The 507,032-nt window shown below is 32.7% G+C and overlaps 7 protein-coding genes and 1 long non-coding RNA gene across 25 annotated transcripts; 4 read left to right on the top strand and 4 right to left on the bottom strand.

Moving 5' to 3' along the window:
• Positions 1 to 28,589: 28,589 nt before the first annotated feature.
• LOC100875595 (uncharacterized) lies at positions 28,590 to 440,899 on the top strand. Of its 7 annotated transcripts, XM_012281876.2 has the most exons (7): positions 28,591 to 29,160; positions 131,149 to 131,202; positions 156,346 to 156,405; positions 337,472 to 337,555; positions 365,129 to 365,194; positions 395,901 to 395,966; positions 439,262 to 440,899. In XM_012281876.2, exons 1-7 carry the CDS (start codon positions 29,068 to 29,070, stop codon positions 440,897 to 440,899), a joined length of 2,061 nt encoding a protein of 686 aa, XP_012137266.2. In that variant the 5' UTR covers positions 28,591 to 29,067. The 7 variants fall into 7 exon arrangements, with proteins under 7 accessions (XP_076387463.1, XP_012137271.2, XP_012137270.2 ...); XM_076531348.1 differs by lacking the exon at positions 156,346 to 156,405 and having other exon boundaries at positions 28,590 to 29,160; XM_012281881.2 differs by lacking the exon at positions 337,472 to 337,555 and having other exon boundaries at positions 28,590 to 29,160.
• LOC143264273 (uncharacterized) lies at positions 64,330 to 66,281 on the bottom strand. The gene is made up of 3 exons (XR_013037875.1): positions 66,133 to 66,281; positions 65,550 to 66,003; positions 64,330 to 65,109 (listed from the first exon to the last, which is right to left on the bottom strand). It is a non-coding gene; the product is annotated as an uncharacterized LOC143264273 (long non-coding RNA).
• Positions 331,131 to 354,278, bottom strand: LOC143264394 (uncharacterized). 11 transcript variants are annotated; one of them, XM_076531356.1, is made up of 6 exons: positions 354,124 to 354,278; positions 352,480 to 352,734; positions 351,502 to 351,561; positions 351,023 to 351,301; positions 332,386 to 332,578; positions 331,131 to 332,044 (listed from the first exon to the last, which is right to left on the bottom strand). In XM_076531356.1, exons 5-6 carry the CDS (start codon positions 332,412 to 332,414, stop codon positions 331,729 to 331,731), a joined length of 345 nt encoding a protein of 114 aa, XP_076387471.1. In that variant the 5' UTR covers positions 332,415 to 332,578; positions 351,023 to 351,301; positions 351,502 to 351,561; positions 352,480 to 352,734; positions 354,124 to 354,278; the 3' UTR covers positions 331,131 to 331,728. The 11 variants fall into 11 exon arrangements, 6 of the variants coding, with proteins under 6 accessions (XP_076387471.1, XP_076387470.1, XP_076387472.1 ...); XM_076531355.1 differs by having other exon boundaries at positions 352,480 to 352,739; positions 354,124 to 354,275; XM_076531357.1 differs by having other exon boundaries at positions 352,632 to 352,739; positions 354,124 to 354,256.
• Positions 440,900 to 441,010: 111 nt separating the features above from the next.
• On the top strand, positions 441,011 to 451,212 carry LOC105661753 (uncharacterized). Its single transcript, XM_076531351.1, has one exon. It carries the CDS (start codon positions 441,011 to 441,013, stop codon positions 441,503 to 441,505), a length of 495 nt encoding a protein of 164 aa, XP_076387466.1. The 3' UTR covers positions 441,506 to 451,212.
• Positions 451,213 to 451,671: 459 nt separating this feature from the next.
• Fis1 (Mitochondrial fission 1 protein) lies at positions 451,672 to 453,956 on the bottom strand. Of its 2 annotated transcripts, none has more exons than XM_003701795.3 (4): positions 453,769 to 453,956; positions 453,149 to 453,358; positions 452,967 to 453,072; positions 451,672 to 452,375 (listed from the first exon to the last, which is right to left on the bottom strand). In XM_003701795.3, the coding sequence occupies exons 1-4, from the start codon at positions 453,811 to 453,813 to the stop codon at positions 452,284 to 452,286; spliced, it is 453 nt and encodes a 150-aa protein (XP_003701843.1). In that variant the 5' UTR covers positions 453,814 to 453,956; the 3' UTR covers positions 451,672 to 452,283. The 2 variants fall into 2 exon arrangements, with proteins under 2 accessions (XP_003701843.1, XP_076387467.1); XM_076531352.1 differs by lacking the exon at positions 453,769 to 453,956 and adding an exon at positions 453,608 to 453,707.
• A 195-nt stretch (positions 453,957 to 454,151) lies between these two features.
• LOC100875706 (dTTP/UTP pyrophosphatase) lies at positions 454,152 to 455,356 on the bottom strand. The gene is made up of 4 exons (XM_003701776.3): positions 455,095 to 455,356; positions 454,655 to 454,896; positions 454,453 to 454,599; positions 454,152 to 454,379 (listed from the first exon to the last, which is right to left on the bottom strand). The coding sequence occupies exons 1-4, from the start codon at positions 455,182 to 455,184 to the stop codon at positions 454,241 to 454,243; spliced, it is 618 nt and encodes a 205-aa protein (XP_003701824.1). The 5' UTR covers positions 455,185 to 455,356; the 3' UTR covers positions 454,152 to 454,240.
• A 25,333-nt stretch (positions 455,357 to 480,689) lies between these two features.
• Positions 480,690 to 494,636, top strand: CPR14 (cuticular protein 14). Its single transcript, XM_012281889.2, has 4 exons — positions 480,690 to 480,834; positions 491,734 to 491,867; positions 493,294 to 493,571; positions 494,162 to 494,636. Exons 1-4 carry the CDS (start codon positions 480,820 to 480,822, stop codon positions 494,164 to 494,166), a joined length of 432 nt encoding a protein of 143 aa, XP_012137279.1. The 5' UTR covers positions 480,690 to 480,819; the 3' UTR covers positions 494,167 to 494,636.
• A 3,573-nt stretch (positions 494,637 to 498,209) lies between these two features.
• Positions 498,210 to 500,642, top strand: LOC100878063 (endocuticle structural glycoprotein SgAbd-2). Its single transcript, XM_012281893.2, has 2 exons — positions 498,210 to 498,387; positions 500,116 to 500,642. The coding sequence occupies exons 1-2, from the start codon at positions 498,282 to 498,284 to the stop codon at positions 500,535 to 500,537; spliced, it is 528 nt and encodes a 175-aa protein (XP_012137283.1). The 5' UTR covers positions 498,210 to 498,281; the 3' UTR covers positions 500,538 to 500,642.
• The last annotated feature ends 6,390 nt before the right edge of the window (positions 500,643 to 507,032 follow it).

Raw genomic sequence — 507,032 nt, 5'->3', positions numbered from 1 at the left:
ACTACAAGGTTGTACCGACAGTTGTGTCGTTTATGCCAGCCTGTACATAACGCATGAAGACAGCGGGACTACAACTGGTCGTTTGATCCACGGACACCTGCGACTACTTTGGATTTTTATCTCGTGGGATGAGCAGGGCTCGAGTGTTAGCAGCTTCGAATCTGATTAGGCACCTTGTGAAACGTAAATGGTACTTTCGAGTATGGGCGAACCTTCGGCAAATGGATTAGAAACTTTTATGGATACTGTAAGTAACATTGAATTGGATTCGTGAGCTCACGTTCATTCCGTTCGTAGTTTTTGCTTATCGCTGGATAGGTGATCATACGGTATTGCCCTGTTAGCTGATAGTGGGATTCGGAGCGAGGCTGGTTAATTGTCCAGAGAGGTAGGAGGTTTAGTACATTTGCCATCGAACGCTAGAGAAAATGGATAACAGGTCCACGTATGTTTTGTGTATAAAACGAACTTGGATCGTGGGTTTACTTTTTCACCCGTTGACCAATCTAAACAAATTTCGAAGAAAACTTAGGTGCATCGTAAGGAAAGTCTACAACAATCCCAGAAGAATGTTTAAAAGTACTAAGAGGAACTCAGGGGGATTCTAAAGAAGTACCTAAGAAGAATCCACAGAAAAATCTAAGGATGACCTATGAGTAATCTAGGGAGATCCAATTACTTCAGGAAGATTTTGAGGTACATCTAGGAAGAAGTTACAGAGTCTCAAGGAGATGCTATTCCTTAGAGTAGGAGAAAAAACATTAAGCCTAGGTAGAATCTTAGGTAGAATTTAGGGTAATTCCAAGGAAATTTTAGGTAGCATTTAAATACATCTTTGCGAAAATTGATTCGGACTGAAAGATTTTGTAAAGATCCTAGAAACTTAAGGTATTCTGCGGAAGGTCTAAGAAAATCCTAGATAATTCCTAGAGTAATCCCAAAAAGAACCTGAAGGGGTGAGAAGGAGTTTCTGAGGGGAACCTAGGAAACTAGTGGCGAGGCAGATCCTAGAGAAATTCTGGACAATCATGATGACATTTTAGGCAGATCCTAATAAGATTCTAGGGAGGTTCTAAAGAAATTCTAAAATTTTTTAGGAATCCTGGAATAGAATGGACAGAGATCTTAGGATAATTCTGTTGGATAATTCTTCAGTATCTGGGAGACACTGAGCAGATTCTAGATGGATCATAAGAACATTCTAAATAAATCTTAGCGAAATACCAGAACTACTTTGAGAAGATTCTAAGGTGATCCTACGAAGGTCCAGCAGAAATCTTAGGATAATTCCAGAAAAATCCTAAAGAGATAGAAGGCAATCCTAGAGAAACCGTATAGGAATCCTAGTGCAAATTTGTTAGACTCTACAAACCAGATCCCCTCACCATTTACCCTTAATTTTTAAAGAACGTAGACTTTCAGCACATTTAAAGGACAAGGTCGAATGGGGGCAATGACCAGATACTTCGCAGTTAGTGTCAATTGTATCGAGCTGTAACAGTAACACCATAATGACGAATGTGGATAATGCATCAACATGGTCTAACTCTACCATGAAGGATTATCACAAGGGTCGAGATAGCAGGATAGACGCAGAATTGTCCACATTGTACCCGCTAACGCGAATGGTGTAAGTGGAACGTACTAGGGTGACACGGTTGATGAACCGGTCGATCGATTTAGCACCTGTATGCATTGGGCATTAACGATGATAGCGTTAAGGAATCAGCTAATCGTTAAATCCACTGGGAGATTAAAGAAGCCACTATTCAGCACAAGATGAACTGACATTTAGGATAGAATTGATTTGTATCATTATTTTGAATGTCGTAACAGAAAATTATCTGGTTACATCTATAGGCTGAAATACTTGTTGCTCGCGCCAAACTCTCCTACAAATCGGATTTACGTGATAGAGAAAAGTGTGTGTGTGATACAGGGAGAAAATTGTTGAAGGTGTGGTTAATTCGTTGAGTGTAGAAACATTGATTAATATAGTTTTTGTTGTAAGGATTATTGTATTGATTTTACAGGAATCTACTATTATCGACGGGCGCAGCGCTGGATGGTTTGGCAGATCCTCCTAGGGCGCTGTTATCAGAACAGTAGAATGAGTTTTAAATTGTCAGACTAACTTTCGCTTTAGCTATTTGACACTTTTTGAATTATTGTATTTTGAAAGATATTCTAAGGAAGCAACAATTTTTTAGATCTTGTAAAATCGATTAAATATAAAAGGGTAAGAAATTTTGAGATGCACAAGTGATACGATCTAAGCAATTGGGTCAGAGTACAAAAGTATTATTCTCAGCACGAAAATATTCTTTACGATATTATGACCTTTATTCTGCTCGAGTTACAATTATCCTAGGTTTAGAACGTGTACTTAGTAATATTTAGATATATTAAAGGGGGTATTTAATACATTACTAGAAAATAAATAAATCAATTTTTTAACGAATGCTAATCTATACGTCAAAAATATTTTAAGATCATTACTACGCTCTTAAAAGTATACATAAGTTTGTTTCTTGAATATAAAGGTATTCTAAATGTAGTACAAGTATTGTAAATATACAGGGTGTCTCGTAACTAGTGTTACTCCCTGAAAGGGGTGATAGAGGATGTCATTTTGAACAAGATTTTCCTTTACAAAAATGGGGTGTGACGCTTCGTTCTTGAATTATTAAGCAAAAACATGGACCAATAACAGCGCGAGGATTTCGCGGGCTCAGACGCGAGAGCGACAGCTTCCAAAATGGCGGTCGATCATGATCGTGAGCAAGCGTACCGATACCGCATCGGTATAATAGGAAGCTGTTAGATGAAAATTACATCGAATAACGAATGAAAAAATCTGAATTATTGTTGAATTATTATCCATTAATGGATAAGAAATAAAGAAATTAGTCCTTACTCACGTAATTAAAATAAATCGAAATTATTCAATACATTTATTTGTTATCGTAAAGAAATAATAGATACAATATGAAACATTATTCTCGTTAGATATTGTGATGATGAATAAGAACAATGTCTCATTTCTGACAAATTAAATACCTTTTCCATTCAACAAATAAAAATTGAAATTGAATAATTAACAAATAAAAATGTAACTTACCCATTGAACCGCAAACAGCTACATGGATGAAAATGCATTTCTGTCACCAGGTCGATCCACCGATCCTTGCAGTTAGAATAAATATATCACACAAAAACTCCCAATGTACTTCACTATCACCTGTCACTGTCATCTTTCATTATTAGTTTTCATTGTCACTTTTCCCTGTCACTGTTCACTAATTAGTCACTGTAAGTCCGACATGTAAATAAGACTGTCTTGAAAGCAAGAAAAGAGAATTTTCGTTTAAAAACGCACGATACATTTTATCTCGACACGTTTCTTTCGACAATACACGATGACTGTTGATCGACGCTGCAGTCGTTCCCGCGCTCCTTGAAAATTGAGTCATCAGCGCCACCTGGCGATGAAAATTGCAACTAAGGAAATAAAAAATCCCGCTTTCTTGAGAAAAGAATAACGTTTACTATTTTCTGACAAGTGTATAACGTTCTACAATCACAGTTTAATAATAACAATATCTTTGCAATTACCTGGTGTCGTTAATAACGAAAATTGAAAATAACGCGTTTCATGAACCAAGAAATGGTATCGCCATCTAGCGGTGAAAATGTGGTACTATTCGAAAAACATTTCTGATACGCTTGTTGACAAATTTTATATTTATAAATGATTACAAAGATATTTGATAGTCACAATACATTTCTGATAATAATATATACACTCATGCATTGTATTCGGTGTTATAAACAAGAAAAAAAACCTAATTTCAAAATACATCATATAGTGCTATATGAATATCTGTAATTAGCACATTTTCAAATTTTTATTATATCAAATATATTAAATGTATTGTCGTCCTTTTTAATGATACGTATGACTATAACAGAATATCTAATTAGTAGTAAGAAGTCAAAAATAATGCTTTTAATTTAGTTTTATTAGTACCAGCCTTTCACCGCTAGATGGCAGTACCATTTCTTGGTCCATGAAACAGAATTTTTTTTATGAATCTAACGATGTGTTATACAATTATATAAGTTACATAGTGATTGTATAAAATTACGGTAGTGATAACTGTGAGCGAAAATAGCTCATTTCGTAGAAAAATGAGATTTTTTATTTGATTAATTGCCATTTTCACCGCTAGATATCGCTTATAGTACCATTTCAAACGTAAATAATATATGAAGCTAAGAAATATAAATGAAATTTGCACAGTAATTTATGCTTATTAATATATTTACAGCAGCAGGATATTCCATCTCACTGTGCGCATTGAGCAATTTAATTCAATTACTTGAATCTACAATGTAAACTTTGAAGGTGATGATTGCGCGCTCGAGAAAGCCGTTTAATTGTAAAACAGACGTAATTTACGTTAATTTAGCGTTTTAATAAATCATGTTCTTGGAAGCAAGGACGTAATTAAAGCATTAAATGCAAATATTTATTCAAATACAGGAATCGTATTCCACAGATGCTTTGAACTCAGCAATTCTTTATTGTCGAAATGATTTCTGTGAATGTACTTTTGCAACAAATATTTGTTGTATTTTCCAACGAAAAATATAAATTAAATCTTCAGTAGTAAATTAGATATGCAGATGTTTTTTTAAGTATCACTTTTTGTACATTCTATGTATAGGAAGAATTGTTTTGCAAATTATAGATTCAACGCTCAACTTAAATAAAAGAATGAATAATTATAGTGACTTTCAAAGTTAAAACAATTTTTCTAAGTTACGGTAATTTTTTAACAGGTGTTAAATTCTGTGAATGTATTTTAACAATTATTTGCTGTATTTAAGAAAGATATACAAATTTAATGTTGATAGTAAATAAAATATGCAAATATTTCTTTTCAAATATATATCATCGAACATTATTTAAATTTTACTTATTAAAAGTTTTCTGCGAATTGTAGACACGATACCGAACTTAAATAAAAAGAATAATTGTAATTTTTTAAAGTTAAAATGAAATATTTTCTCGCAGCAGTCTTTTTATTAAGACAAAAATTATATCTATGGAAATATATTGCTTATAAAGTACGTTAAATTAAATCTTTGATACTAAAGTGAACTAATATTTATTTAAATCTGTATCTCCAAGCATTATACATTTTAGGTACAATAATTCTTCTGTACATTATGCACAAGATGCTAGACTTTAATAAAAACTGACTAATTGTAACGATACTTAAAATTAAAATAAAGTATTTTCACATTGATCAAAAAGAGTAAAATATTTGTCCAACTCAAAATATAAATAATTGAATCGATGACAAATCTGATAATTCAAGAGTTTCATGACACAATGTTTTCAAAAACAGGATTATAAAGAATCATGCACAGAATAAATCTTTATAATTTACATTCGTGTATCATGATAGAAGATAAACTGTATCGTGCCAGACAAGAAGAAAATTTATTGAACAACTTCACGTAGTGCATGTTTACAGGTCGTCAAGTATTAATCTTGTTATTTAACATGTCGTTAAATTCATATACTTGCCCACACATTATGTTAATCGGAGTAAGATTCTCGATGAGGTAACACGATGACGATGCAGTCGTTCTTTCCACGACTGGTCAAGGTTATATTCATTGTAAACGCTGCAAACCTTGCACTTAATGCTGAAGAATGCATCGCAATAGAAATAAAATAATTGAATCATCGTTTCGATTTAGAAACTGTGAGAAAAATACTTGGACTCTATTTTTAAAGTACGCTTTTATGTAACATAGGGATTTGCATGTAAGGTACGTTTCACGTGTTTGTAAATATTGGGAGAGAAGTAATAATTACGAAATGAATTATGTACATTGATTGCTGAAATGTTCCTCGTGTTCTCGTATTAATTAAATTGTTCCATTGTTGAAGGTAGTATTAATCGGAATTATTATTGATACTAATTAATTATTAGCGTTGTGAATTTCTCTATAATAGAACTATCAAAGGTGAGTATTAATAGTTTTATGAATCACAGAATTTCTAAATTTCTATATTTTTAAACTGTTCAATTTTTAGAATTCTAAGTTTGCATATTATCGAATTATCGAATTTGTGAAATTGCAAATTAGCATATTACTGAATTTTTTAATTTTCAGGACTGTTCATTTACAAATTAATAAATTACAGAATTTCTAAATTTACTTGTTACCAAAATTCTAAATTTGAGAATTTAAAAGTATTACTCTTCAGATATTTAAAAATTTAGTATTAGTGAATTTCCAAATTTACTAACTTCCAAATATGCATATTAATAAATTATCGAAATCGAAAGATTCATTGTATAAAAATTTGAAAATATGATATTTCCAAATTTGCAAATTAGTAAGTTTTCTAATTCCTAAATTTTCAAACTCTTATATTATTAAATTTTTAAGTTTAGTAATTTAGAAGTTTCAACTTTAAGAAATGTGAAAATGTGATATTACTGTGTTTCTAAATTTACCAGATTCCAAATTTACTAAATACTAATATAACAAAAACTTAATATGTGTAAATGTCCAAGTTACTGTCCAAGTTTCGAAGTTTTCTAATTTTCTGAATTATCATGTTACCAAATTACAAATGGCCAAATTACCATATTACCAAATTGCCAAATTACCAAATTGCCAAATTACCAAATTACCAAATTGCCCAATTACCAAATTGCCCAATTACCAAGTTACCAAATTACCTAATTACCAAATTACCAAATTACCAAATTACCAAATTACCAAATTACCAAATTACCAAATTACCAAATTACCAAATTACCAAATTACCAAATTACCAAATTGCCGAATTACCAAATTACCAAATTACCAAATTACCGAATTACCAAATTGCCGAATTACCAAATTACTAAGAACTTAATGTACGTAAATTTCAAAATTTGCAGTTTTACAAACTACCAATGTACCAAGTTAGCAACTTACAAAGTTATCAAATGACAGAAATATCAAATTTCAAAACTTCTTCATTTCCATACATCAACATCTCTAAATTTTCATATTCCCACATCTGCAAATTTGGCTACTTGAAATCTGCATATATCTACAACACCTCAGTACTGCTCACACTGTGCAAACTGACATAAATTACCTACCTAAACTATTTGATCACATAATGTCTATCACTGTCTTTTAACACAGTCGGAAGGTTCCGGTATCATTTACATACAAAGAAAGAAAAACGAAGTAAAAAGTCAGAAACCTCTAACCCATCCATATTTAACCTGCAACCCCATCAGCCTTTGCGCTAAAAAGCATCAAAAACATAGCCTTAAAAAAATAACACCAACCCCTTAACCTACAAGTTTTGACGCAGTTGCGTTAGTCAGAGCTACCGAAATATTACTGCAGTATTAAAAGAAACGAAAAACGTTGAAGCGTTAAGTATATTTTGGACTTAGCTTCAATTAAAGAAATTGCAATTGGTATCGAACTCAAAACTTGATCTTTATGCAAATACAATTTAGATTTGTCACATTTGAACTGTAACGTGCATCACGAATTTGGCTTATGAGCCAAGGGGTTAATATGTCCCCCTATGTTCATGGCCTTAACTTCATAGAAGTACATAGAAAATACCGTAAAGTACCTGAAAAGCATCAATATGTACCACAGAATATGGCCAAACAAAGCGTAGGAAACAGGACCCAGTCGTCGCTAATGACTTAAAGGTCGTGAAACCTGAATTAAAAAAAAGAACATATTTTTTCCCTAATAAATATATACCTACTTAACATCTTTTACTTAACATCTATAGTAAATAATTCGGTGACCCATGTGAAATAGCTATTGTGTGTATACCATAATACAGCTCAGGAACGAAAATGGTTGAGTATGCCCTAACCTATCATCATGAAATTATGTCATGAACTTTTCAAAGAACCCAAACATGTAACTAGGTCTCCGCGATCAATCGAATGGCCACGATTTCACCCTCGACGAGCACAGGAACTTCGTAACGACACGTTCGATCGTACGTCACCGTTAAGTTCCCTGCTCGTAAATAAACCTCTGAAAGGCTCGTTCACGAGCGATTCGGCCCGCAGGCAACCGTGACACCTGGTGTCTCGTGCAATCAGCATTAAACTCCAATGAGGGTGAAAAGGAGGTGGAAGTTGAGCTATCGTTGGCAACTCGCCGATTTCGAAAGTGTGAAAGCTTCATCTTACGCTCACAATGGCCAACAAACATGAAAATACCTGAAAGATCTACGGGTCACGAGGCAGGTAAATGGATGGAAGGACACTCAGATTCCTCCACAATTTCTGTTATTTTCGGTAAGCACCAGCTGGATCTTCAAACGGAACGAACCGGCTGGAAGAAATGGACCATGGATGGGTCTGTGGTGCGCAGAGGCGTGAGTTTAGGATCGTCCAGGTGCCAGGTGCGGCCTTCTTCCCTTACCAAGCACAGGGCCGGCCCTATCGACCATGAAACGTGCATTTCTGCAGTGATATAAACCAACCCCTTCTGTTTCTGTTAATCTGAATTTCCGGTTCAAAATTATGGACTATTTAACCCTTTGCACTCCTTAATTTCTATTACCTATTAAAAAATAACCTCCCAAAAAAGGGTTCTCAATACACTGTAACTATGTGGAGTATGTGACAAATACATTTCTCATTCATTACAAGTAGTAAATAAATGAAAATACTTGAATTCAACCAATCTATTAATTTGAATTATTTATAAGATCAAGAGAAATTGATGTCGAGCTACACTTGACATAGGAGTGCAAAGGGTTAAATACTAATTCGTTGTGAACCTAGGTATATTAATCGTCACTTTATTGGAATAACATAGTATCTTGCTGGGACGTTTATGACCACAGTCAATAAAACTGTTTCTTACACAGAAGCTACTTATTTTAATATTATTTTAAAATTAAATTATAGCACATTATCGCACATTATAATTTCAGCACTACTCATTATTTGAAATTTTACTAAAAAATTTATGAATAATCCTTGAAATTTATTTTGACGTTTCTTACAACTGATTTCTACAAATTTAAATAGTGAACATGCAGAAAATTTAGAAACCTGAAAAAATTGAAATGTTTTCGCAAAAAAATTCGAAACTTTTTCCGATTTTAATATGAGGAGCTAAAATTTCAACTGAACACTCTTGAGATAGAACAATTTCAGGAAAAAAATAGTAAAAATATCTATATTTCAAAACAGGGATTTATTCAGATTTTCAGGATGTAGGGTGGGTTTCAAACTAAATTAGCTGGGGTCGTTTCATACCCCATTGTGATAAATAATATTCAGGTAAATATTGTATTTTGTATTCAGAATATTGTATCCAGGTAAATATCCTGTAAATATTCAGGTGATTTATACAAAAGCTATTTTTTAGAAATTCCATAAATATTCATATACATATGTACGTTTCATATACAAAAATACGAAACTAGATTTATCCTGTTTTCACTAAATCCCAAAATTCAATATGGTATAATACCAGTAAGATATTTTCCCCGACATTATTTTATGCACCAGCAACAATGTTTTAGCTGTCCACATTTGAATGTGTACAATCATTTAAAAAATAATTCGTATTAATATTCCCCGTGAATTTTCTACGGGATTAACGTCAGCGAAACGAGCAGGTCAATTCAATAGCAGAACGTTATTTTCGGCAAATTATTTTAATATATGCGTAGATTTATGAACCAATGCATTAACCTGCATGAAAATTAAATTTTTGGAGTTCCGTCCAATAGAACTTTAAATAATTTTCTAATGCATCGGTATAATTATTACTGTTCATTTTGTGGGAAATAAATGCTATGAGCTTTTCCCGTGAAACCCTACCAAACCATAATCGAGCCACCACCGAAATTGCGTTTCGAAAAATATTTTACATCTTTTCGTATATCGGGCTAATACGAATTAAAGCCACCTGGCCCATATTGAATTTTTTCTCGTCACTAAATATAATCTACGAAAAACAAATTTTAACTACAAAACAGTCGGTTTTTATAAAATAAATATTTTACACGAACATTTTTTCAATCTGTATTTGTGTTTGCTTCAGCGAATGAAAGTCCCGCTGATGTATCTACGTTTTTCAGTCGTGTCGATATTGTTTTCGCCCTAACAATGTGCGGGGATGCTACAATTCTATGGGCGGTTTTTGCAACATTTAATTTGCAATTATTTCGCAGTTTAAGCAATGGCAGTTAGTAGGTATTCACAGAATTGCACGTTTGTCTTGAAGATGTACTTTTAGAGGGCGACCTGAATATCTTCTTCCTTTCATGATTATGGCTTTCATTAACGTAATCGGCAGTAACACGTTTTGAACGGCGTATTCATTTCGCAATATAGTCGTAACCTTTGTCTTCAATGCGAAAAACATCGATCATGCCTTTTTCTCTCTTTGAATGTTCTTTCTTTTGAAATATTTCACTTTCTATACTTTGTAAACTTGCGTAGTCTTGCGAATGTAAAATGAAACAAATTAACAATACTTTACCAACAAGAGGTAGCGAAAGACACCTTTCAAATTTTTACTTGAAATTATTCTTTAAATTGAATCATTTCTCCAGAATTAATTTTTTGACTTTTCATATAATAGTTGTTAAATTAATTCAGCGATATCACTTTCTTCCAGTTTATCCTAAATCTAAAAATTTGCATATGGTATACTTCTACCGGAAGATGTTTTTTGACACCTTAAGAATTTCATGACAGCGGTTAATTTTAAACCATTTTATATATAATTATCAACACCATTTTGCAGCATCATATCAATTATAACCAGATTAGAGAATTCGGATTTCAGTTGTAACGATAATACAGGAGTTGCTATGTAACTTTGATATCTGCTTAATTGCAGCTATGTTGCACTAAGCTAGAATATATAACCTGATTAAATAATCTCTAATAAAAACACATCAATGTATCAATAAACATATTTCTCAAATTATCTTCATTTAACTGATAATTTGGAATTCCAACAGTTTTACCAATTATTTGCATTCAAACGAAAAGGTGTCAAAAGGCACTTTTTGGTCGAAATAGATATTCACAAAATCGTGGTAAAAATAGAGTTAAATAAATGAAATAAAATGAAATAAAATGAAATAAAATGAAATAAAACGAAATAAAATAAAACATAACGGAACATAATAAAACAAAATGAAACAAAATGAAACAAAATGAAACAAAATGAAACAAAATGAAACAAAATGAAACAAAATGGAACAAAATGAAACAATATGAAACAAAATGAAACAAAATGAAACAAAATGAAACAAAATGAAACAAAATGAAACAAAATGGAACAAAGTGAAACGAAATGAAACAAAATGAAACAAAATGGAACAAAATGAAACAAAATGAAACGAAATGAAATAAAATGAAACAAAATGAAACATAACGGAACAAAATGAAACAAAATGAAACAAAATGAAACAAATGAACATAGCGAAGGTAACATAATGAGTTTGTTTACTTATGAAGATCGATTGACGTCAACATGAAGCAAGTATACAAGGTTGGTATATTTATGAAACGCCTGAAGACCATATTTTTTGTAACTCAACCATTATTTTGTTCTAGAATCTAGAAGCTTAGACTATTGAAAATATGAGAGGGCGCACAATCTATGCAACGTGGTATATGGAGTAGCAAGCTTTCAGAAGTGGCGAAATTCATCCAACGTCCAAAGTCTAAACTACATATATGAAATTTACGGAGGAAGTTAGAAACTTGGGAATCTAGGAATTTAGGAATCGATGAATATTATCACCACGGGATTTTGGAATTTAGGAATACTTTATTTTAGTAATTTTGGAGACATGAAATTTTGGAATTTTGGAATTCATAAACTTGGGAGCATAGAAATATACAGATAATATACATGTAGAAATACACATGTAGATATATAGGAATTTTGAAATCTAGGAATTACGAAAATTAGAAGTTTTGGAATATAGAAAATTTGGAACCTTAGAGTTTCGAAATCTTGGAATTTTGAAAACTTGGAACTTCGGTATATAAGAAATTCGGAAACTTGGAATTTCGAAAACTTGCAATTTCGGAATCTTGGAATTTCGGAATCTAGGAATTTTGGAATATAAGAAATTCGGAATCTTGGAATTTTGAAATTTTGAAAACTTGCAATTTCGGAATCTTGGAATTTCGGAATCTAGGAATTTTGGAACATAAGAAATTCGGAATCTTGGAATTTTAGAATCTTGAAATTTTGGAATCTTAGAATTTCAGAATCTTAGAATTTCGGAATCTTGGAATTTTGGAATCTTGCAATTTCGGAATCTTGAAATTTTGGAATCTTAGAATTTCAGAATTTTGGAATTTTGGAATTTCGGAATCTTGGAATTTTGGAATCTTGCAATTTCGGAATCTTGGAATTTTGAAAACTTGGAATTTCGGAATATAAGAAATTCGGAAACTTGGAATTTCGAAAATTTGCAATTTCGGAATTTTGGAATTCTACATCTAGTAATTTTGGAATACAAGAAATTCGGAATCTTGGAATTTTGGAATCTTGGAATTTCGGAATCTTGAAATTTCGAAATCTAGGAATTTTGGAATATAGGAATTGATAAATTTATGAATTTCAGCAACCGCAAAATTGAAATCTATTAAAGTTCAAGATTAAGAAATTCGGCAGTGAGAAATTTGAGAACATAAAAATTAAAGATTTTACATCATTTTCAACTGCATGGGGAGACAGTATTTCTCTGGCCGTTCCTGCTCACTCGTATACCTGAACGAAAATCCTGCTCTATTCTTTCCAATTGTCCTTTATGGTCATAACCTTGGCTATTTCAAGGATATTGCGTTGGAGGGTATATATTGTTCGAGGAAATTTTAAATAATCCATTGTGATAGGTAACATGCATGATTTATGACGATTGATCGATGATCTTATGTGTTGTTCATTATTTATCGATGAAGCTTCTGTTTTATTTACAATGAATGGCAATTTTAATAATTCCACCAAAATCCTTTATTTATTAACGCACATACTGTCAAATCATTTTTGGATAATTTTGTAATTAATTATTAAATTATAGAAGTTATGAAAAAGCATTTCCTAAAAATGATGATTCAAATTTCTTTCGAATTTAATTTCCTACTTTCAGACTCTCAAATTTTTAAATTTGGAAACTTACAAATTCTCTAAAAAACAAGTTTTTCGATTTGCAAATTTTTAGATTCCCAGATTGAAAATTAAGAAATACAGAAATTGCTAAATTTTCAACTCTTCTAATTTTCTAATCTTAAATTTCGAGTTTCCCAAATTTCTAAGTCTCTAAATGTCTATTTTCAAACTATCAGCTTTTCAAATTAAAAATTACAAAATTGGAAAATTTTCAACTCCCATACTATTTCAAGTTTTACATTTCAAATTTTCCAAATTTTTAAGTCTAAATATTCAGATTCTCATATTTTATATTACGACATCCGAAAATTGTCAGATGAAATTTTCAACTCTTTCTTGTCAAATCTTTAAACTTCCAACTCAAATTTCTTGTTAAATCTCCAAATTTCAAAATTTTTAAATCTCTAAGTTTCCACCTATTTATTTTATCAAATCCATGAATTCCTGTCTACCTCGCAAGGTCCTAATTTAGAGCCAACAAATTTTTATTGATCTCAAAAAAGAATAAACGAGATTAGTTTCTTACTTAAATTTCTATTTCATAGGCGTCGAAATTTGTAACAATCTGAAAGAGGGACACGGAACATGAATTTCCATTTTCTATGTTCGAAAATCTTACTGTGGAGGTCCATTATCTCTTGTTGCCGAACGTAATGAGGCTCTTGGGACGACTCGATTTGCATTTGTTCCTTTGTCTGTTTGTTTGCCTATACCACGCTACAGACCACAATTTTGGGTCTTCTGACCTGAAATTTTGAGGGTAGACTCATGGGACACCCTAAAATTGCTGTGTACATTTTGACGACAATCTAACGACAAGAACCTGTCGTTATTAACGTCCACCGTTGTCGAATCGATAGAAAACTGTGTTGGTATCGTTTTGATCATTTTTTACACAGAAAATCGGCTGGAGGCATGTTAAAAGTTCTTTAGCTCATTGTTAATAACAATAGTTGGTCGTCGTTAACGTCAATCGTCGTGAATTCAACAATAATCGTGTATGGTGCTGTTTTCAATAGTTATAGATTCGTATGACCATTTACAACGACTTTAAACTATCTACAGTCCCTTGCCATCGAATTAGGGTCGCGTATGAAAATTTCACTTTTATGGCTATAATTATATCATGTATGGAAAATCTTAAATCATGCAAAATTATTGCTAAATACGTTGATAACGATATTATACATAGCAATTTGTTACTATCGTAAAAATAAATTGTGTAGATGATGAGCGATTAAGGGTCGTGCGAGCGTTTACGTTAGGTTCGACTATCGATAGCGCATTAGGTGAAATTTGAGTGCCATAGAAAATGTCTGCCTACTCAAAAGACTAGTTTACAACTCTCCAACTACATTATCTGAGTTGAAAAGAATTACAGATATTTTGGAAAATAATGAAGATATAAAGCATATGATGTATACGGAGCATGCTGGAAGCTGCGACCAAAGTACAGGGTGGAAGTACAAGATATTGACATGTGTTAATAATGTTATGTACAGTAGGAGTTATGTTAGTTACTAATAAATATCAATACAATTTGAACAGGCCTTTTAATTTTGAAAGCGTGAAAAATGCTGAAAATTTATAGTGGTTCTAAATCGATAGCCAGGGACCATATGCAGATTATACTGTGTGCTATATAGTTAGGACCATAGTAAATGCAGATGAACATACTCCTCACACCCCTAATATAAATACTACAATTGAATCAGATGAAATGCGAAAAATTGTAAATTTCTTGAATAAAAAGTGTAACAAATTAGTATGTATATAGAGCATGCCAGAAGCTATCACCAAAGCAAAGGGTGGAAATACAAGATATTAACATATGTTAATAATGTTATGTACCGTAGTATTTTCGTCAGTTATAAATATAATTACAAGAACAAGCCTTTTAATTTGAGAACGTGAAAAATTCTGAAAATTTATACTGGTCTTAATTCGATGGCTAAGGACTGTACATTCTACCTACATGTACTAGGTACTCTAAACAAATACACATACGGATTCGCGTGAGGCGCCTGATCTGTAGACCCACTAGTACAATTAATAGCTCCATAGAATGTAGATTTCCAGCGTTGTAAAGTTTTCCATTCACGTGCCAAGTGAACCTAACACTAGACGTTAGGAGGGCGTCTCCGTAAACGACGTAACGTTCGTTGCGTTTCATAAATTAAAAGGAACATTTCTCCCGGGAGGACAAACCCTCCGAAACTCGGCTGCCACCGAAGTAGACGTAGCAGCCGTATATACCACAGGCCGGTTATGGTCGTGCAGGGAATACGATTGTTTCGCGACGGCATACGTAAAATGGGGGAGAGTCTGGTAACATCTCGCGTGGCTTGTAACGATACGGCAAACTGCGAAGCTAACCTCGTAGCCGACGTTGCTACAATAAGCGGTTCGAGCTGCGAATTAATTAACCTCCACGCGTCTGTCGGGGAAAAATGAAGCGGAAATGCAACTCGATTTCCGGGAACACGCTCGTTGCGTAACAACGTTGGCTTAAGTGCTCTCCAGAGTGGAGGAATCCACGAAACTGTTCCATTTTCCTCCTTTTCTACCTCGCGGGGAAAAAGGGTAATTCTGAGCGATGTCTGACATTATTCTTTCAAGATTTCATGAGAATCGAACATTTGAATTTAGTTCTTGCAAGATTTATTGTTAATTGGTTATTATGCGAATTCTTTTTTCTTCGAATGTGAAACAGGAGTTTGACTTTTTTGTGGTGGAAGAAAAATTTAAAAAGTTTCGAGGAAAATTGGCAATTTGGGAATTTAGGAACTTACAGATTAAAATATTTTTTAATTTAGAAGATCAGAAATTTAGAAATATTGTAACTTTGAAATTTGGGACTTGGAAGATTTGGAAATTTTCAAATTTACAAACATAGAGATTTAGAAGATTGATTTATGTTTATAATAGAAACTCGTTGCAGTTTACTTTTATAAAAATAAGTTTAATTTTTTACTTATATTTTTTTCTGTAAATAAATACTTCTTACGTTTTCTTCTATCTGGTGTTCGTTACTTATTAATAAACCTACTATCAGTTTCTATGAAATTTAATGCGTACATTACTTATGTGGTTTCACAGCTTTAATTGCTTCCTTTTTTCAACAAAACTTTACATTACAATTATCACTACTAAAAGATTCTTTGAAATAAATCAACAAAAGCTATTTATCTACAAAATTACTATAATAAAAACAGCTGTAACAATTACAATAAAAAATGAGCTCTACAATTTCAGCTGTCAATACATGTACCCTATCATCTAAAAGAAAACGATTTAAAATAACATCCCATTATAATCCACCAAAATAACCATGAATTTTCATGAATTTAAACTACGGAAGCAATATTGGTTATCAGCAGTAGATCCCAAAAAAACAAGGCAAAAAAACCTTTATATTTAAAATTTCCTACCGCAAATTCCTCTCGAAATAACTCGAAAACAGAGAGGAGAAAGTATTCGTGTAAAAGTAGCATTTTCCCGATCGACGGTTGATATCCGCGATACCACGGATCGGATTCTAAATCGTGCTTCAGCAATGATTTATGAAGAATCTTCCTGGTCACAATAGAGATTGGTCCCGAATGAAATTGATCGAACGAGATTTATAGCATTCGTGCAACGAGCGCAATTTCGCGAGAAGTACTTTAATCAGCGTCGATCTGTTTCCTTTTGCTTCGGCAGTCGAAGGAAGCGATAGAAGGTGGATCTGCGCCACGAAGAGGAAGAGAAATGAAGAAACAATTACGCTATCAACGATTGAATAGCGTAGTTCAATCTCGCGAACAATGAGCAACGTAGATAATAGGCTGGCTTATCTACGATTTTTCTTGCTGCGAAACGTTTGTCGGCCAGGGATGATAGAACGTATTTCGGTTCAGGTGGCCGGAGAAAAGTTGCGGAGAGAAGAAGTTTTTCGCGATACCACCATAGGAACCGTATCAGATTTCCGTGTAGCCCGAAAGAGATTCCCCCGGCAAGTTCCGCAGCTTTTAAAGCCCGCTTATACTTCGTACTTAAGTTCTCGCGAAGCCGAAACTTGCCTAACAGATACGAGTCGTTGGCCACGATATGGAAGCCTGCAGAACGTTCCAACTGATGGACAAATCGTTTCGAGGACAGATATCGAACGGTTTGGACCAGTTTCCACGACGAATAGTTTCACCGATTCGACTTTCCACTTCTATAACGGATATGTATTTTCTTAGCAGAATACGTTTCTTAAATCGTTACGAGCGATGTTAATTTGCGGGAAAAGATCGAATTTCTTACCGAGAACTTTCCAACTGATTTCCGGTGAGGGCCACCGATTCAATTCGAACGCCATCAACCAACGAAAAGTTACGCCGCGAATTTATGCTCCCTAATTTTATCTTTATTTTACGTCCCCAGAATTAATTCGGTGGTTTAGTATTCGGTACGGAATTTCCGAAATATATTCGACCGACCGTTATTTTTCGAATTTCGGAAATAAAGTCAGTCCTTTTTGTTTCAAAACTTTATCGCTATTTTTGGACAGTGAATTTGGAAAGTTAGTTCGATCTTCGTTTTTGGAAAATTAATTCCATCATTTATTTTTACGCTGAAGTTAGGAAACAAATTTAATTCATCTTTATGCACTGAATTTAAAAGATAATTCAATTACAATCTCAATTTTAATTGCAAATGGAATTTCAAGATAATTTCATTTTTTTAGACGAATTTAGAAACTTTATTCGATCCTTCATTTCTTTGCATTGAATTCAGGAAATAAATTCGATTCTTTATCTTTGGGTATTAAATTCCAGAAGTAAATCTTTTGATCATTTTTTTGTGTTGATTCTGGAAAATTAACTCAATCTTCATTTTTTGCATCGAATATAAGAAACAATACGATTCTTCATCTTTGTGTATTAAATTCTAAAAGTAATTTAATGCTTCATTTTTTGGTGTTAAATTTGTAAAATAAATTCGATTCTTCATCTTTGTATATTGAATTTTCAAAGTAATTTAGTTTTTGTGCGTTGAATTTAGGAAACAAATTCGATTCTTCATCATCGTGTACTGAATTTTAAAAGTAATTTAATGGTTCATTTTTGTGCGTTGAATTTAGAAAACAAATTCAATTCTTCGTCATCGTGTGTTGAATTTCAAAAGTAATTTAATGGTTACGTTTTTTGCATTTTTTTGTACTGAATTTGGAAAACAAATTCAATCGTTCATTTTTGTGCATTGAATTTAGGAAATAAATTCCATCCTTCATTTTTGTGCATTGAATTAAAAAACTGATATAATAATTAATTTTTTTGTGTTGACTTTAAAAAATAAATTCCACAATACACTTTTCTTGTGTTAAATTTACAAAATAAATTTGATATCACTTTTGTGAACGTTGAATTCAGGAAATAAATTCCATCCTTCATTTTTGTGCATTGAATTTGAAAAATGATATAATGATTCATTTCCTTGTGTTAAATTTGGGAAATAAATTTAATCGCTCATTTTTTTACAGTGAATTTGAAAAGGTATTTTCCGTGGTGAATTTGAAAAATTAATTTGTTCGTTCGTTTCCGTGCGGTAAATTTGAAAAATTTCTGTGGTCGTTCATTTTTACACGGTGAATTTAAAAAATCAATTTAATCGTTCATTTTTATGCGAGGAATCTGAAATATAAATTTGATAATTCATTTATGTGTGGTGAATTCCAGAAATAAATTCGATCGTTCATTTTTGTGCGCTGAATTTGAAGAATAAGTTCGATCTCTCATTTCTCATTGAATTTGAGAAATAAATTTAATGATTCATTTCTATACACTTCGTTAAAAAAACTTGTTTACTGACTCATTTTTTCGTGTTGAATTAGAAAAATAAGTTTAATGGCTCATTTTTTGGTGTTGAATTTGATAAATAATATAATGGTTCATTTTTTGTGTTGAATTTGGAAAATAAATTCAACAATTTATTTTGTGTTGAATTTTAAAAATTTAATCATTCTCTCTTTCATGTGGAATTTGAGAGATAATTTGATGATTCACTAATATTTGATATTCAATGATTTGAATATTTTAATACTTAATATTTGAATATTTGAAAACTTATAATATAACTATTTCAGTATTCCAAAACTTAAATTTGCGATATTTCAATATTCTTAAATGTAAAATTTAAATATCTCAAGATCCAAAGTTTTGAAGCTCTAATATTCAATTATATATTATGTGTATCATAATTATAATTAATATTCCAACTAAATAATAGCGAAATATATTTGTACTGTTTATTCAAAAATTTCCAATAACAATTAAGAAATTACAAGTAAATCAGATTTATTCGTTATTACACAGACGAAATTAATTACAAATAAAATATAAATTAATTTATTCGTCTATTACCCACGAAAAGCGTATAAATTAAATTTCTTCACGATGTTTTCATCCATCACTCACGTAAATAACTTTTGCAGAACACTGAAGTGAGGTTATGTTTGCTTTATAAATTCTGATTTAATATAAACATGGCAAACATTTAACAAACCCATCATGCAACTCTGTACATTCAAAAACCACATAAAATTAATAATAATTTATTGTCAAAGTCACGATCAGCTTATGATAAAGTTATCATGCAACGCTATACATTAAAAAACACGTAACATTCATAAAAATTTATTACCAAAATCACAATCAACCTATGTACATTGAAAACTCTTGATAAATTCATCACGCAATGTTGTGCATCAAAAAAATACGTAAAATTTATAAAAGTTTATTTTCAAAGTCACAATCAGCTTATGATAAACTCATCATGCAACGCCATACATTAAAAAACACGTAAAATTGATAAGAATTTATTATCAAACTCACAATCAGCCTATTTACATAGAAAACACTTGACAACATCATGCAATGCCGTACATTAAAAAGCACGTAAAATTTATGAAAGTTTATTGTCAAAGTCGCAATCAGTTTAAAATAAATTCATCATGCAATACGATAAATAACACGTACTAAAAATTTATTATCAAAATCGCAACTAGTATAATCCTCTCGAAAGAAACGTCAAAAAGGTGAAATAAAACATGAACTAATTAAGCTTGCAAATAAAATTTGTTCGCGAGTAAACAAAACGAAGAAAATCTCCATTTGTAACAACCTGCACGTAATTCCTTTTACGAGTTAATCCAAATGTTGATTTGTATATAAAGATTTGAGAAATGTAAGGGATTAACGCTATGATATACAGGATCAAAAGTGATGGTTGTATTTTCGAGCAGTCTAGCGCGGATTTCACGCGAAATTCAACCATGTACACAGAGGTGTTCGTTCCTTTTTTTTTATTTTCGACGATGGAGAATCGATTGGGCACCGCCTCGTCTCTTGCCAGTCACGGTAAACAGAAAGTAACGACGAAACTCTGGCTGGCAATAACGAATAGCATGCGAGAGACGAGTGAAAATTAAAGACGAGTGTACAAACACGTCGACTAGGCAGAGATCGAAAGGATATTGCTTCACCTTGTTTGCCACAAATCGCTAATCAGGACCATTCCATCTGCTCGCAGAGGTGTTTTTGGGTAGCCAGGGCAATTTTAATTAAAACATGCCGTGCATTTTCATTAGAGCGATACGGCCGCGACATGCCCGCCTGCTTTATGCTAAAAATAAAAATTATGTGTATGCGTGTCACGCGAGCTGAATAAAGGAGAAAGAAAAAAGGGGTGAATTGGAAATTTGAATGTTATTTTCATACGTGTCGCAAATAAATATTTCAAATAGATAACCACCGTCTCCAAGGGTTAGGAATAAATTTGTAAAACATCCGCGGGTTTAGGTGAAAAAGCTTGGAGGAAGTTTGAAAAGTTCGTTATTAAGCGTTTAATGATTCATGAGCTGTAACTCGTTAGTTGGAATTACGAAATAAACGATTCAATTATAGTTTACGCGTCCTGACCCTAATATTCAGCTTATTTATATTCATATTGAAACAAGTCACAACCGAGTTATGAGACATCTTCATCAAACCTTAAGTTTCAAATTATGTCCATACTTTTATGTCAGGAAATCTTGATAGAGCTTTCATCTTTCGAAATTAGTTATTTTATGATAATCATTACTTTATTTCTCAGATCATGAATAATCACGAAAGCTGCATCGTTATTTTTGTGAAGCTTTAAACTTTAAATTGATATACTATAAATATCATTTTGCTACACTTTTATGTCATGAAATTTTAATAAGGGCTTTCATGATCCGAAATTGTTTATTCTACATACGGTGAGCTGATACTGTTCATTACTTTATTTCTCAAATCAGCCATGTCAAGAATAATAATAAAAGCTTTATATCGCTTTTGCAAAGCTTTGAGTTTTAAATTGATATACTATAAGTACTGTTCAATACTTTTATGTCATGAAACCTTGACAAAGCTTTGACGGTTTGAAGTTGGTTATTCGATGTACAAAGAGTTATATCTCGTTATTTCCTTTCTCAATTCATAATAAGAATAATAGCGAAAGCTTTAACCAGTTGTTTTTGTCAAACTCTAAACTTTAAATTGATATAATACATATTCAATATCACTACATCATAGTCTAATAATACGTCATAGTCTACTAATCTATCTGTGACTGTTAATATTAAAACTAATAATAAAACCTCTATGTAGCCATTTTTATAAGTTCTAATTTAGTGTAATGTAGTTTATATCCCAAATCTTAATGCTTTCATTTCATAAAATTCTATAAGAGTTTCTATATTCCGAAATTGATCACCTGACACATCATAACTTAATACTCCTTCTTTCATCTCAACTTGTTAATATTAAGAGAACACCAAAATCTCTGTGTAGCCACTTTCGTTAAGCTCTAAGCTTTAAACTGATATAGTATACGCTTCGTAGCTTAATACTTTTATGTCATGAAACCGTGTCGGACTTATCTCCTTCGAAAACTCTAATACCTGATAATACTAATACACAAGAGTTTAACATATTTTCTCTTTTGTGTCAAATACATACCAGTAAAGATATCACCGAAACCTGCATATGGTTTTTTCAAGTTCTAAGCTGCAAATTGATGTACCCTACACGCCATATTTGCATATTTTTATGTCATGAAATTGTGTCCGACTCTTTCCAAAATCGAGAATAGTATTGACATCGAAGAATGTAACACTGCTTCTCTTTCGTTTCAAGTACTTAAAATCAAAGATATCACCGAAACCTGCACATGACATTTTTTGCTAAGTTCTAAGCTGCAAATCGATATACCATACACCCCATATTTCCGTACTTTTATGTCATGAAATCGTGTCAGACTTACTTCCCTCAAAAATACAAAATCCTGATAATATTGAACCTAATATCTTTCCTTCTTTTTCGTCTCAAATACTCACCACCAAGGATATCACCTCCATACAGTATTTTTTGCCAAGTTCTAAGCTTCAAATCGATATACCGCACATCCCACATTTCCATACCTTTATGTCATGAAATGTCACCACCCAGAATCAATCAAAACCTGATGTTCCCATAACTAAACTTCAATAAATCTCAAGATAGCTCCCATAAAATATCAGACTGCACAAAATACTTGTAATAATTCTGAATTAACACGCGTAGCAATATTCGTGAACGAAATATCATTTAGTCGAAACAGGGATCGAAAAGCATAGACCAAGACCGCATCACTGCACGGTACATCCATAACGACAGGGCGGTCCCCGTAATGACTAGGTGGGATAGGTTGGTTCTTTCCTAAAGGGGTACACGTTACGCTGGAACACCATACTGTCTGCGCAAATCCAATTTTACGAGGCTCGATCCCAGCGGATCGAAGTGCATCGCCGACACCGAGGGATGCCACGCAATACGCTGCTCTCCGGCATGACGGAAGCTGAATTCCACGGGGAGTCCAAGCTTTTGGCGACTTAGCCAGCCAACCCTTGGTTGGCCTTGGCGGGGTGTTGGATGGATGTGGGAGGTTAGGTTCATGGTGGCCGGAGGGTTAAGACGAAAGACGAAAAGGAAACGAATGGATACACCTCCGTTCAGAAGTCGCGAATCTCCCCGGCTTATGCAGAATTTAATCTTCAACCCTTGACTGCCATTTTTACGGATACCGAGTTCAACCATGGACACTCCATGAGATTGTTCTTCGTTCGCAAAGAAATGTATCAAATTTTGAGATCAGTAAATTTTACTCCTTTGATCTCATTTTCTATTGTTTAATTGCAAATGGGGCTGCTTATTGCTAATTTATGCGACAAGGGAAAATACAGTTGACCTTTAGACGGCATTAGTATTCATATAATGATGCAATAAACAGTAACGGTCTATTACATCTTTTATAGTACTTATGCAAGTTTTAACGTTTATAGTTGCTATGGGTTAAACACTCTTTTCTAACTCGTTCCCGCGTGGGTAATAATACCACTATAGGATTACTGTGACCAACCATCGTTATTTCATTATTATTTTATGTTCTTTAGAAAGTTTTAATGTGTTTGGTAATTTTCCCACATAATTTTGGTTTTTTTCGTGATCTTTTTTGTACATGCAGTTTCTTCGTTCCCGTATGGGTAATAGTATCATTGCAAGGTTGTCGTAGCCGAGCATCGTCATGTATTTATTACTTTACGTTCTTTGATGACTTTTGATGTGCTTGATAGTCACATGATTATGTTTTTCGTACGATTTTTGTTTTGTATAGACAGTTATTTCTTCATATCATGTGGGTAATAATACCACTATGGTATTATTGTAGTCGATCTTTATAATTTTAACAATATTTTATGTATCGTGAAGAATTTGCATATACTTGGTTGTTTTCTGAAATAACATTTTTACATGATGTTTCGTATAATGATTAGAATAAATTATGTGAGGTATTCAATGTTTCTCTTCAAATTTCCTTTCAGAATTACGTTAAATATTTCCACAAATCATTTTTAACTTAGTCATGTTTCTTCAATTCCAAGATTTCTCAATAGTGACGTTCGATTAGATTAGATTAAGTCATGTGCAATGTTTATTTCGCAGATTTCTCATCAAGATTTTTCCAAAAATATCAACATATTATTTTTCTCTCCACTTCCTATCAAAATTCATCAACGTTAAATTAGGTTAAAGGATTTCCGATCAGACTCGTTCAAAAATCGTCTACAAATCCTCCTCCGCATCACTTTGTGTAACGATCAGCCATAATTTGACCAATTTGCCATTTTGTTACAGCAATCTCAAATAAATGTTATATACTCGAACAACGTGTTCGAGATATTAAACGCAAAATCATTGCCAATACGGCGTACGAAATATAACTAAATCCGGTATGTAATCCAGATTTATTTCAAAATGATAAGATGTTCCATGACTTATGGACGAGAGTGTATACGCTGGAGGGCGGAGAGCACAACCGATCCCGCACTATCGTCGGTAGACGTATAGCCTCTCCGCCTTTGAGGGTTTCATGAAGAAGAATCGTATACAGAAGCGGGTCTGGAGGCAAAAATTGTGCGGAAGTGCACGCTTCCACAAATAACCATAGTATTTTACAGTTCTCCTCGGCTGCAACCATAACTGCCCGGGGTCACAGACTCGTGTCATAAATCGCCGCTCGTATCCTTTTACCCCGGGTGACGGTGTGAACGAGGATTTAAAAATTCCTAAATGTTCATCAGCGTTATCTTGTTTCTGCTTTTAACTTCGCAGTAAAAATGCCACGGCATTATCTGAACTTTGCCGTTATCAAAACTGAATGTCCCATTTTCACAACATCAGTGTCAAACCATTCTCATTTCTGTGACATTTATGCACTGTAAATTTTCACCGTTAAGATTAGTTACGAACGTGAAGCTGAATATTATTCCATTAATTTTTGTACACACTCTGCGGTTAAAAGCGTCAACGAGATCAGGTGCACCGAGTGTTAAACCTAAAGGACATTTATCAATCAGATACTTTCGCGCGTTTACCGTCCAACAAGTTCAATTAAAAACGAAAAGCAACAACTAGATTGACGGCATTTACGATCCGCCAGTAGCGATCCGGCTGATTTACATGAAAAGAATGTAAATCGTTCGGACAAAAGCAATTTAGGCGGCACAGCTATACATAACTCGGTCCTATCGGGCACGTTTTAAAAGTAGACAGCTCGCTCGACTTCCGTTAAATCGCGCTCACAATCAGTCGTTGCAATCGACGAATTGCGGTTGCGCCAGCCCTGGAACACTTCGTGTGTTCGGGGAGAGGGTAACTACCAACCTCCTCCTCTATAAACCACCCCACTGAGACTCACCCCCAATTCTCGACCACACTTGTCCAACACCACTTCACCGTATCCTGTACGTGCACGTACAGTGTCAGTCAAAAGAAATACAAACAAGAACGTGAATTGACTATGAGCGAATATATGTATCTAAAAATGAACGCTCAGTAGACCGCATATATTCGTCTTCGATGATAGATGCTGAGCGTATGTACTGGGTGTCCCAAAATCGTGGTACAAGAAGGTAACGATTCTACATTTAAAGATGAATTGGAAAAGAATTTCTTTTATTCGATTTCGTTTTTCAGGAAATTGTGGTTGAACATTCTTGAATATAGTTATAAGAAAATTTGTTAATCTAACAGAATGATAATTTCAATAACCTGTTCTTATTTACAATATCTGTAAAATTGGTTTTCAACTTACTTTTAACTTTATTTTCAACATAATTTGTAATATTGGTGAAGTCGTACTAGTGTTGAGTATTGTTATGATTATAACTATTATAGTAATAATGTAATACTGTTAAAATAAATTATTTGATATTGTTCTTCGTAATACTGTTGATGCGCTATCACCTACAAAGTAAGCGTTGCATGATGGATTTAGTTCGAAGCATGATATACATGTGAATAACAATAGCATAATCAAGAATAACTATTAATAATTTCAATGATATTAATAATTAAATTTTCTAACATTTGCATTTTACATTTGTAATATTTATTAGTTGAATTGACCATGAAATCGTTGAAACCGTCAATGTTACAAATACTTTAAGGAATTTTTTAATTCGTTTCTTTTTTAAATAAAGTTGAATATGGAAAAGTGTTATTTCTTTTTAATTACATATTCTGGTTGTCGTACTATGATTTCGGGGCACTCTGTATACATGCTTATTAAAGATAATATATTCAAGTACACAGGCCGTATATGTATACTGTACATATATGACGTATATATACTAATATTGTATACGACTAGAAGCGTAGATACTAAGCGAAAATATAAATGCTTAAAGTAAAATTATAGTACACGTACGTCCTCAATGAATTAATGCATAGATACGAAGATCGTATACACCTCTACAGGTAAACATTAAGATACAAGTCCGCATAAAAACATTCTGAAGAGTATATCTGTATATTGAACAGGTATATGTATATATTTTCAATAAGTATTTCCAACAAACGAATGTATATGTCCACAATAGTAGAATACTGGACGTCTATATGCGCTCTGAATTAGTGAACCTTGAAAGGAGATGTAGCATAAAACGGACACTGAGAGTATATATATGGTATATACATATTTTAGTGAATACTGATCGTACATATACGCTTGCAAAGAGTGTACGCTTACTCGTAAATGACTGTATGCCGTTCGAACGTACGTCAGCATTAGTTCTAAGAATGAATGTATATGTACCGAGAATCCACCATTTAAAATTTTATATATACGAACTCCGTATTGGAGCATTCATGATGCGGGCAAATATATGCATATACATTTTCTACATCTCAGAGTCTTTTTAAAAGACGTTTATCATTTACCACTAATTTGAAAGTTATATGATTTATTTTAAAATATGTTACAACACGTGCAGTATTCTTCGTATTTTTATTGCTACTTTGAGACCGCATATATACGTTCATTATTTTTTATCGGCGTCCGCTCATTAAGAACGTATACAATATAAGTTAATTGAATCTAATGTGTAAGGAAGTAGACACATCAAATGCCGACCATAGACTTATAAATCTGTTCAGTCAAAAGTATGATAGTTTCAACATTTGAAAATTGAGATTGCGTAAATTTGAAAGGATCAAATTTTTAAATTCCCAATATTTCGAATGTCTAAATTTTTAAATTCCGAAATCGCCAAATTTTCAGACTCTTAAATTTCCAAATGTTCAATTTCTCAAACTTGCAAGTTTTCTACCTGTCGAGTTTCTAAATTTTATAATCTCCAAATTCCAGAGGCCCAAATTTCCAATTTAACTTTTCAGATATCCCAGTTTTTTAAATTCGATAGTATTAAATTTTCAAATTCTGAAATTCGCAAACTCGCAAATTCTGAAATTCCCAAATTCTCAAACTCTCAAATCGACAAATTTTCAAACTCCCAATTTCTCAATTTCTTAATCTTTTAAATTGTCAAATTTCAAACTTTTAAATTTCAAGTTTCAAATCCTTAATTTTTCATATTCTCAAACTCTCAAACGCTCAAACTCTCGAACACTCGAACACTCGAACACTCAAACACTCAAACACTCAAACACTCAAACACTCAAACACTCAAACTCTTAAACTCTCAAACTCTCAACCTCTCAAACTCTCAAACTCTCAAACTCTCAAACTCTCAAACTCTCAAACTCTCAAACTCTCAGACTCTCAAGCTCTCAAGCTCTCAAACTCTCAAGTCTCAAATGCTCAATCTTTCAATGTCTCAATTTCTCAAATTCTCAAATCTTCAAATCTCAAACTTGCAAATTTAAAACTCTCAAATTCCCAAATTTTAAATTTGCAGATCTCAGGTCTCAAATTCTCATTTTTTCAATTTCTTAATCTTTTGAATCTTTAAATTCTCAAACGTTGAAATATCACAATCTGATACTATCAAACTCTCAAATTTCCAAATTTTCCATTCCCCAATTTTTCAATTTCTTAAATCCTCAAATTCTCAAATTAAACAATTTAAAATCCTCAGATCCAAAAATAAAGAAACTTCATAACCAGAAATCACGAAAGTACACAAACATGAAAATTCCAGAATACAAAAATTTCCAATTTCGAGCTCAAACGTCAAAATCGATGGATTTATTATCCATCACTGACCGCGAGCGCATTTCCGCAGCTGTCCGCACGCGGCATCCCACGAGCGCACAAGCTCATCACTGGTGTAAATAACTACACGTATCAATTTTAAACTTTCTTTTGACCGACACTGTATCTCCGGAACAGTTTCGGTAGTAGAAGAGGGTCGAGTGTCGAGTATACGTGTAGGCCCGGTGAATAACTGTCCGCGTATGTGTTGGTGTAGCATTCGAGTGTATGGTGGGAGTGTGGTACCGGAATCGGCCAACAGAGGCGCCATGTTCGGTTCGGAGCGCATTCACGGCACAGACTCCGTAGAGTCGTGGCGCCATCGAGTTTCGTTTCAGCGGCAATCGGACGACAGTTTGTCCTGTGTGTTCGGACGAGACGGGTGTGTGATTGATCGCGTTCCGTCGCTCACGAAACCGAAAAGTGACATTCGACGCGGCGTGTCGCGAACGTATCGTGCCTATACCCGACACATGCGGAGAAAAGTTGTTGGTGGCAAGTGCGAGGGGAAGAAAATACCAGTAGAACCGGTCGCGAGTCGAGGAATGACCTCGCGTTCGCGTGTCCTTACGACAAGTCGCGATATGACGCGATGATCCTCGACGTGTTTGTCACGTCCGTCTTGACTACGTTGTTCGTTCGATTCGTCAGTGTGCCCGCGGTGTGATAGAATCAAGTGCCCGAAAATAACGCGGAGATACGAGAGAAAAAAGGAGGGAATTAAAAGTTTTGTTTGTTGAGCCGTTACCTGGAGTCATGGGTGATGTATACGGGTTAGTTAGTGAGCTGCTCTTGAAGGATACACCCGAGGACAGAAGAAAAATCGACCTGACCACGCCGCTCGTCACGGTGAGTCTCTTCTTAAACTTATCTTCTGGTCGTGGTACTTTGTATTCGTCATTCTTCTGCCTGTCCGTCGTTCTGTCGAGTTAAGATTAAAAAAGACACGATGTTAGGGACCAAAACGAAGAACGAGAGGAAGATGGATTATTGTGGTCTCTCGATCCTTTTTCTTCTGCTTCTTTCTTAAGCCGCGTTCATAATGCACTTGTACTCGTACGTTCACTTTGTCACTTTATCATTGTTACAAATTTAATTCTACGGATTTTGTATTGGGAAAATGTAAATAATAATAGCGTGTTTTGAACATATGGAAAGTTTGTAGACCGCTCGTTGTCAGTAGAGCGTTGCGTAAGAAATAAACAAACGCGGCTAATTTTTGGAACGCGATTCATTCACAGTCATTCGCTTGTAATTTAAATCTGTTTAAATTCATTTAAAAACTAAACACGAACGAAAGTTATGTCAGTGTTATGGGTTAGATAACATTTTCTACCTTATCTGTCATATAAAACAGATGTTATGTGACATGTTACGCTTGCTCCAAACCAGTGTAATGCGGTTAGGTTAGAAAACATTTGTCATCTACCATATGCAAGTGATTCGTCATCATAGTCTTGCTGTTGCATTAATTTATTACACGATATCGTTTTCTGTAGTCATCGAACGTAATATGCAAAATAGTAAACCACTTTTTTAATTACATTTTTCTGGGAAAAGGCGCGTATTCTTCAGACAAATAGGATGCGTAGGTTGAATCAGGTGATTTAAAAATGGTCGCCATTATCGTGGGTAACCGTTTTTAAATGGCACCTGTTAAAACTTTAATTCTTCGTTACATGGTCCTTTCCGGTCTGAACAATTTTTAAATTCCCGCGCGTGCTAAAAGACTGATGAAATTTTATTTTATTTAAAGAATGGAAAAATTCCATTATATTTTAAAAATATATAGTTGTCAATTTTGAACTTGTGAAACATAAAATTATTAACGTATGCGAGATAAAAATAGAGGTAAATATACAAGAATTGTTTCTGATAATTAAATATACATTTCAATCTTGTTTAACAAGATACAAAAACTTTGGAGTTTATTATTTTACGCTCATACAGTTTAGGTTAAATATGGTAGCTTACAATGGAAAGTTAATGTTCAAAATTTTAGTCTGGAAATGTAAATTAGGAGAGATTTAAAATAGTTCTGCGATACTTTCACGAGACCATTACGAGGTGTTAACGAGCAACGTGCCAATGCATTCCTAGAATCAGAGTTTTAATACTTACAATTTTTATTTTTGAGAGCTTTACTGTTAAAAATTTCTATTTTGTGAAGCTGTGGTATTTCAAATTGTTCTGGTACTATTTGCAACTTTTATTTTTGACAACTTTAATATATCTTATTTTTATTTTGGCATATTTTAGTATTAATTATTTTTAGTTTGGAGTAATTTAGTATTGACAATTTTTATTTTTAAATATTTTAGTACATCAGATTGTTATTTTGCAATATTTTAATAGTAACAATTCTTCTTTTAGTTTCAAAAATAAAAATTTTTGTTTACAAACAATATTTGAATTTTTTTTAATATTCAGAAACTGTAATATTCAAAATATTTATTTCCAAAATAAAAATAAAAATTGTTAAAAAGAAATACATGTCAATACTTGTAGTAAGAATAAAGTTTTTAATAGTTTATATAAACTCATTATTAAAGATATAATTATGTATCAAGAAAAAAGCTTTTTGTGCAATAAGATTTTGGAACTATTTTTTTTCGTGGAATAACATTTTGTTATATACCATGACTCACGCAACTGTTGTAGGTTAGATTGTATCTCCAGTTTGATTAGTGATAAAAAGAAAGTAGATCTACTGTTCCACTTTACCTTTATAATCAGTTCTACATGCGTAAATATTTTATGACACAAGTGGACAATATGTCATGCGACATTTATTAAAAAAGTGATTGCCCAGAATATTATTTAAAAGGTAGCATTCTGTTTACCTATTAATATTATCATATTTTTAAACTTTCAAAAGTTAATGTCTTTAGCTTTTCAGAATTTGCAATAACATTTAATTGAGTTCTCTTATTAGAGGAGAAACCGTGCTTTTATTATCGTTACCGTCAGTAACAGTATAATTTTATAGTTATATAACGATGGTTGGATAATGACAGAAATAGAACGCATGCCAAAGTTCCAGTTAAGAATCTTTGAACCAAATTCACATGTACTAAATGTATACAAAGGAAAGAGTTATAAATTCTAGAATTTGGAGATTTTGAAACTTGAGAAATTCGAGGTACAGTAAATTCAAATTTTTGGCGCAAAGTTTCATATTTTTAAACCTTCAAATTTGCCAATTTTTAGATCTATAAATTTTTATATTTTTTAACCTTAAAATTTTCAAATTTTAGATATACAAATTTTCATATTTTTTAACCTTAAAATTTGCAAATTTTAGATATACAATTTTCATATTTTTTAACCTTAAAAGTTGCAAATTTTTAGATCTACAAATTTTGATATTTTTAAGTTTACAAATTTTTTAATTTCTAAATCTTCAAATTTTGTAACATTTTCAATCTACAAATTTTCATAATTTTAAATCTTAAAAACTGCAAATTTTTAGCTCTACAAATTTTGATATTTTAATATCTGTAAATTTTTTAATTTCTCAATCTTCAAATTTTGTAATATTTTCAATCTTCAAATTTAAAAATTTTTAACCATCAAATTTTCAAATCTTTAAATTTGTAAAATTTGTTAATTTTTCCATTGAATGTATTGATCATTAAACTTCCAAATTTTCAACTTCCCAAATTACTCAGATAATATAATTGTACAATTATATTTCGACTAAACAGTTACAAAAATACAACACATGCGAAAAACCCAATTAAAAATTGTTTAAAATCGGTATTCGAACAATGACCTTTCGACTTCAAAAGTTCAACAACGCGTAAAAAGCGCAGGTGCATCGTCAAAATATAAAATTCGAAACGTTGTCCTGCGGCAAAGGATCGACGTGTGTAAAAGATAAAAGAAAGAAACGTGGAAACGCAAATGGATTCCCTTTGTCATCGTCTTTGTCCTCGATCACTTGCATCGTTCCGTTTCGTTGTTTTTCCTTGTTCCCGGCAAGGTGACGCCTCTGCGAGTTCTCTTTCTTGAATCGAAATTTTCCCGCCTAGATTATTACAGTCGTCGAGAGGCCGCTTTGTGACGACGGCATTGAATCATGTACGCGGATGAAAGATTAAAGTCGCGACGATTGAAGAAGGAGGAGGAGGCGGAGGAGGATCGCCGTTTTGGCGCGATCGAACTGTCAATCGCAAACCAAGAATGGAATCTCGGATAAAGACGGATCGAAAAAGTGTCAAACTCATGCTATCGGGTAAAGCGTGTTAGAGGAATCGGAGACGATTCATCGATCATCGAAATACATACCTGTTTGGCTTCTTTTAAACGCGATACGATTCTTCTTTAATTCGATCTATCTTCCTACTTTTTACCTCTGCTAATCTGTCCTCGATTTATCCAATTATTATCGGAATTAGCAGAAGTTACATGGGTTTTTAATGCTGATACATTTGATAATATTTTTGTAACTTTAAAATATTTTATACAAAGTTATTTGTGATTTGTATATATTAGGGGTACCGAAAAGTAATCAAAATTTCGTTTGCTTTCGAAAAACATTTATTTATTAAAGAAATCTTAAATGCTAATCAACAAAATAATTTCCATTATTTTCTAACGCTTTTTGTTAGCGTAAAGGCAATTGTTCGATTCCCTTTTCAAAAAAGTCCTTCAATTTTTCATTGAAAAACTTTGAAGTCATCGAAGAAAGTTTGATTACTTTTCGGTACCCCTAATAATATAAAAATTGTCGAGGTATTCTGGAAATCTAAGCTGATTTTTATTGAGACAAAGAATAAATGTGTATTATAAATTTATGTTTTATCATTTATTGTTTGTATTGTTTGTAATTTTCTATTATATTTTGTATATGTTGGTAGTGTTAATATACATACAGTGTTATATTAAAACTTTAATTAAGTTTAGGTTTTGTACTCTTTTTTTTAGTATTAACGTTTGATGATAAATTGTTTTGCTGTTTGATATAATTCTAGCCGAGGTTAATTACTAATTTTGTGTCGATTGGTTACTTGATGGACATGTTCAGATTCGAGTGTGTAATATTACACGTTTTGGAGAGGCGATCCCTGTATCTGTGTCCCCGATATCGAACGTGTTAATTACGTTATAGGTGACTGTAAATCGTTTTATTTAATCTGTTTGAAGATAATTCATTTTTTCCTTTTTTATCAATACTCAATTCATTTTTACCAAAAATGGCAATTCATTTTTTCATTTTTATCAAAACAAGTAATTCATATTTTTCATTTCTTTCAAAAATAATAATTTATATTTCTTATTTTCAGCGAAACTAGTAATTCATATTTTTCATTTTTTTCAAAACTGATAATTTATATTTCTTATTTTTAGCAAAACTACTAATTCATATTTTTTATTTTTATCAAAATTCATAATTAATTTTTGTCATATTTACTAAAAATAATAATTCATATACTTTCACATTAAACGTGCACATATAGCTTAAAAATAAAAATAAAATACAAAAACATAACCGAACATATTAATTCTTTATCTCCACGAAAAGTGAACACACATTGCAAGAAAATTAAACAAAAGTTCTAATTTACAATAAGAAATTCCTAAACTGGTAATTTATTGTTCACTTACAATCCCTAAATATTGTATATTATTTTAGTTAAATTCGCCTAAAAGAAATGTATACATCAAATTACAAATTGATACATCAATAAAAATATTCCCATACCTACATCTCTAACCTAACCCTGAATTTTCTCGAAATCAAAAAAGGTGACTTATTCCTTTAAAATAAACAGTCCACTCAATTTTCATCTGTATTCAAGACCGGCTTTGTCAACGAACGTTTTCGTAAGAGCTCGTCGATTATTGTGTCGGACAGAAGTTTGCCCGGAGAAGTTGATTACACAGATGGAAGGGAAGTTGTTGAATATTCGGCAAAAGGTTGCATTAAGAATTCCGCGAGGCGATCGTCAAAAATTCGATGAGCACGAACAACGAACCGGGGTCGTGCAGTCTTGGAAACTCGGTGATCGCGGATTAAATATTAATCTGGACGACGTTCGATATTCGGGTGACAATAGAAGGGGGATTCGCTTCGCGTTACATCAATATTAATTGCCTCATCACCGTGTTATCGACACCTCCGGGAATTCCTCTTCGTCTGAAGACGCAACTCCCTCGTCGACGACGAAGAAAGGTAATTATCGCGACGATTAATTCGTCTTCGAGTTCCTTCACGCGTCGTCACTCTTCCTTCTGTTTTTCGAACATTAATTTTCGTTCTTGACGTCGAAACATTTAAGGACTTCTATGTTTTTCAATTATTTTGCTGTGCGATTCAATATGGGGATTTGGTTATTTTTTTATGTGGTGAAGGTATCAGTTTTTAGAAAAGATAACAAATTTTTATAAGTCGTGCAATTTTTATGAAAGTGAACTTCAGATGCCACATCTGTCAGTTAAATTTTAAAATTGCATGTAATGGTATGCTTACTAATAACGAACAATTTAATTAATGAATCCTAAATTATTAATGATGTTGAAATTATATAATTAGTCAGATTACAATTAGTCATTTATGATACTGTTATTTATGTATTGCAGTATTTATCATAATCTCAACTAAATCCACCAGATTTAGTATGATTACATACATTTGTATGACTACAATGTATAAGACCATTTTATATAAGAAACAAATATATTGATAATATCATAAAGATATCTTTTCACATTATTAATAAATGTATTTATTGATTTGTAACGTTAATTAATAGTTAATTTATGTGTGGTTCGATCATTTTTTAATTTGTCTATAGTTTAATCATTCTATAATTTATGCATATTTTAATCTTTCTATAATTTATCTGTAGGTCAATTATGCTATATTTTATATATAGATCAATCATTTTATGATTTATCTATATTTTTAATCTTTCTATAATTTAATTCAATCATGCTACAATTTATCTATATTTTAATCTTTGTATAAAGTATTTGTAATTCCATCATTCTATATTCTATTTATAATTAAATCATTCTAACAATTGATCTATAAATCATTCTATCACTTCTGTAGAATTCAAATTATATTTTGTCCAACTCCAATCAATATTTCAGAGTTCATAATCGTCGTCTAACTCAAAAAATGCGCACAAATAAACTCTTGTCGAACATCTGTTAAATGCTAGAATCATAAAATCATTTTTACCGAGATTTGACGCGTGAAATGAACGAGCAAATGTTACGAAAATGAATGACCGTAAATTCTGACGGTGAAATGTTAATACTGAATGGTCGTACAAAAACGTAATAGTCGAAGGACAAACATTGCCAAGTACAAATCCGTGATCCGTGTTATTGGTAGAACCAGACCACGATTTATGTTTAGTTCTCTGATAAACATTGCCAGCCGTGTGCGTTGGTGTTAGCGTTTACACAGTGGGCTAACGACCGACAAGCATATGTCTGTATTTCCATAGATAACGCGGGACTGTTAGATTTCCAAGCTTTTCTTATCAGTTCGGACCGTAGTCTCGCACCTAGTCGTGAATCAACTTAAATGGAAACTAATTTCCATTCCTCTGAACGATAATTGAATTAACAGGAGGCTACTGCGTTTGTCTCGCCCACTGCTGGATCCAGAGGGAGTCCTTCAAGGCGATTACCCTTCTCTCCAGCTTTCGAATATTAACAAAATTAATTTATCTTCTTAAACAAACTTTCTTCAACTCCTTTCTTACCTTTATTTCTTAATCAAATTTTCTGTTTAACCGTGTTGGAATTATTTTGCTTGTAATTGTTCTTTTGATTGAGCGAATACAGAAGATGAATACGGAATATAGAAAATAAGGTAAGGAAATCTTGGTGGGTAAAATTGAAAGTGAGGTGGTTTTGAGGAATTCAAGATTTCGTTTTGAGCAAAGGTCATTGAAAGTGACATCTTTCTGAAGAATTAAAAATTTTGTTTTGAACAAACATCATTGAAGGCGATGTCTTTTTGAAGAATTCAAGATTTCGTTTCGAACAAACGACACAGAAGACAATGTTGTTTTGATGAATTCAAGAATTCGTTTTGACCAAAGGATACTGAAAGTGATATCTTGTGGATGAATTCAAAATTTCGTTTTGAACAAACGATATAAAGGGCTATGTTGTACTGATGAATTCAAGATTTCGTTTCGAACAAACGACACAGAAGACAATGTTGTTTTGATGAATTCAAGAATTCGTTTTGATCAAAGGATATTGAAAGTGATATCTTTTGGATGAATTCAAAATTTTGTTTTGAACAAACGATATAGAGGGCTATGTTGTAATGATGAATTCAAGATTTCGTTTTGGACAAACGACATAGAAGACAATGTTGTTTTGATGAATTCAAGAATTCGTTTTGATCAAAGGATATTGAAAGTGATATCTTTTGGATGAATTCAAGATTTCGTTTTGGACAAACGACATTGAATAAATGACGTTACAAGTGATGTCTTTTCGAAGAATTAAAGATTTAGTTTTGAATAAACGAAGTTGAAAGTGATTTTTTTCTGAAGAATTCAAGATTTTGAATTGAACAATCGACGTTAAAGATGATGTCCTTTTGAAGGATATATATTTCGTTTTGAACAAAGGAAAGTGATGTCCTTTTGAAGGATTTATATTTCATTTTGAACAAAGGAAAGTGATGTACTTTTGCAGAATAGAGTTGAATATTAAATGGAACATTGAATAGAATATTACATACAATGTTAAATAGGATATTAACTAAAATTTTAAATAGGACATTTAATATTAAATAGAGTATCAAACAGAACATTCAATAAATATAAAATATTAATATAAATGTATTCCAATAATATAGAAATATTTAATATTGCAATATTGAATTACAACCAATGTAGAATATTAAATATTAAGTGTATTACACAATTTAATTTTGCCTAATAAAACTATCGTTTTAGTAGAGCTCAGATTAATGACACAGTTTCCCCATGCACCCCTAGCCCCCCCCTAAATACATCCGCCCCTAGTTTCCCCCATCGGGAACGGTAGCACCTGAAATTTGGGGTTAGAAAAGAAAGGAAATTGAAATGAAGCGAAATGATGGAGCATTATCTTGCATTAACGCGTCCAAAGGCACCCCATGAGGTTCCAGGGGAACACATATGTCACTTACAAGCTTTCCGCACAGGAGGTTCCATATTTAAGACCGCACATGGCGTAGAGTGTCCCTTGCTGTGCTTTTGTACGAGGTCAGAATCGCAGCGTTAATAAACGGGTAATTAATATCCCTCGGTTGACAGGTTTACACCCGTTTGTTAACCGAATTCGAAGAAATTAAATGGTGGAATGTGATTATTTTTCGCATTGGAACTGTTAAAGAGTTAAGGAACTAATAAGTTTCGTGAATGGGTGTATTGGTTATCGATAATTGTCATCGATAATTTGGTGAATATAGGATGTACTGAAAAAATGTGCTCATGTTCGATTGTTCATGTGGTAACTGATCACAGATAGGTAATTTAAAACTCGTCTTTTGTTAAAATATTTTGTTAAACCTGTATGTTAATAAATATCTTGATTAAAGTCAAATATGTAATGGCCAGATAAAGTATGATTTTTTTTCAAATTCTCTAATTCATACATTTCCAAATTTCAAAATTTACAAATTTTCCATTTCTTGCACTTCCAAATTTCTAAATTTCTACATTCCCAAACTCTTCATTTTCTAAATTTTAAAATTTTAAAATTCACAAATTTTCCACTTCCTATATTTTCAAATTTCAAAAGATTTCCAAATTCTCAAATTACAAAATTTACAAATTCACTAATTCCTACCCTTCCAAATTTCAAAATCCCTAAATTTAGGAATTCTCCATTTTCTTAATTTCAAAATTCCGAAATTCACAAATTCTCCACTTCCTATATCTCCAAATTTCAAAAGATTTCTAAATTCTCAAATTACAAAATTTACAAATGCCTCAATTCCTACCCCTCCAAATTTCAAAATCCCTAAATTCCCAAATTCTCCACTTCCTGCATTTCCAATTTTCAAAGTCCCCAAATTTACAAATTTCCAACTCTACAAACCGAAACGCAAAATTCACAATTATCACAACATCCAAATTCTCAAATCCCTAAACTCCCTCACTGCCAACTTCAAAAATGTCTAAATATCTCACCAACGTAAAATTGACTACTGCTCCCATCCTTCCTTCTATATCACAATTTTTCTTACAGAAGCATTCTCTGAGCTATACAAGAATCGATATGTAACCAGGTTTTGGAATTTTCATGGTAACAACATTCGCGCTTAGGCTAACGATGTTTACGATTATAAACCGTTTGCCGAGGCTCACTCGGTAATATTGCGAGCGTTAATGGCACGAATATATTGATGTTTGATTGGTTCGCAGTCATTCATCATCGAAACTACTCTGTACGCCAAAGATCAGCGTCAGTATTACGAATATCGTGGTTTATTGCCGGGTGTTGGTTTACGTTTGGTGCGATACAATTACCGCTTAAAAAATTGCTGATCGATACAGTTATGTGAAGCTTTGCATGTACGAGTGTATCAGGTTATTGCATATCGCACAGCCAATTTTCGAATATGTATACGCAACGCCTAGTGTAATTGGATAACATAAAAGTGTCGAAAATATTTATGGTATAAAAATTCAAGGCTTGTATGAAAATATTCACATAAACGTTTAATCCGTATTTTTAATATAACATTGATGACTCTTCCTTGAAACGTACCGAAAAGAGGGCGAAAAAACTAAGGAAAAAATGTAGAATTCAATTTTTTCATATTTAAAAAATTTAGAAATCACAGCAAAAAGCAGAGAAGTATATAAACGTATATCAAAAAAAAGAGTAAAGTCACAGAAATTTTTTTCTTCATATTGAAAAAATGTAGAAATTACGGCAAAAAATAGAAAAGTATATAAACCTATATCAAAGAAACGAGTAAAGTCACAGAAATTTTCCAATAATCGTTCCTTTTATCTCAAAATGAAAATAAATGCCCAAATAATTTTGTGCGGTAGCACAGGCAGAAGTAAAAGGAGAGAATTCGAAATTTTCAGACGAAAGTTCTTGCAGTTCATCAATATCGAATTCGTTCGTCCGTGCAAAGGACTTTGCTTCCTTCCATTTCTATATTGGCCTCCACCCATCCTCCGCCTTATTTGTCTAAGAGCTGCGGTCTTCTAGCGGGTAGACAAGAAAGGGCAGTTGAAAAATTTGAATGGCTGAACTGGTGGGTCTCCATAAATCTGGAACAATTCCACGATAAAGGTATTCCGTTCCTCATTCCAACCTTTTATCGGTTCACTTTTTCCTCAAGGCTTCGCTGGCATTAAGTATGGTTTCATTGGTAGGCTGAGGTTCTCGAATGCCAAACTTTCGTTTGTTTTAATATCCAACCATTGACTACCAACTCTCACGACGTTTTAATTACTGCTAGACGTAGGAACGAGTTCTCGTACTTATCTAAGTATTATTAAGCATTATTAATAAGTTTTAATTCTGTTGTAATGTTAACTTCTTGCGTATTGACTGAGTTTATAAATAGAGTCTGATTTTGATAACACAAAAGCATTGTGAAATGACAATGTGATAGATTTGAAGATTAAGACCTTAAGAACTTGTTTACGTAGATGTTTCATTCATATTCTTAGTAAGAAATGTTATAACAAACAATCCTTTTTGAAGCTTGATACAACAGCACTTTCGATATCTAAAATGTCAAGGTCGATTTCATGACAGAAAAGTGTAGCAATATGTCACTTATATTATATCAATTTATAGTTTGAACCTTGATTACAATACCTGCATAAATTCTCTATGACTGTTCTTAATACAAAATGACTGGTGATCAATTATTGCAAACAGTGGTGTTATGTCACAACTGTTCAGTTTTGTAATCTAGAAAGTCCAAGACAATTTCATGACAGAAAAGTATTACGAAATGTTACTTATACTATATCAAATTGAAGTTTGAAGCTTCACAAAAATAACTATGTAAGTGCGCTATGGCTAATCCTAATACAAAATGGTTGGTGATCAGTTATAACAAACGGTGTTTTTATATTGTGTCAAGTAGTCAGTTTTGTAATCTAAAAAGTTCAAGACAATTTCATGACAGAAAAGTATTACGAAACATTACTTATACTATGTCAATTTGAAGTTTGAAGCTTTACAAAAATAACTATGTAAGTGCGCCATGGCTAATCCTAATACAAAATGGTTGGCGATCAGTTATAACGAACGGTGTTTTTATATTGTGTCAAGTAGTCAGTTTTGTAATCTAAAAAGTTCAAGACAATTTCATGACAGAAAAGTATTACGAAATGTTACTTATGCTATGTCAATTTAAAGCTTAAAATTGATCAAAAATGTCACTATAAAGTTTTTCGTAATACTCTCAATAGAAATTGCTCGTTTCTTCATTGGAAAATTTCATGTATCTCCAAAGTCCCATTCCTGTAACGCATTAATTAATTCACTGTTTTAACAATGAATCAGCCATCGTGCATCAAGATTATCTATAAAACATTTGCATAGCCATTTTCTGCATACTTGTAGCTTCAAATTGATGTATCACAAGTGCTCTTCCATGCTATATTTATGTCGTCAAATCGTTTCATTATTGATCATTGTATACCGTAATTGGCAATCAAACATTTAGTGCTATAAACATTAATAAAAGGTTTACGTAGTTATTTAATTGAAATGTAAATATATTTAAATTATCAATACTGTTTCTGGAGCGACTACGTATTTTAATTAGAACTCCAATGAATCTGTTTTGTTTTTCGTCTCGTCGCAACCAAACTTGCCAACTTCACGCTTTGCCGCATTCGTTCTCGTAATTAAAACATGCAACTTGTGTTATGCTCGCTCTTGCGTGATTATAATTATTATTGTGCACATATTAGTCACATAAAAGTAATAGCATTGAAAGAAGACCTTTGATAAATGTTATCTCTGCACATTTAATTTAATATGAATTCACTAATTCGATCATTTTCGATTCTTTCAATTTACACTGTTTTTATGAAGGAAAATGAATTTAAATAATGACAGTTTGGATTGTTTAGTATTTGAACTTGTATATGTGATGCAAAAGTAATTTATACTGAAGGGAGAGATTTTTCATTTTTAAAATTATAAATAATCAAATTTTCAAACGTTTACAATTTTCAAATTTAAAAGATACCCAGAACTACAATTTTCAATGTAAAGAAATTCTACAATTTTCAAATTCACAAATCCTATAATTCTAAAATGTCAAATAGTTGCAATTTCCAAATCTATAAATTGCCAAATACTCGAATTCCCAAAATTTACAATTTCCAAATCCATAAAACCTCAAATACTCAATTTTCCAAAGTTGACAACTTTCAAATTCTCATATTCCCAGAATTTACAATTTCTAAATCCATAAACCCTCAAATACTCAATTTTTCAAATCCCCAACTTCCAAACGTTCAGATTTCCCTCTACCTTTCCCAACCTCTGGAATTTCAATAATGACCCACAATAAAACTATACAAACCCCATAATAAAACCATAAATTTAATTCCCAACTCGTTCCACAATCCCAATCCTTTGTCAATCATTTGAACCATTGTCGTATTCCGAACGTTCGTAAATTGTTTACCACTACGTTTCCTCTATTTGAGGAGTAAACGTGTCCAGTGTTTGACGGCGAAAATTTGTATGGAACAAGAACGAGACGGGGCTTAATTAAGGAAGCAACATCGGTCATTAGTATTTTCAGAAGACGTAGTACCACTCTTTCATTGCGTACACGCCGCGTACAGCGTGTAGTGTCCTTCAGAAATTTCAGACGTGCTTTTACTTTTCCTCCCTTGGTTCCACTTGCTCGCGCTTTGCTTTTTCGTCTGTATAGTCGTTTTCTGAAAGGTCAAAGGGGCCACATCCCCATCTTGAAAACATTAATGAGCTCCCAGAACGACGTGCACGCACTGTAACGTGTACTCGCATGAATCGCGAAAAAGGGGGTAGAACGAAATGGGGGAACAGAAAAGAGGCGAGTTAAAAAGAGAAGCTCTATCGTCTACAGGCTTAAACAATCTTTGCTTTGGATTTGTTGCTGGACAATCTCCTTGTTCCCGTATTTTCATCTTCATGAAAGCTTAGGGTTCACCTAATGTCAGACCGTAGGAGTGGTTTGATATTAGGATATATTAGGATATATGATGATTATACACGGTGTCTTCGGTACAACCGAAACAGGGTCCATTTATTTGAAAAATAAAACAAAAATGTACATTATAATATTTTCCTATCTTACTTCTATTTATCCTGAGTTTGACTAATTTTGATTTTGTAAATTTGTTCATGTCACATATTTAAAATATTTGTTTACTTTAGAGTTAGGAAACAATTTGTTGATTTTATCATTATCTTCGCTGTGAAAAATCATTTTGACCAATGCTTAGAAAATGTTCAAATTCAAATTGAAATGCCACATATAAAAAAATTTTGTTACATATTTTTTGCATTGATTTATTTTTTGGTTGTACCACCATTTCAAAAATACCCTACATTAGTGTTCTACTATTACATTTGTTATAGAGTTGCTGACTTTCATCTACATACTGGCATTCAAATTGAGTAAATAAATTGGTTAACTTCATTATAATTACAGTTACAAATTACATCATAATTAGAATCTTTATCGTATCTCCTCAAAACGTTATAATTAACTAAAATCACCTTCATGTAAACATGCGCTTATTTTCGTTTGAATATTGTGACATGTGCCCGTAATCAGCGGTAAAAAAGTCATGCAACAAAGGATCATAATCCCTTAATAACACGGGAATATATTCCCGACTACGTACTTCATTAAAAAAGTCTGAGATTGCAAAATAAACAAAGGGTTTTTCAATTTAGCTCGCGTCAAAATTTCTTTGTGTCTGTTTTGAAAGCCTTTCAAGTTGTCACCGAAAATATACAAACGTATTATCCCGGCTGTACCGTAATCCGTATCTGCATAGTAATTTCTACCCGTAACTCAACAGTCAAAGGACACTGCGGTCCTTTTCGCTTGTTGCTTGATTTACTGTATCCTTTAGTACACTCCTGATGTTTGTTCTTACACGATTTTATCGCACAGCGTCAACTATTTACTCTGTTGTGTTGGTTTTCAGCTACAGTGCGGTCTTCGCTGCTAAACTAATTTCAGATTTTAATGTCGGAATGTTTCTAACTACTGCTCGCCCCTCTTGTTCCTCCCCGAGGAGATTCCTATTCTTACGTTGCTCATGAATATTTATACGGACTAATAACTTTCTGTTTTCTTTCAACGCGACGGCTAAGAACTTTGTTTCCCGCAGGTATTGTTCTACAAACAAGAGTTTGACTATACAACGCGGCTGGATTACGATTCAGCACTCGGTTTATTGAAACTTCAATGTTTTTCGGTCCGTATCGTGTTCGTGCTGGCGGGATAGATTGCCACTTGTTTATTGTCACGTGTTATATCGTCAGGGTTTGAACTACGCGTTGCGTAAATATATCAGCTTTGCTTTTGTTAGTCTGAATTTTTGGTTGAAAATTATGGTCTTCCTCTTCTTCGAACAATGAAGGAATTTTGGAAATGTAAAAATTTATAGAGAAAGAAACGTAAGAGTTTATATATTTATTTTCTTAGGCGTGACGCGCCACTATAGCGGCTTTCGCGGTTATCTCTTTGTACGACGATCCACTATAGTGGCTTTCGCGAATGTGATCGTGATTACATAGCGTCATAGTGGCTCACTCTACTGGCTCACTCGCTCACCGTTTCAATTGAATGATCGTTTTCATATGTTTTGACTCGCACTTTTTTGCCTTCATAAGAGTAACAAATCCCACAAAAGTACATTACATGTAAATAAAAGGTACAAAGTAGTTTAGGCACCGTGGGCACCTCTTTGCACTAATACACGATATTGGAAACATTTGGAAATTACATATTTTGTGAATTTTCTAAAAAAGTAAATTATCAAAGTTAAAGTATATGTATCATATCTTTGGGAAAAAATTATAATTTAATCATCAAAAACTTCATTCCAGTGTATTAACGTAGAGAACAGCATTATTAGACATTGTAGTGCTGTTTACGCGTAATTTACGTCGAACTTTGCCATACAGAGAAGCAGCGTAAAGTTCAGCTCTGTCTAAGAGGTTAAAAAATTATTGGTATTCTGAACTTCGAGGAGATAATGCATCTGTTCATAAATTTACATATACACTAAGAAGATTTGTCCAAAATTCCGATATTAAATTCTATTGGGATCTGGTCCCATCTTATTAATTCAATAGATAATTTATGGATGATATTGATATCAACGATTTTCTTCGAATAATTATACAAATTCAAATGCGAGTGAATTAAAACTTACAGTAACTTACATATGAAGCAAGGTGAATACAGTAAAAATTTTTATTGGTGTCGAATGAAATATACCAATACACCAAATTGAATTTCTTATGTAATTTATTGCAGTAGAAGCAGGATAAATTAAGCTTCGATGTTTGTTCATAAAACACGATAAAACAGTTTTTCTTAAATGGTTAGTGTATTTATGAAACGCGTGAAAATTAGTTTTACGCAAAATTACTTACGGTAATGCACGAAATTTGTTTTACATAAATTGTTGTTTACACACTACGAATTAGTATTTAAAGAATGGTCATCATCTGTTCCCTTAGAAGCTTAGATTATTGAAAATATAATAGTTTTATACAATCACCCATATGGGAATCAATATACATATGTACATATACATGTATATGGGTCAATATGAATATGTTATATTGCCAGGCTTTCGATTGACACTCATTCCAATTTTACGAGAAATGTAAAGCAAAATAACACAGGATTATATTTTTATTCGATAAAAAATTAACGTTTTATTGACGTCAATCGCTCCAAAAGAAACTTTTCAATTGACGGGAATCTAGTTCACTCCATTTATTGTTAAATTTTTATTGATGCATTTATTGCTAAATTTGTGTTAATGCATTTTTACCTAAATTTGTATTGATGTATAGACTGCTTTATTTGTGTTAATACATTTATAGCTAAATTTGCGTTAATATATTTTTAGCTAAACTTACGTTAATGTCTTTGTAGTTGAATTTACGTTAATGTACTTTTAGATAAACTTGCTCGAACGTATTTTTCTGTAAATTTGTGTTAATGTATTTGTACCTAAACTTGCTTGAACGTATTTTTCGCTAAATTTGCGTTAATGTATTTGTAGCTAAATTTTCGACCACCATTTCTGTATAAAAAAGTATCTTTCTGTATGCAATAAGTAGATTGATATTTATACATTTATGATATGTAATATCGAAGTCTGTAAAGTATAAATCAATTACGTAAATTAAAGAGCCTCATATAATTACCCTAATTGTTACACTCATTCATTTATGAAATTTTACAGCCTTATACAGAATATTTAATTGCACATTCGTACATCGCATTTTGAAAGCAAATTATTTTCATTGCTCGTTATGTACGTTAATTGAATTCAAGCATCGAATGTTATAATACACGATATTAATGTACATAATGAACAACACAGGTAACTTGAAGTTAAAATAATGAAAAATAAAGACAATTAAAATTATAATAAATGTAACATAATTACTAATAGTTACAGCAGTCGTAACAGTCATAATGATACTTTAATATAATGAATATCTAAATAAAGATATAAAGTAATGACTACTATTTGAACTGTACACCTTTCGTTCTATAGCAAAGCTTAACCAGGCAGCTAATGGTTTGTGTACGTCACTTGTACTTCAGAATTTGAAGAGTGACTTTAATTGTTAACTATTTGTGTTTAAAATATGACTCACATTCGATCTAATAGAATAACTTGAAATAAGTATTTTATAACAAAGTCCATTGTGCATATGTGATATAAAAAGACAGTGAAACAGGCTATAGTGAAAATTAATAACAGAGATATAATAGCTTCAAAAGAAAACATACAATTTTTCGACTAAGAAGTTTTAAAGTTACTGTCCGTAAACAGCAAAAATACCTTGGTTTGTAAAGGATTATATCCTTTAAATGATTATCGGCCTGTCTCCAAAAATGGGGCACAAAAATGTGCAGTTAGATGTTCTACAAGATGGCAAAGTTTTAAATTTCCAATATCCACAATTTCCAAATTCACAAATTCCCAAAGTCTACAATTTCCAAATTCTTAATTTTTCAAAATTGACAATTCTCAAGTTTCCAAATTTCCAAATTTACAACCTTTAAATCCCAAATTTCTCAAAGTCACGAACCCTTAAATTCTCAAATTTCCAACTTTTCAAAGCTTCCAATACGGGGTACATGTACGTTCAGTTAAATGTACTCTACAAGTTGGCAAAGTTTCAAATTTCCAATATCTACAATTTCCAAATCCATAAATTTTCAAAGTCTCAATTTTCCAATATCTATAATTTCGAAGTTCTTAAATTCCCAGAATCTACAATCTCCAAGCCCATGAATTTTCAAATCCTCAAATCTCCAAATTCCAAAACTTTCAATATGGGGTACACGAACGTTCAGTTAGATGTACTCTACAAGTTTGCAAAATTTCAAATTTCCAATATCTACAATATCCAAATCCATAAATTCCTAAAATCTACAATTTCCAAATCCCTAAACTCCCAAATTCTCAATTGTCCAATACCTGCAATTTCCAAGTTCTCAAATTCCCAGAATCTACAATTTCCAAACCCATAAATCCCCAAGTTCCTCAAAGCCATGCACCTTCAAATCCTCAAATCTCCAATTGCCAAAACTTCGAAAATGGCGTGCTCAGTTACACGTTCTCTACAAGGTGATAAAGTTCCACAAATGAGTAGACCCTTGGGAGTTTCCCTCGTTAGTACACGATAACGTATTTCGAATTTCCTATGTAGAAATCGATAATAAATAACAATAAATAAATCCGCGTCGCCATTACTCGAGAACCAAATTCGCACAACACGTTGTAAGCTGGATAACAGTGTTGTTTCTTCGCTGATGTTTCACGGCGGTTAGTAAATATTTCATTCATTTAAACGGGAAACTCTTAAGACTCGTTTGGCTGCAGAGGGATAGCCTTATCCGTAGATGACGGTTAAGACGCTTCTCTTCTCCATTGTTCTTTCTCGTCGACAAAGGAGCACTCAAAGAGACAGCCGGCCGTTTTGTTTCGCGTCGTCAAATTATTACGGAGCGGCGAAGCGAACGAAAGAGAGAGAGGAAAAAAAGGGAAGAAACGTAAACGAAAGTCTTGTATTTCGAAAAAAGAAAACGAAAAGGAAAAAAGAGGTAAAGAGGAATGATAAAGGGGTTACGCACTGACTCGCCTCGTACAACATTCACGGAACGCTCTTTTATGTTTTCTCACTGTTTTTTCAACCACTCTGTTCTACGTACGTGTCGTTAATTGCTGACACGAAAGGTACAAACTTTTGGATACACAGACTTTCCTACGCGGCGCGGCACGGCCGTAATTAATGCCGCTTTTCCACAAAGAACCACCGCCGACAGAGAAAAACGGCCAGACGGCGGAAAGTCGGAGAAAGATGAAAGCGAAGGAAGAACAGGTGGAGGCGAGGTAAAGTAGAATGAAAAATGGAGAACGAGAGACAGAGACGGGAAAAATACTGTTAAATCTGTCTATTCCTTTCCTCCTAGGCTTTTATGTACAGGCTGGTGCAAAAAGTAGACGTTTTTATTTCGCCTTTTTTATACGTCTCATGTTTTGCACATCTTTCGACGAGCTTGCTAAATGAATTTACGGTCTTCTTGGTCGATTTATTCAAATTTTTTGGGGTAATGTGTACGAGTAGAAGTGTACTTTGGTGCAAGTAACCGAGCACAAATACAATTTTAAATTTTGTTAAATGTAGGTACTTGCTAATTTATTAGAATAATAAATTAATTGGTTTTTACTGAACTTTTATTGAGACTTTTAAGATTGTAGTTTCTGTTTCCCTCAATTTCTGAATTTTTAAGCTTTCAGATGTTAAATTTCTAAATTCTGTTACTCCAAGATTTCTGAATATGAAGGAGAACATAGATAAAATTGTGCCTTTTGATGTGGTATCAAACACCCACAGTATACACTAAAAATTAAATTCCTTAGCTAAAATTAAATCTACCAGTCCCTAAAAATTTTGTATAAAAATAAAAAATTTCATCTAAAGAATTTATAAACGTTAAATAGAAAAATTAATTCTTCCGTAAAACACAAAAATACCAAACTTTTTTATAAAATCCACCGAATGACGATTAATTTGAAGCAAGTTAACTGTTTCTCAACAAACGCGATCTTAAGAATCCTCGCGCGAGTCTGAAACAGACAAGAATTCATTCCCGTTTCTCGTCGCTTCGAGATTTCGCGTTTCTTGCGTCTGATTCGACAAAACAGTCAAAGGAGACGACGGTTTATATCCCCGGTACGAGCAAATTACTGGAATGCAGTCTCTCGTGCAAAGAAGAAGAAGAAGTAATAGGAGGAAAGTGCATTTCAGAAGTTGGGGAGAGAAACACGTGCAGGTGGTTCTCGTTTTTTCGAGCTTGCTACCCTTATGAACGTCAGACTTGGCTGACTTTAACACCAAGCTTTTCTGACTCCGCTCAAAGGGACGCCGACACACTCTCTTGAGATATCGTCGTGTAATAAACGATGAAACTCCGCACGTGTATTAGTGCAGAGACATGGACATCGGGGCAATCTTTCGTGAAGATCTTACGTGATACAACGATGTCCGGATATATGGCCACCGTTTTGGACCGTTGGGTTTACCATTGGGATTCTGATAAATTGATAAACAAAATTTTATTTGTATTTTCTAGTGAGATACTGTGACACTTTTTTCACCCTTAGGTGTATTATAACATATGAACCTATATGATCACGCGTTATGGCACAACAAATTATGACACATCAACTCACATGTATAATATGTCATACCACAACATGTTACAACACTTACATCTATATGTAATAACATGTTACAACACGTATACTCATACATGATGACACGTTAGAACACATACATTCATATATGACACCTTATAATACATAACGTATCATATATAATTTTATGTATTATAACATGCATAAGTATCATAACATATAAGTGTACTATAACATGTTATTCGTTATAGTATAATATATATTCATATATGATAACGGCTTATAACACGTTATAATATATGACATACCACAACATATGAACCTACATATGTATAATAACACGTTATAACATGTACATTCATATATGACACATTATAATACATAACGTATGGTAACATATAACATATGTATAATTGTATGTATCATAACATATAAGTGTACTATAACATGTTATACGTTATAATATAACATATATTCATATATGATAACAGCTTATAACACGTTATAATATATGACATACCACAACATATGAACCTACATATGTATAATAACACGTTATAACATGTACATTCATGTATGACACATTATAATGCATAACGTATGGTAACATATAACATATGTATAATTGTATGTATCATAACATATAAGTGTACTATAACATGTTATATGTTATAACATAACGTGCAATCGTATATGATGACAGCACGTTATAACATATAACATACGACAACATACGAACCCACATATGTGTAATAACACGTTATAACACATAACATATTATAACACATAAATCCATATATAATAATATGTTATAGCACAGAACATACTATAACACATATATCCATGTTATATTATAGCACAGAACATAATATAATACATGTATCCATATATGATAATACCTGATATCACAACGTATTATAACATATAAAAGTTAATGATTGCAATAATGAAAATTGTTTTACTTTTACATAGTAATTGATTGCACTATTATCTGGTAACCAACTAGTTTGTATCGATAATAATAATGCAAGATGTATACCTACAGTAATTTTTAGTCAGTTTTAAAATTCAAGATGATGTAAAACAAGCGATTATTTTTATCTGATATTACCTCAGAATTTCAATGTTCCGAAATCGGCGATTTAATATAATAGCAAGTTAAACGAGGTATAATTTTTATCACGGTTTTTTCTTGATAATATTCTGAAAATAGAATTTTAAGCATCACCTTAATGCACACTGACGTTAACGTTAAGACCTCAAACGATCAATATACTCCACGTTCATGAAGACATATCAGATTTATTTTATGCAAAGCGATCACATTTTACATAATCCCGCATTTTTAGAAATTTCGTATGCATCTATTACTTGGTTCGAGAAATAAATACTGATATTTTATACTTTCGATGAATAATATTGATAGAATTTAATCGAATTAATTTAAGTAAATTGAACTTATCGTTAAATAGAATCCATTATTTTAAAGAAAATAAGGAGTATGTTAATTTCATTACGTAATATACAGAATAATGTAATAATATGTAAAACAGTAACTGATAGAATACTATAGTGTTCGAATATTAATAAGAGTCACTATCAGTGATGGATTTGTATGCAAATTTAAACGACATCCACATGAAAGTGGTCCACGTCCGCTTATGCTCAGATTGTGGTATTTAAGAGTTTGCGTTTTAATGAAATTAAAAATATACGTATACCAATGTGTCAGGTTCCTTAAGCATATCTATGAGAGTTAAATTTACAATTCCTATTAAAATAACAGCAATTATTAAATGAATAGTCTTCTTATCAAAAGTGGAGTTGAGCCACTTTCAAAGTTAACAACCAGATTTGTAATAAAATTTGAAATAGCCGAAGTCCATAGAATTTATAAAATAATTTAAAAAAAAAAACACGCCGACTTCGAAATGCACTAAAAAGTATAAAATAATTTCTATTTCCTAATGAAGTAATTTCTATTTCATTCAATCATACAATTACGTAACAGATATGAATGAAACCTATTTACTCGTTAGGTGGTATATTAAATACATTTCAACCTTTTCGGAGGCAGTCTCTGACATTATCAATAATAAATTGAAGTTAGAGCATTTTCGAAGTCAATTTTTCAGCCCTAAAAATAACTGCAAAAATTTATACATCAAAAACTATAGTCTATTTTGAATATACTTAACCCAAAATGTTTTTTAAATGTGACAGTTGAAACACGTGGTACATGTTACTGCAGTTAACAACAAACGACTGAGAAATGGACTTAAACCCTTCAAAACAAACGGCTCTATATGCCTGACGTAGCAGCGAAAGCGTTAAAAGTTGAATTTTAAGCACCTACTGCGTATTTGCCTTTCTGCAGCTCTACTCTGAATTCATCCGTGTATTCGTGTTGGGAAATGCCCTTTTTAGAACGTATAATGCTTCTATAGTAGGTCAGTTCCTCTTGTTTTCTTCAGTGTTGCCGTGTCGCTAACCTCGACCGAAACTCTGCGAAATTAGACATTGGCACCGTTCCAACGTAACGACTTCATCGTTCGGCTATGCAGCGCAAGAAAATATTCGCAACATTACTCTTAACAAGGTACAAGCGCTTCGACAACGATTTTATTGGATTTTCCAAAGAAATTTATTTCAACTCTCATAGATTATCCAATACCGTTTCTTTCCATTGTTCGAAAATAGAATGAAAACTGTACGGGTGTTGACTAGTGTGATGTTAATTCAATTAAATTATTAACTCATTGCAAAAAGCTGAAACACATTCATTAATTATGATTTAGTACAACTTGAAATGTAGCCCCTGGGCATGCAATTAACTACTATAAATTTTCAGCATTTTTCACGTTTTCCCAAAAATTGAAAAGCCTGTTCAAATTGTAATGATATTTATTAGATACTAACATTACCGTTTTCACATTCCCGATACTAATTTGTTACATTTTTTATTCAAGAAATTTACAATTTTTCGCATTTCATCTGATTCAATTGTAGTATTTATATTAGGGGTGTGATGAGTATGTTCATCTACATTTACTATGGTCCTAACCATATAGCACACAGTATAATCTGCATATGGTCCCTGGCTATCGATTTAGAACCACTATAAATTTTCAGCATTTTTCACGTTTTCAAAATTAAAAGGCCTGTTCAAATTGTATTGATATTTATTAGCAACTAACATAACTACTACTGTACGTAACATTATTAACACATCTTAATATCTTGTATTTCTATCCTTTGCTTTGATCACAGCTTCCGGCATGCTCTGTATACATCATATGCTTTATATCTTCATTATTTTCCCAAATATCTGTAATTCTTTTTAACTCAGATAATGTGGTGGGAGAGTTGTAAACTAGTCTTTTGAGTAGGCAGACATTTTCTATGGCATTCAAATTTCACCTCACGTGCTATCGATACTGGAGCCTAACGTAAACGCTCGCACGACCCTTAATCGCTGTTCAACCACACAATTTATTAACACGATAGCAACAGATTGCTATGTATATATCGTTATCAACGTATTTAGTAATAATTTTGCATGACCTAAGATAATTTTACATATGATATAATGTTATAGCTATAAAAGTGAAATTTTCGTATATGGCCCTAATTCTATGGCCAGGGACTGTAATTCAAGTATTTCCCCTTGTTATGCACATTATTCAAGTGCTGCTTGTTATACAAGTAAGTATAGTATCCTTGTTGTATGTACATATAATTCAACAATTACTCCTATTATATGTATATGTATATGTATATGTATATGTATATGTATATGTACATGTACATGTGTATGTGTATGTGTATGTGTATGTGTATGCGTATATGTATGCATATGTATATGTACATGTGTATGTGCATTTGTTTGTGTACGTGTATGTATATGTGTATGCATATATGTATACATATGTGTATATATATATATGTATATACATGTGTATGTGCATATGCATGTGTATATGTACGTGTATGTGTATGTATATGTGTACATGTATGTATACGTTCATGTATATGTGAATAATTCAGCTATTACTCCTGCTCATTCATGCAAACTGTAATTGCGATAAATTGCTACAAATGATAAAAAACGCATAAATGCACAAACACCTTGAAGCCCTGTCTACCGTACGAGGTTAATAATTGTTTCCATTTTGTGTCCGTCGTGAAAGGAAAGGTTGCTTAGATATAGAAACACATTGAATAATGAAACAATCGTGTGATGCTGATTCTTTGTACGTAGCTATTTCTATGAAAATTCTGATATCATACAAATATTTACAGTTAGTAAATTCTTTCATTCATTCTTTCACTCACCACTTGTTCCTTGTTGACATCGGTATTTCTTCTTTTATACGTTGTTGGTCACCATTAAATTTTTCCGGTTAGCGGAACCTAAGAATTCTCAGAGGTGTTCTTTCCTTCTCAGTCGCTTGTTCATAACCATATACAATATTTCTCAATGGTACATTTCCTTTTTCATTTAATATAATCATTCAATAACGTTCTTAAAAGTATCTCTTTTGCAGCTTTAATTAATGCTTTATGAATCTTATAATTAAACTGTCATAAAACATTTTATTCGCCTTTGTGGTAATGACTTGTCTATTAAAAGACTGTGTATAAAATATTATATTACGGATATAAGTTGTATGAAGGCAATGGTAATTATGGAATAAAAGAAAGTGTAATGTTCTTTATCAAGACAGCGGAGAAATAAATTATAAATTCGTATTTGATGTTGAAAGTACTGTTCAGATATATTTGAAGCAAAAATAAATGTAATCGACGATGCGCAGGTCTCGGTACGTTTCAACCAAATGATTCTTTGATTTTCGTTGCGTTGCAATGTTCAAGATTTGAAAGGGTTCGGTCTGGAGTATTGGAGTTTTAGATTGCTGATATTTTGAAATGTTGGAATTCTGAAATGATCAAATTTTGAAATGTTGGAATTTTGGAATGTTGGAGTTTTGGAATGTTGGAATTTTGGAATATTAGAATTTTTGAACATTAGAATTTGAGAATGTTGGAATTCTGGAATGTTGGAATTCTGGAATATTGGAATTCTGGAATGTTGTAGTTTTGGAATATTGGAGTTTTGGAATATTGGAATTTTGGAATATTGGAATTCTGGAATATTGAAATTCTGGAATATTGGAATTCTGGAATATTGGAATTCTGGAATATTGGAACTCTGGAATTTTGGAATATTGGGATATTGGAATTTTGGAACGTTGGAATTCTAGAATGTTGAAATTTTGGAGTATTGGAATTCTGGAATGTTGGAGTTTTGGAATGTTGGAATTTTGGAATATTGGAATTTTTGAATATTTGAATTTGAGAATGTTGGAATTCTGGAATGTTGTAGTTTTGGAATGTTGTAGTTTTGGAATGTTGGAATTCTGGAATGTTGGAATTTTGAAATATTGGAATATTGAAATTTTGGAATTTTGGAATGACAACATTTCAGAATGCTTGAATTTTTGGGTTCCACAGTTTCGAACATTCGAAATTTTGTAATATGGGAATTTCATTTAAGAATCTTCGAACACTGACATACTAGAATATTAGAATTTTTTAATTTTAGAGTAATGAAATTTTGACGCTGCAAAACTTTGAGACTTCAAACCTATATCTCTGAAATTTTGAAATCTTCAATATTTATATCAAAACTTCCGCACTCCGCAACTTCTGAATTTTCAAATTTACAACTTTGATGATACTGCAATATCTCGATTTTCTCGATTGAGTTGATCATAACTAACAGAATATACAAGAAACATAAAATCTCGAGAAGGTGCTATGAAGCTTGATATAAAATAGTTCTTGCGTTTGACGAGTTCAACCTTAACTAAATTTTCATAGCGAGGCTTGTTAAATGGGAAAACATAAACGGGAAGCTGACTGGTATTTGCTGGTAATTTAAAGAGTTGTAGGAAACTGTAATTTTTTTCTTCGTTTTTATTGAACCCACGAAGCCATGAAACTTCGCTGCATTCACTATAATGGTTCTTTTATCGTATAAATAATTAATTGAGCAAAAGCTCTTGTTCGAAATATTCGGATTTTACTTCGGAATTCGGTAGCCGAAATTATTCAGATGAAAACAGGAAATTAATTTTTGAATAAAAACAAATTTAAGTAAATTTGAGTAAAAAGTAAATATAAGTTTTAAGTAAAAAAAAACGATAGAGCTGTATATTGATTTTTGTGTGGACACTGTCAGGAAATATAGGTAGGAACAATGTAATTAATGATCATGGCAAATTAGACAATATTATCGTTCCAACATACATATGCAAACTGCAGACATCATCAATATGAAATTTGCTTGAATGCGGACAATTGCAGCCAATTTTCGGTGTAATTATAAGCAATCGTGCTTGAATTCAGAGGTTGAAATTAGCCATCAACGTTGATGATAATTTGAAAAGTTTTACATTAAATTGGTGACTCGTTGATCATAGTTTTTCTTTGAATTCTTTTTCTGTTAATTTAGATTTAGCGATGCATTACTAGGTTATTGACGTTTTGTTACATGACTTTTTCAGACTTATAAGAAAGTATATTTTTAAATCTTCAGATGTGTTAATTAGAAGAAAATAATAAGGGAATTGTATGATGCTGTGGTATTATGTCAATTTAAAATAAATTTGTTATATCAATAAGAAATGACAAATTTTTATTTTTGAAGAAAGAAAGGTTTTGAGTAATTTTGATAACTGTAAAATATGCAGGGTATTATTATTTGATGAGACAGTAATTTATCCTAAATTTCTAAATGCCAAAATGCTTAAACTTTCACATTTCATAAGTTCTTCAATTTTCAAATTTCTTAATTCCAAAATTAAACAATTTTTAATGTAATAAAAACTCTCAAATTTATATAGTTTCAAATTTTCTATTTGCAACATTTCAAAATTCTCAATCCCCCTGAATTCTCAACTTCTAATCCTAATTTTTAATCTATTTATTTTTTTAATAGAAAATTCACAAACTTTAAATTCTCAAATACTCAACTTCTGAAATTCTGAAATTCTGAAATTCTGAAATTCTGAAATTCTGAAATTCTGAAAATCTCAAATTCTCAATTCCTCAAATATCAAAATTAAATCTCCAGTTTTCAAATTTTTATCACCATAACAAGGCAATCGACAACGTTTCATTTTTTATTCACGCTTGAATCTTCATTATGCAAGCTTTAATCCAGCTTTTCATTATCAAACATTTATAATAATCATGCTTGCGATACACAAAACAAAATGAAATATTTTGCAAATGTATAAAGTAATCTCACATTAATTACGCAAATTTTGCAATATTGCAAATTAAAGGACAGGTTGAAATAAAATTTGTTTATTTGCGAGATATATGTTTTCTGTCAAATAGTTCGGAAAGTTTCACTTTATTGCGTTGCATCACACGTACATTTCAAATTTAGTTGATCACGACACGTCAACGCGTCAATTATCACCCTAAGTTTATGTATCAACTCGCTTATCAGTGGTCCAATATCGTTATCGCATTCCCAAATTACGAAGCAAAACGTGGTGTTAAAAACGTCGAATTTGGGTCGCCAGAGATATCGAGAAATCATTGTCTTATAAATAACACAGATGCTTCAAAAATAACAAAACAAACTATTGACATACATATATTAACTTTTTGACACAGATTTTTAACATGCACTTCGTAAGAGTGTGTGAACGTACACTTTTTTTTATAAAATTAATACTTTGTTCTTAAACAATAATGCAGAGATAGTAATTCAGATGTTTTAAACAGATAAAAAAATTCGTGCAACTGAACAAAAATTTCATGTAGATATAATTAATATTTATAGGTGTAATCATAGATGTAATCATTGAATTATATATTTAAGATTACTTTTGATTTTATTAATTTTTACAGTGGTAGAAATGTGAATGTACATATGTTGAATGATAAAATCAAGAAAATTGCAATAATCACATTTATAGAAGTTATTGTATATAAATACATTTCATAAATATTAATATTTAAATTGGTAAATTTGAATTATTAAAATTGATTAACTAAAATTTGTTAGTAATTGTTATCAAAATAGTTGTATTAATAAACAAATGTAAATGAAATGAAACTGAAATTTTATTCTAGATTTCACGTTATTATTCTGGAAAAAACAATTAAATAGTACAATTATGAAATATGGCATCTTTGAGCCCTACTTGCTGTTCCCTGGAGAAGGTTAAATCCTTCACCCCTACATAATTATGTGTCCCACATATCCTATACATATGTACACATATGCTATACCTATGTATACCCTACATAGCATATACCATATATTATATATCCTATATAATTCTACAACGTTTACAGTATAATAATGTCGGTGAACAATATATCAGTGAAAATGTGACCTATTATCCAAACACTTGGGGACATATATCCACAGTGATGTCATAATTTCCCGAATATATGTACTTATACACGGCGTTTGGAATACGGGTCAAAGATGATACGTTTCAAAGTCGATAAGACTTGCTTTTAAGCACGCAAGCTATATACGTCTACTCTTAAGGTTCTCTTGGTGTTACAACGATATTGGCTATGAGTTCAGCCAACTGTATCGAAGATATCGGAGTGTTCGTAACTGAATCGTCGTTTCGCGATAATTATTATGCCCTCGGGTCGCAGCCAGGTAGAAAGCGAGCTTCTGAGTGTATGCTTGAACGTACTAGGTAGGCGAAGAAAGAATGAGCAAGCATTTCTTCGTGCATGTGTGCATACTGCTGGAAAAGAGGAACAGAGAAGCTGACAGATAAAAGAAGAGAAAAAGCGGTAGTACCGGTCTAGCATGTCCTCGCCGAGTACTTCAGCACGTAGGTAGCCAGACAGACTGTCTTACGCCATGCTTCTACCGTGGGCTATTTAGAAAAAAGATATTAAGCATTCTCTGCTTCACTGTTTTCACCTAATTTAGCTGCAGTTTATGTTGAACGAGGACACTGAGCTTCTTAGGGACGGTGCATTGTATTTTGTATGAGGACGACGGGATCGTGATGACAAAGTTGCAAGGGTAATCTCAAAATATAGCAAGGAAAATAATCAGAGAATATATGTCAGATATAAACATTTGTGTTATTTGAGAAATAAATGTTTTTGTTATTAAGCACTGTACAATTGTACATTTATTCTTTAAATTTTAATATTAATTTAGGATATATTTCCTCCTTTAGGAATACCATGTTCTTCTCAATTTTAAGTTCTTCAGATTTGATGCTTGATACATGTCACAATAACTTTATTTATATTAAAAGTATTTATTAAAGGCTTATGCTATCATTATTGTTATTTTCAATCTTTAAATTGATATCATGTAGCTGCTATTTGGTGCTATTTTTTTGTCATGAAATTGTGTTAGAGTTTTGACATTTTTAAGTTGAGTATACTGTGTCAATACTACCATGTTTGCTATGAATCGCAGTCAGCCATTTTGTGCAGTGAATATCGATGTCGGATTGAAGTAGTCATTTCTGTCACTTTCTAAACTTTAAATTGATGTATAAGTGTCATTTCGTGATACTTTTCTGTCATGAAATTGTTTTGAAGTTTTATTGTTTTCAGGTTGGATTTGCATTGTTTGCTATAAATCGTAGTAGCCATTTTATGTTACGAATATCTACGTGGATCTTATACTGTCTTTTCTGTTTATTTTCAAACTTTAAATTGGTATACTATAAGTGTTATTTTATGATATTTTTCTGTCATGAAATTATCATTGAGTTTTGTTGTTTTGAAATTCGAAATTTATAATGCAACAATATTATTTGCTATTCGAAACAATTAGACTTTTCTTATTGGGAATATCAATGTTGATGTTATATAACCATCTGCGTCATTGTTCAAGCTGTAATTTGACATTCTGCAAGTGTCATTTTATGTCAATTTTCTGACATGAAATTGCAATAGTTTTAACGTTTCGATTCGTAATTTTATGCAGCAACATCATTCGCTATAAATCGCAACTATTTAGTTTATTCTACGACTCTTAATATCAGAGCTGCACATTAATTTTCCTCAATTTCTAAAATGTCAAATTAACGTGCTATATGTATCTTTTTGCGATACCGTTCTGTAATGAAATCGTCTGTGACTTTCCTTTGTTCTTTGAATAAAGGCTTTTAACTAAAACATTTATCATGCGCGATGCTCTCGGAATTTCCTTGACAAAACGTTATCAAAAATGTCTGCAAAGTCCATTCCAGCCATTAATGACCCCGGCGTAGTTGGAGAACGAAACAGAGGAGAGTAGTTTCCGTTCTTTGAGAGACGCACTCGAGAATTAATCGTGATAGCAACGAAATTTTATGAGCGCGAAAGAAACCGTGGAGAGTGCATCAGAAACGGAACAAACCGACGCCGACGACGGGCGTCCCGGCATTTCCTTTTTTTTCTTCTTCTTTCTTTATTATTTCATTTTCAACTGCGAGAAAAGGAGTCAGACGCCGGTAACGTTGTTAGCCAGCCTTGTAGCCTCGCGCAAAACGTGATACCTCGCTGCTGTATTCCATTTACGTATGCCGTTGTACTTCTGCAAACTTCTCGTTTATATCCGCACCGTCTCACAGATCGCCGACAATTTGTGTATCGAAACTTCCGACTGTTCCGTTCCTTCCGTTTTGTTTCGTCGTTTTTCCCCTAGCACGAGAACTCGTTTCTTCGCTCAGTTTGCTTCTTATCTCACGGATTCTATCTGCCGGCGTTTATTTTTGCTCAGACACGCATGCGAGCATGCCGTACACATTTATATTGCATGGGAGGTAGATAGGGTATAAAATATGGAACATTTTGGAAAAAAGTAACGCCACGTACAATGATCGAGCACCCTGCGATTCCCTAAGGAAAGTGCCGATGAAAGAAACTCAACCATTTGTTATAATACTTGAGACTTACTATGTATTATTTTTAATTTACACGAGAATGCTGCTACTTTCTTTTCGTGCGTCGACATCTTTCTTAAGGTAAGGCCAACACGCATGATATGTAGTTACTTTTTATGACTGTTGAGAATTCTGCGGTTTTCTTCTTTATTTCGTCGTTTTTTCTAGATTAATGGCAATTCTTTTATTGTATCGCCAGTTCCTTTGGATTAGTAATTCTACAGGATTACAGTGAACCCTGCAGCTTTCTTTTCCTTATATTGCCATTTTATCTAGGTACGTAATTTTTAAGAATTATAGCGAATACTGCCTGTTTCCTTTTCATATATTGCTATTTTTCCTATATATTTCATTTTCAAGGGTTATAGCAAATAGCACTTTCCTTTTCATATATCACCATTTTCCCTACGCATTTATTTCTCAAGGTTTATAGCAAATATTAACGCTTTCCTTTTCATATATCGCCATTTTCTTTACATAAGTAATTCTCAAGGATTATAGCAAACATTAGCACTTTCCTTTTCATATATCGCCATTTTCTCTACATAGTTAATTCTCAAGGGTTATAACGAATATTAGCACTTTCCTTTCATATATCGCCATTTTCTCTACATAAGTAATGCTCAAGGATTATAGCGAATATTGGCACTTTCCTCTTCATATATCGCCATTTTCTTTACATAAGTAATTCTCAAGGATTATAGCGAATATTGGCACTTTCCTCTTCATATATCGCCATTTTCACTACATAGTTAATTCTCAAGGGTTATAACGAATATTGGCACTTTCCTTTTATATATCGCCATTTTCTTTCCATAAGTAATTCTCAAGGATTAAAGCAAATATTAGCACTTTCCTTTTCATATATCGCCATTTTCTCTACATAAGTAATTTTCAAGGATTATAGCGTATATTAGCACTTTCCTTTTCATATATCGTCATTTTCCCTACATAGTTAATTCTCAAGGATTAAAGCAAATATTAGCACTTTCCTTTCATATATCGCCATTTTCTCTACATAAGTAATTTTCAAGGATTAAAGCAAATATTAGCACTTTCCTTTCATATATCGCCATTTTCTCTACATAAGTAATTTTCAAGGATTATAGCGTATATTAGCACTTTCCTTTTCGTATATCGCCATTTTCTCTACATAGTTAATTCTGAAGGGTTATAACGAATATTGGCAACTTCCTTTTTATATATCGTCATTTTTTCAAATCTACAAAATTACAAAATTCGTGTTGAAGGCGAGGAGATCCGTGGACGAATAGTGTCGTAATTAATTATATGTATACAAAGCACAAAAACTATTTATTTAAGAACAATATAAAATACAATCAGAATTACGTGAGAAGAAGATTAGAGAACAAAATTGAATCGAAACATGCGAACACAAGAAGGAACGAACAATGATGATTAACATCGCTAGATGGAGACAAATGTTAATGCTAATTCGTGTATCGCTCTTATATCGCTTTTATCTCCAATAATTCGTAAGTTCATAAAATTAAAAATGTAGAAAGCCATAAGATCTATAAATTAAAAAATCTAGAAATCATAAAATTTCAAAAGCTTAAAAAATTAAAAGATCTGAACAAGTACTTAAGAATTTAGCAATTTGAATAATTTCCAATCTTGAAGACTCAGTCTTGGGCCCTGCAAAATTCCATGCTCGGAGGAAGTTGCCCACTTTCCAAACGTTAACGTCGTTACTGCATTTCCTCTCTCTTTCTCATCAATTTCGTCGTTTAGCAACAATGTAACCTTGTTCATTGTAACGAGGAATTACAGCGGCGTTGTTGAACGAGTTTCCACACAACTTCCGGTTGCCTCCGGCGTGATTCATAGCGTGGTTTTGTGGATAATGTGACTCGGAATCGTCACGTTCATGCATTCTCTGACCCAGCTTATTTTCCATAAAGATGCGAACACTCGGCCAGGAACTTTTTACTCTCTCTGTCCAAAGTTGAATTTAGTTAAAACTTTCAGACGTTACTGGGCTTTTCTCGACCCCGGCAACCAGTAGGGACGTACGTTTTCAACTCCCCATCGTTGGAGAAAATTTCAGTAGCTGGGCAATTTTGTTTAACGATCTTCCGCCAGATCAAATTCTCCGATAATAGCGATGTTTCTTCCTGTTTCTCCTACTTTCGATGAAAGATATGAAATGTGACACCGAAATCGATTTTCACTTCGAACGAAGGTTTAAGGACAAAGTTTAGGAAATGTGTACTTTGTTCGAACAGAATTTGCGTTTAAAGCTGTTGATTATAAATTAATAGAATTGGGTCAAACTTTTCGATTAGTCCTTTCGTTTACGAATTATTTATTCCTGGAAAAATCATGACTTTGCTAAGAAGTTCTTTGAATTATATTACGTTTTCTAGGCGCATAAAATATCTGTGAGATATTAGATAGAAATAGGATGTATGGTTGTGATAATATGAGGACAAAGTTTGCACACAATGAAAATTGTCGAATATAGAATCACCAGGCATTTGGATATTCAGAGACATAGGTTTTTAGGGATGGAAAAATTAGGAAATTCAAATATCCATAAATCAAGGAACGTGGAGATTTATCGAAAACTTGATAATTTATGAAATTTCAATAGTAATGAATTTGAAAATTTATGAAATTTAAGAAATAACAACTTTGAACATTCGAAAATGTGAACATTAACAATTTGCAAACATGAAAATTTTAGATATTCAGAAATTATCAATTTTACATACACCTTATCCAAAAGGGAACTTACATTTCACCCATTTGTACAATTAACAATTAACATTCGAAAAATGATAAAAGTTTGAAAACAAAAAAATGATATTGTATCATGTTCATGTTAACCATTACATCTTAGCAATGTTACGATCAAATTTATCCTGAAACGTTCCAGAACCAGTATTCCTCTAAAACCAATTTCAACCGGGTACAGCTTTGAAATTACAACCCTTAAATATAAATTGTACCCACGTTACAATAGAAAGCGTTAATAACATCCGAAGATTTTCCACGCGTCTCGTTCCATATTGGACCGAAATAACCCCTGAAATTACTGGAAACATTGGTGGGCAGCTCGTAAACACCGGAAATATATATCAAACGTTTTTATTGCCGCGAAAGTCGGGTGTAGACGTTCGGCCGCAAACAGAAAGAAGGGAGAAGAAAAGGGTGTCGTCGGGTGTTAAGGGCTGTTTCTATAGAGAGCCGTGCCAAAAATTGTTAACAGCCGTGTTATAGGCCATGTGCTTCCAATCAGTCGTCGAACGAACGAGAAAGAGAGGTGGAGACAGGTGGTCGACGGTCTCTGAAATACTGGTCACGAAGTCGAAGCCGTTTTATTGAACTCTAGCACTCGATAGAGAACCGGGACCCACCCATCGACCATTCGATGATATCGCGATGCTCTAACTCTGTTTCGCGATATTTTCTATCTCACCCGCTGCGGAAATTATCCAACTTCTTAATATCCGCTTGTTTACGAATCCGGATATTCGTATCCGGAGCCACCTTTCGGATGCTTCGAGTGCTCGAGTTCCCCGGCATATTTGGATCAAACAGCACGAAAGGCGCGTGAAACTGAAACAAATTCTTTTTTTATTTTCCTTATCACTTTTTTATTATTTCTGGAAGTTTTAAGACGCTTAATCTTTTGCTTTTGAAGGTATTTTTGTTATACAAAAATATCGGTAGTTATTTAGCAAATTATAGGCACTTTTGTAGACTGCGGTTTCGTCAAAAAATTTGATCAAAAAGATTCATCAATATTTTTAAGTCATTGTTTGTGGATAATAATTAGTCTTAAGTCTTGAAATACTTAATTTCGTATTTTTCTTTTTGCTAGACTGCGATTATACAAGGTTTTATCAAAAAGTTTGATCAAAAAGATTGATCAGTTTTTTTTAAGTCATTGTTTGTCAATGACTATTTTTACAGGGCACCCCAGTCTCTTTCTACAAAATGTATCAACACGTGAAAAATATTTTATATAAACATTGGCCCTTAAATATTTTATTCAAGAGTTACAAATATATATAACATAATTTATAACATAAAATGTTTGCTCTTTGTACGTAAAATATTACTAGCATATGCCATAAATAAAAATGATTAAAAAGTATTATATGAATAATTTAAACGACTGATTAAAATTTTATGAAATATAGGAAAAGGACAACTCTTTCATTGCATGCTACGAATAAATTGTCACTTTTCATATTTTTTAATAAATTGAAATTTTGTAATAAATTTTGTTACTATGTAATTCTAAGAATAGGAACATGTAATATAATAACAAATTTGCTTAGGGATTTTTATGGTGTTAACATGTAAATTGTACTATTGTACTAATTATATCTCTCATATACCTTATGAGGAAATATTATTTAGACATTGAAGTAACTTATCTGAAAATTAATTTTGTCCTAAATTTATTTAATCGTTTAATTCTTCGATTTCCAGCAGAGCAACTTCTAAACAAGCTAAAAACTCTAAAGGATTCTATTTCGTTTCAAAACACCATTTTTTTTACTTTTTTGCACAAATTGATAGTACTCAAATATAGACGAAATATAACGATTTTAAATATCGATTTTAAAAGTAATGCATTGTTAAAATTCAGTAGTTTTGGAGTGCTGTATAGTTTATTCTAATGGGATATCCAGGTTTTATTATTTAGCAAAACACATATCGTGTCCGATCGTCCATTTAAAATGCCATTAAGTCAATATTATTTCATCGACAAAATTGTCGCCATAAATATTCGCACAATCGAAGTGCAAATTCATTGTCGTGAAAACATCCTCTCTTCTCGTCCATTATTTTGCAGAGCACCAGAATGATTCCATTTTTTGGGTGTACATACCCTTGCTAGCTGACATTCATTAAATTTTATGTAGTTTCATCGAAATTTTGCTGTGATCCAACTGAAATTCGAAGTAAATTATACAGCATAATTTACAATTCTAGACAGCTGCGTTTACAGATAATTATTGTTATAACATTAGGACAATTAAAGAAAGTGAAAATATTAAACTCATTTTGCCTTGAACGATCCTTGACTATGCAAAAATTCCCAAAATTCAGTTGCAGGAAAATAATCAATCGCAAAATTCAATCTTTCCCAAAATGCCCAAAATTGCAGTGAAAATAAGAATGTGGTTTGTCATATGTGAACTATAGTTTGCGTCATGCGTGTATACTACATAGTAGGGCAAGGAGTTACACTCTTATAGTTTTCTGTACTGTGTAACTTTTCAAACAGTCCGTGTGAATTTCGCGATATTAACGCGTTCTAGGAATAGAATATGCAAAGAGTCGATAGAAAAGTGGGACACCATGTATGTTTCATAATGGGATCATTTACCTTACATATTCAAGATGGAATGTTTCACGGAATCTCCTGGTAGAAACATAAAGTCTTGTTAACTGAGGTAAAATCATAGATAGTGTGCAGAAATAGGGGGACTTCTGTTATACGAGCCATCCGGTTATATGAACCACTTTGTCTCCTGATGGGGTCATATAAACGAAGTTGTACGGTATACAGGAAACGCAACACGTTCTAACCACCAGCAGGAAACGTCGCTGAAACAACTGCATACGACCGCAGCATCACAGCACGAATCTCTCGAATAACCCGATTATTCGCGTCTATTGTTATTTCTCCATAAGAATGCAACCGGATACACGCGCACGTTTCAAACGCTTTTATTTGGAGTATCGAAAGAAACCGGAGCAACGATCCTTTTCAGAAGATTCTGCGGTTCGACGTTTGCATGCATGGAGACCAGAAGACGGCGAACAACGCTGCGGGACATCTGCGGTCGTTTGGAGATCGAAATACGAGATATTATACGTATATACTTGACGGCTAAAAGCGAGCTTACAAAATATCGAGACAGAGAAATTCGTTCGTACGGCAAAATAGAGGCGCGTGCACGAGATACCTGCCGGATTGAATTGCAAGGGAATCGGTGAAGGATGCAAACGCCTCCCGTCAAATTTTAATATCGCTAAACCTGGAAAAATCTGTTCGCTCGAAATTCTCTTCGTATTTTCCACGGTTGATCGATGGTAAACGCGTTCTTTGCGGTTATGTTGTAATTAGAGATGACTATCGATATATCGAAATGTATATTTAGGTACATCGATAATGTGAAGATATTTTATGGCGAATGTGATTGAAATACAGGTGTGACTAATTTCGTTATCAGAGTAAAATTGATTTTCTTATCGATAGCAGAATGTTATCGATTATTCTATATGTAGATGACGTTACTAGGATATAATAAGGACAGGGACAAGGATTGAAGTAGTAAAAGGTTTTTGCGCCTCCTGAAACTTTTATTTTTGTCCCTCTGTGCTTTAACTACGCAACTTGGCTTTCATTCCAGTCTTTATGCAACATGCATTATATTCCCTTCGTAACTGCGCAATATGAATTATATTCTCTTCTTAACTGCACTACATGGACTATATTCCCTTAATTACGTAATATGCATTTTATTCTCTTCTTAGCTGTGCAATACGAATTACATTCCCTTCTTAACTGCGTGATGTGGATTACATTCCCTTCTTAATTTTGCAACATAGGCTATGTTTCCGTTTTTATTTCGTAACATGAACTACGTTTCCTTCTTAATTGCCAAACATGAATTATATTTGTTTCTTAATTTTGCAACATGGATTACGTTCTCTTTTTAATTTAGCAACATGAACTACATTCTCTCCTTAATTGTGTAATATGAATTACACTCCCTTCCTAAATGTGCAATATGGATCATGTACCTTTCTTAACTGAGCAATATGGATTGCATTCCCTTCGTAACTATGTTTCTTTTTTCATTTCGTAACATGAACTACATTTTTTTCTTTATTGCCAAACATGAATTATATTTGTTTCTTAATTTTGCAACATGGATTACGTTCTCTTTTTAATTTAGCCACATGAACCATATTCCCTTTTTAATTGTGCAATATGGATTACGTTCTCTTTTTAATTTAGCCACATGAACCATATTCCCTTTTTAATTGTGCAATATGGATTATACTCCCTTCTTAATTGTACAACACGGACTATACACCTTTCTTAACTGAGCAATATGGATTGCATTCCCTTCGTAACTGCGCAGCACGTACCAGATTCCCTTCTTAATTGCACAATACGAATTACACTTCCTTCTTAACTATGCAACATGAATTACATTCCTCTCAACTTTCTTAACTGTTCAACCAATAGAACTCTCTAGTTCGCATTTCCACCACAGTTGAATCTTGCCAATATAACAAATTGTCGTACATTCCCAGTGTCATTCGAGTGCCGCAAATATAGCAAATAGGTTGCAACGTCTCGAAATTTGAAAAATCCCAGTAGATTGTTAAGGGTTGTTGTCAAGAGAGCGGTAAACGCATTCCTTTCTTGTTCTGCTTGAAAACTTCTTTTTATTCTGATTGTTTCTTTTTCGCGTTCCTGGCATCCCCGATCCTTCCAAAGCTGCGCTCACCCCCTCCCTTTTTGGCGTCCAGTAATTTACCCGTAGCACGAAATAAACCGGCGTTACCTTGACTACTCCCTTGTCGGGTATTTCTGTGAGTTTCCACGGTTGTGTTTTTATCGCATTGTATCGCGTCGTACCATCGCGACGACGACGACAACCAAGAGGATGGTTCGTTTTGTTTGTTTTGGTTTCCTTCCATCGCGATGCACCACCTTTTTGGTACTCAACCAGGGCGAAGGTGTGCGTTTTATTGTACTGCCGATTCTCCACGGGTTTTTACGTTCCTATCCGCCGGGAGTTTCAGATAAATTGTACGTCAACGTTGAAACTCGGGATTTTCTTTTACCGGAGAAGTCGAGCGAGACTTTGTCGCTGATAATGGACAGACTTCTTCGGAACAATTATAACGAGCAAGCGAAGTGTATATACACTATTGTTCAAAAGTTATGCCCGCACTGATGATTCGTATCAATGTCCGTATATATGACTGTCCCGTGCATGGCTATTTATCTAGAGAGGCGGATTACCGAGACTGAACAATGTTTTGCCTCCAATTATTCTCTTACTGCAGTTTCTGTTAAAAAATTTCTATGAACGTTACTGTAGAAATTTCACCAGTTTAGACATTCAAACAAAATATTTCAAAAATTATCATTCAAGCAAAATAGAGACAGAAGTGACTTTTAATACAAAAGGATTGTCAGATATTATTAGAAAAAATATTTAAAAAAATGATTGTTCAAATTAGAGACACAAGTTGCAGTATAATGTATATGATTGTTAGACTGCATTAAATTTGTAATTGTAATTTGAACGAATTAATAAAAACACTTTGTAAATTATTCTTGGAATATTCATTGTATTTTGTGAATTACAGTTTTACAGCGTATTAGAAGCGACGTATTGTTATTCCGTTGCCGGCAACGATAAGAAGGTTGTTGCAACGGAACTGTAATAGGAAGACATGTTCTGTAAACTGTCAACCGTGTTCTGGGGAATGGTGAACCATGTTGATTAATGGCATCAAAGCCTGCCACCAACTAATAGCATTAAACTGCGGCACGCGTTTGAAATATTCAAGAGAAATTTAATGGAGAAATTGCAATATGCATATCCTTATAGGCGAGATCCGCAATAATCGGTTGAAACCGTAAATTAATATCATTCAAGATTGATGCTTTATCTGAAAGCTTTCGTTTCTTTGATTCGTATTTTCCTCGATGAAGATTTCCCTTTATAGTCACTCACGTTGTACTCGGACCGGGGATTACGTCTGGCGTTAAATTATTCACGGTAAAAGGTATGTTCATTTGTCCACTTATCGAGATGGCGAATTCATATCGCTGCGCGGTCATATAGGGGAGAGCAAGGACAAAACGGCGTGATGAAAGTAACACGCCTTTTCTCCACTTCCATAAACGTTTATAGATCATTTTTGTTTCATAATTGCGTGTGCATAATGTCTGTTTTGTTCCGTTGATTAACGCTGACCCACAACGTGAATCGCGTGCGGTGGTTAAACTGAATTGCTAATTCGGATCATTCGAGTTTCTACCATTTCGACTTACCTGTTAATATTCATAGTTGAACTACTCGTATTAAACCAGTTGTTAGAGTGTTCTTAGATATCATAAATTCCTACAGTTAATTTATTAAATATAGTTTGTAGGTTATGAGACTTCTGCTTTAGACGCGGGTGAAAGTAACGTGTTACTACGGGGACGAGAAGAAGCTAAAAACTGTCAAGGGTGATGTATTATACGTGTCATAACTGTTATTTAAATGTATGGGTATTGTTTTTAATGTTACTTAAAATATATGTTTATTAGGTGTTCCTTTTTACTGCTCCTTATAATGAAAATCGTATTCTGCATTTTAAAAAAAATACTTTTAATTCATTCTTTACAGAATGATTAATGTTACTTTTCTCTTTGTGTAAGTAAAGTAACAGTGAGGGTAATTGCGGTAAAATATCATAGATCTTCTGTCTCTGTTTTTTATGAAAGAAAAATACACATTATATACTTAAAATTAATTTACTACAAAAATATATGCTAGTAATAAATAAATTATTTATTATGGAATTATGATGCTAAACTCTAGCATTCGGTTGATGTAACTAAAAGTATTAATCATTGTAAAATTGAGTATATTGATCAAACACAATAATCGAAAATTTGAGTGTTCATTAAACATAGTAATTGTTACAAGTTGAAGATATAGATCATGTAAATTATCATGTAAATATAGATGAAATGTTGAAGAAACCAGCTGTTGAAAAATTGAATATATTAGTCATTGTAATCAAAATGTTGTTAAAATTGATATTAGTCATTGTAAAATTGAACACATCAATCACAGAAAAATTGAATATATTCATCAGTGAAAACTTAAATATATCAATCACTGAAAAATTGAACATAGCATTCGCTGAAAAATAGAATATATCAATCACTGAAAAATTGAGCATAGCATTCACTAAAAAATTGAATATATCAATAATGTAAAATTGAATATAGCAATCGCTGAAAAAATGAATATATCAATCGCCGAAAAATTTAACATAGTAATCGTTGAAAAATTGAATATGTTGATCATTGCAAGATTAAACATTGCAATGATTGAAAAACTGAATATATTGATCATTACAAGATTGAACATATTATGGGAATGAGAAAATGACCATGACCGTTCGTCGGTAATAAATGTTAATCGTATATAATAATATTGTAAATTGTTATAATCGACGTTTCAAGGCGTTGTAAAGCGAGCGGGCTTGATGTGTGTTTTTTTAAAAAAAGGAGCGTTGTTTATTGAAGAGCGTGGCGAGAAAAAGACGTTTTTGAAATAGACGAAGTAAAGGCGTTTCTTTTAAAAAAGTTCAGTGTTTGTTAAATAGTATTAAGTTTTGTTCTTTGAATTATTGTTAGAGTTTCGGTTTATTTTTCCTTCTTATAAAAGTTAAAGTTTTCTGTTAAATAATAAAAGTGTTTACAAAAATACAAAACAAAACGGTGCAAAAGTACTCATTCTATCTTAATCTCTACAATATTCAGAATTAAAAATTGAGCATAGCAACCATTGAAAACAGGAATATACCAATTACAGTGAATATGTACTATCTAGATTCTTTCGGTCCAATGTACACAGTAATCATTCCATATAAGCAAAAATATCGAGTACAAGCAAAAGTTCAGATCCGAAAAATTTGCTTGTATCCAATTAATACTATGTCGACTATCCTATATTCCTATCAAATAATCCAAATCAACAAAATAATGGTTTCCAGCCTCTCTGACAGCGAACCGGTCGTAAAAATCAAAGTTCCCGCCGGAACGTAGCGAAAGTTCGGCCATTTCGTTTCCACGCTTCCCTTTTGATCCTCTTTCGTTAAGAGCAGCACGAGAAAAAAAAAACACCGAAGCGTTTAATCTTGGAGCGACACACGGTTTGCGTTTGACATAGCCGGCACGATAAAGCATTGCGATGGATACACGGTTCATTCGAGAGCACGGAATTGTCAGGATAAAAGCACCACCACTCACCACGTGGTCTCATGAAAGCACGAATTTCCACCGCAGACAGTTTTCGATTTTATTTGGGTCTCGTAGTTTCACGTTTGTTGCACTTTTTTACGGGTTTAGTAGAGACCCACGGATGGTATCGACTATGCGAGAATTGTAAAAATTGTTTGATAAATAGCGGTACTCGATTTGGTCGATTTGAAGGTAAGGGCGCGTTTTTATCGGGAGAACGAGTGCTTATTGTATGCGTATTTCGACGGGATTTGGTTCAGCGAGTTTCAGTGTGAGCTGCTTTTATTTGGAAATTTGGGAATTTAGAGATTTAGAAATTTTCCAAATGTGAAAATTTAGGGATTTGAGGGTTTAGAAATTTGGGAGTGTAGGGATTTGGGAACTTTAGGAATTTTTGAATTGAGGGGTTTGAGGGTTTTAGAATTTGGGGGTTTAGGGATATGGAAAATTTACAAATTTCTGAATTTAGGGATTTTAGAGTTTTAGAATTTGGGGGTTTAGGGATTTGGAAAATTTACAAATTTGTGAATATAGGGATTTGGGGACTTAGAAATTTGGAAAATTAAGGATTTAGGATCTTTAGGAATTTATGCATTAAGGGGTTTGAATGTTTTGGAATTTGGGGGTTTAGGTATTTGGAAAATTTAGAAATTTCGTAATTTAGAAATTTGGGAGTTTAGGAATTTGGGAATTTAGGGATTAGGAAAATTGAGAAATTTGGAAATTTAATGATTTGGTAATTTTGAAATTTGGAAATTTGGAACTTTAGAGATTTGGTAGCTTGGAAATTTGAAACTTTTAGGATTTGGTAGTTTGGAAATTTGGGAATGTAAGAATTTTGGAACTTTAGAAATTTAAGAGCTTAGAAATTTGAGAGTATGGAAATGTGGAAATTTGGAAATTTGGAAATTTGAGAATTTGAGAATTTGGGAGCTTAAGAATTTGGGAATATAGGAATTTTGGAATCGAGAAATTTGGGAACTTGGGGATTTAAGAATTTTAGATATTTAGAAATTTTCGGATTTGATAGTTTAGAAATATGGGAATTAGAAATTTGAATTAACTTGTAAGAATTTAAGATGGGAAGAATTGAAGAGTTATGAATATATAGGGATTTGGAAATTAATGAATCTGGGTATTTGGAAATTTAGGAATTTTATTAGATGATTTTGAAAATTTGAGAAGTTAAGAATTTGAGATTTGTAATTTAGGAACATGAAATTTGTGAACCGTTGAATTTGAGATTTGATTAGTTTAGAATTGAAGTATTTGAGACTTGGACATTTGGAGAATAAGAATTTGATATTCAAAAATGTTTAAATTTAAGGACTTGACATTTGATTATTTGGAAACATGAGAATTAAAAACTTTGACATTTGAAAATTTCTAGATTTACAAATTTGTGATTTGCAAATTTACATATTCATGAATTCAGGTATTTAGAAATCATCGAATTTTAAGCCTTGGAAAGTGAACTTTCTCAATTATAGAAATAAAAAATATGAATCCCAAAAATTCATGATTTCATAAATCTGCAAAACCTCGTATCTCTTAAAAATTCCACTTAAGAAGAACATATACAACAACGTAATAAATGAAACAGTATTATCAACATTAAACTAGTCAATTGTAACTACCTGTACGCGTGCAAATAAACATTGCAATTTTGACTCGTGTCAAAAACCACGTTCATTTCATTTAAAAGTGCTATCAGCCGGGTGTTGTTTTTCCCAGCGCTCTTTTTCCACCCAGAATCGGCGGCAGCTCGAAATCGTGGTTGTTAGCATCGAAGAGACCGAATTAATTAACGTCGCGTCGTTAAATCGAACAAACGAAGTACCAGTGTCGAACTTCCGGCCTTTGATCAGACTCGCTTGCAGGCCACATACACGCACACCCCTGAATATATCATTCTGTATGTACATTTGTCCGCTTGTAACCGATGCGAGAAGCTCGTGATTCAACCCAGGCAATAAGCTGGTCACGAGTACCAGGGATTTGTCTGAATTAGCACCGGTTTAACTCCCTTAATCGTATTTACTCTCTCGACGATCGCGAAGTCTTATCGCGATGATAATCGATTCCAGGGTTAAACTAACGAACGGATCAAACCGATCGCCTATTTCTGTTATCGATCACTGCAGTCGTTTCAATTTCAACCCCGCCCAAATAAAAATACGCAGGGTTATTCCCTAATATCCTTACAGATTATTTCCGATACAGCTTAATTTGTATCTGACTGTTTTTTATTTGCCAGCCGGCTTTATCCCCACGGAAATCAATTGAACCGCTTGCGTATTTGCGAGGGATTTTGAAATTCGGTTGAACTCGATCATTAGTGCTGAGTGCCGAGGTTTACTGCCGATAAAGTTTCGGCTTGCTATCGTTAAATAATGACACAATCTCAGTTATTTAATATTTAACATGTCAGTGAGTTCGTTTCTTTTTATTCTCACTCATTTCATGTATTTCTTCAGCGTCATATTTTCACTGTATTGGTAAGTAATGCATTTTATTGTCAAAAGAGAGCTACGTCTTATTTTTGCATAGAAATTTAGTAGGGTGTTATTTTATAATTTGCAGCTAGAAGAGATTCGGTACACGATATTATACCATAACATACAGATGTCAACCATGGTTGTTTGTACTCGCGTAGAGAACTGCATTTTCACACACTGTGGTGCTGTTTACGCATAATTAGTGTTAAACTCTGCCGTACCGCGTTGAGACGTGCCTAAGAGGTTAACGTGTGTATAATGCACACACGAGTTAGGAAATACCTATATCAAATTATATTAAAACAAAGTGCAAATGTGAATGGGTAAAATCGTATGGTAGAAGAACGTATGCGATGAGATACGTTAAACATTATACTGTTCTAATTAACAGCAGCAGAATTCCAAGGTAAACTGACGAATCCTTTCCATCAGCGAAATGAAAATGATCAACAAAAGCGGCAATCATAGTTTCGGCACACGTAGCAGTCGTTGTTCTTCGAGGCTGGCTGTTTTCTGCAACAGCCAACAACGGAATGGAATTAGCAAAAGTAGAGCTGGAAGGCTGCTGGTCCCTTTCCACTTTGAATTACGTGTATTCGGAGGCCTGTATTTGTGTATTGTGTAAACGCGAAACTCTACGACACGCCCTGGCGTCGTCGTCGTCATCGTCGTCGGCGCAAAGGAAGGCAGCTGCGACTACTTGCAAGCCTGATGAAAACACGGTTGCGTCCCCCAAAACTTTGCCTGTTTCGCAGAAACGTGTAAATGTTACGAGGCGAGATTCTGCCGCTAATGAATTAGAAATGAAGTGCATATCATTCTGCCGACCGACTAAAAACGACAATAGCGAACAATCTCTTCGTCTGCTTCCGCGGTTAACGAGGAACCGCATCATCCGCAGTTGGATGAGATTCTTCAATGATATCAGAGAACGAAACGAGTTCCTCTGCAGAAAAATTACACCTTCTAAATTAGTCGATTCACTGGATGATTGCACAGAAATGTGGATTATCCGACAGGGATTTTGTACATGTATTCATTTAGGGTACCCGTTTATTTCTGAGCGACATTAAAAGTACTTCAATGTTATTTTTCTAGGAAATGAAAATATTTACTTATATTATTAATTAATTATAAATATTATTGACTTATATTATTGAAATTACTTATATTATTGTTATTTTACACCTTAACGTCGTTTTGTTAAAAATTATACCTGAATACTACCCTGTATATTCGTTCTCTAATAAACGAACAAAGGAACAAAAATTGGAATTGTTAAGAATGTACTTCAATGTCGTATTTTTTTTTAACAACGTACATAAATACCCTTCTTTCTTTGAACAACGGAAGTAAACAGATGTTGTGACGATTCGAACTGCCTCTCATGTTGCTTTAATAAATGAAGCTGAAACAACAGATGCAAGGGTTGTTAAGGCTCTGCTCTCCTACAAAATGAAGGTAAAGAATGGATTCTACGGTCATTAAGGTTATCTTGCGACGGTGAATCTGCAGGAAATGAAGGTAAAATAACGCGCAATGTAATTCTCGAATTCTTCGTCAAGATATGCAAGATGTCCTCCGTGATGTTCATCTTAATTCTCATCGGTACACCGCGAATATTTATATGTATATTCAAGAATACATTACAGTTTCCAAAGTAAATGCATGCATTTGAATGCTCAAGTGGGCGATCTCCGATAAATATTTACAACGGTATTATTGCAATATATTACTTTGAATCATATTCCGTGGTTTCATTTAGAAAATGTGGGAAATTAACTCATTTGTAAACTTTTGTTTATGGTTACATATGTGATTTCATTGATGACTTTAATACAAGTTCATAATTGTGAAGGGCTTCATTGGTACGTTTATTCTACTATTAGAGACATTTTTTAAAACTAGTATAAGTGCTAGTTTATTTAAATTACTATTTGATGTGTACAAAGTACTATTTGAACAACTGTATTTGAACTACTAATTGAACTTGAATATTTAGACTATTATTTGAATAACTATATTCAAATTACTTCTTGAACTATAACGTTTAAACTACATTTGTACTACTATATTCAAACTAGTATTATAACTTCATTTAAACTAGTATCTGTACTACTATACAGGGTGTCTCATAACTGGTGTAATTCCCGAAAGGGGGTGGTAGAGGACGTAATTCTGAATAAGATTTTCCTTTACGAAAATGGGGTGTGAAGCTTCGTTTTTGAATTATTAAGCAAAAACACGGACCAATCAGAGCGCGAGGATTACACCCAGTCGGCCATTATGCTCGAAGGCGTCGCTCTCGCGACTGCGCGTCGTGATTGGCGCCAAATCCTCGCGCTCTGATTGGTCCGTGTTTTTCTTTAATAACTTAAAAACGAAGCTTCAAACCCCATTTTTGCAAAGGGAAATCTTGCTTAGAATCGCGTCCTCTACCACCCCTTTCCAGGAGCTACTCGAGTTATGAGACACCCTGTATATAAACTAGTATTTGAGCAACTTCATTTAAGCTATTATGTGTACTACTATGTCTAACTGATATTTGAACTGCTATCTGGTCTACTATATTTGAATATATATTTTCGACAACTGGATTTAAACTACCATTTGAATTATTACATATGAACTACTAATTAGTATGAACAAGAATATTTAATTTGAACTACTATAGCAAATTAGTGAGTCTGATCACATTTATTAAATAATGTGAACCAGTACATACAATTTACTATTTGAGCTACTATATTTAATCTACTCTTTGAACTCTTCTTAAACCTGCTGTTCTTCTTGAACCTGCCATTTGACCTGTAATTTTTAAGGTACTATTTGAATAACTACATTCAAACTATTATTCAAACATATTTGAACTACCTCATATATTCAAATTCTGTCACTTGACACATGTCAACCCCTTAGGATTTGTCAGATGTGTCAGTCAGAACTATTCATTGCTACAATACTTAACCAAATAAAGAAAATTAAATTCAGTAAATCTAGACTATGTAAATGATAATTATACTCAAACATCAAATAGAAGCATACTAAAAATTCGAGTAAGATATATCACATGTACTTTGACAACTTTAACGTGACTCACAGTTCAAATATGATGAATTTTACTTGAATTTTGAATACGTTTCGAAGTTTGAGTCCACTTGCAAAGCACATCACAACATTCAATCTTTCATTACTCGTTTCAATATTGTAAATATGAACAGTTAGTTCTGACACATCAGACAAATAAATTGGCAAGTATTAAACGCATCAGTTAAACTTGTTAAAGTATGGAAAGGGTTTAAGCACATGTTTTTTATCCATCGAACAGATTTACGATCGCAGGGTATGACCGCGAGGGTCATAACGCTTTGTGGCCTCTTCAAAGAAATTGGTAGCTTGAAACAACGTTATAACAAAGGTATAACACCCGTTCCTGAATCGTTATAGCCGAAGCAGTTACCGCGATCGTTTTCCTGAATCGATGACAAATCTTTTTTACCCCGTATTTTCTGTGTCGTGGAGAAGCCCCATGCTTCGTAAACGATACCGGATTGGGGTTGGCGGCAGAAGGTGGATGCAAGACACGAATCGAAAATTGTACTCTGCATAACTCGTCGTATTTACCGTAGAGATGCAGATATTCGCGAGCAAACATACATCAGTCGTGTGTACACGGCAATACAGAAACCTCTGTATACGTGTGTGTGTACGTGCAAATATGGAGAGGAACCAACCATGCTTCGCGAAAATTGCTATCCGCCGTGTATTCTTGGCGAATCGATCATCTTTCGGCTTTCTGTTGTCTGCACTCGCGATGTGCGTTAAATTCCATTCAATCTGCCATTGTTGTGATTGTCTTTGAACCTGTTCGAGATGTATGGCTTGTTTCTTCGGAAAGAAATAAAATGGAGGAACGGAAATAAATAATGGGTTTCACGTAGTGAAATTGCGTATTTTGGGAATTGCGGTGTGGAATTTGGAGGCTTGAGAACTTGGGATTTGGGTTTTGGGAAAGTGAAAATTACTCGTTAAATAGTGTTTGGGAATTTGTGACTTGATAACTTGGAAACTTGAAAATTTGGAATTGGAAAATTTGAGAATTTGGGATTTGAAATTTGGAAGTTTGAAAACTTAGAAGTATAACTAAAAATGTAACAAGTTATTAATCTAGACGTTAAAAGATCTAAAAATCTAAAAGTCTAAAAGTCTAAAAATTTAAAAATCTAAAAATCTAAAAATCCAAAAATCTAAAAATCTAAAACTCAAAAAATTTAGAAATCTAATAATCTAGAAACGTAAAAATTTTTAAATTCTAAAATCTAGAAATCTAAAAGTTCAAAAATCCAAAAGTCTGTAAATCTCGATACCCAAAAAATGCAGCAATCTAGAAAGTAAAAAACCTTGAATAAAAAATGTTGAAATATACCATTACATCTTTCTACTTCTACAAAAACACAATTACATCTCTCGCAGTCCTCAAACGATGAAATAAAATTACTTAAACGAACCATTTACCATCCAAAATTGCATATGTACGAGAACACGTATTTACCTTTGAACGTCTCTGGCCGGGTTGTTTAACAAAGACCAACAATTATTTGATGCTTGTAGTTTCGTGTTCGCTTTAAAGAGCCGTCGGTGTCTATTTATTTGACAATATAACGATGTATGGATGCGGTGCGGCGCTCGAGGACGTGCAATTTAGAGGGGACACATAAGGTGCTTGGGAAACAAGTTGCGAACTGCATCGCATCGACGGTATTTACCATCGAGATGCAGATACCCGTATGCAAACACGCAGAACCTGTAAACAAGGACCCAGACACACACATTCCCACAGACACACCCACACACACGTGATGCCAGTCGTGGAATTACAGGGTTTGGTGACTAGCCCCTACGGTGTACTTTTCCTAACTTCGTTATCCCGTGTTTCCAGTTACATCGGTGCAACTTCTTGTTGATTACGTGATCCACAGACTTCTGATGCGCCTTGCTTGTCTTCCCATTCTCTATCGTTCGATTTACTCGTCAAGTTTCTCTATGAGTACGTCATTCCTCTTTGACTTTTCACTTTATACTCAATCTACGGTCATTATCGATCCACATGTATACGACACGTGACAACGGCGATTAAACAACTTCGTATCGTTTGAAGTCCTAATATTTATCAATGGAGCTTGAATAATTGTTTGACACTGATATTTTCTACTTATTTTTAACGATCCAAACGACTGTCTATATCCGACGTTCCGAAGCGACGTGTCTATCAGATATTCCGATGTGGACAACCTCGTGTATTTCGTGTCTGATTGCTTATTTTGCAAGATGAACAGTTCCTGATTTCTATTGGTACGCAATTGGTACGTTCTGTTGAGTACGCAAATTCGGGAAATAAAAATCTGACGTATGCGGTCTGGTTATTCCCCATATGTGAATAATAATAAACTAAAAGTACTCGACAAGAGGTAACGACTTCTTGTGTGTTGTAGTTGCTAACTTAAGTAGCTATAGTATTGTGTTATGTGACCTAACAATTATGATATCGTATTCGATCATTTTTGATAACATGAACTGATTACTTTTGAAATGAACACTATGCTGCCGAGAATAATTTCTTGGATTTAACCCTTTAGAACTTTGCTCTATAATGCAGTATATTTAACGTACTACTTTTCATAACAAATTTAAAATAATTTTCACAGTGATTTATTGATTCATGATATTCATTACCACACTATCGGGACATAATCCGAGGTCATACAACAAAAATATGCAGTACAACGAAATCCACAAAAGTATAACAATTAATCGTAGTATTTTAATTTTCCCATCCATAAAAAATAGAAAAAACAATGCGATTCGTTCCTTGCACGTATTGAAATTCCTCCGCGAATCACGTAACTTTCTCACGTTCCTCTGTGCACGTAAATCAACCGATCGAGCAGAGCATAAAAAAAAGGAAAGAGAAAAAAAGAAAAATCCTGAACGTTTCTCGTCGGGCAAGCTCGCGGTGGCAGAAGCCGCTATTTCAATCCGCGACCGCGAAACAGAGTCGCTTTATTTCCCGTGCAATATTCGAACCGGTGGGATTTCCACGGTGGCGTGGTAATATCTGTTCTCGCCTGGCGTGTAATCCTTTCTGGCCGTTGGAACTTTGAAAAGCCCAGTATTAGACAGCAGTCTGCCAGTGTTCGGTTTAATATTTGCGGCTCGTTTTTCTTCGTCAGCTTGGCCCGTGGAAAACAGGCGTAGGCGTCGACGTCGACGCCGGCGTCAGCTTCGGTATTCGGGCTGCTCGATGTAATCGTCGACACGTTTAATTTACGACGTCAGTTTTCGAACTTCTTAACTCTTGCGCCGGAAGATATTTTCACTGGCTTTTCCTCTTTTTACGATCGCTTGATTGAATAGAGTTGGATCCTTCTTCAACTAATTTTTATGCCTTCACCTTTAAAGTGTTGGGATGTCCTTTGCGCTCGGACTCGCTCACTATTCGATTAAATAACTTGAAATAAGTATTTTTTATATTTGTATAATCGTTAACGCCTTACAATGACGTCTCAGAGACGTGATAAATCTACCGGACCAAACATGAACAAGGCGTATCAGAGGTGTGACCAGGCCGAATATGAACAAGACGATCTTGTTATTCTTTATGGCACACACAGTTGGAAATTAAATTATAAGACAAGAAGTTAAGGAACAATAGTGGAAACTAACTCCTTAGCCTACAAGTTTTCAACAAGTACGAAAGAGCTGTCTAATTATTACTGCAGCGTTAAGATAAATAAAGAATGTTGAAATGTTAGGTGTACTTTAGATGTAGCGATGATCTTTGGATGAACTGTCTAATTATTACTGCAGCTTTCAAGTAAATAAAGAATGTTGAAATGTTAGATGTATTTTGGATGTAACGATGAGTTTTGGATGAGCTGCCTAATTATTACTGTAGCGTTAAGATAAATAAGGAATGTTGAAATGTTAGGTATATTTTGCATGTGGCTATCTTCAATTATATAAACTGTAATTGTTATACTTAAAACTTGATCTGTATACAAATACGATTTAGTTTTGTTACATTTTAACTGTAACGAGTCTGACTCGATGTTATAGGCCAAAGGATTATTATTAGAGAAATAACTTCGAAAGAATTAATCAGACTTTTCAACTAAGTTTCAAAGTTGCTGTCTGTCAACGGCAAAAATACCTTCGAGTAAAGGATTAGAAGGATCAGATATATTATAGTGGTAGATACAGCACCAATATTGGCTCAAATAGTTGTAACATTGGTAGTGATATTGCGGAACGGTTGACCTCTCTAGGGGATAGCAGACAACTCTAATACTCTATCGGGCTTGTTTGTTATTTATAGACATAAATGATACCTCTGAAAAATTTGCAAGGGAATTTAAAGGGAAAAATGACTACTAAGCTTAAAAATTAAGTAGCGTAGTTTAGGAATTCAGTACGATGCATTTTGGGTTGCTTTTTGATGTATAAGTACTATGTTGGTTCTTTTTGTTATGACTGATATTGTGTTTTGAAGTTTTAGGTTTGTTATTTATTGAATTTTCGTGTTTTTTAGTTTTTGGAAGTTTAAAGTGTTAATGATTGAACTTCTGATTTCCTAGATTTTGTAATTTCCAAGCATATAAATTTCTAGGTTTATAATTTCTAAATTTCTAAATTTCTAAATTTCTAAATTTCTAAATTTCTAAATTTCTAAATTTCTAAATTCCTAAATTTCTAAATTTCTCAATTTCTAAATATCTCGACTTCTCAATTTCTCAACTTCTCAATTTCTCAATTTTTCAATTTTTCAATTTTTCAATTTCTCAATTTCTAAACTTCCAAATTGTTCATTTTCTAAGTTTCTAAAGTTCCAAATTTCCAAATTTCTGTTTTCAAACTACAATATTTCTTAGTTCAAATCTTTGGCAACTGGAAAATTTGTAAAATTTACAAATTTACATATCAGAAAATCTGAAAACTTGAACATTTATGATTCTCTATTTTCCTAACCTTAAAATTTTCCAAATCACCCAAATTTTTACGTTTCGAAACTACTAAATTATCGTGTTTTTAACTTAGAAAACTTGAAAATTTGAATATATCCAAATTTTTAAATGAGACTACTTGTAGGCTGGAAAATTTGAAAATTTTAGGATCAGAAGGCCTGCAAACCTAAAAATGCAGGGATCTAAAGGTTGAGAAAGTTTCGAAATTTCAAGTTATAAAAGTGTGAATATTTACTACAGTATATAGATAGTTATACTATTAATTGAATGATAAATAACTGTGCTATTAATAGAATTATCAATGATTATACTATTAATCGAATGATCAATAATTGTGTTATTAATAAAATTTCCAATAATTGTTCTGTTAACAGAATTATCTATAATTGTACGACGAATTGAATTATCACTAAATGTACTATTAATTATGAACAGTTTTACCCTCAATGAAATTATTTTTAATAATTTTACTATTACATAAGTGAATAATAATTTTACTACCAATCAGTTATTGGTAGTAAAAGCTTTACTATCACAAAAGTTATTAATAATTGCACTCTTAATTGGTCTACTAATAATTTTACTATTATCTGCGTTATTAATAATTGTATCATTAATTAAATTATTTGGATTCTTGGATGCACTAATTGCTGTCATCAGTCAACGTCATCATCAGTTTGTCATTAGTAGAAGAGTTCATACTGTAAATCTCTGTACGTCTCGTTGTTCATCGTGAATTGCAAGAGTTCTAAGAAAACTGATCGCTCCAGCTCGTTGCGGTAACGAATTGCTTCTTCCTGTTGGACGGCGATGATTTAAAAATTAATTGCACCGCCTTCAAGAGTCCGGTTACCTCCAACCAGCGTTATATTCATATACTTCATTGCGATTATTAACGCGACAGGACGTTGCGAAACGTTGCTGTCAGAATTGCTATTCGTCGGTGAAATATTAGGTCAATTTCAGAATCTCCGCTCTTTTTATTGAATTAAGAATGAAAACGAATGAAATTATGCACCATCTGTTTTAGAAAATTGTTTTTTCTTTATGAATAGAGTGTTTGTGTGAATTCTACTATCTGTGAGGGTAGAAATGTTTTTGCAATGATAATAAGGAAGTATCTATTTGAATTCGCTTAAACAAATAAATATTTGGAGGAACAAATTTTTATTTATTCAAAGACTTTCCTTTAAAATACAAAATTTAATCAATTAACGTTAAAATGAAATTATAATAACCTTAAATTGCCTTGAAATGAAAAACTTAATTAATGTTAAACTTAAAGGTTGTGGAATTTAAAAATTTAAAGCTATCCTTCAAAATTGGAAATGTAATCATAAACGTTCAATTTAAAAATTTTCTTTAATATTGTAAATGTAATCAATTAATTTTAAGGTTAACTTTCCCTTAATCAATTAACATCACATTTAAAAGTTTCCTTTAAAATCTGAAATTTAGTTAATTAATGTATAATTTAAGTTTCCCTTAAAATCAATAATTTAATCAATTACTATCAAACATTTCCCTTAAAGTCGATAACTTAATCGAACTTAAATATTTCTCCTAAAATCCATAATTTAATCAATTGATGTCAAATTAAAAATTTTTCCTTAAAATTTAGTAAATTAATATAAAATTTAAAAGTTTCCTTTGAAATAAAAGTAATTAATGAATCAATATTAAACTTAAGAGTTGTAAAAATTCAAGATTAAAATATGTTTCTTGGAATCAAAAATTTAATCATCCACATATGCAATATTATGAAGTCCACAATCTCCACTTACGCTCAACAATAGTTAAATTTGCCTTGCATTTAAAACAAAAGAAATTGATAGAAGCAATATATAAAGACCTTCTATTATAAACATACATAGATATGATATATTTTCCATCGTAATGATGGATGATGGTTCCAATAGAATCTTAATTCCGCTATCATAAATTTTGTGAAAAGCAAGCTCCGTTAACTTATCATTTTCGCGCGAGCAGCCAGAGTTCGTTTCTTCGTCTAGTTTCAAGGGCTAATAACGTTCTAACAGGCTTCGGTTACGACATCGTAATGGAAGAACCCTTATCATCGTACTCCACGTTCCTAATCCCGTGACGCAATCTCTATCCTCATAACTTCTAATCTTGTCCCTTATTGTCATTCGCTGCTGCTCTAATCTCGTCGTTGATGCGATTCAATAAGCTTTCGTTTTCATTTTCGTTCGTTTTCACCGAGAAAATTTGACTTTCCATTTATTGGAAATGCGTTATAATTAAATGAAACTTCGATTTAATTTTAAAGATACACTACCGTCCATAAGTATCCGGACACCAGCGAAATATGCATTCGCGTTGCATGAAAGTTATTCAAGTATCTGCAACATTAACTAAAATCGATTTTTGTTCCTGCGAAGGTCAGAATACGGGAACGTTCTTCCATTGATAATTCTCGTTTGGAACTCACATCTCGATGGAAAAGAAGCTACAGACGAACTAAACCGAAACTGTCGAGCGCGTAGCGTTACCTCCATTCCTATCTCCATTGAGGGAACCTAAACATCTACCAACAGTTTACAAACACTTGAAACATATCGAAGAACCCTCTGAATACGTTCTGCACCATAGAAATGAAACACAGTAGAAATTAAAATTTTTTTTAGAATCGAAAGCGTTTCATTAGATTCACAAATTTAGACTTTGTACTTCTGGACATGAATTTTACTTTCACACTTTCATTGTATAATTTGTACTTAAAAATTAATTCTATTACGTTATGACACCTCAAAAAAGATAATAATAATTATTACAAATGATATGATAACCCTAAATACCTTTCGTACAAAGTTCAACTATGTTTTATGTAACGAAACCAAGTGTCCGGATACTTATGAACGGTAGTGTATTTTATTTTTATGACAGTTGATCATTGACAGTTTATCTTGTATCAGTCACGGGTACGTTAAGGTGCTTGTTAAATACTCCCAGAATAATTGTTTAGTTTATTCAAATTTAAGTAAAATAAGTTTGGGCTATATCTGCTCTGAAAATAACCATGGTTATTCGTTATGTCGTGAATCGAATGCGATTGTATTGTCATTGCGAAGATGGCGAATAGTTTATTTGTAGCGGAGAGCGAAGAAAGAGCGAAAGAGATAACATTTGTAAATTTTTGAGAAGCGATGCCTAGCTGGCGATCTCCTTGCGTGCACAGGGGTGCTTCGGCGAATCTGGGGTCGTTCAAGCCACGGCTAGAGGAGATGCTGTATCGCCCTGAGGCCGGTATGACCCTGAGAGGGAGATGACGAACGTCTCCAGTAGTGAGGGACAGTGGACGGAGAACCACTTGGTTGTTCTCTAGAACCTTTAGGCTGGTCTAGGAGTAAACCGCTATGGTAGACAAGGGTAGTATTCGGGAAAAGTCGGAAAGGTCCGAGCGTGTTGCGAACATTGCTTGGGCGAGGCCCGTATATTATTAACTTGTCGGTTGCAGAAGTAGAAGCTACCTTGCTCGCTTTTCCAAGGAATAGGTATTACATCGAAAAATCAATTATATTTTCTAACGTTGTATTGTTCGATAATATATTTGCGTTCTATGTATTTTGTAAATTCAATCTATGATAATTTGTACAATTTGTATTTAAATCATTTTTTGTATATAAAGTAATTAACTAATTCCGATTCTGCTTCTTGTGCATTCTTGTTATTTTATCAGTTAACAGTGCTCAGACTGCTTAGTCTACGAAGGATACCTAAGTCTATAGGTAAATTCTTTGCTTCTTCTGTTTTCTAAGATTATTCTAACTGAGGAATGAACTAGATATTTCTTTGTTCAAAATTTTTGTCTACATTATCTCAGAACTAGATATTTTATGGACTAGGATTCTTAATTTTACCACACTGTGACAGGGTTAATAAATTGATTCGGAAGGAAGACTATTACCATGCGAAATGCACCAAGTGAAATTGCGACCAAACTCGCTATAAAAATCAGGCGTTCAATATGCAGTGTATCGATGTCCACCCACGAGTTGGCGCGTAAAGAGTCTGTCCCAGGTGTTTAGAAGAGCTACGGCCCCAATTGGCCAGAATAGAAAAATGGACGCCTAAACATCCATTTAAAATTGAAAATGAACAATTTTGAAATATTATTACTTATCAAATTTTATTACAATTTATTACAATTTATTACAATTTATTACAATTTATTATAATTTATTTTATTTATTAGAATTTTGTTAAGATTCGATTACATTTCATAATTTTAGATATCACTATATCAACTTAACGCGGAATGTACAAGTAAACGTTGTTGCAATGTAATGGAACAACGGAGTGATGTAATTACTTAATAATTGCATAATTAGGTTAACCCTTAACGGCCACACTTCACCAGAATAGCTGGCACACCGGGACGTCTAAGAACTCCAGCTACTAAAAATGTTTCTTACAAAGAAACTGCTTATTTTATCTTGAAAAAAATTATGAATAATCTTTGAAAATTGTTTTAACATATTTTACAACTGATTTCAGTAAATTTGAACGTGGAATATAAAAAATTTCGGAAACGTGAAAAAATTGAAAAAACGACGCTTTTCTCAGAAAAATTCTAAATTTTGTTCGATTTTAATATAGAACACTAAAATTTTAATTGAACACTCTTCAGATATAACAGTTTGAGGGAAAAAATACCGGAGTTTCAAAAAAAAGTATTTATTCAGATTTTCAGAACATAAAGTGGTTGAAATTGAAGCTAAATTGGCTGGGGTCGTTTTATACCCCAGTATGACCCTTATGGGTTAAATATCCACTTATGTATGTGACTTGTATTTGTACGCTTCATAATAAACATTTTGTATGATATTTTTAATGTTACTTTTATTCCACAGTAGATTCTGTTTAACGCAGATTTCCTTTTGTTTATATGATTGTATTTATTCCATTTTGTGGAATGTAATTATACCATTTTGCAATGGGATATAGTGGTTAAAAGTTTTTCAAATTTAAAATGTTGAGCAGAATAATATTGCTAAGTAATAAACGTGTGCATAGTGCTGTTGTTTTATTGCATATATGTGTTGGTTTTAATAACTGTTTGAGACTTTCTTGATGGAAATAATATTATTCAAAATTCAGGGATATAAATAGTTGTTTAGATGAACACGTATGATGACTTTATATAATGGAAATATTTCAGTATATAGATAATCAAATTTAATATGTAACATGGAAAGTTTTTTGTTATGAATAAATAGTAAATTAATGTTTCAGTTGAAAGGTTAGCCTGAACTGAAAATGTGAAGTTGAATACGAAATATTATTATATTTCATAGCGGTGAGAAGTTATGTAACTAAATATTTCATCGCGATTACATTGTAAAATATTTTGCGTAGTTTATCATTAAACTTTTTTATTTTTGAATGTTCAAAATTTTTGAAGTAGACGTTCAAAAATATTGAAATTAGAGGATATCAAATTTTGAATGTGCAGATATTTGATAATATACGTTTTTGCAATATATGTAATTCAAGATACAAAAATTTAACAATGCAGACATTTAGAAATATAAAAATTGTAAAACATAAAGCTTTAATAAATACAATAATTAGGTGCACAGAGTTTAAAGAGTATAGAATCTTGAGAATATTTGTCCTTAGAAATACAGGAATTAAACTGCACAACAATATTAGAAATACCAGAAATACCATTCTGACAAATCAGAATAGAACAAATACTCAATTATTTAATACCGCAATTCTAACTACGTTAACATTCCTTAACTCTTCATCCACAAGATCCAAATACAAGCTTTACTCCTTGCTAATTCTTGTCCCGTTAAAACAAATATTTCCATTTACCAAGTCCATAAATAAATAATCTTTATTTTCAATTTCGCGATATCTGACACGTATCTATTAACCAAACATTTGAGTGCCTATCGAACAAATTTATTTGCGATGCGACCTCTTTAAAATAGATGACAGATAAATGAGAAATTAGAATGAATTATCGGACGCAATCACGAGCCACATGCATTATAATTTGATCGCAGTATGCGAAGTGATCGTTCGCAGAATTTCTACAAAGCGATCAAATGAAATTCGTATAAGCACAAATGACTGCGATCTATCAACGTCGGCTCGCATATTGGGATATTTTCAGCGTCGCCTCTATTAAAGGGAATAATTGCCTACTAAACGGGCGTTAACGTTAAACGTTTCACGGGTTCGTTGAGCAAAATTCGGAATAGAATGGGAAAAATTGGCAGCTCAATGAATTATTCATTATCTGCTTCATCGAGGAAAAGAAATTTTATTCTCTTCGCTCGTTGAATCAGAATGTTGATGCAATTAACAGCGAGACGAGTATGTTCATCTCTTTTATCGTTCTCACATTTCCTATACTAATTTGTTACATTTTTTGTTCAAGAAATTTACAATTTTTCGCATTTCATCTGATTCAATTGTAGTATTTATATTAGGGGTGTGATGAGTATGTTCATCTACATTTACTATGGTCCTAACCATATAGCACACAGTATAATCTGCATATGGTCCCTGGCTATCGATTTAGAACCACTATAAATTTTCAGCATTTTTCACGTTTTCAAAATTAAAAGGCCTGTTCAAATTGTATTGATATTTATTAGCAACTAACATAACTACTACTGTACGTAGCATTATTAACACATGTTAATATCTTGTATTTCCACCCTGTGCTTTGGTCACAGCTTCCGGCATGCTCTGTATACATTATATGCTTTATATCTTCATTATTTTCCCAAATATCTGTAATCCTTTTTAACTCAGATAATGTGGTGGGAGAGTTGTAAACTAGTTTTTTGAGTAGGCAGACATTTTCTATGGCATTCAAATTTCACCTCACGTGCTATCGATACTGGAGCCTAACGTAAACGCTCGCACGACCCTTAATCGCTGTTCAACCACACAATTTATTAACACGATAGCAACAGATTGCTATGTATATATCGTTATCAACGTATTTAGCAATAATTTTGCATGACCTAAGATAATTTTACATATGATATAATGTTATAGCTATAAAAGTGAAATTTTCGTATGTGGCCCTAATTCTATGGCGTGGGACTGTAATTCAAGTATTTCCCCTTGTTATGCATATTATTCAAGTACTGCTTGTTATACAAGTAAGTATAGTATCCTTGTTGTATGTATATATAATTCAACAATCACTCCTATTATATGTATATGTATATGTATATGTATATGTATATGTATATGTATATGTATATGTATATGTATATGTATATTAGTAATAATTTTGAATGACCCAAGACAATTTTCCATATGACATAATGTTATAGCCATTAATGTAAAATCGTCGTATGTGGTCCTAATTTGATGGCTAGGATTTACCAAACGTAGTAAGTCTCGGACGACTCGATCTCCATTTGTTTATCGCCTATTCCACATGTCTCAATTTTTGGTTTTTTGACTTGAAACTTTTAGAGTATCAACCTGTCATCATCGACGTCGAACATCGTCGAATCGATAAAAAAACCGTGTTTCAGTGTCATTTTCAATAATTGCTGACATATAAAATCGACTGGAAGCACGTTAAAAGCTCCATGACTCCTCGATGACGACAATACTAGGTCGCCAATGACGTCGGTCGTCGTGAAACCAAGAATAATCGTTCTTGGTATCATTTTCGACAGTTTCAGACATATTTAATTGCTTGGAACGACTTTAAAATCTCTACATCTCATTTTTATTCCACCTATGTGTTCACTGTAGGTGCTCGAAATTTTAAATGCACGTTCAAATTCGTGTGGAATGTCTGGTTTGTAAGTTAGTTGATATTTCTGATACAAATGTAACATTTTGTTACTTGCTTTATTTTAGAAATTTACAATTTTGTGTAATTTATGAGACTGATTTTTTAAATTCTAGTTATTTTATTCATTCTGTTAGGAATTTCTCTATTTATTTTGTCTGGGAATGAGTAGCGTCCAGTTTTGAAATGAGTATGTCCTTATTTAGAAATGTGAAATTTAGAGACGTAAAAATTTCAAAATTTAAACATTTAAGAATTTTTTAAGGGAATTTTGAGCGTGGACAGATTTGGGAATTCTGAGAACTTATGAGTTTGTGAATTTTTCAGTTTGGAAACTTTGAAATTTGATAACATAAAAATTATAAATTTGTAATTAAAAATTAGAAATGAAAAAGTTTGTAATTTCATAATTTAGAAAATGGAAATTGTAATTTTGTAAATTTAAACATGAGAAATTTATAAAGTTAGAAGTTTGGAAGTTTGGAAATTCGAATATTTGGAAAATGTGGGAAATTATGTATATAAAAACTTGAGAATTTGAAAGTTTAACAATTTTAGAATGCGAGAATTTAAGAATATGGAAATTTAAAAATCTGGAAACTCAAAAATTTGGAAATTTTTATTAAAAATGTGAGAATTTGTAGTTTAAGAATTTGAGATTTGAGAAGATGGAAATTTAAAAATTTGAAAATTGGATATTTAGAGTTTAGAAATTTCCATTAGAAATTTTGAAAGTTTAAGTCTTAAAAGATGTAGAAAAATGAAAATTTGGAAATTTAAGAATTCAAAAAATTAAGCATTGAAAATTTAGAAATGTCAAACCTTGTAAGTTAGAAAATTATAAAATTCTTGTATTTCTAAATTTGAACATTGTTAATTATTTTAATTTCTTATTTTCTAATGAGATACGAAATATACCTTAGCATTTTACAAAACGTTCAAAGTTCCAAAGCTAAAATTTTAAAATTAACTTAATTTTATCTAAATTCCAGCAATCTCCGCCTTACCAAAAATGTCTAATTACCCGAATAAATTAAAAAGCTCCATCAAATATCTCGAAAAACCCAACGTGGACTATCAAATGATCGACAAGTTACTCAAGGCGTTAAACAGGAAAAGCTATTTGGTAGGAAAGCACTATAGCAATTTACACCGACAGTCTGGTGAAAGTTTCGCCGATCGAATAGGGGTGGCAAAGCGTTTCGCATGGGGTGTTCGAAGCCAGGGCATAAATTTTAATTCGATCGTGACCTTTTCCGCGACGCTCTTATGAAAGATTCAAACGATCGTTACGCAGAGCACACAGAAAAAAAAAGAGAAGGAGCTGGATGCAAACACGTTCGATTAAAAACTCAACACGTCGCTCGTGAATATCGTTCGAGTTATCGACGGATGCTGTATCGTTCTGGGTGCATGCGTGAACCTCGTTAACGATGCGTTTCGCAAGAAACAGTCGGACGCAATGCGTCATGGCTCCCCTTATTTAGCGAGCGTGCTATGTGCGAGCTTTAATTGATCGATTTCTACAGAGACACTGATGAATCTGCCGTCTGGATTTCACGGAAACGATCGTCCTTTAACCGCGTTAATGATTCGCGTGGCAATTGCATTGGCCAAGCTTCCGGTTTCTCATTTAACAGACACCAATTGTAATTATTTCGACACTGCGAGACGACTCGAATAACTCGAATACTCGGAATAATCTTTGAGGTTATGCGTTATGTTACTTTGACTGCCATACATCTGGATGCCACATGGTCATCTATATTAGTAAGAATTTCTTCTTCGTTTACTTATTAATTTATTACTTCGTTAACAATACTAAGTACTTAGAATTTAGAAATTTTTAATGTCACAAATCATTGTGAAACCCTTTGGTAAATTTGTCAAAAATAAAAATACTGTGGAACAAAATTGTCAACTGCAGTGTGACTACGTAGTAATATACCAACCCCTCATATTTTCATATGTTCTGAGCTTCTAGCAGGAAATTATGGTAATTTCATAAATAAAAATTCGTAGTGTGTAATGTGAAAAAGAAAATTATTTAGTATATATACTTATTAAATATTAATAAACATCTGAGATTAATATATTACATTAGTCGTCCAAATTCAATTGCATGAAACATTGAATTATAAGTCTCCTAGGCTGAAAGCTGAAAAATGTGCCCCATCGGAAAATTCAAAATTGATTTTTTTCGATTTCGCAAAGAGCTCTTAATTTACATTTTGCAAGGTGTACTTCAATATTTTCTAAGGGGAGAAAGGTTACATATCATTCGTCGAATATCAATCATGTCACATGAAAGATTTAGGATTGCTTTCGATGAAAGTGGACGTATTACACACGTTGTCCCTGAGTCGATACAGAATTTTTCTGAGAAAGATACGAAGCTACAATGACTCGCTTCATAACACTGTCAATAACAGAAGCGATAAGCGTCGTCATCATCCAATAAAATTTCTATCGGATGCGACAGTTCCGTGGAATCTTTTCTTCGTCGCAATATCGTAAATATCGTGTCATTCATGATGTAACATGATTTACGAAACGACACGAACAAATTCCAAATTGAAGAGTATGTATAATCCTTCTGTGATTTATAACATGTCGATGTCGAGTGCCAGAATATTGATGGGAATTTTATATAGTTGTTTTTGTTATACTTTTAGTTTTAGAGAGATATGCCGTAAGTGCCACTTCACTATATTTTTCTGTCGTGGAATTATTTTTAGCCGTTTACATTTCGAAATGGCACAGTTGAAACGTAAATATAGCAAGACTGTTTGCTATCATCGGTAACCATTTATTTTATGTTATGTTGAGTCATAATTGATTTATGTAGTCATTTCTGTTGATCTTCAAGGTTTAAATTGATGTGCCATAAGTGTCGTTTCATGAAACTTTTCTGTCATAGAATCGTTTTGGATCTTACACTTTTCGAAATTTTGCTATGTAAATACAGTAACATCGATTGTTATAATTGACAGCCATTCATTTTATGTTAGCATGAGTCGCAATTGATTTATGCAGTAATTTTTGCTAATTTTCGAGCTTTAAATTGATGTGCCATAAGTGCCATTTTATGAAACTTTTCTGTCATGAATTTGTCTTAGACTTTTAGGTTTCATCATTGGACAGTTGTTATATAATACATTAACACTGCTCGCTGTAATTGGTAAACTTTCTTTTTTGTTACGATTAGTTATGGTGCATTCACATAGTCACTTTTGTCAATCCTTAAGCTTTAAATCAATGTGTCATAAGTGTCATTTCGCTTAACTTTTCTGTCATAAATTTGTCTTAGACTTTTACGTTTCATTATTGTGCAGTTGTTATATAATACATTACCACTGCTCGCTGTAATTGGTAAACTTTCTTTTTTGTTACAATTAGTTATGGTGCATTCACACAGTCACTTTTGTCAATCCTTAAGCTTTAAATCAATGTATCACAAGTGTCATTTCGCTTAACTTTTCTGTCATGAATTTGTCTTAAACTTTTAGGTTTCATCATTGGACATATATTATATAACATGTTAACATTGCTGGTTATAATTAGCAAACTTTCTTTCTTTGTTACGATTAATTATGGTGCACTTATACAGTCATTTTTATCAATCCTTAAGCTTTAAATTGATATATCATAAGTGCTCTTTTACAAAACTTTTCTGTCATGAAATTCTCTTCGAAATTTTGCATTCCAAAACTACCATTTGTTATACAATTTTTATCGTTTTCTTTTCGCACGATTTACTTGCATTAAAAACATTAATATACAAATTTATACAATCATTTTCATTCATTTTTAATCTTTAAACTGACATACTACAAGTGCCGTTTTGTGAACGTTTTTTGTCTTGAAATTTTCCAATTTTGATCTCTCGAAATCGTACCATTTAACACAAGAAATTCATAGCCTCTCTCTTTCTTTTATTTTATTTATATAAAATGTTCTAAAAAATCGTTTATATGATTTTCGGCAGACTTCAAGCTCCAAAGTTATATAAAATTAGTGCCGCCTCGCGACACTTTCGCGTCACAAAATCGAGTTAGGAGACTGACATACATATCAGATTCGAATATCTCTGCGCGATACAGTTTTTGTACATTGATACAAAAATGGCAGCACCATATTCAAACGAGTTAACGATTCCGCTTCTCTCTGCGTGCCGTAGCAACCAGGTGACACTGGTCCGTAGAAAATTCTCATTTGAATTGCAGAAGCTGCAGTTGCACTCGCACACGCGACTGCAGTCGACTGATTGATTCATCAAAGCCGCGCGAGTAATTACGTCACAGAAACGGGCAGGTGCGAAGTACGAAAAGATTTCTCTTCGTGTACACCTTTGCGTAGCCATATATCGTGTGTATTTTACTTTATCAACCTAACTCTTCATGTTGCTAATAATTTCGTAACGTATAATATACTTATATCCTAAATATTTCATATTCAAAATATTTATTGTATTATAAATATTTATATTCTGCTCCTATTTTCTTAGTTGTCAGACTTATTTATTGTTACATGAGTACGTGATTATTTGTTAAGACTTGTATATTAAGTATTATAATTAATTGAATATTATTTCAAATCCAAACTATGGTTTTAACCGTCTTTAAACAGTAAAAAACGTAACAAAATTTATTAATGAAGTGTAATTTTTTTGAGAATGTCGATCTAGACAGTTATATATTAATTATACCTAACCATATTAACCTAATCATATACATGTATGTATAACTGTAAGACTGTTGGACAATTTATATCTTCATGTGTATGTAGACATTTAAACAACTATATACATATTTATTATATATGCATATACAAGCTGCCGAATAATTATACACTTCTGTATATTCAAACTGCTGAACAATCACATATTTATCAACTATAATTAAATTTTTAACACAATTCTTATAAATGTATTTCTCTATATTTACATATGAATATACCTATATATGTATTACACATATAATAGTATAAATAGTTTCACACATGCATCATATGTGCCCACATACAATTTGCATATGAACAAGTTATTCCTCCATCAAAGAAAATTTTGTAGAAATATTCATGGAAATGTCTTTTAATAAAAAATTATATTTGTAAAATAATTTCGTAACATTGTCGATTCGTGTGCGATAAAACGGGGCACATTGTACGTATTCTTCACGGTGTAACAAGGAGGAGTGTACTGTAGAGAGAGACGCGAAAGTTTGTCGTACAACAGTTCCTATTTACCAGGCGGTGCGTGAAGGAGGCGGCACATCTGCCCTCATACAAAACGTACGACGTATATATACGCGAGTTCCAGCTCGCTGCAGCCTGGAATTATGAATTACGACACTTCTTGGCGAAGTTAAGGGCTATTCGTGCCTTTGGCTGAAGTCGAGTTTCGGAACACTTCGATGACCTACAGTTGCACGTAAATCTCGAATTATTCTACCCTGATGGCCAGTTGAGCCAGTAAAGAAGTACTGTTGCACTTTTACGATTGCAGCTGCACTTTTGTTTTATGTTTGTCTACTCTTTCGAATAAAAATGATTTAGTGTGTCGGGAATTTTGGGTAGTTAAAAAAGGAAGTTACTGAACACTTTCTGATACATCGACTAAGATATAATACTTCAAATAAAAATTATATTTATATCGAAATATATTAGAAGTTAAAATTAATAGCTGGGATTCAAAAAAAACGTGTAACATAATTATAGAGACACTTAATTGGTACAGACTGAACTTTAATATTGTAGTTTGGTTCAAAGCTGAATAGGTCGTACTTAAAATGAACGACTTTTTGAAATAAGATTTTTGAGCTGAAACTGCAACAGGATGATTCTGCACCATATATTAACTATTTTGAAGGTGGAAATAGAAAAAGAAATTTGTTCGACCTTAATGTATGCATACATATATCACAGTCAACTGCGGTTAACATATTGACTATCTGAAGGATAAAAATTGCATTAGGTAGTATCTTTTAAAATATTTCACATCATTTTATCACCTTTATTTTTCATAGTTCCGAGTAGTTAAGTAAGGGAACAAATTTTTCATAACTTAGATGATAGATGTGTGCAGAGTAGTAACGAGTATTTTCAATGACGTAAGTGAACAAACTCTCAATAATAAAAATATTAGATCTGCACAGAAATTTAAATGTACACATGTGACATGGTAATCAGAGTTAAAAAAGATGGCAGTAATCGAAGAACTTTAGCAATGACTGCAGGTTATCATCGCCCAGGATTAAATACAAATCCTGAAGTGCCATTTAACCCTTTTCGAAACGTATATCTTAGATCGAAGAAACAGTTACCCTGATGCATCGCTTTCCAATGGGCTGTGCAGAAACGTCAAGGGGTTCCAGGGGGGTTAGTGGGTCGTCACCGGCAATAATTCTAAGAAACGGCCCCGCATTGAAAGGGCTAAGAGTCATTACCAGAAAAGTCGACGGGAACACCATCCCCCATGGAATGTACGGGAACGGACGTACGAACCAGTTTATCTTGACTATGCTGAGAGGAAAGGCGTGCTTAATGTACGATCCTCGTCGAACAACCGAATATTTCTCTCGTTTAAATATTTCTCCTGCAACTCGTACCAATTCCATTCTGTATTGCTGACGACGCGAAACTATTTTATGGCTTTTGTTAACGTATTGGCTGCCATGTTGGGAGTTTCATTTGGTAAGAGCTTGTTTATAATACCGACTTGTGATTCTTCTTTGTTTCTGTTAGTCGTAAATTTAGTAGATTTGTGGTGATATTTATGTGTATACTTCGATTCGTCAGAATATTATCTTAATAACTTTAGAAATTGGTAAGAAGATTTTATAACGTTCTATATCAGGATTTCATTTTATGTAGGATGCAATTTTTGAAAGGGTAAGGAATTATATATGAGAATTAAGGTTAAAATTATAGGACATAAAGTAGGTTTGAAATTTAGAAATTTAGAAATTTCAAAATGTGGGAGTTTAGGTACATAGGGATTTAGGGATGTAGGGATTTAGGGATTTAGAAATTTAGAAATTTATAAATTTAGAAATTTAGGTATTTAAGTATTTAGGTACTTAGGTACTTAGGTATTTAGGTATTTAGGTGCTTAGGTATTTAGGTATTTAGGTACTTAGGTACTTAGATATTTAAATATTTAAGTATTTAGGTATTTAGGTATTTAGGTATTTAGGTATTTAGGTATTTACGTACATAGGTGCTTAGGTGCTTATGTATTTAGTTGCTTAGGTGCTTAGATGCTTAGATGCTTAGATATTTAGATATTTAGGTATTTAGGTACTTAGGTATTTAGGTATTTAGGTATTTAGGTATTTAAGTATTTAGGTACTTAGGTACTTAGGTACTTAGGTACTTAGGTATTTAGGTGCTTAGGTATTTAGGTATTTAGGTACTTAGGTACTTAGATATTTAACCAGTTAAGTGCGTTCGACGTGTATACACGTCGGGCCAAATCTCTATTGCGGTGCGTTTGAATAACGTATTCAGAAACGAATTGTTAGTTTTTTTGCCGAATAAAAATGTAATCCTTCCTCATTTTTCGTAAAATGTATAATAGTACCATTTGCCTTGCGTTTGACATGTATGCATGTCGTTGCTTGTTTTTAATTCCGCACACTGTGGTGATCTTTCGAAACTAAATTCCACAGTTAACTGGTTAAGTATTTAGGTATTTAGGTATTTAGGTATTTAGGTATTTAGGTACTTAGGTGCTTAGGTGCTTATGTATTTAGTTGCTTAAGTGCTTAGATGCTTAGATGCTTAGATGCTTAGGTATTTAGGTATTTAAGTACTTAGGTATTTAGATATTTAGATATATAAGTATTTAGGTACTTAGATACTTAGGCATTTAGGAATTTAAAAATTTGAAAATGTACATATTCAAAAATTCCCAATTCACAGTTTCAAATTACCAAACGCAATAATTTAAGAATATTAAAATTCCCTAATTTCAACTATACACTCAAATTTTCCCCTTCATAAATTTACAAACATAAAAATCTAAAAACCTGAAAATTTAACTAATTAATTAATCATCTGTTTATGCTAAAACAATATTTAAAATACGATAAACCAAAAGGAAGTTTAAAATAAAAAAATATGCTCAAAATTGTTTTACTAAAAACCAACAGGTCCTTATTTCTTATTATAAAATATAACTCGTTCAGATCGTTAGTTCTGGTTTCCAGAAAATGTTCGAAAGGAAACCGTGGATTTCCTGGTAGCAGAAAATTATTTAAACACAAATAATAAAGAAGGTTCGCGGAAACTTCTAAGGCAAAATTCGGAAACGTTGCTTGGTACAACATCGAGTTTCTGGCGTATTTACCGTCGAGATGCAGATACCCTTGTGCAAACATGTATCGCCGAGCAAACGAAGAGTATAGACGCGTATATAGTGTATACATAGAGCGAGTCTTTGAGTCACACCAGAAACCGGGCTCCATTGGCGGGGTGTATTTTCCCTAACTTCATTATACCATCCTAAGTAGGGATTTCCTTTGCCTTATTTGAGTGGCTCACAGAAAATAGTCCTTTGCGTGATATTTTTGATCCTGTTACATACAAATTAACAATCAAAATCGGATGTAGACATTTTGTGAACTGTAGTTGCGAGGGCAGTATGTTTTGCAAGTGTTTTTGTTAAATTTTAGTGGATTCTTTTCTGGGTACGGGGATCAGCAAAAACTCTGAATTAGAATTACTAAATTTGCGGACTTGAAGATTCAGAAATTTGGAAATCTGAGAATTTTGATATTTAGACACTTGAAAATTTGGAAACTTGAGAATTTGGAGGTTGTGATATTTGGATATTATGAATTTGGAAATTTAAGAATTGGAGAATTTGAAGGTTTAGGACATTGAGAAGTTCAGAATCTGCAAATTTAGTTTGGGAAATTGGAGATTGTGAATTTTGGAAATTTCAAATTTGGTGATTGAAGAATTTATTGGGAATTTGTAAATTTAGTGGGCTTTAGAAACTTGCAAATTTGGAAATGTGGGAATTTTGGATTTTGTACAATTGAAAATTTGAATACTTGGAAACTTGAGAATATGGGGTTGCGATATTTGGATATTATGAATTTGAAAATTTGAGAATTGGAGAATTTGAAGATTTAGAACATTGGCAAGTCCAGACTCTGGAAATTTAATTTGGGAAATTGGGGATTGTGAATTTTGGAAATTTCAAATTTGGTGATTGAAGAATTTATTGGGAATTTGTAAATATTGTGGTCTTTGGGAACTTGAAAATTTGGAAATTTGAGGATTTCAAAATATGTGGATTTGAAGGATCAAGAATTAGAAAGAGTATTTGAGGACATTGGAATTCGAGATTAAAAATTTAGAAATTTAGAAATTTCTCAGAAGAAACTTGAAGATTGGAGAAGTTTTAAATTTGCAAATCAGGAGTTTGTAAATTAAAAAATTTGAGAAATTCCAAACCTAAAAACTAGAGAATTATGAAATTGCTAATACGGAAGATATAAACTTGATAACTTGAAAACTTCGGAATTCCTTCACAAAATTTTGGAAATGTCTAAAATTGAAATCTGAAGTTACATTAAAAGTAAAATCTTTTAAAAAATTGAAATCGTGGAATATGAAATTTTTAAAAATCCGGGAACTCTTCCTAAGTTTTCCCTAAAGACATAGGCTCTCGAAGCGAGTCCTGCAGTGATCATCCTCGATGTTCGATAAACAAAAGTGTCGTTTAATTTCCAATATTTTCGTGTATATGCCCGATATTAGCATATAAATGTCAGAGGAAAAGTTTTCGCGCTCCAGAAACAACTTTTATCTTTGAAACGCATCCCTGCCACGAGTCGAATACGTGACTTCCACTCCACTTTCGGTGTTCCGATTTCGAACGATGAAAATTTCCGTCGCCCGCGACATTCTCCCCGGCGAACTTTCATTCAATTTCCCTCTCGCGAATTCTGCAAGATAGCGGAGCGGTAAACGATAACCGAGAATCGGATCAAACGTCTTGCGGCGAACCGACGAAAAATTCATAGCGATCATTTCCATCGGCACTCGTTCTAAATCTGCCCTTATCGTTCAAAAATCCGATCAGATTTTTGCTCACGCGGCTATGTCCGAAGTATTGTCGGAAAAATCGGTGAAAATTTCCCTTCGACCATATTCCTCTTGTGATTTATTTGACGATTCCTGAAGAAATTATTTATGGAAAATTTTACTTTTATTTCTCTTTTGGGAGGGTAAGAAAATAGCAAGAACTGAAAATCACAATTTTCTGCAGAAGAAATTTTTGATATTTTAGTATGTGGAAAATTTTCAAACATGTTAGTGATATTTTAGTTAACGAAGTAAATAATAATCGTACTGACAATAATAATTATAATTAATATTATATTTGTCATTAAATATTAATTATTATTATTATTATGGCGATTACTATTATTATTTGCTTCGTTAACTAAAACATCTATAATATTTAAAAAAATTTTAGTTATATTATAAAATTATTAATAATGATTGATATTGTAAAGATAGTTTAATTAAGATAGTTTAATTAACGTAGAAGGTATTATAAAATATTTTTCAGATGTTAGACTAAAAATTCTACATGTAAAAAAATAATGTTCGATAACATATGCAAAAAACGTTTCACTCCAAGTCACTTCATTTTAACGAGTGGGGTAGAAACAGGGAAAAGTCGAAATTTTTTTCATATTCTTCCCATTTAATGACGTGTAAAAATTTGAATAAAATTCTGTAATATTGTAATCCTAGTAGCGTATATTACAGAATTTTTTCAGATTCTTTCTTTACAAATTACACTTGTTAAAAGTTGAAAAATGAGAATTTTTATTGAAAATGTAAAAACTCTGCTTTTACATTATTGTGATAATATTGTATTAATATTATGTATATGAATATTAACCATTTGCAGTTGGGTTTTTCTTCTGAGGGTACGTTTTAGATGGCAAAATAAATCTCAGAGTGCAAAGGGTGTATAGTATGTAAATATTAATAATTTACAATACTGATATTGTATAAAGAAAATCAAAAACCAATTATTTTGCTTGAGAAAGAGCTTTATTTCAAACTTGCTTGCCTACTGTTTTCACTAAACAATCAAGTAAATTTACATTCACGTTTACACAAATGATAAATTAATTAAAAATGAAGTAAAAAATACATTAATCACGTACTGGAATGTAAGAGATTTTTAAAAAATCTGCCAGCAGATTTACACTTACATTTATTATTTTTTAAATAGTTTTAAAACGAGTTTACACTGTTTTTAAAGGACAGTTATTTTTCACACCCAGGATAAAAAATAATATTAACACTTTAATGGCCGCTCACACATGTGTGATGAGGAACATAGGTTGCTTTAATAATTAACACACAAGGAACAATATCGAATTTGTTGTTTTAAACATATCGTAATTGTTTTATGTGTACGTTCGCATACGTTGAATTGTTTCGTGAATATACATAAAGTTTTTTTAAATTAATTCTTCAAAAATATTGCCCCTAGCGACATTTGACTGCGTAGGCCATTAAAACGTTAACAAAGCTGATAAATTTTGATTCTCTACTTTTCGCGTAGATATTCCATTTCGAAATACAGTAACAAAGAGTTAATTTACAATCTAACGAAAATATTATACTTTCATGTCACGATTTAATTCGCGCAATCATCTCAGGGCAGATTCGAGCGGTATAACGACACCAGGGAAGATTGCGCGAGCGGAAACGGAAGCTGGTACACGAGGACGACGCGAAAATTAATACTCTCGACGGTGGCGAAAGAAAATGAAAGGTACAAGGTGGAAAAAATGAAAAGGGTGGCCGTGAAAATGCGCGCATTCGAGCGCCTCGTCAGAAGCATCGTTCCGTCAGGCGCAGACTAATATTATTCGCATGTATTATGTATACCGTGTGCACAATGACGAAGCAGACCCGTGCCGCGGTTCGATTTAAAGATCTCTTTTTTTTTCGACAACCCCTGGAATGCGTTAGCATACTGACGAGAGGGCGAAAGTCGTCGGAAGGGTGGATAAAGGTACACCGGGAACTGTGGTGTAACGAATGCGCAAACAACCACGTGGTTACTCACAGGATCGCCCCTAGACATTTTGTCACCCTATGCAGCCTAATAATATATGTACAAGCCGCCGCCGTCATAAATTTACTAATTAACGAGGTATCTAATTTATACATCTTTGGATTTTTACGTTTATTTATCGTGAAGTTTAAAAGTATCTATCATTGAATTCAATATTCAATATTTTAAGACTATAAATTGATAAATTTTCATGTTTTGTATATTATCAAGTTTTCAATTTTGAATATTTTATTTTTAATATTTTGAGGTTGTTAAGTTTCCAAACTTCCATTTTACAAAATTTAAATTTATCCATTTTTAAATATTCAGTTCTCAAAATTTTAGATTTTTAAGTTCTTCATATTTCCAAATTTGTAAATACCCAAATTCTCATATCTGCACATCAAATTCTTTAATTCTCAAACACCAAGATTCTTAATTTTCCAAATTACCACGTTTTCAAATTTCTAAATTTTCAAGGACAGATGTCCAAATTTTCAAATCCTTAAATTTCTCAATCTCCTAATTAATAAATTTTCCAAAGTTCTTGTTTAAAAATTTTCAAATTTTTTCAGTTTTCAAATTTTTTAATCCCCTATTTTTCATTTAAAATTCAGTAAATTCTCACATTTTCCAACTTTCAAAATTGTCAAACTCATAAATTTCCGTTTTTATATTAATTTTCATTAATTTTCGCTTCTGAAATTTCTCTTAAGTTTGCAAGTTAGCAAATACTTCAAATTTTTAAACTTCTGTTTGCCCAAATTCCCAAATTTCTAAATATTTAAACACTAAAATTTTTACACGACTATTTCCTAATAACCAACTAGAATATATTAGGAAAAGCTTACATAGTCATTTTGCAACAAACATTAAGCTTCAAAGAGCGAACTTCCATCACTTTCGCATATATCAAGGCTTTACTGTATCACCAATTAGTAAATATAATCCAACTTATACCGTGTTTGGTCTTGTTTTAATCAGAAAAGTATGAGAAATCCATTGGTAAAACTTTCAAATCAAAATAATACAAAATAACAAATTTTCATATTTGCATTAATATTGTTTCACGAATCTACTCGAACTCATATCGCGTGACATTTCCCGTGAAATGAGCTTCATAACTCTCTCGAGGGGTTCTCCCCATACTGATAATAATTTTTTCGCTCATGTCTGTCGAAGGGGTTGTATGAAATAAAAACAAACACGTGTAGAACGAAAACTAAGTAAATAATTATATTTAAAAAATAGTGGAAGAACTATGAAGAGAAACTTGATAATACGAAATGAACGCACAATTAGAACTAAATAGAAAGAACAACATATTGTAGACATCACAGAAATTGACGCGTAGGAGACTATCCTAAGTGTTTGAAAGGACTATGGCCCCTAGTTGGTCAGAACAGAAAAACGGACACCTAAATTAACAAGCATTTTCGGCGGTAGAAACTACTGCCTCGAGAGGTTACGCCAATAAGATCAAAAACAATGACAGTCAGCAAACATTTCAAAAGTGAGTGAGATAGTGCGAAACATGTGGTGCAATTGTTACTGTCATTATTATTCTTATTTGTGGATGTGTCAAGCTAGATGTGTTCATGGCAGATATAGGTGGATCGACCGAGTGGCTCCTTTTACTTTGGATCGACCTCACGCACCAATTCCTAAGTTCACTACAATATTGTAGACAACCCTATTTCTAACGCGTAGTAGATTAGCCCAGAGGTCTGCCTGACCCACAGCCTCAATTGGTTAAAAAAGAAAAATAACACCTAGACACACGTATTTTCGACAGTGGGAACTAGCTCTAGCGGTCACCCACAACAATAGACCCAAAGAACAGGAACAGTTGGCAGACGTTTCGAGTGGTCACCTTCAATGACAGAATGTCGCATTGGGACTGTTCAACGTAGGATAGGCGTCCCTTAAACCTGGATCAGTTTCCTACGAGCTAGAAATAGGGTTGCGATCAGTACATCCATACGTGGAGTACTCGCAAGCCCCAAACTCTATAATTAGACAATAAGGTGTAAAGGGGGTGGGATTCTCCACGAGGTACAAGCATTGTCAGTGCCTTACTTCGACAATATCGCGTAGATAATTTTCGCTTATATCGAGGCTTCAGTACATTAACACCGTGCAGATTGCTGTGCAGGGTGCAGGGAGTTGTTCCGTTCGCTCGGTGCATCGGTAATGCGACGTTACTTCCGAAGTGGGCGTTACACACGTACGACGAAATTTATGGTGTAAGCTCCTTCGAATCGACGTGCGCTTTGCTGAAATTCTCAAGTGATCAGCGCGTAGGAAGTTCGCCGGATATTCGGAATTCCTAATGCAATTCACGTAGAGACTAGTGCGCCTGTGGGAAATGTAGTCGGGTCGTGTGTGTACGGGGTTGATATATAGAGAGCTCCGCGATCACCCGGCCACCCACCCTCGACAAGAAAGCTGTAAAGCGAGGAATAATCATTTTCGAGCTGGCGATAGTCGTATCCCGCAGTAAAAGAAAAAAAAGGAGTGGGAAAAACGTTAACCACGGCCAAGACCGAGTTTCCCTCGTTGTTACGATCCCAGCAGGCAGCTCCGCGCGAGTTATCGCCGCGAAGCAGTTCCGGAATAAAGTAAGGGTGGGATCCTGACGAGCTTCCGCAATAGGGTGCTGAAATATTGGCGAAGAACTCGTACGTGATATCGCGTACCCGTTGCTTCGGATAACCGGGCCACTCCAGGACATTTGCGAGATGTTCGTTTGCAGTTCGTTATCGATCAAAACATACCTCCCGCTGGAATTTAAAAAATTGCATTTTGGTTATGTTCTTGCCGATAGATAGCGTTTACGGTTATAGCTCCGCGGAGAGAGATTGAGAAAGTATTTCTAACTAACTGGGTTATGTGTCCGATAGGAGAAATTATTTATGTTATTTTGTATTTTAGAATTATTTGAACGAAATTGATTTATGTGTCAATACAATTAAAAGGATTAAGTCTGCTTTGTGTTCTTGTTATATTTTTGCCAATAAATATTATTGATAATAGTGACTCGACGGAGAGAGATCGAAAATGTGTTCTGATTGGGTTATCTGTTCGATACGAAAAATTATTTACATTTTTAATTATTTGAACATCGAGTTTTATGCGCCAATCGATAAATTAATATGAATAAGTTTGATTTGTGTCATATTGTTTTCAGTAAAATAAGTGACAAATCTATGTAAAAATTCGTAAATCTTCTTCAAATGGGATTAAAGTCTACATCTTCAAACATGAGAATAAACTACCATGTCGGCATTTCAAATTTTCTAATTGTGTTTCCATGTATCAAATTCCTTTACCTTCTTAATCACAAAACGCAAAATTTTGAAGCAAGGACTTTTAACAATTCGAACAGTATTTTTAAACGAAACTTCTATGAATTTTTAATCGAAGAAATGTCGTTTGCGGACGTTCCTCCGGTGACGAAAGAAAGTGTCCCTCAGCGCTTCTTTGCATAGCCGGTGTTTGAAACGGTTGTTCGAGCGCGTTGTAAAGCGTGCGCTCAAAGGAAGAAGAATTTGTTCGATTAAAAGAAAACATCACGGAAGAAGAATCAACGAGAAGAGTGTCCTCGTTAAATATTGAAACGGAGGCCGGAAGAAACGAAAGAAAACTACAGTCCTTGAGAGGCGGCGGTCGTTAGACCCAAAGCACTCTACACGTTTTCTGTCAGTTTTATTTTTTAAAACGGCGTAGAAACGCAGGATCGAGGGCATTAAGCTACAATTACATCAAATGAACCAAGAGTGCAGAACAGACGTGTCGCTGAGGCATTCTGACAGTTTCAAATGCGAAAATTTGCTTAGGAATAGTTGGATTAGGTATATTTGCAACTTGTATACGTTGGGGTATGTTTTTTGGATTAGGCCTTTGACTTATAGCTTCCTAGGATAGATTTGGTTGAAGTACGTCACTTCTGGTTTTGGTTGGGTTAAACTGTCTGTTTTGCATTTGGTTAGGTTAAACTTCATTTGCTTCAGGGTTGGTTGAATTAAACTACCTCTATTTTGGATTTGGTTAAGTGAAACCACGTCTGCTTTAGGCTTGGGTTGAACTACTTCTGTTTTAGGATTGATGGGGTGAAACTACGTCTATTTAGTACAAGGTTGCTTTAAACTACATCTAATTCGAATTAGATTTCGTCCGACTACATTTCTTTTGAATTGAACCTGGCTAGACTACATTTTTTCTGAATTAAATCAGGTTAGACTACGTCTTTCTCGAGTTTGATTTGCTTGGGTTGTCTTTTTTAATTAGATTTTGTTAGACTACGATTTTCTTGAATGAGTTTAGGTTAAACTATGTCTTCTGTACTTCTAACTACTTCTTGTTTGAATTAAACCAGGGTAGACTATGTTTCTTTTTAGCCAGATTAATCTAATCTGAATCTTTTTCCTTTTTTAACTTATTTTTTAACGTCGTAAAATTATCGTAAAGTTAATGGCTTATACTGTGATTTTTGAAAATTAAGAATATAAAAATGTGGAAATACAGAAATTTGTTACATCGAAAGGAAAAGCATTGGATACCTAAAAAGCCTGGAAATATTTGACACTCAAAGATTTGAAAGTATGATTCTTCTAAAATGTAGAAAACAAGGGATCCAAAAGTGCCAAATATATTCAAGACTCCTCAACTGATTGTTTCAAGAATTAAGCCAAATAAAAGACATTGTACCTGTTTATCGATCGTAACGTTCTCAGATAGTACCATTTTTGAGACAGCTGTTATAGAAACAGCACGTTCAGCCAGAAGTCAGCGTAATGCCCAAGCAAACTGACTTTCTGCGGGCATTTGCCCACGGTTTGCCCTAACGTCCCGTGAACGACACATCCCATAAAAAGTCCGATCCCTGTCGAAGAATCGTCTGGATCGTTTCCAAGGCTTCGCTTTACAAGATCCGAAACTCTTATCCGCCACTCATCGCCATTCATGGCATCCTCCTATAGGGTCCCCTCCCGTAACGTCCCGTCCGCAAAACAGTAACACTAGCAATAGCCATGTATCCCATCTCCTTCAGCTTTACAGCTTTCGAGGGGCTTTATGTTTTTTCCCTCCGTGGCTTGTATTCACCGTTGCTCGTTTAATGCAAACCCAACTGCGTGGCGGGGATAATACCCCTTCACCGTATCCCGACCGCCGTCTCTCCTGCCCATTTAATCCCATAGCCGGGCACAACAGCGAGACTTAGAGCTTTACATTAAAATTTAAGGACTTTTCAAACGGCTCCACGACGCACACGGGGTCCTTTATGCGGCCACGTGTAACCAACACGCGCGAGAAATCTAAACGAGCATTTGGACGCGCAAGCGTGTGCGTCTCGCGCTTCCGGGGCTCTCCGACAGGAAACGCGCTGAGTGCTCTCGCTTTGTATCCGACGGCCGAACCTTGCCCATCGTATTCGGATCCCTTTTTACCAACGTCCCCGTCGTGCCTCGCCGTCGTACACTCAACAGCAAATCTGCCTTCCCTAGGAAAAATATGGAAAACGAGGAAGAGTACCTCTGTGAAGACTACTCGTTCGGATTTACGGATCAGTTTGGAGGATGAGACGAGGATTTCGAGATGTACGCACATGGATATCTAGATTTCGATGTCTCGGAGTTTGCGGATTTAGAAATTTCAGGATAGAAATTTATGGATCTACGCATTTGGAGATGCAGAAATCAATGAATCTAGGGATTTGGCATTTGGGAACGAGAATTTGTGGTTCTAGGTGTTTGGAAGTCTTGGAATTTGGGGGTGCAAAAATTTGGGAAGTGTAATTAGTGAGTCTAGGAGTTTGCAAACGTAGAAATTAAGAATGTAGAAATTTGAAGATGGGGATTAGTAGATTTAGGGATTTGGCGAGCATGATATTTAGAGATATAGAAGAGTGCAGATGAGAATTTGCGGATCAAGCGATTTGAATGTATGAAATTTGGGGATATAGGAATTTGAAGTTCGTAATTTGTGGATCTAGTGACTTGAAGGCGTAGAAATTTGGGGATCCAGAGATTTTGCATTTTAGGAATTGGGAGATCTGGAAACCATGGGGTAGAAATTTCTGTGGGGGAAATAATGTTGTTGACGACTTTATATGCATATTTATATTTATATATATATATTTAATAAACGTAATTTGAATTTTAAAGTTTAATGCTTACAAACGACACACTCCACGGACATCTTTCACACACCGGTTCATTCCCTCCTCTTTTCCACTTCAGCCAACCCAAAAAATATCTCTCACCAATTTCACTCACTCTACACTCTTACTAACCTCATTCACAATTTCAATATCTACTGATTTGGAAGTCTAGAAATTTGGGTTTATAGAAGATGGGATACGTGAATTTGTGCATCTAGAAATGTGGATGCCTAGAAGTATGGGAATATTGAAATTTAGGCACAAGAATTTAAGGATCTAGGAATTTGGAATCTCAGCATGTCGAGAATTCAGAAATCTAGGAATAGAAATTTGTGAATTTAGAGATTTGGAGCTCTGGAAATGTGGGAATATAGACGTTTGGAGACAGTAATTTGTGGATCTAGGAAATTCAAGGACTAGGAATTTAGGGATGTAGAAGTTCACAGATGGGAATCGATGGATCTAGGGATTTTGAGGCTTAGCAATTTAGGAAAACTAATTTGAGAGTGGGTGCTATTTGAGAATTGAGATATTTGTGAAACAGAAGCATTTGTTCTCTCAATATCCAAATGTCTAGATTACTAAACTTGTATATCTCCAAATTCCCTAGTTCCCATGTATCGAAATTTCCAATTTCTCAAATTTAAAAATTTTCAAATATTCAGATTTCCACTTTCCTCCACTCAGTGTTCCTAGATCTCTAAATTTTTAAATCTCCAAATCAAATTTGAAAATTCTCAGAATTCTATACCCCTAATCTCCCAAATTCGAAACCACGAAAATCCCAAAATTTCCAAATTTCTGAATCCCCTAGGATCCAAATCCTCGTGTCCTAAAATTCTTAATCAAGCTTCTAGTATTCGAATTCTAAAAGTTCCTAAGAAAAAAAATCTCTCTAAAGATCAGGAAATAAAAGGTCTCTTCTTTTTCGATCGTCATATTTTCCCTAGGGATATCAGATTTGTTCTTGACTGTACTCTCCACGTTTTTAGGGTAACCAGGGACAGACGAATTCAGTTCTTGCGGCCTAGCAGACACGCCCAAATGGATCCGTCCAAACATCCACTTTCTTTCGCTGTTTCAGCTTTTCGAACTTAGGCTGACTGGCTTTTTACGCGGCACTTTTTAAGTTGCCGTCTTTGGGTACGGGAAGAAGTAATTAGCTGAATCCATTAAGCTGGATTCCGGCTTCCGTAAGACTTCGCCGCTTAGGTATAAAGTAGTATGGACTATAGACGGTCGGCTGTCTGATTCTTTGTAGTTGTCAGCCGCGAAGATCGATGCTTGAAATTCAGTTTCCGATGAAGGAGAGAATGATTGTTCTTCGTACTGCACTTAGGTACAACAGGCGAATTTTACGGATTTTATGATTTTGCTATTTTGGAATTTAACAATTTTGGATATTGGAATAGTGGCATATTGTAAGTTTTGAATTTATGTAGTTCTGAGTTTTTGAATGTTGCAATATTGAAATTTTTTAATTTTTGATGTACTATAGTTCTGGAATTTATAAATTTTTGTATTTTGAAATTTTTTAATTTTTTAATTCTTACGAAATTCTACTACAGTTTTGGAATTTCTGAGTTTTAGTATTTTAGTATTTTGAAATTTTAGAATCTTAGTACTTTTGTATATTATAGTTTTAGAGTCTCAAAATTTTTGTATTTTAGAATTTTCGAATTTTAATATTTTAGAATATTGGAATTTTAAAATATTTTATCTTGAAATTTCTGAGTTTTGGAATATTATGATTTTGGAACACTGAAATTCTTTGTATCAGTTTCAAAATAATACACAGTGTTATTTTAGTGTGCTATAATTATGGAATCTCTTAATTTTTGGTATTTTTCAATTTTTCAATTTGATATTTTTGTATTTTGAAATTTTCGAATTTCATAATTCTTGAATTCTACTCCTAATTACGTCACCACCCACTATATCCAAAATTGACCCTATCCATTGTTTCTCAATGACTATGCATTTATATGTATTTCTCAAAAGCTACATGTATACTATAATAAAATATATCTTGTACGTCAAAATAACTGGCCCTGCAGTTACTATGTCGGTTAAAAAATAACACCAATACAGATATCCTTTATTTCCAGATAGCTGCATATTTGTGTTTCCTCCCATTGTTCCAAAATCGCAAAAAATATACACGAACATGTATATTTTTTATAAACTGTATAACATAGCGAATATTAGTTGGGTCTCTGTTGGTTTATCTAACATGATTTTCATCGGGCAAATTTCACGTTGTTGAAACAGGAACTCGGAACGTATGAATACTGCTTGCGCCAGTCTCGTGAAATCACGTTCGTTTCTAATTTGCTGTTTTATCGCTTCTCCCCTTGACGTTATCATTTTGGCTGCTTTTTAATTTGCACGGAACTGTGTGCTTCCACTAGGCAAGCTGAAATTGTTCAGGGTTCTTTGTCAACGTAATCTCTTAGTAATTATCGCTTGACTGTCTGGGAACATTCGTGACCATGTATGGAGCGAAATTATGGAATAAACAGCGAGATTTAACGTTCAACGTTTTCTATCAGAACCCTGTTCTGCACATTTTTTTCCGTCATGTGTTTTAAGGGGAGTTTTTATGGGCATTCAAAGTGGAAGCGATACTGTTTACTTAACTAGCAAAACGTGAGATGAGTTCTTGTGTTCTTTCGTTTTGATATTGATGAATTGTCAATTTTTGCATTTTTAAATTTTGGAATTTTCAAATTTTTGAATTTTTGCAGTTTTAAATTTTCAAATTTTTACGTTTGTACAGTTTCAAATTTTTCATTTAACGAATTTTTTTAGTTTTTTAAGACTTTCAAATTTTCGAGTTTTTACATTTTCAAATTTTCTATTTTTACATTTTTAAATTTCCCACTTTTTACACTCTTAAATTTTCCAATTATCAAATTTAAACACTTCGGAATTTTCAAGTTCTTGCATTTTCAAATCTTCAATTTTTACACTTACAAATTTTCAATTTGTTATATTTCCAAATTTTTAAACTTTTATATTTTTAAATTTTTATATGCTGCAATTTTCAAATTTTTTTTTCTACTTTTCAAATTTTTACATTTTCAAATTTATAAACTCTCAGAATACTTAATTTACAAATCCGTATATAGTCGAATATTTCAATTTTCAATATTTGCAAACGCTCAAATAGGCAAATTTCTAAATCCTTTTAAATTTTCTAAAAATTCTAAATTTGTCAATTTTTATATTATATAATTATAATTTGAACTGGTCTTCTAGTTTTACAGAAAACGTGTAAAATGCTGAAAATTTATAGTAGTCTTAATTCGATGGCTAGGGGCTGTAGATTGTACTGTATATGTAGATCATACTGTATACTGTATATGTATTGTATATATAGATAATACTACAAACTGTATGTGTATTGTATATGTTGATTATACTGTATGCTGTACATGTACTGTATGTGTACATTATACCATATGTTGTATGTGTATTGTATATGTTGATTATACTGTATGTTGTATATGTATTGTTTATGTAGATTTTACTACATACTGTATATGTATGTACTGTATGTGTAGATTATACTATATGCTGTATATGTATTGTATACGTAGATTATACTGTATGCTGTATTTATATTGCATATGTAGATTATACTACGTGCTGTATATGTGTATACATGTAGATTATACTGTATGATGTATATGTATTGTATATGTAAATTATACTATATGCTGTACATGTATATGTTGATTATACAGTATGTTATATATATATCATACAGAAACATATAAGGGTATATAGAAAAACATGATTATACTGTATGCTGCATATTACATGAATTACACTGTATATTATATATCATACAGAAACACATAAGGGTATGCAGAAAAACATGATTATACTGTATGCTGCATATTATATGAATTACACTGTGCGTTATATATCGTTCAAAAAAATACAATGGTATGCAGAAAAACGTGATTATAACGTATGCTGTATATGATATAGATTACACCGTATGTTATATATCATACTAAAAAAATAAATGTATGTAGAAAAACATGGTTGCAAAAGTCGATGCAAGCAAGGGGTTGGAAATCTCCGTTTCGAACGAATAAAATGTCGGAACAGAATAATTTTGTCGAGTCGCGTGGCACGCAGCTGACGATGAAGCATCGAGCGCGGTTTTGGAAAATGGAGGCAACGCAACTATTCCACAAATAATTATTGGCTGGTCCGAGCTGGGCCCACGTTTAATCGTCCGTACGACTGCATATTAATAATAGAGAGACATTCAATGTACATGGCCATACAGGCGTCGACTGCAGTTGCCCGCAACGGATGCATGTGTATTTTTGCAACGACTCGATCGATACGCTCGACAATTTTACGAGCACTACTCGATCCATGACATTCCGACTCTCGATTACGACCACCCGTACATTTTTACCGGTCTGACAAGCTTCGCGCAAAAATATGCCCGTTCCCTTCTCATTAGCCGGCTACATGCGCGAAAAATAACGAATTCGAGCTCTCTGAAGAGCTATGTCAACGTGATCATCGATGTGGACATGGACCAGTTCAATCGAATTCTTCAATTTTCGTTTTTATGATAAAAGTTTTGCGCACGGTCGCTACGGGATTTCGAAGTGATACTCTTGTAGGCAGTGTGCAACGTTAGACATTTAAAAATTTGGGATTTTCAGAATTTGGGGATTTGAGAGTTTGATTATTTGGATATTTGGGGATTTGGAATGTTTAGTTTGTTGGAAACTTTGGAGGTTTTGTACTTGGGATTTGGGGATTTAGGAATTTGGAGATTTAGGGATTTGGTAATTTGGGGATTTGGGGATTTGGGGATTTGGGGATTTGGGGATTTGAGGATTTAGGGATTTGGAAATTTAAGCATTTAGGGATTTTGAGGATTTGGAAATTCAGGGATTTAGGGATTTTGAGGATTTGGGCATTTGGAAATTCAGGGATTTAGGGACTTTGAGGATTTAGAAATTTTTGAAGTTGATAATTTAGATATTTGGATATTTGAAAAGTTTCAATATTTGCAAAGCTTGGAAATTTGATAATTAGGGAATTCAGTATTTGAAAACTTGTGGATTTGGAAATTTTGGAAGTTTTGGGTTTGCAAATTTGGAAATGTGGAAGCTGAAGGATTTAGGGACATGAGGAGTTAGATATTTGATGATTTGGAGACTTGACAATTTGGTAATTTAGACATTGAAGAATTTGAGAAATTTAATTATTTGGAAATTTGGTAATTGAAGAATTTGGACATTTGAGAATTTGAGGCTTTGGGAATTTGGAAATGTTGGAGTTAGAGAACTTGAGGATTTGTAGATTTAGGAATTTGGAAACCAATTTGGGGATATGTGGACCTAGGTATATGAGGACTTGGAGATTTGGAAATTTTTGAATTTATTAATTTAGACATTGAGGAATTTCGACATTAGGTACTTAAAGAATTAAGGAATTTAGAGATTTAGGTATTTGGAAATTTTAGAATTAAGTAATTTAAATATGTAGAGATTTGGAGATCTGAAAATTGTTGTATTTAGAAATTTGGAAATTTGGAAGTCTCAATTTGAATATATGTATGTAAGTTTAGAAATTGAAGAATTTTTGAAATTTTAGTATTTTGAAGTTTAAAGATTTTCAAGTTTTAATTTGAGACATTTACAAGCTTGGAAATGCGAGAATTTCCGAAATTTTATTATATTGAAACTTTTGAATTTGAAATTTGTGTTTGAGGCTTTGGATATTTGCAAACATGAAAGTCTAAAAATTTAAGAAATTTAGACATTTTTAAATTCTACTTTGGGAAATTGTACAAACACGAATGTTCATATAATATTTGCAAACATGAAAATTTACAAAATTCAAAAATTTTCTTGTTTTAAAATTGATGAATTGAACAAGGTAAATTTCTCGATTATTTAAAAAGTTAGGAATTTAATAAAAATTTAGCAATTAAACTTAACTTAAATTTCTACATTCTAAAATATCCGAATTTCAGTAACTAAATTAATCCACGGAAATCCCAAATTCACTTTGAAACGAACGAAATTACGTTGAAACCAAAAAAAAAAAAAACATTGGAGTCCCATAAGTACCTCTTTCACTAAAGTACGTTCTCCGTTTCACCTTAGTATGCAAAGGGTTAGCGCGCAGCAACAAGAAAAAGAAGCGGAGGACGCAGTACAGCAATGCAAAGAAATAAGGTTGAAGTGAAAATTATGTTCAGAGAATTTCACTTGAATTTCATCTAACCGATGCCTAAAGAAGAAGAAGAAGGAAGAAAAGAAGCAGCGATCCACCCCCTCCAGAATCGCTTCTCTTTTTGTTTTCACGCTAGACGTCCCGAGGGGGATGCGTTAAAGCCCGGCTGTAATCCGGCCGATGCAATCAAGTAGATGAGACGGGACTGTAACCTCTTGCATCCCCTCTTTTTCACCTTTTGCTTCTCGTTCTTACCCTGTCTGCACCCTCCTGTCACCTTCTACTCCCTCTCTTTCCTTCGGGAGCCGTCAGATCTCTCTTTCATCGCACACACTCGATGTTCCCCTCTTTCAACACCCCTTTCGCCCCCTCCTCCTCAACCAGACTCGCCCCCATTTGCCTCTCTGCGCGGACGGTAACGAAGCTTAAGCCACCCTCACAAATCATTCGTTTTACTGCTCGGGGTATTGGCACTTAGGTGCTGGGATGACGGCTGAAATTTTATTCCTTATTTGATTATCATTTTTCAATCGTGTATTCGCTGCGGTGAATTGATGGTCGTGTGGAGAGGAAAATTTGTCTGCAGTCAAATTTACGTTCGAACCTGTTTTATTGAGTTACCCACCGAATTATGTGGATGGTTATTTGTTAACGTTCGTAGTTATTACATCGTGTTAATTAACTGCGTTCGTATAATCCGAACGTTTATTTCGATTGATCTCATCGAATTGTTAATTTCTTATCCATTGATACTTGTGTTGCTGTATGTCGTAAAATTTGTAATAATATTCTAGTAATTTATATGACATGATACATCATATTTCATCACACATTCCTTGAGGGGTTAACAAACCCCCCCAAGTTCCCTGGTTAATGATCCACTTTGAAAGAAGCGCGAGTTCGAAGAAATGCAATTTATCGGTTATTATTTATCGGAACTGTGCCCGACATTAATAAATCACGGCATCATCCCTTAATGGATAAAAAACGACTCGATCGGCAGCACCCCTTCATGCATCGTGAAAAAGGGCGAGGGGTGTCTGGAGTGCAGAGACGATAAGACGAACCCTGTCGCGTCGTCGAACTCGCGAGAGAGATTCTTCTTCTTCTCTGTTAGTTGGCAGACAGTGGGGCGGGGGTTAGCAGGGGGGTGCAGAAACGAGTCTGGTGAATTGCCTGGTCGTTCTTTGAGTGCTCATTGGCGCATAACCAATGAGCGAGCGTTTAAAGAAATTTTTTGCGTCTTCTACTTGGTTCGAGGGGGCGAGAAGAGGGTGGATGATACCGCCATCGAAGACGAACTTTGTAGTCGTGTTGCAGGGAGGAAAAGTGGATGAAAGAAGAAAGAGTTTCGGCTAAATCGAGCGATATCATAGTTTATGAAACCATCCGTATCACCGAGCTAACGGGCACTGATTCGAGACACTCTTAATTAGAGGCAGGTGTTTGTTAATTGCTTCGTTTAGGGCGGGAAACTTGTTTCTTTGTTGTCCTTTGTGGCGTTCCAAGGGGTACTTTTTGTCACAAAGAAAACTCGGCGAAACTTTTTTATCCTCTTTAGCTGCTTCAAAAAATAGAATTCGTCGATTGAATTGAAACTGAAACAATTGATATTTAATTAAATATAGAGCTTTATATCTTAATTTTAATTAACTAATCGTGGATGTAATGGCGGTTTTCAAGAAAATCAATTTTACTGTTAAGAATATCTCAATTTTTTGGGAACTTAATTGCTTATATTTCCTGGGGTAATACTTTTCTGATACAATTTTAGCTATTACACTTTTCTCATTTTGATTTAATTAATTTTGTCTAATTACCATTGCGAGTACTTATAATTTTTTTTAAATATCGGACAGTTTGTTCAACAGGCAATATCATAAAAATAACAATCTGGATCGTATTTGGATTTTTTTCTATGTAAAATGTGATAACCAAGGAATCTTTGAAGTTGTCTAAAAATTCCCTAGTTGATTTTTAGGATTAAAAATCCCCAGTAATTAAAGGATTAAAGGTACAGAAATTTGGAGATCTTGGAATTTAGGAATTTTAGGAGTTAGAGAATTTAGGATTTTCAAAATCTATGGACATTATCTGGGGATTTACGAGTCTAGAAATTTGGAGATTTGAGGGTGGGAAACTTTGATTAATTAGGTACAGGTTTAGGAATTTGAGGACTTGAAGATTTTTTAACATTTGAGAAATTGAAGAGTTCGGAATTTGGGATTTTGAGAATCTAGAAAATCTTCAAAATTCGAAAATTAAAAATTTGGGAATTTGGAGATTTGAAGGATTAAGAATTTAGGAACTTGGGAATTTAGGAATTTCGGAATTTAGGAATTTAGGAATTTAGGAATTTAGGAATTTAGGAATTTAGGAATTTAGGAATTTAGGAATTTAGGAATTTAGGAATCTAGGAATTTGGAAATTTGGAAATTTGAAAATTTGGGAATTTATAAATTTTGAAATTTAGAAATCTGGAAATATGAAATCTTTAGAAATTTGAAAATTAGGAAATTCAGAATTTTGAAAATGGGGAAATTTAAAAATTGGGAAAAACAAGAAATTTGAAAATTCAGGAACTGGAAAGTGTAGTTATTTGAAATATTTAGAAATCTGAGAATTTGAAATTGTGAAAATTAAAAAATTTGCCAATTTGAAATTTGGAAAATTAAAAATTTGCCAATTTGAAATTTGGAAAATTCGAATATTTGCAAAGTTGCAAATCTGAAACTTATCAAGCCCACACGAATGTTATAATCCAAAAGAAATCGTTTCACAAAACTGTACTACAACATATATGCGTATTTCTGTCCGTTCAAATATTATCGAAATCTGTTTATTATTTTGCTTCCTATTTTTTACCGAGTACAACCGGACGGTTGATGATAACAATAGAACAGGATCATAATAAAAGTATTTGTTGCTCGATAAACGCTAAAAACACGAGACCCGAATTACGGTCGAAAAATAGCAGAAAAATGGCGCGAAAGCGTCGAACGTTTCACATGTTCCGCATTTTTGCGCAAACCACAGGAAGAAGCCTGTGAATTTGAACAAAAGTTTATATACGGGAAACGAGAAATGCTTCCATTGTTTCCTTCTATACTCTATAGTGTCACGAGCGAGAATAGGTTACCGTTATGGAAAATCAGCAGCGTTCCATTTAGAATAATCGCGTACGTGTTTCGAGGTAATCGAATTAGATCGTTATCGAACTACATTGCGGTTGTTTCTGCATGAACACGAACGGGTTATTGTAAACTAATATTACTATACATTAATATGTGCGGCCCTGGGTTAATGGGTGCCAAGGATCACTGTCTGTGTGAAACATGTATTACACGAGTAGATCTGAAAGTGTCATGTACAGTAAATACTATTTAAAACCAATTACTTAACTCTTTGAGGCACAGGATTTCAGATCAAAAATAGACCCATGTTGCACAGGAATTTTATCGGGTTTTAAATGAAACAAAATTGGTATATTTTTATTAATAAAGGTATAACATTATGTAAAGATATAACAAAATAGTAACAATTAATTAAATATTTAAGAATATACAAAATATGAAAGAGAATATATTTTTATTAATAAAGGTATAACATTATGTAAAAATATAACAAAATAGTAACAATTAATTAAATATTTAAGAATATACAACATAAACAATAAAGAAAAATTGTTTTTGTATTATTTCACAAGTTGCATGGTGGGACAAATGAAATTCCACTATACTTTCATCATTTGCAAACAAAAACCACTGATTTATATTATAAAAATCGTTACTCGCTTATGAAGAACTAATTTTTATAGAAATTAACTTACCTCTGCGATTTTTAACATGAAACTAAGAAAAAAATGTGAGTGCAATAAACCTTCCGTTTATAACAATTGCTCAGCCGGTAATTGCATGTTGAATGTTGCCAACATGATGAATACATTTGTAACATTATTTGAAGACATTACCAACTGCTTTACGTAAATAAGGCGAAATATAAACCTATGCACATGCAGGTACTGCAAGATTTCGAGGTGGGACTAAAAATGTCCCCCGTGAAATACATCAAAATGGGGGACACTTTTAATCCCACCGTGCCCCAAAGAGTTAAAACAGTAAAGAATTTAAATTAGTACGCTATGATTCACAGTGGCGTAATCTTCTACCTCGTCGTAGAACAATTTTATATAAATAAACAAATAAAAATTAATTTGTCATACCATTTAAACGAAAGAGCACTCTTAGCGGAATTACCGATCGAGCAAAAGTCGAGATAACGATCAATTATTTCGATCGAAGGTAATTGAGTTCTCAGACGCGTTTGAGGGCGACACGACAACGGATAATTTAACAGTTGTTAGATAGAGCGAAGGAGCAATTGCAGTTCCGTTTACGAGGATCGATTTGCCGACATTATCATCGAAATCCAAAGGAGAACCAGTTGAACTGTTGCTCGCGTGTACGACATTGTTCGGCGCATGTCGTCCCACTTGGCACGCGCACAATGTTTTAATCTTTGCTCTTGATCGTAAACAGAGGACAGATTTGCACGGACCTATGCACACAATCAAAGGATACACCTTGATAACGATTCTACGGTTAGGCAAAATGAACGTGTCTAACAGAATGAAAGAAAGACACGAATGTGTCGACCTAGATGTCCGTACGTTCTCAAAATGCTCTATCGTTTCATTTAAATATTTCATGTACGCGAGTATAACTTTGTTCGATATAGACATTTTTAACCTACTGGTGTACATTTACTTTGCAAGTCTTTACCCGTTATATTTACTTCAATATTAAAAATGAAGTTAAGAAAAACACGAAGGACTTTCTTCTTTTGATGTAATAATTTATTAACTATTTATACGACGCTATTCGTTTTCCAAATTTGAATTATTCGCCATGTGGCATTGTCAGTGACCGACAACCGATCGTGCGCCGTAAGCCGAACATTGCCGAATCGTTCTGATTTGCTCGACACATCCTTTCGCAAACATACGAACTCATACATGCTGTTTTAACATAAAACATTGATTAATTGTTTGTAAGAACGGCTTAAATTTCATGTAAAAATTAAAGAACTCTTTAGAAAACAATTCTACTCTTTTACAATGATTAATACAGTACTCTTCATTGAACAAAACCTCAACCGTTCGAGCCGGTCATAATCTTTAATGCTTGCGAATTATAAATGTCACAAAGATCGTAGTTAAATACTGCATACTTACTTTTAAATTTAAAATGAAGTAGAAAACAATACTGAAGCATTAACTAAAATATACCGTTCATCTCAAAAAAATAGAAAAGTCATTTTAATGATGTAGTTTTGTAGTTTAAACAAAAGTAAAATTTTGTAGTATGGAATGTACATGCATTTGCTTGTTAATGTTAATACGATGTCTTTGAAAATGATCTTACGGAACTTACTAGTGGAACAAAGTGGTTAACACACGTTGTAGAATCTGATACATCGTTCATGGTATGTCATTCTGTAAGCGAGACCAAATATGGAAGGATATGCCAGGGATCGGTCGTTGCAAGTTCAGGAACAGCTGCGTCTGCTTGGAAGCTAACAGCTGGATGAAAGCTTGTCTCCTAAAAGCATCGACTTCCCGAAAAGTAGTTCAAAGCGATTGATAATGACAGAAATTGTTGTACCATTTATGAGCCATTAAGAGACATTCTAACTGATAAAATAGAAAAACAACGAAACGTTCGTCCAAAATGTGAGTAGCGAATAACTTTTGTATAAAATCATTTTTTTAAATACGCTTTTAGGTAAAAAATGTAATATGAGAATAGCCTGCCATTCCTGACCCATTTAGAGTCTATAGTATCATTTTAATTGAAACTAAAAAGAGAAAAAGTAGCAAACTGTCTATCCAAGTTTGACCATGATTGATAGAAGCTAATAACTTTTTAATAGAACAACTTTTTAAATGGACGCTTTTGTTTGGAAATGCATCGTACTATTTGCACGAACTATCGTACTGTTTCTAAACAATTAAAAAGTTATACTGTTTTTTAATTGAAGTTGCAGGAAGGAAATATTGTTAATCTGTCTATTTCAATTCTAATACGATTGGTAGAAGCAAATAACTCGTTTGCAAAAATATTTGCTGAAAACAAGTTTCTGTTGCAAAATTCGATACGAAATAAAAAATATAGCTGAAGAACATCGTTCTATTTCTGAACAATTGAAAAGTACTGTCATTTTAATTGAAATTGTGGAAAAGAAAAATTGTTGAACTGTCTATCCAGTTCTAATATGATTGAATAGAAGCAAATAGCACATTGGGAAAATGTTTGTTGAAAACAAGTTTCTGTTTCAAAAATCGATATTAAATAAAAAATACAATAAAAGAATGTCGTACTGTTTCCAGGCAATTAAAAAGTACTGTCGTTTTAATTGACTTTGTGGGAAAGAAAAATTATTGAACTTTCTATCACAGTTCTAATACGAGTGATAGAAGCAAATAACTAAAGCAGAGCAAATAACTTGTTTATAAAAATATTTGTTAAAGGCGAGCTTCTGTTGCAAAAATCGATATGAAATAAAAATGCAATTAACAATGTCGTACTATTTCCAGGCAATTAAGAATTACCAATTATTACCAATTACCAATTATTACCAAGCAATTACCAATTATTTTGAAAAGTTGTAGAAATAAAAAATTGTCGAAGTGTTTACTCAAATTTTAATTTAACTATCAGTAGAAAATTGTTTGATGAGCAAGTATTAAACAGACTTTTATTTAAAAGTATACTGAGGTTGAGAAAATGGAATATAGGAATCCGATCGGAAAGTTAACTTTAATAACTTTGTAGGAATAATTTGAAGGTAAACATCGGGGATCTGGTTAAAAATCGATTGCAGTATTTAAATACCCACACCAAGTTAATAAATGAGAATAAATAAGTAAAAATACGTAAATACAAAATAAAAGCACATAAATTGGTAAAAAGCGCAGAACCGCAAAAAATCTTACATAGAAACGAGTATAAAAGCGTGTAACGAACTGAAGCCACAATAAAAGGTGCATAACAATATTGTGATGACAATAAATTCAGCAGACTATGAGAGACGAGTTGAAAGAAGGAATAGTTTTTCTTTTTGTGTCGAATTGAATCGTGTTTATTCGAATAACGTCGAAATGACAGATTGAGTTAAAATTTGTGGAATTCAATGGCGTTGAGTCAATTTACATTGAATTAGTTCAAATTGAAACTCGTGATGTTTAAATATATTGAGTCGAATTACACGAAATTGAATAGTGATGAAATTGCTTCAAATCTGTTCAAATTGAACCCAATAGAATGTATGTAGAATTGAATTGTTTTGAGTCGAACTTGAATTGATCGAATCATATCAAGTTGATTATTATTAAATTGAAACATGTCGAGTCAAACTAATTAAAATTGGATCATGCTGAATTAACTTGGATTCAAATTGACTCTGTTCAAACTGAATCAAAAAGAGTATGAAGGATCTAAATTCAAGTATGTAGATTTGGATTGTGTTGAGTCGAACTGCGTTTGATTAAAGCAAGTTAAATTGAAAATCGTAGACTTGAAATATATCGAATCGAATTGCACGAAATTAAATAACGAGGAATCAAATTACTTTAAATCGAACCTGTGCAAATTAAATCCAATAGAATTAAAGTGTGTAGAATTGAATTGTCTTGAGTCAAACTTCAATCGACTGAATCAAGTCAAGTTGAATATAGTAAAATTGAAACAAGTCGAATCGAATTCATTGAAATTGAATCATGCTGAATTAACCTAAATTCAAATTGACTCTGCTTAAATTTAAATCAAGTAGAGTATGAAACGTAATACAAGTACTTTGAATTGGATTGTGTTGAGTCAAATTGCATTCGATTGAGTCATGTTAAATTAAAACTTGTGGAATTGAAATATGTCGAATCAAATAGTATGAATAGTGCTGTATCAAATTGCTTCCAATCTGTTTGAACCGCTTCCAATACAATTAAAATATGTAGAGCTGAACTGCAATGAATCAGACACGGTCCGATTGAACCACATAAAAAATGGTCAAATTATAAAAAAATTGTAAAAAATATCAAATCAAATTACTTAAAATCGCACCGAATTAAATGACTAAAAATTAAATCCATTCGAATTAAATCCTCCAAAATTAAAATATGTCGAATAAAATTTAATAAAATTCCATTTGATCTAACATTCGCTAAAATCGAAATTAAAATCAGGTCCACAATCATTTGTCAGTATTCGAAAAGTAGAACAGATTGCATAGAATTGAAGTGGAACCCCGAGACAGCGATTCAATCGTTCCAAGAACGTCGAACAAAAATGACCCTCGTTTCAGATCGATTAAACTTGTCACGGTTGGCCGCGATAGTTCGATAGAACGGCGTGTTTTCGTGGTCCCTCTATTCGTAGCCTCTAGATTCCATTATGCGGCCAACAACGCGTATAATCATTTCTCAGCAAGGTTTCCGTTCGCGATAAAAATGCGAAGGTTCGATCGTCGCAGGTTCAGCAACAGCTGTGGCCCTGCGCCTCGTTTCCAAACAGCTGGTGCGAAAGCTCACGTGTAGGCACGTGCACGTTCTGTCCGGCTCCTTATGCACGTTTATGGCAGATGGTGACCTGATCGTTGTGAAACGACGCTTCATGTCTTCGCTCTCCAACAAGTAAAACCGATGTGAAACACGTTACGCTCGTAATATACGTAACTATGCACCGGCTACCCCGGTAGCCGGCTGCATATTTCTGACTCCGTTTTTTTAAATTACCATATGTCTTAATGTCTGCTCGCATTCTTCGATCATTCTTTTCCCTAACCGGTGAAAGAATCTGTCGCTTGGAAATCAGACACCTTGTGATTGTTAAGGTCTCTTTTTGCTTTGAGTTATTCTGATCATGTGGACACGTGGTATGTTCACACCTTTCAATTGCGTTTTACGTGTTTGATACATTCGGTTTGAACTGTGTTTTCAAACATGTCTGATACCTTTGATTTTCATTGCGCTTTAAAATGTATTTGACTTATTTCTGCTGAGTTTTATGACTCCTTAATTACCTTCGGCTTTGACTGTGTTTTAGGATACATTTTGTACATTCGGGTTTAACTGTGTTTTAAAACATGTTTAATAAATTTGGTATCTTTGATTTTCACTGTACTTTAAAACATATTTGACATATCTGGCTTCTGCTGTATTTTATGGCTCATTTAATACCTTTGCTTTTAACTGTGTTTTAGAACACATTTTGTACGTTTGGATTTTACTGTGTTTCAAAATATTTTTGGTGCATTTGGTTCGAACTGTGTTTTGAGACACATTTGGTACATGTGACATATTTAGTTTGAACACTGTTTTAAGACACGTTTGGCACATCTGACATATTTAGTTTGAACACTGGTGTAAGACACATGTGGCATCTTTTATTTGAACTGTATTTTATAATACATTTAATACATGTAGTTTCATCTGTCTTTTATAACATACTTGACACATTTGCTTGGAACTGTCTTTTCTAACAAATTTGACACATTTGGTTTGAGCTGTTTTTTCAAACACATGTGACATCTTCAGTTAACTGTATTAAAAGGCATTTCTCAGGTTGCGTACCAACTGTGTTTTAAGGCAACTTTTATATCTATGGTTTGAGCCGTGTTTTAAAACACGTTTGACACATTTGGTTTTAACTGCGTTTTAAAACAGATTTTACGGAGTAGGTGATTTTTGAAAAATCGTGAAATTGCCGTGACATAAAAATACACGATATTAGGAAATGGGGAAGTGATAAAGACATAATGGTGCTGTGTCAGGGTTGTAGAAAAATGCAATTCGTTGGGTTGACAATGTATTTTTTACGCCGTAGTTTTATAGGGCTTTTGTTGCGTCTGGTATTAAAGGATCGAACGTGTTAACGCTGCGTTTATAAAAGTAGTATATGCAGCTGTGTCAATAACAATACAACGTTTTACAATTACCAAATATCTGTGTTTTTAAATTTTGAGATTTAAGAATTTAAATATTGAAGTTTGAGATATTCGTACTTTACAAATACTCAAGCGCCTAAGGGCGCGTTTATGTCAGTAAGTGGCACCAGTAACCTTGCTGGTAGGCAATTTTGCGACCTTTGCTCTGCCTATAATTAGGTCTGTCGTTGGAAAAAGAAGACAAGAAAGAAGAGAAATCATATTCGTTCAAAAATTCCCAAATTACTGCGCGCCTAAAATTCTAGACCAATTCGATAAATTTACAAATTAAGGTTCCCAAATTCCTCAATCCTTAAATATGTATAATTCCAGATCCCAACATTCCTCAATCCCTGTATTTCCTAGTCTCTACATTCTTAAATCCTTATATCTTCAAATCCCTACGCCCCCAAATCCTTACATTTACAAATCTCTACGTCTCGAAATTCTCACATTTCGAAATTCTTACATCCCCAAATTCCTATGTCTACAAATTCCTATGTCCCCAAATCCCTACGTCCCCAAATCTCTACATTCCCAAATTCCTACATCCTCAAATCCCTATATTTCCAAATCCCTACGTCTCCAAATCCCTACATTCCCCAATCTCTACATTTCCAAATCTCTACATCTTCAAATCCTTACGTCCCCAAATTCCAACATCCTCAAATTCCTACATCCCCAAATCCCTCTGTCCCCAAATCCCCAATTCCCAAATCCCCAATTCCCAAATCCCCAATTCCCAAATCCCCAATTCCCAAATCCCCAATTCCCAAATCCCCAATTCCCAAATCCCCAATTCCCAAATCCCCAATTCCCAAATCCCCAATTCCCAAATCCCCAATTCCCAAATCCCCAATTCCCAAATCCCCAATTCCCAAATCCCCAATTCCCAAATCCCCAATTCCCAAATCCCCAATTCCCAAATCCCCAATTCCCAAATCCCCAATTCCCAAATCCCCAATTCCCAAATCCCCAATTCCCAAATCCCCAATTCCCAAATCCCCAATTCCCAAATCCCCAATTCCCAAATCCCCAATTCCCAAATCCTCAATTCCCAAATCCCCAATTCCCAAATCCCCAATTCCCAAATCCCCAATTCCCAAATCCCCAATTCCCAAATCCCCAATTCCCAAATCCCCAATTCCCAAATCCCCAATTCCCAAATCCCCAATTCCCAAATCCCCAATTCCCAAATCCCCAAATCCCCAATTCCCAAATCCCCAATTCCCAAATCGCCAATTCCGAAATCCCCAAATCCCCAATTCCCCAATTCCCAAATCCCCAAATCCCCAATTCCCAAATCCCCAAATCCCCAATTCCCAAATCCCCAATTCCCAAATCCCCAATTCCCAAATCCCCAATTCCCAAATCCCCAATTCCCAAATCCCCAATTCCCAAATCCCTAATTCCCAAATCCCCAATTCCCAAATCCCCAATTCCCAAATCCCCAATTCCCAAATCCCCAATTCCCAAATCCCTAATTCCCAAATCCCCAATTCCCAATTCCCTAAACCCCAATTCTCAAATCCCCAATTCCCCAATTCCCAAATCCCCAATTCCCAAATCCCTAGTTCCCAAATCCCCAATTCCCAAATCCCCAAATCCCCAATTCCCACATCCCCAATTCCCAAATCCCCAATTCCCCAATTCCTACATTCCCAAACTTCTAAATTCATAAATTCTCTAAAATCCCGCAAAGTAAATTGGTTTGTTTCCTTCCTTGCCTTCCTTTTTCTAACGATATTGCTGATTTTGACAGAGGCTGCCGATATCGGTTACTATCATAATATAGACGCTCTCCAAAGACGAAATACTTTTGAAAGGTAGTGTATCTGTTGGCGAGAAGAGAAGAGTACGATGGTGTGTTGTATTAAAGTTGAAGAGACACCGCACTCGAAAGAGAATGAAGGGGTCGGGGAACCGTCTATTGCCGCTCGCGTGGTGCTCCAATTAGTCGATAAGATCTTTCGTCGGGCCAGCTAAATCCTCCAGTTCAACCTGGAAGGCAGAATCCTGAAGGTTGCTTCTACGACGAGAATTCTTGTCTGCTTTCTTATATGCTATTGTACCTACTCGTGCTCGAATCAACTTCTGATCGATAGAAAAATTCCGCTCGGATCCTTTTGTACGATCGTAAATACCAATTTTGTCCGATTACCTGAATCATGACTGCTACCAATCGCAGCAAATTACCATTTTTGTTGAAATATTTTGGATACATTATTAAGTGGAGCAAGGGGTAATTAACTGTAAGGAGTTTCACGGTCCATTTATAAATATTGATGAAGAGCTGGTTGAAGTTATCTCAAGCGGAGGCTGTTGAAAATAAATATTAATGGAGTATCGCCTGAATGTGAGTTTATTTGAAGATTTTACTCGATCGTATTAATATAGGAATTTCGGAAATTTTGCTATTTAATCATTTAATTAGTGGTGGAATTAATCTTGTTTGCAAAGCGTCTTGATTAAGTATTTTGTATTGCAGAACTTGTTTTGACTGTTGTCTTTTAAATTTGAGAAGTTTGTCAAATATTTTTGATGTTTGAATTCGAAGATCTAGTTCGCTAATTTCTCACAATTTTTAATTTCAAAGTTCTGAAATTTTTCAAATTATTAAATTTGAAAGTCTGCGGTTGCTTAAATGTCCTAATATTTAATTTATATATGTTCGGTTATTACATAGTGTATAATCTTTCAATATGTCCGCAATAAATAATTCAATAATTCAAGAATAAGTCATTTTCAAAATTAAATCATATTTCAATAATTTAGTAATAAATATGCTTTCAATAATTCAACAGAAGGAAATCCAAATTTCCAATAATTTAATGTCGAATGCGATAAATGGTTCTCTATATTTAGTAATAAATCTTCCAACAATGTGGTAGTAAATGACATTTCAGTAATTTAACAAAAACTGATCATACAAATTTAGCAATAAGTCATCAGTCAAAAAATTGGTAATAAATAATTTTTGAGTAATTTAACAGTAAATTCTTCAGTAATTTCACGATAGTCATACAATAATTCAATAAATAATCTTTCAATAATTTCACAGTAAATATCATTAAATAATTTAAAAATAAATTGTTAAATTAAAAATAAAATTAAACATAATCAAAATATAAACTTTCAAATAAGTTTCTTATAAATCATAAATTTGTAGAAGAATAAATTTCTTATAAAAATATGAGAATGTGAAATATAAATGCGTGTAAAAGTACAGAAATATAAAATTTACAAGAATATTCTTTTAAAATATTCTGTTCTATATTATTCTTATAAAATAAAATTTTTCGCATGTGCTGATGAATTATTCAAGAATTTAGAAAATATTCCTTTAATAATTCAACAATATTTTCTCAAGAACTTTGCAATTATTTTGTATAATGTACCGCTGAATAATTTTGTAAATCGTGGAGTAAATAATGTTTGTATAACCCGCGCAATTCTCCCCCGAATCGAAGCGAAGGGGCGAGATTTTTCAAGCTGCGAAGAATACAGGTCCGTTTTAAATGCGTCTTTAGAAACGCGTCCATCGATACGAGAAACATGGGCCTGTTTGCCGTGTACAGAGAGCAGAGTACAATTTTCTACTCGAGTTATAAAAGCTGATGGATCCGTGGGGGAATTTAAAATGCAACGGTCCTTTTCAATGAAAATAGGTTGCGCTCCAACGGACGCGTGGAATACTCTGCAGCAACATCGTTGCCGAGGAAATGGGTTAAGATCAATATAAATATTTAAACGTGCCTGTGTGAAAGCGGGACCAGCGATTATCTTCTTTTCAAAAGCAACCACGTTTACACGCGAAGTCTATGTAATATACACTCGTTGTTTCGTCGTGCCTCGTTTAGAATTGTATCGATATTGAACCTCTCGACGGTGCTTGTTTCGATTGAAAACGAAACATCGATTGATTTCGACGCTTTGAAGGAAAGTGAATCCACTTTGTCGCGCTGTAATCTTGATTCGTTTTCAGCCCATCGTAATGGCTTCGGAGTTTAGCTGGAATCTAGTGGTATCTTGCGTGGTAATCAAACGTGGTACGTTTGACGAGGAAATATCGAATGATTCAACGACTATTGTAAATTGTACTTGACAATATTGTTATTCGTATTTTATTAGTTATTTATAAATTTCAAATCGAGTAGGAAAATGGATAGAGGATCGTGAAGAGGCATACACGATTAAAATCGATACACATTTTTATGAAAAGTGGTTCGAAATGACAAACTTGGAGCAAATTGATATTTGCTGTCTGCAATTTATGGAATAAAAGGTTTGGAGTTCAGTTGAATTGAGTTGAATTGAATTGAAGTGAGTTACGTCGTATTGAATTGACGAGGTCGAATTGAATTGAATCGCTTTGAGTCGAATCACTTAATTAATAAGTTAAATTGCATCGAATCGAATTGAGTCAAATTGAATCATATCTAATTCCGACGAGTTAAAATAAATTGCTTCAAATTAACTCGAGTCAAATTGAATCATTTCGAGTGGAATTGCTTCAACAAGTTGTTTGAGAATTTATGGCTAATTTGATTGAGTCAAATTGAACAGTTTACAATGAAATTAAGTCACGTCGAGTTTAAAGGAATTGCAATTATTTAGTTGAACTGCATTGCATTTAATTGAGTTAAATGAATGATAACTAATTCCGATGAGTTAAACTGAATTGTGACAAATTGAATCGTTTCGAGTCGAATTGCGTAGATAAATTATTTGGCAATTTGTGATAAATTGAGTTCAGTTAAATTGAATAGTTTCGAATTGAATTGAGTTAAATAAAATTATAACGAATTCTGATGACTCGAAATTAATTACGTTTATTTATATTGTATCTTATTGACTCGAGTCAAATTGAATCATTTAGAGTAGAATTATTTAAACAAATTGTTTGAGAATTCATGACAAATTTGATTGAGTCAAATCGAACTGTTTCCGATCGAATTAAAACTCGTTGTGTTTGAATGAATCGTGATGAGTTTGTTGAATTGCATTGAATTGAATTGAATTGAATAATGACCCATTTTGATGAGTTAAAGTAGTTAGAAGAGTCGAATTGAATGTTGCGTTGAATAAAATTGTACCTAATTTACATTAAGTCAAATTACGCGGAACGGAGTCATATAGAATTGAAACGCGTTGAGTTGAACTGCACTGAATTGAAACACATTAAGTCAAATTACACGAAATTGATTCAAGTAAAATTGTATCATATTCAACTGACACTTACTGAATTAAATCGTGTCGAGTTGAATTGTGTTAAATTAAATCATATTGACTCAAATTGCCCTAAATTGAATCGTGTCGAATTGAATTCTGTAGAGTGCAATTGCATTGAATTGAGCCTTGTCAATCTAAATCACATGGAATTGAAACTCAACTCGAATTGCACTTCATTTAATATTGTTGAATCGCAGAGTGAAATTTCATCCAATTGAATTCGAGTAAAACCGAATCGAATTGAACCGAGTAAAACCGAATTGAATTGAATCGAGTAAAACCGAATCGAATTGAATCAAGTAAAACAGAATCGAATTGAACCGAGTAAGACCGAATTGAATTGAACCAAGTAGAACCGAATTGAATTGAATCGAGTAAAACCGAATCGATTTGAAACTCGACCATTCGAATCACGTCAAGTATGAATCGCATCGAAACTATTCAAATCGACTAAAACTATCGAATTGCATCGTTCAGTACCGAATCGCGTCAAACCGAAGCTCATCGAATTGGATCACGTCGAATCGAAACTGATCATGTCAGATTGCATCGAATTGATTCGCATCGAATAGAATCGCGTCGAATTGGATCGCGTCTAATCCCTAAGAAGGAACTAATCCCTTGTCCCTATTTCGCCAATTTGGGAAATCAACAGATGGGAGTCTTCCATAATCCAAAGTCTAAGACGTATAAACCCGTGCGTCGCCGACTCTCCGTCGAATCTTATCCTCCCTCACAAGAAAGCATTACAAGAACTTTTGAACAGTGGTGTACCTATTTACTGGTCCCTCCTTTTAAAATTACCGGTCTGTCCACCGAGGAAAAGATATTTGGTCGGGTGAAATCGGTGGCGCTTGCATGCGGGAACTTGTCGTTCCTTTATCGTAACCACCAAGAGCTCCGGTCTCTTTTTTTTCTTTCTCCCATCCGCCTGTCCCATAGAGGATACCGACGGCTTCCTACGAGATCCTATCGATTAATTAGAGGGTCGAGCAAAGTGTCGGTTAGCTTTAGTGGAAAGGAAACGATACCGTGTACAGTTTAATGGCTGTGCTCTCTGTTTTCCTCCTTCGTTCGTTACCGAGTGTTCAGGATGACTTCAGTGATTGCACTATGCTCTTTGATAAAATCCTATCTGGATATCAATTTATAAACAATTTCAAACAATCTCGAAGCTTGTGTTTATATTTCGGTACTCGATGGTAAATCATTAATTAGACCACGAATGTTTGTTCATTTGTGACCAATACGTTAAGGATTCAGGATATTTCATTGAGTTAGAATTAGTTTTCTTTTGTAGATTTTTGTAACAGTTGAAAAATAAAGAGGATAAAAGTAACTGTATAATAAATTTAAATTAAATAAGTCATCGTTAATGTCTTTGACGAGTCCACCTTGCAATGCACTTACAGTGTAAATGTGATAAATCTAACTCGAATTTTTAATACACTTCAATTTGATGCTTACGTTCAATTATAATGTACATAATTAAGGTCTGTTGAATACAAAATATACATATTTTAATTTTGTTCATTTTATTAATTATTGTAGCTGTGAGTAGATACTAGGACGTATCCTACATATGATTCATATGAATTCAATACTCAAAGCTTAATGTTTTTGTTAGTATAAATTAATAGTATATTATATTTTTTCTTTATAACAGTATATTCTAATTTTATCAAATATTTTTCATAAACATGTCTGTTCACCTATGAATATTAAAATTTTTGCTGATGTAAATTTGAAGAAATTATAAATTTCTAATTGAAGCACTAAGTCAGATAATTAACTCATGTTTTACTATGTCTTCACTCATATGCTTGCTTCTATTGTGCTTGAAATGTTTAACATATATTGTAAGTTGGCAATTTTTTGGTTGGACTAAAATTCTTTTTATTTGTATTGTTACAGGTTACTATGGTAATTGTCTTCGAACGCATATATGGGTTCATCGTCCTCAAAGGGGTAAGACTATCACTTCCCATTCCTTCTTATAATGTCACGTACCCTATCGATGATTTAATGTCCCGTAACGTTCATGGGAAATGTTAATTGAATGTCTTCAGTCCATTATTTTAATCACTTGTAACGTATTAAAGGAGCAATATGGTGAAGCTTATTTTGTCTAAATACAAAAATGCACTACAAAAATGTGTGATAAACAAAATTAATATACATTGATAATTTGTCATTATTTGTCAGAAATTTATAAAAATCTCATTTTATAATTTATCAATTTAGATTTAATATTTCTGATTTATAAAAATCATATTGGTTGACAATTCTACTATTTATAATTGCAATTAATAATTTTAAAAAATCAGGTAGTGTTACAATAGATCAATTTGCAGATAGAATGCATAATTAAAATCACAGATCTACAATGTGCTATATTAATTAATAATTTATAATTAATGATCTGTTACTAATAACTTATAATTTATTCACTTTATTTATTTATTGATGAATCATAATTATTACAAATTTATAGTGTGTTGAGATCATGTTGACTCATAATTTGCAAATATATAACTGAAACTCATAAATGTGATAAATCATACTAGTTTACAATTCATAAATAAAGATTTATAAATATTTTACATGGTTTAGGTTCGGTTAGGTTAGGTAACAAATTGCAAATTTCTAATTAAAGTCTTTATTTTGTACAATTTAGCTTAATATATATATTTGTAAACAATAGAGTGTATTTGTACACCAAGTACATACATCAGATCCACTAGGTTACATATTATTAATAGATAGTTTAATAAAAATACTGCTTGTACTAACAAAATTTAATATTTCTCGTTTCACTGCTCGTTACTTAACGTGTACTAAAAAATTTGAATATCCCTTACAATATTCTAAGAAAATATAATATTCTTTGCAAATATCAAATAAAAATGATTGAAAATTAAATTCCCTATTAGATAATAAACTACTGACACCGTACACTCTTTCTTAAAAAGAATTCCGGCACTTTTATTTATATTTTAAATGCAGAAATTAGTATCGAAGCATAGAGCCCCTTCTTTAGCAACCCTCCGATAATAACTTTGCACATCGATCTCATTGCTGTAAGTAAACAAACAAACTGTAGAATTATCTCAGGGACTTTGGGAATTTGCACGTCGCTGATTCTAATTCTATAGGCTTCCTAGATTGGAAACAGTGGCGTGCAAATAATGCCAGCATCCCTGTTTCGGATACACGCATGGCTACCTTAACTATTTGGCCACGTCCTGCATCGTTATATCACGTGCACCCGAAGAACAAAGGACATACTTACTGGGGTTTGGATTAAACACGCGTCAAAGTTGCGGGACAATTCTAAATTGGCTGTCTCGTGGTAATTAGCACGAGTCCTTTATTGACACGTGACACACAGTTTGTTACTTTATGTCTCTCTTCACCGTTTCATCTCTTGTCGCAAGACTTTATTCATTTCCTTCCTTACTCATTCATTTAGTGCGAAGTTTACGGAATTCGTTAAAATTACGAATCTTATATTTTTTACTTACAGTTGCGAAAATTATTAAGAAGCTTTTGAAGAATGGATTTTTGAAGAAAAAGAAAATATATGTTAACCTTTACTGAGGTAAAGAATTATTCTATAAGCTAGTCTAGTATACATTATTAATTTATTTTTATAATTTAGTTACAATTTAAATATACGTGGTCACTATCACTAGATTTATAGAATTTTTCAAAACGAATTTCAGATTTCTTTCAATTACGAAAACTATTACGAAGTTTTTGAGGTTAGGCATTTTGAAAAAATAGAAAATATGTGTTAACCTTTATTGAAGTTAAGAATTATTGTATAAACTAGTTTACATATTATACATTATTAATTTTTATAATTTAGTTACTATTTAAATATACCTATTCATTATTACTAGTATTATGGAATTTGTCAGAATGCATTTTAGATTTATGTTTAATTACAAAAATTATTAAGAAACTTTTGAGGTTAGGTATTTTGGAGGAAAAAAATGTATACGAAAAGGAAATGTAAATAATACTAAATAATAATAAAAAAATACTAATGAAAGATAAGAACACAGTTTTTTATAAATGTAGATATTTAACATTTTCGTTAACAAAAATATAACAAATATATAATAAACATTTTTGTTAACATTTTCCGACCCGGTTATGTAATATTACACATCGCCTCTCTTAGATGTGTAATAATAGACACTTGGATCTGAAAGTGTTCAAAATAATTTTGCTATAAAATTAATACAGTAAACGCTTCTTTACAGTGTTAAATTAAGAGTAACATCGAACGAAAATTTATGAGTGAATTATAATTGAATTGAGTAATTATATTAGTAGTACAATATGAAATTCGATATCAGTCGTGTAATTTTTAATAAAACATTAGACACATTTAAAAGTCAACTAATTTATTAAACGAGAAACTGGTGAAAATATTTGCTCTCTTAGGGTATGAATAGCTCCGTTTCAATATTGCGTCATGAACTCTCGGTAATACTTTTAAATTTTTATTTTCTGAAATGCTTGAGGAGTACTGTGACCTATTAAGTTTGATGCTGAGTTCAGGTACGTAAATAGTTCCGTAGAATTGACAGAAATTGAATTAACCTGGCATTCTGATGTTTATAAACATCAAGGTAAATCTTAGAGAAACTAATTTAATTTTTCATTAGAGAGCTATTTGTATTTTGAAGATGCTTCCTCTATTACTGTTCCACGGTTATAGATATATCTTATCCAAATAAAATTAAACGTTCATTTCATTTAAAAACACTAAATATCAACTTAAAATTTTTATTAAATTTATATAAGCTGTATGTTAATTAAAAACATCAATTAAATATTCAAGAAGTTAAATAAGTTAAGTTAAAGTGATAATTAAATTTCCGAGAAACTAAGCAATAAATAAATTTTAAAAAAATTGAGTGTTAACTTGAAATGTTAAATAATTTTTAAAATATAAAATATCAATTAAATTTTTAAATATCGACTATTAACATAAAATGTTAAATAAATTTTAAAATATCAAGTGGCAAAATGTTAAATCTAAGAATAGGAAATATCAACCTAAAATGTAAATTAAATTTAAAAATATCAAATGTCTACTATAATTGTCAAATGTTACTATAAATGTCTACTATATTCATCAATTACAAACAATTAAATATTCACCCAAAATGTTAAACTGAAATAATAAAGTCTTTTCATAAAAAATTAATTAAATTAACATAAATTAAATGTTAATCGACAAATATGTTTTACTTGTTTTACGAAGGGTGAACTGTGACCCAAGAACTAAATTAAACGTGCATTCAGTGAAATTAACATATTCGATCGTATAGCGACAGGTGCATGCCCTATCTCTGGTTCGTGTAATATTACAGTATCGGGTCCGAGACCGTTAACGCGTTGCAACAATAATTAACCAAGCGAAAAATCATCGAATGCGTGTTAAGGCATCCAATCAAGTTTTAACCACATCCTGATTCGTCTTTGGACGAAATCCGTTCCGCTGGTGAATCTTAAATGATCCTCGAAATAGAGACGTTTCTAATCCGAAATCTGGGGTAAAGAGGATCGCGTGTATATCGAGAAAGTCACGGCCGGTGGTTTTCAAGAGGTCCCCGAAGTGTTAATTCAATTTGACCGGATGGATGCACTGTTCGTATCTGTGTAACGATGACCGGGCCAAAGCACATGCAGCTAGAAACTTCAACAGGACGCTGCTTTGCTCGATTTAAATGCGAGCAAACGAGCGCGGTAACCGTCGTTCAAGCTACTTCGGCCATCTCGACCGAGAGCTGTTTCGTGGATTGCTCCTCGGGGAACATAATCGAACACTAACTCGCAAGTAGCCCGTCGGCAGAAATACCAACCGGTTGTTTTCAAAGTATACCGAACGCGTAGTATAGTAAAGTCTCGATATAAGCGAGAATGATGTACTCGAGATAAGCAAAAAGGTTATCCACATTATTCCAGGAAGCTCCCTTGGCGAGAAATGTCACGTAATCCGAGCTCGGGTATATTCGTGAGACAATGCAAATGCAAATATAAAACTACGATCTTTGATTGTATCGTTATCAAATTTTTATGAATAGACTTTTGCCATTTTTCTGATTAAAATGAAACCAAACACGATATAATTTGGAGTATATTTACTTACTAATGATGCAATAAAGTCTCGATATGAGCAAAAGATTGCATCCACCACTTGAGATGCCATGAAGCTCCCTCGGCGAGAAATGTTACGTGATCCGCGTTCGGGTATGTTCGTCAAATAGTACAAATGCAAATATAAAACTTCGATCTTTGATTTTATCGTTATCAAACTTTTATGAATAGACTTTTGCCATTTTTCTGATTAAAATGAAACCAAATATGATATAATTCGAGGTATATTTACTTACTAATGATGCAGTAAAGTCTTGATATGAGCAAAAGGTTGTCTCCACCACCAGAGACGCCATGAAGCTCTCTCAGCGAGAAATGTCACGTAATCCGAGCTCGGGTATATTCGTGAGACAATGCAAATGCAAATATAAAACTACGATCTTTGATTGTATCGTTATCAAAGTTTTACGAATAGATTTTTGCCATTTTTCTGATTAAAATGAAACCAAACACGATATAATTTGGAGTATATTTACTTACTAATGATGCAATAAAGTCTCGATATGAGCAAAAGATTGCATCCACCACTCGAGATGCCAGGAAGCTCCCTCGGCGAGAAATGTTACGTGATCCGCGTTCGGGTATGTTCGTCAGATAGTACAAATGCAAATATAAAACTTCGATCTTTGATTTTATCGTTATCAAATTTTTATGAATAGACTTTTGCCATTTTTCTGATTAAAATGAAACCAAACACGATATAATTTGAGGTATATTTACTTACTAATGATGCAGTAAAGTCTTGATATGAGCAAAAGGTTGTCTCCACCACTCGAGATGCCATGAAGCTCCCTCGGCGAGAAATGTCACGTGATTCGACTTCGGGTATGTTCGTCAGATAATACGAATGCAAATATAGAACTTCTATATTTGATTTTGTTGTTGTCAAAGTTTTACGAATAGATTTTTGCCATTTCTCTGATTAAAATGAAACCAAACACGATATAATTTGCAGTATATTTACTTATTGATGGTACAGTAAAATCCCGATATGAACAAAGATTATCCCCATCACTCGAGACGCCATGAAGCTCCCTCGGCAAGAAATGTTACGTGATCCCAATTCGGGTATGTTCGTGAGACGAATGCAAATATAAATCTGTTTTACTTTTGATTTTTTTATTATCAAACTTTTCCAAGTGAATTTTTTATATTTTTCTGATTAAAATAAAACCAAACACGATATAATTTAAATTGTAGCTCAGTTGTTTAAATTGTGGTTTAATTGACGACTTGATTTATAGAATTGTATTAAAAACAGAAATAGAACTTAGAAATTTAGGTTTATAGATCTGCATTGAAAACATAAATTTAAACCGGCAAATTTCTGTTCAGAAACTTATAAATACAACAGTTTAGATATTTGACAAACAGTATACTTTTAATTTTATTAACTTTTTATCAACGCTAACGTTTGTTAAACAAACGCAATTTGAAAATAAACAATTATATTAAATTTTTTCGTATTTAACATAACCTATTAAGACAAAATTGCAATTTTAAAAACTCAAACGTATTAAATTTACAAACTTCTCCCATTGAGAAATAAGAAACAGAAATATGTAAGAAACTTATGAATAAAAAATTCATTTCAACGATGATGTCTTTTCTAAAAGTATTAAAAATTGACAAGTGTTCACAAAGATACACAGGATGTATATCTTTTCACAAAGTCCGTTTTTCAAAAATATTAAACTACCCTCGTGCAAGCAAATCCTTTCAGCAATCCGTGAGTTCGAGCGCACGGGATGGTACAAAAAGCTGTTGATTCTAAGAGTAATGAGCACAATTAAGAATGTAGGTGAAAGCATCTTGCGATTCTCAATAACCAAAATACGGAAATAATATTTGAATTCGTTAAACATCTCTTAACGATGCACGATACTCGGCAGTTTGAATGGCAGGTTGCAAGCAAAGTAATTAAAAGGATTAAAACTCCGGGAAAGGAGGTGAAACGGGTATACGTACGAAACTAAAAATAGTGGCAGGTTCGAGCTCGAGTTGCGCCGACACGGACAACGAAAAAAAAAAGAAAAATAAATAAAAATGAAAGAAAAAAGGAAATAAAATAAAATCGCACGAGCGCAGCTTTGAAATTCGCTCAACTAATTGGACCGTGACCCAAAACTGACGCGTGAGAATTGCCTACCACTTAAAGCGCACTAAACGAGCAACGCACAAAACGAGCTAACGCACGATACTCAAAACTGCAAGCGGCCAGAAACTGGAAAGGTAAAATCCAAATTTTCCGTCGACGCTGAATTGTTCTCCCATTTTGCAGCTCGGTTTCTAGCACGGACGATTGTTCGCCGTTCCCGACATTTCGCTATAATGAGAAGGCAACTATAACCGAATCGCACACTTTACACAGTCTGCTATGTACGTTTCCTTTGAATAAGAATAATTGTAGGAAGCCTTTTACCGTTAGCTTTCGATTTCGGGGAGCCGAAAGTTTACGTGCTTTTTAGTTAAGTCCTAAAGAAGGCATAGTTACTGGAATCTAACAAGGAGACCTTACGGTTGCTGGGTCATCGATTTTGATGAAAGTCCTTTGTGACGAATCTGGGATAAATGTTGCGCGATATTGGGTCGTTTTTGTCGATACTCATTATTTTAGGATATTCAATGTTTGATTTCAAGAATTTGTAAATTGATAGTGCAAATTTTTTAAATATTTCCCTTCATAACTGAGCGCGATTAGTTACCGAGTTACTGAAAACATATGTTAGAAATAGGAGATACATTTCGTGTCGACTGATTTAATAGAGTAGTAGATTATTACTTAGATATAAAGTTAGATATTTTATATTTTATTACGGTATTTATTACATAAGTGTAGTTATCAGAGAAAATGTTTATACATATGTTGTATGCACGCAGATGTACTTATATAAGATGATACAAACAAATGATAAATCTAATTCTTTTTCAATTTAGAAGTAGATCAAATTGGTAAATCCTAGACAGAGCCTAGAACCGAAAGGTCTAGGACCTTTGAGAAGCTTAGGACTCAGGAAGAACCTGAAACCTAGTGTAGAATTTAGAAAAACTAAAACCTAGGAGTGTCTGATCTAGAAAAAGCTTGAAGATCTCGCTAGAAGAATCTCAAGATCTCAAAATCAAGGTGACGTCTTAATGTAACTAGAACCTAAATTCTATGTAGATTCTGATACCCTGTGAGAACCTAGAATAATCCTAGTGTGTCAGCTCAAACTTATAATTTAAATCTTCGAATTCTTAAAGAAGTTGTCAACCATTCTATTAATTTTGCAAATGATATGACCCAGTTCCTCACTAATTTCAATCGCATTCCTTATGGCGAACGTGTCATGGACCAGCACTACTAGCTGGCATGAATCATCTCTGGACATTCTCTGCTGCGAGTTCTTGGCACTGATTCACCTTTATGACTCGAGAAAAAGGTACTTTAAGCTCAGTTCCGAGTGGACGTTTGAACCATGCCAACAGCAGCTACTGATCGTACCACCTTACCGATAAACTCGAGAGATTAAATCTACTGCAAAATTCTCAAGATAACAACTTCTGGAGACCATGTATATTTCAATATTAAATAGTATCTAAATCTGGGTTACTGCGGCATCATAGTAGCGTGGAGCTTAATTATGAAATTGCTGGTATATGGTGTCTATTAAACTATGAACATATGGAGGTCAACTATGAAGCTGTAGACATATGGACTCTAATTGTGAAACTATGGACATATGGAACCGAACTGTAAAACTGTGGATATGTGGACTTTAACTATAAAGATATTATATGAAGTCTATATAAAAATATTATATGAAGACTATATATTAACATATGAGGTATAATTATAAAATTGTGGACATATGAAGAATAATTATAAAACTATATTATATATTATTCATATAGAGCTTTGTTATGGAGCTACATACAGAGCCTAACTGCAAAATTAGAAATATGTGATGTCTAACTGTAAAGCTAAGAACACATAAAGCTTGACTATACAACTCTGCACTTATGGAGACTAATTATAAAATTATGGGCATATGAAGGGTAATTATAAAACTATATTCAGGTAGAGTTTTGTTATAAAGCTACATATGGAGTCTAACTATAAAACTGCGGACATGTGGGGTCTAAATATGAAATTAAGGACATATGGAGCGTCATTATAGCATCGTATGCATATGGAGCTATGTCACAAAGCTACAGACACATAGAGCCCAACTATGAAATCATAGATATATTGAGTCTAGCTATAAAACCACATACACATGGAACCCAACTACAAAACCAAAAACAATGGAATCTTATTTTAGCGTGAAAACATGTGGAGTCCTATTGGAGAGTTTAGTAAATCCCATTGTAGATATATGGAGTTTTATTGTAGTCATATATGGAACTTTGCTATGTGGTTATAGATATATAAAGTTAGACAATGAAGCCTTGACATAAACAATTGAACAGTGTATTTTGGTATAACAATTGGTGTGATTAATTTGGATTATGGATCGTGGATATGGTAATTCTGATTTGAGGTAGTTTGATGATCGCATTCCGTAGGACGATAGGCAGGTGTCTGAGGCTGTTTGCCTATACACTATGAAAACACCTTTATTCGTCCTCGACATACCGACGAATCCGCTTTCATTCCAGCGGGTCAGCCAGACACAGTGGCAGGTAGAACAGGTTTCAGAATTTCGGGAAGGAGAGAAGGTGCTCGCTTCCTGGGTGTCGTGGCCCGATGCGATAAGCATGAACGGCTCAACAGAGTGTGTATGCGTTCTAAGTTCAACTATACGACCAGATTATACTGGGTGTCCTATCTAAACTCCTACAATCCTGTTATTTCTTAATGAAACGTCGAGGAAACGAATTTGTTTATGTCTGAAGATGACTATATTGGAAATTTATTCCTCGGTTTATGTTTCTCGTAGTCCTTTATCTTCTAGGTTTACTATTTCTAGATGCCTTGCTTTTCTAGTTTTAAACGTCTAGACTTTGCCTAGGTTTACTTATATCTGTATTTTGTTTACGTTTTCTAGTTCTGGATGTCTAGGTTTTGTTGCTAGCTTGTTCTATATCTACAGTTTGTCTAAGTTTTCTAATTCGAGATGTCTAGGTTTCCTAGCTTTAGATGTCTAGGACTTAGATTAACCAAATTACTGTGTCCCCAAAGCCTTGACACATTACAAATTCCTCAGATTCTCAAAAAATTCAACCAGTGAATTTTTGTCGTTTGAAGTGGCACTTGTTCTAGTGAAACAATAATTTCTCCAGACCTTCTCACGACTATAACTTACAGTTGCACGAAATTCAAACGAAATCCGTGTCACTAGGTCCCTAAGTCCCTAGTAAACGTGCAGAATCTCAATAACCACGAAATCGATGGAACTTTTCGGTAGACCTAAATAAACGACGACACTGCACCTTCTATACCGAAGAGAAGAATGGAATTTCGGCGACAAGAATTGATCTAGGACACCCGGTATAGCGATTCGGGCATGAGCTAGCTCGCAGAAATCTCACGTGCGAGCACAATGCCTCTTTTGTCATTCTGAACTGACGTACGCCAGTTATTCGGCGATGCTGTGCCAACCAAGTGGCTCAACGGACGCGTTTTCTTAGGATCTTCAGGAATTTTCTTACGGTTCAGGCACCGATATTCGCAACCCTTTGTCGCTGATACAATGACTCGACTACTCGAGCCTGGAAGTGCGTTTTTTTAAACGGATGCTGTCGTTAGCCTGACGTTTCGCGTGCCTTCAGTATTCTCAGAGACGTTTGAGAATCACAAAGGCTGAGAATCTGGGTAAAGAAATCAGGAACGTCGAGACTGTGAATAATTTCGAGGCTGAGAACAATCTAGTTAGTCGAGGATTGAGTGGACTGACCTGTATCTCTTTTGAACCGAGCTTTTACAGTGTACTGTTTCTGCTTTTTCCTCTCTTTTTTTCTCTTTTTTTTTATTTCTCGTTGGATCGCGAATGTACTTCTATTTTGACATTTGGTGTTCGAGGTTTTTGAACTCTTTGCGCACAGTGTTTGTCCGCTGAAGATGAAATGTTTGTTTAAATCTAGGTTTAAAGTTGGATTGTTTATTCTCGTATTTTGTGACGCTGTGGGAGACTCGTTTGAGATTTGTAATCATAAGGAGATATTTTGTAAAAAGAGATAATAATGAAAAATAGGTTTTACTGAGTGTGATTGATAACATTAATCAAAGGTGACTTTCCGTTTCATTATTTTGCAAATATGCTGCATAACAATAATTGTATTAGTGTTACTAGAAAATAATTCTTGTATCTTGTCACACAGGAACTTCACATTTTACTTATTTCTGAGTATAATTGTAACTAATTTCAGATTATATTAAATTATAATTAGGTCTCATTTTTACTGTTTTATCTCTGTTGATGTAGAACAATAATTTTTCCCTTTTCGTTGATACAAAGTTGCAAACTCGCAACGTACAAATTTTTATTTCCAAGAACTTGATTTTGTAGAAAACATTTATTACTTTCTCCATAATGTCTATGGATTCAAAGATAGATTTCTTTCTTATGAATTTATAATAGTTATGCAATGAATGTTCAACCGAACAAATTAATTCAATTTGCACAGCATAAGCGTCAAATTACTGAATTAATATTTTCGACGTCAAACTATCAATAAAGAAACTTAATAAATAAGTTACTCAGATTTTATTGTATTCCTCGTTCACGTAATTAACAATGCATGGTTAATCCAGAATTAACAATGCACCTTCTCCGTGTCATCATAGGCGAAAAGAAGAGATTTCTTTTAGAATATGTAAGGAGGAATACAGGTTCAATGAACCCGTGTGAAACTTCCTGGAATTAATAATCCATATTATCACGCGTCGCGCGAGTCGTGACAATTTCTGCCGCGCCAGTCACCGCGTTAACGGAGACAATTTGCTAGCTACCATTGAAACCGTAGAATAGTAAATGGCGACGATCGAATTACTGTTACGCCATTTACTATTACCCTACGTTATCGAGATATTACCGTGTAACATCGCGTTAGATCGTCTGTCGTCGAACTCTCGACGACCGTATCGTCTCTGTTGAGTGGGTCCTCTTCTGATTTGCTATAGAGTGGTGAAATCATTGACAAAAGCATAGGTTTACAGGACCAGAATTTTCGCTCTTAACTTCTTAGTTCAACCTTTTCGCAAATTAGGCTACAATGTGTGACAATGCTGTTCTCTACACGAATACATTGGAGTTTCTGATGATTAAATTATAATTTTTCCCAAAGACATGATACATATACTTTAACTTTGATAATTTACTTTTTTAGAAAATTCACAAAATATGTAATTTCCAAATGTTTCCAATATCGTGTATTAGTGCGAAGAGGTGCACCCATGGTGTCTAAACTACTTGGTACCTTTTATTTACATGTAATGTACTTTTGTGGGATTGTTAATACTCTTATAAAACGCGGTGAAGGCAAAAAAGTGCGAATCAAAACATATGAAAACGATCATTCAATCGAAACGGTGAGCGAGTTAGCCAGTAGAGTGAGCCACTATAGTGCTGTGTAATCTACGTTCACATTCGCGAGAGCCATTATAGTGGCTTATAATAATAATAACGGCTAATAATAACGTTGTACAGAGAGATAGTCGCGAAAGCCACTATAGTTAAATAAGAGTTTTAGACACATATGGCAACGCTGAAGATTGCATGTGGCAATCTCACGTTCATAAAAATGTGAACAGGAAATATTGTTAAGCAATATTGTAATCCTGCTGCACGCACTATTCAAAATAATGCTTTAACACTGTTACAAGTACTGTAACAGCAAGCACAGAGTTTTGAAAAATTGCGAGACTACTTTCTTAAGTAAAATCGACGTAGAATCGCGAGTCGTTCAACAGAAGTCGTTGCTCATTATACGGCAAGATTCCGCGTCTACGTTGGAATTCGTCAACAAAGAAAAGCACGAAGCATCTGGAGAGTCGATCTAATCGGGGAAAAGCTTCGTCGGGCTGGGAGTTCGGAATAGTTGTCGAAGAAAGCTGCAAAACTGACACCACCGCAGCTATGTAAGAGCAAACTGGGTGCCGAGAAAGCGATCCCAACGAATGGGAACCACAGCTTGGTACACACACCGGTTAATTCGATAGCTCCGTCACGGACGTCAAGAATGTTACCGGAATTCTATTCGAAGTATTCGGTATATAGGAGATCACGATGGCGACCGACGATCTCAGGATTTTTGCCACGACCGTCGTCTGTCGCTTGTTGGCATCCGATCGATTCTGATTCCCTCGAATTTACCGAACCTCTTCGGCTATCAGTGTCCCCGATCGTTGCTAACCAATCGTTTCGAAGGATTGAACCCTGTCGATGATCGTCTCGATAAGCACGTCACTAACGTGGACTCATTTGTGATCGTTGCACACCGTGTAATTTTAGTAATTCAGTGGTTGGTGCTTCGAGTGCTCGCCGATGACGGACATAGGCGTGCATGGTGCGTGATCTTGACTGGGAAGGAATTGTACCTAGTTCGAAACGTTTAAAAGATAGTTTAAATGAACTATCTTATATAAATCTGTGTTCAATTTTATATACATGTCGTGTCATTACTACTGAATATTTTTTCATTAAATTTTGCATAGCGGTTTGAAGGTAGGTCTCATACTGTTGATGGTTTTAGGACAGGTTTTATGGTGATCAAAATTTAAAGAGCACCACAAAAATCACCTTAACCACAATTTCACGTGAGCAGTATATTCTCACTGTTGTCCTCCTAGGTTCTCTTTAGGTCCTGTCTAAAATCTCCTTAGATTCTCTTAAAAATCTCTTAGATTCTACTTAAATTCTCTGTAAGATTTTCATGGACTCTACTTAAATTCTCATTAAAATTGCCATAGGTTTTACTTGAATTTTTGCTAAGAACGTCGATTCAACTTAAATTCTCATTTATATCGCCATTGGTTCTACTTAAGCTTTTCCTAAAATCTCCATAGAATCTTGAGTTGTCCTCAAATTCTCTTTAAAATCTTTCTTAATTCCTCTTAAACTATTCTTACATTTCTTTCCTTAAAATCTCTTTGAATACTGTCTATTATTTTCGTGAAATCTTGTCTATGGTTAGAAACCTCTTCAGATTGTGGTGTAGTGCGCAATCTCATCGAAATTCCAGGAAGAAATTGGAAACCCTTAAGAAGGTCTCGTAAACGTCAAAGGTGAACGAATCAGGGGACAACGTCAAACGAAAACATTCAAGTTCAGAAGATTCCGTGACTCGTACGTTTTCTCATTGTAATTCGATCGAGATGGGGTGGAATGTAACGAGAATCTGTTCGTCTTCGACACGTCGTCGGATCTAAGGTTTCTAGGATTATCTTCTGTCTCAGGATTACGATTTGACACTCGCGTATTCCGTTTTCATCTCCAGCGATAATCGTTATCGCGAAAGTTTTCTCGGGTCGAGAGTTCACATAATCTGCAACGAGACACGAAAACGTTCCTCCAGATAAGAAACATCCGCGTTGCACGAAAATGCTGTTTCGATAAAGACACGTTCTGCTCTTTCGTTCGTGAAAGGCTCGTTCACGAGGTCGGCTGCGAGGAAACGCGACTTAAATTAGACGAAATCTCGCGTAAAGTACGAAATGATTGTTTAAAAAATCATCGATAACGATTTAACGGCGAGTTGTCAGTAAAGTAACTTTTGATCAGCGTTTCTCTCCGAACTCCTTTTAACTGAACTTAACCCAGTTAACTATTGCGAAGAAGTACAACGAAGATCGAGGAAAGTCTGTAGCCGAGTAGTTGTAATTCGAGTCTTGAAACTGTAGGATAACGTTGGAATGATTCTCCCTCTGTACTCCGATACATTTCGACGAGAACCGATAGCACGAAGCCTCATATCGACCAGACAATTACTTTGTTTTCAAGCTTGTGTCTGTTACGAGCAAACTAAGGTAATCGTAATAAGATTAAATTCAATGGAACTCGCTGTTCGCCGCAGAATTCGACCTGCTGTCTGACTAGTTCGTTCCGCAACCACTTTGCCACCGCGCAGACGTGAGTTATTCAAGAGAATTCACGCCCTTACCGTCTATCCTTGCAAGTATTAACTTAATCCTACATAATTCCAGATTTTGCGTTTGATAGACAATTTATAGAAACACCGACAGCGGTATTTTTGTTGTTCAAGTATAATTTCTTGGATTACAGTTGCTTAGGAATTAAGGTATATTTGTTTCACTTCTTTTCTTTTAATAACCCTCTTTAATTTGAAACTTTGTGATTAAAGAAAGTTATGGGAATATTTTATGGAAATGTTGACAGTGCTATTCTTTACATAATTTGCTGGTTATTTATAAATTAAAATTAGAGTGAGATACAATGTTTGTTCCACTGTTTTATTATTTATTTAATGAACTCTCTGTAGTTTGTAGTTTTCTGTACGAGAATTGTTGAATTGTTTTTAAAATATTTATCATAATACGATATGAATAAATATTTTATTATTTCTGAATCATAAGTGACATTAATCAAATGTTAATTACTATTATACACAAGGGGTGATTTCACTCACTAAAATCGACATTCTATATGTAAGAATTTTATTTGTTTAATTCATTCGCTTATAAAAATTACATGAAAGTATGACAGGTTAAAATTAATAAGAAATATGCATTTTTATAAGTAAATATACTTACATGTTTCAGAATAAAATTACATTGCAAGAAAATGCAATGATATATTTTAGAATGAAGTTACATTACAGGAAAATAATATTACTTTACAAAAAAAATGCATTACAAGAAAATAAGATGACATGTTTCAAAATAAAATTGCATTGTAAAGAAATAAAATAAGGTGTTTTAGAATAAAGTTACATTACTAGAAACTAAAATAACATGTTTCATAATAAAGTTACGTGACAAAAAATTAAAATAACCTGTAATACAATAAAATTGTATTAAAATAAAATAAAATTGCAGTGTTCTTATCAAATTATAGAAAATTTTAGGTTAATCAAAGTAATCTTGTAGAAAGTATCGAGTCAAATGTAATCTTGGTATTACTTATAAAAAATTGATGTATACCACAAAAAGAAAGAATATTCTTTTGCTGTGACTCGCCATCATAACAAACTTCACGCTCCTTTCACTTTTTTCTTTCTCTTTTTTTTTATTTATGACAGCACCCTTTCCGATGTTCAATATATCACCGACAGACTTTCCCCGCAACAAATCTACAGCCATAAATCTACCGAGAACAACTGTTTTGCACTTTCCCATAAATTCCCCACAAGAAAACAAGCGGATAAACCTTCTCCAAGTCTAGCTTATGAGAGAAACACGTTCGCAGTTACAATTTTCCTTATAATTGCCATAAACTATACTATTAGGAGACATATATCAGTACGATGGTGCAAGATGAAGTGGAAAAATTGCGTTGTTTTCAATTTCACGGAAATTCTAGGACGTATACTTGCGTTCGGAAATATAGCGCGAGTCGTAAAATCGGTCATGCGTTGTAATACGAGTTTTGAGAAAATAAGGAGCTCGAAATGTGTTCAGAATCGCGTCATTGGTGGAAAATGAAGATTTTATTCAATATGTAGGATATCATGAATATATGTTTTGCACTTCTTATATGTGTGTGTAAACTGTGCATTCATGTGTGTGTGCGTATATCATTTTCAATACACGTTCTGGGTATACATAGTAAAATGATTTTATCTCACTACTTTATTGTTTCATAGGTGTATTGTCTCAATATTTTACTGTTCTGTTATTTCATTATTTTTTTACATTGCTATTTCATTATTCAACTGTTCTATTATTTCAGTAGTTTCTTATTTTACTATTTTATCATTTATCTGTTATATTATATCATTAGTTTTTATTTTACTACTTTGTTATTCAAATATTCTATTACTTCATTAGTGTTTTATTTCACTATCTCATTATACAATTATTATATTGCTTTATAATTATAAGAATTTACTATTTTGCTATTTTATTATTTTACTCATTTTACTGTTTTATTTTTCTTTGATTTTTATGATTATTTTTGTTTTTGTTATTTCACTGTATTATTATTCTTTTAGTTTTTATTTTTATCAATTTATTTTAGTATTCTACTGTTTTTCCATTACCTTCTTTTATTTTACTGTTTTTTCATTTTTACCAATTCATTATTTTACTATTTTGTTTATGTAGGAATTAAAATGACAAGAATGGTTTTGCACCGTTTTGATTTGGTTTTGTGCAAAAGAAAACTCTTTTTATTATTTAACAAGGAAAAAACTTTAACACAAACATTAACAAAACAAAACTTAACTTTAACACTATTTAGCAAAAACACCGAACTTTCACGACTTTTTCGACTTTTCCGCCTATTTTTCTAATGCGTCTTCTTTACGACAATGTTTCTAATAAACAACACTCCTTTCTTTTTAAAAAAAACACACATCAAGCCTGCTCGATTTACAACGTCTTGAACTGTCGATAACTTATAACAATTTACAATATTATTACCGACGATAAACATTTATTATCGATGATCAATTACCGACATTCGGTCAGTCGGTCACTGACAGCGTCATTCTCTCATTCCCACATTTATTTATTGTTTTTTTTTATTTTTATTGATTTATTATTTTACTATTTTACCATTTTACCATTTAGTCATTTTATTATTTTATCATTTTACAATGTTTATCATTTTTCTTTTTATTATTTTATCATTTTTCTATTTCATCATTTTATCATTTTACTATTCTATCATCTTACCATTTCATCTTTTTACCATTTTATCGTTTTATCACTTTATCCTTTTACCATTTTATCATTTTATAATCCCACCACTTTATCCTCGTCCCATTTTATCATTTTACCATTCTCTCCTTTCACCATTTAATCATTTTACAGTTTTATAATTTCACCATTTTATCATTCTATCATTTCATACCCTATTATCCTCTAAACTCCGAACCAAATCAATGACGTCACATTCACGTGCTCCTTCAAGACCTTCCTTAGATCACAAACAGTATCTGCAACGTGCACAGCCGCGGGCCGCGTTAACGAATGTCCCCGGCGCAAATGTTAATTTACGACCGCGCCATATCCCACAGATAGAGTATAACGGTGTCCGAAGAAAAGTAACGAACGGACATCAAAGTGTGGCCGTATGTATTTCGATACGTAACGGTTTCAAGAAGAGGCTATAGCCATGGGGTCGAGCTAGGAAACGATTGCTTTGCACTTCTGTGCACGCCCCCAGGGCAATCGTAACTTGAGATACCCACCGAGAGAGCCACCCCCGTATCGTTCTCCTTTCGTTTCGCACCCTCGTTCGTCGGTCTCTTTCCTTGGACCCCTTCCTTTTCTAGCTTGGTTCCCCTTATCCTCTTCCAAAGGGAAGTTGCGCCTCTCTTCTGGGCGACGTTGAAGTCTGCGAAGCTCGAATGCAACCGAACGAGTTACTGTGTTGGTGTAAGATTCGCTAAGCAGCCGGGCCAGACCCAGAGATCGATCGCTCGAACGTGCTTTCGGCATCCTCGAATATTACCCTCCACCCATAACCAACCCTATATCGATGGTTGGTGCACGTAATACCGTTGGTTGTTGGTTGGGTGCGTATAGGTATGTATGTATTTACGTACAACCGAATATTGGACATATTGATGCTTATATGCGCGGACCACCATCTATATGTATATATATATTATGTATGCAAATTATATTATATATGATTATGTGTGTATGTTGTCTATATGTTTAAGTAGGTTACTATGTTAATATCCGCAGATACACGTACCAATGGATTTTGGGGTTTAGGATACTTGCTCTGTTTGATAATCGTTTTGATATACATCGAATATCTTGTGGCTGCACTTGCGAGGTAATTCAGAATGATTTGCAAATGTAGGAAATTGTTTAATTTGTTAGTAATTGAGTGAGGAGAAAATGGGAGGAAGTCAATTTTTGAACAGCGGATTTAGTGTTCAGATCTAGTCTACAGTGATCATGGGCACAGATGAGTGTACATGTGAGAGAAGGAGGCATCTTAGTTTTGTGTTGTATAACCTAAACTTAGAGATCATAACTAGTAATTTAGAAATAGCTTTAGAATTCATGGATTCATATGTTAGTGAATTTAGAAATCTGGCAATTTCGAGTAACCGATTTATCTGTCAGATGCGTCATTGTTCACTGTTAGTATTAAAACAAATAAAGAAAGTTAAACTGTTATGTCAATTTCAATGAACTTGACTATACAAATGGACTTAAACTTCAAAGTAAAGTATTAAAAATTCGAACAAGATTTGTCACATTTGGACAGTGAGTAATGAATCAGACTTGTCAAAAGCACATCAGCACATGTTAAATATGTGTTACTTTCATCGCGGCGTTTTACTTTTCAAAGTCGGCGATACAAAGATATACTTGCTTAGAAGAGTCGTTTCAAATAAGTGGTTTATTTTCTTAAGTAGACAATTCACTTACTTTTGGCAAAATTCTAGTTTTTCCGTATGGGCGAGGTTAAACTGACAAAGGTTCGGTAACTGTGATTGCCAGGATAATTGGACTTTTTCAACTCGTCTGGATTTTTTTTTATCATTTCTCTTCTCGCAAACCGAGAATACTAACCCGTCGACTCCACTTCTTCCACTTCTTCTTCCTCTCGGTGCGGTTCGCTATCTCGCCAGAACTTTATTTGCTTCTCGCGCTAGCTCAAGGATCCTTGGCGCCGCGTTTTTTAAAGTAAATAAAACTTTCCGCCAACTCGTCGTTCCTCTGAATCCCGGAGTACCGATGACAGACGCCATGAATACGCGAGAACCCGTATGAACAAACGAGACATCCGACGCCTCTGCTTATCCGACGGTTCTCTAACCGGAAACCAAAGAATGGGACCTGAAAAATCCCATGACACGGACGATGATTCCTTCTTGGATTATGCCGCTCGAATCTACCAAATATACGACCTCTTGATTCGAACGAACGATAAAGTTATTGAGTCGTTTCGACGGGGACCGTAAGAATTCCGGATAAAGTATGACGGAAACGTTTTTATGTCTTCCTGTCGCTTCCTTTCTCTTATGTATTCGAATTCTTCGCGGATGGACCACTTCCGCCGGGAAAATTGCATGGTCGCTCAGCTGGTTCTTCATGTTCCTATTTGACACAGATTCCTACTCCATTTTCAAATACTCGCTGATGAAATGTGTTACTTTGAAATATTTTATTTTGGATTATTTTGGTCTGTTGTGTTCGTTTGGATGCTTTGTTCGGAAATGTGGTCTCGGATATTCTACTCTGACATGTGCAGAGTTGGATTATATTTCGGATTATATTTATAAATATATTTCTAATACAGATTTATACAGATATTAGAATAGTCTGCTTTACAATATTTGATTTCAGGATAATCTTTGCAATATTCTATTTTCAGATTATTCCATTTTGAAGCATTTAAATTTAAAATACTCTGTCTTAAAATATTCAAGCTTGAAAAAGTTATGCTTTAAAAGACTCTATTTTGAAATGTGCTCTTTTGGCATATTTATATTTGACACATTACAAAATATCCAAACTTGGAATATTATGTCTCAAAATATCCAAAATTGGAATATTCTACTTTCCAACATCTAAAATTGAAACGTTCTGCTTCTACAGATCCTATTTCGGAATATTCTATTGTGAAATCTCTTGCTTCGAAATATCCTCACATTTAAATAATCCTTATTCTTTAAGTAGTCGTTTATTTATATTCTATTATTACATTTTGAAAAGCACTATTACATATCCTTGTATATATTATAACATTACTTAATAAATTAATAATAATTCTTAAAAATCTTATTTCACTGTTTACAAACGAAGTCGATATTTTCAACCAAATTTCTTTATTTTTAAATTTTAATTAAAATGTTCTTCTCTCATAAAATTTTAACTAAAACTTAATAAAAATTATTTGTTAGAATTCTTATTTTACTATTTACAAAATAAATTGAAAGTTTAGTAGAACAAAATATTTATACTCTTAAATTTTAATTAAAATGCTTTCCCCTCATAAAATATTGACTAAAACATAATAATAAATAAAAGTTATTTGTTAGAATTCTTATTTTACTATTTACAAAATAAGTAGAAATTTTAGTTGAACAAAATACTTATACTCTTAAATTTTAATTAAAATTTCCTACCCTCATAAAATACTAATACACACATACATATGCACAATAATGTACATATATCGCGATTTAAAATGAAACTATAGCAAAGGACTCCAATTTTAATTTCGAACGACAACATAGCAGAGCTATTCAAATGAGCTTCGATCATTTCCTTTCTCATAATCACTTAATTACCAAATCTCAATCGAACAGGGCGATACTAAACCTAAACAGATAACATTTAGTTTTGATTCCGGGTGTCCCAATTTTAGCTCGACTGCAGCGCCATAAAAGTTAAAAGCTCTCTAAGGGGATCAGCGTAATCCAAGCAAAGTAGGTTCGCGAGTGTCATAAGCTTAATACGCTTACAGGCAGCGAAACAGAAACCGAGCGAAGGTGTCGATCGAGGGCAGTAAACGTTCCGATTGAATATCGAATAATAACGAGATCATTCGAGTATTAAGGCTGATCTGTATTCATCGTCACGGCTAAGGTACCGATGTATACAAGACGCTTCAAGCAACCCTGGAGGAGGCTTCTCGAAGGATGAGTGTCGATTTAAGCAGAAACGCGCGTAATTTGTGCACGAAACCCAGTTCCACGAGGATCTGAAGCTTTCGGAAGATCCGTCGATACGTTTGTGTGCCGTTAACTCGATACTAGTTTCGTATTCGATAGTCTTTAATAACATAAACTAATCACTTTCGGATTATATAAGAACGCTATGGTGTTGTGAATAATTTTGGGGATATAATCCTTTAGAACTTTGAGACTTCCTCGAATACTTTTGACATTAATTAGTAACGCAAGTCCTCGAGTTTCGAAATAGATACGATGATGAGTACGTGGAGTAATTAATGTATACGTGTCACAGGGTCGGCAATATTTAGATTAAACAACGTGAACTATCGTTATAATTCATACTTCATAAGTCCTAATATTTATAAATGAAGTGTAGCTTGAATAATTGTATAACATCAATGTCTGCTTAGTTTTAATGATGTTTTAAACTGAACACCTATATGTCTGCATCCGATGTTCCGAAGTGAACAACGTGTCTATGTATCCGATGTTCCGAAGCGAACAACCTCGTGTCCATTTCGTGTCTACCTGTTCGTTCGCTTATTTCGCAGGATGAAGGCTCGGTGAGGGCGTACAATTTTTACGAACAAGGCTGAGGGAAACAGACCCTGATTTCTATTGGGTACACAAATTCGGGTGGAAATGAAAATCCGAGTGACGTATGCGGTCTATTCCTCAAAAAGTGAGCGTAGCAAGTAATAAAAGCAAGCGATACCTCGACACGAATAGGAAACTGCAAATAAAGGACTCTACTACTAAGATTACGGGTTCTGGCAGCCAGATGTGAATAATAGTAAACTAAAAATACTGGATAGGATGTAAGGACTCCTTGTGAGTTCTTGCTGCTGCAGAAACCTATTGATTTGAATCTGTAAGTGTCCGAAAACTAAAAACAGTATATCATTGTATCGATAGAAACTTGAATCAAGGTTTAGTCCTCTTGATAGAGTATTCTAAGACTTAACAATTTTGATAGTTTCATATTCGATCGTCTTTGATAACATGAACCACTTTTAGATTATATGGAAGCACTATGCTGTTGTGAATAATTTCGAGAATTTAATCCTTTCGAACTTTGAGATTTGCTCGAATGCCTTAGAGATTAATTGTTAACCAAAGTTGTCAAGTTTCGAAATAGATACGGAAATGGTCAGTAGGTTATGCGATGTAATTATAACATTGTTGGCAGCTTGGAAATTATGTGGAGGATACTGATACATTGTTGCGAGTTAATAATGGTACTGGTTTGAGGATTTAACGTTTCGAGAAAGTGATTATACAAATGCTTTGTTGATATTTGTTGTATAAATCATGGGAGGATGAAGTGCCCGTCGAAGAGCTCACGGGCAACAGGTGAACATATTGCGTGCAAGTATAGCGTGTCAGAAATGTGAAGTAGAAAGTTTGGAGATTTGGAAAATTGAAGTTGCAAATTTGGGATAATTGAAATATCAACTTTTCGGTTTTATTGATTTGTAAATTTAGATACTTGACAATGTTTCTAACCTGTACAAAAAGTAATTTCAAACTTTAGAATATGCATGTTTACAAATTTCCTAAAAACCAATTTTAACAATTGTACGTTTATAAATTTTATATTACAATTAGAGAATATTTCTTGTTTGTTATTCTTTTAATTTAGAAATACTTAGTTATAGAAATTTTTTACATTCGGAGATTTTAATATTAATAAGTTTAAAAATGTAGATAGCAATTCTGAATTTTCGAAATTTGTACACTTCAAAATAAAGGAAAATTGAATTTTTAATTTTGTAAATTTAGAAATTCAAATTTCAAAGCATTAGTATTTCCAATTCATAAATATTTTTAACTCTGTTCTTCAATTTCGAAATTTAAGAGCTCAAAATTCGCAAAGGTTTTAGAAATTTAAATATTTAGAATATTATAAATTGACAAATTTTTATATTCGAAATTTAAAAAGCTGGATATTTCAAATTTTTCTGTTTGCGAATTTACTAATTTCCTAATTTTCTAATGTACTAATTTGGTAATTTCCCAATTCATTAATTCGCTAATTTAATAATTCTGAAATTTACAAATCTGAGGATCCCTTTTTCTTTCATACAAAATGCATTTGAAAATCTAAAAATTTTAATAAAATCTCACCGCCTTAAGCATATATAATATCAACGCAATAAACTTTGTTGAGAATAAACCTAAACGTTCCGTTAATACTCTCAATACAAACTAAAGAAAAACTGAAGAATTAAATCCTTATATTGTCGCGTCGAAAAAAATAAAAATTGTTTGCCTCGCTTCGTATTTCGGAAGTCTCGAGTTTTTAATTAACGCAAACGACGAACATCCAACTTTTCAGATGTTTTTAATTAATTTAATTCATCATGGCAAACGGGTAGCGACTTTTTCATTCTTATTAGTCTCACATTCAAAAGGATGTTCTTTGCTCGTTCGCGAGGAAAAGACAGGCGTATCGATCGGTTCGTTCGCGGCCTCTCTTATAAAATAAAAAAAAAAAAAAAAACAGAGAAGAATTTCCCTTCGAGTCGACCATTGAAACGCGATCTTTGTTCGTTACCGATGTTCCACGAAACTTGGAGTTTTCAAGTCTCGCCTCTCGTTTCAAACAACAAATAAGCAACGATAAAGACCAAAGTTTCCTGGATTTCTTTTTCTCACCGGTTCCCAGCGAATTATTCGCGGATAGACTTTCCTCGATTAAAAGAACCATGGAGAATCGTCGTTGGATATTCGAGGCTGAAAACGGTCGCTGAACGAGCAAAAAGTGACATCATCGTCGGAGAGATAGCATGTAATAAGAATAATTGTCAGGGATGTTTTATGCATCCTGGTGATTTCGCATTCAGTTGGCCAAAGTGGTGCGTTCGCGAAACTTTCTTATAGACGTAATCTTCAATCTTCGAGGGAACAGTATCTTCTTACTCGACCTCTCGTTTCCGATGCAGTCCTCGAGAATCGTGGTAAAATTCTCTTTTTTCCTCTTCGTTTTATTTAGCCGATTCCTTGGCTTTGTAATCGACGATATAAAAGATAATAGTTCCCTTTTTACGGTGGTTGAACTTGCAAATGATTCGAAAATGACTTAAAATCTACTTCTTTCAATTGAAAGGGATCTTAATATTATTTAATAAATTATTTATTGGAAAATTATAATTTGTTGGTAAGTCAGGGACTAATTGGAGAACATATTCATCAAAGTGTATGTGGATCTTTTTACTTCTTCCTTCTCTGTTCGCATTTATGTAATATTACACAATCGATATCAACCAATCGGAACAATGTATGAACACAAATAACAATTCATCTCTAATTTTTCATTTAAAGACATTTATAATTGATTCACAACCGATTTAAGAATTTGCTGATAGGTCAGCACCTAATTGGACAAATTACTGATAAGTTAGGACCCATTTTGAGAACATATCATTCATCAGAGTCCATGGGTGGATCTTTTTACTTCTTCCTTCTTTGTTTGAAATATGTAATATTACACAGGCGATGTCAACCAATCGGAACAATGTATGAACACAAATAACAATTCATCTCTAATTTTTCATTTAAAGACATTTATAATTGATTCACAACCGATTGAAGAATTTGCTGATAGGTCAGCACCTAATTGGACAAATTACTGATAAGTTAGGACTCAATTTGACAATATATCATTCATCAGAGTCTATGAGTGGATATTTTTACTTCTTCCTTCTTTGTTTGAATTATGTAATATTACACAGTCGATGTCAACCAATCGGAACAATGTATGAACACAAATAACAATTCATCTCTAATTTTTCATTTGAAGACATTTATAATTGATTCACAACCGATTTAAGAATTTGCTGATAGGTCAGGACCTAATTGAACAAATTACTGATAAGTTAGGACCCATTTTGAGAACATATCATTCATCAGAGTCCATGAGTGGATCTTTTTACCTCTTCCTTCTCTGTTTGAAATCTATAATATGCAGTCAATGTCAACCAATCGTGCACAATGTATGAACACAAATTAATTTTTCGTATGAAGAGATTCATAGGTGATAAGAGTTCGAAATTTTTGCAGATTGAATCACTTCCTCCCAGCTCCTACTTCTTGAGAGTCCCCACTTGATCTCGACCAGGTTCCTCGAAATCCCCCGGGCACCAGATCGATCTCCTAACAAGCTCTGTGGTTTTGTTTCAGATGAATCACCGCGAGTCACCGGATCAGGCTTGTTCCTCTTCGCGGCTGTTCCCGGCACGGGTGAGTTTTCGTTCGGTTTCCGTTGGCGCCAATAGTCACTATTTAGGGTACACACGCGTCTCAGGCACGAAGAAAAGTTTCGAAAGGCACAGAGGGGAACTATGACGAGGGGTCGAGTTGGTTGACCCCGCGTGTACCGAGCCACAAAGGGTCGCTATCGTGTGTCGGATATCTTGAAAATCTCGTGGGTCAGGGCGTGGTGGTGAGGTCTGCAATCATGTTGGGTCTGCCATGCCACTCGAATGCATCCACCAGGCCAAACTTTCCCTTCCTTTTCGTTTCTGCTCTCTTTTCACCGTCACGTACGCGGCCATTCCGATTAGTGGCAAGTAATGGCGGTAACAATAGACGCTGCTTGATACCATTCGTTCTCGTTGTTACACTTATGCTCCGCATCTCTCACTGTGTACTGAGTGTCTACATTCATTTTAACGACTAACAATTTTTATTGCGGAGTAATAACTCGTGGAGTGTATAGTAATCCCTGACAAATTTAGAAATTTAAAAATCTATTATCTTGAAGCTTTCATCGATTCGATAATAATTAAAGGTCGTGAATTTGAAAGTTGAAAAATTTGGATCTGGAAACTTTCGAAAATTGCTGTGGTTGAAACCTTTAAGATTGGAGTTGAAACTTCAGCAACTAACAGAACTGAATATTTATAAATTTGAAAATTTCATGTGCCAACTCCTATAGTAATCTACTTATACCATAATTGCAAAGTATTTTGGGTTTGAAGCTTCTATAATAAACTGTAATAAATCCTATAATAAACCTTTCTGTAATAAACTGTAATAAACCCTTCTACAATAAACTATAATAAATTAAAGTAAACCTACAATAAACCTTTCTACAATGAATTAAAGTAACCCGTCCCACAATAAACTACAATAAACCCTTACATATTTCTGAACTAAACCCTTTTATAGTTCTAAGATAAATCCTTCTATAATTCTACAATGAACCCTTCATTTTTAAAATAAAGCGTTGTATGGTGTTTAAATAAGAGAAATGAGCCACCGTGTATATTAGGTAGTGCATTCGTGTTCTTAGCTCACACACATGTGTAGCAGTGGTCGGTTTATCGCCTGCATCCTCACACGCTTGATATATAACATTGTGTGCGTGTTGTACCATGCACATGCGTCTCCTATGATCTATGCGCCTCCATTTAGCCCCGTACTCTCGTGTGTAGCCTTCTTTCGTGTCGTGTACAGATCCATGGGGTTGTGTACGTCGTGTGTGCGTGTATGTGTGGTATCCATGTGCGTTATGTACTTTCGTGCGTGTCGGAAGATATATATACAGGGTGAGTCAGTATAACTTATTCTTAGCACATTTCGTTACACACGGTGTACTTTGCGTATAACGGGGTGGATAACTGTTTCCTTGTAACTTTTATGCAGTTATATCATATTATATATCAGAGTATTTTAAATAAATATTATGTAGTTATGACGTTATAGTACACATAAATAAACAATATATACTTATAACGTTATAATATATATAAATTAACATTACGTAGTTAACATTGTAATATAATAAGTAAACAATATGTAGTTATAATATTATACTACATACAAGAAAACAACAACTACAATGTAGTTATAGTGTTTTTTACAATTACAATTATAAATTTGAGATTGACATTTTTAGCTGGACATGAATTCTTTTTACTATGGTCTGTCGTAACTGTACAATTATCTTTTTTATACTTCTTTTTGTACCTGTGCAATTAAAAATTATATATGTTTGTTGTAACTGTGTAGTTATAAACTTTTTTATACTTATTCTTATACCTATGCAGTTAAGAATTGTTATACTCATTTTTATAACTGTATAAATATAAGTCGATTTTGTGACTGTTTTGTATACAATATTTTACAATTATGCACTTATAAATTATTTTCTGTACCTGTGCAATTAAGAATTGTTTCTGTTTCTTCATTTCGACTGTATAATTACAAATTTGGCTAACAAACCAGAAGTAGAGCTTTTACCTATTATTTCAAACCTTGTAAAGCTTATCCCATAATAATAATAGATTTACGTATAAAATGTTATATAACATTTTGTATAGAACTTTGTACGAGTTTTATTTTTTGTTTGAAGCATTTTTCTCTAAAATGAAAAGTTTCGAAGCTATATAGAAAATTCTTCCAAATTATAAGGGGAGCGAACAAAGCCCTGCCTTAATGGATCATATCCTTGGCACAAATAGGGTCAAAAGGGCTCAAGGACTTTCAAATATATTTAAGAATTTTCTTCAATCATACAAGTAACAAAAATACATGATATTACATACAAAATTTACGACTTGTTTAATTGGGCAAGTTTTAGTTGCAATATGACAAAGTTATATATTTTTTGTAAAAATATAAACTCTACCGCCAATGACTATAAACTACCGGTATTAAATGCACACTTAAATTGAAAATAAATAAGTAACTGAAGTATACATACACTCTTCATTTCCTCAAAATGACACATATTCCGACAAAAGTACGGAAATAAAATCGTGTAATATAAAATATGAGAGCTAAATCCAGTTATATTCACTGGCTGGCAGTTGCAGCACTCAGGGCAGTAATTTGCCCGCGGGCCGCACTTTGCGAACCCCCGGTATAAGCGCATGCATCGTATGCATTAGGATGCGCTCGAGCCAAGTGCACGCAATGCACAATGCAAGCAACGAGACGAAGAGGAAACGATACACGCGTGTTTACCATTGTTCCTAGTCGAACGCGAAGTTGTTAGGTTGCCGGTAGTATAAAGTTTGTACGTGTGCGTGATTGCGTGCTCGCGTACACCCAGGACCCTTTGTACTTGGGATTCGATGAAGCTGCCTTTGCACTAGCGCCGGAGACACGGGCCAATCAATCCCCATCTGCTTTCGGCTTCGTCTTCCCCTACGTGCACTACCCTCGGCGCTCTACGTCCCCAGAATTTCGATGATCTTCGCCTGGAAACAGATTTATCTCGCCTGCTTTCCTTTCTCTTCTCTTCGACGCTGCCTTTCCACCATGCTTCATCGATTCCGTGGGGATACGCTTGCCCTCGTGTGTCTTTCTATCTCGCCGATCATTTTATTCCACTTGCATCGTGTACCTGCAGAAAGGACAAAAAGGTGCGTTTGTATTTATTTCTTCACAAGCATTACTTTATTTCAAACCCCTACGCTCGGAGGTTTTGCCGTTGGCAGATATTCTACAACTTTTTGGGTGAGAAGTTTGGTCGATTCTTTTGGTGTTGTTATTTTTCTGCTATTAATTGATAATAATCACTGTTTTATACTGTTTATACAACATTGTTATATTTTTACATGTATAGAGTTAAATATCTATTAAAAATTATACCATTTGGCTCCCCATTTGAAATACTAAAGTACTGTTTATTTTTCTTAAATCACACGTCTTCGAGATTTTTTACGGTGTTAACTTAAATGGGACACCGTGTGTAATTGTCACTATTTAATCACCAATAAACAGACTACAGTTTTGTTAAGTAATTCGCCTTTAACGTTTCTATTATGTTTTTGCACGTACAATCGCTTTACTCTTAGTCGGTTCGGTGCTATCATACCACACTCTGTTATCATAGAACATACTATGCACCTCTTACGGTATACTAACATTATATCAGCAATTTCAATGGATATGCATTTAATAGCATATAACAAACAATCCATATACTTAAGAACATACAACAATGTACTTAAAAATGTATGACAAAAAATCCATATACTTAATAACATATAATAAAAACTTATGGTTTTCGAAACTATCAAGCTGAGTTTCATTTTACTAATAAATCGTATACAATAATATAGTTGAATAAATAATTATTGATATCGTATGATCTGAAAGTAAGCCTATATTTGTCACCACTCAACAATTATCTAAAACAATTTGTTAAGATCATATTTCTTTTTCATTTTCATACCCACTCAATTTTTTCTGGCACTTAGGTTCGGTAACTTGTAGAATACTCTGCTATCATGGAACATACCGTGTATCTTGTCTAATAAATGAACTATCTGTTTTCAAAGATTTCGACCAGAAGTTACCCTTCAGGGTCACTCGTCCTCTTGCTACTTCGTTTTAATCCAGTTGCCGGGTTTCAAGGGCTCTTATCATGGTTGATCCGTCGTTTGTCATTGTGTCAGCGACCGATAGCTCCCGAAAGCCACCCCCGATCGTTGCCGTAAAAGTTAAATAGCTTTTTTTGCCACCGAACTGTATTATCGGTCTTATCTTGGACTGTGACGCAAAGGGGAGCGTCGTTAATCTTCAAGGAGGCTAGATTGGGGTTACCAGTTGGGACGAAGGTTAAGGTCGAACTTGGATCTCCGATGAAACACGGCGTTAACAGAAAATCGCCTAATTTTCACGACCCCTACTCTTATCTTATCTTTAAATTGCAGGAGACACACGGGATGTCTCCTGATACGTAATATCTTCTTATAAAATGCAATTACTTGGAGTACGGTCATTTCATCTTTTAATTTAGAGAACTCCATTTTGAAGCTAAAAGATATAGTGTAGGTGCGTGCACATATGTGTGCAGCATGTGGAACTGGGTGTTACACTTGAAATTATAAAATACGTTTAATTTGTGTAGGTGTTTGCACATACGCGTACCATATGTGGAAATGAATGAATATGTATGTGTAATATTTAAGAGTAAAAATTGTTTTATTTTGTGCATGTATTGTATGTGTACATATATGTATAATATGCCTAGGTAGATGGATGTGTATGCATAATAATAGGAATTTACATGTGCATGCACATATGTGTAGATGGGTAATGTATACGTGCAATACTTGAAACTAAAATTTTAATTAATTTATTTTGCATATGTGCACACTTCACGTACATGTATGAATCCGCACGTGTATGTAATACTTGCAAACAAAAGAATATATTCAATATTTGTATATGTCTACACATATGTATGCAATGTATATGTATAAATATACATATGATATGCATAAGATGTTCATATATTATGCAAGATCTCTTTCGTCTAAAATTCAAATGTCTCAAAAATCGTGAGTGGTACACAAAAATGTTTTATACGAAAATCCTATCACATATGATATATACTTTTGTGTGTATAACCTTCAAATGACTTTGAATCATCCTATGAAGGTAATACCAACATAACTCAACCGCATTGCATTTTTGATCGCCTCTCATGAACTTTCCACCTGAAAATGTATTATGTATACATGACCCGTATCTAAATGTTATGTAAAAGTGACGCAGGTAGAATGCGTGTATTCGGCTCAATAGCCAGTGGCATCGAATGTGTTAATTTTGCTCGCGAAATACATCCAACAATTTTCGTCAAAGAGATAATAAGGTAAATTACAGATGGTATCTGCGTAAAGGTCACGCAGGTGTCTAATTGTATGCGGTTGCGGTGAACTCGCAGGTCACTGTGCGGTGGTTTAGCGAGACCCACCCTTCATTCGACACATTCGACCGCGATATAGCGGCTACACGAAAAAGGAGAAAACCACGTGAACGACCTCGTAAAATTCAACCGATTTATGTCCTTGTTCGGGGAACTTTTGCCAACATAGCTTTCGTACCACGATTTTTCTCTCGTTGATTTGAAGGGATGTCTGGATGTGCCGGGAATAAATACTTTGAACGTTTAAGGACACTTTATTGAACTAGATTGTAATGTGTGTAGAAGGTGTTCCGCGTAAACATGTCAGACAGTACTGACTGCCACGGAATTTGTTCTACACGAATTGTACAGTGATTCGGATCGTTTTGTGAATTGCTATTTTATGCGGGTTGTGTTGTAATGGACAGCACTGTGTAATACTTTAACTAATCGTTGCGTAATTTCTTTTTTAGTTTTGAAGATGTGTTTTGAAACTTATACGGGAAATACTTGTTGGATAAGGACACATTTGCTAATAAGCATATTTGAAAACGTTTAAATTTTCGACTCTAAAAGGTAAATGATTTAATCTCTCGACTGAATCTCTTGTTTCACTATTACTCCCTACATACACGTTCAAAAATAATTTTCCAAACAGTATGACAACTTTCACTTCCTCCTATATGATTCATTTCACGTAGAAGCTGTTGTATCACAGTTACATTGTGAAAAATGCACGGTTTATAGCACGTCGGGCTGTATTTCAATCGTCCACAAAGGCTATGAAATTATTAAACCTAGTGTCGCGTAGTCGCAGCCTATCGGATGGTCGCACACGCTCTGCCATCGAACGGTTTGTTCAGGTAAATAACCTTACGATAGCTCGAACAGAGCTTTCGATTATCCTGCACGGGTCATACACCTGTTCGATGTTTTCTACTGGTCAAATCGTTGAAACGAAACGAGATACGTTAATCGCGTTACTCTTCGTGAACGATGTTTCTGTCAATCGCCGCAAAGGGACATCCCTGTCTCTTCGTCGAGCATCCAAAGCAAAGCAAAGCAAAAGTCGCACCGTAAACGCTGGCCTGTTCGTCGGGAAAATCACATTAGTGATGTTTCGGTAATCGCTTTTATATCCACCGTCGGTGACTGACAGTCTCGACACAATCAGTTTTTCCTGTGAAAAATCGGGTCGCTTCGTAAATTCGACTTTTGTTCTTTCGGTTCTATCCCTGCCAAGTGATCGGTTCAAAGATTAAACGATCGTTCGGCTGAACTTTGTCCCTGGTGCTTTTTCACGAATGGTCGAACGAGGACTGTAGACTCTTGTTATATTGCCACTTTGCGCTATTCGCTACCGCTCTCACCGTGCACGATGCTGCAAACTACCGAAAAATTTTTTGGGTTGCAAATTGCGAAAATTGTTTGTTTCGGTCTGCCTCCGCGACAGAATAAAATATTTTTTATTCTTTTATTATTTTCGGGGTTTCAAGCTGTTGTTATATATTTCCGATTTTTACTTTGCAGATTCTATGCAATTTTTGTTTGTCAATTTTTTAATATATTTTGCATATAAACATACAAATTTCGGAGTTTCAAGCTGTTACCTATTTCTGACTTTTATGTCGCAGTTTGTGTGCAATTTTTGTTTGTCAATTTTTTAATATATATTTTGTATAGAAACATAAATATTTCGGAGTTTCAAGCTGTTACATATTTCTGACTTTTATGTCGCAGTTTGTGTGCAATTTTTGTTTCTCACTTTTTTAATATATCTTACTAAAAGGTATGTTTCCAATGACTTTTACTTCGCAGTTTACATACAATTTTTTAATATATATAACACATAAGCACAAAAGTTTAATGCATAGTAATGTACGAGATGAATCACCCTATTATTGGATACATAAGAAAATACATCGAGTGACACTCTCAGTGTTCGTATTGATTTTTAAGAAAATATCCGACGGTAAAAATAAAAATTTCTTTCGTAAACGTGCAGAGTGTAAAGTTATTAAATTATGAACACGTTTGAAGCCAGACTAGCGCTGTCACTGCGACGTGTGTAATAATACACGCTCGGATCCGAAAGCGTTAACCAACTGTTCCCCTATATCATTCCTAGTAAGAACGTGGGTAATAACCGTTCGCAAATCGACCCCTGAAATGACAGTCATATTCCTTTCTTTGACGCTTCTGCAAAGGAAACAATATGTATAATTCAGCTCCGAAGTTGCTTCAAAAGCCATACGAAGAGTGCATGAATATGTATATTTAATGCAACCTATGCACCTCATCTTTACACACTTCCGCGGAACTATCTGCAACGTACAAAGCTGTGCATTTTGTTCGCTATTCTTTCACGATAACCGTTCGCTATTATCTTTTTTATAGTGACGCTTTCATTGACGGGTAATTGAAGTGCAGATGACGGGCCGACGAGGTATCTAGCGCCGTTCGAATTACGTTAGCCAACTTTCGACAATCGCATTTTTTAACCCACCCTCTTCGTGATTGACGGTGTCGATACAATCGAGTTTCACTGGCGTTTCGCGTCGACGAAAAGATATCGCGATATTGTCACCTATGTGTCAAGAACCGAGAACTTAAAGGTTTTTCACTCTAACAACCGCACTACGCCCTTTGTTTTCATTACGACTGAATATTATTGAATCCTTGCAATACTATGTACAAACTTCAGAAAATAAATTTGGCATACGTTCATATTGAGTTATGGTTAATAACCTTGTTTTACAGGTTAGGAGAAAATAACATATTGAAACATTGGACATATTTTGAGAACGTATTTTATTATTCATAAAATTGTCGAGAAATCGTTCTGCCTAGAACGATTGTTTCTAATTTATAAAGATTTCTTAAATGGTCCATAAAACGTTGTCCCACTACAAACCGTGTAACAAGCGAATCTCCCACTTTTATTGCAATTTTCCAGTTTTACACGAGAGTACACGATTCATCTAATTCGTAGCCGTTTTTGTAGCCATAGTAACGAACGTCGTAAGAGTCGCATTGTAAGAATATACGTGTCGATAAATATTTGAGTGGTTGGTAACGGAAGAATCGCGCGACATAATGGCGGTCCATGTTCCTTGGGAGGGAACTGAACTGGCTGGCAGCGTTTACGATATCGTCGGGTCGTTAAACATTCAATGGAATCTGCGTGGAAAGCTCGGGTCTTGTATTAACGGGATCTCAACAATTACGCGTCGTTACTATTTGATTATCGTCCCTGGGTATGTTAAACGACGATCCTCGATGGGCTTTAGGAAGCTTGATTCTTCCATTAAACGAGGAACGAAACGGCCCTTCGAGTACCGGCATTATTCACTAGAGGCAAAGAGTTTGGTCGATCGACCCAATTCCTGTTTTTCTCGTAGCTGCGAGATTTGCTTTGCAATCCCTCTACGCTCCACCCACCCTTTTATCCACGTAAGAGCGTCTCTTCTATTCACGGATTAGCGTGGCTTATCGATGTAATTTGTTTGAGGAGAACGGTAATCAGTCCGGGAACGGATCGTCCGAACGGGTTTTTAATGGGCTGAAAAAGTGTCTGGGTCGAGCCACGTCTCGTTCAGACAGCAATGTATTGGGTTCTTGCACTTGAATAGCCATTTCCTGGAAGAGAAGTATCGTAGAATCACACTTCTGGCATGCTCATTTAACCTTTGCAATTTCGTGAAAATTCTACGATAAATATTTATAAGGACACTGTTGTTGGGTCATCGATTTTGATGAATGACGATATGGACATTTACATGAAGATGTCAGTTGGTGGGCCATCGATTCTAATTAATCAAATGATGGTAGTAACATTTACATGAAGATGCCAGTTAGGTCATCGATTTTGGTCAATGAACATGATATGAACATTTACATGAAGATATCATTGTCGCTGGGACGTGGATTTTGATGAGAGAATATGGTACTGATATTTATGTAATTACGTCAGAGTCGTTGGGTTATTGATTTGAGTTAACGAAGGTGATATTAATACTTGCAAAATGACGTTACAGTTAGGACATCGATTTTGATTGAAATGATGATACTAACGTGTACAAGTTGTTGGATCATTCTCATAAATTAAGATTATGATATTTATAAGATAATGTTACAGTCGTTGAGTCATTGTTCATTATGAATGATGATGATGCTAACATAATACAAAATAACTATACTGTTGGGTCATAGAGTTTGATGAGTGCATATAATGCTACTAATTTCAGTAAGACAATATTATAATCGTTAGGTCATCAATTTTAATGAATGAATATATTCATACTAATAACAATTACAAGATAACCTCACAGTCATTGAGTGAACATGTGTGGCGAATAAAGATGACGATACTAATATTTACAACATAACGTTGCAGTCATTGGTTCATTGATTCTGATCAGTGAAGATGATGATTTTAACTTGGTACAAAATATCGTCGCACCAATTGGGTCAACAAGTGTGATCAACGAAGATGATGATACTAGAACGTTGTGTAATAACTTCAGTGTTGTTGGGACCTCGAGTTAAGTGCACATGATGCTACTAATATCGACAAGATAACATTATAGTCAGTGGATCAAGAATTTTAATGAATGAACATGTTAATACTAATATTTACAACATAATGTTGGATCATAGATTGTGGTAAATGAAAATGATGATATTAGCATGGTACAAACTGTACTGTCATTAGGTTATCAAGTTTGATGCGTGATCATGCTTCTAATATCAACAAGATAACGTTATAGTCACTGGGACTGGTTTTAATGAATGAACATGATGGTACTATTATGTGTAAGATAATGTCACATTCATTGGGTCATCAATTGTGGTAAATGAACATGTTGATACTATTTATAGGACATACAGTCGTATGCCATTGATTAGAATAAATGAGAATGTAAATTGTAAATTATCATAAAAATTAGCCCAGGTTATAATAGAAAGCCGAAGACCTTCACTACCCATCCCAAATCTCCAATTTTCCAGTTTCAATTACCCACGAATAACTGAAGTAAATTACATTTCATCCCGGTTTTCTTCGCGTTGAGAATTTCGTCCCGAAAAAGAAGTTGTATATCCCACGTCGAAGAATCAATGAGTTTACGAGGCAACGGAAGAAAAAGACGTTTACCTTCCGTTCCTCTGGGCTGACACCAGTCAGCTCGAAATCCCGTCGTAAACACACCGGGGTTGGTAAACACCCCCTCTGTATGTATATATCGTTAAGCAAAGGCTTCAGCCACTTTTCTCCCCAAGGAACAAAGTGCGTGGCTGCCTATGGGGCTGAAATGTTCCACGCCCGTTTTCTCAACATTGCTAACCCGTGCTGTCTGATCTGTGACGTCACTTCCGCCGCTCGCGGTGATTCTCGTCTTTCGTGATCCGACATTAGATCACTACGGGAAGTTGTGTTATCCCTGTATGGAGTTGGTTATTCCTGTATGGAGTTTTTATGAGGTGCTCCTTTGTCATTCTTATGGGACTTTATTTCATTGACAGATCATTTTTTGTTGTTAGAATGCTCTTTCATGTGAGTTATTGAAAGATTTATTGCAGATTTGTATTATTTTTGTTGTTGTACTGTATTATTATTCGTTTTATTATTATACTGTGAAAAGGTATTTTGAAGCATTGAGAATTATGAAAAATATGAAATTTATTATGTGTGGTTTTGAATTAGAGTTTTTATGATTTTGAAAAATAATATTCCCAAGTTTTTGAATTTCCAAATTCACAAATTAGAAGTTTCTAAATTTCCTAATGGATGAATTAAATAATTTCTAAATTTCCGAAGCCACGTGGTCCTAAGCTCCCAAATTTTCAAATTAAATACGTAAATTTCGAAATGTTGAAATTCATAATTTCTCGAATTTATATCTTCAAAAACTCCTATATCCTTAAATTTTCAAATTTCCAAACTCCCAAACTCCGTAATTCCCACACCCAAAATACAAATATTTTTAATTTTCCGCATTTTCAAATTTCAAAGTGGACAAGTAAGGGTCATATCTATAAAAAAAATACTCAAAATATTAACCTCATAAGAGTGAAGAAAAAAGAAATTCGAAGTATACCCTGAAGTGAATAATGACCGAAAAAGTATCAGCTGTTGATTAAATGTTCACAAAACGATTTGTCTTTTTAAGGCACATCCATCACCTTGAAACGGGTCTGTAGAGGAGAAGGTCGAAATTGGGGACAATCTCGGTCAACTAGGGACATTCCGGTAATCATGATTACTATCCTGATGAGGAAGATATTAGGAGGCTATAATTACAAATACGCGATAACCCTCGCTCCTGCAGAGGTAATGATCGACTCTGACCCCCATGATTAATGGCCGCCTACGACATGGCGAAGGGGTAAATACGAACCGGTGCTGTATTTTCTACTCCACCGAATATCTCTCAGCTGTAATTACCTTCTTTACCTGTAACATAGGTTAAATGTACCTAATATAGAACACCTGATTTTAGACGCTTACCAGAGATAGACACTTGTGTTCTCGACAGAGTTAATGTTTGAAACGTGAAAAATTTAATGGACATATAATTTGTTTTTTAAATCATATATTAATGGTCAATTTCTAATTTGGACTGAAAGAATTGTAGTTAAAGAATGCTAATAAAAGAGGTTAGGTCTTAGAATACTCTATCAAGAGGACTAAACCTTGATTCAAGTTTCTATCGATACAATGATATACCGTTTTAGTTTTCGGACACTTACAGATTGAAATCAATAGGTTTCTGCAGCAGCAAGAACACACAAGGAGTCCTTACATCCTATCGGGTATTTTTAGTTTACTATTATTCACATCTGGTTACCAGAACCCGTAATCTTAGTAGTAGTGTCCTTTATTTGCAGTTTCCTATTCGTGTCGAGGTATCGCTCGCTTTTGTTACTTGCTACGCTCACTTTTTGAGGAATAGACCGCATACGTCACTCGGATTTTCATTTCCACCCGAATTTGTGTACCCAATAGAAATCAGGGTCTGCTTCCCTCAGCCTTGTTCGTAAAAATTGTACGCCCTTACCGAGCCTTCGTCCTGCGAAATTAGCAAACGAACAGGTAGACACGAAATAGACACGACGTTGTTCACTTCGGAACATCGGATACATAGACACGTTGTTCACTTCGGAACGTCGGATGCAGACATGCAGGTGTTCAGTTTGAAACATCATTAAAACTAAGTAGAAAGCACGTATCGGTGCTAGACAATTATTCAAGCTACAGTCCGGTTATAAATAGTAGAACTTCAAACAATTGATGTGTATGAATAAACGAAATGATAGTGTACTTTTTTTTATAACTTTTAATAATGCATTCAAGATTCTGTATAGAGTTCTTGTTATTTTTGTTTATGGAACATATCGGTAAAGTTTTACGTGTAAAACTGGAACTGTGTGTGGCATCGAAAAATAAAGCAGTCTGTATTCATTTTGTAATTTCGTTATAACTTTTTAATAAGGTGTCTGAGACCCTTCATATAAAATTGTCTTATTTTTACTCGTGGAACGGCTTGATCGTATTATCTGAGGACAATCTGTGTACTATTCTTGTTCGTTGAAAATTTTAATATTAACTCTCTTCATTTTTTATGAATTTTGAAATGTTTTCGAGTTTGTTCCAGTTTTCCACTTATTTTCACCGTCACTTATTTAGAATGATAAAGGTATTACAGTACCATGGAATATTAACAAGAAACATGCACCCAATATTAAACGTGTTCCAATATTACACTCAAGATGCTTCACATTACGGATATAATTCGTCAGAAAAATAATAACTGCCCTAAGAAGAAAATAAATTTAATAAACAGCAAAGATACTCACTAAACAATTTGAATACTTAATTTGTTCTGTAATTTTTAAGCGCTGTGAAACGCAACAGTTTCATATTCAGCGACTCACTTTCATCGGAAGCTCAAATATTAATCTTGTTATCTATTGTTTATAACAACGAAATTGTTTACGTTGTCATTTATAAATTTCGCAACTTGTTTACTGGGAAACTGAGTTGCCCCACATTTGACGTTGTACGTCGAGTGCAGTTACCCATGCGAAAAACATTGCTATAATTGAATTCTAATTCTTGACCTTATTTCCTGACTTTTTTGTTTTTCTGTACGTGTTCGTAACGAGACTTTTAATGGAAAAGCTCGATAGAAAAATAACGGTTGATATAGTGGCTGAAGATGTAGGTGAAATTTGAACGTTTAGAATGGCGGGAAATCGATTGGTCGTTTACCGTTTATCGCTTCTCGATTTTGATTCTATCGGTTGCTACGATAATAACGCTCTTGACACAGCTCGTTAACGACCAAGAAACTATTGGCACACTCTGTTCTCTTGTAATCACTTTATTTAACCCTTGAACGACGTTTAATTGACCCTGTAATAATTTTACCGAGGTATTGAATTCTCATATTTTTATTACTTTGTAATTTGTCATACTGCTAGATCAGATTTATAGTTGAAGATTATAGGGAAATAAAATTTCATTTATGAAATTGTTATGGAATTATTATACTGGAAATCGGTGGGGTTAATTTAAAATATATTGTGAATTAATAGGGTTAATTTAAAATTTACTGTAAAATAATAGTTATTTTAAAATTTACTGCAAATTGATAGGATTAATTTAAAGTGTACTCCATAGTAATTAATTTAAAATATAAATATAAATGAGTAGAATTATTTGTAAAATATATTAATAATTAATAGAATCAATTTGAATTACTGTATAAATTGATAGAGTTAAATTAACATGTTAAAATTATTTTATAATTGCAACAATGATTGTTCGTAACTTCATATATTGTATACGAATGTTTCTATTCAAAAGTTTAAGAAATATAATATCAAGAGAAACAATCTTTATCTCTTAATAAATAATATAAGTTTAAACCTTCAAAAACCTTTAAACTTAAAAATATTTGACAAGAAATTTGTCATTTATATTACACACATATATCTGTATTATAACATTACATTTTAATTAACATAAAAAATTATAAACAGCTTTTTGTAAAAATTGTATGCATCACCTATCATGAGACAGTTAATCAGTAGCGAAAGTTTGAAGATTCACGAAAAAGGCACCTAAAATTAATATTTTATTTGGGAATAAAAATTGCGTTAAAAACGTAAGGTTCGAACAAATTCGGTGCTTCCGTTTGTATAATGAACAGTGCCCCAGCAAAGTAATTACTAAAATTTATTATTTGTTATTTTTAGTTCGAATGAAAATTACTTTTACCTGTTTTCAAGTGCAACAATAAAAATCGGCCAGCGCGCTGGTTGCTGTGGTGAGAACACCATTGTAAACTGAACTTTTTACGCCACCTCGTCCATCAAGCTGACACACGTAATTACCCTGAAGGAAGTCGTACATTACAGATTAATGGAAAACAGATGTTCCGCTGGTCGTACTAGAGTACTAATATTCACGACATCCAGATACGCCGTAGCTTATAATCATGATTCAGAACAGCATTCCTTTGATCATCGCGATACGGTTATAGCGGTACTATAGTTGTCGAATTTGTTTCCGGCGTATAATACGACATCGCGTTGATAAAGATATATCGCCGTGTTAAAGAGAGAAATATGTCGGTGACCTTACGTAGGCGGCAGCCATTCGAATATTAGACCAAGGGGAAAAGAATTCGTCTGAGTAGCTCAATTAACTAGAGTACCCGACACGAAAGAGTTTAGCTTCTTTTGTTTCGGGGAAACCCTTGATATTAGTTTCTTGGAATTCTACTTCCTCGCTTTGTTATTGTTTTTATTAATTAGGTGACAAAGGCTGATATCAATGATGTGGAACAATAGCAATTTATTTTAATTTCTTTCCCGTACTTTGACGAGTCTCACTCGTGACGCACTTACAGCTCAAGTGTGACAAACCTTACTCAAATTTTGAATACGCTTCAACTTGAAATTTAGATCCAATTATAAGTTGCATTATCAAGGATCCCTGAATATAAAATACTCACAACATTTTTATTTTCTTTGTTCGTTTTAATGTTACAGCCCTGAATTGTTAGTCTTGACTGACGCATCTGATAAATAAATAACCCGGAAAGAGGTGAAGGATGTTTTTAAAATTATTTTAAAGTATGTATTATTATAAAGTTTTATGCATTTGTAGATAGTTATATTAGAAATGAAGATTCATAATATTAGAAAATATTTATAAAATTTTGAGAGGAATTACTGGAACAATAATTGTATAAGTTCACGATATATTTACAAACTTGTATTGACAAAATATTTTTACACATTTGGAATATTTACAAAATCGTAAGAAGCATTAGTAAAAGTAATTTTATGAATTTTGAAAATAATGAATAAATCAGGAAAATTAGAAAAATTAGAATATTTTAATAATGAACTCATACCTTGATGAGAGTGTACATTTTGAGGAAACTTCTAAATAATTTCTGTAATTTAAAATAAATATAAGATCCCTCATTTTGACCGGTTCCATAAACGTAGTCCTAAAAGTATAAATTTATTTCGAGTATTAAAAGGAAAATAATTTTCTAAAAGTCTAGAACGACAGCCATGAAATTGTAAGTGTACAAATAATTTAAGGAAAATTGAAATATGGATGGAATTAATTTGTCAGAGAATGGGGACAGTGATATTCAGGATGGTCATGGTAAAGAGGACACCCCGTATATCAAGCAGGTGCGTATACTGATTGCCGGCGTATATTTCCGTCACGTGCTAGCACGCTTCCACCATGAGAGAGAGGAGCACGCTAGCCAAGGTATCTCGATGATTATCAGCAAAGGGGCGAGTCCCGTGGTCGACAATAAAATTTACCACGTAATGGCACAGGGTCGTTGATTATCAAACCCCATGGAATTACCAACGAGCACGCACTGACAGTGACACTGTCGTGAATCTCGTTGCGACCCTCTTAATAACAAACCCTAATCATTCTTCCGAAAACGGACGCCAACTACGGCTGCATTAATTATAATTACGAAACGTGAAAGCGTCACGTGATATACCGATAAAGTAATAAGCTCGAGAGTGGTTCATGTTAAGCCCGAGTTTTCGTGTCAGCGCTTGGGGAACGTTATCGTTATTAGTTTGATAAGCAGCGACAATGACAGACCTAATGATAATTAAGAGACTTACGAAACTACAATACTATCTACTTGACAAAGTTCGAACGTTATGCTTGCGATTTCTTTGGCAAATTATTGTCCTCATTATCTAGCGAGCTTTGGATGTCTACTTATGGGATTTTCGGGTTTAGGATATTCCTGGAATTAAATTATATTCGCGAGGATCGTTTCTGGCTTCTATACACTAAATATTATTATTTTATTGTTTCTATTATTTCCTGTCAATTTGTATACTTTATTTTATTTTTACGTTTTAATCATTTTAGGAGTTTGAGAAAGTTTAGACATTTTAGGAATGTTGGGAATTTTAGAAATTCTAGAAATTTTAAAAGTTTGAGGAATTTTAGAAATTTAAGAAATGTTAGAAATGTGGAAGATTTTAGAGATTGTAGAAATGTTAGAAATGTAGGAAATTTTAGAAAATTTAGCAGTATTAGGAATTTTAGAAATTTTAGAAATTCTAGAAATTTTAAAAGTTTGAGGAATTTTAGAAATTTTAGGAATGTTGGAAATTTTAGAGACTGCAGAAATGTTAGAAATGTAGGAAATTGTAGTTTTAGCAGTATTAGGAATTTTCGAAGTATAAAAAATTTAAAAGATTTTACAAATTTTTGGAACTGCAGAAATGTTGCAAATTTCACATATCTTAAAAATTTGAGAAATTTCAAAAACTTTAGAAATGTTGGAAATTTTAGAAATGTTAGAAATGTTAGAAATGTTAGAAATTTTGCAAAATAAAAATACAGGTGTACAAAAATTCAGAAGTTTGCAAACTGGTACTTTTGGAAACTGCAATATCAAAATTCAAAACCTTGAAAATTTATAAGTTTGAGAATATAGAAATGTACTTAGGTAGTTGAAGATTTTATTATCAAAAAACAGCAGATGCGATAAAGTAAAAGTGAATGTGCCATACAGTTATAGGCATGTGTGTAAAATTGTAATATTCCAAATTGTTTACACCGTAACAACAATTTTCGTTCATTTTTCGTATTTTAGTACCAAAGCACTCGATTGCAAATGAAATATTAAACAGAAAAAGTAAATAGCAATTTTATTTTGCGAAGATTGGTATATTGTTTTTTAATTTCCTGCATGGTTTAAAAAGCACTCACGTGGAGCTATTTTCAGTATTTTATTCCTACAGAATCATTGCATAACCGTGCATTTATACTGTTATTAACAATAATAATAACAGATCTCTTCTGAATTAAAATAGAAACCCATTTGAATATTCTACGGAATTTATAAATATTCATGATGTTATCTTTTAGAAGTGCGATATTATGATAAAAGAAAATAAAGGTAGAACTATGATGGTGTTATTACACCAAAAAATTAATTTTCATGAAAAATAGCTACACGAGATCTTTCTCTACCCATGTTTTCAATTCTCTGTTACTAAATTTTTCATCCACAATTAACAGGTAAACTATTATCCGCAACAGAAACTGATAAATCACGTTGAATATTTTGCATCGTTAAAAACATTTCATAAACTTGGATCTCGTAATTTGATTATTACTCTGGAATTAATTAGTAAGAGGCGATAGATACGCTGGCAAGCTTCCGGTGATTATGTTAATTCGGAATGTTGTTTAATTATTTTCCACGCTCGATAACGGATTATTCGGGGAATTTCGCTTCCCGTTTCATGCAGGACCGTGATCGGTTCTGAAATTTTCACGCTGCGACAAATTTGGTTTGGATTCAATGAAATTTCAACTTTGAACCGTGATTTCCTATTATCGCAAGGGATTCCCGATGAAATGCTTCAAATTAACTCGTTAATATGTTTGAAATTGTTATTGTCCGTTGCTTTTCGTAGCTTTTGCAATTTAAGGATCGTTTAAAATGATATCCGTTGTTTTATGCAAAATAAAATAATAAGAATAATGTAAAATAGTATGTAGGCATGTAGTAATATATAATACTATAAAACAGTATAATAGCAATATGCAATAGTATACACTTTTGTATATTAATTCTTTCAATATAACATTTTTTATTTTTAACCCCTCTTGATTTTTATTTCTGTTGCACGTATGAGTTTTATCGTATGTATTCTTTGATTTTTATTTACGTCACATGTGGTTTTGTCATATGTAGTCTTTTTTATTTTTATTTACATGTGTAGTATTATTGAATTTTTATACATATGTCATATGTGATATTTCTGGATTTTTATTTATGTCATATGTAATATTTCTGGATTTTTATTTATGTCATACGTAATATTTCTGGATTTTCATTTATGTCATATGTGGTATTGCTGAATTTTTATTTATGTCATATGTAATATTTTTGGATTTTTATTTATGTCACATATGGCATTTTTAGATTTTTATTTAAGTCATATGTAGTACTTTCAGACATTCATTTATCTCATATGTATTTTTTAATTTTTACGTACAGTGATAAATTACTCACTGCGATATCTGATCTTGCATACCAAGTACACAATTCTTACCATTAATTCTTGATACTCATTTGTGCTACATATTCCAATTTCACGATTTTCCAAATTACATTCGTACCAGTTGATTATTATACAATATCTCATTTTACATAATTCTTACAATTGCTTAATTTCTTTTTCAAATTCTTCCCCTTTGTTGATCAACTTACTCAAAATTCTGTGAGCTTCTAAAAAACTTCTCGCATCATATAAAAATAATTTTACGTTTAAATTAAATTTTAAAGTAATTATATTTTCAAAGAAATTTAAATATAATTATATTATAATTAAAAAATAATTACATTTATAAATAAAAGTGATTTCCCGCCTGTATAAATAATTTTCTATTTTAACAATGGAAAGCGTGAAAATTGTGGACCATTGTTTGCAATACAGTCCAGACGTATGTAAATAATAACCGTGATACAATCGATGCGTTTCCCTATCGATTCTCAACACATCTGCCTATCCATTGACTAATGCATGGTGTACCGTAACAGACGGCAGGAAAATCGCATTAGCGAACTTTCGATAATCGGTTTTATATAGCGGTGATTTACGGCGCCAGCAGGAATCAGCTTTCACACTTCTTCGATCGGAGTTGTTGCAACATTTTCGAGGCTCGGCGGGACGATCCCTCGAACTAGGTCAAACGTGGCTGATCGATCGTGATCACGATCGTTCACGATTTATCCGTGAAACACGGGGTTGTTTCGTCGTTCCTATAGAAGGAAAACACTCGGTTTATAAGTTCATGGTCGTTATTGTTTCCGGGCTTGGTTATTACGTTGGACCAGTGAAGCATCGATTCGATCGATCGAGTATTGGTTTTCGAAAAATTCTAGCCCTGCTATGGAGAAACTATAATGGGGAACCGTGGCACGTTTATTTGAAAAATATATCCGGGAAATTGAAGAGCCAGGTGCAACAACGAGGTAGATTGAAATTTGACAATTTTTCTGCGAGCGTTTTAGAAAATGGTTAAAACGTTGATATGATCAATTTCAATTATTATTGTTATTAGTACGAATCATTCCAGTTTATTATTCGACGGCGTTTCAGAGGGAATTTAATGTTGATTGGTAGCTGCGATGATTGGATTCGCTAAAACTTGTTATTAGTTTTACCAATCCGAATAAAGAATAATTCTCACGTCGTTTGTTTTTATATTATAACGTTTCAATTTTTGTTTATTTTCTCTGCTCGTTTTATTACCTCAAATAATTTAGGGCAATGCATTTTATGATATTACACAATTTTTTTTCGTTTACATTGGTCAAATGAGTTTTCATAAATTCAAATAGAATTTTGTATGAACGTAAAATTTTATATACATAAATATACATGTGAAAGTTTGTATACATATGTAAAATTTTGCATAACATATAATATGTAACATATGAAGTTTTGTATACATATGCATGTCAAATTATTGTTGTACATAAATATGCATGTAAAAGTTTGTTACATATGTAAAATTTTGCATAACATATAATATGTAACATATGTAACATATGAAGTTTTGTATACGTATGCATGTCAAATTATTATTGTACATAAATATGCATGTAAAAGTTTGTTACATATGTAAAATTTTGCATAATATAGTATGTAACATATGTAACATATGAAGTTTTGTACACATATGCATGTCAAATTATTATTGTACGTAAATATGCATGTAAAAGTTTGTTACATATGTAAAATTTTGCATAATATAATATGTAACATATGAAGTTTTGTATACATATGCATGTCAAATTATTATTGTACATAAATATGCATGTAAAAGTTTTTACATATATATAAAATTTGGTATACGTATATGTAGAATATTATTGTGTTTACATCCACATATGAAGTTCTATGTACATATCAAATTTTGTATAAATGTCCATATAAAATTATTAGTTTGTATGTATATAAAATTTGATGTATAAATACATATGAAATTTCTAATCATATGCATACGAAATTTTGTATGAATATGCACATAAAATTCTACATTCCTGCAGATATAGAAATATCATTTTATATGTACTTTTTAAAATTTTCTCAAAACACTAATACCATAGAGCAGGAGGGGGCCAACCTGCGGCTCTTTGAAAGATTATTTGTGGCTCTCGATAAATGTACCCAAATTCCCTTTTCATTTTTGTGCTATTATATTTCAAAAAATTATTATCGTTCCGTATGTGTTTCAAAATGTCTTTGAAATTACTGACGACAAATATGAAAGATTAAGTGCAACGTTGTATCAAATTTCATTTCCGTCCAAGTTAAGAATGACTCATCGAAAACTGCGCCATCGAAAATTGCGGCTCGCGAAACATTTCAAATTTTGAAAAATGGCTTGGACTATCAGGGAGCTTGGCCACCCCTGCCATAGAGTGTCAAAGTCCATTATGATTAAAAGTCGTCTGTTATGAATATTCGTTTTAAAAATTCGCCATGAAAATAAATGGCCTTGTGCATCATGGAAGATACCAAATCAATGCAAAAATTGCTTCCAATATCCATTTCTTAAATAAATTTTGCGTAAACTCACCTCAGACGCAATCAAAACTTTCTACCATGATTAACAATCAGAGAATCAATTTGCGTCTCGAAAGCAGCTTTTCACAATGTGGACAGTACCATCGAATGATTCATCGACAAGAAAATAACTGGTTTGCAGGACTTTCGACTAGTTTAGCACGGCGCAATATACATACGTTTTATCGGAGATGATTTATCGGTCACTGTATCACGATTCGATCAAGCAGTCGCACGGTCTCCCTTAGAACAATCAATTTTGATCAAGATCTACCATAGTCGGTCGTTCATCCTTGTCAGCCAGTAATTAACGCAAGCAAAGATCGTTATCGCCTTTGAAGTCGGTCTTCTCCACCCTCTTCTTTTTCCACCCTCCTTCTTTTCACTCTCTTGCATGCATACATACGCAAACAACCCTCGTGCTTTTCCTCCCCAGTCGATCGACACTCTTGCTCCTTTTAGACACCCTCTTGCATCGTCTACTGCTTTTACAATGCATCTTCGTTTCGCCTTCTTATGTTTCTTGCACCTCTTTGTATCCTCTCGATTTGTCCCCTTTGTTCTCCTATCGCCATTTTACTCTCGTGTCGTATCCTTTTTATTTTAATATTCAATGTTTTTGTAGGCAAAGTGTACTTGGCCGTGAACTGATATGTTTATGATAATGTGAATAGCTATACTTTTGATACATCTGGCAAGAGGTTGAATTATTTGGATCATAATAGATGGTTTGTGTTTGGAAGGTGATTCATACCCATTCGGTTTAATACAATTTGTAATAAATATGTTCTACGTAAATCTAGCGTGTTATTTGATGTATGAGCATAGTGGGACAGACATAATAACTTAAATAATTCGTCAAACTTTCCAAGTGAAAGATTTTTAAGTTGCCATCTGTCAAGAGTAAAACTGTCAAAGATGCAAAGGGATACTTTTAATTTTGAGTACAGAGAGTTAATATATTCATGTACATATTAATGCTGTTATCGATATAAGAATACAAATATTAATATGGTAAATATTTCCGTAATGCGATGAAATTAAATCTATTACTACAGTTCAAAGTAGGATTAGTTAAATTTTTTTAAAAGCAGAATGTGTCTAATTTTTGTGAGGTTAGTTGCTTTTAGGTTAAGTTTATCTAACAAAACTTGTGACTGTATTTTTAAGAGTATAACACAAATTTATTTTTACGTATAACCAGATGATAATCCACAAATTGAATTAAAATTAGTTAGACATAGATTTGGTTATGTTAGATTATATAAACAAGGTTTGGTTATGTTATGTTATGTACAAGGTTTAGTTATGTTAGGTTATGTAAGAAAGGTTGGGTTATGTTTGATTATTGTAGGCTATGTAAGAAAGGTTTGGTTATGTTTGGTTATTGTAGGCTATGTAATAAATGTTTGGTTATTTTTAATTATGTTAGGTTATGTAACAAATATTTGCTTATTTCAAGATATGTAGTAAATGTTTTCTGATTGTAACGTAACCAAATCTATTACCATTTCAGCACAAGCCAATACAGAATCAATTAGCATTTTTCTCTCCATAAAAAGGAGTGCGACTCATTTAATTTAGTGAAATTAATTCCACTTCGCACAGAACGAATGGACTCTTTTATGAAACGAGATACGGAAAGTTAAGAATCAGTTCAATTTAATTGAGTCTAATTGAGTTATACTGTAACCTCACCTAACTGAATTTATTATTATGTTATTACCAACCTATCTGAAATGAATTAATTTTTACGTAGAATGAAGTGCAACAAAGTACGTAATAATTCAATTTAGATTTAATTTCCTAATATTTTCACTATTTTCATTATTTTCATTATTTTCATCATTTTCATCATTTTCATCATTTTCATTATTTTCATTATTTCCATTATTTTCATTATCTTTCTTAAATAATTTTTGTTTTAAATTTACACGAATAATCTCTATTCAACTATGTCCCGATCATTAATGCCACATATATGCGCCATCCATAATGAAATATCCAAAACACTAATTTAAACAAAGAGTTCGTACACGTACAGAACGTTAATTTAAGTAATGACCTCATAAATTGTTAAGGCATTAATTTTAACAGTATGCTCATAAATTTTTAGAGCAGCCAGTTCATCAAATTGTGAACGATTGTTATTTAAACAGTGAACTCATCAATTTTTGAGGCATTTATCTTTACATATTATCTCGTAATTAGCATTATGTTTGTAAATATTTGATATATTTAAACAGAAATTTCGTAAATTTTTAAAAGATTAATTCAGACATTATTTACAAATTAATATCTGTACACAATTTTTTGAAATATTTATTTGAAACGAAATCTTTTTAACGTTTGAAACATTAATTTAAACAAAAATTTTGTAATGTTTAACACATTAATTTCGACATTATTTAGAAATATTAATTTGAAAGTACATAACCTTTTAAAATATTAATTTGAAACAAAATCTACTTAGTGCTTAAAAAATTAATTCAAAACGAACTCCAGTTAATTTCTAATTCACTTTAAGCAGGAAGTTTATAAATATTTCAAATCTTTCAAGCAGATATCTCATAAATTTTTACAATACGAATTTAAAGAATACTTTCCTGAACTTTAAGTTTATCTCGCAACAATTAGATATTTATTTGCATAATATGCTCATAAGTTTCTACAAAACTCTTAAAATTAAAATTACTATGTAATTAAATATTACATATCTGGGAAGTTGGAATGTTTAATAATCGTAATTAGGGTTTAACGCATTGATGCAAGCAGTGCATTCATGAATATTTGAAACATTAATTGAAACAGAAATAAGTCTTGAATACATGCATTTAAACGGCAAGCCATGTATTTTTAAAGGATTAATTGAAACGGTAAAAGCTCAGTTTATCGTTTTGCTTTCAGACGATGGTACAAATGTTTTACTTTCCGAAAGACTGTACCGTGTCCATTAATATAAAAAAGAAGGAGAATAGAGGTATACATACGGGCGGACATTCTTGAAAAGCTATAAATTTGAAAATATAGGGACGAAAAGGGCCTGGGCACTTGAAACTGGCGGGCAGCTACCAATTTCTCTTCATAATCGTGCCGAGGGCTTCCAAGCAAGTTGTAAAGCAATCCAAAGGCTGGAAGACGAATGCCGACAGGTATATTTACGATGCTCGCGTTCTTCCACCGGACCCACAAAAATATTGGACGGCCACATTCATCGGGAACTCTCAATTACGCGAAAAACGAACCCGCTACCTTTCCATCGAACAAAACCGCAAACATGCGTTCGTGCAAAAAAATGTTCGCCAAATACGTCCGGTGTGAAGTGCTTGTGGAATACCGGTTTCCTTTCTCGAACCACTGGAATACTAAATATCGTTAAATAAATCCTGGATAAAAAAATAAATCTTTCAAATTTTCATTCTTCTAAATTTTTAATCTTCAACGTGTAAAATTCTCAAATACTTAAATTTAAAAACTTTTCGAGTATTGAGTTTCACCGTTCACAGATTTCTTGATTTTCAAATTTTTTAAGTTTCCAATTCTCAATTTTTTTCATTTCTAGATTAAGAAATTATTAAATTTCACAGTTCTCACGTTTCTTCATTTTCAAATCTCCAAATTGCCAAATTTTTCAATCTTAACATTTCTTTATTTTTATATTTCTTAATTTGCCTTTTTCAATCCTAAAATTTCTTTATTTTCGATTATTTAAATTTGTAAATTTTACTGCTCTCAAATATTTATATTTTCAAGAATCAACACATTCTCAAATCCTCAATGTCCTAAATTTGCAACCTAAATTCAAATTTCCAAATATCCTAACTATTCTATATATTCTAAATATCCTAAATATTCTAAATATCCTAAATATTCTGCATATCCGAAATATCCTGAATATCCCAAATATTCTGAATATCCTAAATATTCTGCATATCCTAAATATCCTGAATATCCTAAATATCTTAAATATTTTAAATATTCTAAATATTCTAACTATTCTAAATATTCTTAATATTCTTAATATTCTTAATATTCTTAATATTCTTAATATTCTTAATATTCTTAATATTCTTAATATTCTTAATATTCTTAATATTCTTAATATTCTAAATATTCTTAATATTCTTAATATTTTGAATATTCTAAATATTCTAAATATTCTAAATATCCTAACTATTCTATATATTCTAAATATCCTAAATATTCTGAATATCCTAAAAATTCTGCATATCCTAAATATCCTGAATATCCCAAATATTCTGAATATCCTAAATATTCTGCATATCCTAAATATCCTGAATATCTTAAATATCTTAAATATTCTAAATATTCTAAATATTCTAAATATTCTAAATATTCTAAATATTCTAAATATTCTGAATATCCTAAATATTCTGCATATCCGAAATATCCTGAATATCCCAAATATTCTGAATATCCTAAATATTCTGCATATCCTAAATATCCTGAATATCCTAAATATCCTAAATATCCTTAAAATTTTCAAACTTTAAAATCCCAAAATTTACGAATCTTGAAATAGCAAAATTCTCCACTGACTGTCATATTTAATTAACTAAGCATATAACTGTAAAATAACACGACATGTTTCAGTTTTATCGAGTAACAGTATCGTTTCCTCATTTCTGTAAGTAAAATTAGTAAGTAAATTCTGTGCTCCGTAACAATTTCACGAAATCAAATACTAAAGCTTTCGAGCAGTAATGTAAATCAGGGTCAGAGTTTCCGAGAGCCTCAGCTTGCACACTAGACGACACCCATAGCACAGGGCAAACACATGGGCGAGCAAACGAATAGATATTTTAACCTGTCGTTGGATACGTTCTGAAGGAGCTTTATCCTTCGCTGTCGAGTAGATACGGGCTCCATCGTGTACAAGAACTATCGATTTTTACGTCCACCCCACAGTATCGAGAGTTCCCGCCATTTCTGAAATTCTCTGAAATTTTCTTCATTCTGGAAGAAGGTCAGGATTAAGAAATTTCGAGTTAGTGGTTGCGAAGATGTGTCCACTTATACGTGAAAGAAACATTTGGAAATATTGAAATAATTTAATTAGGTTTTTAAAGGAAATTTTAAATAATTCGTTTATCAACACACACTATTAAGGGATGAATTTCTACATTTCTATATTATATAATTTTCTAATTATTTCAGTTTAAAATTTTTTAATTTGGAAGTTATCTAAGTATTTAATTTTCAAATTTATAAATTTTTAAACTTTTAAATCACCTAATTATGTAGTTTCGAAATTTCTAAACTTTCAAATTACTATTTTGCAAATATCCAGATTACTTAATCATACTCTCTAATTTTCATGTTCCTAAATTACCTAATTACCTACTGATCTAATTTCCAAGTTAACTAAACTAAGAGATTAGTTAACTAAGTATTTAATTTTCAAATTACTAAATTACCTAATTAACTAATTTTTCGTATTTCCAAAAATCCAAATGGTTATACTTCCATATTATCTCATTTACAAATTTTTAAATTGCCTAATTACCTAACTTCATAATTGTCTAATTCCCTTTTCAAGTTACCTAATTATCAAATTTGCAAATTATTTAATTCCAAAATTTTCAGAGCTTAAATTACCAGATTTCCCCAATTCCCAATTTCTTAAATTCCCAAATTTCCAAATTACCTAATGACCTAATTCTTAGATTTGCAAATTATCTGATTCCAGAATTTCCAAATCCCAATTTCCTCAATCCTTAATTTCCTAAATTCCTTAATCTCAAAACTACCTAATCACTTAGTACTCAAATTTCCAAATTACCTAATCACCTAATTCCCAAACTTCAAAAATAACTAGTTCCCAAATCTGCAAATCACCTAATTACCTACCACTCCTATTTCCAAATTAATTACCTACTTCCCAAATTCCAAGAGTACATAAATTTAAAAATCTGCAATTTGAAAACTCCACACGATCATACCTACTATAATTTGCAATGACTGCCACTAAACAAAGGTATACTGATTCACTCTATAAAAACCCAGCTCCATCAATACACTCCAAACCAACGCACAATTTACTACCCTAAACCATAAGAAGTTTTATAAAAATGTAACAACAAAATTACAACTAGAGGATATACAAACCACGTGCCTTATATTCGTATATTTAAAATTTCGAGTAGCTACTGTAAACATATAGCTAGAACAAGAATCAGGTGTAGAGGTTTTAAAGTCGTTCCAAACGATTAAACTTGTCGGGAACTATCGAAAACGATACCAAAGACGATTATTCTTGATTTCACGACGACCGACATCAAGGACGACCAAGTATTGTCGTCAACGATGAGTTATTGAACTTTTAACGTGCTTCCAGTCGATCATGTGTCAAAAATTATTGAAAACGATACCAAAACACGGTTTTTTATCGATTCGACGACGGTCGACGTCGATGACAGGTTCCTGCCGCCAAATCGCTGTCAAAATCTATGCAGCAAATTTAGGGTGTCTCACGAGTCTACCCTCAAAATTTGGAGACAAAAGACCTAAAATTGCGTCTTGTAGCGTGGTGCAGGCAGACAAGCGAACAAATGCAGATCGAGTCGTACCAGCAGTCTCACGTTCGACAATTAAAACTTGGATAAGGTCGATAATGGAAGGGAAAGAGGAGAGAATGTAAAGCGTTTTAATAAACACTTCATCGGAATATTTGCTGACGCCTTATCCCTATCTTCATTTTCAAAAATTTAAGTTATAAAATTTCTCAGTTCTTAAATTTCTTCATTTTCAAGTTTTTAAATTACCCAATTTTCCAACTCTCAAATTTAACAATTTTTAAATATTTAAATTACCAAGTTTTTTAATTGTCAAATGTATTAATTACCAAGTTTACCAAATCTTAAATTTTTTCATTTTCAAATTCGTAAATTGCCAAATCTCAAACTTTTAAATTATCAAATTTCTCAGTTCTCAAAATCCTTCATTTTCAAATCTTTGTATTACGTAATTTTCCGATTCTCAGATCTCATCATTTTCAAATCTTTAAATTACCAAGTTTAATTCTCAAGTTTCTTCATTTACAAATCTTTAAATTACTAAATTTTCTTATTCTTAAATTGTTGCATTTACAAATCCATTGCTAAATTTTTGAATTAATCAAATTTCTTCATTTTTAAGTACTTAAATTAATAAATTTTCCAATTCTTGAATTTCTTCATTTTTAACTTTCCAAACTTCACAATCTTCAAATTTCTACAATTATAAATCTTTAAATTAATAAATTTTCCAATTCTTAAATTTCTTCATTTTTAACTTTCCAAACTTCACAATCTACAAATTTCTTCAATTATAAATCTTTAAATTAAGAAACTTTCCAATTCCTAAATTTCTTCATTTTCAACTTTCCAAACTTCATAATCTTCAAATTTCTTCAATTATAAATCTTTAAATTAATAAATTTTCCAATTCTTAAATTTCTTCATTTTTAAATTTCCAAACTTCACAATCTTCAAATTTCTTCATTTATAAATCTTTAAATTACCAAATTTTTGAAACCTTGAATTCCTTTATTCTCAAGTTTTTAAATTATCAAATTTCCTCATTTTCAAATCTTCAAATTAGTTTTAATTCTCAAATGTCATCAAAGAGGAAAAAGATAAAGAAGAAAGAATGTAAAACGTTTTAATAAACATTTCATCGGGCCATTTGCTGACGCCTCGCCTTATCCCTATCGCATGCCTCAATTACATTAAACGATTTGCCTGCCACCGGCAGTGAAGATAACCGCGAAATGAAAACAGTTCGTAGATACTTTTTAAACGGCCGATACTTCCTCCAATCTTGATATCTCGCCGCGGAATGTTTAAACAGGGCATTGGTTTGCATGCAACCAGATGCAGGTTCTCACGTTGATATATCAGCGTTGCTTGCATTCGTCGGGCTAACAAACATTGTATACAAGTCCCGCATCTAAAAACGTGCAATAAACGGCTATTTCGTTTGAACTGCATGGGAAAAAAACGTACCGTTTAATCTCCTCGCAATGTTTCATTTTTCAAAATTGCGCCTCGTTTTGTTGATACTTTGATGGTCACGTGTTTCGTGAAAATCATTGCTTTCGGGATTTTATGTTTCTCGCGTCTACTAGCGGATTATTAATTCTCCGACCTAATATTTTTTTCGTCTCGTTGATTTTTGGCGAAGTGAAGAGGTACATTTTAATGTAGATCTGATGATTTTACAAATTTTTGTTCGACACTGAATCTAAAATTTGGAATTTTTTTATTTTTATTTATAGACTATTTCGTATACATAAATTGTATATTTCGTTCGATACATAAATTGTATATTTTATTATATAAATTAGTTATATATCGTCTATAAATAAATTATTTATTTACAGAAAATTTTATTTAGACGATTTCGTAAAACTCAACCGGCAATATATTTAGAATATAAAATCCTAAAATTCAGTCACTTTTGATTGAAATACAAATATATGTCTACAATTTTAAAGCCGTATATGAATGAATGTACGTTCGCTTTCAATCGAAGCAACGTTCCAGAATATAGCAATATAACGCGAGTCTCTTGTATTTATCCGTTACGACTCCGCCAAATCCACCTGCAATTTGAAATTTTTGGACTTTCCGCACGAAAGTTCGCCCATAAGTTTCATCAAAGATGACTTTACCAAGGGGTTAAACGCTGCGCAACCGCTTCTAATACCTCTCGTCGTATTTTCCCGAAAATGAACCGTGTGTACGCGTGTCTTCACGAGCTTCCAAAAGAGCTTCATAACCGGCTCCTCTGACGGTGGATATTCGGTCTGAGAAAGCTTGTGACGCCTTCGTGTCTTCAAAGGCTGAAACGTTCGGACGAAAATCGAGGGGTGTGTTCGTCACCGGAAGAAATCGTGAAACGTCGAGCGTAGAAGAAAGGGGGAAAGAAAGAAAAAAATCGCAAGCCACGAAGATTAATTTCCTCTTGGAAACGATACTCGGAGGATCTTCGAGCAGATGGACAGATATTTCAACCGCAAGCGGATACATTCAGGTGTGGTTTCATTCCCGAGCGAAAATTTCGACTGCGGGGCACGTAGGCTATTGATTGGCGAACGACTGGCGTGTGTGCAAGGACGAGGATAGAAAAACAAGGGTTAACGCGCATACATAGACACGGGGGATGTTTCGGCCCGAAGGGATGACATAGGGCGAGGCTGGTCTCGATTTGACCCTTGTATGATAATACGACGGCAGGTAATTTCCGGATTCTGATACAGGGGTAGAGTAATGGGAAAAACGGTAACCCTACTGTCATATCCGTTATGGATTCATTCGATTCGTACTGGACCTGAACGACTGTTTGTATTTATACGCATTACACCCTGCTCGAACCCCCACACGTACACAAGCGTACGTGCAATCGGCTTTGAAAAGCTGCATGCGATGCTAGGTGGTAATTGCTCGCTCGAGGGGTGGAAAAAATGGGAGCCGTTTAGCGGCTTTCGAACGTTCACTTTCTGTCCCCGATGTACCGGGTGGTGATTAAGTAATTCTCTTTTATTTTACGAAATAGTGTATTACACGTCAGGCGAAGTATTTTCACTTTTCTCATACTCAATATTTCTGGTCACTATAATTTTCTAGTAATAATTATTATTTCGAAGTGTATAACCTTAATTAACATACAGTTAATTCTTATTAATATTCGGACACTATAGTGTTCTATTAATTACTATTAAAATACATACATATATATTTATGCAGAGTGTCTCACAACTAGTGTAGGTTCCAGAAATGGGGGTAGCTGACGTGATTCTGAACAAGTTTCCCTTTGCAAAAGTGGAGTTTGAAGCTTCGTATAAAGTTTTTATTTCTATGTATATTTATAATTAAATTAACATGTTTATTTTTCATAATCATGACGTATATTCTCTTTAACAATACCGCAAATTGTATTTATTTAAATTAATTTGACGTACAAGTATACTAAAAAATTCTTGATATTTAGAGATATCTTGAGATATTTAGTATTTTAGTGTGATTTGTATAATGATACAATACATTAGATTTGTCCAATACATATATATAACATTTTTAATTTGTTTAAAATTTAATAAACAATAATTACATTTGTGAACAATTTTTTTTTATATATTTAATGCTTTTGAGAACATTTTTATTTAATTGTTATCGATTTTTACACGTTTATTCAAAATATCAGAAAGTCTCTTCTCTTAACTTTATAAAAATTATTCTTTCGAAGGTTAATTATTGAAACATACAAATTATATTTTCAGAGTACTGAAAATGAATTTTTAATAATTGTCTAAAGAAATCAACTTCAAAATATTCATTTTCTGATTTGATTGTTTCGCTCATCGTTTACTGAGGTGATTGTTTATGCAATATAATGTTTAATGCATATTGCAAAATTAATTAAAGCACGCAGGGGTGGAGGTCAATGTTAATTAACAAGCTTCGGGGTGTTTACGTTCTATCGTAGGTGTACTGGGTGTTGAAAAAGTAATATTTACGATTCACCGCATTATTTACTTGATTTAACTTTTTATTTGTACTTGTGAACGTAATTATCTCACAATGAAATAAAAGTCAATGATAATAAACGTTTTTTCGTATTTGATGAAGTGGTTTCTGTTTTTAATATTAACGTGAAGATCTTTGAAATTAATTATCGCCTTTGTTAATTTGTAGAATTAATCAACCCTTTTGCACATTTGCAAAACATAATCAACGCTTTTACAAATTTACAAAATTAATTGACGCTTTTGCAAATTTGTAGAATCAATCAACACTTTGCAAGTTCGTAAAACATAATCAATGCTTTTTGCAAATTTGCAAAATTAATGAACGCGTCTGCAAAATTTTAAAATTAATAAAATTAATTAAGGCTAAAGGGTAATATTAGTTACTAACAACCGCTCCAAATAATAAAAATTAATATTAATTCATAGCAATTACAATTACGATCAAAGTGACAATTAAATAAATTACAGAACATTATACACATGTGCAAAACTAATTAACATATGTGAACTCGATAATTAGTGTCTTCTCTGATCAATATACTGGAAGCTAATAAATCAACGGTCATCTTTTACCCCGAGTGACATCTTATAAAATTCCAATGAACCCATGCGAAATTCATTGACACTCGAAATTCAAAGTGAATATTAATTAATGAGTTTTAAGGCATGTCTATCATGCATGTACTCAGTGTTGGATCAGGGTTATTGAAATGACTGTCTACATAATATTAAATTGATGTTCATGGAATTAATTAATATTTTCGTACGTAAAGGTCAATGTTAATTAATGAACTATAGAGAGTTCAGTGCCGGTCGTGGGTGTTCTGGTTATACAGGTAATACATGTTATATAGTCACAGTTTGATAAGTACTGGTCATGTACCATAATTCATAGCTTGCTCAAGTAATTGTTTATGTTATGTTTCATGAAAATGTACTAAATTAATTAGTAGTACAACTATAACTGTTGCGAGTGGCTTATAACTGAATACCAAATGCTGCAACGTTGTAATTCAATGTTCGTTTAGAAATTGCAAGGTGACACATGTTATTGTTAAAGTCATGTTTTATTAAATTAATTAAATTAGTGGTAGTATTGAAATTAGTAGAATGAGAAGTGGACTGAATGTTTATTTCAAAATATATTTCCATGATTTATATTTTTAAGATTCATTATATTTGCTTTTGTTATCAATAATATATGTAACATACTTAATATGTTTGACAAATTAGTTTCTAGTTCAATGGATTATTGTTAAAAAAGTAAAATAAACGCAGTAAATTATTTGCAACTGGTAAAAGAAGTAAAACGACACGTTAACAATAACAAATATGAGCAACTATCTGCTCTTATCAATATCATTTTTTTCTGATTCATAATTTCATACTATTTTCGCTAAAATATAGGGAAACAAACATGACCCTATATTTTAACTAGTCCATTTCTACTTTACCCATTTACTGTATCATCACATTAATTTAAAATACAAAATTTAATCCTTAACCATTATAGCAAAAATGTAAAATGTTTCATATGACTAAGTAATTTATTATATTAATTGTTAGTATTTCATCGTTAAAGGAACTAAAAATTTTGTAATTAGTTTATAATTAAAATTTGTACAGTCAGTTTATAATTTTCATTTGCGATGTCAGTTTATCATTCAAATTTGTGCAGTCAATTTCCAAAATAAAGGGCAATCAGTACATAACTCAAATTTGTGCAGTCAGTTTATAATTCAAGTTTGTGCAGTCAGCTTATAATTCAAATTTGTGAAGTCAGTTCATAATTCAAATTTATGCATTCAGTCTATAATTCAAATTTGTGCAGTGAATTTCTAAAACAAATTTGTACAGTCAGTTTATCACTCAACTTTGCAAAGTCAGTTCTAAACTCAAATGTGTATCTATAATTCAAATTTGTAGAGTCAGTTCATACTGAAAGTTTGTGCAATCAGTTCTTAATTCAAATTTGTGCATTCAATTTATAATACAAATTCGTTTAGTCAATTTATAATATAAATTTGTGCAGTCAATTTGTAATACAAATTTGTAAAGTCAATCAATAATTCAAATTTGTGCACTCAGTTTGTAAAATAAATTTGTGCACTCAGTTTATTATTCAAATTTGTGCAGTCAGTTTATAATATAAGTCCGTACAGTTAATTTACAATTAAAATTTATATGGTCAGTTTATAATTAAAATCTGTCGATTACACGTAATAACAGTTTGCGCCTGTAATTAAAAAGAACGTCGGATGATGTATCGAACGTGCTAAAAATTAATTCTGTTCGAGCTCGATTATCATTTGTTCATTGATAAAATGTCGACGTTTGTTTAATTTTCTCATCGTTAAAGTAGAACGCCTTTTTCCGTTAATATCACAAATTAGATGCGACATTTAATTTTCATCGACAGCTAATTCCACGCGAGCACGTCATAAATTAATGTCCCTTCCTCGCGGCTAACGCCCACCTAACTCTTCCTTTCCGTTTAAACTAATTTCGCGAGATAATAACGGAGACGATGAGCTTTGAAAATGAACGATGGCGGATAATCGATACGAAGCGACAGGGTTATTTAGTTAGCAGATGATTTCCTGATCGTCAGCCGTGTTTAATAAAATTACCATCGAAATCATCGATTTTTCCACCTCTCTTTCGATTCAACATCCCGATTACTATATCGTTCTAACGTCATTTCGTTATCTAACTTCTCTTAATTATTAATAACTCTGCTTTAAGTAGTCTAGACGCTGTCGAGACACTGTCGAGACGTTTCTCTAAATTCTGTAAATTATTGCCACAAACTCTTCGAAATTAACCCAGATATGCTAGCCACGTGATTATAACATAATTCTCAAGAGAACACTTTTGACCGGGTTTTCTATCTTCAAAACGACTTAACGATGAGGAAATCTTGCTAATTGCAATGACAGATGAGTTGTCGTTTATGTCAAGCTTTAATTAAATCTGCATGCACGATATTTAATGTCTGATTTCACTTTTATTCGTGCTTAATTTAAATCTGAATTATTTATGAAATATGTCTTCCACGAAGATGTTGCTTATATCAAAGTTTTATGATATCATAATTAATATATGACGCTGAAATGGTGCTCTTTAATAATTTGTCTCCTTACGTATCAAAGTGGGATTATCTTAATCAATCTATTTATAAAATTTCGAAAACAACTTTCTTAAATAATCTGCTCTTTTACGAGATATTAACATATGTTCTTTACAGATTCGTTTAAATAACCTTACGAGATATTCAGATATTATATCTTACTGTTTGAATATTTTAAAGATAATTTAAAATCTTTTACTTACCTGCTTGCAAGATTTTTCTATGAACGAGTATAAAAGTGTTTGTTTTATACACAACTTGTTTTATACGAGTGCGAAGAATTCATAATGAAATACCCTTTACACGTATAAACACGGTGTAACGCATATAATGACAATTAATTAAAGCGAAATGATTGCATTCGCCGAGTAATTTAATATTATTACGCAGGAATTCGTTAAATTGTTTAACTAGAAAGTTTTAAAGCTGCCAACAGCGAAAATACCTTCGAGTGCAAAGGGTTAACCGTAAATACATGGTGGCAGGATGTTTCGCGAATCGTGAAGGGGATTGGGTGGCTGAAAGAATGTGAGAAGAACGAGACACATGCACCGAGGTAGAAAGAGGAAACAACGAACCATAGGAACGTGTTGTACAGTTGGTACTTTGACGAAAAGAGGCGGAGAAGAAGGAGAGATTAAGCGTTTCCGGTGGATGTTTTAGCCTCGCTCGAAAATGGACTGGCACGGTTAATGAAACGTAGCCGTTCGAGACTCGCGAAACCGTGTAACGAGCTCGTTGCCAATTTTTCGATCTTTTAACTTTTTACACACGCTTCGAGCTAATCGATTTCTAAACGGTGAACGAAATTGTTTAGAAACAATAAATCCTGGATCTCTTTTTTGGGAATATGTTACATTGTAAACAAGAATTTAATTGTGAAAGTTGTGGAATCAATATTTAGTTGGTAAGTGAAGAAGTGATGAGTAGGTTACGTGATGTAATTATTGTATACGTGTCACAGGGTCCGCAATATTTAGATTATTACGCGACCTATCGTCCAAATTCATACTTCATAAGTCCTAATATTTATAAATGAAGTGTAGCTTGAATAATTGTATAACATCAATGTCTGCTTAGTTTTAATGATGTTTCAAACTGAACACCTACATGTCTGCATCCGATGTTCCGAAGTGAACAACTTGTCTATGTATCCGATGTTCCGAAGCGAACAACCTCGTGTCCATTTCGTGTCTACCTGTTCGTTCGCTTATTTCGCAGGATGAAGGCTCGGTGAGGGCGTACAATTTTTACGAACAAGGCTGAGGGAAACAGACCCTGATTTCTATTGGGTACACAAATTCGGGTGGAAATGAAAATCCGAGTGACGTATGCGGTCTATTCCCCAAAAAGTGAGCGTAGCAAGTAATAAAAGCAAGCGATACCTCGACACGAATAGGAAACTGCAAATAAAGGACTCTACTACTAAGATTACGGGTTCTGGTAACCAGATGTGAATATTAGTGAACTAAAAGTACTCGATAGGATGTAACGACTCCTTGTGTGTTATTGCTGCTACAGGAACCTATTGATTTGAACTTGTACAAAGTGTGGTGTGAAAACGGTATTACTGTATTGATAGAAACGTGGGTCGAGATGTAATCCTCTTAGTGTGTATAATTGTATGATTGCATAAATTCTATGTCGTATTTAATTTCATAAATTCTATAATAGTTTCTTGCATTCCATATATGATGAGATACGAATTTTATTAATGCTTCTTATGAGATGAAAATTTCATAAATTTGTGATGTATCTGATAAGGAAAATTTAATAAATTTGTGAGAAAGGAGATGAGATGATAATTTCATAAATTTCTGATGTATTTGATGACATGAAAATTGTATAAATTTATGACAAATGTGATAAAGTAACAATTTTATAAATTTGTGACAAAGGTTGTAAGCTAAGAATTTTAAAATTTGTGACATATGTGTTGAGAAAAAAATGTCATAAATTTGTGAGGTACGGTGAAGTAGGAATTTCATAAATTTTTGACGTATACATTTGGAAAATGGTTGCTGTTAAAGTATAGTTTTCTGTGACATTTATCCTTGACGCCGTAAGCACGTATTTATTTTTCTTAATGGTTCCAGCCGTAACTCGGGGGTTAAGTCTTTCACGTACCAACAGATGTGCACGAAACGTCAAAATTGCAAAGTGTTCGTCAGAATTTAGGTCGAAGCAACAAGTTTTCTGTGGACGTAGGATAGTAAGGGAATTCGAGGCTGTCGAGTTTGACCCGAATGTCGACAGTTGAAAAGATAATGTTGTGAAGCATGCGAACGTTAGACATGTCCTGCTAGCTGTAACAATAAGAACAGGCATGTTCCTTTGGAAGAAAGACATTTTAGGTTGTCGAGACTGAAGAAAACGAAATGTTCCTGTTACTGTTCCAGAAATTAATAATCCACGTCATTGTGTGTCGTACACGTAATGGCAGACACGCTATTTGAACTGTTAAGTGCCTGTTTTGATATCTGTCAGCAAATTTTGGCATCATTATCGAATAAGAGTTAAAGACATTTTTGCAATAATAATTTTAAATGACAGAGGCGTTTATATTTAGCACGTTATCAGCATTCGATCAATTTATACGTCATAAATTATTAATTTTGTTATAAAGCAACACGTGTTAAAGTAAAATGATAGGTGTACTGATTTTAAACGAAGTTAGATACTGTTTCAAATGATGTTCAAACTATATTTTGGTATTTGAGAACCAAGAGGAAGATCTTTTATTCGAAATTATAGTCACAAGATTATTATATGGAGCTTAACTTTGATTTTACAAATTAGTTTAAGCGTTTTAAATTAACCATTATAAATTAATCTATGTGTATATTGTGCTATTTTTGATGTTATATAAAAAATGTGATATTTTACTGATTTAAAACGTATGAAACTTTTAATATGATTTTCACGAGATTTTTTATGAAGATTAAGAAAATAGAAGACAAATCGACATCGTTCTTTTGAGAATGTTTTCTTGTAATCACATATTACATTTTTATTAATTTATGTAATTACTTGTTTTTATATAAATAGTTGTTAATATCATGTTTAAATTATCATCCTTTTATTTTATTAAATGATGTCGATCGCAAATTGGACGTGTGAAGTTCATCTTCACAGCTGCATGAACTTCATGTCATCGCGTGTCACCATCCTATTAATTTGGAAATTCGGAAAATTCCATAATACAAACAATTAAATTCCTCTCAAAAAAATTTCAAACCTTTACAAAACGTGACAAAACATTTCTCATTCTTCAACACAAATGAAATTTCCTGCCTAAAGAAATATTAAAATAAACGCAAAACATGAAACAGCAGAATATGAGACGCAAATTGAAACGTAAAAATATTGAGCGAAGTTCCTATCAAAAGAAGTATTTAAGTGAAGTGCAGCCGCCATCTTGCGAAACTCCGGCTATTCCTCCCCAGTTGATTCAGATGCTCTCCTCGTCGCAAGGACACCTGTAAGGCACCGACGATGTCCTGGATGTAATTCGCTTTTTATGATCTCCTCGGACGCGGCCATTCCCGGAAGATTCATTACAGACGAGTCTAATAAAGCCCAAGCGACGTCCCACTTCGTTTCCATTTTCCCCGACGTCCCCTCGACCGGCCATTTTTTCCTGCTCGCGAATACTTCCGGTGTGACGTAAATTGAGCAACGTCGTTGAGATTCGTCGGGGCCACGGGGCATCGGAAGGAAAAGAACGTCGGGCAAAGTAAGTGGGACGTTCCATGCCAAATCGATCAGACATTCTGATCAAAGAGAGGGCTTTCGGTGTAAGCTTGGTCCCGAGATTGCCAAGGAAAAATCTAATTTGAAACTCTAACTGGAGGGAATTTGTATCTCGTTGCTCCGTACGCGTTTGGGAACGAAAATCACCGGAACGGTGATTCTCTTTTGCCCGCCATTTCCGTTTCGTCGAACCACAAACCGTGCGTACCGCCATTTTCTTCTTCTTTTATCCGCGTCCACGTGTATCGTCGATCTACCGAGAAAACACCTTATCACACGAAAGAGCTTTTATTTGTCTTACGATCACCGAGCGGAAAATTGTTGCTACGAGGGGTCAATCTAGTTGACGATGGCTCTGCGGTAGGGAAATGTCCCACGGGTGAAATATTTCCTTATTCTTTCCCGTCGAGTTTTCTTCTTGACTCCGTGTGTGTTTAGTTTCGACGCGAAGTGTTGCGGTGAACGGTCGATTGGTTCGATGAGAGATCCTAAGTGTGATTGATAGTGCGATGGGTAATCGCGATGGAAGTGCATTTTTGCGCATCGATGGGTCGCGCTTTTTATTTGAATGGTTGAACAGTTGGATACGCAGATTTTGGATGGTTGCAAATTTCGAGATCGAGAGAAAGTTTCTGTGATATTCTGAAGTTTGATGGGTTTCGAAGTGGAAATCTGTGTATTTCTATTTTTTTATTTTCACATTGTTAGATTATATGGTTGTTCTATTTGATTTTTAAGTTTGTGGATTTTTAGACTTTCAGATGTCAACGTTTTTGAATTTTTAAGACGGAAGAAATTTAAATTGAAAATTTGAGATTACTAAATTTTTAGAATTTTTGATTTCTAGATTTTTAGATTTCTCGATTTTTAGATTTCTAGATTTCTAGATTTCTAGATTTCTAGATTTTTAGATTTCTAGATTTCTAGATTTTTAGATTTCTAGATTTCTAGATTTCTAGATTTTTTGATTTCTATATTCTTAGATTTCTGGATTGTTTGATTTCTATACTCTTAGGTTTTCAAATTTTTAAATTTCTAAATTTCTAAGTTTCTGCATTTCTAAGCATTCAATTTTTTTAATTTCTAATCTTCTAAGCTTTTAAATTTTTTATTTTCCACATTTCTAAAGTTTTACATTTCTACAACTCTAAACTTTTAGATTTCTAGATTTTTAAATTTCTACATTACTAGATTACTAAACTTCTTAATTTATAGACTTCTAAACTTTAAGATTTGTGTATTTCTTAATTTAAAAATGATACAAATTTCTGAATTTGAAATTTATAAGTATTTAACATTTTAATTCCAAAATTATTAAATCTCCATTAAGAAATCTTCATTTCCAAACTTTCAAATTTTCAAATTACGAATTCAAATTTTTAAATTTCAAAATTGACAAGTTCTGGCATATCCTAATTTCTAAGCTTCTTAGTTTCTAAATTCCGTTAATTATAAATCTTAGACTTTGCAAATCAACAATTTTTAAACGTATCTCTCACGTCTACGAATATCTACACGTCTAAGTATACAAATTATGAAATAACTAAAGTTCAAAATCCTCAATATATATTCGTCAGTTTCTAAATTAGTAAATTTAACAATTTAATGTTCTTGCGTCTACGAATATCTACCTATCCTAGCACACTAATAATTAAATTACCAAACTTCAAACTTCATAATTTTCAAAATACATCCGTTAGTTCCTAAATTTATAACTTTAATAATGTAATGCTTTCACGTCTACGGATATCTAACTATTAAAATCGCCAAATTATCTAACTTCAAATTAGAAATCTCCGGACATCACAGTTCGCTCTTCAATAAACAATCAATCGTCGTTCTAATAATACAGAACCAGATCTCCATCCAAAAATACCAACATTTCCCAAAAACAGTAGCAAATCAGAAACCCGTGTAACCTTACTTACTTGCCCGATTGTATTTTCTAAAGTTATTCAACAAAATGAATCGGAAATAGAATCGATTGATTTGCTACAAATTACATTACTTGACAGGCTCTTCTCATTTCCAAATAGCACTTTGTAGATAAAGCTTTGGGTGACAGACGGATATCGATCGATCACCGGTGCCCGAGTTCGTACCAAAGGCTAGGTATCTTTAATTTACAAAATTGAAAAGTTCTTTCGCCGGTGGTGTTCGAAAGACGTCGACGTCGTTCGTTTCGGGGATGGAAAGCTGCGAAGTAGACTCGCGTACAACCGTGAAATATCGTTATTGCGTAGTTTTCTCGCAGCCATTTTAGCAGACTCCAGGTAGCCATCTTTATACGCGCGAACTTTCTTCTCAGATAAAAACTTCTGTTCTCGACCGGCGAAGTACAAAAGGTAGAGCTTGTAATTATTTGTTGATGATGCACACGGTGATGGTACTTTTCAACCGGAAATGGACAAAACTTTTGCGCGGGCACCAGCTTACGTAGATCGGTAAGAAACCAGCGGAGCGTATGGCGCCAAGTTTGCGTGACAGATGGCGGCCAAAGTCGAGAATTTACAGCAAACGTCAGCTGATGTTGCAATTATTTCTGCCATTTAGTTTTGCTGTAACTTGGAAACTGGCCTGATTGTGAATTGCCCTCGCAATTGATAACATCGTTTCAGTTCTATGAACGTGCAAAAGCGGGTTCGATGTGAAGGACTCGAAGGCTACATTTCTATGCTCAACTCTTTTTTTACAGAGAAGTAAAATGCAGATAGTTTTCGTTTAACTTTTTATTTGTTCGAGGAATTATGTTCCTTCAAAAATTTTAAGATTAATTAGAAATTTTTTATTTTATATTAGAGCATTTATTATATTAGAGCAGAACTGAATTGTTATTTCGGTCAGATAAAAGAGTTTAGAGATTCGTGACACAAAAGTATCGTGAAACGGTTATTGCGATATATTAAATTAAAGGTTAATGATTTAATAGAAAGACTATATGGACGTTTCATCAATTCTTAATGTGAACGATGGAATAAAGTAATAAAAGAAACCAAATGCGTATCAATTTTCAAACTTAGATATTATAATAAATTCATGGCATAAAAGTTTCGCGGAATAATAAGTGTAATATGTCATTTTAAACTTTGAAAATTGTAGAATATTACTATGTAAAAATTTTGTCGATATTTCTGAAGTTGACATTCGTTAAAATACAGCAAAGAGTTATTAGATTATTACGTATTGTACCACTTTTGAAACGTATAAATTGTAATAGAAAATTCATGACATAAAAGTACCTTGAAATAGCCCTTATTAAACACCAATTTAAAGCTTGGGCATTGAACAAAATTATTATGTAGACGATTCTTCTAAATTAACAATATTGACAACCAAAAAAATAAATAAAGTAGTCGATATAAAGTATATATCAAATTATCAGTTTTGAAAAATATAAATTGTAATAGAAAATTCATGACATAAAAGTACCTTGAAATAACCCTCATTATACACCAATTTAAAGCTTGAACATTGAACAAAATTATTATGTAGACGATTCTTCTAAATTGTCAACACTGACAACAAAAATAAATAAATAAAGTAGTCAATATATCAGTATATATCAAATTACCACTTTTAGAACACAGAAAATGTAATATTAAATTCATGACATAAAAGTATCATGAAATGGCACTTATGGTATATCAAACTAAAGTTTAAGCATTGTAGAAAATTATCATGTAAGTGTACCTTCATAATTTATAATTTTAACTAACGTAAAAAATGAAAAATGGACTATCGTGCAACGAACCATTAATTTTAAAACGTAGGAGATGTAATAACAAGTTTGTGACATGGAAGGTACATCAAAGTGGTACTCGTGGTATAGCAATTTAAAGCATAAAGATTGTAGAAAATTGCTATTTAAATGTTTCGTTAATGTTCCTTGTGTAAATAGAGCAAGGAACTGAAACGATATGTTATCGAATAAAAAGTATAATAAAAAATTCATGACATAAAAGTATGACAAAATGACTCTTATGGTACATGAATTTAAAACGTGGGGATTATAGAAAATTCCTGGAAAGTCATATTGTTAATATCTTCGATAAAAGTGGAAAAGTAAACGTATATTGTAGAGTAAGAAATAATTAATTTTTAAATGTAAAATGTTCAACAATAAATTCATGACATAAAAGTATTTCATAATCGCATTCTAGATAGATGAAATAAAAGCTTGCAGTCTAATAAAAGTGACTATGTAAATGCTTCATTAATATTCTTAATACGAATAAATGAAAAAATGAAAAAACTCTCACGTTTCCCATTACGAAACGGTGGATTTGAAAACGTAAAAATTCAGTAATAAATTCATGACATAAAAGTATCGCAAATTTCCAGTCGTACAACCTCAATTTAAAGCTTATAGGTGGCAAAAAATTACGTTGTAAATATTTCATTAATATTCCTAATGGAAATAAGTTAAAAAATCGAAAAAGTATAATACAAAAATGTTTACTTCAAATGTTAATCCATTTGGTTATTTAAATATTAATTCCACTAATGGATTCAACTTGTATATGCAGCTTATTCAAAAAATTGATGTCTTAATGGAAGAAAAATTTGAAAAGAAAGAGTCTTTAATAAATAAGATAATTTATAAGTTTTTTACAAATACTAATGCAACGTGGAAATGATCAGGAAATGATACACCTCGGTAAAAGAACGATCAAGCGAAAATTACAGTAATCTTTCGAGAGGAGAGTAAATCACGATACTTTCCCGAAATCGTTCCATTATCCCGAGAGAATCAATTAACACGAGCCTGGAGAGCATCCGTTTCGATGCATTCGTCGGCTCGTTCAATCGCAGCAAGCCCCGTAATCGATATTTACACGGTCGTCGCTCGAATTGCCAAGCCGGTACCTATTGCCAGCGTGTCGTTCGAAATTTCAACGAATAAAGTGACCAGTGTCACCCCAAATTTTAGCACCCCTCACCGAAAAGGGGATCAGCCTACAACCAGATCCCTCTTTCCCTAAAATCATCCCTGTTCGACGATCATGACTTTCGTTTTAACTGCTCCCATTAAAAATCGTGCGTGCACTCTTTTTGAAGTACCGATTTTATTGGTTTTACGATTTTTGTCATCAAGATTTCGTTAGCATTTTTTAAGAGTGTCTAATTTTAATTTTTATTTTGCAATTTTTGCCAAATTGAATAAAAATTCGGATAATATGTTCGCTATTTAAAAGATAAAGATTTGTGAATTTGTGTGGAATTAACGAAATTTTGAAGGAAATTTGAAGGAAGAGTTTACACTTTCGGTCCCAACTGTGTGATATTACGCATTTCAAATAGGGGTGGTCTACCTATTGCTCTGAGATCGATAAGTGACTAATTACGAAGACTTCATGTCACTTTTATTGTATAGGTTTCTTTAAAAATTTTAATATTTGAGTTTAATTTAGAATATAGTAATCAGATTATTATAGTATAGAATTTGATACTTAGATTATTATAATATAGAATTTAGTACTTAAATTTTTATAATATAGAATTTCTCAAATTATTATACCATTATTCCTAATATTATACCATTAGGTCTTGCACCAAAAATTAAATAAAATTAAAAAATAACAAAATGTCACATTGAAAATTCACATTTTGCCTCCTCAATTATTTCTTAAAATGTGTCTTAACAATATACCATTTCAGTGTATTAAACATTTTTAGACGACAAATTAATATTTATGTGTCATCCATCATTGTCAGGAGCAGTTAATATTTTTTCCGTCCTGAATTAACCGCGACCTGGATCAATGCGAGGATTATTTAGTATGAAAGGCGGGTCGAAAATCGCCCTGATATTTCTTTTCTAATCCCATTGAGTAGAGAGGACTTAATCCGCATCGTTTACGGATTTCCAGAGACCCGCATCCACTTTAAACCAACAAAGTCGAGAGATGTCTTACGAAGAGTCGCCTATAAATCAGAGTTTAATGACGGTGTCGGCCATTGTAATTGTGTCCGCCGTGGCGCCCTATGCATCGAGAAATTCCACCGGCACTGATAACGCGATAAAATTAATAGAAGTCGGCCGTCGGCTGATATCGCATTGTATAATAGGAGGTCGGTATGAATTATGGTAACCGATAGACAGCTATGCACGCATACGAATCCTTAATAAGCGGTTGATAACGCTTATAAATCATTCCCTGTAATTGCCGCGAACTACTTACGTGTACTCGTTCGACCAGGGTGGATTGAAAAGATCGTTTTGTTTCGTTATGTTAAGTGGGACGATTTCGATCGCTTTTCATTCTCCGTACTTTATTATCTCCTTTTTAAAATACTGGGTGTATCCATAAGTGCTGTATTGTTATAGGCGCAGGTTCTTTAACTATGATCTAGGGGTGTTCTGAGGGTCTAAATATTCAAATTTACTTTACAACCCCCAGCTTTTTATTTTTCTTCAAATAACTTATTCAATAAAAATACTACATGGTCGTGACTTTTTGTAATTGTTACTTAACTGGTTATTAATATTACTAAACACTATTTAGTAAAAATTTAATTGTGGGGAGCAAAAAAATGTTGAATTAGAGTCCTCGAACTGCATAAGCTTAAAAACCCCTGAACAAAGGAAGGAAAGTAACGCGTCTTTATTATAATGTATTAATTTTTACTAACTATTTTTAGTTGGATTCTTTTCTTTCATTTTTAGGAAAGTTGTTCGAAATAATGTTAACAAAACAAATCATTTATTTAGAAACTTTGAAAAATTGACAATCGATATCTTTTATAAATATCTTGATACTTAAATATGAATTAGGCATTTTTTAACAGGTATGTTTAATTTTAACCTATTATATTAATTATTGTATATTACAAACATAAATTGGATAACGAATATTTTCTTTGTCATATTACGTCGTTCGTGCATTCATATATTTGGAAATTTTTAATTCATAGATTTGGAATATACAAAAATTTGAAGTTCAAAAATTTACACATTCTACAAATTGATATTCAAATATTTTCAATTAATATTTCAACGAATATACTATATAAATTTCGTGTAAATTCTAATTAAAAATTTTAATAATCTACTTACACAGGTAGAAGGATACTTATCCTTTAACCTTTTGAACCCCCTAATTTTTTATTTACCTGCCAACAACTCTTTAATCAATTTATAAAATAGATAAAAAAGGGTGACTCAGTAAAGTGTACGACAGTGGAGAGTGTGTAACACATTTTTCATTTATATTTAATAAGGTAACAAATAAATAAAGATTTATACAATTTGTATACTTGAATGATATATATGTGGTGCAAGAAACGTGGTCCACACTGGACATAGGAATGTTGTAAGTTAAATTTGTAACAATTATATAAACGAAATTTTAATGAATTTATAATGTAAAAATCTATGATAGTCGAATGATAATTAGTTGATGAATTTAAAAAACAAACTAAACGTCCAGAAACATGTACTCGTAGACGCAAGCATATTTGTTCTTTAATTCCTTGCACTCAATTTCTTTTACCTAGTAACTCCTTAATTTATAAAATAGTTTATATTTATTGCGAGAGTGTACAGTGACAAACATATTTTTCAGTTATTTTAAGATGTAAAATGTTATTGTAAAATGGAAATAAACCAATTTGTTTTTTAAAATTACCAAACCGATTAAAATGCATTCTTTGAAACCATTGATTTTCATAAAGATATATGCGTGTATTAACTTATGTTTCTTTATTTTTAAGCTTCATGCTTAATTTCAAACGAAGTACACATTGTATGCGTTCAGTATAGGTCAGTAAACAGTACGTGACGAATATATTTGTTTCTAAGCTCCCACACGTGTTGTCGATTCCCATTGGATACAGGAGTGACAAGGGTTAAAATTCCTAGGATCAGTAGGAAGTCCGACAAGCTCGCGGATTCATCGAGTATCGAATAGTTGTTCCGCGAATCGAATCGAACGGAATCGACTGGACAAACGCGTTCTCGTTCAAAGGGGCGGACGATCAAGATCGCATTAGTGGACCGCGTTCCAAGGGTATAACGATATTCCTGGGGCAATAACGAGGCGAACAGGGCACAAGGGAACCGAGCAAGACAGAGAACTGGAACGGGAGAACAATTTCCACGTCATTCAACGGGCAGAAAATGATCAATTAAATGTCTGACGAGGCTGATGCGCCGCCTCGCCAGGGGGCCCCTCTTTGTTCCGTCACGCAAAAACCTCCAAGAGAATTTCCGCGGACAACGGTGTCCCTGCCACGACACGGATTCGTCAAAGCGGGAAAATTCAATTTCCCGATCCGAGAGGACGAGTCCCGACGCCGTTGGCCGGAATCTGGTTGTCGGAACCGCATCGAACATCAATAATTCTGACGATCAAACACGGGCATAATTGGCCCCCCCTACGGACACGATTTATTGTTTACACGTTGACGGTCTGTCTCTTCTCTTTCAACCCGTTCACCTTTAGTGGCTCTGTTTTTGATTTTCGCGGAAATTACCGAACGACGGTTTTTTCGCTCCGATTGGTATTGAATTTGCAGTCGGAATTTTCGAAATACAAATTCGCGAAACCATTATTCCGAATTGGTCGGTGCGTTCGTGATATATGCCGAAGTTCGCGATGTGGACAGAAGTCATTTTGTTAATAAACGAACTGTAAATCGTGTAAGCTATCGGTGATAAATCGCCCATCTGATAGATTGTGGTTTGTGAAACTGACGAATTACATGATTTATATATATTTTGCGATTCGATGAGGTATAAATTTATAAATGTGAGATGCAATGGAAATGTGAGATACGATAAGATTTATGTAATGTGTTCTCATGCTTGCTGGTGGGTGGAAAATCAAGTATTGTAGGTTTATAGCGATATTTCATATTAATTATCGTTTATTTTGATTACTATTGTTTTTTCGTTTAGTAGACAGTTTTCATTTTGATTGAAACGAAGAATTTTTATAGGTATCGTAATAGAGACATGATGTAGCAGTGTAATAGAGACTTGAGTATCTTACAGTGTTATGATAACATATGATAATATTGAAACATGAGTAGCTAATGAAGCAGAAGTATCATATAGCAATGTGATAACGAAGACTTTAATATCGACAATATGATAATAGACACTTGTGTATCATACAGCATACGGTAACAGACTATGATAATAATGAAACAGGAATAACATACCGCAGTGTGATAGAAAAGAATTTAGTATCATACAGTGGCATGATAACAGAAGCTTGAGTATCATACAGCGTTATGATAACATATGATAATATTGAAACATGAGTAATTATGGTAATAATGAAACAGAAGTTGCCTATAGCAGTGTGACAATAAAGACTTTAGTATCGGCAATATAATAGACACTTGAGTATCATACAGCATACGGTAACAGACTATGATAATAATGAAAGAGGAGTAACATACCGCAGTGTGATAGGGAAGAATTAAGTATCATACAATGGCATGATAACAGAAGCTTGAGTGTCATACAGCACTATGATAAAATATTATAATAATGAAACAAGAATATCACATTGCTTTATAGTAATGAAAACTTTAGTATCATACGATGGTATGATAACACAGACTTGAGTATCATACAGCACTATGATAAAATATGATAATGTTGATACATGAGTAGATGTGATAATAATGAAACAGATTTATCATATGGCAGTGTCGCAAAGATGACTTTAGTATCATACAATTGTATGATAATAGAAACCTGAGTATCATATATCATTGTAATGATCTATGATAATGTTGAAACAGGAGTATCATATAACAGTGTGATAACGAAAATTTGAGTATCATACAATGATATGATAATAGAGATTTGAGTATCATACAGCTGTATGATAATTCAAACTTAAATATCATTTAACAAAATATAGTAGAACAGATTTGATTGTCAAGTTTTCTTATTCTCAAATTTCCTTATTTTCTAGTTGCATAATAATTAAATTACCAAATTTTCGAATTCCCAATTATACATACTTAAAAATTTTCAAACTTGCACTGTCGCAATTAACAAATCTGTTTCGACATTCTTAAGCGCCAAAATTGTTAACTTTTCATATTCCCAATTTCTCAAATCATTAAATCTTAAAATCCAAATTTCCAAATTTTCATGACTGTAAATCGCAAATTCCAAATTTTCAGATTGTCAAATCCTGAAATTACAAGTTTCAAATTCTCAAGTGTTTTAATCCTTAAACTACAAATTCCAAATTTTCAAATCCGTAAATCGCAAACGCCAGACTTCCAAATTTCCAAATTTTCAAATTTCCAAATTGTAAAATCCTGAAATGACGAGTTTAAAATTTTCAAGTTTTTAAATCCCAAAACCAAAAATTCCAAATTTCCAAATCCGTAAATCCCTAAACCGAAAATTCCATATTTCTAAATCCCTAAATCGCAAATTCCAAATTTCCAAATGTCCAAATTGTAGAGCGCTTAAATTACAAATCCCAAATTCTTAAGTTTTCAGATTCCTAAACCAAAATTTCTAAATTCCCGAATTCTCAGATTCCTAAATCGCAAATTCTCAAATCCCTAAATCACAAATCCCAAATTCCCAAATTGTCATATTTTTAAATCGCAAATCCCAAATTCCCAACTTCCAAATCCCCCAACCGCAAGTTCCAAATTTCAGATCCAAAATCCCCTGTTACAAATTCCCAGAGTAGCATCTCCAAATACTGTCACCACCATAAATATTTCAATGTAAATATAAATATTCAAGAGAAATCGAACACTGAAGTATTGCTAATTCATCCACGACCTTCACCACAGTTTCACATTCAGCACCCGTCGTAGTCACACGAATCACTTACTTACCTATCGCTACTACCTTTTTGTGACAAACTCCGTCTCTTGCGTGTGAAGTAACGATCGTCTTCCGTGGAGACCTCGATATTGAATTAAACGGTGCACCCGCATGGGTCGTTTACGGAAACGGTCTTGGGACGCCTAACTTAAATCAGGGTGTTGTGCTAAAGCGTGTTAACCCCTTGCCGTTAGATTTATTTGTCAGAGGCGTCAAACGGCCCTTGCTATCTACCGCTACGCTATTCAAATAAAGGCTGGAAAATAGTTACATCAGAAGGATTTGCAGATGTAGGAAATTGTTTAATTTGTTAGTAATTGAGTGAGGAGAAAATGTAAGGGAGACAATTTTTGAACGATGGATTTAGTGCTTAGGTCTAATGCACATCGATCATGGGCACGGATGAGTAATGTACATGTGAGAGGAATTTGCATCTTAGTATTGTGTTTTATAATCTGGAAACTTAGAGATCATATTTAGTAATTTAGAAACAGCTTTAGAATTCATAGATTCATAGTGAATTTAGAAATCTGGCAATTTCGAGTTTACCGATTTATCTGTTAGATGCGTCACTATTCCCTGTTACTATTAACCCCTTAACACAGTTTTTTTTTAAGAAATCGAACAGAAAAGTCAATTTTTATATACTGCGCTTTTGTTCTATGGAAAAAGGCTATATTTTATTCTTGAATAAATAAGTGCTATAGCTTACAATCCCATGTAAATGATAAATATCAATAAAACGAAAAACGCCGCTCGAATTATCTCGAGTGTGCACAGTTTAGCCTGTTTAGCGCGCTCGAATTAACTCGAGCGTACAAGTTAAGGGGTTAAAACAAATAAAGAAAGTTAAACTGTCAATTTCAATGAACTTGACTATACAAATGGACTTAAACTTAAAATTGAAGTATTCAAAATTCGAACAAGATTTGTCACATTTGGAGTGAGTGACAAAACTTGCCAAAGGCAAGGTTAGAGATGTGTTATTTTCACACTTGCCTATCCGAAGCAGTGTTTCGAATAAGTGGTTCATTTTCCTAAGACAATTGACCTTTCGCAAAACACTGGATTTTCCATATGGTTTGAGAAATTGGTAATTGATCGTGAGAATAATTGGACTTCTAAAAATCGCGATCCGTGATTCGTCGATCGGACGATATATCGCAATTAGTTATTTCCTACGAATCGCTCGTTTCTCCGTGACTGACACATAAAGAAGATTTGACGCCTGCTGCACTTTCTAACGAGATGGTTGCTATATAGATCTGTCATACGTAGGTCTGAAGCTTTTGTGCAACCAGGAGGAAAGAACAGGGAAGAGCAAAGAGAGTGAGAGAGCGTGAAAAGAGGAGAATGCAAACAGGGAACACAGGGAAAGGAGCAAAGGCAACGACACACGGGTTAAGCTTTAGTCGGCTATTAATTTTGTATTTCGCTTAAACACGCGACGATGGGACTGCACCAGACGGAAATTCATTTCCAACGTTCTCTCTCTTTCTCTCTCTCTCTCTCTCTCTTTGGAGTTCAACCGACTAGACCGCGACTCTTATTGGATTCCCTAACCGAGAGAAAGAGGCCTTCGTTCTGTGCTCGCTCAGTTACAGAAGTGGTTTATCGAAAGTTTAAATTATTTCACCGCGTCACGATCGACCAACCGAGAGAGAAACGCTTGACTCTCTGTCAGACTGTAAGAGAAATGGGACAGAAACGGGCGGAATGTCGAGCCGGAGGCGCGACACGTGTAAGATTTAGGTGACGATAGATAAAATGGAGATTTACTTTGCCGCTAAATGCGATCGAGGATTTAGTAATGTGTACAAGGCTATCCTAGAAAGATTAGCAAACTTCGTTTTGAACATTTGGAATTGTGGTGTACGAACGAAAATTTATAATATAAAGGTATTGCAAAGAGGCACTTGTGATATGTTAATTTAAACTTGAATTCTACTGAAAAATGCAGTAGAACTGTTTTATTAATATCTTTGATGCGAATGAAGTTGTGAGTTTAAAGTCAGTAGTCATTTTACACAGTCGCACGTTGAACTGCTGATTTCGAAGCGTTTTGTCTAACAAGATATCATGACATAAAAGTGTCGCCAAATGACAAGTATAATATATTAATTCAAAACTTGAGATAACAGAAAGCTGCAGTGCAAATGTTTCACTGATATTATTGATACAAACAGAGTGGTAAATTTAAATGCAAAAGTCAGAACTTCATTGTATATTGAACAGCTGATTTCGAAGCATTTAGTCTAATAAAATTTCATGACATAAAAGTATCGTCGAATGATACTTGTGATATACCAATTTAAAGCTTAGTGACTGCTGAAAATTTCAGTGTAAATGCTCCATTGGCATTTTTGACATGAACGAAGTTATGAATTGTAATATGAAGGTCAGTACATCATTGTGTATTGAACAGCTTATTTCGAAGCATTTAGTCTAATTCAATTTCATGACATAAAAGTATCGTCAAATGATACTTGTGATACACCAATTTAAAGCTTGAAGTCTACTGAAAATTGCAGTGTAAACGTTCCATTGGCATTTTTGACATGAATGAAGTTATGAATTGAAATATGAAGGTCAGTACATCATTGTATATTGAACAGTTTATTTCGAAGCATTTAGTCTAACAAAATTTCATGACATAAAAGTGTCACCAAATAGCTCTTGTAATATGTCAGTTCAAAGCTTGAAGTCTGCTGAAAATTATAGTGTGAATGTCTCACTAATATTCTTGATATGGACAAAGTTATGAATTAGACTCCTGGAACCATCAGTTCTGTATCAAACAGCTGATATTGATGTATGTGAAGTCCAACACTATTCATGAAATTAATTGGTCTGCTAAGGGTATATATGATATTGTACTTCAATGTAGAGCTTACAACATGTTGAAAGTTATAGTATTAATGCTTTATTAATATGTTTAGTAGAAGTGAAGTTATGGCCTAGAGTATTGGGATCATCAGGTTTTTGCATATCGAACAGTTAATTTTGAAGCGTACACAAACTAACGAAGTTATAGCGAAATGATACTTGTAATATATCAAATTAAAGCTTAAAATTTACGGAAAATTACTATGTAAAAGCTTGGTTAATATACTTAGTACGAATATCTAAAACTCTCCTAATTACATCGTGATTTATCAAATTGATCTTTTCGAAACATTAAAAGTTTAACAAGAAATTCGTGACAGAAAAGTATCTCAAAATAACACTTATGGTATATAAATTTAAAGCTAAACGCTTACTCAGTATTACTGTACAAACACCCTTCTATTATTCTTAAGGTGAGCAAAATTGTAAAAGTACAACAGAAGAACTATCAGGTTGTCGCACATCAAACAGCTTGAAACATTTGCTTTAAAAGCGTGGAAAGTTAAAATACGATTTTATAACATGAAAATATTGTGCAACAGCAATTACAGCATGTTAAATGGAAATATTAAGTTTGTTCGAAAAAAGGTAAATAAAGGTTTCGTTAATATTTTTTGCACGCAAATAAAAAAATGAATAAATGAACCTTTATATTACGAAATATGAAGCGATCGATTTCAAAATTTGAAAAGTTTAATGAAAAATAATTCATTGTACGAAAGTAGTACGAAATGACATTTGTGACGCATTTCAAAGTTCGGTTATTGTAGAAAATCACTGTGTGATTGTTTTGCTATTTTCAGTATCAGTCAATTAAAAAACATGGATGATATCCTTGTATTTGTTTTTAAACGAACAATTGCAAAATATGAAAAGCTTAAAAATAAATACATGACATAAAAGTATTTTGAAACGGCGTTTATGATGTATCAATTTATAGTTTACGGTCGACTGGAAATAATTGTACTAGCGTTTCCTGAATTGTGTTTTTAGAGGTAATTGATAAAAATGAGAAAGTAATGCTGTTAAATGGGAAAAGAACGATTTCGAAAATGTGAAATGTTTAATGACAAATTCATGACATAAAAGTATTAGGAAATAATACTTATGGTATATCAATTTACAGTTTGAAGTCTACCAAATATAACTGGATTAACATTCCTTGAGTGCCGTTATTATAAGCAACTGAAAAAAATGAGAATGAAAAATTAAACATGAAAAGGAATTTGTAATGTTAAATAATAAAATCATGACATAAAAGTATTAGGAAATAATACTTATGGTATATCAATTTACAGCTTAACGTTTACTGAATATAACTGCATTAACATTCCTTGAGTACTATTATTACAAGCAACTGAAAAAAATGAGAATGAAAAATGAAACATGAAAAGGAATTTGTAATGTTAAATAATAAATTCATGACATAAAAGTATTACGAAATAATACTTATGGTATATCAATTTACAGCTTAAAGTCTGCCAAATATAACTGGATAAATATTTCTTGATTAATATTACTATAAGCAACTGAAAAAAATAAGGCTGCAAAGTTGCACGTGAAAAGGAATTTGTAATGTTAAGTAATAAATTCATGACATAAAAGTATTACAAAATAGCATGTATGTTATACTAATTTAAAGCATGAAACGTACCGAAAATAATTGTGTAAACGCTTTCTTGTTACGTTTATTGTAAGTAAATTAAAAAAAGTGAAAATGTATACTGCTTTATTGTTAAGTACGAAATAGTCGATTTTTTAGTACGAAAACTTCAGTATCAAATTCATGACATAAAAGTTACACAAAATGGCACTTATGACATATGAATTTAAAGCTCAAAGTCTGCTGAATATACTATGTACGTGCTTTGTAAATATTCTTGTCAGCAAATTAAGTTTAATTACTTTTTAATTACTATAATTAAATATAGAATAATGTGAAAAGTTTAGCAACAGATTAGTGACATAAAAGTGTTACCAAACAGCATTTACAGCATACCGATATAAAATTTAAAATTTCAATAAAATTATTATGTAAATATTTCATTAATATTTGCAGTACAAAATGGTTGCTCTGCATTGCAATAAATAGCGAATTAATGAACTGACAAATCAGTTTTCTTAAAATAAAACCTCCCTTTAAAACAATAGTGTCGTACTTTCAAATAAAACCCCTCGAATGAAGAGACATTTTGCGTCAAAAGTATCGATAAAACGTTTCTACGACCTCTCCAAATTGACATGTTTGACTGTTTTGCATTGCTCCCGTGAAGCAGCGTTCAACGTACATCCAAATCTATTTTCAGCAAAAATCCGTTACAGAAATGTCAATTAATCTTGCGATGCGTTGTTGAAAAAGACGCGGTGAAATGAATATTGGAAGGAGAAATTATAGAGTTCAGGAAAGGTACGAAAAGATGCAGAAAAGAAGAGTGTAGCGTCGAGAGGGATGCAAGAGAATCTTTCGTCAAACGGGCGCGGTTGGTTCCTGGCCTTATATATGCCTCTCTCTGTCTCGCCATCTCGGAAAATCGATGTTCCGCGACCCGGAACGAAATTCCACGGGAGATTCCAGACGGAAGAGCGTTTTCGCGGAAATTCTCGCGAGTTAATCGCAAATAACGGTATGATGCTCGTTCAGCTATTTCTCGTGCCGAGATACGGCTTGATATCGCGAAGTTATAACCCGAAGAAACACTCGCGAAATTGTATTTTTTACTGTCGCCCGTCGGGATGTCCGCAGGGATCTTTGATGATCCCGTCGGAAGACGAAGATCGGCTGACGCCTTTGTAGAAATCGACGGAGGCCTGGGAAGATAGCGGAAAGGTAACGGCACTCTCGGCTTTAATTTCGACAAAGACGAAGTGGGCTTTTTACCGAGGCTAATTCTGTTGGAAAGGGTGAAAGCACTTCTGAGGAGAGTGCTTCGTTGGATTATTAATTTCGCATTTTCGAGGAAAATACTGTAAACGGCGAAATTTATACGGACCTGATAATCGTCTGTTTTGTTTCTTATTCGCGAACTGCGGGACAGACGGTGAAGACCAATTATTAACTTACGTACGGTTGGCTGTATTTTTAATTGAACCGAGGGGAGTGCCTGGGGGTCGAACGTCGTTGAGTTTCAGTATTTGGTTTGTTATGTTGTAGAATGATGAAAATACCTATATAGTCATTTTCTTTAAACTTTAAGCTTTAAACAGAAGTGCCATAAGTGATATTTCGTTATAGTTTTATGTCATGAACTTGCAATCGAATTTTTTACGTTTTAAATTCTACCAGTTCATGCTAACAACATATTTACTTTCTGCCTTTTTATTTTGTTAATGTTAACGGTATTAATGGTACACTAATTTTTAGAGAACTGTAGTTGTTATTTGATGTACTATAAGTGCCGTTTTGAGATACTTTTATGTCATGAATTTCTATTTTAACTTTTTGCGAGGTGAAGTTAATAATTTGGTGCACAACAATCTCAGAGTTCTTCAATTTTTTCAGTCGTTATTATTAGAAATATTAACAAAGTTTTAGTACAGTTATTTTGTTGAAACTTCAAGGTTTAAATTGATATAACAAAAGTGCCTTTTAGTATTATATTTGTGATAATTTGTTATTAAATTCTTTACATGTTGGAATCCGTTTTATACTAAAAGAAGTGAGTGTTTACTTTCATTTGTTTCCTCTTTCATTTGATCTCGTTAGGACTATCAATGAATACTTTACATAGTCATTTTCGTGATGCTTTGAGCTGTAATTTGATACGTTACAAGTGCCATTTCGCTATATTTTTATGTCATGAAATTGCACTAAACCCTTTACATTCCAAAATCAGCTGTTTTGTATAAAACAGCTTAATAGTTCTGTTCTTTAATTCATAACATTGTTATTATCAAGAATATTAATGGTGCACCTATATAGTTCTTTTGTATAAGATTTAAGCTTTAAACTAACGTGACACAAGTACTATTTTGTGAAAGTTTTATGTCATCAAATTGCATCTGACTTTTTATTTCTCAAAATCAGCTGTTTAATGTAGTGCCAGCTAATAGTTTCTTTAATTCATAACTTTGCTAATATTATAAATACCAGAGGTGCATATATGCCGCTCTTTTCTATAGAATTTAAGCTTTAAATTGATGTATCACAAGCAATATTTTGTTATAATTTTATGTCATCAAATTGCATCTCACTTTGTATTTGTCAAAATCAGCTGTACGATACATAACGAATCAATACTTTCCTTCTTTAATTTATAACTTTGTTACTATTACAAATATTAATGGTGCATGTGCACAGTTCTTTTCTGCAGAACTCAAGCTTTAAATTGACATAGTACAAACAATATTTTGTTACAATTTTATGTCATAAAATTCTGTTCAATATATTACGTATCAAAACATTACAATAATTTTCTTCCTTACTTTTTATTTTTACTAATATTAAAAATCGCAAAGGTGCATTTAAATAATCGTTTTTGTTCCTTTTTGTATTTTAATTTGGTATATTATAAGTGGTATTCTGTAATACTTTTCTGTCATGAAATCATATTCACCTTGTTACGTTTGAAAATCAGTACTTTTATATGCAACAATGGTTTTTCTGTTAAAATTGATAACATTGCGTACACTATTAATGTTAATAAACTCTTTGTACAATAACTTTCAATAGATTTCAAGCTTTAAATTGATGTACAATAAATATCAATTCGCTCTACTTTTCTGTCATAAAATCTTATTAGTCTACTTCTCTACCTTCGCTCATAAAATAATTTATCTTCCTGCGCATACAATCGAGAAAAGTTTCTTTCTCTTTACATTGAAAATCAATATTTAGTCGCTATTTTATCGAATAAAATATAAAACTTGAACTATTCACACATTCCACGAAATCCCAATAAAAATTCAGTGAAGTATCAAACCTTCTACCTCAATCTACTTTCAAATTCTCAAATTACCTACTCCTGACGTATCTCACATTATATTACTAAAAACATTTCCTGGCGTAAATCGGGTATGAAACTTAGAGGTACCAAATTAACCTCGTTAAATAGAAAGCAGCGAACATCCAAGATTGCCCCAAACTCCAAACTCTTTCCCCGTTGAACACCTGTCATCGAGCCATTAAGCGTCGTTTAACTCGGTCGCATAGTCGAACGGGTCTAATTAAGCTTAAAGATGCGTCAAACGTAAGTAGAGGGGTTGCGCGAGTATACAACAATTAACTGGATTAATTCACGCGGCGTTCCAGTCGAAGACGTTAGCTTAAATTCACGGGTAAGCTCGTCCAGGGTTCCTCCTTCTCCCTATTCCAGTGTCTCGCCGTTTCTGTCCCTTCCTCTTTCACCCTGCACACCGACGAAATCTTGAATAAGTATGCGAGCATGTATCGTTCCGCGACACCCACACGCCTCTCGTGGAAGCAGCCGCTCGCTTTCACACGAACACTCGGCACTCCAACCCAGTTAAGAGAGACCCAGTTTCCAGTTGTGCAACTAAGAACGACGTGGAGTTCGCTGCGACGACAAGAAGCAACGAGTACAATTAGCTTTCGTTGAGGGAAAGAGACAACGTCGGTATCCGTAGGACACCCTGAAGAAGACCCGCTCGAAACGAGAGTAAAAAAGAGGAGTCCGGGTGGCAAACAGAGAGAGAAAGAGGAAACAAGGGTTTGTTGCCGAGGCAGCCGGTGAAAAGAAGAGCCGGCCGAGGAAGAACAGGAAGTGTACGGAGGTCGAGGGTGCGAAACAGGAAACGGCAGGCAAGAGAATTTTCCGAGGGAGCCCGATAAATAAAAAAGTTGCCCAGATTCGAGCATTATACAGCCGAGAGGAGCGGAAGCGAAAGCGAGAGGGCTACCAGCCTTCGTAAGACGCCGTCCGGGATCAAGAGGACGAGGTACATCTAAGTTCTTCGAGTTATGGTATCGATAACTCGCATGTCGCAAACACCCCTATGTACTGGGTGCTCTAACGCGACGCACGATTTTTCTCTTCCAGTTATCTGATAAAAATAAGTTCCAGTGTACGAGTAATATCAGGAACAGAAATTTCCGAAACACTTCTCCTGGCGAAATCGAGGTCACCTACCGTTTCACAAATAGGATCATTCTTCTCTTTACTAGAAATCTTATTCTCTATACTGGAAATGTTACGAGAAATTTTTCTTTTGACTACACTGTATCGAGACATTTTTCTTTTTACTATTTTGTATCGGACATTTTTCTTTTTACTATACCGTGTCGAGGTATTTTTCTTTTTACTGTATCAGGACATTTTTCTTTTTATTATCCTGTATCGGACATTTTTCTTTTTATTACGTTTAATTAACTTCTTAAATTCTGTCAAGGCATTCGACGCATTTTTGAAAAGATTATAAAATATTTGTCTGATCCTTCCAAGGGTTCCACTCGTAAACGGACACATGAATACTTGATATTTTATTTTCTTGTACACCCTGTATATATCTTTGGAGACAAACCCCTTCGTCGTCTGACCCAACACGTCCTTTTCCTTTATTCCGCTCCGCTTTCGCCCCTCACCCTCAAAGAACGTGGGCGTATTTACAAAAGAACGCAGTCTATGGAACACCGTGAGCCGAAAGTCTCCGTACACTTGGACCTTTTATTTTATTTTGTTTTTTACTTTACCGTTTGTCTTGAGATTCGTGAATGACGAAATATTAGGTGTACGCAAAACTTCCCGTCGTTTTAGTGGAAGATGTGTTTCAAATATGTACTGCTTTATTTTACGAAGAATTTAATATTTTTAAAATACACCTTTACTTTATATTTAAAACACATTTACTTTATGATACAGAAATCAAATATTTGGTTTATGATGTAGAAATCAAACATTTACTGTATAAAGTTAAAATAAGGTCAACCAATGCACCGTCTGTTTCGAATTACGTATTTAAAATAAAGGTGAAAATGTTCTTTCTTGAAATCGTGGTGGAAGTACGAGTTATTCTTGAGGTGATCTGAAAGAAAAGTACAAAAGCAAATTTTCAGGTTGAAAAATATATTTGATAAAATAAGGTCACATATGGATGATTAATTTAGAATGGTCACAAATGTCTGCAGCATTTTTATAAGCACTCTGGATATAACGTAGAAGCGCTTTATATAAAGCTTCCATCGTGTTACTGCGTTTGTATTTTCTTTTATATGTTTATTGTTTTTGAATGGACTTTAAAGTAATTTTAGGTAATCTGAAATGTATCCAAAAAGTGATCTGAATAATAATGAAACATTATTACTGTATACACGGTTGAAACACTATGACTGTATACGTTTAACTGTCACTGACAAATCGTAGTTCATAGTCAGTAGACAAATCATAATTAGGCAAATTTCTATCAAATAGTGTTCATAGCGAATGTTTATTGAATATTTTAACAGCATTAAACGGAGCCTGGAATCGATGCATTTAATTAAATACCTGTGTTCGCACCATCGGTAAATTCAGTCGCGTTTTATACGCATTACGGTTAAGCAGATTTAATCTTCTCATTAACTGGTTGAAAGTTTCGAACTGTTTTCGTCTACCTTCGTGTGCATACGCGAAAAATGTTCTCTCGATTTATTCGCCACTGTATAACGTTAATTCGCGCAAATATTTTCATGAAGAAATAATTGAAATCGTGTAATTCCATGATTCTTAAATTACTGTTGTTTGTTTTATATAGTAGTATTATTCGAACGGAAATTCTGCTGAAGAAATTAATTTTCATAATGTTTTGTGCAATCAAAAGGGCTGTAGAATATTTGTGGTAAAACAAAAGCTTTATATGCGTTAATAAAATAAAACACCACTTTGTACATCTTGCGTGTAAAATAAAATACGATTTCGTATGTTGCTCAAACAAAGTAAAATATGATTTTGTATATTCTTTACATAAAATAAAATGTTATTTTGCATATCTGAAAAATAAAATAAAATATCACTCTGCGTATTCTTCAAATAAAATAAAATACCATTTTGCATATCCTTCAAATAAAATAAAATACCACTGTACATATCCTTCAAATAAAATAAAATACCATTGCACATATCCTTCAAATAAAACAAAATACCATTTCGTATATCCTTAAAATAAAATAAAATGTCATTTCGAAAATCCGTCAAAATAAAATATTTTGTATGTCTTTCATATAAAATAAAATACAATTTCATGTATCCCTCAAATAAAACAAAATATTTCGTATATCCTTCAAATAAAATGAAATATGATTTTGTACATTCTTCATATAAAATAAAATACTTTGTACATCAATCGTATAAAATATCTTAAAATTGATTGCAAAATATAAACAAGCATTTCCATATATTTAAACAGATTTTCTATACATTTTGGCCTATTTAAATAAATTGTTGATTTTCCGAAAAAAAGTCGTATCTGGTACGTTTGTACACGTGAGTCTATGATCAAGATGGATTTTTGAAAAGATCGTAAAGCTTCACACATCTTACAGTAACATGTAACTCTAATACGAAACTTGCAACAATGTTTTCGAACGTTTAGTCGCATTACTGTTTGAGAGTAATTACGCTGCTCTTTGAAGTGCATCGTCGACGAACGCGGTTTGTGCGTTGAAATTTCCTCTGCCGCAGTTCCGATGTGCTTAACATTCAATGGCTTAGTTGTACAATCGTGTTTACCATTTTTTAATCGGCCACAGCTCGTCGGATTACTTTGTATCGACGCAAGGGGCATTACCGGATATTTGCTAATGTTCGAATGGCTAATTGTGCACACGACTGCGCTCGTTTCGGCATAATTAACACCGTTTCCACGTGGATTACCATTCGTCCAATACACGTCGGCCGCAATGTGCTCTTGTTCGACAACGGACAAGATACGTCCGCTTCATACAATCCCAGACAATTCGAATTTCCGAGGAACGTTTTGCAAACCTCTTACTAGAAGAGAAGTTAAATCATTTCTTCACTTTTCATACAATAGTTGTTCAATTAATTCAGCGACATCACTCTCTTACTGCTCATCCTGGATCTAAAAATGTTCATATAGTATACTTATTTCTACCATGATGTCTTTTGACACCTTAAGGATTTCATGACAATGCCTAACTTTAAATCGACAACATTATAATAATATTATAGAGATTTTATATATTATAAAGATATAACTAACTGTTATATCGACAACAGTCTGCAGCATCATATCAATTATAATCAGATTAGAGAATCCCGATTTCAGTTGCAACAGAAACTACAGGAGTTGCGGCATAACTTTGATATTCGCTTATTTCCTGCCATGTTGCATTACAGTGTACACCGCTGTGTTTATATTTTGTCGATATAACACTATATCACTACGTCGTTATAACACTACAAATTCAGTTAAAAAATGCTTATAATTGTATTAAATTGAATGATTGTCACCTTTCGAGTGTAAAGGGTTAAACTTGTTCTGTAATGAAAGTGTTACATTGATCACATTCCCTGCATCTTCGCTATTTTATCTCACATTATTTCTACAGGGCATGTTCACCCTGCACGTGAGTGATTCTCCAAGAATTTTAACCACCGAGTTCGTCGAAGTTTAACCATTCCCTATCGTTATTCTTCCGTATGTATATGAAGGCGAATAAAAGAGAGAAGCGTGGAATAAAGGAATCGAACGGCGCAAAATGAGGAAGATGAATGCGGGGGTAAATAGAGCATAAGATAAAGAGGTAAAGAAGGGAAAGAATAACCGGGACAGAATGATAGTAGAGGGATGGTGAAAGAAAATTGAAGGAGAAAATTGTGTGCAACTTATGGCACGATTCCAGAAAACCGTAGCGCCATGCATTATGGGTGGCCGAGTGTTTTGATAAGCATTCGTGTTTATGGCGGTATAAAACGGAACACGGTACCGTCCATTCCGCTAACCGATTCTTTTCGTTTTCTCTGGTTGGCTGGAAAACTGTGGCCTTTTCAAATTACGGTCATCGCTCGGACCCGTGAGAATATTTCATGACGTAATGAAAAAAGCACACCTGTTAAAATTTTGTGTGGTGAATTTTAATTTTCCTTTGATGTCTTGTATAAATATTGGTCCTATTCACTTTGGTGGATTGTGAATAGATTTAGAATGTTGTACTTTGGAAGAATTGTAAATTGAAATAGGTTGATTGAAAAATTTATCTATGGGAATGTTTTACTTTTCAGTGGTTTTGGAAGAATTTCAGATATTCTGCTTTGGTAAAATTTTTATTTTAAATGTTCTTTTTTGGAATACTGTAATTTGAAGTATTTGGCTCTGGGAAGTTGGGAATGTTTTAATTTGGAATAATTCTAATTTGGAGAAATTCTAATTTGGGATATAGTAATTTGGAAAAATTCTAATTTGCGATGTTCTAATTTGGGATATACTAATTTGGAAAAATTCTAATTTGAAATTTTCCAATTTGGAAAATTCTAATTTTGGATATAGTAATTTGGAAAAATTCTAATTTAGGATATTCTTATTTGGAAAAATTCTAATTTGGGACATAGTAATTTGGAAAAATTCTAATTTGGGATATATAAATTTGGAAAAATTCTAATTTGGGATGTAGTAATTTTGAAAATTCTAATTTGGGATATCCTAATTTGGAAAAATTCTAATTTAGGATATCCTAATTTGGAAAAATTCTAATTCATGATATTCTAATTTGACAAAATTCCTAATTTTGTATATTCTAATTCGGAAAAACTCTAATTTATTTATTTCTTTTTTTAAAAAATTATAATCTAAATTATTTCGATTAAAAAAATTTTAATTTAATGTGTTGTCATTGTCAAAATTCCTTTCTGAAATATTCTGTTTTGAGCAAGTTTTAATTTACAGTATTCTATTTTGAGAAGTAATCTTTTAAGTTATTTTTACTTGGAATAGTTTTATGTTATAGCATTCTAATCATGAAACTCTGCCATAAAATACATTTTGTAATTAAAAATTTGTTGTTGAAAATTTGTGTCTGCAGTACTTTAATTAGTTTCTAGAAAACAGTCGGTGTGTTTTACAAATATCCGTTTTGATAATTTATTTATATTTTACTCTTCATGAATTATGCATATCAGTAAAAAGCCCTAATCTTTGTTTTCCAATTTTATTACACCAGATTGCAGGATTGGTATAGGAAAGGAAATGTCCATAAAACATTTCCGAGTTGAACTTTCAGAATATTTAAATAAATTGTCTGGATGTCCTGTTATAATATTAAAAACCGAGTTCGGTGACACGAATTGGAAAAACAAACTGCGAATAACATTGAATTAACACGTCGTTAGCATCTCATGGCTCAACAAATTGTTATAATAATGTGGCGCTGAAAAATCAGTTCGAAACACGGTAAAACTGATTAATTCTAGTAATAACAATGCGAAATCGGTGTCCGACACCAGTCTTTTGGATTGAAACTGTTTGTCCCGGGCTAAAAATATATATCAGCATTAAGCACTCGAGAAATTACATTCCGTGTTAATCGAGGAATGCAAAGCGGATTAATTTAATTGGATATTTCACCGTTGAAAATCCATTAAGATTTATTCTAATCCGATTAATATTGTTTCATTCCACGCAATCGTTTTGATTAAAGTTCGACCGAATGATTCGGCGACGTCCAGCGACGAATTAAAAACCGCCGGTGTATTTCAATTTTACTCCCGGTTGAAATCTCAAATTCGATCATCTACGTTCGCTTCGAAAATTTCAGTCGGTTTTCGACGACATATTTCAATTACTGAACGCTGTTTGGGGGATTGTTAATAAATATGTACGATGGTTTATTTTTTTTGTGATATTAAGGGGTAGTTTGATGCTATACTCCTCAATTTTAATATTTTTTTTATATTATAATATTTTAAATTATATTATTTTAATATTATACTATTTTGAATTATACTAGTTTAAGTTATACAGTTTTAATATTTTAATAATATACTATTTTATATTATACTGTTTCAAATTACATTTTATTACCATTTTAATATTGTATTGTTTGACATCATGTTAGTTTAAATTATCCTAATTTAATATTTTACTAATAATATAATATAATTATTATATTTAATATAATAATAATAATGATATTCATTTAATTTTATAATAATATACTTTTTTAAATTACACTATTTTAATAATTTAATGTTGTACTATTTTGAATTATATTCCTTTATATTATAGTATTTTATTATACTGTTGGAGGTCCCAACTATATGCTTCGTAAAATACTTTCTTTACCATGCTGTTCCTATTTCCTTGTCCTTAACCTTGGGTCCCTTCCTGTCATCAGTCCTAGTCCACTCAAGTACCCATAAATTACCACCTCTCGAAATCCACTTTCTTTCAATATTTTGTCCAATCCCTGTTCTTTTCCTCCACCCTTGTTAAATAATTTCAACCAATGAGCATTTTCCCAAAAGGTTTCTTTTTCCCAATTTTTACTCCGTCTCGTCAGAATTCATTCGCAACTCAACCGTGTTAGTTCATAAACTCGTTAGATAACTGATGTAAGATATTTGTGCGGAAATAAAATTAACTATTTAAAGTTAATCCCGAATTATCTGAATCCGGTTATCCAACAATACTATTTCTTGCTGATTTATTTATTATCTACAATTTGTGTTATTAATAAATTTATTATTTATAGCTTTGTCATTAATGTGTTTATTATTAAATTTGTCTATTACTGATGAATTCACTTCATTTTGTAATGAAAACATATACGCAAACGTGAATATATGAATATACACATATGTGAATCTATGTGAAACAAACAATGTGTCCTTTCACTTTTATCTGAGATGAAGGCCCTTATTACATGCTTAAATGTAGTTTTTTAAATAAACTAAAAAGATTAAGTTCATTTTATGCTTAATGACTTTCAAAGGGATTTAATCCAAAGTATAAATACATGAAAATAATTTTTATATTAAATTTTTCCTACTAGAAACTGTCTTATTCGAAAAGTGAATATTAAGTGTATCTTAATAATTATCTTGGATTTTTTACTTTAATAACATAAATGTTTTCAATTTAATTCAGCAAAATTTAACTGAACTTAAGATTTGAATAAACATAATTCAATTAGACACCATTTGACCAATATGTTTCAATTCAGTGCAATTAGTAGATCAATTTGTAATTTGTAAACGTTTGATATAAATGGTTTAATAAAGACTTTTTAATTACTGTTAATATTTTCATGAAAACGTTTCCACAAAGAGGGATAAGTATGTCTGCTTTGATTAAGAGGTTAATGGTTTCGTTTCAAATGTATTGGTTCGAAATGTAGGTCGATTTTATGCCTAATGATTTTCAAAAGGATTTCACCCAAAATATCGTTACGTAAAGAAAATTAATTTTGGTATTAAATTTTTGCCTGTCGTGAAATGAGTATCTGGTTTCTGTATTTAATAATTATTTATATGACAATTATTAATATAATGATTATTTGTATAATCTTTATTTATGTAATCATTATTTACATAGTAATTGTTAGAATAATAATTATTTGTATAATCCTTATTAATTTCATGATTATTTACGTAACAATTGTTAGTATATTAATTATTTTTATAATCATTGTTAATATAATAGTTATTTATATGATAATTATTAGAATTATTAATGTAATATTAATAGTAAAATTTTCATTCACGTAATAATTAATAGCGCAATGCTTACTTATGACAGTTTTATATACAGGGTGTTACCTGTAACGTTACTCACGATTGTTCTCCCACTTGCAGTCATCTTACGAAAAAAAGTTTATAATAATATTTGTAGGGTATGAAGTGTACAATAGATATTAGTAAATCAAATTTTGGAAACGGTTTGTTTTCTTGGCAAAGTCCAGGTCACCTTGGGTTTTTTAAATAGGAACACACATTTTTTTTATTCATAGCTTTAGAGGACATGGAGACGAATTCAAAACACATATTACATGATATTTTTATTAACATATTACTCGGTTTACAGAAGAGGAAATGTGAAGTATTTAGTTTTTGACTTTGATAGTAACCATTATTTGATTCCGAAGACATTACTGAATGTAAACGCGCGACTAGAATGTAAGAAAAATACACTTTATTTAATTACATGTTCAAATGTATGCCGCCTTCCATCACGTAATATCCCGGCCTTTTACTTCACATTTCCCTTTCTGTAAATCGAGTAATATGTTAATAAAAATATCATGTAATATTTGTTTTGAATTCGTCTCGGTCTCCTCTAAAGCTATGAATAAAAAAAATTGTACATTCCTATTTAAAAAACACAAGCTGACCTTGACTTTGCCAAGAAAACAAACTGTTTTCAAAATTTGCTTTACTAATACCTATTGTGCACTTCATACCCTGCAAATATTGTTCTAAACTGTTTTCCATAAGGTGGTTGCAAGTGGAGAAAAATCGTGAGTAGTGTTACAGATAACACCCTGTATATTATAAAATTTTTATAACTAGAAAATGTCATTTATTGAGTTTTATTTATAAAAAAAATTTAATATTAAATTTGCAAAATTTCACACATTTTGTGAAAATAAAGTTTAAGGATTTCATTTTAAATTATTATACAATTTCCCATAAAAGTGACACGATATTGTAAGGTAACCTAATAAGAGATGACTGGTAATAGCGTTATGTACTACTCTACCTCGTGTATTGCAGAATTACTAATTTTTCAAAAAGCAATCAGCAAACACAAATGAAGGAAAGGAAAAATATAACTCGTTAAAATTACCAATATATTATACCACTAACCATAATTCTTATGATAATTAAATTATAATTTATAATAACACATGTCTTCAATTTTATTAATTTTATAAATTGAATTCAAATGACTGCTGTTTAATTGCAATTGATAATTAAAAAACAAATAATTAACTGTGGGTTCAAATGTTATATAATTCGCGAACGTTTAAATTTCGTGAAATTATTAACGAAAATTCGTCAATTGAATAAATTAAATGAAAATAAATGTTCCCTCGCCCGGAGTAACATTTTCTCCGTCCTCTTTTTTCGTAGGAGAGAAACTGTTGGAACATTTAAGCGAAATTACATTTTGTTCTGGCATGTTTGTCCCGGCGAAAAAAATTATTTCCGGCTTATTTTTTTCACCTACTGTTATCTCCATCCACGATTTTTATATCCGCTCGCGTGTTTCAGCTTGCAACAAAAACGGACGACCGTGTGCGCTTGCTTTCGCCTGAACGTTAAATTAAATTGAGAAAAATTTTTGTGTACCCTTAACACGGTACCCGCCATTTGTTTGCAATTAATTTACCATGTCAAACATTTGATTCTATCCGCACTACCCAGCGAGTGTTTTAAACTTTTTATTTTTAATATCGACTGTTTATTCATGTTACTTTTTTTTTATGTTGCAGGTAAGTGATCGAAATGATATGCAGTTATTCTTCGTCGGTTTGTAAGTATTTTTATTCAAGAGAAATAAAATATTCAACTGAATATCTAACGGTACCATTCGATATTCTATTGAAACGGACAAATGTTCGTTTGTTTATATTAAAAATAATTTTGAATGAAATTCGCGATATTGTATTTGAAATATGTGGGAATATGAGCCTGGATAATAATAAAAAAATATATGACTGATTTTTAAACGGAATTGACAGTATTGCATTTGATACATTTATGACTACATTTAATACGGGCTTGGGTGAAAATAAAACAAAAATACTGAACTGATTTTTAAACAAAATTAACATTAGTGCTTTTAAAAAATTTATGACTATGTTTGCAGTTGGAAGTGGATAAAAATGAAAGAATAATATTGAACTGATTTTCAAATAAAATTAGCAATACTACATTAAAAATATCTCGAACCTAAATAAAAATAAAAGAATAACGCTAAACAAAATGAGCAATAAAAATTTGTATAAACGTAGGTGAAACGAATGTGAATAAGAATGACAAATGGTAAACTGATTTTTATATAAAATTACAAATGTTGCATTACACATATGTAAATATAAGCATATGTGAAGAAGACCTGGATGAAAATAAAAGAAAAAAATACAAATCTATTTTTTAAACAGAATTCAAATTGCATTTAAAACATTTGTGAATATATATGAAGCAAATTTGAGTAAAAATAAAAAATTAATAGGAAAATAATATTATAACAAAATTAACAATATCGCCTTTAAAACATGTGTGAATACATTTAATGACCTGCATAAAAATAAAAGAATAATATTCAATTGATTTTCAAACAAAATTAGCAATACTGTATTAAAATATTTTTAAATACGTACGAAGCAAAGAGAAATAAAAATAAAAGAAAAATACTAAACGTATTTTTAAATAAAATTAATAACACTATATGAAGAATATATGAAGCACATGGATGAAAATGAAAAAATAAATATGAAAGGAAATATTAAACTACTACTTGTTTTAAATTTTCTCTAAACGAGAAAGCCTAGACGATATCCATAGAATAAGTATAATGTTACGAATCAATAGGATGAATATAAAGTGACGAAAGTTTTACGTAATGCTCTAAGAACAAAAGAAGAAAGTTACCCGAGTACGTTGCTGATTCCAAGATTTTTAAATCTAGCTTCGTCGGCGGCACTATAACGAGCTCCTACTGTAGTTTCAAGTGAAATTCCTCAGCGTAGAGATCTCGTCGAGAAAAAGGCGCAAAATAACGCGATAATTATTCGATGGAAGTATTTGCTCATTAGGAAGGAAGGCATTCGTTCGTTTCGTATCTAATATCGATCACGACTACTGTTATACACTCCTAACGAGAAACGTATTCGCGAACGAACGAAAGAATTGCTGACTCCTTCGAGCGAATTACTTGCAATTTCTTCTTCAACACCCCATTCCATCATCATATCGTGATAATGTCGAGATACATTTTCGACGAGTTAGAATCATAGAATTGATGAAAAATATTCTTTTCTGAAAATGCTGAACGATGATGGTAGTGTTACGATCACTCATTGTGAAGGATTACTATCTTCTGTCATTTTAAAATATGGATTCAAATATTTTCTATTTTTGAAGACACTAATTTGGGATAGTTTATTTTGGTATTTCGTAATTTGGAATATTTTGTTTTGGAATGTTATAATTTGGGATAGTTTATTTTGGTGTTTCATAATTTGGAATATTTTGTTTTGATATATCATTTGAGGTATTTTATTTTTGTATATCATAATTTTTAATATTCTATTTTTAAAATATTCCGGTCTTCTTTTGTAATATATACTTATTTCAAATATTTTAGCGTAGATAAAATTCTGCTTTGAAATAGAGCGTTTTGAGATATTGTAATTTCAAATGATTTAAACTATTTGAAATGACTTTGCAATATCTTGTAATATAAGCTATTATATTCTATTTTTTATTACGTCCCATTTTAACATACTGCATTCTAAAATATTTTAACAATCCTTTATATTGTAATTTGAATTAATAAAATTTGAAATATACCGTTTTTAAAAATTTTATCTTAAAACATATTGTTATTTGAAAAACATTAATTTGAAATATTTCTTTTTAAAATATATTATAATTCGTCACATTCAAATCTGGAATATTAATACTTGAATTATTTCATTTACACATATCCCATTTTCGAATATTTGATCTATTCTAATTTAATATTTCATAATCCGAAATAATTTATTTAAAACATTTTGTTTCGTACCATTGTAATTTGCAATATTCCATTTCGAAATACTCCACTCTGACGAATCATTCACACATAACGAATTTCTCTTTTCTGAAAACATTGATAACCTTTAGAAGGGTGCTTCGATCACCCATTACAAACGGTCTCTATCTCGTGTGAAATACGTTTCGATACGAATCGCATTATGTTGGGTTAGATTTACGTGGGGTGAAAAAAGCGTTTCGGGTCGTGGGGATATTGCTTGGCAGAATTCGATGGTTGTTCGATGTCATTTTTTATTTACCCGTGACACAATTGCTAGGATCTGTTGAATGCTCCGTGACTGTCACTGTGTATGCGTAGTCTGACGTTGATAAACGATTAACGTGTCATGGACATATTAATATTCGACCATTTTTTTTGTACGTCCCGTATCTTTAGATGTTCTGAAAATGTCATGGTTATCTAACTCCAATTTTGACTGTCCTGTTTGAAAACATTTAACTCGTATCAATGAACAACTTATTCAGGAAAAATAATTTATATCTGTCTACAAATGATTTATATAATTTCTATCTGAAAATAATTTTAAATTGATTCAGGAAAAAAGTTTTGTTAATCGAGACCATACATCTATTTTTATTAGCAGGTGACAGATTTAATGTACAAGTTCCGTTAGCAAAATAAGGAAATTTAGAGTGTAGTTATTTTTATTGACAATTTATTCGTAAATCTACTATATACTCTTTCAAACTGTTACTTTTCTTTGGAATCTCCTAGTAGACTAAAATTTTTACAAGTTTGTATTGTGACAAATTTTTGTACAATTTTTTTCAGTTTCTTCAAAAATCGAGTTGTGCTGGGAGTAGCCATTTTGCTAATCTGAGCGCTCCATTTTGTTACAAGTGCTATAGACAGGTGTTATACATTCAGATAGCTCATTTAAACTCAGTATCGTAAATACGAAATATAATATTATTAATATAGCAAGTGGACGTAATAACATTATATTATTAACATAGCAACCGAACATAATAAAATTATATTATTAATATAGCAAGTGAACGAATTGAAATTGTATTATGAATATAGTGAATGAATGAAGTAAAATTATATTATGAATGTAGTAAGTGAACGGACACACAATTAAATTATTAATATAGCAAGTGAATAGCACTTAAATAATAATGAACAATAGTAAATAAATACACAATGTAGTCAAATTTCAGTGGTAATAAGTAATCAATAAAATAAAAATTCTGCACCAGTAAATCTCCCACAAACCATAACGTGAAAAACCTAAAAGATAATTATATAATTGAAATGTTAAAGACAAATACAGAATTAACCATCATACGTTTATGACGAACTTCGAATAAGCTCCACCCCTTAATGTCGAGAATGGTTATTTACCGCCACGCGAGGAAGATTTGTCGTTTTGAAACGGTGGACGAAAATTATACCACATACGTGTTTCGAGTGGATAATTATCCAAGAAAGAAGGTGGATAGCAGAGTGCAGTGTCTCATCATTTCGAAATTTAACCCTAAATTTCGCCGTAACTCACGCGTTCAGTTTTAATCTTCTCCGCCCCAGCGACAAAAAAAATAAAGTAAAAGGGGTGACGTTGAAAGGTTTTTCTCCGAATGGTTGAAAACGGCAGAGGAGTAATGCAGCGAGGCGAAGCTTGGGATTTCAGCCACTAACCGAAGCTCTTCATAGCTATATAGCTTTCTTTCAAGACAAATGGAAATGCCTTTCGTTTCTTTATATAAGCCTGCCGTAATTTTATGAATACCGAGAAGGAGGGACCGTGTCTAAAGCGTTTCCATTAGCGTGTCACTGAAAATAAACATGGACGCAGGATGGTCCAGGTGACTCCAGATTCAATCGTTGTCCTGATGACTTCTCATATTGGGAAATTAACGTGAATGCTTCAATTTATGCAGTAATACTTTGTGTAAGAAACACGAAACGAAGAAAAGAACGAGTCTTTAGAAATGAAAGACGACCGTGTCACAACTCTTCTCTCTTTTTGAATAAACTCAGCGACACGCTAATCGCCTTTTTATGAAGTCCCCGACACATGTTGACGACTTCTCTTGCTTTCGTTTGTGAGACGATTCATTCATTCGGGAATTTTTGAAGTTGTAAAGATACAATTTTATTTATAATTTCTTGTAAATTTGAATATGTACAGTATCAGATTTTCTCAGCTATGAATGTTCAAGTTATCAAATTTCTGTAGTAGCACATTACTGAATATGTGGAAGTTCAAATTTGTATGTTTATAATTTCTCTCGCGAAATTTCAAAACCGTACAGTATCAGATTTTCTTAGTTAATTTTCATATCACTTTCTATATTTTCATTTATATTTTAACAGGTGTCTAAGAGGTTAAGTTCCTACCTTCTCAAATTCCCAAAACTCTCAAATTTTTACCCTTCCAAAGCTTCAAATTTCCAAAGTGCCAATCGTCTCAAATTCTACACTCAAATACAAAAATTTTCAAGCTTGACAAATTCGAAAATTGACATTTTTCCAACATGGCCGCTGCCAATGGAAGTCAATCGTGTTCAGCAAAGTTCATTCATCCGAACCGATCGGACGAAATCGAAGGGCATGAAGGAGAAAAATTGGATGAAAGAGGACAGGGACAAAATGACGGTGACTTTTGACGATGACGCAACTAAAACGTGATTTTGCAGATAAACGGATTACGGCCTATCGATTGGCTATTGAAAGCTCGCTGTAACAGGCGCAGTCATATTAGGACGCGTGTGATTCGATTAATAATGCACGCTGGCGGAAATTTAGATGAAAGTTACGGATTAGGCGAGGCGGAGGGAACAGGATGGTACAGCGACGATTAATTGAAAACAGACATAATCGAATCGCGCGAAATAATATGTTAAATGGAACGTAGAACGGTTGATTAGCCTGGATAAACGATCGGTTTTTCTGTAAGCTTAATTCGTTTAACTGTTGATCCTCTATCGACTCGTGTCATTTTGTGATAACGTATAAAATTTCTGTTGTTAAAGGGCTCGTGATTTTTAAATGTGCCGTCATCGTGTATTTTTTTATTATTTTTTGTATATACGTGAATTGTTTAATGGATTGAAGCTTGGAGCCGTTTTATGGTGACATTTTTTGAGTACTCTGTATTTGTAGATCAATTAGGATGAAATATTTGTAGTCTTTATTTGTAATTTACTATTTATTATTTATAATTTATTTGTGATGTTCGTAGTTTATTATTGACAGGTTGTTAGAGATATTTATAGTTTATTTCGATTTTGTTAGAGGCACTTTTAGCCGATTATTTGCAGTTTGAGGCATTTGAGGTATTTGTAGTTTGTTATTTATAGTTTTTTATTGCAGACGTTTATAGCTTGTTATTTATAGGTTATTACAGATATTTATATCTTGTTATTTATACTTTTTTAGAGATATTTATAGCTTGTTTATAGCTCATTAGAGATATTTACAGCTTGTTATTTATACTTTCTTTAGAGATATTTATAGCTTGCTTAGAGCTCATTAGGGATAGTAATAGCTTGTTATTTATAGTTTATTAGAGACGTTTATAGTTTGTCATTTATAGGTTAATAAAGATATTTATAGCTTGTGACTTATTGTTTACTGGAGATATTTGTAGCTTGCTATTTATACTTTATAAGAGATAGTTATAATTTATTAAACCAAATATTAAATAGTTGAATTTATTATCTATGATCTGTTAAAGATATCTGTAATTATATTTAGTTTACTGTAGATATTTATAATTGATTACTTATAGCGTGTCAGATGTATTTACTATACTTCATAGTTCAGTAGATTTATTTGTGGATTGTTTAAATTTTTATCGCGATAGAATGTCTATACACACCGATGTTTGCAATTGTAGTTTGACCATTTTCGTTTTGATGGATAAAAGCAAATATTTGCATTCGCTTTTCAATCCGTTTAGAGATACCATATAAAACTTTATACTGTGAACTGTTTTGATTTTTTATGGAGTCACATTTCAAGACCTGATTTTGGCATTATACTTTTCTTTTATACATACGCTTTTTATTTGAAATTTAATTAACATTTATCCACTTTTCATTATTATATGAAGATGCTTTTATATGACTTCTTATATAGTTAATACTTCTTTGCTGAAACATATTGATACAGTGTATTAATTAACACCAACTATTTTTAATTGCATTCTTTCCATCATTTTTATAAAAATGATTCGAAATTATGTTAGGAAAACGAATGTCTCCACTGTTTGCTATGATAAGAAAAAAATATTAAGTTTAATTTATAGAAGTAAATACCGTTATGGTTAGTGCCGAACATCAGACCAAATTTAATTGCTATAAATAATTTCTTCAAGAATATTCAATGTTACACTTAAAAACCAACTTACTCAAAAAGTTAGAAGGTCAAAGATTGATTTCAAGTGTTCTTTAAAAAATTGCATTAGGTAGTATTTTCATTTCTAACAAACTTTATCAAATATTTTCATGTTATTTTGTTATATTTATTTTATACAGTTCCAAGTAATCAATACTGTTAATACGAATATTTTTAGTTAGGAAAGTGAACAAATTTTTAATAATATACTACAGATTTATATAGAAATTTAAGTATCACTCATACGTACATGGATGTCTCGCTTTCGCTCGGGGTCTTTGCGTTTCCCAAACCACCGCCAGCCTCCTTTCAGCACTTTTGACACTTTTTCTAAGGATTTTGACCCATTTTAAGAAAGTTTGATTCTCTGACTAAAAGTCGTATCTGGCACGTTTCGTACATTTCTATACGCGAGTCGAAATGGTGTTTTACTTTGATGCCATAGAAAAGTGTTAAAAATTACATTCTCGCGTATTCGATAATAATTGGACAATTTGTAAATAAGTTTACGATTGTAATTGGATGCTCAAGAAAGGAAACGTCGGTGTAATAATTTAAAGGAAAATCCTTCAGCAGGATTTAAGGGCTAGGTGGAAAAAGGTACAGGTGCGTTATCTGCATCGGTAAACAAGCTTATTTTCTTGTTACACGCAATTACACGCAAGAAGATACGTTGGTTAGGGGTTGGAACGGCAGAAAAAGCGTCGTTGATCTATTTCCTTGCCTGCGATCCACCCTCAACCCTGTACATTTTCTAGAAGGATGTTTCTATCCATCTCAACGTTATATTTCTTCCTTTTCTCGAGACGTTGTACAGAGTAGCCACGATGGCTTGTTGTCTTCGCGAAACGACGTAGAAAAATTTCAGTTCGCTTCTTCTTTCCTTATTTCTACCCTTCTTTTTTTCTTTCCTTTTTTCAACTAAGCGAGTGGAACAGACGACACGAGTAATTACACCATCGATCAGTGCACGAATGTTCTTGAAGCACGTACTAGCAGCTTTCTTTTTTATTGTTATCGAGAATCGCGAAACAGAGAAACATCGTTCACACGGAGCAAAGTGTTCCTTTACCGAGGACAAACAATGTCTCTCGAGGGGAAGTTGCGAACACTTTACTCCACGGGAAACTTGTTAACGTACTTTAAAACTGTTAATACGATCATTGTTCTGTTTTGGAATATCTTACTTTGAGATAGGTACTGCGATTTCGAATAATCTGTCTTAGATTGCTTGCTACGTTCTTTTTTGGAACATTTTACTGTGAAATGTTGCGTCTGTTTTGGATGAAGTTGTCATGTACTACTTTGGAAACAATTTGGAATACTTTGCAGATAATCTAATTTAGACTGCTTATTTTTGTAGAAGTTCTAATAGTGAGGTACTTTAGATTAATGCTACTGAATATTTTTTCATGAAATTTTCTGCACATCTAGATCTGATATTGTAGATGCTTTTAGAACAGGTTTTATGGTGATTAAAATTGAGGATATACCACAAAACCTTAACCACAATTTCACTTTCAAAATGACCAAAACAAACGAAGCCATTACAGTTTCCTCTGCAGCTATCGTTTACAATGGCGATAAACAAGTCTCAGGGTGAAACATTCGTCAAGCTTACATGTCAGATCAGACATTTTCACATGGAGAACTTTATGTCGCACTGCCTAGAGTTGGTTCACCAGATGGGTCGCACATTCTTTGTTATGACAAATGCACAAACAGTATAGTTTATCAGAGCTCTGCAGAAGTTACAAGTATTAAACTTGTAAAGCCAGACTTCAAGAACTAATCCCTTAACATATAATTTTCAAGGCAATTGCGCCATTCACATACCTAATTATTGCTACAATGTTAAGACGAAGAATGTTAAAATGTTAGACACATTTTACCTCCAGTGATCCTTGATGATGCACATTACATTTAGAATTTATTCCAAAATTGAATTACAGTAAAAATACGAGTACGGTTTATCACATTCCAATTGCAATATGCGTCACGTGTGCGTCACGCGTGTGTCACTGTTGCAAAATTTCATCACTAATATTCTAAATTAGAGAACAGTTTCCTTAATATTGCAATAATCACAAAATGTAAATCTGATTATTTTCTTCTTCAGATAACAGGCGAATTTCGTGAATTTATTTTCTTATTGAATCTTGCAAGAGATATTTATTTTCAACCCTGCGGGTAGTTTCACCATGGGAGATAGCTTTTATTCCACATCTTGTAGTCATACATAACCTAACACTCACTCGTCTCCTTCAATCTGTTCCCTCGTTTCTTATTTGTTTAAAGCACTCAGTTACGATTACGTCCTCCCGTGATTCTCTTCCGGTTGGCAAACCTCCCCTTTCCCTCTTTTATTATTTTTTACACCATATTAAGCCCGGGCCGTTCCCCTCGATTTCTTGTGCCTTCCTCCGACAGATATCTCGTTCTTTTCGCTCGTTTCCACCCTCTTTGTATCTTGCACGCTACCTCTCGGGACGTGCATTTGCAACACGCGAAAAAAGCTCGTGGGAGTTTTCGACGGTTGTCAAACCGGTACACTCTGAGGTAAATCTGAAATACGAAGGAAAAATTTGAAAGATTTGAAACATTTTAAATCAGAAATTTCAGGATTTGAGAATTTGGAAAATTGGGAACTGGGATATTTGGGATTTTGGAGATGCATAAAAGTGGGAATTTAGAAATTTGGTAATTTATGGGTGCAGATGTTTGGGACAGTATGGATTCGAGGAGTTAGGAATTTGGAATTGTGTAATTAGGGAATCGGGGAATTAGAGAATAGAGAAATTTGAGAATTGGGGGATTTGGGATTTGGGGAATTTGGGATTAGGGGAATTTAGGATTTGAGGAATTTGGGATTTGGGGATTTGCTGGGTTGGGGATATGGGAATATGGGGATTTGGGGACTTAGGAATTTAGGGATTTAGGGATTAAGAGATTTGGGGATTGAAAATGTAGAGATTTGGTAGTAATGGGATTTGGAGATTTAGGGATCTGGGGATTTGGGAATTTGGGGATTTGGGATTTGAGGAACTTGAGAATTTGGGGATTGGAGAATTGGGGAATTGGGGAATTGAGGGATTGGGGGATTGGGGGATTCGGGAATTAAGAAATTTGGAAATTGGAAAATTTGAGAATTGGGGAATTTGGGAACTGGGGAATTTGAGATTTGGGGAATTTGAGATTTGGGGAATTTGGGATTTGACGAATTTGGGATTTCAGGGATTTGGGATTTGGGGAATTTGTGATTTGGGAATTTGGGATTTGGAGAATTCGGGATTTGGGAGCTGGGGAATTTGAAAACTGGGAGATTTGGGATTTGGGAAACTTGAGAATTTGTGAATTTGACAATTGAGAAATTTGGGAATTTGGAAATTTGGAAATTTGAGAATTGGGGAATTTGGGGACTAGGAAATTTGGGATATGGGAAATTTGGGAATTAAGGAATTTGTTAATTGGTGAATTGAGACATTTGGGAATTTGGAAATGGGAGAAATTGAAAATTGGAGAATTTGGAAATTGAAAAGTTTGGAAGTTAATTTGAAAATTTTAATATTTAAGAATTTAGGAATTTAGGAATTGAGGAATTTAAGAATTTAAAAATTTAAGAATTCAGAAATTTAATAATTAAAAATTTAAGAATTAATGAATATTGATATTTTAGAAAATAGGGATTTATAAAGTTGCAGATTTAAAAATGTATGAATCTGCGAATTTGCAAATTAATAATTTGGACAATTTATGTATAAGAAATTTGAGAAAATAGGATATGCAGGAATTTGGAAATTCAGAAGTTTGGTATTGTAGTTTGGTATTAATTCCAGGAAATTAATAATTTATATTTGACACATATTGATATTTGAGAAAGGGATCAGGAAATATTGAAATGTTGAAACGTGGTCATGTGGGGATTTTGACATATCAATATTTGTGAATGTGCATATATGATGTATGCGAACTTGTGCATTTGTATATTTGGAAATCTAGCAATTAGAAATGCAAATAGAAATATCGACATATAAAAATTTGATAATTTAGCAGAGGGTAGTTGAACTTGAAAATTTAATAACTTTCAACTTACGAATTTTCTAATTACAAAATTTTTCACTTTTCCAAATAAAAAATTGTAAATTGAGAAATTCAAGAATTTAATATATTTTCAACCCCGCAAACTCTCTAAATTTTAAAAACCCAAAACTCTACAAATCCAAGCAGTGCGCAGCTCCAAAAAACCTCGTGCTCGACCCGAAAATTAAAAAGTACTTACTCCCGCGTTTCTAAAAACGAAAAAAAAACAACCGGTGTTAGACACCCTTCGCCGTCGAAAGGAAGCCTACGTTTCAGCGGAGTGTGGAGGGTGGGGGTGAAAACGACGCGACAGGGAAGCAGAAAGCGTGTAGGGTGGTTTTCATGGAGCGTCTCTTTCATCCTTTGCCCAGTCATTCGTATCTATCGAGGTATAAACAGAAACGTACGCGGCAACCCTGCTATTTTGCGAATGTGGCACCGGCAAGCATTAACGACGAAGAGACACGGTGGATGGAGCGACGAGAAAGATGGGAAAATTGCGAGTGAGAATAACACCATGCCGAGGACAGATGCAACGGTAATGCACACCGCTACGCGATTGCATTTACACGTGGTTGATAACGTTGGGGGAGATTATGGCGAGGGTGAGAAAGCTTCTGGCTATTCCCCTCCGTCTACTCGAGCTTGTTTCGATGCGACAGATCTTTCCCAGATTGGTGATAAATCGACTAATTATACGACGATACCCTTGTCGTGATTCGACAGCCATCGTTTATTTTGCCGTTTCGGTTTTCAACGATCGAACGATATGTTACAGTGGCAGGTGTACACTCGCGCGAAAAACTGATAGAACATGTATTCAAGGTTGATGAGATGATAGCAGAGAATTATCTGCTTTTTTCGACCTCCCGTTGTTCACCCTAGATTTATGAACGTTGGATGATTTACATTTAAATTGAAGTTAATTATAAAAATATTAAGGGGGCCGCAAAGTAATTTCTTGCGCGTGTCAATATTTGATTTTCTTTTATCGCCTCATTGTGTATTTTAATGTTGGTTTAGAGTCATTTTAAGATTAAAGTGACTTGTGTACTTGTAGATAATTAAATCGTAATTTTGTTTGCAATTTTTTATGGATCAAATGCATTGTGTGTTTTTTGAGTTTCAAGTATAACGCAACAGTTGTTACCAAAAACATTTGTAAACCAAGTGCGTTGTAAGGGGTAGCTCACCACATTTTCCCAGCTTCAAAATAAACTGATAACGTCTATCTGAAAAAATTTGACAAATTGAAGACTGGATACTTTAAATCTTGAAAACGTAAAAATTTGAAATTTGGAAGCTTGGAAACTTGAAAATATCGAAACTTAATTGAACAATTGAAAAATTGAAAACTTAAAGAATTGGAAAATTGGAAGCTTGAGGTTTTGAAAATTGGAAAAATTGAAGAATTGAAAAATTAAAAACTTGAGAACCCGAAAACTTGAAAATCCAGTATCTTCAAATCTTGAAATCTACCAAACTGAAAAATTTGAATAATTGAAATCGAAAAACTGGAAGACTTGAAACCTTGAAACTTGAAAACCCTAAAATTTTAGACCTTCAAAACTGTAAAATTTGATATCTAGGAAATTGGAGAAGTTAAACCAGCACACAGAACTTATTTACGATAATTAATCTACATTATAGAGTATAACATGCATCAACGAACAGCGATTTTAACAGACAAATGAAAATTTCATAGCAATAATGGAATCATATTACAATTGTATTAACCACAAATCATATCACCTACTTTAATACCAGTTACGCTACATAATTAATGATGTCAATATGATTTGTTAAGCTATTACAAAATTATTCATTCACTGTACTATTATTCTGCAGCACGTATCTGGCTTGGATTATGCATTTTTATGCACAGGTGTGTTTGAAAAGTGCATCTTTTTTCTCGTCCGCATTAATCGTTTTGAATACAAATGACGGGACTTTGGTCGTGAAATTCGCTTCTTTCTGGGACAACTTCTGGAACTTAATTTCGCCTTCGAAATTAGATTTTTATCTTAATCATCGGAAAAAATGAGAATCTGTTTGAAGCGGGTACACACGCTATATCTATGTACATGAAGCTTAAACAGATTACATAATGAAATGTAACCAAACGGGTCTATTGAAATATTGTCAATTATCTCTCTTAACCTTTACAATTAACTTCTTACTGTAAATTTTATTTTACAATTAAATTTATATACGGGTTAGAAAATTATACGACAAAAAATCAAGAGTTTTAAACTTGAAAATTGAAACATTTTTGTGTCCAAAAATGACACTCTTTTTTCAAAAAATACCCTCAATTAAATATTTGTATTATTATTCATTTAACTATCATATAGAATGAATAAATTAATAATTCCAATTGTCGAAGATATACTAAATAACCAAATATTTCTTATACTATAACAAAATGTAAAGAAAGTTGAAATGTCAGTTGTAAATTAAAAAAAAAGATTGACATGAAATCAAAAATCTTTCAAAGAATTTAAAAATGAAAAATCTCTCAAAGGACTAGGCAATTAAAAGTCTTTTAATTAAAAGAAGAAGTATTGAAGATAAAAAATCTTTTGAAGTATTAAACGATTAAAAATTTGTTTACGGAAACATATTTGAAATTTTTTTTGAAAGATAGGAAGAGATTTCGAATTTAATTGGCCCGAGTCAGGCAGCGTTATCGTTTCAATATTTTTCGTTTTCCATTTATGGAAATTATAATTGCAGCCGATTTTATCGCAGACAATTCTGCAGCTATGAAATTGTTTGTTCGAACATTAGAAGAGATTAATATCCGGCTAATCGAAACGAAGCTATCGTGAAATGATCGTTCCATTGATACTAAAATAGGGAAGCACTCGTTTTACGTTGTCGTGCGTGTTTACGATAGATCATGAATTATTATTGATTTATCGTTCTATCGATTATCTCCCACCGATTTCCTATTAATATTCTGTATGCACAACATGCCTGCATAACGTTTCGTGCGACTGATCGTGAGTTTGATATAGGAAATTGTTTTAATTTTCTGCACCGCCGATTATTTATGTTCGATGCTTCGCCAGATATTTTTCTCTCGAGCTTTCACGCAAAAACGGGACATTTCGTTTTAATAATCTTCGATTATGTACAAAAATTATGTACTTTATGGTGAAATATGTAGGTGCAATATTAATCATACTTGTATTCATAAATTCTGTATTCACGTTTGATACTGAGTTTAAATATGCTAACTGAATGTATAAAACTTGTGGCAAGATAGAGCTCGGAACAAAATGGCTGCTCCAGGCACTCTTCATCTCCACGCATCACTTGATAAAGAATTTTGGAAGAAAGTGTAGAAAAATGTGTGAAAATAAACCGAATCCCAAAGACAAAAATATAAATTAAAGCAGGATACAGCCCTCACAGCCAAAGACCACATAAGAAACACCATAAATTTCCTGAAAGAAACCAACATGTACAACAAAATATAGTACCCAAGCATACAGCCGTCGCCAATGACCATGCAGTCGACGCGACGTTTAAACACTTATGAAGAAGAAGAAGAAGTACTTCACGTTGCAAACTTGTAAAAATGTTTATTAGGAGATTTTTAATGAAAATAACAGTCTGAAAGAGAGTTTATAAAAATGACTACATTCTAAATTTCCTTACTTTTCTAACAGAACTTGTGTGTTAAATCTACGACCATCTTTACTGCTTCATTAGTTGAGATACAAATTTAAAAGTTAGCATAAATTATTTTTTCTTGATAAATTGTAAATTTGCATGAAATTTGATTTAAGACAATTTTCATACTCTAATGCAGGTATACACTTCATCTAAATTCGAAAGTTTAAAAAAGACTCCTTTAATTTACAGTTATTAACAATATTACAGTTTTCCATTTATCGCGTATCATTTTAATTTCCCCGATGAATTTTCCATAATATTTACTCATTTATGTAGATGAATTTCTAAATAATTATGAAACTCAGGTGAAAGGGTGGGCGGAATATATTTATTATTTTGCAATATTATTATTATATACAAAATTATAAAGATACTTGCATCGTTGTAGGTTCCGCGTGAAATGCATTAATTATGTATCATTAAAATGCAGGCGGATAAATTACAGAATATTTATTGTACACAGCAGAGGCATACGTAAAAGTAAAAGCAGAGTTGGTAGAATGACATCAAATATGTAACAAAAAAACGCTCATGTATTTTTTAAACCTTTCGATCAATTATCAATGATAGCCATCGTGTTTTATCTGTCGTTTTTAACGAGTTTATGTTTTGTTGCGCAATTCATTGTTTCCAATAATTATTTACAGATGTTACATTTTAAATTTTGGAAATTTGTGCACTTTGTATTTTTGTATTTCTTTATTTTTATATTTCTGTGGTTCTGTGATTTTATATTTTTATATTCTTGTATTTATATGTTTCTGTATTTCTATATTTCCATATTTTCATATTTCTATGTTCTTGTACTTCTATATTTTTTTCTGTGCTTCTATATGTGTATCAGTATTGTTTATTTTTATATGTAAAATTTTTAAATTTGAGGGGTTTGAATGTTGGAAAATTGAAAGCCTGTAGATTCATAACTTATAAATTTGAAATTTAAAAAAATTATAAATCTGGAGATTTATAAATTCTAAATTTCTACATTTAATTACTGAAAGTTAGTAAATTTGTAAATTTCTAATTTTGAAGGTTAAATATTCGAAAATTTGAAACTTGTCCACTTGTAAATTATAAATTTGCAGTATACTAATGTTCTACTTGGAAACTTGGAAATTTGTAAACCATAAATTTTCACATTGAAACAGTAGAAAGTTGGAAAATTTGTAAATTTCTAATTAGAAAGTTAAAATATTGGAAAATTGGAAAATGTGTAAATTTGTAAATTTGCAATTTACCAATATTCTAAATATGAAGATTTGTAAATTATAAATTTGAAATTTACTAAAATTGTAAATCTAAAAATTTGTAAATCATAAATTTCTTTAATTAGTCACTGAAAATTGATAAATTTAGTAATTTCTAATTTGAAAGTTAAAATATTGGAAAATTTGGAAGCTTGTCAACTTGCTAATTATAAATTTCCAATTTATCAATACTCTAAATTTGAAAATTCCTAAATTACAAATTTCTAAAATTAAAGCTTTGAAAGAAAACTTGAAAATTCTAACTTTCAATTTTCCATCCTCAAAAATGAAAAATTTCATCAATTTAAAAATTATAAACGTAATTCACCAAAACTCTAAATTCAAAGATCCATAAATCCTATTTTCCTACATTTAACTATTTGAACATTGAAAAATATGAAAATTTCTAATTTTAAATATCAAAAAATTCCTAAACTGTTAAACTTCCAAAATTTCTAAATTCCTTCCCTTTCTCGTAAAAACAAGTTGAACAATTCCGACTAAAAACACCTAAAATACTACTATAATTTCCGATGCAATAATTAGCGAGTTCACGATTTTTCTTCCTGTCGAGAAATCTAAGTTTTCGCAGTATATCGCGTGTCTATGAAACGGTCGCATACGAGCGAATATCGTCTCTTCGTATTTTTTCTTTTTTTTTTTTTTTGTTCGCTTCGAGTGCCCTAGATGAAGGCTTTCGAACGCGTTCCTCGTCCTACATTTTCATTTCTGCGACGGATGTCGAGTCAAACTCCGGTCGCAGTTGGAAAAAGAAGGGTGGGGTAAAAACGACGAAGAAGAATCGATATTTTATTAAGTTTAATTGAAACACGGATATTATTCCAGATCGCGTACGAAATTGAATCGAACACGATTTAATTTCGTCGCGACCGGTCCATCGAATCCTACAACTGAATTTCATAGTTCGATCGTGCAGCTTGAGGATTTGAATTTAAAAGGATATACGTTGCTTCCGTTCTTCCTCTTTCCACTCCGGAGACTTCTGTGTCAGAGAAATTTATTTTGTTTGAAAAAAAAACGAGGAAATAGGACAGGGCGTACTTGTACACGCTTTTTTTAGAACGTATTCTACAATTCGTGTACACGTATCGTTGCTTAAAAGTTTAATTTACAAGTTCTGTTGCGTACTGGATTTTCCAGCCTCTTGCCGCCATATTTCACTGCTGTATTATTGTTATTATTATCTTGGTTTATTTCAGCATGCTCACATTAAAAGGCATATTAACCTAGAAAGATTAAAAAGGAGGTTAATGCTTGTGATTTTTCTATGAAGAAAACGTACGCATTCTTTTTTATGTCCTTTACTTGTATGCGTTATACGCCCTTTATACAAAGTTTAATTAATAAAGAGAGAAGTTTATTTATGAAATGTTCGTTCGTTCCTGACAGATTTCGTAAACAGAGCTGTTATTTACGCAAATTTTTTGGGAAAAAAATGTTACTAAAAATTTATTATCGTAATAAACATTTATGCAAATTTTGGATGAAACAAGATCTGACTAAAAATTTATTATTGTGTGATAAATGTTTACGCAAATTTTTTTGGAAACGAGATCTCACTGAAAATTTATTATCGTGTAGTAAATATTTATGCAAATTTTTTTAGAAAAAAAGAATCTTACTGAAAATTTATTTTCGTGTAATAAATATTTATGCAAATTTGTCGGTAAAATCATATTTACGCTAATAGTGAGATATTTTTGTATATTTTTTTCGAGGTGTCTACAACTATTTTGGAACAATCGATTGCTAATAAAATCAATCAAAATTCTCATATGAATTCTTCTTCGAACATTCAGTCTTAATTTTTCGAATAAATTGAAAGATGTCTACAAATTTTTTTGCATTTAAAATAATCCTTCGACTTCTATCATTTTTCTATCACGCTTAAATATTCATAACACGTCAATAAATTACACTGCTCAATTTATAGAAGTTTATAGAATAATTTAACGAGCCAGAACAATTTAAGTACAAATTACAAAAATTTACATATTATTTTTATTTCTCCAAAACTGATCATAAAGAGAAGCTCTCGTATTCAGCACACAGAAGTCCTGTATAAAGAAATTCACGTAAAAGTTTATCGAACGATCTAATCACCAAATGTAATTAAACCAAAGTAGGTGAATTCCGAGAAACGTTGGCGAATTTCGTAAATAGTGAAAAAATTTGGGAAATGTTAGAAGAAAAAAGTTGAAGGTCTTCCACAAAGAATCGGTGATATTTCGAGAACGAATTTGACTCGTACGACCGAAGAAAAAGAAGAAAAGGCTCGTACGAACACAGGGCTCCGGAAGGTACTTCCGTTCCAAGCCACAGAACTTTCTGTTTCTGAAAAAGTCGAATAAAACATACACTTCTCGTCTAATTAGTATGCGCAAAAACACGACTTTGTCAGCCACGTTTCTGGAATGATTTTCTTTCTTTTTTTCCCCTGTGTGCGTGTGTGTGTGTTTTTTTTTTCTAATTTCTTTCCTTTGCGCGCTACTACCATCGCTGTGCCAACGAGCGTTTTCCCCCTTTAATTTTTTGAAAGCACGAACACGATTATCCACCGCATTAACCGCAAAGAAATTTTCAAAGGTACATGCGAGATATTACGGTTAAATAATTCGTCGGATGATTATACACCGACAAAATAAATTAATAGCCGCGAAATTTTTCAACAGAAACCTGTATCAAGATTAGCTACAAATAGAACAAAATGTTCGTTGTAAACGATGATCGAGTATAATATCAGTTGTATTAACTCTTTTGCTGTGGTAATACTTAATCAGGAAGCAGTCACCGCTTGCGAATGCTTTATTGGACGTAGTATGTACTTGTTAATGTACTGTTAATGGTTTTATGGCTTGTAATTTGAAGCACTTTGTTGTGGAGTATATTCTCGTTCGAAATAAGTTGCAATATCTTGCTTCGAAGTTTTGTAATATTGTGATTTTGGATGGTTTCTAGTTTGGGATATTTTGCAGTGGGTTATAGAGATATTTTATTTTGAATCAATATCGAATTTTTTAATTTGAAACGTTTTATTTTGCAGTGGATTGAATTTCAGATGTTTTACTTTGGGTAAATATGGATTTGGAATATTTTATTTTACTGTTTCACAGTACCTTCTAAATATACGACATACAACTATACTCTGAATTTTATATAACTCCGTAAATAAATAAAGAAGTAATAGTGCATAGTCCATTTTCCTGGTACCCGTCGCTAATATACTTGTAACTGTCCTTTCTACATGTTGCATATTTCTACATGTCCTACATGTTGTATAAGAAATCCGTAAATAAATAAATAGGTTATCATGCGCTGTCCATTTTCCGCGTAACGCGATAAACTGTACCCGCGGCATCGCCATGGAAAATACGTTTCCCGTAAAACGAAGCGTGACAGCATTTCGAGGTGCAGCAGAGGCCGCCGGTAATAATAGTCGAGTACAAGCTATATGTCGGCTAATCCGATTGATCGAGCGCTAAAGCGCGTTATTATCGCCTTACACTTTCCATGTTGTGACGTTGCACCCCTCAGAGTTGTCGCGTTGGACCTCCTGGTTTCCGGGCTGCGTGAACCAGCCGGTAGATATACTACGAACACGGCACTCGATCCTGCGACCTACACAACCCCATATCTCTTCTATATACGTGTCTGTCCTTGACGTATCCACGCACGATCCTGTCGACGTTGTCCCGTGTCCATGTGTCAAGTGGTTAAGGGTGACGTCCTCGCTGAAGGGGACATGATCCTGGCTTTTTTTTTCAATGCACGTCGAGGAAACGTTAATTCTATCATTACAGGCTGCTGACGGGGAATGTGAATGCCCTGCTTACTTCTAATATGGAATTTTGGTAGATATTTTTGGACACCTGCGTGGGCTAAATGACGAGGATGTTAAATTTATTTTGGATCTATTGATTAAGACAATACTGTTTGACTTAATGGAGATTTTGTTATAGATAGATTATTATAGATACATAGATTGTATCATAGGTGGCTTTTGAGATTAGAATATTTGTGAGGCTGGAAATTATTGGACATTTGCGTGGGATGGAGTGGATGATGAGGGTGTTCGATTTACTTTTGATCTAGTTTGATTAAGTAGATAGTTGAGTTTAACATAATGATGGTATGAAGTGTTATTATAAGTAGATTATTGCATTTTGGAAATAAATATTTTGATTTAGAATAAGGATTATTCTGGTTTTTGTGATTTAAGTGACTTTGGATTAGATTCTTTTGAAATACAAGGGAAATGTATCTTAAAGTAAAAAGGTGAAATACTATTTTCTTGATGTTCCGGTAAAATTCAATGTTCCTGATTAAAATATATTGTAAAATAAAACATTTCAAAATCCAATTAGAACATATTGTAAAAGAAATGTCTGTTACGCGCGATGGGTAAAATATAAACTGTTTACAGTTATTTACGAAGGTTGTAAATCTTCGTCGACCCATGGCGTTTCCAAAACCTGTTACAGTCGTGGAATATTTCTAAAGTTAATATTATGAAGTAGAATTTTATTGTAAAGTAAAATTTATATAGTGGCTCAGAGTCCTCCACACTGGTGTGTCCAGGTCAATGAAGGATGTAGATCATCATCCCACTAGTTATACTGGTTGTTGTGTGTTAATGTAGTTGATAGTTACAAAGTTAATCTAAGACTGACTAGTTGTCTCTAAACAGCCAGAAAAGAAAGCACAGGAGGAAATTCGGGACGTGAAGGCGTTGCCAAAAGGGACCAATCCGGACAGATTGTTATTTGTAAAAAACAGTGATTGGTGAGATGGTTCGACGAATGGGATTGTAAGATTTTAGCCTTCAGTCCAGGGTTGTAAATAACGTTTCGTTAATAAGGTGACCCAAACAGTTAAGTGATTTGGGTCCTTCAAAAGAACTAAATAGTGGGACACATTGCGAGACTGCTGAATGACCGAGTCAGGGTGCCTGGTCCGCCGAGTACGCAAGGATTTTCGTAAACACTGCACACAGCAAGGGTGCACAGTTTAGGACTATGGACATAAACTTCTTTAAGAAAAGATATATTGGCGTTATAAAGATGTGCTTTCCTGGCCTGTTAAAAGGTTATTGTCAATAGTTAAGAATGTCACGCTGTAGAGACATCCATGTGGTCTTGAAGATCCGTTTGAAATTGCAAGAGTAAAGGTTTGACAAATCACCCATAAATATCACGCTAATTATATTCCGAGTGCTTCGGAACAATGTCTAAAATTGAATATCCAAAGGTACAATATGTTCTAAAATAAAATATATGAAAATAGAATATATTTTAAAATATATGAAAATAAAATATCCCAAATTGAGATATATTCTATAATGAAATACCCCAAATTAGAATGTATCCTAAAATAAAATATCCCAAATTAGAATATGTCCTAAAATAAAATACCCAAAAATAGAATATCTTCTATAATAAAATACCCTAATTTAGAATATGCCTTAAAATAAAATATCCCAAATTAGAATATATCCTAAAATAAAATATATTCTAGAAAAAATACCACAAATCAGAATATGTCCTAAAATAAAATACCTCAAATAACGTTTGGAATCAGAAAATATCCCAAAGCATATTTTGCAATGTTCCAAATTAAAATCTTGCACAGTATTCCGAATTAGCAAAGAGAAATATTTCATATTACCCATTACGATTCTCCATTATAAACGTAACAATAAGCATTAAAATTCTTTTTACTAATTCGCTCACATTGTTCTCCTGTAATCTGATGGTATCAATTTTCTTGCGTAATTTTTGAATTTTTGATCGCGACAAAGTATGCGTTGTACAGTAACAGAAATCCAACAGTGATTGCAACGAGGATTCCAGAATTTCATCGAATGCCGGTCGATTATCGATGAAACGATTTCGACGTTTCGAAAACCGCGAATTGCTCCAACGTTCCTGAAATTTCGGTTTTTGAATCACTCGCATAGATTCGCTAACGAATCGTTATTTATCGAAACAAGGTTATCCTCTTATAGCGTTAACAAAAAATTGGTTCCAGATTTGTAGCGTACGGTATTTGAAGTGCGAGATATCGTATTGAATATCGATTTGCACTTTGTTCGCATTCAAAGGTCAATTCATGTCAAATCACTTTTATACTAAACGGTATAATGCGAATGAAAATGAAGTTGAAAAATGAACGGATGTGACACAAATTAATGCACATTAATTCTTTATCTTCAAGAAAATCACCTTGACAAACTTTGTACTTTCATATCAAGGGTTTTAACAATTTTCGTATATTTTGTGTGAAGAATATTAATAATAATTTTGAAGCCAATTCCAGAAAATTCGTAACAAGTATATTGATATTTAAGATAATTTGTTACGGAAGACGAAACGATTTGTCGAATGCACTGAATACGATTTTCATTGAATGAACGTAACATTAATTAATTCGAGAATATAGGATACTGATATGAATGCTCAAAAGCAGGGACATTTAATAAATATCTTCTGATGTATTCATTTGTACGCTACATTGAAATTCCGTTATTATTACCAGACAATTTGTAACGATTACGAGCCACGGCAAAACCCGTTCCTTTTATGTAAACTTTTGTGGCAGCCTCTTTTTCTGTTAATTAATATCAAGCTTAAATTAAATAACCGTTTGTTTATGTGACTAATGTGACAGAGAAAGGCGGAAAAATGCCTTAATTCATTGAGAAATACTCTTGAAACATTTTTGCTTAAAAAAAAATTTTTTATGACAAAAATATACTTGAAATTAATTTAATGTATCATTGACTGGCGGAAATTCGTTGAAAAATTTCATGATATATTTTTGTGGATTTAATGCAACAAGCGTGCAATTTGACGTTAAAAATAAAATAGTAAAAAGTGAATTTTGCATTTAACCAATTTTTGAATTTAAAGAAGAAATTTGTGAATAACCCGTGTATTTTTAACGTTGAAACTGTACTTCTTGATAAATATGAGTACACGTTTAAATCTCTATTAAAAATTGATTAAGCGTATCATTTAATGAGAAGTCGTCGTGGTTGAATTTCATTGAAATTCATTGAATAAGCTGGCAATGATACACAGATAATTCTCTATTTCGATAAAAATCCGCAAAGAGCTCAATGCATTTTTAAATTCATACACGACAAATGGTTGAAAAGACCCGTTTAACGTTAGCGTTAAAGCATCTGTGAATATTTGGAACATATTATTCAAAGAGGAGGAAAATGATAATCTGTGCTTAAAAGAAGGTTGATTCATATGTTGCGTTTAAGTGACCTAATGAACCTCAAATAATTTGCGCTTTATTTCAATTCGAAGCAACGGCACTCAATTTAGATAAGCCTGTATTCGGTGGCTAAACGATTCGCGCTATCCATCACACGATAGCGGGTCAATAAATTAATAGCACCCTGTACAGCTCTGTGCATGAACGCCGGTACTATTGCCCTTTTGTCCGCGAGATTCACCGCAAACCCCGCTGATTTTCTGTAATTGCCACGAGCGACAAAATAGTTTCACCCCCTGAAACCGTCTGCCCTATAGGTCCAGTTAAAATCGAGTTAACCTGACGGCGTCGATCGAAGTGTTAGCCACCGACGATTGTGTGTTCCTGTAGCCTTACCTGGACCGTTTAACTCAGGCCAATGAAATTCCAGCGACGTAATTGCCGTGGTAATTAGATAATTGTGTACCAGACTTTACGATCGTTCCACCGTGAATTCGTAACGAAATAATCGCCTTATAAAAGCTAGCAGCCTCTGGAAATGCATTTACCTGGCGACTCGGAAGGCCGAGGGGGTTGCAGGGGTCTCAACAGTTTTCCTCGATCGGCTCTTACATTGTTCGATACGAGGGAAACCGAGAACGTGCGAATTGATTGCTTATTCGGACTTCGATTGATTGAATTCATTCGCTTGGCAAACGCGGCTACCGGCCAATTTCCGGTTCGTTGTTTTTAGCAAGTTGCAGCGACGGTTTACACTACACGTATTTGTTGCTGCGACGACTGGACTTCCTGAATCACGATTTTGGTCTTTTATTTAGGGGACGTGTGTTATCAAAATTGTGGGGTATTTGTGCGGTGCACAACACATTGTTGTACGCAGAAAAGTCTTAGTAAATATCAGTCGAGAAAGCAACCCTTTTTGAGTTATATACGTTTCTTTATGGTAGTATTATGATTGTGTTGTATAGTATTGTTATTGAGACTCTTTTTCGATAATTGCAGAAGGTATTGCAGGTCTTTTTATTATTCGAAGTTCTTTTTTTATTATTAGAAGAGTTTTTATAGCAACACCTGCTGTTACGAGGATATTATTAGGACTTTTATCTTAGAACATGAAAATGTAATTCAGATAAAATGATATTAAAGAAAACATATAGTCGCTTGTTAACATATCATCTTGTAAAATTTGTAATTTTTGTTATTTCAATTAAAAAATTTTACTGATGTGTTATTAATTTTAAAATTTTTATTTTAATTTTTAACTGATAATTTGAATGATGACCTTGACAATATATTTTAAGGTTATTAAAATGGTGGTGTCTCCGTTGTTCTACGTATTAATAAAAATTATTTCATGTTGAGTTAAATCATAACTACATTGTTTCATAATAACCATACATATTATAATTTTTCATATTTTAATTTTTAACCGATAATTTGAATGATGACCTTGACAATATATTTCAAGGTAATTGAAATGAGAATGGCTCCATTATTATACATATTATTAAAAATTATTTCATGTTGAGTTAAATCATAACTACATTGTTTCATAATAATCATACGTATTATAATTTTCACATACATCATAATTGTCATATATGTCATAACTATCATGTACATCATAATTAATATATACATATGTCATAGTTATCAGACATATAATACTGATATTTGATAATTGGATTATCATATATTATATCAAATTTGAACGTTTTATTATTTAACTCTTAAGTGAAGGTACCTTTAATCAGTTAAAAGTGTTTTAAATAATTATACGTAGATAACTTCTGTACTTTTTTCAGTGATTAAAGTAATTAATCAAACATTTTAACATTCAATATAATTGAAGTTAAATATTACTAAATATAAGAATGTCATTTAGTATAATATCTATGAATAATTTCAAGCATTTATAATATTTATAAAGTTATACAAAAAAAGTTTCATTTCGATCAGTATATATGAGACTGAAATATTTATTCACCGAAATGTATTGTCGACATGAAAACGGCTTGTTATAAAACGTTTCAAGCATATTTTTAAATTATACACTTTAGTTTTTCAGATAAATAAATGTGTATTATTACTATTTTACCTTTAATCATTTATCTCAGCGAAATATTTTCTTCAAGCTGCGTTCTCTCACACACGGCAAAACAACAAGACTCTGCAATGAGACGTGACGATTTAAGTGATCTTATCCTTGATAATTATCTATATTAAATTCCAAGAATTTCAATTAAATTCCAATTCCGATTCGAAGAATTTTCCACACGCGCGTCTCAACCCGTAGCAAAATAATAAAAGCGCTAAAAATTCTATATCTAGATATTCGCAAAAATTTCGTGTCCAGGAATTCTATTTAGAATGTTCCGATGTGAGGAGCTGAAGAATTTTTTTGCGCTATCGATGGCATTTAATTTTAGGAGATAAAAAACAAAGCGGAAGAAGCAGGGACGTAAGGAATAAATAAGCAGAAGAAATAATAAGGGAACTCTGTCCCTTCGGCGGGAATTACTTTCGCGTCAACCTAATAAGCAGCGAATAAGTAAAAATGGAATTCTAATTACGAAGGAGTTGGAGGGAAAAACGAAGTTATTCCCTACTAATTACATCGGACTCATTCCCGTGCCTCTTTTCTCTTCGGCAACGCTTCAGCCTCGTCCATCTTTCTCCTTTTTCCGAATCATTCGCCTTGAAAAGGTCCTTTTTATTAACTCGAACCGCTCTTGTGCGATCAAAAAACCGCAGCATTCCACGATATGCCTCGAATCGTTCAGATTTCTTGGATCAACAAAGAAAAGGGAACCATACCTTGCTTCTCTTTTATCCGCTTCATCGGGCTCCGATTCGAGTCCTCTTCGAGTGCACTTCGTCAGAGGATAAAGAAATGTTAAACAGATTCAACGAATCGACAGAAATCGTCCGCGAAACGGATATTCCATTATACAAACGATTTATTCTGTCTTTGAAACAACTATCTCTATGGTGGACGCTTTTGATAATTGAAGCGTGTCCTTTTGAATCTCGAGAGGAAAATATCAATTTCAATTGCTAAAAACTGTGTGAAATATCGTGGAAAAATTATTGTAATTCGATATTTTAATATGTAGCCTTAAACGAAGGTTAATATTAATCGATGTGTCTGTGTATAATTACTGAATTTGTTACTATGACTTTTGGGGTGCATTCTTAATAAAACCATCAAGTTTATCTTTATTTTTTTTTAACATTACCTTTTGCAGCCGTTTATTACGGACAATTCGTACTTCCAAATTTTTCTATTTAACGTATTTTGTCAAGACCCAGCAAATTTTATGGTTTTATTACTGCCGAACCGTTAGGTGACAGTGTAGTCTACCTCAGGTCAAACTTGACCTCAGAACATTTTGTAAGGGCGGTTCTTACCCTCCTCTTAATATTTTTTTAACCAATCCAATAGTTCAGTTTAACCAAGTCGCTTGTCCATCACCAGCAGCCTGTCGAGCCCACTCCTCATTTCAATTTTTGGTGAAAATATTCTTTTTATACTGTTCAGATTCTCTCGTCAGCTTTCAACGAGTCAAGTACCAAATTTTAGTGTGTGTAGCCACGAAGTGTATTTTAAAGTGCAACAAGTTAACTTTTGCTTATAAATGAATTGACCATATTTATTCTGAAACAGTTGTTCATTTCCGAGTGATGTCACTGATTCATACACTAAAGCTTGCATTTTCATTAAGTTGAAGATAAAGCAACACAACAGTTGTTACTATAAAATGTAATTCTTCACACGTGTCATTTTGGTTAAAAATTAAAGTTGCTTGCAAGAAATACCCTAATTTTTTTAAATATAAAAATGTGAGTTTTCAAATGTAATTGACATAAAAATTACGTTCATGTAGCTGGGATTAAAGATGTAGAATTATAAGCCTTACGAGTATTAGAAATATCGATAAAACCATCGACTATGTTTTATTTTCGAGAAGATCCATTTTGCAATCGCGTTTCGTTCACTTGACTAAGGTTTCGCTTAATGGACTGCAGTGGTACGAGAAATGTAAGAGTTTTTAATAAAAAAAGAAGTTGGAAATGTAAAGTTTTTTTTGAATAGAGTTGTGTATGTGAAAACTGAAAGTTTTTAGTGGTAAAAGGAATAAACGTGATTGGTTGCTGTCTTACAAATGAACGTAATATTTTAATTGTTAATTCATGCGTGCTACTCACTCCGTTCCTTGATAATATTAATTTTTCATATTTAAATTTTAATATTTAATATTCCACGTTTCGTATGTAAAATCGGTATTTCGAGATGTAATCATAATTGTGGATGCAATATTTTATCTACAGTATTAATGTAATTAAAATGTTTAATATTTTAAATGAGGAAATTTGCATTCTGCGTTCTCTTATAATACATAATTATTTGTACTTCATATTCCATATATTTTATTATTTGATACGTTAAATGAAAAACTTGGAAAATTTTATGTGCTTTTAATAATAACCCTTTTACCATATTAACCACAGGAGTAGAATTTTAAATTCTAATACTTAATATTTCATATAAAAGTAGTTGCAGCCTCATAGTAATAACTAATTTACACTTTAACAGTGATAATTACATTTTCATCCCATTTTACTGAAATATTTAATGCTTCCAATGAACTTCATTGCAATACAACTTTAGGCATAGTTAAATATTTATTGTTATATCATAATGATGAATGATTTCAATATTTTATAGTAACAACTGTAATTACATTATTTTTTTCTGAAACATTAAATTAATAATTTATAATAATTCCACGAATAAGTCTATCTTTTAGAATACATAATTTATATTCATACTTCATTGTAAATTAATTTACACTATCATAAATGAACAATATCAATATTTTATAGTAACAACCGTAATTACACTATTTTTACTGGAACCTTAAATTAATAAATTAAATTAAATTAAAATGAATTTGCAATAATTCATTGATTAAGTTTATATTTTATTACTTTTAATTTAAATTCATATTTTATTATGACTTCATTCATAATGATATAGTAAGTGAAAAATTTCAACATTTTCTAGTAGCAACTGTAGTTATACTATTAGTCCTGGAACATTTAATTAATGGTTTGTAATGATTTTGTGATCAAATCTATATTTTATTACTTGTAATTTATATTCATATTTTATTACGAATTAATGTATAGTGACATAAATGAAAAATTTTATAGTGACATTTATAATTACATTATTCTCTTTGCAACATGATTTGTAGTAAATTGTAAAATTTCATTATGAATTAATTCATAAATGTACATTTTACCGCACATTCACGTCTAATTCCAATAATTTCAGTTTTCGTCAAGAACGCATAAACTATCCAACGAAATATTTGGAATGGGAGTTGCACAACGTAGATCTCGTAACATGACTATTTCAAATAACTCGTTCATTACATGCTGTATGGAAAAATGTTTGAAACAAAAGTTACATAGTTTTCAATAATCGATTTATTGGTTGCTTTGCTTTTTCATCGAGATATGAAGGTTACGTTCCGTTTTTTAAATAGAACTGCATATACTCTGTTTTTCGCATTAATCGATTTACGGCTGTACTCTGTGTAAAAAAGTATAAAGGCGTGAAAATAGGAAAAGTCAATGGTTCGTGCGATATTTTAGGTTTAAAAATAAAATATTTTACACGCTCAATTCAACACATTTTTAGCAGATTCAACCATTTTTTTTTTTTTATGAAAAAGAATAAATATGTTAATTTTTCATTCTATGTGGGGGCAATATATAACAATTTTACACTTTCAATTAACTTACTATTAATCATATTTGAAATAATTACATATTGTCATCTGTTTAAATATTCACATTATTATATGAATGATTTGTGAGGGAAAAATAGTGAAGACTTCTTTTTGTATGTTTAATATATATTTAAAAATTAACAGATATAATTTAAATATTTAATTCGTTTTAGTCAATATATCAATGGAACATCTTTCTCAATCAAAACACTTCGTTCAACCCGCGGTAATCCCTGACTCTCACTTCTTTTAACATTCATACCAACCTATAAAATATCTCACTCATACCAACTTCACTCAGTCAGGACTCTTATCAACCCATTATGCTGTAAAAAAAACCACACATGATTTTTAGTAAAAACTAATAATAAATGCCTTTTTATGAGGTGGTTTGATACTTCTTCTTAGATAATGTGGATACAATATATTAATTAACTCTAACTATTTTTAATTAAACCCTTTTAGTTTATTTTTATGAAAATTTTTCTAGATTATGTAAAGAAAGCAGATCATGATTAAATATCGTAATTTTTGATAAAGCTTGTGTCGTACTGAGAGAAAACTCACTGATCATTATCATTAAGCAAACTATAAATAAATATAAAATAAATAAATCAGCTTTGTTAAGACACATTAACAAATAAAAATTGAGATTGTTACATCAAAATATTTAATAAAACAAAATGTGTAATAGAACTGTTCAAGATATCGTCAAATTGTAAGTGATAATTTACATAAACTATAGAAACATATTTTGCATTACTTATAAATTTCCTCCTATTTAATTTTGACATACACAAAAATAGAAATAACTAATAAAAATTTCGGTAAGATACCTCTAATAGTAGACATCAATTTCTTCCACAAGTATTTAAAATATTTTATTTCCTTCGAGTAAACATTTTCTAATTTATGTATCTACTTTTTCCGCTATTGAATAACACATTTCAGAAACTTTTCACATCGCTCGGCAGAGATTCTTATAAACGGCTAATCATAATACAGATAAAGTGTACAGCGTGACTCAATGTTTATATCCATTCAGCGAGCCATAACAAGAGATTGCGAGACAGCGATGAAGTAATACAAGAACCAGAGACGGCAAGGTAGTTCGATTATTTTCTCAATGTAAATTATTTTCCATCGCAGTGATTTTAAATCAGACCATGAATGACTTTCCCAATAGATCATTATATTTGCCTTGAAATACTCCATCAGAATTTAAATAAAAAAATATACCGTTTCATGTAAAAAAATGGCGATGACCTTCGTATATACAAAGCGCCTCCACTTGGACAAAAATTATTATGGCTATGTAATAGACCCCTTTGCATCATACAATTTTGGTTACACTAATTTTTCTGTGGGCTTCATAGATTCCAAAATATTTAAGAAGCTGACAGTTATTGTCCCACCCTGTATACTAGGGGATATCCAAAATATTTTTCAGTAAATAATCAATTTGGAGGACTGTAAAAATTAAGAACTGTAATATCAACTTACCCCATGATGAGGTAATTTGAAATATCTTAATTTCATTAAATAAATGTTCTGTAATTTATTTTGTGTGTATTTCTCTTTTACTTTTATTCAGAATATCAGAAGTTGTCCGAAATATATTTCAGCATACTTTTTATTGAATAATTATTTCGTACAAACATTGTAAAAATTAAAAATTGTGAAACTTTAACCCATGACTACTTAACCCTTGATAGGGTACATTGAGACATTTTGATTTCAGCACATAAACCTTGTCTAATTTATTTTGTGCCTGTTATTCTCGTATTTTTACTGAAAGCATACAAAGGATATCGAAAATACGTTTCAATATACATTTTGCTTAAATAACTAATGATTATAAAAATTAAAAACTGTGAAATCTTGCTCCACAGTAAAATAATTTTGAACATATTTTCCTCAGCTAAACAGTCTCTCTTCTTTTACATTTTTCACCAATTGTCATTCAGAATATCTATCAAAGAATGTCCAAATTTCAGCAAACTTTTCACTGAATACCGAATTCGAACAGGAATTATAAAAATTAAAAGCTGTAAAATCAACGTGCTGCATTCTTCTACAGTTATTTCACAGAAGAATAAAATATAAATTTGTCGAGTTATACCAAAGTTTCATAAAAACCGTCGTGTGTCAGTCGAGTGTAACTTCCCTTGTTAGATGCGCATTTCGTTCGGTCGGAAAAAGGCGGAAAAGAAGGAAAACTGTGCGCGACAGACGGACGATTCCAGTTAAAATTCAATCTGACGTCGTCGCCGTTTCTGCTCCCGTTGCATCTGTCGAACCAGGCTGCCTTCCTAGTAACGAAATCCAGAAAGAATCTCCAAATATTCTAGTATCTCATTGAAAATTCAACGAACTCGCGTGTACCAGTGTTCAATCCAGCTCGAAGCGCGAAAACGTTCAACGCTGCTCAGATTTCAATAGAATTCTAATTGTTTCGTTAATACGCCCAGCAATTCTCTACAATGACATTCATTTGCCTAAATTACTCCTTTCTTTCCGCAATTATTTCACGGCGGACCGAATTAACGCGTTCAAAATCGAATGAAATTTCGATGTCTGTCAACACGTTTCACGATGTTAGTTTTGTTTTCATTGTTTTATTTTCAAACGATATTTTTGTGTTTGCTTTTTACTTTATTGCAACGGCTTTATTTTTGGGAACCGATCGTGTGAAGTTTGTTCGATTTTTGGTATTGTTATTTACTCTTTGCCGAATTCTGTCGTAAATATTCTGTGTAAAATAGTGTACCGGTATTTTTCTTTAGAAATTTATTTGTAGCAGAATTAATGATATTGTTGAAAGCGTTTATTTTTTGTTTACAATTTTTTAATGTACCTTCACGGAATTGTTACATTATTTTTATTATATAACTTAATAATTATCAAGTTAAATGACTTTTTTAATTTAAAAAAATTATCCAAAGTACATGCATTTTTCAGAAATGAATACACAGGAAACTTTAATTAATGAAATTATTCAAAGCGTTTATTACTTTTAATTTTTACAATTTTTCAATGTACCTCCGGAGAATGTAGCAAATTTATATCTGTTTATCATTCAATATTTTTATTAAATGATTTAATAAATACCAAGTTAATTCAATTTGGTTAATTAAATAAAATTACACGCTGTACGCCAACTTGTTCAAAAATGAATACAAAACAAAGTTCGTGATTAACGACAGAATGAAAAGCGTTTATTATTTTATTATACCTTCGTGAAATGCAGCAAATACAGTTTTATCATTAAAAATGTTAATGACATATTAATAAACATATATTCGCTCATAATTTCCTTAAATCGATTATGCACTGTTCCATGCGGGTCAACCGTCTATGTATTCAAAAATTAAATTTCCATGCATAAGAACAAACTATTACATTTCCCAAACAAAGGGCGTAGCAAACAGAAGCTGAAATTTGGTTCTCGATCGATTTCTATGAAATTTCGAAGATACAGTTCCGCGTCAACAATTTTCATCCGCGTCAAATTGAAGTGGAACTAATCGATGATATTTTTCCTTCGTCCACGAGAACAATCACCAGCTCGTTGATTGCGTACAGTGATCGATGAATATCCTTGCTTTAGCGTTAGTTCCTCGCTAAAGCGCGCGATTCATCAAGCATTCCGCTCCGCGGCGATAAATTTTATAAAACGAATATAATAGAAGCTTCTCGTCCCGGTGTCGTCATCGAACAATTCGTCGCCGAATGAAAAATAACAAAACAAAATGGAAGAAATGCGATGGTGACACAGTTTCTGGACGAACGCATTAATATTAAATGCATGGCGGACAAATAAATCGTACTTGGTCAACGAGCGTGCAACCTGCACTCTTCCGAACAATTTAAATAATTCGTACGATAGCGAGCGCAGGGAGAGAGAGAGAGACCAGAAAGGATGAGAGTTGTTCCGATTCTCGGGAAATATTCATAACATTTAACACGCACCCCGTATTTCCGTTTAATTCGTGTCGACTGGTCGCACCAAAAGCGGATTAAAATATCTCAAGCTCGCCAACCACATAAACCAACGACGACACTTTTGTTGCTTCCCTGATAAATATTTCAACATACAAAAAATACTCTTTCCATTTTTATTTATATTTGCCGATCTATTAACTCTCCGTTGCGTGACTCTTTTTTAGAGAGAACCCCGTACAAATAATGATAACAGTGAAATAATAATGAACAAATTATTTTTATTATACAAATTTATTTCGTTCTTTACTGTGTCGTTTTTTCAGTTTTGGGAAGGAAATGAAAAAAAATAATTAGCAGAACAGTAGTAATGAACAAATGTTTTTTACTTTCATTATTTCTTCTATTTTACATTTTTGAAAGAAAAAAAAACTTTTGGACTGCTACAAGTGACATCTATTAATAAGAAAATAATTAGCAACATCTTTCTCCTTAAAATATTTATTTCACCCTATGTTGTATGACTTTTTCAATTTTATAAGAAGAAATACATTTTTGAACTCTTGTAAGTATCACCTGTTGACCAGAAAATTACAAATTTATGTTTTTTACTTAAAAAATTGAGATCACCCTTTGTTTCATGATTTTTTCAATGCTGAAAGAAAATTACACTTTTACAGCCTCACAAGAAATACCTATTAATATGAAGATAATTATTAATAAATGTTTTTTGTTAAAAAAATTTAGTTCAACTTGTATGATTTTTTCAACATTTCTCTTACAACTAATGTTAATAAGAAAATTATTATAAATAATCGTCCTTTATTGAAAAAAATTATTTGACCCATATTGTTTGATTTTTCAATACTGAATAAAAAAATTTTTTTTTGAAAAGTTGAACTTATTACGAGAATAATTAAAAATTTCTTATTAGAAATATTTATTTCACCCTTTTACAATTTTAACATTTCTAAAATTTCGAGTAATACCTATGAATACAGAAATAATAAACAATGATTTCCTACTAAAGAACACGTCATTTGTTGCGATTATCAGTATTACCATCGTTGTTACAATTACTTTAGAGTTTATATTCCTTCCAGATGATTATTAATCGATATACCGTGAAGTATCGGTGGAAAATACCGATCCTCGATATTATAACAGCTCACGGGGTTAATGCTGGATTAAGTATTCCCCTTTTGATTGAAATCGGTCGAATCTGCCGCAACCGAATAAATAAGCCGATGGCGGAATCGCGTGTGCAAACGAAAATTATATACGACACACAGAGTATTACCGTAATATGAATTTAAACACGTTGGATATTAACGGTTCGACCCGTCGAAAATTCGCTCCCAGTTAAATACGACTTGGCCATTGTGTTTGTAAAGTTGTTAATTATAGACGGTGGATTAACCAGCGGATAAAACGTCGGGGTCGACATAGTCGGCGGACTAGATAATTCATAGAATTATTTAACGAACACGAACGACCTTTCTGCACAAAGTGCTTTCCTCCAAACGATTGCGCTACATTATCGTGTTAAAAAAAGGATGGTAAAAATCAATGAAATATTTGATGGAACATTTAATTCGAATAGGAGCCGGTAATCGTTCGGTCACGGTACTATGATCTTCCTTCCTGTCCTTCCAATGGTTCTGGATTTTCATCAGCATCCCGTGGACTGTACATTTCCGGCGAGCCCTCATTGTCCCTACGTTTAACGTGGACAAAACAACGAGTCAAGCTTTCCACCATTCTTGCCCGCCTAAAATCAGTTTCTAAACGTTCCTCCACCCCTGTGTCGAATCTGCTCTTGGTCGCATTATTCATTGTTCTCCCTTGACCGTTCAACGTTCCCCATTATCCTGCGAAACGGTCTCGTTCTGTTCGATGGGCAACGACTATGGCGACGACCTCCCTATATGAACGAAAAATAACATTATCTTTTGTTACGCTTTTCAATAAATTACTCTTCATTTTTCAGGACATTTTTAATTCGATTATTGCCGTATGTAGTGAAGGTCCTCAGACGATCTGCATTTGTTCGTTTGTCTGTTTTTCTGTACGCTACGAAACGCAATTTTGGATCTTTTGTCTTGAAATTTTGAGGGTACACTCGTGAGACACCCTTTTGCTGTATACAGTTTGGCGGCGATCTGACGATAGGAACCTGTCATCGACGTCGATCGTCGAATCAATATGAAACAGTGTTTTGGTATCGTTTTCGATAATTTTTGACACATAATCGACTGGAAACACGTTAAAAGCACTATAACTCATCGTTGGCGACAATACTTGGTCGTCCTTGATGTCGGTCGTCGTGAAATCAAGAGTAATCGTGTTTGGTATCGTTTTCGATAGTTCCATACAAGTTTAATCGTTTGGAACGACTTTAAAACCTCTGCACCTGATTCTTGTTCTAGCTATATGTTTACAGTAGCTACTCGAAATATTAAATATACGAATTTGAGGCACGTGGTCTGTATATCCTCTAGTTGTAATTTTGTTGTTACATTTTTATAAAACTTCTTATGGTTTTGGGTAGTAAATTGCATATTTGTTTGGCGTGTATTGATGCAGCTGTGTTTTATAGGCTGATCAGTGTACGTTTATTGGCAGTCATTACAAATTATAGTAGATGTGATCGTGTAGTGCTTTCAAATTGCAGATTTATAAATTTATGTACTTTTGAAGTTTGGGTAATTAATTTGGTAAGTAATTAATTTGGAAATGTGTAGTAGGTGATTAGGTAATTTGGAGATTTGGGAATTAGGTACTTTCGAAGTTTGGGAAGTAGGTGATTAGTTAATTTGGAAATTCGAGCACTAGGTAATTAGGCAATTTGGAGATTCAGAAATTGGTGAAATAAGGAATTTTGAAATTTAAAAATTTGGTATCTCCAAGAAATTTACAAATCCGTAGGAATTTAAAAATTTATGCTCTCGAAAATTTGCAAATTAAAAAATTCACAAATTTTGGAATTTGATTTGGAAATTTGGAATTAGGTCATTTGAAAATTTAGAAAATTACGTCTAAACATAAAAATTTAGAAATTTGGCAAATTAGACTACTGAGAATTTGAAAATTGAACAAATTTAACTACTAAAAATTTGAAAATTGAACAAATTTAACTACTAAAAATTTGAAAATTGAACAAATTTAACTACTAAAAATTTGAAAATTGAACAAATTTAACTATTAAAAATAAAAAATTGAAAAGTTTGACAAATCAAACTACTGAAAATTGAAACTTAAAAAATTTGACAAATTAACCCAGCGGAAATTAACAAATGTTACAATTTAGAAATTTATAAACTGAAAAATGTAGAATTTACAAATCTTCACATTTCAAAATATAAAAATTTGCAGATTTTAAACCATGTAGCTGGCATTTGAAGAAATTCAATCTCCATACTTATCCCAACTTGAAAAACTCGTCGGTACATGTAATAGTAAGAAAATTTAAAGTAGGTATTGATTTTTTTCAATCGGTACCGTATGAAGACGCCTTAAGTACGATCCTCGGCATCGTGAGATGGATACGGTTGTCGTTGGATGAAACGAAAAATTGGTTTTCAGTTAAATTACGACAGTGTCGTGATTCATGCACGACGACGGAAGGAAGCGGATGTCGGTGGAGGGGTTTTCAAAATGTAAACGGATCTTATCTTGGTCGATGAAGCACGCTGTTCGATATTCCGATACCGGCGCCATCAGCCACTACCTCCAAGGATATCGAGCCTGGCATAATGGAATTCCTCGTTATATAAATTTCGATGCACATTTTTCTGCCACCCATCGATCTCGCCAACCTTCCATTTTCCAAGCTTTTCTCTTTTAAAGTCGACGTATGTTCCAGACTTCTTTCATCCTTCCTCCTTCCATCCTTTCGCCATCCTACTCGTTTCGCTGCAATTTGCATCGTTTTTTTCTGCGAAATCCATCGATAACTGTGAATCTGCGTCATGTTGCTGAGGCTGAATTTTTATTTTAGTTTTCTTCATTTTCTGAGACCTGTCAAAATTTAAACACCTTACATGAAGCAGGTGTGGAAATATGGAAATTTCTTTCACGAATTTATTTCCGAGCTGATAATAGATATGCAGCTTTTTATAGTGTTAAATTTTGACAGATATTTGGGTCATAATTTTTTGCTTTGAATTTGTTATATGAAAAATAAAAGATTATTACATATAGTAATTTATTTTTCATCCTTGATAATTTGCACTTTCATTTCAATAATTGGAGAAATTAGGTAATTTTTGGATATGTATATTTGAGATTGATAAATTTATAAACTTGTATATTTGGTATTTATAAATTTGTAAATTTGGTGATTTAAAATTTTAGGAGTAGAAAATTTTGGATATTGGGAATTTTATATTTCGACTTTAGAACTTTAAGAATTTTGCGTTTGAAAAATTGGGAAATATAAATATTCGAATAATTGAAATAAGAGAAATTCAGAAAGTTTGAGAAGTTTTGAAATTTAGGAATTTGAGAATTTGGAGTCTTGCTCTGTAATAAAAATTATTAATATGTGGACAATGTGTCATAAATATTAATATTATAATTATTATTATTACATGTGTGACCTATCATAAATATCTACATATACTCTAAATACAATTATATATCAAGTATCAGTATTATTATTATGTGTAATTTATCATAAACATCAATATTACAAATATATTACGTATCTGTAACCTACGCTAAAATAACCTAACCTAACGTAACCTATAATAAATACTTTATATTATAAATAAACATAGATCATATTTACGATAGGTTATAATAATAGTATTTATAGTATTAAAATATAAAGAATATAAGAATAGTGAGTTTCTTGAAAGTAGTATGGCGCATAGTTTCGTTCGCTTGAATAATCGATAGATCGATCATGGTCGATACATAGCGTCGACAGATGGCGCCACCGTCGAGCGATCACGTTGCATCTTGCATCCTTGCACCGATGTGCAGTCCGCCATGGACCGTTTACGTGAGATGTAATCGCGTAAAGCTGCATTTCTTCTTTCGTTTTAATAAATTCGTTCGTTTTCGTGTATTTCCGTTGCGCGTCGGACAGTTCACGATCGTTGTCGCGACGGTGTCGTGAGTTCCGAAGAATGTTACGAAGTACGTACGAGTAAAGCCGATTAGAACACGCGAACGATGACAGCAGTTAGTCGTGTCTCGTACCTCGAAGTGTGAGGTACAGTTTTACAGTGCTTCTTCTGTTCCTCGACAGGTTCGGTTATTTCGAGTGAGAGTGGATAATGAGTGTTGTGGAACTGCTGAATGAGTGTTTTCTGCGGCTAGTGATATTCATCGATCTTCGAACTGCTCACGGTGAGTGTTTTCATTTAAATTATGTAATTAATAGCGGAATTGTGGCGTTATTTATTCGAACGTCGTAATTGAGAATTCAACACGTTCAATGCTGTAATTCGAGCGACTGATTATATTATTAAATTATTTGCTGAAGACATGACTTGACAGTTTGTGTTAGTAGTACTGTTGAGGCAATTACTCTTTCTTTTTTGAATTGTTTCAATTTATTGGATTTGCGGCGCTCGTGGCAGTCACGTGTTAAAACTTTTCAATGGCGGATGTTATGATTTTAGCAGTACGTACGTCTTGCCAGTTTTATCGCTTTTGTATTTTTACGTTTCTTTATTTATGTGAGTAAGATGTGGTAAGCTTGTACATAGTTGAAATTTTCTGAATTTTTTTTTCGGAAAATTATAATTTTGTGGACATATTTTATTAGAGCAAAAATAGTAAAGTTAAATAAGCACAAAATGTTATATGGGATGTTCAAAAAAGTTTTGCGGAAGTTTTAAAGATGTGTAAATAAAATAAATACTTGATACTCAGAGATTCATAAATTTACTATAATTTCATATTTTTCGTATAGAGGTTTGGATTAAAAATTTTATTATAACTTTTTAGGAATCTTGTTATTAGAGTTAAATAATTTTTGGAATCACTTAAAATAATATTCTACTTGCTTCATAGTAAGATACTTTATAATAAAGTTTAGTCTTAGTTTTCTTTTTAACACTGCATTCATTACAATAGCTCGCGAATTTTAAAAGTTATTATGCTATTTTCCATTACAAAATGAGTTCCAAAGAAAAACTATTATTCTTGACGCAAAACAGTGTCACGACACAGTAAGCACGTTCTATTCAATATAATTAGTACTTATTCTCACTGACATGGTTTACTACAGTTCTTTTGTTATTGCTTTGTATGCAACACGTTAGCGCGCCAAATTCAAAAATTACTTAAACAAAAGATATACTTTTCACGACGGAATATGTTTTAGAAAAATTACTGTCGTTATTAATGAAAAATAACTACACAACAGGTTTAATAAACATATTCTATTTAATACAACCACTGTTATTTCTCCCAAACAAAATTTAGCATATTTTCTTTCATTAACACTGTATATATAGTACAATAACGCGCCAAATTAAAAAATGACTTAAACAGAAGATGTATTTTTCTTAACAGAATATGTTTTAGAGAAATTACTGTCGTTTTTAATGAACAATAACAACGCCCCAGGTTTAATAAACATGTTCTATTTAATATAAGTACTATTATTTCTCACGATCATTATTAATTGTTATTTCTCAAAAATTTCATTGGTAAAAGATATATATTCAATAAAGAATAAATTCTATGGAAAACATTGTCACTAATGGAAATTATGAATGTTTAACGAACGACCACATTTCTCTAAAATCAATAATTCCAATAGAAAAGCAATAAAATCATGAAAGAACCTAAAGTTACAAAACCAAACATCTGTCTCCATTGTACGCTAGTACACAACCAGCTCAAAGAATTACAAGAAAAATGGAACCGAAATAACTGTATATACACAGCAGATCCAATTTCAGCCCTGTTGATTATTCTTTCTCGCCTCTGTATCTCTTTCTCTTCTCCCATCTTGTGAATTCTACTCACTTTTTAATGGGCCGGTGTACAGGACAAGGTATTCTTAAAACGACCCCGTTGTAAATACTTCAAACTTGCCTGAAGTTATGTATCTGACCCGAAGGCTGGTTTGTCACCTTTCCCTTCTTTTTGTCCAATTGACTTCTGGGCAAAGAAATCGATGCCTGCTGTGAAGATTCTTTTGTAGAAGAAAAAGGAATCAGCAGATGGGAGTCGGGTTTGAGCCTTCAGTGGACAACTGCTTTCACCGATTCCATGCTGGTGTAGGATCGTCTTTTTTTTCCTTCATTTTTGGTGTATTCAAAACCACTATGAGGCCATCACACGCCTGAACTAACAGGATTTTGTCGTTCTCGGTTACGAAATTTGGTATTTGAAATGCGACTGAGAATTTGGGACGGGTGATTGGACTTTGCTGCGTGATTTAATAATTATCCGCGTTTCTGGATTATTTGGTGGGTGAAATTAAATAATTAATGAAATTGGATGTTGGAATGTGAAAATTTTATATAGAGAATGATGCTTATTGTAATATTGTAGCGTGATGGTATGACAGTAAAATGGTACAATAGATCAATAGTGAAATAATAAAAAGCAGAATATTAAAACAGCAGCGCAAAGATAGTAAAATAAAACAAGAAAATTTTCATTAAAACAAGTATCAATTCTGAATAGTAATCTATGAAAATAATATTTGGGAGATGTAAACGATATAAAATACGAAATGAAATTTTCTCGATGTCCATGGTTCTGATTTTATAATACAATAGACTTAACTAAAACGTTATACATAAAAGTATGTATAATAGTTCATTAAACTTGATAAACTTCCAAATAACATAAATAGACAAAGAGTACTTAATTTAAGAGAGCGGCATGTTATGAAGAATATAATAAAGCTGCAGTAAAAACTTGGGATACAGGTTGAGAAAAAAAATAGAACGATTAAGGCTCGAGTTAGAGGCAGAGGATGGGGATGGCTAATAAACTGAAGCTAAGGAGAGATCATGATGGGAAAAGATGAGCGAGGTGAAGAGCAGAAGAGACGAGTGCATCATCAGACAGCTGCAAAAAGAAGCGAACGCAAAGGCACGAGGGCAAAAGCCACTTGTGAAAATGGCAAGAAGAAAAAGAATCGATGATCCAGATATTGGACTGGGATTCGAATTCAAATGATTGCTCTTGTTTTAACCTTTGCTCGGCAAACGACCATTTTATGGTTTATGCTAATTTCTGAACGATTATTTTCACCCTCGGAAATCGCACATGTACTCGGTTCGGTTAACATTATTTCGATTTTCGTAGTATTTTAAATAACGTGGAGCACAGATTATAAAAACATATTATAGAATTTTTTGGACATTTGTAGTTCTGTTCTTTTAACTTTGTTTTTAATATTTTTAGTAATATTCTTTTCTATATTCCTTTTTGCTATTATTATTCTGTTTTATTCCTTTTAATATATTAAGGAATAATTGCAATTATAATTTTGTAATTGATCGATTATAATTGTAATTGTTGCAATTTTATTGCGGTGATGGTTTCATTATATTTTTCTCCTAATGATGACTATTTCTTAATATCAATTCTAATAATGTAATGTAAAGCGTGTTATGAAATTGTAGAAGCTTTTTGGATATATTAATCCTCTTATTTTGACTGTTATTTCTATCACATTTAAAAAAATAGTTACAATCATAATGATTAAAATTTATTAATTTTTTTGTGGTTGTTATTATTGTAATTTTATTATACTGCTGTTTTATTATAGCATTTCATTCATAACGATGAAATGATTTTAAGTCAATGTCTCTTACATTAGGTTCGATAAAGCGATCATGAAAAATCCTAGTAGTCGAATATCAATTTCAAAATTGAAATTTATTGAGAATCATCAGTCTTCCGTGTCGAGTTATGAAAATTGTTATAAAAAATGGTGTTTGATGTTAGATTGACTGTAGTTTTCGACGGCAATGAAAGGGTTAAGGTCGAAAAACGTAGATGTGTGGCAGAAGGTGGTAAACGATGCGAAGTTTCGCGTGAAACGAGTTCTGGACGAAGAGCACTTGAGTTTTTCTCACGTGTGACACACGCCGACCATATTTTTCACTTTCCAGGCCGCCGATTAATTTTTTTCCCTCTCACCTTCCGCCAAGAGTTCTGTAACGTTCGGTTTTTTTCCTTAACCGGAAGCTTTTCACCCGAAGCGACCGACCGTTTCCACGACGCCAGATTTCCCCGATATCTCGATAAATTTTCCTGACAAAGCTTTGCTATTTTATGGTCGACCAACGGTTTTGCTACGAACGAGGAAGCACGCTTAAGAACGAGTCCGGGGATAAAAAAAAGACGGGAAACGAAGAAGATTTTCCATGATTAATCTTCGTTTCTTCTGTCCGTTGTACCTTCTTTTAAATCCTTTGAAGCGTATCATATCCTCCGATCGCATGATTTCCCGGCTACTCTCTTTGTCTTTTGTATTATACATAAGCTATTAATTATTTATAAGCGTACCAGCTACTTGAAACTTTGCCTCTATCCTCCAGTAATATGATTTATCCGTAGAGATGATCTTCTTCATCACCTTATCTAACTTTTATTTCGTGAACTTGGGTATAGTAGACTCTCGTTATATTGCCAAAAATTATAGTTGCATAAACGGGATTTTTTATCGATAATTTAAAGCTTACATATCTTGGATTATTGATATTTTTAACGTGTTATGATTAATGGTCATAAGTAGTGTTATATTTCAAATCAATTGCTAAATTTGTAATGTAAAAAGTCTAAGATAAATTCATGACAGAAAAGTGTTACAAAATACCATTTATGATACATCAATTTAAAGCTTAAACCATAACGAAATTTTGGATACAAATGCACCCTTCGTATTCCTAATACAAAATGGCTGAGGCCCAATGACAGTAAATAGTGTAATGTATTGTATACATACGATCCAATTTCGAAACGTGAAAGTCTAGGATAAATTCATGACAGAAAAGTATTACAAAATACCACTTATGGTACATCAATTTAAAGCTTATACCATAACGAAATTTTGGATACAAATGCACCCTTCGTATTCCTAATAAAAAATGGCTGATGACCAATGACAGTAAATAGTGTAATGTATTGTATATGTACATACCATCCAATTTCGAAACATGATAGTCTAGGATAAATTCATGACAGAAAAGTATTGCAAAACCCCACTTATGACATATAAATTTAAAGCTTAAACCTTTACAAAAGTGACCATACTAAAGCACCATTAATATTCTGAACATAAAATACCTACTGACCGCTTAGAGTGAATAGTGTTATATTACACACGTGCTGTTTAATTTCGAAACATAAAGATCTAACATAATTTCATGACAGAAAAGTATCGCAAAATACCACTTATGGCACATCAATTTCAAGCTCAAATATCATAGAAAAAAACTACGTAAACGTTTTATAGATGTTCTCTATACAAAATATCTGCTCTTCGAAATGAACAGTGAATCAAACATTTTACTGTTTATTATTCTCCATTAACAAGTAATACTTTAAAAATCGTTTTAAAAAATTGTTTTAATACAAATGTTTGTAGAATTCAAAAATTGCAAATGGGTACAACAATAGCGCAATTGTTTTGTGAAATACTTGTTGAACAATACAACGATTAATCAAGCTGAATTGCAGTTAGAATTTGATGAAAATAATGTTCAGTCGTTAGACAATTGTCAAGTTTCCTGGCAATAATTCGAACAGCAAATTCTTGCATGGAGGATTTAAAACATTAACGCCGATGTAACAATTTAAGGTGTACAAAAGAGCAATCCAGCACAATTATGCGCCAAGAGAACGCCGCGTGTCGACGAACGAGAAAATAGAGGCGAATTTTAACGCGAATTGGAGTCGACAGAGGAGCGAAAATTAATCCCCGAGAAACTCTGTTCCATCGAGCTTCGACATTTTCCATGACGAGATAAAAATCACACGGTCGATAGCTATGACGAATAAATTAGAGAAACACGAAATAAACGGCGTTGAACGTATTTCAGTCGACTGTTATCAAGGAAAATATTTTAAAAAATGAAATACAATTACAATATGAAGTAGAAGTACAATATTTTATATCAATAATGTAGAATAAGAAGATAAAGTTTATTTAAAAACAATGACGTCTATTAATAAATGTAAGAAATACTAAAATGAAATGAACAAAATAAACAGTCATAGCTTTCAATGACTTTAACAAGAGTAGTAATGTTACTGTAAAAATTTAAAAATTATTTTATAAAATATTTTACGATGCTCTGTCTTATGAAATCGTCTTAGACTTTTTAGAATGAAAAATTGGATAATGGATATTGTATTTCAACAGCACTGTTATAATTAATCACTAATTAGTTTATATTAAAAATAGTAATGGTTCGTTTATATGTTTATTTTCATCAAGGTTTAAGCTTTAAATTTATACGTCATATGTGACATTTTACAATACTTTTCTGTCATGAAATTATCTTAGAATTTTTACATTTCGAAATTGTACAACTAATATGAAGAACAGTAGCATTACTTGCTATAATCGCCCACTAGTCATTATATATTAAAAATATCGATGGTGCATTTATGCTATCGTTTTCTTCATTCTCTAAACTTTCATTTGATATATCATAAGTGGTATTTTGTGATACTTTTCTGTCATGAAATCCTCTTAGACTTTTTAGGCTTAGAGATTGCATAGTTGCTGCATAATAGCAGACCACTGTTTGATACAACTAGAAATTGATCATTTCAAATTAAGAATATTAATGGTGCACTTATACAGGCATTTTCGTTAAGGTTTAAGCTTTAAGTTGGTGTGTCATGAATAATATTTTACTATAATTTTCTGTCATGAAATTCTATTGGAACTTACATATTTTAAATTTGGACAGATGACATGTGCAATAGTGTTCACTATGATTGACTACTAGCCATGTTATGTTAATAACATCAACGGTGCGTTTATACACTTATTTTCTTCATTCCTTAAGCTTTAATTTGATGTATCATAAGTGATATTTTGTGACACTTTTCTGTCATGAAATTTTCTTAGACTTTTTGTATTGAAAAATTGTATAGTTGATATGTAATATAACATCACTACTTGGTATAACTAAATACCAGCCATTTTATATTAGAAATATTAATGGTGCACTTACATAGATATTTTCGTTAGTCTTCAACCTTTACATTGATGTAGCATAAGTGATATTTTGTTATACTTTTCTGTCATGAAATCGCGTCAGACATTTTACATTTCAAAATCAGCTGTTTGGTTTACTACAACTTAAGAATTTCTAATACACAATTTTACAAATATTTACAATATCGATAAAGCATTTATACAATCAATTTCAGCAAATCTTAAGCTTTAAATTGATGTGCAGTAAGTGTGACTTTTAAATGAAATCATGACATTATTCATTAAGAATTCAGAATTGATGAACAGTCTCACCTTCAGCAATAACAGAGTCGAATATTAAAAATACAATTTTCCTTTTGAACTAAATTTATCGTTGGCAATATTACACGATAATGATATTCAAGCAATCGGATTATTCTTGCAATAATGATTGTAACAAGTTAATCGTGGGCTGTCTCCTTTATTTTCTCTCTCGCTCTATCTTCAGCTCGCGTTCCCTCTCGTTTGAATTACAAAAGTCGCGCGGATTAGACGATCCGCTTAATTTCAGAATATAATATATTATTCATACCCTTATCTGCATACCCCTTGGCGCAGCTATCCCCGGATAGAAAATACGCTACAAGATGCAAATGTAATTTATGCTCGCCAGCATCGCAGCCCCATAGCCACATCGTCGAGTTATTTCGTGTAACCACGTGCGCGTCGAATAGAATCGTCTCGTTAAACCGAACATCGATACACTTCGTAATCGTTTCTTCGATGATTTTCATCCCGACGAGCTTGAACGCGCCGTCAATTGCGAAAATAAAAGAAAACGATTTTCACCGTTATTTCTGGCTTCTCTCTTCTCTCCACTTCGTTCCTATCAAACGGCTATTTTCGAGTCCACCGAGCTGTACGCGAGATTCATTATTGCTTTTCCCTTTGTTCCCTCTGAAATCGCGTGTCTCTTGATTACTTTAACGTTCGTTCACGATACGGAAGTGAAGATTGGAAAAAGGAAGGATTCAGAGAAGATCGCACAGTTTCGGCTCTGTTTAAAAGGAGGAAACATTTTAGTTTCATGGATGCTGAAATACGGATACTTCTGAACTATAGTCTTAGCTATTCTACTGTAACATTGTAATAAATTGTTATTTATTTAGTCATTTAATAAATATATATTTACGGTGTAGTCATTGATTTATGTAATGTTTCATACAGTATGCACTATGCATAATTCACCATGTTTTCTCATACTAGAAGTACCAACCAATTGAAGGAAACATTTTACAATTTCATGGATATAAGTTTGCAAATGCAGATATTAAGATATATGAAAATTTGTAAATGTAGGAAATTAATTTTATGAAATTACAAATATGAAAACCTGAGGTAGAAAAATTCGAATAATCGAAATGTTGAAAAATTTAAAAATACAATTTTGAAAGATTTGAAAATTTAAAAATGACAAAACATAAGGAAGTTAAAGAAATTCGAATGGTCGAAGAATTGAAAATTAAAAAAGGAATATTGAAAGATTTGAAAACTTCAAAAATAGAATATTGAAAAGTTGAAAATTTCAAAATTGAGATATGGGAAAATTGAAAATTTCAAAATTGGGATATTGGAAAATTGAAAAATTCAAAGTTAGGATATTGGAAATTTGGAAATTTCAAAATTGGGATATTGGAAATTTCAAAATTTCAAAATTGGGATGTGGGAAATTTGAAAATTGCAGAATTGGAATATTGAAAATTTGAAAATTTGAAAATTTGAAAATTTGAAAATTTGAAAATTAGGATATTGGAAATTTGAAAATTTGAAAATTAGGATATTGGAAATTTGAAAATTTCAAAATTGGGATATTGGAAATTTGAAAATTTCCAAATTTGGATATTGGAAATTTCAAAATTTCAAAATTGGGATGTGGGAAATTTCAAAATTTCAAAATTGGGATGTGGGAAATTTGAAAATTTCAAAATTGGGATATTGGAAATTTGGAAATTTGAAAATTAGGATATTGGAAATTTGAAAATTTGAAAATTAGGATATTGGAAATTTGAAAATTTCAAAATTGGGATATTGGAAATTTGAAAATTTCCAAATTTGGATATTGGAAATTTCAAAATTTCAAAATTGGGATGTGGGAAATTTCAAAATTTCAAAATTGGGATGTGGGAAATTTGAAAATTTCAAAATTGGGATATTGGAAATTTGGAAATTTCAAAATTGGGATATTGGAAATTTAAAAATTTGAATATTGGGATGTGGGAAATTTGAAAATAATAAAATTGTGATATTGGAAATTTGAAAATTTGAAAAATAGAATATTGAAAATTTGAAAATTTGAAAAATGGAATATTGAAAATTTGAAAATTTCAGAATTGGAATATTGAAAATTTGAAAATTTGAAAATTAGGATATTGGAAATTTGAAAGTTTCAAAAATAGAATATTGAATATTTCAAAAATAGAATATTGAAAATTTTAAAAATAGAATATCGAAAGATTCAAAAATAAAAAAATTCTATAGCTTAAAAATTTCAAAATGTTCGCATAATTCTATCTAATCATGGTATTTCACATTGGAGGAATTTACCTCTGTCCTTTTTAAAACTCCACTGAAAAGCGATACATTCCATTTTTCTCGCAATCTTTCTCCCCGATCGTTCATATTCAGTTCAGTAAAACATTCACTAGTATGAATACTTCGTTACAAAAATACGCGTTAATTCCATGCTTGCCCTGCATTCCTGTTGAATCGATCCAGCAGGAGTAGATTTCATCCCTTATATTTTTCTCTGGTCCCCATATTCAACCCATCAAACGTGTTTTCTCTTCATGTTCGAACGATTTCAAATTCAAGCATCGCAGATCATGACGTAGTGAAAAAGCTCCGCGTTAATTAATTCGTAATTAAACAGAGCCGCGTGATATTGGGATATCAAAATTTCTTTTAATACGTCGAGAATTCCCCAGGGGAATGTTATCGAGTTATCGTGCCATTTTCTTTTTGCGCAATGGAAAATCGAATTTCGGTTAATTGGTACAGATAGGTTAAGGTTTAATATATATTTAAAAAGTTCTGTTAATTGCAATTCAACGCTTGGTATTTTGCCATTCATGTTCGATAGAAGTATAATTGCGTTTTAATTAGTTTGCTGCACTCTTTAGCTATTATATTATTATACAGTAATAGATTGCGGTAGCATATTGATGCATTGTTTTATCTATTTGAATAATGACACTAATTTAGGGACATTGTGTTTAACTTTTACATGCAATCATTTTCGAGAACTATGTTAGCATGTGTATAGGTAATAGATGATGGTGGTACATAGGTGTTTGTATGTACTTGGCTTACTTTATTTGTTTATTATTTTACTGCTTTACTAGTTTGCTATTTTACTGTATCACTATTTTATGATTTCATTATTTTATTATTATAATATTTTGTTACTTTACTATTCTACTATTCTACTATTTCACTGTTCCACGCTTCTACTATTTCACTGTTCCACGCTTCTACTATTCCACGATTCCACTATTCCACTATTCTACTATTTCACTATTCTACTATTCCACTATTCTATCATTTCACTATTCTACTATTTTACTATTTTATTATTTTTACTGTTTTACTATTTTACTATTTTATTATTTTACTGTTTTACTGTTTTACTATTTTACTATTCTACTATTTTACTCTTCTATTGTTCTACTATTCCACTATTCTGTAAATCCATTATTCCACTATTCAGCCTTTCTACTATTCCATTACACTACTATTTCACAATTTTACTATCCCACTAATCTAGTGTTCTACTATTCTACAATTCTACTATTTCATTACTTCATTATTCCATTAGTCAATTATTCTACTAATCCAATACTGCACTGTTCTATTATTTTACCATTTTTCTACTCCACCATTTTACAATTTCATTATTCTATTATACCTCTTTTCTACTATTTCATTACTCCATTATTCCATTATTGCATTATTCTGTTATTTTACTATTTTACTACTCTCCTGTTCTAACTACTCTACCATTCCACTATTCTACCATTTTTCTTCAAAACTATTTTACTATTTTACTAATCTACTATATTATGGCTCTGCCATTTTGTTACCTTACTATTTTATCATATCACTATTGTGTTGTTGTATTACTGTATTGTTCTACTATTTTCCTATTGTATTATTTCACTATTTAATCTATTTTACTATCGTACTCTTTTGCTATTATTCTGTTAACCTATTTTATTATCACAATACTTCACGAATCTACTACTATATCGTTTTTACTATACAGTTTTTTCACTACTCAGCTTGTTATGTTTCTTCACTGCCTATCCTCTGCAATTATTTTAAACATTAGAACTACTAACATTAATGGCTCGTTTATCGAAGAATGAAAAATAAAATGAAAAGGGAAATAAATAAATACTAAAGTATCAAGTAACATATAGAACTAGTTTTTACTTCAACAAAATATGACAGACAGTTCCATAAAATCACGACAATAAAATTTTGTAATATAAAATGAAAAATCTGAAACCAGTCATTTTGACTGGTTGGTAGTTCTAGTGTTAATCTCACACAGTATTCAAAACATAATTTGTTCTTAATTTCTTTGAACACCCTTTTATTTTTCAAAAATATTCTTACTCAAATACATTATACTAACATATTACAAAATATTCATTATAAATAACGTCCTTATGCACTACCACGAAAGTAGCTAATTTAATTCGTATTTCTGCAGCGGACATTTCGAAATACGTATCACTGCCGATGAAAGTTCACGTGGTATCTCTTGAATAACAGATCTCTATTAATTATCTTTCAAAACTGTCCCCAAGATAATGGCGGCGAGAAAAAGTGGAAATTTCCGTCGATTAATTCCCGTTCCCAGTTCCTCTATAGTTCGCGTGAATCGTTTTCAAGTCCGTCGAGGCATATTATACCCTCTCGAATCATCGTTCTTCTTCACCTCCTCCCTTTCGTACACTCCCTCGTTCGGCGATCCTCGAAATTCGTTATAACCGTGCAGGGAAACGGAGAAAAAGGGACAGGGAGAAAGAGACAGAGTCTGGAACCACACAACCGTAACTCGCCTGAACATTGTGTGTACGGTCGGAGAGCAAAGAGAGGAGAAACGGAAAGGAACGCTTTAGCGTTTCGTCAAAATCGAATTTACAGGATGAGTGTTTCTCTGTGGAATCATGGCGGTTAAACGTTCGATGTGATATCTTTCTCTTGCCTTTTTATGATATTGTTCTTTAATACTTTCGTCACGATTGTTTCTACCGGAAATTGATCGATTATGTAGATTTTAGATAATTGCCTTCTTTAATATTTAAATGTGGATTATGTTATTTTGATCTCAAAATTTTATTTGTTACAGAATGTTTCTTAGTTAGCAGGAAATTTGGGAAAGTTGGAGATATAGGAAAAGGGTTTTGAAAATTTAATAAAATAGAAGGTTTAATAAATTTGACGATTTTAAAAGTTACAATTTTGGTCATTTATAGGTTTATTGAAATGGAACGTGCAAATATAGGAATTATATTGAATTTAAAGATTTAAAAATTTGGAAACCTAGGAAATTAAGGAATTTGGAAATTTGGAGATGCAAGAAGTTTATGCTGCTATAAATTGGGTGATATGAAAATTCAAGTATTTAGAAATTTAGCAGTTCTAGAATGCAAAAATTTAGAAAATTTAAGGATTTCAAAATTTGTGGATTTATAAATTTGAGGGTTTAATTTGAAAGTCTAGAAGCTTGAAGTATCAGTAAATTTGAAGATTTAAAATTTTGCTAACAAGAAACTTGAGAAATTTAGGATTTAGAAATTTAGAGATGGTATTTACGATCAAGAAAATTACAAAATAAGAATTTGAGGATTTTGCAAAACTAATTTTGGAATATAGAAATTTTTGAAGCTAGCTGTTTAAAAAATTTGTAAATATGTGAATCTTCAATTTTGAAAATTCCAGACAATTCCGAAATTGAAATCGACAAGAAAATGTAATAGAATCCAAGAACGAATTTTGACGAAGCGTGAATTTAAAATGATATTACGTCAACCTTGGATAATTATTGGAATATTATATATTTCATATTCAATTAGAGAGCAATAACTAATGACATGGGATAGCTTCTGTATAAAATTACCATTGAACAATATATTAACGAAACAATCGATGTAACAGTCTGAAACAGTAATGATAACTGATTAAAATCGCTTAATTAGTGTTACGACCTATATTTAATTCAGATTGCACTAAAACCAGTTTTGACGAAACATTTAATTAAGAATGTATAATTTGGAATCTACATTTTGTAATTAAGAAGGAAATAGAAAAATAAGTAAACGATAAAGCAATGAAACACAGATTGGTAAAATCTATACAGAATTTAAGAAGTCATCGTGACCAGTTAATTTCATCTTTTCACTAAAACAGTTAAGGAATTCAATCAACTTACTTTCTTCGGGCAAATCGCCCCACAGAGTAGTTATTTTAACATCTTCCGCGAATTTATCATGTATGTTAAGAATTTGATCAAATCTCTATTTTCATCATTTCCCTGCGACGAATACAGAGACACGACGTTCACTTCGGAACATAGGTATGCAGTCGTTCAATTTGATCATTAACGTCAGCTTTACGAACGTTTGATGGTCATTTATATTTAAATTTGAACTAAAGTAGAAAAATAAATAAACTGGGAATGATATGTGAACTGCCTAAGACATTCTTCAGCTTCACGAAAGTTGACATATATTTTTACAAAAATTTCCTAACAAGTTTTGTCATTTAAAATAAAATCCGTCATTTCGACGGGTTGGGTAAATCTAGTGTAAAAAATTAGTAAGAAACCGTGCCATACAATTATTGAATCTACAGACCACTTCTAAATATTAAGACTTCAAACGATTCGAAGTACCTCCCGTTTTTAGGTACATTACGAAAGCGGAAGCCGTTAATTATGATATCGTGAGCCGTGTCGATCGTAGACGGCTCGAATATCCGATCGAGCTAGGCTTCGTTAATAAAGAGTCTCGAATGATTTAATATCGGAGCCGGCTAGGTCGAGACAAAACGCAATAGTGCGTCGGGGATTATAATACGCTTCAGCAAGCTTGAAAACAGCCAGGGACGATTCGCACGAACGACGGACGAAAGAGAAACGGAAATTAATCGGCGAGAACCTCTCTGTCTCTCCTTTTTTCACCCTTGCCAACAACCACCGGGGTATTTTCTACGCAGAGGAGGAGAGATCGCTCGAGAAACGAGCACGATGACTAGAAAATGTAGCCATATGGTAGAGAAATCGCCATGCAGATCACCGACTATGTTCCTAAAGGGAAACCCAGAAAATCGTTTAAACCTTTGATGCGAGCAATTGTTTTTACTTGCCGGGTCTCTCTGCAATATTTGTGTTTCGTTGTTTTGCGGGACGTTGATTACAAACAGGAAGGTGGATTTAAAAGATTCGAGATGTATCTGGGGGAAAACGACATTTAAGTTGGCCAGCTGTGGACACTAATGGATAGACGGTTCAGCAATTTAAATGTATGAGATTTTGGTTATGTGTACGTCTTTTAATTTCTTGACTATTTCAGTTTTCAGTTTGAGTGTTGTGAAGTTGAAAGTCTGAAGAATTGGACAATTAGTAATTTGAAAACTTTGACAAAATAGAAAGTTGAAACATTTGGGTAAATTGGAAAGTTGAAAAATTTGGCAAAATTGGGAAATTGAAAAATTTGGCAAAATTGGACAGTTGAGAAACATGACAAAATTGGAAAAATTGAAAACTTGAAAAATTGAAGAATTGAAGAATTGCAAAATTGAAAAATTGATAAATTGGTAAATTAAAGAATTGAAGAATTGCAAAATTGAAAAATTGATAAATTGATAAATTGAAGAATTAAAGAATTGAAGAATTGAAGAATTGAAGAATTGAAGAATTGCAAAATTGAAAAATTGATAAATGGGTAAATTAAAGAATTGAAGAATTGCAAAATTGAAAAATTGATAAATTGATAAATTGAAGAATTGAAGAATTGAAGAATTGCAAAATTGATAAATTGATAAATTAAAAAATTGAAGAACTGAAAAATTGAAGAATTAAAGAATTGCAAAATTTAAAAATTAATAAATTGATAAATTAAAGAATTGAAGAATTGCAAAATTGAAAAGTTGACAAATTGATAAATTGATAAATTAAAGAATTAATGAATTGAAAAATTGAAAAATTGAAAAATTGAAAAATTGAAAAATTGATAAATTGAAGAATTAAAGAATTGAAAAATTGGAAAATTGAAAAATTAGAATATTAAAAGATTGAAGAACCGAAGAATGGGGAAAATTGGAAAAGTTGAAACAAATAGAAAATTGCAAAATTTAGAAATATAAAATATAAACACTTCTATCTCTACATTTGTACTCGCACATTAATCATGTTTCCAAATGTACAAATGTAGTTATATTAAATTTCCAAATTGGTAGAGTTGGAAATAATATCTAAATTTTTGTAAATGTTGATTCTCTATATCTCCAAATTTCTAAATTTTAAATCTCCATATTTCCGAATTTCTCCATTCTCCAACATTCTTCTCTAAGTTCTCCTTTTTTATGACAATCAAAATAAAAAAATTTTTCATATTCGAATACCGAGCGGCAATTTAATGGTGCTTCATTGTCACATTTTGGACTCGTTTATTCCGAAATATTTTTCAAACTGTCGTTCGACAAGCACAAAGTAGACTTTGCATTATTTATTTAACGCGAAGCTGGGTCGCGTACGCGGCGGCGATTAATCGGGCGCGTGAGCATCGAAGGGTAATTGGTTTCGGCCAATCAGCGTGGTATTCGTCGGTACGCGCCGCTTATAATGCTTCTGTGTTTGTTGTAATTAGGATGTCAACGAATAACGCGTGTCCGGTAATTATCGATGATATCTGACTTTATCGGTCGGGACGTTTGGATTAATTTCGATACCGAATTCGATGGGAGCCATTGGTAATTAGTTTATTATGTTTACCGTCGCGCTTGCTTCACTTCTGGGTCCCTAACGACCCCATTCACCGTATAAGATATTTATCGTTCATTAAATAACGAAATTTCGAACTTATACGTATGAAGCCATTTTCATCAAGCAGAGGTATCGCGAAATGTCACTTGTGGCACATCAATTATAATATTGACCTCTATTCGAAACACCTGCATGAACGTTTCGTTAATGTTTTTAATACAAAATTAAAAGTAACGATACTAATATTTCGTTAGTGCTTTTAGTGCAAAATTGAGAGTAACAAAATTAATATTTCGTGTTTTTTATATAATAATAACTGATTCTTTGTTTGATCAATGCATTAACGATTTTGTAGTTTAATATTGCTTAAGATTCAGTATATGATGTTTCAATGAAGAATCTACCATTTTCTTTTCAAAATATCATTGAAACACTTACGCAGTCATTTTATTTAATATTTAACCTTTAAATTGATATATCATAAGTACCATTTTGTCATACTTTTCAGTCATGAAATTATTTTGAACTTTATGCATTTCGAAATTAATGTATTCACTGCAACTCGCAATCATCCATTTTGTATTACAAATATCCATGAGGTAATTACGTAATAATTTTCTTCATTTCTTAAGCTTTAAATTGATGTACCATAATTACCGTTCTGTGATACTTTTCTGTCATGAATTTCTACCATACGTTGTAAACGTTTTGAAAGTAAGACATTATTTACTATAATTTGCAATCGGCCATTTTGTATTGCAAACATCCATGGTACGTTTATGCAGCAATTTTCTTCATTTCTTAAGCTTTAAATTGATATACTATAATTACCATTCTGTAATACTTTTCTGTCATGAATTCGTATCATACGTTGTACGTTTCGAAAGTAAAACATTATTTAATATAATGCACAATCGGCCATTTTGTATTAGAAATGTCCGTGGTGCATTTTTACTATAATTAGCGACATTTTTTAAGCTTTAATTTCATGTGCTACAAGTGCCATTTTTTGACACTTTTCAGTCATGAAATTATCTTAAACGCTTTACATTTGAAAATGCAAAAATTATTTACTATAATATGTAGTCGGCCATTTTGTATTACAAATATCCAAGGTGCGTTTATACAGTAATTTTCTTCGTTTCTTAAGCTTTAAATTGACATACAACATGTATCATTTCGTGATACTTTTCATTCACGAAATTATCCAAGACATCGTACGTTTCGAAATTAATATTAGACTACATAATAATCCTCATTATTCTATAAGCTTGAAAAGGATATGCTACGAGCGCCATCTTGTAATTCTGTCACGAAAACCTCTCAGACTTTCATCGTTTCGAAATCGAATAATTAAGATACGATTATTCGTAACATAAATTCATACCACCTGCACAATTATGTTAATTAAAAAGCTTGTGTCATTGTTGCTTAAAATTGCGCATACATTACCGTCGTTTGTGGAGTAGCTTCTATTTCCAGAGGCATAACGATCATAAAAACCTATTGAAATTCGTTTCTGCACCGCAAGCATCGTTTATCTGGCTTGGTGACTACTGAGTGTTTTTCACGACGTCGCAATAATCTGCTTAATTACCGATGGCCGTTAATCATCTTGCTCGAACTTAACCCAGATTTCCAGCCGAGCTTACGTCGTCCTCTTAGCTACTATAACTGAACGTCGATCAGTTTCTTGCTCAACGTCAACGATTAGTTAACACGTTGCCTAAAAGCTTCGACAACGAACAAACAGTTACTTTTTTCATCGTGTGTGCAAGTTTTAAACGAATATTTTCAAATGGAAAAATACGCTTTAAGAGAGTCCCGTTATATTGCCGCATTTATGGTGCAAGTGCTAGATGAATATTTTACATGTGGAAGAATACGCTTTACGGAAGACTCTCGTTATTCCGCGTTTATGGTGCAAGAATTAGATAAATATTTTATAAAGGTGAAAGTTCGCTTTATGGGAGATTCTCGTTATATTGCCACAATTATGGTGTAAGGATTAGATGAATATTTTACAAGTGCAAAGTACGCTTTAGGAAAGACTTTCGTTTCCACGTTTATGGTGCAAGGATTAGACAAATATTTTACATGTTGAAAAGTACGCTTTATGGGAGACTCGCTATATTGCCACATTTATAGAGATTTACGTTGGTGGTTCGTTATTCAGAAATATCTAATTATTGGTTCAATATTACACTCAATATTATGAATTCTCAAATTTCCCAATTTCCAATTTTCTAATTTACCAAATTACAAGTTTCCCAATTTCTCGATTTTCTCAGTTGTAAATTAGAAATTTATAAATTTCCAAATTTCTCAATCTCCTAATTTACCAAATTTCAAATGTATTGTATATTCCCTAATTTCTAATATTCCAAATTCTGGAATTAAAAAATTCTCAAGAAAAAAATTCATAAGTTCCCCGATCTCCAAACCCATATTATCAAATTCAATTCCACAAATTCCTAAATCTACAGTGTTATAACTTGGACCAAATTCAACGAAACGATTGAACCTTTCTTAAAGAGTCTACACAAACCCAATCTAAACGATTCAATTACCCATCCTCTGATTCCACTCTAAAAAATGATAAAGATATCGTCCGTGCTTAGGAAAATGTACACAAACGATTATTATTAAAAGGTTCGCCGGTAGACTGTCGGTCGGTGAAACGTTAATAAACACCGTGAAGCGAAACGATATTTTGATATCTCGTAAATTTCGCCGAGATAACAGGTTTAAACGAAAGCTCCGCGGACGCTTTATGCAAAGCGAGCGAGAAAAAGGAGATTCTTGAAAGGCAATAAGCGGAAGGCGAAAAAGAAAAGATAAACTGCGTAAACCGGCTGGTGCACAGCTAGAAAATACACCGCTTTCGGCCATTTCTGACAACGATACTGACGTTCCTACCGAGAACACGCCTGCTGCTGTTGCCCGCTGTGATTTCAACCTCAAAGGACTTGTAAAGTAATCTCCGTTTTCTTATCTTCAACGCCAAACAATTTCTACTTCCGGGGATTAAAACGCTCCGGGAAACGGTCGACTTCGTGTTGCATGATTTTTCGCTCTCCTGATACCGGAGAGAATATCAAATCATAACTAATAACGTTATTTTTCTGCACCCGAAGGAAACGAGATTATCATTCGCTTTCAGTGTTCTTGTGAATTGAACGATTGATTGTTTAAAGCTAGTGGGTCTACGGACCGGGTGCCTCACGCGAATTCAATTGTGTAGTTGAAATTTACCTACTGTTTATATTTCCAAATTAATCACCTAGATTCCAAACTTCAAAAGTACATAAATTTATAAATCTGCAATTTGAAAGCACTACACGGTCACACCTACTATAATTTGCAATGACTGCCAATAAACGTACACTGATCAGCCTATAAAACACAGCTGCATCAATGCACAGCACACCAACGCACAATTTACTACCCAAAACCATAAGAAGTTTTACAAAAATGTAACAACAAAATTACAACTAGAGGATATACAGACCACGTGCCTCAAATTCGTATATTTAACATTTAGAGTAGCTACTGTAAACATATAGCTAGAACAAGAATCAGGTGCAGAGGTTTTAAAGTCGTTCCAAACGATTAAACTTGTCTGGAACTATCGAAAACGATACCAAATACGATTACTCTTGATTTCACGACGACCGACATCAAGGACGACCAAGTATTGTCGCCAACGATGAGTTATAGAGCTTTTAACGTGCTTCCAGTCGATTATGTGTCAAAAATTATCGAAAACGATACCAAAACACGGTTTTATATCGATTCGACGATTGACGTCAATGACAGGTTCCTGTCGTCAGATCGCCGCCAAAATCTGTACAGCTAATTTAGGGTGTCTCATGAGTGTACCCTCAAAATTGAGAGGATCAGAAATTGTAGCTTGTAGTGTACGGATGTAGATCGAGTTGTCCCAGGAGGCTCACTACGTTTGGCAACTATGGGAGTGGACTATTGAAGTCATTAACCCACAATATACTATATGTATATGAAATCGAACTATTGAGACTGATCAATATATGATCACTGAGTCACTATAGTTTCCTTGATAGTTCAAGTATTAATCCTTGAAGTTCAATTTCATACCTTTAACTTGAATATATTCGAACTTTAGAAATAAATATATTTCTATAATATAAACATACACATTTCTTTAATTTTTTAACATGTGTGGGTACAGTATTATGTTGCATTTTTTACATAATGAAACTTCTTAAGTCGAATTATATATATTTTTATATTTTGTTTCTTTTTAGTTGTTATAGTAATTGCGAATTTGTACAGGTTATGCATTGGAATTTATCTTTAGTTTTCAATTAAAATTGGACAAATTAAGATTTTTAACGTTTTATTATTAATTGGAACTTCTGAACATGAATAAAAGCATGAATTAATTAATTCCGTCATGTTTAATCAGAGATTCAAATTTATTCTTTAATCCTTTTAATGTTTTAATCAAACATTAAAATGTTATTTAAAATATTAATATGTTTTAATTCATTTAGCTTTCATTAACGATTAAAACTTACTTTTTTAATTTAATTGCTTTTTAATGAAAGATTGAAATTTATTTTTAATTCAATTTCTATAAGTACGAAACAATTTTATTCTTTAGTGTAACCTTTAAAAATAGGCGATAAGAACTTAATCTTAAAATGAAAATTGTTTTAATAATCTGCCATTTTGGACAATAATAATAGTTGTAACCTTGTATACAGCATATTAATCAATACATTTGAATATTCATGTTAGATATTAAAAATACTAATAATATTTTGATATTAGAGATATTTATAATATTTAAATATTAAAGATGCTAATAATACATTTAATATTAAAAATATTAATAATACCATGTTATTAAAAATATTAATATTAATAAACTGCAAAATGTATTAAAAACATATTCACAACAGATAAAAGTGAGTGATAACATAAATAATGATAAAACAATAATACTTTATAAAATTCCGATTTAATCATCAATTAAAGACCAGCTTATAATTACGAAACTACATTTCGATCATCAATCGAGTGGATTGCGATTAATTTAATCATTAACAAGAAGTGAAATTCTAACTAGTATATTAAAACAATCACAATTGTGGATTAAAAATTCCTACTTCAACGAGATACAATTAAACCATTTCTAACCTTTAATTAAACACATTTGAAATGAAATGTTTTAATTTCAAAATAGAAGCTTCAATAAATTACAAGTTAAAACGTTAATTAAAGAGCTCTTCAATCAAAATTAACTTTCAATCTTCAATTTCGAATTAAAAGCTGCTCCTTCAATTTTTAATTTCGAATCAAAAACTGCACTTTAATTCGACAAGTTCTAATTAAAAACTGCATTTTAATTTTCGTTAACAAACAAATCATTTAATTAACAACAATACAAACTTCAATTAAAGACTGTTCAATCATCAATCGCAACTTTATTATTTAATCGTTAGGCAGTAATTACAAATCTCGAAACCTATCTTCAAAACGTTTATCGCGTCCGTAATTAAGTACCTCATTAAGGATCAAAATTGAACCGCACCAATTTTTAAATTTAATACTCGTATTGGAAACGAGTCTGACGTTTCCACGGTTCGCGGAGCTATTTCCAAAAGAAAAGGAGGAAAAAATTTTGTTCTAGGACGGAAATTAATTCCAGAACTTAATGAAAGTGGTAATGAGCCAAGAAGATTAAGGATATAAAGCAATCACCGTGAGACTTTATTGTCGCGTGGTTTTCGTAGTTGCCGTCGGGTTGAAAGAGGAATGGAAAAAATTTCTACGCTTGTTAACCGCAGAATGCCGGCGATGGACATTCTTTTGTCTGCGTTCTACGTTTTGGAAAGTACAGTCCAGAGCAAATCTGACTTCCCTGGGGAAAGTGTGCTATTCAAAACAGATGGGGCTCTCGGTCCGTTGATTTTTAGGAATTTTCAGGGATTTCAACGTTTTATCACGAATTTTGGGTACCTTCAGATCTGGGACTTCGGGATTTTGGGATCTGTGAAAATGGAGATGCAGGGATATGTTGGTCGAGGAATTTTAAGTGTAGAAATTTTTATATGTAGAGATTTGGGGATTTGGAAATTTAGGTATTCAAGGATTAGGAGACAGAAGTTTTGGGATGTAGAAGTGTGAACATACAGAGATATGGGGTTAATTTGGGCATGTAGGAATTTCGAGATGTGGGAGTTATGAAGCATGGGAATTTAGATATCTAGGAATACAACATAGGAATATTAACGTTTAGGGATTTGGAAATTTAGAAACTTTGTAATGCAATAATGGAATACATGAAGAAACTTGGACATCTAGGAATTCCAACATAGGAATTTCGGGACATAGAGATTTGTGCATCTAGAAATATGAGACCATATGAATGTGATCATGTGGAGGGTTCTAAACAACTTTCAAGATGCACGAATTTGTATATCTAGGAATGTATAGGTATAGGAATTTGGACATTTAGGAATCTGGACACGTAGAAATTTTAGCATCTAGGAACATGAGGACATAGTAATTTGAAAATGTTGAAAGTTGAGAATCTACTGGATGTGGTTATTTGGAGATTTATGGATGCATCAAATATTGGGAATGTACGCATTTGGTATTTTAGAACTTCGTACACCTAGAAATTTGTGGATCTAGCGATTTGAGAACGTAGGAATTTAGGTACATTGGTATTTGTAAATCTATTTGATATGGAAATCTATAAAGTTGAAGGTTTCAAGGTTTGGAAACCAAAAATTTGGAAGTTTGGAAATTTGATAACTTGGAATTTGGGGTTCTTGAAGTTTAAGGGCATAGATATTCACAGATTTGAGAATCTTGAGACATAGTAACCTAAGATTTTAGGGACCTAGGGATCTAATAACCTATGGATTCATGCACCTATAAATTTATGAACCTAGGAATCTATATGCCTATGGACCTAAGAAACTCAAGATTTAGAGGCCTAAGGATTTATGTCCCCAATCTAAATATTGAAGAATCTAAGGATCTAGAGATTTAGAAATCTAGTGACGTGAAACCTAGAAATCTAGTAACCAGATCTATGATTCGCTGGACTTTGAGACCAGGAACCTAACGACCTCGGAATCTAGGAATTTAAGAAACTGAAAGCTAGGGAATCTGTGAATTTGATGATCTAGTAATTTGAAAACATGAAAATCTAGGAATACAGCGATTTACAAATGTGAAAAATTTGAGAAATTGATTGTTTCAAAGTGTGGGAATTTAGAAATTTGGAATTGTCCTAGTTTCAAGTAGGTGTCGTTATCCTAAGGAAGTCTATATTACACTCGAGTGTACAATTAACGGCGGTGCCGATCACGCGTAATTGTAAACCCGGTCCACGTCTCTGGTGTTCCGGTTCTGTCAGTCGTAGCCCGCTACGCATTCGATCGATATTCTCAATTTTCCCGGCTCATTATCTATATAATTAGAATCGGAGAATATAATTTCTATCAAAAGATTTTCATCGCTTTCAAGAAAGGAGATATTCAAATTTTTAAGTTACTTTTTTATGCAAAATAATCGGTTTTTAATTTTTTACAGAACTGCATACTTTATTGAAAAATCTGAAAAAATTCGAAAATAATAGCTATGCTAATATATTGTTACTGTAGTATTATATAAATAATTAGATAATTAAGTAATTAGATTATTAGATAATTCGATAACTTGGTAATTTATTAATTTATTAATTTTTTAATTTGGTGCCTTGATAACTAATAATTTCGTAATTTTCTAATATCGTAATTTGATAATTTGATGATTTGGTAGCTTGGTACTTTCGTGATTTCGTAATCTGCAAAATTTGGCAATTTATTAATTTCAAAACTTGATAATACAGTAATTTGATAACTTGGAAATTTGATAATATAATAACTTTATAATTTAGTAATTTAGTAACTTGGTACTTTGATAATTCCCTAATTTCGTACAATGGAAATTTAATAATGCGGTAATTTGGAAATATAAAAATGAAAAAATTCGATTGTTAATTCAGAAATTTGTAGATTTAGTGATTTAAAAATTTAATAATTCAATAATAGAAAAACTTGAAAATTTAGAAGTTCGGAAATTTCGAAACCTGATAATTTTTAAGTTTACACATTCCCTAAAAATCGTGAACAACCGTCTCCCTCTGCGACTAACGTTATCCAAACAGAAACTGCGTCATAGCAACGATAAAACAACGTCGCAAATAGTTAACGTTGAATTTGAACCGACTAATAAGAGCATACCTCGAAAGAAACGGCCACGGAGGGAAAGAAATTGGTAGACAAGCGAGGCAGACGATGGAAGTTCGAGTTATGGATGCGAATACGAGTGCTTTCGGGGAATCAGGATGAGGGTTGGAACTCTTGGGGAAGACGTCGTTGTCACGTAGTCCCCTGATGGCACCGTGAATTCATGGGCCTCGACGGCAGCTTTAAAAGGAAGAAATATTAATCCAAGTTAAGCTTACATAACGACGAAACACGACTGCTTTTCTGGTGCCGAAGTGAACTTCTCGTGGAGGCTCTGCGCAAAGGAGGGTTGCACTTTAACTAGACAAAGGCAAACGAGAGAGACTACTCTTGTTTCGTCCTTGTATATATGTTTCGCTCGAAACGTGTGTGGGGAGGGTAGAAAATTTATTATGCTCTCTGAACGAAATTCTAGCTTCTGGTACACACGCGCGTGCGGGTTAATTAGGGTTACGTATACAGAGGGTCGCTGAGCTGACATCTTTTATTTTCCTGACTAATGATGCTACTTAGATAATTTCTTCGAAATTTATCGAAACTTTTGGTTCATTAATTTAGTTTGTTAGGTCTTAGGATACAGTACCATTGCATACACACCATATTAAAAGACTTCTATCTAAGCTTCTATACGGACATACTGTATACATTTAAATCAATAGGTTCACCTAGCAGCAATTAACACACAAGATGTCGTTACCGAGCGTTTTCAGTTTATTATTATTCTGGTTGCAGGAAATAGAATCACATTTTATTTAGAATGTTTTGTATCTCTACAGAGCACTTTGTTTCAGTTACATATCTACATTCACTGCTGTATTAGAAATTAATTAATAGCAGCTTACATGGTTCCAGAATTTTATAACTCATAGCGACTTATGTGATTATAGAATTTCTTTGTCAACATCCTAAGAACATTATGTCACGTATTTATGATTTTTAATAGCAATGAATGTGATCTGAATGTTCAGTTGTATGGCAATCTGTATAGTTATAAAAATCTAATATTAGCTAGGATATTTCCTATATTTATCTGTATGTGTATAAAATTCTGGGATTATCGAGGATTCTCGTTTACCTTATATAGATGCGTGTACCTTGCAAAGTAAAACTGAAAAGTAATTTCGTTGATGAATTAATAAAAGTCATACTCTTCTTGAGAGGTTGGAAAGTACCAAACTTTGAAGCCTAACTATACTTCTGGAACTTGAATATCTTCACCAAAAAGATACTGAATTTTTATTTTTGAGTGTTCTACAAACTAGATAAGTTTCAGTGTTTGAAGAATAGCTTTAATTACACAAATCATTCTAATTTTTTTGGTAATCTAAAAAAATACTTCATTTGGAAGTTTATTTGCATATCTTAAGCTTGAACATCTTGAAACAGAAGTACACAAATTTTTGTAATATAAATATAAATCTTTATAAGCTTTCATAAATGTTGGCAAGTAGGTTAACTAAGAAAATTCATCGAAAGAGTCATTACAGCTTCCTAGATAAGTATCAAACTTGAATTCCAATTTCATCCCTTAAAATTGAATATCTTCAGAGAAACTCATATTTTTTACTTTTGACTATTCTACAAATTAGCGAAGTTTCATCAAAATTTGATATTGTTAGAAATTAATAACTGTTAGAAAATAATTATTTCGATTAAATATATAAATTTTTGAAGGAGTTATAGTTCGCTATTCAAAAGAGCATAGCGTCTTGAATATTCCGCACATAAAATATTTGACGTTTCATCCCTTAAAATTGAATAGATGTTCCCTTCCAAAAAAGTTTATATATCTCATTTTTGACTGCCCTACAAATCTGCGAAGTTTTACAAAAATTAGGGAGTAGTCTTAATTAAAAAAGTCTACTGAAAGAATCATTAAACCTTGATAGCTTTCAGGGTGCCCAACTTTGAAATCCAATTTCACCGCTGAAACTTGAATATCCTCGACGCAACTCAAAGAAAGGGTTCGTATCTCTTATTTTCGACTGCTGTATAGCTTCATCAAAACTAATCCCGTAAAACTCAATCAGTGTGACAATTTATTTGCTGTGGGTAATTTTAGTTTCACATTTTTTAAATTTCAAAGTTTTATTCTGAAATAAAACAGAAATGAGAAATAAGAGATCGAAACAGAAATTTAATATTCGTCTTCCTTGGTGGAAATGATAATGAAGTATAATATTCAACAATTAATTTGTTAACATAGATGCAATTTGATATTTCAGTATATCGTATCGAATGAATTTGTGTTAAAACCAACAGAAAATTAATTTTTCAACCACTTGACCTTTTTCTTCAGTTACGTCAGTTAGGACCAATAAATTATTGCAATGTTGAGATAAATAAAGGAAGCTAAAATGTTACATATATTTTGTATTTAACAATCTTTAAAATCGTTTAAATTATAATTGATATTTAATTCAGAATTCAATAATGGTACAAATAGTTTAGGTCTGTTTCATTTATAATGTGCGTCACTCGATGTTCATTCCAAGTCTTTGTAAAGTTACGTTAAAATTTGTAATTAGTATAAAATTGAAGTTAAGTTTTAGTTAATATTTTTATTTGAAGTTCCTCGATATTCCTACAGCAAGAACAGTGATTTTTGCGTCTTCCGGTTTATTTTATCCGAATATGCAGGGGTAGTTTGCGTAACGTCCAATTCGTCAGCGCAAGATTCGCAGCAGCGACAGATTTGCATAAATAAGGCGTGCGCCGGTGTTCCATCAGGTATTATGCTCTCAAAATGCATCGGATACGCGGAGTATCCCATGCATGGGGGATGAATGGTAGCGGGACACCCCTGGATCCATTCAGCGTTCGCATCGTGGTTATCCCGTGGCTGGACAGTGCAGAAGAAAGAGGGAAAGAGCGTGTGGAATACCTGGCCATGATAAATGCTCGACGCACATCACTCTCGCGACGCACGTCGCTCCAAATGGCTACAATGCAACCCCTGTACCTATTATGCTAAAATGCAATCTCCTGATAACCACAGCCGCGTCATTGCTGGGCTTAATCTCACCTATCCGTGCGGGGGTGGGATCTGGAAGGAAACAAAATGGGAACGAGAACCGGGTTTTGTCGGGATAGACGATAGTGGTCGGACCAGAACGAGTTCCAGACAGAAATGTAGCACCACGGGGGTGAATAAGGGTGAATCGAGGGGATAGGGGCGGACCGACGATGGCAGAAAATCGGAGATACGAAAAGAAATAAATTCGACGATCGATAAGCGTCCGGTCGAATGTCAAAGTAAAGGGAATCCTATGTTTCTTTTTTTTGCCGGCAGATAAAAGAGAGGAGTGTCGTTGGTTACTGTCGTTTCAGTTTCTTGCCGGTGAGACGAGTAACTCGAGTGTGTGGAACGATTAGAGCTGACAAGTTTGGGGGATGTTGATTGTTTCATCTTGATTAGCGCGATAAGGTTTGATGGGAGTTGGAGAATTTAGGGTGCTCGGGAAAGTGGAAACAGACAGAGGTGAGTTTGAACGAGGTTTCGATTGGATGTCTCTAATTTTTATTTATACTAATTGTGATTTAACACATCATGTGTCGAATATTTCTATGCATTTTTCATTTTGTTCTTTATTTTATATTCTTTATTTTGACAATTTAGCTGCAGGACACATTTTTTTACTGTGATTGCAGTTGAATTTATTAAAGAAGAAATGTGCTTGAGAACTAATTTTGACAACCATCAAATAACTTACCTAGATTATCTAAAATGGAAAGTTATGGAACAGTTTACTATTGTAATCTGTTTATTTTCATTTGCAATTATAAGCTACTCAATGGTATGATGTACATACCATCCATTGTAACTTGATAATTAGTATACTCGAGATAGTTTAATTTACATGTCATCAATTGCAATACGATAATTAGACATGGTAATTTAAAGTTTTGGTTAATTAAGTCTGGTAACTGCAATTCTTCATCAAGTTCTGTTCTGATATCGTGTATTCTGATATCATACATATTGAGGTATATGACAAGATATATTTTGTATCAAAATAATGATAGGATACATTATTTGTTGATATATGTATATGATAAGGTATATTATACAATCAATATGTATGTGTATACGATATGAATAATCATGTATCAAAATATATGTGCTAAGATACGTTCTGAATGAAGATGCATATAAGATATTAAGACGGTTACGATAAGATCATATACGAAGATAAATACGATGATATATATCGCATCATTTAAGATTCCGTTCGGAATCAATATCACATGTATCCAAACTAATGATCCAGAATACCACAAAAAACGACGTAACATACTAATATGATGAAAGTCCGAGAGTAAACTGTAGAGACACCTCGCGTAGAAAATCCCCAGGGATCTCCAGATAAAAGCGTACAGTCTATCGGAACGATTGCCATGACTTAGTCAATGGTTCAAAAGAAGTATTTTCCCCGTCTTCGTAACTACAAAATCGTTCGCCGTTTACCTCTCTACGAAGGAACATTCGGAAAGTTTAGATACCTCTCCGGGATCCTCTTCCAGGCGGGCGAATAAGCAGGTATTAAGGGGCTTAGACCACAGATCGAATTCGAACTATACCTATACCTAACTCTCGTGCATCTTGCTTTTTCCCCTCTTCTTGTCACTTCTTGTTTTCTTCTTCTCTCTTTCTCTACGGTGGCCTTGTTCAACCGGTGCTCGTTTGCCAACGCCCTAGACACCCGAGCACCCAGAATGAGCAGAGATGTTCCGGGAGGACTAGGTGAGGTTAAGCATCGAGGATCGTCGAACTGCTTGAACCAGCTTCGTGGCAAAAGGGGACTTAATGGAGGATCATCGTCTGATTTCGTGTTACTTTTATCGTCGAGGGTGTCTGCCCTTCCGTAACCACTTGTAATTACGTTCGGGTTCGCTTGGACCTGTCGCTGATCGATCCCTTTTTTCCTTTCGTGTCCGGTTCGAGTTTTGATTGCGTTCGTCGACGTGTCTGACAACTTGTGGAAACATTCCGGGAGATTGGCCGGCTCTGCAATAGTTGTAGGGCCAAACTGTGATCTTTGCAGGGATATGCTGGTGAACAGTGAGGGGCAAATGCGCCCGCGAGGGCGTGGTACACGAACGTGCAGCTGGCATGCGCTGCTGGGCACTGATGACTTGGCAATTTCTCACTTTCGAAATTTCAGTATTTCTTTATTTCGATATTTGACACGATATTAGCAGTTTATTAGTTTTTTAGATTCTGGAATTTTGAATTTTTATTCTGCTAAATTTACTTGGTTTTTTCATTCGAATTACCATGTTTTTGTATAATTTTGTATTTCTGAATCATCAAATTTACAATTTCTATATTACTAAATTTCTACAATTTTATAATTCAAAGATTTTGAAGTTTGTGAACTTGAATTTTTTATCTCACTAAATTTCTTAAGTTTTAAATGTTTAAATTTAAATTTAATTTTGTAAGTTTATTTATCTTATTCACCTTAATAATTATTATAGTTAACCTAATAATTTACAAATTTAATTGCTGACAAATTAAATCGTTTAAGAATATCAAATTTGCAATTCATAAATTTTTACAAATTTGAAATTGGTAAATTTAGAAATTCGAGATTAGGAAATTTTGAAACTGAAATATTTAAGAATGAAAAAGTTTGTCATCAAATTTTTGTTCATTGAAATCACATTTTGGGGATTATATGCACTATATAATAATGTTTTTTCAAGATTATATAAATAGTATATTATCTAAATTATATTAGAAATTTAATATAATTAAATATCCGAGATCATCTGATTTCGGTATCTACCTAACGGAAGGATCTGAAGGTAACGTTTCATATTGAAAAGTAATGTGTAGTAGACTAACATGTAAATATTTTATGCTTATGACGAATAAATATTTAACGCGTAGTGATCTAACTCGCAGGTATCTGACGGGTAAATATGTAACGCGCAGCAATCCCACTCGTAGCAATCTAATGGGCGGTAATCTAACGTGTAAGATATTCAAGGGTTAAGTATCTAACGCGTAGCAATCCAACACGTAGCAATCTAACGCAATGTAATCTAACGTGTAGATATTTAACAGGTAAATATCTAACGCCTATAAATATAAAACGTAACAATCTAACGCGTAGATATCCGACGAGAAGGTATCTAACACGTAAAAATCTAATGTGTTAATTTTTACTAAACGTAAAAATCGTAATACGTAGCGATTCAACAGCGATCTAATGCGTGGCTATACAACGCATGGCAATATATCACATAGCTCACAATACATCGCGATACAACGCGTAAAGTACACAACCGACAATATAACGGAAGTGAACGATACTTATAAAAATGATTACTTGACGCATTAATGTCAGCATTTGAAAATGAAATTGCACTAAGAAGCGGGAATACCATTTCCTCCGGCAATGATTGCAATTTCTTCCTTATATGATCCAAGAGGGAACGAAGCTTGATCCTGATAGCTTATCTCCGCCTACAAGAAGGCCTATCTCAAACTAGACAGCTACTTCGGGATGGCTATCACCTTGGCTTGATCTCCAAATTTATCATCCTCTGTTCCGCCTCTTCACCCCCTTTCCTCCTGCTACCACTTTCCCTTAAGCGACGCATCAATATCTTTCGAATGTGCTTAGAACAAAATTGTGACAGGCGCTAAGGGCAGATACTAATCTACGACCATTTAGATTTTGGTAACGGAAAATTACCGGTTTTCGACTACTTTAATTAGTCAATGTTTCAACCCCTAATGAGGTGCCTCATAAGTGTCAAATACTTTAACACATTGTATAAAAATACACGTAAACTGAACACGTAGCTGTTTATACCACTTCAAGGTTTTTAAGCTTTCAAATGTTAAAAATTAAATATTAACTATTTCAAACAGTAACAAATATTAACAATTTTAAATGTTAATGATTTTGAATATCAACAATTTCAAATGTTAGTAATTTTAAATATTAGCAATTTTAAATGTTAGTAATTTTAAATATTAACAAATGATTAAATCATAATTCGTATTTGAATGCTTTTCAAATTAAAAATTATAATATTGATGCAACATTATTGATTTATTTATATTGAATTTAAATGAAAACTTGGCAAACCGAAGATTTAAAGTTCATTCTAATAAATGATTTTTGTAATATGGTTTATTTCTTTAATTTGAAAAATTGAAAGTCAATTGAGGAAAGTGTAATATTTTAATTCATGATTTAATTAATAATGAATTCGTTAAATTCCTGTCATTACAAAATCTTTTATCGCGTTAATTTTAAGCGACGAATAAAGCAACATTAAAAACAAACATTAAGCAAAGATGAGAAAATGTTTAAAAACATTTATAAAGTGAAAAGTGGCGTGTTGCTTTCACCGCCTCTTTACCTTTGTCCCCGCTTTCCCCAGCACAGTTTTTAATCCCAAAAGAGGAATTATAAAATTAATCTTGAATGATAAGATTTCGGGGAACGGTAAGTAAAAAAAATGGAAATTGTAACATGAAGGGCGAAGAAAAAGCCATGAAACGTAGGTTACCGAGACGAGGTTACGGTAATCCGCAAAGTTCATCCTCTAATTTCCCATAAGACTTCCGCGGAAGCTTGAGCTTTACTTTCGCCCGAAGTTTTTCAAGAGTATATCCTTCTCCTTTTTTTTCCCTCGTCCTGCCACCATTTTTCTCATAATTGTACCTTCTGAAGTGACATCGAGTCGTTCGCTCCCGCGACTTGATTTTATTACACCGCTATAGCTATTGTAGTATCACTAAAGTTTCTTTCACTTTGCATGTCTCTGTGCAATGGAAGATTTCAAATACAGTCTGTGAAGATTCTTTTAATATTTGTAGTATTTGCTATATTCAATTTAATATTCTTCCATTTTTGCCTGAACGCTGTTTGAAGATTTTTAAGAAGTTATAGCATGTACAGGACGCTTCAAAAGTTTGGCAATGATGTCATTTTTTGGTTATTTTGAAGATCGAAATTTTCTTAGTACTTACTACTTGTATCAAGATTTTACAAATCTTTTGCAAAAACTATTAGTTGTGAAATTATTGAATTTCTTAGTTATTTATTTTTCAAGCTTTCATAATTTCGATATCTCAAATTAATAAAATTTTCGAGGTTACAAATTTCCACGATCTGAATTTCTCAATTTCTAGATTTCTAGATTTCCAAATTTCCAAATTTCCAAATTTCCAAATTTCCAAATTTCTAAATTTCTAAATTTCTAAATTTCTAAATTTCCAAATTTTTCAATTTTTCAATTTTTCAATTTCTTAATTTCTGAATTTCTAAATTTCTAAATTCGTAAATTTCTAAATTCTGAAATATCTACCTTCTCCAATGTCCAAATTTCTGAATTCTCGAATACATATGTTACTCTTCTAATTTTCGAATTTCTAAATTTCTAAATTTCTAAATTTCCAAATTTCTCAATTTCTAACTTTCCTAATTCCTAAATTTCTGAAATCCCTAAATTTCTAAAATCCCAAATTCTAAAATATCTATTTTCCCAACTCTCCAAACTAAAAAATTTCCAAATTCTCAAAGACATTACCCTCCCAATGCCCAAATGTCTAAATTTCCACTTTCTCAAACACTACGACTTTTCCAAGTATTAAAATTTGCAAATTTCTACTACCTCAAAATTCTGAGCTTCGGAATTTATAAAATTCTCGAAAAGACCTCTCATAATCCTACACGATCTCAACAATTACTCTCCAACAATAGTAAACTTAGTAAACTAAATAATAGTAAATAAATAGTAAATTAAACCATAACCAAACTTTTGAATCGTCCTGTATAACAAACAGACATGTGGCACTCGTGACGAGTTCCATTGTTTTAAACCGAACTCTCAGAAAAATTACATTACAGTCACGATGACTTAATATAATCGAAAATGCATTTTTTTCGGCTCTGAACCCCTCTTGTACTCATCGTTCCTGTTCACTTTGACCGCGGACCACTCTGCACGGGTGTCACGTAGCTTAATTAAGCTAATGGATATCCGTAATTGATGCAACTGACCTGTCCACCGTTTTCTGCCGTTCGTGTCATTATTCGTTTCGCGGGATATGCACGTTCAAGTGCAATATAGACTTTCTTTTAATAAATACTCGGATGCATGACGGTTTTAGAATTCTCAGACTTTTATATCTTCAAATTTACTAATTTTTATCTTCATAACAAAATTTATTAACTATCACGTTCTAAATTTCTTGAATTTTGAATGCGGCTCGCAAATTCCTAGGTTTTTAAATTGCAGGTGCAAATATTCGTAGGCCATCAGATTTCTCGGTTCCTATATTCTATGGTTTTTAATTTTCTAAACTCTGAAATCCTTAGATTTCAATATCGACGGGTATATCATCAAGTCAAATCTTTGTATATTCAAGTTCGGAATTCTCTAATTTATACGTTTCTTTATTTTCAAGTTTCCCGAATTCTAAATTTCACAAATTCTAATTTATTCGAAATACTACTTTCAGAAATCACTATTTTCCGAAACAAGTCCCCAAATTTTAAATGTAAGTACCACATTTTCCGAAGTCCAAATTATTCAAATTTCAAATGCCCCAATTTTGAATTCCCCAAATCCTAAATTCCCCAAATTTCAAATTCCCCACATCCCAACTTTCCCAAATCTCAAATTCCCCAAATCTCAAATTGCCCAATTTTCAAATTCCCCAAATTCCACAAATTCGAAATTCCCCAAATCTCAAAGTCCCCAAATGTCAAATTCCTTAAATCGCAAATTCTACATTCCGAAATTCCTCAAATCGTCCAAATCGCAAATTCCCCAAATCCCCAAATCCTCCAAATCGCAAATTCCCCAAATCCCCAAATTCCTCAAGTCCTCAAATCCCCCAAATCCCAAATTCCCCAAATCTCAAATTCCCCACATCCCAACTTTCCCAAATCTCAAATTGCCCAATTTTCACATTCCTCAAATTCCACAAATTCGAAATTCCCCAAATCCCAAATTCCCCAAATCTCCCAAATCCCAAATTCCTTAAATCCCAAAATCTCCAAATCCCAAATTCTTCAAATCCTCAAATCCCCAAATTCCCCAAGTTCCCCAAATCCCAAATGCTCCAAATTTCAAATTTCCCAAATTTCAAATTCTCCAAATTCCCTAAATCCCAAATTCCCCAAATCTCAAATTCCCTAAATCGCAAATTCTACAAGTCCGAAATTCCCCAAATCCTCCAAATCCCAAATTCCCCAAATCTCCAATTTTCCAAATTCCAAATTTCTCTAATCTCAAATTCCTCAATTCCCCTAAATCTCTAATTCCCTAAGTCCGAAGTTTATCAAACTTTTAAATCTCCCCATTACGTTCATCTTCAAATTTCTTAGTCATCGACGCACTTAAAGATCAACTAATATAAAGTCTATTCCCTAGCAATTGCCTAGTGATTTCAAGTAAGTCAGATTTGCCCTTGACTGTACACACGGTTAATATACCGGTTTCGAATTTAGCTACCGAGCCTTGGAGGCCTCTCGGTATGTAATTGCGGTTAATCGATTGGAACGGTATTTTTTCAAAAGATCTCCTTTTTACTTTGTAGGCAGCCTTCAGGGGATCCACGATTGTTGATGTTTTTCGTCGTACGAGTAAAATGCTTCAAAGGGATCGTTATTTTCTTTTGTAACGGACCGTGTGGACCATCGAGAACGTATAAATATGAAAGGTTCCTTTTTATTATTTGGACACGGGCGCCGGACAAAGTGGTTCGGTGAAATCGGGTTTGAATAAACCGGAAATTCTCGAATAAAGAATTTTTAATTTCACTGGGTTTTAATATCGCGTAGGTGGACAAGTGTGCAATTGTAATTCTAGCGGTGAATAACGCTGAAATTATCGTAGACGTTTTTATATTTCGAATACTTTTTTCCGTAATATCTGATTTTATTTTTTCTTTTATGCTTATTTCTTTACGTTTTATAACGTGCGATTTGTTTTCGTCGTTATCTTCTATTCGCTTTGTAAATTTTATCGCGAACTATTTGAAATTTTCGGGCAGAATTATGTGTCACAGTTTCAATCATTTTTTTTCATTATTTCTGTTTAACATCAGCTGTTAATTTATTTAATCTTGACGACTGTTTCTCAGTTTTCTTTCCTTTTGGCATTTACTCCACATTTTTTGTTGTGTACTTCTTAAAAATTAGTTGTAGTTAAATTATTATATCTGAGGACGTATTTTAGAAAGAGTACAAAATTAAATACGTGAAATAATATCTCATAATGATATTTCAAAAATCTGCATGTTAATACTTACGCAAGTATAAAATTTGTATAAACATTAATACATGAATCATTTGTTTATATGTTTAAATCTCCATATTCAGCAATATATGAATATTATAAGGTTGCCTTAGTAATTTTGTATCGACAAAATTTACAAATAAACCGCAGAAAATGGGAATCACATTGAAACACCATTAGCAAGCTTCTACAGTAACCTTCCTCTACATCCAATTGAAATTCCCAATTCATTGACTTATTTCCATTTTAAAAGTGGAACTCCGAAGTCAATCAAATTAACCATCTTCAGTTTTCTTATTTTAGAAGTCACAGTAAATAAACTCGCTTTTACTTAAATATCTATTCAGTCTTCTCAAAATAAACAATAATTCTGGATATTAGTATATCTCTCAAATTTATTTTCTGCTGCCACTCTAAATGGGACGAACAACTCTCTTCAGAAATTCAAATATCTTATAATCTGATCGCGTTCAAATTAAACGTCTCACACATTAGTTTTCCACGTATCGTGACTAACTGCATTTAAGCATATGTGGACACGCAGATAATAATATGATAGAAGAGCAATCGTCGTATGACGACAAGTCATTGTTGTTTCATCGAATCTCATTAACTTCTTAACCGCGTCAACAGCTCGTACACGCGAGCCATATTTTCCATTTACCGCACGAACCGCGATTTAACCGCGTGAACCGCATCTAATTTTAGCACACTGTATGATTCAACACGACATAGAAACCGCTTCGTGCACAACAATTTCCACCGAAAAGGAAATAGAAACGTTTAGGCGAATTCTGATGGCTTTCGTTCAATCGACAATCAACGTTCGTCAATCGAGGTACCATCTATTTTTGGTACCATTGATTGACAGTCACTTTAATTTCCTTTTCGAGGTAAACGCAATCCTTGGAATCTCATTATCACGTTCATTAGAAATATTATCCTAATTCGCTGCAAAGTAGGGACAATTTGAACGTTGCGGAAAATTCTATCATGTATTCGGACTGCATGTGTGTCGCATGAAGATTGAAAACACTGTAATATATGGTGAAATCGTATTTATGATATTTCAAATAAAAGCTTAAATTTTCATGAAAGTTATGACGTGAGCCCTCGTTAATATTCTGGATACAAAATGGCTGTTACAGTAAATAACCTAAATTTCAAACATTTTAAGTCCATAACGATTTCATGACAGAAAAGTATTACAAAATATCACTTTTGATACGTCAAATTAAAGCTTAAACCTTCATAAAAATGCTGACATGAAACCTTCATTAATATTTTTAATATAAAATGGCTGGCAGTTGGTTTCATCTAAACGCAACTGTTCCTGAAACATTAAAAGTCTATCACAATTTCATGACAGAAAAGTATCGCAAAATGTTACTTATGCTATATGAAATTAAAGCTTGAGATCTTGTAAAAGTATCCACATTAAGGTTTCATCGATATTCGTTACACAAAGTGATTGGTACGTTGTTGGAACATTACGTATTTGACGATAGGTAATGTTAGAGACATATTACTTTTACACAATGTTAGTCATTTTTTGTAAATAAAATTTATGAACCATTTAGACCATCACTTTCTATGAATCTTAAGCTTTAAATTGATGTATCATAAGTGGTATTTGGAGATACTTTTCTGTCATGAAATTATTTCAGAACTTCCTTGTGATATATGGATTATCAGATGCATAACAATTTAGTAGCTTCTTTTTCTTCTTCATTAATTTCTCATATATTAAAAATGTTAATGAAGTACGTATACAGTAATTCTTGTTGGACTTGAAGCTTTAAAATGATGTACTACAAGTGTTATTTCGTGATACTTTTCTGTCATGAAATTGTTTCAGAACTTTCTTGTGATATATGGCTTATCAAACGCATAACAATTTAGTAGCTTCTTTTTCTTCTTCATTAATTCCTCATATATTAAAAATGCTAATGAAGTACGTATACAGTAATTCTTGTTGGACTTCAAGCTTTAAAATGATGTACTACAAGTGTTATTTCATGGTACTTTTCTGTCATGAAATTGTTTCAGAACTTTCTTGTGATATATGGCTTATCAAACGCATAACAATTTAGTAGCTTCTTTATCTTCTTCATTAATTCCTCATATATTAAAAATGCTAATGAAGTACATGCACAGTAATTCTTGTTGAACTTCAAGCTTTAAAATGATGTACTACAAGTGTTATTTCATGATACTTTTCTGTCATGAAATTGTTTCAGAACTTTCTTGTGATATATGGCTTATCAAACGCATAACAATTTAGTAGCTTCTTTTTCTTCTTCATTAATTCCTCATATATTAAAAATGCTAATGAAGTACATGCACAGTAATTCTTGTTGAACTTCAAGCTTTAAAATGATGTACTACAAGTGTTATTTCATGATACTTTTCTGTCATGAAATCATGTCAGACTTTTAATACTTCAAAATTAGCCATAATTGACTATAACTATCAATCGCCCATCATATACTAAAACTATGACCGAAATGTTTATCCAGCAATTTTCCTAATATTTAAAGTATTAACTTGATATAACCCGCGGGTAATTTTCCAACGCTTTCATGTGATCAAATTATATTAAAAAATCTGAGTTCGATATGTAGCCTAATGATCCGTGACCGATGTCGGATACTCGGAACGATCTAGGAGTCATTAAAGACCATAAACGCTGAACGTATAGATGGCAAGCAAGTTCTAGACAATAGACCTGACAAGTAAGTTTTTCGCGCGAAAAAAGCTGCATTCCTGTACAACGCAAAATTACTGGTTTTGCTTGGCTCGTGTCTGAATGGAGGCTGACGGCACTCCGTGGCTAACGCGCACTCAACTACTTAATAATGTAACAGTCAGCCAACCACTATGCGCCCATTATGCTTCTATGCACGATGCACAAGAAGCAGAGGTAACAGCATGGCGGTAGTAATATAGGATTCCCATCCTGTATCTTGTTCTCGTCGTTTGTGTCTGCGACCCGCTGAAAAACAACACGGATTCTCTACCATTTTATTCTCTCTGTCGTGTTGTGACTCAGCCCTTAGGGCAGTGGCCGCAACCCTGTGGCACTACGGCGACAGGTGGTACGAGTCCATGAAAATTTCGCCCGTAAACAATTTGAAAGTTTGTCAGGTGAAAAATATGACAAATTAGGAATTTGACGATTTGACAGTTTGACAGTTTCACAATTTGACTGTTTGACAGTTTCACAATTTGACAGTATAGAGTAATTTGAGAATTTGATAATTTCACGATTTGGTAATTTGGCAGTATAACAATTTGGCGATTATGATATACTGAAATTTGGATGTTTGGAAACTTTCAAATCCTAAAATTCTTGAATTCAGTAACTTTGGAATTTTTTAAGCTTTCAATTTTTAAATTCTAGAGGTCTGAAATTGTGCAATTCTGCACTTTTGAAATTCTAAAATTTGGAATTCCAGAATTGTTGAATTCTTTAATTTTGTAATCCTGGAATTTTGGAATTCTGGAATTTTGGAATGTTGGAATTTTAGAATTTTGGAATTTTAGAATTTTAGAATTTTAAAATTTTAGAATTTTAGAATTTTAGAATTTTGGAATTTTGGAATTTTGGAATTTTGGAATTTTGGAATTCTGAAAGTTTGGAGTTCTGGAAGTTTGGAATTTAGAAGTTTGGAATTCTGGAATTCTGGCATTTTGAAATTCTGGAATTCAGGAATTTTGGAATGTTGGATATCTGGAATTCTGGAATTCTGGCATTTTGAAATTCTGGAATTCTGGAATTTTGGAATTTTGGAGGTTTGGAATTCTAGAATTTTGGAAGTTTGGAATTCTGAAAGTTTGGAATTCTGGAAGTTTGGAATTTTAGAAGTTTGGAATTCTGCAATTCTGGCATTTTGAAATTCTGGAATTCTGAAATTTTGGAATGTTAGATATCTGGAATTTTGGCATTTTGAAATTCTGGAATTTTGGAATTTTGGAGGTTTGGATTCTAGAATTTTGGAAGTTTGGAATTTTGGAATTCTGGAATTCGACCATTTTTATTTCTGGTACTTCGGAATTTTAGAATTTTAGAATTTTAGAATTTTAGAATTTTAGAATTTTAGAATTTTAGAATTTTAGAATTTTAGAATTTTAGAATTTTAGAATTTTAGAATTTTAGAATTTTAGAATTTTAGAATTTTAGAATTTTAGAATTTTAGAATTTTAGAATTTTAGAATTTTAGAATTATGGAATTTTGCAAACTTGATATTGTGCTATTTAGTGATTTATGAATCGGGAAATTTTCTAAAGTAAATAAATCAGCCTTTAAATGCTTGAAAATTTACCAACACAATAATTCCAAAATTCAGAAATTTGTTGGGCTGGAGATTTGCAAGCTAATTGAATTCGTAAATTTTATCTATAAATCCTATAAAAATTGTTTGCATGAAAATTTGATCGAAGTTTAATATTTAACCGATCAATATAAACTCTTTCAGCAAACAATTTAATAATATATACAACAGATTCGAGGATCAACAACTTTCGTTGGAGCCAGACACGTGGCAAATAGTTTTCCCGTTGCAATCGCGAGTAATCCTGTTTACAATAGTTGATTGCAATAAACATGCACTCGTTCACGTTGCCCATTCCCTTGCCCTCGTCACCACTACCGTCATGCTCTCAAAATTTACATGCTGCCCGGTTAAATTCATGCAGGTCCAATCCTGTCCGATTTACATTCGTCGTACTACCATGCGAATTTTACGCTACGTCTACCTTTCACGCGTGCTATATTTTTTTTCTCACCCCTGTACGCACTTCTTTTTTTTCTGCCTGTGTTCCTATTCGGCGTAAAAAAATAGATTTTGGAACGAACAGAAACAACGTCAACGCTAACGTTTCGACCATCGACCGAATGACGTTTATTACGCTTTTTTAAAACGTACGGAATCGAGATTGTGTACGTGGTGTAATGGATTCCGATTGGCGCGGATTTTTTAATATGTTCTAGCTTTTAATGCAATGTTAAAGTAGTTATATATTTATTGAGTCATTTTCAGATGAAATTTTGTTTTAAATATGTTTTCTGTAAGCATTGAAAGTAATTTTTATTGTGTAATTAAAATTATTTTATTTGTTTATTGAATCACTTAGAAATTATAAAAATTTAATACTGTATTTATTTTTATACTCAAGCTTCTTATATTTGGATACTCTTTTTATTCGAATACTTCGTTTCTACGAATACTTTGAATACTTTGAATGCTCTGAATGCTTTGAATACTTTGAATAATTTGAATACGTTTAATGCTCTGAATGCTTTGAATGCTTTGAATGCTTTGAATGCTTTGAATGCTTTGAATGCTTTGAATACTTTGAATGCCTTGGATACCTTGAATATCATGAATACCTTGAATACATTGAATGCCTTTAATATTTTGAATACCTGGAATTCTTTGAATACCTTGCATGCTCAAATACTTTATATTTGAATAAAATACTTTTTCAAAATATTCGAATATTTTGGAAAGTTGAAATATTCGAATACTTTAAATAACTTTGAATACAGTTGTGAAAATCAAATAATTCGTAAAATTCAAATAGTTCCAGAAATGTGAATAATTAAATGTTGGAATGTAGCTTACAGCTTTTGTACAAGTCGAGTGACATGTTAAATCCGTAAAAAATATTAAGAGAAACATGTACCATTAGCTTTTACAAGATTCCGGGCGGAACGAGAACGGGAAATGTTTACTCCGTGTTTAGCCGGCTCGCATAAACACATTTAAATTTCCAACGTAATAAAAAATGGCGCAGGTGTACCGAATGAAAATTTCGAGCGCGCTTTATAATTTCCCGGCTGCTGCACCGCTATCAAGGGAGAAACGCGGCCAGAAATGGTTGGAAGTTAAACAACCGGCTATGTACACCGTGTTTATTCATCACCGAATATTAGACAGAGCCGCATTGTGATCGAATAAACTATTCATTTCATTGGGTGGCTAATTTGCGGAATATTTCGTGGCTCAATCAACGATCGATTGCTGAATGATGAAACGATGTGCAGGCAATTTTATAAAAATACTCTTTTTTATCGAGTTGAACGCATAGGCAAAATTGAATTTCTTTTTCATTTTTTAGTCGATAAAAAGTGCTTGTGGGTCATGTTTAACGAAAGGTGAATTTTATAGAGCTTCGAGTTGTGTGCGCTGCTACGTTGTTTAATAATTCAATTTTTGGTTATCGGATACGAAGGATGTAGAGATGTCAACCCACGAGTTGGCGCGTGATCGATTCAAAGTAAAAGAAACTATCCCACCGTGAACACTTCCAGCGTTATATTTCGGCAAATAAGAATAATTCTCACTATGTCACTCACTCTCGAGACGTTTGTTGACTGTCATTGTTTTTTGTCTAATTAGGGCGCTGACCGCTCAAGCCAATTATTCCTACCGCCGAAAATACGCGTGTGTCTAGGCGGCCATTTTTCTTTTCTGACCAATTAGAGCTCTCTGAACACCTGGGTCAGCCTCCTCACGTAACAACTCGTGGGCTCACATCGCTACATCTGGTACAAGAATTAGAGGAAGTGGATTATGTTTAATACTGAAGTTGTGTTGTTTGTATTGGCTGTCGATAAAAAAGTCATTTTACAAGACTTTAACAGTTTCATCAAATAAGACATGTCTTAATGAAATTCAATTATTTTAACTGAAAATTTTAAGTCATTTTATATGGAAGTGACAATTTATGTTTTAGTCAATTCGTTCATGTCTTTCATTAGTTATTCTACGTTTTAGTAGACGAAGTACGGAAATTGTTTAATTAAAATCGTTTAACGGAATTGATCTTTTAAATAACAAATTATTCAAGATCAAAACAGTATGTATTAAACTAAAAATTTTCGATGAAATACATTAATTAAATCTGCTAAATAGATTTGTATTAAGAGAATCTAAAGCCATGTGCACAATCGTTATTTAACAAAAGAAGTTACATTTATTTACCTCTTTCATCTGGTAAATACTTAAAACCTATTTTCTGCTCGGTCATTAAAAACGTCTAAATCACCAGCTAAAATTGTTACAAAAGTATCCTTCGTGCCATTAAAAAACTGGAGCAAAATAATTGCGAGACATTTTTGAAAATCGTTATTCCTCCGCAAAGAACATCAGGCACGATATTTTTGTTTCGCAATTTGTACCGAGCGGACCGTTCGAAATTCGTACGAAACGCTCCAGCATCCGTGATACTTTTAATTGGCAATTTTTGGCGAATTCGGCTAGGGGAAAAAGGTGGACAATACCCGGAGAAAATTGAACACTCGTCGATACAGTGAAAACTCGCGTACGATTTCAGATTCGAAAAATCTGACGGTGAGACCATAAATTCGAGGATGCTTGCATGTAAATCGTTAAAGCTGCCAAATGCACGCAAACTTTATTACGTCCTCCCCTTTTCTTTTTTAAGAGATAGTAAACGAGCAGAAAGAACGTTGGCCAAGAGCAATCGATAAAATCCTATTACGTTTAAAATTCACGAATGTTTAACCGGCACCCTTGTTGCAATTTGCATATCGGCTACCAACCACCATCTTTTCACCCCTCGGAATCGTAATAAGTGCATGACGGTGCACCACGGCAGTTCGATCCGGGGATCGAATACTAACCTTTAACACTCGAAGATATTTTTCCGTTCAATTTATTAATTTATTACATTTGCAAATGTTCAAATATTTAAATTAGTTACACAATGACTTCGACTGGTTGGTATCTGGCCATCGAATTAGGACCACATTATAGCTATCACAGTATCGTCATATGAAAAATTGTCTTAGGTCATGTAAATTATTACTAAATACGTTGATGATATATACGATGAAGGAGTTGACTATAGTTAAAGGACATAATAGCAGTATAGTGCACTAATATAGTACACTGTGCTTGTATGCCTTATGTTCACCCTGTGTGAGACACCCTGTATACCATAGATACCATAGATTCAAAATAAAATTAAAAAATTTATTTGAAACTATTAAACTAAATGGCAAATCACCTTTCGACTGCAAAGGGTTAAGAACAAAGGATTGAACTTACACCGCCATTTTCTTCCAAGGTTTCCAAAAGCGAGTTTTTAAATTGGAGCCCCGACTTCGGCGAGTAGCAATTCTAACAGGATCAAAGGATTCTTTTGTATTATCGTTTGCTTGGAAATGAAATTGGTTCGAGTTCATTCGTTTCGAACAGAATTAGGGATTTAATTGTACGATTGATTCAGATCTTGCGATGTACTTTTCCTCGGTTCTAAGGGAAATTGCTTTTCATTTGATAGTTTGGTTGGGTTTAGTTAGGTTTGATTGTTCCTGAAATTTCAGTTAATTCGCTGGATTTCTATGTTGTTTTATATTTTTATTCGTCATTTTCTTCAAAGTGTTACTAATTCTCAAAGTTGTATTACTAGTTTTTAAGTTTGTTACTCATTTTTAAGCTTGCATTGTTTAATTTCCTAATTCGCATTACTAATGTTCAATTATGTGTTAATAATTTTCAAATCAATTTTTCATTTTAAAGTTTTTGTTGCTTTCGAACGTGTGTTAATAATTGAACGAGTCAATATTTGTCAAATGACTTAAGTCCACCTATGTTTTAATTAAGATATTTAAAAGTTTGCGTTTCAATGAAATTAAAAATATACTTACAGTACCAATGTATCTCACTCCTAAAATGTATCTAAAAGTCTTTAATGTACAATTTCTATTAAAATAGCAGCTCGTGTTAAATGAATAATATGTCTTCTTCTCAAGAATAAACTTAGACCACTTTCAAAATAAATCTCAATATTTTCACTTATGTTAACGTTCAAATTTAATTTAATTTTAAAATTCTTTCACATCACCCAATATTAATCAATATAGACCTTAATCAAGCATCGAATGCAATTAAACAAGATATCCAAATATTCCTTCTCACATTTCCATCGATCATTACATTAAACATGAAGCTATAGTAAAGCTATAACTTTCTACCCATATCATTTACCACTGGTACATTTTAATTTACGAATTTCTTACCAACAGCAGAATTGCACCATGCAAATTTATCATCGTTTAAGATCTTTCTGCGATGTTGTTTGAACTTAGCAGCCGTTTACGCGTGTATATCTCGGGGATGTCAGGATTTATCTTGAGATGGCTGAACCGAGCAATTAAAATTTACTTTGAACACGAGATTTTTCAGCTCACCGTGAAAGCTGTCCGACACAGACCACGGCGTATCCGTTTTCTTTACGAAGGTAGCTTTGCAAACGCCGCATTACCTCGTTAACTCTTGCTTAATCCACGATTTCCAACGAATAGTGGTAATAGCTAACTTTTGCAGCTGAACGCTGGCCTTGTGTTGACTGTAACATTAACACGTTTCCTTTTCGTGGCTCTTCGAAAAATTTTCGGCTCTTTGCTACGGTTTCACGTTGAAAAATTGCGGCTACGATTATTTGGAATACTTTGTGTATTTTTGGGAAATTTGGGAACTTGGATAATTGGGAAGTTGGAAGTGTGAGAATTTAACTTTGTAGGTTTTTAGGAAAGAGAGTTTGTAATACTGGTAAATTATAAATGGGATTTGGGAAATTTGTAGATTTTTAGATAATTTGAGAGTTTGTTACATTGAAAGACTGTAAATAAGAGGATTTGGGGAATTTGTAGATTTTTAGAAAATTTGGGAGTTTGTAACATTGGAAAATGACAAATGAGAGAATTAGGGAATTTTTAGGTATTTAGAAAATTTGAGAATTTGTAACATTGAGATATAAATAAAAAAATTTCAGAATTTTTAGATAATTAGAAAATTTGAGAGTTTGTGACATTGAAGAATTATAAATAAGAGGATTTGGGGTATTTGTAGATTTTTAGAAAATTTGGGAGTTTGTAACATTGGAAAATGACAAATGAGAGAATTAGGGAATTTTTAGGTATTTAGAAAATTTGAGAATTTGTAACATTGAGATATAAATAAAAAAATTTCAGAATTTTTAGATAGTTAGAAAATTTGAGAGTTTGTGACATTGAAGAATTATAAATGAGAGGATTTGGGAAATTTGTAAATTTTTAAAAAATTTGGTAATTTAAAAAATTCCAAAATTTGATTATTTAAAAGATTGACTAACTTAATAAATTTTCGCAATTTGTTTCTCTATGAATTTGAAATATCTGTAATTTTGAAAAATTTGTCATTTAAAAGCTTTTAAACATTTAGAAATTAGAAACTTGAAAATCTGGATATTTGTGGTAATAGCTAATGTTTCTTTTAAAAAAATGTGTTCTAATAATTTTTGCTCGTTTACTACGATTTCAGCTTATAATTTCCTATGAAAACATAAAATTTCCTCAAGAAACAGTTTCTGATAGGAAAACTTACAATTTCATTAGAAGATTTAACGTGTTATTAAGAAAAGTTAGAATTCACTGCGAAAACTTTCATTTTCTTTAGGAAAACTTAGAATTTCGTTGCGTATGTTTCCAGGATCAACCTTTTCGATGTTTTATGTCGAATATACTCATCATCAAAAGATGAAGATTTTTTTGTTTAATGATGAGTATATTCAAATATCTAAATTTAAAAATTTCTCAATTGCCAAATCTTTATGTCTTTAAATTTTCGTATTTCTGCATTTCTTAATTACCGAATCTCCAAATATTCAAATTTTTGCACGTCCGATTTTCAAAGTTTAAATATTTCTAAATTTCCAGAAAATGAAAAATTTCTTAGCTGTCAAATCTCTAAGTCTTTGTACTTTCAAATATCTGCATTTGTTAATTACCAACCCTCCTAACATCTAAATCCCCATACTACCAATTTTCTAAGTCACCATACAAACAAAAATCTTACTTAACAAATTAAAACGTCTCACTTCCAAGTGCCCAAATTTCTAAATCTCCAAATTTCTGAATCTACGATTCATTTTTCCACGTGAAACCTTGATTCCTCCAATTCGATGAAACCTTCTGTTTACCTAAATCTCCGAGTCTTTTGTTTGATAAAAATTATTCTTTCTGTAAAAAGCATGCCGATTCAGAGGATCATGCTGCCAATCTGACGTTACATTTCATATCGGGCTAATAATATCCCCTCTAATGGACGAAACATAGAGGAACTAATGCAATTTTAATGGCTGCGGTTGAATCTTCGCGGTGGGTCATCAGTCAACGCGATTCACCGACGTGAAAGACGATAGAATTCGCGGTTAACGAAATGAAAACTACTTTCTATGGAATCGTGACTCGATCTCATTTTATTTTATTCCGCTGGAGATCGTTTAACTCTCGATAATGAACGTTTCAAAGAGCGTTCATTAATCCATGTAACATTTTCATTTACTTTTCGCTCGCTCGTTTTCGTTCTTTGTACCGATATTGCTTTTTCGATAAACGCTTAAATCACACAGATTTTCAATTAAATCGACAAATGCTTTACGTACATTGACGATTGTTGCTTTCGAAAGATAACAGTTTCGCAGCTATTTTTGTTTTAAATTATTTCCGACGTGCGCGAACATATCCGTCGATGTTCTGAAGAATTATTTTAACGATTCATTCGAGGCTTTTATTTTGAAAGTAAGTTCATTTTTCAAATAAATGAAGATGATAACAATAGATAGAACTCGATATATTTTTATCTGTCAGCAATATACCGGGTGTTAACGCTATTCACGATTTTTCTCCCACTTGCAGCTACCTCACGGAAAAAGGATTAGGACAATATTTGCAGGGTATAAAGTGGACAATAGATATTAGTAAGGCAAATTTTGAAAACAGTTTTTCTTGGCAACGTTAAGGCCATTTTAGGTTTTTTAAATAGGAACACACATTTTTTTATTCATAGCTTTAGAGGACATGGAGACGAATTCAAAACACATATTACGTGACATTTTTATTAACATACTACTCGATTTACAAAAGAAGAAATGCGAAGTACTTAGCTTTTGACTTTGGTAGTAACCATTATTTGATCCCGAAGAGATTACTGAATGTAAACACGCGACTAGAATGTAAGAAAAATATATTTTATTCAATTACATGTTCAAAATGTATGCCGCCTTTCATCACGTAATATTCCGGTCTTTTACTTCACATTTCCACTTCTGTAAATCGAGTAATATGTTAATAAAAATATCATGTAATATGTGTTTTGAATTCGTCTCGATGTCCTCTAAAGCTATGAATAAAAAAATGTATGTTCCTATTTAAAAAACCCAAGGTGACCTTGACTTTGCCAAGAGAACAAACTAATTTCAAAATTTGCTTTACTAATGTCTATTGTGCACTTCATATCCTGCAAATATTGTTGAGGACTTTTTTTCCTAAGGTGGCTGCAAGTGGGAGAAGTGAGTAGCGTCACAGATAGCACCTTTTATAGTAAAAATAATTGAAATTTCCTAATATTTAGTCGAAGCTTGGGTCATTGGAAAAATGGGTATTGGCTATTGGAAAAATATTTATTTTGAAAATTGTGCAACCTTGGGTTGAAATTATTTTTAGCTAAATATATTACGGTACCTCCAATAAATTTTAGTGGTATGGTCAATACTATGAAAAACTTGAAATTGTGTAATATTGGTGGCATAACATCAATATGAGCGAGGATTTATAAATCTGTCGAGGTAGCATTGCTTCCATTATCAGCTTGCAAGTTCTAGTTCAGTTTTTAATAAATATTCAATAAAATCGACACTGTTCTCGTTTTAGTGCACAACACCCTTTAATAATTTCACTGTTATTTAAAAATTAATTAGAAATTGTCTTCTATTATTAAAACGAAATATAACTCAGAATGATTTCAAAGAAAATTATAACTGCGATGCATCTGGAAGTGAAGTTGATAGGCAATAAGAAAATAAAAATACTTCTGGGTAACTGCGATAAAATTCTCATTTCCAAGAAATTTTATCGTTTTATTGTGTTCATAGAAATAATATGCATGAGAATTGGTAATGAAAGAAGAATCTTGGAGTCAGAATCTGGATATGAAGGCAGTCTGAGTCAAAATAATTAAGAGAAATTAAGGAAAGGAACAACTAAAATATTAAATACATCATTTGCATACTGACATATACGAGTTTAAAAATGACGTAATTTGGTGTTTTGGAAATTAGAAAATTTATAAATTCAAATATTTTATAACTCGATAATTTAGAAAATTAGAAATGTAATTATGATAGTTTATGAAATATATAAATATTGAAGTTAAATCAATAATTAGAAATTTTAAAACATTAGATTTTGTAATCTTCCAATGTTATATATTTCATTAAAATTTATAAATTCATAATGTATCAGAACAACTCAATTTTTCGACGGTGAATACGCACAGTTTATTTCAATTATTATATAACACACGTATTATAATTTAGTCTGCGAGTGACATCAATATTACAATCAAAGCCGAAATACTTGATCCCGCAACGAAAGTCTTTGCAAAATACAAGTAAAGTCCGTAATGACAACAAGTATGTCCCGTAGTGACAAGTTATAAGTGAAGCCTCGTAACAACAAATATAAAGAATGAAACGCGTAGCAACAAATATAAGAGAATGAATCGAAGTGAAGTGCGGGCCCGGTGCCCTCGCTTATTTTATACGTTTCACTCCCCTACGACGTCTCCTAGCAACCACCCGATTTCTTCGAAATCTGCCACGTGCCCTCCGTCGACCTTGGCTTCGCGGTCATCCCTCTACGACCGATCCTTGCGATGCCGCCCGCCCTTTGCGGCCGAGCCGCCGCGCCGCCACGCCGCGCGCCGATACCGATGTCGCGCCGGCACTTGCCGGTACCCGCCGTCAAACGGAGCGGTCCGCGCCTTTGTACTCGTTTCTCAAAAATTACGTATCAGGAGACGTCGCCGAAGAGTGCCTTTCTTTTTTGCCGAAGTGCGCACCTGGGTTCGCCGGCATTTCGCGGTGGATCAAATACTTATTAATTGGCATTTTTCTCGGAATTTCAGAGCATGTGCCACGTGCCACTTTTGCCACGTGCCACTTTTGCCACATGCCATTGCCACGTGCACCACGCACGTGTACATTTCTTAGAAAAATTAATTATCTATCGTCTTCGAGTGCGACCGATCCCGCAGACAGCTAGCCGGAGCGCAGGGCAAGCAAGCTCGCCCTCGCCCGGGTTCTCACCTCTCCCGAGCGGAGTGGCCCTCGGTGTTTTGGTGAGCACCACCACTCCCGGGCGGATTGGTTACCCCCGGTGCTACGATGGTGTTTTTCATGCCGAGACACTCATGGTGTTCGACGAATACGGCCACAGGTTTCCCCGTGCACGTAGGGCTTCGAGGCATGGAAACTCGCCATGCCTGCTGCTTTTGACCAGTCGTCCCCGAAAACCCCGCTAAATTCATTAAATCTTATGTTTATTTTTAAATTCTCATCCCATGCTCTGAAATGCCTCAATTGGCCAGTTCTATCCGTAACACATAAACTTTCGAATATTTGAATATAGATATATGAATTCATAAAAGTTTCAGATTTTCTATTATAATTTAGCAATTTAAAAACATAGACCTATCCAATTTTGCAATTCACAAACGTGAATATTTAGTAGTAGTTATGTTAGTAGCTAATAAATAGCGTTACAATTTGAACAGGCCTTTATTTTGACTGAAGACATGTAAAATGCTGAAAATTTATAGCGATTCTAATTCGATGGCCAAGGACCATAAATTAAATTACTGTTTTCATACACAAATCAATCGACAGCAGCTCGAAAGGTACATCCGTCTACAAGCTCTTTTGTTTATAATCGAAAATGTTATCTTGCAAACACGATTTCAACGTCCGTGAATTAACGCGACAGACTGTCAGCAATCGTTTTTGTCGCGTCAATGAAAATAATTCACGATTGTTCCGGAGTCTTTTCAGAATCGGCGTCGAACAATATTTCAGTATCTCCTCGAATTGGTTCATACCGTCCGAATAAACATTGATATATGTGCGTCCAGTTAAAATAAATTCTCATTTGGTTCTACGGGACGTTTTTTGCTAGGCCAAAAAAATGGAAAAAGAAGAAATGAAACAATACAAAATGTGAACCTAAATGTCTGTGTCACTCCGTGCGGAAATGTATTCGCAGCACGGTGATAAATCGATATTTTTGTCATACGGTTAATCGCATTTTATATGCTTTCAAGCGTAAATATTATCCGGCTTTTAACAGAATTATACAGGCTGCTGATTTTCCATGACGAAGTAAGTTGAACGTGTAGAATGCAATTCGCTTTTGTATGATGCTTTGTTGCCGAGAAATTCGAGCTTCAAAAATTGTGCCTTGAAATATTTGTTTTTCGAACGCCTCATGATATTTTCAGGAATTTCTAAATTAATTCGACGGAAAAATGAATTATTTTATTGGTCAAACATGTTTTATGCGTTTGTCAACCCTGGTTATTGTGTTTGCATAATATTTAATTAAAATCTGGAATGCTGTCAATTATTTTTGTACATTTCTTTGCTTCTTGCGAGAAACTGTGATTTCAATTTTGAAATTTCTATTTTATTGCCTGCATTGTTTTTCATGGATGCAACGAAAAAATATATTTATTTCGAATTTAAATGACGAATAATTTTTATTCTTGTTGTGAATATTTATATACTTCTGGATTTTTTTAATTTTTATATTTGCAAGTTTTCCTGTCTTCACCGTAAAGAATTATAATATTTCGCAATTTTTGTGCTTAAAAATTTAAACATGTGAAAATGTTCTTTAATCTTAACAATTAAAGAATTTGTAAACAAAAAATTTTTGTCAGTCAGAGCTACCTAATTGCCATTGCAGTGTGAAGATAAATAAAGAACGTTGAAATATTAGGTGTGCTTTGGATTTAGTGATATCGAATTATGCAAATTACAGTCGGTATCAAACTCAAAACTCGATCTTTATGCAAATACGATTTAAGTTTGTGACATTTGAACTGTAACGTGCATCACGAGTCTGACTCGATGTTATAAGCCAAAGGGTTAGCATAACATCGTTGAGCCATGAGTACGCTATTAAACCTCCCTCTTTCGAATGATCCTCATTACACTCCAATATTCTTCTCATTTAATCTCTTACCTTATGATTTATTCATCAGATGAGTCAGTCGGAACTAACTAATCACAACTACAATATTAAAACAGATAAAGAAAGTTAAATTATTATGTCCATTTCGTATTCAACAATTCTTGACCATACAAATTACAATTGGACTTGAACTTCAACTTGAAGCATATTCAAAATTCGAGTAAGATTAATTACAGTTGAAGTGCGAGTGTGTCACGAGGTACTCATCAGTCACAACTAACGCACTTCTACAATATTAAAACAAATAAAGAAAATCAAAATGTGTCAATTTTGTATTTATCGTTTCTTAACCTCTTAGGCAAGGCTGAACTTTACGCTGCTTCTCTGTACGTCAGTCGGCGCGAATTACGTGTAGACAGCACTATAATGTGTAACTATGCTGTTCTCTACGCGAGTACATTGAATGAAGCTTTTGATGATTAAATTATAATTTTTCCCAAAGGTATGTTATATGTACTTTAACTTTCATAATTTACTTTTTTAGAAAATTCACAAAGTATGTCATTTTTAAATGTTTCCAGTATCGTGTATTAGTGCAAAGAGGTACTCATGGTGCTTAAACTACTTGACGTTACTTTTTATTTACATGTAATGTACTTGTGGGATTTGATAATACTCTTATGAAACGTGGTAAGGGCAAAATGTGCGAATCAAAACATATGAAGATCATTCGATTGAAATGGTGTGTGAACCAGTAGAGTGAGCCATTATGACGCTATGTACTCTACGATGACGTTCATGAAATCCACTGTAGTGGACCGTCGTACAGAGATGATCGCGAAAGTCACTATAATGGTGCATGGTGCCTAGGAGGTCAACTATTTAAATTATAGTAGGACTTCAACTAGAAGTATATTATAAATTTTAGTAAGATTAATTGCAGTTGAGGTACGAATGCGTCACCTGTTAAACTCATCAAAGTGTACCAAGGGGTTAAGAACGAAATGTCCCCAAACCCATTGCCCCGCAATTCCATATTTCGTCTAATTTTGCCGCTCTACTTTCTCGCGAAACAGTCTCTATCCCCTTAATACTAGCAAACTCCACCCCCTAATAATCATAAAGGGAGAATTATTGCGTGTAACTATTGTATGAGATGTTCCCAAGCGCGAAACTATTTTCATAAGAAAAATGAAAACGTAACAGGAAAATATCGCGAAACGAGAAACCTTTCATCTTTCTGCTCCTTTCCAATATAAATTTTTCCTATTTTCCGGCGGTAGTCACACTGTTTACCCCGTGCACCACCTCCATAACAGTTGTCAGCTTTCAAGATGCCTGACGTGTCGATCGTGATCCTCGACGCTTACAACGTGACACGCGATGTTAGACTCGACTGGCATCTACTTCGACACCTTGCATCGTACCCGATTGTCCTGATTCCATCATTCTGTTATCCGACCATCCTCTCTGGCTGACATAATATGTACTTAGTCCCGATGCTGCGCTGTTACCGATTGCGTACTTAAATATTCATCGTAACGCTCAACCGTGATTTCGCGTGTACTGATGCATCTTTTTCGATCCTGACGTTACTATCATAGGAAATCAATTAATTAAACTTAATTTAGTAACTTCAGACAATCAGCCGTTTGAATGCAATTTTCTTGTCGAACAATTTCATACAACATTGACAACTCTTTTACAACTCGTTCTTAGCATCGATTAAGCGTGAAGGTGAATTTTTATGAGTTTCGTAACTTGATGATCTATGAATATGATAAGTTGTTATAAATGTTTTGTAAGATTGACACAACTCTTTATTTTTGAGTTTGATACAGTTGCATAGTGAATTTTATAGTTGATGTAACTTAGGTTATGATAGAATTGACGAAATTCTAAAATGGGTATTTTTGAAATATAAAACTGTACAAGCGTTTTGAATTTAGAAATTCAAAATTGAGCAAATATTTCCAATTTAGAAATTTGATATTCAATATTTTCAGTTTAGAAGTTGAGATCATTTTACCATTTTGGTGTCTTTAGTGTTAAGTTACAGTGGACACAGTTGTTAAAATCTATAGTGGATGTAGTTAGTTTCAGCAGAAAAAGAGAATAGAATTTGTAGTATTGTTAGTACCTCAAGGAGGATTTTAAGCTGCAGTATAGAAGGGTATTCTACGGAAGGTGCACAACTAAAGGTTACTGTAGCCAATGGCAGTCAACGCGAAGGAAGAAAGAAATGAAGAAAAATGTGTAGTTAGGGACGTGAAAAGCGAGACGTGGATCGACCAGTTAAATCGTTCTCAAAGGTATCCGGTGAAACGATTCGTGACTTCAGCAATATCGTCCCACGAATGGCAAGCAATTCTGGCGACGAAACGGTCACCTTAACCGTTTCGTTATGGCCATTGAATTAATGCCATTTTGTCACATTATTGTCTTCTAAGAATAGCTACGGTTGCTTTTATATTTTCTAACCAAAAATCTAAACTGTTCCTTCGCTACTTATTTGTGCGATAAATTTTTAACTTTTGTGTATTCTCAGATGCATCGAGATACCACACCATTTTGTAACATTTATATTTTTTTTTAATTATGTTATAAAGTTCAAAATCATACTTGTAGTTTGTAGAATAAATTGCAACTTTTGGATCGATTTTTTCATAAAATTATCAAAATTCTATAAACTTTCGTATACTACATAAATCTTGTTTTTGAACGTATTTTTAATTTTGCAATACGATAAGTAATTCTTTGAGCTACAAGATCTAATATTTTACTCCACACAATTATTTTTATTTAACAACATAATATGTGTAATATCATTCAATATATATGAAAGTAAAATATGTCATTAAAAATTTGCAAAACTAACACGAAGAAATATTTGATGAAAGTGTATATTTTAATAAGTGTCCACGATGTAATTAGTATACACGTGATGTTTAGCATTAATTCACTGTTTTCGTGAAACAACAACGATGTTTCATAATCAAACAGAATGCATTTATAATAGCGACGATGTGTACCTGGAGGCAAGGTAAAAGTTCAATTAGTTTTCCAACGTGATCCAGTACAGGGGTGTAATTTCGGGGGAGGGGGTGAGAATCTCTGAATTGTAAACCCGAATCTCGTAATTTAGTTCCGTATTGTGATGCAATGTACCGGCTGTGTAGATTGTCTAGTGATGATTTTACTTGCTAAAGGAACGAGAGATGTGTACGCCGGGGTGAGAATGTGGGGAACATCGTGGGTTATGAGAACCGCAAGGAAGCAAATAGATGTGTGTTCCGAGTAATTTAGAGAAATGAGACCTGCGTGATGAAATATTGATATTAATTTGTGTCGAAAGCAGTGAAAACAGTTTCCGAGTGTTTACGTTCCACTTTGTTCCTGTTAACTAGATTTAAGGGGTAATTGAAGTAATTATTCTAATCGAATTTGCACTTATTAATTGTATGATTTTATTGGTAACGAATTGTAATTTGAATTGATCAATTTTGAAGACTTTTTTAATTTGCGAATGTTACTGTTGCTCATTAAATAACTTTGCAATCTAATTTCATGATGGGAAGATATTTCAAAATGTTGTTTGTGGTATATTAATATTAAATATTATTTGCTGTATTTTATTTATGGTACTACGTGACATTTTTAAACATCATTTATACTAGTTAAAAATTTGTGAAAGTTTAAGGATTTTTTTTATTTATCGTATCTAATAAGCTTATCAAATAAAAAATTTCAAAGTATAAGTTTAATATAAAATTCATGACATAAAAGTTTCATGGAATGATACTTGTGACACATCAATTTAAAGCTTAAGGTTTGCTAAAAATAACAGTATAAGTGCACCCTGGAAATTGTTAATATTAACGACGTTATAAATTAAAAATGAGACCTATTACAATGTTGTTCATTCAATACTGATTTTGAAACGTGAAGCTTCTGAAGTTATTTCATGACAAAAAAGAATCTCAGAATATCACTTACAGTATGTCAATCTAAAGCTTATAGTTTCCTAAAACACAGTATGTAAAAGTTTCATCAATGCTTTTAATACAAAATGGCAGATTTTTTATTGTAACGTTTGGTATTCACCAATAAGCACTAAATTGTAAATCAGTGGATTAATTATTGATATCAAGAAATTCATTTTATATAGAAACAGTAATGGGTCATTAATGCAATGATTTGTAGTGTATTTTCACCTTCAATTTCATGTGCCATAGGTGACATTTTGCAATATTTTTCTGTCATGAAATAACGTCAGAAATGTTACATCCCAAAATCAGCTATTTGGTATAATACATTCTAATATATTCTTTTTTAATTTATAACTTTGTTAATTTTAGGAATATTCACGGTGCACTTACACAGTAATTTTCAGTAAACTCTAAGCTTTAAAATGATGTGCTGCAAGTACCATTTTACAAGACTTTTATGTCATGAATTTTCTATTGAACTTTGTACATTTCATACTCAGCAACATAAGAGATTTTTTCCTTTCCCTTTTCTTTTGTTTGTTAATTTTTAACAATATCTATGAAATGTTTATACAGTAATTTTGAACACAACTTGAGCTTTAAATTGATTGCCATAAGTGGTATTTCACGACATTTTTCTGTCAAGACTTTGTATGTTCCAAATAAATTATTGAACTCATTAAGCACGCATATTTTAATTATTTAATATGCAAGAATTCAGTAAAATCAGATTTAAGAAAGTGATCTATTTTATGAAGATCAGATTTAAAAGAATGATCTGTCTTTCAAATGTCAGATTTAAAAAGAAATATGTATTTTTGAAGATCAAATTTAAAAAGGAAGATCTTCGAAGAACAGATTTGAAAAGAAAGATCTGTTTTTGAAGATCAGATTTAAAAAGAAAGATGTGTAATTGAAGATCAGATTTGAAAAAAAGGATCTATCTTTGAAGATCAAATATTTATCAGTTCGAACATATCATGAGAAATTCGCAAAAGTCGCCATGTTTCTGGAGGATAATCCAGGGCGATAAACCGATCGCTTCGCTATTAGGAGAAACATTACTAGATCTCAGAGTAAACGGAGCAAAGTTTGCGTTGTAAGGTGAAAGATCCGGCTATTACGACGATTGTGAACAACGCTTTGGAAACTAGTGCGGATAAGCGGAAGAGCCTCCTAAAGATCGAAACGTTTTGCCATCGAGTCTCGCATTTCGATGCTGGAATCTTGTCTGAATCGATCAAACTAACATTTCGAATCACCACTTTACCAGATTTAACCCATTTTCCATTGGCTCATCTCGAAAAATTCATATCCTTTTCTTATCGATAGAACACATACAATCAGATCACTTATTTAACATTCTGTCTACAGTTACTCACAAACGTATTCACTCACCTTATACATAGTTTATGACATGTATTAGTAACATTACGTTCAAAATTTACTGTATACTTATTTTATAATATATTAATTTATTGCATCGTTATTGTACAAATTAGTATTGACCTAAGAACAGAATTATTTAAAAAGTAAAATGCCTTGGACACTTTATTATTACATAGTTTAACGAATAGGACTGACATAAGTTAAATTGGTGCGATAATTAATTATGTCAATGTGTTAATTATAATTAAACTTGATGTATTAATAGTAATTATATCAAATATCTTAAAATTACAGATTATTATTAAAAAACTTGAAGAATACAAATTAAATTAATGTTATAATTAGTTCAAATTAATTTAGAAATATTAGAATTAATTTTAAAATTAATACTAAGTTATATTAATATTATTTCATTAATATGAATTTGAGTAATTAAAATTAATTTTATTATTATAATAAAAATTATCAACAGCAAGGTCCGCCATTTCTGCTATGATTTTCATGCGTGATATCAATCTTCACATACATGTATGTTTTACCACAGCATGGACCTCGATGAATATACGTTAAAAAACAGTATGCTAAAAAATATTGTTATTTGTGCGAATCGTTAGAGAAACGTATATAAAAATATTCAACTATTAAAGAACGACAGGAGAAACATTATCACAATTGTTATTTGTCTCCATTCCCTTGTCCGTATGGTTTATATTTGGCATACCAATTCACTTCTGACAATCAACAATTTATTTACTACTGCATACAAGTGCACTCTAGTGCAAATTTATTGTATGGGAAAAATGGTAACAAACGAGAAAACCTTCGGTGTGGAAAAAGAATTAGTTCTTTGTTTAAAAAATTTATATTTCGTGTCAACGGCAGGTAACGAACGTTGCCACATAGTGTAATACAATATGGAATTAGTAACAATGCTAACCTTTTACATTCTAAAACTCGCTGTTTTTACAACAATTCGAAATACGTATTTTTGACTAAATAGCGTTAAATATGAACTGAATAGCGTTACTGAATATGCGAGGTACAAAAATGATGAGAGAATAGTGGCAATTAATGAGGCAGAAATAATGATAAAAATATTCATTAAAATTTACAACTGAAATCATAGTTGTTGTCAACTAAAACCTTCGAATGCAAAAGGTTAACTATCTCAAAGATTTAAAAACAAAGGAGTCCAGGCGTGTGTCTATTCATCACATACACATATGATACACACATATATACATACGATAATGAATACATCTATATACTTATTTCAAAAAACACCTATTTCAAATTGATCCAAATGCTCGTCAATACAAGGTTCAAAGGGAGAACTACTAATTAGATGTAAAAGGTATTTAATTACATCCACGATCACGGTGAAAAAATTGTTCATCGAACAATACATGGAGAGTCAAAGAATTGTTCCAAAGAGACAAACGTAATACGAAGATACAGAGTGTCGGGACGTTTTCTAATAAAAGATCAAGGGACGCAATCGTCGTTAAATTTACACGTCGAAGAGCAGGACGACGATATAGCCAATCCTGGAACCGTGGAAAATTCGTTCGTGATCGGTCGCTGACTCCTTCGGCGATAAAGAAGATTTAGATCGATTTAAGATTCCAATTTCCGGGGCTTCTCGTGGGAGCTGCTCGAGGTACTTGGAAAGACGACGCCGTCGACGACGGTAGACGTAGATGTGCCACTGGCATATCGTGATGAAAGGACGAAGAAGTGCAAGAATGGTTCCCCGTAGATAGTACCTCTCCTGGTTTCCCTACTATCCTGGATTCAAAGTAGACCGTCTCTTCGTCCCGAATTACTAGGCTCCCTTTCCTACCCCTCTCATTCTTAACTCCATTCCTTTTTTCCCTGCCTTTTTCTAATCTTATCCTTTCTTCTTTCTACAAATCTGCCTTGCGTTTCCATTCTTCTTTTGTTATTTCTCTTTTTATTCTGGTATTTTTGTAGCCCTTTTTTGCACTTTGTTGATGACATTTTAACACTGCTGTTGAAAGATTTACACCGGTCGATATAATATAATAATTTTAAGTAGATATTTATTAGCAGTGTTGTGATGAATGTGTTGAAAAAAAGTAGAAATTATTAATGGAGAAATAAGAAGTTCGAAAGGATTGATTAAACTTTTCAATAAGAAAGTTTTGAAGTTGCTGGTAAAAGTATCTCGGAGTGGAGAAGATTGAGATAAACTGAAATTCATTTTTCTTGTATTTTGCTTTTTTGTACTCGAAAATTTTACTTTACCACTTCAAATATTCCGTGGTAAGAAGTAGTTGAGAGTAAAGGGTTCATTATTAGGGTATTTATTATTCTGTTTTAAGTGAAAATGTCTATAAAGCCTAAATTTGAAAAAATTGCAGACATACATAATTTTCCATAATGCAGTAAACTTATATGCATTGTAAATCTATTACAACGTATAATCAAGTTATACTCTACAAGAAAATTGTGTGTAATAAAATATAAACGATTTAATATTTAAACCTGTGCTTTATTGCAGAAAATGCTGAAAAAGGTCTGCTTAATCATACAGTAACCCAATAAATGATTAATAGATATAAAGAGTACAACAATAGAGAAATTAGATATTGTAAAATTTGATATGCGGTAAATAATTTTGATATTTGTCATACAATGCATTCAGGACAAAATAAGGTCTTCTTGAAAGCCAGTGGTAAAATGGCAAGCCAGTAGTACTCGTTCGAGGCAAATAAGTAATTATGCGGGCAACAAAATGCAAAGTAAACTGTGGTTTCATATGAACGAGAGAACTCGAAGTTAGTTAGCATATTAACATTTATATGAAACTAACTGGTTCATAAATCACAGCACATATTCACCGAGTGAAAAGTGAGCTCAACCACACCGGACGTGTCCTTCACAAAAATATTTGTCACTCGCTAATAAATTACAATTTTCGGATAAAACGTCGTGATTCGAAGTTTCTGCTAATTACAGACTACACACTAAAGCTACTTAGCGATTCTAATCCCTGGTTTATGAATTCCTTGGAGGGTGGTGAATTCGAAGACACTGGCGGAGTGCTTCTACCTAATATATATTTTTAATCATTATAGCGTTATAATATTCGTCGGTATCCAAGGTATAATTTGGAACATATCCCCCTGGAGATCTACCGCACTTCCGTTTCTCGAATATCTGTGTAATCCTTGTATTCTCGTTCCTGGTACCTGGTGCTTTGTACTCCTCTTCGGTTTCCATTTCATCCTGGCCGCTCTTTCCTTCTAAATTTCTATCCGTCTTATCTCCGGAGCAGCAGGTGTTCTGAAAACATTCAACTGGCCAGTTCTAGTGTGTCGTGCCGGAAGGAAAACGCGTACACTGATATTTTATACAAAGCTTCGTTGTTCTATGCGCTCAGATTATATTCGCGTCACTTCCTTTTGGAGTGTCTACTTACGCAGATTATTACGCTGGCTTTAGCTGCCTTACCACGATCACAGAGACTTACAGAAGAATGAATTAAACCGGTCGACTGGGCCAGTATTACCACTCTCCATTTTCTCTTCTTGTTTCTTCAACCCATCCTTATGACGTTTCAGTATCTGCAGCAGACTGTAGTTATATTATCGCGAACGGAACTCTGGATGATCTTCCAGCGCTGCGATGTTGAAGGGATCCTCGGTAGTTTATTTGGGAGAGAAACTTGCTCTGCTGATAATATAATCGGAATTGGCTGTAGTTGGATTTTAGCAGCGTTACACATTAGTGATAGATGTTCACTGAAGGGCTTACGGGCATCAAGCTGCACTGCAATGCGATGTAAGCATAGAGGGGGACGTTGAACTACTTATTTTGCTTTAAGATTCCAGATTTTTATTTGGGGATTTAGATATTAGGGAGGATAGGAAGATTTGTAGAGTTTCAGATTTGGAAATTCGATAGTTTGGTGACTTCGAGATTTAGAAGTTGAAAAATTTATGATTTGATCATTTTGGAATTCTACAATTTGGTAGTTTTGTCCAAGATTGGACATTGAAAAATTGAGTAATTTGGATATTTGGAAATTGTAGACTTTGATTATTTGAACACTGAGAAATTGAAAAATTTTATAATTTGAACAAGTTAAAGTTTCAAAATTTGTAACTTTAAACACAGAAAATTTGAAAAATTTTTATATTTATAAATTTTACAAATTGAAATGTAAGACAGCATTAAACTATCTCACATTTTAAACGTCATTAATTTGCATCGTCTACGTCCAAAACAATTAAAGTTACTTTAAATATTTAAATTTGCAGTGTTATGTTGACCGTTATTTCCCCATCGTAAACATCATAAATCTTTCACTTTTAACGATAAGTTTATAACTCCTATTACCATGTCGCAAATTATTATGACTTCACGAACGCTTTGAGTGGTCGATAGCTCTGTAAGCAGGTAGTAGTGCTAGTTAGTGGTAAATCATATCATTATCGATGTTTCGAACCCCAGTACTAGTAGACACAATTAAATATTAAATATACTAATTAGGTTTAATGAATATGTAATTTTACGTCAATTTTTTCGATAACAAAACCTATTATTGCAATTTTAGTAAAGATGAAAATCTTTATTTGATTAAAGTTTCAAAGTTTTATTTACTTGGATGCTGAACTTTTTAAATTTTGAATCAATTTATTTGCAATTACAACATTTATTTAACACTTATTTAATGGATTGTTGACTTCAAATATTTGTTTATTTATTTTGAATATTATTTTAAATACATTGTGAATTATGGACTTTCTATTGCAAATATCAGAAAATCAAACAAATCTATGAAATTTAACAAAATTTCAAAGTACATAAATTTAAAATTTGGAAGTTATGAATTAGGAATTAAATTTACTTTATGTTTTTACTTTTACTTTACATGTTTACTTGTAACATTTTTTGTAATATTTAAGTAAATAATTAACTATAATTTTAACTGTAATTATTGCAACTGCTCTAATTTAATGTTTCTTTTTATTTTAAATATTTATCGTTCATTTACATAAAGTACAATAATATTATTATAAAACATTCATCCTCTATTTTAAAATTTTTACAAAATTTGATAACGTTATGGATTTCTGAAAAATCACAGCATATTTGAAAATTGTTACATGAATTTTTTTAATAAATTATGATCCACAAATTTCCATTATTCATTTATCCCTTAGATACTACATTGTTTAAATGTTTCACTAAATTATTTGCGATTGGTATTATAATTTAATTTTCATTTTACATATTTATACACTCATGCAAAATATTATTACAAGAAAATGATAAATATTTAACAAACTCTTCATTCATAAATTTTCCAAGACTCTAATCATAAAATCACAATATGTTCTTTAAAAATGAAATTATTAATTGAATACTCAAGCGTGTCATTCAATTATAAATCACAATTGCTCCCACTATTTCCAAAACATTTACGTAGCACAACATTTTCTAAAAACCCAAATTATAAAAATTCTCGCTCCCAGTATTAACGCCCGCGTGAAACTCGCGCACATTTATTGCTCCTCTCAGCCATAAAAAACGCCGTTCTAATTACAGGTGAAAGAAAAAAGCGTCGGAAGCATGATCCATGCGCATAAACTCCGTTCAATTGGCAACTTTTTAATTTTATCCGCAGTTTGTGTCATGCGCCTCTCGCGTCGTAGCCTCTTTATTTAATCTCCGTGCAAACGTAAGGGGATTACACGGGGTATATTTCGTGTTTCAATCTGCCTATTTAAACTTTACGCAGACGCTCGTCGTTTTAATCTTTCTTCCGGTTTTTTCCATTCGGGCCACGTATACGCGTTATATTCGTGCGTCCCATCCTCGGGAACGTTATTACTCCCGTAAGGAGAAGTTGGAAGACGTAGCTATTCTCCCTTTTAGCTTCTGGTTTTAGGTATCCGTAGGGGATTCACGATAAGAGATTGACGGAGCGATGCAATCCATTCTGCAGACTTTATCGGCTATTCATTTCGCGATATAAAGCGTGCCGCTGGATCCATAAACGATTTACATCAATTTTCGAATGAAATTCTTCGATGTGCGCTCATGTTACGCCGCTTTGTCCCATTTTGCTATACCTTGCTCTTTTTCTCATCGCTAATGTTGTTATCATTATCATTATTACTATTGTTATTTTCGATACTTTTTTGTTATTACTGTTGTCGTTGCTGTCGATATTATTGTTGTCAAAGTTGCCGTCGTCTATGTTGTTGTCGATATTTTTCGTCATTGTCAATGTTGTTATTGTTGCCGATGTTGTTGTAGATATTGCTGTTGTTGTTGATGTTGTCGTTGTTGTTGTTGCTGACGGTGTTGTAGATATTGCTGTTGCTGTCGATGTTTTTGTAGATATTGTTGTTGTTATTGTTGCCGTTGTTGTCATTATTGTTATTGCTGTTGTTGTCGATCTTGTTATAGATATTGTTCTTGTTGCTGTTGTGGACATTGTTGTAAATAATGCTGTTGCTGTCGATGTTGTAGTAGATATTGTTGTTGCTGTTGATGTCGACATTGTTGTAAATATTGTTGTTGTCGTTGCCAAAGTTGTTGTTGACGTTGATGTTAGCGTTATTGTTGTTGTTGTTGTGGTCCATGTTGTTTTTATTCTTATGAATGTTATTTTTATCATTGTTGTTTTTGATGCTATTGTCACCGATCTTGTTGTTGTTATTGTTATGTTTGTTGTTGTAGGTGTTGTTATAGTTGCCAACATTTTTGTCTTTGATATCGTCAACGATTTAACTATTTACTAGTTAAAAATTGCGAAAATAAAATTATTTGCTATCTTTCATATTTGAAAATCAACTGTTCAATTTCCAAGACTTTAATAGCTTCCACTTTTCTTCATTATTCTGCTGACGTTACAAATATTGACAACAGGCTGACACCATAGTAAAGCCTAAGCTGAAAGTCGATATGCCACAAGTCGTTTCCTGATACTTTTATTTTACAAAATTATATCGGATTTTCTTTAATAATAAATCGGGAAGTTAGGAAATTAACGGAAACTAGAATGTGTCTCTCCTTTAATTTCCGTTCTCCGATTTTTATTTTGCTCGTATTAGAAACATCAAAAAAAGAGAAATACGATTATTCTGATATAAAATTCTAAATTGATATATCACATGGTGGCATCCTACAAATCGTGCCTATATTTTAAATTACTCTTCACGGTACAATCACATGTATTACAAATTATCGCATAATTAAATTTGTACTAATTATTGTTTAGTCGTGCTAATATTTAATAAAATTGTGTTAATAGTTAAGTCACAAATACAAAAAGTCTTGATTAAATAAAATTTTTATGAAACGAGGTATTCGAATAAAAGCGGAAGAGCATGTAAAGTTAATATAAAAATTGTTTCGTTTAAAAACGAAACGATAAGTAAATAAAGCATGAAAATTGTAAATAACACTGACCGAATGGCGCGTTTACCTTACATGACATTTCACGGTGCTATTATGTCATAAATTCGTACGGGACTTTTACCGTTTCGAAATCGTTCTAATAGAAATGTGTATGCTACACGAGGACACATGTTATTGCGAGCAGTGAACGGAACGATGGCATATTCCATCGACCATAAAGGATTTTGGTCCCGTCAATTCCGGCCGTTGATTAAATCAGCACATTCTCACGACTGGCAATCATATTCACCGTATAATACGTATTTCTCTCGCATAACACAGCATTATCCAACGTCGCTATATCGCGATAACGAAGATAGATAGAGTGACCGAAGCTCCCTAAGCTGAAGCTTAGTCTGGACAACGTTCGTCCACGGATTTCACTAACAATAAACCGCGTACAGTCCTCTACGAATTTCGTTTTCCTAGGGAAAACATGCTGACCAAGAAAAGAAATCACTCGTTCATTGATTTTTAGAGATTTTTAGACATTTCACAATTTCGAGATCTTGGAATTTGCGGATTTAGAGATGTGGATCTAGAGATTTGGTGAACTCTCTAAATTTTGGAGTTTAGAAATGTGGGAACGTCGACATTTTGGATTTTAATGAATACTATAGAAATGTAAGGTTCCAGGGATGTGAGGGTCTAGGGATATATGAATTTAAAAAGTTAGGTATTTGGATAATTAAAAGTTAATTTAGGATATTTGGATATTTGGGGATATGGGATATAGGAATATTGGAATCTAGGGATATTTGGATATTTAGGGGTATGGGGTCTAGAGATATTTGGATATTTAGGGATATGGGATCTAAGAATATTGGGATTTAGGGATTTTTGGATATTTAGGGATATGGGGATCTAGAGATATTTGGATATTTAGGGATATGGGATCTAGAGGTGTTTGGATATTTAGGGATATGGAGATCTAGGGATATTGGAACCTATGAATATTGGGATCTAGGGGTATTAGGATATAGAGATATTGGGATCTAAGGATATTGGAACCTAGAAATTTTTGAATCTAGAAACATGGGGATCTAGAGATATTTGGATATTTAGGGATATGGGATCTAGAGGTATTTGGATATTTAGGGATATGGAGATCTAGGGATGTTGGAACCTATGAATATTGGGATCTAGGGGTATTAGGATATAGAGATATTGGGATCTAATGATATTGGAACCTAGAAATTTTTGAATCTAGAGATACTGAGATCTAGGGATATTAGGATATTTAGGGATATGGGAATCTAGGGATATTAGGATCTATGAATATTTGGATATTTAGGGAAATGGGGATCTAAGGATATTGATATCTAGGGATATATGGGGATCTGGGAATATTGATTAGAATAATGGAACCGGTGAAGATTTGTAAAGATAAAAGTTTAATACAGATAGGATATATAAATTATGCAGATTCTCAAATTTCAAAATTCCTAAATTCGCAAAATACTAAATCCCCAAATTTCTCAAATTCTCGAATTTCAAATCACTTATATTTTACAATTCTCAGATTTTCCAAATTCCTAAATCCACATATTCCGACATCCCCATATATCCCAGATTTGTAAATTCTTGAACATCAACATTTCTAATTAAATATCTAATCGAATTCCTAGAAATCTCTAGCAAAAATGACCGAGTGAAGCTTGTTGCTCGTCGATCGTCATATTATCTTTAGAGAAAGCATATTTGCCGTTGACTGTACCGTCCTGCACTCAAGCCTGATTCACCCTCTCGCAATCGTATTCTACTTTCCCTGTTTCTTGTCGAGGCAAAGGCATTCTATCTCCAGAAAACCTCATCTTTCGACCTTTCTTCTTCTCCTCTTCTTTTTTTATCCTTTTCGTGGCGCTGTTGTGCCCCCGACATTGCCACGTTCCGTTCCGAGGAAGGTCGTAATTGGCCCTTGGTCGGCGACCAAGCCGCAGGGGGATGTCGAAAAGGGTAAAGGGTCGAATCGCGTCTTGGAACGAGAAGGAACTGTGTAAATCGAAGGGTGAGGCCCTGCAATGAATGGAAAGGAATTATGGAAAGTGGGGGATGAGAGACACGGTGAACGAAAGGGGTGGTTAGCAGACGGGAGACAAAGGGTTTGTATCGATGGAAAAACGAACGGAGGGAAATAAAAGTGTGGATAGAGAAAACTGTGGTTAAAGAGTGTGTGTGTACATAGGGGAAAATAGGGCAACGACAAACTGTAATTAGAGAGAGAAGACCGGTGAGGAGGACAAATGGGGGGCGAGTCAAGAAATGGATACGGAAAAAGGAAAAAGAAGATGGCTGTGTTGGCAGACGAGAAAAAAGAAACCCGGAGAAATACGCTCTGACTTCCGAAAGTATTTTACAGTATTGTGGAAACGTAGTAAACACCGGCTATTTGTTATAGTAATATAATAGCGCAAGACCTGTTTGTGGATACTCGGACAACTTTTGTTTACGATGCGGTCTTCAGACATTATTACACACTTATTATGACTATGTAACTTTTAATATTTTGCAGTCTTTCTTATACTAGACATTTTTTTATACTCTCAAATTTAAAATGCATTCATTAATTTTTCTTAATTGAATTTTTAACATTGTATACATGTATTGGTTCCATTATTAGCAATCGAGGCTCTAACAGAATCAATCAATCCATGTATTATTAGTAACTATGATTTTATTGATGATACTGATAATATTGATAATACTGATAACATTGATTACATTGATTGCATTGATAACATTAATGATATTGATAATACTGATAATATTGATAACATTGATGATATTGATAATACTGATAATATTTATAATATTGATAACATTGATAACATTGATGAAATTGATGACATTGATAACATTGATAATATTGATAACATCGATGATATTGATAATACTGATAATATTGATAACATTGATAACATTGATAACATTGATGACATTGATAATATTGATAACCTTGATAATATTGATAATATTGATAATATTGATTACATTGATAATATTGATTATATTAATAATATTGGTAATATTGATAATATTGATTACATCAATATGATCTTATTGTAGGGTAGTTTATTATTCGAGATTTTATACAAATCTAAGTAAATTTTGTAACTCTTTTATATCCTAATACATTAATATTTCACAGAGAAATTAAGAAAATGTGATTAATTTTATTTGCAGTCTTAATTTAGTGAAAAAATAAATGTTGATTAATAAAATTAAGGTTTCGTGTAATCACTATAATTTCCACGAATTATTACTAAATTTAACAAATTTATTCTACATAACTTATTGCCAGTTTGAACGAGCAACTCGCAATTAAATAATTCGTTCACTGATTCGATAATTATCGAACATTACAAATTAATAATATATTTCAACGAATTACAATTTACATATATTTGCCCCATTTTAAATAAAATGAAGGTGTGTCGGTCTTTCTTTGATCTACTGCGCGTTTCATAAAGAAAAAAGAAAGTACGAGCGTCCAAGTAGTTTCGAGCGTTAGTGTAAATTGAAATAGAGAAGCTGGAAAAGTGGGAAAAAACGGGAAAAGCGAAGACAGGGTAGGGAGGGTGAAAGCAGAAGGAAACGGGGCTAACTGTAGAGGGTGAAGAGAGAAATATGGGAGTGGAGAAATTATGTGCGAAAAAAGAGAAAAGCTTGGCGTACCAAGGTAAAAAATGGAGAAAGTACGTGAGCAGCGACGGGAATTAAGAATTAAAGAAAGTCGAAACTTGAGTCTAGGGTAACGAGTTAGAGAAAGGAACGGGGAAACGGTGGCGAAGAAACGTGGGAGGAAAATTGTGTCAGTGGATAGCAAAAAGACATTGTTTAATATGAAAACACGAAGAAGAAAAACGGTTAAGGGGAGGTTAAATATGCAAACAGGGAGGAAAAAGAATGGCGGTGAAGTGGTAACGCGGAGAATAATAGAAATAAAGAATCTAAATTAGGGGATGAATAAAATATACCTTCCGTATTGTTTGACTTCGTTCCATTTTTCTGAAATATGTCTTTAATTCTGCCAATCCCACGCAATCAATGGTAAACTTTCTGGAAACGCGAAATAACACCCTTAGGCGTTGTAAAACATCCCTTGAACGACTTACTGTTCAAATATTTTGTTATTCAAATGCTCTGTTGTATCTGGCTATTTTGTAGAGGTGGAAAATTGTTTATGCAAAATATTTTAGGAATTGTTATTTATGGGTTGAAATGAAAAGTAGTTTTTCGTAAAAATATACTCAAATGTATGAAATGCATTGTTTGCTTGAATTTGGAAATTATATTTGAATTATTTTTGTATTGAAATGTATATTTATTGAATAATTTAATATATTTTATGTGACTTCACAATTATTTTTTGCGTGTAATAAAAAGTAATTTATTTACGTTTTAAAATTTATAAATTTGAAATAAGGTAAAATTTGTGAACGAAAAATTTTCATGTATACTTGATAATTTTTATTTGAAGGCATGATTTAAAAAATAAAAATACAAAATGATTTAAAATTGTATTTCAGTTATAGTCATTGCAGGGGTTGAAAAGTAGTATATTGTTATAATTTGAGATTTTACTGTTTGTTAATAATATTTTGTTCTTTTGCAATTTAATAATCAACTGAAAATGAATAGTTAATCAGTCAAATATTACTAAATAAATTGATTGGATTGTACAATTATTTTTTACTATCTCATTTTGTTTATCCCCTTTCAATCACTCCTAAAATTTATCCACAAAATAATGAAGAATATCAACCATTCTACCATATCTTCTAAAATACTTCCAATAAAAGTCTATCCAAGTCTTCCAGAAGATATTAATAATTTTCCCAAGTAGGAAATAGTTTTGAATGATGATGTATACGACATCCAGCGCGCGTCCAAGGGTTACGTAGCTTGCTTTCACCCCCTTGGGAGATGGTAGTTTTCGTCGTGCTGAAGTTCGGCCAGGGTGAGATATGCAGAAATTAAATATTCATTTGGCCCAGCAACCCTGCTCCTCGCCATCTTCCTTCAACTCTATTCTTGCCAGGTTTGTCACACACCCTCCATCCCTTCTTCTTCACCCCTAGCAGTTCTCTGGAAAATAATGCATTGGCCTGGGGCCAGTTTCGCTGACGGTTCTCGATGCTCACGACCCCTTGCTCTTGTTTCGGAGAAGAGGATGGTGAATTTGCGCAACCCCCCGCACCCTCTTTCATCTTTTTTTCTAATTCTCGCAACTTATACCTGTCTCGTTTACCTCGCCTCTTTCCAGATCGGGTATAAATCTTCAAAATGTACCTGTTGAACCGTTCGATGAAATAATGACTTGTAATTTATGCACTCGAGGGGAGGAATAATTTTAGTGGTTACTTGGATATTTGACTAGTTGGGGCATGAATTTAATTGGCTGTTGTGAAACGTTGGGAAGAATTAATTATTTTTAATGACGTTATAAACTAGAAATACTCGGTAGAATCTAACAACGCTTCGAGTATTATTGCTAGTAAAAGAAAAAACAGAATAAATTTGAAACTATACAAAGTGTCCAAAAAATTAAATATGGTAATGTATCAATAGAAACATGGATGTAATTCCCCAGCTATGGTATTTGTACTCTAACACCTAACACTGTTACGTACCAGCATCCACATTCACCTACCAGCATCATTTTGCAACCCCTTTTGACTCACCCTCTTTACCTTCTTAAACGGAGTCTCGCTCTCTGGATTCGTTTAGTATGTTGCTGCACAAGGTATACGTTCCCTTCTGGCTGTTGATGAAGTGTTTTCTCGTTGCGCGGAATTTCTGTGCTTCCTTTTACCCGAACACATCCTGCGGGATAGTTAGATGGCGGCAGAGGAACACGGAGGATAAAAGGATTTGTTTTGGAGCTTTCAAGCGGACCAGCCGTGGATGGAAGTTGGATGAAATTTGAATATCGTCGTTGTTACCGCACAGTCGTGATAGCGGTTAGGTCGTTGGATACTTTGTACCTTAATCGTTGTATAAATAGTCATTAAACGACCGGCTAAATATTGTCTCGAAGGTATTTCACCGGTACGTGCATACCTTGCGCTGTTATAATTACTTTCGAATAATTGCTGCTATTAACGAGCACTCGTGAATGCTTAACACTTGTTTTGTAGGTTTATACTCTTTCGCGGTTAGCAAACAATTCTCTTCAGATTTTTACGATACTGATTATTTCTGGTATTTTGGGGATTTTATGATTGAGTTGGAATTTATAATTTGGGGATTTGGGGATCTGAGGATCTAGGGATTTGGGAGTTTGGGGATTTGGGAATTTGGAAATTTGGGGATTTGGGATTTTAGGGATTTGGGATATTGGGGATTTGAGGTATTGGGGATTTGGAATATTGGGGATTTGAGGTATTGGGGATTTGGGATATTGGGGATTTGGGAGTTTGGGGATTTGGGATATTAGGGATTTGGGAGTTTGGGGATTTGGGAGTTTGGGGATTTGGGAGTTTGGGGATTTGGAAATTTGGGGATTTGGGATTTTAGGGATTTGGGATATTGGAGATTTGAGGTATCGGGGATTTGGGATATTGGGGATTTGGGATATTGGGGATTTGGGAGTTTGGGGATTTGGGATTTTAGGGATTTGGGAGTTTGGGGATTTGGGAATTTGGGGATTTGGGATTTTAGGGATTTGGGATATTGGGGATTTGGGGTATCGGGGATTTGGGATATTGAGAATTTGGGAGTTTGGGGATTTGGGAGTTTGGGGATTTGGGATTTTGGGGATTTGGGAGTTTGGGAGTTTGGGGATTTGGGATTTTAGAGATTATAGGGATTTGGGATTTGGAATTAAGGGATTTGAGATTATGGGATTTGGAACTATGGGGATTTGGGATTTTAATAATTTTGGATTTTGCGATATTAGACATTTTGAGGTTTTGAGATTTGAGTATTTGGGGATTTGAGGATTTGAGGATTTGAGGATTTGGGGATTTGGGGATTTGTGAGTTTGGGTATTTGAGATTTTGTGAAGTTGAGATTTTGGAGATTTGAAGATTGGGAAATTTAGGGATTTAGAAATATAGGAGTTAGGGATTTTAGGGATTTGAGCTTTTCGAGATTTAGAATTTTAGGAATTTGGAATTTGGAAAATTTAGAATTTTGGTGCTTTAAGATTTTGAGTAGTTGGGATTTTGGGAATTTGGAACCTAGGAAATTTGATGATTTAGAGATTTGGGATTTGGGGAGCTGGAATTTTAGAGATTTGGGAGTTTGGTGATACAGGGATTTAGGGATTTGAAATTTTCTGAATTTAGGATTTGGGGATTTGAGATTTTGGAGTTTTAAAATTTTGTAAATTTAGAATTTGGAAATTTGAAATTTTAAGAATTTCGGAACGTATGTGTTTAAGGATTTAGAAATCTAGAATTCCGGAGACTAAGGTATTTGATAGCCTAAAAGTTTGAAGATCTAGGAACTTGTCAGTATACGGATTTGGGTATCTAGGAATTTGAGGGTCTAGCAGTATGAAAGTGAAGGCATTAGTGACTTCCGAAATTGCGGTATTTAAAAATTCGAGAATTTGAATATTTGAGAGTTTGAAAATTTCAGAACTTCAAAACTTGAAAATTAAAAAATTTTAAATTACATTGGAACTACCAACTTGTCAAAATGAGTGGTTTCAAGTTTCATGTTTTATATTACCAAATTTTGTTGTCGTGATTTTGTCAAAGTGTCTGTCATATGTTGTTGGGACAACGGATAGTTGAACATGTTGGTTCATTTGTCAGTACTTATTTATTTTTTCACTTCATTTTCAATTTAGAAGTAGTTTAACACTGATAGTTCTAATTATTAAGGATTATAAAATTTGAAATTTGTGAAATTTTAAAATACATAATTTGTAAGATTTATAAATTTCTGAATTTCTATATTTACAGAGTTATAAATACAAAAATATAGTACTCAGAAACGACTATTTTTAAAATGCCGACAAAATACCTGACAAATAAAAACATTGTATATCTGCAATAACGCGTGTTAGAAAGTGGTAACTTCTAATCCAACTGCATATAATTTCGTGTGGTTATTTTCAGAGCACCGTGTAGATAATTTCTCTGGCGAGGGTAACATAATCGTGTCACGTTAAACGCGATACGATGAAATCTAAGCCATGCTGTATCCAACGTCGGTCTCGTTTTCCGGAACGCGTGTTCAGCTTTAATGTTTTCCGTAAGAGAGATTTAGAATCGGTGTGGCGTTCTCGTTTCGTAGAATTTAATCGCTTTAAAAGCAGATTTCTCAGAGACCCTGTAAGATGGGGCGGCTTATAAATTGCAGAAATAATAGTTGCTGGTGTACCAGGATGAAAGCGACAAATTGTTTTCATTCGTACGTTCAACAAGAAACGCGCACAAAGAAATAGTTGCTTTGATCGTTCTGCATTCCTCAAAGTGTACACCTATAGCCGTATGATATTTCATGTCGCGAAGAATCGGATAAAGATAAAAGAACTGTCGTTCGATAACAAATATCGTGCGACCGTGTTTCTCCTGCGATTTCCATCGAATATTAAACGTATGCAAGAAACTTTTATCTCGGGGTAGGATCACGTGCACGCGAAGTCTCAAAATAGAGTGCTTTTAAATTAAACTGAATGCAAATAATAGTGATAAGGTAGAAATAGAGATTTAGAAAGAGTAGGCAGGGTGAGACGGTAACCAAAGAAGACTACAAAGCACCGGGTACGAGCAAAGAGGATACAAGGATTATAGAGATATTCGAGAAACGGAAGATGGTATAACTCCAAGGGGATATGTCCCAAATTATTCCTTAGATACCGACGACTTTTATAACGCTATAAGGATTAAAAATATATATTAAGTAGGTGCACTCCGCCAGTGTCTTCGAATTCACCACCCTCCAGGGAATTCATAAAGCAGGAATTAGAATCGCTAAGTAGCTTTAGTGTGTAGTCTGTAATTAGCAGGAACTTCGAATCACGACGTTTTATCCGAAAATTGTAATTTATTAGCGAGTGACAAATACTTTTGTGAAGGACACGTCGGGTGTGGTTGAGCTTACTTTTCACTCGGTGATTATGTGCTCTGATTTATGAACCAGTTAGTTTCATATAAATGTTAATATGCTAACTTCGAGTTCTCTCGTTCATACGAAACCACAGTTTACTTTGCATTTTGTTGCCCGCATAATTACTTATTTGCCTCGAACGAGTACTACTGGCTTGCTATTTTACCACTGGCTTTCAAGAAGACCTTATTTTGTCCTGAATGCAGTGTATAACAAATATCCAAATTATTTTCCGCATATCGAATTTTATAATAACTAATTTCTCCATCATTGTACCGACCTTCTTCAGCAATTTCTGCAATAAAGCACAGATTTGAACATTGAATCGTTTATATTTTATTATACACAATATTTTTATGGAGTATAACACTTTGTGTTATATTGTGTAAATTGATTACACGTTGCAAAGGATTTTTTATGTAAATTTTCTAATGTTGTTTTATTTATTAATCGTTATCAGTCTTCTATTAAAAATAAACGTAATTTTCTATGAAAAATGCACTACAATGTGACTAAAGTAATAATTGCGAACGTTAATGTGATTGGTTACAGTAACCTACGTAGTATTTATCATTATAATTGGTAAATGGTAGAGAAGGGAATATTTTCATCTAATAATGGAGAGAAATTTTATGTTAATATTCGTCGAGCGTGATATTAGTTAGTGTAATTGCACATGGCAACTCAACTAATGATTCTTCACAGGATGTTCGAATAATACAATTTCATAATCAACAACGTGGAATTTTGAATGTATCTATAATAGAACCCGTAATGCAATTACAGAGCACTCCGAATTTAATTATAATAAACCAACAAACTCATAAACCAAAATTGCAATTAATAAAAGATTAATGAAAGCCTTATACAATTTATGTAATTCAATGCACAAAAAATTTAATATATCTTTACATTAATAATAGTAAAAAATGTATACATTTCTCAAGTTACATGCAGGCTTTATATTTCATGCTGTTACTATAACACTTTTTAAGTTATGTCTTGTATTTAGTCTGATTTATTCGTTTAAAAATCTGTTTATCTCTGTTTAAATCTTTTTAATAATCTTGTCTATTTAAATTTGTTTATTTAATAATATGAGTATGAATTTCCAACATACTTTTAAAATCTGAAGAGAATTTTTAAGGTGAAAAGCAAGAATAGCTGCAACAAAAACGCGGGAAATTTAAATCATAAATTCTTCGACACTGCACTGTTCACTGCCGGAAAAAATATATTAAAAATGAATGATCCTTAATCATTTAATAATCGATCCTTAATCGTTTAATGATTGTTAATTAAAAATGAACGAATACTTACTGATATTAAATATAACATAGTGAATTATAATAAATACACTACTACCCATAAATTAGTTTTATTTCTTATCCATGAAAATGACAGATATGGAAATAAATTTTCAATGCCAAACTATGAAATACTCGGTGAAAAAACAACAAAAGAAGCTTGAAACGTCGAGAATAAACAGATTTGTTTGATCGTTTCCGGTTAGGAGGAGCATAAAATTTGAATATCGTCATCTCTGCCGTTTGTTTCTTACGATACTTTTTTCTTTATCGTCTGATCCTGTCACGGTAGAATACGCGTCCCTGTACTAGAAACTGATGACGTGTTCTTTCCGTTTTGTTTCAGATGCCAGCATCCTGCAGAATAAACACAGAGAGCCGAACCGAGGCAACAGGGATGAAAGGATTTCTTCGAGTGTGTCGAGAAAGGGTAAGACGAGCTCAGAATGTTCTTGCCGTGCTTTCAAATAGTCTTTTACAACGTTTTATCGCATTTACGGAGGATTGTTCCCGTTATGCTGAATTGAAAACTACGTAATATTATAAACGTTTCTTTGAACGTTCATTATCATCATTTTTAAACATATTTTGCACAATTATATTCGTAAATTAAATCAAAATTACATAAACAACTTTTACGCTTCAAAACAGTAAACGAATATGTTTAGGAATAAACAATGAAAAGAATTATTATTATTATTAGAGCAAGGCTACTTATTCATTTATAACTTTTGAAATAATCAAACATCAATTTTTTATGTATATTAATTATAACCTACATGTATTTTACGCACTAGTCATTTAATTTTTTTGAAGTAACATTACTAATGCTATTTTCATGAAAAATGATTTTGTCTAAAATACCGTTTCTCTAAGTATTTGATGAGATGCATTATGCAGCAATTAAAGCGTTAAATCAAAGCATCTTTAGTAGTCGATCTAATTTAAGCGATAAACGAAGACGTGATTGGTCGATCTAATTAACTTAATTAACGTTACAGAAGGTTCAAATTTTTGTCGAAAATAATGTTCCGTCGTCGAAGTGGCTCTTAATTAATTTCCACGATTGTTTGGTGGATAATTGTATTTTCCTCGACCGGGTTTAATTAACGAGGGTACCTCTTGCAGCCTCGCGAAGATCAGCCGAAAGAAACAGGCGAACGCTTCTTCGAAACTCGCCTTCTTCGCTAATCAACGGCGACCATTGCATTTTCTCGTTGAAAGTATTGGGTCAGCAACGAACCAATTAACGAATAGCAATTTATTAGAACGCTACTTTCCTTCGATCAATCGGGCATTCGCCGTCTTTTATGTCTTTCGAATAGAATTTATCCTTTTCATTAAATATACGAATTTTTGTAGTTGAACTTTGGTTCATGATGCTTTTACGCGTTGAGTATTATTTCGCATTTTAGAATAGTTTATTAATAGGATTTTAGTTATTTGAATGGATAGATATTCGAATTTCGAATTTTTGAGTAATTGAATATAGCAGAGTTTTGAATTTTTGATTATTCAAATATTGGATTTTTGAATCTTTAAGTACTCAAATGTTAAAGTTGTGAATTTTCCAGTTTTCAAATTATAGTTCAAATTTCCGAATATTCAAATATTCAATTTTCAAGTTTTCGAATACTCAAACATTCAAATTTCAGGTTTTTGAATACTCAAACATACAAATTTCAGGTTTTCGAATTCTCAAATGTTGAAATTTCTTGTTTTGAATACTCAAATATTCAAATTTCTTGTTTTCGAATACTCAAATATTCAAATTTCAAGTTTCCGAATACTCAAATGTTGCAATTTCTTGTTTTGAGTACTCAAATATTCAAATTTCTTGTTTTCGAGTACTCAAATGTTGAAATTTCTTGTTTTCGAATTCTCAAATATTCAAATTTCTTGTTTTCGAATACTCAAATATTCAAATTTCAAATTTTCGAATACACAAACATTTAGATATCAAATTTTTGAATACTAAACACAAGTATTTACATTTTATAATTACTAATTTTAGAATACTTGAATTCCCAAAACTCGAGTATTTTAAATACTCAAATACTAGAACTTCGAATTTTCGTATACTTAAAAGTACAAATTTCAGATTTCTGAATACTCAAATACACTAATTTTAAATGTTTAATTGTCCAAGTATTCAAATTTCAAATAATCGAATATTTAAATACAAAAATTTGAAATTTTTGAATGCTCAGTAACTATTATTTGGAATCATCGAATATTCAAATTACAATTCTAAATTTTCAAATACTAGGATAGTATAGTATCAAATTTCTGAATACTTAAATATACAAATTTCAAATTTCCAGCTATCCAAATATTCAAATACATAAATTTCAAATTTTCAATTATCCAACTATTTAAATATATAAATTACAAATTTTCAGTTTGAATATTTAGAATGTTTGAATATTTTTTGAGTACCTAATTCAAGAACTCACATTTTCAAGTTAGTAATCTCGAATACTCATATTCCTGAGTTATTATTCTCCATTACTCAGATACCTCCAGTCTTCAAATACTCAAACAAAATTTTCAATAACCCCTTAATATTTAACCTAAAAATCTAAAAATGTCATAAAATGTAACCTAAAGACTATGGTAATCTAAATACCATAACCAAAATACCAAACCTAAATACCAAAACTTCTTACAAATGAACCCATTGAAACTACCTGAAAAAAATAATACAAAATCAAATATTTCTATCAAATAACCTCTCTATAGTATACTTTAAATACCTGTTAACTTCCAGTTTAAAACAAAATATAAAAACCTCCGAGTTCCCTTTCTCTATATCGCCGTTTTCCCCATAGTCACATTCCCCACGGTCCCCGAAATCTGTCGAAACATAAATCACAAAGTGTGCTTCAGTATTCCATCGCTGACTATATGAAATTAGGCGTTAAGGTTGAAAACACAGTGGACAGGTCGTCGCATCGTTGAATGATCTCGAATCGCGTGTTTCGCAGCATATCGTTTCGAGACCTGGAGTTGAACGCGTGCCAATTTGCGGTTTATGCTGCATGTCAGCCGCTAGTTTCGCCTTTACAAGGCAAATGAACCGTGCCGATTGGTCCGCAATATTACCGGTCATATTTACTAATAATCCGACGAGGAAAAAAAATATCCCGACCCCGATACGGCTACGAGTTAATTAACACCGTGTAATTGACTTAACGGTCGCATAAGTGCGAAGGAGAGAGGCGGCATTTTTCGGTGACCGTTCAGAGAGCATGCATGTTCGAGCATTAACATAAATCGATACGTGCTGGCTGATATCGAGCCCGAATCAAATTTTTGCCCGGCAATTTTCCGCCAGCCATAGAGGCTAATAATTCCTGTCGGAGTTACGTTATTATACTGGGACCGGGAGAAAAAGGAAAAAAGGAACAGTACCGACCGTTCGTATACTGTAATACCTTATAAATCGTCGTACGTTATTGTCGATTTCGACGCGATTAACAATACCGGCCGGATGGAAAATCGAAGCCCGATTTTATCGACGTCGAATTAAATTAATTAGCTGGCGGCGACACGGGGCTGCGGTCGAAAAACGAAGAATAGAAAGGGCGGGATTTATGGAGCGAATCTCCACGGAGAAATTGATCTTCCTAAAGTTTATTTGTTCGTGAAAATGGAATTGGGTCAGAAAGAATGGCGTGAAACGACGGGATTTGATTGCGGTGAATAAGTAGGATTAGATCGTAAAGAAAATCAATGATTAGTTACGAAAAAATAGTACGACTCACGAAAAATAGTGAGAATCAGGTCACAAGGAATGGGAGAGTCACAAAGAATGACAAGATTGGATCGCAGGAAAAAGTGAAGATTAAGTCACCATGTAAAACGAGCATGGGAAGAAATAGTGGACAACAAGATTCAATCGCAAGCAAACAGAAAAAAGATAAGACGAGCTATAATATGACAGGGGAAAACTGGGATTAAGGTACAGGGAATAGCGAGATTACTTTGTAGGAAGTGTCAAGAAATGTCGGTGTCAAATTACGAGAAATAGTGGGCAAGAATTTATCGCGAAGAATAACAAGGATTACGTTCATCACAAAAAGTAGGAAGAGTCCGTCAAGAAGTATAAGGATTATATGACAAGGAATAGCAAGGTCATATTACCAGAAATATAAAAAATATCAGTGTAACTAAAAGTAACAAGAGATCACAGAAAGCGTGAAAAATTAATTCACAAAAACTGACAAAATTTGATTTCATGAAATGTCGAAATAATATCACAAGAAATGACACAATTCGATTGCAAGGAACGTCAAAATAATGTCACAAGAAATGACAAACTTGAGTTTCAAGGAATGTCAAAATGATATCACAAGAAACGATAAAATTTGATTACGAGAAACGTCAAAATAATATCCCAATAAATAACAAAATTCGATTTCAAGTACTCTTTGAGCAGTGCTCCAAAAAATGGCAAAATTCCATTACAGAAACCATTAAAATAATATCCCAAAAAATAGCAAACCCTGATTTCAAGTACCCTTTAAATAATATTCCAAAAAAATGGCAAAATTCGACTCCAAAAACCAGTAAAATAATATCCGAAAAAATAGCAACTCTAATTTCAAATACCCTCTAAATAATATCCCCAAAAAAATGGCAAAATTCGACTCCAAAAACCAGTAAAATAATATCTGAAAAAAATAGCAAACTATAATTTCAAATACCCTCTAAATAATATTCCAAAAATTGACAAAATTCGATTCCAAAAACCATTAAAATAAAAATACAAAAAATATCAATATTCGATTCCAAGTACTCTCTAAATAATATTCCAAAAAAATGGCAAAATTCGACTCCAAAAACCAGTAAAATAATATCCGAAAAAATAGCAAACTCTAATTTCAAGTACCCTCTAAATAATATTCCAAAAGTTGGCAAAATTCGATTCCAAAAATCATCAAAATAATGTCGCAAACAATAGCAAAATCCGATTCCAAAAATCATCAAAAGTAGCAAAATTCGAATCCAAAAGTCATCAAAATAATATCGCAAAAAATAGCAAAATCCGATTTCAAGTACCCTCTGAATAATATCTAAAAAAATGTAAAAATTTCTTCCCAAAAAACATCAAAATACCCCAAAAATCAAGATATTACGAAAGATGAAGAATGAATATCAAGACGAAGAAAGAAATTATACAGAACAATAAACAACTACAATCACAAATTCCCAAATCAAAGTGTTAAGCGTCGAATCAAAATGGCTGGCAACGAATAGAATGGGATTGATAAAAGGATAAAACGAGTCGCGACGATATTTGGCGCGTTTGAAAATGTTTGGAATACCTCGAAATGGTGGTTGCTAGCATTCTCGATGTTTCTCGACTGCGCGTTTCACATAGTCGTTCGAGTTTCGACTTGAACCCGAGCCAATCTGCGGTGCATAACTACGTATTAACCTCTGGCTTCGTTTTCACGAAGAAACGAACCGTGTCAGCCCGGTGAAGATTACGTATTAATTTCGGTAATGCCGTTCTCTGTAACGGCATGGTGGTTTAATGTATTTAAATATCAGTAACGAACGTTAATGATATTCTTATGCTCCTTGTTAGAGCTTCTGGGGAGTCCAATAAAACACATTTGATTAACCCTTTGCACTTCTATGTCAAGGGTGACTCGGCATTTCTCTTGGATCTTATAAATAATTCAGATAAATGTATTGGTTATATTTTCATTTATTTACTATTTATAATAAAGGAAAAATGTGTTTGTCATATACCCCTGTTGCAATACATTTAATTCCCTTTCTTGATCTATTTTGTGAATGAAGGAGTAGGTAGAAGAAATTAAGGGTTAATTGTAATGAAAGAGAGTTTAACTTAAAAATTAAATACTGCATGGCGTCTCGTTGAGAGAAGAAACCGGACGTCGCAGAGGGCGCGAAATACAAACTTATTAATTGCGTGTATGGTTGAGAACGAAATTTCTTCCCGGACTGTACGTAACGCTCGTGTTTTCTAAAAAAAGAAAGGGTTCCGGTTGATCGTGTTACTCGTTTTATTAACGCCTTTTTTCCCCGCTGAAATTTACGCGGTTCGTGGAACTGAATACATCGATCGGATAATTAGTCGATTATTTGCAGGGTCACGCGTACCTGTCACACGCGACGGAAATTTCCGCCGATATATTTAATCTTTGCTCATTAAGATTCAGCGAGCTCTTTGATTTTCGTACATCGATATGTTCGTGTTTGCCGAACGATTCGCAGCGATTCCATCTTTGCCGATGGTGGACGAAACGCCGGGGCTGTTTTACCGTGGTGAACGTTATAACGAGATGAAAATAAAATGAGTTACGTCGCGAATTAAAGTGGTTCGGATAATGAATGTATTGTTCGTAATAACGTATGCGATATAATAACATGTGCATATTAGGTGGGAAGCAAATGAAACGATACTGCGTGTAATAAGAAGGAAATAATGAACGTTATTTTTGTGATAATGTGTAAAAGAATATGAACGGATATTGCCGTAATGTTTTCGTGTTTATTACTGCTCGGTATTCGCTGCTCATAGCATTATTCAGTATTCGTTGCTCATTTTAATATTACTCTTTATTCATTGCTCATTACTCACAGTATTATTCACTGTTCATTGATGCTGATTGTTCACTGTTCATTCACTTCTTGTCACGTTGCTGTTGATTGCTTGTTACTTGTTACTCATTACTACTTAATACTCATTTACTGTTACTTACTGTCCACTATTGATTACTTGCTGTCTATTGTTAATTACTCAGTACTCGTTATTAATTACTTGTTGCTCGTTTTTAAATACTCAGTACTCATTATTAATTATTCGCTACTCATTTTTAATTACTCACTACTCGTTATTAATTATTTGCTGCTCGTTTTTAATTACTCGCTATCCATTATTAATTATTCGCTGCTCATATTAATTACCCACTACTCGTTATTAATTATTCACTGCACATTATTAATTACTCACTACTCGTTATTAGTTACTGATTTCCTCATTACTTGTTTACTGCTCTGTACTCGGTACTTATTACTTACTACTCATTATTACGTATCTACTATTCACTGCTTATTACTCGTTACTCATGATTACTCATTGAATAGCATTCACTATTCAATGCTTACTACTAATCGCAAATTATATTCAATTTGCAACTGACTACTTATTGTTACTACTTTCAGTTCGCTACTATTATTACAAATAGTTAACTACTATTTATTGCTTGTTACAGATTACTCATTTCTAGTAAGTAGTAAATGTTGTTTGTTCGTTACTCATTGTTAATTAGTAACTACTTACTATTGATGACTTGTTACTCATTGTTCGTTACTCACTACTAATTAGTAATTATTCACTACTCATAATTTATTGTCCATTGTTTGTTACTCATGGTTAGTTACTCATCATTCACAACATGCTTACTATTCATATCCACTCACTATTCATTAATAATTCGTAGCTACTGACAACTATTCATTGTCCAATACTTGTTTATTTATTACTTAATACTTCTTAGTTATTAGTTACTGCTATTCACTGCTTATTATTCATTACTTGTTACTCATTATTCACTACTCGTTACTCACTATTAATTATCCATTACAAAACACTAACTACTCACTATTCATTGCGTATTATACATAACTTGGCCCTCTCCATTCGCTACTTACTACTCGTTACTCGTTACTCACTACTCATTGCTCATTAATATTGAATAATGACACATTCAATGCAACTTTGTACTTAACATTTAATCTTGTCTACTCATTATTCTGTTCATAGCTACTCATTATTCATATGTGACTCGTGATATTACTCAAAATTCACTAGATACTACTTGCTGCTTGCTGTTTATTGCAGGTGACTACTCGTTATTTGCTACTCATATTCTTCTATCCTCCTGATAATTTCGTATTCTGAATCCATGAAAAATGATTTTGAATTGTCATTCGGTTTGTAACATAAATCCTTGCAAAATCATTTATGTACAAGGAAAGAAAAATTGCGCTACGTATAACAGTTAGCATGGATTGAACTTGTAACGCTTTTAGACGGGACAACGTTATTTTTCACGAATGCAAATATTTTGGTGCGCGTTTCATTCCGGTTGGCGGTCGCTCCGTGAAGCGTTTAGAAAAAGCTCGAGCAGAGTGTTCACAGTTACAGAATTTATCGTCCACCTCGGGGAGTTGACACTTTTCAAGTTGATACAGATGAAAAACCCGAAACGGAGGAGAACAGAATACGAAGACAGTTAAATTTGAAACGACAGTTAATGCAAATATTTAATTCATACGCCGTTGTCGATTATTCCGACACTCAATTGCGCATAAAATTGAACCGAGCGCTGCCACTAATTGGTCAGGGGTTAATAATTATCATCGAGGAAGCTAATTAATTTATGAATGTAATAATAAATTGTACGGTTACGAAACTATTGATTCCCGTTGACAGTTCTCTTTAAATCGTATCAAGAAACGCCGACATTCATGGAAATTTATATTCACCACATTGGAGTTAAATGCTATTGTAATATATCTGATATTAATATTTAAACATTTTAATAACGTCGGCGACGTCCGCCGATTTTAAATTTATTCGACGATTTAATCAATGCCGTGATAATTGTACGAATGGTTCGCGTTCATTTATTTAATGTTTAATATCGTACAACGAACAGGGTTGAGTTTCGCTCGCGTTGCGATATGGTGATACTCAAACTGGTGTTATAGTAATAATATTTTAAAGTACAATATTTTTTATGTATCTCTATATTTAAATATATCGTTTTTAATTTTTTTCGTAGTAAATCAAGTTTCAATATTTTCTCTCGTTAATTTAAATATTATTTTCGAAGCAACCTTATACACATTTGCGGCATATGTAATAGGTAGTATGTATATGTAATAATTTTATACAGTTTAATATATCTTCCTCTAGTTTATTTGTTTTTATTTAATTTTATTGCGCATTTTTATTACCCGTTTATCGACTGCACATTTTAATATTTGAGGACACAATTGTTAACCTTTGTTTATAATTTTTTGGTCTTAAACATACTTTTACATCTCAGCAGATTTGTTCATGGAAAAATTATAATATTACAAATTAGTAAATTTGCAACGTATGAGACGTAAAACACTTATGAAGAAGAAGAAATAGCAGAAAATGCTTTAAATAATCCTTTTAATTATGAAATTTTTTTGTTCATTAATATTTGACGAAATAGAATATTATAGTATATTATTCTTAACAGCATGAATGGAAGGGTTAATACATTTTCTGTATTCGTTACAGAATATCAAGCTTAATAATCATAATGTGGGTCATTGTGATAACACCCTTGAATTAATTACCATATCAATGAAATCCTCGCATGAATTATCATATCTTATAATAGGTTTGAGTTAGTTGATGGTTGAATTGAGTAACTTCAATTATGTGTTATATAAATATTTCTGTTTATTATGGTTTTATTATATAAAATCACATTATTATTAGTATAGTCTTATATAGATTTATACATATTAATGCAGTATTGCTGTAATATCATATAGTTATTTATTATTATAATATTACTACAATATCGTCAAGTTTTCTATTATTATAATATTAGTGTAGCATTTACTACTATTATAATATTAATTTCATATCATATACTTTTACGTCATTATCATATTACTGTATCATTTAGATTTATATTATTATCATGCTACTATTCTATCACATATCATTTAAGTATTATAATATCAATATATTGTTAACTTCAAGAATTAATTAGCTGTAAAAATTCACTACTAATCTTCTAATTTATACAACAGTCTTTCTAATACCCCAATCATTGCTAAAGTAAATATAGTTATAGATATTATCTCATCTTCAAAAATAAAATATGCAAATTTCATCTTATGGCTTTATTGTATGCTACAGTATATTATTATAATTACAGAACCATAAAAACAGGCAACGAAGTATTAACAACCGCAGTAATTCATTGAAGTCAATGTAAACGATTAATTAATCTCCCATCTTTTTCCCGTCCCAACAAATTATACCTCCCTCTTTTCATCCGTGCATTATTACTTCATCGACAGCGTGCAACAATCAATAAAAAAGATACCCGGTTAATAAAAGTGAAACAAATGAAGGTATCAAAGCATTATTACCCCTTTGAACGGATTGATCCGAATTAAAATTTGTTTCGTTCGATGCGCCGTTCATTGTACTCCTCCTTGCTTGGAAACGGGACAAATTAATTATCGATTGGCCGGATTGGATCGTCGCTGCATTTACGGTATATCTTCCATCGAATCGGCGAATTCGATTGCTTGGGGCCGGCTTCGAAACAAAAAGATATCTCGTTAACGTAACGAAATAATTATCGCGAATGTCTCGACGTTATTTTCGCCGATATTTATTTGGTGGACTGCAGCTTCTTGCTGTTCGGTGCACGTGTTCAATTTGCAGTGGCGAAACAAAAAAAATAAGAGGAACACAGAGAGAAACGTTAAGAGAGAGAGAAAAAAATTGCATACGCCGAGTGCTTTCAGCCACGAAACTTCCTATTTTCCCCGGGGGAACGATAATTGACTCTGACGCGAGGAATTGCATCGGCAATACGGTATTGATTGACAGAGTAATGATATTCTTGTGTCGTCGAAAAATTAGTTTCGCCCCGGCGAAATTTCATCCTCGCGAAATGGGAGCAACCGTTACCGGTTTTATTAGCAACTGACCGTTTCCGGAGGAAAAATCGAGGTCCGCATTTTTCGCCTATCGTGTTACAGACAAAAAGTTACTGCCACTTGGATTATGCAGTTCCGTTGTCAGTTATACTTTGGATCGTATTATTCTACTGCCGCGTCGTTATTTACGACCGCGCTCAAATTTTTGGCGAAATTCAATTTTGCTCGTCAATCAAAATTGTACAGTCGGGAACAAATATGGCTGTTCTGGTGGCGAGAAAGGGATTTACTCGTTGATTTATGTGGACTTTTGTAGCATTGAATATTTTGGGTGAGATAGGGGATGTACAGGAATTTTGGTGTTTTTGTTTTAGGGAGTTGGGGATTTGGAGAGGAGATATTTGGGGATTTGGGGATTTGGGAATTTAGGGATTTGGGAATTTGGGGATTTGGAGATTTGGGGATTTGGGGATTTAGGGATTTGGGGATTAAGAGATTTGGGGACTGGAAATGTAGGGATTTGATAGTAATGAGATTTGGAGATTTGGGGATTTAGGGATTTAGGGATTTGGAGATTTGGAGATTTGGAGATTTGGGGATTTGGGAATATGGGGACTTGGGGGTTTAGGGATTAAGAGTTTTGGGGATTGAAAATGTAGAGATTTGGTAGTAATGGGATTTGGAGATTTGGGGACCTGGGGATTTGAGGATTTGGGAATTTGGGGATTTGGAGATTTGGGGATTTGGGGATTTAGGGATTAAGAGTTTTGGGGATTGAAAATGTAGAAATTTGATAGTAATGGGATTTGGGGACCTGGGGATTTGAGGATTTGGGAATTTGGGGATTTGGGGATTTGGGGATTTAGGGATTTGGAGATTTGGAGATTTGAGGATTTGAGGATATGTTGATTTGGGATATAGGAGTTTAAGAATTTGTGGAACCTGAGAATTTGTGGAATTTGAGAATTTGTGGAATTTGAGAATTTGTGGAATTTGAGAATTTGTGGAATTTGAGAATTTGTGGAATTTGTGGAATTTGAGAATTTGTGGAATTTGAGAATTTGTGGAATTTGAGAATTTGTGGAATTTGAGAATTTGTGGAATTTGAAAATTTGTGGAATTTGAGAATTTGAGAATTTGAGAATTTGAGAATTAGGAAATTTGATGATTTGGAAATTTAAGAATTTGTGGAATTTGAGAATTTGAGAATTTGAGAATTTGAGAATTTGAGAATTAGGAAATTTGATGATTTGGAAATTTAAGAATTTGAGAATTTGTGAATTTGAGAATTTGAGAATTTGAGAATTTGAGAATTTGAGAATTTGAGAATTTAGGAATTTAGGAATTTAAGCATTTGAGAATTTGGAAGTTCGATATTTTAAAAATTTGAAAATTTGCAATAAAAAAACAGAATCAGCTATTTCACAGTACGAATATTAATGAAAGCTTTGTGCATCTATTTCCATGAAACTCCGAGCTCCAAATTGACATGCCATATGTGTTATTTCGCGATACTCTTCTGTCACAAGATATTCCATTTCATCGGCAGTAATTTGATAGCTAGTTGAATTCTTTCGGAACAGCCATCGATATCCAATCAATTGATAGAAAGAATAATTGACGAGGTTCTTGATTCCATTATATAATCTCGACGAGTGATTGAAGATAAATTTGGAAGCACATCTGTCGCTGTTAAGTTTATTTTAGAATATTCAGTAGATTTTAAATCGTACCGAGAACGACGGTGATTTCATGAACATCTTGATGGACGTTAATTGATCTTGACGTCGATTGTTAACTGCTAATTGACCAATCGTTACATGAAATGGCTCTTACTTACCCGAAGATGGTCGTGTTTTTGATGTTCCTATCGTCTCTATCGTTTCTGTCGTATCTTTTCTGAATTCAAAGACGAAATCTGATTTCTCAAGGGAAAATATTACAATGGAATGTAAAGAAGACTTCTAATCATTATTTTTTTTTGTTAGATATTTCTAAGTATTTATACTTAAGAACTTAAGGATGGGGATATTTGGAGATTTAGACTCTTATCTGATGCTCTCAAATTTAATAATTTCGCAATTTTTCCTTTCTCCAAATTCTCAAATTCTCATCGTGCCTTACAATCTAATATTCCAGATCCCTAAATTTCTGTATTTCCAAATTTCGAAAGTCTAAATTTTCCAAATTTCTCAATTTTCAGATTGCCAAATACACAAATTTCTTAATTTCTATCTAATGTCCAAAAATCCCTATATTTGATAAATTCCTACCAAATCCCCAGATTTCCATACCCCTATATCCCCAAATTTCTCAGCTTCAGAATTTTCAAAGTGCCAAAGTCTTTAAGTTTCCATATTCTTAAATCCCTAAATCCATAGATTCCAAAAATTTCTACATCATTAAATCCCTAGATTTCCTCATTTCTATATCCCCAAATTCCTCAGACTCCAAATTTCTAAAATTCCAAATCTCTAAGGTTCTATATTCTTAAATCCCTAAATTCCTAGATTCCAAATATTTCTACACCGACAAATCCCTAGATTTCCATATCTCTACACCCCCAAATTCCACAATCTCCAAATTTGTAAAATCCTAAATCTCTAAGTTTCCATATGCTTAAATCCCTAAATCTCTAGTTTCCAAAAATTTCTACACCGTCAAATCCCTAGATTTCCATATCTTTACGCCCCCAAATTCCACAATCTCCAAATTTCTAAAATCCCAAATCTCTAAGGTTCCATATTCTTAAATCCCTAAATCCCCAGATTCCAAAAATTTCTACACCGTCAAATCCCTAGATTTCCATATCTCTACACCCCCAAATTCCACAATCTCCAAATTTGTAAAATCCTAAATCTCTCTAAGGTTCCATATTCTTAAATCCCTAAATTCCTAGTTTCCACCAATTTCTACATCGTCAAATCCCTAGATTTCCATATCTCTACACCCCCAAATTCCACAATCTCCAAATTTCTAAAATCCCAAATCTCTAAGGTTCCATATCCTTAAATCCCTAAATCTCTAGTTTCCACCAATTTCTACACCGTCAAATCCCTAGATTTCCATATTCTGCATCCCCCAAACCCCAAAACCCTTACATCTGAAATCCTCAAGATTCTGATCTATTCCCAAGTCCTCAGATTCTCAAAAATCCCTAAGACTCAACAAGCCAAAGATTTCATCCTACCTCGTCGCTATATTTTCCCTAAGTGCACCAGATTTCCTTTCGAACGTACTTGTCCGATGTTCAGTGGCGAGCATAACTTCGATAACGATGCGGAATTTCCTTCGAGTTTCAGATCCTCTGTCAGTCGTATCGATTCCGGCAATCATTAAAAACCAATTTCCGTTTTGCCCCTTGGACTTCTGGTTTCGGAACGTGTCCGTTTACCGCTGAGAGCAAACTCAGCTGTAACTCGAAACTCCTCTAGGAAATTCTAGATTCTGTTATCGGAATCTTCGAACTCTGCAACAATTGTTGACAAATAAATGTCGAAGATAATAAATTGTTGACCAGCGAAATTCAGGAATCTTGTTGTAAGATTTTACTGCTTCAACATTTTGTTATTCATTTTGATTATTAGCGGTTCAGATAAGGGCTCATTTTATAATCATGTCTGTTTCGTATCTTCTTATACTTTTCATGTAAAAGATTCTTTAACTTACCTGTCATTGTACCTTCAGGCTATTCTTGCTTGAGTATCCATTTTTATCGCGCGTCGTTATCTAAAATTAAAAATCTTCATCTTGTTTCCTTTCTTACAATCGTTCTTTGCTTTCAATTTCTTTGCTTCGAAGATAAACATTCGAGTAAAAATTGATCAATATTTTCAAGATTTTAAGAAATTTTTTAACCATTTTTATTTGAAGCACCTTGTCAGATACATAATCCCGGGCAAATTAATTTTTAGTTTCTGTTATAAATCTTTGAATGTTGAAAGAATTTGTTTGAAACGTTCCTCAGAGCTGAGACGTAAATGTTTGCCATAACTCTGTAAATTTTTGACAAAACATCTCGAGAAAATTCAGAACGTTACTTCAAACATTGCTGAATAAAAGCAATAAACATCAGATATATCAGCCTTTAGGGTTTCGTTAAAAAAATTCGCTAAGTCTGCGTTGAAAGTGTACACTCAAAACTCTTCCAAGAGTAAATCCAAACATTTATTCATAACTCTATAAATTTTTATTAAAATTGCTCACAAAAATTCATATGTCTACTCCAGACATATCTGAATATAAATACAAAACGTGGGGTACATTAGACCTAGAGGTCTTGTTAAAAAAAAATTCATGAAACCCTGGAAACTAAAAGATGGACGAGGGTCGAGGGACGAAAAATATAAATGAGCGTTCAAACGAGGATAAACGTTGAAGTTTGTGAAGTAAGGGTGGGTTAAGAGGGCCGAAATAAAATAACAGATTGATCAAAGTTTGGAAGGCACACGGTCCACGTAATCATTTTATCAGCCATTGTTCGTCGTTCGTTCCTTTAACCCAACATCGGGCGAACGTTGTTCTTCCCCCCGTTTGAATACACGACCCAAGGAAAATATTCCGTCGCCGTAGCCGCGGGGATCAGGCATTACCCGAATGTCTCGAGCAGTCTCCGTCTGCTCAAATACTCAAATATGTAATAAGAACCGTGATATTCGCGAATGGAAATTGCCGTGTGGCAAAAGCGAAGGAAGGTCCTAGCTGTGTTCCAACGGTCGGCAGACGGGAACGTGTCGTGTTCGAGTTTAAATAGAACTTTCCGTGGTATAACGAACGAGGCGTTCGTCAAATATTTATACCGAATACGTTGCCTGTTATTGGAGAACTTCCGAAAACCTGTCTGGCACACGAGTTGGCCGCTGCTTACCCTCAGACGTTATTCCTTCACTCGTCGATAGTCGTCTGGTCTGGTCAGAAAAGGGTGTAAGCAAAACTTTCAATCTCTCGAAAGTGAATCAAATGTTAAAATACTTTGTAGCAGCCCTTTTGGTGGGTGGTAGATTACATTTTTCATTCGGCATAATCGAATAATTGTAATGTTGAATGCAAAATGATCGTGTTTGATCATATTTTTAGATGTGAAACGTCTATAGCAATTTCGCGACATAAATGTATCATAAAATTCCGCTTGTGTTATATCAATTTCAAGATTAACATTTGCCGAAAATATCTATATAAATGCATTGTTGATATTCTGTATGTTAGAGGAATTATTAACTAGAGAATGGGACAGTAAGAGTATGCATATTAAACAGCTGATGTTGAAATGTGAAAAGTCTGTCAAGATTTCTTGACAGAAAAGTATTGTCAAATGCTTCATGCAATATATCAAATTAAAGCTTAAAGAGTATACAAAACGCCCATGTAAGTGCACCTTCATCATTTTTAATATTAGCGTAATTATAACTTGGAGAACAAAGAATGAGATTGTAATACATTAAATTGCTGATTTTGAAACATGAAAAGTCTGTCAAGATTTCTTGACAGAAAAGTATCGTCAGATGCTTCATGCAATATATCAAATTAAAGCTTAAAGAGTATACAAAACGCCTATGTAAATGCACCTTCATCATTTTTAATATTAGCGTAATTATAACTTGGAGAATAAAAAAGGACCTTGTTGTGTATTAAACTGCTGATTTCAAAATATGAAAAGTCTGTTGAGATTTCATGACAGAAAAGTATCGCCAAATATATGTTATTATATATCTAATTAAAGCTCAAATATTGACCTAAATAACTGTATAAATGCATTAGCGAAGTTATCAATCGAAGAACAAAAGCCTAATGTGGTTATGTATTGAACATCTGATTTTGAATTGTGTACAGTCTGACGAGATTTCATGACAGAAAAGTATCACCAAATGGCACTTATGTTGTATGAATTTACAGCTTAGAGTATGTTAAAAACGAGGGTGTAAAGGCAACAGTAATATTCTTAATATTACCAAAATCAAATATTAAAGAAAGAAATGTATTAAGATAATTGCAGACCAAATAGCTAATTTTGAAACGAAAGAAGAGCAACGTAATTTCATGACATAAAAGTGCGACCAAATAGCACTTGTGGTACATCAATTTAAATTTTAAAGTATACTCAAAATGACTGTGCAAACGTCCCGTAAAAATTTTTAGTATTACTAAATTTAAAAATTAAAGAAGACTATTACATTGTTGCATATCAAAGCTGATTTTGGATCGATAGATATAATTGACAGAAAAATCAAATGGCATGCTATGTTAGTTTAAAGCTTAAATTGTACTAAAAACGATTATATAAATACGCCATACCATTAATATTGTTGAATTCCGGGTTGTGGAATTAAAACCAGCACTTTAGAACTTATAAGTTTATTTGACAAACGGCAAGAACCGCACGCTGGTACTGACTACAGAAATCTGACGAAGAGTTTTTCGTTACAAGTATATATAAGGGTAAGAGTAAGTAATCGGTGGTCAACGGATGGTCAAGGTACAAGGAACAGGATGAGTAACAAGGTACAGATGAACTGGAACTATGACTAAAATGTGTTTACGTTAGGATAACTTGTTGATGATGAGTTAGTCATACAACAATATTATCAAAGTCAACAGTTAATTACGATAAACTTAGGTCGTCATACATCCAACAAATTTTGATCACATAAATGAACATCCGTACTAAAACTTGAACAGAAACTAACAGCATATACTGAAGAGATCTGTTTGGATGAAAAATTTTAATTCCAGAATTCGAATAAAGTCAAAGATAGATTCATCACAGATAGAACGCAATTTTCCGTCCACAAACATCGAGTACGATACGCTCCTGGCTAAAGATTCGATATTTTATAGAATGCTAGGAAAACCGAAAAAATCTTGTTCGCCGGTATTGAAGAGTATGCTATCAGTGCACGACTAGAGAGAGGGAGTCCATTCGTATCATAAATTTCATCGTGCCACGTACTTTGCACCGTTACTCGGCCGTATATTCTGATATCCTAGAACTCAACCTTGTTCCCGCAACCCATTTCAAAGCACTCTCGCGGTTACTTTGGTTCACCCGGCTGTACGTGTATTGTGAATTCCGATATTCGCGACCGCAATGCTCTATCCCTTTGGAAACGTATTTGCTCCTGTGCATGAACTTAACCAAAAATCCCTGATGTGAATTCCTTACGTCCTATCCATCCTATCGATCCGCTCTGTCTATCTGTTTATTCGATATCTTATGGTTTTCAACGGCTGTCGTGGTTTCTCGTGCCAGTTGTTCATGCTAGAATAATGTAGACAGCAGAGCTGGCTCACGAACACCACGCTTATTCGATAAACGGAGACATAGATTACGTACAGTCAAGTGCAAACTCGGCTGTCATGGCGAAAAATATCACAACCTAAATAGACCTACTCCATGTGGTCCATTTTGCCGATTCTGGCTGAATGAATTGTTGGAATGCATATTATAGCGAGAGTATTAGGTACAAGTTTTTAACGGTTAGTTTAACTGTTTTTTTCCTTCACATTTGTTGCTTCAAATCAGTTCTTCACCCGTAGCAGCAAGAAGTAGTCATTACATTTTATCGGGTATTTCTTTATTTACTATTAGTCACATTTGGTTTGCCAGAGTCCTCAACCTTAGCAGTAGAGTCTTTTGCAATTTTCTATACTGAGGTTTTATTACTTGCTACGATGACTTTGATCAAAGACAAACTTCATACGTCATTTGTATTTCCATCTCTACTCCAATTTTAGCTAATCCAATAGAAAATTAGAAACTGTTCTCCCTCATCTATATCACAAAAATATCACATCTCTTTTGTAAAATGTAAAACATCGAAGAGACACTCTCGAGTCCTCAACATAGCAAAATAAATTTTAATTGAAGTCAAATTCATTTCTTGGATATAGTCCACTTGTATTCACTTGAAAATCCTAATGATTGCACGCGTCGTTTAATCGACACTGCTGATGACACTGCAACACACAGGATTGTTATCCAACGAGTTTGGCACAATGTTCGAATACTTGGACAACGTAATTATTTCTTTTTTATAGTCGTTTTTGTTTCATGTTTCAATATATCCCAAATTTGAACAATTTGCAAAACCAAGAGTTTAAAAATTTGTTTAACTAAAATATTTGACAAAAAATGTCCTAATATGTAGACGTTTGAAAATTTTAAATTTAATAAGTTTACATATGTATTCTTATCTAAAGAAAACGTCCACACCCGAGTGTACATGAAAATATTATTCGATACGATGAAATGTGAGTAGTAATAACAGGAAGGATGAAAATTGCTGTTTGATTAAGCGATAAGTACACACCGATGAATCGCAGAACGTGCAAAAATGATTTTCTAGTGATTTTCTTGCGATACTTTTTTCGCTTGAAATTTTAACGTGACGGAAGTTGGGCCGGCGTTAACTGTGAAATTTGTATGCGTGAATCGATAAAATTCAATGAATATTCATGAAATCCTGGGTTAAATGTTATCCGAATCAGGATGAGGTAAAATTGAAATGGAAAAATGAAATATTTCAGGCTCTGCGTAGAACTTTCCTTCATTTTGTCTAGGCTCTACTAGTTTCTAACTTGTGATACATTGAAGGACATAGTACTACAAAATCGTTAATATTTCAGGAATATACAGTGTGGGATGTATTCCCTAAACTCTAGTCTAAGCTTCCTCAAATTTTATTTAGATTGTCTAATTGTAAGATGTCTCCCTAGAATTACAAAAAATTCTTCCTGGAGTTATAAAGAATTCTCCCTGGAATTACCAAAAATTCTTCCTGGAATTACCAAAAATTCTCCTTCGAATGATAAAAAATTCTCTCTAAAATTACCAAGAACTTCCTAAAAATTACCGAGAATCCTTTATAGCACTGTTTAGAATTCATCCTAGAATTTCCCAGAATTCTTATCAGAGCTACTCAGTATTCTCTACAATCCAGCGCATCCCAGAATTCTCTGAATATTCTATATTCTCTCACAATTTCCTCCACGTTGCATACGAGTTCCCTCAAAACTCTTCCCGAACTCCAAACCCTCCGTGAATTCCCTGTAAACTCATCCGGAATTTATTTGTTCACAGATTAACGGTCCGTAATTAAATCGTGATTCGGTTAATTTACCGTGATTAACATTTGAATCTCAAAGGCGAAAGTTTTCCCGACTCGTGCAAGTGCCTTCGAACGTTAACGCTCGGATTATTATAAAAGAGGCCGAAGAAGTCCGAAAGAAATGGAAAAAGCCAGCGCGCAGATTACTTTAATTATGAAATTTTCGATCAAACCACGATTCGCTCGCTACGCGAATTTCTTCTTCCGCGGGCGAAGAATGTAGGGCACATGGAACCGATGTCATAATCGGGGTCATTCCTTTCGATGAAGCAATTGATTGGCTCTAGCAGCGAGTTCCGAAGCGTGATATTGAAATTTTGGAGAGAATTCAAGAACGTGATTTGCTCAATTGTACGCGTTTCCTTTCCGACGATCAATATCGCGCTGATAGATGATCTCATAAAATGGTGTGTTGTGCTGGAAAATGTTGTTCTCCAGCTGCTGCTGCTGCACGCTAGGATGCAGCTGGCTTAGGCACTCGTCGATCTATTTACGTAAGTAATGGTTATTTACAGTTTAGACAGCATCGCGAACTCGCGTGTCTGAAAATTGACATGTCGATATTTACAGTAATTTACCTGTTCGCGCCTGGATCGCTGATGAATGTAATGTTACACGCGTTCAGCACGTTGATGAATTCTTTTTACAATTTTCGGAAGAATAGGATGTAGGAACAGTGAAATAATTAGACATACTTTAGATTACGAAAATATAATCTGATCTCCTATCTCCTCTTCTATTAACGATATTGAATCCAGCAGAAATTTTGAAGAGTAACCTCTTTGGCTAAACATTATGCGAGCTACCTAATTGCTGCAGTTAAGTATCCTAATTATTACTGAAATGTTACAAATTTCACTTGGCATCAAACACAAACCTCGATCTGTATGCAAATACGATTTAAGCTTGTCACATTTGAACTGTAACGTGCGTAACGAGTCTGACTCGATGTTATAAGCCAAAGGGTTAGCATAACATCGTTGAGCCATGAGTACGCTATTAAACCTCATTACACTCCAATATTCTTCTCATGTAATCTCTTGCCTTATGATTTATTCATCAGATGAGTCAGTCGGAACTAACTAATCACAACTGCAATATTAAAACAGATAAAGAAAGTTAAATTATTATGTCCATTTCGTATTCAACAATTCTTGACCATGCAAATTACGATTGGACTTGAAATTCAACTTGAAGCATATTCAAAATTCGAGTAAGATTAATTACAGTTGAAGTGCGAGTGTGTCACGAGGAACTCATCAGTCACAACTAACTCACTTCTGCAATATTAAAACAAATAAAGAAAATCAAAATGTGTCAATTTTGTATTTATCGTTTCTTAACCTCTTAGGCAAGGCTGAACTTTACGCTGCTTCTCTGTACGTCAGTCGGCGCGAATTACGTGCAGACAGCACTATAATGTGTAACTATGCTGTTCTCTACGCGAGTACATTGAATGAAGCTTTTGATGATTAAATTATAATTTTTCCCAAAGATATGTTACATGTACTTTAACTTTGATAATTTACTTTTTTAGAAAATTCACAAAATATGTCATTTTTAAATATTTCCAATATCGTGTATTAGTACAAAGAGGTACTCATGGTGCTTAAACTACTTGACGTTACTTTTTATGTACATGTAATGTACTTGTGGAATTTGTTAATACTCTTATGAAACGTGGTAAAGGCAGAATGTGCGAATCAAAACATATGAAGATCATTCGATTGAAACGGTGTGTGAGCCAGTAGAGTGAGCCATTATGGCGATATGTAGTCTAGGATGACGTTCATGAAATCCACTATAGTGAACCGTCGTACAGAGAGATGGTCGCGCATGGTATCTAAGAGGTTAAGCATAGTTCCATGACTGCAATTTAATTCTTAACACTAGATTTACGGACGTTTGACGGTCACTTTTATTTAAATTTACCTAAAGTAGAAAAACAAATAAATTGCAGATGATATGAGAACTGCCTAAAACATTGATTCTTTTGCTGAAAGTTGATGAAAGTTGACATTTTTACAAAAATTTCTTAACAAATTCTGTCATCTAAAATAGACCTATTATCCGTCATTTTGACGGATTCCGTAAATCTAGTGTTAATAATCTAAACCTTCAAACCCCATACGATAGAAGTAAAATACTACCTATGCAAGCTACATATCTCGATAATCTTTTCTCTTTGAATATACCCTCCACTTGCCTAAGACTACACCTTAACTTATATGTACAGTAATCACGATTTCCCATAAATCTAATCGGAGATTAAACCACATTCAGAAACATAGCATCGTTAGCTTTCTTTCGTTCGTAATTGTTACATTTTATCGATAATCAGCGTGTATGTTTTGCATTGCTATTTCCTCGCCGCTCGATTCACGCTTTAATTCGAAGATCAAGTCTGATTCGTCAAATTTTTCGTATCCTTTATTTACGTCGACCGCATTAAACGATCAAAGAAACAGATTTGTTTGCACGTTCCCGACATTCGTTAACCCAGATACGCTGGCAACGATATCGATCTTTACACTCGAGTTATTAACGAGTCACAAGTAACGATATATCCACAACATTTTTACGTTTATCTTTATCCTTTGTTTGCGTTAAGCTTATTTACCCGCGATGCACCCTGGCCGAGCAAACAAAAGCAGTTTATCCCTGGTGGATATTCTGCACGCGAAAAGATACGATTCTTCGACCACGTTTCTCAGATTTGAATGTTGAACCACGCTTCTTAGATTTGAATGTTAAATTCACCGATGCTGGGAGGTCCGTGATTTTAGTTTCGTTCGATTTTTTCGTTCGCTTCCGATCTGGTATTCAAAACGTGTCCCTCCTCTATGGACGCCATCGTTCCGATATCCGAACTACTTAACCTTGGCACCCGCAACCCCATTTCAAAGCAACCCCCTTTTTTACGCTCATCCCGTGTCCCCGCTTTATTCCCGTTTTCGTCGCAGCACGTTTCTCAGCGGTTTGCAAGTCGCTTCTCATTTCTTGGATTATCGTTTGAATAATTGTACAAAACTAGGTCTTTGCATGTTGGGGGCCGCTGGGTTTATGATAAAGAAAAAACTTAAGTCTGCAAAGTCAATGAGTCTCTGGCTGTTTTTATATCTAAAAGGACAATTGTGCGAACACGTTACAGTAGACTATCATTTTATTCCGGAAAGTCATGGTGAAAGTCAAGAGATGGCAGATTTTCTATGCGCTTAGAAAGAATTCCTTAGTTTTAGTTTGATGGTTGAAATGATGTCCTTCCAAATTTCAATAAATTAATGAAAAGATACTATGTAATAATTTTGTGTTTAATTTAATAAACAATCACTCCGTATGTTTTGAGTTTTGATATTTCCCCGTGCTGGGGGCTTCGGGGACAACTACACTACATAACTGTATGTTCTTATCAATTTTGAATAATTTACGTTTCTAAATGATTGCAATTATTCTTGATAAAATATTATGTCATTTTTCCATTTGATACTGCATAAATTAAGAAGAAAAACTATAATGAACTTGAACTTGTTAAACTGCAAATTGAAAATAAAGATAACAATTTGTGTTTCAATTTTAATTTGTTTGATTTTATTATGAGGTTAAAATACTATTGTAATATTACTACGGTACTATTGTTGTGTTATATAACTATATACACATAAAAAGTCAAGAAAATAAATTTTTTTAATCTACGAGATTTTTAATCACTTTTATAATTAGAAAAGTCAAATAGTAAAGTTGGAATAATTAAAATTCTTACAGAATTCAATACTTTCCTACATTTTTATATTTCATTCAACTAAAAAATATATTAAATCAAATTTCCTCAAAAAAAACTTACATTATTCTTTATTTTACAAACGACTTAGTTTGACCAAATAAAATTCGTCAACTTTGTAGTGTAATTTGCTGAATTTTGTAAAAAAATGTAGCAGTCTATCGTTATTAATTTATTGTTTTATAAACGTTGAGATATAATTTCCCTTTCGTTTCAGTATGAATCACAGTATAACCTAAAACTTAACCCTGTTGCTGCGATCCATTTCACGGCTCTCCGGTTTATTCTCGTCCAGTTTCCGGACCGTCGACTCGACCGCTGCACTTTTCCCAGATAATACGTATATATTCGTCGTGACGTGTCCGTGTCGAGCTTTGCCTCGTCCTCTAATCCGATAACGCGCATCAAGCTTCAAAAAATATTTCTTCCGTGGGGAACAAATTCAAAAGGAACGATCTTCACCCTCGTTGTGTACAAATGCAAATCATTTTTATGCTCGCGGGACAAATAAGTTTTGATCGATGTTATTACAATTAAATTTATATTTAAGACAGTATTTTTACAAAAATTTTTCACGTCTTTGTCAACTATATTGTATTGTGCTTAATTTAAAAATTTTATACATTGTTTAATTTCGAGGTATTGAAAATTGTTTTAAGTGAAAGGTATTGTAAATTGTCTTAATTTTAAGATTTTGTAAATTGTTTTAATTTTAAGATATTGTAAATTGTTTTAATTTCAAGATACTGTAAATTGTTTTAATTTCAAGATACTGTAAATTGTTTTAATTTCAAGATGTTGTAAATTGCTTTAATTTCAAGATACTGTAAATTGTTTTAATTTCAAGATACTGTAAATTGTTTTAATTTCAAGATATTATAAATTGTTTTAACTTCAAAATATTGTAAATTGTTTTAATTTCAAGATACTGTAAATTGTTTTAATTTCAAGATACTGTAAATTGTTTTAATTTCAAGATACTGTCAATTGTTTTAATTTCAAGAAGTTGTAAATTGTTTTAAAATTTAATCTCATATTTATAAATTTGTATATAACAAATCCGAAATTCTAAATATCCAAAAATTTGGAAACTACCCTGCATAAAACAATAAACGAAGTTCCATCATTTTAAGGAAAATCCATCTCGAGCAAAATTGACTGTAACCTAATATCGCGTTGAGTTTGTTCCAAATTTTGTTCGTTGATAATGAATGATAATAAAAGCGTATATATACGATCCATATTTCATGACGAGATAATGCATCGGCGAATATTAAAAGTTGTTGAAAGCTGCATTACTTCTCAATCGTCTCTTTCGTAGAACGTCAGACGTTATTCCGTTTGAAGGGTAAATTTCATCGAGGTCTGACGCATAAATTTCACCGAAGTCGGAGGCATAAATTCCGTGGAAGTCTGTAGAGTCGAGCTGTTCCACCACCACGGATTCCGGTATCCTAGAACTTAACCTGATTCCCTCAACCTACATCGAAAGCTCTCTCGTTTATTTTCGTTCAACTTTCCAGACACGCAGGATCCCGTGGCGTTCACGTCTCACGAGACCGTCACTGTTTGTAGGTCCTCGAAGCTTTCATCCTCTGCTACGATCATTTTCTTTTCTCCCCGCGAAACTGGCTATTTTTCTCTTCATTGTTTGTATCGTCGAAATTCATTCGTCACTGCATCTGAATTTTTATCGCATCATTTCGTTCGTGATGGGAAACTTTCGGCGTTGTAGGTTGAACAAAAGGGTTCGTCTTTTTTTTACAAAGATATTCCATTATGAATATTACCGTACAACTATCTTACATATGTAACTGAAATCTTATTCTATAATACTTATAGTATTCTAAATTAATGTTCGAAGATTATGGGAAAGGACAGTATGTTTCGTTAGTATTCTTAATACAAAACGACTGGGGATTGATTGTAAATGTATGGCTAATATTGAAACATCTGATTCGAGTCGTTTGAACGTCTGATATGTTTTCACGACAGAAAAGTTTTTGAAAATTGTATTCATGACATGTTAATATAATGTTTAAAGATGGAAGGAAATGTCAATTTATATAATACGTAGATATCTTTGATGCAAAATTCCTGATGGTTAATTATAACATATGAATAACTAATTTTGATATCTAAAAGGACTGATATTATTTCATGACAAAAAAGTATCTTAAAATGACTCTTATGATATACCAATTTAAAGTTTGAAGTATATACAGAACGATAATTTAAACGATTCATTAGCATTCTTAACAGAAAATGACTGATAAATATAACAAATGAATAATTTTGAAATCTACAAAGTCTAACATTATTTCATGACAGAAAAGTTTTGCCAAGAGTCACTTATGACATATCAACTGAAAGTTAGAAATTTGAGGAAAACGTCCTTGTAAATATCTTTATTATAGCATTATCATTACGAAATGTAATCTACTAGGAATTGGATATGGACTGAAGATCCAAGTTGTAAATTGGTTAATTCATTGTTTTATTCAACGAAGAATTACTCAATTTGTATCACAAATATTTATATGCTTGCGTGGTTATTTTTGCTAAATTTCAAGCTTTAAACTGATGTACTGTAACTACCATTTGGAATTACTTTTCTGTCATGAAATCTCGTTAGACTTTCCACGTTTCGAAATCGATAATTTGCTTAATAACTGTCTAATAGCAACGTTTTATGTCTTCTAACTTTGATAATCTTAAAATTATTAACAGTGCTGTATAATGTGGATATAAAACACATTTAAATCTTCAAAGTGATATATCACAAGTGCTATTTCATAATACGTTTCTGTCATGAAATTTCATTAGACATGTTATACTTTAAAATCGATAATTTGATGAATAATAATATATTTTCTTTTAATAATTTATAACATTGCTAACATTATGAATACTAACAAGGCATTTATACTCCTATTTTCAGTATGACTTAAGCTATAAATCAATATGCCATAACCACCATTTTGTGATGAATGTCTATCACGAAATTTCATCGGTGCTTTGACATTCTAAAATGAATAATTTGATGTACAATCTAATACCTTACTTTCTAAATTCCTAACTTTCATAATAATTAGAATATTAATGGCGCTCTGATATTTTCTTTTTAAGCACACTTGTAGCTTTAAATTGATATATCATAAGCACTGTTTCGCGATACTTTTCTGTCATAAAATTTCATCAAAACTTCTACATTCCGAAACGAGTAATTTGATCTTCTACAATCTAATACCTTCCTCTTTAAATTCCTAACTTATTTAATAATTAGAACATTAATGGGGCTCTTATACTCTCTTTTTAAGCACACTTGTAGCTTTAAATTGATATATCACAAGCACTATTTCACGATACTTTTCTGTCATGAAATTTCATCAGAACTTTCACACTTCGAAACGAATAATTTGATCTCCTATAATTTAATACTTTCGTCTTTAAATTTATAACTTCCTTAACAATTGTAACATTAATGGCGCTCTTATATTTTCTTTTTAAGCACACTTCCAGCTTTAAATTGATATATCATAAGCATTATTTCGCGGTATTTTTCTGTCATGAAATCTCATGAGATCAACATCCCAAAAATTTCATACATAATAATCTGATACCTTTCCCTTTAAATTCCTAACTTCCCCAATATTTACAACCTTAAATGTGCCTCTATACCGTCAGTCTAAGCACACTTTCAATTTTAAATTGCTATGCCACGAACACTATTTCGCTACATTTTTTTGTCGTGAAATCACGTTAGACTTGTAGCGTGTCACGTTTAAAAAATCGAAAGATTCGTCTTTCTGAAAAGCTATTTCGTTGTTTCGGAGAGCAGCAATAAAATGTAAAATATGAGGGTTATATCTGATCCATGATCCATCTGATGTTTTATCGCGGTACACCATAGGGATTGTTCCCCGGTTAATAGTGTTTCCATGGGGTAGATCGAAACACCCCTGCTTATTTCTCTTCACCCTCGAAAACTCCATCGAATCCATTGCCGACTGTAGCTGTTATTTGATCCTCCAAAGACAACACCGCTTATGCTAATCTATGAACATGGTCTGGTTTCCAGTCACTGTGCATAACGGGAATCTCGAATTCTGAGTTACGTCCAACGACGGTTGTTATACTGTGCTAACATCCGCTGTGTTTGGCGTAGCTATGACGAGGAAGCCACTCGAATTGTACCATTTCAATTTTAAGCCGATCGATTTTTAGCGATAACGCACAATGATATGCAAATGTTTGGTCTGATAAATAATTTTCTCATCTTCCAATAAATTGCCGTGAATTCTGTGTATCCTTTATTTCGTTTGTGAACACGTGTTTACGAATGAATATTCATTTATGATATTTGCTATGAATTTATAAAATTTTTAATAATAGTCGTGTTTTATTTTTTCAGAATCTGTCAGATGATATGACGCATCATGGTGCCAAGAGAACAATCAGATCGAGTCTTCAGTTACAGGTTAGAGAATATTTCAATAAAATATTTTTAATACTGCGTTTAGGTAAAACCGATATTTCCGAATGCATTCAATTTATTCTTTCGGTAATTAAATTCATTTTAAAACATGTGTATTCGAGTGTAATATAGTATAGTATGCAGGTATTATATTAGGTATAGTGTACTTGTATAGTATACAATTATATTACACAAGTATAATATACTGCATAATCATCAGACCTTTTCAGAAACCACCAGAAATCTGTCAAAAAAATAATTTCAACAAAAATTAACAAACTTTAACTCGATTATCAGTTGCAATAAAAAATTGTCAAAAAGGCGTATTTTCAAGGGACAAGTTATTTTGCATAAGTGAAAAGTACTGTGACGTTATTGTCACATGACAATTTAATGAAATTTCATAACAGAAAAGAATCACCAAATGTCACTTACGGTATATCAATTTAAAACTCAAAGTTTGCCAAAATTAACGATGTAAGTGGTTCGCCAGTATTCATATTAGCAAAGTTACAAATTAAACGTGAAACTTGTTACGGTATTAAATATCGACTTATCAGTTTTACAACGTACAAAGTTTGACGTGTTTTCGTAATAGAAAAGTGTCGTGAAATATTGCTTATATTAATTTAAATATTGACGTTTTCTGGAAATTAATATGTGAAGGTGCTGTTGATATTCTGATCGTTGGCAAATATAAAAATTAAGAAAGCAATGTGTTACACACCGAATTATTTGATTTTCTGTTATTTTATAACAGAAAAGTATAACGAATTAACACTTGTAATATATCGTTTTGGAGCTCTAGGTTTGCTGAAAATTAATGGGTAAACGCTTTACAAATATTTTTAGTGTTAGGAAAGTTACATATTAAGAGCGAAAGACTTTAAATTACTGTTCGTCAAATTATTGATTTCGAAACATAAATGGTTTAATAGAATTTCATGATAGAAAATCATCACGAAATTCTGCTTGTGACATGTCAATTTACAGCTTAGAATTTTCCGAAAATAGCTGTATAAACGCACCGTTGATATATTTAATATCAGCAAGGTCGCAAACTGAGATAGAAACCCCTTACGTTGTTTATCGATTTCGGAACGTAAAAGGTCTTGCGCTATAATAGAAAAGTATCGTGAAATGTTGCTTGTGATATATCAATTTAAAGGTCGAAGTTCGTAGAAAATTACTGTGTAAGCACTTTGTAATTATCTGTAATAATAATAGAGTTATTGGTTGTAGACCGAAACTAGTAAATTGTCGCAAAACAAATTATTGATTTCGAGTAAAAGGTCTTTAGTAATTTCATGACAGAAAAGTATCGTGAAGTGTTGCTTCTGATATATCAATTTAAAGGTCGAAGTTCACAGAAAATTACTGTGTAAGCACTTTGTAATTATCTGTAATAGTAATAGAGTTATTGGCTGTAGACCAAAACTAGTAAATTGTCGCAAAACAAATTATTGATTTCGAGTAAAAGGTCCTAAGTAATTTCATGTCAGAAAAGTATCGTGAAATGTTGCTTGTGACATATCAATTTAAAGGTCGAAGTTCACAGAAAATTACTGTGTAAGCACTTTGTAATTATCTGTAATAGTAATAGAGTTATTGGCTGTAGACCAAAACTAGTAAATTGTCGCACAACAAATTATTGATTTCGAGTAAAAGGTCCTAAGTAATTTCATGACAGAAAAGTATCGTGAAATGTTGCTTGTGACATATCAATAGGAAGCTTAATATTGGCGGAAAATGAGTATATAAATACTCCATTATGATACTCAATAGTAGTAAAGTTATAAATTACGAAAGACGCTCCTTAAATGTCAAATTACCGAAATCGAAACGTTAAAGTCTTGCATAAATTCATGACAGAAAAGTATTATCAAATGTCACTTATGTTATATGAATTTAAAGCTTAAGGTTTACAGAAAATCACTATATAAACGCACCTTTGATATTATTAATATTACTAAAGTTACAAATTAAAGAAGAACCGTTCAATTCTTGTAAGCGAAACAGCTGATTTTGAAATGTGAAATGATTTATGAGATTTCATGACATAAAAGTATCGCAAAACACCATTCGCGAGATGTGCATATTAACCTTAAAATTTGCCAAAAATATCGATATAAAGGCCCTGCATATAAATTCAATATTAGCAAAAGCACAAATTAAAAAAGAAACCCGTTAACGATATCAAATATCAAATTATAGAATTCGGATCGCAAAAGTCTGGCATAATTCATGACAGAAAATTATTTCCAAATATCACTTACATCGATTTAAAGCTTAAATATTACTGCAAATGAATATATAAACGGTTTTCTACTGTCAATATTAGAATTGCAAATTAAATGCTAAAGATATAATACTATTCAAAAAATACTATTCTCTATATGTTTATTTTAAACATGAAGTATGCAGAAAATAACGGTATAAATTCTCCACGATTAAATTAAATATTACCAAAAGTAGAAATTAAAAGAGAAGTCCATTAACGGTGGAATATCAAATTATCGAATTCGGAGCGCAAAATTCCGGCATAGTTTCATGACAGAAAAGTATCGCCAAATATCACTTATGTTATATGAATTTAAAGCTTGAATAGTACTGAAAATTTGTCTGTAAAGGTCGCAACACTAATCTTAATATTAGGAAAATTACAAATTAAAAGCTGAAGGTATTACATCGTCACGTAGGAAATAATCAGTTCTGAAATATGAAAATTTCAATTGCAAATTCATGACAGAAAATTATTACCAAATATCACTTATGTTATATGAATTTAAAGCTTGAATAGTGCTACAATTTATTTAAGGGTCGCAGTACTATTCTTGATATTCGAAAAATTACAAATTAAATGCTAGAGTTATAATATCGTCACGTATGAAATTATCAGTTCCGAAATATGAAAATTTTATCGCAAATTCATGACAGGAAATTATTATCAAATATCACTTATGTTACATGAATTTAAAGCTTGAATAGTGCTAAAAGTATTCTGTAAGATTCGCAGTACTATTAATATTAGCAAAATTACAAATTAAAAGCTGATATTACAATTATCAAATTATCAAATTCAAAATATTAAAAGTCTATCGCAAATTCATGACAGAAAAGTATCGGAAAACACCACTCGCGATATGTTTCTTTTAAGCTTAAAATTCGCAGATAATAACGGTATAAACTCTACCCGAATAAATTAAATATTAGCAAAAGTAAAAGTTAAAAAACAAACCCATTAACAGTATAGAATATCAAATTATCGAATTCCGAATGACGCGAACGAGAGAAAAATATCGCTAAATATCGATAGTTATATCAATTTAAAGCTTATACCTGTAATATTCAGTTACTCGATTTATTATTCGGACACTATGGTATTTGAGAAATTAAAGCTTCCTGTACTTACTTGCAATGTGATTATCGAATGTTCTGGTCCGTAATGAGTTAAAGCGCATATTCTAGTTTACAAATATGTAAAATTAAATACTTTATTTTTTATTGTTTTCCACATAATAAGTCATAAACGAAATTAGACCCGATTGGTGTCGAAAAAGTATTCGGACACTTAATATTACATAAAGTTTTTTCTTATTTAGTGTGTATGTAACAACAAAATTATAATTTTAATATTAATTTAATATTTTGTGGGGTATCCCTTTTGTCTGATGACGTGTTGCAGACGTGTTGGCATGTTTGAAATTATTTTATTTAAATAATTTTGAGCAATGCGTTTCCACTCTTCCGTCAGTCGTATTTTTAATTCGTCTTTTGTTTTTATAGGGATGGTCCTAATATTACGATTCAATAAGTCCCATAGATTTTCGATTGGATTTTAAATCCGGTGATTGTGGTGGAGGAGGAGCACTTTCGGACAAGCATATAATAAATATTCCTGAACTATTCTTGATTTGGGTTTCGGATCGTTATCCTGGTAAAACTTAAAACTATCGCGTATACCCATATTCGTTGCACTTTTTAATAAATTTTGCTTTAATATGTCTAAATGTTTGTTCTTGTCCATAATACATTTAAAAGATGCTGGCTATAATGGTAGAGCGGCTCGTAAAAAGCCACACATAAACGAGATCAATCGAAAGAAACGTATAACGTTCGCTAAAGAATTAATTTCTAAAACGCAATCATAGTATATATAAACGTTTCGTTAAAATCAGAAATATTGCCGAAGTCATAAATCAGAAATTAAACCCATTCGCAGAAATGATCGAAGGGAAACTCGTCACGAGGAACAATGTGACGTGATAGAACCTAGTTACGTAATAATAGGGGTCACTAGGAGAATTCCAAGAGATAGTAATATACTCCGTTCTGTTACCTTACCACTTCGCCATAGATATCCCGGAGAACTAAACCTTGTTCCCGTGACCCACGTCGGGTCTCCCTCGTTTATTTCAGTTCGACTTATCCGGCATGTTACTCTCGTAGTAACCGGTTGCCCTCGGGGAATTGTACGTTGTGCAGCTCCTTCAAAGTGTACGGTTATCCAATAATAATATCTCCCAGTTTACAAGGGGGCCGGGTTTATCAATTAATTTTTTTTCTCTTTATGCTCGAATCACCGTGAATGTGGCCGCGGTTTACCCTCGACGGACCGTGAGAATTTAATAATGTAAATACTCCTGAATTTCTTAAGGACAATCTTAACCCGCTTGGTCTTTTTATTTCTGTTGAGGGGGTTGAATAAATGTCTGCCAGAATAATGAGCAACAAATTAAAAGGGAGAATAAGATTTTTGTCATTCTGGATAATCTGACTTATTCTAATTATAATTTTCAATTAGACAGTTTTTTAATCTGGTGTCTTTTATTTCTTTTCTTTCTTGTATATCAGTCTCGTTAGATAATTATGTGTTCTTGTGAAAACTGCGTTTCGGTTTTTGGGGAACATTTACGTTTTAATTATCGATCAGAATTTTTGAAACGAACGTAACATTAGAATACTGGAATAAAAGTTAAATGTGAATTTGATTTTTACGGATTGACGTGTACTTTGTGTCGCTTTTGTGGCTGACGTTTTCACGGTTGAACTATGAAAATTTCGTATTCACGAAATTACGAAAATAATGGAAGGCTCGGATCGCAATTAAATGTTTTTCCATCGGGTTGCCGTTTGCGGTAGAATTTTTTAATCTCGACGATTTCGCAAAACTTTCGACGAGGTGAAACTGCAATCTTACGCGTTCCGTTTGACTTTGCAAACTTTGCTCATCGTTTTCGCAGAAACGTACTTTTTGACCGACGTAATATCTTCTAGCGTTAATATTAACATATTATCTCGGCCAACTTCGGAACTTCAGTCGTATACGTCTACGATTTCTTTCGAAGTAGCCATTAAATGCTTTAACCGATCAAATTTATTTTTCCTCTTAAGAGCTGAAAGTTTTATGAATCTATTTGCTGCTGTCAAACTGAAATTTAGAAAAGGATATTTCTAAAACGAAAAATACGTAAACATTTAATACACTGGTTCTGGATTAATTTAAAGCTGAAAATTGAATAAAAGCTATGTAAAGAATTTATTGACATCTTTTTATATAAACACCTGAAACCTAACAGAATTCCATAACAGAAAAATATTATGAAATATTACTTGTGGCATATCAATTTAAAGCTCAAAACTTAGCAAAAACGACTGTGTAAACACTTCATAAATATTTTTAATAAAACATGGAATATTCAGTTGAACATTGTGTATTTACTGGTAAACAATTTTAAGGTGTAAATTGACTGGAACATTCTTTTAATGTAACATCGGCCATTTTGCACGAAGAATATTCATGAGTCCCTTATACAGCCATTTTCAACACATCTTGAACTTTAAATTGATGTATTACAAGTGACATTTCATAATACTTTTCTGTCATGATATTGTGTTAGATTATTTATGTTGCCAAATTTATGTTCGATATACAACACTATAATAGGTTCCCTTTTTTATTTTTAACTTTACTATTATTAAAGATATTAATGGTGCATTTATACAGTGATTTTTAACAAGTTCTGGACTTCAAATTGCTTTATTATAAGTGAAATTTTGTGATACTTTTATGTCATGAATTATTTATCAAACCTTTTGCATTTTCAGAACAATTTCACACTTGAGAAGATAAGATTTTCTACTATTTTTAGTTAATATTTCCAGTTCATTTTTTTGTTTATATTGATAATATTAATAAAGTGTTTGTGTAGTTATTTACAACGACTTATAAGCTTTAAATTGATGTACTGTAAGTGGTATTTCATAATACTTTTCTGTCATGAATTTCTTACTGAAATTTTTATACTCCAAAATCAACTATTTCACATTCATCATCATAAAATTTCTTTTTGTATGTTTGAGTTCGTTTATATTAACAATATTAACGAAGCATTTATGCAGCTATTTTTAGTGATGTTCAAGCTTTAAATTAGTGTATCACAAATGATATTTCGTACTACTTTTCTGTCATGAATTTCTGATTAAACTTTTTATATTTCAAAATCAACTATTTCACACTCATCGTCATAAAATTTCTTTTTGTATGTTTGAGTTCGTTTATATTAACAATATTAACGAAGCATTTATGCAGTTATTTTTTGTGATCTTTAAGCTTTAAATTAGTGTATCACAAATGATATTTCGTACTACTTTTCTGTCATGAATTTCTGACTAAACTGTTTCATATTTAAATGTCAACTAGTTCATATTCATCATCATAAGATTTCTTTTTGTATTTTTAGGTTCGTTTATATTAACAATATTAACGAAGAATTTATGCAGTTATTTTTAATGATCTTTAACCTTTAAACTAGTATATCACAAGTAGTATTTTGTACTAGTTTTCTGTCATAAAATTGTTCCAAAAAAAAAACAGTCACATTTCAGTTTAGAAAATGCACTAACCACGTGTTCCATTTTAAGCAACAGTTTTCAAGCAATAAATACTCCAATAAAACTAATAAAAATAATTGCTATATTTATTCTAATAAAATGACATCTTCAACATACAACAAAATTTGAGAATTCAAAAAAAAAAGTATTTATATAACCGAAGAGCAAACTATTGAAAATATTAATTTTATTTGTTTACCAACGTTCTAGATGAAAGTAAATATACGTAATGTCAGCGAATGACGATGTGAAGTGTACCAAGCACGGAATATTGAAGCTGGTTGGTTTTAAATTGCTCCTCTACGGTGTTTTGTTCTAAATCCCAGCGGGAAAAGTTTCGAGGAGATCGTTCGAAAGAAAAACTCGCAATCGTGGCGTTAGTTCGGTGTAATGGAGTTTCATTTGCTTCTGATCGATTTTTCTCTTGTTTACTTTCGACCTGGCAAACTTTTAATTAATTATTCGCCGAAAAGAGGAAGCGCTTGATAATGATCGACAAAAAGGTAGCTTCAAGTGAATCGTTTTAAGGCAATAAAGGAAATAGATTTACGAAGTTTATTTTGCCAACTTGTCGTCAAATCTTCGATAGTTAATTTTTGTAATTACAGACAAGTTTTTCAATCTTCTACCAAAATGAAAGAAAGTTTTTAAGTTCAAAAAGCGTACTGACGCAGCTACTATTAAAAATTTATCATTTTATCAAATTATGTTTCTGCAAATTAAATCATACAAATAATTTAAATCTAAAATTAGATTTATAATAATATTTAGTTTCTACTTTTCCATTAAACTTTTACAATTTTCATTTAAAAATTTTTAAATTTTCGTTTGGGTAAGAAATTTTATTTTCATTTGCTAGTAAATCGTTAAAATAAATTGTAAACAAATTCGTTAAGATAAGTCATTGGCAAATTTATTATTATATCAGAAAATATAAGGAAATATATTTTAAACGGAACTACTGCTCTTAAATTATTTTAATTTTCAAAGTTACTTAAAAGAAATTCAAATAATTTTTAATTACTTTGCAAGCTCACTTATTTTTTAGTCCAATATAGTAAAGTAATTCCAAAACCATTATAAAATTCTGCTCTAAATCAATACAGAAGGAAATGAATTCTCAAAAAATTGCAACTCATGTCTAGAAAAAGAATTAAATACGAATTATTCGAAGTAAAAGGTTGAATCTGTTTAAAACCATTAAATCATTGAACGTTAAATCGGTTTAAATCCAACGTAAAGTAAAAAGATTGTAAGCTTAAAATATTAAAAAATATTCATGTAAATATTATAAAGCCAATTGCGGGGTTTGGCGAATTAAAAAAAGAGCCTGACGAGTCTCGTTACGGTCGAATTCCCACGGGTTCTCAGGATCGGATTAATTGAAACACTCTTTTCCTCCTTGGAGTTTTTAATTTCCATACTGGACGGGGTTGCCCGTAGATTTATCGTTAGAATGCTACACCATCGTCAGCAATATCTTGTCTGGTCGCATCGTTTCGCCCTGTTTTCAAGATGTATATACATGTGTATCCCTCCGTATCGCGAAATTAAATTTGTAAATTAAATCCGCTCCGTAAATCTGTGACGACGGTGCCCAATGTAATTTCCTACGTATTCCCGCCGGGTAATTTATTAAAATCGTACATTATCGAGAATCACGACGACGCTGTCCCGTCTCGTCTGCCATGAAGAAATTTCAAGTGAATTAAAATCTTCTGCATTGAGAGACGAAATTCACTGATGTACGCGGAGACCTAGCAATTTTGGGATTAGATCTGGAAATTTTTTAATTTTGGAATTTTAAAACTTGGAGAAGGGATTTGAAAAATCCCAAGATATGAAGACTTGAAAATTTAAGAGGTTGAGACTTTGAGAGTTTGAAAAATAATGTAATTTGTATATATTGTGTTTAGGGCGGAGAGGAACAAAGAACACTTTTTAACGAATAACTTTTATTAACGACGATCTGAACAACGCGTGCGATAAAACGGGAATAGGGAAGAAACGATAGAAAACAAAAGACGGTCGAATTCTCGCGCGGTTTTCGCTCGGCACCGTTCGGGTGTTCCCGACGGTCTTCGTAACCGCGTTGCGCAGTCTGCTCGTGGGACTACTTCTCCAATCGCGCATATAACAATACACATAGTTAAATTTTTAAATTGCACAAATAATTTCGAAGTGTTGTAATGAAACATAAAATAAATTGAATACTGTTTTTTCAATTTGAAGCATTTTAATTTGTATGCATCTGGAATGTTTCATATTTTATTACAAATCTAATGAATTTTGAAAATGGGTTTATTCTTGGTAAGAAGACACCTCGTTTAGTAATTGCTATTTTAATAAGAACAGTAAATTTAATTTCCACAAATACACTTATACATTGGTATATGTACGTATATTTTTTAATGAAACGCAAATTCGTAAATATCTTAATTTACCCGTAAATTTAGGGCACTTTCAAAACAAACGAGCTAAATAAATAAATAATACGTGCAATTAGAGCCGGTCGGCAAACCATGAAAGCATTTCCTCAGCCGAAGGAGAAATTTCTCTCCCCATAGCGAACGACGGAAAGTCAAACCCAGTTCCTCTTCCCCGCCACTTTCGTTGTACTTCCACTCGACTTCCTTCGGGGCTTTAACGCGTTATTCCCTTCGTGGCCGGGTTTCCCGAGGGATAACAGTAACGGTCCTTCGGAGTCGTGCCTGCACTAGTCACTTCTCATCCGTGTCTCCAGGAAAATTCAAAGTCTGCCACTGACGGAACAGAGAGGATGTCCCGATTCGAATTCTGCTATATATTATACTTTTCGAGGTCTATCTTTCGAAATTCACCCTGCATACACATCCGTCTTGACAACCACGTAAATTGATTTTTGTAGAATGTGTACGACATTTGAGTTCTTTTTTAAGAACCACTTTTTGGGAGCAAACCACACACATAATTACACAAAATTGAAGGTAATACAAAAGGGTGACTTTATTATAGAAAATTAAAAATGACATTACATACATGTTGCAGCAAACTGAATGTATGAAATTTTTCTACAGACCTGACTGTGGAAGATTAAAAATAATACAAAATATTCTTGAGACTTGACTGTGGAACACTGAAAAAAATCCAAAATATTCTGCAGATGTAATTGTGGACAATTCAAAGTGACCTAAAATGTTCCACAGACTTGAGTGTAGGTATATTGAAAATAATGTAAAATATTCTGCAAACGTTTTTATACAAAATTGAAAATAATCTGATGCAATGACTGGATTAAAATTAAAAATAATTCAAAATAGTCTATAGACTTGATTATGGAAAATTGAAGATAAACTAAAATGTTCTTTAGGCTTGACTATAGAAAATTGGAAATGACTCAAACTGTTCTACAAACTTGACTATAGAAAATTAAAAATTACCCAAAATATTCTAAACTAGACTACATATATTGAGAATGATCTGAAACATTCTACAGACTTGACTATAAATAATATAAAATAATCCAAAATATTCTACAGACTTGACTAAAATAATTAAAAATAAACTGAAGCATTCTTCAGACTTTACCGCAAAAAATTGAAAATAATCTAAAATACCAACTTGGCGATAGAAAATAGAAAATAATACAACACAGACTTGATTGTAGAAAAAGAAAAATAAACTGAAGCATTCTTCAGACTTTACTGCAAAAAATTGAAAATAATCTAAAATACCAACTTGGCGATAGAAAATAGAAAATAATGCAACACAGACTTGATTGTAGAAAAAGAAAAATAATCTGAAATATCGTAATTTGTATAAATGCAGAGAAATGACAACACTATCTAATATAAAAATTCAGAAGCTAAAAAAAAATAAAAAGTTTGAATATTTGTGAATTAAATTTTGTATCAACTGTACCTAATAGCTCACCCTGTAAAATACAATATGAGGTCTCGATCATTATTGCAGATAGCAATTCCTGTTACCTTTGAAAAGGAAAATGCGTCGAGACGTCGGCAACAAGGGATATAAACGCGTGAAAAGCGACGACGCTGTTCCTCGACTGCGTTTTCCAGCTATTCTTTGTCGTCTGCCTTTTTCCCTACCTTTTTTCATGTTGTTAGAATTCTTTCCCCCTCGCAAACTTGTCCCTTTTCATTTTGTAGGAGGCACCCTTTTACGAAAGTTTGCTAGCGAAGGTGTCCCCTAGAAGGGACATCGATACAAACTTGTTTCCTGACCGTTTTCGTCCCTTATTTCAACAGTTTCTTGTGGAGGAAGGATTCGGAATTGGCTGACGCTGTCGATACATGAAGAACGACGATAATTGATCGTGACGTTCTCACTGATACTGTCGGGGGTTGGCAAAGTAAACTTTTCTCGGGTGTTGAATTTGAAAATAACACGTGTTGTTGAGGCACACTCGTGACGCGCGTGTCGATAACCTAAATCGTATTTGCTCCACGATTGAATTTCGAGTTAAATAAGTATTTGCTTTTTTTATAATTGATGACTATTATTTGTATGATACTCGGTATAATTTGTGCAATTGTAACAGTAATTTGTATTATTAAAGATTGATAAATCGAAAATATATCTAAGATTTCAACTCTTCTGATTGTTCTTAATATAGGAGAAATAATTAATTGTTAGTAACGCAACTGCAGAAGAAATTATAGGTTTAAGGATTAAAATAATTAGAAATTAAGAGATTTGGATAGATGGAAATTTGTAAAATTCAGAATTAGTAGAATTGAAAAATTGATTCATAGAAAATTGTAGAACTGAAAAATTCAACAATGAAAAAATTGCGGAATTGATGAATTGAAAATTAGAAAGATTGAGAAGTTGATGCATTGGAAAATGGAAAGATTATAAAACTAAAGAGTTAGAAAATGAAGAAATTGAAGATATGAAAAGTGGAAAAATTGAAGACCTGTACAATTGAGTATCAGAGAAAAAACAAATTAAAGAACAAATTAAACAGTTGAAAATCGAACAATTGAGAAAAATTGAAAAGTTGAAATTTTGAAAAATTGAAAAGTTGAAAATTTGAAAATTTGAAAATTTTAAAAATTGTAAGTTGAAGAGTTGAAAAATTGAAAAATTGAAAATTGAAAATTGAAAATTGAGAAATTGAAAAATTGAAAAATGGAAAAGTTGAAAAATTGAACTATTGAATAGTTGAAGAATTGAAAAAGTGGAGAATTGAATAGTTATAAATTAAATAGTTAAGGAATTGAAAAATTGAAGAATTGAAGAATCGTAGAATTGAAGAACTGAAGAATTAAAGAATTGAAAAATTTAAGAATTGAAGAACTGAAGAATTAAAGAATTGAAAAATTTAAGAATTGAAGAACTGAAGAATTAAAGAATTGAAAAATTTAAGAATTGAAAAACTGAAAAATTGTAAAATTGAGAAGATGAAAAATAACAGCAGTGGTGATATAAATATTTAAAAGAGTAAATAATTGAATACCTTTAAATTCACAATTCGAAAGTCCACAGATATACCTACATCTAAATAAAGAATAAAATAAATAAATACTTAAATAGATAACCAAGAATAATTTCGCGTACATCCCCTTTATCTCGATAAATGTCCAGATACATGTAGACAAAGGCGCCTGAATAATTATCGCAGCACGAAATGAGAAATCTCAACGATTTTGACAAGCGTGATTAATGGATTATGAAGTATATTAATAATTCATTAACTGTACAAGGTATGGGTCTATTATAAAGCTTTAAAGATAAATTTAACTTGTGAAGTAATAACGAAGGAATCTCACGAACGCATGACCCATTTCATTTTATTCCCGAGATACAGTCTTTCCCAAGTTCGCTTATCTTTATGTCAGGAACTGAAACTGGCTAACTTCTATTCCCTGCAGGTCCGGTTAGTGACGCTATTAATTCTTGATCTCTATCCACCTAGATCTCTAGATATTAAACGCAGTAAACAGTTCGTTCCTATCACTGTTACTATTTCACTTTACCAATGGCCATGCAGAGACCATACGTACTCTCAGTATAAAGCTATGCGGTTGCGATTTAATCGCGATGATTTGCTATCCGATCCAGTTGCTTTTAATCCTACTACTAAGACCTTCAATTTATTATCTCTTATTTATTTGCATGCTTTTATTCCTCTGTGCCTCGATTTTATTTTAATTTTATGTTTCTGGGCTATTTGTCTATTGTAACTTAAGTTTCTCTATTACGGTAACTGCTGTGATGAAATAGTTGATATTGAGTCTTTTTGTTTGTGAGATCTTCAGTTTTTAAATTTAGATGTTTGTCAATTTGGAAATTAAAAATGTGGAGGTTTAGAAATATATAATTTGAAGATTTATAGAATTGTGGGTTTAGGAATATAAAAATATTGAATTGGAAGATTTGTAAAATTGTGGGTTTAGAAATATGAAAATATTGAATTTGAGGATTTGAAAATTTCTAAAATCATGAATTTGGAAATATGACAATATAAAATTAGAAAATTTATAGAATTCTGATTTTAGTAATTTGAATTTCCCGCCATAAGTAATAATACCAAAAAATGAGCACTAATAAATTCTGTCATAATTAAAAAATTTGTTAAATTAACAACCATACAGTATCATTAATTTGCAATATACGTAGCATGAAAACAAAATGCAAAAGCCAGAAATATATCTGAGAACTTCATTAACAATAAACTGTACATTTCATATTTGATAAAAAGTTAGTAGAATGCAATATTCACAGACAATAATCTCAGGGTATTTACGTAGCTCATTCTATAATAAACGTTTAAATCCGCATGAAGCATCTTTTCATCGCACAATACATCGTTTGATACATTTCAGCGAATTCAAGCATTTGACCAACTCAAACCAGAACCCAATCCATAATTGACACAACTCTGAATTTTGCAAGGCTTTTAAATGATTTATCAATCAATTCCGAGCTTCTCTTATGTGATACATGCTTCCATGTTTTCGATTGTTAAACATTCGCTTCACCGATGTTTGGATTCGCCTGGTGGCACAAACAATCGAACGAAGGGGTTAAAATGGGACAAAAGGACGCGTTAGCGAGGGTCAAAATCGTCCAAGCCGCAGTCAATAAATTTTGCAAACGTAAATGTCGCGACGCGTTTGTTGTGCTGAAACAAATTGATCAGATCTCTTTGTATAGTTGGCGCACGTTATATTGCCATCGAACTAGTGACGCTCTTCTTACATCGCAAGTTTCCTCATTTCGCTATGGTGGCGCTACTACAGTCACATTTCAATCTTATCGAATATTGTATTTAAATGAGAGAAGACGTAAATAAATATATATCTACATTTCATTTTTTAAATTTATTATCATATAACATTTACTAATAAAAATAATATTACATATTATATAATAGTAAAAGTAATCTACATGTATAACAATACATATAAATAATTAATATGTCATTATATCAATAATATAATATATCAATATCAATATTCATAAAAGTAACAAGTAATATACATAACCAAAATAAATACAAAATTTAAAATGCATAATAAAAATTAATAAACAAGTAATCATAGTAACAATAATATTAAATATTATATAATAATAAAAATAGAAAACATATAATACGCCTGTGTCATGTAATACATGACCGTAATAAAAATACTAAAACTGCAATAAATACTAAAAATATTAATACAATCACATAATAAGAACTAACAAAAATAATAATATATAATATATAATAGCAAAAACAATCAAAATAAACATCGTATAATCTTCTATAAAATACAGTGATAATAAAACTAGTGGCATTCTATCTTCCAGACATTCGAAAATTGTCAATAACACCGTTTGTCGTTTATCGTTAAGAGTTATTTTAATTAACGAATTAGCATAGCGATGATCGACACCGCGATCGAAGAACGGGCGTCCTTTTTCCTCCGGCGCATAAAGGACTAATCTCGTCAACAGTTAAGCCGCGAGTTGATCAAAAAGGATGACAAATGCCTGTCGATAATCTTATCAGCTCGTCGCCCCAACGTGCCGCGTTTCCATTATAATCGATGCAGTTTTACAGCCACGGTACACGCTTCGCTGTTTTCCATAACGCGAACCCGGCCACGGACTTAATCCTTCAAGTCTGATGGAAATCTGCGTGGAGTACGTTTTATCGAGGCTAATCTTGTTGTCCGTTTATGAATGATGAAGCGCCGAGCGAACACACCGAGCCAGTTTCACCATCGAGACTTAACTTAATACGATTTTAATGACGAATTCTGATCCGCTTAGGATACCTCTACGACAATGAAAATGTATCGAATTTAAGGGGGATGCGGTACACTTCCGTTCTACAGGATACCACAAAATTCTGCGATCACGTTTTAACGGCGCGCTCCATGAATTGAATATACGAAAAAGAGATACGGGTTGGGTAATGTAATTATCGCATGAATCATTTTGTGATTTTGAAACGACATTTGCAAAGTATAATATTGTCACTGCTTTGTTACTTTGCTTTATGAAGAGTCTCTTTCAATATTTTTAATGAAACTCTAAATAATTTTTTGATGAAATATCTAATAATATGTAGTTACCTGATCATTTTCAAATATAATACATAGTACCTTTATCTCGTAATATTTAAATAAGATACCTACTGTCTAGTTGTTATACCTGATAATATTTAAATAAAATGTCTACTACCTACTAGTTGTACCACATAATATTTAAATAAAATGCCTAGTAGTTTCTGAATAAAGTGCCTCATATTACTGTCTGAATGTAAATAAAGTAAAAAACCTTACATAACGAAGTAATAGGAAAGGTATCTAAAATTTATACGTACTATCAAAAATGTAGTTAATATTTCAATTTCTTCGTTTATTTTAATATTACGATAACAATTAGTTAGCTATTATTCATACAAGCGTTGAAAAATCATAGATTAATCTCATGTTATAGCGCATTATGTAAGATGCATCAGAACTAATAATCTACTGCTGCAATCTTGGAACAAATAAAAGAAACCAAAATGTGTCAATTTGTATTTATCGATCCTTGAGAATGCAATTATAATAGTACTTAAACTTCAATTTGAAGTATATTAAAAATTTGAATAAAATTCATTACGTTTGAACTGTGAGTGCGTCACGAGCCAGACCCATCAACTAGAACTACTCACATCTACAATATTAGAACAAATACAGAAAATCAAAACGTGTCAATTTGTATTCATCAATCCTTGAGAATGCAAATTGCAATAATACTTAAACTTCAATTTGAAGTATATTAAAAATTTGAATAAAATTCATTACATTTGAACTGTGAGTGCGTCACGAGCCAGACCCATCAACTAGAACTACTCACATCTACAATATTAGAGCAAATACAGAAAATCAAAATGTGTCAATTTGTGTTCATCCATCCTTGAGAATGCAAATTGTAATAGTACTTAAACTTCCACTTGAAGTACACAGAAGCTTCAGATACGATTTATCACATTTGAACTGCGAGTGCGTCACGAGACTCGTCAAAGTATGTCAAGAGTTCAAGGTTCATTTTGTAGCATCAACGTAAAAGCAATACATCGAAAGTGTACATTGTATTTTTTGGGATCACCAGATGTCTAAACTCGTAGATTTGATCGAGTGAAAAGTGAAGCAATGAGAATCGCAACGCGTGAATCGTATTTCGAAAGATGAGTCCTAGCTCAAGACTCGAAGTTAGAGATAAAAAAAATGAGCTGTGCGGTAAAAGGTACGCACGCAATAGTCACAGAAATGGTCGTTCAAAGCTTTTCACAGCTTTGGAATCACAGAAGAGCGCACAAAACCCTATGCCGATCAAAAGACTGCAAAATCGATCCGACTCTGCTAGAACTGACTTCAATGGCTACAGCGACCTTCGTATAGACGTCATATGTCTTAGGACACTTGTCAGATTAAAGAAATGTGAATCTGTAAGTTGGAAAATGATCTTGTAGAGTATGTAGTGGTTAGAGTATGTGGTGATGGACAACTGGATATGTGAGAACATGGTGAATTTGCATATGTGGAAGGGGTGAGCGCAACCTGTGGATGCGTCTTTGGACAGATATATATATATTATGTATAATTATATTAATTTTCAAGGTTTAGAAAATTGTGACTTTTGGAATTTTTTAATTTTTTAATTTCTACATTTGTAGATTTTTAAATATCTTGAATGTACAAGTTATCAAGTTTTTACATTTTTATATATTTTAAATTTGTAAATTTTCAAGTTTTAACATTTCCAAATTTCTGAATACTGAAATTTCCAATATTCCAAATTACATGTTCTGTAATATAAAAATTCCCAAATTCCCGTATCTCTAACTTCTCAAAGTTATAAATTGTCAGATTTCCAACATACCACTCTTCCAAATTTAGGAATTTCTAAATTGCTAGCTTTCCAAATTTTAAATCCTGTAATTTCCTAATTTTCCAATTCCCAAATTTGCAAATTCCATAATCTTTAAAATTCCAAATTTTCAAATCCTCAAAATTTTTCCAAATTCCCAAATTTCCTAATTTCTTTACTTCAAATTTGCAAATTCCCTGATTTCTAAATTCCCAAATTCCCTAGTCTGTAAATTCCAAGTTTGCAAATTCCCTAATCTTCAAATATCCAAATTTTCAAATCCTCCAAATTTTTCCAAATTCCCACATTTCCTAATTTCTATATTCCAAGTTTGCAAATTCCCTAATTTCTAAATTCCAAAATTTCCAAATTCCCTAATCTGTAAATTCCAAATTTGCAAATTACCTAATCTTCAAATTTCCAAATTTTGAAATCCCCGAATCTCTAAATTTTCAAATTCTCCAATTCCCTAATCTCTAAACTCCAAATTTGCAAATACCCTAATTTTTTAATTTTCAAATTTTCAAATCCCCCAATCTTTAAATTCCTAAATTCCCTAATCTTCCATTTCCAAATTCTCTAATTCCTAAATTTCCAAATTTGCACTGTACCAACCTTTCAATTTTAGTAATTCCAAAGTTTCCACCTTTCCAAATTAAAAATCTGTAAACATACACTCGCAAATTTCCATGCTTCCCAATCTTCAAATTCCCAAATCTCCAAATCACTAAAATCGGATATCAAAATTCCCTGATCTCCATCCCCAAAAATGATCCGTTCCCCCAACAGGCAGTTAACAATTTCCCTCCCCACACCAAACGTTAAATCTGATCGATAGGAAAAAGCGAACGTTACCGTTTCACGTGACGGATCAACAGATATGTCCGTCCTGTAACCGAACGAGAAGAATCATGAAGGAAGTTTGCTCGTTCAGCGACACCGAATATCCTGGATAGTTTCGACAACATTTCGAAATGGCTTTTTCAGGGAAAAACAAGAAGCGACAAAAAGTGGAAAAAACAGCGTCGCGGTTTGGGAAGTTTCGTGCAGAACGAAAGCAGACCGAACCGAACAGGTTGGTTTTCATGGTGGAGAAATTACGAACAGAGATGAACCGAGTAAATGAACCGACACTTTTTGCGACCTCGTTTTTCCTGCTTGGCCGACTTGGAGACTTTTCACGAGCATAGATATATCAGAAGCTCGGAAAGATCTCTATAACGAAGACCTGAGGCGCTGGAACAATTCGAACACAGTGCGGTATTAATAACTGCGGGAACCCTGAGCGACTCGAAGACATCACTCTGATATAGCCACATTAATTTCATATCTTAAATAGTAGACTATACCAAGTGTACTGGTTAGTAATTCTTAATTTCTTTATCTAAGAAAATTTGAATTTGGGAAAAATGCCACCGGGTCATTCCACGTCAAATTACTTTTGACGTCACCATCTGAAAGTTTCTTCTAATCAAAATATGTTGTAGACCATGTGAAATTAAAGGGGGTTTAATTTTCGACATTTTATAACAAATTGACAGAATTAAAAAAAATATTTTAAAATAGCGCAATGATTCATGAATAAAACCAAATAGAGTTTAGCTAAATCGGTTGAGTAGTTTCTGAGAAAAAAATTCGTAAATAAAGTCTACTTTCGCAAAAATTGCAAACTTTGAAGGCTTGTTATTTCTTAACAAATTCGAAACTGGAAAATTGATGACTTAAACCTCCCCTAATTTCACATGAACTACAACATACTTTGATTAGAGCAAAATTGCAGATGGTGACGTCCAAAAGTGATATGTGGAATGATCAAAGTCCAAAAACGTAAAATGACCTCACCCCAAAAAATTGTTCATATTCAAATCAAAGTTTGCGCGCAATAATAAATTTAATAAATTTAAGATTGAGAGAAGTGTAGAAAAAGAATTTTGGAGCAACTAATACTATCCATTTTATTTAAATATAATTTTTCTTGATTAAAATTAATAATTATTATATCATCGATATGCTCCTCTCTTTCACGCAGCTGAAATGTAACGCACGAAAAAAGTGAATTATTTTCTCCGTGTCCGTTCTACATTTATTTTCGTTTTACTTTTCGTTGGACATTTGCATAAATATCCATAATTCGTGGATCAATACCATTCGAGGAAAACGAGTTATTACACATACGTGGATTACCGTCTCTATAGAGCAGCAAATTAAAATTCCATTTTGTATTGGCTCGTTGAGCTGCCAGTGCCTTGGGCCAATGCTCTAATTTATTGTACTATTATTTATTATACGTTCCCTGGGGTTCCGTTTAAAAATTCCAAATTGGTACTTTATTTGGTGTAAGATCGATGGTAATGTTATTTACGTGTGTGATGAGTTTATATCAATAGTTCAGTTGCTACGAATGAAATGAAATTCTAAAAATGAGAAATCGAACATGGTTTTATGACGTAGAAGTATAAAATAGCGTATCAAATTGAAGTCTACAGAAAAGAGTATGTTAACCATTTAATAATTTATATAATAGGATTCTTAATTGTTCTCGATGTAAAATGGTTATCATTTAAAGAGAACAATTAATTTCGACATACTTTTAAAATCAAATTGATGACAAAAGTATTATAAATTAGCACTTGTGGCATATCGAATTAAAGCTTGACGAAAAAGATCACGTCTATTCGGTAATTTATATAATGTAATTCTTAATATAATTGTTCTCGTTATAAAATTAACTTAAAAGGAACAATTCATTTCAAAGTACTTTTAACACTCAATACAAGTTGATGACATAAAAGTATTATAAAATAGAACTTGTGACATGTCAAATTAAAACTTAAAACTTGACGGAAAAGACTACATCAGCCATTCAATAATTTGTATAATATAATTCTTAATGTAATTGTTCCTGACATAAAATGAACTTAAACGATTCATTTCAAAGTACTTTTAACATTTGCTACAAATTGATGGCATGAAAGTATCAATAAATACCACTTATCTTACATCTATTTAAAGCTTAAATAAAAATAAAATTGATTATGCTAACAATTTTCGTATAAACTAGCAAAAATAGTTTTCACGTATCAAATTTCGATACATTAAATTATATGATCTTGAAACGTCGATAGTTCGACAGTATTTGACGACATAAAAATTCCATAAAAGAGCATACTATATTAATTTCGCGCTTTAAGCTCGACGGAAACGACTGCATAAACATTTCTTCGATATTTTGAACATGGAATGGCTAATCATCAGTCGTAGTAAATAGTGATCGATTTCATAACCTCTAAAGTCGGTCACAGTTTTGTGACATAAAACCGTCGCAAAATGGCGGTCGCACTCCGTCAATTCGGAGTTTAGTATGTTTAAATGATTATATAAACCTAAGCATGAATACAAATTTTTCTGTAAATATAAAATTCTGACTATTAAATAATATTATGCAAAGGTAATTTACGATATGGTAATTTTGTTACAATGGACTAATTAAATATATTTACGAAAAGTTGTCATTTTCATCAAACTTCGAGCTTATGGTTTTTTTATAAAAATCAAAAATACTATTTTGTAGTTTTTGTATCGTCAAATTGGATGAAGCTATGTTTTGAAGTCAGCGATTTGCAACAGCCCAATATAAATACCTATATTTTTGTTTGTTTAAATTTAATTCACCCCAGTATTTAAGGCATTGATCAACGTAGGAAATACCTTTTCTGTGCATTTATTTTCCGTGATTCCGACCATAAATGCGTAGCAAACAGGTCAAAGGGAAGGAGAATGTTTAATTAGTAAAAGGGCAGAACGCTGCATGCTCGTGGAAGCAAGCCGTTTGCGTTTCATTGTTGCTTTTCATTCGGTTCATTAATATCGATAATTAAAAAGCCACTCTATTAACTGTGCCAAATTGTTTGAGGTATCGGTTTTTGCGGAAGGATGCTCTGGAAATAAATTCGAACGAATGGCATTTGACGTGGCGAGTGTGTATGCACGATACGATAGAACGAGCGAACTCTTATTTTCGCATTCTTTATTCTCGGTGTTGATCGATCTACTCGATAAAATACCGAGGAGAAATTGAAATGTTTTATTGACCTGATTTCCCTGAAAGCCCTCCAACTTTTCATCGTAATAATAATTTTTTTATCCCCCGCGAAAAAGAGCGCTCGAGTGATAAAAGTATAAATTACAATTTGATTTAAACGATCATGTTTATTGGGTCGAAAGAAATGTGTCACTTTTTTTAAAACTAATTAATCTACTTTGCAACGATGTTCCATTTTTGAAGAGTGATTTTGATCAAATTTATATTTTTGTGTTAAAAAGTATTCATGGTGGAAAAGATTATAGGTAATTTTTTGGGAGACTTCTTTGCAGAAGAATTTTGTATCTCATTTAGGAGAGTGGCTTTTGACTGATTTAACATGATTTTTATGTTAGAAAATATTCATAATGGGGAAAGTTATGGTCATTTATTTCAAAGCCTCTTTTTTAGAGATTTTCGACGCATCTTCAGACCCAGCTGTGTAATATTACACATTTCAAAACAAAACATTTTTTTAAAAATATAGACATCTCTTAGAGATCAAGAGAATGTGTACCTATTGGGTCTAAAGACAGTATAATCATATAACTTCAATTTTACTTTGACTAATTTGCAAATTTCTTTTAACAATCTTTCACTAAGTTTTTATGGATTTTTTGCTATTTCCGATTTACATTGAAATTAATTATAAAAGTGAATATACAGAGTGTTACCTCTGCTACTCACAAATTTCTTCCACTTGCAGCCACCTTACGAAAAAAAATTTAGAACAATATTTGCAGAGTATGAATGCACATTTCCACTTCTGTAAATCGAGTAATATGTTAATAAAAATATCATGTAATATGTGTTTCGAATTCGTCTCGATGTCCTCTAAAGCTATGAATAAAAAAAATGTATGTTCCTATTTAAAAAAACCAAAGTGACCTTGACCTTGCCAAGAGAACAAATAGTTTTCAAAATTTGCTTTACTAATATCTATTGTGCACTTCATACCCTGCAAATATTGTTCTAACCTTTTTTTCGTAAGGTAGCTGCAAGTGGGAGAAAAATCATGAGTAGCGTTACAGTTAACACCCTGTATGTGTGTATGAATCAGTAATATTTCAAATGCAATCGTAATACAGCACATCTCAAAAAAGTACTATAATAAACATAGAGATATCTGAATGATAACACTTTTATGCAGCGCGTAATATTACTCACTCGAGTCCGAAGACGTCAAACCCGTATAACTTCGTCAATTTTATTTCGATCAACTCGTAAACTTCAGGAAATATTTCTGCACACAAGATGCTAGCAATTCAACGGAGGTGTCCCACAAATTACAAGATATAAATAACTGCGAGATGAAAGGAACAATTCGGTGTAGCAACAGTACACAAAGCGTTCGCAGGTCGATCAATCATCTCGATTTAAAGCAGAAGCGTCGAGGAATTCGTTGGCGTTTCCGAAACGAATGAATATTCCAACGGAAAAGCGGGACGAAAGAGAGAAAACCGCTTTAGTAAATTTCAAAAGGCCCCCAAACCAACGCAACGGTTTCGTATCAGTCGAAACTTACCATTTGATCGATCCCGGTCACGGTGGCTGCCTTCCAAAAGGTAAAAATCATCGGAACCGACCGTTGCCGGTACCAACAACACCACCACCAAGAAGTTTATGGAACCCATAAAGCGACTCCGTGATAAATATTTACGAGACTTTCGAGAAATCGAATAACCAACGCCCAGCCCCTGCAATATCGATTTAATTAATTAATCCTCCAGCCGTTTTGTCGATCGTACCGATTTAATTTAGTGTATTTCGATTTTGCTGTTAGATTTTATGGTTTTCTTGTTGGAGAAAGTGTTATTGTTACACTTCTAGGGTTAGTTTTTTCGAGGAAATCATAGTGATGGATTTAGAAGGTGGTGAATTTTGGGATATGTATATTGTGTAACTAGAGAGTTTTGGAATTTTTGGATTTTGAGGAAGAAAGAATTTTGGACATTGTAAATGTGGTAGACAGGAACATGGAAATTCGAAATTTTGTTAATGTGGGAATTTGAAATTTCAAGTAATTTGGGTACTTTGGTAATTTGGTATTTGGGTATTTGGGAATTTGGTAATTAATTAATTTAGTAAATTCCTAATTTTCTAACTTGATAATTCAGTGAATTTACAATTTGTTAAATTGGCGAATTGATAAATTGATAATTTGATAATGTGCTAATTTGGTAATTCATAATTTGACAGTTCAGTAATTTGAGACTAAATTTGAGTACATTCATGAAACTTGAAACATGACTCTTATTTTAAATTTGCAAATTTGTAGCTTTAGAAATTATTAAATTTTATATTATTGAATTATTAAATTAATAAATTATTAAATTTTGATATTTTTTTCCAAAATACGACAGTTGAAAAATCATCCCTATAACCCCTTAAATAAATGAATGTATAAACAAACGAATAATTAGCTAATTAAAATTGCAGTCCCTAAAGAGATCATCCTCAACTCGTTAAATACATTTCACACGTCGAAGATATTTTTCTCCAACATACTCGAGAAAATTCGTCACCGTGCACCCCATTCAATCGAACACTTTTATGGACCCCGAACAATGCAGATGCGAAGAAAAAAAATGGAAATACTAAGTTGGCAGATTTTTCTCGCTCACCGACTCGGAAGTTGAAGTGGTTAAGCGAAGGAAGAGAAAAGGAAAAAATGGCACGCGAGACTGAAAACACGAACACGGTCTTTGACTCTGGCTGTTTGCGGACCAGCCTCGCTCGCACATGAAAACCTTTCATTAATTTCACAAAGCCGGCTACTTGACCTGTTACCGCTAACTACGATCTACGTTTTCCCTTTTGCGAACTGACTAAAGCCGCGCAATCCGGACCGCAAATTGCCACGGCACTAACACGGTCGCCGTTCATTCGGCTCGTTAAACGTAAAAACCCCAGGCGCAAAGGTATAAGAAAAAAACGCACGCGCGATCACACGATTTCTGCGTTCGACGAGTCTCGTTTTCTTCACCCCTTTCGGAATTACTCGATTAGCGCCGGGTCGTTGTGGTATCTTTCGTTATGCGGAGAGTACGAACTGTTCTGGATGTTATGGTACTTTTTGAGGATTTAAAAGTTTGGGAATTTGGGAATTTGAGGGGTTTGAAAGATTGGAGGGTTGAGAGTTCGAAGATTTGGGAGTTCGAGACTGAAGGGTTTGAGAGGTGTGAGAGTTTCAAAGGTTTCAGATGTTTGAGAGTTTGAGAGTGTGAGAGTGAGAGTATAAGAGTTTGAAAGGTTTGAGAATTTCAAAGTTTAAAAGTTTCGAAGTTTGATATTTTGAGAGATTTGAAAGTTTGACAATTTAGAAATTCAAGAATTCAAAAGTTTGAAAAACTTGAAAATTTGAAACTATTTCATAAAAGGTCAAAAATTCGCAACTTTTTAATCCTGCTAACATCCACAATCACCGTTAAGAGCATGAAATGCTACATGCATGAATTTATGTTATATGCATCGTGCCACATACATGAATTTATGTTATACGTAAATGCATAAATGCTGTATGCATAAATGTTGTAGTCATAAATGTCTCTCCCAAAACAAAAAGGTGAGCACACTTTGCCTGAATACACTATAGTAGAATGAAAGAGGATGAAGAGATGATTCGGTAACAAGTGTCAGTCTAAACAACGGCATCCGTTTTTCAGGAGGACAACCTTTGTCACGTAACGATCGGTCCCTCTAATTTCCCCAATGATGAAACGTTGCACGTCTCGTTTACACGCACGTACTATCAATTTCTGTTCCACGGGACAGGCCGGCAATTTCGTTCAACCGAATTCGCTAAACTTTCGATCGAAAGTCAATAATTGCGCAAGCAGGTTTGAACTCTGTGTAATTCGACGACGAATCGAATGACCGCTTTCATACCGCGTTTTCGCTTTATCTTTGTGTTACCATACGTTCCGGCGGACCTACCACTGAACCGATTATAACAACCACCAGGCTGGAATGCCCGGAATCGGTAAATGTTGCCCAGCCCTGTAATAATCTAAACGATCGTAAATCAACTTCACCCGCTACGTAGTATCTACTTTTGGAACGATTATGGCTGATATTATGCAACGTTAAATTCTAAGTGGAGGAAAACGGGAACGATAGTATGTTTTTTCTTCGTTTCCATTAATGTTTTTAGACAATTGGTTTTTCTATTGTATGTTGAAACGAGACGAGATTTGAAACGTAACGTAACTTTGATGAGATTTGAAATGTTCTGTAATTCTGATGAGAATTTATGACAGAAAAGTATTATGAAATAGCACTTATGATATATCGATTTAAAGCTTTAAATGTGCTCCATATTGGTATTATACAGCACCTTTAATCATTTTCATATTAACAAAGTTATAAAGTATAGAAGGGTGCTATTAGACAGTTATGCATCAAAGTACCGATTTTCAAACGTGAAAAGTCTAATGAAATTTCATGACAGAAAAGTATTGCGAAATAGTACTTGTTATATATCAATTTAAAGCTTTAAACATACTTCATATCCGTATTATACAGCACCGTTAATAATTGCAAAATTATCGAAGTTGGAAAGTATAAAACCATCAGTCTGTTATACAGCAAAGTACCAATTTCCAAACTTGAAAAGTCTAATGAAATTTCATGACAGAAAAGTATCGCGAAACAGTGCTTACGATATATCAATTTAAAGCTACAAGTGTGCTTAAAAAGAGAATATAAGAGCATTATTAATATTCTAATTATTAGGAAAGTTAGGAATTTAGAAAGTAAGGTATTAGATTGTTGTACATCAAATTATTCATTTTAGAATGTCCAAGCACTGATGAAATTTCGTGATAGACATTCATCACAAAATGGTGGTTATGGCATATTGATTTATAGCTTAAGTCATACTGAAAATAGGAGTATAAATGCCCTGTTAGTATTCATAATGTTAGCAATGTTAGAAGTTACTAAAAGAAAATATATTATAATTCATCAAATTATTGATTTTAAAATGTAACATGCCTAATGAAATTTCATGACAGAAACGTATTATGAAATAGCACTTGTGATATATCACTTTGAAGATTTAAATGTGTTTCATATCCACATTATACAGCACTGTAATAATTTTAAGATTATCAAAGTTAGAAGACATAAAACGTTGCTATTAGACGGCTATTCAGTAAATTATCGATTTCTAAACGTGAAAAGTCTAACAAGATTTCATGACAGAAAAGTAATTCCAAATGGTAGTTACAGTACATCAGTTTAAAGCTTGAAGTTTAACAAAAATAACCACGTAAACACATTATAAATATTTGTAATACAAATTGAGTAATCTTTCGTTGAATAAAACAGTGACCTAACCAATTTACAACTTGGGTCTTCAGTCCATATCCAATTCCTAGTAGATTACATTTCGTAATGATAATGCTATAGAAAAGATATTTACAAGGACGTTTTCCTCAAATTTCTAGCTTTCAGTTGATATGTCATAAGTGACTCTTCGCAAAACTTTTCTGTCATGAAATAATGCCAGACTTCGTAGATTTCAAAATTATTCATTTGTTATAATTATCAGTCATTTTCTGTTAAAAATGCTAATGAATCGTTTGAATTATCGTTCTGTATATACTTCAAGCTTTAAATTGGTATATCATAAGAGTCATTTTAAGATACTTTTCTGTCATAAAATTTTAGGTTTCAAAATTAGTTATTCATATGTTATAACTGACGATCAGGAATTTTGTATTAAAGATATCAACGAATCATATAAATTGACATTTTGTTCCCTCTTTAAATATTATATTGACATGTCATGAATACAATTTTCAAACTTTTCTGTCATGAAAACATATCAGACGTTCAAACGTCCCGAATCAGATGTTTCAAAATTAGCCATATATTTACAATCAATCACCAGTCATTTTGCGTTAAGAATATTAACGAAACATACTGTCTTTTCCCATAATCTTCAAACATTAATTTAGAATACTACAAGTATATTATACAATAAGATTTTAGTTGCATATATAAGATTTAAACTCGATTATCTCCTTAAATACAGCGACGAACAATGTAACCCAAGACGTGCCCTAGCATAGTCATTTCCTTACCCGAAAACTGTCAGCGAAACTCAGAGACCGAAGTCAATAGTCGTCGACAAGGGATAGCCTTTTAACAGACGTGTTTTACCGGAATAAGACGAGTAATTAGCGGTAATTAGTTGTTCCACTCTTCCGGACTCTCTCAGTCCGTTCGTCAGCAGGCTGTAATCCGATTTTCTGCTTGACAGCGGACGTCGCCGAATAATTGAATCTTGGAATGGAAGCCATTAATCGACGACAGTGGGCCAATGTTCGATCTTGCTCTCATTTCCTTTTCCTTGCACCTCTTTTTTGTTATCGTTCGCGTTCGTTCAAGACACTCTTTTCTGATAATGTGTTCGATAAACCAATGTTTTTATTAATGCGCTATTTTTGATTTCTTATCTTCATCATGGAACATATACAAGATGAAGAAATATTTACAAGGTGTCCTAGTTTTTTACTGTACATTTAGAAAGTTACAAAAAGTTATTTGTTTAAGATTATATTTACTATATATAAATATTTATATTTATTATATTATATTTACTATAAGTACACGTAAGTACATGTGACACTATATAACTCTATATAACACTTTATAAATCAATTTAACTGTATGTGACTCAATATTACTGTATGTAACTCTATATAACTGCATATAACTCCATATAACTCCATTAGAACTACATACAACACCGTATAACTCCATATAATTCCATATAATTTCGTATAACTTCGTATAATCTCGTACAACTCTGTACAATATAGTGTAACTGCGTATAACTCCATATAATACCATTCTAATTACACATAACTCCACTATAGCGACATATACCTCTCTATACCTCCATATAACTCCATATAACATCACGTTGATTCAACAATCGAATAGTGCCACATGAAATTCGCTATAATCTTTCCAAATAAAAGTAGACACTAAAAGTACCAATTGCTATATAATCATTTCTTAACAAAGTGGACGATCGATCTCGCTACTCGTACAACGACAAGGAATAAAAGAAATCATGTACATCCTGGATAAACGATTTCGAATTTCGTTCCGATTCGTTCTTTTTTTGTAATCCGATTTGCCACTTCGATTTGTCGAAGACGACACCCGAAGGAACGGGCGAGTTTAAGCATCAATTGAAGCAAATTGAAAAAAAGCAGAAGAGGACTAGATTTTCATTATCCTTCCACGAGGGTTGTCGACGCCCGTGATTCCCCGATCTTCCTTTAAAACTTCTTAACATGCTAATACTTTCAATATCTGCCGACACGCTCCCCGTCTCTGTTTTATTGTTTTCCATAATTTATTTCACATTTTTCATTTATTTGAGAGACTCCGTTTCTCGTAATTTCACTGCAAATCCAATTTACTGACAATTTTAATATGCATTCTTTGATCCATCGATTGATTGTTTCATCGCATATCTGGAGACGTTTAAAAATTCATAAACTTTCGAAGGGTGAAGTGACTTTCAACTTTTTTCAGCTGTTGCATTTCTGCGTGTAAAGTTTGTTATTACTTTCGTGTTACGATTCTTCTTTGAAGCGAGTGTGTTACAAAATGGCGGAGGCGATTTGAATTATCTGAGTTTAAAAATTCTTGTGTTGTAAATAGAAATATATTATTTGTAATATACTATGGAGTCTCTTTTAACAATTATAAAATTTAAATTGTACAATTATTGTTAAACAATTCTTGTACACTGTACACTTAAATTATATTCGTACAATTATTTTAATGTATAAAATTCAATTAAAATATCGCATAATTTTCATTTAACCTAGTTACTTAAATTAAATTACAATCGCACTTTTGTTTAAGCTATACAATTAAATTTAATTATAATTACACATTCTTTTATATATGTAACTGTATTACAATTTGTTTACACAATTTATTTCAGTTATATAACTAAATTAAATTAAAATGAGATATTACTCTTTCAAATTGCACAAACAGTTCAAATACGAGAAAATCATTTTTTCGTGCGAATAAAAATATTGTCACAACAATCCGGATTTTGTAGATTTTAAAAAGTTTCGCGATGTTCCACGCGTTTTAAAGTTAATGGAAATTGGGAAGAAAATTCGATTTCTTAAATTCTTAGAGGGTGGTTCACCCTCTTAAGTGGTTGCCTTCGTGTCGGAACCATGTGCTTTGCCAACTGGAAGTCAGCGCCAAACCGACAGCTTATTTTTGCTTGTTTTTTGGATTATGTGGATGGTTTTTTTGTTCTGTTACAGGTGCCAAATTGTGTTGGTACGCCACAAGTTAGCTTCAGTCTTTTTCTTTCGTTTCTTATCGTGCTTTTTCTTCGTAAACGTCGAATAACTGAGATAGGTCGTCACAGAATCCTCCGTTTCGCAGACGGTGAAAACTTTTGCAAAAATTCTACTGCAAAATTCGTTGAAACAGATGCTTTCCGAAATAATTCATTCGGTAGAACTTTTTGGGGGAGGTTTTCATGAGATACCTTTATTTCTATTTTTGTTAAGGAAATTTATTTTGTGGTTTGCACAGAATTTCTGCAAATTGCTATAATTGATACAATTTGGAAAATTGATATTGTTTTTGTAGTTGAATAAAGAATAAATTCTACTGTGTAATTTTATGTGTAGACTGTAAATTACTTGTGTAAAAGTACTATGTAATTTTAGTTATTTAATTTGATTTGTGTTTTATTTGAATTGATAAATTGTTCGTAGAATCTGTTATTAAAATTTGAAAATATTTAAAGATCAGAAAATACGAATAATTGAAACCACAAAGTTATTCAAATTATTTGATTTGATTGGATCTTCCCCTTCGTACAAGACAAATGAATAGAGTTTTTTCCAGAAAGAAATAAGAAAGTCATATATTACTGACCAAACAACAGCAGAATCAATATAACACGTTAAGTTTCCTGAGTCGCGATATCAAGAACCAAATCTATGTGCCAGTTTTTTCCAAGGAAAAAAGAGGATTTCTTTCTTTACCGTAAGGAGATACGTGTTTTCTTGTGTAACCTGAAATATCATAAATAATACAAGCAAGGTTCCTCCTTGCAGATTTAAAAACAGAAATTTTACGTCTTACTCTGGAGAGTAAAAGTATACACAATTTTGTAAATCAAACGGAATGGTGAAACAGTGTAGCAGTCATAATAAAAATTTATGTTAAGCTTCTTATTTGGTACTGCTACGTGTATTGCTGCGAATTAATACAAGAATGTAGTTCTCAAATAGTGTTTCAGGTAGACATACAAATATTTTGGATGTTATACACTGGTAGAATTTATTGTCAATTTTTTATTGATTGTTACAGGTTTTAGATGATACGATGCAGCATGGGGTAAAACGAACTATCAGATCGTCGAATCTTCAGTTACAGGTAAAATACCTTTTATTTACATTTAAATATAGTTATTATGATAAATTTATATTTAGATAAATTAACATTCGAGATTTATATTTAAAGAAATTTGTAATGTACCTGATTTGAATATCTCGAAATCAAATTTTCAAAATTATGATGTTTCAATATTTCCAGTTTAATTATTCAAAGTGCTAAAATTCTACAGTGAAATATTTGCAATTAAAATATTTGGAAATTTTAAGTATTACATATTTGGATAATTGAAATTTGAATATGTCAATGTCGAATGATTCAAATTAGGGTAATTTGAAATAGAGCACTCCAAATCAGAATATTTCATAGTGGAGTGTTTGAAATTCGAGTAATTCAATATTAGAACATTATACATCGAATATTTCGGAATTTGGAATATTCTGAAATAAAGTGTTGCAAGCTGGGTGTTTTACAATTTGAAATATTTTAAACTACTGTGTCATATCGGATTGTTTCGAAATTTAGAATACTTCAAAATGAAATATTTCAACACACAACATTTCAGCTCAGAATATTTCAACACACAATATTTCAAGCACTATCCTATCAAATTAAACCATAACAAAACATAAAAACATACAAAACGTATCAAACAAATAATCTTCATGAAAATTGTCATAAAAAAAGAAATAGTAATTCGAATACAATCAACATCTTTATTCAAAGTGTTAGAGTTCCAAAGTACCGAAGATCTCGGGAAGATCTTGTAGCAAGAACAAAAAAACTTATCCGTCGTAACCCAATCATCTCCCTTGGTGTTCGACGAATCTACGTTTAATCAGCACCTTTTAGGCGACTGGTAGATAAGACTTGTAATTAGTTATAGACGTTGCTTTGAAGCGTGCCCTCCTCGTTCCTGGGCAGGCTTTAGCCTAGCTGCCGTTTGAACGTAATCGGATTTTCCGGTTGGTGTACGAGCTGTCTCTGGCGAAAAGCATCTCCGATCGAAGCGAAGACTGTGGCCAACTTTGGTGTCGCTTGAAAAATACGCAAATATTATTAACAAATTGATTTTCATTGCAAAAACACGTGACTGTATCGCCAGAAACTGATATACACGTGGGTGGTTCAGTATATGCTTCAAGGATTAATTTATGTGAAAAATGATCGGCAGGTGCTTATATAGTTATTTTTGAAATGCTTCAAACTTGAATTTGATATACCATAAGTAATATTTTGTTATACTTTTCTGTCATGAATTTGGATATGTACCGTTAAAGTTGGGGTTTGGTATAAAAAAAAGGAAGTGTTCTTTTATAATTTCTAACTTTGGTAATATTAGAAATAATCAGGGTGCACTTATATGGCGATTTTGAGCAAGCTTTAAGCTGTGAATTCATATAGCATAAGTGGCGTTTGGTGATACTTTTCTGTCATGAATTTTTGCTGAAGTCTGTAACGTTTAAAGTGAATTGTGTGTACAGAAATGTGGTGACTCTACTTCACGAAGTTTTTATTTTGCTAAATATGAAGATATCCAGGGGACATTTATATAGTGATTTTTAACCGGGTTCAAGCTTCAAATTGATGTATCATAAGCTGTATTTTGAAATACTTTTCTATCATGAATTTGCGGTAGAATATACATGTATAACTTTTGAAACGAATCATTCAATTTACAAAAATGTAATCATTCTGCTTCTCTAGTTTCTTATTTTGCTAATAGTAATTATATCGAAGGGGCATTTACACTGTGATTTTCAGCAATGTTGAAGCTTTAAATTAATATATTGTAAGTGGTATTTTACGATACTTTTCTGTCATAAATTTACGTTAGACTTTGTAGCTCTCGAATTGATTGGATATACAAAAACAGTTCTACTTTTCAGACTTTTAACTTTGCTACGATTAAAAATGCGAAGAATACCTTTATACGACAATCTTTAGCAATCTTAGAGCTTCTATTACATATACTATAAATGGTATTTTGCAATGCTTTGCTGTTATGAATTTATCTTAAGTCCTATATTCTTATATTCCAAAATATATTTGATATACTTGTATACTCTCTGTCTCTTCCTCCCAACTTTGTTCACATCAAAAATATTAATGGAGCCCACATACAGTTGTTATCAGTACATTTTAAGCTTGAAAGTGATGTACCATAAATAACGTTTCGTGACACTTTTCTATTATGAAATTCTATTGAAAGATTCACTTGTCAAGATCAGCTGTTCGATATGCAAGAGTCCAACAGTTATGTTTCTGCATCGTCTCACGGCGCCCATAAAAGAAATATTAAGGTATCACTTACACGGCTATTTTGGGAAAATTTTAACCTTGGAATCGATATATCACAAGCGATGTTTTAGCGTACTTTTCCGTCACGTAATCATTTTATACCCTTTACGTGTCACGAACAGCTGTTCAGTATAAAACAATCAGATGGCCTTTCTGCCCTTTCATCTAAATTTCCTTGCATTACAAATATTAAAGGGGCCTTTGCACGACTATTTTCAGCATACCTTGAGCTTTAAATTGACGTGTCACAAATACAATTTGCATACACTTTTATGTCATGAAATCATGCTAGACTTCTTATAGGCACTTCGTATAATATTCTGATTTCATATCCACGTTAACTAAATCAATTTTTAAATTTTAAGAAATGAAAATATGAGATATATTTATAGAAAGTTTTTATTATTCATTAGTATTTTAGTACGTTACTTAAATATTCGACATTCATGTTTTTACTTTCCTCTACCCTGTGAACTGCGATTTGAACTGCGACTCCGGGTCCAAACCTAGGGTACCAGCTGAGTGCAGTTCAACTGTGTATCGAAGACCAACGCGTGAAAGTATAGCGCACCAAAATGCAGCGCGTCGAAGTGCAACGCGCTGAATTGCAATCTGCCGAATTACAGCGTGTGGAAATGCAACGCGCTGAAGTGCAACGCGTCGAAACTACAACGCATTGAAATTGCAACACGTTGAGTTAAAATGCACCAAAGTCCAACACCTCAAATTAGGATGCGTGGAATTGCAATATGTTGAATTACAACGCGTTGAATTTGCAACGCGTTGAATTTGCAACGTGTCGAAATTGCAACGCGTTGAGTTAAAATGCACCGAAGTCTAACACCCCAAATTAGGATGCGTGGAATTGCAATATGTTGAATTACAACGCGTTGAATTTGCAACGTATCGAAATTGCAACGCGTTGAGTTAAAATGCACCGAAGTCCAACACCCCAAATTAGGATGTGTGGAATTGCAATATGTTGAATTACAACGCGTTGAATTTGCAACGTGTCGAAATTGCAACGCGTTGAGTTAAAATGCACCGAAGTCCAACACCCCCAATTAGGATGCGTGGAATTGCAATATGTTGAATTACAACGTGTTGAATTTGCAATGTGTCGAAATTGCAACGCGTTGAGTTAAAATGCACCGAAGTCCAACACCCCAAATTAGGATTAGTGTGCGACTCCGGAATAGTGAAGTCCGTCGTTTATAAGGTATTGTCGGTGCAATCATATTTATTATTGTTGTAATTTTTGCATGGGTAAAACTAATTTACTAAGAATTTTATTTACATTAAATCGCGTCAAATTGACGCACATCCGTAGAGATAGGTATACCACATAGCAAATTTCAATATTTCAAAGCTTTAGAAGAAAATAGACTTCAATACATATTTACCTCGTTCAATGGATAACAGTCAGTACCAGAGATAAAATAAAAATGCGAACGGTTTTTGTAATTTTCCCCCAAAAAATTTGAAATACGTCAAAATGTCGCGTCTCGTAAACCTTGTGTTAAGTTGAAATTTCCAGTAGAAATGTAAGTAGAATCAGAAAAATCAGAAGCATTCTATCGATCCATGCAGCACGTAAAAACCGTGGAATCGAAAGTGAGTAAGATTCAAAGAAAACAGCGACTGTTCTTATTTTTGTATCCGCGCGAAATGCAGTCGCGTGATATTTCGCTTTGTACGTGCCACGGGGTGACAGACGTTGTCACGAAATTCGCGGGTATTATACGTTATATTTTTCAGCTGGTAGCACTGATTCGTCGCGGTCACATCGATCCGGCATTTTCCATTACCAAAGTAATACGCATTTATTTGCACGCGTCGCTTATCTGCACACCCATTACCGTGCAAATTTACGACACGCCACGAGCCCTTCAATCGATATATCTTTTTATTTCGTATGTACCTTTATGCTACTCCATAAATCGTTATTTTTAACCACACGGGAAGATGAACGGCTATTTCTAGCGATAAACAATGTCCGTTGTTTCGTCCTTTGAAAGCTTGAGAGACTCGGAAATATTGGTACAGAACCTAACCTAACTTTGGCTGTTGAATTTGTTCTTTTTTCTACAATTTAAACAATGTCATTTGCTGTATTCTTTATAGTTTATCTAATTGTAAGATGCTTTGTGTGTTATTAAATATCTTGTAGGTTTATATTACTTAATTTTTTAAACAAATTATATTGTATATTTTATTATCAAATTTTTAAATAAATTGTTATTTTAATGAAAATTTTTACTTGATAGCAATTTTATATATCTTATAGGAAATAGATATTATTGTTGTTAAGTGTAGATAATAGAAATTATTGTTTTACTTAGATATATGATGTTGGTAAACCTAACCTAACATAAGACATTGAATTGGTTTTAACAACGTTCTTTGTATAAATTGCTTCAATAATAATAGAATTGCTAATATGAGAAATGCAATGAAAGATATTTTTAACATACTTTCTTCACCTAATTTACACATTCATATTATGTGTTAGGTTACCTCGTACTTCCAAGATGGCGTTCTGAAAGCAGTAAATACGTTCATTTTTTAATTATAGCTCTACGTCATATTTTTTAATAAATTGTAACAATAATTCATAAATGCTTTTGAATTATCTATTTAATAAACCAAATAAGATTAATTAAACTGTTTAAAAATAGAAATGAAGCTAATCCTTTAATGTTATCATTGTTAGATTAAGTTTTTTAAACGGCGTTCTTAATATTTATTAATAATTCTTAATAATTACTGCTTCAGTAATTATGAAGAATAAAAAGTTGATGAACACTGCAAAAAATTTACACAATTCAATATTAGGCGTTAATATTTTTCAGAAATATCTCCCTTTATTGTACAGAACATAAACTTTGAAGGAAAATCTGTTCACTCATGGATGATTCTTGTAATTTCGTTAACGATATTGTTCGACGGTCCGTAGGTGAATGTGAAGTTTCGAGCAGCGTGGATATAAAAGTTTAAATATTTGAACGGGCGAAAATAAAAACGAGGTGCGATTGCGTTAATCGGATAATCGAGTGCACCGCAAGAAAGGAATAGAGTATTTGCTTTTCTCGTTCAAAATACAGCGCATAAAAGTGTGAAGTGAAAATACATAGTCTCTGAAAAGGAACGTTACCATGAATCACCCTGGTGTAAAATATACGTGTACCCACGAGCGAGGGTAACTCCGCGGACACGTTATATTGAAAAATTTGTTCAAATAATAGTCACTCGATTCGGTTTCGCGGCCAGTTTTTATTTCTGTTTCATCGCTTCGCAACGATTAAGTTATCGTATCACGTGATGCGGAGTTATGATACAAATCGAGTTTATAACACCGAAACGTTGTTGTATTTCTTTAATGTTACGTTTTTTCATTATGTTGTTATTTTTTCTTTGACAGATTTTAAAATATTTTCTTATCTCGCATATATAAAATATGTACATATGTACGTACGTATATAGCTATGTATGTATGTAGACACATGTGTGTATGTGTGTCCGTATGTAAATATATGTATATGTATGTATGTATGTATGTGTGTACGTATGTAGGTATGTATGCATGTATGCATGCGTGTGTGTACGTATGTATGTATGTATACATATATCTCTATGTGTGTACGTATGTAGATAGGTATGTATATACATATGCATGCACCTGCATACGTATGTAGATTGTACGTATGCATGTGTAAATTTTCAACATCATACATTAAAAATTAATAATTTAATAAAAACTTGTAATTATATAATGGTAAGTTTATTGAGTCATTCAAATCTCATAATCTCTAATCACAAAAACAGTATGTCCAATTAATTTCTTATAATAATTTAGTCATGTCAATTCTAAAATTTAGTATCGTGAATAAAGTTTTGAATAAATATTTATGTACCACTTTCGTGTCGAATGAAGTATTTTAAATCACATAGCAGATTATTATATTGTATTAAATTTATTGAACATTAAAATACAGAGAGTTTTTCCGTCCCAAAATACTTCTGTTTGAACAATAAATGGAACACCATTTTGCGCCATTAATTTCATGCAATTTCAATAACGAACGTTGCATAGCAATTGATTTATGCATCAACAGTTTTATCGTTTGCTCGCACGATTATAATGAATCGAACATATGACATATAAAATTGATTTCCCTGATGGAACTTCAAAATCAATCAAGTATTCATTTATTTTGAACAATTTATTAAAAATTATTGTTGTTTAAGGCGGTGCTCTGTTGTATATTGTTTATTTGTTGGGAAAATCAAATTTATTTTTTGTGTCGTTGAAAAAATTATTTAAGAATGAAATTAAATTATTCTGAGATAGTATGTATGTAGTTGAGATATTTTTAAATAGAGTTTTTCAAATTTATTGATAATAAGTTAGAATATTTCAAATTTAAATTTTTCCGAACTAACGTTTGTTAAATTAGAATTTTTTAATAGAGAATGATCCAGATTAAAATTTTTGAAAGTACTGTTTTTTGAAGTAGAATTTTGGAAATTTAAATATTCCAAAATTGAATTGTTTTTAATTAAAATTTTTCTGAAATTTAGTACATTTCGAAATCTAATTTTTGAAAATTAAAATATAATAAAACAACATTTTACTGAACCTAAATTTTTCAGATTACAATATTTTAAAATGACATATTTCGAAATTAAAATTATCTAAATTAAAATATTCTAAAATGTCACTTCTCTAAATCAAACTTTTCTGAATTAAAATATTTGGAAGTAGAATCTTTGCAAACTAAAATTTTCTAAATTAAAATATTCCAAAATTGCATTTTACCAAATTAAAACTTTTAAAACTATAATATGTCAAATTCGATTGTTTGAAAAATAGAATCATTTAGAATTAAAATGTTCCAAAATGTAATATTTTAAGATAGAATTTCCCTAATTAAAACTTATATTACAATATTTTTGTATCAGAACAATTCAATTTTTATGACGGTGAAAATGCACTTTATTTCGATTGTCATATAACAAACGTATTATAATTAAGTCCTGTAGCGAGTGATAAACAAAGCAATTTGACGATTTACGATATCAAATCAAGTATCAGTGTTACAATCAAATAACGAAATATTTGATCACGCAATGAAAGTCTTTGCACAATGTCAAATATGAAGTCCGCAACGACAAATACGAAGTAAGTGCGCAATGGCAAAGTATAAAGTACCGTCCGTAAATATAACGTGAATGACAAAATATAAAGTGAAGGTGCGGGCCCCGGTACCCTCGCTTATATTATATGCTTCACTCCCCTATGACGTCTCCTAGCAATCACCCGATTTCTTCGAAATCTGCCACGTGCCCTCCGTCGACCTTGGCTTCGCGGTCATCCCTCTACGACCGAACCGCCGAACCTCGCGATGCCGCCCGCCCTTTGCGGCCGAACCGCCGCGCGCCGTTACCGATGTCGCGCCGGCACTTGCCGGTACCCGCCATCAAACGGAGCGGTCCGCACCTTTGTCCGCGTTTCTGGAAAATTACGCATCAGGTGACGTCGCCGAGGAGTGTCATTCTTTTCTACCGAAGTGCGCACCAGGGTTCGCCGGCATTTCGCGATGGATCAAATACTTATTAATTGGCGTTTTACTTGAAATTTCAGAGCATGTGCAACGTGCCACTTTTGCCACGTACACCACGCACGTGTACATTTCTTAGAAAAATTAATTATTTATCGTTTTCGAGTGCGACCAATCCCGCAGACAGCTAGCTGGAGCGCGGGGCAAGCAAGCTCGCCCCCGCCCGGGTTCTCACCTCTCCCGAGCGGAGTGGCCCTCGGTGTTTTGGTGAGCACCACCACTCCCGGGCGGATTGGTTACCCCCGATGCTACGATGGTGTTTTTCATGCCGAAACACTCATGGTGTTCGACGAATACGGCCACAGGTTTCCCCGTGCACGTAGGGCTTCGAGGCATGGAAACTCGCCATGCCTGCTGCTTTTGACCAGTCGCCCCCGAAAACCCCGCTAAATTTGTGAAATCTTCTGTATACTTTTAAATTTTCATTTTATGCTTTGAAATGTCTCGTTCGGCTGGTTCTATCCGTAACAATTTTCAAACGGAATTATTTTAAATTAAAATGTTGCAAACTGTATTATTTCAAAAGGGAATTTTACTCATTAAAATTGGTTCAGTTATCGTATTTCCAACATAAAATTATTTCACGTGAAAATGTTTCGAGTCAGAATATATAAATACCAAAACATAATTAAATTAAAATTATCTAATTATAAATATTTAAAAATAGCTTTTCTTCCACATTAAAATTTGTCAAACTATAATATTTCAGAATAGAATTGTTTCAAATTAAAATGTTTCTAATTAAAACATTTTTAAACGTCGAAATTTCAAAATGTAATTATTTCACACTAAAAAAGTTCATATTAACGCGCGAGAAGATAGAACATACCAAAATTAAAATTCTCCAAATAAAAACTTTGCAAAAAGAAATATTCCAAAAATGATATAAAATAAAATCGTAATATTTCAAAATGGAATTTTCTCAATTAAAATTTGTTAAATTACAAAATTTCAAAATGCAATTATTAAAGAATTAAAGAAATTCATAATAGTGCACGATAAATTAGAACTTTATAAATTAAAAATCTTGCGAAAAGAAATATTTCAAAATAAATTATTTCACATGAATCACCAAACTATAATATTTAAAACAAGATAATTTAAAAATAAAGTATACATATAATAATAAAATACAAAAAAATGAAATGTGCAGAACAAAAAGATTTTTAAAAATAATAGCAAAACAATGAAAATGCAAATTAAATCTCGTTTCTCTTCAAAAATTCTGAAGCGACGTAGTAACAAAAAATTAGTTCGTTTAAAATCCAACTAAATAGCAGAACCATTCATGAAAGTAGAGAAACTTAGTTTTCAGCTATAAATCGTCTTGATACCCGCACTTTTTCTCCACGAAGGATTGAAAAGAGATTGGACGCAAGCTTCATTCAGACGTTTTTTCGAGCTTAACAAGCCGACTGTTTAAATTCGAGTTAAGTCATGGATAAGCTCGGGTCCACTCTCAGAAACTTCGATTTAATTATGCACCATTTTAATACAGTCCCTTTTTATCGACGACACTGCAACTTTTTTATCAAAGGATCTGCTTCAATTTGCAAAACTCTTCAACCTAGGAAATCTTCGTTGATGGCGGCTGAACTTTTTCGTCTTTTCATCGAAACTTGTGATCTTTTTCAAAAGTAATTCTTTCTTAACAAAGAGTTAGCACGTTTTTCTTAATGTCTTCCAGTCTTTTAAATACTAACAAGCAAAGTTCGAGAAAATTTCTAAATTGCTGAAACGTTGTTCGGCAGATGTTAATAGAATATTTTTAAATGGTAGTTCGTAAAATTGCTGAGAAAATTAATTGTTAATTAGTACATTTACCAATTAAAGCTTTTCAACATGAAGTATTTCAGAATATTTCACAAGATGAAATTGTTTTAATTAAAATTTTGTAAAATTCAAGCATTTTTAATTAAAGTTATAATGACAAATTAAAATATTTAAAATTAGAATTTTATAAGATATGTTTTTTTAGGAATTATGATATGGCAATTTAAAATATTCGAAATTGGGATTTTGCAAAATATGATTTTTCCGAATGCAATTTTTCATATTATTTAATTATAAATTACAATTTTTCTTATTGGAATTTTGCAGAATACAATTTCCTTCAAGTGCAATTTTTCCAAATTATAATATGACAAATTGAAATATTCGAAATTAGAATTTTACAGTAATACGATATTTTAGAGTGCAATTTTTCTAAATTATAATATGGCAACTTAAAATATTCGAAATAAAAATTTTGGGAAGTATTATTTTTCCAAATGCAAGATTTTCAAATAATAATATGGCGAATTAAAATATTCGAAACTGCAATTTTGTAGAACAAGATTTTTTCAAAATTATAATATGGCAAATAAAATATTCGAAATTAGAATCTTGCAGAATTTTTTTTTTCTTGAGGACTTTTTTAAATACAATTTTTTCCAAATTATTATATGTCAATTTTAAATATTTGAAATCAGAATTTTGTAGAATAGAAATTTAAAAAAATTATAATATAACAAATAAACTATTCAAGATTACAATTTTGCAGAACAAGATTTTTTTAAATAGAATTTTTCCAAATTATTATATCACAATTTTAAATATTCGAAATTAGAATTTTGCGGAATACAAAGTTGTAAGACGGCCATTTAAAACATTCGAAATTAAAATTTTTCAGAATATGCTTTTTACAAATGCAACGTTTTTGGACAATGGTAAGGCGCATTAAAATATTGAAAATAAAAATTGTTTAAAATACGATTTTTTCAAATTTTTCCAATTTTACTTTTAATACGACAAATTAAAATATTAAAAATTATAATGTTATAAAATACGATTTTCCAAATTACAGTACAGCAAATAAAAATATTCCAAATTTTATAAAACACGATTTTTGCAAATATAATTTTTCCATTTTAAACACGCCAGATTAAATTGAAATTGAAATTTGTCCGATTTTACCTAAATTCAATTTATATTTATAAATCAACTTATTATAAGTTCACAATTTATAGTACTATAAAATAAAATTTGTCCAAATAAAAATGTACCAAATCAGAGTAATTCGAAATGAAATATTTCGTAATCGATTGGCTGTCGCACAAAAGCGGGCCCTAACGATTCACCTTCCCACGCTTCTCATCGAACCGTACCGAAATATCGATAAATCTCTAAATAAAGGCATAAAGCGGATTTCAATCTGGCTTTCGCGAGCGGAAATTCGTCGTCAAACGCTTTGTCGACGCTGCTTAAACGGATACGCGATTATACTCGCAGAAATGTAAACGCGAAAGTAGACGGATCGCCTGGTAAAAATTTTGCGAAAAATCTCGTTTTCTCTATATCATTTTCAACGGAGCTTTTTGGTATTTTTTTTTTCTCTCGCGCCAACGTGACCCACGGGTGCTCGTTTCAGAGAACGCAATTTCCCTTTAATTTAATAGAGCGTGATTTCAGTTTCAGCAATCCACAAAGTGATGCCTGCAAATTATTCCGTCATTTATGGAGGAACTTCCGTTTTCGACGCTCGAGAAGTACTTTAAATGAAAACTGTTTACGGTGTTTCGACATCGACGGATTGCAATTAAAACCTGTCGTGTCGACACCGTTCCTTTTCTATTTTTATTTTTAATTGTTTCTCTGCCGGACGTGAGCCGACGTTATTAAGATAATTAACCAAACTACGTTGAAAGGATTCCACGCTTTTCCTTCTCCTTTTCTGTCTGCGGATTTTTAGATAACTGTCGCGATTTTTTTCTGATTTCACACTCGGAGAAATTTTCATTTAGTAGGGTAATGTGCTTTCTCTAGATCTACAGATATGGGAATTTATCACCGCCGTGTTTCTGACATTGTTATGCTTTCTTGTGTGTTAAGTGGCCTCAATTACCCTTAGTCAAACTGAAATATGATACGACATTATATACCTTCAATTTTACCCTCTTTGCCTGGGCATTCAATTAGGACCACGTGCGAAACATTTATGGCTATAACATGTCATATTGTTAATTGATAAACTAACAAGAATAAAAGAAAGATTGGAATTAGTTAACTTTATGTACAAAAATTATTTAAGTACAAATTGTACAAATTATCATAGATTGAATTTACGAAATATTTAGTGAACGCAAAAGTATTATCGTTTATCGTCGAACAATACAACGTTAGGAAATATAATTGATTTTTCGAATTTATGGCTATAACATGTCATATATTGTTAATTGATAAACTAACAAGAATAAAAGAAAGATTGGAATTAGTTAACTTTATGTACAAAAATTATTTAAGTACAAATTGTACAAATTATCATAGATTGAATTTACGAAATATTTAGTGAACGCAAAAGTATTATCGTTTATCTTCGAACAATACAACGTTAGGAAATATAATTTCTGTTTCTTGCAAGAGCGAGCCAGGTAGCTTCTAGCTTCTTCAACCGACAAGTTAATAATGAATATACGGGCCTCGCCCAAGCAATTTTCGCAACACGCTCGGACCTTTCTGACGTATCCCGAATACAGTGTTCATTCCATATAAGCAAAAATGTCCTTTCCGATATAAGCAAAAATGTTATCCCCACCACTGGGGGGAAGACCCCTCGAGACGCCCGTGGTTCGCTCGCCGGGAAATGTAACGTGACCCGGGTATTAGTGTATCCGTGAGACAATACCAATGCAAATATAAAACTTTTTTATTTTTGACTTTTTCGTTATCAAACTTTTACCAATTAATTCTTGACATTTTTCCGATTAAAATGAGACCAATCACGATATAATTTGTACTATTTTTACTGGTTTAATTGCCGATAAAAGTTTCTCACGTCGAAGAGGATAGCGAGTCAAAAAGAAAGAGACGCTACGATCGTGGCAGTCGGCAAAGATCAAAATTCTGTTCGATTGTTTGCAATACTGGAGCATTGGTAATTTTTTTATTTTTCATCCATTTTTTTATATAACTTTTTCCATCATATTCGTGACGTTTTCCTGATTAAAATGAGACCAAACACGACGTAATTTGAGTTATATTTACTTGCAATATCTTATTAGAGTAAAATCATTGATGTACGCGTAACACTTGAAATTACAAGTAAATATGTCCCGAAGTATGTCGTGTTTGGTCTTATTTTAATGAGAAAAATGTTACAAATATGATGGAAAAAATTTAAACAAAAAAAAAATCAAAAATAAAAAAGTTTTATTCTTGCATTAGGAGTGTCCTTCTAGTAGGTCACTGTTTGTTTACGTTCGGTCTCCTTCGCTCGAAATATAGCACCTTTACGATATTCGCAAACGGCGACCGTGATATTTTTCTCTTCTGTCCTTTTCTACGTTCGGCAAGACATCAATCGATGTAGGACGTGTACGATATACGCAAAACCTCACTCCCGAAAGATTTGCTTATATAGAATATCCACTGTACTACCCTTGTCTACCATAGCGGCTTTGCTCCTAGACCAGCCTAAAGGTCCCGGAGAGCAACCAAGTGGTTCTCTGTCCACTGTCCCTCACTACCAGAGACGTTCATCTCCCTCTGACGGTCATACCGGCCTTAGGGCGATACATACAGTATCTCCCCTAGCCGTGGCTTGAACGACCCCAGGTTCGCCGAAGCGCCCCTGTGTACGCAAGGAGATCGCCAGCTAGGCATCGCTTCTCAGAAATTTACAAATGTTATCTCGCTCGCTCTTTCTTCGCTCTCCGCTACAAATTATCGCTACCTTCGCAATGACAACACAATCGCACACAATTCACAACATAACGAATAACCATGGTTATTTTACAGTGAGAGCAGACATAACCCAAATTTATTTTACTTAAATCTGAATAAACTGAACAATTATTCTGGGAGTATTTAACTATAAATGTTTATTGTTTGATTTTTTTTTCTTTTTTTTGTAATCCAGATTTTACGTCGCATCTACCTTCAGGTCATTAGCGACGACTGGGTTTTATTTCTTACGCTTTGTTCGGCTATACATATATTATGGCACATATTTATGTCTTTCAGGTACTTTAGGGTATTTTCTATGTACTTTTGTGAAGCTAAGGCTTTGGTCGGTGTTATTTTATACTTTTGTCTTTGGATATTATATTTGTTGCATTCGAATAGTAGGTGGTGGGTCGAGATATTTTTCCTACGGACCGTGCATATTGATGGTTCTGTTTTATTATGTATTGTATTATGTTTTTATCCATTTTTATTATGTATTTTATTTTTATCCATTTTTATTATATATTTTATTCTTATCCATACTCATTACATATACATTTTTTCAACAAAAGTCTTAATTTTCAAACTTCCAAAACTTCTACATTTCCAGTGAAATTGAAAAATTGAAAAATTTCGAAGTCTACAAATCTTAAGTTCCCAGAAGACCAAAATTAAAAAGTTCCAAGGTCTCCAGGTTAGAAATTATAAAATTTCGAGGTCTCAAAGACCTAAAATTAGAATAAGCAGTTTCAAAGTCTCAAAAGTTAGAAATTGTCAAATTTTAAAATCTAAAAGCCTAAAATTTTCAAAACACCAAAACCTATTGCAGATTGCAGAATATCACATGTAAAATATTTTTAGTGTACAATCAGAAATTGTTAAAACCCCAAAATAAACAAATTCAAAAGTGCAAAATTTAAAAGTCTGACAGTCCCAAACTTCCAAAACTCCAAAATAAAAAAGTTCAAAAATTTCTTTAATTTAAAATTAAAAATTTTACAGTTTTAAAGCCCGAAACGTCTCCTTATGAAAAAATTAATAAATTGAAAAATTCTAAAATTCCAAAGTGTAAGAAGAACCGTCGTTCGCGAAGCTGGCGGAAAGTCGTGAAATAATTTTATCGTCCCGAAAGTTCTTTGACGATAAAGGTTAAGAACCACTGTAGTGAGCAAATTAATTGATAAAAGTGTAGGAAGTTCACTTAGCAAGTTCCGAGTGAAGGATACCGTGAAAAAGGATGATAGCTTGCAGGATAATGGAAGCGAAATTCGGCTTTGCGTGTGGCAGCGACTTGTCATAACAGGATACGAGAAAGGACTCCGGTAGAATTCAAAGGGAACTGCAGGATAATGAGAAAAGCCGGGAGGAAAAAACGAGTCCGTAACATGGAAAGAAATACGTATTTTTTCGCTACCGCGATGGTGGTTGTAAAAATTAGCTTCGCTCTTTGCTGCAATCCGCTAATTAGCCGCTTTGCGGTAACGCAGATTTCATCATTTTTATCGCGTTATTATTAAGTTACGGTTGATATATTATTTACGATCGATTTAAATATTTGTTATGTATTAGATCCAATTTTAAAGGGGAATACTTTTCTTAATTCTCACATATGATTGTTAGAATTATAGAGTAATAGATCACGACCTAGTATAAATGAATGTTAGTCCGAATATCTTCAGTTTATTAAAATAATATTATATAGCAAACTGATATGAATGACACAAAAGCAACACGATAGCAGCAATACAGGTCGATCATATAATGTAACAGAAAGTATCTATCATTTTTAAATTCTGAATTTATAATCTCACTAGTTGGAATATGTAGGGTAAGGTTGCTTAAGTCGTACCTGTTCTATATTTGAAGTGTTATGGCTACTACATTAGGATTAATTTATATGACAACACAAAGATTGTTCAGAGTTGTTCTAATAAATAAAAACAATATTTACACTAGAATCGAATAGCAAATATAGTTTTTACATATTTGTTAAATACTCATTGTTTTTTCTTAGGGGGTACGACTTCAGCAACCTTACCCTACTATTAAAAAATATACACGTACTGAAAATAAAAGTGTATCCAAAATGTAACTCAATTAACAATAATCAGTATGTGAAAATTACATAATAACCACGGATATTACATTAACCCAATTCTCATGTATCTCCTCCCATTTACCAAAGTTCAAATATTTGTCAAAGTAAGCAAAATTGCGGGAATATGATTAGAACGCCTGACTGGCGCATGCATTAGATTGACCAAGCATGTATGTAACGTCAGCATGCACCCAGACGGCGGTCTTCTTAAGAGTGGACGTTTCATGACAAGGAGAGTTTAGAGAGAGAGGAAGAGAGATAGTTTAGAGCCGAGTTTGGTAGAGTTTGGAGCCGCAGTTTCGAAAGAGAGTTTAGAGTTTGAGTTTAGAAAGAAACTTTCAGCAAGGAAAGTGCATTTGGAGTGAGAACAAGTTACTGTTACGTGTGTTCAACAACTTCGATGCCTTGCAGCCGGTATATGATTTATTTAAACAGATTCTGTTAGCATCGATTAATAATGGCCGAACAAATCGATTCATATACAGATAACATATAGACAGCTAAATTATTATAAGAGACTTCTTCTTAAAAATATTAAACAAGAGAACTTTAATTTAGAAATATTACTGTATTAATAGATTATATCTGAACGCTTTTTCCATTGTTTACATTTGAAAAATTTTTTCAAATTTCAAAAGCTTCAGTTTTTATCTCTTTCAAAACCGTGTTCCAAAAGAAACTTTTACAAAAGACTGTTGCAAAAGAGACTTGTTGCATACAGAATAAACAGTTTCACTGAAAAGATTGAAAAGGCTACAGAAAGTGTTATAAAAGTTCATTTATTACAGACATTAATGCTATATTTATTTTACAGAAAAAATTTTTTCTACGGAAACAAACGTACAATAATATGAAAGAGCTCCGACATGTTCAATAAAAAGTTCCATTTTTTTCGATTTTCTTTGCGGTTTTTCATTTTTAAATAAATATGAAAAATTTCTGTAATATGCGATATATGAACTTTAATATTTCAGAATTTTTTCAGAATCTTTGTACGAAATTAAATAGGAAAAATGGTTTAAAAACTGAAATTTTTATTTCTTCCTTTTACTATTCCCTCGGATGAGGTAGGGGTTGAAATTTGGTGTGAGAGGTCTCTTTTTTATATGTCGTTAACTGACGTAGTGAGTTCAAGGATATTTGATTTAAGGACAGTTTTTATCATCTTATTTGGATGGACACTCTAGAGACACTACATAAACTTTAACAATTTTGCAACAGTAGAAATCGAATATTATAACAAAAATGACACTAGCGAACAAATTATCATTCGTTTCGACTAAAACTTCATCAAGAAATCATCAGAAATCCTTACAGTTACTCGATTTAATATTCGGACACTATGCTATTTGCGAAATTAAAGCTTCCTGTACTTGCAATGTGATTATCGAGTTTTCTGGTCCGTAATGAGTTAAAGCGCATATTCTAGTTTACAAATATGTAAAATTAAATACTTTATTTTTTATTGTTTTCCACATAATAAATCATAAACGAAATTAGACCCGATATTGGTGTCGAAAAAATATTCGGACACTTAATATTACATAAAGTTTTTTCTTATTTAGTGTGTATGTAACAACAAAATTATAATTTTAATATTAATTTAATATTTTGTGGGATATCCCTTTTGTCTGATGACGTGTTACAGACGCGTTGGCATGTTTGAAATTATTTTATTTAAATAATTTTGAGCAATGCGTTCCCACTTTTCCGTCAGTCGTATTTTTAATTCGTCTTTTGTTTTTATAGGGGTGGTCCTAATATTACGATCCAATAAGTCCCATAGATTTTCAATTGGATTTTAAATCCGGTGATTGTGGTGGAGGAGGAGCACTTTCGGGCAAGCATATAATAAATATTCCTGAACTATTCTCGATTTGTGTTTCGGATCGCTATCCTGGTAGAACTTAAAACTATCGCGTACACCATATTCATTGTACTTTTTAATAAACTTTGCTTCAATATGTCTAAATATTTATTCTTGCCCACATTACCTTCAATAGAAACTAGCTCTCCTACTCCAGCAGTAGAAATGTAGCCCCATACCATCAAGCCTCTACCACCGTGTTTCATCGTCGGTTTCATATTACTTATTTTGAATTGTTCTTTCGGTTTACGCCACACTAATTTTCGTCTGTTACACCTAGTAACATGAAATTGACTTTCATCCGCAAAAATCACATCACTCCACTACGATTGTGTTTTAGAAATAAATTCTTTAGCGAACGTCATACGTTTCTTTCGATTGATCTCGTTTATGTATGACTTTTTACGAGCCGATCTACCATTATACCCAGCATCTTTTAAATGTATTATTGAAAAATAAAGTATTTAATTTAAAATTCGATAATCACATTGCAAGTAAGTACAGGAAGCTTTAATTTCGCAAATACCATACTGTCCGAATATTAAATCGAGTAACTGTATCTAAATTTCATAATAAGCATGTTTCATTACAACATGTAATTACTGTCCGACTAAGTTCCTATATGCATTGTTACGAGTAGAACCATCTTGTAATCAAATACGCGTATCTGTTTACGGAAAACACTATGTCGTGAGACTGTTTGTACACTAAGCTAATTTCACGGAGGTAATGCAAACCGTGGGTATTGCATATATACGAGTTCGTTGTAATTTGTTTATTCAGAATGATAGCGTTGCCTGCTAGACACGTTTCTTTATCGAAGAAAAATCTTGCCTCCATGAAGAGGCAAGAGGATTCGCGCTCTTTGGTTGACGTCACAAAACAACGTACAGGTATATTCTGCTCGACAGACTGAATATTCTCTTTCTTCTTGTTTTCCCGCTTCCTATAAGACTTGCTGCGAAATGCAATCCTGCTGTCACATATTCTGTCACACTTTGACAACCGGGTGATAGGAGGTGGAACATATGCTGCATAGGGGGCTTCAAACAGTATTTCAGTTCCTTGGAAATGGGTTCCTGACGCCTTTCTTGGATACTGCTGAATTCTCACGCAATATTATTCTATTGAAAATGCATAATAATGCTCATGAAAATCAAATTTTAGATGTTATCAATGTTAAGAATCAATCTTAGAGTGCAGAGGAGTAACTTAGCCGAAGGATTAGACCTCGGTACAAATTTTTAGCGATGCAATAGTTTTTCGTTTCTTCGCACTTGTTTCAAATCACTTCTTTACTCGTAGCGGCAATAAGACGCAAACAGCCATCCTATCGAGTATTTTTGGATTTGTTAGCCACATCTGGTTGTCACGTTCACCTTAGCAGTAGAGTCCGTTTGCAGTTTTCTATACATGCTGAGATATTACTTGGTTTTACCACTTGCTACGATCACTTTGAAGAAAACGAAGAATCCATCATTGCATTTCCATCTCTTACATAGCTCTTTCGAATTAGGACCACGTACGAAAGTTTCACTTTTATGGCTATAACATTATGTCACATGGAAAATTATCTTGGGTCATGCAAAATTATTACTAAATAGGTTTATAGCATTTACTTACATAGTAATTTGTTATCGTGATAATAAATTGTGTGGGTGATGAGCGATTAAGGGTGCGAGCGTTTACGTCAGGCTCAAGTATCAATAGCGCGTGAGGTGAAATTTGAATGCCGTAAAAAATGTTTGCCTACTCAAAAGACTAGTTTACAACTCTCCAACCATATTATCTGAGTTGAACAAAATTACAAATATTTGGGAAAATAATGAAGATATAAAGCACATGTATGCAGAGCATGCCGGAAGCTCTGACCAAAGCAAAGGGTGGAAATACAAGATATTAACATGTATTAAAAATATTATGTACAGTAGTAATTTTAGTAGATAATAAATATTACAATTTGAACAGGCCTTTAATTTTACGGAAAACGTGAAAAATACTGAAAATTTATATTGGTAATTCGATGGTTAGGAACTGCACCCTGCTGACGCTGCGACGCGCATACAAAATTAATTTTTCAGAAATTTTCAAGTTTACTTTAGGTATTATGCATTTGGCTAAACCTTGCTTTGAGATATAATTTTCTTGACATAATGAAATGGTCATAATCAGATTAAATCCTTAGCATAGACTAAGGACTGGTATGACTTTTGGACTAGTCACTAGTGACCTACCCACAAATGCGATAAATGTTACCCGAGTTTTAATACATTTCAATTTGAAATTTGAGATCGATTATAATTTCTGTAGTCAAGTCACTGAATACAAAAGTGATATAACATTTTAGATTTCTTCGTTTGTTTTAATATTGCAGTTAGTTACTGCTGACTGACGCATCTGATGCATAAATCGTATGGCAAGGGGTTACATGTAGACGAAATACGATTTTGCGAGTACGGGTCTATTAGTAGTCTCAGAAGTTAGTTCTGCAATCAGGTGCATAATTTAAGTGTGGAAGACGAGTAGTATTGATTGGGTTAAATATTCAATCGTACCGCAAGCTTCACAAACTCATATTTTAAAGATCGAAGTTTAATATTTTAAATTAGGATATTTGAGCAAGTGGCAAAATAGAGTACTTCAAAGAATATTTTGATAGAATATTTCAAACAATATTTTGATGGAATATTTTAAAGAATGTTTTGATAGAATATTTCAGAGAATATTTTGATAGAATAATTCCGAGAATATTTTGATAGAATGTTTCAGAGAATATTTTGATAAAATATTTCAAAGAATATTTTGGTTCAAAGCTTTTCAAAGTGGAATTTTTCAGAGGATGTTCTGATTTAAGGTACTTCGAACTGGAATATTTCAATTTAGAATACTTAAAACGAGAGTATTATAAGTTAGAAATTTCAAGATATAATATTGCAAATTAAAACGTATCAGAATTCAAATATTTCAAATTAGAATACACCAAATTTTGAAGTATTTCAAAATAAATTATTCCGAGTTAAAATATTTGTAACCAGAATACTCCAAAATCGGATATCACACAATGAAATGTTACAAAATCAATTATTCCAAATTTGAAAATAAAGATTTTGAAATATTGCAAAATCAAATACTCAGAAATTCAATATTCTACAATAAAATATATCAAAATCAAATATTTCAAATTAAGAAATAAAAAATTTGAAATATTACATTGGATATTGCAAGATCAAAATATTTTAAATTCGAATGATCCAATATTTGAAAATCGAATATTCCAAGTTTGAAAATTAAAAATTTAAAATATTGCAATCTCAAATATCACGGATTGAAATATTTAAAAATCGTATATCCTAACATAAAACATTTGAAGATCGAGTATCCCAGAATAAAATATGTCAAAATACAATATTACTCTTGCAGGATTATCCACAGTAGAAAAAATTCATCTTTCACGATACATTCTATTCACGTCCCTCCCAAATTCTTCTCCGTCGTAACTGTAACTTCTTGAAATATTGACAACAACCTTTCTTTAACCGTTGAAACGATATTTCGCTTGGTGAAACCTCGTCGTTTGTTTTGTCATTGTCTTCCATCTCGTCTTCCTGCAACGCAACTTGTCAATAACGTATCTTCCCTTCTACTTTTCTGCTCGATATATCCCCTTTCAAATTTCCCGCCATTCTATCGCTCAATTTATTATCGTGTTAGTATGTATACGAGATATTCAATAAAATGCCTTTTTTTTAAATTTAATTTATGAATACTCATAAGTTATTATGGTTGTTAATGTTTTTGAATGCAATACATGAAGAATATTTTTATTTTTTTTTAATGAATCTTTATCTATAAAGATTAAATATTAATAACTTTAATGATATTCAATAACATGCAATCTTTTGAATACGCTTTTCGTGCTTTTCAGTAGTTAACATTTTCAATTTTTCAATTGTTCAATTTTTCAATTTCTCAATTTTCAATTTTTCAATTCTTCAATTATTCAAATTATTAATTTCTCAATTTTTCAATTATTCAAACTATTAATTTCTCAATTTTCGATTTTTCAATTGTTCAATTTTTCAATTTTTCAATATTCAATTTCTCAATTTTCAATTTTTCAGTTTTTCAATTATTCAAATTATTAATTTTTCAATTTCTCAATTTTCCAATTTTTCAATTTTTCAATTTTTCAATTTTCAAATTACCAAATTCTTAAGTTCCAAATTTTCAAATTTCTAATTCACCAAATTCTCAGATTTCAAATTTTCAAATTGCTAATTCACCAATTTCTCGATCTTCGAACTTCCAAATTTCTAATCCATTAAATTCTCAAGTTCTAAATTAAAAGATTTCGAAACTGCCAAATTCTCAAATTTTAAAATTCAATTCTATTTTTAATTCTAATTTCAAAATCATTTCGAAGCAAATTTTTACCAATTAAAAGAATGCATTATAAATTATATTTTTCAATTATTATATTTAATGATTATATTCATATTCACTTATTACACATTACATTCATATATGTATTATAATTTATGTAATTGTGATGTATAAAAAAGATAAATAAACGAACAGTACATAATCTTTACGAATTTGTCTAAAGAACTGACATTTTTTTTAACTCCGAAACATTGTAAATATACTATTGTATTGTTTCGCGGTACAATTGTTCAATATCAGTAATTAGTAGGATTCGAGTAATAACCCTGTTATGCTACCTGCGCTACGTTGCACTTATAAATCCAGTTTAACGCTCGTGGGTTAAATTGCATAATAAATACATTGCAACAATGCTGGCTGTCGATACTATGTCATCGGGTTCGCGGCGGTAATTAAGGCCGCTATTAATAGAAGCCAACGAGCAAACGTTGTAACCGGACGAACACAAAAACCCTTTTCCGCGCTTAAACGATGTCAGAATTACAAAGAACACCGGAAACGAGCGATACCAGAACAAAAACGACAAGGAAACGCTGCAGAGAATTACATTTTAACAATAATTTTTATTTGTCCACTCCGACTTCGCTTTGTACGCGGAATTTTAAAATCTAACGAGAGAATTTCAAAGAGAAAAGAATAGAATCTTAACAAGTAATAAAAAATTACAGAAAATGCAATTTCTTTCAGTTGTGAATCTTTCTTTAAGATTCGTGTAGGTTGTGCAACGTATAACATTCTATTTCATCAATAACGTGTAATATTCATCAAAATTACAAAAGGTATTTAATTAATGGGAATTTGATGTTTTTTAATTCGCAGTATTTTAAATGGGTGATGAATGGTTTTAAATATTATGTAGCATTACAGTTAAAACTTAGAGATTTTGAAATGTGTAGACTAACAGAATTTCATGAGAGAAAAGTATTGTGAAGTAGCACTTATGATATATCAATTTAAAGCTTTAAATGTGCTTCACATCGGTATTATACAGCACCTTTCATAATTTTCATATTAACAAAGTTAGAAAGTATAGAAGGGTGCTATTAGACAGTTATTCATCAAAGTACCGATTTTCAAACGTGAAAAGTCTAATGAAATTTCATGACAGAAAGGTATTGCGAAATAGTACTTGTTATATATCAATTTAAAGCTTTAAACATACTTCATATTCGTATTATACAGCACCGTTAATAATTGTAAAATTATCAAAGTTGGAAAGTATAAAACCATCAGTCTGTTATACAGCAAAGTACCGATTTCCAAACTTGAAAAGTCTAATGAAATTTCATGACAGAAAAGTATCGCGAAACAGTGCTTATGATATATTAATTTAAAGCTAGAAGTGTGCTTAAAAAAAGAATATAAGAGCGCCATTAATGTTTTAATTATTACGAAAGTTAGGAATTTAGAAAGTAAGGTATTAGATTGTTGTACATCAAATTATTCATTTTAGAATGTCAAAGCACTGATGAATTTTCGTGATAGACATTCATCACAAAATGGTGGTTATGGCATATTGATTCATAGCTTGAGTCATATTGAAAATAGGAGTATAAATGCCCTGTTAGTATTCATAATGTTAGCAAAGTTAGAAGTTATTAAAAGAAAATATATTATAATTCATCAAATTATCGATTTTAAAATGTAACATGTCTAATGAAATTTCATGACAGAAACGTATTATGAAATAGCACTTGTGATATATCAATTTGAAGCTTTAAATGTGCTTCATATCCACATTATATAGCACCGTTAATAATTTTAAGATTATCAAAGTTAGAAGACATAAAACGTTGCTATTAGACAGTTATTCAGCAAATTATCGATTTCGAAACGTGGAAAGTCTAACGAGATTTCATGACAGAAAAGTAATTCCAAATGGTAGTTACAGTACATCAGGTTAATGCTTGAAGTTTAACCAAAATAACCACGCAAACACATTATAAATATTTGTAATACAAATTGAGTAATCCTTCGTTGAATAAAACAATGAATTAACAAATTTACAACTTGGGTCTTCAGTCCACATCCAATTTCTAGTAGAGTACATTTCATAATGATAATGCTATAGAAAAGATATTTACATGGGCGTTTTTTTCAAGTTTTAAGCTTTCAATTGATATGTCATAAGTGACATTTGGCAAATCTTTTCTGTCATGAAATAATGTTAGACTTTGTACATTTCAAAATTATTCGTTTGTTATATTTATCAGTTATTTTCTGTTAAGAATGCTAATGAATCGTTTAAATTATCGTTCTGTATACACTTCAAGCTTTAAATTAGTATATCATAGAGTCATTTTAAGATACTTTTCTGTCATGAAATAATATCCCTACTTTTAGACTTCAAATGTGTACGTGTATCTAGTCAGTGTGTATTCAGTAAGGTTGCACTGAACACAAGTGTCAGTATGATTTGACATATTCCATTTGACTTATTTATTGTTGCGAATGTCTCTACAAATAATTCATATTGTGAAAGAGCATAAAAACGGTCTGTCATTAAACAAATACGCTCTTGATCAACAATTACTTCTTTTATACATATACACAGTAATCTTGTATACATTGGAAAATCAATTAATATTCCAATCAATTGATACTATAATCGTACAATAAGACTTCACTTCCAAACATTGCATACATATTCCCATAACGGACAGGGAACAACTCCCTTTGATCATCCCAATACTTCAGGATCATACTACAAATTTCTCCCCAAATAATATGCATAAACGGAATGAAAGAATCTCCCACTGTTTAAAATTTCTAGCATCCTCCTTGTAAGAAGAATTTTATATGCCGTCGATTCAAAACCGAAACAAGAGGCAGCCTCATACCTTTGAATCTGTGACCAGAAAGCAGGTATATACGGCCAATAAAAGGGACACTATATCTTGATACGAGTTCCCGGACTCGTACAAGCAACTGAAAGAGGATCCCGGATAAGTTATGCTCGCAACGCTGGTAAAAGATATCTATCGGGGATAATAAAAGTAGTACACTTTCCGCATCTAAGGGATCTCGATAAAGAATACTCGCAACTTGTCCGACAGTGGAAGATATTTTTCTCTTCGTTTTTCCTTTTGTGCTCCCACGTTTCCCGTCGTTTTCCATGGAAAACGCTATCGTTGCATGTGTTCCGTTGCACTTTGATAAGTCACCGGCCCTAGATTGGAAGCGGGTGTATTTATCAACGTGAAACGAGGGGATTCGTTCTCGATTTGTGACGAGAACGATTTATACGAATCGATCTTTACCGCGACAGCTCGTCTCCGTCGAAGCTTTTCCTTTGTCGATGCGAGCTCGATGTCTTCGGTTCTATTTCGGCGGAATAACGGTGCCGCGTGTTCGTTAACGAAAATCAGCCGGGGGAAGTTTTTAATAAATAAATACCGCGTGGCGCTATCGCGTTTCGACCGAATAAATTCGTCAAAGTTAAATCACATTAGGCCAGGTTGGAACGCAGTCGCTTGTCGTACGGCGAGATGACGGGCAGTGGGTGGGTTTCGCGTGTTCACGGTAAATGCAATTACACCCTTCTTTGATCGTGATTATAAAATGGTAAAAGCGAGAAATCCGAGCCGCGTGCACCGGTCCAGGACGGATAAAAAAAACGTGTTGCTTTTAACGGCAGAAAACTGATTCCCGACGTTATTTTTCATTCTCATCGGAAGAGAAGCAACGTGCCATTTTCCTGGAATCCATATCCGGACGCTTGCCTCTCCTATCGGCCAAATGTCGATAGACTGTTGCCTGACAACTCGGAATACAAACGGGTTCGACGATATTGCCAGAAAAATACCGGTACAAGGCTTCCTTTTGCTCGTGCTACGGTTTTATCGGGCCGATACGCATGTTACTCTTAATATACTTGCTTTGGTACTTTTGGAATACGTTACAGTTTTAGTTTTTTATGTAAATGTGTCGATAACGCGATAAAACTGGGCACGTAATTGTAGGAAAATTAATAACGGAATAAAAGTTTGCTGGTAGAATAAACGTGAATGGTCCGATGAAATTTCGTGACATAAAAGTATTATAAAATGGCACTTGTGTTATATCAATTTAAAGCTTGAAAAGTGAGGAATAAAACTGTATAAGTGCACTATTAATGTTACCGTTCAAATTATGAATTAGAGAAACATTTATTAGGTTATTGTATGTCAAGTAGCTCATTTTAAAACGTGTGGAGTCTAATGCAATTTTATGACAGAAAAGTATTAGTAAATATCGTTTGCTGTATGTCAAATTAAAGCTTGAAGTATGTTAAAATTTTCTATGTAAATGCACCGTTGATATTCTTGATATGAACATAGTTATAGATTATAGAACGAAGCTATGTGATTGTTGTATACCAAGCAACTGATTTTGAAACGGGTAAAGTCTAACGAAATTTCATGACAGAAAAGTGTAACCGAACATTGCTATCAGGGCACCAAATTCAAGCTTATGAATCAATGAAAGTGACTGTATGAATGCACCCTTAATATACTTGATATTAATGGAGCTTTAAATTGAGGAAGATAACTATTGAGTAATGGTATGCCTAACAGTCAATTTTGAAATGTATATAATCTGATCAAATTTCATGACAGAAAAGTATCATCAAATGCTTCGTGCAATATATCAAATTAAAGCTTAAAGATTATACAAAACATCTATATAAGTGCACCTTCATCATTTTGAATATTAGTGCAGTTATAAATTGGAAAACAAAAGATAAAGTTGTTATATATTAAACAGCTGATTTTGAAATGTGAAGTCTGTCAAGATTTCATGACAGAAAAGTATTGTCAAATGCTTCGTGCAATATATCAAATTAAAGCTTAAAGATTATACAAAACGTCTATATAAGTGCACCTTCATCATTTTTAATATTTGCATAGTTATAAATTGAAGAACAAAAAATGAGGTTGTTATATATTAAACAGCTGATTTTGAAATGTGAAGAGTCTGTCAAGATTTCATGACAGAAAAGTATTGTCAAATGCTTCGTGCAATACATCAAATTAAAGCTTAAAGATTATACAAAACGCCTATGTAAGCGCACCATTAATATTCTGGATATTAGCAACGATACAACTTATAAACGAGACCCACTGTATTGTAATATATCAAAAAGCTGATTTTAAAACGTAAAACCCTCAACGAAATTTCATGACAGAAAAGTTGCACAAAACGATAGTTGCCTTATTTTAATTTCAAGGTTAACGTCTACCAAAAATGACTATACCAATGCACTGTAAAAATTCTTCGTGTGACTAAAGTTATAAATTAAAATAAGAAAATTGTTACATTATTTTCAATTATCCAATTTCAGAAAGTAAAAGTGTGATACAATTTCATGACATAAAAGTATCTCAAAATGGCGCTTACGATACACCAATTTGAAGCTAAAATCTTATTCAAAAGATCACACGAACGCGTTGTTATTATCTCCGAAAATAATAGATTGCCCATTGATGTAAACAATAAATCAAACCAAAGTTCCTGTTCTATTTCTTCGCAAATCAATTATTCAAAACGAACACGATTTTTAACGAAAAAACTGTCTCGGCTGAAAGGAGAATGTGCTATTGAAATTTCGAATAAAGAAGAGGAGGAAACGATATATACAGCGAAGGAAAAGTGGGACGAGGGAAAAATCGTCGCCGTGTGGAAAATGGAGCAAGGATATCGTTAGCCGGTCCGACAAACAATTCGAACACGTGTCTGTTGTTCGTAGCTACGAATAACACTCGATGCAGATAGTTCTCGAATAGAAAAATAATACGAGAGTTGCGTGAGAAAGAGCGAGAGGGAAGAAGAGAGATAACGATGCTGGATAGAAAAGTTTTGAAAGCTTCCAGCAACGGAGTCCGATTCAGAAATTTAAATACGAACGAGCGCACGGCTTGCTTTTGCTGAAAATCGATGCCTGATGACGATAATCGTCGATGAATATGAGTAGCGGGATTGAAAGACGAGAATTGTTGAGAACGATGTGCTGTCGACCGATCGAAGAATATTTTAACGAATGGCAGGTTCCACGAATCGCTTGACTCCTTTCTTCCTTATTTTTTTCTATCTTTCTTGTTATCGCGAAAATGGAACGGACGAGTCAATTTTTCTGTTCAATATTCTGTATAGTCTTTGCAATATTTATTATCTGATCTATATTATATTTGGTCGTTGTAATACTCGTATGTTGAATAATTATATGGGATTGAATAAATATCGCACACATGATGTTAAATAAATAGTTGCATTAAGACCTGTAATTGAATATTAATTAATTAATAACTAATTAGATGAAGGTATTGCAGCTTTAGGTCTTATAAATGATATATCTGATGATAGGTGGATTACAAATGAAATTGATGATGCATTGGCAAAATTTTCATCAGCTAACTTCATTAACGATAATATTCATTAATTATTCGAAATTATACGTTTCAGCTGATTGCAGCTGCTTGTTTGAGTCGAATACATTGTTCACTTTGAAAATATATATCTTTTCATTGAAATTGTACGAATCAGCGTTGTATTGTGCATTAACTAATTGTAGCTTCTATGTTACGTTGAATAATCAATAGTTTGAAATCCATAAAATTGATTCCTTGTTCAATGTCGGTTTAATGTCCAATTAGTCATTTCGTATTGAAAATATTAATTATATTTAGTTTAGTGGTAATTATATTTAGTCTATAAGCTTTAATTTTGTGTGTTTTAATCCTATTTTAAGATATTCTCCCTTGTGAAATTATATCAAACTGTTTAGATTTTGACATGGTGTAATTAATATATAAAACAATAATTCGATTTAATTATCCACTAGTCAATGTTAAAAATATTAACGAGGATATTGCACTGTCACTTTTGTAAATCTTCAAGCTTCAATTTGGTATTCCATATATGGTATTTTATAGTACTTTTCTGTCATGAAATTGTCTTTGATCTTTTATCTCTCAAAATCAACTGTTCATATGTACCAATGTAACATTTCCTTTCTCGTGCGTTTCAGTTCACTAATACTAAGAATATCAACGGTGCATTTATACCATTATTTTCCTTAATCTTTAAGCTTTAATTTGATATATTACACATGTTATTCTGTAATACTTTTCTGTCATGAAATTGTCTTAGACCTTTTACCTGCCAAAATCAGCTGTTCGAGATGTAGCAGCCTAGTAATTTTCTTTCTCTCTCATTTCAGTTTAGTAATAGCGAAAATAGGAAAGGTGCATTTATACTGTTATTTTCGTCCATCTTTAAGCTTTAATTTGACATATCACAAATGTTATTCTGTAATACTTTTCTGTCATGAAATTGTCTTAGACCTTCTACCTGCCAAAATCAGCTGTTCGAAATGTAGCAGCCTAGTAATTTTCTTTCTCTCTCATTTCAGTTTAGTAATAGTGAAAATAGAAAAGGTGCATTTATACTATTATTTTCGTCCATCTTTAAGCTTTAATTTGACATATCATAAGTGCCATTTCGTGATACTTTTCTGTCATGAAATCATCTTTGACCTTATACATCTTATCTGTAAAAATCAGCTGTTTCGTATGCATTAGTAATAATCTTCTTTTATTCTCCTCACACTATCCGCTTTGTATTGGTATAGTTATTAATTTTCAAGGTTTAATTTATCATACCATACGTGTCATTTGGCATAACTTTTCTATCATGAAATCATACTAGATCCATGCTCCATCAATTACACTGTAAAATCAGAAACCTTGTTCAATGTTGTTTTCATTAAGAGTTCTTATTTGTATCGGTGAACCAAAGACAGTATCGTGGTTAAAGAGAGACCCGTTTATCGAGTAGTCGTCCCGTTTCAATCACGCGTTCGCTATATACCGTCTGTTATTCGCTACTCTCTCGACAATGATACAGTCGAGCTGCTCACTCCAATTCCCTTTCGGTCGATTGGATAATGATATCCTCTCGTCTGCTTCGGAAATCAGTCGCGTCTGATGGCATTTCGCTGTTTGCTCGCTGTTGCGTCGCCTACTTTCCGTTCGTCCGTAACGAGGCTAACCGAGTCTCTTTGGAAAAATAATAAACCGAGGTACAACCGAGTTGTCTCGTTCGAATACCTCCCGGCTGTTGTGCTCCCGCAGACCCTTGTAATTGTCTCTTTTTTTTGTTTAATTTAATACTACAAGGGTCCAACGGCGGCATTAAACTTTTTACACAAGCATTCGTTCCCGTAAACTTATCCGTGTACCGCGTATTGATCCTCCTGTCGTTATCGTTATTCAAAATGGCAACGAAAGGGAACGAAAAACACTCGAATCCTCGTTAATCGGAATTCGCGTCGTTGACGTAAACGATCCTATTATACGACGATTATGATAATACGGCTACTTGGTTGGCACGGTTCGATTGTTCCTGATACTCTTTTGGTCGATTGGCTAACGATACCTCTGTACCGTTTCGAAAATCACTTCCGTTTAATGGGATTTCCTTGTTAGTCCGCCACTCTGTTGACCTTTTCGTCATATTGAATCAATGGAAACATCGAATTTATGGAAACGGATCAACGGTACGTTTAATTACAGGAACGTCGAACCGAAGTTCAGTTTGTATTTTCGTGCGGTTCCAACTTCGAACGCTTTTACCCCGTGTCACGATCAAACAGCGACGATGTCGAACGAGGCACAAAGGAAGAGTGACGTTTTAAAATACTGTAACGAAACCGAGTGATCGAATAATGATTTTGAAAATCGAGAGAAAATTTTGAACGAAAGGACAGCTTTAACAGGCTCCGTCGTTCGCGGTTGACTTTGGATTAACTCCCGAGTAAGTTGTCGCTTCTATTTGCATAAAATTGGCAAGAATATAAGTTCGAGGGGGTAGATAACTTTTAAAGCGTTTAACACGAAAGTAAAGCTATGCATTGGAGATGTCTCCGAGCAAGTTGGGTGTAATATGTTCGCTGGATATTGTATTAGGCTGTTGCATGTCAAATAGGTGTTCTCGGAATGTGAAAAGTCTGACGCAATTTTGAGACAGGAAAGTTTTACGAAGTTACACTTATGGTACATCGAATTAAAGCTTATGTATTAAAGAAAATTACTGTATAAATTTGTAATACTTTTTATATGAAAAAATTGATGAAAAAGAAGATGGATAAATTTTTACTTGTGGACGTAATTGATTTTGATATGTAAAAAGTCGGAGACGATTTCATCACAGAAAAGTATTATAAAATGACGCTTATGTTATATCAATTTAAAGGTTAAGGTGTATTAAAAGTCGTAATATAAATGCACCATTCATATTTGCAGTATTAATGAAGTTACTAATTGAAACAGAAGACGATTACAGTGTTATACATATATGAACTGATTTTATAATGTAAATGTCTGGTAAGATTTCATGACAGAAAAGTTCCGTCAAATGTCACTTGTAGCACATGAAATGAAAGCTTGAAGTATCAGAAAAGTAGTGGTGCTCATGCCCCTTTGATATTTTGAATACAAAACGACTGGTAAACAATTGTAGCAAGTAGTTTTGGATAGCAAATGACATTTCAGTCTTGGAATTCTGGATGTCCAAAACAATTTCATGACAGAAAAGTATTATAAAATGACACTTATGTTAGGTCAATTTAAAGGTTGAGATGTACTAAAAGTCGTAATATAAATGCACCATTCATATTTTTAGTATTAATGATGTTACAAATTGAAACACAAGACGATTACAGTGTTATACATATATGAACTGATTTTAAAATGTAAATGTTTGATAAGATTTCATGACAGAAAAATTCTTTCAAATGTCACTTGTAGCACATCAAATTAAAGCTTGAAGTATCAGCAAAATAGTGCTGCTCATGCCCCTAAGATACTTTTAATACAGAACAACTAGTAATCAATTATGACAAATGTTTTCATATTGCAAATAGCATATCTGTTTTGGAACGTCAAAATTCTAAGGCAATATCATGACAGAAAAGTATAACCAAAATGCACTTATGCTATGTCAATTTACAACATAAGGCTTCCTGAAAATTACTGTATAGATGCACCATTAAGTTTTTGATTATGATCAATGTAACAAATTAAAATACAATTTTGTTTTATATAAAGTATTTGAAATTTAAAAAATTAAATGAAACTTCATGACAGAAAATTATCACGGAATATCACTTATAGTACATCAAATTAATACTCAAAATGTTCCAAAAGTGGCTGCATAATTCATAAGCATTCCAAATACAAAATGACTGATTTTCCGTTGGAAAATTAAGTATGCAATTATAACTTAAATGTAAACCATTTTATTCTCCATTCCAAAACCGATGTAGTGATATTGATGAAACGCATAATAATTTTCACGGTATTATAATCTGAAAATTAATACCCCATATCATATCGCGATACATTTGTGTCACGAAATCACTGCCGGACTGTCTACGTTTCAAAATCAACAATTAAATCGTAACGTGTATATTTGACTTGGCACACCGCGTCTTTTCCACAGTTTTCCATTCGTCAGAGGGGAAAAATTGCAGCCTCTATTTTCCCACGGTATTACACTCGACGTTTGCAAACATTAAATCCGCATATTGCAAATACTGGCCGCGTAACGGCGTGTAAAGCCTGTCCGCGCTGTGCCTCCGGTGAAAAGACGACGGAGGATTATTAAAATCGGCCGTGCAAACGAACACCACCGGGGGAAAACGTAATCTAATGTCCCCGTTGATTTTTGTTTCATTCGGGACGACAGGGAGCTCAGCCAGTGGTTTCAGACCGGTCACCCTAATTTCCGTGCGAATGAAACGAGTTTAAACATAGAGTGAAACGAATTCAGAAGCTGAAAGGCAGAGAAATCGTATGGAGAAGGATTTTCTTTTTTTTTAATTTAATTTTTGAGCCTGAAACTTTCTATGTAGAGAATTATTAACCGGGTTTATCCAAACTGATGATGTACGGTCTGTGAATGTATAGTATTTCTATTCATATAATTTTTAGCTTGTTGCGTGCTAAATGGCTGATTCTGAAATGCACAGGTTTTAGACCGTTTCATGACAGAAAAATATCGCAGAAAGTCACTTGTGGTACACTACATTGAAGATTAAATATTGCTGAAAAGATCTGTTTTAATATCTTGTTCGAATTTTTAGTGGGGCACGTGGGAATGAAGTGACTATTAGATAGTTACGTATCAATTAGCTGAATTTTACATGTGCACGTCTACGTAGGTTTTATGACAGAAAAGTATTGCAGAAGACCGTTTATGATACATCAAATTAAAGCTTAAGCTCTGACATACATGACAGTATAAGTTTCCTATTCGTACTCTTAATATTAATTAAGACAGCAACTGTCGCATTTCTAGATACATATAAAATTTCTACGACAATTTCATGACAGAAAAGTATCACAAAATGTCACTTATGACACATCAAATTGTGACCTATACCTTCACAATAAAAGTAGTATGAATGCCTCGTTATGGTTCTTAATATACAATGACTGATAAACAAGTTGAACAGATAGTGTTGAATAATATATTAACTGTACCATTAATGAACATAAAACTTCTATGACAATTTCATGACAGAAAAGTATCACAAAATGTCACTTATGACACATCAAATTGTAACTTATACCTTCACAATAAGGATAGTATAAATGCCCCGTTATGGTTCTTAATATACAATGACTGATAAACAAGTTGAACAGACAGTGTTGAATAATATATTAACTGTACCATTATTAAACATAAAACTTCTATGACAATTTCATGACAGAAAAGTATCACAAAATATCACTTATGACACATCAAATTGTGACTTATACCTTCACAATAAAAGTAGTATAAATGCCCCGTTATGGTTCTTAATATACAATGACTGATAAACAAGTTTGACGAACAGTGTTAAATAATATAACACGTGTAGCATTTCTAAACATAGATCATGGATGCCAAAATCATGACAGAAAAGTGTCGCGCAATACCACTTATGGTACATCAAATTAAAGCTTAAAATTTGCCAAAAAATAGGAATATAAGCCCCCGTCAATATCTTTAATATGGAATGACTAATGATCGACTAAAACGAACACTACATTTTCATACATCAGGTATTTATAAACCTAAACAGTCTAGCACGATTTCATGACAGAAAACTGTTATCAAACACTACTTATAGCCCATCAAATTAAAGGTGATTCCTTAACAAATAAGTTTGTATAAACTTCCCATTAACGTTCTTAACATACAATAACAGGTAATCAATTAAAGCGATCAACGTTACAAAATTACATGCCCCATTTGCAAACATGAAAGGATTAAAGCGATTACATAACGGAAAAATATCACGAAACACCAGTTACAAATTTAAAGCTGATAGTTTATTGAAAATAACTGCGTAATCGTTTAATCGATATTCTTCGTGCAAAATGGCTGACACCTCGTTGACATGAACTACTGCTCCGTTGATCAGAACGATAAAGAATTGTTTGATGAATTCTTATTTACTCTTATCAGTATCGTAACAGCAACGCGTAACGTTTCAAAATGATAGTAAAGAACTGGCAAGTGGGTAATCTCTACATGCGAGCATTTCAGTGTGAAAACGGATATCCCAGCTTATATTTGCAAAAATTCATTCGGCTCTCTCTTGCCGCTCGAGGTTCAGCTTGTTTCAGAGTTACACGGTTTTATCGCCCCCCAGCAGTGTTCTATTTAATCCCTTTATTTCCCGGATGTTTTTTGTTCGAATTAAGGGTAGCTTGACGAACGTTTATTCCTTCCAGCACGCTTCTCCGTTTTCAACTTGTTCCTTCACGCGTGAACGTTAAACTCGAATGTACACTGTCGCTCAAAAATGTTACACACTTATGTCATATAAGCTCGAGAAAACAGTTCTCCAAACAGTTTAAGGTACATTTGTCAAATCTGTATGAAATACAGGTCAGAGTTTTAGTAATACATTAAACACTTCTGAACAAAAATGTATTTGTATCTTTGGCAATTTGTGCGACAGCTCTTAGAACAACAGCATGTTATGAAATGTGCAGTTTGCTGTTTGAATATGCATAGTTCATTTTGTCGTTCGAAATAATGTCATTGGTATATTAATGAGAAAAGTTCGCTAATTTATCATATTTCTTCGTTACACTTGATAATATTTCACTTTCTGAGTGACAGATTTGCATACCTGAAGAACTATAGTCGATGCTTTATTATCGTATCCTTCCTGTTAAGAACGTGATTCATGGAGTTGTTTATTCAACCGTAGACAAACGAGTATACAGATCACTTGAATCTGTGCCCTAGCATATAATATAAAAGCGCAATTTATAAGCAAGAAGTAAGTCATTCTCTTCGAATCAATCTCTATCGATCAACCACCGGGACAACTGGTAGTTTATCTTGGCCAATTGTACTAGTCATGTTTCCTATTAGGCGACTATTTTCGTGACGGTTATTATATCTTTATAAAAATGTAGAACTTTTTTACATTAGGTATATTAAAAATGAAATAAATTTTCTTGTATTCTGTGATTGATTGCTGACATTCTCTATTATGTACTAACTTGAAAATAAAAAGGTTGTGTAATATAAAAACTATAGACTGGGATCCGAGAATTGCAATATTCCTACAATATTTTGAAATAACAATAGTTAAACGTTGAATGTTTGATAGTATAAATGTCAAATCAAATTACTTTGGTCATTATTTGTTTTAAAGAAGAATCGACCATTTTGAGTTAAGATTGTTGAAGAAATGTTTACGAAGTTATATTTAGCAATCTTTAACCTTTAATTTGATGTGCTATATGTGGCATTTTAGAATAGTTTTCTGTCATGAAATTTCTTGAGGCATTTCATGTTTAGAAATCAGCTGTTTAAGGTATAAGAGCATATGCGTGTATTTTTTAGTTTATAACTTTTCTCCTATTAAGAATATTAAAGGTGCATTTATATGCACCTCGGTTTGGTTATTCTTTAGCCTTTAATTTGATGTGCTATATGTGGCATTTAAGAATACTTTTCTGTCATGAAATTTCTTCGGACGTTTTGTATTTAGAAATCAGCTGTTTGAGGTATAAGAGCATATGCGTGTACTTTTTAGTTTATAACTTCTCTCCTATTAAGAATATTAAAGGTGCATTTATATGCTCGGTTTGGTTATTCTTTAGCCTTTAATTTGATGTGCTATATGTGGCATTTTAAAATACTTTTCTGTCATGAAATTTCTTGAGACATCTTGTGTTTCGAAATCAGCTGTTTAAGGAATAAGAGCATATGTGTGTACTTTTTAGTTCATAACTTCTCTTCTATTAAGGATATTAAAGGTGCATTTCTATGCTCGGTTTGGTTATTCTTTAGCCTTTAATTTGATGTGCTATATGTGGCATTTTAAAATACTTTTCTGTCATGAAATTTCTTGAGACATCTTGTGTTTCGAAATCAGCTGTTTAAGGAATAAGAGCATATGTGTGTACTTTTTAGTTTATAACTTCTCTCCTATTAAGAATATTAAAGGTGCATTTATATTCTCGCTTTTGTTATTCTTCAACCTTTAATTTGGTGTGCCACTAATAGTATTTCATGACACTTTTCTGTCATGAAATCTCATAAATCGTTTCACATTTCACAAACAGCTGTTTCACTTACAGGAATTAAATGGTTCTTTTTTAATTTGTAACTTTGCTAATATTAATAATGTTAAGGGTGCACTTATACAGTGATTTTCTGTGAACCTTACGCTTTAAATTAATATAGCACAAGTTGTACTCTGTGATACTTTTCTGTCATGAAATCTCGTAAATCATTTCACATTTCAAAATCAGCTGTTTCACTTACAAGAATTAAACGATTCTTTTTTAATTTATAACTTTGTTAATATTAATAATGTTAATGGTGCACTTATACAGTGATTTTCTGTGAATCTTAAGCTTTAAATTGATATAACATAAGTGGTATTTTATGATACTTTTCTGTCATGAAATTGTCTGAGACGTTCCACGTGTCAAAACTTGTGTGATTCAATACAAGCTAATGCAACCACATCTTCAAATCTCCAAAACACCAAATATCTTAATTAATAGATAAATAACAAAAGTGATATGTTATAACAATACCATTTCACTTAACCACATAAAAATTTCCATCTATAGCTGCTTTTTAAGTAATACATAATTAATAAAAACGAAATGGTACAACTTTGCATCTCAGAACTAAATCCGTATACCCAGCTAAACTAAGCATTTGAAATTGGCTCACAAGGACTAAATATTACAAAATATTACACCATCTCTTCCCCCAAAAATACCAAAAAATCATCTCACAGCTACCATAAAAGCCGCATTCAATTTGCAAAGTTTATGTTTCACATAGAATTCCCTAATTGTTAACATTTCGCTAGGGTGGGAACGTTAGTTGGAAATGGGGCTTAGATCCACAGATAAGGGATGAAAGAGAAACGGTGAGAAGGGTAGCAACACCTTTGTGCATAGTGGATGTTCATTTACAGCGGCGGCCGGGCAAATCTGCCACACGTATCGTGGTCGCGCTAATGGACAAAAGGGTAATTTGTAATCGCTAATTACATCCAGTTAAATCTGACGTGTTCACCCCGAAACTGGCGTGACGTTACCCCTTCCTTCATCCCTAGGTTTGTAACCAACCCTCGGTCCAGCCCTTTCACCCTGGACCGGGTATGATTAGTGCGGGCGATAAGTCGAGACGTCTGGCGTATTCTCGCCGCGTTATCTCGCTGCAATTAGTTGCGCGTAACGACACGTAATTAAGACAAAAAGCACTCGAACCGTGAAAGTGTACAGTTGTCCTTTGTCTATCTTCGCGGAGGTTGTCTTTGAAATCGTACTGCGAGCTTGTTATTTCTCTACGTGTTCGAGGTTTTCGATTAACGCTCACTACAACGCTGAGAGGTAGTTGGAAATTTTGTTAACAATTATCTATGCAATTCCTACATTCACGGTTAATTAATTATATCTACAATGTGAAGAGAAATAATGAAAATTATAAAATTTCGCACGTTTTGTATTCAACGATCATTCATTAGGAACGTTATAGTTAATTGGGGAACATTATAGATTGGACTCAAAATTCAATTGCCACGAAAATACGTGTCTGGTTTCTCGCATGTGAATTGGAATGTGTGTCACGAGGGTGACACGATGTTAAGGGGTTCAGTACAATTTTCTTTTTTAACATATGTTACCAAATATTTTTACAATATTTACTACGTTTATTATTCGTATTTCAAAGTAGTAGATACAAGTAATTTAGATAAGTTACATTCTGAAATAATTCCATATTCAGCTTATTATGTATATTTTCCAATAAAAATTTGCAGATTTCAGCTTTCAAATCTATGTTTTCAGGTACTTACTTCTAAGCTTCTAAATAAAAATAAAATAATTAGAAATTTCAAGATTATGCTTTTGAATCGTAATTTTCGAATCTAGAATTCACAGTGAAATTTTAAAGTTTAAACTTCGAGATTAAAATTTCTAAACTATATTCCCAAGTTTTTCTAAATTTGAAACTTTGAAAAATTAAAAATTTGCAAGTTGAAATTTAAAAAATCGTAAAACTGGATGTTTTCAATATTGAAAAATTTTTTAGTTTTGTAATTTGGAAAACTAAATTGGAACACTTGGAAATATGTAGATTTATAATATTAGAAACTGATAAATTGTTAAATTGGAAAATTAGGCAATTGAAAAACTGTGAAATTGTGAAATTATGAAATTGTAAAATTGTAAAATTGTAGAATTGTAAAATTGCAAAATTGCAAAACTGTAAAATTGTAAAATTTTAGAATTGAAAAATTTATTAATTGACAAATTAAAAATTTGCAAAATTGAGAAATTGAGAGTGACAATTTGAAAAATTGAAAAAGTGAAAAATTGCAAAATCGAAAAATTGAAGAATTGACAATGTGAAAAATTGGAAATTGACAAATGGAAAATTTAAAAAATTTAAAATTGAAAAATTATAGAATTGTAGAATTGTAAAGCTGCAAAATTTTTAAATTGTAAATTTGTGAAAAGGTAAAATTGTGAAATTATTAATTCAGAATGTAAGAAATGAAAAAATTTGAAAACAAAAATTCAATAATCTGAATATTCAAATACTAAAAAACTTGAAACCTTGAATATTAATGAATTTTATAGTCCAAAAGCACAAAATTTTGTCACTATTTTACAAAATCACATATTTTATACAATTAGTACTTTATGACTCCTCTACAGTTACATAAAATTCATATCAAATCAGCGTTTGAAACACGGTACCTCGTTAATTGTCACATAAAATACTCCAAGTCTAACAATAAACCAAATCTAGACTTTCATGCGGCACTATAAATGAAAGCAACGTAACAAGCTTTCTACTGTTACCCTACATAACCCTATCACGATCAGCAATAGCGATTAAAAGCCACGAGAAGAACGTGTTAATCAATCACAACAATGGCAATAACGTTGACGTTGAACGGCGATAAAGAACGTGAAGCCTTCATTGCCGCTTGGGGCCAAATCCAATAAAAATTCACGAGTGAACCAAAATAGGTCTCAACCTTTCGGTAAAGGTAGTTTTACAAGTCTGATCTAATACGAATTATAATAGCATTTAGGTTGCAGATAATGATCCGGTTATTCCATGTCGCGTGAGCTCACGAGCATATAATTACGACGGCGTTGAGATGCTAATGGCGGTATTGTTTCGGTCACGGAAACAACGGCCAACGTTATTCCATCGTGTTTGGTTAAATTATCTTATGTTAATCTGAAGTCGTGCTTTCAGTTGATTTCAATTTACGATTCGCTCGCACGAACCACTCGATTTTATCGTTCGAGAATTGTTTATCAGCGATCTCCTGCTGAATACATAGTTGTCCTTATTAACAATTATCGATAGAAGCATGCTAAGCATTTGATACACCTGTCTCTACGGAGTAAATATTTTAACTTAGAAATTACTTACAAATTTTTACTTTCTTTTTATATGATTTTGTTTGTATTAAGGCTGATTATTTCACTGTAATTTAGTTGTTATTTTACTGCATTTATTTACAGCAGAAAAATAAGGCTTCTGAATAATAATCATTTTCTCGTGACCTTTATATCGAAGTTGTTATTAAGTAAGTTAATTAAATTTATGATACCATGTCAGAGAAACCCCATAAAACTGCACTGCAATTTTAATGAAAGAAAAACCACACACCGGCATGAAATGCTATCCGAAAGAAAACCAACGATCACTGCAGTTAGAAACAAAGTAATTAAAACCCAGGGTTGTGCTTAATCACGAATAAGCAATCTGGAGATCGTGACTGAGAAATAGCGACGAGTGTTTCCTTGAAAAAAATAGATATATTACGGTAACGAGCTCGTTCGAATTATTAAGTTTTCAAATTTTGCGCGCAGTAGATTACACCTTTGTAGATTGTAGATATGGTCTCACGGGCTTTACATGTAGACTAAGACTGTAAATTTACAGCCCATATCATTTGCCCATAATTGCGAAATTAGTACTTACGTATTTTATGATTTTTTTTTTGCTGATATTTCGTCAGATTTCAAAATCTGAAATCAGCTGTTTTAGACGACACAATTTAACAGTTTTGGTTTCTCGTTAATAACTTTTCTAATATTAATAATGTTAAGGGTGCATTTATACAGTGATTTTCTGTAGATCTTAAGCTTTAATTTCATGTAACATAAGTGATATTGCGTGATACTTTTCTGTCATAAATTTTTGTCAGAATAATTGCATTTCAAAATCTTTGTTCAGTATATAACAGTTTAACAATTTCATTCTTTACTTTGTAACTTCGTCAATGTTAATTATATTAATGGTGCATTTATACAGTGATTTTCTGTAGATCTTAAGCTTTAATTTCATGTAACATAAGTGATATTGCGTGATACTTTTCTGTCATAAATTTTTGTCAATAATTGCATTTCAAAATCTTTGTTCAGTATATAACAGTTTAACAATTTCACTCTTTACTTTGTAACTTTGTCAATGTTAATTATATTAATGGTGCATTTATACAGTGATTTTCTGTAGACCTTAAGCTTTAATTTCATGTAACACAAGTGATATTCCGTGGTACTTTTCTGTCATAAATTTTTGTCAATAATTGCATTTCAAAATCTTTGTTCAGTATATAACAGTTTAACAATTTCACTCTTTACTTTGTAACTTTGTCAATGTTAATTATATTAATGGTGCATTTATACAGTGATTTTCTGTAGACCTTAAGCTTTAATTTCATGTAACATAAGTGATATTCTACGACACATTTTTCTGTCATCAAATTTGATCACAACATTTACATTCCAAAATCAATTGTTTCATATTCAATATATAAGTTTAACAATTTTATTTTCTACTCCGTAACTTTATTAATATTAGTAACATTAATGGTGCATTTTCACAGTGGTTTTTAATGGACGTGAAGCTTTAAAGTAGTACAGCACAAGTAGTATTTCGCGATATTTCTCAGTCATGAAGTTTCATCAGACGTTTCAAATTTCAAAAACAGCTATTTGGGCTTCCAGAATGCAACAGTTTTTATTTTCAATTCATTTGTTAATGTTAATTATATTAACGGTGCATTTATACAGTGATTTTCAGCAAACCTTAACCTTTAATTTCATATAGAATAAGTAGTATTCTGCGATACTTTTCTGTCATGATATTACAACAAACTTTTCATACTCCAAAATTCACTTAATTCCATACACCTTAACAAACAAACAGATTTTCAAATAACTAAAATGACAAAGTATTTCAACTTTAATATACTAATAATAAAAACAAAATATATTAATTCTATTTTAGCGAACTATACCAAAACTCATACAACCCCCATCTAAAAGGATTATATGTGCAATAAGAAACGAAGTATCATACCAAGATGCACAGTTCACATGACAGACTTAACAGATTTGACCCTAATATTATAAATCTACAATCTACATGACAGGTTTCACACGTTCAGTCCCAAGACTGTGAATTTACACACCACATGACAGGCTTATCTGTTTCGGTACCAGAACTGTAAATTTACTCACCACGTGACAGGTTTAACTCGTTTGGTCTCAGAACTGTAGCTGCACAGTCTGTGTAATAGTCTTAACACGTTCGATACCGAGACTGTAAATTTACTACCACGTGACGGACTTACCGTTCGGTACTAAAACTGTAAATCTGCAGAGCGGATGATAGGCTCAAGTCATTCGGCAGCGAAACTACCCGATAGATTTACCATGTACAATCGTGAAATTTAAAATTTACAATTCGCCCATAACACGATTTATCCCGGGTATGCAATTATACAGTCTGTAAATTTAACACGTTAAACAATAAAACTGTAGATTTATTCGCGCGAACAACGCGAAATATCTGGGTGAATAGATGTTGTGGAATTTGTTTGAATTTTACCGTCTATTTGATGCGTGTAAATTTACCCCAGTGGGCAACGAGCGCATCAGAGCGGCCGTGCTGCATCTCGAACATGTTTATTTATAAATACTGTACTACATTCGCATTATGTCAAATTATTTCGTTCTAGCGATGGCAACGTAACTCACGGAACGGCCTCGTGAAACGTACTGTGTGACCATTTGCACACGAAATACATAGCGCGGTGCGTGCTGCCAGTAAATATGCAGAAATGCACGGATGAATAATATCAAAGCACGTTCAAGGATCTCGAATCATTAAATAGCGGTTGAATCTCGTGATACGACCGAAATGAGAAAGGAGTAATGGGGTCAAGCGTGTTGGCGACCCTCTGGCGTAACTTCGCTATCGCCGGTGTATAATCCTTTCCTAATGACGTGGCAGTTTTTTCCTTTAACACAGCCTGACACATAGCAATCACACCCGACTATTAAAACTTAGCCGTTTGTGTGCATTAAAAATTAACAATTGCAAATTTATACCCAAAACGTATACTTCTTCTCTCTCGAACAAACCGTTACAGCAGCGAGTGAAATTTAATTTCAGGCTATTACTCAAGAAATCAACTCGCGTGGTGACCGTGCACGCACACTAATTACATATCGCGTGCTTCTGCTCGAAATTAATGCGCGACGTTTGAAAAAAAAAAGTTAATCCTCCCGAGCGACCAATTCCCGAAGCCGAAGTAACTTTGCTCATTTACGGGACTGGCCGAGTCACGAATGTGGCCGACAGTGTCCGCGGAAAATAATTTATGCCCGGCAATAAACCTGGCATTAACGTGAATTGTGTTACGCGATAAGCGAACTACCTTTCTAACGAAGAATTTCTTATTTGTTGTTTCCAGACCACGCTGCTGCAGATGTTCGTGTTGGCCAGTTTGTTCACCCTGGGCACTGCCGTTTGCCCGAACGGCTGTATCTGCGACGACGACAACCTGATGGTGTCCTGCATAGGCGCGAACCTGGACGTCATCCCCATAGCCTTGAACCCGAGTATCCAACGGATAGTGCTGAAGGAGAATCGGATAAAGATCGTGGACGCGGCAGCCTTCCAGTTCTACGGGGATCTGAAGAACGTCGACCTCTCCAGCAATCACCTCTTCACCATTCCGAACGGCAGCTTCGACGCCCAGAAGCAGCTGGTGGAGCTGCATCTCAGGCACAACAAGATCTCCGCGTTGACCGAGAAGACCTTTCAAGGCCTGAGATCGTTGACGGTGCTGAATCTGCGGGATAATTATCTGGAGAGCCTGAAGAACGGTCTATTCGCCTCCCTGTCGAAACTGGAGGAGCTGGATCTGGGAAAGAATCGGATATCGAAGGTGGAACCTGGCGCGTTCCAGAAGTTGGGCACCCTAAGGGTGCTGCATCTGGATGATAATCAGCTGAGAACAATCCCGTCGCCAGCTTTGGCGCCATTGAATTCCTTGGCGGAGCTGCACATCGGTTGGAACGCGTTTTCGTCCTTACCCGATGACGCCTTCAAGGGGTTAGAACAGTTAACAGTGCTGGATATCACTGGAGCAGGGTTGGACGACATCAGCGATTCCGCTTTTCGTGGTCTGAACGCCCTGCGTACGTTGGAGTTAGATGGGAATAAACTTCGAGAGGTGCCAACCAAACAGTTGGCTGTACTGCCTCGCCTGGAAGAGCTGACTTTGGGTCAAAACTTCTTCACGACGCTAAGGTCAGGTGCCTTTCAAGGCTTATCCAAGTTGAAGAAGCTGGACATATCAGCAGCGAAATTGTTAACAATCGTGGAACGAGGAGCGTTCTCTGACAACGCCAACCTGGAGACTCTGGTGTTGAACAGCAACAAGAGGCTAGCCACTATGGAGGATGGCTCCCTAGCTGGTTTACCGAATCTAAGACATTTGATGCTGCGAGACAACGCGTTCACAGGGTTCTCCGAGTCCCTGGTGGCCTGGAACGAGCTGCGCCGTTTGGACCTGAGCGAGAACCCGATAGTTTGCGACTGTAGCCTGCTCTGGTTATCCGATGTGCTCGTCCCAAGGAATTCTAGTCCAGTAATATGTGCGGAACCTCCAGAGTCCAAAGGCAAGCCCATCAAGGGCATGACCCCAGACGAGCTGGGCTGCGCCTTCTCGGATCCCCGGAAACAGGCTCTGCTGGCGACTTTGTGCGCAGCTGGTCTAGTCTCGCTCATCGGGTTAGCTCTGATCCTCTACTATAGATGTCGCGGCCGGGTCCGAGTTGCCCTGAAGGACTACAAGTGGAAGAACCGCGCGATATCCCGCAAGGAGCACGAGTACCAGAAAACCTTTTCCGACGACGAGTACATCGTCCGGTCTGCTCATACGCACCACCACCATCATCACCATCAGGCCCAACCTCAGCAGCTGCCGCCACACCATCACCACCATCATCTTCAGCAACAGCAGCTGCAGCAGCAGCAACAACAACAGCAGCAACACTCGCAGATAGCGGCAGGCGTCAAGCCCATACCGGTGACGGAACTGTAGCTAGAACTTCGGGCGGCGAGCCCTGGAACCGGCGGTGTGTGGTTCCTGCCCCATGGCAGCACTACCCTCGCCGAAGGCTTCACATACATCGACGGGGAAACGGCGCGACAAATGCGTCGCCCGGGAACGCTGCCCAACACCGGCACGTCCGGTCACCGTACGGCCGGCCCCATAGAGGACGGCTCGACGCCGCTGAGCATCGCTGGCGATAATTGCTCTTCCACCGGCGTTAGATTACACTACTCGAATCACTCCCTACGTCGCACCCCCCAACCACCGCCCCACCGGGACAACGAGGGCGCAGTGGACAGAGGGCAGCACGAGGCGACCCTGCAGAATGGTGTCCCAGGACACCATCACCCGCCGCCGCTACCTTCTAGACACCATCAATCCTCCTATCCCACTCTGCCCATGAACGGCCACGCGACTCATCAGCACCATCACTTCCCGCGCGAGAAGGACAGGTCTTCAGGGCGGGAGAAGAACCGCGACCGGGACGCCGGCGTACAATCCGTCCCCCATCGGTCCGACAAGCACCGAGACGTTCAGAACGACGCCCACGACGATGGACTGCGGATGGGAGAGATCGGAACCTATCGAGCGTAAACGGATTGCGACGGTTCAGGGTGAGGGTCAAAGGGAACCTTGAAGGGCCGAGTGAATTGAATCGAAGACTGAAGTCAAACGTTGAAGCAGACACCTTGTTCCGCCAATAACTAAAACGTCGGTGATGGGTATTTAATACTACAAGATCGGACCACTTTGAATTTTATTCGAATCCTGGAAGTCTTGACCCGGGTTCGACCATAATGTAATCGTCGATTCAACAATTTACTAAACAGGAAGTCCTCACGGTCTTAGCAGACTTAAAGCCTAATATTAAGGTTTAGATTACCAAGCACATGTCGCATCATTTGGTTCTCCTTTCCGAAACAGCATCATACGGTGCTTCTTTTTTATCATCTCTGGCTATTTCTTTCATCGTTATGAGACATTTACTCCAAATGACAGAGTCTGATTGCAGGCATAGCCTCAGAAGTATAGCCACATTTATCAGAAACAAGAAAACACCAAAGGTGATCGCCTTGATGCCATTTTACCAAAGTATTTCTCCGTATTTGAACTCTCCGTGAAAGCTTTCTGGATTCTCAACGTTTTGAAGATTCCCATAAGACTCAAAGTGGTTTGTTGTCTGATTGGAAGTGCTTGAAAGCCCATCACTGATCTATTTGGTTAGGAAAGGTGCACTGGGCAACGATGGAATTGGTGAACTGGCAACACTAAATCAATTTGAAGACTGATTACGACGGACATCTGTGAACAATATCGACGAGTAATTAACCGATATCTGGGTACATTCCAACCGCTTTGTTTGCTTGTCCCAGAGACAGGCACCGACCTTGGAATTGTTGAACACCAAACTCTGGTTCTTAATTGCCGCGTTATGGCAGCGATCAGGGTAATCGGATAACGTCAAGTTTTGAAGGAAATATTACTTGTTCGAGATTATGAGGACACGTGTGCGATGGAACCTGCACGCACAAAAGGAAAGATCGATGAAGACGTTGCGGTGAACAAAGGACTGATTGGTTATTCAAAGTTATCAGGCAACGGACATTGCATTCTGAGAATAAAATCAACGGAGCATGGACAGGTCCAAGATTAGTTGGTCTTCATCTACGAGGACGAACCTGAAGAACAACTCGGAAGAAATGATGAAGATGAGAGATTGTAAATGTCAGTTTAATGCGCGCAGAAATGTTGAGGACTGTCGATTGCGTTTCTACCTTGAAGAGTCTGACGAATGTTACGAAAAATACCTTGTTGTGTTTTGTGACTGGAATATGAAGCACGCATGGAATCGTTTTCAAAAGTGGCATTAAACAATTCGGATTTTGTACCCCTTGTATACAGGGTGACTCAATGTTGAAAAATTTGTTTAACGGAATTGTACGATTCTTTTTACGTAATTCTGAGACACTTTATAGGATGAAACACGAAGACGAAGAATTAAGTAATTTTTGTAAAAATGTCCGTGGCATAGAAAGTGTCAAATCGGGTATTCGCTCAAATCGCGAGATTGAAAAGAGAAATGAAAAAATTGATAGAAATATGAAACATGTAAATTGTGTAATAAACTATACGTATATTTTTATTTTGAGAATAATAACGGTAGGCCAGTTAGCTGACCTAAAATTAGAATTAACGTTTCTGTTCGTGTGATGAAGACAACCCTTTGAACACTTACTCGCAAATCAAAATATATCGATGTCACGTGGATAAAAGGCACGAATACCTCAGAATTGTTTAAACAATTTACAATTAACAGTTCCGTTCATTTGTGCAGCTATCGACAGCGATATCTGTCTCTCAAAATGGCGAGGCCGATGTCATTTAGTGAGGTACTGAATTTTTAAAATCTGTTCGTTGTTTTTTTAAATGAAGAAACATGACATGCAAAATAGAAAGCCGTGTGTTGCAAAAATTGTTATCGAATCGAGAGGCAGCTAGTAATTAATCAATATCGATGCAATCCGTGACACATGTTCCGATCAAACTGCGATCCTTTATTTATTTTATTTTTTATATCGAAGCATATAAATGTGGGCTGTTGAAAATCGGGCAACTCGATGCCCCTGGGTCAGTTGACCAATGCATCAGAGAGCAATTAACACCTGATAGTCTTTTTGTTTAAACAAGGATGAAAGGATAAATTGGGATAGAATTAACACTTTGACAACCAAGCAGTTGAAATTTTTATGGAAATTCTTGAAAATTTATAAAAATATTCAAATCTGTTCATAATTGAATTGTAATTCAATTCCGTCATAAATTGCGTAAGTTTTGGTATTTGGATAAATAACTGAAGTTTACAATGAACTTTCAGTTTTAATTCAATTGATTACATTTCGAAATGGAGTAATATTTTATTACTAAACAACAGTTTGATTTTCAATGAATTAATATAACTTCATTAAACTTATCCTGGCTTCAAAATTCTCAATATACTTTAAAATATATTTTTATTAAATAAAAACCTGACTTCATTGCATAAACGTAACTTAACCTAAATGTACCAGTATCCTCAAAAACGTCTCATTATTACAAATTTGATTTTTAACGAAACCTAACCTAACTTATCCTAACGTCTTCAGTCTCTTCCAAAATATCCATCCTTCCAAAATTATTAAATACTTCATTTTTGGCAAATCTAACCTAACTTATTCTAGACTCTACATAGTCAACATCCTTTCAAGAGTATTATCATCAAATAAAACTTCATTTCTCACGAGTTAACCTAACTTTATCCTCCACAAAATTGTAACAAATCTAATCTCCAAAATCATAATCCATCAGTCTAATCCTAATAAAAATAAATTATTGTAACAATACTAAACATTACCTCAAAGACAGTATTTGATAAAAATTGCAATGCCATGGTAGTCAAAGTGTTAACTCTTCATGACGGAACCATTCCGCTCGACATACTTGCCCCGTGGGTACCAGTTGCCCAGAACTGCACTGGAACTCGAGTTACGATGTGAATGAACCTTTATCTTCCTAAGCACGCAATAGTCTGGCGAATCTGCCACTCCAGAACGAGAAACGTGTCCGAGAAGGAGGCGAGGATTATTTTTCCGGCCGAGTGTACCCTGTGGAATTCCACGGTCACCCCGGTCGAGAAAGGTGACTGCACCTTGAATCGACTCTTTCGTGCGACGTTCTCAACCGTGGAGAAGGTGGATTCCAAGTCCCAGCCCTCTAGACGAGCTTCGATTCTGGAATAGCTTTCGAGCAGCTACTCGCGACCCGTTATTTGAGGGGAAAAACGAGAAAATCCCTGCTCGAGTTTCCATTTTAAAAATCAGCCTTTCTCTTCGCACTCTGGAAAATCTCGATTGTGTTTTAAAGCGGAACATCGAGCACCGAAATGTGGGACATTTTTGACACCGAATCTAGTAGCTTTGCGCGAAGTTGCGAAAAATTGGATCAGAGAGAACCTCGTAAACCACTGACCATTTCTCATTCTTCTTGCTTGAAAATCTTTTTATTGAACTATTTAAAGTTTTAATGTACTATAAATGTATCTACGGAATTAGAGTATTTAATGGCAATTTCACAGGGAAATGCTTGTAATAAGTAAGTTTAAACTTGAAAATATTAGGTTAGGAGCATTTGAACGATTCACATTTCCCGCCATTTTTCATAACCTTAAAATTGTGTAATTAAGTTCGATTCTTTGCTGTGCAATAAATTTTGGTTTAATTCTTGTTTCTACTGAATTTTAACGAACATAATTGTCAGTTCGAAGTAGAAATGTAATTACTTTCTAATATATTTGCAATTCACAACTTTCCCGCCATTTTACGTAACCTCACTACAGAACATCAGGCTTATATAATTTTCAGCTTTTGATTCTTTCATTTACAATAAATAGTTTTTCATTTCTAATGAAGTTTAGTGAAATTACAATAAATGCGCCTGAAACGATCAAATTTAGGACACATTTACAGTGGTTTCACAACTTTCCCGCCATTTTTCTGTCATTTAATTATCAGTTTTAGATTCAAAAAATTAATTGTATGTTTTTCTGTCATTTCTTTTCTACAAAATGAAGATAACATTTCATTGTTAAAATTATATAATAACACAATCTTTTTTAAGTTAACATTTTTAACACATGTTCAATTTAATCTCTTGTTTCCCTTTTTTTTCGAGTGTCACATCTGCAAATTCTCTATCAGAAAAATTTCAAAAAATCATCAAAGAAATTATATATTGTTTTTCAAACTAAAAATTATCTGTTTAAACATACAAATTGATGTTATAAGAAATGATGCATTCGACGTCAAAAATGGCCTACTTCCATGTAACGCGAATTTCGCTCAAATTGGATTTTTCATTGAACTTCGTTCTTTTCGTCGAGTAAACAGAATTAATGGGTACAATTTGGTTCTCATCTCGAGAAGTGCGATTTGTTTGATGTTATCTCGAAAATTGTTGGAGATAAAACTTTTCAGAATCAAGCTTTCACTTTGACGTCACCTGATAGATTGCTCGTACGATCGTAGAAATAACTAATAAATCATTCGAAGAATGTCGTAAAGAAGATCAAAATTTTTGCAAGAAAATTAAAATTATTCCACGGGGAATCCTCTCGAGGAAATTCTATCGCCGTTTAAACCCTTACAAAGGGAGCACCGATAAGAAGAAAGTTCGCGAAGTAATTTCACCCTTGAGCCTTTTGCTGTCGGTTGAAAACCTGTTTCGCAAAAGTACAGGAACCCCTGTTTTGCAAATTATTTTCCGGAATAGATAATTTTAAGCTTTAAAGGAGAGATACGCTCGCTAATGAGATGTTCAAAATGTCCATTTTGATATTTTTATTTATTAAGTAGACGTAGATGCAACATTTTTCAAATTCGTACAATCTGTGTTACTTGTATTAAAATTATATTTAAGCGCGACAAACATTCGATATAAATTCTTTTGTACGAAGGTTGATACAGAATGTAAAGTTTTCATTTTATTCCATGGAAGATTCTTCTGACTCACAAGAGATTTTTGTACTAAACGAGCTTAATTATAAATTAACGATTTATTATAAACGTATAAACGTTTCTTCAGTTTTTTAAAACGACGAGTCTTTCATAGTTCTATTACTTTTCTTATGTAATGTCTTATTTATTTCGTGTAACTTTTTGTTAAAGTAGCATTTAGTTTGCGTTATGTATTCTTTTTATATTTGATATTGTTTCATTTACAGACATTTAACTCCTTTGGCCAAACTAACAATTTCGTTACATGTAAATTAATATAATTACAAAAATATATTAGCTAGTGGATTTTTCAATAAATCCTCAAAAAATTTTGTACAGCCTCAAATTGTATTAAATTGCTTTAAATAATTTTTTTTCGAAATGAGTTAACCCAATGTCTTCTCTTCTATCTACATCCATGGTTTCACGTATTAGAAAATAATCATTAAAATTCTAATTTCTTTTTTAATTAAAATCAAATTTGAACGTCTTAACAATTTGTGATTTGAGGGTTATTTCGTACAAGTAAACGTAATTACAATTTCAATTAATAATTACAATATTAATTATTATAAATCAAAATTTATACAGTTTTAAGTCCCACAGCATTGTTCGTAACAAAATTGTTGGCTCGAGTCGAGAGGGTTAAATTAAAGAAGGTTATGGTAATCTAACCTATATCGAATCAATTTTCCCAGAATGTATTCGGCTGAATACATCGAGGAAGCATTTTAACGTGAAATAATGTGCATTGGCGATCGAGATGCTTGTAGGTTTTCCAACTGCATTACACGATTATGCATTCGATTTAAGAGAAGTATCTCTTTCGTATTCAATTTAAAACACACATGGCCGAGAAATTCGATGCTGAAGACATTCCGGTGCCAAAACCAGTGTACCTTGTCTTTTTGTGTGAAACGTAGATATTATTTGAGTGATATGGCGACAAAAATTGAGAAATTTGAATTAATACGAGGATATTCAGTTTATAAGTAAATTGTACAGCATAAGTTTACAGTTAAGTAAATTTTAATACTTTAGAAGACATTGATATCAAATTTTTCACTGATAACATATATTGTATAAGTATCAAATTTACTATTAAATATCTTCACGAAATGATGTATAGGGTGTTCCAAAATGAAAATAAATTTCCTTAATATTTATTTTGTACAAAAATGCACGGAATTAATTTGTTATCGGTTACATTGAATTTCGGGTTTAGTCTAACCTGAATTAATTATTTAATATAACTAAATAAATTCGATATTAATAAGCTTTTGTACAAATCAATTGCTTTCGTATAAGCTGTTGCTTTCAGACAATTTTATTGAGAAACATATTTTTATATAAAGGCAAAATTTGGTAATTTGAAACATCCTGTGCAACCACAGCACTCAGAGGGTCAACTGCCATCTTTTTTACATGATTTTTGTAAACAACCTTTGAAACAAACTATTGTATCATATTGACACCGTACTGTATACAATATCGCATACTATTCTGTTGACATATTGAAAATACTGTTATTTAAAGTTCATTGGAACGCATAAAAATGTTTATATTAACCTTTGCGCACCATATTTGCAGTTGAAATTAACCAAAAATGTAAATCCAATATTTAATAATTATTAAAACATCTATTTATGCGAAATATATCGACTTTCGCGAGAAACGCTCGGAAAATATATTCGTCGAATAAAATATAAACTTTTATTCGTAATGAAAATACGAGCAAAGGTTAAATTATTAAAAATTGCCAAAAAATTGGGTCGTCTGACAAATGGTAACGATATATTTTTTTTAATCGACGCTAAACATTTTGAAGAATATTCAAACCGAAATACTTGTTATCGTTACAAAGCAAGTATTTAATCAAATTGAATATCGTAAACTGTTTGTACGAAGAATATTATTTCGGGTCTTTCGTGGCCCAGCAATCGATACTACTTATGGTGAATTGCGCAAAAACCGATAATGGAACTCTGTTGATATCCTAACATTTGACGGGCCCGAAATGGGCCGAATTCGAGTAACTTAAAAATGAGCGTATAGGGATAAAAAACACTAGATATATCAGATCTTATTTTTTAAGTAACGTAAGTTTCAGACGATAGCGTTTAAACACAGAGAGAATTGGAAAGGTGTCGGAACTTCGTAGGCACTTTGCTATGTCCGATTGTAATTAAATTAATTGTAAATGTCGGGGTCAAGTGTGTCGTAGGTAGTCGATGCAAAAATGAAGAGTATTACATACTCTGTTAAGATAGAAGTGGATGAAGAAAATTGTATATTTTACGATATTAACATACTAGAAGGGATAATTAATAAATTAACTAATCCTCGAATAGCGGTGCGTGGTCATCATTGGCCCATATAGAGCTTAAATCTAGTTTCAAACTCTTATCTTGTACTACCTGATTTAACGCTATTTTCTTGCAGAAATTTAAATGGCTGATTTCAGTCGATGCCTCGTATCTACGCATCTGGGTCACCATTGACCCAACCACCGCTGTTGGAGGGTTAAAGCGAATCGTATCGTATCGTATCGTATCGTGTTGCTAGTCAATCGATACCCGTTGAGAGAAAAAAAGAAACGAGAGAGAAATGATAGGAGAGGCGATGTAAAGAGTATGATTGAGTAAATTAATCGTGTCACAGATATTAAATTATTGTACAAAATTTAACGTCGATAGTTTGTAAGGCCTATCGTTTTAATTTTACGAAGATCGACTTAAGTTTGTACACTCGGCTGCAACCTAGGCTTCCCTTAGTTAAAAATAGGGTTAGTTCTCCTCAGGGTCTCCCTAGGATCTCCCTAGGTTCTTCCCGAAACCAAAGGCAAATGGCGGACTCTGAAATTCTTAGCCAAAGGAAACCTACGTTGCCACCGAGTATACGTCAAATTATAATACTATGCGCCAAATCGTACGGCGTTCAAACTCGTATCTATGCACACGATTTATTCACGTTCCTTTCGCGTTCGACGGGCTAACAAGAGTTCTAACTGTCTCAGATCCCTTCCAAATATAATCGATCAGAGTTCTTTTGTAACATACTATTTCGGAACTTTATGATCTATGATAATACTCCTAAACATTTGAAGTTAAGGCAAATTAATATTTATGTTAGTCAAAATTAAAGTGAAAATTAATTTTACCCATTTGTAATGACTTATGTCGTAATGTACAGGAACATAAAGCAATTTATAATGGCAGAACAAAGTAGAACTCTTGGTGGTTTACCCACGCAGTAGCGGCTGACTTCGATGTCCATCCCTCTTCGACTTCGTACCACTCTGAATCGTTTCCAACTTCAGCAAGACTCAAAAACTCACGAGGCTTCACGAGAACAATTGAAAATCGAGTGAGGAAACGCGTTAAGATCGGAGGATCAGCCGGTGAAGAGCAAACACTGTACAATTCGTGTAAAGCATAGCGGAGCCTTATTGAGAAAGCAATATGCATCCTTTAAAAAAAATACACTGCTTAAAAGTATTTTCAAGCTGCTAATTCTACTCGAGTAATTAATTCCTATTGCTAAGCGAACGTCGAGACGTCCTGGATCCTCGAGGATAATCATAGTCTTCGAATCGGAGACCGATCCTTCGAGTAGCCACGGATGTAACCCCATGAATTATATCCGACTGCTACGGTTATGTGTTCTGTCATGTAAACGCACACCTTTTTTACTTCTTCGAATGCGATACATTGTTCTGATGGCTTGCACTGCCGTGTAATCGTTCGATTGTGTACTTAGATTAAAAATGAATCATAAAGATCAACAGTCAAGCAACGGATCTTTGAAGATTAGTGCCACGTATTGTTACGATAATATAATTTAGCGGTACGTACTTTAAACGTTATAAAACACGCGTTGAGGTTGCATTCGATTTTCACCCTTCAAAGAGAGTTGATTCGCTCCCATGGAGGTCATGCTATAAAAAATTAGGACATTTTTCAAAAAAATTAACTAAGGAACATTGTTACTCTGTTGTAAATTTGCGATTGAGTCTCGCCATTTTAATATATTAAAATTTTTAATTATTATAATATATTTACGTAATATTTACATTACAGTATATTTAAATTATTGAGCTATACTGCACTCAAATTCCTCTTGGTAGATGACCTCCAAGGTGTAAGAAAAATGTTGAAACGAAGATTGAAACGTCCCATAAAATATATTTCGGAAGATCATTGTAAGAAACGTTGCTGTTATAACCCGTGTGTCCATAAACCAATAAACGATTTAATTTCCTCATCCAGTTCGATGATACGGTGTTACATCGTGGTCGGTGACCCAGAGTCCTCTCGACTCCGTATGTAAATACACTTTCGGAGATAGTTCGTATAAAAATCATTCATCGCCTATACGGATACAATTTTCTCCCACTTATCGAATCTTTAATAAAGTGTATAATAAAACGTCGAGCGTGGCCCAGATTCCGGCGGCTTCTTCTTTTTCGCCGCCTTTGACGGTGTGGCACGGGACGCGATCGAACTTTGTAAATATTGCTGATAAAAGATGCCGTGGGAAGCGTTGCACGCTCGGGAAAAAATGGTAGCGACGCTCTGTATTTTGGCGTAAGAGGAAATAAATAAATAAGCGTAGACTCGTCGAAACCGAGCGGAGTTTCAACGAGTCCCTGGGCCATAACTTAGGTCTCTAAATATAATAATTATTATAGGGGTATTCCAGCGTTATTTTGTACATAAACAACTTTATCAACGGATATTAAAAAGTCGTCAATAAATCTATATATAAAAAGTATGCTTTTTCATTTTATTGTCGAAAACAATCTTCCTTCAGAATTATTTCCTGACATATTCTTTTCGAATGGGAAACACGCGTTGCATCTAAACATAGTCTGATTGTTTCTTCTTTCTCTATAAATACTCACAATGAACCCTCCTAAAACGAACCGTAAGAGGTTAAAAAGAAGAATGTTCGTCCATAACACTTGAATTTGAAAACCTTCGCTATACCTATTTAGTTTACCTTCTCTATCATAGATATCATACGTTCTAAAATGAAATGTATACATAAGAAAATTAAATATCAAATATTTTGGCAAATAATACGTCCTGGTAAAATTATTCGGTTTATTTATTTTTGTTCTAGATTCATTGGAAAAGATTTTGATTAAAATCGACAATCCCATGAGTGTTATCTTTCCGTGTGAATCGTACACGTGTTCCTAGATATGGAATATGGATGAACAGAAGTTGGTCTGATGTAACACAAAACATTTATTTCACGAAAGATTTACGTAACAATACATCATACAATAGTTTGTTCTTTTTTTTCTTCACCATTATGTACAAAAGCTATGTTTATACGTAGGTACTGAAACTTTGGTATAAGCAAACATCGCGTGTTCCCCTGGTGACTAATTTAATTTAATAGGATTAACACTTAAAAATAATGTACAGTTACATGACCAAACAACACATAACGTTTGGAATGTCGTTTACCTTTAGTAAAATAACGAGATAGGTCTATAAATATATATTATAATTAAAAAAAAAAACAACACACAAGATTTTATAATACATTATTACAATAAATTTTAAGAAAATCTAAAAAAATACACGTATCGACAAAAGCGATATTTATTGTTGGGTTGTTTGTCCTTTGTGTAAAAATGTATGTTTGCTGTTCTACAATATATAAATTGCATTCTGGTTCATTCAATTTTTCACGAAGTGGCTACTCTGTTTTTTTTTTTTTTTTTTTGTAAAATATTTAGATATTTCGATTAACAAATTATAAATAATATCATGTACAAAGCAACTATTCCACATCACACAATAATCACAAGTTTCTTACTTCAGGTATTAATTAGTGTTTTTTGACCATCGCAAAGCTGAGGCCCAGAATACTTGCAACACCAATAATAACCCCTCCTGCAATGGCCATACCATAAAGACCCTCTGCAAAAGAATAAATATTTAAACCTAACAAACAGTCACAGCTTTAATATTTCTTTTCATCTGCTACTTGAAATTATGTTACAAACGATAGTAGTAAAAAATTAAGCAGAACTAAAAGTTTAAATATGTAAAGGCATTAAAAAAGAGTCTTTTCGCAATACTATTTTTATTAAACATGTGAAATATATACAAGAATAGACTAAAAAGTATAAGTTAGCTGTGTACGTGATATGAGAAGATAAAAACTAATTTGATCATACTTGTCATCATTGTCAATTAATGTGAACGCTATTGCACGCATATAAAAATATTATACTCGGTAACATGCAAACTCCTTGCTTTTGTTAATGTTACGTATCATGACACTACATAGCATACATGTTGCATAAAAGCACAAAATATAAGTTAATACTGGCTGCTTTTAACTAAAAGAAATATAATAGCTACCAACCCATGAAACTACTACCACAAGAAAAAACAAGAGAAAATAAAATGATTGATTCGTAATACATGCAGATTGCAAAAATGTTAGTCCTGTGTGAATAACAAGTTTTATTTGCCCAAACCAATAATAATTTATAAAAAGAAAACCTTTTTCCATTTTCTTCTTAATCAGTGTTTCCAAATGTTGTACTTGTCGGTTTTGGGGTTCAACTTGCAGAAATGATCTAACGTACGTTAAAGCTTTTGAATATTCCTAGAAACAGAAATTGTTTAATTAATTGATATTCAGTTTACTTTTGAAAAATTTAATTAATTTTGTATAATTTCACCTTTATTCTAGCATTTCCGATTGCTAAATAATATAGACAATCTCGTTTATTACTGTCATCGTGATTGCAATACAAATCCTCCAATAAAATGATTCCCTTTCGAATATCCGCAGGATATTTACTCCTGACAAGACACCATGCGTATTCAAACTGTGCTTTCTGTGTTACAAACGATGAACGTAATTGTTCATGATATACACGTTCGAATTTCTGGAACAAATAAGTAAAACATTTTTTATATATAACATAATGCGATGCAATTCTTCTATATGAATATGTAATGTGTATACGTATTTAGATGCAAGTAATCTATAAGTTATATTGCTAGTTTAGTTTACTTGAAGTTCATTGAATAGAATCCTATTAATACATATATACTTAAATATAACAATTAGAACTCCAAAATGGCAAATTCATAACTTTAATACAAATTCAAGAAATAAATCAATGCTACCTAACCTCTAAAACTGCTCTATTGGCTCCAATTACCATCCTATGTTACAAGAAAAGATTTGAAATGTTTCCAAGAAACATTTCATATGCGTCACTTTACCCATTTATACAAAACACATATGCGACTTAAATACAATTCTTATACTTTTTTTATCGAGAATATTTACCTTCAAATCTTCAGAAGAAACAACCTCTTCCAATACATCCTCCATCTTTTTATATAAATTTACGAGAGAATTATGAGAAAACAATTTGTTCTATTCCTAAATTCTACCTTAACGGCAAAATACTCATCACAAAACTACCAACTCTGTTCCGGTAAATCCAACTGTCAAAGAGAAAGACACAACCAACTTCGCTTCGACTTCTACGTACGACTTATTGGCGAAATAAAAAGCGCCACTGTACAAGCGATTTAAAGTGTGTAACACTAACGTTGTACATTTAATGAAAATAGTCAATTTATATGTACTTGTGCTTAAAAAAATTGAATTCATCAAAATTTAATATACACGTATGTATAATATGAAAGTAATTAAAATTACATGGGTCCAGTTCTTTTTTCTTTATTATATGGTACAAATTTACATAAATATACAAATTTATATTTGTAATAAATTAACTATACTACTATGCATATTAGGAACTTGAGAAAATTTTGTTTAATTGTTGTGTTAATGAATATAATGGCATACCCATTACAGTATAAAAATCCCCATTAACTTTTTCAACTAAACAGCCACCGTATCCTTGTACACCGTAAGCTCCAGCTTTATCTCTGTAAACCAGAATGGTTTTAAATAAAAAGATAATTACTATTCAAATACGAGGAGCAATTAATTTATACACACAAACATTCCCCTGATTTTATGTATGTTCTTATTTGTTCTTCTGATAAATCCCCAAATTTCACTTTTGTGGACTCATAAAAATTCACCTCCGTATTTGAAGTTTTTAAACATACGCCTGTGATAACTGTATGCTCTTTATTCGCTAAACTGAAATAGAAGTCATGTAACAAATGTACATTATGCCTTAAGGTAATTGCATTACCTTGACAACATTTCAAATGCCTGTGATTCATTTTTCGGTTTTCCATAAATAAGATTACCCATTGTAACCATTGTATCTGCACCAATTATTAGAAAAGGTGGTGCAAGATCTTTTTTCATTCTATTATATACTTCTTCTACTTTATACTTCGCTAAGTTTTGTATGTATTCTCCGTAACTTTTATATGCTGACCTATCTAAATTTTCATCGTACAACGAAGGTACTACTTCTGGTTTTATACCCTGATACATAACAAAAATTCATATTTATGTTTCATCTAAATTTACTGTTATGTATGTTCAATTCTCATGATTTTATATAACAATATCTATCAAATGATTACATAAAATCTAATATAATGAGCTACACTAGGTTATATGCATAAAATATATTTTTTATTGCTATAACACTAAATTTTTTCATGGAACAACAAAGATTACCAATTTTTGTATTATTTCATGTCGTCGAGGAGATCCACTAGCTAATATTACTCTGCTTTTGGTTAAGGCTTCTATTGTTTGCTCTAACATTATTTTAACAGATAAATTAAATAATAAAAAAAAATACAAATAAGATTTTTAACAATTTGGATAAAGTGCTACAATCTTTTGTTATTTTCAACAATATCCAGTCAATTTTTATTTAATACACGTTTCAAACAGAGTGGCGTTAAAGACTGAAAAGCATTAAAGTTTTAATGCTTGTAGATGTCGCCATGTATTAAGATTTCAAATAATAATCAAATATGAAGATTGATAATCAAATATCAAGATTGACTCATATTTATCATATCAATAAATTAGTTATCTCATAATACTGTGTTATCTTTATATAGAATTTACAAAATTTATTTTTTCTTTGGAATTTAAATATTGGAACTTAAAATTTTTTTTTAACTTTGTGATATTGGAATTTTTTAAATTTTTTAATTTTGGGACTTTTTTTCGAAATATTGGGATTTTGGGATTTTAGAAATTTTTGAACTATCGTACTCAGGAGCTTTAAAATTGTGGATGCTTAAATATCTGGAATTCTGGAATTGCGAAATTATTGAATTTTACAGTCTTGCGAATTTTGGGAATTTAGAAATTTTGAACTTTTTAATTTTGAAACTGGGAATTAAGAACTTTTGATTTTTAGAACTTTGGGAACTTGGAATTTTTTAAGTCGGAGCATTAAAATTTTGAAATTTTGGAAATTTGGGATTTTGAGACTTCAATATTCTATATTTGAACTATTTCGAACTTCATAATTTGCACCTGGAGATTTTTAAACCTCAGAATTTTGAAACTACAACACTTGAGAATTTTGAACCTTTAAAAATTTAGAATTTTAAAGTTTTGAAATTTTGCAATTTTACCCAAGTAACATTTTGAAAATTTAAGACAGTGGAACGTAGAACTTTGAAATTTCAGAGTTTCAGAATCATTCAATATTTAAACATTTGAATTTCCAAACTATAAAATTTTTAATTATTGTCTCGAATATCAGAATTTCAAAATCATGGAACGTTGGAGTTCCGAAAAGTATTGCATGACGAACATGCACGTCACGAAATACAATTTTGGAAAGTGGGTTTTAGTCCATAAACGTTAGTGAATCCCTGTAAGAGAGTATCATGTCAGAGGTGTCCAAGGAAGATCCAGGCTCTCCCTACTCCTGGTCCCTCCTCTCGGACGAGCGTGGATCTCCCTCGGACGTTTCTGACGTAATCGTTTTGTCGTGCATCTCGAGTTAATACCAGTGAAAAGTGCGTGAAAACGATGTACACCGTAACGCACACCTGTAACACTCATTAACGGCTGTTCTGAGAACGCGGAGTGGAGGGGGACGTGTTCTCTTCAGGCCACTTTTACACCTTATTAGTTTGACGGTTGCTGTTCATCGTAATTTAAGCGTTGCGTATTCCATTTGCGAAGGAATTTTACATTGTTGCGGCTGATCGACACGATTTCTACTTTCGAAGAAGATGAACGAACGCAACCCTAACAAGAGTGACAGAAAATTTACATCTCAAAAAAATTCCGAGATGGATATATTTTTTTATTCAAAATCGAATCTTAAAGGTTTGTATTTTCTAGGTGTGCAGTATGTTGTGCAGTTTTGGGTCACGATTGACCCGGTCACAGTCTCGAGGGTTAAAAGGACGACCACCGAGCGGCGCGTTTAAGGAGGGAGTATTTAGCGTAGCTTAAAAATATTAGAACGGGAAGGAGAACTATTTTCTAGGCATAGAGAAGAGTCTAATACATCGTAATCGGTAAATTACGTAAATGCCGCATGCCATGAACGAACCTAAAGGTCAGTCAGTCCGAGGTCTTACATAATCGCAAGGCGAAAGGTTGACCCATCTTTACGCTGCAGCCTTCCAGCTGAACAAAGATTTCGCGGCATTTTTTCACCATACCTCGCATTGTTTCGACGAGAGCAACGCTCTTAACCGTTGAATTAATTAATTTAACGCGATTCATCGAGGCCTGGGTTTGTCACGATGCACTTAGTCGTGGGAAGATGAGCTGATAGATCATACTTTGTGGCTTGGAAATTACAAGCAATGGACCTTGCTGAAAATTAAACAGAAGTATCGATTTTTATGTAGTTATACAAGTTTAAAAATAATAAATTAAATTATTGATATGAATTGCAGATTTGTATTAGTGATACAATTACGTATTATTAAAACTTTTTGATCTTATGTTCAAGTAAATATAAGAATGTACAATTATTAAATTGCACTGTTAATATTATAAAAATGTAGAAGAATGTGTTATTTTGCTTTCATATAGTTAATGGAGTATGTGGAAGATTATGTTTATAAAAATATAAAGAAAGTGGACTTGTGACAAACAAACTACTTTTATCTTATCTTTTCTGACATATTTGTGGTTAGGTTAGGTTTATTGAGGTTGTATAAGTACTTCATATTTTTTAAACTTCCTAGAGTTAAGTAAACATAAGAATGTAAAATATTATGTTACTGTACTAATATTGTAAAATTATAGTATTATTTCTATAATACATAAATTATGTTGTAAAGAATAAAATTTATAAAAATATAGAAGATTATAGAGGTATTATTAAGGCTATGTAAGTATTTTTTATATTTTTTAAACTTCTTATAAGATTATAAAAATATGAAATTATAGTACTAATATTATTAAAATGTGAAAAAAGCTGTAAGTACTATTATTAACTATTATATCAACTGTTAAAATTAATCGTCCACATGGAAGATTACAGACTTTTTAAAAATATAAACAATGGCAGAGGTAATACTAAAGTTATCCAAGTACTTCTTAATGTATTTCAAGCTTGATACTTTTTAAATATACTTCATTGCAAAAGAATCTTTTAATACATAAATTTTCTTAGTGTAGATACATTTTATTTGAAACAAGACAAAAAATAATCATTAAAAATTCTTTATTATTTTTATTTTGTAAATAACATAATTAAATTTAATTTAACGTGTAAATCATTTGAATTACATATACTCAAATAACTTTTCATTTTATTTCACTGAAAATTTCGTTCGAAAATTAATGATATAATATAAAGGTCAGTCATCTGTGCAAATAAACATGCGATTATTTCAAGCAACATTACCAGATAAGATAACAATATAATCTTGACTATTTTCACTTATGGAATAGTTTGTTTGCACAATGATCAAGGTTGTTGTCGAAACATGCATCGACGCAATCAGGCACACGGAAACGTATTTGTTGCAACTGTAGATGCAAATAACCCGGAATTCTTGAAGATGATTCCATGGAAACAAGTCTGGTTATCTGAAGATCTACATAATCAGAGGTTATGACGAGCAGGATATTAAAAACCAGTTATTAAACAGTATTCACAGACCGAATGCTAAGATAAACGTGGATGATGTATGCTATTGTTGTTTCATGCATTTGCCTTTTTTTACGGAATCGTACATTCATGGAAACAAAGATCCCTTCAGAGATTAGAAAGTATCCTTCAAAATGCAGGAAATTTGTTGTAACGTTACGATAAATTATAAGATTCAACGCGAACCGTTTATGGCCACTTTATTCCACATATGTTTAGTCAATCACTGTTACAAAATTTGACAATTGCGAAAGTGATTTCGATCGCAGTGACACAAACGCATTAATAAACATAAAGTATCTTTTGATACTTTCACTGATCCAGCCGCATAATTTAATGAATGAACATCTCTTAATTCAATAACATAACTTTTGAGTTAAATGAAGGGATAGTGTGGAAATATCATTTCCATATTTTCTATTTTGTAACACTTGTACATTTTGAAATAACTGATAGAGGCTACAAGTTCTGGAATTTTTGGCTATTTATGATGTTATATTTTTAAGTAATTTATTTGTTGTTACCTTTTAGATTTTTAGAAAATTTTGTTTTAAGACTTTTTTAAGATTATGGACTTTTTTAGGCTTTATTTAAGGTTAAAATATCAAATTCATTTAAATTTTTCCTAGTTTCTTCGGTTCTGTTGATTCTTTCTAAAAAATTAGAAACTTCCAAAACTGAGAACTATAGCTCTCCCTAAACATTTTCTGAACTTTAGAAATTTCTGAATTTTTTTAGATTCGCCTTAGAATCTTCTCGTAACATCTCCAAAGACTGTCCTTACTTTTTTCTACAATTTCACCAAAAACAAAATTTAAGATTCTATCTATGATTTTACTAGATCCCAATTTTCCTAGGATCTGTTATTCTCTTAAAGTTCTAGAACCTTTCTAGAATCTCTTCTTCCTATATTTTAATTTATAAAGCTAGGAGCACTTAAAGGAAATAATGTGAGCATAAAAGTATGTGTGGTATTAAATTTGGAAAAGAAAGGTTAAGTAACCTTTTCCTTGGCAGTGCACGATGAGCCATCGAGTTTATGAATGTACCGGGCTCTAATAAGAGATCACATTGGGACGATGAAATTTTTGTTTGTAGATCTACAGAAGATAAGAAATATGGTATCTGACGTGTAAGGTAATTACGAAACCGACAATTGGAAAAGAAAGTAAGAAGTTCTGGCTATTCCAGTTCGGGTACAGAGAGCCTCGTATTAAAAGTGGTGAAATTGGTGAATTAGCTAATAAGTGAAATTACCTGTATAGGTCAACCTCTATTTCCACGTGTGCGTTGGTGAAACGTTGCGTGGGTATCGTAAAAAAAAATGATGATTCCGAGTGACCAAACGTCGTTGAGTAATTACGAGGACGTTGCACTCCGTGGCTTCTGCATTCGACGTTACATAACAATATTATATATTGAATGTTAAACGATGTTAATCGCGATACAAATTTAATGCCCGGTCGCGAGCGACACAACGACCGTGCTCGACGCAATTTTTTCGCTGGAATGAACGCAACGGTATTTTGCAACGACACGCAACGGTTTTTATTGCCGTTTTTCATTTTCCACGTTGCATACCTTTGAGATTAACGTTAGAAACGATTTTAATGAAATTTTTAATCGTGTTTGAAATTTGAGAAATTTAGCGGTGAATTTAACATATTATTATGTTATTATAAATTTAGGAAAATATGATGAAAAATTTGGAGAAATTTGTTGTTGAATATATTACAGTTTATTATATGAAATTTGATAATTATTTAATTTGTTATTTTATTATTTATTTTAGTAAAATTTGTTACATGAAATTTTGGGAAGTTATGATTTATGATACTTGAAGAAATTTATTTTATAAATCGTAAAGTAATTTATTAGTGGGTTTATAGAAATTTGGTAGAAAAATAAAATTTTGAAAATTTTTATGATATTAAATTTGAAGAAATTTGTTACTGGATTTATTAAAATTTATTATATCATATTTGAGATAATTTATTACTGAGTTTATTACAATTTAATATAAAAATAAAATTTAGGAAAGTTTTGTGATACAAAATTTGAAGAAACTTATTGAATTTATTTATTGAATTGTTAAAATTTATTATATTGTGTATTGTTGAGTTTTGAAATTTATTATAAAAATCAAGTTCAGATAAGTCATAAATTAAGGAAATTTTGCGATATAAAATTTGAAGCAATTTATTATTAAAATTACAGTGTGTTACATAATATCTGAAAACTTGATAATAAATTGCATGTCGACTGTTAATTTTGAAATGTAAAAAGTCTGAAAGAATTGTACGTCTGAAAAACAACATAAAATGGGTCTTGTGATGTATTAATTTAAACATTAAAACTTGACAACACAGACTACGTAAAAATAATATTAAAATATTTAATACGAAGTTGCTTATTAATTTCAATAATGATTGATTTACCACATTGTTATATCTACAATAAAATTCAAACTGCTATAAACTATTTCAAAACATAGAAAATCTGATATATTTTTTCAACATAAAAATTTTATTTAAATGACACATGTGTTATGTCAATTCAAAGCTTAAAACTTAACAAAAATCACAGCATAAACGCAATCTTAATGTTCTTAATGTAAGCAAGGTGAAAAATGAATGAAAAAGTGAGGTTATGTCAACACGTCCATTACAATTTCATCACAGAAAAGTAATACAAAATGGCACTTGTGCTGAACTTACAGTTTACAAATTTATGAAAACCACCGTGTATTTTATTAATATTCCTAACAAAAAATGGTTGATCATCAGAATATACTTTAAAATAGTGTTACATTAAGAATATAATGAAGAAGACAAGAATTTTCAGATTGACCATTGATTATATCCTGGAAATATGTTACTATGCGGTCATTAAGACAGTAAGACAATAAATACCAAAGACCACTCCGTAATAGTGACGTCAATAATTATCTATGCACCGAGTAGGTTGCTCATATCGATAACTTTATAATTTTCAATTTATCGTGTGGGATCTTTGGATTTACATATAACACGATGAAAATACTTTCACCGATAATCCACTAAGTATACTGGACATAATCTAGCAACTAATCAATCTCCGGTAATTCTCTCTTAATTGCAATAATTCATATTATGCAATTTAATTATATGCGTACAAATGTTGTATATCATATCTATCAACCGTAATTGTATAAATGAATTGTTCATGTTATGTTACAAATGAATTTTCATTTTCCGTACGTTATTTTATCTCGCTTCTAAATAAATTTCCGTTCTTTTTTTATGAATAATGTCTGTACTTTGTTAGCGTTTTCATTCAAGCGTTCATTAACTCTCGTATAAAATGCAATTTTTGCCTGTTTGAAAAAAGTCCTTCTTTCTCCCTCCGTTAAATAAGCAATTTCAAAATGAAACGTTTGAAATTTAAGCTCGAAGTTTATTGAACCCGTAGAAACAATTTCCAAGCGATGCATCGTTGTCAACTTTGTATACGTAAATAGTATTTACATCGAGAGAGCTCGTTCGAGTTTTTAATAGTTTGTATTCACAGATACTGCTACTGGCATAGTTTGAAATTTAAACAACGTTGCAAATGTTTTCGACTCAATGGGGACAGAACGGGCCGTCGAAAGAGGATAAAAAGTGCTCGATATTCCGCGTACAGGCTGCATTTAAAGTGAATCATTACTTTCGTCGAAAATATATTGAAAAACACATTCGGAAGTTGAGCAAACAAAAGTCGCATACGTTGAATGTATGAACGAAACCTGCTGGTTTCGAAATCAAAATATTTCATTGAAATATTATTACAATTATTCATTGACCTCTTCTTAATTAAGGGAATCTATTTATTCGAGTGGGCTAAATGAAGAGATTTCACAATATGGGGAAAATTTTAACAAAATTATGGCATTCGGAGATTTACAATCATTTTTATAGCGTTAGAGTACATATTAATGCATGTTTTATTACAAAACGTAGATTTCTAAGTTATTTTTTTAATTTTCTAATTTGAAATTTGTAGGCTCCCTAATTTTCTAATTCTTCTATCGTTATGTTTATAATTTTTCAATTCTCGAATTCACTAATTTTCCAACTTTATAATTTTTCAATTTGTTAATTTTCCAACTTTTCAATATTTCAATCTTTGAATTTTCCAATTTTTCAATCTTCAATTCTTCAATTCTTCAATTCTTCAATTCTTCAATTCTTCAATTCTTCAATTCTTCAATACTTCAATTCTTCAATTCTTCAGCTCTTCAATTCTTCAATTCGTCAGCTTTTCAATTCCTCAATCCTTCGATTCCTCGATTCTTCGATTCCTCGATTCTTCGATTCCTCGATTCCTCGATTCCTCGATTCCTCGATTCCTCGATTTCTCGATTCTTCGATTCCACGATTCTTCGATTCCTCGATTCTTCGATTCCTCGATTCTTCGATTCCTCGATTCCTCGATTCTTCGATTCCCCGATTCCCCGATTCCCCGATTCTTCGATTCCTCGATTCTTCGATTCCTCGATTTTTCGATTCTTCAATTCTTTAGCTCTTCAATTCTTCAACTCTTGAATTTTTCACAACTCTTCAACTCTGCAACTCTTCAATTATTTACATCTTCAATTTATCAATCCTTCTATGCTTCATATTTGCAATTTCTTAATTATTCAGTTCCTCAATTTATCAATTTCTCAATTTATCAAATTCTCAATTTTTCAATTTCTTAATTTCTCAATTTCTCAATTTTACTATTTTTCAATTTTTCAATTCTTCAGCTTTCCCAATTTTCAATTATCCAGTACCTAAATTCCTACATTTTCTAATTTTTTAATGTTTCCATTTACAGATTTGGACACTTGGAAACTTTATAACTATGAAAGCTTTTAATTTTAGAACTTCAATACATATATGGAAATTTGTATATATTCAAAATTTTCACAATTTCTAATTTACCAAATTCCCAAATTTGTGTGCTTCCAAATTTAGCATTTTGGTATTGGTATATTCAGTATTTGACATTTGGTACAAATTTTAGGTATGTTCTGAAAGCTTGAAATATTTATACTATTAAATTTTTATATTTCCAAGTCTCTAAGCTCTTAAATTCAAGTTTCAAATTTCCAGATTTCTAAATCCCGAAATTTGTAAATTTACAAATTGATTTTAAACTTTACGAACTTAAAGGGCCTATAAGTTCGAAATTTATGTATATCTAAATTCGTAGATTTCAAAAATGTGAGGTTACCGACGTTGCAAATGTTTTAGTTTATTAATTCATAAATTTCGAACTTTTAAATTTTTAATTTACATAAATCTCCGAGATCTCATCTCACATCATCTTCTCACCTCATAGGCGCCCCTGAATTCTTCTCGGGGCACTTGTCTCTGCCTACCACTACTCCAAATTAATATACCATAAGCATCACCTCATGTTACTTTTCTATCACGAAATTCCATCAAATTTCTTATATACATGCACTGCGTCCTTTTTACCAACGTGTTCCACACGCAAAAAATATTAACATACAATTTCAAAGACATTATTAAAAAGATGTGACAAAAGTACAAAATGATTCTAAATAACACACAATTAACATATACATTTCAAACACATTATTAAAAATTTATAACAAAGTTACAAAATGATTTTAAATAACATACAATTAATATATAATTTCAAACACTTTATTAAAAAGGTCGCAACAAGGTTAGTACAAAATGATTTCCAATTACTGTGCCTTTCGATGTCTCTCATATATCTCAATTTTGTACGTGGAACTGCTAGCACGTTCCATAAACAAAAGTGATAAGAAAATGTTATATAAACATTAGACTCTTAAATGTTTTATCCAAAGATTTCGAGGAACGTATGTGATAGACGATTTTTTCTTTCGATACTATTTGTTTACTATTACCAGTTAGCTATTACGTATGAATTGTCGATATTTTCTAATTCTTTTCGAATTTTTTATCATTCAAGAGCTTCTGTTCATACAAAATTTTCTGTATTTTTAGTTATGGCAATAAAGTTTGCACAAAAATGAAACACCCTGTACGTGACAATGAATTAAGCAATCCTTTGTCATTTCATATTTTTATTATAAATTTTTAATAATGTTAAATATTATATACATAAGATATATTATGTATAGCAATATAACAAACTTCTTTTATTTTTATTAATGGAATAGCTTAATAGTGTTTCTTAGTAAAAACTTGAAACACCCTGTATATGACATGAAAGAAAGCAGTCCGCCATTTCGTATTTTCGTTACAATTTGTCAATAAAATATTTAATACTCTACGTTGACATAATCTTCTTCTATTTTTACTAGTATAACATATTAATCCTTATAGCCACCATATAAGTCCTCATATAAGAACATGCTAGATAAATGCTCAGTGCACCGAAATTCAGCAAATATTACTTTTAAGCGTCCTTATATTTACAATTATAGATTCTATTTCTAATATCTCGGTACACAAATGAAAAGTCATGATTTGATTCAAAGAACTGCTGCGCATTACTCTTTCCAGGAATAATGACTGAGGATTCGGGTTAAAATCCTGTGCAAAAATCAACTTAAACGTGATCTACCTCCTTAAAACAAGATTCAATTATCGAAATCCGTCGAGTGTTCGCTGGCGTGTGCACTCTCATCAAATTGTCAAAAAGAAACCGAGCGTGTATTCATCGTGTCTCGCGAGAAAGTATCGAAAGGTCGCGAACATCTGGTTAATCCTGGTCGCAAATTTCACCCGCTCCTCTTCGCGTCCTTGGCTCTTTCTCCCCGCGGAGGGTGGCGTGTTTTGCAACGTGCTTTCGCGATGATTTAGTTCGACGTTGAAGTCGTGAAAATCCACGTAGTCGTCGGCATCCTTTATGCCGTCAGAAGGTAAAGCCAGGTAAAGGAAAAAAAATAAGAAGGTGGCGACCAGTTGAGGCAGCAGTAATCGCCGAGAGGAGCCGTCGTTGTTATTAAATGCGATTACGCAATTTGAAAAGCGGCTTCAAAGGACGTGCACGGTATAACACTATGGACACGTAGCCTGTTTCTATGAGGCGACACGTCATGTCTCGAACGAGCGTCTCGTATTTAGTGTTACGTTCGTGTCTGAGATCAGGGGCGTAATCGAAGGAAGAAATTGATCCCGGAACACTTATATTTGTATTCTTGATTCTTTATTAATCGGGACAATAGCTGTTAGTGATGTAACGTATTATATGATATTGTTATCGTGGATCAATTACGTGCACGATCAACCATGCTTGCTTTCTCTGGGACAAATGGCGATATATGAAGAAGATCTAACCACGTGCTGATCATTCGACAAGCTCCGTTTGTACAAGTGATGAGTAATCTGGGGATTATAGAGAACTCAACCAGCGTACTTTTAAGACTTATTGTCAGAGACATTAGGACGCTAGGAAACTTAGGGATTTTAGGGATGTTTGGAGCGCAAGAATTTTAGGAAACTGGGAAATCGAAGGATCCTTGAGACTTTGAGGACTCAGAAACTTTAGAAGGTTGAGAAATTTAAGGACCCTAGAAATTTTAGGATTCAGGGACTTTAGGAAGCTGGAAAACCGAGGGGTCATACAGACTTTGGGGTCTCAGAGACTTTGGAAACCTGAAAGATGTTACTTAGGGAATTTTAGGTCTCAGAGATATTAGCAAGTTGAGAAATCTGAGGACTTTAGGGACTTTGATTACTCAGAAACTTTAGAAACCTGAAAGATGTGTTTTATGGAATTTTAGGACTCAGAGATATTAGCAAGTTGAGAAATCTGAGGACTTTAGGGACTTTGATTACTCAGAGACTTTGGAAACCTGAAAAGTCTAAGGATCGTAGGGAATTTGAGTAATCAGAGATTTCAGGAAGCTGAGAAACCAAGACACTTCAAAAACATGAGAAATATAGGGACTTTAGGAATTCTAGAAACTCCAAAATTTTAAAGGACCAAGGATCTCTAGTAAATTTGGAAGACTTTAACGGTTTTAGGGACATAAGAAATATAGGGATATAACAGATGCTTTAGGAATTCAAGAAATCCAGGAACTCTGGTAACATTAACAACTGTAGGAATACAAACATTCTAGAGATGTTGAGACTTTTTGGATTGATTCATTGGTATTCTAGAGAATGAAGGAAAATATGAAATCTAGGGAATCTGGACAGTAACAGCAGATATTATATTCAAGAGAACTAGAAAACTTAGAGAACTAAAAAAGTAAAGTATCTAGGAACCCTAGGAAATGAGAGAATCTAGGAATCTGGAGAATTTAGAGAATTTACAAAACTACAAAATTATAAAACTAGAAATCTATAAAATTATGAAGGTATAAAACTAGATATCTATAAAATTATAAAAGTATAAAACTAAAAAACTAGAAACCTAGAAAATTATACAAGTATAAAACTAGGAAAATAGAAAAATAGAAATCTAGAAAATTATACAAGTATAAAACTAGAAAACTGGGAAAATAGAAAACTAGAAAATTAGAAAATTAGAAAACTAGAAAATTAGGAAACTAGAAAACTAGGAAAATAGAAACCTAGAAAACTAGAAAACTAGAAAACTAGAAAACTAGAAAACTAGAAAATTAGAAAATTAGAAAATAAGAAAACTTGAAAATTCGAAAACTAGAAAACTAAAAAATTAGAAAACTAGGGAATTAGAGAACTCGAAAAATAGATAACTAGATAACTAAATAACTAGAAAATTAGAAAAATAGAAAACTAGTAAACTAGAAAACTAGAAAACTAGAAAACTAGAAAACTAGAAAACCAGAAAACTATAAAACTAGAAAACTATAAAACTAGAAAACTATAAAACTAGAAAACTATAAAACTAGAAAACTAGAAAACTAGAAAACTAGAAAACTAGAAAACTAAAAAACTAGAAAACTAGTAAACTAGAAAATTAGAAAACTAGAAATCCAGAAAACTAGAAAACTAGAAAACTAGAAAACTAGAAAACTAGAAAACTAGCAAACTAGAAAACTAGAAAACTAGAAAACTAAAAAACTAGAAAACTAGAAAACTAGAAAACTAGAAACCTAGAAAACTAGAAAACCAGAAAACTAGAAAACCAGAAAACTAGAAAACCAGAAAACTAGAAAACCAGAAAACTAGAAAACCAGAAAACTAGAAAACTAGAAAACTTGAAAACCAGAAAACTAGGAAAACCACAAGAGTGCTAAAAACAAGAGAACCCCAAAACTATAAAGCTGTAAAGCTAGAGTATAGGGAACTAGACAACTTAGCAACCTTATACAAGAGTAGATTTCCCCAGAAAAAAATAACAGTGTCATCCCGTACTCTCCACAATATCCAACAATTACTCTATATTAAAAAAACAGTCCACATCATCAAAATCATGTAAATCATAAAACAATTAATTATTATTTTAATTTAGCAATGTCAATTATCGATTATTTAAAATTTATTTAAACGAATAAAGTCTGTTAACGTTAATTTTCAATGTCCATTTTATATTACCTACAAAATGAACTTTCCGTTTCATTTCTTTTGCCATATCATTAATCAAAATTTATGGCACGGGTCAACAACGATTCCCAAGGCAATCAACGAGTCAACAATTCACACCTTTTACACCGTTACGCATTAACCGACATTATTTTATTCATACGGGCGTGTATACTTATTATTTTTATCATTTTCTCCTTTTTTATTTACCGTCTCCTTCGCTAACCTGTTCCTGTCCATCGATAGTTGCATCGCGCATAAGTGCGTGCATAATTTACACGATCGTCTCATCTTCTCTCAGCTGATCATACTTGCATATATTGTACAATACTTTTATCCACTGGAATGTAAATTACACTTTTCGTTCCCATGTAGACGGATTAAAATGTCTCGAAATGCTTGATGCAATGTAGCCATCAAACGAGTACCTCATCTTTCCGTCCTCTTTTTTTTTTTATTAGTATATAATTACCTTACGTCAGTGATCATTCATGGCAAATTATAACGTTAAATATGAAGAATAAGGAACAGGAATCTTTTTTTATTATACGAGGAGTGGATGAGCTTAATTACTTTGAAAGGTGCGTTGCGAAGTGTGGAGCTGATTTTATTGAAAAAGTTTATTTTGTTATGTAAGTTGAGTAGGTTTTGGATAAAGGTTAATTGAGAGATTTTTAAAATAGACGAGATTTGTCGCGAAAGAGTTTAATTATTTTTAAAGGTACGCGCAAAGATTCGTTTGACAAAAATTTATTTTATGTAAGCTAAATTTGAGTGGATTTTGAATCAAGGATTGAGAGATGTTTTTGAGAATTAAGGAAATTTGTTTTATATTGTAATTTAGTAACAGGATGATTAGATGACGTTTTTCTTTTTTTTAACGGATTTGTTATAAAAAAATTCATGTACATTTCTAATTTGAAAAATATTAAACTTCGAACGTCAAATGTAGAAAACTGTAAAATTCAGAAGGTAACCAGCAACGTCCTCCAGCCGCACGAAACACACCGTGAAACAGAAAAAATTTTGTCATAAGAGTTACACAAAGAAAAGAAAAATGGAGGGATGTGATATCACCAAGAATGAAACACGAACACAAAGGACAAGAGTCATTAACACGGACGTGTCAGTGTCACACAAGCAAGGCAAGATTTTTCTAATGAAGTTGCTAAAGATTAAGTTACCAAGTGTGAAGCAAAGGTGTCCATGAAATTCCAGGTGTGTATAGCAGAACAAAGGACAGTGATAAATTCACTGCTGACATGATATTGCGGTAACCGTATTCGACAGTTTATTACCCTTTGTACTTTCTTTTAATCGATCTTCTTGTTGTTCGTAAGTACAGGATAATATATATAGCCAATAAATTGTTCCTCGTGCAGGGTGGTCAATAACAGGTGCAATCTAAAGATATTAAAATAAATAAAAAATGTCTTACAGTGATTTTCAAGAAAAGTAAATTATTAGTAGTTTGAAAACTGTAAGAAACTTTAAGTGGAATATTTGTAAAATTTATTTACGAAAAATTACAAATTTGTTTACTCAGTAAGTGATCAATTATTATGCAGGGTGTTACCTGTAACGCTAGTCACATGTTATACTTTCATCTAAATTCGTGCTATTCGTATAAAATATTACAAAAAAATAATAACTAACAATATACTGTTATTAAAAACTACATTAACTAATTCATGACCAGCCCCGACAGTCAAAACACCCAAAACACTTGAAATCAATAAATTTTCTGTAAATAAATTTTGTCGCAAACTGACGAATCATGCAATTCAACTACCTCGAAAACGGAGCAAGAAACGACATATTTTTTCACGTGGAAATAACAACCCTTAGTACCTTGTATTTCGCACTTAGCGACTCGAACGAAGGTAATTCGATTTGAATTTACAACAGCAGGTAACTCGTCCCAGAGGCGGTTCCGTTCTAAAGATGGTGACACACCTTCTCTCTCGCAGTGACGAGAATTTTTCTGACCTTTCGCTTGTCGTTAAAAAGAAAGAAGCTTGCTCGACACGGAAAGGAATTGCACTTTGACTAGTTTCCAGGCGGCGACAGACGCTATCGAGGTCTGAAGACACTGACATTTCAACTTCCAATGATGCACACTGTCCACCTCTGATTAATATCAACCGCATATTACTTGTATCTTTTCAGTTTTTTCTTACACGCGATTGTAGCACGGTCTACAATTCGGTGATTACGGTGTATCCCGTCGCTTTATGGTCGAGATAAATCATGTTTATGGTATAATAACAATTTTCTGTTGACTGTAATCGGTATTTTACGTACCGAATGTTTTTGTGGGAGAATATTCCATGTTACAGAATTATATAAATAGGTTTCTGGCTCTCCTTGGGTTTTTCTTTCATTTGTTAGGGAATTTTCTGAATTCTCTTTAGGATTTCACTAGAATCTTAGATTGGGTTAGGTTAGAATCTCTCTGTGGTCTTTTAGGAACTATTTGGGATTTTACTAGAATCTTAGGTTGGCTTAGGTTAGGTCCTTTCTGTAGTCTTTTAGAATTTGTTTGATATTTCACTAGATTCTTAGGTTAGGTTATGTAGGATAGTTATGTAGGTTGGTTAGGTTATGTAGAATCTCTCTGAGGTCTCTTAGGACCTGTTTAGGATTTCACTACAATTTTAGATTAGATTACGTAAGTTTCAAAATCCTGGCAAATCGTTTTTTACACATTTTTGAAAACCAAATATCTACTGTCTCCTCTGTCTTTTCTGACCAAAATAACCAAAACATAATATAAACAAAAATCACCGAAATCGTCAAATCTTTAATTTCTAAATCTTCAATCTCTAATTTTTCGTCGAAAATCCCCCAAAATAATATTCAAAATAGTATTCAGTCACCATAGCTGGCCTTTGAAATAAAAACTAAAAATTGTTTAGAACAGCACCCCCATTAATGATAACTACGAGTCGCCACTGGTGAAAAGATAAAAGGCAAATAGCGGATGACACCTCCTACACTTGCTCTTAACCCAAAGAAGCCTACATTGTGCCCGAGTGTTCCTACATAGCTCAGCATGAATGACACCATGTAAATGTCGATGTATGACCGTGGAATCCTTCGAGAAAGGTTGGGTACATTCGACGCGAAGATTAATAGGGAATCGGGATCTCGAATCCGCATTAATGCCACGAACGCGTTTCACCGAAAACTTCTCGGCAACGATTGCCCGAGATATTCAAATGACGAATCGATCACCGGAGCTTAATGGATGTTCCTCGTTCAATTATTGTGTAACGAGGATCATTTTAAGAGGAGAAAATTACTAGGCGGAGATTAGTTGGTAATACGTTGATAGCATGAGTATTTTAATATCAAAGGATGCGATTGGACATATTCATGGTCTTCAGTCATTTTGTAGAATATTTGGAAGTTTTATAAATTATGGATTTTGGATTTTAAAATTTAGTTTTGCAAATTTTTGAGCTTTGGATGTAAGTTCATAAATTCCAGTTTTTTTTACTGTGAAATTAAGAATTCTGAGTTTTTGTGTTTTCAAATCTAACCTGTCAAATTGTAGATTTTCAAATTTAAATTCACAAATTTTAGATATACAAATCTATGCTTACTTTATTTTTTCAATGACTTTATATATTCTATCTTTCAAAGTTTTGATTTTCAAACTTAAATATGCAAATTTTACATCTTCAGATTCTAAATTTTCAAATCTGTATATGCATATAAGATTTACGTCTTCAAAGTCTAAATTTTCAATTAAAATACGAATTCTAAAGTTTAAATTCTAAGTATTTAAATTTCAGTCTTGGAATTTGTTGATTTGAAAATTTTGGGGCTTTCATGATTTAACAATATAGAAATTTCGTCTTTTCAAAGTTGGGAAATTTGGGTTGTTGAATATTTGAAAATTGAAAATAAGGGGATTTGAGAATTTTGAAGGTTTGAGTATTTAAGAATTTTATAATTTAGAAATTTTCAAATTTTCAAATTTCTAAATTAAGCAATTTCGAGTAACAAAATTTGAGATTTTTGAAATTAAAAAATTTTGAGAATTTCAGAATTTGAAAACTTAGTTATTCGGAAATAATAGGAGCTTTGAAAATTTGGGAAATTTATAATTTGAAAACTTGACAATTTGAAAATTTGAGTTGTTAAAAATTTAGTAATTTGAAATTTGTCAAAAGAAAGTTGAAAATTTAGGAGTATCAAAATTTATGAATTCTGAAATTTAGAAACGTAGGAATTTTATTATTTGAAAATTTGATAACTTCTTAATAATAAGTCCTTTAAAAATTCGGGAAATTAATATTTTGAAAACTTGAAAATTTAGGAACTTAAAAATTGCAAAATTTGAAAAAGCGATAATTTTGAATTCTAAAGTTTAGAAACTTGACAATTTGGAAATTTAGGAATTCACGGATCTGAGATTTTGAAGATTTGAAAATTTGAAAATTTAAAGCATTATTAATCTTTTAAATATTATTGATTACCCTCCTGGATTTTTCAATTTTAACTATTCAAATTCTAAATTCTCGAATCCACGTTTTCAAATTTTTAATTTTTGAGTTCAATTCTTTTTTATATAACAATGTCATCTACTGAATCTTCAAACTGTTTTATTTAACAACGCAATTAGCGTAAATTGTCATAAAAAAGAATACGCATTGAAAGTATTAAGAAAAGTTGTTAAAACAATACCAAAAATGTAACACGTATTACGGTATTTTTGAACGATGTAATTAAGTGACGGTATCTACGTGCGTTAATTATTCACGTGAAGATATTTGTTCGAGATAAATCGTGTAACACGCGTCAAGATAAGAAGCACTATAGCGAATACAAGCAAAATGTGCATTCGTCGCGAGAGTAGAATTCTGTAATCATCTGAGCGATACTAATGATTCATGGTGAACAGTTGTCAGCCATTATTACCTATAAATCAGAGGAGCTAATTAATTCTGTATCAAACTTGATCCTTTTAATTATACAACGCTATCTACGATTTAATTTATCATCTATGACTATTTTGCGTTAAAATTAGAATGTAATTACAGCGCCATATATCTTCAATTTTGCACTGTAAGATGCCTTTTCATTTTTATTTTAATTCTACTGAATTGTTTTATATTGTTCTTTAAGATTTTTGGGGTGCTTTTAATAATTTATACATTTTCAGAGTTGTAAGAAGAATTAATTTTCATATTTTTCTTTTGTGAAAATAAAATATTTTTATTTTTCTATTTGTTCTTGGTATTTAATCTATTTATTTTTTTTCTATAATTTTTCATTCGAAGATTATGATAACAGCACCATTTTTTTCATATTTTGTACTGTAAGATGCTTTTTTTTTATTTAATATATTTTTATCTTGTGTTGAGCTATTTTAATTAGTTCACTACAATTTTTTATTGCTTTTAATAATTTAAAAATTATTCTGTAATTTTTAGAATAGCAACATTTTTTAATTGTCACATTTTTCTTCTGTATTATTTATTTTTCTATTTATTTTTATTATTTAATAAGAATAATTTAGGTTAGGTTCTTTAGATCTTTTTTGTATATTTAATCTAAAGAGAGTATAGTTTACTGAATCCGAAATTTCTAAAATATAATTAGTAAAGATGTATTTACACTTTCAAACCCAATTGTGTAATGCTACATATTCTAGATGTCTGATGATCTTTGCATTTATTACACTAGAATCGAACTTATTATACGCATATTCATATATTAATTATTTATATAATTGCGAGACTACGATAGTTAAAAACACGAAATCTGAAAAGTTATGGCATTTTCAAATTTTCTTTAATAATCCCACAATAGTCTTTTCCATAAAAGTTATGTCTCAATTTTATATTTTCAAATTCACATCCATATATCCTTCTCCGTTTTAGTAAAATTCAAAATAATTTTGACGTTGACCATCGACAATCCTCAAAATAATTCATATATTAATCCAACGGTTTAACAAATTAAACATAATAAATATAACAAGTTGAATAATTTAATAAACATATTAGTGCATATCTCACTTTTCTGTCGACTCAAAATAATTTCGAAATCCACTAGAAAAAAATAAACCAATCTAATGTTAGGTTAAGTCATTCACAAAAGATCCTAAAAGTTAAAATCATAATGCATTTCGCACAAACAATATTGTATTTACAGTCGAACAATAAATAGACCTTGATTTGTGTCCCTAATTAACAACCGTATTAATTCTGCAGAGATTGATGCAAATACACTTAATCAAGTCACGAATCGATAATCGTTAGTTTATAGAATTATCGATCTACTCTGTAGGATTAACGATAAATCACTTGCAAGATTCAATAAATTATTTCCACGTGAAATTGTGGTTTAGGTGACTTTTGTACTTCTTCAATTTCGAGCACCATTAAAACTATTCTAAAACTATTTACAATATCAGATCTACCTATGTGCAAAGTTTCATGAAAAAATATTCAGTCATTTTCGCGTGGTGACACAACATACATAAAATTGAACTGAACTTGTGATATTTCTTCAATTTTGATCACTACTGAACCTATTCTGAAACCATCTACAGTATCAAATCTTCTGTGCAAAGTTTCATAAAAAAATAATCAGTCATTTTCACGTGGTGACACGATATACATAAACTGCGATTTTTATATTATAAGGATCACACGTTCCAGTCGCCGGCGCACAATGGAGGCCAATAAAAATAATCTGTCAGACAATAAAAATTATCTATCGAGAGGATTCGTCTTACAATGATTCTGCAACGGTTAATCATAACACGATCAGACCCCGTCACGTAACAAGAAACCGAAGAAGCATCATACGGATTACTCGTGCCATTCAAGGTTGCATACATTGAAAAAATAATAATAATAAACATTGATGTACGGAACGCGTGAAATTGCAGCAAGATACGATTCGATAACCTCGAGAACTTTAATCTAGAATTTATGTACTCTTGCTTACAAATATTTGGATGTTCGCTCTTTTTATTATGAATTTCTATCGTTCAGTTTTTTATTATTAATTTCTATCGTACAATTTTTTGTTAATTTGTAATTGCACTTCTTTGAAAATATGTTATATAAAATGATATAAGTTTTATGATACTTTATATAGAAGCTACATTTTTAATAAATTAATTAAATTTATTTTACTATTAGTAAGATATATAGAATTTATCTTAGTATCAGTTTTAATATTAATTTATGTTGATAGGTGTAAGAAAAATTATGATCAACTCAGTCTGAGTATATATTTTACATATTTATATTATATTTTATATTCAATGTACAATGCATATAAAATATTTTATAATAAATTGACTACAATGAGTAATAATAATAATTGCACATTAATTGTATTGTTAACGTTAAAAAATATCTAATCAATCTCTGTTAAATTAAAACAATAAATAATAATTATAATATCTATACAAATTGCGTATTGAATATTTTACAATAAATTTACTAAAAACAGTAATAACAATAAAACTAAAAAATAATATAATAATTTTATCGTTAATGAAGTACTAAAAAAACTCAATAGTTTAAAAAAAATATCAATCCCATCAAATTTAAACAGTAAATTAAAACAATTAATAATTGTAACATCGATACAAAATGAATGACAAATATTTTACAACAAAATCTATATTACACATTACTAAATTGCTAAATTTTATTTGTAGATTTAATAAAATTGAAATGTTACATGGGTCAAGTTTCATCTGCCACTAGCTAACATTTAACTGAAACGTTTCACATTTTACCTAACCCGTAATAATTTCTACGATTACCGTTAACGGCAAAGAATGCGAATAATTCTCAAATTTATGTATATTGCATGCAAATAGTGTTTGGTGCATTATCATTGAGTGTAACTTACGTTCCAAATGTCAGGGTTAAGCAGAAGATTGATGCATTAGAACGTCGATATTCCAATATCGAGGCAAACCACGAATAATTAGCTGAAATTTATGCCAACTCCAATTTCGACGATTCTAACCATCCCGGGTTTGATTTCCGTATCATGTGTTTCATATCTTGTAATTACGATAAGTGGTAAAAGTGACAGTTGCTAAATGTCAGCGTTCGTTTGTCAGAAATGTTTTATAATTAACGAGCTGACTGTTGTACGGATAGTTTACTGGTACCATAAGTTTAGTATAATTGAATAATTATGAGAAAGAAGAAAAGGTTATTTCGTAAATATGCCATATTGTAAATGGTATTAGTAATTTCATAATATTGTTTTATGAGTAGCAGTAGTATTATTTGAATAACATAAATAGCATAGTACTAGCAGTGATGTTAATCTAACGAAGTAATTGTTTTAGTAGTAACAGTAATATTAATGTAAGAAGATAATTGTTATAGTAATAGCAGTTTTAATACAATAACATAATTTTAATAGTGACGACAGTAGTATTAAATAAGTAACATAATTGTTACAGTAATAGCAGTAATATTAGTAATAACATAATAAATATTATTAGTACAAATTTAAATAAATTTGTATCTAAGAAAACAAATAAAATTTAAATTCTTATAAAAATTTGACGAACTACAAATTTTATTATGCAATTTTCAGTGCAATTAAATATTATACTTAATGCAATTAAATGTAATTTCTAATGCAACTTTCGGTGTAATTATAAACATTTAATGTAATGTTCAGTGTAATTTAGTATAAATTTTAAAGTAGCTTTAACTACAATTACATGCAACTTCTAATGCAATTTTTAGTGCAATTTAAGATAACCTTGTAAGCAATTTTCAGTGAAATTAAATTTTCAATATAATTTTTAGTACAACTGTGAACAATTTTTAAGGTAATTTAATTTTAAAAAATCAGAAGAATTTAACTAATAGCAAGATTAAGTTCATTACTTAAAATATTGAATACAAGAATTAAGATAGAGAATAAATTACAGTATTTTCATAAACTTAACTTGTTATGTGTCTAACTAAATCATATTTGCCCACTGTAATTGTCAATGTTTTAAATAAAATAAGATTACAAAAAAAATGTGTTCAAAATGCAACAATAATTGCACTAACAATTTGAATTAGAAATCTGAAATAATAAAATAAAATAGTAATGCGTGTCTTAATAAGTATGGCTGAATCTATTGTGGAGCTCACTGTTTTAAACAAACAAAGGAAATAAAACATTGTAAGCATAACTGTAATTGAAGTACTAATTCTGAGTAACAATGTGAAGCATTAAAATAAAAACTTAATTTTAATTATACTTAAGTAATGATTTTTAATGTGTCTGTTTGGGTATGACTAAATCTACTATGATGATCAAAGTTTTGAACAAATGATAGATGATAGAAAATTCTAAACATGATAATTTTGATTATAGTAATATTAGTATGAAATAGTGGATGAACATTTTGGAGAAAAAAAAAGATCCAAGTAATATAGTTTTAAAAATTCTAATAATAATAATAGTATTAATATTATTATTGTAAAATAACTGAATAGCTAAAAATACTTAATTTAAATACTGAAATTATTATGACAATTCTAATAATAATGTTAATTTTATTAAATAATAATCTTGACAATAGTTAATTATTATTTCATAATGCATATTTGATAGATAATAGGTTTTAATTTCTTTATTTCAATCAATTGAACTGCCCTAATTGTAATTTTAATATAATTATTATAAAATGTTAATTAAATAACTGAACAAAGGTAGGTAATTTTGAATTTTAAAACTTTAATAACCTTGATAGGGACTATAATTGTATTATGAAATTTCAATTAAACAACTAAGAGAGGTTAGAAAATTTGAAGTACTATAATTTTCATGATTCTGATAATAACTCTAGATACATTAGGTTACTATAATTTTAATAACTCTGATAATTACCCTAGATATATTAGGTTACTATAGTTTGAATAATTTTAATAATAACCCTAGATACACTAGGTTAATTCAATAATTCTTATAACACTTGATATAATAGTTTACCATAATTCCAATAATTCTACTAAGTTACTAGTAAAATTCACTAGGGTTACCTAGTAATAATAAGAAACGAATTATTACCACAAACAAGTAAATTCTCAATAGCAAATTAAATAAATAAATTCAGAAACGAATTTTTATTATTCCGACTATTACTACCACGTGTCTGACTAGGCACGTCCAAATCTACTTGAACAGCAAACGCAAACTAAAAGAACTCTACCAAATTACAAATATCTAATATACTTAATTTTTCTATAATATATTCCATAAAAAAAATCGTTAAACTTACTATATTGAATGAACGTAGAATGGAAATTTCAGTTCTAAGAAACGGCATTAAACAATCGATATAAATAAGCGATTCTACGAATCCGCACATCTTCATTCCACTTAACAGGTTGTGAAAGACTTTTACTTAGCAACTTTGCTAGAATGTCAAGTCATCGAAATGATAAAATACTTTACATTGAATATCTCGTTTATATTATAATCACTTATCGTATCTGATAAAATTATTTTCAACACGATGTTTCTTTCAAATATAAATTCAGTATTCGAGAATTATTTTTGAATGAATCTTCAGGTACAACTACAGATATCGTAGTTATCTGGATACATGTAATTGTTATAAATGACAGGTTATAATTCATGATGGTACACGCACACTGTAAACTCGTGGTGAGTCGTGCGTGAATAAGCGATTCAAGGAAACGAAGATTTCCTCTGTTACAATCGTATCTAACACAATTGTATGTGACCTAGACACTGGATCCCTTTATGCATTCGATCATGCCGCGTTCTGTTCGATTTTAGAAAAAATACGGATAAATATCAGGTAGAACCTTGCTGTAAATAATAATTACTTCTCCTACAATCTCTTTTTCTCTGCGTTTCTCATTCACACTTGATGTTATAGTAATTGTATGTTGAAATTAAAAGAAAACTTACGTTTACTGTTTTATCGTTCCTCCATTTTATTTAGTATCGTTCTATATTTTTTCTAATTTTATTTATTTTAAAGCATCAATTAATGATTTACCAGAGAGCTATTTCGATTTTTACTGTAATTTTTATTTAGTACTGTATTGTAATTATATAAATACTTAAGTTGTTTCAATTATATTTTGATTATTTGAGATGTATGTTATTTAATTGTATTTAATTATGGCAGTATTTAAGTTACTCAATTGTACTCAATGAATGATTCAATATTTAAGTTACATAACTATACTTAAGTAGTTATTCAATATTCATGTTATATAATTATACTTAATTAATTATACAATATTTAAGTTATTTAATTGTACTTACTTAATTGCACAATATGTAAGTTATATCATTATACCTGCTGAATTATGCAATATTTAAATTATTTAATTATATGATATTTATGTTATTTTAATTGAGCTTTTATTTTTTCTTTATTATTAACAAATTTGTAATAAATTAGATATTCCATTTCTGGTATTTAGATTTTTAATCATTCCATCATTCATCATTCATTATTTTATACTTATTCAATTATTTTGATCCATAATACTAGTTAAGAATTTTCTTATTTAATTAAAATTATTGTGATTTATGTTGAATATTTTTATTTAATGTAATATCATTTCTAACAATTATAGAAATTTTTAAGTTATTGTAATTATCTTTTAACTATATAATATTTAAGTTACTTTAAGTACCTTTTTATTTTTTATATATAACGTAAATAAGTTTATAAATAATTAAACTTGTCTTTGATGTATTAATTTTTAGTTTATTTTTTATAATACTTTTAAATAATAAAGATTATCACAATAATCTTAATTTTTCAAAATATATAAAATAATTATGTGAAATAAAATTACTCTCCTTCTATAAAAATGTATTTTTCAATTTCACATTTACTTTTACATTATTATTCAATTTTATTTTCAATTTTTATTTAATTTTACTTTCTGCCAAATGTATTTTAATTTGCTGATAAATATATTAATATAATATACCACATTGTTAATAAATCCATTAACATATATGATTGTAGTTTAGTTTTTTTGTTAATAAATAATCTTGTTTAAATAATTTTGTCTGTCAAAATAGTTCTCCATATTCCATTCATTTTTTAATCTTAATTGACAAAATTGAACTTCAATTAAACTTACATATGGAACATTTTTATTTCATTTTTATATCACACAAACTTTTCATAAACTCACATTTTTTCTCCACAAAACATTTCGAACTTCTACATTCTTCCCAATGTTTGATTTTTATTCATGACCCTTCTTTTTACCCAAACCTCGAATCATCTTCCCAAAACTACTCTCAAAATTATTACGAATTATTATTTCCAAAGTCATTACCAAAATTAATCAAAAAGTTCCCTCTGTTGATATCAACAATTAATTTCAGAGATTCTTTTGTACAAACGAAGAGCCGATTTTAAAAAGAAATCTTTCCTCGTTACCTTAAAAGTCCTGTCCTTCTCGAAACGTCTGAACTTCACGCATCCTCCATCTTCTTTCGGCTAACGTAAATCAACGTCGATCGACAAAACCCACGATTAATATCGAGCACCGGTGTCCAAAAATCGAGCAACCCATTCATTCGTTTCGTTTCCTGTGTCACGCGTGAAAAATTCTCTATTCTCGATTCATTTGAACGCATTTTTCCGAAGATGCACTGGTCAGAAGAAGTGCATTGTGAAGAGGGCAGGGATGACCCCTTTCACTGTACCACGTTGCTACGCTCGTGTATATAAAGAGCCGAAGCATCTGACGAAGAATCACAAGTACCAAACCATCTGCATCCTAACCACTTCATCGCCGGTGTCTGTGTGACAGAGAGATTATGTTCACTATCAAGGTAGGTACTCAATACGCGTGCTTCATGCTAAAATTCGTACTCGAGATTTTCATCCAACACATTTTTCTGTCATGATTGCCTCTTAGAGTTAGCTTTATCATCGCATGGTCCACGTGGACCATTAGCGTTCATGGGAATAAGATTCGGATTAACCATAGGATGCTAACCATAAGATAGGGTGAAGGATCTTTCAGGTGTTCAGGATGACTTTTATGTACATACTTCGATATTTTATGAGGGTGGTTATGGCAAAGCTGCTAGTTTCAATTTTTATTTGTCGTTATGAAGATGTTGAATGCAAGTTCGTTATAACTTTTTTACGTTTTGTTTGCAGACTATTTTGAATTTTATTGTGTTTTGTTTGCAATCTATTTTGAATTTTTGTATTTTTCTTTTGCAGTATATTTTGAATTCTTTTAAGTTTCCTTTGTAGTGTATTTTCAATTTTCCTACTTCGTTTGTAGTCTATCTCGAATTTTGTTGAAGATGAGATATGCAGCTTTGAGTTTACAGAAAATTAGGTACTCTATATGGTGAATGATTTAATTTCTGGTATGAAGATATTCAGTTTTCATGTCTAAAGTATATGTGGTTTTCAGTTTTAAATTTATGGTAAATTAGGTATTTATTTTTGAGATTATAGCAGGTAAGATTCAGCTTAAAGTCTACAGTTAGGTGTTTATTTTTCAAATTATAGTAGTTGTGGTACTGTAATGCGTTAGGTCTCATATTTGAAGCCATAGTACATCAGATACTCATATTTGAAACTACAGTAAATATGGTATTAACTCAGCATGTGGTTTAGAGTATTCAGCTTTAAATTGATAGCAAATAAATCATTCAGTTTTTAAATCTATTTAATAAATTCAAATAATTCATTCAATTTTATATATTAGAGCTTTCAAGCTCATATAGTAGATAGGTTAATCAGTTTTAGGTCTATAGTCAATTTAAATTCAAGTTCATATAATTTCAAACCCTAGTTTATAAAGCACTAAGTTTTATATCAATAATAAATAAGATGTTGCATTTTAGATACATTGTAACTAAGGTATTCAATGGTAGTTTATGGTATACAAAACATTCGATTTTAGGTTATGGTACTCACATGTAGAATTCAGTTTTAGGTTATGGTATGCATATAAAGCATTCAGTTTTAGGTTATGGTGTACATATAAAATATTCAGTTTTATGTATTATAGTAGACAAGTCATACTGTTTGAAGTCTATAGCTGATCCAATCATTTAATTTTAAAATTACAATACATTCTGTTTTGAAGTTATAACAAATAACGTTCTTAATTTTAAGATTGTAAGTGCAGTAATCAATTTCAGTGTTGTAAATAAATCACTCAATTTCAAGATACTAAATTTTATGTTTATTTCAAGTTTACAGTAAACAAGGCATCTGTAGTCAGTTCTAGGTTTATAAAATGAGTAATTAAATAGGATATTCAAGCCTAGGGTAAATATAAGTACTAGGTGTAGTAAATATTTGAGTACACACTACATAAGACAGTACATAAGTAATTTTAAGACTACACTGCATATATTATTAATAAATTTAGTTTAATAAAAGTAAATAATTCAATTAATTGAAGTATATATAGACGACAATTTGTATAAGTTAAAATTTATAGTAAACATACCCATTGCTTAAATTGAACTTTACATAAACCCACTATAATGAAGTTATGGTAAAACCCACTAAATTGAAGTTTATATTAAATAACCTTCTACACAGAAGTTATGGTAAATATACGCAGATTGAAATTTATAGTAAATCTACTAAAGCTCATAGTAAATAAATCCACTAACTTGACGTTTACTGTAAATAAACTTATTAAATTGAAATTCATAGTGAATATACCTAATTAAAGTTTATAGTAAACAATAACTTTCTTTTTAAAGTAATAAAATATTCAAGATGTAGAAAAAAGTTTGAAATGTGACAAAAAGTAAAGTGCCATTGAAAATCTCTCGTGCGGTTTAGTGCGAGTTACTATAACCTATTTTCCTGTTGTAGGGAAACAAAGTAAATATTGATTTAGTCTACGATCGATAGGTAACGTGTTAAGTCAGTTTCGAATATCGGCAACGTTTCGTTTCGAATTTTACACACATCTCGTTTGTGCTTATATTTTGTTTCTCTTTTGTCCCACGTCATAGAATCACGCGGACACGATAGCATTTTGCTTCGTTACGTTTCCTATCGAAGTCAAATGCGTGGGATAAATGTGAAAACGCGTCAATCGAATGTTGAGTCTTTTTCCTCTTTTTCAACAGAAACATGTTACAAAAGGGAGCGTATAAAACATTGAAACGTGAATTGTATACACGGATTGTATACTTCGATCGTTTATTTGCGAATCAGGACTTTCTCGTATTTTATTCTATCATTTATCTCTTACCACTTTTGTTAATCAAATACGACGCTAAAAGGTGAATAAAAACTAAACCAAAAATCAAATGCTTATTAACTTTAATTTTTACTTTTGCTATTTGCTGCACTGTATCTTTATCACCAAACTTTGCTGCACTATATTTTTATTATTGCTAGTTTCTGTATGCTGTATTAAACACTTTGCTGTTACAGTTTATTGTACATCACTGTAATTCATTACAGTTTATTATATTTTATATTTTATTACACTCCATTGTTTTACTGTATTGTACCATAAATTATTTTTTTTTTAATTACTTTGACCATTATCAGTAATCTTATTTTACTTTAATTGTTTACACATTATCTTCAGTATATTTTCAATATACAATCGCTTTATTTTAATTTAAAAATATTTTTCCAGAATTGGATTCAGATAAAAAAGAAGCAAAGAATGTTACATTCGAAAAATAATTTCTGAAAAAGAAAAGTGTACATAATTCATTCATCAAACGTATAAATCGTTCGCTGATCAAATGTTAATATCAAAGTTTGCGAAACACTGTATTAATATCGAGGCAAACTTTTCTATTAAAGCGGATAACAACTTCTCCACCTTGTTTCTCGTAATTTTGCAAAAATACGGAATTACACGACGCAATAAGCAACGTAAACGTTCGTCGATTTGCGGGCCGCGCTATCAACAAAACTTTTACGACAGCATCGCTGAACACGCGGATGAACTTTAATCTCGTTCCTCCGCTTTCTGCTTCCGGAACATTGAAAAATTTTCTAGATCTCGCGAAAAAACGAAGAAGAACGATTGCATGGAATAACTACGCGAATTCTGTTGCTCGGAATTTATGCTTTCTTCACAGAATTCGAGTCGTAAACTTTGTTACGGCGTATCATTTCGCGGCTATTTTACGGCGGGAATTTTTTTTTCGTACCGCGACGAAAAATCTCTAAATTCCGTGAGAGAAACAATTCCGTGGATGAACGAGGATATAGTAGGGCTATGAATTTGGGTTTTCGAGAGATTTCCTGTTGTAAAGTTTCTCCTAGTGTAGGATATCTTCGTGATGTGCATCATTGTCGAGCTTTACACGGTTCTAAAAATTTCCTACATTTAGGAAAGTAGAAAGTAGACAGAATTGTTTGGAATTCAGTTCTGAGGGAATTCAAGGTATCTTCTCTATCTTCTTTGTAATACAATTTCTTTCGAGGTGTCAACTTTTGTGCAATATTAATAAAATCCTAGATCTTACGATGCCACGTGACTGACAGCTGAAATTTTGAATTATTTGGAGAAAATTCGAGCGATGAAATTTGTCATAATTTTGAAAATTATGTTTACTGTGTTTATTTGTTATGCTCGATCAACGGTATAAAAATCCCTAGATCTCACAGACGGAAATATCGAATTAGTGCAAACTAAGAAAGTATTAATACCGATCTTATGATTTCTTTTTAAAATTTATAGTCATACAATTTTAAAAAATATCCCCACTTCTACCATTACTAAATTCTGCGTGGTACTAAAAAATCCCTAGACGAGCAAGTAAATTTCACAGACACATAAAATTAAAGTGTTAATATTTTAAATTTTAACTTCTCAAGAATATTTGTCACAGTAAAAATATTCATCTACATTTTGCACAGGAAATAAAATGTCACATTAATTCAAGTAAACGCTTTAAGTTTAAAATATCTTGAGAAGATTTCAGCGTTGGAATATCGTAACGTGATATTTTAAAGAATCTTCGTGAAGTTTCCATTTTTGTAATTTCAATATTCGAAAGCTGCGTATTGACAGAAGAAGTTATAACACGATCCTTTCGCCAGGAGTGTGTGACTTCGAAATTATGTACGTGTTGCATCAGAATAATTTTGCAGAAAATTAGTTGAATGTACGCAAATACTTTGATATTACTGTTCTGTTATTTCCTCAATAATTTCCTTACGATTCTTCCATTTCAAGAGGTTTCGTTCCTTTATTGGGTAAACAAATTCAGGCTTTGAGGATACTTAAAATTTTTCTTTGACAATTTTTGTACGTGTGTGATGTAAATATTACGAGATGTTCTTAAAATATATTACTAGAATTTTCTGAATTATATATTCAATATTGTTAGAATTTTTCTTTGTCAATTTTTGTACGTAAGTGACATGGTAAATATTATGAGACGTTTTTAAAATATATTATTAGAATTCTCTGATGGATTCGAAACGTTTATTTGGTTAGGTTAAAACGCCAAAGAATATTGCCATTAAAGACATGTCCCATTCTGTAATTTTAAAAGTTTCTATAATTATTTCAAAATACTGAATACAGTTTTTACATAATCTAAAACACTTTAAAACATAGTTCAAACTTTTTCAAACAAATGAAAATTTAATTCAGAAGTTTTACATTTCCAAGTGAATATTCAGAACATTTTAAAATTGTATAATTTAACGTTACTCAACAGTGTTTCAATTTTTAAATAATTTACAGAGCTTCAATATTTTCCTGTAAACAGTGTATATTCTTTACTAAACATACCATATTTTTCTTACAAATATTCTTTTATGGAACATACAGTTTCTTTTATATTTCTGTAATGAATGCAAAGATGACAAAGTATTAGAATGATCCGATCATTCCACAAAATTCTTTACGAAGGAATTAAAATGGGGGCGTTGCTCGTTAACGATTCATGAACTGCATACAATCAAAATACTCGGAATTCGAACACGGGACGGGCTTGAAATTAAGAATAGAATTATCATAACAATTACAAACGACGTACTGGATTGTGTCATAATACACTCGTGTCGACACCTTTTTCTTCAAGCTAGAACAATTGCGATAGAATGAAGCGTGACACCGATGAGGATCCCGAATACTTTTCTGTTCGCACACGTCATCGCGGATTCCAATTGTGACATTTTTCACGCCTGGTTTACTCGGTTACAATGTTTGACTATGACAAATGAAACTCGCTTTGGAGAACAGACTGTTAACCCTTTGGGAACGAAGAACTTCTAAATTTAACGTTATACGTCTGCTATATTTTTCATTCAACCTAAATCAAGCATTCTCTGTAGTTCACGAACATCGTTCTTTCGAAATTTTATTATATTCAGTTATATCACGATTTTGTTTTATTTAGCAGTAAATATTTTTTCTTCAGAAAATTCGTCTATTATTCTTATGTTGTCGTTTATTGATTTAATCTTTGATACAATTTCTTTTCATGATGAGTCGAGGATTTCTAAAATTGAGGTTACTAAATGCTGTTTGCTGACAAGCTAAAATTAGATTCGAGGAGTTATCGAACAGTTTATTATTTAACTTCGTGGTCAATTCTTCACCTGTCCAGATGGCGTGAAATCATCCTTCCGCGTTAGTAAGGTTATGAATGATTGCTTGTGGCTGTTGTAATAGGAAAACAACGCGTGTGTAATTTCAAAGTCAGCTTAATCGATTTTAATCTTTCCTTCGATGATTACGGAGACAACGATGACTCAAACCGCGTCTGTCATCTGACACACTAAATTATCGAACGTTAGATTAAAAATGATTAACATTTATCGCTGGAAGTACTTTGTATTGCGGAAAGTGATGCAAACAGAAGGAAAATTTAGAAACATTCTATATTCAGAAATAAATAGTAAAATTTAATAATATTGTAAAAGAGATTTATTTGCAAATATTGATTTATTTAGAAATATTCTAAATAGTGAAATTTCGAAATATTCTAAAAAGTGAATTGGCAAAAATAGTTCTAACAAATAGGAAAATATTTGAGCAACATTAGAACTAAATTTTATAAAACAAGAAATTTATAAATGTATAAATTTGAAAAGAATTACATATTGAAATCTCGAAACAGTGGATACTAAAAATTTTCTTAACTGTATATTGCAACCTTACTAACTTTGTAAATAAACTTTAAACTTAATTTCACAATTTGTATTATATTTAACGTAAAGATACATCTCTTTATTTTGCACATACCGAGTGGTATTTCCCTCGAATAAATTTACAACCGCTATTACTATATTTCCCAAAGGGATTTTACAAACAAGTGAGCATCGTATCAAATCTCCTGTATTCCGAGCGTGAAAAGCCCACCATGTGCAACATTCGAGTACAGAAAGCATACAGAAAAACACTGACACACCATTGAGCTATCGAAAACACACTAGACAGGAAAAAAAATCAGAATCACGATAGAGTTCCTGGCTAGAAATGGTTTTCGATTTCAAGGCAGATACCAATATCGATGGTTCGAACATGGGACGAGGAACGAAATTGACAATCAACGAATCTATCGGATACATCGCATCTTTTTCGTGATCGTTTGACCTTATGAACGGAAAGAAGCCTCTGGTTCTTTCATAATCCGTTTTATTACACGTTACACGGCGAAGAAGTCGGTGGACGCGGCATCATTACCACCGCCGGTAATTCTTCTTTCATTCCGCTTCAGGCTTGTGAAATTTTCCGCTCTTTGTCATTTTCTCGGACAACCTGCGTAATGACAGGTCCAGAATTAATTAGCATTTCAGATACAGATTCGTTTTCTGTTGGACATTCCGCGATGACGCATCTTCAGAAAGTTTCACCGGCTTCCTATTATTCGGACTTGCTGGACCGCTCGTTTACAGTGTTTGTGCGTTTATACAATTTTTCGGGATTTACCGAGGGAAAGCTTGTTAATTTAAGAACTGTACGATCTTGCTTTGAGTTGACTTGTTTTGATGAGTTTCGATATGCGAATATTTTGAAGATGAAATTCTTTAGTGAGACACTAATTGAATTAGCCTCAAACTGAAAGCCTCAAGTCTCTTACTAATTTAATTATTTAATAATAGAACGTGTTTTAAATGGTATAGGAAGTTTTAGAACATCGTAAAGATTCCTTGAGGAATCCAGTTTTCTTCTTTCTACTTTTTCATAATTGTTAAAGCTTTCATACTAATTTTTACGATATATGATTGTTATAAAGCCTGAAACAAGTGCTTCATTAGTAAAACTACTAGTGGAATAGCAATGGAAAACATGCCGCAAATACTATTAGATTTTAAGGAAAAACTGTAACAATGGTTTGCACTCTGTGGGTTTTAATTTTCTTCTCTCTTTTTTTCTCTTTGATTACTGCTTAAGCATTTATTTATAATCTTTGTGATATATTAATATTAACATAAGTACCTCATAAGTACTACTAGTGTCCAATATTAGAACATCAATTCATTATTTGAACTTTTAAACTCTTCTTTTTCTTTTCTTCTTTGATGACCAAAGTTTTGATAGCAATTGCAATTTAAGATATTAATACTTCTTTCGCAAAATTACAAAGATACATTTTAGTTTACATTTTTTAAGGCATTTAATGTCCCTTTTTCTTCTTTTCTTTTTTTTGCTGAAAACTATTGTAATTATTATGAGATGTAATGCTTTGTTAATAGAATAGCAAAAGAAAGCCTGCCTCAAATGTGACTGTTGGTTTATATCCTTTGAGGCATCTAATTTTCTTCTTCATTCTTTTCAATTACTACTAATGGTACGATAATAATTTTAATATATAATTGTCACGAAAACGAAATCTCTTTACTAGTAGAATTACTTTGATAAGTAAAAAAAATAAACATTGCTAAAGTCTGCAAAATGGTTCTGAAGCTTTTATTTTTCTTCTTTCCTTCGTTAATTATTGAAGTTTGTAAATTTTTGTAAAATGTAAAACGAATGCTTTATACGTAATATTATTAATACACTAGCGATTGAATGCATGGTTCAAATAATATTAAGAAAATTGAGGATTTTTTGTTTCATCTAATGTTCTTCTTTATTCTCTTCTTTGATAACCACTCAAACTAGAAAAATAATACTTGTATTACGAGCGTAATTATTTATATAAATCCTTCATACACAAATACAAGTATAAAATATGAAAGAAGTATTTAATAGTAAAACATTTTGTGAAGCTTCTACTTTTTTTGATACCGTTAATGTTCATTTTAATATCGTTTATTCCAACATTTGTTAATCCTATCAACAATTTTTGAACAGTTCTATAACAATTTTATTAATTATTAACTCCAATAGTGATAATGAACTACATATGTTAAGTCTCTCGTACGTTTCATTGTCTTCCTTATTACAAATCGATACACAGGAAACGATCGATTGTTCGAGCTCGGTCGTACGGTCAAGGAGAATCGAAATATCGATTACATTGTTACTTGAATGAAATCGTGTACCGGATAAGGTTCTATTCGAAGCTGTACCATTATTAGCGATTGGTAATTAGAAACGTGTTGTGCTCAGGATTAAGGGATATCATTCATAATCTATTCTGCTAATCTCGAAGGACCATTTCCACGTACTCTGTTATGCCATTGTGTACATCTTGTACTAATTTCAATTTTCGACGTTCACTTGTATCTTTTGCTTGCGTGAAACTAATGTGGAAATTAATGAAAAATCTGCATTCTTTACTTTTCTTAATTTGTAAACAAAATGTTTAATGATTTGTAAAATGTTTTTTGGAAAGCTGATGGAAATTTTGAGGTTATACTTGTAATTTAGCGATTACTTTACTTTTTAATGCATGTTATGTTCTTTTTATATTTTTTTGGTAAATTTTTGGTAAATTAAACGTTTCAGGTAAATTTTAGTAACCACTTGTTTCAGTAAATTAAATTTCTTGTGGGAACTTACTAAACACCTAACCTAACTTTACTCTTATGTAAAGTATATGGAATTCACTTGATATCATTATAAATATTACAAGCAATTTAATAGTACAAAATTTCTACTAAAATTTTATTTTTTTGTATTCAAACTCATACTATTAAATTTGTTTATTATTTATTATTAAATCTGTTTATTATTTCTCATTAAACTTGCACTTGTTTATTATTCATTTGACTGACAAAACATCAAATTCTAAAATGTTATATTGAACACGTTCTCAATTCAACGAAAGAGTACATAACAAATATTAATACAATTATAACATAAATATACAGCAATGATCAAGTTACAGTAGTTTTCGAATATAAACCGCCAGTAGATCCAAAACGATACAGTCTCTGCTATACTATAACAAGGTCGTAAAACCCTCCATAGTTCAGACTAAACAGAACATCTATATTTGATCCAGCATTGTTATTCATTAAGTTAAGCATTGAGTTAATCGTTTCAACTTTCAGTTTCAAAAATTACATTTTTGATTGACGACCTTGGCATATCAAGTTCGTCATCATCGAATAATTTTGACCCGCAACTCTTCACCTAAAAAAGAGTCAGCAACTGATAAGAGCAAGTCGACATTTGAGCACCGAACCTGCTTTTTGTTTTGGTGGCAGATTCACGGCTGATGAGGTTCTTGAATGAAATTACACGTTCCACGGTCGCGCGAGGAAAACGGCCACTTTCGTCCTGCCATTACGTTGTATTTCATAATGTCATTTGCAACTGACGTAACCGAGTCGTGCAGTTGCTAGGCATTATCATCTTCGCTTGCCCTTTGCAACCGGCTACGACACAGAGCCACGCCATCGCGAGACATTACTTTCACGAATTCTATGAATATTTGAACGAAAGGTTCTGCGAACGGTGTTAGGGATCGGCGTTTTTTTATGGTCCATGAATTTCCCAGAAGATACCTATCTTTTTAGTCACGAAACGATGCAACTTTAAAATTCTCCTTTCGGTTAAGGTTAATTAGAAGACACCGCACGAATTTCAGGATAACCTTAGCTTAATGGGGCTTGGGATAATTGTACGGCCGAATATCTATGTTACGAGCTTTTTTAAATCGAATGATGGTGGTAGCTGATAGCTAAGATGGTCGCAATTTTCGAACAAAGGATTCCATATTTTAGGTTAGGCTATATTCTGTTGTTTGAGATTGATCTTAGTGGGGTTTGGATTCTTAGTCAGACTTTTATAATACAAGTCTTCTTTACTGAACATTAATGATAATACAGCTGATAAGGTGATAGCAAATTCGAAGCATAGAATTTCATTCAAGTTTAACTGACATGAATAATACTACAGTTTGAGGTTAACACCAGTATGGAACTTAGGATACTTAGAGTGAAATCTCTACATTATGAATTTTATTAAACATTAATATTGTTATAGCTGATAGTTAAAACGACAACAAAGAAGCGTAGGATGCATTCAAGTTTAATCTGAGGTTTGAAGTTGACTTTAATTCAATTGTATATTGACGCTTTCGTTAAGAAAAATATTATTACATAGATGAGTTATAAACAATGTACCAAATATTCAGAAGCAATTTCAGCTAAAGAACTTCTACTTTTTATTGATCGTAAACAGTAATATAATACTTAATTAAAATAATCTTAATAATTACTTTTAGAAATATCACATTTTTAGCTCGCTGATGCGAATTTTTTTCCATTACTGCTGTAACTTTTTATTCGCTATTTTGTTTATCATGTACACATTTCAGATTACTATAATACAGTTCTGATACAAAAAACAATTGTTTCAGGCGTTAGTGGCGGTCGTACTTTGTACGACGGGAACGTTAGCAGCCCCTCAAAGACCTCCCAGTGGTTCTGACAAAGATGCGGTGATCACATCTCAACAGCTCGAAGTCGGCTTCGATGGCCATTATGTCAATAAGTAAGTTTCGAACATCATTATCAGAAACTGTACTAACTACATACAAACATATTACACCTCCTATGCACACATACTTCGTACTTACACAATATGACAATCTATGAAACTTATAAAGAAGACAAATACAAGTTCTAATTCAATAAATTTGAAGTAGCTCTATTACAAACAAATTTTTATTGCAACTTAGATTTTACATGACTTACCATAGTTTCATAGATACCATAAATTTCCATAGTTTCCATAAATTTTTCGGAATTTGGTGATGAAATAGTGGATACACTCTGTAAGCTAACTTTGGCTCTCCCTAGCTCTCCCTAGTTGCTTCATAGGCTCTTTCTGAACTTTCCTTCATTCACCTCTTCAATGCCCTTTAGATTCTTCAAAATTTAGAGATAAAATAGTAGATACTCTTCAAACTAACTAAGTCTCTCCCTAACTCTCCCTAGTTGTTTCACAGGCTCTCCCTACATTTTCCTTAATTCTTGAATTCTCTCTAAATTCTTCAAAATTAAGTGATAATTCTTTAACCTTTTCTAACTCTTCCCAATTCCATCGTACTCTCCTCTGAACCCATCACTCATCTTTCCCTAGATTCCTCCAAACTGAAGACAAAATAAGGACCTCGCTAGATCTCCCCTTTCAAATTAATTCAGAATTCTCTCAAAAGATATGAAGCTCTGAATTTACTCAGGTTCTTTATAGCTAACCTTAGGTTTCCCCAAAACAAAATGTAAATGGAAGTTTCTTCTCCAAAGGCGCACCTTGCACCTGGGTACGCGCAACAGGGAACGCATTATAAGTGGGAGATCTCGTATACCTAATTAGTTACCTCGTTAATTACACGAACCTCGATGCTCGCACGCGTTCGCGGCCCTGTTTTCGTGCAACTATCAAGGTTCTACGGGGTTCTATAATTAAAATTGACACGAAGTTGCCGCGGAAACGTTTTCTGTTTGCGTTTACAGTGGATGTAGCCGCGTATGTAGTTAGTTCACGTTGGCTGTAATTAATTAGCGCGAAGAAAAGTAAACAGCGAGTCGAAATGTTTGGCAAATATTTTGCCGTGTAACGAGTCGCGAGAGTGTTATTTGTTACCGACGCGATGATAGACGAGACCGAAGACAATGGACAGTCATTCGAATGAAATGACAGTGATTTGTTTACGCGGTTTATTATCGCCCACTCGAGCCTTTGTGCCGCGTAAATAGAAGTGATTGCTACTGCTTCAATCAGTGGAAACTCTAGGGACTATATGGTACTTTCTCACTGGGAAAAATAGATATGGAAGATAAATGCAGAGGTCATACTTTAAAATTACAAGATTCCCCTATATTTTCCGTCAAAAACGTACTCTCTTGTGGGAAAAACATTGTACGTGGAAAATTGTGAATTGTATAAATGATACTCGGTTCTTGTTTTTGCACAGCTTCGAGACCAGCAACGGAATATCTCACGTGGAGTCGGGCGAGCCTAAGAACATAGACAACGAGACACCAGTGGTCTCGCAGGGCTCCGACTCTTACACGGCACCGGATGGTCAACAAGTTAGTATCACGTATGTGGCTGACGAAAATGGCTTCCAAGTACAAGGCTCTCACATCCCCACGGCACCACCGATACCGCCAGAGATCCAAAGGGCGCTCGAATGGAACGCGGCTCACCCTGAGGAAGACGATGGTGGTCAACCACGACCACCTGGCCGAGGTTCGTCCTTCTTCGTTATCTACTGACGACACTTTAACGCGATGTACCACGACAGTTTAATCACTCGTTTCTCTGTTTGCTACATTGATCATCTTCCCTTGATTTATACTTGCCAAATGGGATTTTAGTTTATTCACGCTTTGTTATGCAGTTCAAATGAGTATTCGGTCACAAATTGTTTGTGAGCAACAATAGGAAATATTACATTTTTTACATATTGCGAGAAGCAATGTTACAATTTTATATATTATGAGAAATTACACTTATATATAGTACACTTTATGTAGTATAGATATTACACTTTTACATATAGTAAGAAACAATGTTACATTTTTACATTGATGCAGTAGATCACAGATGTCATGACCATTTTGTGACACACTATATATTGACATATTTATGCATATACATATTTATACATATGTATATTAATGTACATACTTCAGTCGAGGTTAGGTTGAATTAAAGATTAACTTCAGTAATATTGAATGTTAGCGTCATTAATAGTTCGAGGAATTAAATATGCCTCGAGAACAATCGAACGTGTGGAAAATTTGTATTTCTGATGGAGATTGTTGGTACTGTTTCAGGTTAATCAGTCTAACTATACCTCAAACGTGACCTGATTCCGAGCCAGCTTGCCATGGATAGAAACGACCTTGAGCCTCCGATGCGGATTATAAAAATAAATATAGTGTGGTATATTAATCTAGGATTACATTACGCATAACAGAAAAACAAAAATAAGGCGCGAGCCAGCCGGGTATATATATAATAACTGTATACTTCGAGATATTTGTTTGTCTTTTCACTACCTTGTATAGAAAGAAAGTAACGCGCACTGTTTTAAGAAACAAAAAAAAAAACGAAGAAACAGTTTACGACAGGATCGTGCCCGATGCGCAAACGCTGCTTTCACACAGATACAACAAAAATACGTAAAACGCGAAAAAACGACGCCATCGCAGCTACGAGAACGCGTATCGAGCGTCGATTAGTATGTATATGTATACTTTAACTTGTGATTTTTGTATATAAATAAAAGCGTTCTGCCCGAAAATATTATATCTCTTGTTCTGATTTTCGAACGTGCCTTTCCATTTATTTTTTCCTTTCTTGATTCGTTTATTCTTTTACAATTTATTTAACCTGTTGATTACATGTTTACAAGTATTTATTTCGCAAAAAATTATACATGGAAAATTAGAAAATTTGTCATAAAAATATTTTAGTATTGTATAACATTTTCGTTTGTATAACATTTTTATATTTCTTTGAAATTTGAATATTGGCGCCAAAATTATTGAGCAAACTTTTCGAATACTCTTTCGCGAGAAATAGAAGTAATTAATGTAAATTAACTGGAAGAGTTAAAGTCGAAACTGAATAATTAAAATGAAAGAGCAAATTAAGTGGTTATTTAATTAATATGAACAATGATTTTCAGGAAAATTAATATTTTAATTCTGGAAACAAGCTTTCCATGAATCTTTTTAATTTCTTATTGCATATAAAATATGAAATATATATTTCTAATTTTGTTGGAACTGTCAAAGAATGTGTACGTAATGTATAAAATATCAAATCACTTAGTAGATTAATTTGAGAAATATGTAATTGAGAACGACTTTGTATGAAGGCAGACTGACATAACCTAAAAATGTTATGCACCCTTCGTAAAGAATTTACGACATATTGTTATACAGCTAGCTACAGCTCTGCTTTACGTTTAACAGTAAAACAAGGGGAAATGTTATCGCTCGAAGGGTATCGATTACAAGACACCTCCGTGTCGAAACTTCGTGAACGTGTTGAACTTGTTGGAACTGAGGATTTAATGAAGATCCGAGGTAAGAAGTTCGCAAGAGGTCAAAATTGTGGATTGTAATTTATTACGAACGTGCGCAGTACATGAATTAAATATACACCGTTAATAGAGAAGTTTTCAGTAGAAAACAGGGAGAGATTGTTTCGCTTTAAAGAAAATTGCATTTGTTAATGATTAATTATGTGTATAGCAAAGGTTGATAAAAAAAAACAGGACTATGAACTCTTGTAAGGTTTTCTTGGGGAAAATGGCGAATGTGGGGGAAACATTATGGCATTCGAAAATCACTGGGTATACTGTTCATTTAGGTGCATTATAGAATTTTTATAGTTGAGAGTGTAGTAAGTATTATATTTTAGGAAAACCTATGTAGAATCTAGGAAAAAGTAAGGAGAACTTAAGGAGAGCCATAAACTTATATTAAACCTAAGTAAACTACACTTGTAGAAAGAAGATAAAATTAAGATAGATAGTAAGAAAATTTTCATACATAGCACGTGAGGTACATTACATCTATTCTAACCTAACCTTAACCTTAACTTAACCTAACCATAATAATTAACTTATATAGAACTAACTCTAACTTAATCTAATGTAACTTATATAGAATGTATTGTAATCCAATCGATTTATATAGAATTTAACATAACCTAATTTTTCCTAACCTAACCTATCCTAATCAAATTCAATCTAGTCTATATAGAACATAATCTGTTTAAAATTAAATTTACATAGAAAATAATTAATATGGTATCTAATTTATGTAGTATAATTTAGCCTGACTTAATCTACATAGAAAAACTTGATTTCAGTTAAATAGAGTCTAGTTTATAAAACTTAGCTTATATAGAATTTAACATATGTAAAACATATCTTATACGATACAAAATTATGTAGAACATAAATTATACAAAATCATATATAAAACATAACCTATGTAGAATATAACTTGTATAAAATTTAATCTGTGTTGAACTTACACAAAATTTTATTTATAAGAAACTTAATCTATTTAAAATTTAACCTATTTAGAATCTAATTTATATAAAATTTGACCTATTTAGAATCTAATTTATATAAAATTTGACCCATATAGAACTTATTCAAAATCTGACCTATAAGAAATTTAACCTATACAAAACATACCCCATTCAGAATCTAAGTTATATAGAATTTGACCCATATAGAACTTATTTAAACTCTGACCTATAAGGAGCTTAACCAATATAAAACAGCTTATAAAGAATTTAACTTATATCAAATTTGATCTATATAGAACTTATTCAAAATCTGACCTATAAGAAACTTAACCTATATGAAACATAGCCATTGCAGAATTTAACTTATATAAAATTTGACCTATATAGAACTTATTCAAAATCTGACCTATAAGAAACTTAACCCATACAAAACCTAGCCTATGTAAAATTTAATTTATATAAAATTTAATCTATACAGAACTCATGCAAAGCCTATATGATACATAACCTGTAAAAACATAATCTACATAGATCTAACTCACATAACATTTAAATAAAATCTAACCTATACAGAACCTCTCTATTTCCTACACTTCTTGCTGACTTCAATTTCTAAAACTATTCTTCACTTCATCTTGAATACCATTCCATTCATATCGTGCATAACTTAAAAGTCTGAAGAAGCAAGTTTACGAAATCCATCGTCTGAGGTCGTCTCGTAGCAAACAAACTAATAATTTAGGACAATTACAAAATTTCTAATAATCATACGGTGAACCGTGATTCATCCGACGTTGACACGGCGTTGCCTCACAGACCTGTAAAGAGAACATGCGTTTCTTAAATTATGAATATCGGCCTGTCCTCGGGCGATAGTCGAACGTTGAAATAAAGAAATGACTGATGATTCCCGCTCCGTAACCAAAGAACTCGAACGATGCGATGGTTGAGATAGCATAATAGCTTGTTCGAAGTACGTGTTTAAAAGTCACCGATTCCGCTCATTAAAAGCGTGCTTCCCTTGACAGATCATTTTTCAGAACGTATACCACGTTCGCAGCGTGCGAAAGGTCATTTCAGATTATGAGATTAATTATTTTAACGCATCACCGTTGCTTTTGTTCCCCTTCGGCATTCACGCTGCTGTAGTAGCTTTGTAATTAATTGAGTTCAACCGATCTTTCTGTATCAGTTAGTTTTATATGTTACGTCGTTTTACAACGGCGATTACAACCGTGATTAAGAAAATATCGCGCCAATGAGTTAACTATGATTTATATAATCTATCTTCATCGCTATGGATAACAAATTAATACTATGTAAATAACATTGTTATGTAATGATGATGTACATATAATTCGTTAACCATCGCACATTTATAGTTTTTATTTACATTATTTAAGTCTTGTTTTTTAATTGAACTTTATTTTTTATGAAACACCCACATATTCTGAAAATTATAAAATATACAAGTGCAATTGTTTCATCTGAAGAATTTCTACAGTTCATAATTATTTACAATTTACGTCATCACAATATTTACATCTATAATAATACGTTATAGCAACAACTGCAAGTTGGATATTATAACTAATTATATAGTTTAACACAAAGAAAATGCTAGTTCTTATTTACCTTGTCATGAAGAGCACCTTACGCTATAATAATGTCGCTAGTTAAGTTCGTACACGACGCTTCAGAAGTTAAAACATTTGCAATCGACGACGCGATGTCTGACAGATAATTTGTATATTTATAGCACGTGTACATAACGGTTAATTGACAATATAGGCGCGGACTGATTGCAGGTTGTTCGTCCCGAGATGCAGCCGGAAAGGTTTCCTTTAATACGTGATACCGGTCGCACCGAACCGGTATCATCGAGTGACATTTGAACGCAAAATGTCGGTGATAGCGACTAGTACTTCAAACTATAAAAGGTGTACGGGACAGAGACGCGATAGTCAGTACGGTTTTGTACGTGATATCAAGAAAATCGTCAATCGAGGTAGTGTAACGCAGACCTAACCTGACGTAACCTAGACGTAACGTGACATTTAAATTAAATTGGTCACGGTTCAATCTTCTTTTGGACTAGGTTTATCAATGATCAATAGCTAATTCAATCTAAGTGTATACTTAATTTGTATCTAACTTAATCTATGTGTGTACTTAATCTAATTTAATCACTAACGCTACCTAACCTGACATAACTTGGACGTATCATAACATTCAAATTAAATTGGTCACGGTTCAATCTTCTTTTGAACTATGCTTATCAATGATCAATAGCTAATTCAATCTAAGTGTATACTTAATTTGTATCTAACTTAATCTATGTGTGTACTTAACCAGTATGTAATTTAACCTACAACGTGGACCTAACCTGACGTAACTTAGACGTAACATGATATTCAAATTAAACTGATCACGTTTTAATCTTCTTTTGATATATGCCTTTCAACAATCAATAGTTCATTCAATCTATTCTAAGTGCATATTTAATTCGTATCTAACTTAGCTTATGTGTGTACTTAATCTGTATCCAATTTAACATATGTGTGACTTAACGCAGACTTAACGTAACTTAACCCAAATGAAACACGATATTTAAATTAAATTAATCACGTTTCAACATTCTTTTGTGTTTAATAATATTAACTGGTAACTTAACCTAACCTAAGTTTAAACTTATATGTACTAATCTAAACTATGTGTGTACCAAACGTAACCTAAATTATGCGAGTACAAAACGTAACCTAAACTTCACACGACATCTAAATTAAACTGATTGATTTGACGTCTCAATTGTGCTTTAACTTTTCTGTGTTTATTATTAATTATCAATTTATCGAATTTAACCTAAATGTGAATTTAAACCATATCTAACCTAACCTGTGTGTATACTAAATACAGATCTAACCTAACGTGAGCTAAATGTAACGCGATATTCAATCTCATATAAGAGACTAATTCAATAAATTACAATTTAACATCAGTGTCTGTTAATAATTTATAACTAACCTATTTATATGTATATTTAAAACAAATCTAACATAAAATATGAATAATATCGCGTACTTCTCAATTATTTCTTTCACGTATGTATTTGATAACAGTTAACATCCAACATGTGTATTTTCTAACACTTAACATCCAAACTAATCTAAATATAAATTGAACTTACACTAACTTTAACTTATTATTTTAACGTAGACCTAACCTAATTTAAATGTGATCTAAATGTAACATTGATCCATATGTAACCTAATACACATGTAAACATAATTCAAATCTAATATAAGTTTCAAATTAATAAATCACTCATCAATCTTCCACTTAACTATTTATCAGGATTTAACGTCTAACTTAAATGTAATTCTAAACCACACCTAATCTAACCCAAAAGTAACACAAGTTTGAAATTAATTAAACGCTCATCAATTTTTCATTTTACACGTTTATCAAGAATAAACATCAACTCTAACTTAAATGTAATTTTAACCCAGACCTAACCTAACTTTAACATCAACTCTAACTTAAATGTAATTTTAACCCAGACCTAACCTAACTTTAACATCAACTCTAACTTAAATGTAATTTTAACCCAGACCTAACCTAACTTTAACATCAACTCTAACTTAAATGTAATTTTAACCCAGACCTAACTTTAACACAATGTCAACCAACTTATTTCCGTTCTATATTAACAGTAACTAGCATGTATCTTTTTCAGGGATCAATTTTCAGTACAAAACCATGTACCACCACATAATATTCCTCTTGAACCTGTTAATTATGGTGCTAGCCGCTGATAAACCGATCGCCATCATCAGTCAAAGTCAAGACATCAGTCCAGACGGTAGTTTTTCAACAAAATGGGAAAGTGCAAATGGTATCGCTTTCAAAGAGGAAGGTTTCCTCAAGAATCCCGGTCAAAAAGATGCGGAAGCCGAAGAAGTTCGAGGTTCAGCGTCTTGGACAGCTCCGGATGGCACGAAACTTAACCTAGATTGGCTGGCTAACGAAAATGGTGCCACTTTTCAAGGTGCCCATTTACCGACACCACCACCGACCCAGCCAATACCTGTTCTCATCCAACGAGCATTAGACTGGATAGCCAAAAATCCAAGCAATGAAGGAAAGAATAGATTGTAGTCCTGTGAAACGTTTTGTTTTTACCTCGACAAAAATATTGTTGACGCGGAGTCTGAGGTTGGAAGCGTTTGAAGGTGTAAGAAATAAAGATAGTAAAAAATTGAACCTTGTAGTTTTTGAATTGTAATGTCATTATCATCAATGCGTGGATATGGGGTGGTGGTATTATGGGTGGCAATATAACGCGAGGGATGGTGAACGCTGATACGACGCGAAGCATATGGTGGCAATATTGCATGGGTTATGCTACGAAACGCGTCATGATACAATACGTGGATATAGATATAACGTGTTGTGATATATCGTATGGCGATATAAAGCGTAGCGTATTCCACCCGTAGTAATGTCAATGCGTTGCAAATTTCATGCATGGCGATGCAACGTGTTATAATACTGATGGATGGATTTAACGCGTGACGAATTCCACTTATATCAATGTTAACACGTGGCAATATAACGCATAGTAAGTTTCACGAGTAGCAATGTTAATATGTGGCGATATAACGCGTAGCGTATTCCACCCGTAGCAATGTTAACGCATGGCAAATTCCATGCGTAGCGATGCAACGTGTAATAATATTGATGGGTTGCGATTTAACGTGTGGCGAATTCCACTCATATCAATATTAACGCGTGGCGATATAACGCATAGTAAGCTTCACAAGTCGCAATGTTAATATGTGGCGATATAACGTGTAGCGTATTCCACCCGTAGCAATGTTAACGCATGGCAAATTCCATGCGTAGCGATGCAGCGTGTAATAATATTGATGGGTTGCGATTTAACGTGTGGCGAATTCCACTCATATCAATATTAACGCGTGGCGATATAACGCATAGTAAGCTTCACAAGTCGCAATATTAATATGTGGCGATATAACGCGTAGCGTATTCCACCCGTAGCAATGTTAATGCGTGGTAAATTTCATGCGTGGCGATGCAACGTGTAGTAATATTCACGCGTGGCGATTTAACGCGTGGCGAATTCCACTCATATCAATATTAACACGTGGCGATATAACGCATGGTAAGCTTCACAAGTTGCAATATTAATATGTGGCGATATAACGCGTAGCGTATTCCACCCGTAGCAATATTAATGTGTGGCAAATTCCATGCGTGGCGATGCAACGTGTAGTAAAATTCACGCGTGGCAATTTAACGCGTGGCGAATTCCACTCATATCAATGTTAACACGTGGCAATATAACTCATGGTAAATTTCACAAGTACTAATATTAATACGTGGCGATTTAACGCGCGACGAATTCTATCTATATCAATATTAACGCGTGGCGATATAACGCATGGTAAACTCACAAGTAGTAATATTAATATGCGGCGATACAACGCGTAGTGAATTCTACGCATGGCGATATACTGCGTAATATTATTAGTGACATATCTCATGCATAGTAATAGTAATGAGAGGCGATGTAACGTATAATAATATTGACGTAAGGTAATGAATTGTGTTATTAACTTATGGCAATATAACATGTAAGGACACAACCAGCGATAATTGAAGATATTGTATATCGTGGCGATAGAAGGTACGGTCATATAACACGTGAAGATACAACAGTTAACACTGAAATATATAGTAATGGAGATATGTTAGTCAGTAACATAAAGTGCGGCGATATAAAGAGAGTTTCTTGTACTACAACAGATATTATTTTTTTATGTATCAAATTCTTTTATGTAGAATATTACCTGATGATATAGTTAATTTTCCAAATTTTTGAACTTAAACATTTTGAGATTCAGATTTAGAAATGAATGAATTAATCGTATTGCACACGTTCAAATATACAAAAGCACAAATTTGCAAATTCAAAAATTGACCCATTTTCGCAACCGCAGTTCTAAATGTAAGAACCAATAAACTGTCACCCCTCAAAAATTCCTAAATTATCCAACATTCAACCCCAAAAGTGTTTCCACTCTCTTGCGTTTTCTTCTTCGCTAAAAATGGATTGTTCGTTAGCAAAAATGAATGACGTCGATTTAGAGTCGCTCGTAGCCGAAATAGCACGCGACAGGTGCAATGCTATGGCACGAAAGTAGAGGTCGAAGGTTACCATTTGCGGCGAAGGAGACAGAGAAATATTGCATAAGTGTCAGGGTAAGAAAGTTGGCTGTTGGTAGCAGCTGCATCGCTGTCGACGACGTTGTCCTCGTTCGTTTGGGTTACACGCGTCTTGGTGCACCCGGAGAAACCATCTGCGAGTGTAAATAACGGTCGCACGCGCCTCTTGTTACGCATATTTACGAATTATTTCTCTAAACTGTTTGCATTTCCCGCGCCGCTGAAAATAAACAGGAACACGAGAGGAATATTACGGGAATAGAATTTTGCTCGAGTGCCACTGGGATCTTCTGTGGCGGCCTGTGGATTTTATCGTGGTCTCGAGTAAAGGACTGGAAAAATACAAACACGGAGGTGAAACGATGAAAATAAACAGTGTGTGTCATGAAATTTCGACGACTTTTATCGATGAGACGAGGGAAAGTGGCGCAAGATGAAATTTTTCAAATTTCTTCACAAATTACAGGCTGATATTGTGGGTCGTAATACTGTTAGGAGAGATGGTGTAACTTTATTACTTTTCGTAGATGTGATCGTTAAAGATTTATTGGAATACGCATTTTGAGTTTATTAATTTATCAATTTATCAATTTATCAATTTATCAATTTATCAATTTATCAATTCATCAATTCATCAATTCATCAATTCATCAATTCATCAATTCATCAATTCATCAATTCATCAATTCATCAATTCATCAATTCATCAATTCATCAATTCATCAATTCATCAATCTATCAATCTATCAATCTATCAATCTATCAACCTACCAATTTGCAAATCTACCACTCTACCAATCTATCAATCGACCAATCGACCAATCGAACAATCTATCAATCTAGCAATCTAGCAATCTACCCATCTACCTATCTTCCATCTACCAACCTACCAATCTACCAATCTATCAATCCACTAATTTTCAGATTTGCAAATTTAGAAATGTACCAATATATAAATACATAACGTAGAAAGTACAATATATAAATCTATAAATCTACATATCTAGAAATACTCAGATCTATAAATCTACAAACCAACAGCTCTATAAATCTTTAGATCTACAAATTTACACATCTACTAATCTTCAGATCTTACAGATTTACAGATCTCTGAATCTCCAAATCTCCAAATCTCCAAATCTCCAAATCTCCAAATCTCCAAACCTCCAAACCTCCAAACCTCCAAATCTCCAAACCTCCAAATCTCCAAACCTCCAAACCTCCAAATCTCCAAATCTCTAAATCTCCAAATCTCCAAATCATCAAACTTCAAATCTCCAAATCTCTAAATTTAAAACTTGGAACCTACAAACATACATATTTAAAAATGAACAAATTTTCGAATCAATGCACGTACGAAAGGACCTCTACTTATATTGCCACTCGATGTAGTCCCATATTTACAAGTATAATGTATGTTTACCACTTTTCTATTTAACGATTTGCAGTATTAAATTTGCTTAAGTAAATCGCAGAAAAGTGTGTAAACAAGCGAAGAAAATTCGCAATGTCCATATGACATTCGTGTTTGAATAAATTATCCTGGCACGATCCTTTGTGTCCACTGCATTGTGATTGATTAACGGTGACAGGCTAAGTCTACTGCTAGCACGTGCTTAAAACGTTGTTCTACGTCGCGCTGAAACTTTCTATCGTAAATCAACGCGACTCTTAAAGAGCACAGATTCAGTGAGAATGGATCAAGTAACTTGGGTGGAGTAACTCTGTTTCAGGGTGTGAATGAAATTTGTACTCTGAAAGAGGGTTGCTGAAAACGATCAAGTTTACTGCTTTACTGAAAACATTTGGCTGTCGAAAACTTTTTTTATTTTTAATTTATTTATCAACCGATGTGCTATAATTATGGAGCTGTTGTCGTTGAAGAAATATTGAAAATAAAGTTGGTAATTTTGTTGGGAAAGTTGGACAAATTTATCTACTTAAAGTAAAGTAGAATTTAATGTGTTGATCATGTATTTTATTATAACTACTCTACTTTTCTATTTTCGTTGAAAATTATTTTTGCAGTGTTTAATATAGACTTCTAACTACAATTTAACTCTTTAACTTTCATATTTGACAAATTTTATTTTAAGTTATGATTTTCTGAACGTAATGATTTTTTATTCTTTATGGACACTTTGTGCATACGTTACATGTTTCTTCACATGTAATGTGTTGTTTCATTATAACTTCTTTATTTCCTACTTTCAAGTTCAATGCTTCTCACAGTATTTAATATAGGAATTAATTTATAAGCTTGCATTCGAATTTTTGCATTTTATGAATTATTTTTTAAGTTATCATTTTTTAAACTTGACACCGTACAGTTTGTTGATGCTTCACGAGTGCTACTCGTGACTCTTGACATATTTCATCATAACTTCTTTATCTTTCACTTGTGTCCTTAATATTTTCCTCAGTATTTAATATAGAGTTTCATCTGCACATTTCTGTTTGAACTTTTGCATTCCGTACATTAGTTTTAAAGTTACGACTTTTGCAAATCAATATTTACCGATACTTTATGCAACCATTACATGTCTTCTTACATATTTAATTACAATTTTTTTATCTTTCATTTTTATCTTCAATCCTTTTAATAACATCTCTCATATATATTTATCTACAAATTCCCCTTTAAAATCGTGAGTCCTGTGCATTAATTTTTATGTTATGTTTTTCTGAGGTCAACAACCCCTAAATTATTGATAATTCATAAATGTATCTTGTGTGTCCTGAAATATTTCGATAATATTTTTATTTTCCACTTTCATGTTCAATTCTCTTTACAGTGTTTAATACAGTATTTTAACAGTAATTTAGTGTTTTAACTTTCACATTCTGTGAATTCATTTTAAGGTTATGTTTATTTAATGTCAACAACCTCTGATTCACATGTGCAGCATATGAATGCTTCATGTAAACTTCATGTTCCATCATATGTAATTTCTCCATTTTTCATATTCGACTTAAATTCTTTTCACAGTGTTTAATAGTCTTTTAACAATAATTTATTCTTAACTTTCACATTCTATGAATTCATTTTAAGGTTATGTTTATTTAATGTCAACAATCTCTGACTCACATGTACAGCATATGAATGCTTCATGAATACATCATGTTCCATCATATGTAATTTCTCCATTTTTTATATTTCACTTTAATTCTTTTCACAGTATTTAATATAGCCTTTTAACAATAATTTAATGTCTTAACTTTCACATTCTACGAATTCATTTTAAGGTTATGTTTATTTAATGTTAACAATCTCTGACTCACATGTACAGCATATGAATATGTGCATTAAGTTCCTTCCTTTATTTTTTATATCCGACTTTGATCTTCTACGCGATATACGCAGTCATAAACTGCCGTTTAAATTTCAGTACTTCATTTCAGTTATAATTATATAAAGATGCTTTATAAGTATGATTATTTAAAATTGTACGTATGTGCTACTTTGGTATGTTATTGTATGTTTTACTTGAAAATTAACAAAATTGTTTAACAAAGAAACGAATCAGACCGTATAAATGATTAAAACGGAAGCGTCAACAGAGGACAGAAGGCAAGTTAAAGTTCACGTGCATTTGCAACCAAACTCTGCAGTTACCGCATTTGTAGCTGACCTACCATGACCTACCGTTTCCTAAAGCGACTGTAAACTCGACTTAATCCAATCTGTGTTTATATTTGATCCAGCCAACAGTTTAACTCAAACTGGACAAATTCTGGACCAAAGAATAAATAGGGCTTTGACATAAAGTTACGATTAAAGTTCGCCACGACACACAGTGATGAAAAACGGCGAAAACGTGGACAAAACTAATATCTTCGATTCTGAGATAAATTATTTAAATGTTTTTCGATAAAATGATTACATTAGTGTTACAAATTAGTTTTTTGTGTTAAAAATCGAATTTTGATTTGTTAGTTAACTAATACGGTTAGTTAACTAGTACGTATGAATTTTTATCTCGTAAACTATTTATCGAAATTAATTAAATCTTTTTGCATTTTAAACTTGAATGTTTGAACTATCATAATAATATTTTTTTCATTAGCAAATTCATTTTTTATTATCAGAAATTGCAAATAAATTTTTATTTTTTAAATTATTTAATAATGTTTAAATATCTAATATGTAATATATATATATATGGGTGTGGATATTGAAATCTCACCTACAAAACAAGACTTTTTGCAACGGTCAGCGACGACATATTTGAAAAACGTTCGAAACCGCTGTTGTCACATATGATAATAGGGCGCGCGCGTGAACATAAATGTGAATAACTCATAAGACCGCAAATTACCGCAAGATATTGTTATAGATTCTTGTTCGGGAAGCTTCCAGCTTTCATTTAAGCCTATTTGGTAGGTGAACCGAGGTGAAAATCA

Source organism: Megachile rotundata, chromosome 4 (assembly GCF_050947335.1).
Source record: "Megachile rotundata isolate GNS110a chromosome 4, iyMegRotu1, whole genome shotgun sequence".
Classification (NCBI taxonomy): domain Eukaryota; kingdom Metazoa; phylum Arthropoda; class Insecta; order Hymenoptera; family Megachilidae; genus Megachile; species Megachile rotundata.
This window is presented reverse-complemented; position numbering and strand designations above follow the sequence as displayed.

Coding starts and splice junctions, on each gene's coding strand:
- LOC100875595 (XM_012281876.2), top strand. CDS start 29,068: ATGGGTGATGTATACGGGTTAGTTAGTGAGCTGCTCTTGAAGGATACA. Junction 29,161..131,148: donor TGACCACGCCGCTCGTCACG/GTGAGTCTCTTC, acceptor GTATTGTTACAG/GTTACTATGGTAATTGTCTT. Junction 337,556..365,128: donor TTCGAGTGTGTCGAGAAAGG/GTAAGACGAGCT, acceptor TTATTTTTTCAG/AATCTGTCAGATGATATGAC.
- LOC143264394 (XM_076531356.1), bottom strand. CDS start 332,414: ATGATGCTGGTAGGTGAATGTGGATGCTG. Junction 332,045..332,385: donor GTAGGTGAATGTGGATGCTG/GTACGTAACAGT, acceptor ACGGTTCAACAG/GTACATTTTGAAGATTTATA.
- LOC105661753 (XM_076531351.1), top strand. CDS start 441,011: ATGCGTCGCCCGGGAACGCTGCCCAACACCGGCACGTCCGGTCACCGT.
- Fis1 (XM_003701795.3), bottom strand. CDS start 453,813: ATGGAGGATGTATTGGAAGAGGTTGTTTCTTCTGAAGATTTGAAG. Junction 453,073..453,148: donor TCGGAAATGCTAGAATAAAG/GTGAAATTATAC, acceptor TTCTGTTTCTAG/GAATATTCAAAAGCTTTAAC. Junction 452,376..452,966: donor TAAGAAGAAAATGGAAAAAG/GTTTTCTTTTTA, acceptor ATTCTTTTGCAG/AGGGTCTTTATGGTATGGCC.
- LOC100875706 (XM_003701776.3), bottom strand. CDS start 455,184: ATGTTAGAGCAAACAATAGAAGCCTTAACCAAAAGCAGAGTAATATTA. Junction 454,897..455,094: donor ATGAAATAATACAAAAATTG/GTAATCTTTGTT, acceptor GTTATGTATCAG/GGTATAAAACCAGAAGTAGT. Junction 454,380..454,452: donor ATAAAATCAGGGGAATGTTT/GTGTGTATAAAT, acceptor TCTGGTTTACAG/AGATAAAGCTGGAGCTTACG.
- CPR14 (XM_012281889.2), top strand. Junction 491,868..493,293: donor GATGGCCATTATGTCAATAA/GTAAGTTTCGAA, acceptor GTTTTTGCACAG/CTTCGAGACCAGCAACGGAA.
- LOC100878063 (XM_012281893.2), top strand. CDS start 498,282: ATGTCGGTGATAGCGACTAGTACTTCAAACTATAAAAGGTGTACGGGA. Junction 498,388..500,115: donor CAAGAAAATCGTCAATCGAG/GTAGTGTAACGC, acceptor TATCTTTTTCAG/GGATCAATTTTCAGTACAAA.